Raw genomic sequence first — 555067 nt, 5'->3', positions numbered from 1 at the left:
TATTATTATTATTATTATATGATGCATTTATTATACAGAAGTATTACATAATGAACTGAAACATACAAAAACTTACCAGTTATCATAACTAGATGAGGAAACTATTGCAAAAAAGTCATGCAAATCATTGTATAAAATTTAATGTCGGACTTGACGATAGTCAAATGAAGCTCCCTACTCTTTATTGGATCCCTAAACTTCACAAAACTCCTTATAGAGCTCGATTCATTGCAAATTCAACCTTATGCACTGCAAAAAATAACATTTCTATACTTTTGACTTCTTGTCTTACTGCAATTAAAGACCACGTACAGAAGTATTGCTCCAAGGTTTATGAGAACTCGGGTGTTAATCTGTTTTGGTCCATCAAGAATTCTGGAGACGTTATCAAAAAGCTATAAAAAACAAAAAAAACACTTCAAATGTTCGAAGATAAGTACTTATGATTTTTCTACCCGTTATACTAATTTACCACATAATCTTATTAAAGACAAACTTGTAGCTTTAATTGAGAAAACATTTGATAACGTTAATTATCTGGTTTGCAATGAAACTAGAGCATTCTTTTCTAACAATGCATTTAATAGATACAACCTATGGAGCTGTGATCAGGTTTATGAAGCTCTAAAGTTTCTACTAGATGATAAATATATTTATCAAATTTGGCAATAAAACTTACAGACAAGTAGTTGGTATCCCGATGGGAACCAACTGCGCCCCCTCATTGCTGATTTATTCTTATACTGTTATGAACGAGATTTCATGCTTAGTTTATCCACTGAGACACAATTTGAAATTTTTGAAGCTTTTAATGGAACCTCAAGGTATCTTGATGATGTTTTAAATATGGACAGCCAATATTTTTCAGAAATGGTGAAATATATTTACTCTAAAGAGTTACAGCTTAACAAGGCTAATACTTCAGATTTAGAGGCGTCATTTCTGGATCTAAATTTAAGAATTGTGAATAATAATCTAGAAACAAAAATATATGATAAAAGGGACGATTTTAATTTTGAAATTGTCAACTATCCCCATCTTGATGGAGATGTCCCTCGAGCAAAATCATACGGTGTCTATATTTCACAGCTTATTCGTTTTGCAAGAGCTTGCTCAAAGATAGATGATTTTAATGACAGAAATCTTCATATCACCAAGAAATTGTTACAACAGGGTTACCGTTATCATAAGCTATGGAAAGCTTCTAGTAAATTTGACTACAGATCGTCTGAACTGTTAGAAAAATACAATACGACCCTTAAATACTTTTAAAACTTGGAGTTACACACCCGGAATACTATGGAGATGTAGTTTATAAAATTCGGAAAATTAAACATACCCATTAATTTAATCAAATTTTTGTAAAATTGGTTAAAAAGTTTATCAAAAGAGGATACGATGCGAAAATCATGAAGCACAGTGCATGTTTATTGATTGACCCCTCTACAGTTAATTGCTACGCTTTCCTATTTGATGGTGCGATGACTAATAAAGTGTAGGACTCCATGATGCTTTTCTCCTAAATCCTACATACAACGGACGGAGAGAGTTGATTTTTGTCTTACAGTTTTCATAGTCGTCCCCTTAAAAGTAAGGCTCTTGTTGCTCTGACTTCAGACAAGTTGTTGAGTACATTTGTGTAATTGTACCTTAAATTTACCTTTATTTTATGTTATGCTTTATTTATCTGTTACTTTTGCACTAATGTTAGAGCCTTTCTCAGTGGGGATTTTATTTACATTGTGTTGTTTAACTTGTTGAAAATAGGACGAGTGCAAGGTTGGCATGCCCTAAACGCGTTTAAACCCCCAGTTTCCTTTTAGGTTACTGACCGTTCCAAGGCGGTGCTCCTATTCTCAACTAGTTGTTTTGTCTGTCTTGTATTGTCTGTTGCGTATGTTTTCTTGTTTGTTGTAAGCGTGTCGTGGCTTCCCTTTGGTTGGCAGCCGAATCCCAAGACGGCACTTGATTTTTTTCATACGTGTGTGGGTGCGTTTGTATGCTTGTGAGTCTAAAACGGTGCCCTTCTGTTTTCTTATGTGTTGCTTGTTTGTTTTTCTATGTTATTTAGTTGATCGTAGTTGTGTGTTTATGAGTGTCTGTGCTATTGTGGTTTACGTTGTAGTGTGACTGTTATTAAAGAACATGGCATTCCCCTGTATATTCGTCCTTGTTCAACTTTCCCCTTCGGATTCCTCCCCCCACAACCCCGACCCCATTTCGCCCCTTGCCGTTTCCTTCCCCTCCATCAATATTTAGCATAATTTAATATGTACTTGTTGGATGTTTGTAGCAACCCGTCTGAAATATTTTTCAATTACAGCTTCTTTTTGTTGTGGGCCTACTATGTAAATGCGTGGCTCTGGGGCTGTGTTATTGGTGCTCTGTGCTTCCGAGAAATCTTTCCTTACCTTTTATCTTTTGACCGGTTATGGTTTCATGAAGATTTTATGACAAGACTGGAGGAAACCTATGTACTGACAGTGCCAGATTGGTTATTGGTGAAGAATAGTAAAGGTAGGACACAGAAATACATTCTTTTAGACAGCCATTAGATTAAATTTGCTCCTAGAACCTTCTGCATTACATATGGAAACTTTTCTATTTTCCTTGAAGCAATAACAGTCTGCGGGATGCAATTTTTATCTGTTTTATTTGTCCTTTTATTTGACTACTGATAGTGTTTAATTCATTTCAGATGTTTTTCACTGATTCAGTTGCTCAAAAGTTGAACTGGAAGCAGGAGTAACATTAAAATTTGAATATTAAGATATTTTTAAGCTTCCTGCTCAAAACACGTGTCAAAAAAGTATTTAAAGAAGCATAAAAAGTTTGTGATATAGGCTCATGAGAAAAAACACTGCCCCAAAGTCACTTATTCTGTAAAAAAGTGTTGTTTCCCAGATAGCAGACATGCGTTGGCCCAACGTTGGGCCAACTGCAGACTCTTCGTTGGCCCAACGAAGATTTCCAACGTTGGTCCAATGCTATTTTGCTAATTGGCGCAACGTTGGCCCAACGGTTGGTACACTGTTGGCCCAACGACTGGTATCCTACAATTATCGTTGTCCCTCCATTGGGCCAACTACTGGTATCCTACACTTATCGTTAATCCTCCATTGGGCCAACAACATTTTTTCGTCTATCATGGTTGGTCCTATGTTGGGCCAACTCTATTTCTTTGTTGGCCGAATGAAGGATGCCAACGCCATCCCAACGATTACGAATTTGAAAAAAAAGACTAAAACTAAAATTATTTAGTACACATTTTCTTTTCAAATAATTGTGATTTTGTTTAACATTTAACAAGAAGAAATCTAACGTTTATTCAGAGTTTGTTTGCAAGTTTCCTGAAGAAATATAACCGAATATTTCATCACTACAATATGTCAAATATTTATTCCAGTTATTTATAAATCTATTTTTCTTTTTGCAGTCACTGATTAAATCCTATTAAAATGAATTACTGTCTGTATTTTAACTCATTATATATCCAAATTCTGACTGATTGTTTTATTTTCTCACTGAAGTTGCAGCTTTCTATCTTTTCTTTTTTCCTGTGCCCCACTGTGCTAGGCGCTCTATTATTACTCTCTTGAACAGCATCCTGTAAAACCCGAAAATCATTATGTTGATTAAACCATCTACGTCATATTGATAAAAATAAAAACTATACAGATGCACATAAACCTCTGGACATAAACTGTATGAAACTTAGTTTTGTCTTATTTACTCGAGAAAACTATGTTAAAATTAACGAGAATATGATTTGTTTTATTTACAGAATTAAATACTCAACACTAGTGCCATCCGCCAGTTTTAGATAAAAGTATTCAACATATGTTCAAGTCACATAGATACTACATGCATACAGGCTATAAAAAGAAATTCTCTGTAAGATTCAACAACTTTATCAAAAAAATATTCAAAAAACTTCTACTTACAGTTTATAGCTAGTAGACCGGGTTTTTGTGAACATGTATAATAGTTTTCTTTGCTTCACATGCCTATGCAGCTAGAAATCTAGCCTAGAGAGTAAAATTAACCACATTTTCTGGGATTTCTTACATAACTCAGGTTAACGAGAGTTCATGTTTTGGACTATTCAACAGATTTATTGTAAACATTTTATGATTGTATAAAATTAGATATTTGTTATAGCAGTTTTTTCTTCAATATTTTTTTCACAAATTATATTCTTTAGGTAGTAGATTTGAAATATTTCAAAATATCATTACGGCTGCAGATAAGTATTAAGTTTAATTAGTCCAGACTATCAGATTACGAACTGGTGCAGAAAAGTATTTAATTATTAATTAAATACTGCATGTTACACCTAGACAACGTGTTTACCCGTAGGGGCTTGTGATAAAACAATGACCTGTAAAATATATAATTATATTATTATTTCTAATGGGCCAACGTTGGGCCAACGATGTTTTCTCTATGTAAGTCTTTCCCTGAAAATCAGTATTGGGCCAATGCAGAGATGTCTCTGACTGATGGTTGGTTCAACGTTGGCCCAACCGCTGTATTTACAATACTTATTTATCATTGTTGGGCCAACAGTGGCCCAACAACGATTATCCTTTGACGGTTTTCCGTCGTTGGCCCGATGACCTCATGTTTACAGGGTTTGTGCTTCAGTTTGAATTAATATTACAAACAGAGCTATTTTACTTGTCCTTTTAAGTGTTCAGGCTTCAGTTACATTATCTAGGCATTCTGAGGATCAAATGATAGCCTATGGTGTGCTGTATTGTTGGATAGAGCTGGAAAAGTATTTTTCATTCTAACAAAAAAAATTCTGGATAGGTTCATACATAACTAAATAGCGTTACAGTATTATGTACATGTTTCATAACTTATTTTCAGTGCTGGTAATAGTGACTTTGTCAGAAAAAAATGCCAAAATTGAATGTAGGAGTTATCAGAATTGAAATATTGGTACATATTAGAATTGAATTATATCCCTTTAATTGTTTATAGTTTTAATATTTCAACCTTTAACTGTTTCAGCAAGGCATTTTGGGCTTGTAAATATCATTTTCACGCAAAAGTAGTTTGACAGACAATCTTAATTGTAAAAATGTGTTCTAAAAGATGTATTTAGGCTTTCCATGGTCTAAAATTGTGTGAAAATAGCCTAAAAATGGCACTCTAGGGATGCTTGACAGCTATTTATTTGAGAGTAAGGCACTTCTCAAGGGTAAATTTGATTTTCTTGGCAAGATTATGCTTCCCCTAATTCAAAGTTGCATTTAGTTTGTAAGTGATTTTGTCTTTATTAGTAACAGCAGCTTTTATCTTTGGCCCTATGGCCAGAAACTGATCAAAGCAATTGCAGTGGAGCTTTATTTGAAAGACCTGTAAGTCCTAAAATATTGTAATGAAAGAGTAAATAGTGTGTAAGCTTTATATGAATATCATCTATTGTTTGTTTACTGTCTATTAAATGCCTAAAAAACAAAGACAAATATCAAACAGGGAATGCCACGCACCAAAAACGCAGCCTCCTCAAAACGAAACCCACAGCACGCAGACGCGTGCACCACAACACATTAGGACAAAACGAAGAAACAAAGGAACACACACACACACACACACACACACACAAAGTCACTTTCAGTAATCCGATAGGATGAAAAAATGTGTTGACAATGTAAACATCACTGTTTTTAGTGATGGGTGGGGTATTAAAACAGTATCCTGCTTAAACATTTATGCTAAATATTGCATGTAAGTAGTGTTTGCTTAAAGGGGACCTATTTTTATGATTTTATACCAGATAAATCTTATTAAAAATTAAACGCTTTGGTGAAGCGATATATTATATATACGATAATTCCCATATTTTGTCTGAAACCTGCCTGTGCTTCAATATACACATGGTATTATTCAGCCTAAGCATTTAATCTTTTATTTATAACTTTTGTAAATAGCTTACCAAAAATATTAAGTAATGTTATGCCTCTGTAATTACTAGCTGTAATATCGCCTTTTTCATGCAAAACCTTTAGTCCACGCTTTAGGAAAGTACCCAGCGTCAAACAGGTTGTTAAAAAATCAACAGATGATAGTCAGAAAACTGTCACACATATTTGCCATATTTAAAAGATTCATTTAATACATAATCAGGCCTGCCAGATTTGCCTATATCATGCTTCTGCTTCAATAATTTCAGTTTGGGATATTAACTATTTAAACATTACTTCTAATTTCCCTTTTAAATATCTTTCATTGAAGTAAATAACATCATCATCCGGTTGAAAAACAACAACACAGAATCTAGGTCATTTATAGCTTTAGAATAATCTAGAAAATCTTTTTTATATAGAGATGTCTTACTTTTTACAACAGAACCTTTTAACAGGAAATAAATTAGTATAAGTTTTCAATGAAAGCTTGTTTTCAGATCCTTCACATTATTTTAATTGTACATTTCCTTGTATGTATGTGATTTATGTACATGATATATTAATAAATACTGTTTAAACCAACCTTTTAACAAATTGCAGTGTTGTTTTGCATTCATTCAAGGTTTTGGGTTTGGTTTTTATCATAACACATATTGCTTTTCCCTTTACTGCATGTATGTATTTAGATCAAATCAAATGCTGTAAGTGCCAAAACAGACACAAAAAATAAAACCCAGGGGTCTAACCACTTACCAGTTATCATTTTTGTAGAGTTTGGTGAATGTCAATCATATGGTATCAATTTTCAGAACGTTCTTACCTGTGTAGGCTTGCTCTCTTACTTAGTCGTATGCTTGAATGGAGAAGAGCAAATCTGTATGCTTCCCTCGCTTCCCCTAGGAGGATAAATGATATAATTATCATTGTCCAAATAACACTCAGCCACATATTACCCTTGCATTACTCTTATAACATTTACACCGATGTATAGGGAGTCATTTTCGGATTTGCTTATGCTTGCGTTCGTATAAAGCCCCTCTTTACTAAGGAGCTATATATGAAAACATGCACTGAATACAGTTCCCGCGGTGTTATATCCAAAGGGCTTCCTTTGGATATATGAGCTTCATCACTCATACTTTCTTAAGTTCACTGTCAAATAAGTTTTGCATGACGCGTCCACTTTAAACAACATGTAAGTCCTTAACTTTGACACGTTTTGGATATAATTTGACCACTTTGTAGCATAATAATCTCTTATCAAGGTATTAGCGTCCGATATAGTTATAGCACTTTTCAAGGTAAAGTGAGTAATAATACCTAAATTTTCAAAACTTTGTTTCACATCACTAGACCAATCATTTCTACCAAAGTTATAATTATGACTGAATATACGTTTTGTCAGACTTTCATCATTCATATCAAGAAGTCTAACCCAATAGCGTTCAGCACATCTCCATCTTCTGTATAGGCTTGGTATCCACCCACTGTCACTATAATGATCTAAGACTGGTGTAAAGCATTAACGTGACGTCCGGTTTTGAACATTATCTATAGACTGAAACTTTTTTACGCACAAAACTGAGGCATCAAAATGTAGTATGTTTACGACACGTGAAATAAGTAGTTTTGTGACTCTTCTCGTATCACCGACATATACTTTAACATGTTCTGAATACTTTCAGGATGAGCGGACAGGTTTATGGGGGTAAGGAACAGTAAATTTGAAAATTCCATAAAACACCAGTGCGGAAAAAAATATCCAACTCTGAGAAATGCCAGGGAAGTGTAGAGCGGGTGTATTGCATATACTTAGCACTTCATTATGTGACATTTTCAGTCTGCCGATTCCTTTGTTTCTATGTATGTTATCATTAAATAAGGATTTTATTATTATTATTGAAGAATACTACACTCAAAGCGAGGTTTCTAACCTAAACGGTGAGCGGCAAGCGACCTTAACCTCTCTGTCCCAGAGGGTGCCTGTTATTTGTTCAAACACAGATAACGGAACAGGAGCTTGACGACAGGGTTGGGCTCCACGTTTTGCCAACATTAGTAAACGTCCTTTCCTTTAAATGGAAGAACTCAAAGTGTAATGGACAATAAAATAACAATAACGGTATAGGCAACCATTTCTGCAATAACAAAACAATTAAGTCTAGAGTATTCATAAAGATTTTATTTTAGAATATACAGTATAAGATAACATATTAAGCATCATACACACAAGCAAACAACATTTCATTATTACAATAGCATAAAAGTAGTTATCCAATTGCTTCATGTCTTTTAAGTGTTGAGAAGTAAATGTATTTTCCTAAATGTACAAGCTTACGTCTTTGAGTTATGCTCATAATAGATTTGAATTTATGAACACTAGGCCATACACAGTAATATACTGGCAAATATTGTTTCCTTAAATCATGATAAAAAGGACAACCTACTAAGAAATGATATTCATTTTCAATTTGATGCATATTATATTTTGTACATAATCGCTGACTCCTCTCAATATTTCTGAATCTTCCTTCTTCAATTGCCAACTTATGCGCAGAGCATCTGATTCTAGATAAAGCTGTTCTATAATTTATACTATCAATACATGATAAATAGTTTTTTGTCAAAAGTTTTTTTAAAGACATTATAACTTTCTAATTTTGAAAATGTACTAAGTTCTGAATGCCACTGTTGTAAATAATGATCAAATATTCTTTGTATTACTGTATTTATTTGAACCATACTAATATTATTATAATTCCATAAGTAGGAAAATCCTAGATCTACAGCAAACTTTTCACATTTTTGACAAACTATTCACTAATACATATATTCCATTAACATCGGTTAAAAACATCAATTCATGTAATAAAGAGTTTGGAGATTTCGTGATCCTGTACCAATACTTAATAATTCTAACTCTACGCATGACCGGCAAAAGAATTCTGCCAAATTCACCAAAAACTGCTGAAGTTGTTGTCTGTTGTCGCACACCGAGAATCTGTTTCAAAAATTTGAGATGTATTTTTTCTACATCAGGTGCTTTTTGAAATCCCCAATTCTCTGATCCGTTGACAGAATTGGTACAATCATGCAATCAAAATTTTTTTAACTTTTCTGCAACATTCAAAGAAACTTTATCAAACACTGTATTCAAAGAATACTTGGTTAGACAATGATTTTTGAGCTTGAAAATAGTTTCCATTCGACGACAGCGTTGCACCTAAATATGTATATATCTTAACAACTTTCAGTTGTTCATTATTATAATACAATTAAGTAACAATTGTAGGCATTCCTTAGAATATGGAATTAAAGCAGTGTCGTCTGCAAACAATAAGAGGTATATTAGCAATTAGGAGTGACCTGTCGCTTTTATTTTTAGATTTGGATTTTCCAGACTGTTCCATTTATTAAGTAAGGGTTTGAAAGATATTTGACTTATTTAAAACTATAAATATATTTCAAATACCGAGCAGATTGCATTGATAGCTCAGTTGGTAGAATTGAGGAATCTTGTTAGTGATTTAACTTTTGAGGAGGCTGCGGATTCGAATCCCACACAGGGCGATTTGTTTTATGATTGAATTTGTTTTATTTATATTTTTCATGTTTTTTTTATTTCATTTTATTTCATAATTTCAATTTCAGTTTTAATTTCATTCATACAATTTCAATACATTCAATACATTTCAAACACACGCGCCCAATGGAGCATCCTCACACTCGCTGGCGGCGTCGGTTTCCTCCGAATCAGTGTCATCAGCTAGTTGAATGACCAAATTGTCAAGAGCTATGTCAACCATGTTGAAATGTTAACATTTTAAATGTATATTACCAAATTATAAAATGAAAAAAATAAATAAAATGAAAAAAAAATATATTGATCTCCGTTGGAATTCGAAATCACAAAAGTTAGATTCTAGAGGCGTCACGTTAACCACTGAACCACGGCATCTAATTGTCGAACGTCATCCCATTTTAATACACCAACTTGAACGCTTTCATCTTTACATGATACTGGCACACACTTCTTATATAAATTTAACTCAATCGGCTTATGATGCGAAAAGGTATACAGATCATGTGTAATGAAACTGTGTACAAAGGGAAACAACTCATATGATATTAGACTATTACCTGTATTTGATAAAGAGGTAAAATCACCAATACCGGCCATTTACGATATTAGTTGATCGCGCGATCATATTGAATAGGTAAAGTATATGCGCGCTGGGGAAAATATTTCATGATGGACCTGTGAATTCTTTACTAATGGGTGAAACAGGTCTCATAAGCGTAAATACGACTAGCTTCTACTGATTATAAAACATACCGTACGATTTGTTGTGAATTAACTGTTGTTGTACTTTTAGTAGTTCAACTGCCACCCTTGTTTAAGAGCAACATTTGAAAAACACGTTTTTATTTCATCCTCAAGTAATAAGTAAGTAGACTCGCCCAGTTTAATCAATCTAGACGCATAATCTAACTCTATACATAGAGCGCCTACTTCACCCGATTTACATTCGGAACATTTTCACGCGTTTCGGGCTTTATCGTATGTTTAACATGGGATTTTTGAACCGTCCAAAGATGTTGGAAATGTTTGTCTCATTGTTTATTTTTTTTAATAAAACTGTTACTGCTTTCATTGTCTACCACTTTTTTCCACCCTTGCCTGAAAAAAACAGTAATGAGTTTGTACACTGTTCAGACAATTGTGCTCTGTTGAAATTTAACCAAACACAAGTTTACCTGCACAAACAGAAAGCATGATATGTCACCATGCGCGGATCCAGAGGGGGGTGGGGGAGGGGGGTGGGGGGTGACCGGGGGTCCGGACCTCCTCTGGAAAATCTTTTAAAAAGGAAAGAAGACAAAAAGGAAAGAAAATGTTTTTCGAAAAAGGCAACATTAGGACTGCATGTAAAGTATATGCGGCTGCTGCTACATACGACCCCGACATAATTCATATTATTTATCTAAAAGAAACTAAGAATTTTACCTTCAAGAAAGCTTGATTTTATCATTTTCCCAGATTTAACAGGTAAGTCCATAAAACTGTCCCAGAATTCAAAAAATGAAGTGCTAAATTTCAAAATTTCCAGGGTGGGGGGGGGGGGGGGGAGGGGGGCAGGGGATCGGACCCCCTCTGAGAAAATTGGCTGTGTCCGTGCATGGTCACTATACCTGTCCAGTACTGGACATTATGGTAAACGCTTCTTTCCTGCACAAATGACAATTTCGCAACTTCTGTCCGGTTTGTACAAATTTCTGGCCGCGATAAACCATTTGACTTGTATATTATAGAAAAACCAAGGCTGAGATTGCATACGGGGGTCAGTGGGATCAACTTCTAAGTTAGTAAAACTGATTTATTTGCATATTCGGAATATTCCACCGTGGCGCAGTGGTCTAAAGCGTTGGACGAAAGTTACATTTTGTTTTGTGAATAGGTGGTGGTTCCAATTTTATTGCTGGAATCGTCATCAAAATTTAGTGTCCATTCAATAACTTTAGTTTTGATTGAGATACTGAAATAAAACTTGGCATAATAGCAGCTTATAGTAAGACCAAATTCAGAATGACTTTGGGGTCAGTAGAGTCAAGGTCAAGGTCACTGTTACTGTTAATAAAAGACGGTTTCCGCTTCGCTTGATGGATTGAAATAAGACTTGGTATATAAGTAGCTTATAGAAATCAAAGTACTGAAAGTACAGAAAGGCTGGCTACCATAAAATACTGGATGAAAACTGAGCGGGAAAGATGTTTGCAAAATCTTAGATATTATGGGTTTCCATATCAAACTAAGGTGAGCATAGGGTACTGTCGTGATGAACCATCTTGATTAACTTGTGAAAATAGTATACAGATCAGCTCATGCGGAAAACCCATTCTACTCGATCCTCGGAGGATGGCCAAAACGAGTAGCAAGGCTCCGACTCGAAGTTTCTTCGAGTCAGCCATTTTCCGTCAAGGTATTTCGCTATCTTACTCCGAGGATTTATGCGAAGTCACTCGAAGGAAATCCTCGAAGCGACTCGAGATGAAATCCAATTAGCTGAATACACACCTATATTGCTTTCTTTTGTTTCCGAGTCACCTGACGGAATTCCTTCGAGTGACTCCGAGACGAATAAATAATTACCTATACAAATTTAAATGGGCCTTCGAGGACAGATTTCAGACTACTCGGAGCAGGGTGATTATATTTTACATAGTGATACGCGAAATAAAACAGTATTTGTAAATAAAAATAATACTGTAGTATTTTTATCTTACTTTAAAATAAACCAAATTTTCCTGTTTATTTATGATATTTTATCACTTTTTGAGTGGATACGGCAGTAGTATTTCTTATCATATTTATAATTCCTTCAAAATGAATGAAATTAATCATTACTCCTATAATTGTTATTAATTTATAAAAGTCACTTTTCTTCAACGGCCATTATCTTAACATTTATCTAGTTTTATATAGTTTCTAATTTTGTCCATTTTACATCAGTTTATTTCTAAATTTAATTTGCACTGTCAGAAACTATTTCAACATAATATTTAACAAATCACTATTCTTTAACGGCAGTTATTTGAAAGTTTGTTTAGTTTTATATAATTCTTAATACCTTACAATTTACTTTTCTAGCGGGTGTATTTTTAAAGTAAATCTAGTTATAAAATATTAAATTTAGTAATTTAGTGCATTGTTCATGACTTTATTTCTAAATTAAATTCGCAAAATCAGAAATTATTCCTATAACAAAATTTAACAAAGCATATTCCTTTAACGGCGGTCATTTGTAAGGTTGTTTAATTATATATGATTAATAATTAGTCCGTTCTACATAAATTTACTTTTAAATCTAATTCGCATGTACTTCAATATCATACTAAACAATTTACTTTTAACGGAAGCTATTTCAAAGTTTATCTAGTTATAAGTTTTTCTTAATTAAGTGCATAAATTATTACACGACGTTTTTCCTAAATTTGATTCGCAAAGTCAGAAATTATTTAAATATCAAAATTTAACAAATCACTTTCCTTTAATTAGGTGGTGATTTGAAAGTTTGTTTAATTTCGTATGATTAATAATTTAGTTTATTATACATAAATATACTTCTTAATCTAATTCGCATGGTCAGAAACTATTTCAATATCAAAATTCACACCAATCTCATACAATTAAAAGAACAAGCTAATTATATATAAAAATCCGTCCAAGTAAGGAAATACTGCCTCGAAGTTTCGTCAAATCATCTCGCGGCACTCGAAATGACCGATTTATTGTTTATTACAGACTCGGAGTCGCGCGGAGTGGCCATAAAATACCGGAAATCATTCTAGTGTTACCTGTATAATTTCGACTCGGAGTTCCGTCAAGTAATTTCTCGGAGTGACTCGACGAAATTCCGCTAAAGTAATAAAACTATAACAGTCGGTACTCCGAGTCAGAATTAGGCAGTACTCGGAGGAATTCCTCGCTATACAAGATTTTTCCTTCGAGGAAAAACGGAAAGTGGGTTTTCCGCGTGAGCTGATCTGTAAGGATATTACAGACTATAGATGGTGAAAAAAAATCATTGTGTTTGCTGCATTTGGGATAATATATTTGGTCAGACAAACGGCACATAATTCTCACTTGGGAATCTGAAACCGCAAAAATTTATATCTTACAAAAAAGTCAGGTTCCGAGAACGTTATCCAGTCAGATAACATAGGATAACAACCGTAATTAAATGTTTATTCGAGAAACCTAGTTATCAAATGTAAAGCATGATTTACGGTATAATATAACCCTAATATTATAATGGTTAAACATCAATTATGAATTTCGGGCGTGAGCATGGGTTTACGGCCGTGAACCTATATTTACGAGAGCGAACCTGCGTGTACGAACGTGAACCACAGTTTACGACCGTGAGCCTAGATTTATGATCGTGAACCATAGTTAACGGACGTGACATGTATGGAATTTTTCCAATAATTACATGAACCCAGGTTCACAGTCAAAAAACTATGATGAACGATGGATAAACTAGGTTTTTTTCGAACGTAAAAGCATGTAAAAATATTCTTTCCACCGAAAACATAACATAGCGTCGTAAACCATAGTTTACGCTCGTAAACATAAGTCCACGTTTGTACACCTAAGTTAAAGTTCAATCGAGAAACCTAGTTTATCGAACGTAAACATGGGTTAAAGAGCATAAACTATGGTTTACGCCCGTTATCCTATGTTTTCGCTTGAAAATATATATTAGTATTAGATAATCCTAGTTTTCCGACTAAGAATGCATATAAAATATAACGGTAACAAGGCGATGGTTAGGAAAATTGACGGACGCGTATAGTGTTCCTCCTTTTTGAAGAGTATTCAATTCCTACCATAAGACTACTTTAACTAATGTTTCAGGAAAGCGTAGGTTCACGCCTCACTAGGACCAAACTTTGTTCATTATATTTCTTTTCTTTTCAAGTAAGATAAACTGATTTTTCAAGACTTATCATCATTGATTAGTCCTACAAAAGCGGAAATTTTCATTTGATTAGCCATTTCATGCTGTTTGATATGAATTTAACCTGAAGGGTGAATGTTTTGACATCTTTGAAAATACTTATTTACATTTTGTAAAAGCTCTTTTTTGTATTTATTCTTTAGTTTACAAAGTTTGGAAGAAATGTAGGTAGGCTTTACTTCAGCCTTTGGTTCTGTTTGAATGCAGAGAGCAAGGTCATTTTTAAGACTTGGAGATAAATTTCTGTCAGATTAAATCCTTTTAGTCAAGGCTCCCCAGAAAAATTGTTACCGACAACTTTATTTTGTGTTTTATAATTGTTACACAGTACTTTGAGGTTTCATTTAGAAAAAAAACTTCGGTAAAATGAATTCTGTGCGATCATTGTGCCTAATGGCTATCACTTTGAAATTTTTCTCTGTTTCAGCTGGAGGAAAACAAAAAAATATCTAATACAAAATCAACGAATAAAAATACAAACAAACAAACAACAACGACACGGTAAAAACGTTTAAAAATGCAACACAGTGCGAAACAATGTTAACTTCAGGACTGTATTATGTTAATGCAATTGTTAAACATTACCGTCACGGGTCCACTATCTTAATATAACTTGACGACAAAGCACTTTTTTACCATTCAGATCAGCTGATGCGGAAAACCCATTTTACTCTATCCTCGGAGGATGGCTAAAACGAGTACCAAGGGTCCGACTCGAAGTTTCTTCGAGTCAGCCATATTCTATTAAGGAATTTCGCTATCTGACTCCGAGGATTTATGCGAAGTCACTCGAAGGAATTCCTCGAAGTGACTCGAGATGAAATCCAATTAGCGGAATACACACCTATATTGGCTTCGTTTGTTTCCGAGGTACTTGACGGAATTCCTTCAAGAGACTCCGAGACGAATAAATAATAACATATACAAATTTAAATTGGTCTTCGAGTAACTTCCGAGGACATATTTCAGATTACTCGGAGTAGGGTGATCATATTTTACATAGTGATACGCGAAATAACACAGTATTTGTAAATAAAAAAATAATACTGTAGTATTTTTATCTTACTTAAAATTAAACCATTTTTTCCTTTGCACTTATGATTTCTCCTTTAATTTTCATTAATTTATTAAGGTCACTTTTCTTTAACAGCCATTATCTTAACGTTTGTCTAGTTTTATATTGTTTCTAATTTAGACCATTTTACCTCAGTTTATTTCTAAATTTAATTTGCATTGTCAGAAACTATTTCAATATAATATTTAACAAATAACTATTCTTTAACGGCTGTTAGTTTTATATAATTCTTAATACTTAATTTTTTTTTCTAGCGGGTGTATTTTTATCTTGTTCTAAATTATTTATAATTTAGTGCATATTTTCTTGACTTTATTTCTAAATTAAATTCGCAAAGTCAGAAATTAATTCTATATCAACATTTAACAAAGCAGTTTTCTTTAACGATGGTCATTTGAAAGTTTGTTTAATCATATATGATTAATAATTTAGTCCGTTCTACATAAATATACTAAATTAACTTATAATTTTATTCGCATGTATTTCAATATTATACTTAACTGTTTACTTTTAGCGGTTGTTTTTTTTAAAGTTCATCTAGTTAAAATTATTCTTAATTCAATGCATAAATTACTACACGACTTTTTTTCTAAATTTAACTCGCAAAGTCAGAAATTATTTAAATTTCAAAATTTAACAAATCACTTTCCTTTAACGGCGGTGATTTGAAAGTTTGTTTAATTTTGTATGAGTGCTTTTGTTTATTATGCATAAATATACTTCTTAAACTAATTCGCATGGCCAGAAACTATTTCAATATCAAACTTTACACAAATTCTTACAATTAAAAGAACAAGCTAATTATATAAAAAATCCTTCAAGCAATGAAAAACAAAGACAAATATCAAACAGGGAATGCCACGCACCAAAAACGCAGCCTCCTGAAAACAAAACCCACAGCACGCAGACGCGTGCACCACACACACACACACACACACACACACACAGCCAACACATTAGGACAAAACGAACAAACAAAGGAACACACACACACACACACACATACACACACACCCACACACACACAAAGCCAACACATCAGGACAAAACGAACAAACAAAGGAACACAGTGGGGCACCGCCTTGGAACGGTCAGTGGCAAAAACACCACTGGAGAGCTTAAACCGGTTTATGGTGCGCACCCAACCTCACTCTTACCCCCACCATGTTCCAAAGACACGGGACAGTGTAAATAAAAGTAATCCCCATCAGGTGAATCACTTACACATGTAATGGAAACAAAAAGGCATGGCATGTAAAACACAAAAATGCTCGTGAATAAATATATAAAAGGCAAACCTTAAGAACCAAAAACGTATGTACTCAATGCCTTTTCAGAAGACAGAGCAACAAGAGAAACACCCTTAAGGGCCCGACGAAACAGGCCAGAAGACAAATATCAAAACAGTTCAGTCCTGGTAGGATCTATAAACTGCTTATCATAGAGTCCTCCCCCTCTTCCGTCAGACACAATCAAAGAGGGAAGCGTAGTGTCCAACTGTAAACGGGTTGAACACTAAACATGCGGTATGTCTCAAAACAGTTGGGTCGTAACCTCTTTTAATAAAACGTTTTATAATTTTACCAAATACATTTGGAAAATTACCATGACCCAATATCTTACGAAGTTTGTAAACCACATCCCCATAAAAAACGGGTTTAGAAATACCTTCTCGCAGAAGTGTCTTTAAATTACTATTGAATTTTAAAACTAAATCAGAATTACGATAGTAAAATTTAGCAAAATATTTACGCAATTTGTAATAACGGTAGCCTTGCTGAAGAAGTTTACTTGTAATATATTGATTACGTTCATTGAAATGCTTGACATGACTACACGCTCTGGCAAACCGAATTAATTGAGAAATATATACCCCATAAGATGTAGCCTGAAGTACATCCCCATCAAAATGGGGAAAATTTACAATACTAAAATTAAAATCATCCCTCTTGTCATAAATTTTGATATGTATATATTGTCATAAATAGAGAGATGTAAATCTAAAAATGAAGCATCAGTATCCGAATTGTTAGTTTTAATTAACTGAAGCTCCCTAGGATAAATAGTACCCACCAAATGACCGAAAAAAAACGGATTATCCATATTAAGAATATCATCCAGATAGCGTGATGTATTATTAAATGCAGTTATGATATCTGCGTGCGTATCTGGAAAAAGGCTCAACATAAAGTCTCTTTCATAACAATAAAAAAACAAATCTGCGACAAGGGGTGCACAATTTGTTCCCATGGGAATACCAACAACTTGTCTAAAAACTGCATTCCCGAACCTGATGTAAATGTTGTTCAATAAAAAGGAAAGGGCTTTACAAACTTCGTCACAGGTCCACATTGTATAATGTTTAATAATATTGCTAGTAAAAAAAGCTTTATCAAAATTGCAAGCGAGAAATGTAGCATTCTCTCTGGCAAAAGTCTTTTGAATTAGGGCAGTTAATTTGTCATTTATTAAGTTATGTGGTAAAGTGGTATACAAAGTAGAAAAATCGTATGTACTGCCTGTAGAAACCTTGTAATTATTAATTTTAAACTTATCCAAGATTTCGCCAGAATTTTTAATCGACCAAAATAAGTGTTTACCAGAGTTTTCGTATACTTTATCGCAGTATCTTTCCACGTGGGCTTTCACAGCAGTTAGACATGATGTTAATAGTTTTGAAATATTTGTAGTTGTACAAGAGCTTGAATTAGCGATGAAGCGAGCTTTATATGGTTGTTTATGCAATTTAGGAATCCAGTACATTGTCGGTAGTTTAATTTGTTGAACGTCTATACGAACCTTTAAATTAGAAACTTCAGTGATGTGATCAGTGACCAACTTATTTTCAACAGAAGGACTCAATGTATAAGTTTTAGTGCTATTTAGTTCGTTTTGTAAAACATTAATATAATGTAGGCGTCAAATGATGATAATATTGTTGGCCGCCTTGTCTGCTGGAAATAAGACACACTTAGAATGAAATTCTTGGATTTCTTTTTTCAAATGTCTTAAAGTAAACTTGGGTTTTGGTGGAAGTAGGTGTTCATTAGTTTGATAAAATTTTATTCGAGAATCAACAATGTTAAAAATATTTCGTTTCCAAGACGTTATTGCATTGGGATCAGCGTTCTCACGACGGCACCATTTAACACTGAAGGTTTCGATGGATTCCGCAATCTGACCACGACGAGCATTAAAATCAATAGTTGAAGAAATTCTATATTTAGGTCCTTTAAAGAATAAATTACAAATACGTTTGTCTTTAATTATATCAAAATTACCAGTGATGACATGACCTGCATCTGAATAGCAAAATTTTGAGTTTTTACATTCGCAGTAAGAAGGGGTATTTGTTTGAACATCTAAGTCGGAAACAATTTTATTTTAATTGAATGTAACATTTCTTCAGGTGTTTTATATTTATAACAAATAATAGGAACTTCGGAGTTTCTGAAATATTTAGGCACAGAATCAATGACACGTTTATCACGAAATATACTGGGTACATCGATAAAGTCAATACCTTTATTCATGAAATAAATTTTAAGAAAATGTCTCTCATGGTCAGATTGGGTGTCAATATGTGGACAGAGAACATGTTGTGTGTAACTTTGAATAAGATATGATACAGTGTAAAACGGATCTGTTTGAATAACATACTGGTCCGCTTCCTCGTCCAGCTTTTTAAGAGACTGAACAGATAAAGATGTAAGACGAGAAAGCATTGAATGTCTACCAGAGTTTGAAAGAATAAATCGAGATCTGCAACAGATATATTGACTTTAGATTTGCGCTTAACATTACCATTTCGTCTAATTCCATGAGACCTGGATTTCCGTTTCCTAATATTTAAAATAGAAAAGATATCGATATCAGGGTTTTTAGAGATATTACCTTCCTGATAAATATTATCATTTAAGCCCAACGGAAACGGTGACTGTAAATTTTTAATCCATTTGAATTCTGCTACATGTCTGGCTTTAATTTTAAAACTAGATGTGGAATTTGAATCATATACGATTTGCTCTACTGGCTGCATTGTTACCTGATCAAATGTATGGCCAGATTTACGAAAGTGTTGGTATAAAAATGTAGTAAACTTGTTCCGACTTCGCATTTTGTATGAATGTTCACGGAAACGAATTTTTAAAGAACGCCCAGTTTGGCCAACATACTGAATACCACAATTGGGTGCGTTTCAAGTCAGTACATATATCATGTGAGACGTATTTCAATCAACGTCAGAATTAAGTACCACATTAAAAGTTCTGCCGTTAACGTTTGAGGTAATGGTAGACCTGTGCGATAAATGATTGCAACAACCACACCTCTTAGAATTGCATTTGTTAATAGAACGGTACTCTCTACATCTCTGTGGAAAATGTGTATGTTTAATTTTATATTTCTTCAGTATAGTAGAAGTTAAAGGTGATAGACAAATACGTAGATTATTACGAAAAACAGCTGGATAATTTAAACTAGTACGTGGAATATAAAATGATTGAACAGAATGTAGCTTAAGTGGAGAAAGGCTGATCGATGGTGTGTGTCTTAAAAAAGTACTGTTATCTTTAGGCAGATGAACAGAAGATGCAGAATATAACCGAGGAGGTGAAAGAATTAATTTCGGTACTCTATTATATGTACTCATGAAATGTAATAATTGTAATACCATTCTGTGAAAAGTGGCGTTCGGGTAGATCAGTCATCAGTTTCAATTCGTTAAGTGAAAATGTTAAGCGACAGTTAAAAAAAGGGCGCTGGAGGTCCCAGAATACAATAGGACGGGATAACTAGCATGGACCCGAATGTCAGTGAACACAGAACCTTGAACGCGGTATAAGATACTTCTCATCTTGACAGAGGCCGAGAGTTTAGAACGAATAACAAATACTGCCTCGGCACTCGAAGTTGTTTATTACAGACTCGGAGTCGCACGGAGTGGCCATAAAATACCGGAAATCATCATAATGTTACCTGTATAATTTGGACTCGAAGTTCCGTCAAGTAATTTCTCGGAGTGACTCGACGAAATTCCGCTAAAGTAATAACGCTATAACAGTCGGTACTCCGAGTCAGAATTAGGCAGTACTCGGAGGAATTCCTCGCTATGTAAGATTTTTCCTTCGAGGAAAAACGGAAAGTGGGTTTTCCGCGTGAGCTGATCTGTACATACTCAAAGAAAACGTGCACTTTTTAAATTTGAATACTTTCAGTTCTAAAATAGGTATCCGTCTACAAATTGCAACATACATTGCTCGAAGCATGTACTATTGATCTTCTTTCAATTTTACGATAAAAACTGGGTGGGGACAAGACTACTAGCGATAGTGGACTTCTGCACGATCTGCACGTGCTGTCCATAGGAAATGTGCATATCTTCAAAAACGTGTTTTGTCAGTTTTCTTATACCTTTGGTGAAAGGAAAAAAAAGCACATTAGATTTCAAATCTGTGCTGTAATAAAATAAAACTCAGCAAATTGAAGCATTAGCGATGCTTCAGCGAGGCGACAACGTTATTTACATCAGCAGAACTTTTGGACGCCAAAGTAATGCCCTAATTCTATTGCACCAGCAGTTTCAGCAAACTGGTCGAGTTGCTGTACGCCATAGATCCAGCAGACCTCGGGTGAAAACCCCTACTGAATAATGGAATAAAATTCCTCGTGACGTCATTCTACTGTTACGTTAGGCCTAAGCGTTGCCATATCAATGCTTGAATAAATAGCAGAGGTGACCATACACGACATTTAAACAAAATAATGTTTGAGGAACAGGCAGCTTTTTTATCAACTGACAAGATAGAGATTTACAACTTCCGTTTTTGACCCCTGTTGGCTTTGAATAGCCAAGAATCCACATACAAGTGAAAATTTTGAAAATAATCGAAACACATCAAATTAACCAAAAACTGCAATTAATTTTCGTACCAAACATGACATACTTTTAGACAAAATAATCTACTTCGGACAACATAATCTAGCTCAGTTGACGAAAAACTGAGTGCACACTTTCTTTTGTGTTTGAGTATTCTTTCAGCATTCGTCAGAGTATTTCTAAAACGAATTTAGTATAAAATAGCCAAAATAATTAAAATAAAAAAAAAAACTGCCGTTAAATCAAATAATATTATAGTTTCTATTGTAAATGTAAACATTATTTAGTAGCAAAATATAGCATGTACGCTATTTAGGTTTACAGCTCGTAGAATGTGGTCATTTGTTTCTTCTCACGTTACTGTGGCAATTCCACGCTGCGATTACCTATAGTACCTATAGCAAAAGATCTGAAAGAATATATTCTTAAAACTTTAGTCCCAAATATAAGGCCTGACATAACTCATACCACTATAAGTTCATTCAAACTGATATTTCATATTTCTTATTTTTCATGTTATGTCAGGTCGTCGAATAATGCGCAGTATAACTCATTTCGACAATTGTTTCTCGGAACCAGCGTTTGTTTAAATTAGCTGTTTATAGACCGGGGTCATAATCTATAACGGAGATTAATTTATCATCATTATGTAATATTTTCTAATGTTATCTTTCAAGTATTTACCGTTTAAAAAAATAAAATATTATTATAACATGTTTGAGCAAATAGATTTATTGAATCAGGTAAGTTTAACAATCTTTATACAACTCTATGGCAAAACCGATAAACGTGGCGAACTATTTGAATTGCGCATGGAATTATATTTTCTGTTGTCAGTCTCAGCACCTGCTGAACTTTATGGAATCACGATTTGTAGTTATAATAGTCTGGCGAATAAATTGCCAACCTAAAAACCAAGGCTAGGATTGCATATAAGGTCAGTGGGGTGTCAGGTTCAGTGTCAGTATAACTGGTTTAAAAAGCATACTTAGAATATTCCAGCGTGGCGCAGTGGTCAATGTTACACTTTGTACTGTGGAACGGATGGGTAGCGTTTCAAATCCCACTGAACGTCTAACATTGTTTTCTGTTTAGGTGGTAAAATAAATACATTTAGATGCCATAGAGTCAAAGTCAAGGTCGCAGTTACTGAAAATAGATTTTAATTATCCTTTTTTGCTGGAATCATCGAAAACGGTTTCCAGTTCATAACTTTAGTCACGATTGGCATACTAAAACAGAAAAAAACACTTTCCGCTAAAAAGCTCTTGCCAGGTATGAGATATTGCAATGGAACTTTATATGTAGGTAGCTCATCAGGCAAGAAAGGTTAGGGGATTGTTTATTTTGTTGGCCACTAGGATTAAGGTCACTGTTAGGTCAAAGTCACTGTTCCTTAAAAGAAAATATATGAAAACCCTGGTTTTCAGGGATTTACACGTCTTTTGTGTATCCATAATTTAATATATTTCAAATGAATAGGTTTGAGCTTTGTTTTCGATAATGTTCTTTTGCGCCATTTGTAATTTATACAATGTACGCAAGCAGTTTCAGTATGAAACGAAAGCAAGATTACATATCGCAACATCATGCATATGTAACCTTTAATTCGTACAGATGAAATATAAGATTTAAAAAATGTGACCACAATTTAAACAATAAATAAGAGTAAATTTGGGGAACTCTCGCTTAGCTTAAATTATAAGGGTAAAAGAAGAAAACTCCAATTAAAATTACGTATAAAAATACTAGGGTCCTGCAAAAAGTTCTGTTACTAATGGGCTTCCGTAGTTTTATCCCAGGTTTTTTTTAACGCTTCATTGTACTCGAATGGTGTATCAAATAGCTAACGGTATCCGTTTATTTCGTGCAAATTGCTTTTCAAATGACCGAGTTATTTCATGACCAATTTATTTGTCACATTGTAAAAATGGACGAAAAGACTGAAAATGGTAGCTATATCAAATGCCGCCAAAGGCTTCATATAGATTCAAAGCAGATATTTGATGAATTGTGTGGCTCAGGCCATTTCAATGCGCAGAGATTATAGTTGAAAGCATTTAAAGCTGTGAAATTATCTGTTGAAGATGATAACCGATCAGGTAGGCCTAGAACCTCTGTTACCAAGGCAAACATTGCTGCTCTAAATGATGTGTTCGAACAGGATGCGCGATTGTCGGTGAAAGATATAGCCAGTTGTACTGGCATATCAGAAGGCAGTGTACCAACAATTCTTAAAAAGCGTTTGGACCTGAGAAAGGTTTACACTAGGTGGGTACCTCATTTGCTCACCGAGGAGCAAAAGAAACAAAGTCTTAAATGTGCCCGGGAACTTTTGAAAACATACAAAGGCTGTGATAGACGGGTTATTTCTAACTTGGCGAAGGTCGTTGCACATGTTTGAGCCACAGAGAAGGGCTGATAATAAGCAATGGAAGTGAATAGATAAAAGAACGCTCCTATGCCAAGAGAACCATCAGTTCGAAAAAAAGATGCTGTACGCAATTTTCTGCAATTCTAGTGGGCCAGTCGTTCAAGTGTCTTAATAAGAAACGTCCGAGCAAAGGATGGTCAGGAGTCCATCTTATACAACATCTCCACTCACAAGTGCGAGGTTGTTAATAAAGGGAAAGGCATTGCTGTTTTCATGTTAATTCCATCTTCTAGGATTTCTTAACTCATTTAAAGGACTGAACGAATTTTCAAAATCGGTTTGAAAAGGAGACAGTTATGAGCATTTAAAAAATAATCAAAATAGCGGCCGTTTTGTTTCATGGCAACACAAAACAACATGGCGGATTTATTAAATTTTAGATATGTATTTGAACTATATTTATTTATCTCTGTTAAATAATTTCTTAACTTTTTCCAGCTATAATGAGAGAAATTACCAAGTTTTAAATCTTTCACTCAAGAAATGCATGAAATTAATCTATTTAAAATGTTATTTGCTAAATAGAAAATTCAGCAGTGCGTAAATGACGTCAAAATGGCTGCCTCCATGTTCACCATTTTCTTAAATTTCAAACTGCAACATCTTTTTTTATAGTTTCCTGATTCTTTTTTAAGATTTTTATCTGCTTTTCGCGATTAGATTAAAAAGGTTACAAAAATGTGTTTCGGTTTAAGGGGGAATACTACTATTTTAAAGAAATCCGAACCCAGTGACAGAACGTTTTGCATGACCCTCGTATAAAAATGTGACGCATTTATGTTTGCACAAAAATGCTTAATACCTGTTTTTGATTTCTTCTAAAAGATCGGACTTTAGAGGCAAAGAATAACCAATTCAAACAACAATTTAACTTTTCAAAGGTAGCATTTGTCTGAATTAGCAAATCTGAGTTGTAATAAGAAATTAACAAACACGTGCACAAGTCCTAAATGATAATGTTCAAAGGTAAAACATAATTATATACAATGTATGAACAAAACCTGACATGAATTAACAAATCATAGAAAATCTACATTTAAACAATAAAGTTAAACGTTTTCTGTTAACATCCGATTTCTTTTTTTTGACAGTCATGTTGTACCTGATAACTTAACAAGAAAACGCCTCCAATTTTATATAAAATTTTACGAAACATCCCAACGTGTTGCGTAAAAACAATGTAACTATTTCAGCACTTATTGTTTTGTTAATACCGACATTTAGTCTCGAAGTAATAAAAAATAGTAAATGGCATTTCCAACTTCAAACTTTTTCCAATCAATTTTTTAATACTTTTTACGCTGGCATCTAATGAGATTGAGACCTGCTAAGCTGTTAGTATTTACTTTTGTTATTTATGGTGATTAAAAAAATTCTTATAACAAAGAAACGCAAAAATATGCATGAGTAGAAGAGAAACAGAAGTAATGCATCAGAGTGGTATAGCAAAAGAGAAAAATAAATCGACCCAAAATTGTGATTTAAAAAGATGCAAAAAAATTCTGCGGTAATTTGTATCATTGTCATATAAGATAATAGTGCAATATTATGAAAAACGCGGCTGCAATTTGTATCATGACATATGCATTACTGTTTCAAGGATCATCTTTGAAAGTAAATGATTTTGTAATTATTTTGTAAGTACATGTAAGAAAATTATTTTATTACATTCTACACATTCTTAGAATATCAACCAAAATTTACTGTGTGGTTCTGCGTCAGTGAAATATCTACAGTGATTAAACTAGATACCTTTCACGGTTATACTTTAATCACTCACAGAAAAAAAATCACTACATTGCATATCGTTATACTTCCGATAATTTAGATATCAACTATTTACTGATTAGCAACGATGGCCACTCCCATGCTTCATTTACTCAATTAATCGTAAGTCTGTCTTTAGATATTTAAGGTTGAAGTATGGTTAGGACGTCGGCAATATCTTTAGAGTCAATTGGAAACCTACCTACTGAATATGATTTAAAGCGGTTGCAACTCTGCCTCCAGTCTGTCAAGCCTCATCTTAACCAGTTTAAGTTCACCTTCTGCCATTTCGTCACACATTGTTTCCAAACAATTTTTCAAGGTAACGTAAGTCTTGTGAGCTGACAAAAACATGCCAGCAACAGGAACAATATACTTTGAATACTTTCTAAATGTTGACCCCGTTGGCAATATTTTATTCTCCGTAGAGGTGAATAAGGTCTCTTGGTCAAAAGTGCCGTACGATGTCAAAGACTGTTTCAGCTCAGCTTTCGGCTTATCTACCTCCTCCGAGATCTTGTCAAGTGATGATTCATCAATACAAAACTTCTTCAGGCAAATTTCACGTATTGAGGATACAGACATATTACCAAGTCCAGTCTCAAGGTTTGGTATAGGTAAAAAACCATAGATAGCAGACACAACTTTCCGGGCTTTGAATTCATTTTTGTTGGACATTTGGTCTGCTCTTATTGTTTTTTCAACAGGTTTTTGTAGCAATGCCCTTATTGCTTTTCCATTACTACTCAGTAGACTTTTTAACTTCTTATCTAATTCTGCAAAATCATAAGAATTCTTCTCTGGGGAACTAACCAAGTAGATGCCGCTGACTGAATCTGGTATACCACCAATACGAATATTGTCAGTTAAGTTATTTCTGATTTTCGCCACGCAGTCTGCTTCGTTGAAATCATCTGGATGGTCTCGCTTCGCATTCATCATGTCAATGTCAATTTTCGTTCTCACAAACAGGATATTCTTCCGTAAGTCAAAAAGTTCTTTCCCCAGCCATATGTCATCTTGCAAAAAGCGGCCCGCTAAAACTATTATAACCACGTCAAAACGGGAAAAATTCATCTTCTCCAAGTATTTTTGTCTCGTGAATTTCTGTGTCCCGGTGCCAGGTAGGTCCCATAGAGCTACGTTTTGATTTTCGGGATATGTGTACTTCTGACCTTCTGTAGTTGTTTCAACAACACCAACTTTGGCTGCATTTTCATCCGATGGCTTCACTTTTCTGAGCGCATTAATGAGACTGGATTTTCCAACACCGGAATTTCCCGTCACTGCAACATTTAGCTCTAAGTTCTTCCAAGCGTCAAGAGAATCTTTAATATGCTGGTTTAAGCCATGTAAATGTCCCATTTCTGTCATTTTTTCCTGAAGTTTATCTAACCGCACAGATGATAGGAATTTCTGTGAAAATTAGATAATTTTCATTAACCAAGAATATATTTATTTAAAACTTTAAGGTCACGGAAGGCTATTTCCGGATAACACAAGCTGGGGGAAAAATATCACAAAGAATTTGTAAGAATGTTCCTGTCCGCATGTATTTGAACCCATTTAGTCCTGCCCTTTTCTCAAAAGTGTGTACAATACTTTGATATTAAATGTTCTTAATGAGAAAAATATCTTAAAGTTTTGCTAGTAAGTAAATGGTTTTGTGTTGACGTGCGCGTAAAATTAGTTATGAAACCAGTAGACACACGCACTTTAATTACTGCGTTAGAAATACAAAGTGTAAAAACCTTGACGATAATTCAATTGTCATTCTGAGTTCTCGTATTGTTTGAGAATGTTTACATGTAAAAACTTACATTAAATTCAATATTCTCACATTCTTCACGTAGATAATTTTCAAAACTTCTTCTAGTCTCCTCATCAAATTCTACATATTCAAACTCTTCACATAAATCCTTTGTAACAGACGTGCACTCGCTGAAAAATAGAGATGACACTATAAAAAAAACTATCATTTATAATTATAATTAAAGCTAGATAAAACAGTTTTAGATGGTTTTGTCGCATAAAGAATTGAACGTCTCGAGTCAGACTCGAGCCTGCATCAGTTATAAGAGCAGCTGATTCAAATTTCAACTAGGCTACAGTGTTTGTGATGGTGCTGGTTCTGGTACTAGTAGTAATTGTTGTGGTGATGATAGAAGTAGAAGTGACGATGGTAGTGGTATTAGCAGTAGTGGAAGCAGTAGTGGTATATTTTTGTAATACATGTAATATAATAGTGGTGGTGGTGGTGGTGGTGGTGGTAGTAGTTGTATCAGGGTGGTGGTGGTGATTGCGGACGTGGTATAAGCAGCAGCAGCGGTAGTAGTAGTAACATTGTTTTTGTCACGTTAGTGGTGGATGTGGTGGTAGTAATGATGGTGGTAATGGTAGTAGAAGTGGGGTTGCGGAAGCAGTAGTAATAATAATGCTTGCGGTGTTGGTGGTAAAAGTAGTAGTAATAGTGGTGATGGTAACAGTGGTACTTATAGTAGTGTAGTGGTAGTGCTTTTGATGGTAATAGTTTTGGTGTCGGCGGAAGCCGTAGCAAAATTGTGGTGGTGGTGTTATTGGTAGCAGGATTGGTAACTGTTGTGCTGGTGGTGTTATCGGTAACATTGGTTGTAATAATGGTAGTGTTGGTGTTGGTGGTAGCAGTAGCAGTAATTGTGGTGGTGGTAGAGGTAGAAGTATTAGTAGTGGTGCTTGCGCTGGTGATGGAGGTGGTGGTAGTGGCGGTGGAGGTGGTGTTTTTGAGGACAGTAGTAGCGGTGTTGGTGGTTGCAGTAGTAGTAATAGTGGCGGAGGTGGTGGCAGCAGGAGCAGTAATAGTGGTGGTTGTATTGGTGTGGTAGCAGTAGTAGCAATAGCGTTGGTGGTAGCAGTAAAAGTATTAGTACTAACGGTTCTGCTTTTGATGATAGTAGTAGTGGTGTTGGTGGTTGCAGTAATAGTAATAGTTGCAGTGGTGGTGGTAGCAATATTAGTGATAGTGGTGGTGGTAGTGGTGATGGTGGTAGTAGTAAAAGTATCAGTGTTAATAAGGGATGTTGGTGGTGGTGCTTTTGGTGATAATAATAGTGGTGTTGGCGGTTGCAGTAAAAATAATAATGGCGGTGGTGGTGTTAGCAATATTAGTAGTTATAGTGATGGTGGTGGTGTTGGTGGTAGCAGTAGTAGTGATAGCGGTGGTGATGGTGGTAGGTGTAGTGATGCTTGTAGTTGTATTAGCAGTAGTGGTTGTACAAATGGTATAGTTTTGTAGTTATATTGGTGCTCTTGGTGTTGGTGTTGTTGTTGTTGTTGGTGGTGGTGGTAGTAGTTGTGGTGGTGGTGGTGATGGTAGTGCTTGAAATGGTAGTAGGAGTGGTGTTGGTGGTAGAAGTAGTGGTAATTATGGTGGTTATGGTGGTGGTCGCAGCTGCAGTTAAGGTGGAGGTTGTGGTGACGGTAGCAGTGGTATCAATAGCGTTAGATGCGATAGTGGTAGTTGTTTTGATGGTAGTTGTTATTGTGTTGGTGGTAGCAATAGTAGTAATAGTGATGGCGGTGGTAGTGGTAGCAGTAGTAGTAACAGTTGTGTTGTTGGTATCAGCAGAACAGTAGAAGTCATGGTGGTGATGGTGGTGGTGGTGGTGGCAGTAGTATTAAAAGTGGTGGTGGTAGTAGTAGTGTTTTAAATATTAGTAGTACTGATAGTGCCGGTGGTGGTAGAAAAAGTAGTAACTTTGGGTGTGCTGGTGTTGGTGGTAGCAGTAATAGTAATAGTGGTGGTGGTAGCAGTAGAAGTAATATTGGTAGCAGTAGTAGAAAAAGTGGTGGTGGTAGCAGAAGCAAAAGTGGCGATGGTGATGGTAGCAAAAGTAGTAATAGAGATGATGGTGGTGTTAGTGGTAGGAGTAGTAGTAACAGTGGCGGTGTTAGTGATGGTGGTAGTAGTAGTAATAGTATTGGTTGTGATGTTTATGGTAGTGATAGTAGAAGAACTAGTGGCGGTAGTGGTGGCGGTATCAATAGCAGTAGTGATAGTAACATTGGCGGCAGCGGTGATTTTGTAGTTTTGGTGAAAATGGTTGTGTTTGTTTTAAGGTAGCAGTAGTAGTAGTGGTGGTGGTGTCGATAGTACTGAATAGCGGTGTGATTATGGTAATAGTAGCTGTATCAGTTGTAGTAGTGGTGGTGGTGGTAGTAGTGGTGGTTTTGGCAGTAGTAGTAAAGTAGAAGAAAAAATACTTGTGAGCTTCAAAAAGTAACCTCAAGTATGAAATTTCACGCGCGGATATAAAATTGTACATACACGTACGATTTTTACCTATAAATAAACTTTGATAACTACACGTATAAAAATATTTATACATGCAGGTATACATTATACCTCCACGTACAATACTGATTTGTATCTTATCTATAGGTATAAAATAACATATTCCTGATGGTACATGTTTGATTTGTATCTGCACGTATAAAATTGTACATGGAGGTGAAATTTTATGACAATTCATTTTTTACTTTTGACCCAAATGGTATGCCATGTAGTAGTAGTAGTAGTAGTAGTAGTAGCAGTAATCGTGGCGGTGTAAGTGAAAGTAGTTGTAGAAGTGTTAAGTGTTGTTGTTGTTTTAAATAGTATATTGATAGTAGTAGTAGTAGTAGTGGGTGGTGGTTGTACTTGTGACGGTGATGTTGGTAGGTTGGTGGTGGTATTACAAGACGTAGTAGTAGTTGTTGTAGTAGTTGTAGTAGTAATAGTAGAAGTAGTAGTATTGGTGACAGTGGTGTTAGTGACAGTATAGTAGTTTGGTGAAAGTGGTATTGGTTTCGGAGATAAAAGTAGTAATAGTAGTGTTGGTGTTATCGGTAGTGGCAGCAGAGTAGTAGTAGTAGTAGTGAAAGAAATAGTAGTTGTGGTTGTGAAGGTATTAGTGGTAGCACTTATAGTGATATCTATATTAGTTGTAGCAGTAGCTGTTTTTGTTTGTTTGTTTTGGGTTTAACGGCATTTTCAACAGTATTTCAGTTATGTAACGGCGGGCAGTTAACCTAACCAGTTTTCCTGGATTCTGTACCAGTACAAACCTGTTCTCCGCAAGTAACTGCCAACTTCCCCACATGAATCAGAGGTGAGCAGTAGCTGTAGTAGTAGTGTTGGTAGCGGTAGTGGTAGTGGTAGAGTGGTAGTCGAAATAGTAGTGATGACTGTTTTTGTGGAAGTGGTGTTAGCAGTAGTAGCTGTAATTGTAATGACGATGATTGTGGTGATGGAAGTGATAGTACAGTAACTAATTGTAGTGAAAATAGTAGCAGCAGCAGTAGAAGTAGAGTATCATTTGTTGTTGTAGAAATAGAACTACTGATAGTAAAGTCGCAGAAGTAGTAATAGTAGTAGTTGTAGTAGTTGCAGTATTAGTAGTACTTTCAGTTGAAGCATTAGAGTAGTAGCAGTATAGTAAAAGTAGAAGTTGTAATAATATTAGCAGTAGTGGGGCTGGTTTCTTTAAGTGGGAGTAATAATGGTTTGAGTGTTGTTGCTGGTAGTAGAAGGAGTAGAAGTAGCAGTGGCTGTGGTGGTGACAGTGGTGGTAATAAAAGTAGTAGTAGTGATAGTGGTGATGGTGATAGTGGTATAAGTAATAGTAGTAATAGTAACGATAGAAGTAGTAAAGTATTAGTAATAATAGTAGTAGCGGTGGTTGTAGTGGAAGTAGTAGTATTGGTAGTGGTGGTGGTCGTTTTGGCGGTGGTAATATTAGTGGTAGATGTAGTGATGGTAGTGTTAGATATAGTTTTAGTAGTAGTAGTAGTGGTGGTGGTCGAGGTAGTTATAGTTGTAGATGTGGTGGTAGTAGCAGTAGCAGAAGTAGTAGCAAAAGTAGTAGATATTGTTGTAGCAGCAGTAGCAGTAACAGCAATAACGGTTATTGAAGGAGCACGAATAAGGTTGGTGGTAGTGGTAGTAGTAAAAGTAGTAGCAGATAGAATAGAAGTAGCTATAGAAGTATTAGTAGCAACAGCAATAGTAGAGGCAATGTAACAGTATTGGTGTAAGCAGTGTTACCTCAACTGGTAACAATCTCTTGTTACTTAAAGCATTTAAGATAACAGAAAAACGAACCAACCTAATTTGTCAGATCTGTCCAAATCCTGTCTTGGTCAAATTTAAATCAAGTCAGTATAAATTCCAAAATATTTCACACCAGTCCAAACTGAATTAAGTATATCCAAAGAATATAACTCCTTTATTCAAAGATAAATTTTCAAATCCATAGTGTTAATATAAATCCTTCAAATGTGAAATGTTCAAACTAGTAATATTTTGGTGTTAAGAAATACAGGAACGCTTTTCATTAAGATCTTACTGTAGGTTCTGTCCTCAAACAGCTTCCTATTTTAAGTGTCATGGAAAGTTCCAGAACTTTGAATTTTCACTAAAACTGAAAAGACGAGTCTAGAAAAAACAAAAACAATCAAGACTTATAAAATAATTGTAGCACTGTGTTTATCAGTATTGTGGTAGAACATTCTGGAACACAATTGCTGTATATATTACTGACATAATAATGTCACAAAAATAGGTCAGTTAACAATGCATTATCAATATAGTAAAGCCTAAGGGGTAATGAGATGGAAATAACAGTAGCATTTGTAATAACAGCAACGGTAGCAGCAGCAGCAGCAGCAGTAGTAGTAGTAGTAGTAGTAGTAGTAGCAGTATTAGAGGTAGTTGTAGTGGTAATTGCGGTAGTAGCAGTAGCAATTCTTCTGGAAGCAAAATAAACGCCAGTAGTAATGACTTCGTGGTAGTTTAAAAAATGTTCGTGTTAAAAGTAGTAATAGGTTTACGTTTCAAGACTTCTGAAAAGTCAACTTTAACCTTATCGCAAAACTGACAAGGACGTCCGCCCCACCTCCAAAATAGTTATCACCATTTTGTAATTTGTTTATGCTTTTAACTGAAAATAACTTCTTATAATTTTCTACTGTTCCCATCAATTTTCTTTGTGTTCAATGGTGGGATCAAAACCGTTATACCACGCCTCCTTCCTCATTAAGGATTCAGATACATCCTTCAAGGAAGTCATGATACAAGCAAGTATTATCTTGTCAGAAGTGGCACTCAAGTCTTTTTCGCGATTTTGTTACACTGACCAACCCATAATCTGCAGATGGACCGAGACATGCCATATAAGATTAGTATTTATTACAATTTACCGAATAAAATCGACCATCATTATACCTGGTAGTTTAAACAAAAATAATGTGGTACGATAAACTTCACCTATAGCGAACACATTTACAGTGAACTTTCTTTTCTCAGGAACAATTAAAATGTCTCAATTTTAGTCTTTCTTAGTTCTATGCAACGTAAAATGTGTGTATATATACAATTTACGTTGCAAGAACAAAGAATGGCAGAAATATATATATATATATATATATATATATTACATTAGCATTGGGTAGTTATTGTACCAACAATTTTGAATTATAAAACAAATTAAGAACACATAGTCTGATTGTTGATATATATCAAAAACATTTTAAACTAAGAATAACAATATAATCTTGATTTGTTGATCTTTAAGAATATCTATAATGTCTTAAATCTTTAAGGTGTTCTGAAATACAATGCATGAAATTTAGTTGCCTATTATGCAACTGAAGAATATGATATGTAATCACCAATAATAAAGAAGGAACATAATTATCTGACTGTGAATTGGTGTTCAAATACTTGAATATCGCATTTATTTAGTTATCTATTTATTTGAATCTCCTTTATGCGCAGTCGTTTGTCTTTGTACCAGTGTCATACCTGGGTACCATTTGTTTTTGTTGGGTTTAACATCGCACCGACACAATTATAGGTCATATGGCGAAATTCCAGCTTTGATAGTTGTGAAAGACCCTAGGTTCCACTTCGTGCGTTATATCATCGCGGGCGGGCACCTGGGTTAATTTACCGACCTTCCGTAAGCCAGCTGGAAGGATTCCTAACATGAATTTAGTTCTGCGACAATAAGAATTCTGTTTTTTTTTTTATTTTGATACACCTCTCCTAGCTTCAAGTATGTGTTACACGGGGCGGTATTAATATATATATAATTCCCCTTTAACTCCGTTTATCAGTCTAAGAGAGTGACACCGAAAGCTTGCAAGACAGTAAATTTCCTTTATGTTAAGTTTTATGAAGGGTTATGAAGGGTTACTGAAACATGATATAAGCCGCATGCATGTTTGTCAAACAGCGGCAGTTTTTCAATTGACAACACGAATCAAATAACAGAGTGTTATTGTTCAACGTTTACATTAACTACGGACTTTTCAATAGCTTTTTAAAGAATATACCATGAACAAGTATCGGATAAAGCTTTTGAACCATTAAATGGTTTTACATAAAGATTGCAGAAATATAACGCCATGATCTATTATTATTAAAAAGACGATATTAATTAGAGTACACATTTTGCTTTGTTATGTCTACCGCTGCTGAGACTATCATTTCAAATATATTTAGATATTCCTCAATATGATATTTTGCACTCAGGTATCCGTATAAAACATCCTGTTAAAATGAACGTAATATATGTTTATATTCCCAATATCCATACATGCACGATACAAACTTGAAATTTGAAAGTTGCATAAATTTTAGAGAGTTACTTAATATATTATAAAGTTAAAGCACACCTTGATGTAGAAACACTTCTTCCGTGTGTTGTCGCAGCCCTAGCCATTTTGTCGACTGGCTGTGTAAGATGTGCCTTCGAAGTGTTATTCTTCGTGATGATTGCCTTCGAAGCGTTATTTTCCTTGATAGCCTTGCGTTTGTGAGAATCCCGACAAAACCAAACTACAAAACACCAAAACAAGTTACACACTAGCACACATATCGCTAAACAACAAAATCCAAAGTAAAACGCAAATATTAATTTGCACCTATTGGATGTACGCACGCATTGCGTGTATAATATATTGACTAAAGATTAGGGTTAAGTTAGGTTTATAGTGTACATTCAATGCATTTATTCGTTCAATGTGGGTAAAATAATACCTTCCAGAAGTAAAATCAATGAATAATTCGTGCAAACTTAGTCTCGGTTTCTATTTGTATTAGTTTTACACTATAGCAGGTACCCTGCTTTGAAAAAGGTATAAAAGTTTATGGTACGGGCAGGCAACTAGGCAAGACTAAAAAACTACAGTTCGTTCGACTGAGGTGGCAGATGCCAGTGTCTGGACTGATCCTCCTTCCTTAAATTCAGTAAAAACTATATAGAAATATAGCATCATTTTATATAAACAAAATCGGCCATCTATAAGACAGTTTGGTCCATATATAGCGTATAGTGAAACCTCTGCCCGCAGTCAATTTTCTAGAATAATACCGTATTTAGGCTCTTGGCTAAAAGTTAGTGGAAAAACAGAAGTCAACAACTCACAAAGACCAAAAACATTCGAGCGCCATTTCCCTGAGAATCTATAAAGTTAAATGACTGTATTGGTGTTGAATGCTAATGCGATATGTGTTTAATTTCAGGTCTTATCCTCGTAACGCATCCCTCCCCACTCCCATCCCGTCCCCCCAAAAAATGGTAACTTAGATTTGCCCTTGTCCGTATGTTCGACCTTCCATCCGTCCGAATTAGTTTAATTCATTAGTGTAATTTCAAGTTTTTGAACCAGTCTTTTAAACTTACAGAATAATGAAACATTAGAGGATTATTTAAAAAGCATGTGAATTTGAGCACCTGATCTTCTTTTTGGGATTTCACTCAGCCAGACCAAACTTAAAGAAAGCTACACATAAAGTGCATAAATGTTTATGTTGCATATATTATAAATATTTCATCTAGAGTTGTGAAACCATGTGCAGTGACGAGGAGGGTGTGGGGGTCCAGTTTCATTTAGACTCCCATATTTAAAGAGTAAAAGTAACTGAAAAAAACTCTTTTAAGCCTTGTGAGTGATTTCTGAAAATTTGGTAATTTGTCCAGTCTATCTAGATATTTCAAATTCTGAATTCTAAGAGAATTACAACACCGAAAATTATAGTTTTTTTTTACTACGCTAGGTTTAAGTTATATAGAATGTCAACAAGCCTTGGAAATAGGGCACTTTGAGGAGAATATTTATTAGGATTTATGATCTACAGTGGTACTGTATATGATTTTGAATATTTCAGTTGTAAGATACAGCATTGATGGCTGCTACTATCTCCATCATCAGGTTTGTTCCATATTCATCGGACGTTTCGGCGCTTACCCATAACGTCCTCCTATGGTGCGCCGACGGGAAGAGACCAGTTTCCAGCCTGGAGATAGTAAGCTTCTGTTACACCTGTCCGTTCATTTATGTGGCTGTCTGTCTCTTGTCTATGCCTGGCCGCCAATTCACAATTTCACCCTATTCCTCTAGATCCAGAATGAGGCGTTTTCAGTCTCTCAGGCGATAGCCAATAGCGCTCTCTTTCGTGACTGTCCGGCTATCCCCAGGCTACTGAATGTGCGGCACAGTGAAATCCTCCACAGGAAATCACCATGACCTCAAGCCTCTCTCCATGCATCTGTCTTTGAGGGCCTAATACATGGTGAGCTTTCTTTCAAAGCACTCCTCAATCCTTTCTTCCCTTGGTACTGTCGAAGCTGACCTGGTCTCAGGTTGGTTACGGTGATCACCTGTTGGAACTTGAGCTGTATTGGGAAGGTCTGCTTCAAGTTTCCAGTCACTTGAAGTGCCTAGGATCCCGCTAGCACTCTTGGCTCCTCTGCCCTCTTGTACAGCTCTGACGAAGGAAATGAATGATGGGTCTTTATTAACCGTTTTCTATACAGGCTTTGCCTGGTCCAAGTGCTCTGCTATGGTTGACAAAACCTTGTCGTGGCGCCATCTTTATCTGCCATCTGATAGGTCTGTCATGCCCAAACTCAGTATGAGCTCCAGGTTCGTTGGTCTGCCGCATGGTTTACAGTATGGAATCTCGAATAGGCCCCAGATTTTTAGGTTTGTCGGGTTAGGGAGCACATCGTAGACACCATCCCCCAGTTCATCCATTTTCCTTGCTTCTTGAGGGTTACAGCTTTGGTGAGCCTGGCCTCTTCTCACATTCGGCAGACTCCATCCTGCACTAGGGTACGTCATTCCTCCTCATTGCCTTTGCTCCAATGTGAGCGTGTGATGTACCCGAACCTCAGTCTTCCTTGTGCGACCCTTCCAACGATGTCACTGTGCCGACGACGGGCCTTCGCTCTACTCACTGCCTTGCCAGCTTTCAATTTTCTTCCAGTGTTAACCTGGTCACCTGCCTCTCGAACCTTGTCATCCCCACTGTAGCATAATAACTTGGCGGGCCTTCTGTTAAGGACTTCAGTGGCACCTGGAACTTGATCCCTGTACAATAAGTCCTAGACTGGTAAAGCTCTTAGGCACGCCAATCCATCTTCTTAGAAAGGAATTTATGGTCCTCTCCATTGCTTCTCCTGTTGATTTTGGTACAATAGGCCACAGTAAGCGTGGTAGGATGCCATGCTGGTAGATCCAGGCTTTGAATTTCCCTGGCAATCCGCTCTTGTCAACTTATTTCAGCCAGTCTTCCATCTGAGTCGTGCTGTCTTGTATGTTCTGCTTACGTGATGTATATGTTATGTAAATGTTAAATTTATATTGATGATGTACTATGTACAAATCTAATAAAATATATGTTCTGTTCTGTTCTTATTATTGAGGGCGTCCCGGAACCATTTTCCTAGGCACTTTATTGGACGCTCTTCAAAAACCAAATGCTGAATTCTAGTGAGCGTTCACGATATAATTATCAGTATAGTAAATAAGAAGGAGACATATATAAACGCCTATGTATACAATTCTAAAGTGCAAAATATTGTACCATACAGCTTTAATACTTTAAAATCAAGCTCGAGCACTCGTCTTCAACATTTTCGATATTTAAACGTTTATGGATATGCTGCTCTTCCTTAATAATAAAGAAAATGTGTTATTATTTAACTGTAAAACATTAAATCTGAAAACAATTTCAAAGCAATTACAAAGCAAAGAATACGGTTTTCAGAGTAACGAAAATATTTTTTAAAATCTGATTTGAAAAAAAGAATTTTTTTTTTCATTGATATGGGAGTCAAACATTTTTATTTCAATATATTGAAGCCAGAATATTTTTCAAACAAAATCAAAGTTTTAAAACAATTACAAGCACCCCTCCCCATCTCCCTCCACTATTGTATTTGTTAGGACTGTAATCATCGGTCGATTCTTTGAAACAAGATGGCAAATTCAGAATATTTTTAGAACATTTTAGATATCGCACTACAGAAACCCAAGCGATTGAATTATGTACAGTTTTTATAATTAGCTTGAAGTATAAACAAGTCAAATGGAACATCAGTAGTTGTGATGTCCTTTTTAACTTTAAACAATAAATGTCAAGTCATTTCAAGCAAACTCCACTCGGTCTCGGAAGAGAAGGGAGACAACCGTGTTCAGCATTTACTGTATATGGAGCTAGCAAATTATCTACCATGTGTCAAATGTTCAATGTTCTTCCCTGTCTTGTAGCTAAGAACGATCTTACTGAACTGACAATGCAATTGAATTTAGTTTCAATAATATAATGCAATAACTTAATATTCGAGTTATAAAAAAAATCAGCAGTAATACTCACAATGTGCATGCCATTTATAATTGTTGTTGAAATATTTCCACCAGTGATGCATAACTTTAATACGAACTCTTTGTTAAATTGTTATCATTTTATGTAAGTGCTGCTTTGGGATATTCTCAGACCCTTTGTAGCACATGTGTCGGGGAAAATAAAGATTTAACTATTTTTTACTAAATGATTACTGTATTGGTTTGTTTTATGATGCTAAATTGTAAACAGGAGTACATATAATCCCATTAGCTTGTATCGGGGCATGGCTACAGATTGTCTCTTCAGTGTTTACATGTAGAACAGTTTAAACTTGAGGTATCCACCTAAGAGAGTTTTCTACCAATTAAGAGAAAGTGTCTCTTCTTTTGCTACACGTCTACTGCTAATCAAAGTTTCAGATGTTGAATTTAATCCTGGAACTAAATTTAAACACATTTCCTATTATCCATGTAGTGCATACAAGAAAGAAGTAACCGGGAATCAGAATGGAATCTCTGTGACACCTGTAACATGTTTCCAGACTTGAGGTTTATATAGCCTTGTACTAACTCCGGAGATACAAATTACTCCACCTCAGTTGCAGAGCCCTCAGTTCAATATGTGAAAATAACGTATACCAGGTTTTAGTCACTTATTTCTTTATTGAAGGAAAATAGAATTAGTAGTTTCTATAGCCCACATAGATTCAAGAGAGGTCAAACATTAATAATTATAGCCCAGGCACATAATCAGTAACTACATATACCCCACAGCCAAGGTAATAGCCCGAGTCAAACCTGTCATAATAAGCTATTCAGAAACTTTGTTAAAACCAGAAGTAAACACAGCTTAATACCCCATTTATTAAATTTTCATTAGTATAATGAAAGGTTAGAAGATCAAGGTGGTGGGACACTGTTCACAATTTCTTGATCGATCCATCTTGTGTCAAAAATAACCAAACATAAATTCAAACAGTATAACATCTGGGCAAAATATCAGCAATATATATAAAAGACATCTGCATGTCCTTTTAAACCTAATGAATCATTCAATTTCACAGCCATCAATTTTTGTGTTTTGTTTTCCAAAACGGCTATTTCCTGTAATATTTGTTCGTGGGTATTAACTTTTGAAGATACATTGGTTCCGAATTATATTTTTTATTTGTTCTTTGGGATTTAATTTGTGGACTGACGCAATCATGAAATCCACGAAAATTAGCCCTCCACGAATAATGTTTTCACAGTATCAATTGGTCAACTGAATACCTGATTCACATGTGCAAGTTTCGAAATACTAATAAGCCATTCATTGAAAACTTAGTTAACCTGAATCTGCAGCAATTGGTTACCATTCCCAATGGAAGAAGCAATATTCTTGACATTTTCCTTACAAAATGGCCCTCCGACCCACACACACTGTACTAACCGTGCCACCTTTCCTTAAATCACGACATTGTTTTCCACGAAATCAACTTCTACATTAAACCAATTAAAATGAGAATTGTCTTTTATTGTAAAATGGTAGCCATTTTTCTTTGTCTTGCTTCATTCTAAGGAAGTCTTAATGTAATATGCACGTTTGATATACCTGAAGTCATTTATTCTGATAAAGTGGAATAAAGCTTGAATGCGGCGTACGGAAATGAAAATCAATTTATGAATTAATGGCAAACCGTGGGAAAATTTATTACAACAACCTCATAATTTACTTTCTAAGTTACAATATGATATTTAAAAATCTGACACGTTAAATAATTCAAAAAAAACAATGTATCAAGATCAACTTGAAATCTTTGGATCGTTTTAATCATGTGCAAATATCTCAGAAACAAGTACACGGACTATACATTTTATTTCACTATATTAAAAGCCATTTGTTCATTAACGTCTGTGGTAAGTATCTCGTCTACAAATTCGTCATCAAAGTTACAGTATTCTTTAATCATTTGTTGATACTTCCACCATCTTCAATAAAAGTGCAACACCGCTTACACTGAACTCTATTATAAAAACATTGCCACAGCTATTAAAAATATTATTACTATTCAACAGTTATTGTTAAATCCATTACTTTATCTGGGGACCAAACGCCGCTTTTCATGAAATTACACGCTACAACCCGTGTATCATTGAAGGTTCCATGTTCATCGCCGTTTGAATACATCTGCGGATGTCTCTAAATTGCTTTTTGTACTTTTAACATGTGTAAATGTTGGGTTCTGCTCAACCCGGGGCATTTCCACTACCGTCCATGAACAGGCTCAATCAAACCAAGCCTGCAACAATTTTGTTTTTGTCGTGTTGAGCGGCCTGTGAAGTTTCCACTTTTTCTATTTGAATATGTATTTCATTTAGAAAGTGTTTGTGTACTTTCTTCAATGTTAATTCCTTTGGAGATACTGCTTGAAAATTCACTATGTATTCATTTTGATTTTTTTTTCAAAACACGTTGCTAAATAAAGCAGTGACTGTACGGGTACAGAAATAATCGGTTACGTTGTTTACTAAATACAATACCTGTTTGTTACACGTATTTCTTTCTTTTCAAACATTACAATACTTTTCACATTAGAAAGATGTTTTTGTGGTTTCTAATGATGCGTTGTGCATTTAGATATAGGTGCTGCTGCTGATGCGTCTGGTGATAGATATTTCTATATATAGAGGTATTTAATAGGAATTGCGAAAAGGTCATGGTTTTATATATATATTTGCGTAAGCTGAATGTTCATTTAAATTTCGAGAACAAACTCTTAAAGATCTAATTGCTTCCTGGATTTTTATTTTATTCAAGTTGAATTTTGTGAATGCACAGTATTATGTCTTATTAAAATGTTATATTTTGTTAGTATATATGTATCATATAATTTTGAACATGTATGTCTTCACCATATTGATAAAGCATATTGTAAGCAATCAAAGGCATTTGTAATGCCGATTTGCCAATAAATGAAAATGAAATTTAGCATTGGTATGCAACAAGCATTGTATAATTGTATATGGAGTGAGACTTGACCAAAAATAAATCCATTGTCACTAAATATAAAGATTGTATCTCACCATTTTATGATAATACCTATGAGTATAATATCTAAACATGGTGTCACAAAACATGATATCATGAGTAGACTAGAGCAGTGACAAGTTTAACATTATCTGAACACTAATAAAACAAAAGTATGGGATTAGAAGCTATTTCTTCACCAAGACGAATTTACCAGAAGCATTTGAGAATTTTGAACGCAATGCAAAAAATATGTTTACTGAACCTCCGTGGTGTATGCGGCCCTCTATTATACAGGTACAGTGGCTGGTGTATGCGGCCCTCTATTACACAGGTACAGTGGCTGGTGTATGCGGCCCTCTATTACACAGGTATAGTGGCTGGTGTATGCGGCCCTCTATTATACAGGTACAGTGGCTGGCGTATGCGGTCCTCTATTACACAGGTACAGTGGCTGGTGTATGCGGCCCTCTATTACACAGGTACAGGTACAAAACTCAATGAACTTCATAATCATAAAGGACCAAAAATATAACCACACTTGAATTTATAATCAGCTAAGCAAATGTTTACTGTCATATTGGCCGATAAGTACTTTGTCTTTGAATAAATACCTGCGTCTAGGTTAGTGAACAATCATTTAGCGTCACGAATCCTGCTTCGAGTAACTATATTTACCAAGTAGTGACCTCGTTGGACAGCTTTTTAAATATGCGTACAAATCAATTATACTAGTATTATATTACTCTTTTCCTTTTTTTACATACCTCTATTTGTCGGTGGGTTTAGTACAATTATTCAGTGAGAACTTCGTTTGATATTTTTGTTATTTTCCGACAAATGCACGAATTTTATGTCTGTATATACAATGTTTAAAATCAATACTCTTAGAATTAGAATTCTTGATACAATTTACATGTTTCATGTAAATTCTATCTTTCGGAATACAACTCATAAAATATCTCAGCAATGTCTTAGACCAATTTATCATCTATTCACGGCCCCGGTATGTTTCTAGATAAATCGCTCCTTACTCATTTGCTTTCTCATTTTATGATCCGATCCAGCATTTTTTTTTAAGATCCCAAGTCTATCCTTCGTAGAAATTCGATTTAAATCGGACAGCTTTAACATCAATCTCGTTTCTGCGACTAGCAGCAGATTATGTCAGTGATATCACGCCAAAATATTTAAGAGCGCAGAGGGTAGAATAAAAAAGATGCTATTACTATATGTCAGCAAATCATCTCGACGAATTAGCTTCCTTGATATAGAAGAATATTGTATCTAAAAATACATATCAATTTTCATTTCAAATCAACGATGGAAGTCATGTAATGTAGTAGGTTTTTTTTGTCTTAGAACTGTTATAAATGTATGTGAATGACACTGAAACTTTAAAGCAGTAAAACAAGACTGCGACCTGGTATACATAACAACATAAGACCTATACACTATTACAATTAATTAATTAGGGGCTTAGTGAGTAACAATTACAACTGACTACTTTGTAATACACAATAAATTTTGGTTACGTAGTTACCATCTAGATATAAAATACATTTGGGCGTTTAAAGTGATTGGAGGTCAAATCACATTATAAAGTTAACAGTGTAATAATAAAACTTTTCCCGCGATTTGAATCCCTCAAACACGTAATTTTAACAAAAAACAAGATATGTAACACACAAAAATGCTTGTGTAAAAATATATAAAAGGAGAGCTAAAGAACCATACGCGCAAGAACTCGATTGCAGAAAGCGGAGGAAGAAGAGAAGTACTATTCATGGGCGACGAAACATGTCAGAAGACAATATCAGAGCAGCATAGTTCGACTGGGCAGATAGGTCTGCCTGCCATGGTGTCAACCATTCGTGCCGTCAGTCACATCTTACGATACTTTAGTTCATGCTTTGATATGTGTTGTCAGAGATGTGTCTTCAAAATGCATTATAAGTCTGTAAACAACTAATTCCGGTGGTAAAATATATAATAAAATGTGTTTTGGTAATAAAGTTTATTTATATTGATCAGGTTTTCAACACGACTACACGCTTGCTCTTGCAATTCTGATTAATTGAGAATATAGATCCGACGAGATGTTTTGCGAGGTACATCCCCATCCAGGCGAATAAACATTTTATCATACTTATATCAAAATTATGTTTTTATCGTTTTGGGTTAAAACACTTTATTTCTCCTATACCAGACTATGTGGTAAAATAGTATATAAAGAAGAAAAACTTCATTTACAGAATAACGATGTCTTGCTATTACTAATTTCATATCCATCTACTTATCACTGATTACAGAAGGTGTTTATTAGAGCTTACTAAAGTTCATCAGTGGCCCTTTATAGCAGTAAGACACCATGTTATTCTTGCATACCAGACGGGGATTTCCAGTATTTTTACCGGTGCTGGAAAAATCCATCTTACACCCCGGGGTGTAAGATGACTCTCATGCTTTAAATGACGTATTACGAACTACTTATCTGTAGAAGATTTATGTAGTTATTTGTATTTTATTTCGAAAAACGGAATAAAAATCCAGTACCTCGGCAGTTCCTCTTTGTTCTTGATAGTATATTTCTCGATTCAAAACACGTTATTTTATCAAAAATTCATAACGTTACGCTGCAACTGATAAAACAAAACCGGAACTAAACATTGTTATTTGTCTTTGAAACGTCATGACGTCTTTCCTGTTTACGGACGTTGGTTTCCCGCGCTTTGTTTAAATACGCTGCTATAAGAAATAGTTCTAAAACGAAAGCCGTTCGACTGATTTTATTTTTATTTTTATATCTTGATACCGGTATGCAAGAAAAAGATTCTGTCACTGGTTATAGGTGCAGATAGGAATATCCGGCTCTCGGGTAACTGTTCAGGCGGTAACTCGGTAGGAACCTCGTTACCGCCTAAACAGTTACCCTCGAGGCCGGAAATTCCCATCTGCACCTATAACCAGTGAAAGAATCTTATAATATGTTTATATAACTGATCATTTATACAAACATAAAAATTTGAAACTTGTGTGCTGTGATAAGTAACAAAATCCTATTCCCTAGAAGGACGCAAATGTAAATCCTAGAATGAGCTTATTACATTAATTGGGTCTAGGGGAAAGTAATTTGTTGAATACGAAAATCGATGATGTTAAAGATAATACATTTTCAGTCTGCTAATGCATATATCGATTCGGCAGCTATTATTTTACATGCATATATCGATTCGGCATCTATTATTTGTTCTATGTTTTAAAGGATCTTCGTAAGATTTTATTTAGTGATACACCAGGGCTATAATGGCTATAATTCTATTTCTGTTTTTCTAAAAAGCCACTACAAATCTGCTAGGTAAACCCTCATGTATTTTTAGTAAAAATAAGACAAAAGTATGGCATTTCAAACGTTGCAAATACAAAATGTATCGATGTGTTTACAGCTGCTTTGTTATTCATTTTGAAAACATTGTTATTATTCTATTTAATGTTATTCTATTTGTATTTTCGACCTTCTTCTTGTAATTTCATTACTGTTGTTCTAACTGGTAGGTTTGATACTTATTTTCGATATTCTATTCTTATTGCAAAGTTGTCATTGTTATTACATATTTCGTTATTGTAATTTTCTGTTTCTAATCAACCTTATGATAAAAGTCAATTGATGTATTATGTTAGTGATTGTTATTCTTCATTTTTGTTTGTGTAAATGTAAAGCTTGCTATTCCGTGCCTTTTAATGGTTATTTTAAATCTCGTTACTCTTTTCATGGATGTTGAGATTTTAAGCATTTGGGTTTTCACCTTTATTACAAGATTTTTTTATTTCATTTGGCTTATCATGTACGAAACGACTGTCAGGTACATTCCGCGTTCGTTATTGTTTTGTGTAACGCTCCCTGTTGGGACGACAGAACGAAAACTGAGCGAGACAGAACTAACGCCACACCGACAAAACGACAAGAAGTAAGTTTTAAGACGTCGTTATCGGCTATGTCGTTCTGTCGTTTTTTTTTTCACACTGCATTTGTCACTGTATGATACAAAGAAAATAAATAAAGCTGGTACTGTCGTTCTCTCATTTTGAGGGTAAAAAAGGGAAACACAATATTTAGAGTAACAATAACGATACACTGATTAATAATAATAAATGCAACATTATTTTATGCTTACAAATGAAATACTGTATTCTATCAGTTAAATATTTTTATTTCTCATCACTCACACTGTGAAAATATGAAATATATATTTTCACACTGTGGGAGATATAGCTCCGCCCCCTCATACATTGTGTATGAATTTTAAATTATTTGCTTAAAACAGGATGAAAATTGTAGTTACACTTTGTTCTTTATAGTATATTTCTCGGTTCAAATTATTTTACTTCATGTGAATTTCATAACGTTATGCAGCAAAAAAAAAAAAAAAAGAAAAGAAAAAATGGATCTTTATGTTGTGTGCGTCTTTCTAACGTCTCAACACATCTGACGTCATGTCTGGTTACGCGCGTCTGTTTCCCGCGCTAAGATTAAAAATTGTTGCAAAATGCACATCTCAACGTAATTGAGCATAAAATAAAAAGAAAATTTGTTTGATTTTTTCGTGAATATGGAATATATCTCACCTCGAAGTGAGAAAATTTTCACATTAATATTTGAAATTTTCCCACTTCTTAGCGAGATATATTCCATATTCACTCAAAACAAACAAATATCCTCTATATACTTAATTGTAAAATATTAATAATGGCATTTACAACGAGAAAGTCAAACATACAATAATAAATAAAATAGGGTTAACAATATGAATAACAAAACATTGCATAATAACAATAACAGAAATATTAATATATATTTCTGCAACGTTTTACTTGTCTTTGCTTCATGTTTTATTTAAGAAATAATATACAATGTATCTCATCCAGTGATTTGTCGTTGATTAAAACACGGTTGTGATGCAATCCTTTGTTAGTTTTGTCTACTATATAGGTTATTGTACCGACACCGTTCTATACACACGATTATTTTACTATACCTGTCCATTATTAACCTGTAACTGTCCATTCTTAAAATAATGGATACTTTAAGAATGGACAGGTACAGGTTAATAATGGACAGGTATAGTAACAACCATGTGCGTTGAGAGGTGTGAGTACATTAACCTAAGAAATTCGAAAGTTTCGAAATTTAAACTACAACGTTTTACAGAACTTGTAATTGCAATAAAAAAACCTGAAGAGGAACGTATGACTTTAACCTAAATCGCCCCACAAATTATCAGTCAAATGAAAATCAAACAGTGTGCCAAAAGTAATTACAGAATGTTAGTTTAAATCTTCAACCGTTAGAAAGTAATAATGTTCTCTTTGTGTACTCCTAAATCGCAATAGAAATGTATCGCAGATATACACCTGGTATGGCATTTTCAGTCAAAAATAGATAAAAACAGGCAACGTTATGTAAAAACAAGAGCTGTCGGAGTAAAGCAACGCTCGACTATTCAACAGCCTTGTCAACTGAATGAATATTTAAGTCGAAAAGGGGGCATACTTTCGTAAGATTGCAAAAAGGGTTATTGAACCTGTACAAAGTATATCAGCTCATGACAATGGACAAATGTGCAGGTTTCAATCCATTCCCATTAGTGGGTACTGAGATATCAGCTTGCATACAAAAAAATTAATCAACAACTGTTTAGTCGAAAAAATGGCATACTTTTGTAAAAATGCAAAGTAGAGTTATGGAACATGAGTAATGCATGTCAGATCATCGCAATGAACAAGTGCGTGACGTTTCAATCCATTTCCATTAGTAGGTACTGAAATACCAGCTTACATATAAAACCTTAATAAAAAATTATACGAAACAGAGTTATGGAACCGGTGCAGTGTAAGTCAATTTATCACAGTAAATAAGTGTGTGAAGTTTCAATCCAATCCCACAAGTGGTTACTGAGATACCAGCTTTCTTACAAAAACTTAACCAAATCGGGACGCCGACGCGGACATCGACACAGGGATGAAATAAAAAAGTGGAAAACCACAGGTCGCCTAACACGACATAACCGCAAATGTGGCAGGCTCGGTCTGATTGTGCCTGTTCATGGACGGTAGTGGAAGTGCAAGCTACCGTCCACGCCCTCTAGCCCCGGGTTGAGCAGAACTCAACATTTACACATGTTATAAGTACCAGAATGTAATTTAGACATTCGCAGATGTATTCATACGACGGTGCACATGGAACCTTCAATGATGCACAGAGTGCAAATCCATGAAAAGTGGCGTATAGTCCCCAGATAGAATAATGGCTGTGCCCTAAACAAGAAAACAGTGGGCAGAATTAAACAAACTGGAGTCCAATAGCTCCACCTATTCTTTGAATAGTCGAGCTAAAACACATAATTTTCCTTTCTTTTTCAAATGCTGCAGACATATCTTTCTCATGCAGTGTTCATGTAAAATTGGTTAAATTTGTAACATAACTGACATTTGTTGCAGTCCTACCCAGAAATGTGCAATTTCACTTTTCTACTACAAAGACAAAAAACAACGTCAATTTCCCTAAAGTTTTACTGCACATTTCGGTATTACCAGAAAATTTGGCCGTAATGAACTACGTTGAACTTGAGTACAATTGTCTTGCAATAACGGTGCTATTTATTTTAACAACGAAATATTAACGACATATGAGTCATAACGAGTAAAGATCTCATGTGATACGAGTAATTTTTTTCTAATAAAATTGAAAGAATATCTCGTAATTACGAGATAAGAACGATTGTTTTCTAATAACGATATAAAATACATATACATACATTTTAGAATGTCTTCACCTGGACCCGTCATTTATTAAATTACTTGATTTATATAAAACTGCAAACTTAGCACGAACAAAGCATGGGCAACTATTAATACATACATCATAAGGCCAAGTTTAATTTTACTTTTTGTAAAGGCACTTCAAATCATTCATAAATATGACAAAACGAGATATGTTCGAAACTTTCCTAAGAATCAGCACTGAATATCATTAGTGTTTAAAAACCTTTAATTGCAATAAACATTTATATGCAATCTAATTTAAATTCCATTTGACTTGGTATTTTTATTTAGCACAGAGACACAAATCAATGATTTGTCTTTGCCTCAAAGAGGACAATATTAGAGACATTATATAATATCACGACAATCTTGATTTTTTCGTGAGGACCGTGTTTTAAGTCAGAGAAAGGCCTCAAACTATCCATTATGTGAAAGAATGGACAATCTCGGCGCGTTGCGCCTCGATTTGTCCATTCTTTCACATAATGGACAGTTTTCGGCTTTTCTCCTTTACATAAATCATTGTTTGGAGTTCAGATGCGAAGGAATTTTTGATATAATAATACGCATCTGAACGACAAACAATGATTTATTCAAGAGCAAATCACTAAATGAGATATATTATTTCGATTCTAACACGTTACAAAGGATTTTTAAGTACATCCTTGATGACATGCATTAAATATTTGCCCGTTCTCAATCGGTTTCTTTTCCAGCGCGCCGCTATGCCGTTTGACGCCATGACGTAATAATTGTTACGTCAGAACAGTGATTTGTTGTATAGTAATTCACTGTTTTCTGCCTTCTTTGTTTAACAGGAAAATGAATAGGATCGTGTTAGAATATGATATATTCCTACGTCGCTATTGTAGTACTGACCGATGTGTTGGAGATTTATACTACCTTTCACTGCTTTGTTACTGCAGTAAAACCTGAGCAAGAGGTCGGAGCCCGCCCGCTTAGCTCAGTAGGTAAGAGCGTTGGTCTACGGATCGCGGGGTCGCGAGTTCGATCCTCGGGCGGGGCGCATGTTCTCCGTGACTTTTTGATAAACGACATTGTGTCTGAAATCATTAGTCCTCCACCTCTGATAATTCATGTGGGGAAGTTGGCAGTTACTTGCGGAGAACAGGTTTGTACTGGTACAGAATCCAGGAACACTGGTTAGGTTAACTGCCCGCCGTTATAGTAGTCGCAATTTGACCGCGATGGTTGACCTTAGGCTGATTATTCATATCGATTATTTCATTATAGAAATCAAGGATGCTTAGGTTAGCCGTGTATATTTATATGGAATTAGTTTGTATACAGTGCAGTATCAAAGTATATATACTTACATTTGATCAGTTAAACCTTCAAATACACTAATTTATATTTACACAAATTTATATTTCATTTTTCTCCTGCAGCTCGTGTTTTACGTACACTCCTTTTCAATAATAGGTTGTGCTTCATTATGTATTATAATGCAAAGGTCAACCTTCGGGGTCAAGTTGCGTCCACTATACATGACTGAAATACTGTTGAAAAACGGCGTTAAACCCAAAACAAACAAACAAATGAGCTAGAGGTCACATCCGAATGAAGACATACTTATAAAAGACACGATGTTTTTTCCCCTATTTATCCATCAACATTGTATTTGCAATACTATGAACAAGCAGCAGTCTTGGTATATCATTATAAAATCATATGTTAACAAAAACACAATTATGGTTAGACATTAAAATATTGAATGAGAATAAATGTACATTTTTCTGTTTGTTTCGCTGATATTATTTTGAGCAAGGTCACTGAAACACTTCATCTAAATTAAGAATAACATCTTAACAAATTTTTATTGTTTGTTAGTACCATTAACTTCGTTTCGACTTTTCTTTTAATCTTTAAAAAATAAAATTATTATTCAACTAGAGAAGGGAAACTATTTATCCCGTATAGAATTTCTTGTCCACTTAATTCACGTTAATAGCGTACCAGTTCATTAATTACCTTACAACATACACACTTTTAATTACAAGGTGAAGTCAACGGGGGAATCGTCGTTATATAGCATTTTGTGTTAAATAAAAGGTGAAAATCGACCGCAGGCTTACTGTTTTAATATCAGTCTCTGTGCTGCGTGTCTAAAGCGACGGACGTCATTTCCGTCTGCGCATGTGTAAACACTATATATGTTTGTAAAACGAATTGGGCGCCGTTGACACCCTGTAATTGCTTATCAACTTATACAACATGTAATGGTATTTTTCGTTACATCTCTCACCGTGATTTTCTGATGACGCAAAGTCGTTAACGTTTTCCCCTGAGATCGTGTGCTAACAAACAAATGTATATCAGGGTTCAATTTTTATAACAGTGATATAACTTGGTACAGAATTGTGTTACATACCATGTGAGTGTATTATATTAGAACGGAATGGTACTACATACCATGCGAGTGTATTATGTAAGAACGGAATTGTATTACATACCAGTGTATTGTATTAGTGCAGAACTGCATTCAATACCATCTGAGTGTATTTCAAAGTATGCCCAATTTATTAAAAAGTATGCGCATATTTCAGTGCAAAGGTCATAGTATCTTAGTCTAATTCTTTGGCCAGAACCAGGTAGCATTGGCCGAAAACAAACTTGGGTCATTGTTTACAGAATAAGAATCGTAGTGAAATACGTAATTATATCGTTGATACAACCTTAAATGTTTATAAGCACATTAATGAATATTTTAACTGCTTATTATTTTCATTCGCTACCAAATTCAGATATTTTAAACTAAATTAAATTTCGCCGCTATATTTTAGACATAGCTGATAGAGACTAATATATACAGACTGTTGACTGTTTCTTGAAGTATCAGATAAAGTTACTTGATAGAACAAATTAGACGTCACCATAAAAAAATGTGGGAGTTAAAAGACTATTGCATGCATCAAAGTGATTGATAGTGTTTGAAGTTTAAACAGCGTGATACTTTATCATGCTAGGCTATCTAAATGACGTCTGAATCTAACTATGTACCTGAGTTTCCACTTTTTCTATTTTAATTGGAAAATAATAACGTAGAATATTGATCTAAACTACCTACATCATTGATTGAATCTTCAGGTATTTTATACATCGGATCAAATTGTTCAGACACCAAAAAACGTAATGCGCTTTAAGTATAGGTTAATAAATGGGAGAGCGGTGCCTTTGAGTGATAATGGCACTGGCAAGGTGATAATAGCCTGAGGGCTTTAGCCCGAGGGCTATTATCTTCTTTCAGGGCCATTATCACTCAAAGGCACCGCTCTCCCATGTATTTACCTGTTTATTACATGTTTACCTATAATATAGTAAGAAATGTATTTTTGTGTCATTTCTATGGGTACTTGCATCTTCTGGAACAATAAATTTCAGCTTTTCAGTTTCTATATTATTTGTATAAGAGTCTATTAACTGTATAATATATAAATACCATATGGCAGCGTGTGTGACATTGATATTGTCAACCCGAGGGCAGAATGTCACCCGAGGCGATAGCCGAGTGGTGACATTCTGTTCCGAGGGTTGACAATATCAATGTCACACACGCTGCCATATGGTATTTATTTTATTATACCGAACAAAACTAAACACATAAAAAAGTTTTAAAAATGTTTCTGGTTCATTTAATTCAACAGTTTCATCTTTAGCGCGGTAATCAGTTGTGTACACACTGAATAGCGACGTCATTACAATATGACACTGTGTACAAGGGACGCAATCATATGGCTAAAAACCTGAAGCAGTTATTTGCCCTTATATGACATTCAAAATATCAGCGCGGTCACATGACCTGACAGTCACTTTCGCTTGGTCACGTGTCAAAAAGACTGAAAATGTTTCTGATAGTCAAAATATCTCCTTTTCGGGTAATGGGATTTTACCATTGTAGACAAAAGTGAGGTATAATAAAATCAAATATCTGGATAGTTGTATTTTCTTGCTTATTCCATAATTTAGGGATAAAAATACGATATTTCACGAAGAATACACGATGTTACGCTCAAGATGATAAAATAAAACGGAAATATTCGCTGTTTTACCTCCACGAAACGCGATGACGTCATTTCTGTTTACGAACGTTAATTTCCCGCGCTAACGCCAGGGCCATTATCGATAATGGCCCCGGGGCTTATTATGATAATGTGATAATGCATGACGCAATGCGATAATGGGATATTTTTCAGCACAAATTTGTTACTATTTATAGGTACTCATGTAATAATATTTATTTATTCAGTATGTTGAAATACTTGGTCACCGTATTATTTACATAATGTTAATATTATCTGAGTCGCGCCATGAGAAAACCAACACAGTGGCTTTGCGACAAGCATGGATCCTGACCAGCCGGCGCATCCGCGCAGTCAGGTCAGGATCCATGCTGTTCGCTTTCAAAGCTTATTGCAATTACAGAAACCGTCGGCGAACAGCATGGATCCTGACCAGACTGCGCAGATGTGCAGGCTGGTCTGGACCCATGCTGGTCGCAAAGCACCTATGTTGGTTTTCTCATGGCGCGGCTCGTTTATGAATTGCCTATATGATATATGTCGTGTATAGTAAAATGTGTAGTTTTAGCATATACTCATAACATGTCATTTCACACTTTTCAGTAGGAACTTGTTCAGCATCCATAATATAGTGCACGTTGGATCATGCGTAGTTGTTATAAACTTGAATAAATTTGTTCTCCCTTGTCTCTACGAATAGAATGCGGATTATTGTAGCCCCCGAACAACAAGGTTGTAAGATGGGTATACTGGTTTCAGGTTGTCTGTCTGTCTGTAGACACAATCTTCTGCACACCAGCGCTCCTCATCCCCTTGAGACACTTTAATGAAATTACGCGTTACAGTTCACCAATATTTCTCAGTTATATCTAATAACGACTGATATACAAATTAGTGTTTCTTGCACCACACACTTACCTATAATATTGCCTTAAATACATTTGAACGCATATGTATGTATTTTTAAAATAAAACAAATTACGCCTGTCCATTTTAAAAGTTAGAAGCATAATAATGTGTAAACTATTTTGCAAATGTTCTGCCTGATATAAAGCAGACAAAAATATGTGAGTCTTATATAGATATGGTACAGTTTACAGACGTATAGAAGTACTTCAAACTGTCAATTTATTATATATATAGTAATGCACATTTCTTAACAATGTACATGCTACATGATATATATTAAAATTTGGATTATATAAATGTCCAGTCATTTACGCAGGAAAATATAAGTTAATACTGAGTTTTATTGCTTTAAACAACATAAAGGCTTGCAAAATATATGTAATGTGTTATCTAAAAAAACAAATTTGAACTGCAAACGTTTTCTGTCTGAACAAATTCATTTCATTATCTATAGGATTCTTAATTAACCGAACTGTGTAGTCAAAGACTTCTGACTTTCCTACAAAATTGAACACACGCAACGACATCGGAGAGGCCCATGAAGATTTATTCGATCATTATTATCTTGAGAGAGAGAAGGATATTTTCAAAAATAAAATAGGAAAGAAATTACGAACGACTTCAAAAACATTGAATACAATGAGAACCATGAAAGCCTCAATGCCTGCCTTCGCGAAATCCATTCTCTGACAACAAACAGATGAACATAATGTATGGCAAGTTTGCACGGCAGAAAAATCTTACATCATTTGTTTTCCTTGTACTTTAAAACTTGAGCTTGAATATCGATGTTCTCTTACATTCATATACTTTAATATCAACCAAACAATACTAATGCTGTCGACAAATTGTTGTTTCGAGTCTGTACTGCAATCCCATATAAACAATGAAAACTCCAGTCACACCACTTATCATTTGGGTACTTGAATATGTATCACAATTTCAGATGTCTCTATGGTATCATGGATTCATCTTCCTCTCCTTGGCTTTATTGTGTTCACTAAAATTTTACAAGAAATATTCATTAAACTATTGAAACGAAAAAATAAAATCACACTTCACTTAATAAGATGTGTTAAACATTGATCATAAATGAATAGCTATTTGCCAATTAATTACAAAGCAATCAATTTTTGAACTACAAATCAAATAAACACCCATTCTAAACTCTATATACGTCCAAACAAAGCACAAAGCAAAGGACAAAGTTTGACCTTATGTGAAAGGTATTGCTTAAAAGTCCTTTTAAGTCATTTTGAACTACATGTATTCCGCTAAAGGGCCGAAACTGAACAAAAATATAAATGATAAGTGGAAATCTATCATACATAAAAGCTGATTGGACTCTTTAATATGTATGGACCAAAACCTAAAAGCAGTAAATCCAAGGGCGGAGAGACTTTTTACAGTAGTCTTACGACAGCTAACGACTGCTGTTTTGAAGATCATTTTGTTTTGAAGCACGCAATCAAACAAGAACGTAGCAGACTCAATTTCATTGAAACTGTTTATTAGTGGATATGATATGTACAACTCCACTCATGCCCCTAGCACCGGCTTTAAACGGAAGACAGTTATCAAAAGCCCCAATCCTATAGGAACAAGTACTGCAATCTCAAAATTGTCAATCCAATAGGAACAAGTACTGCAATCTCAAATTGTCTTTCTTATAGGAACAAGTACTGCAATCTCAAATTGTCAATCCTATAGGAACAGGTACTGCAATCTCAAATTGTCTATCTTATAGGAACAAGTACTGCAATCTCAAATTGTCAATCCTATAGGAACAAGTACTGCAATCTCAAATTGTCTATCTTATAGGAACAAGTACTGCAATCTCAAATTTTCAATCCTTTAGGAAAAAGTACTGTGATCTCAAATTGTCAATCCTATGCGAACAAGTACTGTAATCTCAAATTGTCTATCTTGTTGGTACCTCTAACCGTCTATCTTTTAAGAATAAGAACTGCAATCTCATATTGTCAATCCTATAGAAAAAGCGTCTGTCTTATAGGTACCTCTAACCGTCTATCTTATAGGAACAAATACTGCAATCTCCAAGAGTCTATCATATAGGAACAAGAACTGCAATCTCAAACTGTCTATCTTATTGGAACAAGTACTGCACTCGATAACTATCTATCTTATAGAAACAATTATCACAATTTCATACTGTCTATTTTATAGGAGCAAGAGCTGCAACCTCTAACTGTCTATCGTATAGGTACAAGTAATGCAACTCAAACTGTCTATGCTATAGGTACAAGAACTGCAATCTCTAAATGTCTGTCGTATAGGTACAAGTACTGCAACTCAACCTGTACATCTTATAGGAACAAGAACGGCAATCTTACACTGCCTATAAAACCGCCTTAAATGCTCAATGGTAGAGTGTTCGGTTTGAGCTGGGAGGAGAGGATCCATGCCAAAGACGCGAAAAAGATACTGGTAGTTTCCTTTCTTGGCACTCAGTATTAAAAGGGTTGTACCAGGGCAGTAGGTATAGTTATCCTAGGTATGTATATACTACTGAGTACCATATTGGTCGCAGCAGAGCTGTGTAGCTCCTGTTGTCTGTTGATCATAAGCAACGTTAAACATAATGATTACCTGTACCTTATATCTGGTCATATTCTAGTACAAAGCATTGGAATGAAATGACGATAGCATAAAATAATATTAAACAGAATCAATTCCGTATATCAATAGATACTTTTTAAGGATATGTTAAGTAAAAACACATTACTAGTTAAGATCGGTTTTCCGTCCATTAAATCGCAATATAAAACTAGATAAAAAATAATATATACTCAGTTCCAAAAGAAAGTGTGCACTTTTTAAGTTTAAATATTTTAAAGACCTGTCCTATTTCAATTAAAAGCAACCACTTAAAGCGACTGCAACTCAAAATCTAAAATGCACACCAATTTGTTTACGAACTGATTTAAATTTTGGTACCAAACATTATAAGTTTTCATGAAAATAACCGAGAAAAAATAACAGAAAACTAAGTGCACACTTTCTTTTGGAACTGAGGGTAAGTGTAGTTGTATCTTGTTCAGACAAGCATGGATTGTTTTTATTTTTCTTACGTTTTTATTCTATCAGAATTGTACGCTTAAAATGACCCCCTACACATGCTTCAGGCCACCTTTCAATACACTTTAATTAATAAGATCTTTCCGTGAAAAAAAGAGAGGATTATTACTTATTTAATCCATTGTTGCACTAAGGTGACGATAACTACTTTTGAACAGTTATTTTTGTTGATTGTTTGTTCCTTTATTTTTTTAACGACATCATTTCAATGGTGGCCGATTATCTTCGTAATTCATCCGCTTTAAAGAAGTTCCATAATCTGACAAGATCCAACGTGTCCATCGAAAGCATTTGAATAAAAAAATAACCGATTATGTTGAATCTAATGATATTTTAAATAACACACAGGCAGGATTCAGAAAAGGTTATTCAACAACAGATAATCTTTTTATTTTGCAACATATTATTCAATATCTAAATAATAACAGAAAAAAATTGTTTTGTGCATTTATAGATTTAAAACAAGCGTTCGATACAATTTGGAGAAATGGCCTTTGGATTAAATTAATAAATGCTAATATAAATGGAAAATGTCTAAAAGTAATAAGAAATATGTATAATGGAATAAAGTCTTGTATAAAAGTAAATTCAAATTTTACAAAGTTTTTCTCGTGCAACATTGGAGTACGTCAAGGTGAAAATTTGTCACCTTTGCTATTTTCATTATATTTAAACGACCTAAGAGACTTTTTTCAGAATAACAGTAATGTACAAGGAATATTATTGCAAAATGAACAAAATACAAATGAGCTTTATAATTTGCTAAAACTTTTTATTTTGCTTTACGCAGACGATACAGTAATAATGGCAGAAACTGCAAAAGATTTACAAGAAGCATTAAATACCTATGAACAATATTGCGATACATGGAAACTTAAGGTAAATACCACAAAAACTAAAATTGTAGTTTTCTCAAAAGGTAGACAACCGAATTATAACTTTACTTATAAAAATGAAATAATAGAAGTAGAAAACGAGTATAAATATCTTGGTATCTATTTCAGCAGAAGTGGGTCTTTCTTTAATTGTAAAAAACACATTGCAAATCAAGCAACTAGGGCAATGTACAGCCTAATAAGAAACTCTAACCGTCTAAACCTCCCAATAGATTTACAAATAGATCTCTTTAACAAAACAATCAAACCGATTCTTCTGTATGGATCCGAAATTTGGGGATTTGGAAATATAGAGATAATAGAAAGGGTCCAACTAAAATTTTTAAAATATATAATGAAATTAAAACGGTCTACCGCAAGTTATTTTATTTATGGTGAAACAGGATGTAAGCCATTATCATTAGATATTGAAGAAAGAATGATCTCATTTTGGTCAAAAATACGTACCATTGAAGAAGGTGATACACCGAAGAAATTGTCGTATTTTGTATATAAAAAATATTTTTCAATACTCCCAAAATATACCTGATGGGCTCCTCATGGTAAAATTCCCATGGCTTTATAATGTTAAATCAATTTGATAAAATGTGGTTTCATAAATATATGGAATGAACATACTTTTCCAAATTCAAAATGGTTAAAGTTAGCAGTAAAACAAAAACTAAATGATTTATTTTTGAATAACTGGTATTCTCAAGTAGATAACTCTAGTAACAGTACGTTTTACCGTGTATTTAAAAGATCATTTGGAATCGAACTGTACTTATCAAATTTACAAAACTCTTCACTATATAACATGATTAAATTTAGAACAAGAAATCATAGGTTACCAATAGAAACGGGAAACTGGACAAGAATACCATTAAATGAACGTTTATGTAATTCATGTAGAAACAAAATCGGGGACGAATTTCACTACCTTTTCGAATGTGATCAATTTACAAATGAAAGAAGACAATATATTAAACCTATTTATTATAGACGACCAAACATGTTTAAATTGGAAAAACTTATTTGTACCAAGAATAACTCAGAATTTCAGAAATTGTGTAAGTTTGTCATAATAATATTGCGGAATATAAGAATGTAGCTAAATATATTCATTTTTTCTGTATTCTTTATTATTTGATACATTATTTTCTTAAAATGTTGAAAATGTCCGATTTTTTAATAAATGAAAACCACATATAAATGTATAAATGTGATTTTGTATTGCAGCCTCGTTTACATGTATTATTGTTGTAAATACCTCATATTGCATGTTTTGTACATGTTTGAGTGAATAAAAGAGATGTTCTGTTCTGTTCTGTTCTGAAAGATACTAATGAATTTTTAATGTTAATAAGTTCTAATTATTAATCAATTAATTATAAAGCATGTTTCAAAGCTAAGAGCAGTTTTCGCAACTGCTTATGATGGTCAAGTAACATCTCCCTAGCATTGTATACATACACAATACAAAAGTTCCAACAGGGGACATATTGATTGTTGATAACAGTCGAGATACTCCTTTTCCAATGTGTATAATATGATATACATAATGTATGATGCCCCGGAGGAGAAATAGTTTGCTTTGATTTTGCACAACAGTAGTTTGTTCGGAACTGACCGTTAGATTATATAAATACCGAGTCCGCGAAGCACATATGAGCCGCACCATGAGAAAACCAACATAGTGCGTTTGCGACCAGCATGGATCCAGACCAGCCTGCGCATCCGCGCAGTCTGGTCAGGATCCATGCTGTTCGCTTTCAAAGCCAATTGCAATTAGAGTACCCATTAGCGAACAGCATGGATCCTGACCAGACAGCGCGGGTGCGCAGGCTGGTCTGCATCCATGCTGGTCGCAAACGCACTATGTTGGTTTTTTCATGGTGCGGCTCATGTGTACTTGAGCCAAGGTGTTTTCGTACATGCTCTTTCCTATGTGCGTTTTGCTTAGGCTCGAGTCAACATAAGTTGGGACAGAAGATATGCATGGGTTCATATTTTTGGAATCAAATGACATGGAGTTTAACCCAGTACTTAATCGTGGTTAGATGCATATTGCATGATAATTATCGAGTAAAATATTTCATAACCCGCCCCACCCATTGATATTATCATCAATAGTTAAACAAAATCGAAATTAAAGTTAACATGTACGTAGTGCATACCTTCTTCAAAAATGACGTTTATTTTATTTAAATTCGTTTTATATAAATTATGATATATTCTTAAAGAAAACTGACAGATATTAAAGCGGATAATCCCCGAAAAAGTATGGTGGCACAAAAGCGACATGCAATATTTTTTTGCAAAATAAGGAAGATTGCGAAACCAAAAATATGGACGTGCCCTTTTTTGAAAAAAAAAATAAAATAAAATCACGAAACTAAACTATGTGCAAATCTTTATTTAATTTCTTTTTTTTTTTTATTTCTTTTTGAAAAAAAAATCGTGAAACAATAAAAGTACCCGCAACTTTTATCTTTTTCTGAAAAAAAAAAATCATATCGTGAAACCCAAAAATGTACCTGGAACTTAAAAGAAAATGAGAATTTAAAATCCCGAAATAAAAAAGAAAAAAATAATCGCGAAATGACAGACTGCTATGGAAGCTTAGATGGGACATGTTGATTGTTTATTCTATCTCGTGGTCATAACATATTATCTATTTATATATATTCTTTTTTTTTATTATTCTGTTTTTTTTTTTACTTCGATGGAAGACTTTGATATCTAAGACATTATCAATTTAAAATGTGTTAATGCGTTTTAATTAATGATCGTTAGACATTTAAGTTATACACTTGCAAAAATCTGAGATCAGTCACGGTGTGCAAACAATTTATTTCTGATTCTGCCTAGTATATATACAATATATTTATTTTATATTCGGCAAAGGATGAAAGCAAAATGGCTTGACCCCTGATTTCAGAATTTATTTGAACATTAACAGTGACTGAAAGAAAGCGTGTTTGACATTTGTTAAAATTTGTATGAATGTTGATTTTCATAATAGTACATCTGATGGGTAAAATTCTGGCTTCCGTTTTGCGTGAGACGGACAAATAGTCGGGTTTTATAGTTTGACTATCAATTATATACGCTCCGTATGCGGACAAATAATAAGTATTGAATAAATTAATTATGTACAAATAAAAATCACGTCAACATTTCACGATACAAATAAAATATAAAGATAAATAAAATCTGAAAATCAAAAACCAACCTTTTGAAAAAGTAAGAGTTTCCGTCTCATATTCAAAATATATTTTAGTTTCCATATTTTCAAGCAGCATTTACAGTGTGGTTAGGTTAAAAGCTCTTAACTGTAAAATGAATCGCTTCCCCTGGCCGTATTAAGTATTTATGTCTGATTACGCAAATATCAATACCTATCAATACGATAAAAGTCTGACCAGTCCGCAGTATGTATGGACGATTAATTCACTATTCTTGCATATAGAAATATTTTCAAACATACGTAAGTACAAAAAAGGTATTACCGGTGGAAAAAAAATTGTATGAACAAGATAAATGCTCTCCTGGGTAACAATGTTATACAAAAGACATAATATGGTGGATTGGATAAATGCTTCATATCATATTTAATATTTATTAAAAGCTCATATACATACATTATATAACATAGAATATCAAGCTTTATTTATTATTTACAGCATTGATAACATGACGTATGTATAAATGAATATCAAATAATTATAACAAATATACATCGACCTAATTTTTTAATATGTTTATGTCTTCCGGTGATAGAAAGAGACATTCTGATAATACATGCAGAGTTAAGACATCAGTTTTAGCATTGCCTTGTTTACATATTTTTTTTACTTTACTTTGCTTTGCTTAAACAACAGCTCTTGCAGTACATAAAGATTAGAGAGCCAGAGAGTCTCAACATTCTGCGGAGCTCAGATCTCCATCTAAATTCCTCCGAGCTCAGATCTCTGTTAATGTTTTAATCTCTATCGAACTCAGCTCTCCATGCATTGTAGACAGCTCAGATGTCAGTTAGTAAATTCTTATGATGAAAAGGAACTAAACAATGCGAAAAATATTTCTTATGCCTTCGGCACAGATACCTCAAACTTGGTAGAGTGGTTCAGCAAAAGACCTCTATCGATTTTAAAGCGGCATGCCTCCAGGTCGTTCGACAAAAAAAAAAAAAAATAAAAATAAAAATGAAATAAAATAAAATTGTTTAGATATCTTGAAATAAATGATATATTTCTTAAGAAGGCTTTAAAACTTAATTACTGACAAACTTTCTGTCACGGAAACACATGAGAATTTGCTGTTTTACTTTTTGCGATGAAAATCGAAAAGCGTTTGGCACGATTTTACTCCAGGTAAACTGTCTCGATTATAAATATCTATATTTTGAAGTCATTAATCCCTACTTCAGCTATTGGTTACTACGACGTGAAAATGTCTTTATTTCCGCGGCGGTCCGGGGTTCGATTCCCGACGCGGTCATCTTTTTTTCTTGATTTTGAACTTTTAAAATATTTTAGAAACAAAAATTCATATTCTAATGTTCATAATATTACCAAACTTCAATTTGAAAGAAAGATTATTTTTAGCCAAATCTGGAGGCATGCTGCTGTAAAGTTAGTTTCCCAAATGCAAAGGTCGCAGTGACCTTGAGTTGAACTTTGTTTCCGATCGCATCAGCTGAAGAATCTCAAATTTCATAAATAATTTATCGTGACCAGCAGATGACTCCTGATTCTGAGGTCAGTAAGTCAAAGGTCAAGGTCGTGGTAGTCTTGAAATGAATTGATAACTGAATGCTTCGGTCCAGGAACCTCAAAACTTGATAGGTTGATTTAACCAGAAAAGCTGACTCATATAAATTTCGAGGTCAGTAGGTCAGAGGTCAAAGTCATGCTCATCTTGACAACTTGTAGATTTAAGGTACAATGTAGTAAGTATTAAAGACAGTTTTCACATTTTTTGTTTACTTTACCGTCTCGTTCGACCAGGTCCACCAGGGTTATTTGTCAATTACAGCGGCAGTTCATATTGATTCTAGTATTATCATACTTAAGAAAACGATTCTAGTGAATACATATTTCTTTTCACTGGTTTCTAATCCATATCTCCTTGAATGGCTGCACCGGGGTATTTTTGTCAGTACCAAGGTCCTTGGTACTCGGAATATTATTCGAAATAATCGCATTGCTACAGGATTACGCTGTTCCCGCACAAACATGATAATAATATGAAACTTCACAGGGATGTTCCTTGAATGGTCTTCTTTAAAAACATTTTTTCAAAGAATTGAATTCCATACAGAACTCTGGTTGCCATGGCAACCGAAAGGAAAAACTTTAAAAATCTTCTTTTCCAAAACCACAGGTCCTAGGGCTTTGATATTTGGTCTGTAGCATAATCTAGTAGTCCTCTACCAAGATTATTCAAGTTATTCCTCTAAGGTTAAATATGGCACCGTCCCGGGGGTCAAATGGTTTATATAGACTTATATAGGGGAAAACTTTGAAAATCTTCTTGTCCGAAATCACAGGGCCTAGGGCTTTGATATTTGGTATAAATCATCATCTAAATGTGCTCTACCAAGACTGTTCAAATTACCCACCTACGGTCAAATAATGACCCCGTTCCGGGGGTCACATGGTTTTTATAGACTTGTACAGAGAAAAACTTTAGAAATCTTCTTATCCAAAATCACTAGGCCTAGGGCTTTGATATTTGGTATGTAGGATCATCTAGTGGTTCTCTATCAAGTTTGTTCTAATTATCACCCTAGGATCAAATATAGCCCCGCAACGGAGGAGGCAGCTTTGATATTTGGTATGTAGCATCATCTAGTGGTCCTCTATCAAGTTTGTTCTAATTATCACCCTAGGATTAAATATAGCCCCGCCCCGGAGAAGACACCTGGTTTAAATATATTTGTACAGGGAAAAACCTTCAAAAATCTTGTCTTAAACCATAAAGCACAGAACTTAGATATTTGATATGTGTTATGCTCTAGTGGTTCTCTACCAACATTGTTCAAGTCATGACGCCCGGGCGGTCCTTGTTTTACATAGACTTATTTGTTTTTAAAGAAGTCACAAAGAAATTTGGACCACACGCATAATGCTTGATACAGATTGAATTGTCTTATTCATGACCTACTGACCTACATTCTTGTTTTTGAGGGTGCAGCATAGAAATTTGGACCACGTTATAACTTTTGATACCGATTCCAACACTCGTCTTTAATATTCTTAATCCTGAACTACTGACCTATATTATTGTTTTTGAAGCTACTGCAAAGAAATTTGGGCCACCAATTTAATTTTTAAACAGATTTCAGTAGTTATCTTGAATAATCTTTACCATGATCTACTTACTCACCTAGTTTTATTTTTACTGAAGTTTAAGCAAAGAAATTGGTTCAAGCAAGCAACTAAACTCAGGTGAGCGATATAGCGTCATCATGACCCTCTTGATTCCTATTCGATTTCATTTCTGTTCCCGTATTCTTCGTTTCTACCTCTGATTGTTTGCATTTATATGTTTGTCTTTATACAACATAATATGTGCATTATTCGCTTTAGTACAGGTAATTAACTAATATCATCTTTGTTACGATACTAAACCTTTCTTATCTGCCATATCAACTTCAGATATTTCTCTGTCGTTGTATCAGAAAAGGAAGGAATCTTATTTTGTTATTGCAAAAATGAAAAGAAATTTAAATGTCGTCACTGAGTTTCGTTCAATGCGGCAAAAATTGGCTTTACCTCTGAGCTTGTTTGTTATTGGTACGAAAACAAGAAATATTTAAATTTTGAAAAGTTACAAAAATGCTGAATTCCCTATGCTTCATTTTAATCTATTTATAGCCATATTTGTAAACATCAAGTTATCGCTTCTTAAGTTCAATCTTACTCTCAGCCATTTCTAATACACCAACTTCTTAGCGCAGGTGAGAATTACTATAAACTATTTACATAATACCAAACAACAAGAATAAAGTTCAGCAAATACAGTTAAGGTTTTATCTTTTTATTGTATTTTGTGTAAGCCAATATAGGCAATCTACGGTGACAGTCTCTTGGCGTCGATGACAGGCAATCTACGGTGACAGTCTCCTGGCGTCGATGACAGGCAATCTACGGTGACAGTCTCCTGGCGTCGATGACAGGCAATCTACGGTGACAGTCTCCTGGCGTCGATGACAGGCAATCTACGGTGAATCTCGGGAAGGCGGTGGTGTCAGGCAACCACCAGTGACAGGCTTCGGTCGTTCATGTCAGGCAATCTTTGGTGACAGGCGGCCCCGGAAGGCGGTATCATGCAGGTAGTTTAGTGTGACAGGCTCTAGGTGGCGCTGACAGGCAGTCTTCAACGACAGGCTCCGGGGGCGGTGACTGGCAAGCTATGTTGTAACGACAGGTTCTGGCAAGTAAGGTGACAGATTTTGGGCGGTAGTCACAGGCAAGCTACGGTGGCAGGTTCTGGGCACCGGTGACGAGCAGCGGCGGTTATTGGCAAGTTATGATGACAGACTCCGAGAGGCGTTGACAGGCAGTCTACGTGACAGGTTCTGGATGTCGATGACATGCAATCTACGGTGACAGGCACCGGGTGTTGATGACAGGCAATCTACGGTGACAGGGTCCGAGCGTCGATGACGGGCAATCTACAATGACAGGAGGTTCGGGGAGGCGGTGGCAGGAAATCTACTGTGACAGGTTCCGGCTGGCAATGACAGGCAAGCTGTGGTGACAAGAGCTGACAGGCAGTCTATAGCGACAGGCTCTGGGCGTCGATGATAGGCACTCCTTGGTTTCAGGCGGCTCGAGGGAGGTGTCAGGCTATCTGCTGTGACAGGTTCCATGCGGCGATGACAGGCAGTCAAGGACAACAGGGTCCTGGCGACGGTAACAGGCAAACAACAGTGACAGGCTCCGGGTGGGACTGACAGTAGTCTATAGAGACAGGCTCCGAGCGGCGGTGACAGGCAATCTGCGGTGACAGGCTTCGGGCTTCGATGATAGGAAATCTACAGTGAGAGGCTCCGGGCTCAATGACGGGCAATCTGCACTGAAAGGTGGCTCGGGGAGGCAGTGTCAGGCAATCTACTGTGACAAGTTCCGGGCGGCAGTGACAAGCATGCTATGGTGACAGGCTCCGGGTGGCGCTGACATGCAGTCTATGATAACAAGATCCGGGCATCGATGACAGGCAATCTTCGGCGACAGGCAGCTCGGGAGGCGGTGTCAGGCAATCTACTGTGACAAGCCCAATGCGGCACTGACAGGCAGTCTACGACGACAGGCTCCAGGCGACGGTGACATGCAAGCTACGGTGAAATGTTCTGGGCGCCGACGACAGGTTTTTCGTTTCGGTAACAAAAGTTCGGGAATGTATCGGACGGCCACGTGATACCAATGCAAATCACTGATTGGACAATAAAACAAGAAACATCTTTAAAAATATATGGCCTGCGAATTGTGGTAAGGCAAGAAGTTTATAAGGTGTTCATGTCATTTGTATTAGTCTAACATCTGTCTAAAATTTTGCAAATAGCAAAACTAAACAACATACTTTAACAATTATATGGCTCTCTTTTAATTTTTCACAAAGGTTTCGTAGGTGTGTAATTTTGTTTCTTTTATTCTACGAAGTGATCTGGAAGTGACTTCTCTACCAAGAAGACTTTAATCGACCGGCTAATCACAACTTATTCATGTGATACGCAGATCGTATTCAGCTCTTTCTTTAAATTGGTATATGTTGGTATTTGAGGACACTCTGAGTGTCGTTTTGATAGATTATCCATAATGCGTCACCAAGTAGTCTGATTTGCAAACTAAGTCACGTGGCATGGGTCGGTGCAGGTCACGAATTCGTTCTTAGTGCGGCATTCGCCGAAAAAATATGTACAGAGTAACACCAACTAGAGGAAAACGGTCATTTTGAACACGTAATCATGAAAACAATTACGATATCAAACAGGGACTTGTAACAAGTATCTTTACAGAGAATGATTTTACCGCATTAGCAAAATTCTGTGTATTTATTGGTTAGATTTTACCATTTTACCACGGTTGCTCCGCATGTCACATGACTTTTTATCTGATGTAAATTACATAATTATATTTATATCACCACTATCAGAAATTTACACCATTATTCTTAATTCTTTTATTTTATCAAGTTTATGACATTTCTTCTAGAAAAATCCATGGACAAACTGTCCACATTTTGACTTCACAAAGGTGATGATGAATATGTTTAGACCGCACCGATAATGACGGTGGTTGTGCAGTTATTCCAAGTAGCACACTTAAAATTTAATTCGTAAGGATTTTAAGCCATAATTAAAGATTCAATGTCATTTGTTCTTCTTTTTATTTGAGAAATAGAAGTTTGCGTGTTTTATTGGCAAATAAAACACGGTTTTGAGTTCAGATGCGTCGTAATCTTATCACGAAGGCCGAAGGCACCAGGGCGGAAAAAAACGTGTTTTTTTTTTTGCCAACAAAGCACGCAAAAGTAAAATCTATTTCCATTCTAACACGTTCGAATTACATCAGGAAGGAATACTAATCTGGAATTAAATGCGGTTTTGAATGCGAGGGAGTAAACCGGAATAGCCAAAAGTAGGTCATTTTGCGAAACGTGTTCTAATCAACAAGACAATACACGGTAAAATTCTTCTTACATTACCAACTTTTAGTAACATCTCGAAACCGATAAAGCGGGACAGATCTACCTATCATAAAAATCAATAAAACCAATAATCCAATATCATCGCTTCCGGACGGATTCGTTGATTTCCGTACTAATTGTTGTTGTTGTAGTAACACGGGGGAAAAATCGATAACTAACATTTTTGGTCATTATCTGATGCATTTACAGGCGGGCGGTTTGCTAAACGATATACTTGAATTGAATGAAGTTTTAATGATTATTAAAGTGAAAATCGGAACAAGTCGAAAATTTATATAATACTTTATTAATTGTCAAATAAAAGTAATATTTAAGAATATGAATATGTTATCTAAAATATTTAGAAATCGTTACATTTTATAGATCGAACACATAGATTTACTTTCTTTTTAATACATGAAACATCATGCTAACGTATATCTATGTACAGAAAAGAAATATTTACGCACAAGAAACTGTCTGTAAATAAAATAAATATTCAAGAATATGAATATGTTATCTAAAATATTTAGAAAGCGTATACACTTCCTCTATACGCGCTTTCTTTCACATATTATGAACATTAGAATATAAGCTTTTGATTCTAAAATATTTTCAAAATTCTAAACCACTAACGTTTTTCGATTTTCGTCGTAAAAGGTAGTAAAAACAGCAAATTCTCATGTATTTCCATAACATAAAGTTTGTCAGTAATTAAGTTTTGAAGCCTTCATAAGAAATATAGCATTTTTTTTTCAAGATATCTAAAAAGTATTTTTGTTGTCGAACGATCTGGAGGCCGGTCGCTTTAAAGAAAAAGAAGTATAGAAATAAGACTTATACTTTTAAAAGGAAATACTTAACCCTTACCATGCTGGACACGATTGGTTCTTCCTTTGCAATCAGTGTAGATCATGATCAGCCTGCACATCCGTGCAGACTGATCATGATCTGCACTGTCTGCCATTCAGCCAGTAACTTTTTGGTATGCACCCTTTTCATAATTAATAGTACTGTCCAAATTGAAAGACAGACAAGTTCATTATTGTAATTTAGTATGGTAAGGATTAAGTTTCTTATATCGTGCCTAAATAGAAATATCATATTTGCGTGACTTGAAGTACTGCTGACAAATACTACTACCATAGTATACTTTAACTATAGATATATTGTTACAGGAAAAAACAACAACATTAAATAACAATAACTTCATCAATATCTCAGTTTTAGAATAGCAGACTTAACTAAGTAATAACTTAAGATTTTTCGTGAAATTTAGGCCAGGATCTTTGCTCAGTAGATATTTACGGAACAACACTGTTAACGATGTGAATTCTAAATTTGTACTGATTCTTTCTACTGTCATACGATTCATGAAATAAGGGTAAAAATCGTAAAAACAAATTTCATGAAAGAAAGGGAAAAGACTATATAAAGACAGAAGAAAGTGAAAGACATATATTACAACGCAAAAACCATAAAACCATAAAAATACCTATCACTTATAGTAAATGGGGTAACATATTTTTTATGACCCGCCTTGAAACAACACTGACCGGATATTGTTTACCCCTAGGCAATAATGTAATACACAATAAAAGTCAAAGGGTAATTTTAAAATATTTGTTACAATTAAATCAAATAATAGATATCGCAATTTTTTAAAACGAATGATTAAAGAATTTACCAAAAACATGCATTAATTTAAGAATACAGAATAATATATACAAAGGAGGTTCGGAAAGAAGCAGAATTATCAGTTCATCAAGGCTATCTTTCAAATTAAAGTTTAGTCATATTATGAATAATAGAAAATGATTTTATTTTTGTTTAAAAATTATTAAAAAATCCCATATGAAGAAAAAAAGATGACCGCGTCGGAGATCGGACCCGGTCGGACCGCTACCGCAATAAAAAAAGTCTCCAGATCGTTTAACAAAAAATGATATAGATATCTGGAAATAAATAAATTAATCATCGTTATATTTCTTAAGAATGCTTTGAAACTCAATTACTGACAGGCTATATTTTACGAAAACACATGAGAATTAGTTGCTTTAAGTATATTTTGCGATGAAAATTAAAAGCATTTGTATATTTAACGCGAATTGAACACAATCCTCCATAGCGTTAATTTAAACGACAGCGGATCTAGGTTTCGGCGTTTCTGAGTCCAACAATTAACTTGTTTTAAATTGTCTAATTAAATTTTTTTTTTTTTTTTTTTTTTTTTTTTTTTTTTTTTTTTTTGTAAATGTGAAGTTGCCTACAATCTATAGGCTTTGAGCTATAACAATTTGTACTGACAAAGTCAGACTAGCAGACGACAATATTTTCCGTAACAGCTTCCGAGTACTTACGGATGACGGCGGAAAAAGCCGGAATTTTTTAAGAAATGTTCACTGTACACACTAAAATGCAAAAAGGACCAAACAAACCATTCTAAAATTTAAAACAAATTACACATAACGAAAATTGAATAATTTTTCTACATTTTTAGGGGTATCGAATTTTTGATTTTTTGCGGAAAATATCTCATTTTATCTGTTATATTTGAAAAAGTCAGTTTTTTTTAACCCGTTTCCTTCAGAGTCTATATGAACTGAGGTGGGTCTATTTAAAGTCAAAAAGGACCAACCAAATATTAAAATATTATTTTAAAAAAATATTCATAATATCCGGAATGAATTAAACTTTATTTTGTGGGGTATCGAATTTTTGATTTCCAAATAGAACTTTTTCTATTTAAGTTTAAGTATTTTTTCCTTCTTTGTTTATATAGGCAAATTTATCGATTTTCCAATAGATCGATGTTACTAAAAATTGGTAATGGTTTATATAAAAGAAAATCATAAAAGTGTTAGAATGTCGCTCAAAATACATATAATCTGTTTGCAGTTTTCCCACAGTCAATAAAATGGACTACTTATTGCTGCATCACATGTTAGCGAAGTCTTGTTCGGCCAGCTTATGCTACAAGTATTAGTACGAAAAGTTCTTATTTGAATTAGACCATGTATTTGAATGATAGTGTTATCATATACCACCATTATATAGTAAAACATTTATTTTGTTAGCACAGGAAATGTATCGTGTATTAAATCGGATAATATGAAATCGGCTTAAGATTCTTTGTTGATTGAAAGAAAATACCATAAAAGAAATGGCGAATATCTTAACAAAAAATAGACCTGCGGGCAATCACAATGACACTGGCCGATGGTCAATGAAAACAAATTCCATTTTAATTTAACCCGTCTATTTGTTTCAGTGTTGCTATGGCAAAAACATTATAGGCATTTACTGTGGTTATATTTTCATTATTTGCTGGTCATTTTCCAAACTTTAAACTCTCACTAATCGTTTTATGACATATATAATATAAACAATATATTCAATTCAATTCAAATTTTCGTCTCATGGTGTATACAACATAATACCATATAGTAAAATCTTATAAAAGTACATAATTATGCCATTAACAGAATTACAAGAGAACAGGCATAGCTGACTTGAATGAATTAATATAGCTCTTATTTACGGGTCATTTTTATTTGAAATTAAAGACGCGCCACAAAATAACTGAATAACTGTATTCTTTCGTATTTCCATGATTGGTGTATTAAGGTGAGTTTAGACCACACTTTGTTTCTACAGTGTAAGATAGTTATTCTTCTATGTTTATAAAACTATAATGAAAAGAGAATGACTGAATAAGTTTGCAGATGAAGTTGTGAAAACACATTAATTCAAGGAGGGCCTAAAGGACTTCGGACACTATCATATGCTTCTAGCCTACATTTTAAATGCAAATTTCTCCTCAAGTATTTAAACAATACCCAAATTGTTTCGAGTCAATAATAAACCAATGTATTAGTTAATTTATAATAGCAGAAACTGATTTGTATCTGTTCCTATCAAGATGTTTTTTCTTATTTTATCTGGGCCAGGGTGTATTTTCTTGAAAAAATAAAATGTTTAATTTCCGTAAAAATATAATGTCATCACTTTACGGAAGTTTTAAATATCTGATTTTCAGTCGAAAAAAGTGACAAAATATGTTTATTTAAAGAAAAAATAACATTTTAAGATTAAAATCCTATAAATAAATAAAAAGGAGAACGATATTTTTGTAAACAACCTGTACTTGATTTATCTATACACTGTTCGTAATGTAAAGTTACTGACGCATTACATGTGTGAATATGTATACATGTATAAGTGACCGGTCAGTTTTATTACAGTTGTTCAGGTAGTTATTTCAGGCCCGTGTCCAGGATTTTTTTGCTGGGGGGGCCCAACCTGGGGTGGGTTTGGGAGGGGTATCCCCTCCCGATGTCGAAAATTTTTTAATATGGTACATGAAAAGATGCATTTTCCTGCTACCTGAAACACCTTTAAGGATGCATGAATGTATTATATAACTAAGGAAAAGTCTATTTTTTAATCATTTCATCAAGCCTTTTTAATGTATGTATGATTGTACAGTCACAGTGTATGGACTTCATTTTTCTGTATGATACCCAGATCTCAGCTAGTGTATTGGCTCTGATATCTACCAATCCAATGTATAACCAGCAACCAGTAATAAAGAAGCTAGTGGTTTGAAAATCAACTTTATTTATCATAATAAAACAAACTATATGATTGTCAGCAATAATTATACTACATTTTAATCAAATGAATAAAATTTCATTCATTCTACCCTTTTCTTTCAATCATAATGTTTTCTAATTAAATTTTAAAAAAATAATATGTGTATAATTTCACTAAAAAGAAAGTTATCAAAAACTGCTCAAAACTGATATACAAAATGACATGATTTGTGGAAAAATGATTTACTAAGCTCACAAATAAGTATTAATAATAGAATAAATAAAAACACAAAAATATTTTTTGAACTTTTTCTGCATTTCTTCTGTTCTAAGCAAATATAATGAAAAACTACCCACTACACTACTAGACCCTCCTGGATCAATGAAGCATGTACAGATTAACTTTTACCTGTAACATGCCTGGGGCTAATTTCCACTACCGGACAGGGCTTTATGGCTCTTTAGCCTGTGTATTGCTGTCAAATCAAGCCAATTGCGCTGGTGTATAAATTTGTTAATTGAGGGGCCCATAGTAATAAAAATCGTAACTAGCCAGCCAGCTGGGGGGGGGGGGCCCAGGCCCCCTGGCCCCCCACCTGGACACGTGCCTGTATTTAAGTACATGTACATGTCTGTTATAAGTGATGGCAGATATTTGTGAGCTGTATAACATTAATACTAAGAAAAGGCAGTAATCTTATCAAGGCCGTAGGGTGGGTTCTTGCTTGGGATAAGTACCAGTGGCACACATAATATCTGAGCCGCGCCACGAGAAAACCAACATAGTGCAAGTGTGACCAGCATGGATCCTGACCATCCCGCGCATCTGCGCAGTCTAGTCAGGATCCATGCTGTTCCCTAACGGTTAGGCTTTGAAAGCGAACAGCATGGATCCTGGCCAGACTGCGCAGATGCTCTGGCTGGTCTGGATCCATGCTGGACGCAAAGCCACTATGTTGGTTTTCTCATAGCACGGCTCATTTCGCTTAAACATGTAATAAAAATGAACCGAAATGACAGTTCTTTCTGAGGCTTGCGTAAGGAAGCTGGATCGGAAAAAGTTAAATCGGGATAAGTCTGACAACAACCCATCTATAGATAATGTTGTCTATTCTGGGCTGAAGTTGTGGGCAAAACATATTCAAAATGTGTCATTTGTAGGGCTAAAGTAGAAGCAGGCCACTGCATAAAAATCCCATCTGAAAGTCGGCTGGACTGTTTAGTTCGTTTTCGCGTCTAGCCGTATTTGCATGAAGTAATGAATGCGTGTCACATGTAGTATGTGTCTAAAAGAAATAAATATAAATGCACAGAAGAAGATGAAGAACTAAAGAAATGAAAAATAAATAAAAATACAAAAACTAATAAAAACAAAATGGAAAACAAATTACATTCTCATCGTTAGTAGCGTGTGCGTCGCGAGGAGGGCATGCAGAAGATTACCTGGTGTGTTTCTAGTATTTTACAGCACACATTTGCCAATTTACTACAACAAACAACCAGGATAAGCCAATGAAAATTTAACCCAACGAATAATAATGAATTAACAGTATTTGCTTCTCTCACTACTATACATGTATAACATTCCTATATGTGCCCATTCAAACATTTGTATAGTTTTTTAGATACAAACAGATGTAAAAAATATGTGACTATCAATTTATTAAAAATGAATATAAAAAGTATTGGTTACTTTACATTTGGGAACACCCTGTAGTTATATTTTTTGTTTAAAAGTACTGCTCCACCCCTTGCATCAACACAATAATCACAGAAAATGTGTATAATTAATATCTACATATGCTGGTCAAATATGGTTTTGATGCACGGGGGGGGGGGGGGGGCGCGGGAACAATGTTCTTTAAAGCAAAATAGCTTTTATATGTATATAACAGGGTACGTAATTCTATTAAGAGCAAAAATTACCATTTTATGAAACAAATATTGAAAAATTTGACTTTAGGAAATAATCTCAAATATGTATTTTGATGGTATATGTAATTAAATACTTATTTCTGAGTGGTTTATTTTTCACTCTTGGAGTAGGCAAATTCATATAGAAAGTGTCCGAAGTCCTTGTCCACCTGTCATCTTGTAGAATAGCTGTATCAGAAAGATTTGCACCAAGTTCATGTTGGAGGAAAAAGTAGGTCACTAGGTCGTGGTGGATCTTTAACACTTCAAGTAATTTTGAATACCGATAGTTAAAAATAAATACTATAGCCTATTTATTAACGGTTAATGCGAATGCGATAATGTTACACAATGATAGCCACACGAGAACTACATGCAGATATAGACTTGTCATAGTACGCTACTGCGGGAAATGCTGTATTTCCATGATTGGTGTATTAAGGTGAATGTTTATACAGTGTAAGATAGTTATTCTTCTATTGGCCGGTTTTTCAACTCTAGCACTAACAGACTAAGAAAGGCTTAAACCAGTATTAGTTAAGCCATCGCTTAACCTTGTTTTCTAACGGATTTTTACTAATACTCGGCGGGTATATTTGCGATGTATTAGCTAAGCCTTAATTGTCACACACTATGAACATGTAGATACAGTCATCGGACTGTTTCGCTGTATTTTTACATATATAAAACGTGTTACTTTGGTGATTTACTACTTTCGAAAAAAAAATCTCATAGAAATCATAGAAAAATACAAAGACACATTAAAACACAAAAGCACTAGCGCCCGTCTAATCAATGGAAAAAAAATGCCGGAAAAAGGTGAATTTAATTCAAGGTAAGACTACCAGCATTCCTATGTTTGCTCATTGTCTTATTGTTTTCATTATTCCTAAATGTTCCACCTTTCATGTACAAAACACGTGCAGTATGCGCTTGTAATTAGGAATGCATTTGTAAATTTAAATTAATAGTATCGGTACTCAAACTGCACTTGCAATGCATGAATTTCAAAATCCACACGTCATTGAAAGGAGACGTATATATGAGCCGTGCCATGAGAAAACCAACATAGTGGGTGTGCGACCAGCATGGATCCAGACCAGCCTGCGCATCCGCGCAGTCTGGTCAGGCTCCATGCTGTTCGCTTTTAAAGCCTATTGGAATTGGAGAAACTGTTAGCGAACAGCATGGATCCTGACCAGACTGCGCGGATGCGCAGGCTGGTCTGGATCCATGCTGGTCGCACACCCCTATGTTGGTTTTCCCATGGCACGGCTCATATGTAGACGTGCGTATCCATATTCACCTACATATTTTTGCGTTACATGTAATTATTATTAATTACATGTACTTACATATTTATGCTTGCACGTATATTTTGAAACCTGTACTTGTAAACGTAGCGAATTTAGTAAAGTTAAAATTGAAGAGTTGAATCTGTTACATTTTTAGCTCAACTTTTCGAATAAAAAATAGAGCTTTTGCACTCGCCCCGGCGTCGGCGTCGGCGTCGGCATCGCCGTTGGTTAAATTTTTTTTTTTATAAAGTAAAACATCTCTAAGACTAGCTTTACTGAGACGAAATCTATCCAAAAGTCCAAATCGTCGTACATAACGAAAGGGTTTGCTCAGTCCCGTATCATTCCCTCCCTCCTCAACATTTCTGCTTTAACTTTATGCTGAAAATTTAAGTCCATGTCTAAATATTCCGCCTCCATCTTTTCTTAAACCACCTATGCCCCAGGTTTAAAATAACAATAGAAAGATAAGCCATTGCTGACACCGCTCAAAGTAGAAAAATCCAATCGAAGGTTTAACTTTTGTCGAGCCCCGTTATTCACGTGCTGACTTAAGCGTTGTAAATATATTCGACACGGCTTAAGTCGGGGCTTAAGTCTTTACTTAATAGTTGAATCAAAGTACTGAAAGTACAGAAAGGCTGGCTACCACAAAACACTGAATGAAAACTGTGCGGGAAAGATGTTTGCAAACTCTTAGATATTATGGGTTTTCCAAATTAAACTAATGGCGAGCATAGGGTATTGCTGTGATCTTGATTAACTTGTGCATCCAAGTTAAGTTCAATCGAGAAACCTAGTTTATCGGACGTAAACATGGGTCCAAGAGACGCATAGCGAGGCGGAAGCTAAACACTAAGGAAAACTTGGTTTCAATATTAATGCGATATGTACAACCGAAATTACTCTTATTGAAGTTATTGTCGCAATGAGCTGATGAGTGACAGTATCTGAGGCACCCTAAGGGAAATACACTTAAAGTAGTCCCAACTGGAGCACTGTAAAATATATTTGACATTTTACACTTTCGCATTGTCGTGTCGCGTTGCCGTATTGTCGCGATGTCGTTTCGCATTGTCGTGCGTCGGCCTCAAAGCGCGATGGACGACATATAGCATGGTCCTAACAGGATTCCGTACTTTTGTCAGTGTGTAAATTGTAACAAAACATGTTATGAGAAAAAACGATCGCTGCGTAAGTAGACAGTGGAGATGCCAATACACCATGTCATTGGACAATACAGGAAGAACCAGAAAACGTCGTTTCCCGTTTTTTTTTATTTGTTTTAATTCATCACGTACTAAGATATGGAACGGTCAAATAAGTCAGTTTCTCGTCAAGTATGTGCAATTAGATACTAGTAGTCGGATATATTGGTAATAAATCCGCAACAGGTGTAATAATTGAAAGGAAAAAAAAAACAACATGCAGATAACATTGGTGTTCGTGCATGTGTGTGTATACCTGACCTTTTATGCGATGATATTTTGCCGATATTCGTCTTAGACCTCCGTATTGAAATGAACTGATAGCGCAACAGGTGGAATTTTTCCATGTGAGGGCAAGATCTGATGTAGTGACAGTGTGGGTTTTGATGCGCTAGGGCGGGATTTGGTGCGGGGAGGTTGGTTTTTGATGCAATGGCGACAAGATGTTATGCGGTAAGGGCGGGATTTGTCCGCAGTTAGGGCAAGGTATGACATTTGGCCGCAGTGAGAATTAATGCAGTGATAGTGGGATTTTATGCGGTGGGGGCGAGTTTTGATAACGTAAATGTGGTAATTGATTCCTGTGGGAACTAACGCGATGAGGATGCACTTTGATCGCGGTCTCCATAGTCATTACATTACCTGGCCAGAAATCTAGCAGTCGGTCATGGAACATAGTTTGTGGGTGTGGTAGATTACTTTTTAATCTTATTTCATGACACTTTAATTTGCATTTCACATTCACAGTGTTGAGTATATTTGATAACTCATAGTGGAAATCAACAAAAGATCATAATCATTTCAATATGAACTGTTAATAATTAATGCATGACTTGCTAACCATAATACAATTTCAACATCAAAGACAACTCCGATGAAAATTTCAATACTTACTGCGTCTGACGAAACAAAATCTGGGAGCTTACTCTACGCCAGGTCTTAGTAACATACTCTTTCTACATCTGTATCGTAGGTCCTATATCCCTGAGCAACTGTCCAGTGAAATATAGCTCGATTTCTGAGAAATATTACACTGCAACTACGATGTGTAAAGTAAAAGCGTCTCTGTTAGCCCAGGTAAGCTGTATGTAAGCTGTATTCTTATCTTACACATAATGGTTGTAATGAAAATCTTTTCACAGGGCAAGGCGTGGCTCGTTTTAAAATAGCATGATATTTAGCATATTTAATTGACTGTACAAGCTGGATATTTTTATACAGCAATAGTATAATGATACGGATTAAACTTATTTTTTTTACGGAAGATAATACATTCATAAATGATTTTGTTATAACATGTGTTGAAAAGAAATCATCAATAAGGACAGAGGTGTAATGACTTTTGCAATATGGGCTTGTTTGGTTCCCAGGCCTAGCAATGTTAGTTGTGCAAACTATCATTCAATTTAAAGAAAAACTAAACTAAAGCAAGAAGCCGTGCTGTAATATACGGATATATGGACCTTTTAAATTATTTTACTTTACTTTACGCAGTCATTCTTTTTTAAAATGGTACGTAGTTAAAGAAACAATACCCAGAGTATCATGGAAAAACTTACTTGAAAGTAACAAACGAAACAATTAACACACTGGATAACCGGCGATCTTGACGCCCGCTGGAAATGTAACTCAGCTGGAAATGTAACGCAGCTGTAAATAGGTAGGTAAAGTTTTTCATTTATTTCTATTAAAACGAAGCAAATTCTTGCAAATCAACTTGACAGTTTTATCAAGGAATGACCATTGCTTACATTTACAATTTCTGGGCCAAAAACGATCGTTATGTTTTGAGATATTCGCTAACAATTTCTTCACTTTGAAAAATCGAGCAAAAATCCCAAGTTTTGCGCAAATTGTTTTGTTTATGAACAACCTGTGAAAAATTTTATCATCTGGTTGAACAGATGTGTCCTTTCGGAATACCTGTGTGAAGTTTCCGGGTTCTACGTTATTCCTGAAAAAGTATATTAGCCGTTAAATAGGCAGGGTCGAGAAAAAAAGACTGTCGAAAACGGCCGCTAGTGCTGTCGTTGAACTCAGATGTTAGCATTTATAGACTATCCATTAACTCCGATGATTTAGAATACTTTTGTAAGTAAAAAGTATTACTGGCAGTGATTTGACGGAAACGTAATTATTTTTAAAATTGGCACTTTCATTTCAAGAGGCTTTAGGACTATATTCCTTCACACCCGGGCTGAATTTAAACGTAGTTCACGCGTTCTTGCCATTTTTCCAGCATGCGAAAGCCAACCATATATTTTTTTGCAGTTACACCGAAGCAATATAGTACATATTGCAATTTTGCCAGCTTTTGATGGTGGAGGAAAACCACTACAGGTGCCTCCGGGCTACTACAGAAAGTAATTTCACCTCGGGTTTTGCAAGTGCAAATGATTGCTTCTGGCCGTCAGTCCTTGATGGTGCTAGATGGTGTATAATATTATTTGCTCATACATAATTATTTAATTTAATAATACTTATTTTGCACTCTTTTGGAATAATATCCTCGAAACTTTTAGTTCTATACCCAAATTTTCCAGTTTCAGAGTTCAATTCTTTCTCTCTGTACTTCCGGTATTTGTGGTCATGATTTTTGATAAGATGATGTATAATGTCTCTGTACACCTCATACACCGCTGAACAATAGTAACAGATGTACATCATTCTGAAATCAAATGTAAACTATATACATTATCGAGAAACGACTGGCAACTTAATAAATAAGTACATGCATGATCCATAAACAATATAACAATGAATTGAATTGAATTTTGAAATTATAAATCATGTATTACGTGAAAAAAAAGAAATAAACCCATTATATCATTGCCTACCAACTGTAAATCAGCTACTTCATCCAGCATATTTTTCTATTGAAAAAAGGTAAGGAAAAGGACATATTGAAACAAGTTAAATTGCCCTGCAATACATAGTTAGCAATCAAATAAAACCACATGCAAATAAAAGTTATACTATACGACACTATAGTACAAACATTAATCGAAAATACAACCTTGACCTTCCTGAGTTTCACTGTGTAATTAATAATATAAAATTAATTCAAAATACCACACTGAGTAACAAAGTTATGCTCCGGACACGAATTGTTGCTTGGAGACCGGACTCGAACCTGCGACCTTAATTTTCAAGGAAGGATGACGACTCTTGCATGTCTAAGATAATTTGGCTGTAGTAAACATTTGCGTAACATATTTCAAAATCTCTCGATGAATGATAAAGTCATACGCCAGACAAAACAAAATGTTGCTTTATAAACCTATGGAAAAAATGGAATTAATACCATATATTTGAAATTTTGTCTATGCATGTAGAAATTGCCAGTCTGACACAAAATACTTATATGTAGGTCTGTGTTATTTTTTTTGTTATACCGACATTGGAGGTGGCCATTAATGAATGGGCCTCAGCAATACTTGTATCATTGGTAACATCTGTTTGAAGTTTAAAAATTAATACTTAAAAACAAAGAAGTATTATAGGTCTTTGTTAAAAATCAGTCCATGCATGTAGAATCAGATTCCGGACAAGACACTGCGGGCGGACGAACGGACAGACGAAAGGAACTAAGCAACTTTTAGACCCTAAACCAAACGGACAATGATAATGAAATCAACCAGAATTACTCGACAAGGCAATAAGGACCATACCTAAGTATATTCAAACTGTTTACGGACTGCAAGTATACACATTTTACACAAATTAAAGACGAAAGAAGTCGCAAAAACACAGACAGACAAAACAGATCCAAAATATACATAAAGAAGAGACTCTACGGGGCATATTACATGTCTACAAGACATTTTTTTTACTTTGATACAGCTGTATTCTCGATAGCCGACAGCTGACTTCAACGACTGCCTTTTGCAAATACAGCGGCCGTTTTCGACAGTCTTTTTTTTCGACCATGCCTATTTAACGGCTAATATACTTTTTCAGGAATAACGTAGAACCCGGAAACTTCACACAGGTGTTCCGAAAGGACACATCTGTTCAACCAGATGATAAAATTTTTCACAGGTTGTTCATAAACAAAACAATTTGCGCAAAACTTTGGATTTTTGCTCGATTTTTCAAAGTGAAGAAATTGTTAGCGAATATCTCAAAACATAACGATCGTTTTTGGCCCAGAAATTGTAAATGTAAGCAATGGTCATTCCTTGATAAAACTGTCAAGTTGATTTGCAAGAATTGGCTTCGTTTTAATAGAAATAAATGAAAAACTTTACCTACCTATTTACAGCTGCGTTACATTTCCAGCTGAGTTACATTTCCAGCGGGCGTCAAGATAGCCGGTTATCCAGTGTGATTAAGATGCTCAAGTATTACTAAGCGAAACAGTGTCCACTATTATGGCATTTGTTGTTAAAACCTGCACCGGATATCAATCATTATTATCTCAAAATTAAATATTTTAGCTAGAATTCCCGAATAAGGGAAACTTCGGAAAAGACTTTGAATGATAATCCCCCTTTGTGTATTTCCATTGAAGCTTAGCAAAAATTTCCTTCTAGCGCATATGATATATTCTGTCTTTTAAGAAAATCTGTAGTTTATGGTGGAGGGACGAAGACACGACACATTCTACACGAAAATCCGACGTTTAGAGAACGCCGACACGACAAATTCATCTGTCGAGTTTTCGTGTTGGCGAATATAAATATGTCGTGTTGGCGCCCTTTATTTGTCGTAATTTCGTGTACGTATTACAAGCGCACGTATTATACACGCGCACGTACATATAAGCTTGCACTTACATAATTATATATGCGTGCACCATATATAGGTAGACGTATATATTTACGCGTGCAGGTATATTTTTATACGTGCACGTATATTTTGAAATGTGCGCACGCAAAGCACACTTTCGACCCAATTGGTACACCATACAAACCTGAACAGTGCTCCTAAAATCACGTGACCAGCGACTATTTCATTCAAGGAGTTTATTTTTATAATAATCTCTATTCTACATTATCAAATATTCAATAATACTCTATGTGAATTATTGTTCCTTGTCGGCTTGTTGTTAATATCTTGCTTTTCACAATAGATTAACATTAATTAAAGACGCATAAACACACACTGGCATATGCATCGTCCCTACTGGTATTCGGATATCTTTGACACTACCCTTGTATCTATTACCTGCACAGTCAACCATAAGTGTTCCTTCTCTTGAGAAGGAACAATAAAACGCAGATAAATATACAGTTAGATTATCGAAAGACGGATCATTCAGATATCTAGAATTATATTTTCTCTCTATTAAGGGGACGCATACTTTGAAATTAGAAAAAAGTGGGTGGGGTTTTATAAAATTTACCTGCAAAAAAGTACAAGGTTTTGGTAAATGAAATGAATACTGTTTGAACTGTTATAAGTACACAAAGGATTGCTCACTAAAATAAAAATGAGAAAAACTGAAACAAGAAAGTTATTGTTGAATTACATAAGACTTCTTGTGTACATTCAAAGTCAACAATTAAGACTTTTTGGTGCGAAAATAATAGTGCTTCACTTTGTCCAAACATTTATCAATGTCCTACAGATTCTAATTTAAAGAAAGAATGTGAAATAAGTTCACTGTCTTGCTTTTCATTTCGCGTATGTGAGCTAAAACACATTATTTAGTTTGTTTACAAAGTAGTGCCTAAGAAAAGATACGGTGGTCAAGGAATGCCACATTCCAAAACTAAAAGAGTATATTCCCCTTAATACATTAAACATTTATCGTTACAGAAGTCTAGTGGCTTACAATAAAGGCCTAGAAATGTTGCCATTATTAATTTTTAACTTGGTATTCATGAACTACAATGCACTTAAATATCAAAACACATTCAACAAACTTTTGAAAATGTATTGTCTTAAAAACCCCTAAAATAAGGTATGAAATTTGGTTGAGAGGTCCAATCAATGTGTATATGTGCAAAAGCAACATTCTAGTCTTGTTCACAAAAGTTACTAATACACAGCAGGAATGCCAATGATCAAAACTGTACGAATATACAGTTATCCTCACTTTAATGTCATTTATAATTTGTCCTTGAATTCTCCACCATACTTTTCATAACTCTGTTTGCACGAGTTGCACGAGAATGGTGTCATTCACGTAAAAAACGGGGTCAAATAAGTTGTAAATGCAATATCATCTAAACGTAATTAATGGATTATGCAGTTCAAGATAAACTTTATCTCATAACGTAACGAACATGTATAATGTTGTAACAACAACTTTACTTACACTGATTTAAGTAGCAGTCGGTTTATAAGTGACTTTATTGATTCATTTTGTGTTTTGTTATTGTTGTCAAAAAGTATAACGGAAGTGCCTCACAACTGAAGCGGAAACCAGTTTGATGCGCAAAGTAGTCCACTGTAAGTAATATTTTTTGACAAATGTTCACAGAAATTAATAATTTTCTAATATTAAAGACGAATATCTGAATAGGATTCATTTTTTGATAAGAAATTATAATCATCGACATGTTTTTTTTAAAAATCGTACACGTGCTGACACATAAGTTGTCTCCCGTTGTTTATTAGAGTTACCTTTCGTCCGGCGCAGTAATACATTTGCAGTGAATCGCCGAGAAGTCGTGGGAAAATTAAAAACCATGTAAACAAACTAAAATTAACCACCTTGTCAGATGAATTTCAAGTGATCGACATTATGCATTTAACCCGCCTGACCTGTGTAGCATCTTAGATATCTGTTCTAAGGTATTCATTGTGTAGAATGTCATGTTATGCCCTTGCAATGCTAATCCCACTCTGATTTTTTTGTTTACATTTTTTATCAATGAGAAATATGGCGCCCATCCCAAGATGGACAGACGTGGCGTTAAATTTTTACATGTTTAAGCAAACCTGGTGTGTTAAAAAGAAAATCTCATCCCTTCAACATTATTTGGAACACTGTTATTGTAAAAAACCTGTATTTTCCTTATACAAAAGCTTAATATTTTGTGTTGAATGTACTTTCACAAAGACCTCTGTTTTCCTATTACATTCATAGTACCACATCCTTATCCACAAAATACTGAATATTACAGGTGTCCATCAGTATTATATCAGTTTAGGAATATGTTTTTTTATTTTCCCACCATCGATTTCTTGAATATGCACCCCTTCCGCATTGCTGTATGAACTGTGAATGTAGCAATATGCGTCCCCTTAAATCAACATTTTTTATTACTTCATTTCGAATTTTGTCTCACGACAGTAAAGGGAGCAGATGTTGCACATGAATGTTTGGCATCAAGTTTCTTTTCACCATGATACAGGGAACTTGATCATGCTCATTAAGGTAAATTTGAATATAATTTATACAAAGAAATGATCAGATGTTCAGAACACTTCTATTGGGCCTAACTCCTAAAACAAATTAATGCTGATGCACTACAGCTAAGGATATATAACCCTGCAAATACAATTCGTAGAGCCTGACCCATTACTATGCATGCATGCGAACATAACACCAATATAAATCAAATCAATTCAAGAAATTGCAATTTCACATTACGAAAAGCACTTTACCCAATAAACAATTAATGTAAATGTCTACTGTACAGTTTTCTAATATCCGAAATCATTGCACGATCCTTTACAACCTGTACTTATGACCATAAAATACTTAATGCCTTGATGAAGCAATATAATGATGATATTCTATCAGCTGTCTTGACAATTTATTATTTTCGCTACATATAACTAAACGCAGAACAAAACAATTCCTAAAAAACAAGAGGGCCATGATGGCCCTATATCGCTCATCTGAGTAGAGTTGCTTGCTTGAACAGATTTCTCAGCTAAAGCTTTAAAAACAAGAAAATTAGGAGAGTGGGTCAAGGTAAAGATTAGGCAAGATTACTTTTGAACCTTGTAAAAAATACTACAGGTGTTCCAAATCCTTTTGCTGTAGCTTAGAAAACAAGAAAGTAGGTCAGTAGGTCACAGTGATGGTCACTGAAAGTCTGTTTAAAGATTGGCATGCAAAACTATACATGTCATCAAAATTTCAAAGCTGTATTTTAAAACAACAAGAAAGTAGGTCAGTAGGTCACATTCATGGTCACTGAAAGTCAGTTTTAAGATCAGTGTGCAAAACTGTACATGTCATCCAAATTTCAAGGCTGTATCTTTAAAAACAAGAAAGTAGGTCAGTAGGTCAAGGTTACAGTGAAATGATCCCTAATTACTTGGGGTCATACGGTAATGATAATTAAACAGTCTCTAGGAAATATGATCAGATAATTTTTGAAGTATTTTTCCTATATAACTCATATAAAAGCTATGTTACCTTCGGGGCGGGGCCTCTTTTCACCCCAGTCACATGCCAAATATTGAGGCTGTATGCCTTGTGGTTTTGGACAAGAAGATTTTCAAAGTTTTCCCTATATAAGTCTATGTAAACCGAGTGACCCCCGTGGCGGGGCCATATTTGACCCTAGGAGAATAATTTTAACAATCTTGGAAGAGGACCACTAGATGATGCTACAAACCAAATATAAAAGCCCTATGACCTGTGGTTTTGGACAAGAAGATTTTTAAAGTTTTTCCTTTCGGTTGCCATGGCAACCAGAGTTCTAAATGGAATTCAATTCTTTGAAACAAAAATAAAGAAGACCATCTAAGGAACATACCTGTGAAGTCTCATCAAAACTGGCCTGCTGATTTAGAAGTAAATGTTGTTTAAAGGAAAGTGTGGACGAACGACGGACGGACGGACGCTGGACGATCACAATAGCTCATCCTGAGCCTTTGGCTCAAGTGAGCTAAAAACTGATACAAATCTATGATTTCAAAAATCTATCCTGACATGTAAATGATATAATATATTCAGTCCGTTACATTCATATTCTACTATCACACTATCTTATATTAAAATATTGCGCTGCTGAAGTCACTAAAAGAATCATCGTCACCAATGTCATCGTGCACGTGTCAGCTCGAAGTCCAATAGAATTATTGCACGCATCTTCCGTGCATGACATCATACAACCGCGATACCGTACACCCTCGTACTTAAAGTCACCACACTGACTGTCCAGTGATTCTAAAGAGCATCCACGATAAACCATCTCTATGTTGTCACTGACTGAAACGGACAGATATAAAAAGTGAACTTACACATTCTGTTGTAACAGTTTTTGTCACAAATGAATATCAATATAGCAGATGTTGCCTAGACAGGAAACAATAGTGAAGTTAATTTTCTAATAACAAGAGATATCTTAACTATCGAAAATAGTTAATATTGTTGATTGTTCTAGCAGACAATTATGAATATTATACCATTTCTCTTATAAACAGATAGTAGAATTCATAAAACTGTGAGTAATAATGATACTATTGCACAAAATTGTACTAATGGTGAGATAACTTCCATTGTCTGACTAGATTACTACTGCCACCCAGGAATACATTATTAAAAAGAACAGCCTCTGCCTGTCTGCATCTGATCTATATAAGCAGAATCCCAGAATTGAAGGACAAGCCATATTTATGCAGTTACATGACTGACTTTTTCCTTGGATTCTACAGGTAAGATTTTATGTTAATTTTTGAGAAAATTACTATCATTTTATATACTTTAATAGTTTGTATATTGCGGTTAACTATTTTTAGAAGTACCAGTATATGTTTGAATGATTTGTTGTAATGATAATTCATATTCATAATTCAGTAAACAAAGTGTTTGCTATAAAGAAATGTATTACATGTATTTTATGACTATAAATTCTTATTCACATTCATTCAGTAATTTCTTTCCAGACACTGTACTTTGAATATTCATTTATTTATAACTGAAATTAGATCAGGTGTCTGCGCGAAAAAGATAGTTTAAGTATAACGAATTTCTTACTAATCATTTTGAAAGAGTATCATAATGACAGATTAATTGTTTATTATTAGATAGAAGATATAACTAGATCTTGTATAGTTGCATAATGATTTCAGTTATGGTTTCATGAAAATATGATGCGAACCGTTGTTGCCGGTATCTATATATAATAAGCATCATATTTGTTGTTTGCTCGTTATATTTTCAGTATTTTTCATGTTTGCCCCACGTTTATAGGTAATTTATGACAAATAAATAACTTTTATTTAGCATTCATATTTTACATATACTTGTTCATTGATTACTATTATAGTTTGTGTTATCGTTGTTTTGTAAAAAAAAAAAAAAAAAACATTTATGCAGTTACATGATTGACTTGTTCCTTGGATTCTGCAGGTTTTTGCCCCGGTGGCTTCTGTAACCACGATATAACCGTTACAATTCTGATATACAGACATTCAACAACAGATTTCATTACACGACTCCTTGAGTAAACCATCGGTCCATAGTTTGTGCTACTGACCGGTAGGAAACTGAAGAACCGTTGTCCTGAAAAGTGGCAAACCAAACAGCGCAACACCAAAACTTTAACCTGAAATTCCAAGTCAAAAGGGGGATAATTCATGGAATATTGGTGCAAGAGTTATGCCCCTTGTGCCATTTGAAGTGGGTGATAATGAGGAATAACTATTTTTAGTTTGAAACAAATCCATCAAGTAATTACAGAGACAACAAGAAAGTGCATCAAAAATTTGACCATAGTGCGAACGCGGAAGGACGCCAATGCCAGGTCGAGTAGGACAGCTCTCCAAACTTCGTATAGTCGAATTCCGATGCGTTACCCTCCGTCACAAAGTTTGGAATGACTGACTACATTATTTCCACGGCCATTTATTGAATGGCTGGATACATTGTTTCCACGATCAGTCATTAAATGGCCGGGGTACATTATTTCCACGACCATGGCAGGACGACTGGATACAGTATTCCCGCGATCTTTTATTATATAGCTGGAAATAGCTATATTATTTCCCATACCCATTATTCCATTGAATGACTGGATAAAATATTTCCTCAATCATTTGATACGAGAGTTCCACGGTACATACATGTACATCACGATGAATGTCAGTACATGTTGTATTGTTACGTTATGCATTGATAATGAATGGACGATGACTTAAAGCAAATTATATTGATCTACTATCAAGTAACACCGATGAATGCTACATATAACTGAGGAGGCGTTTAACGAAATACTTTCAAATGAAAATTAATTGTGATAATTTGTATTCCGATAAGGGTTGCATATTTCACTGTACCTATGTAACCAGCTTGCTTGGCTGCATTCTATGCTTCTGTATGATCTGTTACATATTTTATTGTATGACAATTGTTATAGTGTACCAACCTGTATTTCCGATCAACTTTATGCAGAACTTTGCGGGGTAGAGGCCGACAAACCCTTCCTTACCCTGTTGACAATCTTTTTTCAGGTCTCCATACGCCGGATGGAAGGGATCACCGCAATTTGGGTCACTTTTGTTGAATGAATTACAGTCATAGCAGTCAAGGGCTGTTGCTGAAAAGAAATAAAAGAAACAATATATTTCTAAATAGAAATTATATATTGAAATAGATGATAATGGTTTGTTTCGGTGTCACTGTGTAAGTTGGACTAAGCGAAAATATACATTGAGATCATCCTTGTAAAAGAAACATATCTATTTTATTTTCATCGCCTGCATTTTCAATGGTTTCAACCACAATTTACCCGATGTTGTTGTTGTACCAATGAAACTTTTTCACTGTAAATTTACCAGCCACAATTTACAATTCTGTTTCAATAAATCAATAAAAACATTGTAATAAACTTACTTTCATTGAGATTTACACAGAGAATCAAAGTAAACAATAAAAACATAATGTAGCTAATTGCTATACAAGTACTGGTGAAAGGGAGGCGATACAATCGGAACAGAACGACTGTTTTACTGCTGAAACAACATGCTGCTGAATTGAACATTATGAAATGGAATGCTGCTTAATTAGGTATAAGGTATGATTGAAATATTGGCTACTGCTGAATTTGACTTTGCATAATAATTGCCGACTTTTTAATAGCATATTGTCTGACAATGAAGAAAGACAGGTGTCGCAATGCAGTTCATTTTATGACAAGAATGGACTTTTCCATTAATTCAGTCGTGATTTCAGTTTTCAGAGACACATACTTGAACGGAAAACTGTTTTTGCAGGAGTTAGACAGTGTTCCGTTCATCCCTCGATTAGACTGGCTTCCGTCCCTATGTTTGTTTCTTTTTTCATTTTTCTTCATTAACTGTGGAAGCGTTTCTATGTTGACATTTTTATTGCCTCTGGCTTCGAGCATAGGTTTAAAAAATTCAGAGGGTTAAAATTCACATATAAAGTTTGCAGTTTAAAAAAACCCCCACAAAAATGCAGCCAACCTATAACAGTTAATTCTCCATCCTCTAAACAGGGGCCGAAATAACATACCTTACAATATCGGAATGTTTTCTGCGTTAGATTACCAAATGCATTAAAATTAAACTATTCTCACGGAAAATGTCATGTAGCTTTTAATGGAATTCTATAAAGCAAGCCGGAATAAAATATTTTCGCATTGTTTATTCATACTGTTGAACAAACATCCTTCCGCTGGGACTCCGTTGAGAGGAGGCAATTACTCGTTTAATTAAACGAGATAAGGTATCGATTTAGGCTTTTGCAGTTTTCTAGGATATTAAAAGCTGTTTTTATTCTCTAATTACAGAAACATCTGACGCTCTTTCTGCAAGAGGTTTTAATTACGTTCACACGATAAGCGTGAAATTTTGATGACTACGTCAAACTTTTGTATGTTTGCGACAACGAATCTTAATTATTCTGGAACAAAAAAAAACAGAGTTTACACTAGCCAATAGCTAGTTTAAACTGACCTGTATGTTTAACTTGCAATATAACATGAATAAACAGGCTTCTGTACGGTTTTACGGTATAGAAAGTTATTTGGGAATGACTTAGAGCCAGCATGGGTAAAACCCAAAGTTCATGCACCCCTTGCCAAAATACTAATCAAAGCCCTGAAAGGACTGATACCCAATGCATACTAAGTGATATTTCAACCGATAAACCAATCTAACTAAAGTTCATCTCCTATTACGCTACGCTTAGGATCTGAAGACGAGCTATTGATAGCCTTGTTCTGACGACCCTTCCGCTAGCCAATCAAAGGCTTACTTACAACATTTTGCAAGCTTAAAAAACCTATATTTAGCCTTGGTTTTTGATAATAACAATTCTTATGTCGAAAAATGTCAGACAGCCGGTTAGCTCAGTCGGTAGGGCACTTGCTTAGTTAGCAAGGGGTCCTGGGTTCGAGCCCTGTACTGACTGCAAATTTTTCTTACTCTCTGACATTCGAACAAGTCGTCTGATTGGTTCAAATAAAAATAGATTTGCGAAAATAAAAATAGCAATATTGGAAATCCAAAATATACAGAAGACGAATGTGAATGAGTCACCCTAAGATCTTTGTTTAGAAGATCAAGTACTTTAGTCAGATTGACCGATACCCCCTGAAAAATCAACATTTCATTGTGCATAGACCGGTCATGATTTGAATAATGTTGGTCCACTGGACAATGCTACATGCCAAATATCTAAGCTCTGTGCACAGTGGTTCAAGACAAGAATATTTTTTTAAAGGTTTTGCCTAAACAACTCCATGTAAAACTAAGTTTGCCCCAGGGTGGAGCCAATTTCAACCCTAACCCTAATCCTAACCCTAACCATAGAGCGGAGTGATTCCGAATATTTCGAATGTGAATATAAAGTTCATAATTATTCTAGAATACGTTGTTGTTTATAACAGTAAAGTCCTCAGTTGCTCACACACTCGCACAATACCAAGATTATAAAAAATAAATATTGGACTATTTTTTTACATGTCCAGAATGTTTGTGTGGTATGGTCACATAGAAATAAATAGAAGGAAAACTCAAACGACGCGAGGTTGATTTAGAGCTATAGTCAGTTGCTAAAGCACTGACTAAAAATATACATATAAAATGCATATATATATACAATGCACGTATATTTAGCTTTCGTTCTCTACTGTAAGAAATCCTTTTTATATATTTTTATATTGGCATTCAGGTTGTTTGTATTATACAGGTATAATAAGAAGGAATCTTGGATAACTGATTCAAAAGGTTAACCCTTACCATGCCAGACACGACTGATTCTGCCTTTACGACTAGTGTAGATCATGATCAGCCTGCACATCTGTGCAGACTGATCATGATCTGCACTGTTCGCCATTCAGTCAGTATCTTTTTGACCAGCACCCCTTTAAACAGTTAATGGTACTGTCAAAATTGAAAGATGGACAAGTTCATTATAGAAACTTAGCAGGGTAAGGGTTAAAAACGTTTATTATGATGTGAATGGTATGCGTCTCAACTTATGGTGGAATAAAAGATATATCTATCCTATTTGTTAGTAAGCTAATTTATAGCCGCCGCCGGTAACCCATGTGTGGGCGACTCCTCTAGAAGAGTGTTAGTAATTTTAGTGGGAGGATAGTGCAAGATACAGAAGACGCTCCAATTCAAGAAGCTTCTACGGTCTTTTAACGTGCCAGGTGTAAAGCACCCATACAAGGGACTGTTATCCCTATGTTAGTATTTTAGGCTCGAACTCACGAGCCCGGGTTTCGTAGTCAGACAGTATTATCACTGAACCACTGCGACCGCTCTAATTATTATATGAATGGTTATCCATGACCTGTCTGTATTGAACACATGTTAACTTGGTTCATATTAATTGCGTTCATAAGTCTAAACTTTAAAACTAAAACTGTGAAAATTTACTTCTGATATCATATAATAAAACACTTACTAGTATCGCAAGGCTTGCTGGTCAACGTGTGTATATTAATGAGCAACCTGCTCTTGAATATGCGTAATTATCCGCATCTAAGACATGGCATTATAACACACGTATTATCTAGGAGTACGTTCGTTTAACGTCAAGGTATTGCAGTTTCACGATATACCAGAACATAAATACTCTCAATGAAATGCATTTCAATATTTCCGATATAGATTCTACATCGTTTACTAGATATTTCTGTGTTACGACTGAAAGAGTTTCCATGGAAACACATATTTTAACGTCTCATGTCATATGCAGTAAATATATACAAACAAATACATATGAAGGAAGAAAATGTACACGTTTACACAGGAACAGAAAAAATCCAACCTACCTCTATTCCAAATTACTGGAAACATAGCAATATAAATCACATTAATAGCTTTTATGACCGGGGCCATTTTGTCCGCTGCAGGTTACATACTGACCACGGTATTCTGCCGATTGTTTTGTCCTTTATTACTTCATATCATAGCGTATAAATCCCATGAATATATTAAGCAGAAGGAAAGAATATCTTCCTATACACAGACATTGATTCAGTCACACATATGAGTAAGCTTTATAACTCGATAACATGTTTCCTACAGATCTGTGAAAACTAGATTTTAACGGTTTTCTCCGAGCATAGCAACATCCAATGCTCGATATGTTGCTAAAAATAGACCCAATAAATGGTGGCATTGGTTTTTCTGGAAATCAGCAATCTATTAGATATGATTTTCATTTCGATGCAGCGCTTAATTAGTTCACTAATAAATCACAGGTGCCCGTCCAGTCTTGGTGCCAATATGGTTGCGCCCCCTCCAAAAAAAAAAAAAAAAAAAAAAAGAAAATAAATAAATAAAGAAATAAAAAAATAAAACCACTGTTTTAAGCCTAGAACGAAAAAAAAATGAAAAAAAATCCCTATATAGTATATACTCCCTTACTCCATATAAGAGTATAATAGAGAAGATTTTTTTTTCATTTTTTTTTTCGTTTTAGGATTAAAACAGTGGTTTTTAACTTTTTGTTGAGGGGTGGGGTGGGGGAGAGGGCGGCACCCATATGGGCACCAAGACTGGACGGGCACCTGTGTAATAAATTTGATTCATTTAATGAAACTGAATTCAAAATACTAATCATTTATAATCGTTTAAGTTGTAAAATGTATAGCCGACTTTGATAATGTCACTGATGTCAATTGGTGTCAATTTCATATACATATCATATGGCAGCGTGTGTGACATTGATATTGTCATCCCGAGGGCAGAATGTCACCCTATATGTAGCTGAGAATTGCTGAAGAGGCGAAAGCCGAGTGTTGACATTCTGTTTTGAGGGTTGACAATGTCACACACGCTGCCATATGATATTTAATTTATTAGAACGAACAAAATTTAGTACACAAAAATGTTTAAAAATGTTTTTAATTCATTCAATTCAACGGTGCGCGGTAATCGCCTGTGACATTGAATAGTGATGTCATTACTATACATGTACAAGGGAGGCAATCATTTGGCTAAAAATAATGAAGCAGTTAATTGCCCTTATATGACATTCAAAATAGCAGCGCGGTCACATGACCTGACAGTCACTTTTCCCGTATTTTGTTTTCATTTTTCAACTGATTATGTATGACACTTTGCCAGATATTCTTTGCGGTAATATCTGAATAAAACTGCACATAATTCTCGTTATAAAGCACAGCGCATTTATTCCGGTCGCAGGCCGGTGTAGATTTCACCTTTGTCTGGAGTGAAGGTCATTTAATTAACAGCTGATTAAAACTCTACATTTTGATGAAAAATTCCATAGGTTTTCGAATGGAATAGAATGTATTTTAGGGGTGTGCAGGTGCTCTATGCTCTATTGTTGTGTTTTTGTTGTTGTTTTTTTTTTTTTTTAATTTTTTTTTTTTTGACAGTATAATCCGTTGCAAGACTCTCTATAAGGATATAGCTCACGTCATTAACTAGACTGTGTAAGTCTAGTCATTAACCTGCCAAGTCTGCCACTCTAATCCCGTAAATGATTTACCGTCAACTCGTCCCCTATGCAACTCGTCCCCATTTTGGTCATTTCATATCCCTTGACGATTTCAAAAATGGTCATCATAGTTCGGCCTCTCCTTTTTGTCAAAGTTTCCTAGATTATGATCAGTATAATAGATCTAAAATATGTGTTCTGTAAAATATGTTAGAACTACATAAAAAAACATAAAAATTTTACTTTAGAAAACTACATTTTGTTCTGCTTTATAAATACCCGATCGTATGTAAAAGTGTAGAATGGATGTACACGTTTCGTAGTTTAAAGTGTGCATTGACTTATGCGGAGGGTATCTTTTTTAAAGATACTTCTTGTATTATATTATACCAGATTTATATGGGAGGCAGTAGATCTAAACAGTTTTTAGAGCTTCTCGGACTACTGTCGCCTACAATGACTTTCGATCAAAACCTCACACTGTAACCACATAGAGCTACCTGAAATAGATCTAGAAATATTGTTATATTAATATGACTGTGTGTGTCTCATTACAAACCATCAGCAATGCATGTCTAACATCTAGTTTTTATTATTATACCTCACTTTTGTCTACAATGATAAAATTCCATTACCCATAAATGAGATATTTAAATAAAGTATGACTATCAAAAACATTTTCAACCTTTCTGACACGTGACCGAGCGGAAGTGACTGTCAGGTCATGTGACCGCGCTGATATTTTGAATGTCATATAAGGGGAAATAACTGCTTCAATGTTTTCAGCCAAATCCTGAAATGATTGCCTCCCTTGTACACATATAGTAGTGACGTCACTGTTCAATTTGTAAACAGACGATTCAGACGAAAAGATAAAACAGTTGAATTAAAAACTTTTTTTTTAAATTTTTTTATGTAGATCTACTTAATTTTGTTCGGTGTAATAAAATAAATATCATATGACAGCGTGTGTGACATTGATATTGTCAACCCTCGAAACAGAATGTCACCACTCGGCTTTCGCCACGGGTGATATTCTGCCCTCGGGTTGACAATATCAATGTCACACACGCTGACATATGATATTTTTATAGGTCACAATAGCCTAAATAGTTTTCCCTATATATTCTTTATAAAACTGACCTTTTTCAAAGAGCTACCAAACATAGCTAGACCCATTTCAGAGAACAAATCCTTACCTCATTTTAAAGAGTTATGATAAAACTGATATAAAATGAAGAGAAAAGTAGGGGTCATGTATCTTCTAAGAGAGATTTCTCTGGTCACATTTACTTACTGTAAACTGACATCAAAATCACACTGCTGTGACCTGGAAGTACTACTCATACTAAAATTGAGCTTGACTTCACCAAATACAACCTGCTCTCCCATTTTTCCTACCAAAATGTCAACAATACATCCACAATGAAATTTAAATAAAAACTAGCCTCAATTTAGACCTCTGTTGCCTTAGTGTTCAAATACCTGGCAGCCATTACGCCACTAGACCAGATGGCTCCCACGCTGGTTCCTTTAGTTTAGTTAGGCCTATAAAGTATACAAGTCCTGAATTTTGTGCTCTATCGATCGCGAAATCTGATGACGAAAAATCTAAATTTGTCTATTTTCAAATGGATGCAGAAAATTCCTGCAAATGGTAGCACCAAGTGCTACACGCAATTTCACTCAGGTGAACTTTGACATTGTTTACAAAGAGAAATCAGTTTTGTGTCATTTTGAAATGCGTTGTTCGGCTGAAATGTATAGTTCCCGGAATAGTTCTAAAATGGTTTATTTTTGAGATTTTTGTTTTATTTATATATTCAGCACAATGTGCAATATTTCCAGTTTTTCAAAATGATAGAAATTGAACTTTGTTTTAGAAAAAGTTCCGGTCTTTCATTAATATTTGCCAGCGGATGCTTTCAAATTTTAAGTGAAAAGGCTTTCTTGTCCAAGAGAGGTGTGTAAAGCGAAAAACTGTGTTTACACATGTAAAGGATCCGTAATAGATAAAGAAGATCGGACAGTGCAATGCTATACTAAATGGATACCCCTAGCACAAGGAGAAATATATATTTCAGTAACGGAATTAGAGGTAAAAGAACAATCATATATTTAATTCCCTGAAATAAACATGGCGGCGAAATATTTTAGAAAAACTGTGCACGTGTTTTGCGCATTAGAATGTTTAACGACATTCTTGAAAAAGTAACGCTCGTATGCATTATTTCGGCATTTCTTTGACTTGAAAATACATATTTTGTAGCAGTTTGAGTTGCATACGATACCAAAATTCTACACCGAAAATATTCATTAATTTTCTTTGAGTGCACTGTGGAGATAGGTTCAGCGTAGCTTTCATACTCGCAAATTTACCTACAGATATATCATTTCAACTTTTACCATTTATTTTTTGTGTCCTTGCATTTCCCAAGCTGTTTCTAGGATTCTAATTTTTCACATGAATTTCTAATTTCAATTTGCGGAATATCCCTAACACATATGATAGAATGAACATGCGTTAATTAAGCTTTTCCCGTTGTTATTTCTTGTATGTGCAGTGCTTATACTTGTATATGATGTGCTTAACACTGTATATGCAGTGCTTCCATCTGTATTTGCGGTGATTTTAACTGTGTATATTGTTGTTTCATCTGTGTATGTGGTGCTTTTAATACTATATGCCGTGATTCCATCTGTATTTGTGGTCTTTTTAACATTATATGCAGTTCTTTCTACTGTATATGTGGTGCATTCAGTTGTATATGTGGTGCTTTCAACTGTATATACGGTTCGTTTAATTGTATATGCTGTACCTTTATATTTATATCCGGTGCTTTCAACTTTATATGCGGTGCAAATATTATGTGCAAACTACATTATGAGATCGGAATATTACGAAATTAAGCGAATATTTCCAAAAACATCCGACTAAGATTATTTCCGCGAGAATAAGTCATACTCTTTTGTTGTATATCTAATCTAAATTTATTTTATATCATTATACAGATACGAGCAGTAGACACTCATAAAAACTTTTAGGAATTACTTCCCTTTATACGTAAATTTTAATATCTTTTTCATAGTTTATATTTTCTTTGATCCAATACTATTCTTTCACCAATTTAATTATGTTTTTTAATAATTTCCTGATAGTTGAATGCAACATTTTGTGGATATGTTTGTTTGCCATCGTCTATTTTTTGTAATATATTTTTGATATGTATACGTACATTATCCAACGGTGAAAGAGTACTTGTTAATGTACCATTTCCGTGTGGGGACTTATGCTTCTGCGTACATAACATACTAACATACACATATACCTTTAATTCATACAATGTACTTTCATATTAACATGATAGCTATAGTCATTCTCAATGAATCATAAATGTGTTTCGATTTTTAGCGGGAATTTGCCGATCCTATTCTGTCGTTCATTTCGCATGAACACCGAAAAAAGAATAGTTTCATTTCTTATATTTACATTATATTTTCTTTCCATTTGTAAACAAGATAATATTATAAATTGCATATATTTTGCACAGGTGGCATTAACGTACCTAGGATACAGTATGGGTCCATGAGCTATATGCACTTAAATTTATTACAATTATAATGTTTTCTTAGGAAAAAAATAGCAAAAAGCCATTTTGAAAAAAAATTGCACCTGTGACAATGAGCCATGAGAAAGGTAAGTAAGAACAGTTTGACATGTGCATTGCTTCCAGGTCCGTATATTTTTTTCAAAACAATATTTCCTTATCAGTGATTTGCCGTCTTTTGGGCAAAAGAATAATCTTTCAGAAAAAAACTTACTTCAAAGCCCAATTCCAAACCCTTTACGCATCACGAGCAAGCAACGGCGTACGAAACGGTAGTGTTTATCCGAATAAATCCCACACATTTTTCGCACCGAAGTCTCTCCCCTAAAACAAATCAAGTACACCATGTCAGTTAAATTTTCATCATTTTAATATTTTATTGCCATTTTATTACCTCCCCTTATTTTGATTCAAGGTCCCCTTTTCCACCGCTTGACTGCAGTTTTTTTTTTTCTATAATTTGTATTTCTTATTTTAGTTTTTATCTTTTTGTTGTTTCTATTATTATATATGCGTGGTTAGCTTTTAAGAAAATGATAATAATTTAATTATTATTACTACTATTTTAATTATAAGTACTGCTAATTCTCACATATGCTTCAAACTTTGTCATGATAGGTTTTATTTTTTCTCTACTTCATACTGAAGAAATATCTGTTTCGATAAATATGTCAGATGTTTTCGGCGATGCTCGTTAATTTTCGTAATAATGTGGATCTCATAATGTTGTTTCACCATAATGAAGTACACTTGAAATCACATGTGCAATATTTTCAGGGCTTTTGTACAGGAAGCCTTTATAAAGGAAACTGGATCCCGTTTGCCATACAAACGATAGGCAGGAGTACATTAAACGTCTCAGTTACTGATCTAAGGGAAGGTTTGTAACTGTAACCATGTTTTAGTGTGTCATTGATATTCTGAAATGAAATTCGTACTGCTAAAATACTCAGCTACGTTTCCCTGCAGAATCCATGATAGAACTACATGTCACTGAATTAACACATATGATAGAATTTAAAAATGTTAATTGTACTTTAAATAAATTAAGCCTTTACAGTTGTCATTTCTTATAGGATATAAATATCTACTATAAATCTTTACGTAGCAAGCATGTCTGTGATAGTGGCAGTGTAATATATACCATAAATATATATATAATTACCACAACTAGGGCAATGTGTGCCCAAATTTTGGAGTCCCTCGTAACTTGAGGGATACAGTTATAAACAAATACACATGCTCCAGGCAAAACAAGCTGAAGGGCTACATTTTGAGAGCCTTTTTACAGGAAGCCTTTATATAGTAAACGAGATCGGATTTTTCAAAAAGAACGGAACCGGGCAAAGAATGGCACGAGTGCAATATTTTAAAGACCTTTGTACAGGAAGCTTTTATAAAATAAACGGGATCCCGTTTATTATACAAGGGCTGCGGACAAGAGAAGGGTAGGAAATATTACGTTTAATCTACGTAAATCTGAATCAGTTCTGCTGTATTTGACACTATATAGCATTTTGATTTAAGAAATATTAGGTAAACCGTCACTTTATATTGACCCCGAGAACTTCTAGAGTACTTATCTTATAATTTGTGCGAAGCTTGAAACCTGCTCAGGAAATTATAACTTTTGCATATAAAAAGAGCACTATTCAACTGTAAATCATATTGGTACAGTGCCTTCTTCCTGCCATCTGTGCGGAAAAACAGTAGTAAGCAAACCATTTACGCCAGTGTGCAAACATTGACCAATGGGTGAGGATTGACCAATGGTTTAGGATTGACCAATGGGTTAGGATAGACCAGTGGTTTAGGACAGACCAGTGGGTTAGAAATGACCAATGGGTGAGGATAGACCAGTGGTTTAGGATAGACCAGTGGGTTAGGATTGACCAGTGGTTGAGGATATACCACTGGGTTAGGATAGACCAGTGGTTTAGGATAGACCAATGGTTACGGATAGACCAATGGGTTAGGAAAAACCAATGGGTCAGGATTGACCAATGGGCTAGGATAGACGAATGGTTTAGAATTGACCAGTGGGTTAGGAAAGACCAATGGGGTAGGAAAGACCAATGGGTTAGAATAGTCCAATCAGTAATTATAGACCAGTGGTTTAGGATTGACCAATGGGTTAGGATAGACCGGTGGTTTAGGATAGACCAATGGGTTAGGACTGACCAATGGATGAGGATAGACCAATAGGTTAGAATAGTCCAATCAGTAATTATAGACCAGTGGTTTAGGATTGACCAAAAGGTTAGGATTGACCAATGGGTTAGGATAGACCGGCGGTTAAGGATAGACCAATGGGTTAGGTTTGACCAATGGGTTAGAATAGACCGGCGGTTAAGGATAGACCAATGGGCTAGGTTTGACCAATGGGTGAGGATATACCAGTGGTTTAGGATTGACCAGTGGGTTAGGATAGACCAGTGGTTAGGGATAGGTCAATGGGTTAGGATTGACCAGTGGGTTAGGACAGACCAGTGGTTTAGGATACACAAATGGGTTAGGATTGACCAATGGGTGAGGATAGACCAGTGGTTTAGGATTGACCAATTGGTTAGGATAGCCCAGTGGTTTAGGATAGACCAATGGGTTAGGATTGACCAATGGGTGAGGATAGACCAGTGGTTAAGGATTGACCAATGGGTTAGGATAGACCAGTGGTTAAGGATTGACCAATGGGTTTGGTTTGACCAATGGGTGAGGATAGAGCAGTGGTCTAGGATATGTCAACGGGTTAGGATTGACTAATGTGTTAGGATAGACAAGTGGTTTAGGATTGACCAATGCGTTAGGATATACCAGTGGTTTAGGATAGAGCTGTGGGTTTGGATTGACCAGTGGGTGAGGATAGACCAGTGGTTTAGGATATACAAATTGTTTAGGATTGACCAATGGGTTAGGATAGACCAGTCGTTTAGGATAGAGCAATGGGTTAGGAGCAATTGTTGAGGATAGACCAGTTGTTTAGGATAGAGCAATGGTTTAGGATTGAACAATGGGTGAGGATAGACCAGTTGTTTAGGATAGAGCAATGGTTTAGGATTGAACAATTGGTGAGGATAGACCAGTTGTTTAGGATAGAGCAGTGGGTTAGGATTGAACAATGGGTTAGGATAGACCAGTGATTTAGGATAGACCCATGGTTTAGGATTGACAAATGGGTGAGATTGGAGCAGTGGTTTAAGATAGACCAGTGGTTAATGATCGACCAGTGGTTTAGGATTGACCAATGGGTTAGGATTGACCAATTTGTGAGGATAGACCAGTGGTTTAGGACAGACCAATGGATGAGGATAGACCAGTGGGTAAGGACAGACCAATGGATGAGGATAAACCAATGAGTTAGGATAGACTCAAAATTAATTTACCCAAAAGAAAGAAAAGTGCATACAAGGCTGTTGAGAACTGAGCTTGTGACAATGCTTCAAGTTTCATAGACCATTATTATGTTTGTATCTTAATTCTGCCCATAATATGCTTTAGGTGCCTTAGATACATTGAAAGCTTGTAGATGAACTTTTCTTGTTTCATAGAATATACAATTGATACAGAAAGTGCTTAAAAAGGTCTGAAATTCAATTTTCTTGTACGTTGCCATGGTAACTGACCATTCTCTTTACATTATAGAAAAAGTTTTGGACAGTATAACTTTGTAAAATGATTATACAAGATAAAGACTACTATGTTCTGCTATAATTCTGTTCGTTTGTTCGTTTGTTTTGGATCTAACGGACAAGCCTGTATCAGATTTCTGATCTCTCTGTCGTGAGGGCTTTGTCTCACTCTGTCCCTCTGGTCAGATCGCTCTGTGTCTGTACTAGTAAAGGATGAATTATGCGCCCTGTGTGGCTGCGTTTGAACTATGTAAAGCGCCTTTGAACGTGAAATTGATCATGAAAAGGGCGCTATATAAATTGGTAATAATAATAATAACAATAATCATAATAATAATAATAATAATAATAATAATATCTCGTCAATTTGTATGTTTATCATGATTTCTCAATTGTATATTTCGTTGTCTATATTCTCTTGTTGTTTGTATGTTTGGCCGGTGGTCTAGTGGTAAGACGCTTGACTGTCAATCCAGAGGTCCGAGGTTCGAATCCCGGTCCAGGCATTGGAAATTTCTGAGATGCTCTTGAGTGTCTCCCACCTAACTTCGAGGCCTGTACTGGTTCTTCCCAGGAAAGACGGCTTCGCATGTATCGGTGCTATACACCGGGCACGTTACAGAATCAGACTGTCTATTCGCAAGGAGCTAGGCTAAGTTAGTCGGACAAGTCTGTATCTAAAAAGGATTTCTCTCTATCTGTTCTGGGGGCTTTATCTCACTTTGTTACTCTGGTTAGATCGTTCTGTGTCTGTGTACTAGTAGAGGATGAATTTCGTGCCCTGTGTGACTGCGTTTGCTATATGTAAAACGCCTTTGAACGTGTTTATCATGAAAAGGGCGCTATAGAAATAATAATAATAATAATAATAATAATAATAATATATGTAATATGTTTATTGTCACTTTTCTCCTTATTGTCCCTTAAAATTGACCAGTCGTATTTAAATCCAATCATATCGGCCGAGCTTATCCAAAAGATTTGTATACCACGCTTATTGTTTGGTTGTGAGTTGTTGAACAGCCTTAAAAACGGGGATTATGAACTCGTAGACAAATTTCTGAAATTAGCAGCAAACAAGATTCAGGGTTTTAACATGAGAACACGTACTGATATCTGCCTAAGTATGCTAGACTGGAAAAACGCTCTTTCTCAGATAGAAGCTAGAAAGCTGGGATTTTTGGCTAGATTATGTAATATGCCGACTACTATGTTATCTAGGCGAATTTTTAACGCTCGCCTTTCTTTGTGTATATGTAGAAACTATGAGCAACAAAAAGGTTTTGTTCCTGACATAATCGGTATTCTTGTTAAATACGAATTATTCGAATACTTAATAAATTATATACAATTAGGTACTTTCCCTTCTAAAGAAAGGTGGAAATTAATATGTAAATATGTTATCCATAATTCGGAAGTTTATAAATGGAAAGAAAGAATGAATACCGACAATGACCTTGTTAGATTTCGTCTCTTGCATACGAACATCGAAAGAACCATTTTATGGGACTGTGCACTGGATTCTGAGTCATTATCAAACGCATTTCAAATAAGTAAATTATGGTGTGACACAAGCCACGATGAAATATTTCTCTGTGATTCTTAATAACAAGCTAGTGCATATAGCAATTGATTGTGATAAAATGAAACCTAAACGAGATGAACTCTTTTGCAATATAGACTTTAGTTTTGGCGATAATGTATTACATGAATTATTGAACGACGACAACGACACAAAATTTCAGAAGCTGATTGGTAGACGTTTTGATATCAATTACTTGTAAAAACGTTCATAAGCATTTTCTTAGAATTGCCATTCGATATGTTGTTTCATGTATGCATTTTACTTGCAAAGATGATTAATTTATAAGATAATTTAATTAGTAAGTGGCCAAATGCAATTATTGCACCATGCATATGTATGCTGTAATGAATCGTGACCATGTTTGATATAAGTTTTACACTTTTTCTCTCTTCATATATATATAAACAAGATAATTTTGATTAACCTTAATACTCCTATTACAATTCATATTGTTTGTGTACATTTGTTTGCTACATTGTTATATTCCTTCTCATCTGTATTTATGTTGTATTTGAAATGTATATCACTGAAAAGTGGAAATAAAGAGTATATATAATAAAATAAATTGGTGCCGAAACTGAAATTTGTTATGTATGTATGCATAATATTATGTTTATACACTATGACGTCACTGTTCCACTGCATGATATTGGTAAGTGTTCTCGCCTCACCTTCAAGAGGTCGGGAGTTCGAGCCCTACCAGAATATTTGAATATTTTACTTTTTTAATTTCACCAGTTTTATTCATGATTTCTTTATGAATCTAACATGAATTTTGCAAATATTGTAACAAAAATCATTTGTGTGAGAGCTGAAAAAGGTTTTTATGTCAGATACCAATGTTCTTCCTGTGCAGTAGACTATACAAAATTGGGGTCCAAATTAACAGGCGTGGTTTTATTAATTTGATTAGGCCCATTAGGTTGAAGGTCAGTAATTCAAATCCTTTGTTTCATATAAAAAAAACGACAACTTATTACTTTTTCCTACAGCTATTTTTCATTAAAGTTCTATCATAATTAACGAAAAAATGAAAAGAAAATAGAGGGTTGAATATAGTTCCTAGTGAAATGCCAGTCAGTTGTGGTCTGCTAACCGCCCCCCTCCCCACCCCGCCCCCAAAAAGATGGCGCATATTTGCTCTTGTTCGCACAATAAACACCCACTTCTGGTTGCGATTTGCAAAACTTGCCATGTGGGGTGTATAAACATGAAAACCGGCTCATTTCATGCAGAACGTATTCTAGCAGTGAAAAAAATGTAATCAAAGCAATTTGCGCAAAAATAGGAAAATTTAGGATCTATTTATTATGGACTTCTTTCGACTTCACCACGGAAGCACATTTTCGACCACGGAAGTACATTTTCGACAGAATTACTGACCTTATTCCATTATCGGTCTCGTGTAAAGTCGTGAACATTCCAAATGTAATTTAGTATTCTAGTGCCGTGATAACTTTAATACATTTAAAATGTAACTGTTACTCGGACCAAAAACATAGTAAGTGCGCAATATTAAAAATGTCTTGTGATTAATCACTGTATTTTTATGTTAGTTTGCTGTTATATAACCTGTATATTGTTTATATATTTTTGTTTTGTACTTGCATTAAATTTCCGGTTAAACCACGGGTTGGGCATGTATGTTAATCACTTGAATACAGTGTATTGTTTCTTAATGAAAGAAAGGATTACTGGGGCTGTGTTCATAAACCATTTTGAGAGATTTTTTTACCTAAGTCACTATTTTCCCTTATATTCAAAACCTGACCCTTTAATAATTTCAATGAAATATTTCAAGGCATTAAAATGATTTGCATTCACTGAAATCTAGAAGGTAAAAAAAGTAATCAAGTATTTGTGATTACAGTCTCTTTCAATAATTACTGAAAGGAAACAAAGCTATGAAAACAACTAGTTAAAAAAAGAACAAAGATGTTTTACGAATCTAAGCCCAGGAGTGTAGTGAATAAAATAAACTATTTCTGGAAATGCCTGCATGTTGAAAATCCCCCCTTTTTAGAACACTTTAAACTAGTCTAACATTACTACATTAAAGTTTATAGAATATAATTATAATGTTTTTTTTTCTTCTTATAACCATATTAGAATTGAATTTGCTACAAGAGTGGTTAATTCAGCCTAAATAAAGATTATACAAGCCTCCTAGTGAAACCTTTATTCCAGAATACAACAGTATTTCCCTTAACCCTCTTTGTGTCTATGGTGTCTATTGATGAAGCAAAAAAAAATCTACTGTGCAGCATTTCCGAGACGGCACCAGAACATAACAATTGTACTGCAGAAAATGGAAACAATGTTGAAATTAACCTTTATCTGCCACTTGTGCACCACAGAAACAATGCAAACTTAGGCCTTCTATACTTTATCTACATGTTAAATTGAGTTCTAGTGTGACTTTTTGCTCTGTTTGGTTTGACACTTTCAGGACAACCGTCCTTCAGTGCTTTCAGCACTTTGATTGTTATCACGTTAACAAGAGTAGTTTTGCCAAACATGTATCTGAGCTCGTTCCGACGAATCTGCGAGGGTAAAAGATACATGTATTAGATTTTCATGTATGTTTTACACAGATAGAATGATCTTTAAGTATCTTTAGGTTTCAGCGAGGGCTGCATCTAGACGATGATGTATATATATGTGTATCTATTGATGATAAATAAGCATTTTGTACGCGTTTGCCTTATTTTGCTTCTATAACAATTTAATAGGCCTATTTCGACGAAACGTTCGTTGAATAAGAACAGTTGTTTTCTGTTTATTTAGACAATGAAATTAACAACACTTTAAAAGATATTTCAGCTTGAGTTCCTATCCCCTCTTATAGTTGACTGACGTTAATGATTTTTTTTTCTAAAAAAAAGACAAATCTAAATCTATTTTAAGTAATATCGTAGAAACTTACAAAACTGAAAACAAAACTTTCCGTACAAGCAAATTAAACCATGTTTGAAACAAACGTGGCTCAATTGGTGTTATCTAAAATGCATAAACTATAAAGGTGAATTTTACTGCAAAAACAATTTAGTAAAGGATCGCATTATAATTTCGAATGCCGTTGGTCACATGCACAGGCCGAAATAGTATTCCCTATATATTCTATATAAAATTAACAATTTTCATAAAGTTACCACACATAACTAGACTCATTTCTGAGTACAAATCTTAGCTTATTATGAAGAATTGTGATTAAACTGACATAAAATGGAGAGAAAAGTAGGGGTCATATGTATCTTCTAAGGAGATTTCTTTCGTCACATTTGCTTAGTGTACAGTATTTATGAGAGCTGTCAGGTTACTGGACAGCTAGGCAGTTCCAATTAATCCCAGCTGTACGTCCTCGGCTTGGTCCAGTTGACCACCGTTTCACATCCGTTATTCGTCATGCATTGTTTGTCAGTAATCTTCGGCTGAAAATGCGGTCACTGCCCGGAACACCTCCGGATGACCCGTTGCATGTCAGGTAGTAGTCAGGCCGCGAATCAGGTTCACCGGACATCAACGCACGCGAACTGAACACATGAACAGGAACAGAACAAGGAACGCACGTGTTCCAAACAAAACGCATTCCAGCGTAAAGCTACCGTACATGCAGCAGACGCCTTTGCCCGATGGAGTCCTTTCCAAGTTTTATGCATGCTCAAAACTTTCCACTGGATTTAACGGACCTTGCCTGAGGAGGGCCGAATATGAAACTGACAAGAAACGCATGCGGGATTGATGAGGTGTGAAAGAGATATAACCCTGAAAAATAACCTGAATTATAAATTATGAGTTGTCTCTCTTCCATCACTCCAACCTTTTCAAAGCTTATATGAACTGTTGAAGGATCATTTATGGTTCTAATTATCAAAACACTATTAAGACATTGCAAATGATTATAACTCTTTCAGTTGAAACAGTAGAATTAAACACATAAATATAGGTCACTTTGAACGCAAAGTGCAATTACTTTTTGTATACTTTCAAGGGCTTCGTAAAACTAGACTAATCACTGTATCTCTTTTCAAAATAAAGATGATTTTTAATTTGTTTTTAAAAAAGGTAGCTTCTTTCAATGGGACTAGAAAAAAATGTGTTTGTCCAAGTGTTTATCCGAATGCTCCAGCATTTATGTAGCCTATTATAACACCTGATAAATTTCTAGCTGTCCTTGTGTAAATAAATATTACGGCCTCTCGTATTTCAAATATTACAGCCTCTCGTATTTCAAATATTGTGGCCTCACGTGTTTCAAATATTGAGGTATCTCGTATTTCAAATATTGCGACCTCAGGTGTTCCAAATATTGCGGCCTCACGTGTTTCAAATATTGCGGTCTCTCGTGTTTCAAATATTGCGGTCTCTCGTATTTCAAATATTGCGACCTCAGGTGTTCCAAATATTGCGGTCTCTCGTGTTTCAAATATTGCGGTATCTCGTATTTCAAATATTGCGACCTCAGGTGTTCCAAATATTACGGCCTCACGTGTTTCAAATATTGCGGTCTCTCGTGTTTCAAATATTGCGGCCTCTCGTATTTCAAATATTGCGACCTCAGGTGTTCCAAATATTGCGGTCTCTCGTATTTCAAATATTGTGGCCTCACGTGTTTCAAATATTACGGTCTCTCGTGTTTCAAATATTGCGGTCTCTCGTATTTCAAATATTGCGGTACCTCGTTTTTCAAATATTGCGACCCACGTGTTCCAAATAGTGCGGTCTCTCGTGTTTCAAATATTGCGGTCTCTCGTATTTCAAATATTGCGGTCTCTTTGTATTTCATCACTGTATAAACTAGATTTTGTTCAAGTTCGTCCAATCAAACTTATTCTACCGAACTAGATTACTTAAATTTGCTATTATCATAATATATTACAGCATAAACACCATTATAAAAAGTACATAGCCATTCTAAAAGAAATACCAGAGACAATTTATAATGCAATATCAGTAAAATTTTAACACTTATGTATAAACGAAGAAAATGCTTTTTATTGATGCATGTTATAACCAGGGTCTTTCAAAAATGAATTTTGTGACCCTGTTATAACTTAAAGAATCAAATGTGTCTGAAGTCACCCGTAGAGGGACATGCATGTGCATCGGACTGATAAGTTTGGACCTGATTTTCGATCACAGTAGCCCGGGGCCCCTGAAGTGGAGAATTCTTATGGTATGTGTGTGACAAGGAATCATTATAAATCTGTATTGTTTGAATGTGGACAAATATCGGGTAGCAGCTAGGATGATGAAGTAAAATACCGAGGGTTGTTTAAACCCGATATCACATCTTGCGCCCGGTCCTTTTATAAACAATAGTAAATCGTCAAATTTGTATCCCTTCACTTGAACCTTCGTCGGATCAACTTTTATATCAACGACATCAGCTTGCAAAAATATACATACATGTAAATGTCTTATAAGACATCAAAATGAAAAAAAACAATATCATTTATTGTTATTGCCAACATATTTTTGATAAATGTATATTACGTTATATGAAAGTGTTATATATAGACCAACTACGGAGTAATATTTTATGTATTTGAACATTGATGGACATAAATGATTGAACTTGTAACAATTTTCTGATAATTTCACCATACTACAGCCAATATTAATGGTATTCCCCCATTTGTAATTAAATTACGCATTACACAAGTGGTCCGTTTACATAATAACCCCTGCATTCACTGGCTAACCAAGTGCGCTTACGCAATTCTGTGATGTAATCGCACCGCAACAACGGGCGATTTGGAGGTAACCGATTTATCAGAGTTGCGTAATCTTACTCGGTTATGTAATAATATCCAGAGGCGATCAACTCCATGGCAATATTTCGTACACAAACATCGGAGTTCGCAGCACAGATCAAATAAGTCGGTTTCATAATACATGCAGCTGTTTAAGTCTGGTCATTTTTTATTTGTGAAAATAGCTCGATTTGCATTATAAAAGGAATATATAAACTGTAAGTCGGAGTCATTTATAATTAAATGTTTATCAAGGTAGTGAATGTATTTGGTATGTTTAACTATTTTAGTAAACACGAATTATTATTATTATTATTATTATTATATGAATAAGGCTTATCGGGATGTCTTGTCGAAAGTGCACCCTTGTAATGGCGTAGTAATAGTGTAAACAGTTGATATGAAATAAGGCACTGCCTCAATCGGGAATCGATCAGCCAATAAGATTTTAAATGAATTGTCTAAGACACATTTTAAATTCGATTCAACTTAAAGGTAGATTTTGGAATAAAAACAACTCCCCTTATTTGTACTGATGTGTTGGGACAAGTTATGTAGACGCTTATATAGGCACAAGGAAAAAGCGTATTCTTCCAAAAACCTCGATGTGCATGCCGGAAGGACACATTTTTAGTTCGATTATCTCATTCGGTATATCGCATGTTACCGTCGATTCCCTATAACGTGTTCTTTAAGTTAGACTAGCATGCAGTATACGGAGAGGCAAATTTTCTTTATGAATGTGGACAAAATCCATCTGCCTTTTATTTCATTTTATTGAAGAAAATATGTATTTGAAAACAAAGTCAACGTGAACAGGGCGGTGTTGGAGGAGAGGGCGCAGTGGGGATTTTTTTGGTACCTAGGAGACAGGTTATTGCATTCTTTACAAGGTTTACATCGCTTGTCTCACACCTGTCACGAACTTCTTCGTTTAACTACTTCTTAATAGTTTTATATGCACAGTTATAATAAGTTGTTATGACTGTAATGTTATGGGACGTCACTGTAACGGCGTGGTATTATGTCTTAATTAAAGAAAAAGTTGAAAATGACGTTGCTTTAATATGGAACGCCACAGCTGTCTTATGTCGGGACATTTGATGTTATCATGTCATAGCGTGATGTTAACTTGTCAAAACAGTGTCTTATTATGTTTAAAAGCTATGTTATTATGTCAAGATGTGGTGTTAACTTGTCAAAACAGTGTCTTATTATCTTAAAACGCTATGTTATCTTATTAAAGTGTCGTGTGATTTTGTCTACTGAGCTTCCTATTATGTTAAATTGCTATGTTATCTTGTCAAATTGTGGCGTTATCTTGTCAAAACAGTGACTTATTATGTTAAAACGCTATGTTATCTTGTTATAGTGTCGTGTTATCTTGTCTACTGAGCGTGCTGTTATGTTTAAAAGCTATGTTATTATGTCAAAGTGTGGTGTAAACTTGTCAAAACAGTGTATTATTATGTCAAAAAGCTATGTTAATATGTCAAAGTGTGGTGTTAACTTGTCGAAACAGTGGCTTATTATGTTAAAAAGCTATGTTATTATGTCAACGTGTGGTGTTAACTTGTCGAAACAGTGTCTTATTATGTCAAACAGCTATGTTATTATATCAAAGTGTGGTGTTAATTTGTCGAAACAGTGTCTTATTATGTCTAAAAGCTATGTTATTATGTCGAAGTGCGGTGTTAACTTGTCGAAACAATGTCTTATTATGTCAAAAAGCTATGTTATTATGTCGAAGTGCGGTGTTAACTTGTCGAAACAGTGTCTTATTATGTTGAAAAGCTATGTTATCATGCCAAAGTATGATCTTGATTGCAGAGTGTGTTACTATGTTAAAAAGCTATGATATCTTGTTAAAGTATCGTGTGATTTTGTCTACCGAGCGTGCTATTGTGTAAAAAAGCTATGCTTTCTTGTCAGAGTGTTGTGTTAACTTGTCAAAACAGTGTCTTATTATGTTAAAATGTTATGTTATCATGTCTAAGTGCGATGTTATCATGTCAAAATATGGTGTTAACTTGTCGAAATGGTGTCTTATTATGTTAAGTGCTATGTTATTATGTCAAAGTACCATGTGAACTTGTCTACAGAGCGTGTTATTATGTTAAAACGTTATGTTATCATGTCAAAGTACCGTGTGATCTTGTCTACCGAGCATGCTATTATGTTAAAAAGCTATGTTATCTTGTCAAAGTGTTGTGTTAACTTGTCAAAACTGTGTCTTATTATATTAATATGCTATGTTATCATGTCGAAGAGTGATGTTAACTTGTCCAAATAGTATCTTATCATGTTAACTAGTCATGTTAACTTGTCAAAGTGTTGTATTAACTTGTCAAAACAGAGTTTTATTATGTTAATACGTTATATTATTATGTCAAAGTGTGATGTTAACTTGTCCAGATCGTGTCTTATTATGTTAACTAGGCATGTTATCTTGTGTTGTGTTAACTTGTCAAAACAGTGTCTTATTATGTTAAATGCTATGTTATTATGTCAAAATACCATGTGATCTTGTCTAACCAGCGTGCTATTATGTTAAAAAGCTATGTTATCTTGTCAAAGTGTTGTGTTAACTTGTCAAAACTGTGTCTTATTATGTTAATATGCTATCTTATCATGTCGAAGAGTGATGTTAACTTGTCCAAATAGTATCTTATCATGTTAACTAGTCATGTTATCTTGTCAAAGTGTTGTGTTAACTTGTCAAAACTGTGTCTTATTATGTTAATATGCTATGTTATTATGTGAAAGACTTAACTTGTCCAAATAGTATCTTATTATGTTAACTAGTCATGTTATTATGTCAAAATGTGGTGTTAAATTGTCAAAACAGTGTCGTATTATGTCACAAAGCTATGTTATCTTCTTAAAGTATCATTCATATTGTCTAGCTTTTTTAACATAATAATACGCTCTATAGACAAGATCGCACTGTACTTTGACATATTAACATAGCTGTTTGACATAATAAGACACTATTTGGACAAGTTAACACCACACTTTGACATGATAACATAGCTTTTTGACATAATAAGACACTGTTTCGACAAGTTAACACCGCACCTTGACATATTAACATAGCTTTTTGACATAATAATACACTGTTTTGACAAGTTAACACAAAACTTTGACATGATAACATAGTTTTTTAACATAATAAGACACTGTTTTGACAAGTTAGGACCACACTTTGACATGATGACATGAAATGTCCCGACATAAGACAGCTGCGGCGTTCCATACTAACTTGTCAAAACAGTGTCTTATTATGTTAAAAAACTATGTTATCATGTCAAAGTATTGTGTTAACTTGTCAAAACAGTGTATTATTATGTCAAAAAGCTATGTTAATATGTCAAGGTGCGGTGTTAACTTGTCGAAACAGTGTCTTATTATGTCAAAAAGCTATGTTATTATGTCAAAGTGTGGTGTTAACTTGTCCAAATAGTGTCTTATTATGTCAAACAGCTATGTTAATATGTCAAAGTACAGTGCGATCTTGTCTATAGAGCGTATTATTATGTTAAAAAAGCTAGACAAGATGAATGATACTTTAAGAAGATAACATAGCTTTGTGACATAATACGACACTGTTTTGACAATTTAACACCACATTTTGACATAATAACATGACTAGTTAACATAATAAGATACTATTTGGACAAGTTAAGTCTTTCACATAATAACATAGCATATTAACATAATAAGACACAGTTTTGACAAGTTAACACAACACTTTGACAAGATAACATGACTAGTTAACATGATAAGATACTATTTGGACAAGTTAACATCACTCTTCGACATGATAAGATAGCATATTAACATAATAAGACACAGTTTTGACAAGTTAACACAACACTTTGACAAGATAACATAGCTTTTTAACATAATAGCACGCTGGTTAGACAAGATCACATGGTATTTTGACATAATAACATAGCATTTAACATAATAAGACACTGTTTTGACAAGTTAACACAACACAAGATAACATGCCTAGTTAACATAATAAGACACGATCTGGACAAGTTAACATCACACTTTGACATAATAATATAACGTATTAACATAATAAAACTCTGTTTTGACAAGTTAATACAACACTTTGACAAGTTAACATGACTAGTTAACATGATAAGATACTATTTGGACAAGTTAACATCACTCTTCGACATGATAACATAGCATATTAACATAATAAGACACAGTTTTGACAAGTTAACACAACACTTTGACAAGATAACATAGCTTTTTAACATAATAGCATGCTCGGTAGACAAGATCACACGGTACTTTGACATGATAACATAACGTTTTAACATAATAACACGCTCTGTAGACAAGTTCACATGGTACTTTGACATAATAACATAGCACTTAACATAATAAGACACCATTTCGACAAGTTAACACCATATTTTGACATGATAACATCGCACTTTGACATGATAACATAACATTTTAACATAATAAGACACTGTTTTGACAAGTTAACACAACACTCTGACAAGAAAGCATAGCTTTTTTACACAATAGCACGCTCGGTAGACAAAATCACACGATACTTTAACAAGATATCATAGCTTTTTAACATAGTAACACACTCTGCAAACAAGATCATACTTTGGCATGATAACATAGCTTTTCAACATAATAAGACACTGTTTCGACAAGTTAACACCGCACTTCGACATAATAACATAGCTTTTTGACATAATAAGACATTGTTTCGACAAGTTAACACCGCACTTCGACATAATAACATAGCTTTTAGACATAATAAGACACTGTTTCGACAAATTAACACCACACTTTGATATAATAACATAGCTTTTGACATAATAAGACACTGTTTCGACAAGTTAACACCACACGTTGACATAATAACATAGCTTTTTAACATAATAAGCCACTGTTTCGACAAGTTAACACCACACTTTGACACATTAACATAGCTTTTTGACATAATAATACACTGTTTTGACAAGTTTACACCACACTTTGACATAATAACATAGCTTTTAAACATAACAGCACGCTCAGTAGACAAGATAACACGACACTATAACAAGATAACATAGCGTTTTAACATAATAAGTCACTGTTTTGACAAGATAACGCCACAATTTGACAAGATAACATAGCAATTTAACATAATAGGAAGCTCAGTAGACAAAATCACACGACACTTTAACAAGATAACATAGCGTTTTAAGATAATAAGACACTGTTTTGACAAGTTAACACCACATCTTGACATAATAACATAGCTTTTAAACATAATAAGACACTGTTTTGACAAGTTAACATCACGCTATGACATGATAACATCAAATGTCCCGACATAAGACAGCTGTGGCGTTCCATAAGTTAGGACCACACTTTGACATGATGACATGAAATGTCCCGACATAAGACAGCTGCGGCGTTCCATACTTTTAGATGGCATAAGAAACGCTTTTGTGGGTGGCAATCACATGTAAGCAACATTTTATGACATTTTTCATTTTTAGTGTTTTCTGTTTGAGATATATTTAATGAACAGAAAGACCTATAAATAGAGTTAGATTCCATTGGACATGTATGGTTTTTTTTTTTATTATTATTATTAAATATGCTACAAAGAACCGCGCACACGCAAACGCGACACAACAATCAGCCCAAACTCCAACGCAGTAATCTCCCTTGCCGCTCCGCTCATTGATAGCGAAGCGGCAAGGGAGATCACTGCGTTGGAGTTCCGCCCGCCATCCCAGTTCTGCTGTAAAGAGGCACGTGAAAATCACCGCGAAACGTCAAATACTACACAATACTTTCAACCTATACATGCACGAGAGCGTAATCAAGCCAATACGTTTTTATTACATGACAGCAGAAATGAATTTTCATAGTTTTATTTTTTGAAAAATTGACTATTAATGTGTCATATAGCACAAACTATGGACGGGCGATTGATAGAAGTATACATCTATATATACATTTACATATATCTGAGAGGCCTGAATTGTTTATTTGCATGGTGCACGAGGGCGTAACCCAATGAGCGCTAATAATAATGTAAGCAACCTCATTATTGTTTAATGAGTTGTGTATCGGGCCCTCTTCCGCTTATTGTGCCCTATGCATTTTTGTAACTATTTATAGTAATTAAGTTACATTATGGTCGTTACTTGCAGCCATATTTATAAGAATATATTTGTCCGTCTACGCTTAATACCATAAACGAAATGGTTTTATATGCTGCCGTAAGAATAAATGTAGCTGACAGCCTTATTTGATCTGAGTCTAAGCATCGTTTATCGTAATGATTATTAAGTTATTAAGTAAAATTTAGAATCACGGTTTTTTTTCCCGATCCTGTTTTTTACTTGTACATATCTCAAGTAAACTTGGTAACATACACATATTATCATATTCCTAGCCTGGCTCCCTGGCTGCATGGTTATTTTTTATATAAATACAGGAAACATTTTGTTAGAAAATTTTAAGCCTCTAAAATAGCACAATTTTATCTGATGGCTGAACCATACAGCCTGGTGAAAGTTGGCCAATGTAACCCTAGATTAACCCTGTGAACTGTTAACTACTGAGAACCCTATCAATTGTAAAGTAATTAACTATCCAATGTAATGACAAGTTCTCCTTACCAATTTGATAAGGGTCATTTGAGAAAATATCAGTTGTTGTTATTTTCTAGAAGAGTATGATCTTGAGACCATCCATGATTCAACAGTTTACTAGTAAATGTAAGTGTGAAATATTGTATGTGGATAATTATTTGGAGGTGACATAAACTCAAGATCTTTTTTTATGAATTTTTAGATTTTATTAAATGTTAAATATTGAAACACCAGCTGCAGAAAGTGTTTACTGTTATGGTAAAATTAACCTGTACATAAAGAAGTTACAAGGCAATTCATTGATGCAAGCATCAAAGACGCCGCCAAGTGTTGTGTCTGAAGTACATTTATTGCAATATGAGAAATCACCTAATCATTACTTTATTAGTCTGACTGGCTACAAGTTATCAACATTAGCACATAAAACAATATATGTTATAAACTGTTTAAAACATGAAGAATAAACATGATAGAAAAGTTTTACCATGCAATACAAATCCTCTATCTGCAATGACATTAACATTGCGAGTAGGTGGTCCCTTTACATACAAAATTAAAGTAATTATTTCACTAACTAAGGTCATCTCCTGTGAAAAGTTCTTATATGCAGGAGCGTGTGTATGAAGTTTCACAGAAATGCAGTTTGTTGGGAAATGAGGAAATGTTGAAATTATTTCAAAGCTGTGGTTTCATGTAATGTAATGAGTGTTTTCTATTTACTGTTGAAGTTTTATGGACCTTAGTCACCTACATTATAGATTTCAGAATGCAGATTATACCCAGCAATTTACTGTTTCCCTTGACAAAAACAATCAAAAATTTTGTCCAAGAAAAGAATGATATAACATAAATAATCTCTGTATTGCCCCTATTCACAAAGCATGAATCTTTCTTATATACTTTTGAATTCATAGAATTCATTTTTTTTTCGGACGAACGATAAACTTGTAGTCTTCGTTGAACTGTAAGGTTACTAGGAGTATGTCAGTGTCTAGTTCAAATCTAACATTACAAGAAATTTAGAAAGCATAATAACCCACTGCCAAAGTGTAGAAAATATTTCAATGAAAATGTTTTTGTTTTTTTTTTTATTTTATTTTTTTGTCAGGAATGGACAAATACAAAAACTATCTATTAAATTAAAAAAGAAAAAGAAAAAAAAAGCAAGTAACAAGATATAATAAAACCAGAGTAACTGACTAGTCATATAAGATCAATGAACATATAAATTCAACAAGGAATTCTATTTTAAAGTCACTGATGCTTTGGTAAGTTATGGTCCCATGGCTTTTAATATTTCGATCTAACCACATTTAAAGAAGTATTAACTTGTCACTGACAAATTCAGCCAAGTGCTCTATTGCACACCTTAGTTGACAGTGTATATCTGTAAACAATGAGTAGATCTATATGACACATAAGCAAAAAAAAAAAAAAAAAAAAAAAAAAATAGAAATAGGAATTTGCAAAAGTGTGCGCATTCTGAAATTACATCACTGTACCTATCAACAAAGAAAATAAGACAAAAAGGTTAAAAATAAGTTAACAGCGGCACTTCCTTCGTTCATTTCAACATATCTATGCTTATTGATTCCTTTATTTACTTTGTAAATACGTTTTTTCCAAGGAATTTTTATGCAGGCAATTGTAATTTTCCATATTTTTTTTTTTTTTAATATTCTCTTCGAAGTTGTAAAATACACGAACGCTCCCTTGTCCAGGCGATTCACGCTTTACAGTAAGGTATATCTGCGGTGTGTTCTATTTATAGAAAATGAGATAGGTAAGTAGGTCATGCTAAGAATAGAAATAGAAAACTTGACTTACAGAGTAACCTCCCTTATCAATAAATCGGATCAACATTTTTGACGAAATTGTATATAAAAAAATATGTTCTGCTCTACAAATAAGGAGAGGAAAGACAGATAGCATTGTTTTAAATCACATAATAAGTTGCATTACATACATTTTTTATGTTTTCTTTTTGCCATTTTTTGTTTATTCACTAAAATGTATTGTGCAATATCTTTGATCCTTTTACAAACTATTCACTGTGTTCAGTTTATCACTCCGAAACTATTCATTACCATCTTTACAGGGTCCGAAATAAAAGTGTATCCCATATACTCGACGCCGCCTTCAGGGCGGCGTCGAAAAATGTATTTTTATGTGGAGAAATGAAAGAAAACAGAAAAGAAAGCGCTTGTTTCATGAAAAACAGACTTGTGCTGGTACATAACTGACCGACTGTTGGGTAATAATATTTTTTCACTGGAGAAAAGTTTGTATTTTAAATGATTTTTTTTTATTAGGCCAGTTCTAGATGACACCAAGTCAGTAGATTATTTTCACTTTTATTTCCAATGACAACATGACAGACGCTGTAGTTCATAGTTTAAAGTTCTAAGGTTAATGAAATTTTACACAAAGCTTTAAATCAGTTCTGTGATGAACTGTGTGTATTATAAAGCGTTTAAATTATAAATACTGTTAATCATATTTTTTTGGTCTGTGTGTTTGGGTGTTATAAGGTATTAGAAGCATAACAGAGTACCTCCTTTTTGAAGAGTATTCAATTTCTACCATAAACCTACTTTTACTGCAATTCTCAGGGGGTTGTGGGTTCAAGCCAGACTGGGACCGAATTTTTCCCCCTTATTTTCCTTTTTTTCTAGTAAGTTTTTACTTCTTTCAAGACTTATAATTGATTTATTGTACAAAAATGGAGAGAAAAAATTAATTTGATAAGCGATTTCAATCTGTTCATAGTGAATTTACTACTTAAACAGAAGGGGCAGAGTTACACATCTTTAAAAATATTGCGTTACGTGGGGTAAAAGTTCTCTATTTTGCTTTCACTCTCTAGATTACATATCGTGGAAGAAATTTAGGTAGGTTTTACGTCTGCCCCAAGGATATTTTTGAATGAAGTAAGCAAAATGCAAAACAGAAACACAGGATTCGACCTTATTTTTTCAGTGTTGAAGTTAGAATTCTGTCTCATTAAATCTGTTTACTTGAGGCACCCTAGAAAAAATGATATTGACATTTTTATTTGGTATTTTACAATTGTTTACCAATAGTTTGGTGTTTCTTTTATTAAAATTAATGGTAAAATGAATTCTCTGCAAACGTTTTGGATAGTGGCCATCACTTTGAAATTTGTCTCTACTTGAACTTGAGGAGATACCATAAGTTATACAAAATTTATAAAAAAAAAAAACCCCAAAAAAACGGCACGGTAAAAATTGTTTAAAAATTGCAAAGCAGTGAGAAACACGGTCCCCTTTAAGAATACACCAAGCAAATGCCATTTTGTAAACATTACTATTTAGGCATCTAATACCTTAACGAGAGCTGTCCCTAAGACAGCCAATGCTCGACTATTCAAATTGTTTTGCTAGAAGCAGGAATATTACCCTATATTAAAATTTTAAAATATCTATAGAGTTTCGATCTTGCATCTGCATTCGTTTTTGGAGATGGGAACTTGCATGCAAAATTTATTTTAACCAGGATTTTCTAAGTCTGAAGTGGGGCATAATTCAGCCAAAATGCATGTTAGAGTTATGGAACTTGATGCTATCACTTAATTTTATTATCCTGAAGAAACATGTGAAGTTTCAATTCAATACATACAATCATTAGTTTTGGAGATGGGAACTTGCACACAAAACTTTAACCAGGACTTTCTAAGCCCAAAACGGGCCATACTTTGGCCAATGCAAGAGGTGTCTCATCAATAATGGTACATTGTGTGCTGCTATAATGGAGAACAAACAAATGCAAATGGAGCAGCTTTTGCCACTGCCAGTCGGTCAAGAGAATAAAACATAATGTTCTTTTAAAACATTCTTTTACAACATGCTCTTGTCTTATTTGTTCATATTTTAAAACTTTCAGCCATTTCACCGTTAAAAATGAAGTTTAAAATTACCAAATTCTTGATTATAAGATCACAACAAAAAATATGTAAAAGCACATTCCTGTTGTCTGATAAGCCAATACAAGCTGAGGGCAGGCCATAAATCGATAAATTAACTGCGGCTCATTAAATGATGGTTAGCACATGAAATCCTTAGGTACCTCGTCACAGTAATAGCAGCCGGTTGTCACTGAAAGAAATTAATGGGAATTTGTCTCACAAATTTGTGAGACACTGGTAGCCAACTTTCACCAGTCCCTATGTTTGGAGCCAGGGGCAATAAAAAATGTCAATGTAGAAACAACCCTCTGGAGTTACTTCCCTCTTAATGAAGAAAACTGATATATGTAAATAAGAACAAACATAGGGACGGGAGCCAGTCTATCATATTCCTTACGCGTAAACAATGTCTCAGGGTTAACAAGCAGTTCAATTTATATAAGCAGTTTAAGTTAAGTCTAATATTTCCCACCATACTATTTCACCGATAGTTATATAACTGCCCATGAACTCGTGTACACACGGTTATATAACCATAATATCCATTAATGCATTGCTTGCTTTATATAACTACAGTATACATTAATACATTGCTTGTGTTGGTAAAATGTCCTTCTGACAGTTCAATACATTTAACTGGACTTACGGAAGAAACGGTATGTTTTTGTGTTGTTTCTTTTTATTTGATTTGATTGATATATATTACTCCTGAAGTTCAGAACTACCGGTGTTCGGCATACGTAAATAATATTTAGTTACGGTAGCGGGGTTTTACGACAAAGTAGAAAAAAAGTTTTAGTTTATATTTATGTCGGACTTATGAAGTGATAATCTGGGTACGAGTCCAAATACATCTCGTATTGTACAGTACAATGTTAAATAACCTTTCTATTCTATATCTATTCTATTTTAGTTTAAATTTAAAATGATTCACTGAATATTGTATTTCTGCCTTCCCAGCTATGTACATAGAAGCGATTTACAATTGGAACACGCGTTTCGGGCTTTATCTTATGTTTATAACATGGGACTAATGAACCGTGCAGATACGGAAAAAATACAGGATTTTTTGCACGCACGTGCGTCCAGTACGGTAATATATTGTACGGTCGCGTGTTGCAAATACACGTTCACGACTGGATAAATAAAATAGATATGGAATAAAAGGATAAATATATTTCATCTCGCTATTAGAAATAAGTCTCCGAGACATATAGATCATACCCATTTTTTTGTAGTTTTTTAGCTCGACTATGCGAAGTATGGAGAGCTGTCCTACTCGACCTGGCATCGGCGTCCTTCCGCGTCCGCACTTTGGTTAAAGTTTTGATGCACTTTCTCTGTAATTACTTGATGGATTTGTTTCAAACTTAAAATAATTACCCCTCATCATGACCCACATTATATGGCATAAGGGCCATTGATTTGATTGATATATATTACTTAATATATTTCATGATTTATCTCCCCTTTTTACTTATATTAGAATTTCAGGTTAAAGTTTTGATGCACGTTCACTCTTATCTCAGTTATTACTAAATGGATTTGATTCAAACTTAAAATAGTTATTCAACATCATCACTCGCATCATATGACGCAAGGGCCATAACTCTTGCACCAATATTTCATGAATTACCCCCTTTTTTACTTAGAATTTTAGGTTAAAGTTTTGATGCACTTTCACTCTATCTCAGTTATTACTAAACGGATTTAATTCAAACTTAAAATAGTTGTTCTGCCTTATCACCCACATAATAAAACACAAGATCCTCAACTCTGGTACCAGTATTTCATGAATTATGCACCCCCACCCTTTTACTTAGACTTTCAGGTTAATTTTGATGCATTTGCATTATATCTCAGTTATTACTAAATGGATTTGATTCAAACTTGAAGTTGTTATTCAGCATCATCACCCACATCATATGACACTCTTGCACCAATATTTCATGAATTATCCCCCTTTTTGCTTAGAATTATACTTATTAAATGTTCTTTATATCTCTTATTACTTAATACTTTTGACACAGACTCAAGCTGTTGTCCAGTATCTTCATTCTTATTGGAGTCATTAAACGCTGTAGAGACAGCTCCAGCTTCCTCAGCTGTGCCCAGTTTCACTATCCAGCATCGAAATAGTCGAGCGCGCTGTCTCCTGTGACAGCTCTTGTTTTTCCAGTTATTCATTTAGATTTGAAAAAAGAATTATATGTGCAGTAGCTGGCTTTATTAGATAGACGAGCTTTAGAAATTCAGCGACCACTCAGAGGTTTCGTCGTATTTTTTGTGTGGATAAAAGTGTGTGTTTTAGAGAGAGAGAGAGAGAGAGAGAGAGAGAGAGAGAGAGAGAGAGCTCCTATACATCCTCTTTTTTTGCGCGAAGGACTTCCATAATGTAAATAGATTCCAGTGGTCTGCTTACATGTACTCATTTGACAATACGAAATGTAGATGTAAGTCACACTGAGGAAGGTAGATACCCCATCACCATCAATTTATTCGAGAAGACATCATGAACAGACTTCCAGTTCACTTCAAACATATTATCACACATTTTAAGTGTAAATATACTGATAGTATTTTTCCTGGGATTGGTACAGGTGTGTGCACACATACCCTCTCCCGCACCCTACCAAAATGTAAAAATGTTTCGTAACTTATATATAAAGGCAAGATCACATATGTAAACCAAACTAACACCCCCTCTCTCTCTGTCTCTCTAGAAAATCACTTGAATTCATATTGTAATTTTATTTTTTCATCACATGTTATTTTCGGAGAAGGGAAGACATAAGGCAACTCAACCCATGCCCTATTTCTCCAATAATATTTCATTTTTGAAGGGATTCTGATGAAATTTTGTGCACATCCTTACCTAAAATGTAGATAAATGTAGATTTCTCTGAGAGATACAAAAGTGAGTGTATGAAGGTGCGGTTGTGGGTTATTACAACAGTTTAAATAGATTTCAATGTAACATCATACATATGGATCTACTTGAAGTTTAGATATGCGTGGAAAGTGGGATGCACCTATTTCCCGCCCCATTTTTGTCGAGCCCGCTTGCGGAAGCGAAGACATAGATTTCCAGATGGCTGTACGGTGTATGTGCGTGCGTGCGTCAGTGGGTGCGTCCGGATTTGTTTGTCCGGACCATAACTTGGACATGCATGGAGCAATCTTGTTTATATATGGCATGAATGTAAACCTCATGAGACGGAGTGTCATGCGCAAACCCCAGGTTCCTATCTCAAAGGTCAAGGTTACACTTAGAGGTCAAAAGTCAAATTCAATAATGACTTTGTCCGGATCATTTCTTCTTCATGCATGGAGGGATTTTTATTTAACTTGGAACAATTGTTCACCATCATGAGACGGAGTGTCATTAGCAAGAATCAGGTCCCTAGGTCTAAGGTCAAGGTCACACTTAGAAGTCAAAGGATACAAGAATGACACCTTTGTCCGGAGCATTTCTTCTTCATGCATGGAGGGATTTTTATGTAACTTGGCACAAATGTTCACCACCATGAGACGGAGTGTCATGCGCAAGATCCAGGTCCTTAGGTCCAAAGTAAAGGTCACACTTAGAGATCAAAGGTCAGATACAAGAATGACATTGTCCGGAGCATTTCTTTTTCATGCATAGAGGGATTTACATGTAACTTGGCACAATTGTTCACCATCATTCGCAAAAATCTAGAATTACTTCCCTTTGTTGTTATTATAAATAGCTTATATTGTAACTTTTTCATTACTGGTCATAGGGAAAAATCAAGACGACTTTTCTGTAGTACAACATGCTTGTTACATCCAATTTTGAGGTGTATTTTGACCTTTCTCTACTGGTAACGATTTTTGGGTGGACTTAGATTTTTTTTTAACATTTACTTCCCTTTGTTGTTACTACAAATAACTTATATTGTAACTTTTTGCAATCTCTTTTTTTTTATTTGGCATAAATATTTGCCTCAATGAGACAGAGTGTCGTGTGCAACTCCCAGTCCTTTTGACAGCTGACGGGCTCGACATGTTGCCCGTGGGCATCTAGTGTTCTTTACTTACTACAGTTTATCTGATGACTTTAGAAATGTCATTTTCCCTTTGTTGAAAAAGAAGAAGACACACATATATTCAAATGCAAATTTAGAAGCATTTGAAAGAAATAAAATATGCTGAATGATTTGGAAAAAAAGTATATTTTCTTCTTCGATTATTTATAGTTAGAAACCACCGGGTTTAAGTTTTATTGCAGTTTTCATCACATATAATCAAATAAATATTAAAACTACCCATTAAAGACTAAATCAATGTGTTTGTATAAGCAATGGCAGGCAGTTAAAATGCGTTCATTCTGAAGAAAATTCCAGAAGCCGAATGTTCAGTTGCAAAAATATCTGTTATTCTGATTTACATCAACAATTCTTAATACAGTGCAACCTCTGTAGAGCATCACCCTTTGGAAGATACAAAAATTGACTGTTATGTAGAGGTTGTTGATCTGGATTGGTAACTTTGATAGTATATTTCAGCTTTAGGAAATTTTGATGATGTTGTTATAGAGAGGTTTTTGCCTAAGAGAGGGTCGCTCTGGAGAGGTTGTACTGTATGTCACGTTCTTTCCAAATTTTACAAATTAATTAGCAGCAGTTGCAGCCACCATCAGTGCTTTGAGCGTTTTAATTAATTTTCTATCTAGGCTAGCAAATGTTTTCCTCATAAAAGCCTAATTTAAGAGCGTGTGCAATGTCTGGCAACAATTTAAGTCCCGTTGATTTTTTTTTATATTGGCGAAAGAAATACAAACAAAAATATGTAGCCATTTGACAGTTCACGCAATGTAACAGCATCCATTTTGGGCCCAGTGATATTACTTTTCCTTGCCTTATATGGACAGTACTTTATCACACGTTTGACGTCGCGGGAGTGTAATAAAGCCATTACATAAAATGATAATACACTTTCTTGCATACCAGACGGGGATTTCTGGTGATTTCATAGGTGCTGGAAAACTCCATCTTACACCCCCGGGGTGTAAGATGACTCTCGTGCTCTAAATGACGTATAACGAACTACATATGTACAGAAGATGTGTGTAGTAATAATAATGCTTTTCGTAAAACTGGATAAAAATTGAATACCTTGATAGTTCCTCTTTGTTCCTTATAACATATTTCTCGATTCAAAAAACGTTATTTTAAGGAAACAACATAACGTTTCATTGCAGATGATAAAACAAAACCGGAACTCTTACGTTGTTTTCGTCTCTGTAACGTCATGACGTACTTCCTGTTTACGGACGTAAAGTTCCCGCGCTTTGTTAATACGCTACTATAAGAAAAAAATGCTATAAGAAATTCGTTTGTTTGAATTTATTTTTTACTCTTCTTTGTTTAATATGGTATGCAAGAAAAAGATTCTATCACTGGCTGTAGGTGCAGATGGGAATATCCGGCTCTCGGGTAACTGTTTACGCGGTTACTCGGCTGGAGCCTCGTAACCGCCTAAACAGTTACCCTCGAGACCGGAAATTCCCATCTGCACCTACAACCAGTGAAAGAATCTTATATTCTGATAGCCAAAATATGACTGCGAGATCATGTCCCTGACATGTAAAGATTGACTCGTTTTGATAGTTCAGACTCTAATAAAACAAGAAGGCATTATACGTACAAATACACACATTTATGTACGTTCCAATACTTTTGATGTAGGAATGCTTTATAAATGCCCTGAACTAATAACTGTACATTCTCAAGGCTCCTTGGTCAGACTAAGGCTAGATCTACTCTAGCAGTTAGTATATTACCTAGTAATTTAGTTTGTGAATAATCTTACTATTTTTCAGAGCTGGCTTTCAAGATGGATTCGAGCCCACAGAATGTTAACATACTACAGCAGCAGCGGCGTGCCAAACAGCTGGTACCCGAGACACAGAAAGATAGCAACTATTGGCAAAAGAGACAACGCAACAATATTGCCGCGAAAAAGTCACGTGAGAACAAGCGTCAGTATGAAAGCATGGTTAGAGGCAGAGTTATCGCGCTTGAAGAGGAAAATTATCTTTTGAAAAAAGAGCTCAAAGTGCTTAAAGAAAGGTTGAATATACCAATGGACGCTAGCGTTCTCAGTCCAGCCGAACGTGATGCATGTCTCCAAGATTACAGAAGAACGGGTAATTTTTTAGATACTTCCCCCAAACGTCACGAGGGCTCGAGCTCAGGCTCAAACTCGAGCTTCGATACTTCAGACTATAGTAACAGTTCATTTAACTTTGAGAACGAGAATTCCAGGAACGAAATCAGCACAGGAAGTGTATACAGTACGCCAGCGAGTACATTTGTATGGGCAATAACTCCTGCGTATTCGCAGAGTCTGCAGCGTTATGGTGAGAGTTCAAAGATATACAGAAGTGAAATGTCTACAGGAAATAATCAAGACCATACTGCAGGGTGTAAAAGAAAACGGCCAAAGGAAAATAGCATTATGCCAGGTGACTTATCTACCAGACCAAATCCATGTACACACAGAAGTGATTCATTGAAAACTGTAAACGAAGACAAAAACATCGGTAGAGAACCGTATGACACATTAAAAGACGGTCATCAGTTTAGTAGTGAAAGTCTTGAAGTTAATAACGGCCCTTTAGACTTAACAAATGATGCAAACGATAGTGATGCTATTAACTCTGACATAAAAAGCAAACTGCAGTTGTTATCCGAGCAAGTTGAAAGAATGCAAAAACTAGTTGGCAGTTCATAAGTGTTCTATGTCAGATTGGGCATGACCTCTTTCATTTAAGTGCCGTGCACATGATTATTTAGGGTAAACTTTGTCGTCTTTACTAAAAGCATTCTTGACTCGTTTATATAATCACCTCACTTGAATACGGCTACGCACAGCATTCTTGCAAGATGGATGATTACGATATATAATATATTTTTGAATATATTAGTAACTTTTTCGATTGCTGTATTCCCGGTATGCATCTTGCTTACAATTCCCTGCAAACTTATATCTCCGTTATTACTAGTCTAGTCAAAGATTTTATTGGCATAAACATAGATAATGTTCGTCGCCATATACTGTGTTACTGATTACGACTGAACGAAACTTCATACACTCCCCCATCTCTTAAAAAGAAAGAACATTATCACTATCTCAGTTTCTTTCATCTGGTGTGTCACGACTCGTGTATTTTAATTTAGTTACCAAAGCTTCTACAGATATGCAATTTTTCTCTCTCTCTTTTCACTTTGATGTATTTTTTACATTCTCTTAGATCTGTTTCTCAGTATTATTTCTTACTCGACCAGCACAAATTGCATCAAACATTCCATGCTCAAAAATACCTCCATGCTCAGGATTTTGCTTTTATAAATGTTTTTATCATTTTGGCAAGCTACCTTGTCTGCAGTCACAACTCTGTGTTTTTCCTCTCTGTTTCGCTTTTGAAATGTTTACAGAATGATGCCAAAATGTCAAAACATTTGCCTGTACTTCATAAGCTTAATCCCCACATTATGAAAGCGTATAATGTAACATACTGTACAGAGCAGTGACTAGATTTCTTATTTTGTTTGTATTCGTTGTGAATATAATCATTCTTATCACTTTACCTCAGGAATTCAACTTATTTGTTCAGCTGTTGTAGTGTTATTTTGTTTCAATAAAAAATAAATTTTGTTCATCACTATTTCGTTGCTTCAGTTAAACGTCATAGTCACGTTTCCCACTGCAGTACGATGCGCTGCTGTTAATACAGATTCTGTGTTGCAGAAGGATACGATACTTTTGTCCCAATTTTTCATCTACAGCACGATTCGCTACCATTTAGGTATCCCATTCTTCAATGTAATACGATTACATATCTCGCTTCTATTCGCTAAGATATTAACTGAATAATTCTCTGTTTTACTAAGAAGTATGGTTCACTATTTTTACCCCTGTTGCTCCACTGCAGTTTAGTTTACTACTTTTATCTCTGTTGCTTCACTGTGGTTTTGTGCACTAACTTTTCTTCTTTTTTTCCCACTGTTTTACTACAGTTTTGTTCACTAATTTTATCTCAATTTTGCAACTGTGGTTTACTCTGTCTTACTCCACTGCAGTTTGGTTTTCTTCTTTATCTGTCTTACTCCACAGCAATTTGGTTCGCTTCTTTATCTCTCTTATTCCACTGCAGTTTGGTTCGCTTCTTTATCTCTCTTACTCCACTGCAGTTTGGTTCGCTCCTTTATCTCTCTTACTCCACTGCAGTTTGGTTCGCTGCTTTATCTCTCTTACTCCACTGCAGTTTGGTTCGCTTCTTTATCTCTCTTACTCCACTGCAGTTTGGTTTGCTTCTTCATCTTTCTTACTCCTCACTTGCCCTCATCGATGTTGGTTCGAGCCTCATTCGGGGCGTTGAATTTTTCATGTGAGGAAGCCGTCCGGCTGACTTACGGAAGGTCAATGGTTCTACCAAGGTGGCCACTCGTGATGAAATAATGCACGGCGGGGCACCTGGGGTCTTCCTCCACCATAAAAGCTGGAAAGTCGCCATATGACAATTGTGCCGGTGCGACGTTAAACCCAACAAAATAAAATAAATTCTTACTCCACTGCAGTTTTGTTCGGTTCTTTATCTTTCTTACTCCGCTACAGTTTGGTTCGCTTTTATCTCTCTTACTCCTCTGCAATTTGGTTCGTTTCTTTAACTCTTTTGCTCCGCTATACTATGATTCGCTTCTTTTGTCTCTCTTGCTCCATTGCAATTTGGTTCGCTTTTTTATCTCTCTTACTTCACTGCAGTTTGGTCCGTTTCTTTTGTCTCTCTTGCTTCACTGAAGATCGGTCTGATTCTTTTCTCTCTTTTTCTCCATTGCAATTTTGTTTGCTTTTTAAAATCTTTTCCACTGCAATATGATTCACCATTTTGATCTCCGTTGCGTTGCTTCTTTGTACTTTTATTTCTCTTTCCTCATGGAAGTAAGATTCGAATTAACCAAACGATGAAGCCACCAAACTGCGTGTCCGTCATTTTTAAAACCCTGAAAAGCCTATGTATGACTATGGCTGCTTGCGTGCCATGAAATAAACTCAAAAATAATACTACATTTGACGGTCAAGAGAAGATTCCTACTCTTTTTCCACATTCCATCTGTTCGATGAAACATTTCCAGACAGTAGCATATTTCATTTTATGCTGTTCACAAAACATTTTCAGTCTCAGCTGAGTTTGATAATGAAACTTTATTTGTCATTTATATCTAAATAGCATGTTTAAAACTTAGTTTTAAGTTAATAACTATTTTCAAATGACTTTTCAGTACCGATAGTCAGTCTCAGTTGGAATTAAATTTTGAAGTTTTAGTAAAGTTGATATTAAAATTTCAAACTCAAACTCAGCTGAAACCGAAAATTGTTTTGTGAAATCATACTACATATTGAATGTTTCAATGTGTTCAGTTATTGTAATATCATTAGAATGAAAGCTTTATACACCATATGTACTCATAGTTTAGTTTTAAGGAATGATATCTCGATCTTGATAGGCCAGTAATCATTGACCTACCATTCCTTATCTCGAGACAACAACGACAACATCAAAAGGTCAGTCGGTATTCTTAACTAAAATGGCTTCTACACTGGCGATTTTCAATATTTTTGTTTTCTCTGCGATATTGTTGACGGTACAGTGTGCAAAAATAACTCTGTCTTTGAACCAGGGAGTGTGCTTGTGTGTCAACGAACCGAATGTGGTCGCTGTGAAAGATCGTAAGTATTACTATGACAACAGATGTGCTAAAATCTCGTGTTCTATAAGATAACATTGACTTACCTTTTCTCGCTTTCATGATGTACTCTGCCAAATCTGTGAACAGAGACTCAGTATATGTGTTTTATGGTCTACAGACATATAATATAGGTTCATTTCAAATCTCAAATACTTGCAGTGAATTTTAACCTTTAGACTGCTTGTGAAGAGTGATTCTGCCTTTGCGACCAGTGCACACCAAGATCAGTTTGCATGTCCGTGCAGGCTGATCATGGTCTGCTCTGGTCGCCATTCAGTCAGTCTCTTTTTGGTATGCAGACTTTTAACATTTAATGGTACTGTCCAAATTGAAAGATGGACAAGTTCATTATAGAAATGTAGCAGGATAATGGTTAAGTTGTGATTATAGATACCACCAGCCTACTGAAACCACTTTCGATTATTTCTAGCATCGCCTAAAATGCATCCATGTTTGATATTAATACGTAAGATTTTCCCGTCATAACGTATGCTCTTTAAGTTCTTATAAATTTATCTTTTTTTCTGTGAAGAATAATTGGCACGTAGTGTTTAATGTAGTAAGGCTACAGGGCACATAATATCATTTACAAAAACTATTTTTCTTAAGGTTTTTTTTTTTCGGATTTACTATCTCAGCAACTTCCCCCTTAGCTCTGATTACGTGAAGGACATGGACATAATTATTTATAAATATAAAAAGCGTTATCTCTTTTTAAATTAAAGAAAAAATGGTTTATGGGCGAAAATACTTCTGTTATAATATACAGGACTCGAGTTGAAACATAAATACGATGAAATGAAAATGAAATGGAAGTATAGGCTAAGTTGAATACAGCAGTTTTAAGATATTAATTTCGAGCGAGCGTAAGATGTAAAATAGAACGAAATGAAACAGCACAAAACGAAATAGCACGTTGAAAGTAGGGACAACGTTTGCCAACCTTACGCTTAACTTTGTAAGAAGTAACAAACATGTCAAAATCCATTTGTTTTCCACTTTAGCGGCAAATCTAGCATCCACCATAGGAACTTTGGCAAATGGTGCCTGTTTCACGTCCAGCGGTGGAATTTACCATAGCAACAGCGATACATACTACGAGCTGAAAGACGATAGTAACGGACAGGTTTGTACAAAGACAAAGATATACTTATTAGATTATGATGCGATCAATATCTTGACCGAGACTCCCTTACGTCCATGTTTCTAACCAATGTAAAAAGGATTGAATCTGGGGGAAGAGAATACGGGATGCTTTATTAGTTGGCTGATCTGACGCTGTTCATTGTGTAATATCAGGAACGGACTTTCTCTGTTGTTGATTAAAGGGAGGAAAGTGTGGTTCCATGTGTAATACATGGAAGACTAGAGAAACAAAATGACTGATAAAAATGAGCAGTTTAAAAACAAACGCATGTTGATACCGCGACATAATTTCTCAGAAGTCGCAAGTGCAGTTAATTTTACCTTTTCCGCGTTACGTAGTATAGCGGAAAAGTTGTCTGCAAGTTAAAGTTCATTAAACCGCTTCAGTAAGAGGTATTGAAAGGTTAGCCAATGGTTCATTGTTTTGTCTAAAATTTGTCCAATAGAAATCATTTGTATCGGGTATGTGATATGTTGTAAAATTGGTCAGTTCTAGCGTGCACCTCAGTAGTACGTTTAATACGGACATTAAGTTTTCAAACGTTAAAAATTTTAAGATTAAAATTTCATCTGTGATTTACATACATGAAAAAAGCTTTAGATTTCAATATGCTCATGTTAGCAATTGTTTAAAAACTGTATAATATTTTTAAATACTGTTGTATTGTACTATTTAGTTGTCCTGTCGGGGCATGTTTCTGGCGTTCATGTTATTCTTATACAGGCATGAACAGAATTTGGTGGGGGCTGGGAGCAGTTTTTGACAGGTCAAATAAATTTTACAATATATGTGTGAAGTCCACACACACCACTGAGGAAGGCACTGAACTTGTTGTTTTTTTGGACACAGGTTTTCAGAGCTAAATTCTCTGTTTTTTTCCTGGACGTCGTGTTTTCCGGTGAGGTGGAAAATTGAGAGTGCCACAATGAGTTATAGTATCATTTGTATAACACTGTTTAGTTGTATAATGTGTATCGTAATAAACGGCCTCTCATAGCCAGGGTGCATCGCTACAAGGCGAAATGTATATATTTGTTGAGTTTATTTGTAGTAAAGAGAAGACATAATGATATCTTAAAAGACCATATAGCCGGCGGGTGTTGCAACGTCAGTCACAGATCCGTATTAATCAAACTAATCATATAATGTTCAACAAAACTACATTCCCCCCCCTATTTTTACCACGTGAGTGGCACGTAGATAGATTTATACGTAACTATACCTACTAAACAGATGTTATAGGTGGCAGACTGTGCGATACCTACCTCTCTTCCACATAATGATAACTACTAAACAAAATGTTATAGGATAGGGTGGCAATCTGGGCGGTATCTACAACTCTTGTTGCCTTAGTTTTAGTTTAATCATATTTTATTGCATATAATTTTCATTTCTACATATATACAAAAAATATTATAATCATATATTGAAATGAAAAGAACAGCAAATGGGTTGTACTCTAAGTTATGCCAACATTATAAACAGTCCTCCCCATTTCGTCATTATTACGTAGATTCTTGTTGCCTTACGTCTTGTTACAATGTACAGCAAATACTGTCTAGAACTTACAATGTGAAAAATTACCGTGTTTTTCAGATTGCATGGGTGGACAGCTTTTATTTGTCCATATCTCCAGCAGACCAATGTAGCAGTGCTCACGCTACAAAACAGGCCCATCATAGTCCCAGCGGTAACTGTAACACATTCTTACACTGATTATCGAATTTTAATTAATAATTAATATTCATAACTCTTCTGATGGGACTTGTGAAATTTCGTTGCCTGCTTAGTATTTTCCTCAGGACGTGTGCAGTATTTCCACGTTTTTCTGGTAACTCATCGGATTTGGAGCTTTTCTTCTACGGTATTTAAAGACAAAGAGTTATTTCATTTCACTTTTTTTCTTTCTTTTTCTGCATTTATATAAACCGTTTTAATTACAGTCTATAAACCTCTGTATATTCTGCAGCGATCGAGAAGTATCTACAAACGTTTTTGTATATATTATTTCAGGACAGCCATTGGACTGTCTAACATACGGCAAGTAAGTGCTTTTATTTTACAGAATGAGTTGAACGCACGGTATATACATCATCACCTCAGTGCAAAAACTGGATAACTGCATTGATTTAAAGAAGGACTTATTGACTTATTGCACTAAGGTGACGACATGTAGGTGTTCTGAGTCAGTTACAAACAGGGCCTTTCATGCCCCTGTGACTTCTATCACCGAAATATTACGGTGCCTTTGTCTAGCGGGTACCCGAAGTCCTTCTGGACCAAATAATTTTCTTGTAATGATCAGTTTTCAATCTACGAGAAAAAGGGTATTACTGAAGACCTTTACTCATTTACTTGTGTCTCTAACTGAATGTAATTCCTGAACCAGGATATATTAGGACATTTAGGAAAGCCGTTGTTTCAAATTATGACAATGCATTACATAATTGTCTCCCTTAATTAAGTTTGGCATGTATTTTAGGACTTACACACATGGACAGAACTTCTCCGTGCACGGGTTACAGTGTACGTGTGATGATGGGGCGGCCGTCTGCTCTTTCACAGGACACAACTGCTTTGTGGATGGCTTGTAAGTGGATTGTAAATCAGACAGTTATCGTTATTATTGAGATAAGAATCAACATAATATTACATATATTACAGTCAGAAGCAAGTTGATTTGTCAAAATAGACTCGTCACATTCAATTTCATTAATCGTCCACCAAGACATTAAGCGCATGTCCGCCCTCTAGAGTTCAAATCTATATTATTAACGGTAGTATATATCATCTGTAATAGCACAGTACTCGACTACATAGTACTAACAATAAAATAATCAATGTTGTTTTTTACATTGCAGAGTATACCAGCATGGGTCAGCATTTTCGATCAGTGGGAGTGGTTCGTGCACGTGCTCACAGGGAAGTGTTCAGTGCAACATTGGATAATGAACTGCTTACAGAATTGATGTTGTATCTGAACTAAGCATGAAAATATTGAATAAAGAAATGAAAACTAGAAAATGCTTTTGTAAAAAAGCGCATGTCTCCCCCAAAGTCCTATAGGCAAGAAGTCAATAGGGGTCAGGAGCGAAAGTCAAAGAGACACTGATGGTTGGCTGCAATAGGGATCATCTACTTGGCATGTCCAGTCATCCCGCTAAATTTCAACACTCGTGGCCTAGTGGTTCTCAAGTCACTGTTCAGGCTCCTGTGACCCTGACCTTTGATCAAGTGACCTCAAAATAAATAGGGGTCATGTACTCTGCATGTCCAATCATCCTATTAAGTTTCAACATTGTAGGTCAAGTGATTCTCTAGATATTTCCAAAAAATGATTTTACATGAACAGGCCACTGTGATCTTGACCTTTAATAGACTGGCCCCAAAATCAATAGGGGTCATCTACTCTGCATGTTCAATCATCCTATGAAGTTTCAACATTCTGGGTCAAGTGGTTCTCAAGTTATTGATCGGAACTGGTTATCAATGTTCAGGCCCCCGTGACCTTGACCTTTAACGGAGTGACCCCAAATACAATAAGGGTCATTTACTCTGCATGAACAATCATCCTATGAAGTTTCAACATTCTGGGTCGAGAGGTCCTCAAGTTATTGATTGGAAATGGTTTTCCATGTTCAGGCCCCTGTGGCCTTGACCTTTAACAGAGTGACCATAAAATCGTTAGGGTTCATCTACTCTGCATGACCAGTCATCCTACGAAGTTTCATCATTCTGGGTCAAGTGGTTCTCAAGTTACTGACCGGAAATGGTTTTCAATGTGCGAGCCCCTGTGACCTTGACCTTTCACAGAGTGACCCCAAAATCGTTAGGGGTCATCTACTCTTTATGACCAATCATCCTATCAAGTTTCAACATTCTGGGTCAAGTAGTTCTCAAGTTACTGACCGAAAATGGTTTTCAATGTTCAGGCCCCTGTGACCTTGACTTTTAATGGAGTGACCCCAAAATCGACAGGGGTCATCTACTTTGCATGTACAACCATCCTATGAAGTTTCAACATTCTGGGTCAAATGGTTCTCTAGTTATTGATCAGAAATGGTTTTCAATGTTCAGGCCCCTGTGACCTTGACCTTTGACGGAGTGATCCCATAATCAATAAGGGTCATCTACTCTTTATGATCAATCATCTTATCAAGTTTCAACATTCTGGGTCAGGTGGTTCTCTAGTTATTGATTGGAAATGGTTTTCAATGTTCAGGCCCCTGTCACCTTGACCTTTGACGGAGTGACCCCAAAATCAATAGGGGTCATCTACTCTTCATGACCAATCATCCTATGAAGTTTCAACATTCTGGGTCAAGTGGTTCTCTAGTTATTGATCGGAAATGGTTTTCAATGTTCAGGCCCCTGTGACCTTGACCTTTGACGGAGTGACCCCAAAATCTATAGGGGTCATCTACTCTTCATGACCAATCATCCTATGAAGTTTCAACATTCTGGGTCAAGTGGTTCTCTAGTTATTGATCGGAAATGGTTTTCAATGTTCAGGCCCCTGTGACCTTGACCTTTGATGGAGTAACCCCAAAAACAATAGGGGTCGTCTACTCCAGCAGCCCTACAACCCTATGAAGTTTGAAGGTTCTAGGTCAAATGGTTCTCCAGTTGTTGCTCGGAAATGAAGTGTGACGGACGGACGGACAGGGCAAAAACAATATGTCTCCTGGGGGAGACATAATAACTGTAATATCTCGACAATGATGGGTTGGATGAAGGGAAGTCTAAGAACGTTTTGGCCTGGCTCAGTGGTAGAGGTTCCATGGGTCAATAGATTGACGACAGGCTTTTTAATAAATTACACAGTGTGTGGCACCATAATAAACCATAGGATTGCTAGGTACTATTTCAAGAAACAAGAGCTGTCCATAAGACAGCGTGCTCCACTGTTCGGGGATCTGACAGTAAAATGAATATATATCTCAATAAGAGACCTTTACTTTAAAAGGAAGATATCATACACCAAGGGGCATAATTCTGTCAAGAACACAAATAAGGGTTATTGGGATTGTTACAACACATGCAGATGATGATGGTAAAGATATATTTTGAGTTTCAAGTCATTATCTTATATAGTACCAAAGTTATGTCCAGAAAACGAATTTGTTAAAAAATTTAAGTATAAACAGGGCATAATTTGGTCAAAAATACAAATCAGAGTTATGGGGATTGTTACCACACATGCAGATGATGATGATAAAGATACATTTTAAGTTTCAAGTCTTTATCTTATATTGCACTAAAGTTATATCCAGAAAGCGGATTGCAAAAAGTTTAAGTACAAAAGGTTTAATTTCAAGTCATTATCTTTGAAAGTACCAAAGATATGTCTATTAACAAAGCTTTCGAAAAAATTTAACATGAAAATAATTCCAAGTATAACAACTTTGTGACCTTGACCTTGGGTATAATGGGCCCAGCCCCTGCACATAGTTTGTTTGTATGCTGAACAATGTTTATGTGAACTTACAGTAAGACATAAGCAATAGTAACAAAGATATGACGGAAAAACAAAAGTTGCCGAAAAACTTTAACCTTTAAAACAACCTAAGTATAACACATTGGTGACCTTGACCTTGGATAAAATGGGCCAAGTCCCTGTACATACTTTGTTTGTATGCTGGATAATGTTTATGTAAAGTTACAGTAAGATATAAGCAATAGTAACAAAGATATGACAGAAAAACAAAGGTTGCCGAACTACTTTAACCTTAAAAAAAACCTAAGTGTAACAGTTTGGTGACCTTGACCTTGGATCTAATAGGCTCAGCCCTTACACATACATTGTTTGTATACTGGACAATGTTTATGTGAAGTTACAGGAAGATATAAGCAATAGTAACAAAGATATGACAGAAAAACAAAGTTTGCCGAAAAACTTTTAACCAAGAAGGGTCATACTGACGCCGGGGCGAATAGAATAGCCCCCCTATTCTCTGAATAGTGGAGCTAAAAAATCAGATTACGTATAGCATATTTATGGCCTAGACTGCTTGTTTTGAAAACCTAGACTCAAGAATACATCTTGTCAAATTTGTTGGAATTCCATCAAAAAGCTAATCTAGATAAAAACGTTTCCAGAATTAGTCATCAGGTAATCATAATTAAACAGTCGAGGAAATATGATCAGATAATTTTTGAAGTATATTTTCCTATATAACTCATTTACAATTGACCCTCGGGCGGGGGCTCTTTTCTCCCCAGAGGCATAATTTGAACAATTTTGTTAGAGAACCACTAAGCAATGCTACATACCAAATGTCAAAGGCTTGCGCCTTGAACTTTCAGACAAGAATTTTTTTTTTCCCTATATAATGTAAAACTTGGGGCCCCCGGACAGGGCCTCTTTTCTCCCCAGGAGCAGAATTTCAACAGTTAAGGTAGAAAACCACTAGGCAATGCAACATACCAAATATCAAATGCATTGGCCTTTCAGTTTCAGGCAAGCAGATTTTTAAAGTTTTTTTCCTATATAAGTCTATGTAAAACTTGGGACCCCCTGGGTGGGGCCTCTATTCACCTAAGGGGCATAATTTGAATAATCTTGGTGAAGGACCACTAGGCAATGCTACATATCAAATATCAAAAGCCTAGGCCTTGCAGTTTCAAACAAAAAGTTTTTTAAAGTTTTTCCTATATAAGTCTATGTAAAACTTGGTACCCCCGGGGCAGGGCCTCTTTTCACCCTAGGGGCATAATTTGAACAATCTTAGTAGACAACCATAAGGCAATGCTACATACCAAATATCAAAGGTCTAGGTCTTGTGGTTTCAGACAAGAAGATTTTTAAAGTTTTTTCCTATTTAAGTCTATATAAACCATGTGACCCCTGGGGCGGGGCCATATTTGACCCTAGGGGAATAATTTGAAATCTTAGTAGAGAACCACTATATAATGCTACATTCCAAATATCAAAGCCCTAGGCCCTGTGGTTTTGGACAAGAAGATTTTTTAAGTTTTTCCTTTCGGTTGCCATGGCAACCAGAGTTCTGCTTGGAATTAAATTCTTTGAACAATTTTGAAAGGAGGCCACCCAAGGATCATTCCTGTGAAGTTAGGTGTAATTCTGCCCAACGGTTTTCAAGATGAAGATTTTTTTAGGAATTGTTGACAGACACAGGACGCACGACAGACATTGAGCAGTTACAAAAGCTCACCATGAGCCTTTGGCTCAGGTGAGCGAAAAATCAAAGTTTGATAACAAAACCCGAAACAATTGTTTCTTTTCCTACAAGGATAATATACTTTGTAAGTCAACATTCATCTTTGGGCTATATTAGAATTTGGAAAGTCTAAAAGACAAAACAAGAAGTTCAGAACAAATAGTTTGAAGCCAAATAACTGATAACTACTTGCTGTTATTACCCAATGTCCCACTGGGTTTTGAAATCAAATGTAAAGCTGGTTTTCCCAGCTTTTGCTTCAATTCCAACAAAGTTTAAATAAGAAGTGGTTTAAAGTTAAATGACTCCTCCCACAACAGAGGCTCTGTTCCTAACCCAAAGACTGCCAAAACCCTTATTCGTATAATTCTGGTTAGTTATTCCTATTATTTTTGAATCCCTAATATCAGGTGGTATGTCAATGCAAATTTAGTTAAATTCCATGAACTTGTCACAGGAAATCTTTGCAAGTAAACTTCCTTTGGCACGGCCATTTCACCTTGATTATAAAAGGTTTAAGGCTCTAACTTTTGATATGATACCACCTTAGAATACTTCCGGCCAATTTTGGTTAAATTGTATCCAGTAGTACAGGTGAAAAGTTTGTTGAAAGAAGGGTGGGTGGATGACACAATACAGTCACATATGCTCACCCAATTCCATTGAAATCAGGAGAGCTAAAGCCTTAACAATGCAAACAGTGACATCAGTAAATCTTTATTCAATAAAAATAGAAATTGTATAATACACGAGTTATACTCTTAACAGTGCAGAAAAATATACATCTTATACAATTCAATGTATCACATAGAATAGATTTTTTGTCTTTTAAAATAAAATTTTTAAAATAGGAATGATTTCTATTTTTCTGGATTTTGTTTATGTATATTTGCAAAATCATATGCAAACTGAATAAAGTTCATGTAAAATTTGCACATGATTCTGCAAACTGTGTATCATACTTAAATAATGCAAACCTGACATCAATATTTCAAAACTTACAGCCTGTAAACAAACCTTTGTGTACTGCTGTAGGTGGATACATAAAGCTGGTAGTACTGTATGATATATCAATTAGGCAAAAAATAACATTTGACAATAAGAAGAAACATGTGTTTGTGTGGAATTACATATACCATTATTAAGTGTATTTAGACTATATTCCACCATAAATTCTAACTACATTAATAACATAACCCCGAGTATTTTGCACTTTCCCCATGTCTGACTAACAATAAATAATCAAAAAGTAAAGAAAAACACACAAAATACTGTAAAATCAATTAATTTCGTGGGCGTGAAATTTCACGATTCTTCCCAATATGGCTTCGTGTGGCTATGACTTTGTGGACTTAAACTTTTGCAGATAATATTAATGGGACTTTTGTTAGTACGTTGAAATTTTGATGACTGACCCAAACACAAAATCCAGTGAAATGACTTTCCCATGAAAATTAATGATCTTACAGTAATTTAAATTCACATGTCATGATCTTTGGATATAATGAAGACAAAAAGATAAACTAGCTGTCTAAACATTCGGGTCACTTAGTCATACTGCAAAACCACACTTATTAAAACAAAACTGCATACACGATGCTTTGTACAATGTAGTGCAAACAAATCACAGTCCTTATTTTATATATGTATCAGAGCAACAATTCAAATGTATTTAGTCTTGTGAGAAAGTCTAAGTGAAAGTGATTTAGAAACTTGCTTGTAATTTCAAACTTGTTCTTTGTTGAGTTGAATTAAGACATCGCATTGTCTCATAACACACCTTTCAAACAACAAATAAATTCTGGTAAAACTGAATTGAATTTAAGAAGACATACAAAAAACATAAACCAAAAAATCACTAAAACAATTATTTGATAAATTTTTTTTTCTGAAAACAAAAGTTGGTGTTCTTTAAAATAACAGTATCTAAAAGTATGGTACATCTTCAGATGTCAAATAGCTGTAGGTCTTAAACTGGGTCTGTTTAACTGTATGAGAACAACTACCTTGAGAATTTCTAAATGCAAGTGCTGGTCGGTAGGCAAGAAAAGAGTAACAATTCAGAAAATCTAAGTACAAAAAGGGCCATAATTCTGACAAAAAAGCAGGTTAGATTAATGGTTCTTGGCCTACTTAGTCAACTAATGAAAATGCAAATTTCAAAGCTGTAGCTCTTATAGTTTTCGAGAAAAAGTGGACTTAAAAAAACTCAAATTTTCTGAGTACAAAGGGGCTATAATTTTGACAACATGCATATCAGAGTTATGGTTCTTGGTCAACTAAGTCATCTAATGATGACAAACAAGTGTGCAAATTTTCAAAGCTATAGCTCTTAAGTTTTTTGAGAAAAGGTGGACCTAAACAAAAATTGTAACCAAAAAACCCTCAAATTTTCTAAGTACAAAGGGGCCATAATTTTGACAAAATGCATATCAGAGTTATGGTTCTTGGCCTATTAAGTCAACTAATGATGACAAAAAAAGTGTGCAACGTTTCAAAGCTGTAGCTCTTATGGTTTTTGAGAAAAGGTGGATCCTCTTAAGATATTATTCAACTAGAATGTGTCTGTAGGACACAGGGTGTGCCCCCCTCCCCCCGGTACATTTGTCACAAATAAGGAGAAATAATTCGAATGTTTGCAATCTTAATGGGGTATAGCCTCAACAAACATTTTATGAAAAGGATTCATTATTCTAGGCCATATACTTTTTGAGCTATGAGCATCACAAACAAAAAAATCCATTATTTTGGCTATTTCAAGGGCCATAACTTTGTAATAATTGCTAAGATTCTCAGGAAGAATGCCAAGTGTGCAAGGATACATCGTGATAAAGACCCAAGCAAGGTTTCATAAATTTACATCAAATACTTTTTGAGCTAGACACATAATTAGGTGAAAATGTGCATTTTTTTACTATTTCAGGGGTCATAACTTTAAAAATAGGGGGTGGAGCCAGCCAAAAAATAAGAGGTGTGCAAGTTTATATCATGATAAAGACTTATGCAAGTTTTCAATCATTTATATTAAATACTTTTTGAACTAGGTGCACCACAAGGTGAAAATGTGCATTTTTGACTAATTCAGGGGCCATAACTCTGAAAATAGGGTGCAGACCAAAATGAAAAATAGGAGGTGCACTTGTTCATATCATGATTAAGACTCATGCAAGGTTTCAAGAATCTATATCAAACACTTTTTGAGCTAGGCGTGTCAGAAGGTGAAAATATGCATTTTTGACTATTTCAGGGGCCATAACTCTGAAAATAAGGGGCGGAGCCAGACAAAAAATAAGAGGTGCTCAAGTTCATATCATGAAAAAGACTTATGCAAGGTTTCATAAATTTATATCAAATATTTTTTGAGCTAGGCGCGTCACAAAGTGAAAATGTGCATTTTTGACTATTTCAGGGGCCATAACTCAGAAAATAGGGGCAGAGCCAGACGAAAAATAGGAGGTGCACAAGTTCATATCATGATAAAGACTCATGCAAGGTTTCATCAATTTACATCAAATACTTTTTGAGCTAGGCACGTCACAATGTGAAAATGTGCATTTTTGACTATTTCAGGGGCCATAACTCTGAAAATATGCCCCCACCACTCATGGGGGGGGGGGGGGGGGGGCACAAAAATCAGCCGAGCTAATAAAAAAATTAAAGCAATGAATGGGTTTGGTTTTACGGCAAATCCACACAAAAAGGTCATATATCAAACGGCAGCATGTCAATACATGAGATCAGCTCTTCAGACTGCGTAGAAGCTATGACTAGTTTTAAAGCTACCTGACAGATGAAATAAAAAGTTTGTTTTCATAACATGTTATGAAAAAGGACAAGATATAAGATATTTTAAACATCCCTCTTACCATGATTACTTACAACTCTAAGAAATGATAAGTATTTAATATTCAACTCATAAAATAAACCCAATGTTCCCTATATGTTATTGTTCAATAAAGAAAATGGCACTGAAGCTGTTAAAAAGCTTGTTTTTATCCATACTTCCTTAAAAAAAGCAGACAGAAACACGATCCCCATGACAGATATATTTTAAGCTTATATTAGAAAGCTAATGCATATACCAGTAATAATTTATTTATCAACTACCCAGACTTCTACGTACAAGAGTAAAACTGAAATAAGCTGAAAAGTGTTGAATATCCACATTTTCCTTCAAAAGGAAATTTCTTTAAAGAACTGTGTGCTTCAAACAGGATGAAAAATTTACCCGAAGGAACACAGTCGATAAAACATGAAATTTTAGCAGCTAAAACATTTAAACAATTGATTGCTATGGTTCAATAAATTTGATTATTATATACCTGACTATAAGTAGTAACAAAACTGCATAGCACAAAATCCTGTAACTCAGGCAAAACTAGAGCTATCACTAAAGGTGATGAATGTACCCCCTGCATGCACTGACACAGTACATTGCAATTTGACGCACACAAGATTGCATAATTACGTGGACTGTATGTATATAGACTGTATGTATACAGTAAAGTAACAAAAAACAAAGTCCCATAACTATGCAGAATATTTATCTAAAAGAATGTAACATGCACCATGCACAACTAGGGTTGGTACTGATCACTTGTGTGAAGTTTCATTAAATTGTGTGTAAGGGTTTGGTAGATTAGGCATGCACAAGATTGCATATGCAGACTGTATGTACATAGTATGTTAACAAGAAACAAAGTCCCATAACTCTGCAATTTTTGTCGCTGAAAGAACCTAACATGCCCCATGCACAACTACTGTTGATACTGATCACTTGTGTGAAGTTTCATTAAATTGTGTCAAGGGGATGAGGAGAGATGGTGCGCACAAGATTGTGTCTATGTATATAGTACAGTAACAAAAAAACAAAGTCCCATAACTCTGCAAATTTTTTTTTCTAAAAGAACCTAACATGCCCCATGCACAACTACTGTTGGTACTGATCACTTGTGTAAAGTTTCATTAAATTGTGTCAAGGGGATCAGGAGAGATGGTGTGCACAAGATTGTGTCTATGTATATAGTATAGTAACAAAAAAACAAAGTCCCATAACTCTGCAAAATTTTTTTCTAAAAGAACCTAACATGCCCCATGCACAACTACTGTTGGTACTGATCACTTGTGTGAAGTTTCATTAAATTCTGTCAAGGGGATAAGGAGAGATGGAGCGCACAAGATTGCGTCTACGGACAGACGGACAGACAGACAGATGGACAGACGGACAGACAGACAACCTGAAACCAGTATACCCCCCCTTAAAACTTTGTTGTCGGGGGGTACAATAACCGAAAACGGGCATTATAACTGGTTACTGGCCAGCCATGGAGGAGTGGCATCATTTTACCCTGTTTTGTGATAAAAAATTCATTAACGTCCATAATTTATATGATTTACTGATTCATGAAATCCAGTAAACATTATTATGTTTAAGTATATGATAATCAACTCATTAAGGAGGTAGGTTACCTTGATATTTTTAAGTGCGCATGTCCAACCGGAAGCTAACATGACGATTTACGACGACGTTTACGACAAACTAAATGTGTTTGTATATCCATTCTTCTGGAAATAAATCTTGAACTTGCCTCCCATCTATGTTTAATGGTTTAATAATGCAGAAATAATGAACGAATTGCCGCAGAAACGCTTCAAAACATTGTTGCCTTAAAATGACGTCATTGAGTTACGTGTCAGTTACCGCGCAAAATTAATAGCTTTTATTTTGAAAGTACGTTATTCTGTGCTTTTTCTTTATTTGAACTATTTTTAAACAGCCATTATTTGCTGAAATACTTTTTATTAGTCTTTTGCTCTGAAAAATGATCAATATTTGCTTCTTTTATGTAATTATATTGAAATGTTATGCGGAATGTAAGAAAATGGATGATGGTAACTGATGTGATTGGGAATATAGCCGGGTGAAAGGTAACTTATTACGGTCATTTACAAATAAAATTTGGACAGTTTGATTTGTTATACCTATTCCCCAGTTTCCGTTGATAATTTGTTACTTAAATACTAAAACTAAGCTCCAAAATTGTTCAAATTTCAGAATAAAATTGTGGTGTCTTGAATTAAATTGATGTTACCATGGAAACGAAGCCCGTGACCTATATGTCTAATTGTAAAATTCAAAAGCGTTGACACTGGTCTATTTAAGGAACACAGCTTCGGCTTTTATTTTCATTTCAACAATATCCATGAGAATAATAGCAGCATGCAGAACGATTTTTCGATAAAAATGTTAGACGACGGGCACTGCTGTAAGTATTTTAAGCTGTGAAATTTGTTAAATTAACTGCGATTCATACGAAAATATTACTAACGTTAGAAATAAGATGTTTTAAAGCTACATTAACAAGAAAAATAATTTTATATAATATTTTTTAATAAGAAGTTACGATAAAAAGCAACATATAAGCTATTTTAAACATCTCTGTTGCCATGGTTACTCTAAACTTTAAGAAAAACATAGTACCCTGTAAAGTTCTTGGTATTTTGCTGATCATATTACCCAAATATTCCATGTTGGTCAATAAAAGAATGACACTGAAGCCGTCGAAAAACCCGTTTTCATAATAATTGTTGAAAAATGAGAGAAAGTGCGTTACCATGGAAACACGAGCCCCACGACATATACATTTTAAGCTTTTATTAGAAAGTTAATGCGCATACTAGCAAAACTATTAATTATGCAGACTTCTACGGATAACAATGAAACCAATATACACTGAAAAGTGTTAAATATCCATATTTTCCTTCTTCTTTCTATATAAAATACCTTAAGAGGGTCATGTACTTCAAACCTGGATAAAAATTGTACTTGAAGGGACAGAGATAAACGGAACTGAGATTGTAGCAGTTAAAACATTAAATTACACGAAATACAAAAAAATCACTGCGGTTCAACTAATTTGAATTTACCCTGGTAACAAGGTAACCTACCTCCTTAAATGGCAATGTTGTTCCCTGTGTGGTAATTAGCATTCCTAAACCTTACTGACACTCGGGCTATGTTCTCATGCTGTGCAAGTTTAGACATGCTAACAACTACTTCAGGCTTGCCATTGCCATTTTAAATGGTTTAGTAAGTATACAATATATGCTAGTTACCAGGTATACTCCATCCTTAAAGACATGTAAGTAATTAACAAGATTTAAAGCTACTTGTTCAAAGTTTGCCTGAAAAATTCAACTATGTTCATTTACAGACTGCAACATAGAATTTATATATGATACTGAGAAACAACCATAGGTGTAAAATCCAATTTAAAATATTTGCAAAAATCCCAGTATATTATTAAATGTAAAGTTTGTTAATGATTTCAGAAGTGTTTCAGATGCTTTAGTCCATCATGGCACATGTTTTCTCAATGTTAAGCTTCTAACAAGGCAGTAAATATGCACAATGTGGACTATTTACAGTTAACATGAACTTATGGATAAAACATATTTGAGCAGTAGATTTAACAAATAAACTAAAACAATTATTTTGGCTAGAATGACTATTTTTTTGTGGACATATTTTGTTTTGTTTTCGTTGGGTCTAAGGTGATACCGACAATTCTTGCAGATGTGAATTCATGGATTTCTCATTATAAAAATAAAATAAATAAAAATTTGATTTATTCAATGGGATGAGACTCTGTGGATTGATGCAACATTGAAATACATGCTAGAAAGGCACAGACAAATGAGCCGTGCCATGAGAAAACCAACATAGTGGGTTTGCGACCAGCATGGATCCAGACCAGCCTGCGCATCTGCGCAGTCTGATCAGGATCCATGCTGTTCGCTACCAGTTTCTCCAATTTCAATAGGCTTTAAAAGCGAACAGCATGGATCCTGACCAGACTTTGCGGATGCGCAGGCTGGACTGGATCCATGCTGGTCGCAAAGCCATTATGTTGGTTTTCTCATGGCACAGACCAATAATGATTCCACTATATAATTGCATTAAAGTTCTATTTCTAAAACAGAAATCTATACTTAACCCGTAACATGCTGGACAGAACTGATTCTGCCTTAACGACCAGTGCAGATCATTTAGCAATTGTGCGACTGAAATTACATAGCAGATATACTAAAAGAGGAGTAAATTAACCATAATAAATTTTGGAATGTCTTTTTCTGTTTTGGGAAGGAATGACAAAAGCATATACTCCCCCCATCAGACAATATTACACGCATGTCTGCCACAGCTTTTGTCCTGATAAATACTTCTGGCTAAAAGATAAACAAGGCAATTTTATCTTAGTGCAGACGATCAGGTACTTTTAAGTACTCCAAATTGCCGGGACTAGAAATTTTCTATTTCATTTTTATATGGCAACTTTCCAGCTTTAAAGGTCCAATACTAAGGAAAGTGAACATTTTAATTTCTTTTAAAAAGCACAGAAACTATTTCATTTTATTGGAAAATGAAAGTTGGTATGCAGAAATTCTAAATAAATCGTAGTATATGTACAATTATTTTTCTATGAAGTATGAAGAAAGTTAAAAAGACCTGGGGGGTCATTCTGTCGATTCATTGAAATTTCAACATAATACACATACATTTCTTTGAGTTCCAAAGACCTTCTGTAAATTTTGACCTGCCAATCTTCATTATTTAGTGTCTTGCAGAAGTCTATGCACTGGCTATGAAAAAAATTGCCAACTCACTTTCCCTTAGTAATGGACCTTTAATGCCAAAGAGCATTACTTGAATTATTTGAGGCACAGGTGGAAACCTCTTTAGAACCATCTCTGACTGGACGGCAGTTTAGTCTCTTAGTAATATATCAAGTTACTTAGTTAGTATAGTATAACGTAGGAAGTTAGAATATACCGACAACCACTGAACTAATGTTACATTTCAACAACATATTTAAATGATTTCTGATATGAGATCATTTATGCGAACCACATTAATATCTAAACAAACTATAAATATCTAGAGAAAATAAGCTAAATATTAGTCAACCTTACCGGTATTTCAAAAACTGTATCCTTCAAAAAACCTTTTCAATATCACTATCACTATATAATGGTAAATGTTACTAAAAAATAATGATCTGACTTATCACAGCAATAATGATGAAACAACTTTTTACAAAACCTAGGCAGGAAATCTTTGAAGGCACTTTCACATAATGTGTAAAACCTGAAATATTTGATCTGCTACTGAGAACAGTTTGTTTTTACGATACCAGCAGTCTTTTCTGTTTCACAAAATGCTCATTTATCTGAGATTGAACAACTGGTTCTGTAAAAGCATGTATTTTCGATGGATCAAAATTTTGCTCATGTGAAATTTTGAGTATGTTCATGAGTTTAATATTCGTGACATTGTAAAAATGGAATCCTACTTGAATTTAAATTATACTAATGGTGAATATTTACGCAAGGAATAATGTTCATGAGATAAAAGGCCTTGTGCGTGTAGTGAAATTAAACCCTTGTGAACATTTCTGCTTTTACAGTATCTTTGCATCATTCTGAACTAGTTGCTCTGAAGATAATGGATTGATGAAAACAGTTATTCTATGACTAATCAACAACTTGGGTCTGTTCAGCATGGTGTGATGGCGAAGGTTTTGAGCAACTGCATAGCGGCTGAGAGAACAACGTTTCCACTTCCTCTAACTTTGTCCCTCTGGTTTCTGGTAATGTTACTGCCATAAACACCAGTGCAATTACCACTATACCCACAAACAACCAGTACGTTCCTATAAACAAAATAATATTATATCAATAATCCTGACACTGTGAAATACAACTTTAAATGCTACCCTAGGCGTAATATCAGGAACCAGCAGAATCAGGTCTAAACCATAAAAATTCTCAGAATAAGTTGTTAAAGGTATTATATTACTCAATGAAATAGTAATTCATTCAATAAATATCCATAATTAAGACCTAAATTCTTAGCTTAGTTGGTAACTAGCATAATAAGGCTTTAACTCTAGTCAGTTTTAGTAGATCTGTGATGTAAATAACAATCTGGATACCGGTAATACTGTTCAAGTTTTTTCAGCTGTGTATGTTGTGACAAGTTAAACTTTTTTTTCAACAGTCGCATCTTAAAAGTAGCCTTTGGACACAGGTTAAAAATGAATTGTTTTCAATGAGGGTCATACCTCAGAATGATATTTAGCTATCCTGTACCTATCATGTAATTACTTCACTAAAATGAAAGCAGGGATTTCCCAAGTTTATGTCAGATAGTAGATAGTGACTCTTATGAAGGTAGGCCCTTGACCGAAAAACTTGCAAAAATATTTCTTTTGCAATTTTACCTCACCACAATTTTGCACAATCTCTATCCACATTTCAGTGGGACTTAACCAAATCTCACATATATACATAATTAATCATGAGTTGAAATTTCAGTATGAAGTAAAAAATTTTTCAATATTCCTGCACTGGCACAGTGGCTTTTTTAAACTTTGGACACTTTGTGCTAAGTTATGAGCCCTACGGAAAATTACAGCCACAAATAGACACTGAACCTTTAGAGCACCAATCCGTACTTGCATGTGACACACTTGTGTCATTGCGGCAAACATATGTGCCAAGTTATTGAAGAATCCCTTGATCCATGGATAAATTACAGCCCGGACAAACAGACAAACTCGGATGGATGCACGTATGCACGAAAGCACGCACATATACCGAACTGCCATTGTGACAACTATGTCAAGCTCAACGCCAGTGGGCTCGACAAAAACCGTTTTCATTCATTTCCTGATTGACCAAATTTATATTCATGGCAGTGATAAAGCTGAGAAGAAATGATGGCTCAAACCCTATCCACACAATGACCATAAATGTGGACTGGGTAATAAATGACATTTCTTTGGAAGCATAGAAATGCCAAAATTGTTAAAACACATAAATATGCTATGGTTGTCTAAAGCATACAGGAGTTATTGGCATGAAATGCTGACAATTCCATTAATTCACTTACCATATTTGGTGATGGTTTCTGTGAGTGTAAGGAATGTCATAGAGACGACTAGATTAGAGAGCCAATTGGTTGCTGTAGCTAATGAGTTACACGTACTTCTCGCCCACAATGGGTAGATCTCAGAGTTAATTGTCCATGGCATTGGTCCCATACCTGACAAAACAAGAAAATATTTTTATTTTATTAATTTGAAATTTCTCTATTTATGAAATATCATTTTGCATTTCTCTCTTACAGCATATATTCAAGTGAGCCATGGTAGCTCTAGATTTCTAACCCAAGTTTCACAGATCAAAATCTTGTTTTTAAAACAAATAAATATGCTTTGACAATTTTAGCTGAGGGTCATTCAAGATAGTGTGAAATTGTTTTGAAAACTAGCTGCTTCACACTAGAAGATCTTAAAAAGTGTTCACAATATTCCTATAGGGAAAATAAGCATCAGCCCTGGTTCCCATGATTCTAAGATGAATCATAAGAGCTTGAAAATTTTTGGTAGAGGACTGAGATCCATATTTTCCCTCAATACAAATAAAGAAAAAGAGCCCCCCAGCAAGCATGTTTTTTAATGTATAAAGGTGATTAAAAAAATATGATAGAGATTCATCGAAGGAAGATTTCTGATAGATACATTTTTGAAACAGGGTTGGTGGCAGAGTTTCTGACATATGCACCATTTCTGACATATGCAGGGTTTCCGACATATGCATGGTTTCTGACATATGCACGTTTCTGACATATGCAGTTTCCGACATATGCACGGTTTCCAACATATGCAGGTTTCCGACATATGCATGGTTTCTGACATATGCAGGTTTCCGACATATGCACATTTCCGACATATGCACAGTTTCTGACATATGCAGGTTTCTGACATATGCACGGTTTCTGATATATGCAGATGACTTGAACAGTTTTGGCAGATAGTGATATAAGTGAAAGTTCTGTGACGCTATGAGTATTTTGAAATTTGGCTAGCAGTTTTTACCAGAAGATATTCAGTGTTTGAACTAAATAAAACTAGGATAAGATGACCATGCAGGCTTTGGCAATAACTTGGCTAAAATTCAGCTTACCAGAACCATAAGACTAAATTTGAGAATCCTCAATACATATCTTAGAAAAGTTCAACTTAATAATCTATACACATGACTGACAAACCTGGTAAGAACTTTGTGGACAAACAGATGGAGGTCCTTATGTTACCTACCTAAGGTGTTTTTTTCTATTGCTCGAGATTAAAGGAATTACTACCAAATGACAAAACATTGTGGCCGCAGAATGAGCACAATAAATTTCTTTCATGTTAGAATATGCCTCCTACCTTCTATAGTGCTGAATGTTAGATCGGACAGATAGATGGAAGGACATTACCGTAATATAATATGTTTGTCCATATATGTATAAAAATGGCTGATTTCCTTACCTGGAGCAAAAAACATGAGATATATAGCTAATCCTGCAATTCCCATCCAGGAATAATCAGTAGGACAGTACTGATAGGCATAAATCAGATCTGGCTCTTCCCCTGTTGTAGCATTACATCTTCCAACTGTAATATAATATGTCAACATACCATAAGGACATTAGGCTGAAGATTAACTCATAACTGACAATGTTAATAACACTATATACCATACTGGGAACCCAAAGACTGCAGTGTATTTTACAGCAAGAGTGTATTTACTGGATGACTAAATTAATGTTGTCACATTGTTACCTTTGCTTATTGTAATTCAGGAAATACAGAGCTTGCTTTTTTCCAGTTGTAATGAAAGACATTTGTTTGTTTTTGGGTTTAACACTGTTTTTCAACAGTATCTCATTTATGTAGCGGCCTGCAGTTAACCTACCCAGTGTTCCTGGATTCTGTACCAGTACAAATCTGTTCTCTGCAAGTAAATGCCAACTTCCCCACATCTATCAGAGGTGGAGGACGAATGATTTCAGACAAAACGTCTTTTATCAAATCGTCAAGGAGAACATAAGTCCCACTGAGGGATCAAACTCACCCCCTCCCCATGATCCGTAGATCTGTCCTCTCCTTATTGAGCTAAGCAGGCGATCATTTGAATATTTGACATAACTGGATGCAACAAAAAATTTAATGGTGGTTTAAAGTGTGCACTGGAATGCATAGTTTATAACCACACATATATGTTATTATAACTAGAATCATCACCATCTATAGGTAGACAGAATCCATTGACTAGACCTTGACTATAATCGCTGTAACAACTAGAAGATGCTTTTGTAGAAAAGCGCATGTCTCCCATAATGCAGTCGTATAGGCAAGAAGTCAATAAGGGACTGGTGCAAAAGTCAAAGAGACACTGATGGTTGACTGCAATAGGGATCATCTACTTGGGGTGTCCAATCATCCCACATTCTGGGCCTAGTGGTTCTCAAGTTATGAATTGGAAACGGTTTTCCATGTTCCATGTTTCCAGTGACCATGACCTTTGATCAAGTGACCCAAAAATCAGTAGGGGTCATCTACTCTGCGTGTCCAATCATCCTATGAAGTTTCAAACATTCTGGGTCAAGTGGTTCTCAAGTTATTGACTTGAAAGGGTTTTCTATGTTCAGGCCCCTGTGACCTTGACCTTAGCTCATGTGACCCCAAAAACAAACAGGGTCATCTACTCCTTATGTTCCTATGAAGTTTGAAGGTTCTGTGTCAAATGGTTCTCAAGTTATTGATTGGAAACAGTTTTTCCATATTCTGGTCCTGTGACCTTGACTTTTGATCAAGTGACCCAAAAATCAATAGGAGTCATCTACTCTACATGACTAATTATCCTATGAAGATTCAACATTCTAGGTCAAGTGGTTCTCAAGTTATTAATCGGAAATGGTTTTCCATGTCCAGGTGCCTGTGACCTTGACCTTCGATGGAGTGACCCCAAAAACAGTAGCGGTTGTCTACTCCATAAGCCCTGCCATGAAGTTTGAGGGTTCTAGGTCAAATAGTTCTCCAGTTATTGATCAGAAATGAATTGTGATGGATGGATGGAAGGACAGATGGACAGACAGGACAAAAATAATATGTCTCCCCCAGTGGGGGTTGAGACATAAATATACTTTACCTTTGGAATGACTAGAATCATCACCATCTATAGGTAGACAGGATCCATTGACTACACCCTGACCATAATCATTATAACAAAATCCACAATCCACATTCTCTATGCATGCTTCACAAGAACTGGAAATACAAAATTTACATGAAAACTGCCAATCTATAGATAACATTTAAATTTTTAAGTTTTTGTTTTTGCTATTTATATATTACTGAAACAATGTTTAAGGCAACTAGGTGTTGGGAGGAGCTATTGATTTTCAAATAAAATCTTAGGTGTGCAACACGCTGAATAACATTCTTATAATGTTTGAGGACTCAAGATCAATAATAATTGAGCCGCACCATGAGAAAACCAACATAGTGCATTTGCGACCAGCATGGATCCGCACAGTCTGGTCAGGATCCATACTGTTTGCTAACGGTTTCTCTAATTGCAATAGGGTTTAAAAGCGAACAGTATGGATCCTGACCAGACTGTGCGGATGCTGGTCGCAAATGCACTATGCTGGTTTTCTCATAGTGCGGCTCAAATATTGGTAATTTTTTAAGGTACGTAAAGACAAAAGAAAATCAAAGTGCAGCCCTTTCTTTTTTCCCAGCAATAACATCTACTATATTCAAATATTACAATATTGTTTGTTTAAATATTTACCTTTAACCTGCTAAATTTCTAAAATGGACTGGTCAATCATTCAATTTGGGCAGCACCACTTATTATTATTATATTATTATTATCATTATTATTATATAATCACTGAAAATTTACTGTCTGAATAGCAAACAGTGCAGACCAAGATCCCCCTGCACATTCTTGGTCTGCACTGTTTGCAAAGGCAGAGTCACTTGACCGCAGCAGGCTAAAGTTAATTTTTTTTTATTTTACTGCATTTCTGAGTCAAACATACTTTTTCTAAACCAAATTACAAGATTAAATGTAGTAATTTGAATGTTTACAAAATCATAAGAGTTGTTATAAAGGAAGAAGATCCTGCACTATTACCTGTAACCATGGCAATAATCATCTCCTTCCTCCGACATAGTGATGGGTGGGGAATGGAAGGCAGCTAATTGGAAGCCTACAGCCAACACTATCAAACTCAATAAAACACCTGAATAGAAACAACTAATTACAGCACAAACTTTAGAATCCAATCCGTACAACAATCGTGGAAAAGAAAAAAAATGACAAATACATTTAAAGTTACTTGTTTTCTTAAGAAGGTTACACCATATGAATGAAAGACTGAAATTTTAAACATTTCTTTACTTAACTCATACAAATGTTTTACAATATAAAAACCCGTATATGTGTACTACAATATAACAACATTACCTACCAAACAAACTGCCCATTATAAGTTTTTTTCTTCCCAACCTTTCCACAAGGAACAATGCTACAATAGTGAACACAAAATTTACACCAGCAGTGGCCGCTGCCAGCCATATAGCATCACTCTGACTCCGTACACCAGACATCTTAATTATAGTTGCACTGTAGTACCTGAAATACAAATATATAGTTAAAGCATTTTTGATTTTTGTTGTATTGAGTTTCACCATTTATGCCATATATGACATTTTTGCCTGCTTTTGATGGTGGAGGAAGACTCCTATTTACTTTTGAATGCATATGAGCCGTGTCATGAGAAAACCAACATAGTGGGTATGCGACCAGCAAGGATCCAGACCAGCCTGCGCATCCGCGCAGTCTGGTCAGGATCCATGCTGTTCGCTAACAGTTTCTCCAATTCCAATAGGCTTTAAAAGCGAACAGCATGGAGCCTGACCAGACTGCGCGGATGCGCAGGCTGGTCTGGATCCATGCTGGTCGCACACCCACTATGTTGGTTTTCTCATGGTGCGGCTCATATTATACGGCAGTCCAATTCATGACACAATAATCATCAATATCACAAACTGTCAAATACTTTATGGCATTAGAAGACTCTGTGTGTGATTTTTTTGTTGTTCCAAACTTGCTTAATTTGAAAACGAAAATAACAAACTCTACTTGGCATTTTTACGTAATTATGCCCCCTTTTCAACTTAGCAGTTTTTGGTTAAGTTTTTGTAAGTAAGCTGGTATCTCAGTACCCACTAATGGGAATGGACTGAAACTTCACATACTTGTCCACTGTCATGAGCCGATATGCACAGTGCAGGTTCCATAATCCTGTTTTGCATTTATACAAAATTATATTATGCCCCGTTTTTTTTTACTTTTATATTCATTCAATTGACAAGGCTGTTGAATAGTAGTGTTGCTGTCTTACAACATCTCTTGTTTTCTAAGTATCCATTTTCCCAATTTGGTTTTCTGGGACACAGAGTTACAAATACTTCATGGGTTAAACAATTTGATATATATCATGTAATAGTGGTAATGCAGGTCACACTTTATCTGTATGTATAGGGTTTAATTACTTTAAAATGTTATACACCCTGCCCGTTAAAAGTCAAGCATAAGCTTGTTGCTAGGAAAACACGATATTTTACAGGTGCTTCACATATATATATTGCCAAAATAGAAGCAGTTGGGAGGAGACACTTCAAAATTAATAGATACAGTAAATTCCTTATAACCAAACTTTGACATTTCATAACATAGATAACAAGTTGGAGATATCTGTCAAACTATGTTAGAATAAACTTGGGTTCTGCCATAATGATATAAAATCAGTTAAGAACTATCAACATGAACAGTTGCCTTCTTTTTCCTATTATTTCCATAAAAATTCTCAAGTTAATGAACATTTTTACATGCATTTCCTTTAATAACAAGGCAGTCTGAAAGACAGCTAAATCCCCCGCCACTGCTATGGATAGTGAAAGGGTAAAACCTTTGATTTTAGCTGTGACCTTGACCTTGAACTGACACGGCTGACTCATGAATTCTGCACAACGTCTTGATGAGGTGATCATTTGACCAAAGTTTCATGAAAATCCTTCAAGGGGTTTAGGAGATACAGAGCTGAAACCTTTGACCTTCAGTTGTGACCTTGACTTTGAGTTGACATGGCTGTCTCATGAGTTCTTGATGAGGTGATCATTTGACCAAAGTTTGATGAAAATCCTTCAAGGGGTTAAGGAGATACAGAGTGGACACCAAATGGAAGGCTCAAACCTTCGACCCATAGTTGTGACCTTGACCTTGAGCTGGCATGGTTGACTCATCGTCTTGATGAGGTAATCATTTGACCCAGGTTTTATAAAATTCCTTCAAGGGGTTTAGGAGATATAGAATGGACATGAAATGGAAGGCTAAAACCTTTGACCTTCAGTTGTGACCTTGACCTTGAGCTGACATGGCTGACTCATAAGTTCTGCACATCGCCTTGATGAGGTGATCGTTTGACCCAAGTTTGATGAAAATCCTTCAAGGGGTTTAGGAGATATAGAGCGGACACAAAATGGAAGGTTCAAACCTTTGACCCTAAGTTGTGACCTTGACCTTGAGCCGGCATGACTGACTCATGGGTTCTGCACATCGTCTTGATGAGGTGATCATTTGACCCAAGTTTTATAAAATTCCTTCAAGGGGTTTAAGAGATATAGAGCGGACACAAAATGGAAGGCTCAAACCTTTGACCTTGAGTTGTGACCTTGACCTTGAGCCGGCATGGCTGACTCATGGGTTCTGCACATCGTCTTGATGAGGTGATCATTTGACCCAAGTTTCACGAAATTCCTTCAAGGGGTTTAGGAGATATAGAGCGGACACAAAATGGCAGGCTCAAACCTTTGACCTTGAGTTGTGACCTTGACCTTGAACCGACAAGGCTGACTCATGGGTTCTGCACATCGTCTTGATGAGGTGATCATTTGACCCAAGTTTCATGAAAATCCTTCAAGGGGTTTAGGAGATATGGACCGGACACGAATTTGTTACGGACGGAAGGACGGACGGACGGACGGAAGGACGGACGCAGACCATTCCTATAATCCCTCCGCCACGGCGGGGGATTAATAATTGTTCTATAAAAGTTATATATTTCAATTGTGAATAAATTTGATCCCTCTTTCCTGTTCTTTTTTTAAAAGAATAGAAAAGAATTAACTAAAACTTTACTATATTACTATGGTAATGATTACTTTGATCTGATGAAATTTTACTTAGAGGATAGAGGCTGAGAAATTTTCATAGATTTTTTTTATAAAAAAAAATGAGGGAGTATAACAATCAACCATGGTTTCTTTATCATGACGAAAATTTCACTTCAAAGCCTCTGTCCGACTGTGTTTTTACTACTTTTTCAACGCAGTTAATAATATATGAGCCTTTTAATAATTCTCTTCACAGATATTGGACCATTTGTACACTTTGCACGAATAAGTCTTCAAAAATTTGAAAAAGTCTTGCATGCAACTGGTTGAAAAAGTAGGGAAAATTCTAAATATAGAGACAGGTTCCTAACAGTTAAGAGCTGAATGGTGAGAAACTGAAATATTTTTCTGCTAGATCTATCATTCCTTCACTAGTGTCATGTTAAAATATAAAGGAAAAGAAAGTACAAGATAGAATGCTGTAAGAATGACAATATTATAAATGGGTTCCAAATCTTACATGACAGTATTTATACCAGAAAGTTGCTGAAACAGTTGAAGACCACATCCGACAATGAGTGCACGTCGTACAGGTGGTGTCCGTAAAATCTTCATAAATACATTGGAACCTGCAGAAATATTGAACAGTTTAATCTAAAGGTTTGGAAACGACAACACATTGTAAATAACAACAAGTGTATAACACAACTTTATACAATGTACTTGATAATAAGAAAAATATTCTGAAGGCACTTTCTTTTTAAAAACAAGAGCTGTCACTATTGGTGACAAATGCCCCCGAAGCAGGCCCAAGAATGCCACAGTTGTATGCACAAAAAAATCACTTATCATTTTGTGACCTTGACCTTGACCTAAGAGGCCTGGGTCATAAGCGGGACATATCTTCTCAATATGGTTAACATTTGTGTCAAATTATTTTCAAATCCCTTGATAAATGGTCGAGTTATGGACCGGACAAGAAACACCTTTGACTTCTAAGTGTGACCTTGACCTTGGAGCTAGGGGTCTGGGTCTTGCGAATGACACCTCATCTTATTATAGGGAACATTTATGCCAAGTAATTTCAAAATCCCTTCATCAATGGAAGAGTTATGGACCAGACAAGAAACAGACCATGTTAATTTTTGACCTCTATGTGCGACCTTAAAATTGGAGCTAGGGGTCTGGGTCTTGCTCATGATACTTCATCTGATCATGAGGAATATTTATGCCAAGTAATTTCAAAATCCCTTCATGAATGGCAGAGTTATGGACCGGACACGAAACATACCCAGTTAACCTTTAACTTCTAAGTGTGACCTTGACCTTGGAGCTAGGGGTCTGAGTGTTGCGCAAGACATGTCGTCTCATTATGGTAAACATTTATGCCAAGTTGTTTCGATATCCCTTCATGGATGGCAGAGTTATGGACCGGACACGAAACAGACCATGTTAACCTTTGACCTCCAAGTGTGACCTTGACCTTGGAGCTAGGGGTCTGGGTCTTGCGCATGACACGTCTTATTATGGGGAACATTTATGCTAAGTTATTTCAAAATCCCTTTATGAATGGAAGAGTTACAGCCCGGACAAGAATTTACCGGATGCATACACACATGCACGGCCGGCCGGTGTGATTTTAATATGCCCATCTTTGGGGGCATAAAAATGTGGGCAAACATACTAAGTTATATTTGAAGTGACATTGACCTTTCTAACTGTGACCACAGCCAGTTATGGTCTGCATCACAGAAACCTGTATTAACATATACAGAAGTATGTGACTATTGTTTGTCAACTCATTCAGTATTTTTCTTCCTAATAAAATTATTTCATATGTCTGAAAAGCATGTCCCATTTCTGCTACATCATTACCAAACAAGCACCTGCTAATTCTTTCTCCCGCCTATCCTCTTCCACAGTAATCTCAATTTCTTTCATTTCATCATCTATGTCAGAGGTCCCTCGTATATTAACGAGAACTGTACGAGCTTTATCACTCTTCCCGTTTGCCACCAACCAACGAGGACTCTCTGGTAGGAAAATAAAGCCAATAAACTGTATAATAGATGGTACAGCTGCAAGACCTAACATCCACCTGAAAAGGATAGAAATAACATCCGCCTAAATATGATAAATATAAGACAATCATTCGAAGAGTATCTTGAAATACCTATATTCACACCAAACAGGCCAGTTCTGTTCTTCTGAAATGTTCAGACGCGTGACATGAATATTTTTGAAAGGAAAATGTAACTATGCTGAAATTAAAAAGGCAATAGTTTTCTACTGTAAGACACTTTTAGTGTTAAGTATATCAGCAAACACAAGTGTAATAGTTACAAAACACAAAGGGACTGAGTTTATAGGATGTACAAAACTCGTAGGCTGAAGGGACTGAACGTTTTTTTTTGTTTTTTGCAAATAAGATTGATCTGCTGAATGAAAAGAATAATTTCTGTTTAAGAAGTATGTTTACATTGTCTACTTTAACTGGATACACAATTGAACATGTTATACTTCCTGTCATGTATTTAAAAATTAGTCATGTTTAAACTTATCATATTACCTCCAACCATTTTCCTTATCATAACTGAAGGCACCGTCTACAACGCTAGCCACACACTGACCACCAGTTATGAACAAGTTATTAAGAGTTACCAGCCTTCCACGCATATGCATTGGTGCACATTCCGCAATATATACTGGTACTGTCATAGATGCCATTCCTGGAAATAGTTCCACACTACTTACTATTTTCATAACATGTCTTGTCAGTTTCAAGTCTACTGGCGCCTAAGTTGTGCCTTCCAAAGGGGCAGCCATTATTTCTTGTAATACATATAGATATATTTATCAATAGTGTACCTCCATCCATGCTCTTTATCATAACTGAAGGCCCCGTCCACTATACTGGCTATACACTGACCACCAGTGATAAATAATGTGTTGAGGGTCACTAGACGTCCCCTCAAATACATAGGTGCACATTCAGCAATATACACTGGCACTGTCATAGATGCCATACCTGAAACAGTTTTTTTCCATTTTCATGTCCTTGTTCAATCTACTGTGAAATAATTTAATTTCGTGGTTTTGGTCAAAACTGCAATTTCGTGGGGATATGAATTTGTGGATTTCAACTTTTGAACATAAAATGAATGGGAATTTTACTTGTTCATTGGGATTAAATTTCGTGGATTGACTCAACCACGAAACCCACGAAAATTAGTCCCCCACGAATATTTATGATTTCACAGTATCTCACCAATATTTACACGAGAATTCTAAAGTCTACTATTTATTTAAGAGGCAGAGGTCCCTGTTCCAATCAATTAGTGCACATTTTCATTTTTTCTAAATGTACCAGGTTGTAATGAACATTTTAGAATGACTTTATCCACAGTCAAAACTTGGATTGTAGTTAAACAAAAACAACTTAAAAAGTCATAAATTGTAAAACACATACCACGTAGTTTATTTTGGTGTAGTTTATTTTGGCGATGCATGCTGCAGCAAGCATATTAGATTAACCCTTAACATGCAGGACACGAATGATTCTGCCTTTGCGACCAGTGTAGATTATGATCAGCCTTCAGATCCCTGCAGTCTGATCATGATCTGCACTGTTTGCCATTCAGTCAGCATCTTTTTCGTAAGCACACCTTAGTTCATGGTACTATATCAAATCCAAATAGAAAGATGGACAAGTTCATTATAGAAATTTAGCAGGCTAAGGGTTAAAGTATTACTGATTTTAGCACCCACACCAGTACATACTTAAAATCATCTTGATTAAACTATATAATTCAAAAGGATTTTGTTACAAGTGTACATGTAACAGTCTCGGGAAAAATGTGCAGCCTGGACCGGGACTCGAACCTCGGACCTTCGGCTTACTGTGCCAACGCTCCACCAATTGAGCTACCGAGGCCACCCGATACGACAACCTCTACACACCTTCCCTCTTATTGCGAGACACTGGCTCTCCTGGCCAATGTCTGCCGCAGACTATAAACCGAATTCAGATGCACACCCTTGCCAAACTGCTTCGCCCCACATGGGCTCCAAGGGTGAGCATCCCAGACAAGCCCCCAAATGTAACAGTCTCAGGAAAAATGTGCAGCCTCGACCTGGACTCGAACCTCGGACCTTCGGCTTACCGTGCCAACGCTCTACCAATTGAGCTACCGAGGCCACCCGATACCAGAACCGCTACACAAGCTTGATAAACATGGAAAAAAAATATGATGCAAGTACAATATTCAAATACTGTAGCCTGTGTAACATTCACAATAGTTTTATTTTTTGCAAATAATATTCGTTATTAATGCTAGTCATGAATTCAAAATATATGGGAATATTACCCCGCATAATGTTCTAAAACACATACACTCATTTTATGAGTATGTTAAAGGTTTTTGTTTCTGCATCATTGTATTACAATTACACACATTTATATACATCATGTTTTATTCATATTTCTGTGGAGAGATGGTAACAGCTTGCAAGAATGTTCGCTGTTAAACTGCTCATATACAAATACACACACTTTAACATAATGATTTTATGCTCTGATCTATAATTATGAGTATTCTATTAAACTGAGTAATGCCTATTTACAGCAGTTTGACTTGGGCAGGTTACATTAATCATTTAATGCAGTTTCTTTTAAATTTTAACTGGGTATACTGGTACGTACTTGTCCTAAAAGTCTCTTGAAAAACATGTAATAAGTTCAAAATAAAGCTAAGGACACTTTCCATAAGAAGATCAACTTGACTTTGATACTTATTTTTAACCAAAATAAAATACCAATGAAAAAAAAAGAGATTCACACCTATATCCCTTTGTTGTATTAGTCATGCATGCTCTTTGAAAGTTTATATGTGTCTTTTTCGGTACCCTTGTATTTGTCATAATCCTCAGTACCCCAATATTTTTCAATACCCCAGTATTTGTCAGAGTTTTCAATACCCCAGTATTTGTCAGAGTTTTCAATACTCCGGTATTTGTCAGAGTTTTCTATACCCAAGTATTTGTCAGAGTATTTGTCAGAGTTAATCGATACCCCAGTATTTGTCAGATTTATCAATAAACTTGTTAAACAAATGGTGAATGAAGATCATAACATGCCACCTTCTTTACAGCATATTAATACATTACTTAATATGTAATCTTTGAAAGATGATAAGTATGACAACCAGCTAACCCTTTAATTTAGCCTACAAAATTTCTCAAATGGACTGGTCCATCATTCAATCTAGGCAGTACTTGAAGGGGTTTTCACTTCCATACCCTCCCATGTGCCTGTACAGGTAAATCATAAAACCTTTGAACAGTTGTACATACCTATACCCATTCCTAGAATAGCTCTGCCCACAACCAGCATCCAAAAATTGTAAGCTGCAGCTAAGACAACAGCACCAATTGTAAACACAATACTTGCTAAAATAGTTGTCATCTTTCTACCAAATCTGTCATTTAACCAGCCTCCAACTAGTGCAAACAGAAATGCAAATCCAATGGTTACACTAACTATTACTTCTTCTTTAATTGATGTTAATTGGAAACGGTCTTTTATAAGCAACATAGCTCCTGAAACAACCCCAGTATCGTAACCAAACAAAAATCCACCAATTGCAGAAAAAAATGATAGAACTAAAACAAAGCATGGTGTACTCCTTTCCTTTGGGTCCATTTTTGTGTCTAAATGAACGCTACCCTCCTTCTCTGAATCAGAGCTATATTGTGCACGGCCCATCCTCGACGAAGACTGAACTAAAAGTGATCTCTCATCTGACATTTCGAAGTCGTTGAGCTCAAGATCTTCGTTATCAGTATCACTGTACAGCATTACTTGACCTATTATAGGGTTCAAAGTGCACGGATAAAAATAGATATATCCGAATTTCGTGCTGCACTGGTACTATACCACTTTTAAAATATTGCACATGCATTCTCTAATGATAACACACGTACTTTGGACTAAATTGTTAATTGTCTCATTTTTGTATTTTAAGAATTAACATCGCAAAAAGGGGTTGTACACATAATCATTGTTTTTCTTTGGTCCAGAATACAGGTAATCAAATAGGTAACTTGTTGGCATTCCTTTCAATTTGTCATTTTGTTTACTTCCTGTATTGTATTTGGACGATACCATTTGAATCGAAGGGTGGGTAGACACTAAGTCTAGAATGGTAGACTTTTAGAAGTAGATTTGACAATAGCTTATATTTTTCCTTAATTTAAAGATATGTACTTGGCTAAACGTCAAATTTAGAAAGACATACAAAACTGACATACAAAACTCAGCTTGCTTTCTAGGTCAACAGCACCGTGCGCGCCGTGCAAATGCTGGACTAGTTGAGATATTTTCACGATATTAATAGGGCAAACCCCCCTAAGAAGAGACTGACCTGTGAAAAAGTATCACAAATCGCACTCGCGTATAATTCAGGCCCGGATCCAGAAATATTTGACTGGGGGGGTGGGGGAGGGGCACCAGTCTAGAACGAAGATGCCACTGCCGAGGCGCATAGCGCCGAGAGCGGGTAGGCACGGGAGTGGGAACTTTTGCACATGTTGGCGGGGCGGGGTGGGGCGGTGGGGGTCAGGGTTGTCTCCCCTGGAAAATTTTGAAATACAGGTATAAAATGGTGACCTCAGGGGCATTTACTGGGTACTCCCTTCATTTAAGGGATATCAGGGGGCTCTCCCCTTGGAAATTTTTTGAAATACAGGTACGAAATGGTGAGCTCTGGTGCATTTTTAGGTCTTAAATTTTTAGGTAATGGAGGAGTTACTCCCCTCTTGATGGATAATTTTGAAATAGGGCCTATAGGTATGAAATGGTGGCCTCTGCTGCGTTTCTGGGTCTAAATTTTGAGAGAATATTATTCCTTTGCCAAAATAGCTGGGTTTTGCCAAATTAGAGCCCCCTGGATCCGGGCCTGGCCTGTAATTAGTTGGTCCAGGACTAGTCAAAATAATTTGACGTTCAGATTGTTTTATTTTTGTGACGGGGCAATCTAAAGTTTAAAGTTGGGATATTGCCCATATGAAAAAAATATCTTAATATTTCCTAGGATTGCGTCAATAATGTTGGACTAGTCCAGGACTGAATGGAAGAATGTAAAAAGGCATTAGTCAGATTAGTTTACCAGCTTTGATCTTAGAACTTTGACTGTTAATCTTAATACTTTGACTGTGCGTCATGTGCTTGCATATGGCCAAAACAAAAGTGCGCCATTGCACAAACTTTGATAAAAATAACCACTAGCTGTTTAAATTTATAGAATCTACTGGTCGTTGGCCTTCGGTAAACAACTTTTTTTTTCGTTTTGGGAAATGGTGATAGATCTAGATCTGCGGCTCGACTAAAATAAGGGGAACTATGATTTTGGTCATAATATCTCGCAATATTTTTCATAAATATGTTAAACTCGAAAAGAAAATGACAAAAGCAGATTGTCTTGTGTTTAAGTACAGATCTACTAAAAGATTGGCTTGGAACATGTACAAAACTGAGGGAGAAGTATTGTCAAAAATGGGGGAAGAGGCGAATGTGGCCAAATTTCGTCCCCCAAAACGGCAAATTTTTGTTAGTTTAAACTTTAGTAGATCTACACTCATTTACTTTCACGACCTTCATACATATAAGTTATACTGATCACCATAAACATACACCTTGTGATCACTCCTTACAGCATTCAAGGCTCCATTCAAGGCACGCAACTGAAAACTATAAACTGCCTCGGTGTTACAATATCTATCTATCTCTTTATCCTGCCTCACGCCTCGCGAGTATTACGCGGGCAGGATGCGCGTCGGTGATTAGTTCAGAATAAAAACTGAAAGACAGTTCTTTCAACAATAGTAAGACTGTGAAAGTGACGAATGTTGTTAAAAACGGATGGAGTAAAAAAATAAAAACAATTGCAGTTTACTTAGTAACTGAGCTGGGCCACTGCCTGCTTGAAGGACTCATGGCCAGGCAGGGTTGCAATATTTAGGGGTAACCTGTCCACAAGACTGTGGTATGGGGGGAAAGGAATATTTCAAGTAATCTGAACTGACATGGACTTGACGAAGACTTAAGGGATGCGTGTGTCTAGTTAACCTGGTAGGGGCTTGTAAGTATTTGGGGAGGGAGATAGCTACAAGGCCATGGTATATCTTATAGAACATGACGAGCTTGGAGTCTAGACGTCTATTCTCAAGCGTGCGCACGTCAAGGGTGTTTTGCATTTTGTGTTACGCTGGAGTAACGCGAGTAATCATTCTTGACCCATCTGATCGTGCGTCGCTGGACCATTTCCAGCTTGTGAATATTGACCTGTGTATGTGGTGACCATGCACAGGAGGCATATTCAAGCTGAGGCCTGACCAATGTCTTGTATGCTAGAGTTTTGATGCTTTCATGTTTTGTTTTGATGTTACTTTTGATGAAACCTAGTTTTCTGTTTGCATTAGTTGTGATTCTGGAGATATGTGTGTTCCATCTAAGATCGTGACTGATGTCGACACCAAGGTATTTGGCATCTTTAACTGGGGACAATGTTTGGCCATGAAGATTGTAAGGGAATTCAATGGGTTTCCTGTTGCGTGTAATATTGAGGACCTGACATATACTAGGATTTAATTCCATGTCCCATAAAGATTCCAATTTCTCTAACTTGAGATCATTTTGTAGCCTTTAACAATCAGAGTGGGAAGTTACAGCGAGGTAGATGGCCATGTCATCTGCGAACAGGCGCACCTTGGATGTAACCATGTCGTGGAGGTCATAATTTTTGGGAGACATGATAAAAGTACAACACGCGCTTGACGAATCAACAATTTGTAAGTCAAACAACGACTATAACTTGACAAGACTTACATAACCAGTCATTTTACTACAATGTATTACAAACTGGAATTTTATTGCGGTAATAGTAATAACCTACATACTACAAAGCTTCAACCCAATTTTCAACAATGTTCTTAAACTTAAGTTATGCAAGTACGTTTGTAGATTCCTTGTGTTAAGTGCAAAGGTTACAAAGATACATCAACATTAAGTGGACATCATGATACATACTACATCTGTACCTTGTGTAATCAACTCCTAGTCTGGTAAAGATCAGCTTCATCCTACATTGCATATAATCAATAGACAACATGAGCTACAAGCCCTTGTGCAGCAAACTTGTCACCCAGTAGCAGACATACACTATTTTACCTCCTGGTACAACTGTTTGAATACAGAGATCCAACCAAGGGTTACCAGTACCATTTTTCATGTCTTTGGTATGCATGGCCAGGGATCAAACCCCTGATAACTTTCACTCAAAGTGGACACTCTACCATTCAGCTATTCAGGCAGTTGAGGAGTTACTGGGTACAGTTCATTCTGTAATGAACTTACAATACGCAAATAAAAAGTCGTCAAAATCAGGTTGCATAGTAATATTTTATTCATTTTGTGTTTATTTAGATGAGTGTTCAAAACTACAAAACGTGGTATAAGACTTGTCTTTCTGCAGTCTAACAGAGAAAAGTGTATGGAACATGAAAAATAACAAAAAATAATTCAGCAGTGTGCCAACAGAATCACTAAAGTGGTAAAATGTAGAGTGTGAAAGAGATTGTTGTGGTACAGTCATAACTACTTTGTTCATTGAAATATTGCATAAAAATATGTTGTCTCCTTGGAGAAATGCTACAAAAATGCTGACCTTCTATAACATATACTTTTGCTGCAAGAACTGATTGCTTGAATACATGTATATATTACATGTATAACACATTAATTTTGTAGCTCTTTCCCTGTCTGACAAAGTCGTAAGTCTGCTTTCTTCCCGACTGAGCTAAGAATAAGAAAATATGATTTGAACATATCACTCTGCTTTATATTTATTAACTTCCACATGTAAGAAATATTTATGACTAAGTTTTGACTATACAATTAACAACTGAGAAAACATCTAAATTTTCACTGCATCTAAATACCAGTTATTTCAAAAAACCTTTAAACAGGAAGTGCGAGGTTCTATCTATAAATATGAGGTGCCATCAGGCTTATTGTCAATTTGGTTTTTGTTTACTTGTTTACGACATACTTGTGCTTTTAAACAGTTTTTGTTCAACAGTATTTCAGAAATATTTCTGTGATCAGTTTATTTAACCAGAGTTTCTGGGTTCTATACCAGTACTGACTTGTTCCCTGCAAGAAAGTGACTAATCACCCCCACCCACCCCCCACATGAATTAACCTTTAACCTGCTGGCTGCAAGTGATTCTGCCTTTGCGACCAGTGCAAACCAAGATCAGTCTGCACTAACCACTATTCAGTCAGTTAATTTTCAATGAACACCCCTTTGAATACTAAGTGGTATTGCCCGAATTGAAAGATGGACCAGTCCATTTTATAAATGTAGCAGGTAAAGGTTAAGAGTTATTGGAGTCTTCATGCAGAACAAGTGCCTGACTATGTGCCAGAACCCGCAACCTCCCTATGCACGGTCTACTTGTCTCACAGTTAACTTGGTGCACTTCCTAAATAAGAAGTCTGCTGCCTGGGATGGTATAATCTATATGTAAAAACAAAACTCAGATGTAATGAATTAATGTTTATAGCTAAAAATGTTTTCTCTATTAGACTGCATAATAAAAGCATCATTCTTTTATCAACATTTAATATAAATAAAAAGTTAAACAACAAAAAAACAGATCTATATACACTTTATACAAGTAAGGGACAAGTTTATACATACAGATGATGTTATTATACACTAACGAATAAATGTACAGCACTACTGTAACTGGTTATATACATCTGTATTTATTTCGAAGCAAACAAAAAGCGGTAACAATAATGCATTGTAAATGAAGAAATCTGATGAATCATTACATTAACTGTCAAATTCTAAATTTTTCTTCAGAAAAAAAAAAAAAAAAGAGTAACATTTTAAACAAAGCTTTAGTCTTGTTAACTGAAATTGTTTACACTACAGACACCAGCAGAACTGTTCTATTTAGACCTGTGTTCTGATAAGACCTCTATGAACATGAACTGTTCCTCATTACATACCAGTTAGTACATGTACGTACATGTAAATTTCTTATTCATACCATAATTAAGTTATTAAGAGTAACAAAACATTAGTAACAGCTCATATTTCGAGGAAAATTTAAGTCCAAAACAAATTCAATTACTGTTGTTCGAAATTAACTGACTGTTCCTATTATGCATATCAAAAACAAATCAGACCTTTGGAAACATGTATATTATTATCTAAAGTAAAACATTTCCAAAATTTCTATCAAATCAAGATTAAATACATCTCATGATTATCTTGCATGTCTGGCTAGCATTAAATTATCTAAATCAATAAAAATTAAAATTTAAAGCCTTGCTATGTTAACTTCCAGGCTTTCTTTCCCAGTACTGATGTCCTATATAGTATTGGGATGTGAACCTTAGTGTAGTTCAAACCCAAAACTACACGATTGTGTTCAGATTTCTCTCCAGTGCACCGTTCAATATAAGTTATATTAAGTGTAAACAAAACAATAATTCAGCACTAAAACATGCATCTTTAAACATTAACAACAGAGATGTTGGAATATCATCCTTGTACAAATACACACACCTGTAGAATTTTATATTTGAGCAGTGCCGTGGGAAAACCAACATAGTGTATTTGCATCTGCGCAGTCTGGTCAGGATCCATGATGTTCAATAACAGTTTCTCTAAATCCAATAGGCTTTGAAAGTGAACAGCATGGATCATGACCAGCCTGCACAGATGCGCAGGCTGGTCTGGATCCATGCTGGTCGCAAATGCACTATGTTGGTTTTCTCATGGCGCAGCTCATTTTATTTCAATAAGGTGTCAAAATTCAGTACATTATAATTTTCAAACAAGTTTGCCAGATACATTCAAAATGTACTTGAAACAGTTAACTCTGAAGCCTTAACCATGTAAATTTACACCGCAACTTTTTACATATGAGCCGTGCCATGGGAAAACCAACATAGTGGGTATGCGACCAGCATGGATCCAGACCAGCCTGCGCATCCGCGCAGTCTGGTCAGGATCCATGCTGTTCGCTAATGTTTCTCTAATTACAGTAGGCTTTAAAAGCGAACAGCATGGATCCTGACCAGAACTCGCGATGCGCAGCTGTCTGGATCCATACTGGTCGCAAAGCCACTATGTTGGTTTTCTCATGGCACGGCTCATATTTATTGAACACATTTTAGCACTGCTATTATTTAATATTACATATAAAATTGATTAAAGATAGGTGTACATGTACAAGTAGGAAATTGCCATCTCATTAAAAAATAACAAAGCACTATTAATTTAAGTTCTGCCTAATGAAGTATACATGTCTGGCTAATTAAGTGTGGTTAGTAAAAATACTAAACATAATTGAATATTTAATGCTTTGCTAAACAAAATATTTAATTTGCGAGTAATCTGTTACAAACACAACAACCAGTTACCCTAGAAATAATATCCTGTTTTATTAGTGAAAGGAAACAATATGAAAGTACTGAAAAAGCAGTAGCTATATTGCAGATATTCACTAACATCAGACTGTAAGCTTTGTCTGACATGTTTCAAATGTCATTTTTTTTCATACAGAATGGAGAATAAAAAAATACACAATTTTATAGTATACCTACTTAGTCTCTGTCTCAAATGCAGCATGTTTCTTACTAACAAATACAAAACCCTGTATTCAACTGCCATCAGATATGGAAAAATACTGTGATCAATCAGCAATAATAGCAAGCATCAAACAGATCACCATTTAAAACAAGTTTTCAGTCTAATATATTTAGAATCGTAGTCAACTTTGGGTCATATAACACCTGGAATAGGTATATAATAAAAGAGGCGTTAACACAGTACCTTCACCTGCAATGATGCATTCGGCTCTCGTGGTTTTTATTGCCAGGCTGGAACATACTCGGCCCAAGCGTCTCGTGGGATACAGTCGTTGCAAAAGCCACTTAAGCCAAATACAACATTACAGTTTGAGGCACTGTTGTAATAACCATATTTTATATTTCATGTTTCCTTCCAAAGTAATTTCAATACCTGAAATAACATAAATGCGGAATTTGTCACTTGAAATGTTAGAAACTGAAGACAAGCAATTACAAGTAGAAAGAAATTTACCTGAAATATCTTTTATATATAAATCAGCAATTAGCAAATTTTTCTTCTGAAAATATAGTTTTGAAGTGCATGAACATGCAACTTCAGTACTTCTGATTATGGTCTCTAGTTGTGAAACAGAAGTGGTGTATATACATGTGTTTTTTTATAAGAGACATTATAATGTCAATAAATTAATACTTCATGTGATTAGGTCTGCTTGTAAGAGTGCACTAAATAATTCCACACAACTTCATGGGAGTAGGAAAACAGCAGTTAGAGCTCAGTTTCCCAACTCATACCATCAATTCTAACATGACTTGTTAAATATAACTTAAGATATAATGTATCATAGACAACATACATTGCAGCATACAGTGTAAGAGACAATCATACATGAAATCACTAGCTGAAACAAATACTATATTATGAACAGGGGCATTCATGTATTCCATTAGGTAAGCTAAGGATAGACAACTTAAAACAAGGGTACACAGCTTCTCCGTCACTACATACAGTAGAACCTCTCCTAAGGACACCATTCCAGCTAACACCTCTCTAAAGATGTACATCTGACTTCCAATATGACAAAATCTTGGTAAACTAATATCCCAAGAACAACAGCTTCTGTACAACATTTACAATTAATCTAGTGTTCCGAGTGGTGTTCACTCTGGGCAGGTGTTCACTCTAGACAGGTGTTCACTCTAACAAGGTGTTCAGCTAGACAGGTGTTCACACTAGACAGGTGTTCACTCTAGACAAGTTACATTGTATAGGTTCCAAAACCTTGAGGTTAGGCCACAGTACAACTCTGTTCTACATTACTTCATATCCCTAGGATATTATAGACTGTATGTATGAAAGAGAAAAGTCACATATTTGTAGACATTAGCACCAGGTAAATCAGCTTATATCATACACGTAAGAAAAACTGCGATGAATTTTGTGTTAATTGTTTTTCATATTGTGAGATTTTAGACAGACCAGTACATTAGTCCTTTGAATAATTAAAGAACTTCTAATGCAAACTGATAGAAATTAACGATAAACCACAGAGTTGGTCAATCAATTAGACATTAACTGGACATTTAATAAATTGATGGCAATTTGATTGGTCAATATATTATGGAGACATATGCTGCCCTAATGAAACGATGATATACATACAAACTTGTAACTCAAAGTGTGAAAAGTGGCTCCATATTCAAGCTTTGTTAAAAATAACGAAAAGGTCACCACAGCACTTAATCCTTGCTAAACTTAATGCATGCACCTTAATGATAAAATATGTGTTAAATGTGTGCATGTGAAAGGTAAGAATAACAAAGAATATATAACAAAGCTATAAAATAGGAAGCCATTTTCAAACATATGTAAATGATATATAAACATACTCTCACAAAAATAAAGTATAATTAAGCAAGGTTTGAAGCTGATTGAAGTAGGCAATAAGTTTACAATAAATAATTTCATTTTGTTTAAAAATACAAATTTAACGAACAAATTTAAACAATCAAATATGCAAACAAAACATCATGGCCCTATATCGCTCACCAGAGCTGATCTGGCCTACTGACCAAGTTTTAGATACTACATGACCCAGTTTCAAACTTGACCTAGAGCTCATAAAGACAAAACTCCTGACCAAGTTTCATAAAGATAGGGTCACAACTGTGGCCTCTCAGTGTTAACAAGTTTTTCTTTGATTTGAACACACATTCGGACCAATTCTAATGAGTTTCAAACTTAAACTGTGAACTCTCGAGTGTCCACAAGATTTTCCTTTGATCTGTCTTCCTGACCTAGTTTTTGACCCCACATGACCCAGTTTCGAACCTGACCTACAGATCATCAAGACAAACTTTCTGACCAAGTTTCATAATTATTGGGTCCCAACTGTGGCCTTTAGAGTGTTCATAAGGCAAATGTTGACAGACACCGACATATGCATGACAATGACCGGTCACACTTTGAGCACTTTGTGCTCTAGTGAGCTAAAAATAAGAAATGCTATCAATTACTTGCATTCCAATTCTCTTTCCTGTAATAAACTGATAACTGGTAATTTTAAACTTCAGTTTTAAAAGTATTCTTATTTTCTACATGATATCTTACATTGCCCAGCAACTTATATCTCAAGCAAGATGAATTTATCTAAATGCAATTATTCCATGAAAATTCACATGTATGGGTAACCTTAAAATAGAAAATATCTACTGTATGATGCTAACATAATGAAGCTGGTCCAGGCTGAATTGTGTCCACAACTCCAACAAGTAAATCAACAAGAGCACCGCCTTGCGGGTGCTGACGCTCATCTGATTTTTTTGTGTATTAGAAATATTGTCCTACCCATGATTTTCTAAGTCTAAAAAGGGCCATCATTCTTGCAAAAAGCAGAATAAAGTTATGTTTCTTGATGTACAGTGTCCACTTATGATGGTGAAAAACTATTGCAAGTTTTAAAGCAATAGCTTTGATAGTTTATGAGAAAAGTTGACTTAAACATAATACTCAACCAAGAAAATGATTTTCTAAGTCTAAAAGGGGCAATAATTATTGCAAAAAGCAGGATGGAGTTATGTTGCTTGCTGTACAGGGTCAGCTTATGATGGTGAACAAGTGTTGCAAGTTTCAAAGCAATAGCTTAGATAGTTTAAGAGAAAAAGTTGACCTAAACATAAAACTTAACCAAGAAATCTGATATTTTCTAAGTCCAAAAGGGGCCATAAATCTTGCAAAAAGCAGGATGGAGTTATGGTTCTTGCTGTACAGGGTCAACTTATGATGGTGAACAAGTGTTGCAAGTTTTAAAGCAATAGCTTTGATAGTTTAGGAGAAAAGTTGACCTAAACATAAAACTTAACCAAGAAATCTGATATTTTCTAAGTACAAAAGGGGCCATAAATCTTGCAAAAAGCAAGATGGAGTTATGTTTCTTGCTATACAGGGTCAGCTTATGATGGTGAACAAGTATTCCAAGTTTCAAAGCAATAGCTTTGATAGTTTAGGAGAAAAGCTGACCTAAACATAAAACTTAACCAGGCAACGCCGATGCCGACGCCGACGCCGACGCCGACAACCGCTCAAGTGATGACAATAACTCATCATTTTTTTTCAAAAAATCAGATGAGCTAAAAACCATACAGTACGTTAACAGTAATGCAATACAATGCAGAATCTACTAAATGACAAAATGAAAATACAGTAATTCCAAGCAAACATAGTACATACAAAGCATAACTGATCTACTTCCATATTTCTTACAAAAAGAGTTTAAATGAGCCGTGCCATGAGAAAACCAACATAGTGGCTTTGCGACCAGCATGGATCTGGTCAGGATCCATGCTGTTCGCTAACAGTTTCTCCAATTCCAATAGGCTTTAAAAGCGAACAGCATGGAGCCTGACCAGACTGCTCAGATGCGCAGGCTGGTCTGGATCCATGCTGGTCGCAAAGCCACTATGTTGGTTTTTTCATGGCACGGCTCAAATAACTTTTAAGGTAGCAGACTTGTTATAACACTCGGCAATTTGCATGTGGGGATATAATCTCAGTATTCCTGCTCATTCAAGCACATGGCTTTTTGTACCAGTCAGGAAATGCCAAAATCACAGAATACGTATCTGTTTGTCATGTAGGTCCTTTACCTTAAATCAAAATTTTGTACTTCAGAAAATATATAATCTAATAGAAAAAGTAGCACTTTGGAAAAACTAATTTCAAACTGACTCCTCTGGGAAATATTTTGGCACACAGAAAATACAACAAAGTTTTAAAGCTTTTTTAGCACAAAGTAAAGCAGAAAAATTCATCAGTTTGATTATCATATGACACATCAGATTCTAGAAATTATTATATGGAAGAAAAAAGTAATTACCCTGTAGCACATACATTCTTTATAAAAGATGTTTTTGAAATAAGTAAGCCAATGCTTGAAGTGAAAGTCACTGTGGAAAAAATGAGCCACGCCATGAGAGAACCAACATAATGCATTTGCAACCAGCATGGATCCAGACCAGCCTGCGCCTCCGCGCAGTCTGGTCAGGATCCATGCTGTTCGCTAATGGTGTCTCTAATTACAATAGGGTTTGAAAGCAAACAGCATGGATCCTGACCAGACTGAGTGGATGCGCAGGCTAGTCTGGATCAATGCTTGTCGCATATGCACTATGCTGGTTTTCTCATTGTGGGTTTGATATTCCAGTGTTCAATGCTGGTACTGATTCTAGCAGTATTGCCCTAGAATGGATGCTGGGGGTGGGGATGGGGACTTTGGAAGTTACTTGATTACTGATTACAGGTAAAGTATAAAACTTCTAGAACTCTATAATACCTACTCCTTAAAAGTATGAAGTGTTTCTAGACCTGGCTTTGATTAGAATAACGGACATGATTGTATGTAGATTATATTTGGAATAAACTTAGAATAAAGTCAAATAAATCAACTGCTTTACATATAAACATTTGGCCAGAATTAATATCCATTCAACACATGGATACAAGCATTTCAAAGTATTCCAGAATTCACTTGGCACTGTGCTTATATGCACGAAACAAGATATATGCAAGCAGCATACTGCTGTTACTTCTATCAAGTGTATAGACCTGCCAGCTGACTATTTACACATGCATGTACGAAAGTCTCTATCCACTTATTCATTTCTTTGTATCTGGCAGTATCTTCATACATCCTCAACAAACTGTACAGTGTGTTATCTTCACTTTTACACACTGTAGATACAGCAGCCTTCATCTGTAACTACTGTATTGACGAAATTATCGTGCAACATTTGACATCACATGTAGATTGTTGACGAACACACAATTGGAGGGACATTTATACGATGCTACGGTGCAGCAATCATTACGTTTGGGAGGCAGTCAAAGTCTCTAGTGAAGGGTATAATGCCAGCAGAATAGCAAATAACAGCATCAATAGAGGTATACATGACACGAACGAAATCTGAAACAGAATACAGAAACCATTATATACTGGTTCTGTATAAATATGGATGTTACCGCTTTCTTATAGTTATTAAACTTGGCCTGATTCAGAAAAGATATGAGTTTTATTCTTATACCTCACTCATCTCTCGATGTCATTAAAGTCATTTAAAACTGACTCTAAACTTTATGAAATAAATACTTGGGTTTTGCAGTTTCTATCAGAGCATGAAATCCAATTGAAATGTTACAAGTTGGTGCAGGCCTTTCACACAACTAATGTCATTCATACCCAACTGAAAATTACTCAAACTGCAATTTTAAACTATCTTATATTAAAAGTTGTGCTTCTTTTTAATGCAGGGCATTTCAATTTATCAATTGTTGCAAACTTTTTAGTTATAAAAGTAAAGTACTAAGGGTGAAATGGTATCACAATGCTAGTTTTCAATGAGCAAAATCTAGTAAAATGCATGCATTCCATATAGAAACCTTATATTATTGCAGACAATAAAGCACTGTTGTGTCAGAAATGCACCATCTTTAACATAGTTAATCAGTAACTGAAATTATTATGGTCAATAGTTAATCAGTTACTGAAATAATTATGGTCAATGTACAAAGGCTGATGGAAAAAAAACATGTAATAATCTTTAATTGTTGATCGTTATACATGTACATTTGTATATGCAAAATACGTAAAATGTTTCATTTCAATTCTGTTTCATGAAGAGAAGAATGTGTATTCATGAAAATGAGCAGAAAGGCATTCATATAAACAGAGATCCAAACCTTGAAGAATGTATGCAACAGTCATATATCTAACAGTGAATAAACAGTTTCATTCATGTAAATACAGAGGTCATCACTACCAAGAAACTAGTTCTATTTCACTGGTCAATTCTCACACATGTATGTCAAACAGAAAGTAGTTCAATCACAGATGGTGTGCAAACATTTCAGATTGTACATTCAGAAATTAAGGTATGTTGCAATGTGCTACACTTTTGTTCTCCAGTAACATCTACCCAACTAGGTAGATTCTCTGCCTGCATAAAATTTAGAAAACAGAACCTTTGTATTTATTTTTAGAAAGCCTACTATCGCTGACAAACACAGCCTGAATGAGCACAGCTCTCAAAAATTACTGATGTTTCTTCTAAACTCTGCATCTTTGTTTCTGTAATGCTTCTGTGACAGATTTTTAGTGTATCAGAGAATTTTGTTATGTAAAATAGGTTCATTTTTCTACAATCAGTATAATCTACCCAGCCAACAGAATGCCACTGGACAATATGATATGTATAACAGAGTATGGGATAGTTTGCAATGAAGAGAATATGATATAGGTTTGTATGTTTACACAGTCCTGACTGCAGTAAAATTTCATTCTGTAAAAGCTAAAAACTACCTTTATTTTCTTCTTGGCTAATTAAACACAACATAGCATATTTAATTTGATCACTGAGTAAATCATAATAGCTTCAATGGAGAGAATATACTAGGAAATAACTGCAAACAAGTTGAATGAACAACATCTGTAAAACTTTTACAACTATGTATGTGCCACTGATGCCCCGGCTTACTACCACTGTATGGTCATATATTACTTGTTGACAATGCAATACTATTAAATTAAACAGTAAACTAACTTATTACTTTGAGACAGGAGTGAGGGACACTTCAAAATTCATGCTGTGCACATTTGACATGATACCCAACCCAGTCATATTATACGGACACCGGGCTCACCAGTCCTAGTACTATCATCTTAATGTTGAGCACCAAGCAATGAAGCTACTGGTACCATTTTTATGTCTTTGATATGAGGCAGCCAGGGATTGAACCCTAGACTTCCCGTGGTACACAACTTTACATGCTCATTAACATTACTATATAGTTTCATGTCTTGAGGTGAAATACTTTTCAAGATGCCTTCATTTTTCCATTGAGGGCTATAACTCTGAGTGAAACCCTAAACAATACCCAAGGTTCAAATCTTCACATGCTTCACATGTTCTTATAATGTTTCATGACCCTAGATCAACTATTTTGATACACATGTGATTCAAATTTTGAAGTTCTTTACGCACATTTTTGACTGAACCATGGGCCATAACTCTGGCCTTACTTGAGCGTAATCCCAAATGAAATCCCAGGCGCACAACTTAAAATGCTGAAAAACAATTCTTAAGACGTTTTATGACTCTAGGTCAAACACTTAATGAGATGTGCACAAAATAAATCATGAAGGGAGAACAGATGGATGGACAGACAAGGGCAGAGCTAAGAACCCCTCTCCTACCACACCACCAATTTTTTGGGGGTGGGGTATGTCGGGGGTGGGGGGAAGGGGCACATGAATATTTAAGCTTTCAAAGTAATGGAATGACTTTCATTTCTCCATTGGTGACACCTCATTGCCAACGTCTGTTTACCAAACATCACTTTATAAACAGCTATAGTTTTTATACAAAAATTAATCATCAATTGTATAACTTATCCTAATACCACAAACAAAAACAAAAACAAAGCTGTATATGTTTAACTGTTGTTTCACAAAGTTATCATTACTTACAATTTTACTTCTGCCTGCTATACGACCATAGTCTCCTGACATACGTTTCAGTTCAGTCTTGAGACGAAGTATTTCTTGATCACAGTCTTCACATTTCTTCTTCAATTTCTTTATCTCTTCTTTAGCTTCCTGTAACTATAGCAAAAAGAACACTGTAAACATCTTTATCAACTAGTATAAAGTCTTTTTCTTCTTTGCTGGGTTTAACTTTAACACAGACATATCTACAGGTCATATTCCAGCTAATGATGATGGAGAAAGATCCCGTGTACCCTCAGGCCATTATTTTAAACACAGATAGTCACCTGGGCAGAGTTGCTGACTTTCTCAAATAGAACAGGGATCAAGCTAAGTTCTTTTCTTTAGAAAAGATAATTCTCCCTCTAGTTTTGTTTGTTTGTTTTGGGTTTTAACGCAGTTTTTCAACAGTATTTCAGTCATGTAATGGCGGGCAGTTAACCTAACCAGTGCTCCTGGATTCTGTACAGTACAAACCTGTTCTCCGCAAGTAACTGCCAACTTCCGCACATGAATTATCAGAGGTGGAGGAAGAATGATTTCAGACACAATGTCTTTTATCAAATCGTCGCGGAGAATATATGCATTGTACCCTCCCAGGGGATCGAACTCACGACCCCGCGATCCGTAGACCAACACTCTCCCTAATGAGCTAAGCGGGCGGGCTCTCCCTAGTTAACATATACAGAAATGGAGTGACATATAGAAGAAGTGGGGATATTATAAGCATATTATAAGATTCTATCACTGGTTGCAAGTGCAGATGTGAATATCCCACTCAAGTAACGTTTTTTCAAATAATGTTTGACACACTTGCAAATTGTCAACAGGGCAACTTGAATTTCCAAATTTGTTAGATTTCAGCAGATGGGATCCCAAAAGCATTATTTCACTTAAATTGTCCCTAGCTTGAGCCCTGATGAAAAAATTATACACTCCAAGCCAGATTTCAAACTGGGAGCAATGTTGGGTGAGTGATTTGAAATCAGCGACCTGTACGACTTGGCCATAGAGACCCCTACCTACTATGTCAGTTACCATGAAATAGAAAATACTATAAAAATAAAATAGCATTTAACTATTAAATACTATATCATACAAACATTTAGCATTATGTTACAAAATAGCAGCAATTAACTTTTAAAAAAAGTATCTTCTATTCATAAAACTTAATAATTTATCCCTATTATACAGTTAATGTCTTAACAAATATCACACCCTAAAAGTTTGAAAATTTGTAATTACATCTGAATTATTTAAAAAATATTGTTTATATACTATGTCACCAAATTTATTTCAAAGGTGATAAACAATGAATTTAATTATAATTTTAAAGATTTCTGTATGTCAACAGTACAAAACAAAAGAATTTATAATGAGAAAGACAAGACACTACTACGTATGTGTAGAGAACTATCGTGCATGTACTAAAGTACACAAGAGACTTTACAAACAAAATCAGCATGACAAAAGCCAAGCTAATACAAAGCAGCATAATATAGTCTCACCAGTTTCAACAAACTTTTTTTTTCCGTTTTATGTATTAATTGCTCATCAAACTTTTATCAATAACTTTGAACATATAGAGAGGATCTAAGATATTACATATGAGCCGTGCCATGGGAAAACCAACATAGTGGGTGTGCGACCAGCATGGAGCCAGACCAGCCTGCGCATCCGCGCAGTCTGGTAAGGCTCCATGCTGTTCGCTTTTAAAGCCTATTGGAATTGGAGAAACTGTTAGCGAACAGCATGGATCCTGACCAGACTGCGCGGATGCGCAGGCTGGTCTGGATCCATGCTGGTCGCAAACCCACTATGTTGGTTTTCTCATGGCACGGCTCATATTATGTAAATTGGGACTGGTAAACTAGGCCATCTAATAGATTTACTATTTACAAGGAAAACAAGTTCTTCACTTTTACAAACATGTATAACACATGTAGTAATATACATGTTTAAAAATACATTTTTAACACTGGTTGAAATAACATATCTATCAGAAAGACTGCTGTACAATTGTTATATGAATGAGGACAAAGTATGGATAGGTGAAACAGTGACAGGGTTTTGTTGCCTCATGAATCGTGCTGATTAAAGCACATGGGTCTGCCTCAAGACACCATTTAACCTGCGAAATTTCTAACATGGACTGGTCCATCATTCAATTTGGGCAAGTACCATTTAACCTTTAGCCTGCTGGTAGCAAGTGATTCTGCCTTTGTGACCAGTGCAGACCATGATCAGCCTGCATGGAAATTGAATGATGGACCAGTCCATTATAGAAATTTAGCAGGGTAAAGGTTAATATCTGAAGGCATATTCATGGAAAATTTACTGACTGAATAGCTTACAGGGCAGACCATGATCTTGGTCTGCACTGGTCACAATGGCAGAATTACTTGCCACCAGCAGGCTAAAGATCACAAGATTATGTTGAGGTCTTTAAAGTGTGAAATAGCAACACATACACATAATTTACAATATTTTCAAGAGTTTGCAACAGGGGGAAGGCAAACACCAACAAACTATACAGACTATTATTAACAGCTCAAAGAAGATGGTCAGATAGACCAAGATGAAAGTCACAGGTAGCACCTAACAAAATTACAAAATGAAACAGGTTGATAACTAAGCAAACATCTACCATGAAATATAAGGTAGTTCTGCATGTTCTGATTAAATTTTTTCTACGAAGCAGAAATTGATGTAACTCTGATTTTTCAAAACTTCTGATATATTTAGAAAATTAGGCAAAAAAGAAGCTAGGACTGTGTGTCTGATTCTTTGTTTGACTGACTGGAAAAATTTGGAGCTCACACAATTTTTCATAAATGAGTCTCTGGGAAAATCGCAATTTCGGTGACATTTTTGCGAATAGAAAAATTTCTACATTGTTGATTTTAATGAAATTTCTCACACTTCTAAGTACACATATTGTCTATAATAATAAAAATTATGGTGAAATAAATGTATAGGTCTTTAAACTTGTTTCTAAGATATTTGCCCATAATTAAAGACATCCATACGCTGATTTTAAGACATTATTGTCAACCTTTTTAATATTACATGTTGTCTTTAGAAAAACGGTAAAATGTTGTTTCAACAGATTTACTAACAGGTCGCTATTAATTCATAAAATGTTTTTTGTTTCCATATGATGCAGTCAGGCAATATTCTACATTACCCATATAAATGAGGTGACTCCAATACTTCCAGTTTATCAAATTAGCAGAACTACCTTATCGTAGGAAAATAAAGACAGCTATTGTCTTAAACATTTCTAGTTATAAGATTAATTTTTTGTTCAATTTTTAACAAACACCACAGGCTGTGGAAGCAATGAAATTAAATTTTTAAAATGCCAAAGTCATCTGTGAGGAATAAAAATTTGTATGTACTGACTTTTTACTTCAATATATAGAGTTGTAGAGACAAACTGCTTCAATCTAAACAAGCAGGTAAAAACCCAAAGCAATAAAAAAACATGCTAAGTGAACTGCAGTGAAACAAGAGAAAACCATGACGACTGGAGCATGCTGTCACCATGACAACAGATGTATCCCAGTACCTGCTGATTATAATAGAGTGAGTCAGAGTCGCCAAGTCTCACCTCCTGGAGAGTATTCTCAGTCTCCTTCTGAGAGTCCGTCAGGTTCGACATCCATGTTGACTCTTTATCCGCTAACCGGTCCTTTACCTCCTCAAGTTGTTTGTACGATTCTTGCAGTTTGTTATATTCTGCAGACAATTGAAGATTCTCCTTCCTTGACCTACAAACAGACATGGACAATGTTAATCTACTAGTATTTGGCAAAACATGTGAAAAATATTAAGAATTTACTACTGTTTCTAGGCTCTTAAAAAAGATCGATAAAAAGGTCTTTACATTATCATTACTATTATTTAAAGCTATGTGCCTGAAGTCTTGAGTACATTGGACATAAAAAGTGGAAATATTTCTTTAACAAGAGGGCAATGATGGCCCTATATCGCTCACCTGTTATCATTGCATTTGAGGACAAGAAGGTCCTCAGAAAAAATATCTAAGTCCAAAGGACAGGAACAACAAAAAGAAAAAAAAATCTTACAAGGTATAGATATGTTAAAATACACCTAAAAATTGGAGATACCATCCATGTTGTACCACAGAAAACTGGTCTCGTGTTTTCCCTACGGTCAATAATAAAAAAGTTACTAAAATAAGCTATTTATAGTAACGTAAAAGGGAAGTAATTAAAAACAAGAGGACCATGATGGTCCTGAATCGCTCACCACTTCCCACATGACCCAGTTTTGAGTATGACGTTGTTTTTTCTATTATTTGACATAGTGACCTAGTTTTTGAGCTCATGTGACCCAGTTTTGAACTTGACCTAGATATTATCAAGATAAAAATTCTGACCAATTTTCATGAAGATCAATTGAAAATATGGTCTCTAGAGATGTCACAAGGTTTTTCTATTATTTGACCTATTGACCTAGTTTTTTAAGGCACATGACCCAGTTTCAAACTTGACCTAGATATCATCAAGATGAACATTCTGACCAATTTTTATGGAGATCCATACACAAGTATGGCCTCTAGAGAGGTCACAAGGTTTTTCAATTTTTAGACCTACTGACCTAGTTTTTGACCGCATGTGACCCTGTTTCGAACTTGACCTAGATATCATCAAGATGAACATTCAGACCAACTTTCATACAGATCCCATGAAAAGTATGGCCTCTAGAGAGGTCACAAGGTTTTTCTATTATTTGACCTACTGACCTAGTTTTTGACCGCACATGACCCTGTTTCGAACTTGATCTAGATATCATCAAGATGAACATTCAGACCAATTTTCATACAGATCCCATGAAAAATATGGCCTTTAGAGAGGTCACAAGGTTTTTCTATTATTTGACCTACTGACCTAGTTTTAGAAGGCAAGTGACCCAGTTTCGAACTTGACCTAGATATCATCAAGATGAACATTCAGACCAACTTTCATACAGATCCCATGAAAAATATGGCCTCTAGAGAGGTCACAAGGTTTTTCTATTAATTGACCTACTGACCTAGTTTTTGACGGCACGTGACCCACTTTCGTACTTGATCTAGATATCATCAAGGTGAACATTCTGACCAATTTTCATGAAGATCTCATGCAATATGGCCTCTAGAGAGGTCACAAGGTTTTTCTATTTTTAGACCTACTGACCTAGTTTTTGATCGCACGTGACCCAGTTTCGAACTTGACCTAGATATCATCAAGATGAACATTCAGACCAACTTTCATACAGATCCCATGAAAAATATGGCCTTTAGAGAGGTCATAAGGTTTTTCTATTATTTGACCTACTGACCTAGTTTTTGAAGACACGTGACCCAGTTTTGAACTTGACTTAGATATCATCAAGGTGAACATTCTGACCAATTTTCATGAAGATCTTTAGAAATATATGGCCTCTAGAGAGGTCACAAGGTTTTTCTATTTTTAGACCTACTGACCTAGTTTTTGACGGCATTGACCCAGTTTTGAACTTGACCTAGATATCATCAAGGTGAACATTCTGACCAATTTTCATGAAGATATTGTGAAATATATGGCCTCTAGAGAGGTCACAAGGTTTTTCTATTTTTAGACCTACTGACCTAGTTTTTGATGGCACGTGACCAAGTTTCAAACCTGACCTACATATCATCAAGGTGAACATTCTGACCAACTTTCATAAAGATCCCATGAAAAATGTGACCTCTAGAGTGGTCACAAGCAAAAGTTTACGGACGCAAGCACGCACGGATGACGGACACCGCGCGATCACAAAAGCTCACCTTGTCACTTTGTGACAGGTGAGCTAAAAAAAAAAAATACTGTAAGTGGACAAAAGAAGGATCTGCCAAATAAATCTGTTGACATAAATGTAATTTCAGATCAGTATCTTCATTAGTTATGGAGATATAACAATTTTAACTTAAAATAAAGGGAGGTAATTTGACATAAAATCAGTCCATAGTTATCTACCCTGATTGTCTCAGTCCAACTTATAACAATAATGAAATTTCAAATAAGTCCTGTAAGTATTTACTGATATAAATCCATTTTGATTACAATCAGGGGAGGTAATATCAGTTATAAAATAACTCTGGAACATATGATTGGATCTGATTTGTCATGGAATCCAAGATTTATTGTTGTTGAAGATATTTTGGAAGTTTGTATCAAATCAAACCATAAATGAAGTCTCTATATGACTGCAAAAGCCAAAATAGCCAATTTTGGACCTTTAAGGGGCCATAACTCTGGAACCCAAGACGGAATCTGACCAGTGGAAGAAAGGAAGCAAGATCTTATGGTGATACAAGTTGTGTATAAGTTTGGTTAAAATCAAATCATAAATGAAGCTGCTATTGTGCAGACAAGGTCAAAATAGCTAATTTTGGCCCTTTCAGGGGCCATAACTCTGGAACTCATTACGATATCTGATCGGTTCAAGAAAGGAAACGAGATCTTATGGTGACACAAGTTTTGTGCAAGTCTGATTAAATTCCAATCATAAATGAAGCTGCTATTTTGCAGACAAGGTCAAAATAGCTAATTCTGGCCCTTTCAGGGGCCATAACTCTGGAACCCATTATGGGATCTGGCCAGTTCAAGAAAGGAACCAAGACCTTATGGTGATACAAGTTGTGTGCCAGTTTGGTAAAAATCAAATCATAAATAAAGCTGCTATTGTGCAGACAAGGTCAAAATAACTAATTTTGGCCCTTTCAGGGGCCATAACTCTGGAACCTATTATGGGATCTGGCCAGTTCAAGAAAGGAACCGTGATCTTATGGTGATACAAGTTGTGTGCAAGTTCGGTTAAAATAAAATCATAAATGAAACCACTATCGTGCAGACAAGAAATTGTTGACGCATGGATGCACGTACGGACGGACTGACGACGGACGAAAGGTGATCACAAAAGCTCACCTTGTCACTATGTGACAGGTGAGCTAAAAATTATACACTACTGCACAGGGTGCATGCTTCTGCTAGTTCAAGCGCTTATTAAAATCACAATAGTTAAATCGTACACTAATAAAACTCAGTACAGGCCAACCATGACAAAGTCATTAATCATCTGTAGTTTGACCAACCTATTTATATTGGTCCCTATAGATCCATCATGGCAGATGCAAAATTTGACACATAACTGAAACGTGCCATTAGAAAACCAACATAATGGCTTTGCGACCACATGGATACAGACCAGCCTGCACATTTGCGCAGTCTGGTCAGGATCCATGCTGTTTGCTTTCAAAGCCTATCGCAATTAAAGAAACTGTTAGCGAACAGCATGGATCCTGACCAGACTGTGCGGATACGCAGGCTGGTCTGGATCCATGCTGGTTGCAAAGCCACTATGTTGGTTTTCTCATGGCGCGGCTCATATAATGATGTTGCTTAATCTGATAATTTAATTTTGCAATTAAGAAAAAGAAAACTGTTTTAATATTTGGATAAAATCAAACTTCATTTTTGAGGCAACATCATGGACATTATGATCAAATATCGCCATTTTCTATGCCAACAGTAAAACATTTAGCCATCCAGAAGAGCTGCATATGTGCATATGCAAACAACAGACTAAAACCACAGTTTGTGCTTGAACACTGCTACAGTAATAATCTCTTTATCTCAACCTATTGTTCAAGAAGCACTACCAGTAATTTTCCTTCCTGCACTAATACAATCAATAAAGGAGATCATCTTTGAAAATGGGTAAGAAACAGGTTATTTAAAAGCCAATTTAGTCAGAATTACTAATTTTTTTTTTGCCGTTTCTGTTAGTATTCAAAACGGCTAAATATTAATCACTAATGAAGAGAATACAAGACTTACATTTTCATTTCACCTTCTATAGCCTGTATTCGTTTCCGTAGGCTTGCACATTCTTCCTTCAATGCCAGGAACTCGTTGGCTGAAATTAATAGTAACAGTTATATAAAAATTCTTACAAGTGTATTTATTCATGACTAAACAAATTAGTGAATGTTTGAAAACCCTGGTTAAAAAAGAATTGAGCAAAGCAGTGCATGTAAGTCACCTACCTTTTAAACTAGGTAAAACAGTGGAAGTAAGTCACCCACCATGACCATCGAGCACAGCAATCAAAGTAATTCAACCACCCTTCCCACTGGGCAAAACAATGAAAGTTAGTCACCCACCCTTACCATTAGGCAAAACAATGAAAGTTAGTCACCCACCCTTACCATTGGGCAAAACAACGGAAATAAGTCACCTACCTTTACTATTGGGCAAGTAAGGCCCCCACCTTTACCAGAGGGCCTAACAATGGAAATAAGTCACAAACAATAAAAGTAAGTTCCCCACTGTTACTACTTGGCAAAACAATGGAAATAAGTCACCTACCTTTACCAATGGGCAAAACAATGAAAGAATTTCCCCCATCCTCACCATTGGGCAAAACAATGGAAACTAGAGGTGCTTTTGAGAAAAGCACATGTCTCCCACAACTGCCCAATCATCTGAATAGTAAGTCTGTCTTTGTATACTGTTTGTGGCCTATTGGTATTCACAGGTTGGAGTAACTGGTCTACAATACTGCACCGGTCTACAATGCTGTATCAGCGGTAGCAGAGTGGAGTAACCGGTCTACAATGCTGCACCAGTAGTTGTTGGTAATTATGTTCAAGGGGCAAAATTCTGAAGTGTCTTGGCTGATTTAGCTAGTTATCAAACTTGGCCGAGGTCTTATGGTCAAATACATTTTGTTTAAGTTTGGTGAAGATCGGATGAGAAATGTTCGACTTAAGAGTGCAGACAAGCTTTGTGACAGACACACAGACAGGAGTAAATCAATATGTCTCCCACACCACTGTGTGGCGGGAGACATAATAAGTCATCTATCTTTACCATTGGGCCAAACAATGGAAGTAAGTCCCCACCCTTACTCCTGGGCAAAGTAATGGAAGTAAGTCCCCTACCCTTACTACTGGGCAAAGTAATGGAAGTAAGTCCCCTACCCTTACTACTGGGCAAAGTAATGGAAGTAAGTCCCCCACCCTTACTCCTGGGCAAAGTAATAGAAGTAAGTCCCCCACCCTTACTACTGGGCAAAGTAATGGAAGTAAGTCCCCCACCCTTACTCCTGGGCAAAGTAATGGAAGTAAGTCCCCTACCCTAACCATTAGGAAATAAATGGAAGTATGTCCCCTACCCTTCCATTGGGCAAAGCAATGGAAATAAGTGGAAGTAAGTCACCTTACCATACCATTCTGCAAAGAAATGGAAGTCAGTCATCTACCCTTGTCATTTGGCTAAGCAATAGGAATTAGTCACCTATCCTCACCACTGGGCAATGAAATGGAAGGAAGTCACGTACCTTTACCATTGGAGAAAACAGTGGAAGGTAGTCACATATCCTTGCAACTGGTCAAAGCAATGAAAGGATGTCTGGGAGTGACATTATTACTTTTGAGCAAACTAGGTGTGATTGAAAATATAATAGGGATACCAAATACACTAATCAGTATGATTATTATACCTATCATAAATAAAATCACAGACTTGATTTTACCATAGATTTAGTTACAAGCTTTTGAATTTTACAAAACTATTAAGTCATCATTTGTGTTAAACTGTGGCAGATAATAACTAGGGACTTGGGTTTGGTGATGGATGGGTAAAAATGAAATAAATAAATATATATAACATTGGTTTACAGCTTACAGTAATACTGCTTTACAGAAATTTCAGACAGCTGACAAAGTAGCAAAGTACAACAAAACGAATGGAAAAACAAACCAAAACATCAAATGACAAAATGAAAAACACACTTCAAATTCAGTCAAAACATCAACGCAAAATACAGAATATGATCTTTGTTTTTTTGGTGCATAATCCAAATACCATGCAATGTGATTCAAAGTGCACTGGTGATAGCTAATATACATAAATCAAGTATGTGTTTTCAAGGCATAATAAAACAAATTATCATTCATATTTGGTATGTCTCTATATTGTAACAATGATATTTCTAACTTTGTACATAAATGCTGAATCATAATGCAATAATTATTCTGATGAAATTGCATGTTATTTACAATTCAAAGCCATGAAATGTTTCAAATAACCTACAGTGCAGATAAACAAAGACCAGACAACACATCACTTACTCTGGTGGGGATCTACATGTAAATAACACAATAGAACAACTTCTTGCAAAGCAGAAATAAAGCATATACAACATGTCTATCACAATAACAGTATACAGATGATCAACGCATCTTACAGTTCTAGTTCAAAGTTTAAAACTTTACACAAATTGCAAAGGAAGTTCTCAAAACTTATACTGACTATATCCAACGGCTGATCCTGGATTTCATACCAGAATTCCCAGACCAAGATTCAAACCTGCGCCCTTGAGGCCCAGGTGTCCAATGCTCTGCACCACTGTGCATCCCTTATACAAATAAAATTTACTAATCAAATATTTCTCACTGTATTCTTGCAGAAAGGAATAAAACATAAATCAAAAGAAAATGGTTTCAAAGGTATACTTTAAAGCTTGCTTGATTACTCTATAAACTGAACAGAAGAAGGGCTACACAATGCAACAGTTCATATTGCAATATTCCCTCCAAGCTTTAGGCTAAGCCACATTGTGGACAAACTGTTGGATAATTATTCTGAAGCAAAATAAAACCAAGTCAACTGAAGCACCACTAAAGCATGAAGATGATCCATCAGAAAACACAAGAATGAAAATCCGCAACATAAGCATAACCACGGAAACTAAAAGAGAGCAACTGAGAATATATAGACCTGAAGCACAGATAAAGTGGATAGACTCCTGATTACCTTGACGCTTACTCATGGGCAGTTTGGAAGGCGTATCTCCTATATGAAATGAATATCTAGTATGAGGGATGGTACGTTTCTCTGGCGTGCTACGCCTTTCTCGGCTGCCATTTCGCATTTCCACAATGTCTGGTGAAGGAGACGACGGCTGATGCCGTAGTTTATCTACACAAAAACCAAACATGAAACAAATGATAAACAAATGAATGGTGAAATATTACTGTAATTCCTTGTGTAACGCAACCATGCCTTCATGCACAGATAATCAAAGAAAAATAAGCAGAAATATCAACAACAGCATTCACATACCTAGCCAAGCAAACAAGACCACAATGAAAGGAAAATGTTCACAATACAAGAAGGCTTGAAAAAGAACAGAGAAAATACTGCATGCCATGCAGTCAGGAGAAAATCAGAGAAAGAAGATGTCTTCCACAGTCTTTAGAAACAAGTCTTGTCAGTTAAGCATGCAACTACAGACTACAGGGGTCTTGAAGACAACTTTGTGGGAGAAACTTCCAACAAAATATAAAGAAAACAAGCAATGGAAATCTTTGATACACACTAGATGCTTCTTATTACTTATCAAGGCCTTTATTGTGCAAATGTATTCAACTACATTTATGTGGCAATCAAGCCTGAATAACTATAAGCTGTAATGGCTGCTTGTGGAGTCAACTGCATTACTATCTAAAAACACTAAATAGTCTAAATAGATTGCCTGAATATCGGTATTTGATGAAAAGGAGTTAATAAAGATATGCTGAAAATTGTTACTGTTTTGTTATGCTATAAAAGGTATGAGGGAATGATATGATATATTAGTATAGATCTGATCACGGACAGAAGACGGACGGAAGACGGACGGAAGGATGAACAGGATGGGTATTTAGATGTACACATGTTAACAAGAGCACAGGGAATGGGTATTTCTCACTACATATTAGAGTGCAGAGCATGTCAAATCTTTTCAATGAAAAAAAAAAAACAAAACATGGAGGGTTATTTTGTATGATAACATGCTATATATATCCCATCAAGTTCAATTAGAACTCAAAATGATTTCTGAAATTTCAAATACTTATATTTCATAGGCATAATACACAACTGAAATTAAATTGTTTTCTCTAACATACTAAACATTTGAGCCGTGCCATGAGAAAACCAACATAGTGGGTTTGCGACCAGCATGGATCCAGACCAGCCTGCGCATCCGCGCAGTCTGGTCAGGATCCATGCTGTTCGCTAACAGTTTCTCCAATTCCAATAGGCTTTAAAAGCGAACAGCATGGAGCCTGACCAGACTGCGTGGATGCGCAGGCTGGTCTGGATCCATGCTGGTCGCAAACCAACTATGTTGCTTTTCTCATGGCACAGCTCATTTCTTCTGGGAAACAGCAATTTTTACACTTGATAATATAATGTACTTGCATATGTATTTCATAGCCCTGACTGACAATAAATTGTAAACTTTTCTATGTTAATAGCGGTCTTCATAAAAATACTTATGGTCAAACAACACAATAACCTCAACCATCCCTAACATAATATTAAGATATTTTGTTTCAAAATGCAAGAACTTTCTTATGCTCACGAAATTAAAAGCTGAATGCTTACTGCATTTTTTAAAAAAAAACGTTGTACTGATGTAGTTATTTAAATATTTAAAACAGAATTACTTATGTAAGTTACAACAGTAAATACCTGCTGGATTTCAGACGCTAAGTCCTATACCTGTACAGTTCTAAAGCTATCTGCTGTAGGTCTAAATGTAACAAATGAAAAACTAAAACACCAAGTCACACATGTAACACACACTATGATGTTACAGTACTTACTGCGTAACTGTGTAGCCTCATTCTGACTTTGTTTAGTAGCTTGCTGAGATTCAGACAGGCTCTCTGAAATGTAAACAAATTGAGATTCAGACAGGCTCTCTGAAATATAAACAACTTGAGATTCAGACAGGCTCTCTGAAATATAAACAAATTGAGATTCAGATAGGCTCTATGAAATGTAAACGACTTGAGATTCAGACAGGCTCTCTGAAATGTAAACAACTTGAGATTCAGACAGGCTCTCTGAAATATAAACAAATTGAGATTCAGATAGGCTTTATGTAATGTAAACAACTTGAGATTCAGACAGGCTCTCTGAAATGTAAATGACTTGAGGTTCAGACAAGCTCTCTGAAATGTAAACGACTTGAGATTCAGACAGGCTCTCTGAAATGTAAATGACTTGAGATTCAGACAGGCTCTCTGAAATGTAAACAACTTGAGATTCAGACAGGCCCTCTGAAATGTAAACAACTTGAGATTCAGACAGGCCCTCTGAAATGTAAACAACTTCAGATTCAGACAGGCTCCCTGAAATGTAAACAACTTGGGATTCAGACAGGCTCTCTGAAATGTAAACGACTTGATTCAGACAGGCTCTCTGACATGTAAATGACTTGAGATTCAGACAGGCTCTCTGAAATGTAAACGACTCGAGATTCAGATAAGCTTTTTGAAATGTCAACAACTTGAAATTCAGAAAGGCTATTGAAATGTAAACAACTCGCGATTCAGACAGGCTCTCTGAAATGTAAACAACTCGCGATTGAGACAGGCTCTCTGTACACAACAAACTTCTTTAGCTAACAGATTACTGATCAAAACAATTTATATTCTTTAATACAGCATCGCTCTGGACAGAAATATTTTGCTGGTGTGTAATGTTTTACTAATCTGAAACCAATCATTCAACCTAAATGAAACAAATAGAAAATACTCTTGACTTTTTTGCATATGCTGCAACATTTGAATATTACAGCCACAGGAGTCAATGCGTGTATATATACAAATAGATAATAAATGATACAGCTATAATATATAAGGGATAAATAAGTATGAAGAAACTTACTTTTGGATTCTACGAGACTGTTCTTTGTAGCTTCATGTTTGGACTTTTCTTCTTCCAAGTTGCCTGAAACAAAAATGAGCTGGTGTAACTGAAGTAAAATTTCTCTAAAGTGCGGTTTATCTTAAGACCAGTGATTACAGCAAAATATTTCTTGATTTTGGTTGAATTTTGATTTCTAAGTTTTAACAAGAGCACGACTGTGTGGAGCATAAAATGGCCAAAGCAATGTGCCTACCAAATTTGAGGATCACAGGTCAAGCATTTTAAGAGCAAACTAAACTGAAAACAGATGGACTGACAACAAGCACAATCGTACAATTTGTCAGCACGACAGTGAATATGAACTTTAACTAAGAAACCTTAAAATCAAGGAGTCCATGGTAGTTATTCTTTAACCTTTACCCTGCTAAATTTCTAAAATGGACTGGTCCATCATTCATTTTGGGCAGTACCATTTGTTTATCAAATGGGTGTTCACTGAAAATTTACTGACTGAATAGCGAACAGTGCAGACCATGATCAGCCTGCACGGATTTGCAGGCTGATTTTGGTCTGCACTGGTCGCAAAGGCAGAATCACTTGTTGCCAGCACTACTAATGGTCAATGTGATCATCAACTTTGACCCACTAACTTAAAATCATTCACACTGTCCAATGGATATGTGCTTACCAAGGTCGTCAACTCGCCATGAGCAATATTCCTATGAAGTTTCAGGATCACAGGTCAAAATATTCTTAGTATTCGTATGATATTAAGTAGAAATAAAAAGTTTACAATTTATATATTCTGGTATTAATAAGTGCAAAAGTAAAAGTTGAACTTACTTTTGGCTGTTTCTAGATGCTGTAATGTTTCTTTATGTTTGGTCTTTTCCTCTTCAAGATTTCCTACAGAAAACAAAATCAATTATCAATGTTCTGATTTTCTGAATGGCTTATTTTTAAACTAGTTTGTAAATTATTTACTTGTTTTAAAGCCTTCTTCCTACAGTATTTAAGTTATTTAACAGTGGTTCATAGTGGTAAACTGTTCCGACAAGTAACTAACAGCTTCCTTATAAGAATCAGAACAGCTGCATCATGGCATAGATACTGACTTCTGTTAAAACAGTCAGAGATTCAGAACAATCACAAAACACACATGCAACCTCTTCATTACTCTCCCTACAAAGCTAACTGGCTGAGCTTAACTGGCAAACAATTATACTGTAACAAAAGTTTTCAGTGAAACAATAAATACAAGCCATAGCTGGCATGTAGCCTTGTTTTATCTTTAAGCATGTCTCACTTTGTTATGATTTCCATACCTTTTAATGTGGCTATTTCCTCCTGATTAAGTTTTGATACTTTCTGTTCTTCCACAAGTTGGTCTGAAACAGTAACATAATACATAAGCTGCAAATCAGTTTGTTATTTTTTTTTTTTACAAACTAAGTATCTAGTATTAATGTAACTTGAGACCGTTTTAATATAAGGAAGACAGGCACTCTAGATTTATAAAGATCCTTGACCTTTGACTTCTGAAGGAGACCTTGACATCTGAGTTCCAAGTGCAACTTTGACTCCAGATCAGTTTACATCTTGTTGTATTATAATGGATAACATTTTGTATATTAACTGAAAATCCATTCAATGTCTATAGAAAGGAATAACACCCGGACAAACACAGACACATGTGCCTAAAATATAGCCCCAAATTGAGGTGTATATTACTAATAAAAATGAATTAAAGTTCCAATCAAAGGATTTGCATACTCTATTCCCTGAAAACAATTCATAAACAGCAAATTTTTTAGGAAATACAGTAGCAGTTCTTCCTCTTCTTGTAGCTTCACATTATGAGTGTCTGGGACTGGATAATCACACTAATGCTAAAAGGAAATAATCTTCCCCTTAATGACAATATACATTTGAAATTCGATATCTTGAACTCACTTATCTCAAAATTCCAACTATCTTGAAGACATTTTCAAGTTCTGCCCCAAAAATGTGCACAAAATACCATTTTTAAGGCAAGTTTCGGTTGTCTCAAAGTAAAACACTCGATCCCTTGGAATTCTAGACACCGAGTTTCAACCGTAGCCTTTGAAAGTACATCATTCCATGACGTTTTGATATGACTGACAATCAAGTCGTGCCTGTGTTATTAACAATATACCTACCTCTTAGTTCAAGTATTTGCTCTTTCACCTCCTTCGTGGTGTTCTCTGCCTTCTGTAATTGTTCTGCAAAACAGGAGTTACAATTACTGAAACAACTTAGATATATTTGTACCCATCATAAGCGTGCATTCACACTATAAATGTATTCAGGAGATATTAAGTTTTAGCCAAATTAATTTGAAAACTAGAGTTGCTTTTGAGAAAAGCGCATGTCTCCCACAACTGCCTAATCATCTAAATAGCAAGTCAGTCTTTATATACTGTTTACTCACTACAAATATACCCTCAAGAGCAAAAAGGCCGATTTTGGGTAATTCAAGGGCCATAATTCTGGAGTGCCTCGGGCATTTTGGCTAGTTAATGAACCTGGTCAAGGAGTTATGGTAAAAAACATTTGGTTTAGGTTTGGTGAAGATCGGGTGAGAAATGTTGGACTTAAAGCGCGCACGAGAATAAAAAGGCCGATTTTCGGTAATTCAAGGGCCATAATTCCAAAGTACCTGGGTCGATTTGGCTAGTTATCGAACTTGGCCGCGGACCTATGGTCAAACACATTTTGTTAAAGTTTGGTGATGATCGGATGAGAAATGTTCGACTTAGAGCACGGACAAGAGTAAAAAGGCCGATTTTCGGTAATTCAAGGGCCATAACTCCAAAGTGCCTGGACCGATTTGGCTCATTATCGAACTTGCCCTATTAGAGCACATGCACATTCATCAAGTCAAAAGGACTCCTATAGACTGCATGTACATTCCTGGAGCCAAAAGGACCCCTGTACTACTCATGCCAAAAGGACCCCTATACTACTCATGAGTAGTATAGGGGTCCTTTTGGCTCCAGGAATGCGCCTAAAATCTGAGCATTTTTCGGTAATTCAAGGGCCATAATTCCAAAGTGCCTAGGCCGATTTGGCTAGTTATCGAACTTGGCTGAGCACTTATTGGCAGACACATTTTGTTGAAGTTTGGTGAAGATCCGTTGAGAAATGTTCGACTTAAGAGTGTGGACAAGCTTTGTGACAGACACACACACAGACTGGAGTAAATCAATATGTCTCCCACACCACTGTGTGGTGGGAAACATATCTATTGAAGCCCATGTTTAAACAATTTAAAAAAGTTACATTTTTCGCAAATTAAATAGTACATGTACTTTGTACATTCTAATCAGTCAAAAAACCACTCCAGAGACTTTCTGGCCTGTTCAAGTACAGAGTAGTAAATGCTGTAAACTCACACAGTATTCAACATGTATATCATGATAGTAATAAACAACACAAGTATAGGATTACCTTGAAGGTCTATGACCATTTCTGACTTGTCTTGCACCTGGGTTTGAGCTTGCGTGAGTTCTGTTTTCAAGGCACTGTTTTCTTCTTTGGCCTGTTTGGCTTCTGTTTGTGACTCATTCAGTTCCTCTGCAAGGTATAAACATATCTGTTAGTACATCACTTTATCAGGCTTTTCAATGTTCTGTAAAACTGAAGTCAGGAAATGCTCAATTTTCTTGTATACGGCAGAAAATGTGTACCTTTCACTAAGTGTATATGCACCTTTCTGTTCAATGGAGAATATGCACCTTTAATTAATAAGATGATAATGAATTATGCACCTTTCACTGGTAAAGGAAATGCAACTTTCATAAAAAGGATATGCACCTGTCATAAGAGAGGATATGCACCTTTCACTAAGAGGATATGCATCTTCATTGAGAGGAAATGAACCTGTCACTATGTGGGGATGTGCACTTTTCATAAACAGGATATACACTTTTCACTAATATGAAGATCTGCATCTTTCACTTAGAGGATTAAACAATTATGCACATTTCAGTAAGTCTAGATATGCACCTTTCACAAAGAGGATATGCACCTTTCACTAGGACTGGAAACACACCTTTCACAGTGGATATGCACCTTTCACAAAGAGGATATGTACCTTTCACTATGACAGATACACACCTTTCACAAAGAGGATATGTACCTTTCACTAGGACTGGAAACACACCTTTCACAGTGGATATGCACCTTTCACAAAGAGGATATGCACCTTTAACCAAGCGGATATGCATCTTTCACAAATAACAGAATCTGCATTTTTCACTTAGACAGGATATGCACCTTTCACTAATGAGGACCTGCATCTTTCACTAAGAGGATATACCTTTTAGTAACTGGATATGCACCTTTCACTAACATGAGGACCTGCATCTTTCACTAACAGGATATGCACCTTTCACTAATATGAGGACCTGCATCTTTCACTAACAGGATATGCACCTTTTAGTAACTGGATATGCACCTTTCACTAAGACAGGATACACACCATTCACAAAGATGATATGCACCTTTAACCAATTCACAAATAAGAGAATATGCACCTTTCACTAAGACAGGACATGCACCTTTCACAAACAGGATCTGAGGTCAGTCTAACTCTCCAGCAGAATATTACTTTAGAACTGAAACTTCTATTGAAATGTCATTTTCAACTCAAAACTCACCTCAAGCTACAGATTGCAACTTTCTGGTACAGAACAATATATCAAGCAAATGCAAGGAAATACAATATTACAATTTCCTTGGCAACAGTAATCCTCATGCAAAATCAAGTAACCACAGCAACAATCGCATTTTATAGCTGTCTTTCTATATCTAACACTGGTGTAATGTTACTGATTCTTCACATGTTCATTTATAGACAAAAATTGGTATCTACTGTTCGAACCTGCTTTCCTGTAACAAAGTTTTTCCCCTGATTTCTTGTTAAACAAGGCAGTCTGAAAGACAGCTAAATCCCCCGCCACTGCTATGGATAGTGAAAGGGTAAAACCTTTGATTTTAGCTGTGACCTTGACCTTGAACTGACATGGCTGACTCATGAATTCTGCACAACGTCTTGATGAGGTGATCATTTGACCAAAGTTTCATGAAAATCCTTCAAGGGGTTTAGGAGATACAGAGCTGAAACCTTTGACCTTCAGTTGTGACCTTGACCTTGAGTTGACATGGCTGACTCATGAGTTCTTGATGAGGTGATCATTTGACCCAAGTTTGATGAAAATCCTTCAAGGGGTTAAGGAGATACAGAGTGGACACCAAATGGAAGGCTCAAACCTTCGACCCTTAGTTGTGACCTTGACCCTGAGCTGGCATGGTTGACTCATAATTTCTGCACATCGTTCTGATGAGGTAATCATTTGACCCAAGTTTTATAAAATTCCTTCAAGGGGTTTAGGAGATATAGAGCGGACACGAAATGGAAGGCTCAAACCTTTGACCTTCAGTTGTGACCTTGACCTTGAGCCGACATAGCTGACTCATAAGTTCTGCACATCGCCTTGATGAGGTGATCGTTTGACCCAAGTTTGATGAAAATCCTTCAAGGGGTTTAGGAGATATAGAACGGACACAAAATGGAAGGTTCAAACCTTTGACCCTAAGTTGTGACCTTGACCTTGAGCCGGCATGACTGACTCATGGGTTCTGCACATCGTCTTGATGAGGTGATCATTTGAGCCAAGTTTTATAAAATTCCTTCAAGGGGTTTAAGAGATATAGAGCGGACACAAAATGGAAGGCTCAAACCTTTGACCTTGAGTTGTGACCTTGACCTTGAGCTGGCATGGCTGACTCATGGGTTCTGCACATCGTCTTGATGAGGTGATCATTTGACCCAAGTTTTATAAAGTTCCTTCAAGGGGTTTAGGAGATATAGAGTGGACACAAAATGGCAGGCTCAAACCTTTGACCTTGAGTTGTGACCTTGACCTTGAACCGACAAGGCTGACTCATGGGTTCTGCACATCGTCTTGATGAGGTGATCATTTGACCTAAGTTTCATGAAAATCCTTCAAGGGGTATAGGAGATATGGACCGCACACGATTTTGTTACGGACGGAAGGACGGAAAGACGGAAGGACGGACGGACGGACGGAAGGACGGACGCAGACCATTCCTATAATCCCTCCGCCACGGCGGGGGATTAATTAAGATTATACCACTGAAGAACAATGAGAGCAGTAATAGGAATGTTTTAGTTCTATTGTAAAAAAAAACAACAACTTTGATGGGGTGTATTCCATTGTAAATTTCAGCCATTTTTGACACCAAAAATATGAAAAACTGTGACATCCTTTGTGAATGAATTGTTATAAAATGTTCAGGATATCTTACTTAACTTAGCAAAAAAGCAACATATTCATGCAAATTTTTTTTAAAACTTAAAATTGTGATTTAGCCCCAATTTTAACAATGGGGTGGGGGTGGGGAAAGATGGGAGTACTTTTTCAGCCCCTAAAATTGACATAACTAAAGAATTCTTTAAAAAAATCAAAAGAATCCTACTACCATCCACAGAGACTTTCAGAATGAAGTATAGTTTATACCTGAACAATACAAATATAGCCACTATTTCACTATTTACAACAAACCCTGTTACAGATCAGGTGAATATATTGCATGTTTTATGGAAAATAACAATGCTTGTATCCTTTAAACCTCGCATAAAACAGTATCTGATTATGAGGACCTTTCAATAAAACTTAAAGGATACAATTGTAAGGTCAATTTATACACATTCCAATTTACAATAGATTCTGCTGAAGCCGTACCTGAATAATCTGAATCCATCGACTTTCTGACATTTCTACATATAAATAAATTTTCACAAAAAATACCATTGCAAATCAGTATCAAGGTTCACAAAATGTTCATACCATTTATAAATAAAATACTGTTTCATGTTTAACAGCAAGACACTGGCACAATCAAAAATCCATATTCTCTCCAACTTTAATTGAAAATCCTAATATATTGTTCACAGTTGTTTTTCTTATCATTTTTAATATAGATCTCTAGTGTAGCTAGGTTGTTCAATCTATCAGCCTTTCATTTCAATAAAATTCTTTACCAGTATTTAATCACGGATCATAAAAGATTCCCTGATAAAAAAAACTCTACAATTTAATTGAATAAAACCTCCAATCTTCAAACAAAAATATTAGTAACTTTTAATAACTTGTAATTATTTCACTGAAATAAGAAATTAGCTACATAGTTGGCAAATGTAAATATTTTTGAAATTTGTCCAGTTTTTAAGGTTAAAGACCATTTAATCCTCATTTTATACAGATATATAAAGGCTGTTAACATTACACCTTCACAAATAGTTTTACTACTTAACTTGATTTAATAGTATTACTTAATAGCCAATTTTATCACAGTTGGATTATAATCCTTGCAAACAGGAAGGCCTTCTTTTTACGTTTTTAACACAACTCTGCATCCTATACCCCAAATAAGTGTCCCCTCATCTCTAACATATTTACTCTCCATCCGCTATGAAGTTTCTTTGTTTTATTTATTCATATAATTTCATATCTGGCAGGTTTATGACTGTTAATAGTAAATGTAATACAATGAAGCTGGGTTTACAGATAATTTGTACAAATATTTTTTAATGGACCTAACAAATGCCCCCTTTGTTTGGGGTTACACAGTAATATACCTTGGGGAAGCACAGGAAAAGTTTTAACCTCTTGAATAAATACAGTCAGAATTATTTGTGTTCAATTAATGTTAAAAAGTTTCAGTATTTCACTACTTTTGCAATACTATAGCCTGAAAAAAAAACATGTACCTTGTGTAAATTTACTAAGGGCTAATATTTTATTCAAAGAGAAAATGTAAGCTTTCCTGCTTTATAATAACACCTTTGTTATAAGTTAGGTTAACTTACAGGCATCAAGTAAGTTCTTTCATCTTTGGTTAAAGTCACACACAACTTTGCCTTTAAAAAGTCGAGGAAATCCCTGGTTCCAAAATGTGTTTCATTTTCACCTTACTAAGCCAACTCAGAACAACCTATCATACAAGTCATCTTGATAGGAAGGGGGTGGAGAGAACTGTGTGCTCACCTGCATGGAACAATGCTCAAAGCAATGAAAACCAATACTAGTGAGAGGCAAGTTATTAGAAACCTTCTACTTCAAATACTTGACCCCGTTAGCATCTAGAAACCTGCTACTTGTGTGAGCACCTAGAAACCTACTACTTGTGTGAGCATCTAGAAACAGCTATTTGTGTGGGCATCTAGAAACCTGCTACTTGTGTGGGCATCTAGAAACCTGCTACTTGTGTAAGCATCAATTTATTTATTTATTTATTTATTTTGTTGGGTTTATTGTCGCACCGACACAATTTTAGGTCATATGGCGACTTTCCAGCTTTAATGGTGGAGGAAGACCCCAGGTGCCCCTCTGTGCATATTTCATCACGAGCGGGCACCTGGGTAGAACCACTGACCTTCCGTAAGCCAGCTGGATGGCTTCCTCATGTGAAGAATTCTACGCCCCAAATGAGGTTTCGAACCCACATCGATGAGGGGCAAATGGTTTGAAGTCAACGACTCTAACCACTCGGCCACGGAGGCCCCGTAAGCATCAAGGAACCTGCTACTTGTGTGAGTATCTAGAAACCTGCTACTTGTGTAAGCACCTAAATCCTACTACTTGTGTGAGCATCTAGAAACCTGCTACCTAAGTGAGCATCTAGAAACCTGCTTCTTGTGTGAGCACCTAGAAACCTGCTTCTTGTGTGGGCATCTAGAAACCTGCTACTTGTGTGAGCATCTAGAAACCTGCTACTCGTGTGAGCATCTAGAAACCTGCTACTTGTGTGAGCATCTAGAAACCTGCTACTTGTGTGAGCACCTAGAAACCTGCTACTTGTGTGAGCACCTAGAAACCTGCTACTTGTGTGAGCATCTAGAAACCTGCTACTTGTGTGAGCACCTAGAAACCTGCTACTTGTGTGAGCATCTAGAAACCTGCTACCTATGTGAGCATCTAGAAACCTGCTTCTTGTGTGAGCACCTAGAAACCTGCTTCTTGTGTGGGCATCTAGAAACCTGCTACTTGTGTGGGCATCTAGAAACCTGCTACTTGTGTGAGCAACTAGAAACCTGCTACCTGCGGGAGCATCTAGAAACCTGCTACTTGTGTGAGCACCTAGAAACCTGCTTCTTGTTTGAGCACCTAGAAACCTTCTTCTTGTGTGAGCATCTTGAAATCTGCTACTTGTGTGGGCATCTAGAAACCTGCTACTTGTTAGTGAGTATCCAGAAACCTGCTTCTGATGTGAGCCTCATATTTAAAACTGCATTATATCAATAAAATCACTTGATGTAAATACTGTAGTGTGTTACATCATCTGCATTGATGTGTACAGAAAATGGATTTTAGTGATCAAAGTGCTAATAATGTTCCTCCTGTTGGGGCAATATGTACGATAATATGTTTGTAATTATAAGGGAGTGAAACAGAACAGCCAAAAGAACAGTAATGCATCCATTTACGCATAATAAATGATTCCTAACTAGTATCCCATCCTGATGTAATTTGTACGTGTTAGAATGGAAACAGATTTTAGTTTTGTGTGCTTGTGTTGGCAGATAAAACACTTCTTTTCATTCAGATTCATTGTAATTAATCATTCAGGCCTTCCGCCTTCATGATTAGATTACTACACATCTGAACTCAAAACCGTATTTTATTTGCCAACAAAAGCATGCAAAACTAAAATCTATTTCCCAAATAACTCACTTATTGGTAATGTTTATTTTCCCTTCATTTTTACAGTAACCCATCTATGCAATAATTGCCATAAAATAGACAAACTCCATGACAGTCTTTGAAAGTATAGTCCAAGGATACAAGAATATCCTACTAACTGGTATTTTGTAATAGGGTGTGAACAAAACTGTGTTTCCTTGGGAAATCTTTTATCACCTGTGTATATTGATATTAACATAGTGACACTATACTTGACTGATTCAATATTGATTACATTACTCTATAACATTTCAATACAATCGTATAGCTATCTGTTTAACAGGAACAAACTTTCAATTGCTCTGTTACATTTCAATACTATTATACAGCTATCTGTTTATTACGAACAAACTTTCGATTACTCTATAACATTTCACAACCATCATATAGCTGTCTGTAAAATAGGAACAAACCTTCAATGCTCTGTTACATTTCAATGCCATTATATAGCTATCTGTTTAATAGGAACTAACTTTCTATTGCTCTCTTACATTTCAATACCATTGTTGTATAGCTATCTGTTAAAAGGAATAAACTATCTACACCGTTGACATTATTTGAGCAGAGATTTTGACAAAAAATAAAAGGGACCAATCTGTCTATCTATATATTTTGCTTTTTGTAAATACCATTACCCTATTTTACACTTACATTCCCTGCATTACATTTGTTTTGGGTTAAACACCTTTTTTCAACAGCATTTTAGTTCACTCTGAGCACCACGAGTGATAAATGCTCCGTAAAAAAAGGCAATATATGCTCGAAATCTTAGATCAGAGCAGGAGGAAATAAAAGTTATAGAAAAATTTTCTTGAGAGGGTCAGGCATTCATGATTATATACTTGAATACTAAAGCACAAGAAACTAAAACATTTTTTTTTTTTTTTTTTTGAGGTCAGGTGGGGTGGGGAGAGTGGTGAATAATGTGTGTGCGGGGTGGGGTGGGGGGAGTAATTTGGACAGATAAGACCTCGCACCTTGCAGTGATCTTGACCTCTAACCTACTGACCTGATTCATGCCCTGTGCACATCCTCTGATCACCACCTACATTTATGGCAATATTAAAGTGAATATATTGAATGGTTACCTACTCCAGGCAAATTTGACCTCTGAGCTCCCTTGACCTTTGACCTACAGACCTGATTCATTTGCTATGCACATCATCTCATTACTAACTACCTATATGCCCAGTTTAAAGTCAATCCCTTCAACAGTTATTAAGTTATGTTCTGGTCAATAAATATGAGGGTCAAATTTGACATCTTAGGTCCATTAGTGACCTTGACTTTTGACCTACAGATCTGGTTCACATACTGTACTCAGCACATAGTCACACTGCTACCTATTTATATGCCACGTTTATTGTCAATATCTTAAATGGTTTAAGTTGTGCTACACAAAATATAACAGACAAACAGGCAGACTGACAGATGCAGGCGCCATCACGTAAAAGGCATATAAAAATGTGAAATAAGGGTGTTCATGAGTCAAAGATATTTAAATCTTACACTGAGATAAATAAACATTCTCTATTTCACTAAAAATTTACCAGGAATTTGACAAAACTTGCTGAAACTTATATCGAGTAAACTGTAATATAGTGAAAATGCATCAAAACTCACCTAAAACTTTAAGTATAAAAAGGGGCATAATTCATGAAAAATTGGTGCCAGAGTTATGGGCCTTGTAGTCTGAATCAGAGAGCTTACATTGAAAGTGCACCAAAACTTTTACCTGGAATTCTAAGTAAAAAGGGGGATAATTCATGTAATACTGACGTGAGAGTTATGACCCTTGTGTCATATGATGTGGGTGATGATGAGGAATAACTATTTTAAGTTTGAAACAAATCTAGCAAGAGATTACAGAGATAAAGTGAAAGTGCATCAAAACTTTAACCAAGGTGTTGAAGAAAAGATGTATAATTGAGCTAACAACCACCTTGATGCAGCCTACATTGCCACCTGCCTCACAAAAAAAGAATTTCCATCTTGATACAACTCACATAAAATATACTCAATAAACACACATACCTTTGCACTTGCCCAAGTCATCCTCTGTCTTGGCTAGCAAACGTTTTGCATCTTGTAAAAGTTCTGCAAATAAATAAACAAGGATTTTAAACATATTAAAAGGACATATCAAGAGATTCTAACATATGTGTTATTTTATGAAATATAATTTGGATCTTAGAATGCTACCAAAATATTTTCTGCGTATTACTACACACCAGTAATATTCTAAGTATTTATAAAGTTATGCCTGACAAGCGAAAACAAACAAAACAAAAACATGGCATGCCTCTAAATAAATCTAGTTACACTACCCGAATTCAAGCTAAAAAAAAAAAGAACACATTTCATTGTAATCTAACTGGGATAGCTCCTACAGAACTAACATCAGTGTTATCACATGATATTAAGCATGGGTTAAACCTGTTCTAAAACAGTATGACAAATGATTCATCAAGGAAACTTACTTTCTAGCTCAGAGTCATCCACGGAGGAATATCTAGGCTTGATAGTGAGCGAGTCCACAGTGTCCAGCCCCGAGCACACAAGGGTTGTGTCCAGAGATTTCTCTGGTTGAGGTATTTTATATAAGGCCAACTCCCTCTCTAAATCTGACACTTGTTCTGAAATAGAAATGGTTTCTATGTCTGTAAAAAAGGATATACACATTTTACACATGATATATGGATGGAATTTATAATCTTCAATAAAACCCAAGAGTGAAAAGAGCAGAAATGTTGTGCTGAAGTATTGGTCTTTTCTTTCTGGAAGTCACAGATTGCATTTTAGGCAGTATCACTGCTATTTCTACTTGTATGAAACTGTTTTCCTGTAAGTAGTGTATCTAGGCATGATTCAATATGCTCTTTTCCTTCTTAGAATAGAAACTAAGATTAAACGAGTTGTGGCCACAGGTCATTGCCTGTGTTCCAACTGACTTTCTCTAGATGGTTGTTTTTATCATGTCTCTGTAGGGAGTAGTGCAGGCTAAATCCTAAATAAAACCCCAAGGGCACAAGTTCACATGCTGAACAACGTTCCTATATTGTTTCATGACTCTGTGTCAAATACTTTTGAGATATATGCAACACAAACTTTTAAGCTCTTTAAGAATATTTTTTGCTAAGTCAAGGGCTATAACTTTCCTCTGGCTCAGTGAAGTCTGAAACAAATGCCTTGGTGGACAACACTATATGCTGAATAACAATCCAATAATGTTTCATGACTTCTCTAAGTCAAATACTTCTTGGGATTATATGCAACATAAAACATTTACGCCCTTTATACTTAGTTTTACTTAGTTAAGGGCCATAACTTTGGTCTGGCTACATTAAATCCTGCGGTATAATACAGAGAAATCTCTTTCTGAATTCTGCATGTGTCACATAAACACATCTAGAACTAATGACGGCAAAAAGAATTTACAGAGTGCAATAAATTCAACATGGGTAAATACAATCCAAATTATTATAATGTTTTTTTTCCAATAAAGATACATACAATATAAAATATCAGCAATTTAAATCAAATTTCCCAATTGATAAAATCTATTTGTAGAACACATAATTATGCCTCCCATAATGGTCTGTCAAGGACAATTGGGAATGTAATTTTGAAAGCAACTTGGAATGTAATTTTATGTTGTGACCTTGACCACAAACCAAATGACTTCAAAAACATCTTCTTATTACAGGCAACAATTCTAAGAGCACTGACAGACAAAGATAATTATGTTAGTTAATGAATGGACATCATTTTCAGTCTCCAAGTCAATGTGACCTTGACCTCTGGCTTACTGACCCTAAAAACAATAGGGGTCATCTACTGATCACAGGCAATCATCTTATAGTCTGCCAACCGTAGGTCAAAGTGTTCTTTAGTAATTGAGTGGAAACCTTTTACAGTCTCAAGGTCACTGTGACCTTGACCCTTGATCTACAGATCCCTGAAAACAATTGGGTGTTATCTACTGACCAAAGGCAATCATCCTATGAAGTCTGACAAATGTAGGTCAAAGCCTCCTTGAGTGGAAGCCTTTATCAATCTCAAGATCACTGTGACCTTGATCATCAACTTACTGACCCCAAATGCTATAGGGGTAATTTACTGATCCCAGGCAATCATCCAATGAAGTTTGACTATTGTGAGACCAAGCATTCTCTAGTTTTTTACTGGATGCCAAAAATGGTTTACCAATGGACCAATAGACATTGTGCAAAACAATATACTCTCTGTTCTTCCAAAGGGGGATAATGACTTAAACTATTCCAGATTTAGTGTCAGCTGTAAACTGACATGAGGGTGAAACTTTTATGTACAGTGGGGAGTGTGTAGGTGTAGTGGATGTTGGCAGCTAAGTGTGGGAGTTTCAAGATTTACCTTGTAGATGGTTGATCAGATCATTGCTGTTTAAAGACTGCTTTGAGGTCTCTGTCATTTGCACTACAAAAATAGAAACAGTCATGTACAAAAATCATTATCTTTCAAATATGAACTGATACTACATGCTGTTTCTTATCTGGTGTGCCTTTCATGTAAGTGCACAGTATCTCTTCTGATCAATTCAATTTTCAATTTTTTTTAAAAATTGTTACATGTAATTTTGTGGAGTGTGAGAATAAATGCATATGAAATAAAATGAACTTTGTGGATAAAAAGCAGGTAAAAAGCCAAACTGGATGATTCTTAAAGATGAACATGCAGTATTTTTTTATATACACACTGTGATTGAAATTAAAATCATAAATGTAAGAAATCTGAGAACAGACCGATTTTACTTCTTTCTAGAAAATGCTGGCAAACATTAATGCCATATTCAAAGTATATTACTGCTTCAGTGAGCTAGTTGAATTATAAAATGAAATTTTCATGGATGAATCTTGGTCAGAGAAAAATACACAAATTTTTACAAATAAATATTTGTAATTACAAACAATAAATTGAAACTAAACTTTAAAAGAAATAAACATATTAAACAATATCAAATACAAAAAAAAAAATTCTTGGTGATAATGCGTTACTGAACCAACTATATGTCAACTGTGAACAAAACTAGGTTTCACAAAGATATGGCAAAAATCTGCCAACCTTTAACCTACTGGCATTAGCTTTTAATTTGTTTTCATTGAGCTCTACAAATTTGTATCTACTTAACTGCTTGGTCCTAACCTTTTCAATCTACAACAAATATGTTAAAATCTAACTTGGAATTTGGAAATTCTAGTCTATACAAACTTTGACAGACAGACAGATGGACAGACTGGACAAAGCCAACAGATCTTTTATGTGGGTAGACAGAGAACAAGAAAGACAGTACATACTTTAGGTAGGGCAACTCAAGGCATAACTTACATGTTAAGTCAGCCATAGTAGTTTCCACCATTTGGTTCATATGCAAATCGGACAGCTTTAATTTATCTGTGTAAACAAAATGAGAAGCAATGAAAAGCAAATCATCATTTCAAAACAAAAACAAAACATGATGCAGCATGCATAGTGTTACAATACTGACATTCTGTGCACTACTACCGTATCGTCTCTAATTTAAGTACTTAATACAGAAACTGGTAAATACTGAAACAAAGAGAATTTATTCTCTGCCTTATGAAACCGGTGTAAAATAACTTTAGTGCAATTTCTGTACAATCCTTATAAATGGAAAAACGCTGTTTCTTTTCTCCTTACACTTTCTGAGAAAAGAAAATAAGGAAGCAATTGCTGATTTGGATAGCACTTAGACCTAAATCAGTAGAGACAATACAGAAGATATTAAAATCTTATTATAACGACTGTTACATCATAATCAACAAAAACATTTTAATATTTTCCATCCTTATGTGTGTGCATGCATACAAAACTCTCATTCTTCTCTGTAGTATCTATACACAAAACTACACTTGTTTCTCCTATGTAATTCAGAAATTAATTTGTAGTTACTGGTAATGTATTAAATGGCATGACAAAATATGCATGCCACATACATGCTGCATTTCAAAATAGAAAACGAAATGTTGAAATTTTTTAAAACATTTTATATATGTATTCTGTAATTCAGCTGAAGTATAGTGAAAACAGATAAAAATATAAATGTTGTGCAGGCTTTATTAAGATAAACAAAGGACATTATTGCAAGTAATATTGGCCTTGACCTAACAGTGACACTGGCTTTAGTGGCCACAAAAAAAACCCCTTACCATTTTGTCCCATTATGCTACCTACATACCAAGTTTCAGCTCACTCTTCATCAGAGATTGTGAGCAGAGATATTTTCACAGAGATCCGAGACACAATCAATGCTAGTTCTTCATAGAAGGTAGCTATACAAGTTTGGTGACAGTGTGTTAAGAAGTTTTAAGAAGCCATAAACCATTTTGATGACTTCAGCAAAGAAAAATTCTGTTTTAGTAACTGTGGCTTTGACCTTTACTCTATGGCATCTAAATAGTTAAATTGTTACCCAAATGACAAAAAAACAAGAGCTGTCACTAATGGTGACAAATGTCCCCGCAGCGCCTTGACCTTTGACCTGATGACCTTTGACCTGGTGACCCCAAAGTCATTAGGGGTCGTGTACTCAATAAGTACTATCAGCATGTGAAGTTTGAAGGTCCTGGGTGGAGTGGCTAACAAACGAACAGATGGACAGTTGAAAACTAATATGCCTCCCTTCGGGGGCATAAAAATCACACACACCTTGACTGGATTAGAAACACTACTCCTCCACTGTCCTTTAAAATTTCTACATCCAAACTTAAGCTAATGGAGGAAAACTTCTTTTGTTTAGTATAAGTGACCTTAGAATTCATCACACTTTGGAAAACCTGGATAACTAGCATGTATATAAAAACATTATCAGTCAGAAATGATAAATTACCCAAAGTCCCTCATTTTCAATGTGTTGTTATCTAAAGCTCATACTCATCCATTTTTCAGTTATTACTAAGTAAGACTTTTGAATGCCAAATTTTCCTTTTTCTCTCTGAATCAGTCACAAAGCATTGCAAGATAGTGCCTTCTACAGAACCCAGCAGATCCGCACAATTTTAGCAGTGTAGATCTATATATACTATAAACAAAATTAAAGTTAATTAAATATTTGGCATTCGTAAAGCCATATTACTTCATTCCAGAGTTAAAATATTGATGAAGAACTATATATAATATATTAACTGTGCTGACAGAAACTGTTTTTTAATTTGTAATGTTGTTATGCTCAGTGTGGTAAGTGTAAAATTTAGCAAACGGAAAAACTGACATGAAATCAGTTTTCCAACTCAAACTAGAAATGACCCAAATATGAGTAATCTAAATTTTAAATAAAATATTTACTATGTCCTTCAAATTCAGCAATTATCAAAGATTTTTTTATAAAATCTCAGACTATATTAAATGGATAAATACATCAGACGTAAAAGAACATGATTAACTGATAATTATTGGGTATGGTCTAACTTTTGTTCTTTAATTCTTTATTGAATTCAGACACAATACAAGGGTTTAATACAATACTTCCATGACTCCTTTACTTAGCAGGAGTTACTACGGCATTGTGTTCCAACCCTAAAACATTAGTCTTTCTATGGTTTGGTATGAAACACATGCCACATTACATGCACTTTATACATGCTTTGCTTTTAAGTTTCTAATGTAATTCATTCCGAAAATAATATTTCTAGTAAATATTTACTATAAATATCATGGAAACTAAATTTTCCTAAGACATTTTGAAACAAAAAGGTTATATGAGCTGTGCCATGAGAAAACCAACATAGTGGGTTTGTGACCAGCATGGATCCAGACCAGCCTGCGCATCCGCACAGTCTGGTCAGGATCCATGCTGTTCGCTGTCAAAGCCTACAGCACTTAGAGAAACCGTCAGTGAACAGCATGGATCCTGACCAGACTGTGCGGATGCGCAGGCTGGTCTGGATCCATGCTGGTCGCAAACCCACTATGTTGATTTTCTCATGGCATGGCTCATATACATTTAAAAGTAATGCATGTTAAGTAAGGAATATTTAATATGTTTTAAGCGTATGGCTGGAAATAAACTCAAAATAAAGTATCTGTTTTTATAACTGGAATCCAAATAAACTACTGAACCATTATAGAATACTTCATACAAGAACAAACATCTTTTGCCAAAACATAATTATCAAGTAAAAACAATAACAGCTGATACCAAATTTCACAGCTGAACTTGGAAACAAGTATAAGGGAGAATAAACAGCACAACATTTCAATGTTTGACCACAGCAGAGACAGTGATTACCTTCTAGTGCTGCTATTTTAGCTACATACTGCAATGATTCCAGCTTAGAAGCTTCCAAGTCCCCTGTAAACACAGCAAACATATCAACGTGTCAAAACAGTATGCTAACATATGTCAATTGAAAGATGTTAAAGATGTGCACATGCACATGTAGATAAACGTATCAAGAAAAGAGCTGAGGTTCAGAAATTTATCAACAGTGACACTGAAAACATGTTATTAGAACTGACTATGCATTTACAGAGTCACAGACAACCTTAATGCTGTTTAGGTTATATTTACATGTTTTAAAGTTTAATTTGTTAATATTCTGAATATATATCATGTATATCCATATATAATACTGTATTCAGAGTTAAAAACTGAGTCTACTTCTATAAAAAAAAATCCCTTTTTCATTTTCATTTTAGAAGAACCTACAGACTTGCTGACAAAAATTAACCAGTGAATTTTGTAAGATCTTATGTGCTACGATAACACACAGATAGGCATTGTCTTTTTTCACAACAAAAACTGCTACATGTATTACTCATGAGAAACCTGTGCATATGAAAAGGTACTGAAGACAATGCAAGGGAGCTAACTTACGCTGTAACTGTTCAACTTTTTCTGCACTCTCCTGGAGTTGTTTCTCTTGTTCCTCTCGTTTCACTACAAATAAAAAGGATAAAACTAAATATTCAAATCCTATCACAAAACAAACTTTATTGAGAACAAACTCTAAAGGCATGTTAAAACTATTGGCTAACAAAAAAGAAATCTTGTCTGTTGCTAAAGGATGGTAAGTAAAGGATGAAGAGTCAATGCTCAGTTCATAGTGTTAATATCTATTCTCTAGTACAGGTCTGACATTTGCCACAAGGAAAATGCAGGTATAACACAAATTATGAACATTATTCTGTCCTTATCCGAAAGAACGTTTTTATTACTAAAGGGCACATGACACATTTGCAATATAGCCAGCTGATCAGGGGAGGATACTCTCATTAGCTGATCTATATTATGGTATCAAAATATCAAATTTCATCTTTTAAGGTCCCTTCTCATATTTCACGTTTTGATTTACTTAAAAACAAAAGAAATGGACAAGAAATCAACAGTGCATGTTCATATACTTCCAAAAGTTAGGTAAAAATATTTCTATTAGCAGAACATATCTGTATTCTGTGAAATTACTTAATACATTTCCAAACAGCTATTTTGTCCGTACATAAATATATAGATTTCAAATTTAAAGACTATGAATGAAGGGATTAAATTTTGTAGATTGATTCAACCTTGAAATACCACAGAAAGTAGTCCCCTGTGATTATTAACATGATCATGGTATATTTTAATATTATTTCAATCTTCATTAGAACACATTATGTAGAAAATACATATAGTTTTCTTGCAAAGGCAACACAACAGGAAAACTAGAGCTGCTTTTGAGAAAAGCGCATGTCTCCCACAACTGCCTAATCATCTCAATAGTAAAAAAAAAGTACACTTCAGGAGTAAGTTTTGGTTCAGAAAAGTACACTTCAGGAGTAAGTTTTGGTTCAGAAAAGTACACTTCAGGAGTAAGTTTTCATTCAGGAAAGTACACTTCAGGAGTAAGTTTTTGTTCAGTAATTCAAAGGCCCACTCAGATCAGTAAGTTTTGGTTTAGTGATTCAAAGTGGTTTGGGTGAGTGGTTCCAAAGTGGTTTGGGTGAGTGGTTCCAAAGTGGTTTGGGTGAGTGGTTCAAAGTGGTTTGGGTGAGTGGTTCAGATCAGTAATTCAAGGGCCATAATTCCGAAGTGCCTGGGCTGATTGGGCTAGTTATCGAACTTGGCTGGGGACTTATTGGCAAACATATTTTGTTCAAGTTTGGTGAAGATCGGATGAGAACTGTTTGACTTAGAGCACGGACAAGATTTGTCACAGACGATAATGAGGCACGAGCTCTATACAGAATGATTTTGTGTCTTACGCTTGTATTCTTCGATCTGTTTCTGTGTTTCTTTCAGTTTTCCTTCTACATCTTCCGGGACGTCTTCAGTGCTCTCTTTGTCAGCTTTTACTGTAGGCTTTATGATCACAGATGATATAACTGTAACAAACATCTAGTATTATTTATATATTACTTCAAATTAAACAGTACAATCCTCATCTGGTAACAATCACAAGGTTCTGTAAGTGTTCTCAGTGTGTTTAATATTTAGGATCTTACTAAGTCAAGAGGCATAACTCTGGTCTGGCTTAGTGAAATCCAAAACAAAACCCCTGGTACATAACTTTACAATCCTCTAAGGTTTGCTAGCTTCACATCAAATACTTTTTGAGATAAGCATGACCACAGATCTTGACAGAAAGACAAACAGCCATACAGACAAGGTTAAATCAAAGTGCCTCCACCTCAAAAAAATTTAAAAGGGCTCAAAAGTTTAGGTCTATAATTATAACTAAAATAATAACGCACTCCACTATGTTGATCCTTGTTGCTTGTCACCAAGGAGTCAGTTAAAGGAGAGAATCAGAGCTGAACTAAGGATTAAAGACGAAACCATTGAAAACACGCATAAGGACTGAAAGACAAAAATGATGGCATCTGGTTTATTCAAAGTTCTCCATTTTCTGCCAGTGTGGTCAGTACACACAACACAGAAATCATCAGAGTAATAAAACATTGTTACAATCTTTATCATTTATCAAGTCATGCAACTGATATTAACCTGTACTAATAAATAACTAATATATGAGCCGTGCCATGAAAAAACCAACATAGTGGGTTTGCGACCAGCATGGATCCAGACCAGCCTGCGCATCTGCGCAGTCTGGTCATGATCCATGCTGTTCGCTTTTAAAGCCTATTGCAATTAGAGAAACCGTTAACGAACAGCATGGATCCTGACCAGACTGCGAGGATGCGCAGGCTGGTCTGGATCCATGCTGGTCGCAAAGCCACTATGTTGGTTTTCCCATGGCACAGCTCATATTATAGTGAAAATATCAGCTGCAGACATGATCAGTAATATTTGTCATTCATTGCAGACTTGTACTGAGCATGTGTTCATTCAATGTGACAGGATTTTACTGTCATAGTGAAACCTAACTCTTCTCAAAGTTAGGTAACTAGCTAGCATGTATATACAAACATGTGACAGTATAGGTAGCTAGCTAGCATGTATATACAAACATGTGACAATATGATTACCTTCACTTTCAGAGTCCATTTTTTCAGAATCCGAGTCTAAAGCTTTCATGTTGTTGATATGATCATCTTCGTTGGTATCCTTAAACTGGTCCAGTCTAGCTTTCATCGTGGTCAGTTGCTCGTTAGAAATGTCCTGGTCTGCTTGTAACCCTTCAATCTGTATATGTACATGTAAAATAGTTCTAGTGCTTCTTTCAATACTAATTTGGTCTTGGGGGTTTACATACAGTTTTAAAAGATCCATAACATCATAATTTTTCAAGAATTTGATTTTATCTAGCATTTTAACTATGCAGAGAATTCTGTATCAATGCCATAATACAATTGGTCCTCCAATATTTCCTATCAGCAGTATCATTCTTGATAATTCTGAATACATTCAGCCACAGCACAACTAAACATTAACATAATATTCACACCATAAATGTTCAATCAAACTGTGTGTTATCTGACTGCAGAGATTCTTACAATATCAAGTCTCATATAGTTTTTATTCCAATAACCAATCTTACTTTAGCTGTTAATGCTGCCTCTTGTTTCATCATTTCATCGAGTTTATCCTGCAGATCCAGTTTATCTTTTTCTGCTTTTTCAATCTCCTCCATATGTTTGGTTTCTGCATCCTGAAGTTGTAAATCATATCATATTAATGGTGAGGTTTTGAAAACAAAGTGACAATTTAGTTTGGAAATTAAAACAACCAACATGTCTGCATTTTAATTGTCACCAGATCTAAACTTGTCTCCATAATTCAGCTTTGTGTGTGCTTTAGCTTTATCATGTCATTTTCCGACAATATCAATATAAAGATATGTAATAAACTGCTGTTAGTCTCAATTTCTAACGATCAATGGTTAATGACAAATGTCCCAATAAGATAGCAACCTTTGACAGCAAGTCTTTGGTAACACCAATGTAGAGAAAAGATGTCCATAAAAGCACTTCATAAATTTGCCAGTGATGAAATCAGCATTTCCTTTATGACTGTTCAAGATCTGAGTGAAGGCTGTATACTACTTAACTACAGATTGCTTTTGAAAAAAGCACTTGTTTCTCCATATCTATACACTATATGAGCATAGTACACTGACACGTGCCGAGAGAAAGGCAAACTTAAGTATTAAGCAGTAAAATGTCTGTAACACAAATTCATATTTTTCAAAGAAAAAAAAGAAATTATTAAAAGCATAAAGTACATAATATGCAACCACAACAACTGATACAGATCAAACCTAAAAAGTTTATTTGAATCCCATCATAAGTATAGGAGAAGTAGTCCAGAAAAACTTGACCCAAACAGCCTTTAAGGGGACATAACCCAGCAAAAAAGCATTCGACCAGAAATTGCAGAACAAGCTTCAGTACTGAACCTTTCTACAAAGTTAATTTGAAATCCTTACCAGCAGTTTGAGAAAAGCAGTTAAGACAAGCTTTTGTGACAGACAGGCAGACAGATGGACTGACCAAGAAAATCATTATATCTCCTAACACATGGGCAGACATAATTAATGGCACTGCTAATAAATCCTCATACTGTAATACATACCTTATACTTAGCTACATAACCAAGGTTGTCATTGCTCTCTATGTATAGCAACTTGCCCTCCTTTAACAGTGCACCTTATACCTCAAGCTGTCAGTCTTTATGCATTTATTACACTGTATCTGTATTTCAAGGGCTAAGTATGAAACAGTTTAACTCAAAGGAGGTAGAACCCCTAAATTTGTGTATTTTGTGTAAAACTGGTTTCACTATTTCTCTGCCAGATTACTTACAAACACCTGTATTTGTGTCCCTTGTCCTGCATTAAATTATTCCTGGTATTTCTCTGCCTGATTACCTACATGGAATTTTGTACTGCTTTAAACTGGTTCTGGTATATACCTGGCAGATTACTCATTTGTAACTGTATTTATCTTGTACTGCTTTAAGCTAGTGCTGGTATTTCTCTGCCAGATTACTAACCTGTAACTGTATTTGTATATCTTGTACTGCTTTAAGCGGGTCCTGGTATTACTCTGCCAGATTACTAACCTGTAACTGTATTTGTATATCTTGTACTGCTTTAAGCTGGTCCTGGTATTTCTCTGCAAGCAGCTGAAGTTCTTCTTGTGATTGTTCACACATGTCCTTCATGTGTCCACACTCGTCCTCTGACTTGGTCAACGAGCGTTCAAGGTCAGATAACTTTGTCACTGCCTCGATTTTCTCTTGTAAGACTTTCATTAAAGATTCCTGCAATATTAATTAAAGGGTTAGGAAAGCCTGATAATAAGTTAATTTCGTATGAAAGCCATATTCAAGCCTTTCATAACGCTGAAAGAATTTCTAAAATCAGACCACTATTGAAAAAGATATGGCAGTTTGAAAATTAAGGAAATTATTAATCATGGAGGCAGCCATTTTGTGTGTTTACGACGTCATTTACATAGAGGATAATTGTTGGTTTCGGTGTAATATCACGTTATAATTTCACCGAGTGGGCACCAAAAGTGATATTTTCACGAGTGGCGCAGCCACGAGTGAAAATAACAACTTTTGGTGTTCACGAGTGAAATTACCGTGATATTACATCGATACCAACAATTTTTCTGTTTATTTTATGTCTAAAACTCTACTTTTGTTGTGTTTATTTCAATAAAATGTCGAAATTTGCGGGAAATTTTATCAGGAAGCATCGCAAAGATGACGTCATTTTAGCGACGTCATCGTCATATTGTTTCCGGCTTTCAGTACGCTCGTTAAACTTTTTGACGTTAATCCGGGTATCAGATTTGATAATTTTCACTGAGTGGCCAGTGAGTTTATCAGGATATAATCCACCGTTATATTTCGATAAACCACCGAAAAACATAAAATAAACACTGCTTAATTTTTTATTTAGCAAATAACCTTTTAAATAGATTAATTTTATATGTTTCTTGAGCATGGTAATTTCTTTCATTATAGCTGAAAAAAAGAAGAGAAATTATTTTACAGAAATACGTAAATACAATTCAAATATGTGTCTAGAAATTTAATAAATCTGCCATTTTGTTTTTTGTTGCCATGGAAACAAAATGGCTGGCATTTTGATTAAATATTTAAATGATCATAACTTCCTTATTTTTAAGTCGATTTTGAAAATTCTTTCACTTCTTTTAATGATAACAGAAATCCCATCAGATGGAATTAACATCAAAACAACAATGCCTTTCCCTTTAACTATTTTAAAACACAAAAACAAAAGAGCTCAGACCTAAGAAAGCATGATGGTCTGAAACAAGATTAACACAATTAAAGGGGGCCATATGAACAACCTATCATAGAGAATGTAATTTATTAATGCAACTAAAGGGTTCGGTATACATGACCAATGGTAGGTTACCTATTTCATGTGGCAATAAGACCAGAATCCAGAATCCTTCTTTCAGACCTAGGCATGCTCAAAGAGGAATGTTCTCAATCAAATAACAATTATAGTTTTAGGCTTTGCTTACAAAGCTATACAGAAGAATGGATAACCAATAAACAATAATTAAGCACTCCAAGTGTATAATCAACTTGAAAATATAACTGACTGCATTGAAATAATTTTTGATTACATTACTTTCTTCTTAAGTGTAAACTTATCAAAAAATATGTCTACATTAGACTGGTACAGAACAGATCTGCAACTTTTCAATCTTTGAGTTACACGATTATTTTAAGGTATTGACAACAGAAGACCATGAATCATCATTGATGTAGGGTAAAGATAAGTGACAAAATGAGACATTGTGGTACAACTGACATACCTTGGCTGTGGTTTCATAGTTGAGTTTCTCTTCTTGTAATTGGACTAGTTCTTGTCTCAAAGTATCTTCAGTATGGTTCTATAATAACATCATTGTAGCATAAATATAAATAATCAGGGTAATGTTAGTTTATAATACAACATGACATTCTGAACTGAATCATTTCTTTTAAGAAATTGTAAGGGTGGTAAGCAAACTGTACAACAACGTTAGTGGTCTTGGTTCAATTCCCAGTCACAACTGATTTACTTAAATTTATACAATTTCCAGCAGTATTGGCCTAGGCTGGATGCTTAGGGGATGAAGGTAACTCCTGCCATGGGCTCAGCTGGAAATAAGTTGTTCCATCAATTCCAGGTTAGACTTAGTTCAATTAACCATGTTAAAAACACGCATTTACTTTTTATAAATATTACATAACAGTGAAATTAGTCCCCAAGGACTTAAAAAGTAGATTTCTACATGATAATAAATATACTTCTTAAAACATAATTCAAACCGTCAGCCTTTTAGAAAGACTAAATGATACCCCCTTAACACTGCTGCAGTATGAAAAAAAGACCTGTTTTACAGCTATAAAGAACCTGATTTTCAGAATTAAATGACTGTGAAAGTCTATGGGTGTAATTAATTAAATTTATTCTTCCATTCAAGAGTTATTGAACAGACACTGAACTCTGAGTAAACAAGAGCTGTCCATAAGACAGCACACTCGACTTTTCTCAGTGCTTGACTCTGAAATAGGGCATTGACAGTAAAAACTTTACAAAACTTTAACCAAAAACTTCTAAGTTAAAAAGGTGCAAAACTCCGTCAAAATTCAAATCAGAGTTATGAGAACTGCTTCTCCTGGTGTAGACTTTGATAGTAAATAACTATTTTAAGTTTTAAGTCAATAGCTTTGATAGTAACAGAGATATTTGACTTAATCAAAAACTTTAACCAAACATTCTAAGTTAAAAAGGGGCATAACTCTGTCAAAATTCAAACCAGAGTTGTGGGGATTGTTTCTCCTGGTGTAGACCTTGATAGTAAATAACTATTTTAAGTTTCAAGTCAATAGCTTTGATAGTAACAAAGATATTTGACTTTATCAAAAACTTTAACCAACGCCGACGGCGATGCTGGGGCGAGTGCAACAGCTCTATTTTTCCTTCGAAAAGTGGAGCTAAAAAGCGGCCATAACTCAGCCAAAATTAGTGGATTGTAACAGAAATACATCAGACTGTATTTCATGACCATATACCTGCATACAAACAAGAGGACCATGATGGTCCTGAATCGCTCACCTCTTCCCACATGATCCAGTTTTGAGTATGACGTCGTTTTTTCTATTATTTGACATAGTGACCTAGTTTTTGAGCTCATGTGACCCAGTTTTGAACTTGACCTAGATATTATAAAGATAAAAATTCTGACCAATTTTCATGAAGATCCATTGAAAAATATGGTCTCTAGAGAGGTCACAAGGTTTTTCTATTATTTGACCTACTGACCTAGTTTTTTAAGGCACGTGACCCAGTTTCAAACTTGACCTAGATATCATCAAGGTGAACATTCTGACCAATTTTCATGAAGATCCATTCAAGGGTATGGCCTCTAGAGAGGTCACAAGGTTTTTTCTATTTCAAGACCTACTGACCTAGTTTTTGATCACAGTTGACCCAGTTTCAAACTTGACCTAGATATCATCAAGATAAACATTCAGACCAACTTTCATACAGATCCCATGAAAAATATGGCCTTTAGAGAGGTCACGTTTTTTCATTATTTGACCTACTGACCTACTTTTTGAAGGCACGTGACCCACTTTCGAACTTGACTTAGATATCATCAAGGTGAACATTCTGACCAATTTTTATGAATATCCATTCACAAGTATGACCTCTAGAGAGGTCACAAGGTTTTTCTATTTTTAGACCTACTGACCTAGTTTTTGACCGCACATGACCCTGTTTCGAATTTGACCTAGATATCATCAAGATGAACATTCAGACCAACTTTCATGAAGATCCATTGAAAAATATGGCCTTTAGAGAGGTCACAAGGTTTTTCTATTTTTAGACCTACTGACCTAGTTCTTGACGGCACGTGACCCACTTTCAAATTTGACCTAGATATCATCAAAATGAACATTCAGACCAACTTTCATACAGATCCCATGGAAAATATGGCCTCTAGTTAGGTCACAAGGTTTCTCTATTATTTGACCTGCTGACCTAGTTTTTGATGGCACGTGACCCACTTTCGAACTTGACTTAGATATCATCAAGGTGAACATAATGACAAATTTTCATGAAGATTTCATGAAATATATGGCCTCTAGAGAGGTCACAGGGTTTTTCTATTTTTAGACCTACTGACCTAGTTTTTGATGGCACGTGACCCAGTTTCGAACTTGACCTAGAAATCATCAAGATGAACATTCAGACCAACTTTCATACAGATCCCATGAAAAATATGGCCTTTAGAGAGGTCACAAGGTTTTTCTATTATTTGACCTACTGACCTAGTTTTTGAAGGCACGTGACCCAGTTTCGAACTTGACCTAGATATCATCAAGGTGAACGTTCTGACCAACTTTCATGAAGATCTTGTGAAATATATGGCCTCTAGAGAGGTCACAAGGTTTTTCTATTTTTAGACCTACTGACCTAGTTTTTGACCGAACGTGACCCAGTTTCGAACTTGACCTAGATATCATCAAGATGAACATTCTGACCAATTTTCATGAAGATCCATTGAAAATTATGGCCTCTAGAGAGGTCACAAGGTTTTTCTATTTTTAGACCTACTGACCTAGTTTTTGATGGCACGTGACCCAGTTTCGAACTTGACCTAGATATCATCAAGATGAACATTCTGACCAACTTTCATAAAGATCCCATGAAAAATGTGACCTCTAGAGTGGTCACAAGCAAAAGTTTACGGACGGACGCACGGACGGACGCACGGACGACGGACACCGCGCGATCACAAAAGCTCACCTTGTCACTTTGTGACAGGTGAGCTAAAAATTAATTAAATCCATTCATCCTTTCAAAACTCAGTGAATAAATATCAACATTTTGCTGAGTTTTAGGTTAAAAGGGCTACAACTCTGGAGAAAAAAAAACAACAGTAGATTGTAACCAAAATTATCCACAACCTGTATTCATTGACCATATACCTGTGTACCAAATATGAACTCAATCCACCCTTACTTCCGAGACAGACTGGCTGTAACTCCAGTATACCTACTTTGTTTACACAAGTATAATTAGTACATACAATACAAATCGAGGGGTGAATGCGAAAGAGTTCTAAGTGCATATAAATAAAGAAGCATTTAGAACTTTTTCGCATTCACCCCTTGAAATGTATATTTTATTTATGCACAGAGAATTTGTAAGAAAGGACTAACCTTTGAGTATGCATGTAGTTGATTTTCTAGCACTTCTAACCTAGACAATAGCCTGTCCTCGTCTATCAGAGCCTGGAAATATAACCATATACTGTTATCTTAATCCCTTCAGTAAAACTTGTTTCAGCTTATATTAGGTGTATGTATTTTCGAATCTGCTGAGACACTGCTATTTTCCACTGAATACACATCATTTTTTTGAACTAATGCTAAATATACGATTGGTAGAGCTGATAATTTTTCATAGTTACTGTACTACAAATGTTACAGGGTGTGAAAAATGTGCAGCCTGATTGGGACTTGAACATGGGACCTTGTAATACTGTTCCGATGCTCTACTGATCTGGGATACAGGACCATTCCAGTTACACATCTTCTCCCCAAATTGTGAATCAAAACTGAAACTATGACATACTTGCAAATATAAGTGAAAACTAACCTTAAATTTCAGTCAGTACTTAAAACAGTTTAAAAGGAGTCGTAAGACTAACCAATTGATACAGTCAAGATCCTGTGCTAGGTGTCAAATGTCACTGGGTGAGAAGCACATGCAGTCACACTGGGACTAAAACCCAGGGTCTCTGATTATTAATACTGTCCCTATGCCCCCCTACTGAGCTATTAGGTCGATTACACATATTCTCCCCAAAGTGTAAATCATGTTGGAACCCAAGACACATACAAAACAAGCAAATTCGATGAATTGGTATCCCCCTGCCGAAAGGGTTTGTGGTGAGGAATGGCAAAAAATATATCCAGCAAAAAGTTAAGGATGTTACTAAGAAGCAAATAATTTCATTAGTCAAAATCAATTTAACAGATAATGAATGTTTTAAGTGTACACAATAAATGTATGTTATGTTGATCCTGAGTAATGAAATTATTTTGAATGGAATATGTTTAATGTAATAAGCTAAGCTTTTAGAATTAAATGGAGTTATTTAAAATGTGAGTTGAAGTGTAACTAGAATGAAATATTGTCTTAATGTAGTTTGGCACCAAGTGTTGCTATTTAACATGTACACTTGTACATAAAAGAACGGATGTCCTTAAAAGAGCACAATCAAGTAAGATATCTTGAACATGGGGGGGGGGGGGGGGGGGGGGGTGTTGAAGGTTAGAACATTTTTTAAACAAGAGCTGTTCGTAAGACAGCGCGCTTAATAGCTTAATAATAATAATTTTATTTGTGCACTACATGTCAATACAAATTACATAGCATAATAAATTATCACAGTATTTCACAGATATCACAGTTGTAACATTAAAGACATCTATCATATAATATTGATTATAATTTATCACAGGATGTTATTCTTGGTTTGAATATATAGTTACTGAAACAAAAAATGTAAAAGATATCAATATCACCTCTAGATAGTTGTAATACTTGTTCCAGTATTTATAATTTCAAATTGAAGATAGTGCACTGGATTGCCCGTTAAGCTTCAGCATTTACATGCAAAAACTTATTTCCAACGGGGTCCATGCTGTCACATTTAGATCATAAGTGACTGATTACTCTTCTTAGAACTGTCACATGATGGTATAAAAGTGATAATGCAATCATAAGATAATGATCTTACGTTGTTATATTACATATTATAGAGTGGTAGATACATTCCATTTTAAAACAGTATTCCTTTTTTTGAGTACAAAGGTGTTAACACGTCATGATCTTATGAGTGACGGATTTAGGTGTATGTGTCATAAGCATATTATATAGGTCTTACAAAATCAATGACACCATGATACAAACATATGCAGAAACTAAGAGTCTAATAACTTTCTACACGAATTGACATGATAACACAAATACTAAACACTAATTTCATAAAAATGTTAAAACAAAACCAGTTAAAAAAATATATATAAAGATTTCTCATCTCTTTCCATTTCTGTTAATAGATGTTTCTTTAAAAGTTTCTTAAAAGTAGCCTTGGACTTTGCTGATTTTATGTCAGCTGGTAACTTATTCCAGTCCTTAATTGCATTGTAATAAAATGAATTTGATGTAAACCCATCGACTTGTGGCGTATAAAATTTAAATGTGATCTGCTCCCGTAAGAATGGATATCACTGCATTTTGTAAAGTGTTCATGCATGTAACTGGGAGACTTGTTATGGAAAATCTTATAGACATGATTCAGTCTCAGTTGTCTACACCTGAATTCAATATTCAAAAAACCAAGATCTTTAAAATCTGCGACGCAAAGAGATGTTCTACAATGGTAATTGTGAATAAAACAAATTACTTTGTTTTGAGCCACTTGTAGTTTACTCTTCAGCTTTTTAGTAAGACCACAGTACCACGAGGTTGATGCATAATCTAGATGGCATTGTATCAAAGAATTACAAAGAGTTTTTCTGAGAGATTTTTTTAAAAAACTTTGTTGACGATATAAAAATTTAATCCTATTATTCACTTTTTTGACAATATTTTCTACAATGGATGTGCCAGACAAGTCTGCATCTAAAAACGAACCTAGGTACTTAACTGAAGTTTGAGACTTGATCTCGTGACCATTACATTTAATGCGCTTGACTTTTCTCAGTGCTTGACTCTGAATAAGAGCTTTGCCAGTAAAAAAATCCAAGTTAAAAAGGGACATAACTCTGTCAAAATTCAAATCAGAGTTATGGAAATTGTGTCTCCCTCCTGGTGTAGACTTTGATAGTAAATAACTATTTTGAGTTTCAAGTCAAAAGCTTTAATAGTAACAGAGATATTTGACTGTATCAAAAATTTTAACAAACAATTCTAAGTTTAAAAGGGACATAATTCTGTCAAAATTCAATCAGAGTTATGAGGATTGTTTCTCCTGGTGTAGACTTTGATGGTTAACAAGTATTTTAAGACCAGTTCTCAGAATAGACACACAGTTTTATTATAATAATGTCGCTCATAGATATCCTATAGGTATGCTGCATTTATATGTCGCATTTTGTCCCGAGCTGTATATTTTATTGTGTAATAGTAAAATCATAAGCAAGTGAGCACACATGTTTACAAAAAATAATTTTATATACCTGAAAGAGGCTAATATCGAGAGAAAATGCCTGTCGCAACCAATTGTGCCCTCAAATAAACATAGTTCATGCAGTAGTATAGTTTTTGCCAGATAAATTCTTTTCACATGTGATAAAACACTAATGGAACTTTTATGCAACATAAATTTGATCCATCAAATACTCATTGAATTTGTTTCTGACAGGCCGAATTCATGTCGCATAATATGCAGTAATCTACGTTACAAAGTTTTACTCATAAAGTAATGCTTATATAGTTCGTAAGCAAGGCTATGTTTTATGCATCTTTAAACCAAAAGGTATAACTCTGTATTGTTTAAAAGTAATTTTCACATTTCTGTCTAAGATTTTCTGACATTCAACGCCCTGTTGTGCTAAGCAAGTGGTTATAGTTAAGAATGTAATCTACGTGATTGCATTAGAAAGCTTACTTATGTTATTATGAAAGTTGTGGCAAGTAATAATGAAAGGTTACCTTAAGATGTTCCATTATTAAAGTCGTTGATTATCTTACTTGAAATACGACGGAGAGAACAACATTAATCTTTTCTTCTGTAATAAACGTTACCAGTAATCAACGTTACGAATCATTGAAATAGTGCCGTACAGTATTATAATACGGGATATTCTATCGCCGATGCGTTATTCCCCCTTTTTACTGATCCGCCATTTGTTTTCGTCAGCCATTTTGATCTCGTCTGCACGTTTTGACCTCTAAATTGTTATTCTGATTTGCAACTGAACGTCAGCAAAGGTAAGAATTTTAGTTACCATCAAATTAAAATTTAAACCATATACATGCTTTGCATTAGAAAATATCCATTTATAAGTACGTATACGTAATACAAAGTAGATATTATTCATCTAACGTCTAACAAATGACATTGTTTTTGAAAGCAAAATTTAATAAATTGTTTTAGTAGTATTGATCCATTGTTATTTTTGTCGAAGATATAATAAAAAAATATAGTTTTGACTTAGAAATATATAAATAATTCTTCAGTGAAGAATAAGTGACCGTTTCCATTGTCTACAATGTATTACAAAAGATATATATTTATCCAAACTGCCATGATAACATGGTAACGTAGATTACCAGTATTAGAAAAAAAATTTTTACATGAGGTTAACAAGGTATAGTCCTAAAATATTATGGTTTTATTTCGTAATTCTTTCTTCTTACAAACTCTTAAGTCAATAAGATTACAGAAATTAGCCAATATGAGTCCTGTATAGCAGTAAACACTGTAGTAACGTATATTACAAAGTTGGTAACGTAGATTACATCAATGTTATTGTCATATTTTAGGGCTGATATGGGGAAGACAAGAGCTGAGATCCAAAAAGCTTATCGGGAGAGGAAGAAAGAACAAGATGGGAGCAAATTCCTTGAGAATGAACGAAAACGAACAAAGAAATACTACATACCAATTGATGAAAGATCAGAATCTTCTAAGAAATCTAGAAGGCAGAAAGTAAGACAATATGTCAGTAATTATCGTGCTAGAAAACTTTTAGAACAAAGGCAATCGGACCGTGAAAATGCAGAAGGAAGAGCAGTGCAGTGTGTTGCTGAGTCGGACGAAAATGGCGTTAGTTCATGCACTAGTGGAGACATTTTGCAAATAAAACTGCCTGCTTTTGATCCAAAGAATAGGACAAGGAAACGTATCGCACGAGCGACAGCGAGGCATAGTAAAGAGATGAAAAGTATGAGAGCGGAAAATAAAGCCCTGAAAAGACGAGTGAAAACAGTCTCTAAGAGATATGAACGTTTGAAAAAGAAATGTGACACACCTACAAGTGACAATGCCAAATAGAAGAAAGTGCTAAGACAGAGCACCAGAATAGTAAAACTTCAAGAAAGAGAATTTTACTTGAATCACCATTTGAACATGAAGGTGTGAATAAAAATCCAAGAAGACAAAACGTTTCTGCAACAGTGACTAACACCAATACAATTCTGAGAAACGAAGTTGAACCAGAAACAGAAGCCAGTATAGAAATTGAACCTGACACAGGAGCCAGTTTAGAAATTGAACCAGAAACAGAAGCTAGTTTAGAAATTGAATCTGAAAAAGACGCTAGTTTAGAACGAGAACATCAAGTCACGGAGGACAAATTTGAAGGTAGCGAAGTTGATGAATCGCAATCTAAATCCTGCACTGAACCAGAAGATACGACGTTAACACCAAGAAAAAGAGTTGCTACTGAAATTGCTGAACTTGGTCTTACGCCAAGAAAAGTCCCGAAAAAAATCCGAGATACCATGTTGTTTGCACATGTTATCAGTGACGAGATAAAAAGTGCCAGAAAATCAAATGGTCAGAAAGGCAGAGGCATAATTGCTAGAGTACTGTCTGGCAAACTTGTAAATAAATACAGAATGAATAGTAAAATGAATAAATTAACCGGGATTCAGAGAGGAAAGAAGGTGGATAGCAAACGGTGTGACATTGTGCCCAAGATCAAAAAGCGTGTAAAAGAGAGAGAAGATACACAGAAGACAGTACGAGAATTCCTCATGAGAGATGACAATAGCCGTGTGATGCCAGGAAAGAACGACAAAGTAAAAGAAGGAACAAAAGTGAATCAAAAAAGAGTGTTGAACGACAGTATGAAATTTTTGCATTTGAAGTTCAAGACTGAAACAGACAAACAAGTTTCCTTTGCTGTGTTTTGCCGTATGCGACCTAAGAGCATAAGTCTTACAAGATACATAACAAGAAACCAATGTCTATGTCAGAAACATCAAAACATGGCTTTAACGTTAAAAGCACTGAAATCATCTGGTGCATGTGTACCACTGAATCCCGACGAATATATCAGAAAGATTAATGAGACACCTGAAGAAGATGTAATGAAAGATGTGTCTGAAATTATACATCACCAGCAGTGGAAAAAAGTAACAATGGAAGATGGTAGAAAGAGGACCAAAATAGTCGGCAAAGATGTTTCTAAAATCAGTTCTCAAAAATTGTTCATGACCAAACCTCTGAATTCCAGGGACATGTGTCCAAAATAAAAAGTCAGTATAAGGCAATGATGAATCTTAAAGACAACCTTGGCGAAGAGCATGCGATCATACAGATGGATTTTGCTGAAAATTTCAGTTGCTCAAGTACAGACGAAGTACAAAGTGCATACTGGAATTCAAATGCTGTAACTTTACACCCTGTTGTTGTGTATTATAGAGAAAACGGTGAAATGAAACATATAAACTATGTTTTTGTATCTGATGAGCTCAGTCACAATATAGGTACTGTCTACGCAATATTGAAACATCTTATACCTGACATAAAAGCGGAAATGAACGGAAAGCTGAATAAGGTCTATTAATGGACCGACAGCCCCAGCTCTCAGTACAGAAACAAGACATCTTTTTATATTGTGTCTGATCATACACAACTACTGAAAACAGAAGCTGAATGGAACTTTTGGGAGACTGGTCACGGTAAAGGCGCGTGTGATGGAATTGGAGGTACGGCAAAACGGATGGCTGATTTGAGTGTAAGGCAAGGTAAACTGAACATACAGGATGGGACAGACTTTTACGTATGGGGTAAGGAATATCACACAAGTGCAAAGTACATCTATGTCACAGAAGACGACTGTAAGAAGTCAAGAAATGAACTGGACCAAGCTAGTAAGAGTCTTGTTCCAGTAAAAGGGACAATGAAAATTCACCAAGTGTTTAGTAGTACAAGAGGTATGATAAAAGCACGATCCACATCCTGTTATTGTGAACAGTGTCGAAATTGTACCCATCATGATTTTGATGAACACAAGATTATACGAGAAAGTAACGTACACATCAATGACAAAGCTGACGAAAGAAACGAAGAGCAGATGGAAACACATGTTGTTGAAGTTCATGCACTAGCTGATGAGAGAAACAATGAACAGGCTGATGATACACACGTTGACTGAATGAAACAGTGGGTGATATTGATGAGGATGAATGGGTGGCGGTGCAGTATGAGAAGAAGTGGCATGTAGGACATGTCAAAGAAGTTGACAAAACAGACAAAGATTGTTTAGTTTCATTCATGAAGCGAACAGGAGCTCGTGGAAATAAAACATTAACAATTAATACTGTTCCTATGCCCCCCTACTGAGCTATTAGGTCGATTACACATGTTCTCCCCAAAGTGTAAATCATGTTGGAACCCAAGACACATACAAAACAAGCAAATTCGATGAATTGGTATCCCCCTGCCGAAAGGGTTTGTGGTGAGGAATGGCAAAAAAATATATCCAGCAAAAAGTTAAGGATGTTACTAAGAAGCAAATAATTTCATTAGTCAAAATCAATTTAACAGAAAATGAATGTTTTAAGTGTACACAATAAATGTATGTTATGTTGATCCTGAGTAATGAAATTATTTTGAATGGAATATGTTTAATGTAATAAGCTAAGCTTTTAGAATTAAATGGAGTTATTTAAAATGTGAGTTGAAGTGTAACTAGAATGAAATATTGTCTTAATGTAGTTTGGCACCAAGTGTTGCTATTTAACATGTACACTTGTACATAAAAGAACAGATGTCCTTAAAAGAGCACAATCAAGTAAGATATCTTGAACATGGCTGGTGGCGGGGTGGGTGTGTGTGTTGAAGGTTAGAACATTTTTTAAACAAGAGCTGTTCGTAAGACAGCGCGCTTAATAGCTTAATAATAATAATTTTATTTGTGCACTACATGTCAATACAAATTACATAGCATAATAAATTATCACAGCATTTCACAGATATCACAGTTGTAACATTAAAGACATCTATCATATAATATTGATTATAATTTATCACAGGATGTTATTCTTGGTTTGAATATATAGTTACTGAAACAAAAAATGTAAAAGATATCAATATCACCTCTAGATAGTTGTAATACTTGTTCCAGTATTTATAATTTCAAATTGAAGATAGTGCACTGGATTGCCCGTTAAGCTTCAGCATTTACATGCAAAAACTTATTTCCAACGGGGTCCATGCTGTCACATTTAGATCTTAAGTGACTAATTACTCTTCTTAGAACTGTCACATGATGGTATAAAAGTGATAATGCAATCATAAGATAATGATCTTACGTTGTTATATTACATATTATAGAGTGGTAGATACATTCCATTTTAAAACAGTATTCCTTTTTTTGAGTACAAAGGTGTTAACACGTCATGATCTTATGAGTGACGGATTTAGGTGTATGTGTCATAAGCATATTATATAGGTCTTACAAAATCAATGACACCATGATACAAACATATGCAGAAACTAAGAGTCTAATAACTTTCTACACGAATTGACATGATAACACAAATACTAAACACTAATTTCATAAAAATGTTAAAACAAAACCAGTTAAAAAAATATATATAAAGATTTCTCATCTCTTTCCATTTCTGTTAATAGATGTTTCTTTAAAAGTTTCTTAAAAGTAGCCTTGGACTTTGCTGATTTTATGTCAGCTGGTAACTTATTCCAGTCCTTAATTGCATTGTAATAAAATGAATTTGATGTAAACCCATCGACTTGTGGCGTATAAAAATTTAAATGTGATCTGCTCCCGTAAGAATGGATATCACTGCATTTTGTAAAGTGTTCATGCATGTAACTGGGAGACTTGTTATGGAAAATCTTATAGACATGATTCAGTCTCAGTTGTCTACACCTGAATTCAATATTCAAACAAGAGGACCATGATGGTCCTGAATCGCTCACCTCTTCCCACATGATCCAGTTTTGAGTATGACGTCGTTTTTTCTATTATCTGACATAGTGACCTAGTTTTTGAGCTCATGTGACGCAGTTTTGAACTTGACCTAGATATTATCAAGATAAAAATTCTGACCAATTTGTATGAAAATCCATTGAAAAATATGGTCTCTAGAGAGGTAACAAGGTTTTTCTATTATTTGACCTATTGACCTAGTTTTTTAAGGCACGTGACCCAGTTTCAAACTTGACCTAGATATCATCAAGGTGAACATTCTGACCAATTTTCATGAAGATCAATTCAAGGGTATGGCCTCTAAAGAGGTCACAAGGTTTTTCTATTTCAAGACCTACTGACCCAGTTTTTGATCGCAGTTGACCCAGTTTCAAACTTGACCTAGATATCATCAAGATAAACATTCAGACCAACTTTCATACAGATCCCATGAAAAATAAGGCCTCTAGAGAGGTCACAACGTTTTTTCTTCATTTGACCTACTGACCTACTTTTTGAGGGCACGTGACCCACTTTCGAACTTGACCTAGATATCATCAAGATGAACATTCTGACCAATTTTTATGGAGATCCATTCACAAGAATGGCCTCTAGAGAGGTCACAAGATTTTTCTATTTTTAGACCTACTGACCTAGTTTTTGACCGCACATGACCCTGTTTCGAACTTGACCTAGATATCATCAAGATGAACATTCAGACCAACTTTCATGAAGATCCATTGAAAAATATGGCCTTTAGAGAGGTCACAAGGTTTTTCTATTATTTGACCTACTGACCTAGTTTTTGACGGCACGTGACCCACTTTCGAATTTGATCTAGATATCATCAAGATGAACATTCAGACCAACTTTCATACAGATCCCATGGAAAATATGGCCTCTAGAGAGGTCACAAGGTTTTTCTATTATTTGACCTACTGACCTAGTTTTAGACGGCACGTGACCCACTTTCAAACTTGACCTAGACATCATCAAGGTGAACATTCTGACCAATTTTCATGAAGATCTTGTGAAATATATGGCCTCTAGAGAGGTCACAAGGTTTTTCTATTTTTAGACCTCCTGACCTAGTGTTTGATGGCACATGACCCAGTTTCGAACTTGACCTAGATATCATCAAGGTGAACATTCTGACCAATTTTCATGAAGATTTTGTGAAATATATGGCCTCTAGAGAGGTCACAAGGTTTTTCTATTTTTAGACCTACTGACCAAGTTTTTGACCGCACCTGACCCAGTTTCGAATTTGACCTAGATATCATAAAGGTGAACATTCTGACCAATTTTCATGACGATCCATTGAAAATTATGGCCTGTAGAGAGGTCACAAGGTTTTTCTATTTTTAGACCTACTGACCTAGTTTTTGAAGGCACGTGACCCAGTTTCGAACTTGACCTAGAATTTACCAAGATGAACATTCTGACCCATTTTCATAAAGATCCCATGAAAAATGTGACCTCTAGAGACACGTGACATGATACCCCACCCAGTCACATTATACTGACACCAGGCTGACCAGTCCTAGCACTACCCTCTTAATGCTGAGCGCCAAGCGAGGAAGCTGCTAGTACCATTTTTTACGTCTTTGGTATGACGCGGCCGGGGATCGAACCCACGACCTCCCGCACTCGAAGCGGACGCTCTACCACTAGGCTACCGAGGCGGCATAATTCTGTCAAAATTCAAATCAGAGTTATGGGGATTTTTTCTCCTGGTGTAGATTTTGATAGTAACAGATATTTGACTTTATCAAAAACTTTAACCAAAAATTCTAAGTTAAAAAGGGGCATAATTCTGTCAAAATTCAAATCAGAGTTATGGGGATTGTTTCCCCTGGTGTAGACTTTGATAGTAAATAACTATTTTAAGTTTCAAGTCAACAGCTTTAATAGTAACAGAGATATTTGACTATCAAAAACTTTAACCAACGGCGACGCCAACGCAGACACCGGGGCAAGTACAATAGCTCTACTTTTTCTTTGGAAAGTCGAACTAAAAAAGGAATGGAAAAGAAATATATTTTTTTAGGGGGTGGGGGTGGGAGGAGACCGGGTGAGGGTACAAAACTTCACATGTTGATTATAAATATTGATAGAAAATAAACAAGGCAGTCTGAAAGACAGCTAAATCCCCCGCCACTGCTATGGATAGTGAAAGGGTAAACCTTTGATTTTAGCTGTGACCTTGACCTTGAACTGACATGGCTGATTCATGAATTCTGCACAACGTCTTGATGAGGTGATCATTTGACCAAAGTTTCATGAAAATCCTTCAAGGGGTTTAGAAGATACAGAGCTGAAACCTTTGACCTTCAGTTGTGACCTTGACCTCGAGTCGACATGGCTGACTCATGAGTTCTTGATGAGGTGATCATTTGACCCAAGTTTGATGAAAATCCTTCAAGGGGTTAAGGAGATACAGAGTGGACACCAAATGGAAAGCTCAAACCTTCAACCCTTAGTTGTGACCTTGACCTTAAGCTGGCATGGTTGACTCATAATTTCTGCACATCGTTCTGATGAGGTAATCATTTGACCCAAGTTTTATAAAATTCCTTCAAGGGGTTTAGGAGATATAGAGCGGACACGAAATGGAAGGCTCAAACCTTTGACCTTCAGTTGTGACCTTGACCTTGAGCCGACATGGCTGACTCATAAGTTCTGCACATCGTCTTGATGAGGTGATCATTTGACCCAAGTTTTATATAATTCCTTCAAGGGGTTTAAGAGATATAGAGCGGACACAAAATGGAAGGCTCAAACCTTTGACCTTGAGTTGTGTCCTTGACCTTGAGCCGGCATGGCTGACTCATGGGTTCTGCACATCGTCTTGATGAGGTGATCATTTGACCCAAGTTTTATAAAATTCCTTCAAGGGGTTGAGGAGATATAGAGCGCACACAAAATGGCAGGCTCAAACCTTTGACCTTGAGTTGTGACCTAGACCTTGAACCGACAAGGCTGACTCATGGGTTTTGCACATCGTCTTGATGAGGTGATCATTTGACCCAAGTTCCATGAAAATCCTTCAAGGGGTTTAGCAGATATGGACCGGACACGATTTTGTTACAGACAATATCTCCGCCATGGCGGAGGAATAAAAATGAAAGAAAAAAACAGTGTGTGTGTGTGTGTGTGTGTGGGGGGGGGGGGGGGGGGGGGGGGGCAGGAATGCATGATTGGAGTGGTGGGCATGACTGGCTGAGGTAGCGGAACGGTACAACTTTGCATGTTGATAAATATTCATGGAAGGTTTGTAATAAATTCAAAATAAGGAATGAATTTTTTTTTGGGGGGGGGGGGGGGGGGGGGGGGGGGTGACCAAGGCAAGGGGGTGCCCAGGTGTGGGTACACAACTTCACATGTTTATAATAAATGTACATGGAAAAGAATGACAGAAGTTTAATGAAATTCTACCAATATGGCTCTGGAAGTGGAATTTCCATTAAATCAAGGGCAATAACACTAAGGAAAATTGACCAATTAAAAAAAAAAAAATGACGGGCATCATCGAAGTATGTTGGTTCATATTTATTTTAAGTTTCATGAAATTCTACCAGCTTATTACTGAGAAATGGCTGCAGACGTGGATTTTTCATTAAATCAAGGGCAGTAACTCTAAGGAAAATTGACCAATCAAAAAAAAAACATGACGGACATCATCGCAGTATGTGGTTCATGTTTATTTCAAGTTTTATGAAATTCTACCTGCTAGTTACTGAGAAATGGCTGCGGACACATGGACGGACAACGCCATTTCAATACCCACCTCCTGATTTCATCGGCGGGGGATAATAAGATATTTTGCTGGGCCAAATATAATTTTCAGTATTAATACATTGGCCAAATTAAAAATTCTCATATCGCGGAAAGAGCAAATATGTTATTTCAGCCAGTTTTCATAAGATTTAACTATTTGTTAAATTACATATTATTAGCAATTTAGCACTATTGCTGCTACAGACTAAAATACTAAAAATTAATCCTTCTACAATATTTCTGATTTTGCGGAGTAAGATCAAAGAAAACCTGATATAACAAGAGCTGTCTCCATAGGATGACACATGCCCCTGATGGCACTTTGAATGAATAATTATGGCCGATGTTAGAGTTTAGGACCTTTGACCTAAGGAGCTGGGTCTTGCGCGCGACACGTCGTCTTACTGTGTCACACATTCATGCGTAGTTATTTTAAAATCCATGCATGAATGACAAAGATATGGACCGGACACGCCCATCAATGCACTATCCTTTAAAGTCTAAGTGTGACCTTGACCTTTGAGCTACGGACCTGGGTCTTGCGCGCGACAGGTCGTCTTACTGTGGTACACATTCAAGCCAAGTTATTTCAAAATCCATCCATCGATGACAAAGATATGGACCGGACATGCCCATCAATGCACTATCCTATAATGTCTAAGTGTGACCTTGACCTTTGAGCTACGGACCTGGGTCTTGCACGCGACACGTCGTCTTACTGTGGTACACATTCATGGTTCATACAGACCTTCCCAAAAAAAATTCAAGTAGTTTTCAAGGAGTTTTCAAGTAGTTTTCCTCCATTTTCAAGGACTAAAATGGGCGCAACGTCACTGTTGCTGAGACATGAAATAACCAATTTAAATCCAATTTAGGACAAAATTAAACAATGTAACACAAGATTTATGTATTTTCACAGTAGGTGGGGTTGGGGGCGGTATTGTCAAGTCGTTATTATTTATATCCTGTGTTGACTCTCTTACATGCTTAGGAGCGAAAAAAAGCATCAATTGTTTCAGTCGAACTTCTCATGGCAGAGCTGTTTTTATGTTTTTCACTTTTGGAATGTGATTTTAATGCACTTCCTCCCATAGCAGCGATGTCGATTATCTTGTCACAAAAAACACAAAGGCATTTTCGTTTTTCGCCTTTGAATTCCCGTAGCCAATGTTTATAATTGTCATCAGTAAGCCACTTTTGCGAAAAGACACAATTGTACATTTTAGAACTCATGTTTTTCTTCCTGGAAAAATGACCTTATGCATCGCGGATAAATTACACAGTGTGAAAATTACTTGAAAGAGCATAAAACCTGTAAAGTACAGTACCGTACCGTACTATCGCCGACTCCGTGGCAGGCCCTAATGGCGGTAACGGTTGTTGTTTTTTCGTTGGTTTTTAGTTTATTTTGGTCCGTTTATAATGTCTGTCCGTTTTCACTTCGCACCCGACCAATTTAAGGACTATTTGCCATCTTTTGTACGTTTTTTCCTAAATTCAAGTAGTTTTCAAGTAGTTTCTGACTGTTACAAAATTCAAGTAGTTTTCAAGGAGTAGGCATCAAATTCAAGGACTTTTCATGGCCTGTGCGAACCATGACATTCATGCCAAGTTATTTGAAAATCCATCCATCGATGACAAAGATATGGACCGGACACGCCCATCAATGCACTATCCTTTAATGTCTAAGTGTGACCTTGACCTTTGGGCTACGGACCTGGGTCTTGTGCGCGACACGTTGTCTTACTGTGGTACACATTCATGCTAAGTTATTTGAAAATCCATCCATCGATGACAAAGATATGGACCGGACACGAAAATTGGGGACAGACTGACAGACGGTTCAAAAACTATATGCCTCCCTTCGGGGGCATAAAAATACAGAGAATGCTCCAGGATTTCAATGAAGCATTTTTGTTCATTATCAACTAATATATAACTAACCTGCCATCCCCCTTCAGAAGATTCCTGAGTATTTTGTACAAGTTTTTGAAGGGTTGACAATTTCTGTTCAAGCATTTTTTCCCTGTGAAGTGCTTCCTGTAAGTATTGAGCTAGCCTATACAACTCCTGGGACTGTATCGTAATTCCTGGGGTTGGTGTGTTGAACAAGCTGAAATGCACAAATATACAGTTTGTCTGTAGAAGATTACATAATACCGATAGTGCACACTTTCACTTTTTAAACAACAGATAAGAAACTAACCCCATTCTTCATCCGTGCAGTATGACAAGTTTATAAACATAATGCAAAAATGTCACTGCTAATAGTTCCAATTTTTTTTTACTGACTGTTACAAGGAGTACATCCATGTGTAACTGCCCTAAGATAAATAAACACAAAACTAACCATGAATGCTTGCAAATCGAAAGAATACATCCCATTTTTGTCAATAAAATATTGTCACGTTTTACCACCAAACATCTTTCCACAAAGTTGAAGCTTCACAACATAAAAGCACCTTGTAAACTGTTAATTTAGACATTTCCTAATTACATATAATAACAATAATTACACCATAAACAAGGGATGTAATAGGATTGCAGAAATGTCACCAGTTATGACGACTTTATATTATGAATAAATACACAGTTTTCAAATGTGATGCATGTTTAAGATAAAGTTTTCCTGCCAGTTAACAACATATTAACCTGATTTCTCAATTTGACCAGTTATTCAATAACATCATTTCCTGCTAAATACATTTCAGAAACACAAAAATGGCCAATAAATCTAGAAATGACTCTTTGTTTTCAATAATGTGAAATTAGTCAGAAAATCCTTTTAATTCTTTTACTTCAGATATACAAGGTCCTTTTAATACTGCATTTGAAACAAAAATTGTTGACAGTCTAGCCTTTTTATACACAACTCTTCAAAACTCCATTACACAAAATTAAAGGAAGAACAATATTAAATTGCTCCACATATCAGAGTATTTCTAAGCAAACTACTGAACATATAAAACTTAATATTAAAAGTTCTAGTATGAAAGATGACAACAAACAACAGTAATAAAAGCAAAAGGAAAAATATGCATTTTATTACATCATTTTCACATAACTGAAACATCAGAGTGAAATTTCTCTGGTAATTTCACATAGAAAGATATACTAGGTACTTTTCACTGGTACAAAACTATTCGAAATAAAAAAGAAACAGCTCATTTTTTATGCAAGATCAAAATATCTTTCACATACATTTTCACTCGGACACTCAATAATGTTCACTAAATGAGATAATTTTTTTGATCTTGCACTGAAACAAACTAGAGCTATCACTGAAGATGATGAATGTATCCCACTCATGCACTGACACAGTACATTGCAATTTGACGCACACAAGATTGCATAATTATGTGGACTGTATGTACATAGATTCTATGTATATAGTATAGTAACAAAAAACAAAGTCCCATGCCTTCGCAGAATATTTTTCTGAAAGAACCTAACATGCACCATGCACAACTAGGATTACTACTGATTACTTGTGTGAAGTTTCATTAAATTGTGTGCAATGGTTCGGGAGATTAGGTGCCCACAAGATTGCATATGCAGACTGTATGTATATAGTATCATTAGTATATTAACAAAAAACAAAGTCCCAAAACTGTGCAGAATTTTTTTCTGAAAGAACCTAACATGCACCATGCACAACTAGGGTTATTACTGATCACTTGTTTAAGTTTCATTAAATTGCATGGGTTCAGGAGATTAGGCGCGCACAAGATTGCATATGCAGACTCTATGTATATAGTGCAGTAACAAAAAACAAGTCCCATAACTCTGAAATTTTTTTTTCTGAAAGAACCTAACATGCCCCATGCACAACTACTGTTGTTACAGATCACTTGTGTGAAGTTTCATTAAATTGTGTTAAGGGGATGAGGACAGTTGGTGCACACAAGATTGGTGTCTACAGACAGACAGACAGACAGACAAACCTAAAACCAGTATACCCCCATACAACTTTGTTGTTCGGGAGTACAATAAATATCCTCAATATTTCATTACAATAAAATCTGAGTAATTTTGGTATTACATTTGTGTGGATCTACCACAATATCTCTTAGCTTAGACATATCTGTCTTAGTGCAGTTTCAGTGAGCTGTAAACAATCTGACCTCTGACTCAATCTGTAAGATAGTGGATACCCCAGACACTGTCTAAATTGTACTCCTAACTGAATGAATTATAAGCCCATAGAGCCTAGCATACCAGGAAATCTGGCTGTAGCAAGGAATTATGTACATTGTATCCATATAACTTACACAGGTTTGGCCTCTCTTCCATCTGGATGGAACAATGTGATTGTTGCTATGATACAGCCATGGGTGACTGAAAAATATAGTTAGTCATGTTTTAATATTACAACATTGCCTTTTCTCTGCTTTTTTTCTTTCAACACATTCATTTCAAATCCTATTTTTATTAATGTTCGAACAGTTTACATCATTAGAATAGATTATTTTGAAGAATGAGTTTTTATTGTCAGCTACAATGCAAAGGCATGCATCAACTTTAAAAAGTTCTATTAAATATGTCAGTCCAATCACTATACACATGTGACAAGGCTTTCAAACCTGTTTTTATAGACATTTTCTTTCAACACATACAATTAAATGCTTTTTGAAAAAAAAAATCCAACCTTAATCAAACATACATTCTATCTTAGAAACAAAGAATAAATATCACGTGTTCTGTCTTTAATACAAAAACCTATTCACAAATCTACAGAACAAATCCCCCCAAACAGCTTACTTTTCTCTCCTCGTCTGTTGTTTTCCATGACATTGACACCAAACTGTATAAGGTCTCCGGAGTAGATTTCCCGTGGCGGACTCTCTTCCCCACCTTTACACAGTCTCTGATCATTGACAAATGTACCATTGCTGCTTTTTGTGTCTTGGAGGTAGAACTGAAAACACAACGTCATAGAAACAAAATTGTTTCAATCCATAAATAACCATTAATGCAACAACATGTATAGTGCTGAAGCCTTCAGTACTGACACTACATTATACTCTTATACCTCTACAGTTATGTGAACATTGAGAGACCAGTATTTCTTACTATACATGGTAAGTTCACACCCAAAAGGCTGACAATTGATGTCTACATTTGAAGGAATTATATATAATTTGACTCTGTCAGCTTCAAATACAGATGGACTAAAATTTCAAAAAGCAGACCTGGAATATGATACAAACTGCAGAATGCAATAGAAAGTTTATGTTAATAATTACAAAATGTATGATTCCAGACTTGCTTTTTAACTGCCCCACTTCTATTTCTTCAACAAATGTATAATAAGAAAAGTTTTTTTCTGAGAGTATCCAGAGAAGTTTATATTTTACCTACCTGTAGTAATGTATCTACTAGATCCAGATATTCCTGATCTATGTCAAGCATCTCACTGAATATATTCCACTTTTTTATCAATCAAATGTTTCATTTAGTAACTTTTTATATATGAACATTGTTTTCAAAGTGAATCAAGTAATTTCTCCAAATGCCATTGTTTCTCAATTCTTGAAATTCATTGTTACAATCTAAATTTCAGAACACTTAATGGTTACCACTTTATATTTCAACATGTAAAGAGCATCCAGACAATGCAAGTGTGTGCTTAACAATATATAACATCATGCCATGGTAATTAAAACATCTCATTATCTCAAATTCTTACATACTGATAAAGCATTGCCAACATACTGCAAAAAAAAAGGTTGGGGTCAAATTTTTCAACATTTCCACCAGGTTCACTCCCTTCTGCACAACAGTTTTGGTTATTTACTAGGAAGTTACATTTAATGGATTTTTGAGAAAAAAATTTTCACCTAAAATGTGTGGACAAAGTTGCTTCAATGCTAAACAAGAGCACCGCCTTGCGGGTGCTGACACTCATCTGATTTTTTTTGTATAATAGAAATATTGTCCTACCCATGATTTTCTAAGTCTAAAAAGGGCCATCATTCTTGCAAAAAGCAGGATAGAGTTATGTTTCTTGATGTACAGTGTCCACTTATGATGGTGAAAAACTATTGCAAGTTTTAAAGCAATAACTTTGATAGTTTATGAGAAAAGTTGACTTAAACATAATACTCAACCAAGAAAATGATTTTCTAAGTCCAAAAGGGGCAATAATTATTGCAAAAAGCAGGATGGAGTTATGTTGCTTGCTGTACAGGGTCTGCTTATGATGGTGAACAAGTGTTGCAAGTTTCAAAGCAATAGCTTTGATAGTTTAAGAGAAAAAGTTGACCTAAACATAAAACTTAACCAAGAAATCTGATATTTTTTAAGTCCAAAAGGGGCCATAAATCTTGCAAAAAGCAGGATTGAGTTATGTTTCTTGCTGTACATGGTCAGCTTATGATGGTGAACAAGTATTCCAAGTTTCAAAGCAATAGCTTTGATAGTTTAGGAGAAAAGCTGACCTAAACATAAAACTTAACCAAGAAAACTGATTTTCTAAGTCCAAAGGGGCAATAATTCTTGCAAAAAGCAAGATGAAGTTATGTTTCTTGATGTACAGGGTCTGCTTATGATGGTGAACAAGTATTCCAAGTTTCAAAGCAATAGCTTTGATAGTTTAGGAGAAAAAGTTGACCTAAACATAAAACTTAACCAAGAAATCTGATATTTTCTAAGAACAAAAGGGGCCATTAATCTTGCAAAAAGCAAGATGGAGTTATGTTTCTTGCTATACAGGGTCAGCTTATGATGGTGAACAAGTATTCCAAGTTTCAAAGCAATAGCTTTGATAGTTTAGGAGAAAAGCTGACCTAAACATAAAACTTAACCAGGCAACGCCGATGCCGACGCCGACGCTGACAACCGCTCAAGTGGTGACAATAACTCATCATTTTTTTTTTCAAAAAATCAGATGAGCTAAAAATAACTTAAAGATGCTCGAGGCAGTTTCATGATTTTTTTTCTTGCAATTATAGATTTTGATGAAATAATCTGTATAATACAGGTCATGTTATGATGTATTGAACAAGAGCACCGCCTTGCGGGTGCTGACGCTCATCTGACTTTTTTTGTATAATAGAAATATTGTCCTATCCATGATTTTCTAAGTCTAAAAAGGGCCATCATTCTTGCAAAAAGCAGGATAGAGTTATGTTTCTTGATGTACAGTGTCTACTTATGATGGTGAAAAACTGTTGCAAGTTTTAAAGCAATAGCTTTGATAGCTTATGAGAAAAGTATACTTAAACATAATACTCAACCAAGAAAATGATTTTCTAAGTCCAAAAGGGGCAATAATTATTGCAAAAAGCAGGATGGAGTTATGTTGCTTGCTGTACAGGGTCAGCTTATGATGGTGAACAAGTGTTGCAAGTTTCAAAGCAATAGCTTTGATAGTTTAAGAGAAAAAGTTCACTTAAACATAAAACTTAACCAAGAAATCTGATATTTTCTAAGTCCAAAAGGGGCCATAAATCTTGCAAAAAGCAGGATGGAGTTATGTTTCTTGATGTACAGGGTCAGCTTATGATGGTGAACAAGTGTTGCAAGTTTTAAAGCAAAAGCTTCGATAGTTTAGGATAAAAACATAAAACTTAACCAAGAAAACTGATTTTCTAAGTCCAAAAGGGGCAATAATTATTGCAAAAAGCAAGATGGAGTTATGTTTCTTGATGTACAGGGTCTGCTTATGATGGTAAACAAGTATTCCAAGTTTCAAAGCAATAGCTTTGATAGTTTAGGAGAAAAGTTGACCTAAACATAAAACTTAACCAAGAAATCTGATATTTTCTAAGTACAAAAGGGGCCATAAATCTTGCAAAAAGCAAGATGGAGTTATGTTTCTTGCTATACAGGGTCAGCTTATGATGGTGAACAAGTATTCCAAGTTTCAAAGCAATAGCTTTGATAGTTTAGGAGAAAAGCTGACCTAAACATAAAACTTAACCAGGCAATGCCGACGCCGACGCAGACGGCGACGCCGACAACCGCTCAAGTGATGACAATAACTCATCATTTTTTTTCAAAAAATCAGATGAGCTAAAAATGAATTTAAAATACTAGGTCACCAGCACTGTTTCAGTTTTATTTGTCCCCAGATATGATGCTATTTTGAACATTTTTCAAAATGTCCATACTCCTACCATGTATTTCAGTAAAGTACAATAACTTTAATAGCATAAATTTGAAATCTAAGCATTTTTATAAAAGAAAACAATATTTCTACCAGAAACATGCTCAGAGAAATCAAAAGAAATTGATTTTGTTAAAAAAACAACAGTAGTTGTTCTGCAGACCCGATGGTTATTTTTTTCATATTTTTGTCGATCTTAAGTTGGTATTTCAGCTATTTTATCGAGTTTCACGTAATAGAAATGAATCAAACTCTGCACATGTATTTGCTTATGTCTACCTAATCTAAAACAAAAAGAAAATTTGTAGGTCACCAAATTAGATTTTGCTTACATTAACTTACAACGAAATGGGGTGTGGCAGGCACGCAGGAAAAATGGTACAAAATAAATTATGTAACCAATTTTTATTTCAAACAAGGACATATATTCAGCCAAACTCTTGACAGTATTCTGTTTTTGTCCACAGATTAAGACAAATATAGTTAACAAGAGGACCAAATGGTCCTAGGTCGCTCACCTGAGGAACATCTGGAATAAACTGGCTTAAGGTGGGACTGAAGAAACTGTTTTTCTGAATTCTTAAAGAAACAGAGAGGAATCATTCCAGCTGCTGCATCCTTAACCTTTATCCTATTGATCTTCAAAAAGCAATAGGGGTTAACTACTCCATTTGGCCAATCATCCTACCAAGTTTGAAAGGTGTATGTTAAAGGCTTCTCAACAAATGCTACGGAAACTGTTTTCAGTGTTTATCCATATTTGGGAACAATCTGTTTTGTACGGTTAACAGCGAAAATGTACGGAAGCTGAAGTCTATTAGAAATATATTTTCGCAGTTGTTTATATTTTTATATATTATTATACATGAAAGTATATAAATGTTGACACACTAATTTAATAATTTTAATAAATCATTAAATATAAACATATCAAATTATCAAACGGCAGATTTCTTAATAAGCGGATTTTTATGTATTTCTGAAGTATTAAGATGTTATAGATGTAGGTTTCCGCTATTCTCTAAACAAAACGGATAGTTCCCGAAAACAGATGTACGGTACTGGTACGGTATGGGGATTAGGAACAACCAATTCGCACGGTGTTGGGGTAAATATCGACCTGTCCGAAAAAACTACCGCGAGTGCCTTTAAATTAAAGGCAACTTTTCTTGTGTGTTTCTTCAACCAGCACACTTCACAGAAGAAACAACTTAAAACAATGTATGTCAGGTAATTATTAATTGCTGGCATAATAAAGACTTGTATATACAAACTACAGAAAGTGGTTCTTGCTCTAAAAAGACATTTTAAATGTAAACTTAACCTTTAGTTTATGACCACTGATTCCTAACGTGTGCAACCACTAACATCCTTCCAGCATGAGAGTTGACACAGTAGCATCAGAGACAAACATTAAATGTCCTTGACTTATAAATATGTCAGTTATTCTCACTATATCCTGCTCATTGTGGAAACATGGGATCAAAAATAATTCAATTTCAACAATAACTACATTTGTACATGTGGTGCCTTTTTTCACCTGGAAATCTGGCTCAACCATGTATCAAACATGTGGCCTCTTGGTTGGCTGTGCTCTACTCTCTGTGTAGAGCTAACTGGGTGCATTAAATCAGTAATGTTGTAAAATAATTTTGCATTATACTGAATGCTAAAACATCTCACATTTAGGATTAGGAGCAAGAACTTGGCACAAACCAACTTGAATATAAATTTTATTTCTTCAAATCATATAGTTGTATATAAACAGATGATTTTAACTATTATCAATAAGAAAACAGACAGACTTTTGCTATCAGCAAATTACTTCCTGGGGCAATAAATCATTACATGAAACAATGCAAGCTTTTCATGTTAGATCTGATACATTAAAAGAAATAAAGGCAGCAGATAATTTTGTTGTTTGAAAAACTTTCAAAACTGTTAATAACAGCATAGTTGTTTGTGAGGGAATGTTCCTATTGTGTTAATAGTACTAGTAGAAGCCGTACCATAGCTCTTTGCATACTTTGATTTTTAAAACTAAAGTGATTTTTACAAGTGCACCGGTTACGATAAAAATGTAAACAACGGACTCTGTCTATGAAACTTTGAAATGAATGAATGACAGTCGATCTTAGTCATAATACTGATTGACAGTGAATGCTAATGACTCCATGTGTTGCAGAAAGGTATTTAGTTTGTAACTGTAATTTCCCATCAATTGAAATCCTCTCAAAACTGGTAAAATAATTACTTATATTTGGACAAAACTCACCGTCTTTGCCGTTCGACAGCTGCAAAAAGGGCAAATATAAAAGATTCAGTGTAAGTAATATTTCACTGGTACTACCAGTTAGTAAGTTCATACTCTGAACAACACGTCAGAGAAATTTGGGCAGATTTGACCGATTATGGCGTTGGCAGCATTAGATTATATTTTTTCTTTACACAAAAATTGCCGTTAGGTAACAAAGCGAATATGCCGATAATCCGGAGTTCACCGATTATTGTTCCAGTTCACGCAATGTAATCCAGCAATTAAACTGCATAGCTATTAGCTGCTGCTGTTATAGGGAAGTGGTAGAGTGTCTGCCTTAGGTGTGAGAGGTCCTGGCTTCGAGTCCCAGTTACAGCTTAACTATTTAGATTCTGCTAAAGCATAGTTTTGCTGTTAATACACTGTTCCAGATGTTCTAAATTTTTAGCACACAGTATCATGGATCATTATTTAGCAATCCAGATCAAAGTTGAATGTTAAATCAAATGCACCCAATTAGAAAATATTGACTATATTATGTCCCTTTGATGTTTATGCTCTCCATGTTCAAGAAGAGTTACATTTCCTTGATCACAAAATTTTCGTTAACATGAAAATATTAAATGCTCATAACTTCACACTTCTGGTTAAAATATTGTCTATATTTCTGTTTTTGAGTAATATATGGACATTTGTCTTCATTTCAAAGCTTTTTAACTTCAAACCTATGATTTGAAAAACTTAGGTACTATCTCTAGTACTAGTGCTATATTTATGTTTAAACAGTTTTCAATGAACCTTGGCAAAAAAAAAAAAAATGGCAGCTATTAGATGTCCAAATGGGAATAAAGAATTTTAAGCTCATCAGTCATTAAATGATCGAGAGAGGAGTTTGTCGTATGCAAAAAAAATGAAATCTCTTAAAATCCCGAAAGCCTTGGGTGGGTGCTGGGGGCGGGGGCACAAGTCCCTGAAGGGGGCTAGGGGTGGACCCCTTGACCCTGCCTTGGAATTGCAGCCCCTCCACCACCCCTACGAAAACTCAACAGATTTACATTGATCTCAGAGTCTTCAAATCTGGATTTCCAGATTCATCAGTAATTTCATCACCCCTGTATTTTACAAGGACATGAATTCATGGACATCAAAATGAATGTATAATATAAACATATTAATATTTATACTATAACCAGTTAGTGTATGTAAATGACTCATAATACATACAAATTATCTAATATACTGCCTGTTTGATGCATGTTATATATACGACAATAATGTAATAAATACCCAATATCTCTTTGAAGGTTTCAACATAACATTATAAAGGCATAATATCCAGTATCACAAAATAAAACATGAAATAAAAAATATAACAAAAAATCCTGAGGATATATTGTAACAAGCCTACACAACAGACTATCCTGTTTGAGGATCAAAACCAGAGAGCTTGAAGGTGAAGAATATAATCTACTGAACTAATGAGTTTATTACAACCACTTGTGAAGTTTCTCAAATTTTCTCTATGGCACACTAATCTAACTTCAATGGACTGATCCCTGTAGATAGGTCATTCATGCAGGGCTAATACCTATCAAGTAAAACTTGGGCTAAAGAAAACATTTGGGTTACCTGTAGGATGCTGACAGATTGGGAAAGTTGGTAATGTCAATAACATCATTATTGATGATTGGAATGTTCATGAATTTACCATCCATCCCTTCTCCTACAGCATCTACTACTATGATATCATCAAACCACAACAATTTCAAATTTCTACAAATATAACTATTTCATAATACAGTAAAACTTGTGTTAATGGCCACCCTTCATAGGCAGTCACCTGTCATTAATGATCACTTTGAACCCCACAAAAATGGCCATCAGCATTATAAGCAGGCCTGGAATTCAGTCAAAAACCAAAAGCCTGAAAATCTACTTTTTAAAGCCTGAAATATCCTCTTTCAATAGAGTTAAATAGGGAAATTCTAGCACTCGAAAGCCTGAAATATCCCCTTTCAATTGAGTTTTATAGGGAAATTCTAGCACTCGTTGGCCTGAAATATCCTCTTTCAATTGAGTTTTATAGGGAAATTCTAGCACTCGTAAGCCTGAAATATCCTCTTTCAATTGAGTTTTATAGGGAAATTCTAGCACTCGTTGGCCTGAAATATCCTCTTTTAATTGAGTTTTATAGGGAAATTCTAGCACTCGTAAGCCTGAAATATCCTCTTTCAATTGAGTTTTATAGGGAAATTCTAGCACTCGAAAGCCTGAAATATCCTCTTTCAATAGAGTTATATAGGGAACTTGTAGCACTCGGAGGCCTGAAATATCCTCTTTCAATACTTAAATAGGGAAATTCTAGCACTCAAAGGCCTGAAATGTCCTCTTTCAATAGAGTTAAATAGGAAAATTCTAGCACTCGAAAGCCTGAAATAAGGACCAGTCCTGAAAAATCTCAGACCTGTTAATAGGGTCAGAAACCACTGTTTGTTATTCAAAAATTCTTTTTCTGACCCAAATAACAGTAAGTTCACACCTCTTTTTGGTTTATTTTTCAACTTCCGATCAAATTTACACAAACGTAATTTTTTGTTTGTGTTTATCCTAAAACAACAATAGCATCATCCATTCTACATTACTAGAATACAATATACATACTTTAACCACATGTTATAAACAGGTACTATGGTTTCCACACAAAAGAATCACTACCTGCATTAGGTGGTCACCTGTCTAAAGTAGCCAAGTTGACATGTTCCCTTGACTGACACAGGTTTGACTGTGCTGACACAGGTTTGACTGTGTATCAGTCTAACAATTTCAGATACATCCCATGTATAATTTTTCAAAAGACCTACAAGTCTGAAGTTCGGTTTTCCCCCAACAAGGCACTTGACAGAGCTACTATATTTTAGTACTAATTAACAGCTATGTTTAGCCTTTCTAGCAAGATTGCTATGATTTTTATGTTTTCTTCATTATGTAATGAAATGAGTAAAATAAATTAATTGAACTGAATTGGTCCTGTTGCCTGGACTAGTGTGATGACTGAACTCAAACCTTACAAATAGTTACCTTAAATGGGACACACAACCTGTATGTGCTGAGACACACAAACTATATGTGCTGAGACACACAAACTGTATGTGCTGGGACATACCACCGGTATGTGCTGGGACACACAAACTATATGTGCTGAGACACACAAACTGTATGCGCTGGGACTTATCCCTAGTTGAAATATCCCTATATCTATCAAATGTAAATGTAAAACTACAAATCATATTGAGATAAAAAGAAATAGCCTGCTATAAAAATAAAGGGAGTTAATTGCAAAATTTCATCAAAGTAATAAAATTCACATTTCTAATAGGGATTTAACTCTAGGTAATGGGTCTTTTTTACCCCTTAAATAAATCTCTGACAAAATATACCAAAACTGAAAATATGTTGCTCAAATGCAACTGACTGCCTTTAACACTTTTTCACTACTCCAGGTTGATTATTTTTGCTGGTATCTTCAAAGAAATGTTTGTACAAAATGATCAAAGATTAAAAGACCAAAAGTTCCTGATATGAAGCAATGAAGGAAGATTCTGCTGATTTTAATGTTTTACAAAACATAATAAACTTAAAACACAAGTTATATGACTAGACATACCTGTAAATAATGTATATAATAGCTAATTATGAGTAAGAAAACAAAAGCACCTGTGTAACATTATAATAGCTTGAGGTATGAGGCAACAGACACTGATCTTGATGGGTGCTTTATCAGTTACCACCTGCCAGTAAGGTTTCTGTATTTTTTTTCTGGGAAATCTCTGGGATTATCGAAAGCCCAGCCATTCTATCCTGATACTGTAGTCTAAATATTTTCTTTATTTTTAAACAAACTGCAATTTACTGCACAGAAGAGGCAATCTTCCTACAAGTTTGGTCTTCCCCCATGCTTTCTGTTTGTACAATTTTTATATTCAATTCCACTAAAAAATACATTCAAACCAGATTTTGGTTTCTCATTCAAATAGCAGTAAAAAGTCAACAATAATTAACCCTTACCATGCTGGACACGATTGATTCTGCCTTTGTGACCAGTGCAGATCATGATCAGCCTGCACGTCTGTGCAATCTGATCATGATCTGCTCTGTTCGTTATTCAGTCAGTATCTTTTTGGTATTCATCCCTTTTAACAGTTAATGGTACTGTCCAAATTGAAAGATGGACAAGTTCATTATAGAAATTTAGCAGGGAAGAGGTTAAAGCCTACAAACTGAGAGACCTTTATCCAGGCAGGTCATGCAGCATAAATCCTACTGTTAGTAAAATGTCAACAAGAGGAAAACAGAGCCATAAATGGAATGAACCTAAAATGAACCATACACTACTGAACAGATCTATTCAATTTTCCAATTTTATACACTATAATTATTTCAAGGGGTTAATTATGCATCTATTGTATGGAGATAAAACTGAAAATGGATATACATCATTTTTACTTGTACTGTAACACCATCATTATTTAAACTATTTCCAAACTGCCAATGCAACATTATAACATGGAGCTTGCTAAAAATGATTTTAAAAATTGCCAACAATTCAATTATATAACTCTTCTTAGCTCTGGTAGCCCCTTGAAAGAGGTCAAGATGAGCTATAATAAACAAGCAAATTCGATGAATTGGTATCCCCCACCGAAAGGGTTTGTGGTGAGGAATGGCAAAAAAATATATCCGGCAAAAAGTTATTAAAGGATGTTAATAAGAAGCAAATAATTTCATTAGTCAAAATCAATTTATCAGAAAACAGATGTTTAATTAAAGTGTACATAATAAATGTATGATACTTTGATCCTGACTTAAGAATCTATTTTGAATGGGATATGCTTACTGTAATAAGCTTAGCTTTTAAAATTAAATGCAGTTAATTGAAATGTGAGCTTGAAGTTTAACTGGAACGAAATATTGTCTTTGAGTGGTTTGGCACCAGGTGTTGCTGTTTAACATTTGAACTTAAAAAGAACAGATGTCCTTAAGAGAACACAGGTAAGATATCTTGAACATGGCTGAGGGCAAGGTTTGTGCAGTACGTCACAACTTAACATGTTGAAGGTTTGAACATTTAAAAAAAAAAAAAAAAAAAAGGAATAGAAATATATATATGTATATATTTATTTTTTTACTGGGTGTGGGTGCAGGGGAACGGGAGAGGAAACAAAATTTCACATGTTGATTATAAATACTGATGGGATGGAACATTAAAAAAAAAAGGTAAAAGGGTGAAATTGTGTGTGGGGGTGGGGCAGAGGATGCATGATCAGTGGTGGGCATGACTGGGTGGAGGAGTGAGGTGGGGGAATGGTACAACTTGTATCTTGATAAATAATCATGGAAAGTTTGAAAAAAAACTAAAATAAGAATTTATTTTTTTATTTTTTTTTAGGGGGGGGGGGGGTGTAGGGTGGGTGGGTGAGTTGGGTTGGGAGGGGGAGGGTGTGTGACCAAGGCAAGTGGGTTACCAGGTGTAGGTGCGCAACTTTACATGTTTATAATAAATGTTCACAGAAAAGAATGAAAGAAATTTTATGAAATTCTGCCAAATGGTAAGTTTGTTATGTACAAATATGTGGATTTTTAGACAATTAAAGGGCAATAACTCTGAAGTTACAAAAGAAATCCGTACAAAATTGTGTGTGCACAACCACATTATAGTGCTCTAAATTGATTAGTCTGGCGTTACTTGGGCAATCTGTATGAAACTTGATGGGCCCCATAACCTCATAGTAGTGAACATGTATATGAAGTTTGTTTAAAAAAATCTAAAATAAGGAATGGTTATTTTTTTTTTTGGTGTGTGTTGGGGGGGGGGGGGGGGGGGGGGGGGGGGGGGGGGGGGGGTGTGATCAAGGTAAGGGGGTGACCAGGTGTGGGTACACAACTTCACATGTTTACAATAAATTTTCATGGAAAAGAATGAAAGAAATTTAATGAAATTCTACCAAATGGTAAGTTTGTTATGTACAAATATGTGGATTTTTATACAATTAAAGGGCAATAACCTGAAGTTACAAAAGAAATCCGTACAAATTGTGTGTGCACAACCACATTATAGTGCTCTAAATTTTTAGTCGTAGGCAATTGTGATGAAATGATGCATAACCCATAGTAGTGAACAGGATAGTTTGTTTTAAAAAAAATGTAAATTATGAATGTTATTTTTTTTTGTTTTGGTGTGGTGGGGGGGGGGGTGTCGGGAAGGGAGGGGTGTGTCAAGGTAAGGGGGACAGGTGTGGGTACACACTCACATGTTACAATAAATTTTCATGGAAAAGATGAAGAATTTAATGAAATTCTACAAATGTAAGTTTGTTATGTACAAATATTGGATTTTATACAATTAAGGACTCTTAATTTACAAATAATCCAAACTAAATTGTGTGTACACAACCACATTATGGTGATCTAAATTCTGTTTAAGTTTCATAGTTCTAGGTCAAATATATCAAAAGTTATGATGCAGAAATTGCCATATTTATAGTACCCTATATAATTAACACTAGAAACTTCTAAGGGCTATAACTCTGGTGTTACTTGGGCAATCTGACTGAAACTTGACGGGCCGCAAGAACTCATAGTGGTGAACATGTATATGAAGTTATAAATAAATATTCCCAACCATTTCCTAGATATGGCTCTGGACGGACGGAAAGACGGACAACGCCAAAACTATATCCCTCTGACTTTCGTCGGGGGATAACAAACTTGATAGAGAACAATACAACAATGCTACAAACTATGTTTGGTGAAGATAAAACAAGCATTCCATGAGAATATAAAGTTTGAAGTTTTTTTTCTGTTCTTAACATTTATAGTCCATATAAATGGTCAAGCAGGACCTTGAGAGAGGCCAATGTATGGATATTATATACAAAGTTAGGTGAATTTTCATCAAGTAGTTCACAAGAAGTCATTTTAAGATTTTTTTTATCTATTTCCATCTGTGACCACCCTTAAAAAGAAGTCAGGTAGTAGTTTTTCATCTGGAAAAAGCTTGTGAAGTCCATCCATGCAAGGATGATTCTGACCAAGTTTAGTGAAAATCCATCAAGAAGTTCATAAGTCTCAAGTAACAATCAAATGTCAGATGACACATAATGCTAAACTGCTTTACCTCAGCCTTATTAACAGCTGGTTAAAGTAAGTTAAATATCTTACACTTTAGATATATATAATTGCTCAAATCACCCTGTTAACAGTGGAGTTTGGGATGAGACATACCTGTGAATGACAATTAAATTTCCATTTTTGTGTGTTTACTGAGCTTTTACTACCTACCAGAAATTTAAGAGAATCATACTCTCACACAAGCCAGGATTTCTTCTCCGAGAAATAATATGACTAAATTAAGAGTAACAATCTTGCTAAACTGGTCAACTGTGTTTCTATAATCCAATAAGATCTTTCCTCATTCCTTAACAAAGATGCCTTCAGTATTCTGGTATTGATCAAAGCATAATGAAGCCAAAGCTGACATCTTCACAGCAGCAACTTTAACTGATCAGAAAATAATGGGCCCCAGTAATCATCTACAATGATTCATCTTTTCCTAGAGAAATGCAAGTCAGATGAGACTGTTGACAAGAAATATCAGTATATCCTAACTGTCTATGAAAATAAGCCATTGTCTGTCAAGTGACCTAAATCATCAGGAATGATTTCCTTCATTAAAACAGGAATGAGGAATAATCTGTGTCAAATAAACTAAGGGGTGTAAGGAAATGTTTGTTTGTCACATTTGGGGGTGGGGGGCATTGGTCTTTATGTTGCTAAAGTGCCTTAGTTCTGTGAAAAAGGGTGTTTTTTTGTTCTTGCTGTTGTTGCATGAGCCTAAAAAATAATGCCTTCAGTGGAGTATCATACTAGATTTATATAGCGTCATTTTTATGTTTATAGGTACATGCAGATACCTTTTTTATTTTAATTTTGATTTTGCAATCAAATATTATATTGTTTATATTTTGATGTCCACAAATTGTTTTCTCCCTGAATAAAGCCATTAGTATTTCAATAATTGTGTAAAATATCTTTTGGTTTGATTAATTCTTAAATGTGCATAACTCAAATGCTTAACATATACTTAAAAAATAACTATAACTATTTTTCTAATTGTTCAGGTTTTATCTAGAATTCACTCTATGAAGTTTCACTAGTACTACAGTAGACCCAAACATTCTTTAGGGGCTGACTGGAAACAAAATGGTCCACCAATCAATCAACAAAGCAAAACAATATTTCCCCTTTTCTTACCAGGGGGCGAAATAAAGGTCTTGATGCTGAAGTGGGTAATATTGCCTGCTGCACAGTAAATGGGCCAAATGTGTTAGCATCAAAGTCAAAAATTAAAGTTCAAGATTTCTTACCTGTTAAGCCTTTTTCATGAAGTTATATGTTTTAACTTCATAAAAAAGTAATATAATAGATAACTTTTTGCTGATTTTTGTTTTTATACATCATTTTCTATCAGTGGTTGGGCAAGGGGACGGACGTTACATGGGAATGTAAAAAGCTTGTTTCTGAAGCTGTTTACTGTCATTAAGATGAGAAAATTCACCAAATCAGTAAACCAGTACATCTTTACAAGAAACTTATAAAAAATTTGCCAAAAATTGAAAAAAAAAATTTTTTTGTTATTTTACCTGTCGAAGCAGAGAAGGAAAAAAACAGCCATACTCATATTTTTCCTGTTACCATTTATAATATTATACTTAATTGGATAACAACCTTTTAAATGAAGACACAAGAACATCAGTTATTAAACAATTCAGTTTTTTGTATATTTCTTTTTTATTCAGGCTTCAAAACTAGTAAAGAGAAACTGATGGCAAAGGGGGACGGACGTTACATTATGAGGGGACGGACGTTACACTAATTATATACATTTGTTTTTCAAGCTTTAATGTGGCTCTACTGAATAAAAACAGATTCTGTTAATGTTAAACCTATCTAGATGAACGAAAAATGATACAAAGTAATAAAATAAAAAGAAATATGCTGAATTAGAGTCTTAAAATATGGAGGGGAAAAGAAAACAGTATTTTTTAATCAGGAAATTGATAGTGTTCGTCCTATGTATTCACTGACTTACTGAAAGGTGTTTCTAAATTTTCATTATTATGCTAATGTCATTCAATAAAAGATATGTGTGTGGTAATGGTACATCTTACTGCTAGAGTTAAGTAAATTAGGATGGACGTTACAAATTCACCATAATTTCTAACAATTTTTTTTTGCAAAAACTATGTTGAAGCATAAAACAAAACGAAACAGAACAAAATGAGAAAACGTATTAAAATATTTCTTTTCATGAACATGTAAATGATATGTATCATATAATACCATACACTTTTAAGAAAGTGACAGTAATCATCATCTCAGCACAAGAAGGGGATAAGAGCTCTGACATCAAACACTTTTTTAACCGAGGTGAGGAGGATCATTTTGTTTCACTTTGAATTTCACAGATACCACTATAAATCATATTAATATACATAGATTAAGAAAAATCCCTTAAGTATGTAATCTGAAAGTAATGCTGAAAATACATTTATATAGACAGTATTTTCTATTCCCCTGTTTTGGGGATTGAAGGAAGGATCCATTAGGAGGGGAAAAATATGCTGTAATAACAAATACTATTTGGGTCCTTAATATGAGTTTGAAAAAAAAATACCCTGGACCCTGTACAACAGTTGGTACATTTACTTAAAATATCAGATTTTGTTTATGAAATGATCATAATTTAGACAAAAAATTTATTCAATTTAAGGGTCTACACAACCATATGGCCATCATTACTGGCATGAGCCTGGATCATAAAATTAGTTCAACTTAAAAGAATTTCACACATTTAGTCCCACTCTAATCTGCATATGACAGCAAGCTCCTCCCCTTTCTCAGTTTTTCAAAAGAAATCACTTTGTATATACAAGGTTCATTAACGAGTCAGTGTTTTTACAAGGACTAGGTATGGATCCAGAAATGTATATACAGGGTCCAGTTTTATGGCACCTTGTAAAACGCTTAAGTTTTCCCGAAGTATGTGTTTATACAAGACTCGTTAAGAGGGTAAGTGTTGTTTTTAGAATCTTACAAGGATCCAGAGATATATACATGTATAAACTGGGCCCAGTTAAGTGGATCCATTTTATCAGTTTTGTATATTTTTCTCATGTTGTTTTTATAGCCAACTGTTGTTCCAGCAGGGGTCTCGTTACATGTGACATATTATTCTTTTGAATAATGTCCTCATATTTGTAAATAAATGTTTCATTGGGAATGATTTAACACACACCATCTTTATTTATCAATATATAACCTACAAAAAGTTACTGATGAATAACAAAATCAGAATATATGAAATATTCAATTATCACAATTTTTGTAAATCCGTCCCTTTTCTGTAACGTCCGTCCCCCTATTTTTCAGATGAAGATGATACAACATCATATAAATCTAAATGAATCTTTTTATTTATTTATTACTTATTGATGCATGTCCTATCAAACAGGAGTTAATTTCATTTAAATTTCCTCACACAGCATAAAAAACAAAGATTTTTGCTCTAATTTTCAGGTTTTTTTCTAGTTTTCAATTTAAAATACTCAAAAGTATGGAAAAAAAATTTTTTCAACATTGTTTTTGATAATTTCATACTTTTTACATACTCTTGTGAAATAATAGTATCAGATATTACCATCAAAACATGAAAACACTGCATTTTGTACAAGATTAAGAAAAGCATATATAGGGGGACGGACTTTACACATAACTTTTGATATTTCGTCATTTTTTTCCCAGCAAGGCTGCAGATCTATTTATTTTTCATTTTTTCATGATAGGTATGTCTTTAAGCATATATGAAAGTAATTAATATCAATATATTCATATTCAATTATAAAATAATAGTGGGGGACGGACGTTACACTTTTTTTCACGCAAATGGTTTTTTGGGTGCTTAAATGGACTTTTTTACTAAAATGTCCATTGATAAGCGCTGCAAGCATTTTTTTCATATTCTACAAATACATAGTAAGACAGTGAGCAAGAAAATTATTTTGAATATGTAAAATTAAGACATTTTGTGTTCAATTCAAAATTTAGCATTTTTGTTAAAAACAGTGGTGTTACACGAGTCACTCTTTATTATCATATTCATAAAAATGTAACGATTTCAGTGATCATCAATGTTATATATCATTTTAAAGCTAATAAAATTATCTGTTTAAAGGTATTCAAATCAAACTTATATTTTGTTATTTGAAAATACTGTAGCATTTTTTGAAAAGTGTAAATATCCAATGCTAACGCATTACATGAAAAAACGGCCTATTTTCAGCCATAAAATGGCTTTCAAATTTTTTTTTGGTTGATTATGTGATTTTTTTTTTACTGCAGCATTTGAATACTAATAAGACACATTGAAAACAGTTTTAACAAAACTTGAAACAGATGTTCCTCTATAAATAAAATGCAGTTACCTGTTTTTTGAAAAAATTGGCCCATTTACTGTGCAGCAGGCAATATGCCATTTGTAGATTATTTTTCACAGATATGTAGTTTTGTGTCATTCTACGTATTTTTGCTGTTCAGAAACATCCTAACACTAGCCAGAGATGGGGAACAAACAAAATTATGCCACCAATAGAATTGACACGGAGAACATTTTGTGAGCCAGGGAAGCTAACAGATGCAAACTCGCAGTCTCTTGGCTAGTGGTATGAAGCTCTTCAAGTCAAAAGATATATTAACAGATTTACAAATTATATTATATGTAGTATTGCTACATGTAGTAAAAATTTACTACTTACAATTCCATTCTCATACCACAGCATGGCATGGTTTCTGGAGAGCACTTTACAGTCAAAGATGCCATTGTTTGGAGCTGGTCGGGCGCGAGCAACTGACCTCCCTATCTTCATGGGTTCCAGGAGGGCTATGTGGCGCTCCTGGAAGGGATGCGAGTTCTGTCGGCATGATAGGATGGCTAGCGCCGACATGCTGGAGTTGGCCTCTGCTTCCTCTACCTGTAAATAAATTATAGCAAAAATTTGTAACAGAGTTACCAATGTCCCCGCCTAGGGACATTTTTCAAACAAGAGGGCCAAAATGGCCCTATATCGCTCACCTGTTATCATTGCAATTAAGGACAAGAAGGTCAAAAAATCATAATCAAGATCAAGCAAAAGAATTATGAGAAAATATAGTTGAAATTTTCTTAAAAGTTACTTCAAATAAAATCATTTTCAAATCTGGCCAGTATTTTCATGCCCGAAGGACTACATCAGAGGAGGATAGGAGCAAAATTTTGACTGACGAAGCCCAAAGGACAGGAACAACAAAGGAAAGAATTTAACCAAAAAAAAAAAAAAAAAAATTCTAACAAGGTACAGATATGTCAAAATACACCTAAAAATTGGAGGAACCATCCATGTTGTACCACAGAAAAGTGGTCTCGGCTTTTCCCTACGGCCAATAATAAACAAGAGGACCATGATGGTCCTGAATCGCTCACCTCATCCCACATGATCCAGTTTTGAGTATGACGTCGTTTTTTCTATTATTTGACATAGTGACCTAGTTTTTGAGCTCATGTGACCCAGTTTTGAACTTGACCTAGATATTATTAAGATAAAAATTCTGACCAATTTTCATGAAGATCCATTGAAAAATATGGTCTCTAGAGAGGTCACAAGGTTTTTCTATTATTTGACCTACTGCCCTAGTTTTTGATGGCATGTGACCCACTTTCAAACTTGACCTAGATATCATCAAGATGAACATTCAGACCAACTTTCATACAGATCCCATGGAAAATATGGCCTCTAGAGAGGTCACAAGGTTTTACTATTATTTGACCTACTGACCTAGTTTTTGACAGCACGTGACCCAGTTTCAAACTTGACTTAGATATCATCAAGGTGAACATTCTGACCAATCTTCATGAAGATTTCATGAAATATATGGCCTCTAGAGAGGTCACAAGGTTTTTCTATTATTTGACCTATTGACCTAGTTTTTGATGGCATGTGACCCAGTTTCGAACCTGAACTAGATATCATCAAGGTGAAAGTTCTGACCAATTTTCATGAAGATCTTGTGAAATATATGGCCTCTAGAAAGGTCACAAGGTTTTTCTATTTTTAGACCTACTGACCTAGTTTTTGACCGCAGTTGACCCAGTTTCGAACTTGACCTAGATATCACCAAGATGAACATTCAGACCAACTTTCATACAGATCCCATGAAAAATATGGCCTTTAGAGAGGTCACAAGGTTTTCCTATTATTTGACTTACTGACCTAGTTTTTGACGGCACGTGACCCAGTTTCGAACTTGACCTAGATATCATCAAGGTGAACGCTCTGACCAACTTTCATGAAGATCTTGTGAAATATATGGCCTCTAGAGAGGTCACAAGGTTTTTCTATTTTTAGACCTACTGACCTAGTTTTTGAAGGCAATTGACCCAGTTTCGAACTTGACCTAGATATCATCAAGGTGAACATTTTGACCAATTTTCATGAAGATCCATTGAAAATTATGGCATCTAGAGAGGTCACAAGGTTTTTCTATTTTTAGACCTACTGACCTAGTTTTTGATGGCATGTGACCCAGTTTCGAACTTGACCTAGAATTTACCAAGATGAACATTCTGACCCATTTTCATAAAGATCCCATGAAAAATGTGACCTCTAGAGATGTCACAAGGAAAAGTTTACGCACGGACGGACAGACGGACGCACGCACGGACGACGGACACTGCGCGATCACAAAAGCTCACCTTGTCACTTCGTGAATGGTGAGCTAAAAACATATTGCATGCCATTACAACATCTTCCTATACAGTTCTGGCTACCATAACTTAACTGACGCTGTTTTTATTTTCTGATGGTTGCATCCATTAAGTTATGGCGAAACCCCATTTGGTTACCTAACCAGTATCAAACCGCAACATCTCGCACAGCCACTCTTGAGAAACTGATTACGTCATTACACTGTTCAGAGCACGAGGTTATTTTTGAAAATCAAGATCAAAATTTTACCTATTTATGAATTAATTTAATCATTAACATAATAATTTACGATAAAATCAATAAACAAGAGGACCATGATGGTCCTGAATCGCTCACCTATCCCCACATGACCCAGTGTTGAACTAAGTATGACGTCGTTATTTCTATAATTTGACATGGTGACCTAGTTTTTGAGCACATGTGACCTAGATATCATCAAGATAAAAAATTCTGACCAATTTTCATGAAGATCCATTGAAAAATATGGCCTCTAGAGAGGTCACAAGGTTTTTCTATTATTTGACCTAATGACCTTTTTTTGAAGGCACGTGACCCACTTTTAAACTTGACCTAGATATCATCAAGGTGAACATTCTCACCAATTTTCATGAAGATCTCGTGAAAAAATATGGCCTCTAGAGAGGTCACAAGGTTTTTCTATTTTTCGACCTACTGACCTAGTTTTTGACCACACATGACCCAGTTACGAACCTGACCTAAATATCATCAAGAAGAACATTCTCACCAGTTTTCATGAAGATCCATTGAGAAATATGGCCTCTAGAGAGGTCACAAGGTTTTTCTATTTTCAGACCTACTGACCTAGTTTTTGACCCCACGTGACCCAGTTTCGAACCTGACCTAGATATCATCAAGGTGAACATTCTGACCAATATTCATGAAGATCTCATGAAAAATATGGCCTCTAGAGAGGTCACAAGGTTTTTCTATTTTTAGATCTATGACCTAGTTCTTAACCCACGTGACCCAGTTTCGAACTTGATCTAGATATCATCAAGGTAAACATTCTGACAATTTTCCTGAAGATCCATTGAAAAATATGGCCTCTAGAGAGGTCACAAGGTTTTTCTATTTTAGACCTACTGACCTAGTTTTTGACCGCCACGTGACCCAGTTCGAACTGACCTAGATATCATCAAGCTGAACATTCTGACCAATTTTCAATGAAGATCCATTGAGAAATATGGCCTCTAGAGAGGTCACAAGGTTTTTCTATTTTAGACCTACTGACCTAGTTTTTTGATCCCACATGACCCAGTATCGAACTTGATCTAGATATCATCAAGGTGAACATTCTGACCAATATTCATGAAGATCTCATGAAAATATGGCCTCTAGAGAGGTCACAAGGTTTTTCTATTTTAGATCTACTGACCTAGTTTTTACCCCACATGACCCAGTTTCGAACTTGACCTAGATATCATCAAGATAACATTCTGACCAAATTTCATGAAGATCCATTGAGAAATATGGCCTCTAGAGAGGTCACAAGGTTTTTCTATTTTTAGACCTAATGACCTAGTTTTTGACCCCACGTGACCCAGTTTCGAACTTGACCTAGATATCATCAAGATGAACATTCTGACCAATATTCATGAAGATCTCATGAAAAATATGGCCTCTAGAGAGGTCACACGGTTTTTCTATTTTTAGACCTACTGACCTAGTTTTTGACCCCACGTGACCCAGTTTCGAACTTGACCTAGATATCATCAAGGTGAACATTCTGACCAATTTTCATGAAGATCTTGTGAAATATATGGCCTCTAGAGAGGTCACAAGGTTTTTCTATTTTTAGACCTACTGACCTAGTTTTTCATGGCACATGACCCAGTTTCGAACTTGACCTAGATATCATCAAGGTGACTATTCTGACCAACTTTCATAAAGATCCCATGAAAAATGTGACCTCTAGAGTGGTCACAAGCAAAAGTTTACGGACGCATGGACGCACGCACGCACGGACGGACGACGGACGCCGCGCGATCACAAAAGCTCACCTTGTCACTTTGTGACAGGTGAGCTAAAAAAACCATACATTAAAGCTATATCACCTAAAGCTTTCAAAATGTACCTTGTTTAAATAATATATTTAAGATACATACATGTATGTACAATGTAAAAAATAATCAACAATAACAACTAAATTTATCTCCGCATTCTTACTGCTTGAACATCTTTTAGAAAGGTGTTTGAAACAGACGAACAATTAATATAAATATATTATATATAAATTTTCATAATAGCAATGTATAAAAGTAATTTCTAATTTGCAAGCAAGCTTGAAAAAAATTCTACACAATAAACACACAAAATATAAGCATGACAACACATGAAAACAAGAGGGCCAAAATGGCCCTATATCGCTCACCAGTTATCATTGCACTTAAGGACAAGAAGGTCAAATAATGACCTAGTTTTTGAAGGCATGTGACCCAGTTTTATACTTGACATAGATATCATCAAGGTGAACATTCTCACCAATTTTCATGAAGATCTCATGAAAAATATGGCCTTCAGAGAGGTCACAAGGTTTTTCTATTTTTAGACCTACTGACCTACTTTTTGAACGCATGTAACCCAGTTACGAACTTGACCTAGATATCATCAAGGTGAACATTCTCACCAATTTTCATGAAGATCCATTGAAAAATATGGCCTCTAGAGAGGTCAAAATGTTTTTCTATGTTTAGACCTAGTGACCTAGTTTTTGACCGCAGTTGACCCGGTTCAAGCTTGACCTAGATATCATCAAGATGAACATTCAGACCAACTTTCATACAGATCCCATGAAAAATAGGCCTCTAGAGTGGTCACAAGGTTTTTCTATTATTTGACCTACTGACCTAGTTTTTGACTGCGTGTGACCCAGTTTAGAACTTGGCCTAGATATCATCAAGATAAACATTCTGACCAATTTTCATGCAGATCCCATGAAAAATATGGCCTCTACAGAGGTCACAAGGTTTTTCTATTATTTGACCTACTGACCTAGTTTTTGACCGCACATGACCTAGTTTCGAACTTGACCTAGATATCATCAAAATGAACATTCTGACCAATTTTCATGCAGATCCTATGAAAAATATGACCTCTAGAGAGGTGACAAGGTTTTTGTATTATTTGACCTATTGACCTTCTTTTAGACCGCACGTGAACCAGTTTCATACTTGACTTAGATATCATCAAGGTGAACATTCTGACCAATTTTCATTGAAGATACATTGAAAAATATGGCCTCTAGGGAGGTCACAAGGATTTTCTATTTTTAGATCTACTGACCTAGTTTTGGACTGCAGTTGATCCAGTTTCGAACTTGACCTAGATATCATCAAGATGGACATCCTGACCAATTTTCATGCAGATCCCATGAAAAATACGGCCTCTACAGAGGTCAGAAGGTTTTTCTATTATTTGACCTACTGACCTAGTTTTGGACTGGACATGACCCAGTTTCGAACTTGACCTAGATATCATCCAGATGAACATTCTGGTCAATTTTCATGAAGATCTTATGAAAAATATGGCCTCTAGAGAGGTCAAAAGGTTTTTCTATTATTTGACCTACTGACCTAGTTTTTGACCACAGTTGACCCAGTTTCAAACTTAACCTAGATATCATCAAGATGAACATTCTGACCAACTTTCATGCAGATCCCATGAAAAATGTGGCCTCTATAGAGGTCACAAGGTTTTTCTATTATTTGACCTACTGACCTAGTTTTGGACCAGATGTGACCAAGTTTCGAACTTGACCTAGATATCATCAAGATGAACATTCTGACCAATTTTCATAAAGATCTTACGAAAAATATGGCCTCTAGAGAGGTCACAAGGTTTTTCTATTTTTAGACCTACTGACCTAGTTTTTGACCGCACGTGACCCAGTTTCGAACTTGACCTAGATATCATCAAGGTGAACATTCTGACTAATTTTCATAAAGATCCCATGAAAACTGTGTCCTCTAGAGTGGTCACAAGCAAAAGTTTACGCACGGACGGACGGACGACGGACGCTGCGTGATCACAAAAGCTCACCTTGTCACTTTGTGACAGGTGAGCTAAAAAACATACCTTAGAAGGTTTAAGTTCTCAGAAAAGGTCAATAAAAACGATTCTATACCACCTATTGGTTTAAAATGAAGAGCACCCTGATCATGTGACAGCTTCAATGACGGACAAAATATTGCAGACAGGGGTACCAATTTGAAACTTGTGTGTATAACTTGTGTTCAAATTATGTTGCCTGGATTATTTTATGCCAGATCAAAAGAAAAATTGATTAGAAATATTTTAAGATAAAAGGTGAGTCCATTGCGTTTCATTTGATGAAATTATAGCGTGACAGACTTCTGGCATGTTTCCTGGTTAGGTTCCAGTACCGGATTCGTTTCAGGTCAGAGATCCGTAACAGCATATAAACATCTCTGAGCTGAATTTTTTTAGCTACTTCCTATATAGAGCAACATACTAACACTGTATATAAATCATGACTATATATCATATAATTCATGAAGCATAATTAAGTTTTGAAAATGTCTGGAAATCTATAATTTGTGAATACTCTCAAATGCTTAATATCTGTATTATAACAATTTAATGAGATTTTATTTTTACACTGGTAACGAAAAATATAAAATAAAAATATAATAAAATATTTTATCATATTAAAGGGAGGTAATTAATAAACAAATGGAATCCGTGACACTTATATGGTACTAAAAAACCTTGTTCTTGAATTACACACCAGAAAAAAATAATTCTACAGTTGGTCAATGCAGAGCTGCACTACATATCAACCTATTGTACTGCAATCCTAGTAATGCTGCATTTACCTATATACCATAGAGTTATAACTTGTGCCTGGGCTTGCATCCTACTAGTCCACGATTGTTAATAGCTTTTTAAATCTATCAATACCAGTTATCTTACTTAAAACATAATTTCATATTTAACTTAGTGGGAAAACTGATATAACAAGAGGGCCAAGATGGCCCTATGTCGCTCACCTGAATACATACCATAACAGTGTAAACATGTTTGACCTTGTGATTTCATGGAAACAAATATTTTGGCCAATTTTCATAAAGATTGGACTCAAAATGTGGTCTCTTGAGTTTAAAAAAGTATTTTCTCAGATATGACCTAGTAACCTAGTTTTTGACCCCAGATGACCCATATTCGAACCTGACCTAGATTTTATCAAGGCAATCATTCTGACAAAATTTCATGAAGATCAATTGAAAAATACAGCCTCTATCGTATACACAAAATTTTTCTTAGATTTGACCTAGTGACCTACTTTTTGATCCCAGATGACCCATATTCAAACTCCACCGATATTTCATCAAGTCATCCTGACCAAATTTCATGAAGAACAATTGAAAAATACAGTCTCTATCGCATACACAAGGTTTTTCTTTGATTTGACCTAGTGACATGTTTTCAGAGCTCCAGATAAGATTTTAGGTTAAAGGGTATTTTACCCCCTACTTTTTTTTTCAAAGGGTATTTTACTCCTAAATGTTTTTTCAAAAGGGTATTTTAGAATTCTAAATGGTTTTTTAGAATTTGAAATCATTTAGAAGGGTAATAATAATAACTGTTTGTTTGTATAATTTTCTGATATTCATGTGCTCCGTTGAAGTGCCTTTGTCGACCAATGCTGTGTTTTCCTGAATATTTTTTGAGCCTTCATTCAAATAGTTTTAACATTTTGTTTACTGCATACATTACATCTTACACTACATCTTAATTTCAGTTACTGACCACTGCGATATATCAACAGCCAGTGATACTTTGACTGTCAATGTTTTTTTCAGAAACACCAACATGTAAATGATGTATAGTGCTTTTTCAACAGTTACCCATTACAGTAAACCTCACTTATAAGGAACTCGGATATAAGGATCACTCGGTTATAAGGAACAATTTTCAATTCCCCAATCTTATTCCTTCTTTATTCAATGTAAAAATCCTCGCTTATAGGGAACTCGGTTATAAGGAACACTCGGTTATAAGGAACACTTTTTCCAGTCCCAAAGCACGAAATTCAATGGAAAACCCCTTGGTTATAGCGAACAGGCATAAAGAATAAAAATTATTGAAAACCGGAAATAAACAGGAGAATCGCTGATGACGTCAGAGTAACATCGACACTTTCACGTACTTTCATGCACATGAATAAACACAAATTATTTCATTTCAATGATCTTTAGTTTGTTAATTCACGGATACGATAAAAATAAAATAAAATTATATAATATCATCAAATTACCAAATACTAGACGATAGTAGACTTATATTTACTCAAGATTATGTTCGAGAGCTACGTGTATTAGGTATTTCATGTTAACAATAGTGAACGAAAATCAGCCACGGTCACCGTCATACTATCCTAAATAAAAGTGCTAATTACACGTGATTAACAATGGCAAACAGTCCAGTTTACCAAATTTCCAATTATAAAATTATAGCAGCTGGAGGTGCTAAAATGGACAATAGCAAAAGTAAAGGTATAAGTTACACTTAAATCCATATGTATGGCGCTGTTGTCTAGTCGTAATACACTGTATATCATAAACACCCTACTTTTAAATTTTAATGGGTAGTCTAATTTAACATTTTTGTAATAAAAAATTTAACATTTGTTTTATATTATTATTGATGTATATTCATGTATTCACATAACATGCAGTCAAGAAAGGTAAGGGGAGTAACTGCAACATATCTTATAGTCATCATGTAGCGCTCTCTAAAAAGAAGATAGAAATAACCGACAAAAAAAGAAACATAAATTACGGTCATTCTTACCGACGAACATTTTGGCTTGTTTTAGGTTTAATGTCGCGTTTCAACACTATTTCGGTCATGCAGAAACATGCAGGCAGTTTACCTTATCATCCCTCCAGGAAAGGACCGGTACTAGAAATGCAACTTTCTCGCATAAAGATTCAAGGTCGGGCCAGAGTGTGAACTCATAGCCCTTATCAAACGTCAGTCAAATAGTGTTCGCTATACAAATTGTGTTTGTTATACAAACCTCGGTTACAAGGAACTAGTTCGCTATACGGATATAAGGAACCTCGGTTATAAGGAACAATTTTTAGAGGTCCCAAGCTGTTCCTTATAAGCGAAGTTTACTGTATGTATCATAGATCACATGCTTAGCAATAGGCATTGTCCTTGTCCGAGTCATCTCTTGTCACATACTAATATACTTGAAGAAGAAAATGGCATTATTTTACGATATCGTTTGCGTTTGCTTTTATGAGACACCATTTTTGTTTGTTGTACTCATTTACAAAAAGGATGTGCTTGATTTACGATAAAATTGGATTACGCACTTAAATCGAGTAAAATACGTATCCCGTTTTTTCAATGCGTATCAGTACGCGTAGGTTTGATTTTAAATGCGTTTTTGTAAATTTCAAAACGTATTTACGCAAATACGCATCTTATCTGGAGCTCTGTGTTTTTGACCCCAGATGACCCATATTCGAACTTGACATAGATTCCATCAAAGCAATCATTCTGACCAAATTTCATGAAGATCAATTGAAAAATACAGCCTCTATCGCATACACAAAGTTTTTCTTTGATTTGACCTAGTGACCTACTTTTTGACCCCAGATGACCAATATTCAAACTGAACCTAGATTTCATCAAGGCAATCATTCAGACCAAAATTTCATTAAAATCAATTGAAAATTACAGTCTCTATCGCATACACAAGATTTTTCTATAATTTGACCTAGTGACCTAGTTTTTGACCTCAGATGACCCATATTCAAACTTGACCTACATTTCATCAAGGCAATCATTCTGACCAAATTTCATGAAGATCAACTAAAAACACAGCCTCTATTGCATACAAAAGGTTTTTCTTTGATTTGACCTATTTTTTGACCCCAGATGAACCATTTTCGAACCTGGCCTTGATTTCATCAAGGTAATCATTCTGACAAAATCTAATGAAGATCAGTTGAAAAATACAGCCTCTATCACATACACCAAGTTTTTCTTTGATTTGACCTAGTGACCTAGTGTTTGACCCCAGATGACCCATTTTCAAACTTGGCCTAGATTTCATCAAGGTAATCATTCTGATCAAAATTCATGAAGATCAATTGAAAAATACAGCCTCTATCGCATACACAAGGTTTTTCTTTGATTTGACCTAGTGACCTAGTTTTTGAACCCAGATGACCCATTTTCGAACTTGGCCTAGATTTTATCAAGGTCATCATTCTGACCAAATTTCATGAAGATCAGTTGAAAAATACAGCCTCTATCGCATACACAAGCTAAATGTTGACAGACGACAGACAGACAGAAGCCGGACATCAAGCGATCACAAAAACTCACCTGAGCATTGCTCAGGTGAGCTAAAAACACATGTATTGTACTTTATCAAATAAAAGGGAGGTTTACGGTATCGTCTCATTATGGGATACTTTAATATTAAATAATATTAAAATCCTTTAAAGGATGACAGTGTTATGGACTGGACAGGAAAACAAGAGGGTCATGATGACCCTTTATTGCACACCTGTTAAACCTGGCCTTGGAATTATCAAGATAAAAATTCTGACCAAGTTTCATGAAGATAGTGTCATAAATGTGGCCTCTACAGTGTTAACAAGCTTTTTCTTTGATTTGAGTGGTGACCTAATTTGTGACCCCACATGACCCAGTTTCGAACTTAGCCTAGGAATCATCAAGATAAACATTCTGACCAAGTTTCATGAAGATAGGGTCATAACTGTGGCATCAAGAGTGTTAACAAGCTTTTTCTTTGATTTGCCCTGATGACCTAGTTTTTGACCCGACATGACCTAGTATCTAACTTGGCCTAGAGATCATCAAGATAAACATTCTGTGCAAGTTTGTATCAAATCAAAGCATAAATGAAACCTCTATATGGCTGAAAGGGCCAAAATAGAACATTTTGCAGTAACTCTAGAACCCATGATGGAATCTAGCAGGTTTTCAAAAGGAAACAAGATCTTATTGCGACTTAAATTGTCTGTAAGTATGGTTAAAATCAAATGTAAAATGTCACTTCTATTGTTTTAACAAGGTAAAAGTTAACAAATTTTGACTCTTTCAGGGGTCAATCAGGGACCGTAACTCCGGAACCTATGATTGGATCTGAATGATTCTTTATGGAAACCAAGATCTATTGTTGTTAAAGATGTTTTCCAGCTTTGTATCAATCAAACCATAAATGAAGTCTCTATATGGCAGCAAAAGCCAAAATAGCAAATTTTGACCCTTTAAGGGGCCAAAACTCTGGAACCCATGATCGGATCTGGCCAGTTTTCGAAATGAACCGAGATATTATGCCAATTCAAGTTGCGTGTAAGTTTGATTAAAATGGATTGCAAAATGTGGTCTATCGTGTTCACAAGATATTGTGAATGGACGACGGACGGACGAAGGGCGATCACAAAAGCTCACCTTGTCACTACATGACAGGTGAGCTAAAAAAATACTGACCCTGATCTATGGCTATGGGTGTTGAGCATGACATATTGTCTGATTAAAGGGAACATTTTTGTCATGTAATATTAAAATCCCTTGATGGATTGCTGGGTTGTAGACTGGACAGGAAAAAAAGCTCTGTTGACATTTGACCTCCAAGCGAGACCTTGACCTTTGAGCTAAGGATCCAAGTCTTGCACATGACACATGATCTCAGTATGGGGAACATTAATTTTGTACCAAGTTAATAGTTATATTAATGTCTCTTGTGGATGACAAAGTTACAGACCGAACATAAATTCAGGATGAACAAACAAACGCTGCTATCACAATATGCTGTCCCAAATATAAATTTAATGCAAATTTTCTTAATTTGAACTTTTTCTCAAGGTTCAAAATTCTTACTTAAACATCAGAAATCAATGCCAGGTAAAGGTTGCACATGATACATGTAGATCTATTAGATGAGCAGTTGTTTATTTATCTGTATTTTAGAGTAGCAATCAACAAATTAACTTTTGTTTTAGATCTTTTAGCTACCCCGCTTCTTCACAGTTCCATTTTAATTGGATTTATTATATATTTGGTAAATAAGAGGGCCAAGATCGCTCACCTGAGTAACACACTATAACAGTGTAAACAAGTTTGACCTAGTGATTTCATTGAGACAAATATTATGACCAATTTTGATTAAAGATTGGACCAAAAATAGGGCCTCTGAGTGTTAACAAGCTTTTCCATTGATTTGACTGGGTGACCTAGTTTTTAACCCCACATGACCCAGATTCAAATTTGACTTAGAGGTCATCAAGACAAACATTCTGACCAATTCTCTTGAGTTTCAAACTTAAACTGTGGACTCTAGAGTGTTAACAAGATTATCCTTTGATCTGGCCTACTGACCTAGTTTTTAACCCCACATGACCCAGTTTCGAACTTGACCTAGAGATCATCAAGATAAACATTCTGACCAAGTTTCATAAAGATTGGGTCACAACAGTGGCCTGTAGTGATCACAAGGCAAATGTTGACAGACCCTGCCGGACAATGACTGGTCACAATAGCTCACCTTGAGCACTTTGTGCTCAGGTGAGCTAAAAATTGCACTCATCCTGCAGGATGTGTACTACAGCAAGTTCACTGGCCCGGAGCCAATTTCTACTTGTATTTACGAACAGAGGATTTGTTGAGCCCTGTAAATTATAAGTATTTGTTATCAGGGCATTCGGTTACTAAGGTTCTGAAACTCAAGAGTCATTGACTCTTCAGCCTAAATTTTCAAGGGTCAAAATCAGATTTTCAAGAGTCAAGATAACTTATTTAGGGGTCAAGCTATACTGTTATAAATGCAACTTCCACAGACATTATCTAAAACAAGTACATTAGTCATTAGATTTTTTAAGCAATTTTCAGTTATCCTATTTTGCACATTGCCTAAAAATGGGTGGGGTTTGGTGCCTTTGCATGTTTTATTTTTGAAAAATGCTTCAAAATAAGAGCTGCTTTTGCAACAGTTGTCATATTTTTCTTAAATGCAGACTTTTTATAGACTTTTTATTTAGACTGCACTAGAAAATCTCCTAAGAATTGACAGAAATGTCCGAAAATCACAGCCGCGAAAACGGGTGACAAATATGGAAAACAAAAGTAAGCATTAAATTCTTGATAAAAAACCCGTTTTAAAATTTCACTTCTTTCATCATACCTATTATAAGTTCTGCATATCTAAAGCATTTTAATTGGGCCGAATGATAATAAATTTGCTATAGATCATAACGGCCGACCGCAAGACATATAACAATATAACATAAGCTGTATACCGCTAATTAACAAGTGATACAAACATGAAAATAGGCTGCTCTTCGCATTGTTTCTCAATAAACTTTTACACACTGATCAATAAACAGCTTTGATAATGACTGACATTATTGTCCGCGAGATGACCATATGTCAGTCGGGGTGTAGGGTGATTGACATCTGTCAGCAGATAATCAATATATGTCACTCTGCCTACTGCCACACTTCTCTTTGTGGCTGCGAAAAATATTGAAATTCACCAGGATTTTGATTGACAAGGGGCAGAACTTTAGAACTCTAGATGCATCAAAGAAAATTTCTACAGGTCAAGCCGACGCACGGGGCATTTTCTGTGCAGGTCAATTACGAGTTTTTCTAGATTTTCGCGTGCCAAAACCCGGAACCTCAGGTCAGCTGAACACCCTGTTACATGCAAGTGGTTGTATTTTATTTGTAAATTAGTTAAATTAATTCATTCATCAACTGCATCAATAAATCAAAAGAATGCACTCAAAACTTAAAGTGGCATTATGCGCATCTTACTGCACAATTTGAAAAATCTTCATAGAGGACCATAAGATGATGTAAAATGCCAAATATCACGGCTCTATGCCTTGCGGTTTTGGACAAGAAGATTTTTAAAGTTTTTCCTTTCAGTTGCCATGGCAACCAGAGTTCTGCATGGAATTAAATTCTTTGAACAATTTTGAAAGGGGACCAACCAAGGATCATTCCTGTGAAGTTTGGTGTAATTCTGCCCAGTTGTTTTCAAGAAGAAGATTTATTTAAAAAATGTTGACGGACGGACGACACACGTCACATGACACACGACGGACATTGAGCAGTCATAAAAGCTCACCATGAGCCTTTGGCTCAGGTGAGCTAAAAAACCTGAGGATTTAGAAACTTAGAATTTTTCATAACTCAACTGATCGCAGGAACGATATCACAATTTGTTAAATCCTATCCATGTATATAAACGCATCTCCGTAGCAATGACCTCTAAATATTTACTTTTCAACTACATTCTTTTACCATTTAACATAAAAGCAAATGAAGAAACAAATAAATTTGCCACTAGTTTTAAAATGCGACCGAAACTCATGAAAAACAGGCTTTTAAACAGCGCAGACCAATATTACAAACATGAGATAATGGTTTGTCGTGATAATTCATTCAAAAGGTTAATTAACACTGATTAATTACGAAGGAAATAATGTACCGGCCGACGTCAATAATTCTTCACTGAATACTTTCCTTCTGCCCAATTTCATTGAAAGGCGAGCACTGACTGGTAAAGCGGCTGGATATATTTTTTCACCTACCGCAATTTAGAACGTGAGCAGGAGGCGACAAATCATTAACCACGACGACTGTTTATTGGTTACTGTAGGCCATGATTCATGTATAACTTTGGCAGTGTAAGAGTAAGCGGACACGGAAAAAGCATGCATACCCGGGGACTCATTGATTGGCGTTTTATATTAGACACACATTAAATTACGTCATTACTGTTTTTTTGTAGAAAATCCAATTGACCAGCTCGACTTTTTGTCAAGGTATGGAAAAAATAATGCAGTACATGCAAAATTCTGCGTGCGTGCATTGCATGTACAAAAACACTTAGTTTTAAAAAATCTGAATGTTTTTTCTGTGTTTTGTACGTGCTTTACGCTTTACGTACATATGTAAGTGAATGGGAACACAGTTTCCTTGCATGTTCTTCGTGCGAATAATGAAAATGATCGGCTGGACAAGCATGCAGATAAAGAAAATTATTGGGACGACCGTGGTGCGGATAGCTTCGGCCTCATAATTTGACCAAGCAATATGTGCCGAATGCCTGTGTCGGACATGTCAGGTATCGTTCGGCACTCTATTTAACAACTTGAAATAGAACAAGGCAATTAACTTATCTGTTGGAAAATTATTTTAAAAAACTTGTAACTGCGGCCGTAACAGCAATCTTCTTCAAAAACATTCATCACTGACATCATTGCTTTCGGCCTGAGATCTACGGTGAGAAATTTCAAAAATTACACAAATAAGCCCGACATTGCCCGAATAAAGTCAAGTTACTCATATATGACTAAATTTGAAACAAGTTCATTATCCTGTTTATCAGTTGAAGTAATTAAATTATACACAGTGACTGTGGTAAATCTTTTACAAACCATTCGTTTATATCCGTATCAACTTTAAAACAGCCATAATTGATTTTTTACAGCAATAGTCTCCAATGCTCCTAATGAATGAGCATTTCAAGAAAAGTATGTTAGATGTATTTAAATAAAATCTTCTAAAAGAATAACTGAAGTTTTATATTTTGTTATAAAAAATATTAGGAAATTAGTGATAAGGATTGTGTTTTACTTTATGATTTTTTGGTATAAAGACTATGTTTCGTTAAAATCTCGTACACGTCCTATATACCGGTAGGAAGTATTTCACCGGTAACCCTCATTACAAATTAACAATTTTTTCTACAAACTATTCAGAAACTTAAATAACCGAGTTAAACAAAATTTATCGGCAACAGCATGGAAAAGAAAGTATCCACTAATAAGCTAAATATCAGAATGATTGAGAATAGATAGTGCATTCAGTATCGGGGCATGCAAATTTAATTCCTCATTGGCGTAGATTTTTTTTTGACAACCAAAAGAAAAGAAAAAAAAAAACACACGTTCTTCCTCTTATTGACAATACATATCACATCAAATCCATATCAGTATGCAACCTTGACCTTTTACCTAAATACCTGGGTCATGGAGTAGGTAACAGGAAAATAAAAGTTTTTTTTTGTATTGCACTCCTCGAAAATAAAAGTGCTATTTTATAACGTGAGGTTCGGTTGGGAGTGGGAGAGTAAAGTGGATTGTTGTGCACAGTTCTTAAATCAACTCATCTCCACCCACCTATATTCCAAATTCAAAGTCAGTACCTTGAATAGTTTAAGGTTGAGCTTCGAACACACACTATAATATTTTTTACCTTGATCTTTGACCTACAGGCATGGTTCATGTGCTATGCACATGGTCTCATGGTCATCGACCTATATGCCAAGTTTAGAGTGAATACTTCGAATAGTTATTAACTTATTCTCGGGCAAAAATATGAGGGTCAATTTTATTTAACGTTTGCATGAGCTCCATTTGTGTTATTGTCAGATCTTTGACATACAGACCTGGTTCATGCGCACTGCACATCGTCTCATCACCTATCTATATGCAAAGTTTACAGTCGTGGCCTTGAATATGGTTATTGAGTCATGCTACGGACAAGAAATATAACAGACTGACAGACGTACACGCCATCACCTAATACATCCGTTTATTTTCAAAAACGGGCGTATAAAAATATTTTATTACGGACATTCCACCACTCTATTTAAAAGACTTTAGGTATGCATTATTCAGTTCGAGTGTACCTTCGTTAGATAATCTATCTATTTATTGAACCTGCTCAACTCTTCTTTCGGGTATTACCAGCAGCTGCGCGTCAAGGCGAGAAAAAAATTAAAAGATAATAGACAAGAGTCGTCAAAAGTGATAGAAGTTAAAAGATGATAACACGTCATTATAAGTTAAAAGGTTAAACCTGCTTCAGATATAGGGATTGTGGTAAGAAAGCAGGCCTGCTCGAACTATTTAAGGTTCGGATATGAAGAATACTGTTCCATATCACCACTGTAAAAGGGAAACAGATAACTTAGGTATGGATGTGTCTGTATGATAGGGGACGCATATTATGGCGAGTCATTCTCATGGGGCGCTCAAGGTATAATGGCAATGGGACCTCAACTAAGCGTTAACAATTTTGTAAAAAGTAACGAGTCTTGTGTCAGATCATCTTTCTTCTAAGTCTGTGTCCCATGTTAGTTTCTCAAAGAGGTAACACTGTCCTGATAAGAATAATATTACGGCTCTACGTTAATTGGACTTTTTCATTTTTTTTTTAATATTATATACTTAGTGTAAGGAGACCAGATAGATAGAGTGTTCCAACTGCGGTCTTTCAAGAGTCTTAAATTATAGACAAGTTGATTGATCTTCTCATTTCTGGTGATGACGTTCCTACGAAGAAAACCAAGGATTTTGTTTAAGTCAGACGTTATTCTATTTGGTGTGCCAATCATTTCCGTTTATTGTAGATACCAAAGCAAGCTGACTTGTATAATTTTGACTTTTAGTTGGTAAAGGTGCTCTTAAATGTTACGTACATTACAGTCGCCCCTCAAAATTTCCAAGCTGGAGAACTAGCAACATTGAAAACACACTAACTATGGCACGTGTATGGTTTTAATTTGAATAAACCACCATGTTTACTGAACAAAACATGCACGCACGACCGTTATAAATTTCTTTCGCAACACTAAATTATCTGATGTCAGGAAACTACAGTTAAACAATGATGACTGTAAAAGATAGCACAGTTTAGCAGTTGTTCATGCTTTCTGCTTTCGACAAAGTGAACATATTGATAATTAACGGTAGATATGGTACAATACGTGCGAAGTCTGAATATTTTCGACTTTCAGCCAATAGAGAAACTGAGGGTATCTAAGAATCAAACATAAATTATCAAGCTTTTCAGTTACATATCTCATGATAATGTCACTCTTCCTGGCTAATGTATAAAGGCATTACAAATCACCATCACAGTCATTTTCTTCATCATTACAAAGTTGAAATAAAAACGTATGTTAACCAATGAAATCAATGAAATGCTCCTTTGGAATCATGGAACGCAACCAAGCAACATAATAGCAGAGTCGGTTTGACTGAGTCTGTTCATGAGATGTTATGAAGTGTGCAACATCCCTCACTTTTTACTGAAAATATCGGTTAACATATTTATTTTTCTGTATAGTTTCTCATAGCAAATGACAGTTAAACAGTTTTACACATAGTATAGACAAGTGGATTGAACTGAAATCTTAAGCTTATAGAAATTCTCTCCACTGCATACTTAATATTAGTACATGTATAAGATATGGCGATCTAACAAGATAACTGGACAATATAAGACTGTGTGATGGAGTTGTTTTTGCTTATATATAACATTTTAAAAGTAGTGGAAAGGAAGACTAAAAGAATACTGGAGAAGTAGAACTGTTCAGTAGATATAGGTTTAGTATGGACATGTAGAAAAAAGCGGTAGGGAGCGACTTGGGGATGGATGCCTAATCGTTACTTTTGGAAATTTTCTTCCGCCTCAGTCAAACCGTTTTATGAGTTGCTGAGTCAGTCATCCAGCTGGTTCTACCCTGGTGCCTACTCGTGATGAAATAATGCATGGAGGGGCAATTTAGGTCTTCCTCCATCATCGCCATATGAACTATTATAGTTCAACCATCGTTTTTATCCAATGACAAGCGAGGGATTTTCAAAAAAGTAACCAACTTATTTTCATATTGTTTCATAACTGATGAATCTGATCCACTTATTCATGAAGTAGTTCAAAATTAATGAGTATTCACTGTTCCGCCTATTATGGATTTCCCACATTCTAGGAGGCGGAGCAATTACCAAAGCAGGGACTGCATACAAGCAATGTGTCTATGTAGATCTAATAAACGGACCAAGTAGATAAATGAGCTGTGCTATGTGAAAACCAACATAGTTGGTTTGCGACCAGCATGGATCCAGACCAGCCTGCGCATCCGCACAGTGTGGTCAGGATCCATGCTGTTCGCTTATTAACAGTTTCTCTAATTACAATAGGCTTTGAAAGCGAACAGCATATAGATCCTGACCAGACGTCTGGCGCGGCTCAAATATTTTAAGGCAAGCTGTACTTTCATAAATCAAGTTTGACCTTTCTGTATCTTTCACTACCTCTACTGGTCTAAAAATAAACCAGGGTGCACTTAAATTCTACTTTGTCTTGTTTTATTTATGCATGTAGTTGCTTGACTTGTACTGTTACATCATTACGAGTTAAACCTGCATATTATATTTCCATTGAATAAGAAAGATCGTGTTCCACAAAATACTCGATAAGACTGATGTATTTATGATATAAACTGAATTAAAATCAGCACTGGATCAACCGCTGTTTTGCTAAAGGTTGGCACTAAAATGACCTTGTATAAAGTTGTAGTAAACATGTACTTCTCCACCATGAGTGAAGATAAGACTAGCCAATGAATTAACAGAAGGCGTGGTTAGTTTACTTCAGAGAGAGCTTTTTGCAGTTTTGACCTGAAATGGGGCGTTACACTATAAGCCGGTTATAGATCACTTATTGAACTTCTAAATGCATTAAGTTTTGCCTTCACTACGCTACGCTCCGTTTCGGCAAACTTAATTGCATTAGAAGTTCAATAAATGATCTATAACCTATACTAATTGCCCCTGTGTAACGTTAAACCCAAACAAAATCAATGTTGCTGCTGTAATTTCTGAGGTAAATAAACACTACATAGTACACATTTGTGCATATAAGACAGCATACACAAACAGGTACAAGATGGGTAGTGAAGCATTACTTTTTAGTAAAGCATTATATCACGAATACTGTGGCTCTGTAAACAGAGGAGACTGGTTGTTTATTCTTTATTGGTTGTGATATCATTGTTGTCAATTTTGAGTTATTTCTAAAATGTTAATATTTGTCTTATAAATAGGTAAATAAGTACAAAATAAACAATTCATTTATTGAAACTGTTACATATACAGTAATTAACCTCAGTATGAAACTGTGTTTAAAACATTAAGTCTAGTAATTACCTTTCAGAAATATTATAGCAAGCAGTCAATGTACAATGTATGCCAAAATAATTTAACGTTTAGCCTGCTGACGGCAAGTGATTCTGCCTTTGCGACCAGTGCAGACCAAGATCAGCCTGCACATCCTGATCAGTAAATATTCAGTGAACACCCCTTGGAGTAATAAATGGTATTGCCCAAATTGAATGATGGAACAGTCCATTTTAGAAATTCAGCAGGCTAAGGGTTAACAATTGATATATGGGAGGTTGCGAGGTCATTTTATTTTTTGGAAACATGATGCGTTTATCATACATACGTATGTGCATGCCTGTGACATTTGTTGAAACACGCCAATGGTGCATTGATGTTTAATAATATATGTGCAAAAGACTTTCTATTACTATTAAACAAAGAAGGCAGAAAACAGTGAATTATTATACAACAAATCACTGTTCTGACATCACAATTATTACGTCATGGCGTCATACGGCATGGCGGCGCGCTGGAAAAGAAACCGATGGAAAACGGGCAAATATTTAATGAATTCATCAGGAGTGTACTTAAAAATCCTTAGTAACGTGTTAGAATCGAAATAATATATCTCATTCAGTGATCTGCTATTGAATAAATCATTGTTTGTCGTTCAGATGCGTATTATTATATCACTGGGGCTGCGCCCTCGTGATATAATTCCTTCGCATCTGAACTCTAAACAATGATTTATTCAACGACAAATCACTGGATGAGATATATTATTTCTTAAACAGTTTTACTCATAATGTAAAACAACATACAGATACGATAAGTGAAATACTTCTTAAATGCAGGACAACTCTGTGCTCCCTGTTTATCAATGTCAAAAAAAAGTGATTTCAGTCTTGACTATAGTCTGGATTACTATTATTACACGCCGGGAACCAGGCTATCTTGACTATAGATTTAATTATAATAGTAGGTCTACGCATTCAAAGGTTTTGAAGGATATAAAAGGATATGGCATTGTTATATGTCTGCACATTTCTTTCAAACCAAAGGCATTCGGCAATAATGATTCTATATATATGATAAAAAATCATCAATAGATAGTCCAGGACCCAAAAATAAATCAAGCGCCCATTTACCATAATATTAATTGAATCAAGGTATTTAAGTCGGCAGTGTTGCATTTCACGGCGACCTATAATTCATTCTCTGCCATTTTTTTTTTTCAATCAAAAATGATATGGTCAAATATCCGTTGGCCAACTATGGAACAGACTTAGGGCAAAAACTGCATTTTGCTTTCGTACATCCAATCTTGCGATTTACATACATGCATTTGTGATTCTCATGTTCACATGCTTCCTTCTGGCATCCCATTTTGCATTGTTACATGACCATTTGTGCATCTTAAATTTACGTGCTCCTTTCTGACATTCATACATGCTTAATTGTTTCATTTCAATAACATAGTTACTTCTTCATTAGTCTATGACATTATTTTGCTTTCGGTCATGCTGCAATTTGACATGCATCACTCGGTGTATTAGCTTGTGGTTAACCTAGACAGTTTATGTTGTCTATTTGCTGATGATATGGACAGAAGTGGCTCCTGGGCTGGTTGAATGTGCTTACTCGTACGCATGAACAGCTAACAAAGTTTAAGACATGCTAGCACACAGAATCTCCGAATGCAGAATGCAGCATAGCACTAAGGATAATGAGTTTACCATAATGTACAATCTCTCATCATGATACCAGAGGGCGCTTTTATCTTTGTGCTCGGAAGCTTCCGCTAAACCACGGAAAAAAAATACGACACTGCGCGCTCTGGCTATGTGTCCGGTGACCGGACCTAACCTGTTTGATTTGTCTAGGCGTCCGGTAATCAAGTTCGAAAAGACCTGTGTATCATCAAACATGCACGCATGTTATTTATTGCATCATTAAGTCATGCAGTTGAGATACCATTCGTTTCTAAAAATAGCATTAAAAAGCTATAACATTCATCGAATTTTTGACAGGCGGCTACGTTTACTATCCATTTTGAAAATCTACCTTTTAAATGTTAATTATGCTATATAAGATTATTGAACTTGAAAAAGTTTCGGTACTGGGGGTGATACAGCGTTGGTCGAGTAACCTTTTAGTCGTAAGTTCAAACCCAGCTGGCGGCACATTTTTAAAAAAAATTTTTTTTGGTTTCGTTTTAGTTTTAAAACATGATTTTTGTTGGTTTGCTGAAAAAAAATGTATTTATTTTATTCAGTTCTACGGAAAATGATCATAAAGATGAAACATCTGGTAATGACCAAGTGAACTTTTGATTTTTACATAAACGGATTCTACGTAGCCTTAACATATTTCCTACTATAATCTTATCAAACAATTTTAAGATATTCTTGTCAGATGTTTTTAGACAAAAAATGTTGTTAAAAACAGCACCAACAAGTTTGTGAGTTTAGATCACATTATATAAACATATAAATATATTGTATATTGCCTCGATTAGCTGATTTTCGAAACTGATGTATCTTGATGATAAATGGGCTATATATGTAATTTTGCCGACTGAAATTTACTCGTTTAATGCGATTTTTATGTCTACATACATTTCACTCTATACATGTAAATCTGTTTTAGTACTTTAAATATTGCCAATGATTAGTCTGTACTTTTACCATGTAATTCTTCAGCCCATCCCAAAACACGCACACACGCACACACGCACACACATTTGGTCATGTTTTTAAAATGACTCAGACTCAGATCATAAACATTCTTGAGGAACTCACCTTTAAGGCCATTTCACATATACTCAGAACCGGAACCGGAAATTAGAATGCATTATTATGAATGGGCCATTTGCATTTCACATATACGCCGAAACGGATACGAATGGTAAACCGAAACTGAATCGAAAACATGCACGAATTTAAATTCTAGCTCTATTACCAAAGTCGGGTCGAAAATGTAAAACAGTAATTTTTTTACACAAGATAGTATATTATGCTTCCCGAATGGGAAAGCATATATCTACCACTTCGTCTGTCCGTCTGTCCTGCAATTCTTGTTCGGGACATTTCTCAGCAACCACAGGCTGGAATTCAGCGAGTCTTCATAGGATGCTTCACTTCCAAGAGGAAATGCGCCCTTTTTCTTCAAGCTCTGGTCGGATGATTTTTTCACTGAGTTATTGTCCTTTGATTATTCAACATTAGTAGCCTATGCTATTTAGTACCATTTCATATCCGAAGTATTCGTCAGCAACCACTGGCTGGAATCCAATGAAACTTCATTGGAAGCTAGATATGCGTGTTGTCTTCATGTATCGATCGGATGATTTTACACAGAATTATTGCCTTTTGATTATTCAACATTAGTAAACTATATAGAGGATATTTTTTTGTTTTGAGTGAATATGGTATATCTATATATCTCAATGAGAAGTGAGAAAATTTCAAATATTTTCACGAGCGCGTAGCGCGAGTGAAAATGTGAAAATTTTCTCACTTCGAGGTGAGATATATTCCATATTCACGAAAAACAAACAAATTTTCTTTTTATTTTATGCTCAATTACGTTGAGAAATGCATTTTGCAACTGTTTTAATCTCTGCGCGGGAAACAGACGCGCGTAAACAGACATGACGTCAGACGTGCTGTGACGTTATAAAGACGCATGCAACATAAAGTTCCATTTTGTTTTATATTTTGCTGCATAACGGTATGTAATTCTCTTTAAGTAAAATAATTTGAATCGAGAAATATATTATCAAGGGGTACTTCAATGGCATACAGCTGCGCTTTGCAGTGGGCAACAGAATGACATCTTGGCAAAAGATAGAGAAAGGCATCGTCACAGGTTGTACCATCTCCGTCGTCTTGTTTGTAATGGGAATGAACCTCATCAGCAACGCAGCCAAGAGGGAAACCCGAGGTCCTAAAACTGCATCTGGGATGTACCTACTAGCAAACAGAGGTTTCATGGACGACTTGACGGTGTCAACAAAGACTCATATACAGGCGAGATGGGTACTGTCAGCACTGGATGAGGCTGCCACATGGGCAAGAATGAAATTCAAGGCAAAGAAATCAAGAAGTCAGGTCATTAGAAAGGGGCAGACCACAAAGAAGTTCAACCTCCAGGTTCAAGGAGAGGACATTCCATCTATTGTAGACAGTCCGATCAAGTGCCTCGGAAAATGATATGATGCGAGCTTAAAGGATGCCAACAGCATACAGCGCATTAAAATCTAGTTACATGAAGGGTTGAAACAGATCGACCAGACTGGCCTGCCTGGGAAGTTTAAGGCATGGCTTTTCCAACATGGGCTCCTACCCAGATTGATGTGGCCCTTAATGCTTTACGGAATAGCAACATCAACAGTAGAAGGCTTGGAAAGAACGGTCAGCAGATACTTACGTCGATGGTTTGGGGTCCCACCCAGCTTCAGCAACATTGGTCTCTACAGCAGAACTAATCAGCTTCAGCTCCCACTCTCATCATTGGTGGAGGAGTTCAAGGTTGCAAAAACAAGACTGGTGGTCACTTTTAAAGAGTCAAAGGATGACTTAGTCCGAAAAACTGGAACTGAAACTCGGACTGGACGGAAATGGTCTGCAAGCCAGGCAGTTAGCCAAGCCGAAAGTAGACTCCAGCACAAAGATATAGTTGGGACTACTGCTGTTAGTCGTCAAGTGCTCGGTATCATCAAAAGCCAGAGATGGGGCTCAGCTGACAGTACCACAAAGAGGCAGATGATACAGAATGAAGTACGCTTGGCAGAGGAGGAAGAAAGGAGGACAAGAGCAGTTTCAATGGGTGCCCAGGGTGCTTGGACAAAGTGGTGTACCACAGATAGAAAACTGACATGGGCAGAAATCTGGCGCTGCGAACCAGTCAGACTTAGCTTCTTGCTAAGATCTGTTTATGACCTGCTACCATCACCTTCCAACTTACACCGATGGGGACTACAAGACAACCCAATTTGTCCATTGCGCGACAAGGTAGGAACCATGGAGCATGTGCTTTCAGCCTGCTCCACATCGTTAACCCAAGGCAGATACAGGTGGAGACATGACTGCGTACTTGGAGAACTCGCAGACACCTTGGAACGTGAGAGAACCAAGAAGAGGGAAAAGCAAAGCCCACAGATAATACAATTTGTCAAGGAAGGCCAGACTGCACCAAAGAAGAAAGCAGCAACAACATCCCTCATTGATGAATCAGACAAGTGGGAAATGGCAGTTGACCTCAGAAGAAAACTGATCTTCCCTGACATCGTACAGACCAACTTGAGACCAGACATTGTTATCTGGTCCAGGAAAGACAAACGCCTGGCGATGATAGAGCTGACAGTTCCTTGGGAAACTCGCTGTGAAGAGTCTTATGAGCGTAAGCGGGCCAAGTACACAGAGCTCCAAGAGCAGTGCAAAGGGCGAGGTTGGAAGACATGGCTCTTCCCTGTTGAAATTGGGTCAAGAGGCTTCCCAGCACAGTCCTTGTGGAGAATGTTAAGCGCCATGGGCATCACAGGAGGAGAGAGGAAGAAAGTCATTGGAAGGCTTAGTCTCGCTGCTGAAAGGGCATCCAGCTGGCTGTGGCTCAAGAGAGAGGAGAAGAGCTGGAAGCCAACCACTGACACGTAGTGCCTGATCAACACTACGGACCCGCCGCCTAGAGAGTGTCCTGGGATTAAAGGGTCGAAACACTTGACGACGGGCAGTTCCTGGCTGAGGATGTCAGTGGTTAAAGCGGTACAGAACCGTATTATACACACTAAAGAACAAAGTGCGACTATAATTTTCATCCTGTTTTAAGCAAATAATTTAAAATTCATACACAATGTATGAGGGGGCGGAGCTCATATCTCTCACAGTGTGAAAATATAGATTTCATATTTTCACAGTGTGAGCGATGAGATATGAAAATATTTAACTGATAGAATACAGTATTTCATTAGTTACATAAAATAAAGAGCCATCCTTGTCCAGAGATTTCCTCACCAACCCCAGGCTGATATTCAGCGAAACTTCATGGGAAGGGAAGTTTCACTCAACAAATGCTTACTGGAGTTCCAAGAAAATTCTTTGGAAGCTTCACTACTAAAACGAGGTATTTACTTAGTCGGTGAATTCCTCTTTTGCACTTTTAATATTGGTCTACGGATCGCGGGGTCGCGAGTTCGATCCTCGGGCGGGGCGTATGTTCTCCGTGACTATTTGATAAACGACATTGAGTCTGAAATCATTAGTCCTCCACCTCTGATAATTCATGTGGGGAAGTTGGCAGTTACTTGCGGAGGACAGGTTTGTACTGGTACAGAATCCAGGAACACTGGTTAGGTTAACTGCCCGCCGTTACATGACTGAAATACTGTTGAAAAACGTTAAACCCAAAACAAACAAACAGACATAATATGCAATAATCATACTTTGGGGAACATCCATCGGTTTTACCGTTATATTGTCTTTATACAAAACAACGCTGAATCTTCCAGGCGGTATTCTCGTTTGTGGGTTGTAATATCAATTTCATTCTCCGCCGTCTACTTCGGTGTCCTTTTATTAATAATATCCAAGCAGTGAAATCCGAAACAAAAAAAAAAACAACAAAAAACCGTTCGGTGTATGTGTGGAATGACCTTTGATAATGGTTGCATCAATCAACGAAATTAAATCTCACTGACAAACAAGTTCTTTTATCAATCTACTCTTTCATTTCCCAATGAAATAGTCGTTTTGAACAAAACCATGCTTTTTTTACGCACGAAATTAAAAGATTTTTAAATAATTTACCAAAATATGTCAAGGTCCATTATATATAGTCACCGAAATTTAGACAATGAGCTACTGATTAATTCTTATTCCTGCTGATATATCTGTGTATGGTAATGAGGGGTGGTTCTCCTGGATTTTTGCTTTAAAGTTTAACTGCTTAAAGCACTTCAATAATTATAAATACTACTGATGCAGATATAGCGCTACATTACATATCAAATATATATACCGGTATATATACACCCGTCCGATCTTTGCTGGGTGCGTATGTGGGGAGACAATTAATTCAATTCCTGAGTTCATATTGACATAATTTTGTTGTGTAGGCTATTTAAAGCGCGCTATAAATATCTGCTGACTACACAATATGAAAGGTAGTGTTTCGAAAAAAAATATGCTTATTTCACTTAGATTAAGTGTTTGTCCGGTTACCGGACGTGTAGCCTTAACACTCTCGGTACAGTTCGTGTGTTTCCGTATTTTAGTACAAGGGGGTTATCTCAACTTGAACAAGAATTTGAGAATGTATCAATATATGTTGTCACAACGCATCATAACCCTCAGCTAAATTTATATGTAAGCGCATTTAAACATTTAAGGAACCACTTATGTTCTTTTCATCAATAAGCATACACCATTGAAGCTTCCAAGAAAGCACGATGCACGTAACCAGTCCACTAGTAAATAAGATAAACGATGAATGTGGTATGTCAGATTACAGCATGTCCGAAAGCAACAGGAATATCTTAGAAAAATGAAGTAAGCACATATCATTTCTCAGACTTTAGCATGTATGAATGTCAGAAAGAAACACGCAAACATAAGATGGACAAATGGTCATGTAACAATGCAAAATGGGATGTCAGAAGGAAGTATGTGAACGTCAGAATCACAAATGCATATATGTAAATCACAAGATTGGATGTACGAAAGCACAATGCAGTTTTTGCCCTAATTCTGTTCCATACCAACAACACCCATCGCATGTATCTTTCAATTCCCGGGTAGATTATTTACATGTCATTGTTCATTTCTGAGAAGTAAGTTTTTAAACATTGACAAAATTTAACAATGGTGTCAGTCGTAAACGATCTTGGCGATTCAAATGTCACGACTAAGCTTCTACAAATATAATACAGTCACGTGAGTGTAAGTTATGACGTACAATGACGTTTTTTTTAGTTCACTTTTAAATGAAAATGGCAGATTTATTATATCTTCCATTATTTTACTCCTATACACTGTATGTGTAACATCTAATAGGCAGCTATCCTGATACAAATAAATACTCGCTACATTCAATACCCTCTAAATGAAAATTGAAAGTAATTGAAAGTAATGTAAAAGAAGCATTTAAATTATTTTATTCAAACGTCTTTTAAGGACTGGGTTTTGAAAATGGCACCATCCTGATTAAAACAAGAGAATTAGCTCTTGACACATATTGTTAATGTAGTTTTCATTGGAATTGATTTCCACAAAAATCAGATGACGTCTATTGTGGCAATGAATATTTTGACAGCTATCTCTTATCCATACTTATTTCAGGTGGCCATTTTAAAAATGACGGCATCTTGATTAGATTTATCTAAATAACCAAGTCCTTCTATCTCTTGAAATGTAACTTATCTAACTAAATATCATTCGATTTGTTTTATAATGATTAATATATTTGAACAATTGTACCTCATCAATATTTGCACATGTAATCTATTTCAGGTGGTCATTTTGATAAAAATGAACTGTTAAATGCTCTGTAACATGTTTAAATCAATATCAGGTGATTTCTATTATTACTAAATTTCATATTAATTATGAATCTAAGGTAGTCATTGAGAAAATGGTGACCGTCTTTATATGAATAGTCTGTGTAACCAAATAAATTATTTTCTTGATAGTTTTAATTAATACAGCAATGGCTACCTGAAAATAGACCAAAACTATCATATAAGTGAGTTAAAGTCATCAAAATATGTGTAATTTGAAGGCTTTATTTTATTTGTATGATAATTTTGGAATAATTTTAATTCGACAATTTGAATTGTCTGTCATATTGAGAAAAGATTTATACATTTGAATTTGCTTCCCCTCGGGCTGGTGATTATTTCTTGAAAGTTTTGTGCTTGTATTAGCTTTTGCACTACTTTCATAATTAATACCCAACTAGTCCGTCTGTACTTGAAGTGATGTCCGGATGAGATTACTCTCCACCCATTAGCTAGAAAAGCACCATCTGATCTAAATATGCCGGTGCGACTTATAACAACAACAACAACAACAGAAGCAACATATAAACGTTATAGAACCCCGTTCACACATACTCGGATACGTATCACCGTAATATCCCGTTCACATAAACTCGGAACGATTCTGTATTAGTAAACCAACGTTAAGAAAGGGAGAAAAGGGTGTATATAATTTGTTTCCTCTTGTTAGTTGCTTAACACTTTACCTTGACATCTGGGTACTACAACTGAACGAGTGATTAGCCAAGATGAAAGTTCGAAAATGAAGACTGTACAACACAGAGAAAGACATATAACAACGATAATGATACCATCGAGTAATATGAATACATAGTTATTAGTCTAAAATGTATAGACCTATTGCTATAATATTTGAAAGTCCTTCTGGCAGGCGTCGTAACCGATAAGATGCTGTGCTTTTCTATGTTCTCATTGTTATAATCGAGCTCAATGAAGGTTGCACAAAAAGGCATTAAAATGAATGAAATAAAATTGTGTCAGAAATGCTTATACTATTTTGAAAGTATAGCGAACCTATCTAATGTTTGACTGACATATTTAATGTTTAACTCACATATTTCATGACAAGTGTTTTCGTAGAATTCATCTAAATATGAAGTTTTATCATAATTTTTACAGATCAAAAAATATATGTTGGTAAGTTTTAAACTTAAACATTCAATTTTTTTTTCAGAAACAATGCGGTATTTTCCACTGAAAATTTGAGCCAGTAGAGGCCAGAATTTTTTGAAATATACACTGTCGATATTTTGAAAATAATTTGTTCTCGAAGTTATCATGATCCCAACTATCGGTGAAACAAATAACACAATTTATGTCATAGAACCAAAATATCTCAAGATATTGTAGGACATTATTAAGATTCCAAGCGATCATACAACACTTTTTATATGGCTCAAGAATGATTATTAATCGTAGATTTTGTTTTGCGCAAGAAGGAATTCAAGACAGAGTATGCTTTGTATTTAGAGAACCAAACAATAGCTCCTGGCCATATACAGACGTTCTTATCCACGCGTGTGACCAATTGATATGGCAATGATATAGGTCAGGATTTTACTGATAATGTTTCCTTAACAGAACTCTTAAAAATCTCGACATGACTTTATCGGATTTTTACATCTCAGTATAGGTGAAAAAAAGCAGTGCAAAGTTATTGGTAAGGATTTCTGAAAAAAAAAAACTTTAATTTTTTCCACTTAAACTTTCTAAATTCTTGATTACTCAGCTTAACGCGACATCCGCATGTAGTCCGAGAGAACGTTTCTAAGACGACGTCGCAGTTGTTCTTTCTGGTAGAAGCTGAGCCTAATGTTAAATGTTAGAGGAATTTTGTTTGTTTGTTTGTTTCAGTGTTAGATATATTTCATCCAGTGAACGTCATATGCAATATATTCATGGGTGGTACATCCACGAGTGCAATCGGACAATTTTAGTGTTCAAGAGTGAAATATATTTCGATCTTAACATGTAAAATAAACAAGTTTTCTATATATCTTACCAAAAATAAAAATATTTACATATAAGAAACGTAATCTGTTCTTAAAAACAACACCTGAAAATGCTCTAATGAAATTTGCTGTTTAACAGTTACGCATATGCAGACATTTTCCCAATGAATAAAACTAAAACCTTTGGAAAGGAATTTACATAAGCTATCAGCTTGTTTTCCAATCCATGTATTTGACATGTAAAAATTTTTTGTACATGTTATGTGTATGTTGCTTCAAAAATAAAATATTGTTTAAACTAAAACTAAAACCGGTAAATTTACAATGAAAGTGGTCTAGATCTTTTCTCAATACAATAAGCAATACAACTAAGCCAAAATATAATTGCCGCATCCTAATATATGCCTCATGATACAATATTTCATCAATTACATGGAACTATATTTTGGACATCATAACTCACTTCTTGTTTGGTGTAACAAGTCCTTCAGAATACTTAATTTTTTGACGTGATCTAATCAAAGAAAAAATACCTGACTAGATTTAAACTGGAATTACAGAAATAAACCAATCAAAATCCAATACATTAAGACCAACAGATTTAAACTAAATCAACCTTTGGCAAATCAGAGGGGACGAAACAAAGCGAGATCTACTTGATTTTAAAGGCAGAATAACAAGAATAAGTTTATTTCTCAATAATTAGCCGATTTTGATAAAACAATAAAATCGCCTCAACTGAATAAGCAAGCTGAGAACCAGCTATTGCAATGTATAAACCCAAAGAGTATCTTCTATTCTATTTTGTGTAACTGCTCGATGGTATACCAGCATTATGTACTTCACAGATCTTTCAGTCTCAGTTATGTTGATCATAACAAACGGGCCTCTGACTAGCTTTTACGAAAGTTGTTCGTAGGTAAACCAAATATAAGCAGAACTTGTTTAAAATCAAGTGGGTCAGAGTCCTCAAGCAATATGTAAAAAAATCAGTAAAGTTCTTAACCTTCATAATTTTCGAATACATTTTCCAGTCGACCCAAACATGTTTGGACACAAGATGTATCTGCTGGTAGTGCTTTATAGCATTTGGAGTGCAGCTAACAGTCAAGATGGTATGTTTGTTTTGTTTGTATTGTTGGGCTGTTAACTCGAACTCAGCTGAATGTCCGCAGTTCACCACAAGTTTGCCGTGGAGGACAAATGGTTTCGAACATGTTGTCTTCGGTTATGGGACTTGGACCCGTAATATCTTGACTGAAAGTCTTTTGTTCTCCTAATTAAACAAAGGGACTTCCGTGGCTGAGTGTTTTCAAATCACTTGCCCCTCACCGATGTGGATTCGAGCCTCACAAGGGGCGTTAGGTTCTACATGTGAGGAAGCTAACTGGCTGGCTTACGAAAGGTCGGTGCAATAATGCAAATAGGCGAACCTGGGGTCTTCCTCCACCATCAGAGCTGGAGAGTTGCCATACGTCTTAAATTTTGTCGTTGCAACGTTACCCCCCCCCCCCCAAAAAAAGTTATTAAACAAATTGGTTTGTCGCAGCATTTATAAAGAATAATGGAAGATTCAGATACCTTGTGTTTTTCTACAGATACATACGTTAAAGATTACAGTTTCTGAGTACGTGACGGTTTTAATATTTGAGTTATTTCATTCTCTTCCTTTTTCATGTTTACAACTTTCTGCTCAACTTTCCCTGTAAATATTACGAATCTTTAACTAGATATGATAGTAAAGGAGTAAAGGTTTTTTTTTGCACCACATTTTCTTAAATTTAGTTGATGGAGGCTGGAACTCTTGGATGGAATGGTCCACATGTTCTGTCTCATGTGGTCATGGATATCACGTGAGATCCAGGATCTGCGATTCTCCTGAGCCCTCGGGGAATGGTACTAATTGCACTGGCACTGATTACGACACAAGGTCATGCGAACTGCCACATTGTCCAGGTATAGAGTATTATTGGTAGTACAGATTTCACATTGTCCAGGTAAAGAGGTTGGCTTGCAATGAAAATATTCCATGCTTATTAGAATTTTTACGGTTTGTCCGGGTAAAGAACTTTACTAGCAATATGTAGTTCTAATTGTCCAAGTATATTTTGTCTACCTATAAAGCTGTGAGTATTAGCAAGGCGAGGTATTTTTTTTACAAAATATTGCTTAGAAAATACTCGGTAAAGAATTTTAAAGATGGAAAAGTTTGTTTCTATGAATAGCATAAAATACCTCTTTTTAGTAGACAAAGAGTGTTGAACAGAGTAATTCCTATGGATTTTCCTATGGATTACAAAACATACCTCAATTACGTCGACTGGAAATAGGTAAGTCAGGGGACAGGCTATTTTCTAGAAGATCAAACTACCTCATTTCAGTTGTCGACGAAAGTTGTACGAGGATTGTTGGCGATGAATAACAAAATCTACTTCAATTCAGTTGACAAACAACGTGGAAGATGGTACATTGGCGTTTCCTTTGAATAACACCACCAACCTAATATCAGCTGACGACGAAAGAAGAATTAAAATAGAGAAATGTTTCCTTACGAATAACAAAATTACAAAACATTTCAAGTTAACTGCGAAAAACAAAGATGATGGAGAGTTTGTTTCCTATAAATAACATTTCCCCCACTATTGTTTTTGTTTCCGGCAAATGGTAAAGTAAATGGTGTGGCTGTTCCCTATAAATAAGAAGTATTTCACCAAATTTCAGTTGATGGTGACTGGGGGAGCTGGGAAGAGTGGAGAGGTTGTACCACAACATGTGGATATGGTGTTACCTTTCGGACCAGACACTGTGACAACCCAGCCCCGGCATATAACGGATCTGATTGTGTGGGCACAGGGCAAGGTTTCTCTAAATGTTTCGATAAAGAATGTCCAGGTAGGTTGTCCTAAAGTTTAAAGAAAATTATTGTTTGGTAAAATAAATAGATTAATATTATTCAATTGAAGAAGTTATTAGGTAAAATTATGCATGGATCATCACCGAAGTAATATAGTAATAGAGCGGTCACAGAAACCTTCTGAACTTTTAAAGAGAGATGAGCGTATTGGAAACCTTAATTTTCTACACTGAAATAAGGTTTTGTTGTAACATATTACAGGTAATTCTAAGTAGAACATTTATAAGTAGAACAATTATTTACAAATTTTAGTTGATGGTGGGTGGACTAATTGGTCTGACTTTGGAGAATGCAGCAGTACCTGCGGCTTTAACAGGATAAAAGAAAGGTACAAGAAGTTAGGAAAACTAAATAATGTTTATGTGACCTTGCATTTAACAAAGGCAATATTTCTCCTCCTTTATTACGAAAGCGTACATATAGTAGTAGACTTACAAAGTCTGTTGAGATAAAAATAATCTGTAATAAGGTAGATGTTTATTTCAAAGGACTCTAACGACTGATGCCAGTCTAATTTAGTAGCTTCACCACAAATAAAAAAAAATAATCTGGTGCTCACGAGTGAAAGGTTTGTCTGTAATTTCATAAATAAGGTAAATAAATCTGGTTTGATAATTCATATAAAAAATAAAAGCACGAACGTAATTAGGGTATAGGGGTTATACATACTAGTTCTGTCAGAACTTTTTTGCATAAATGTAAAAGAATGATACATTAAGAGGGACCTTCTCAAAACACCGGAGCAGAAAATAAATAAATAAATAAATAAATAAATAAATAAATAAATTAATTAATAAACAGAATTTAAATAAATAAATAGGTAAAAACAAAACAAACAAACAACAAAACAATAATTGAATAAATATGATTTCTCAAATTATCTCATAAGCCAGTGGTTAAAGCGAAATTAAGGAGTTTAAGAGTATATCATGAAAATACAGAAATAGTTGGTGAACAAACAATATGTTTACCAACAATCTTCCATTGCATTTTCTACTGTACTGTCCCGTTCGACCGGATACTTAGAATATTCTCAAAAAGTTGCCCCTAAAATGAATGCCTTTTGTAAAGAAATAAAAATAAATAATTGCCGAAGACTACATTCAACATACTTATGTGAAATTTCTGCACTGGGACATTATTGCAAATGCATCAAAACGAAAACAGTTCTTTGAAAATGGTGAGTTTTAAAGGCCTTGAACTATACGAAAGTGTGGCTTCTTTATGCAGCCCTTTTTCGGAATTCAGTGTACATATCAGCTGTTCAATTTTCATGTAAAACAGCCCCTTCTTTCTAAGATTTAGTGTTGTTTGATTTTTTTCTCTCAATATATTAGGCTAACCGTTAACATCTGTTTTCATTGTAATTTTGTTCCCTGAATTCTTGAACAATAATGATTATTGACATGAAATCATCTTTTAAATGTTTTGATTGCTCCAAGTCGCCCGTGCTGTGCAAATCTGTTTGCTTTTTACAGTGGTAGGCTTATTTATTTACGGAGCAGAAATAAGTAATTCGGTGGAAGAACTATACATATATACATAATTAACCAACCTTTGGAAGAGCAAGAATCAATTTCATGTCACACGGACACACGAAACATAACGTGCACTTATTCTTTTTATATATAAAATTACGACCCAAAAATGAGAAGATTTGAAGTTCTTTTTTCTCTACTTTTAACTCTAGCGTCCCCTTAAAGGACCAGACATCTTCACTTGAATAAATTTGGGAGAAGGCCGTACAGTGATAGCGGTTAGCGAGTAACTGAGCAAGAGAGTTAAGACATAATTTCAGAGAGCAAACTGATTATATAATTATGCAGCATCTTTCGTGTAACGAAAGCAGCGACGTGTGATTTTTTTTTTCAGATCACGAAATTGCACGAATCCTGCACCAGCTTTCGGAGGTCAAAACTGTACAGGTGACGAGAATGAAAAAGAATCTTGCGATTTCGTTGACTGTAAAGGTAAAGTTGTTTTTATGATTATACTACGGGTAAGTCATCCGGTTGTACTTTCGGCTAACCCTTCGTCCACCCGTTAGTCCGTCCTGTGTAATTTTCAGCCTTCATTTTAATTTTGAGAACGCTATCAGAGAGTTAAAGGCGAATATTCAACATTTGACAATGTATGTATTTAGAAAGAGTTTAATGAAAAATACCAACTGGCAAAAAATTTGTGAAAATCGGACTAATAACAAAAAAGATATGACAATTTAAATGTTACCAATTTAATGAAACGGCAGCCATTTTGGGTACAGTGACGTCATCGTTCTTTCCTTATATAGGCATTACCAAATATGGTATTCGTGGCAGAAAAATGTAAAATTCAGTTAAAAACATGGAGCTTAGAGTTAAGGCTTACACTTTTACACAAACACACTAAAGTTCATATTATATTACCGCCCACAAAATATGATTATCTTAGTTGTTATTCACAGTTTTACCATATATGGTAATGCCCATATTAGGAAAGAATGATGATGTCACTGTGCCAAAAATGGCTGCCGTTTCATAACATATGTGGTATTCAAATGATTATAACATTTTTGTTTGTAGTCCGAGTTTGATACTTTTTTCGTCAGTGTTAATGTTTCATCTGGTTCTTTCTGATAAGAAATGTTGCAGAATGTTGCATATTACCCTTTAAGTCATTTAGAAAAAGAAAATTTTCGTTATAAAACAAATATAACCCAATTTAATGGGTAAAAAGGTACGCTTCCAAAACTCCTACTTATTCCACATGTCAGTATATATTGAAGGTCATGTCAGTTTATGTTGACGGCATCGACATTTTTGCTATAGTACTTTTATAAGACATACCACTTTTATCTCATGTTTTTAACTTTGTTGTTACGCCAGATGGCACCTGGAATTCTTGGGGAGAATGGGGAGAATGCAGCGCCACCTGCGGCACGTCTGTTCATTTCCGGTTCCGGAACTGCACGCTCTCAACAGCTAACAATGGTACTTGTGATGGCCGAGAGTATGTGAGTGGACTGTGTTCGTCATTTTGTCCAGGTAGTAATAATCTATGCAAGTCTATGCATACATGTCTTCAGGTTTTCCCCCCAATTTTCTTAGATGAAAGTAGCCCTTCTTCGGAAAGTAATTGCATACATACTGCAGCGTGCACTAAATCTTATTGTAATTAGTTACGGGTTCGAATTAAAAAGCCACATTTGTTATGATACGAGCTGGTAGAGGTATTATTTTTTAGGTCATGAAAATTAAGTAAACTTCTTTGTTCAGTCCAATGTTTTGGATTACGAACTAGCACCGTATCAAGTGAGAATGCAACCATTTAGTAAAACAATCATTTATTGTCAATATAGTCGACGGTAACTGGGCATCCTGGGAAAAATGGTCAGACTGCTCATCGACTTGCGAACAAGGTACAAGAACTAGGTTGAGAAAATGCGTGAATCCAACACCTGCACATGGCGGTAAAGACTGCGAAGGAATAAGTTCACAGACGGAAAACTGTACAAATCCAACATTTTGTCCAAGTAAGACAACCTATAAAGGGTACATTTTTCTCACAATTTACTTTACGGTCGACCAAGAGGCAAGTAGTTATAAATGTTACATTGATGTCAAGAAAAAACGAACACATCAATAGTAAACTAGGTAATAGATTGAACTGTGCATTCTATTGTTATTTTATTATCACTATTTTTACTATTTTACTATTTTTGAATTAAGTTGATGGAGGTTGGACGGAATGGGAGGAGTGGTCACAGTGTGACAAGTCATGTGACTTAGGGTACCAAGTTCGACTCCGGCGCTGCGCTAACCCGCCACCTTACTACAACGGCAAACCGTGCGACGGTAAGGACATCGAACCACGAGAGTGTAACAAAGACCCCTGCCCAGGTAAAATATTTATCAAGAAAACATAGTTTATCACTTCAAGATTACTTCGCAAGCAGAAAAAACTGGCACTGAAACATGTAACACTGATTAAGACGTTGCATTGTTTGTCTAAAACTGAATTTAGTAATTCAGGATTGTTTTTCTGTGCCGATACTAATACATGTATTAGATTAATCCACCAACGATAATCTAATCTTTACAAATCTGACTGAAAATTTTAAAACAAACATAGGGAATGTGTATATTTGAAATTTGGGAAGAACATGATATTTCTAACGGATAGGAAAACATATAATATTTAATCGTATAAAACATTCGAAATGAGGACTCGAACTCATAACAAATATTTGAGTTATTACTACAACAATGTTTTACCAGACTGAGCTTTTTTATTTTGTCATATTGAGGGGTGAATGCGAAAGAGGTCTAAGTGCATATCAATAAAGAAGCACTAAGACTTTTTTCTTTTTCACCCCTCGTATAATTATGCACATTTTTGACGGTAAAAGTAAAGTAAATACAGATATTTACTAGTTAAATAATGAACATGTACACCTTTGGTGATAATCTCGTTATTGATGGGCTATAGTATGTTTGCACTCAATAGTACGTATCTATTATTTCTAAATCTGGTCTGAAAAAGCATTAAAAGTGTATGTTGACGCTCAGAAGCAAGCACCTATACATTCTAAACCTGGTATGCAAGTATTAAAAGTGACTGCTGACACTCAATAGCACTATCTTTAATTTTTAAGTCCGGTCTGCAAGTATTAAAAGTGTCTGTTGACACTCAATAGGTATGACGGTAGTAATGCGCCGGTATTCCTCCGTGGTCCACGGAATGTAGTCCCTGACACTATATAGTTCAAACTTCTTTTGGGGTAAAAAAGGCATTTTCATGCTAGGTATTGCTTTTATTTTTCAATTTAATCAGTAATAATATCCTTCTAGAGTATTTTAGAAGAGGTCAGATTATAAGATTCTTTCACTGGTTATAGGTGCAGATGGGAATTTCCGGCCTCGAGAGTAACTGTTTAGGCGGTAACGAGGTTCCTACCGAGTTACCGCCTAAACAGTTACCCGAGAGCCGGATATTCCCAGCTGCACCTATAACCAGTGACAGAATCTTTTTCTTGCATACCGATATCAAAATATAATAATAAAAATAAATTCAGTCGAACGGCTTTCTTTTTAGAACTATTTCTTATAGTAGCGTATTTTAACAAAGCGCGGGAAATCAACGTCCGTAAACAGGAAAGACGTCATGGCGTTTCAAAGACAAATAACAATGTTTAGTTCCGGTTTTATTTTATCAGTTCCAGCGTAACGTTATGAATTTTTGATAAAATAACGTGTTTTGAATCGAGAAATATACTATCAGGAACAAAGAGGAACTGTCAAGGTATTGGATTTTATTCCGTTTTTCGAAATAAAATATAAATAACTACATAAATCTTCTTCATATATGAAAGTTCGTAATACGTCATTTAAAGCACGGGAGTCATCTTACACCCCGGGGTGTAAGATGGATTTTTCCAGCACCGGTAAAAATACCGGAAATCCCCGTCTGGTATGCAAGAAATATGGAAGATGGTTATATGTAGTTTTGTGATGTTGCTTAGTGACAGCTGAGGATGCTGGGGAAGTTTGCGGAAGAATACATTGTTTACAATAGTGATGTCATTCGAAGTTAGCCGGTGCTCTTGCATTATGGTCGACATATTGTTTTTTTTCTGTGCTTTCAATAGGATTTGGATTATTTTATACAAGGAACATGGTCTGGCAACAAGTGAAAGAAAGGAAAAGTAAAATAAAACACTGTAGACTTTGACAATTTAATATGACTCAAAGAAGAAATGGTTTTAATACCGTCATACCAATAGCATATACTCCGGTCTGCAAGCACTAAAAGTGTATGTTGATACTCAATAACACGTACATGTCATTTCTTAAGCCGGTCTGCAATCATTAAAAGTGTCTGTTGACACTCAGTAGCTCGTGATCCGGTCTACAAGCACTGAAAGTGTATATTGACAAGCAATAGCACGTATCTGCCATTTCTTAAGCCGGTGTGCAAGCATTAAAAGCGTCTGTTGACACTCAGTAGCAGGTAATCCGGTCTGCAAGCACTAAAAGTGTATATTGACACGCAATAGCACGTATCTGTCATTTCTTAAGCCGGTCTGCAAGCATTAAAAGTGTCTGTTGACGCTTATAGTTTATTTTAACCATTTTCATTTGTTTATAATACAGTGAATGGAAACTGGACGAACTGGTTTCCATGGAGTCCGTGCTCTGTCTCATGCGGTACCGGTACTAAAAGTAGATTACGCACATGCTCAAATCCAAAACCTCTGCACGGCGGAGACTACTGTGTTGGCGAATTTGAGGAAACTAGTACCTGCAAAACATCCGACGATCCAGCATGTCCAGGTGCGTATCAAAATGGATGATCCTACCGAATATGGCAAAATGGCCTAACTAGTATGATCATTAAAGTTACCAATAACATTATGCGTACAAAATTAAGTTAAAATAATAGTCAACACTCGATAATTTGATTTTGTTGACTATAAATAACTTACATGACATTACAGGCCATCGACTGTCAACAAAATCAAATAATCGAGTTTTTACTTATTGTAGTTAACTGTTGCTAGATAACAGAATATCTGATTGTATAACACAACAAGGCTTTAATAGTTGCTATGTGATATAATTTTTATGAACAATTACATTATTAATCAGGAGTTAAAGCACCTCATGCTGGATTTAGTTTTGTTTAAATAAAACAAAGTAATACAGTGGTAACATAGAAATGACAGATTATGCAAACTCTTATAGTTATATTGAGAGAGATGCTATATAACGTAAATAAATTTGTTATTCTCAATATTTTTCACTTATTGACTTCTGATTTTACTTATTATAGGCCTAACATTGCCCCTTGTATAAATCACCTGATATAACACCAGTCTATATTAAAACAAACTTTTGAAAATGTATTTCTGATGACGTGTAATAAAACACTTACCAATCAGTACTCAGAACTATTTGGCCTTTTTCCTCCGGACCTCAGTCATTAGTTTTGTCTATTGACGGGCGTCCATTCAGTAAGTGTATACTATAACACTTTCGTTAATATATATTTAAAACAAATATAATACTAGATCTAAATATGTGCTAGTCCCTTTGAGACTATTTGCAGCAATATTTTGGAATACTGTGATTTCGACAGTTAAAATATAAGGTCATTAAATTTTGTGAAAATTAAAAATTAGTACGATAAAACATACCGATTTGCTTAAAAATTCTAAAAAATGATATTTAAAATTAACGTTTGAATATTGACGGAAGAAACTGATTAAACGTCTGTAATAATATAGTCGATGGTGGCTGGACTGTGTGGGGGAACTGGAGTAGTTGTTCAATCACGTGCGGCACGGGAACTATTACAAGGTCGAGAAGTTGCACGAATCCCCCAACACGCGGCACGGGCAAACCTTGTGACGGACTGGGTGTAGAGAATAAGACATGTTCGGTCGCTACAGACTGTCCAGGTACATTGATTTTAGTTTTCAGAAAATTTATATCAAAATATGGACACGTAATTTTACTTAACACGTTAACAAACGTTACACATTATTTGCATGAATAGTCTTTTACAGTTTATAAAAAATAACTTTGATCTGGTACAGATTGGCTCAGTGAATATGAAATTGCATGGATGTCGTCATTTCTAAAAAAGGATATTCTCGAATTGAAATAAAAAGTTACATTTAAAATATTCAGTTTTCTGGAAAAACATTGCACTACATACATAAGAAATTGGAAACGGATGTCTGCTTGAACGTGAAGTTTGTAATTATGATTTAGTGGATGGAGGTTGGTCCACGTGGCGTGCCTGGTACCCTTGTTCTGTGACATGTGGCGCGGGGACCCAAACTAGGCTCCGAACTTGCTCTAACCCTAAACCCCAGCACGGCGGAAAGTATTGTGAGGGAGAACCAGACGAGAACAAGAACTGCACAGCGGCCTTAACTTGCACTGGTTTGGCATTAATTATTTAATTGAGCAAAATATTTCAAATTTACGTTTGTCTCAACATTAAAGTTTGCGGTGTTGTATTAAGTAAGTTCATAACAGTTTTGTTTGAAAATCTGTAGCTGTGTTATACGTTATGTCTAATTTCTTGGTTATTTCAGCGCAAATAGTCCTTGAAATGTGTAGTTAGGATCAATTTTGTAATTGTGATTTCTGAATTCTATATATATAATTTTATATTTCACAGATGGCGGCGACGCTGCACTTGTTGGTTAAATTCATTCTGTATCCTGGTGTTTATACCCTGTTATAGAATATCATAATAAAACACTGTAAAAGACGTATTGTCGTATAATGCTCATACCTTTATTATGAAAGGGCACATCATATGTTATTTCTGTCCCTGCGTGTTTGCGTGCGTGCGTACGTGCGTGCGTGTAAGTACGAAATGCATTGAGACAAGTTACCACTATTTCGTTCAAGAACCATATCGTCACAGGTCAGATCCACGACTGGCTATTAAACCGTGTTCAATCTCCAATTAACTATGGTTATAACACTTATTTTCTTCCTGTCGAGAACTTGGCGTGATTACAAGATGCATTAGCATTTAGAGGTCATGGTGACCCTATATGCTTCTACTTGAAAACTTTGAAAATTGGCCTGAAGATTAGAGGGGAAGATTTAGTAGGGGTTTTCCAAAGAAACATTTATGTGAAATTAGTTAAAAAATATCAGTGATACAGAGGATGATATTGAACATATTTTTTTTCTTTTTAGCTGTGGTAGCCGTGTAATAGACAAATTAAAATATTTTGAGCATTTTTGTTAAGAGGTCATCTAAAAAAAAATTCCATGAAATTATTTCAAAATGGACCAACAGTTTTTAAAATATCCAACATGAATTTTAGTAATCCGAATACTCTTGGTAAAGGATCACCCGAAGAATATTTGAGTACAATCATCAAGAGGTTCTGAGAAGAAGTTTTTTTTTTTTGAAGTTTCCTCTATATGCACTATAGGAAAAAGTGACCACATCCTTTTGCGGCCATGTATTTTGAGAAATCAAAATAATCTGAAAAATCTGGATATTGGGTCACTTAAGAAGAAAATTCTGACAAGAATATTTCAAAATAGTCCATTATGTATATATAGGGAATGTGGCCAAACCTTCTGATGGCAATGTTTTTGTTTGATGATCCGTAATAATTATACATATCGGGGAAAGTGACAATGTTCTCTGACGGCCATGCTTTTTGGCGAATCAGAATACTTTGAACGAAGCCGGTAGAGAGTTACCTAAGGATCTTCTTGATTTTGTGCTCTGGTGAGCTATGAATGACGAAATGGTGTGCAAGAACGATAACGACTTAAAGGTCAAAACTGCAGTAAATACCGGAACTTTGTTAATTTAAAAAAAAAAGAAATAGATGATTACAGGTGTTTGTATGTTGCGTCGAGAACTGTTGGTCGTTGTGGTAATTCACACAAACCACAAAAGAAGACAGTGTATCGCCTGCAAGAACCATAGCGACAAAATGTCAAAATCATCGTCACAGACCTGATTTGTTTCATCTTTCTTCATAAAAATTAAATCAAAGTGGTAACAGTTATTCATAGTTGGCCCAGACCTTTGTAATACGTAATTGGTAGCATTGGAAACTGATTTTTGCGAGGTAAAAATTGTCTTACAACACAGTATACAAGTATTTGAGAAACAAAAACATATAACACTTATTTTGGGGATTATTTGCGGCGGTCATATTACAGCTAAATGGTAATATTGCTTTTATTTTCCCAAAATTGTGCTTTGAATTATTTCATAAGTGAATACCATTTGAGGAACCGGAATGAAAATCTTAGCTTTCAATAAGAAAATATGGCCAGTAATCACTCTTCGGAACGGCAAGAAATTGTTTTATTTGTTCCTAATGAAATAATGAATTATACTTTTAGTAATTTCGAAACTATTTGCAAAATATTAAAGGCTGCGCAAGAAGATTTGTGAAGTGTTCTTGACAGCGATAGTTCTTGATTCAAGTTAACATTAGCCTGCTGGCGGCAAGTGATTCTGCCTTTGCGACCAGTGCAGACCAAGATCAGCTTGCACATCCATGCAGTCTGATCATAGTCTGTACTGTTCTCTATTCAGTTAGTAAATTTTCATTGAAGACCCCTTTGAATAATAAATGGTACTGCCCAAATTGAATGATAGACCAGTCCATTTTGGAAATTTAGCAGGCTAAAGGTTAAAGGTTATATGGTGCGAGTCTGTTGAAGAAAGGGAACTACAGTTTCGATCCTGTAATAAATATTGAAGTTGAGTGCAAAGGAGCAAATAAATGCCACCACAGAAGATGGTAAAATCGGTTAGAGGTATCTCCAAAATAAGAAGATATTTTTAGCTCACCTGTCACTTAGTGACAAGGTGAGCTTTTGTGATCACCCTTCGTCCGTCGTCCGTCGTCAGTCCGTCCGTCCGTCCGTCTCGTGCGTCCGTGCGTCAACAATTTCTTAACTGCACGATAGTGGTTTCATTTATGATTTTATTTTAACCAAATTTGCACACAACTTGTATCACCATAAGATCTCGGTTCTTTTCTTGAACTGGCCAGATCCCATTACAGGTTCCAGAGTTATGGCCTCTGAAAGGGCCAAAATTAGCTATTTTGACCTTGTCTGCACAATTGCAGCTTTATTTATAATTTGATTTTTACCAAACTGGCACAAAACTTGTATCACCATAAGATCTCGGTTCCTTTCTTGAACTGGTCAGATTCCATTATGGGTTCCAGAGTTATGGTCCCTGAAATTGCCAGAATTAGCTATTTTGACCTTGTCTGCACAATAGCAGCTTCATTTTAATCAAACTTGCACACGACTTGTATCACCATATGATCTTGGTTCCTTTCTTGAACTGGCCAGATTCCATTATGGGTTCCAGAGTGATGGTCCCTGAAAGGGCCAAAATTAGCTATTTTAACCTTGTCTGCACAGTAGCAGCTTCATTTATGATTTGAATTTAATCAAACTTGCACAAAACTTGTGTCACCATAAGATCTCGTTTCCTTTCTTGAACCGGCCAGATCCCATGATGGATTCCAGAGTTATGGCCCCTGAAAAGGCCAAAATTAGCTATTTTGACCTTGTCTGCACAATAGCAGCTTCGTTTATGATTTGATTTAAACCAAACTTGCACAAAACTTTTATCACCACAAGATCTTGGTTCCTTTCTTGAACTGGCCAGATTCCTTCATGGGTTCCAGAGTTATGTCCCCTTATAGGTCAAAAATTGGCTATTTTGGCTTTTGCAGCCATATAGAGACTTCATTTATGGTTTTATTTGATACAAACTTCCAAAATATCTTCAACAACAATAAATCTTGGATTCCATGACAAATCAGATCCATTTGTAGGTTCCAGAGTTATTTTATATCTGATTACCTCCCCTGATTGTAATCAAAATGGATTTATATCAGTAAGTACTAATAGGACTTATTTGAAATTTCATTATTGTCATTAGTTGGACTGAGCCAATGAGGGTAGATAACTATGGACTGATTTTATGTCAAGTTACCTCCCTTTATTTCAAATTAAAATGGGTATATCTCCGTAACTCATGAAGATACTGATCTGAAATTTCATTTATTTCAATAGATTTATTTGGCAGATCCTTCTTTTGTTAACTTACAATCATTTTTTTAATAACTTCCCTTTTACGTTACTATAAATAGCTTGTTTTTAGTAACTTTTTTATTATTGGCCGTAGGGAAAAACCGAGACCACTTTTCTGTGGTACAACATGGATGGTACCTCCAATTTTTAGGTGTATTTTGACATACCTGTACCTTGTAAGAATTTTTTTTTCTTTTTGGTTTAATTTCTTCCCTTTGTTGTTCCTGTCCTTTGGACTTAGATATTTTTTTCTGAGGACCTTCTTGTCCTCAAGTGCAATGATAATAGGTGGGCGATATAGGGCCATCATGGCCCTCTTGTTTATCTAAAGACGTCATGTCGAGCTTTTCAATCGAAGATCGCGACAATAAAATTCGATAATTCCATGAACCCGTGTAACTAGAGTGAACTAGTCCTTAAAGATATTGAAAACGAAAAGTAAAACTGACATTCCATTTTAAATTTAATTATCTTTATTTATTATATAAATGAACATTCAAAGCGATTCATATTATATGAAGTATTCGTAGAGGAGGTGGGGATGGTGGTCCTGTATGGATGGGTCTCTTTCGTAATGTTTATATGTACAAATACAAATACCAAAAAGAAAAAAAAAACAACAACAACACACGCACACTCAGATAACTGAGGAAAATTTATTGACAGAATTCTTTGTCAAATACGAGAAGCGACAGACTTGACATTTTCAAGAGGTTGGTTTATACAGTGACTTGGCGTCAGGTATAATCGGATCGTTACACAACTCGTCCACACAGCAGAACGTACAGTGCACGTAATTAGTGACCGTTTCCGTGACGTCAAATAACGTACATTTGTCGTTGTCACTTGTCGTTTTCCACCAATCCTTGTCACATTCAAGTTTGGTACCACACCTGCATTATAATATATTCTCACTCCTTGTTAATGAAACATTTTCTTTTTAAAGCTTCGACAAGAAAAGGACAACGCTCGGACATATGACGAGCGTTTCAAAGTAACACAAACACACATGCATAACAATTACGTGCGTGCGTGCGTGCACATCAACTTTTAACGATGGATAATTTTGTTGATAAAATAAATGTGTGTTCTATTTGTTAATATACATGATTGAGGTTTAAATACAAGTTTATAGCTTACTCCACAAACATGTGGCAATAATTTATGTTGTATTTGTATGCAAAGCATATTTGGAAAAAAAATACTGTTTTAACCAACTAAGCACTATTAATATTAGTATTAGCGACTGCAACATAACATGATCTTTTATCTTGTATGTTCATGGAATCATTCTAAAATTACTGTCGCCTTTGTATTAAACATAATTATAATTACAATATTGCTTTTGAAATCGAATGTTAACTCTGTAATCCCCTTCCTAATCCTAACTAACCTTCTGTCGAGAAGTTTCTTGCCGTCTGCTGTGTTAGTGAACTCGTTGATACAGTAAGGTTCGTGGCAAATCGTCTCTCGTTTCAGTGCAACACACACTTCCGGTATAGTGGTGTCACATTCATAGCACTTGAAATCTTTCAAACAGAAAAAAATATACATGTTATTGAATACAATAAGTCATTACACTGACAAAACAAATACGCTCATAATTATAACCGTCCATCTATTTAGTAACAACACGTCCCTAAATAAACAGGGGGGCATTCAGCTGAAAAATTATATCAAATAGAAGGGAGTATCTGATCCTAATAAAATCTCTATGACTAAGAGATACACGGCTGTTTGTCGGGACCATCCTTTTATCTACCGGCAATAGTGTGCAAATGCTATCTACTGACGCCTGCAGTCGAGGGATTTATGCCTGCGTAAGGAATCTCAAGCATTCGCCGTGACATTCCTTTTTCATAGATTGACATAATAAATAGGGTTCGTAGACTCGGTACAATGTTTACAGACACGAAACTGTTTGCAGTTTTAGTGTAAATTTGACCTTTAACCTATATAACGTAAACAATTACTTGATCGTAGCAATTTGAAGAATTTATAAATACTTGTATGAGTACAGAAATAACGTTTAATTGTACGTAATTCTTTATAAACTCTTAAGAACAAAATAAAATTCAGATAGATTCAGTTACCAATTGAACTTAAGGTAGAGGTCCCGAAAGGACACTCGGCAATTTCCGTGTGTTTCCGTACTCTCCTTAGGCAATTCGGCATCCTTCGGAATAGCATACGGAAAATACGTCATTTGCCGAATTACATGACGGGTCCACTACATCACTCATCAAAGTAAATACATTGTATTTTCATTTAACACGTAGCATAAAAAAAACGGATAAACATACCAATCGGAGCACCTGCAGTAGCTGTAATATGAACAAAAATATGGTAAATTTTAACGCATGTGATTGCAAAATTGGAAATGATTACAAGAACGTAAAACATCTAGAATATGAATACATACAAATAAGTGTAAATAAAAAGAACTACTTCGATCACGAAAATGCCCTACATTTTCAGATAAATTGCATTAGTATTCCTAATCTGGTTATAGATCAAATTAAATTAATTATCTTCTTGTTTTTAAATGTCCAAAATTAAACTAAGTCAACAATGATCTGTTTAAATACATACAGGTTCGCCAGACAAACTTCTCTCGAATTAGTACTGGTACGTACTTTGAATATAATTGGTATTTTATCAATTTTAAACCGGTATTTTCATTTACAAAAACATGAGAAAGCTTCGTTCAAGGATCATTAGGATGCTTATAACCTAATTTTATGGAACGCCAAACACGAATTTGATATATTATTGTTATTGTGTTGTGCAGCGGTCGGTTGAGACAAATACAGTCTTTAAAAGAATGCTATTTATTACATGCAATTTATCTTATACATTGTCTTTTTAAACCAAATTTTGTCCTCTCTTGCAAACTGTCCAGTTTAATCTTTTATCTTACATAATATGAAACATAAAACATGTTATAATCTGTAACAATACATTTCTGTGTAACACTTTTTAAACGTTTGACACTAACTTTAAACAAATAATATGAACAGACTTACTTGTTTGGACAGAAGCATTTGTGTAAACGACCGCCGTCTGTGCTGAAAACGATTGTAAGAACGTTAAACATGTATAATATGAACACATACATATAATTGTAAGTAAAAAGAACTACTTCGATCCCTACATTTTCAGATAAATTGCATTAGTATTCCTAATCTGGTTATAGATCAAATTAAATTAAATATCTAATTGTTTTGTTTTTAAAATGTCCCAAATATAACTAAGTCAACAATGATCTGTTTAAATACATACATGTTCGCCAGACAAACTTCTCTCGAATTAGTACGGGTTCGTACTTTGAATATAATTGGTATTTTATCAAAACCGGTATTTTCATTTACAAAAACATGAGAAAGCTTCGTTCAAGGATGCTTATAACCTAACTTTATGGAACGCCAAACACGAATTTGATGTAAAATTGTTATTGTTCAGCGGCCGGTTGAGACGAATACAAACTTTAAAAGAAGGCTTGGAAAAACTGTAATCATAACATGCACTTTATCTTACATATTGTAAACACAAATATCTATTGATATTTAAAAACCCCACAAACTCTTTTCGTTACTTTTGTTTAACCAAATTCTGTCCTCTCTTGCAAACTGTCCAGTTTAATCTTTTATCTTACATAATATGAAACATGGAACATGTTATAATCTGTAACAAAACATTTCTGTGTAACACTTTTTAAACGTTTGACACTAACATTAAACAAATAATATGAACAGACTTACTTGTTGGGACAGAAGCATTTGTGTAAACGACCGCCGTCTGTGCTGAAAACGATTGTAAGAACGTTAAACATATATAATATGAATACATACATACCGGTATAAGTGTAAGTAAAAAGAACTACTTCGATCACAAAAATGCACTACATTTTCAGATAAATTGCATTAGTATTCCTAATCTGGTTATAGATCAAGTAAAATTAAATATCTAATTGTTTTTAAAATGTCCCAAATTCAACTAAATCAACAATGATCTGTTTAAATACCTACAGGTTCGCCAGACAAACTTCTCTCGAATTAGTACTGGTACGTACTTTGGTACGCATTTTAATATAATTGGTATTTTATCAAAACCGGTATTTTATTTACAAAAACATGAGAAAGATTCGTTCAAGGATGCTTATAACTTAACTTTATGGAACGCCAAACACGAATTTGATATATTATTGTTATTGTGTTTAAAAGAATGCTATTCATTACATGCAATTTATCTTATACATTGTCTTTTTTAACCAAATTCTGTCCTCTCTTGCAAACTGTCCAGTTTAATCTTTTATCTTACATAATATGAAACATGGAACATGTTATAATCTGTAACGATACATTACTGTGTACATACCACTTTTTATACGTTTGACACTAAAATTAAACAAATAATATGAACAGACTTACTTGTTGGTGCAGAACCACTGGTATAAGCGACCGATGTCTGTGCTGAAAACGATTGTAAGAACGTCAAACATGTAGAATATGAATACATACATACATACATATAAGCATAAATAAAAAGAACTACTACGATCACAAAAATGCCCTACACTTTCAGATAAATTGTATTCATTCCTAATCTGGTTATAGATCAAATTAAATTGAATATCTAATTGTTTTTGAAAATGTCCCAAATTCAACTAAATCAACATTCATCTGTTTAAATACCTACAGGTTCGCCATATACACTTCTCTCGAATTAGTACGGAAAAGTACTTTGAATATAATTGGTATTTTATCAAAACCGGTATTTTCATTTCCAAAAAAAAAAAAAAAAAAGAAAAAAAAAAACATGAGAAAGTTAAGAATGCTTATGACTAAACTTTATGGAACGTCAAACACGAATTGTACGTATTGTTTTTATTCGGCAGTGGCCAGTTGTCATTCTTTAGTGAATAATGATGTGATGCATTTTCATTCTGATGTAATTCGCTGTCATTCGACAGTGGCTACTTGATATTTGGAAATTTTAACTTGTCATTTGGAAGTGTTTACTTAAATTTGGTTGAAGTCTCTAAGCAGTATTTTTAAAGCTTCGCCAGTAAAGTATATGTGATTACCAGTAATATACAGGTGCGTACCAGTAAAGTACAGGTGGCATAAAAAGTATCTACAATCCTTTTCGTTATTCAATAACAATCACGAGGTTATCATTATAAGACAATGGCAGAATGTTTGGAAAAAATTTAATCATTACATGCAACCTATCTTTTATATTGTAAAGACAAATATCTATTGATACTTCGAAAACACAAACTCGTTTCGTTACTTTTTTAACCAAGTATTGTCCTCTCTTGCAAACTGTCCAGTTAAAGCTTTATCTTACTTAATATGAAACACGGAACATGTTATAATATGTAACAATACAATGCTGTGTAACACTTTTTAAACGTTTTACACTAACATTAAACAAATCAAAAATGAACAGACTTCTTGATGTAGACGCCATCGTGTAAGCGACCGATGTTTGTGCTGAAACCGAAACTTGTTGAATATAGATACATATATATAAGTGTAAACAAAAAGCTCTGGTATAGACTTCGATCGCATATAAATGCCTTACATTTTCAGATAAACTTGCATTGTCCTGATCTGGTTTTATATCAAATTAAGTTAAATATATTCTTGGTTTTAAAAATGTTCTCAATTCAATTTAGTTATCAATGATCTGGTTAATTCAAGAGGGAATCAATGGCGCAGTGGTTAGAAGGCGTCATCTATTCGAGGGACTACCCACGTTTAAAAAGAAACTACCTTTTTTTTACCTTTTAAATACTTACAGGTTCGTCAAATAAATTTATAGACTATAGAGACAAAGTTCCATCGAATTAGTACGGACAAGTACAATGAATATAATTAATATTTTATCAAAACAAGCATTTTCATTTACAAAAAACATGAGAATGTTCCGTTTACTGATGCTTGTGACCTAACTTTATGGAACACCAAACACGATTTATGTTTTATTATTATTCGGCAGTGGCCAGTTGTCATTCTCCAGTGGTTAATGATGTGGTAACTTTTCGTCTGATATAATTCGCTGTCATTCGGCAGTGGCTACTTGACATTCGGAAATTTCAACTTGCCATTTGGAAATGTTAACTTAAATTTGGTTGAAGCGTCTGTGCATTTTTGAAAGCTTTACCAGTGAAGTGAAATACCGGTGCGAACCAGTAAAGAACTGGTGCGTACTAGTAAAGTACATGTGGCGTAAAAAGTCTCTACAATCCTTTTCTTCACAGTTTAGATAAAGTCTTCAAATTCAGGATAACGGTATTCAATAACAATCACGAGGTTATTATTAAAAGACGACAGAAAGCTTCATTACATGTAATTTATATGTTGTAAAGACAAAATCTAATGATACTCTAAGAAACACAAACACTTTTCGTTATTTTTTAACAAATGTTGACGTCCTCTTTTGCAAACTTCAGTTTTTATCTTACATAATTATGACTGTAACAATTAAACAATTAAACTTTAAGGTAGTTCTGCACGCTCGGATCAAACGTTTTCTACAATATAGAATTTGATAAAACTCAGATTTTTCAAAATTTCAGAATGTACCTAGAAAATCTGATAAAAATGATAGGGTCATGGGCTTGATTTTTTTTGCTAGACTGATCCTCACACAAGTTTTCGTAATGGGTGTCTATGGGAAAATAACAAATGTGATAATATTTTCGTGTATAGAAATTTTCCTACAATGTAGATTTTGATGAAACTTTTTACAATCATAAATAAGCGTCTGGTCTATACTATGGTAGAATAAAATGTTTATGTCCTTATGCTTATTTTTGAGATATTACTCATGATTACAGAGATCCGCATATTACACGCTTTTTTATGACACTATTTCGAATTATTTAACGTGTCAAACGTTTTAGTATCATATCTTATCTTCAGAAAGATAACAACATTGCAGTTTTTATAAATTTACTCACGATTTACCATTTATTCATAAACTATTTTCATTTCCGTATACCAAGTCCAGGCTTTATTCTACGTTATCCCGATATATGACGTTACGCCATTATTTCCGATTTATCAAACGTGCAGACCTACCTTAACATGATGCTCCCATGTGATCAATGAAACAGCATCACAACTTGTTGTTGTTGAGAGTTGAAGTTAAAGAGAGCTGACAGAAATGATCTGCTACAATGATGAAAGATGTGTAACCTTTTAGGTTATAACACACTAAATATTTGTTGTTCTTTATTCATATAAAATTGACCTATTTCCAATGACCGCAGCACACATCAGGACCCATTTAACATGTCTGTAACCTACATTTTCTTGAAGAATATTGTCAGTGCCAACTAAAAATCAAAAGCAAAGTGGGGGTCATGTTTGATGCAAGAAAAATAATTTCAGTCAAACACACAAACTGCAAAATCAGATAAAAAATGAGACCCCAAATTATACTGGTGGTGTATGATCTAAGTTTCCATGAACAATTTTGCCATGTTGTTATTTCATAATGAAAATTCTACCTACATGTCAAGCATAGATCTGTCATGTGATTTTAGCAAAAATATTGCAAAGAAAATAAGGAAAATAGCTCTACAGAGCAAAAAAAGCTGAGGACTATTTGTATCCGCCATTATGCGACTACCATTTTTTTCGCTCCATTTTTCTAGTGTCTGTATGCCTATAAGAAAAACTTTTTTCTCTGACAATGTGCCAGTTTCATTTGACATGTACAAGAAACCCAAATGCATGAAAAAAAAAAACAACAACAAGGTTTTAGCTTGATATCAACAGTTTCCAAGTTTTTAAGGCATTTTCAGTATCATAAGACAAAGCGTCAGATTTTGTCAAAAATAGCTGTCGCGACATAATTTTGAAGCAGTTACCCTAAATGCAGCCTTGTTTTGCCCTGTTTTGACATTTTCTACTCTGATCTGCATGCAAATTACACATTTAAACTGTTAAATATGTTCACTTTTACCTCTGATGGCCAGAAAATAGCAATCAGTAGCCTATAAATATGCAGTTTTTGAAAAAAATACACTAAAAACAGTGAAAATGTGATATTTTTGGGTTTTATCCTTATTTTCAACAAAATTGCAATCAATTTTTCATTTTCTATCAAATTCTCATACCGAAGAATATTCCTCCGGCCAATAATCGATAGCGGTCAGATTTTCTATATAGAAATAAGAAGGGCATGTTCACATTTTACTTAATAACAAAATTACTAAAAATAAGAAACCTTAGGTGCAAACATATTACCAAAGTTCAACATTTGATTCATCACAAGGTTTTTTTTTAATTAAATTTTATCTTAATTTTTGATTCGTTCTTCGCATGAAGTTTGGTGCCATCATTTCGTCATTTTTTCCCTTCTTTGTTTCCATATAAAATGTGCAAAAATCTCATACATGCGTTTCTTCAAATCATTTTTTTGTATAAAACCATTGATATGAAAGCTTAGGTGCAAGAACTTTCCTACTCTCATTGAATTTATCTTTTGAATGATATTTATTTCATTTTTGTGAAATAATAATTTGATTCGTTCTCAGACGGTTTATTTCCACTAATTTCGAAGAAAAATTAACTTCAGCGCGAAGTTGTTGTTGTAGCGTCATAAGCAGACGATATTATAGTATGCCGCGTGAACATGCGGTATTGTGATCAAAAGGTTAAAGTAATGATTTAATCATTTAATGTAATTTTACTTCGCGAGTAATTCATTTTGTGTTAATATCACAAAAACAATATAAGATAAATATTGCATTTTAATATTTCGGTTCTAAAAAGAAAGAGATGCGCATTTCTTCTTATGTTGATGTTCTCACCTTATTTCATATACATTTAAATATCAAGTGTCAATTATGCCAATTATGTCAATTAAACATTAAAAGAGATAGCTTTCCTATCGACCCTTGGATCACAAATGCAAACTGTCGTAAAAAAGTAAAATACAGAATTTTTTGTATATATTTTACTTAATAAATTTGAGTAAATAAATTTCAAGGTCCGCCTTGATCAAACTAAAGCTGGAAAATAAGTCCGGAACATTTTTTTTTTGTGTACAAGAATGTTTTTGCAATGTAAATAATATCTGCATTTAAAACAGAATTGAATTTTTCTTCAGTAACTTAATGATATATTTTTGTTTTCGTGAACATTTTACGTGGTTTCATGATCTTTTCAGTTATCATAAATGTCGTCGTGATTAACTTACTTTCATAATTTATTGTACATGTTCAATTCAAGATAATTTTACATGAAACAAATTTCTATATAGAAGTAATAAAATGTTGTATGCATTACGCATAAATCCTTTTTATTGGACCTGTAATAAAACTTGCCAATTACCTCTAAATAAGGAACGTTAAAACAACACAGACGTTTATAATACTGATAAGGCTATAATTGCGTTTTGAATTTAATACGGGTATTTGTTTTGTAATTACAAGGTAAAATTATCATGCGATTTTAATCTTTTACATATTTTTTATTTTGCAAACAGTTTTCATATATTGGTGGAATATGTGTAGTTATATTAAGATGAATAATGTCTGCCTGAATACGGCAAAATACCTGTACCACGCTGATTGCCACTATCTTTTTTTTTTTTTAAATTTTACAAACATACCATAATTTTCGATTCATTAAACTTCCTATTTTGTCTATATGTTAAGAATTACTGAATTGATATACGTGTGATGTTCAACCATTTCAGATTAAAATAATTCAAAACCTACACCTGTGTAATTATAAATTGTAAACAGCTGTTTAAAAAAAAAACAAAAAACAACAAAATAACTTACGTATGTATTTTTGTGACATAAGAATGGACGTGGTAGTGGCAGCAGGTATAATACATATCAATCAGACAATTTTAAAATATATTCGTCAAGTTTATTAGTATTTCGTGACTTCCCTGTTTGATATTTGTCTTTGTTTTCCTTTTTTTGGACAAGAATGTGTTATGGCCGTAAAAGTTATAAAATCGGATAAAACATGGTTCGATCTTCTTTTTTTTGTTGGGTGTGTGTGTGGGGGGGGGGGGGGGGGGGGGGGGGGGGGCGGTGGTACCTAGGTCTTTTACACATATTATACTTAGAGACAGCGTTATTTAAAACAATGTAAAATCAGATCATATTTCTTAAATATATGTCAGATTTTATTTTTCAACGACAGCATATTTTATAGATGGGAGACGCCGTAAAAATATCAATGCTAGTGCTAAATATAAAAGGATGTGTCTATGGGTACGAACCTCCTTTTTTCTAGAGATTAAGGGTCATTTACATTTCAGATTTGGTTGAAAATGAAAGAAATAAATAAATAAAAGACTTCATCGATATTTGCCTTTAACTTGAATCTAAATGGTTTACAGATAGCAATGTTCAGCCGATTTGTTACATTGTTTTTCGAAAACATGTTAAAATATACATTCTTCTTATATAAGAATATGTATGAAAATATGGTTTTTATTGCTGATAGATATGGTCTATTGATATAAAAATTAATTTAATTATTATAAAATAACATGTTAAAAATGCTATGGTTCAGAAAATTACATATTAAACATTCATTTGATAAAAATGACTTCTTTTATTTCTAATGAAAAATCCCTTTTCCATAATTTGTAACTCCAGTGATAATTCAAGCTTGTTTAATTATCTTATGAAAAACCTTCTCTTTTATTACACTTGATATTGTAATAAACATCCTGGTGACAATACCCGGAGGCAGTAGATATCGACATCGCAATACCGGTCACCTGTTACCAATATATGTTACCAATACCAAATAGCTGTTGTCTCCTCTGATATCGATTTTCTGCAATATCGGTCATGAGGTCAATTCTTCCTCATGAATCAAATTAGCCCATTTCCACCACCATCTGGCCAGATTTCATTTTTTACCAATGTCATCTTATAGGTTATAACACACTAAATAGTTGTTGTTCTTTATTCTATATAAAATTGACCTATTTCCAATGACGCAGCACACATCAGGACTCATTTTACATGTCTGTAACCTATATTTTCTTGAAGAATATTGTCAGTGCTAACTAAAAATCAAAAGAAAAGTTGGGGTAATGTTTGATGCAAGAAAAATGATTTCAGTCAAACACACAAACTGCAAAATCAGATAAAAAATGAGACCCCAAATTATACTGGTGGTGTATGATCTAAGTTTCCATGAAAAATTTTGTCATGTTGTTATTTCATTATGAAAATGCTACCTACATGTCAAGCATAGATCTGTCATGTGATTTTATCCAAAAAAAATAAGGAAAATAGCTATACCGAGCAAAAAAGCTGAGGACTATTTGTATCCGCCATTATGCATTTTTTTCGCGCCATTTTTCTATTTAGTGTCTGTATGCCTTTATTTGTACTTGGAACATATCTGTGGTAATCAGTAGTTATAATCTATGAAACAGGTGTGTTGTATTTCGGATAGTAAAATTTTGTATATTTGTTGCATGAGTGACAAAGACTTATGCAGTATTTGCATCAGTTAAATATTGCTGAAACGCACGCAAGAAATAAGTTCATCGAATGGATCTATGGTTTTAAGATGTAGATATATATTTTATCAATACTTATTTATCAGACGTGCATGGACATTTTTGTTGGCGTGGCAAACTGCAGAGTAATATATAGCTAACTACAAGTGCATACACTCCACGTATAAAATTTCAACAATTCTAAGAACACTAAAGAAATTCTTTTAAGATAAAAACTGACGTAGAAATACTAACGACCAACTGTTGTGCAATTTTGTGGAAGACAATTTTGAGAGTCAGTGGCGTCTCCGAAACAATAAGCTCCCCCAGGGTCTGGTCTCGGATTGTCGCAGTTTCTGAATCGTTGTTTGTTGGCAGCGGTACAGTCACCAGTACAAGGGCTCCATGGCGACCAGGAACCCCAGGAACCATCAACTGTAATAACCATTTGACTCTTTATAAAACTAGCAAGTGGGTACTCTTATTCATGACCTGTGTCGTGTGCTTTATTATCTGAATGTTTCCAGTCATCAGAAGGTATCGTTCAAAAATATTTATTTTATTTTGTTCGATTTTGTAGTAAATTACGTAGTTTTCAAGACAGAACAACACTTTCCTGAATAGTTTTCATTTTTTTCTTATTTCCTGTATTTTTGTTTGTAGTGGTGAGTGGTGTGGCGCATTTCATTACATCTCGTGAACGGACAATCAAACCGATAAGCAGATGTACAACTTTAGCTTCAACACTTATTTAACTCACTTTTAGTATGAAATACGGTGACCGGATTATGACGATATCTAGGTATGCACTCTTTTTCCGTTAAAAGTAGTAGGCGTTTAAATTCTGAAACGACATTGAATAGAATAGCGATATATCTACCAGGACAGGCTGCCTTGAAACAAGTTTCAGATTCCTGATTGATTCCGGAACAGTTTGCTCCTCCGTATTGTGGTGGCGTATCACAGGTTCGAGAACGAAGCTTGGTGCCATTGTCGCAGGTTGCAGAGCAATCACCCCATTCTTGCCATGGTCCCCATACTCCATCAACTGAAAGTGGCAACATTTCGAGGCTCCATTTGGGTAACCTCGTTTATTCCTTTACATAAACATTTACATACATGTGTCTGTGATATAGTACACACAATACAACGTACCTGGTAACAAACGCATAAAAACTTTATACTGAAAGCTTCAAAGTGTTGTGTAAATAGTAGCTGTGGAATTGTATATGATTCTAATTAAATGTTACAGTTTTGTAAAAATGTCTACTTTTTTGGCTTCAGTGGACATATACTTTATTTGTATCTTATATAACAGCTGATAAGGTATATTGGTATATGTTTTTTATTTTACTACGAAATGTATTGTCCCTATTATTAAAGCAGAAATTTTGAGCTGGGTGTTGGAATAATATTTATTGATTTAAAGTAGTTAAGATATCTAACATTTGTTACGCTTCATTAAACCTGTAAAATAGTTTTTTTCCGAAAGCCTAGTAACAGGTCTATATATTTTATATTTTATTGTACAAATTATTCCAGAATGTAATTTCGTGTTCTATTCACTCCTCAAATTATCGGACGCATTTTCATGATCTGAAAACAAACGCAGACCAGTTAATTGTTTTCGATGTATTCTATATTTTCAAAGATAAGGCGTACATTTTCTCCAATATAGATTACCTTTATAAATCCAGTTTGTTCATAACACATAATAAGTGGTAAAGGCTTTGAGCTCGGGTTATAAGTAGTTTTGTTGTATTTTGTTGTCAACATTAAGTAAGCTAACATTGCTAGCACGAAGTTTGGTCTTTTCAAGATTTAGGTAATAATTTTGAAATAATTTTTGTGCAGCTCTGATTCCCATATTTATAATTATGGGTCTGTAGGAAATATATTTTAATGTACATTATATTTCTAAATTATAAACCATTGCATCCTTGACTTTTATGGTAACATACAATGACAGACTTGTTGACTCAGTATTCAATGGCAACACGTGCTAGTATGTCCTTAGTTACATAATTTGACGTTTCCCAACAACAACTTGTTTGAAATAGAGTTTATAACATTGAAACATCTAATACGAAATAATTATTTGCACATGTTCAATGCCTTATATTTTCTGAGCCACTACCAATTGCATAACTTACGATCCCAAGTGTACAATTATAATTATGAAACAGTAAGCTTTCAGTTTCGTTATTAAACATTGAGAGGTGGGTAAGAAATACGCTATTCTTTACTAAGACAAGTGTACATACCCGGGCAGTGGCCAAGGTTACAAGTTTCGTTGCCAACGGAGTGTCCAATACAATAGGCCCCACCATACTGGGGTTTGGGATTGTCACATGATCTATTGTGTAGTCTGTAACCTAAGTCACAAGTTGTAGAACAGGAGTCCCAGGGAGACCAGTCTGTCCAATTACCATCAACTAAAGAAAACAACACACACCTGACACTTGACTACGCTAAATTTTCACGAGTCTATTCTAATACGTACCTACGGTAATGAATAAAATGTTTATCAGTCGTGCTTCTGTGATTGTGTGTATTTTTTATTATTTTATTTTACACAGATATGTGTGTATGCTAAACCTGACATATAAACACGTGCAACACAAGTCAAAATGATATTATGTTTCTTTATACGAAATCAGATGTAAGTTAAAGAGGAACCTCACACATTCAACTAATTCTCAGAAAACGATAAACTCTATTTATTACTTTTGTATCAAAATATCATAAGAATTACTGTATCAAAATATCATAAGAAATATCATAAAAACTACTGTATCAAAATATCATAAGAAATGTCATAAGAACTACTGTATCAAAATATCATAAGAAATATCATAAGAACTTATTTTATCAATAGTTAGTCATAGACATACTATGAATGATAAACACAGTGCCTCACAGACTGAAATAAGGACAAATAAAAAGCTTTAAAATTAGATAAACATGGACCATTTACAACAACAACAACAACAACAACACAAACTTCATTCAGTGAGAAGTACCCAATGTGTGCCAGTATCAATTCATATAAATGCTTTTTTCGCACTCACTTGGACATTCTCTATCGAAACAGTCTTTGTTCTCAGAAGAACTTCCAGTGCATGGTTTACCGCCGGCTACTGGTGAAGGATTCGAACAATTTCGCACTCTGGCGCTGGTACCATTGGAACATGTTACTGAGCAACTGGTCCAAGCTCCCCAATCTGCCCAGTTCCCGTCGACTAAAGTAAGTTAAAGACATAATTAACTGCTTAAAACGTCGACTAAAGTAAGTTAAAGACATAATTAACTGCTTAAAACGTCGACTAAAGTAAGTTAAAGACATAATTAACTGCTTAAAACTATAATTCGATATGAAGTGCATTTAAGGCAACCAAGCAATATTAAAACGAACATAGTTTAATTATGTCTATTCAAACACGTTCAATTTTTTTCCTTAAAATGCATGTTCAACACAATTAACAAAGTGCATGCCTGTATCCATGAAATATTGCCTTTTAGCATGTATTAGATACTTTAGAAACACTCAAGTGACCTAAGGTTCTTCTACAACATTAAGTCAATATAATAATCTACATTTAGACCACGTTGCAACTGTTAAACGTTCATAGATAAGAACTATTTCTGCAGTTAGTGTTAATTATTTATGAAATTTTATTTAAGAATTAGATTTTTTTACGGTGAAAAGGTCGAGTAAAGGTGTCCATTTTTATAAGTATAAAATTGTTTAAAAAACTGTTTCATAAATCTTTATCAAAATAATAATTCTCTAGATCTCATAGCTATCTATGGAAATGCATAGAAAATATTGATATAATCTAAAAACCTTGACTTTTCAATAAAATTTGACTAAATTTGCCGAAAATAAAAAGATTGCGGACTTTTCAAAATTTGACAAGACTAAATTTTTACTGCCTTCTTGCCTGGTGTAAAGTAACAGTAGAAATTATCTATAATACAGTAATATGGCTAATTCTTACTTCTAACTTAACTGATATCCATACAATCATAATATGTATTTAAACATGACCCTTTGGAGAAAACTGAAACTGAAACTGCTTTATTTGATTAAACGCCTAATTTTACACATAGTATATTCACTGGCGTTGTACATTACATTAAAAAAAGAAAAATCATGATACATTATATACATAATGGTATCAAACAATGAAACACGACATATTTGACAAAATTACTGTACATTGCAAATTACAACATTGCGTATAAAGCATACGTCGATCACACTACATAGTAGAGTATACTCAGCGTCTCTACCATATTCAGTCCACCAACAGAGAAATAATCAGAACCATGATTCAAAGCTTTTAAAAAACAGTGTTTTGAGCTTTTTCTTAAAAGTGTCTACAGAATCAGAATTTCTCACTTCTACTGATAGTTTATTCCATAGTTTAGACCCTACAGTTTGAAAACTTCTGTCGCCGAATGTTTTACGTTTGTTAAATGGTACATCGTAACAACCTGTAACAGAGTCTGAAGACCTTAAGCTACGTTTTGGTGCTTGTTCCGATAATAATTCAGTCAAGTAAGATGGAGCTTGGCCGACTGAACAATTAAACATGACAGTTAAAATCTTAAATTCAATTCTAGCTTTGATAGGAAGCCAATGTAGTCGGAACAAAGCTTGTTTTGAACTGTCGTACTTGCTGAGTCTTAAAACGAGTTTGGCACACATGTTTTGTATCCTTTGCATTTTCTGAATTTCACGGTGAGGAATACCATAAAATATTGCATTGCAATAGTCTATATGTGAAATGACCAGTGATAATACCAGAATTTCAGTAACCTCTTTAGTAAGGTATTTTCTAATATTTTTGATTCTAAGATAATTAACCATTGCGGTTTGACATTTTCTCTTGACATGATCCTTAAAACTAAGATTTTCATCTAAGAATGCCCCTAGGTACCTTATACAATGTACTGATTTGATTTTGTCACCAGCAATGTCAATTTCTGTTATTGGATATTTGTCAAGTTGCTATCTACTACCGAATAAGATGAATTCGGTTTTTGACGTATTCATTTTAAGTTTGTTTTGTTTCATCCAGTTATCTATGGTGAATGCACAGTTTTCAAGTTCTCGAATAGCCTGTTTCTCATTTTCAACTGAAGTTGGTCGAAAGCGTTTGTTGGCAATATGGTCATCAGCAAACCCATACACAGATATTGACCGGGGAATGACATTAAATAGAGTTCCTGCGTAAGTGAGATAGAGCCAGGGGCCTAAACAGCTACCCTGGGGAACGCTACATTGTAATGGGCGTGTAGTTGAAACAGCAGTTTCTACACTTACACTACAACTGCGTGGCCTAAGATAAGAGTCAATCCAGTTGAGAGCTATACCACATAGCCCATACTGAGAGTGTAACACTTGCACTAAAATATCGTGGTCAACAGTGTCAAAGGCGGCGCTCAGATCCAGTGCAATTAGAGCACTGACCTCTTGATTTTCCAAGCCTTCCAACAAGTCACTGGTTAATCGGAGTAGAGCCGTTTCGCATGAGTGAAAGCGTCTATACGCTGACTGATTCTTGGGAAGAAGATGGTATTCACTAGCATGTTTATTTAATAAGAAAAGAGCTGCCTTCTCTATAAGTTTCGATAGAAATGGCAATTTGCTCACAGGGCGATAATTGGATAGCACAAGTTCGAGTCCGACCTTCTTCAACAAAGGCCTGACTATCGCATGTTTCCACTTCGATGGAAAAATCCCTTGACGTAATGACAAATTAACCAAGTCAGTTATTACAGGATCAATTCATTGAGATGCATCTTTAATATTTTGTGGGTAGTTTATCAAGCTCACAGGATTTGATTTGAAGTTCATTTATCAATTTTTTCACTTCTGCTTCACTTAGATCTCTGAAAACCTCCAAATGTGGAACATTCCTTTTTTCTGGTACGTAACTTTCATAATTTCCAAGTGATTCACGGATCTTTTAAATTTTGCTCAAAAAGAAATCTGCAAATTTCTTTGCCAATGTAATGTTACTTTCTTCAGCGGGCATTGGATTTTCAGACTTTGTTCCAGAGAGTTCCGATACCAACTTGTACAATTTTTTTGAATTGCCTTTTGAATTTACCACTTTCTCACTAAGAACTGATCTTTTTTCTTTACGAATTTCATAATGATACTTGAGACGTAGCTTTTTTTTACAGTGTCAAATTGGTACGGTTCCCGGTATTTTCTCCATACTCGTTCAGCTTTACGTAATGACCTTTTAAGTTGAAGTAAGTCGACGCTAAACCATGGTTTAGGTGACCGACAGATCTTAGTTTTCTGTGTCAGTGGTGCATGTTTATCAAGAACTGACTCTATTTCTATTTCAAACCGATCGACAAAAGAATCGACGTCTTCACTAATTACCGATATATATGCAAGGTCTCTTGAAAATTCTTCGTAATTGATCTTTTTAAAATTTTGAAATTCCACTGTTTTGCTAGTTTTACTTTCTTTTTGTATATTTAGAACACATTTTACAACACAGTGGTCAGATACAAATAAACCAGGTTCACAAGATAAAATGTTAACACCATTTGTAGCTTCAGTAATAACCAGGTCCAGACTTTGACCAGCTGTATGAGTAGTAAAGTTAACATGTTGCTCTAGACCCATAGCACATAACGAATTTTTGAATTCTGAAATTGTGCTGCTGTTTTCATCTATATGTAGGTTGAAGTCACCCATTACCAAGATATTTGTAATCTTTGGGAGTGATTATGTGTTATTTTCAGATGGTCTCTATTCATTGTTTAGTGAAATGAAACTAGCACAGACAGGGTCAGAATCACAACACTCTCGGAACGCTAGTGTGCGAATGGATGCCCGCCCTGTGTTGCGCATGTCCCGGGTCCCAGTATTAATAAACTATAGAACATTATTGTTTTCTTTGTTATCGTTGTCCCTTTCTACATTTGACAACTGAAATGCTAAAATCTATACAACACATTGATCTTTATGGAATTGTACTCATAGAGAAATTCGCATCTTGAGTTCCCATTTAAAATATGCTGCAATACCATGTAGAAACAAACTCAACATGCGCAAAATTAGTTTAGCACATCTTGAAGTGTGGAAATAATTTTCAAAAATATCACTGTACATGTACATGTAATCGATGTTTAAAGACCTCCAGTGGTCAATTTGTTACTGACTTCTCAGACTTTCTTGAAGGAATACTTCCACAATATTCTAACCTTTTGTTAATGGGGGACTTCAATTGACACATTTATGACGGCACCTGTGCAATATCAGATTTTAAGAATTCTCTCTTTGATACGGGTTTGATAACAGAAATGATCAATGGCGTAGAAGCACTGAGAAATGGTCCATTTACTTTTGACTGTTGGGATGTCAAAATAAAAAGAAACCATTATTAGAAAACCAATTACATTTTGGAATTTAAAAGAGATTGATAAATCTGAATTCACTAATGATTTAAGGGGAATTTCAGTTGACCGTGAAGATGTACATATTTTAACCTATTTGAATCAGAAAGTGACATGGTTCTAGATAATTGAGTAACTAACCATTTCTTTAATTTGCTAATTGAGGAAGCTGTCCTCTTCAGACTTAACGTTGACATACATAATAATGATTACCCTCTTACCAAGAACCAACATTGCTTAGACTAGGGAATGGCATGCTTTACGGAATGATGGAGAGACAAGAGGTGTCGGCTCTGATCGTAATTTATTTTAGTGCAGCCTTTGACACTGTAGACAATGATATACTTCTTGTTGTACTTCAAAGCCAGTATGGTGTTTGTGATAACGCGTTAATTTGAATTGACTCCTATTTAAGACCACGCAGCTGTCGGGTGAATGTAAATTCAGCGTTACCATGTTTGTTACAATGTAATGTTCCCTAAAGCAGCTGTTATGGTCCTTGGCTTTATCTTACTTGTGCTGGAGCATTATGTTATTCCGCCATGAATCTCTGTCTGTTAAGTTTGCAGATGATCATAATGCAGATAAACGTTTCCAACAGAACATACATCATTCAACAAAGAATTACTTACGATTTAAGAACATGAACAATGTGCAATGACGATTAACAGCTGGACGAATGATAACAACTTCAAAAACTGAGTTTATTACATCTGGCAGTAGAGCAATGTTGATTAAGTGTTGTACCAGAACCAAAAACAAGAGGGCCAAGATGGCCCTAGGTCGCTCACCTGAGAAACACACCATAACACACAATAACAGTGTAAACATGTTTGACCTAGTGATTTCATGGAAAAAATATTCTGACCAATTATCATTAAAATTAGACCAAAAATCTTGAGTATAAACAAGTATTTTCTTTGATTTAACCTAGTGACCTACTTTTTGACCCTAGATGACCAATATTCAAATTCTTTAAAGATTTTATCAAGGCAATCATTCTGACTTAATTTCAGAATGATCAATTGAAAAATACAGCCTCTATCGCATACACAAGGTTTTCCTTTGATTTAACCTAGTGACCTAGTTTTTAAACCCAGATAACCCATATTCAGTCTTGACCTAGATTTTATCAAGGAAATCATTTTGACCTAATTTCATGAAGATTAATTAAAAAATACAGCCTCTATCGCATACAAAATGTTTTTCTTTGATTTGACCTAGTGACCTACTTTTTGAAACATGATGACCCATATTCAAACTTGACCTAGATTTTATCAAGGCAATCATTCTGACTTAATTTCAGGAAGATCAATTGAAAAATATAGCCTCTATCGCATACACAAAGTTTTTCTTTGATTTGACCTAGTGACCTAGTGTTTTTTAACCCAGATAATCCAGTTTCCAACTCAGCCTAGATTTCACCAAGGTAATCATTCTGACCAAAATTCATGAAAACTAATTGAAAAATACAGCCTCTATCGCATACACAAGGTTTTTCTTTGATTTAACCTAGTGACCTAGTTTTTGACCCCAGATGACCCATTTTTAAAATCGGCCTAGAATTCATCAAAGTTATCATTCTGACCAAATTTCATGAAGATCAGTTGAAACATACAGCCTCTATCGCATACAAAAGCTAAATGTTGACAGACGACAGACAGACGACAGACGACGGACGCCGGACATAGAGCGATCAGAAAAACTCACAGGTGAGCTAAAAAGCATTACTGTTCATTATATTAAATCTGAATGCATCATAAGATTTTTCTAGATGGAATGTCGAATTTCAAAGGGCATGTTAATACGGAATGACATACAGCTATGTTGAACTATTTAATGATAAGAGTATTCGTAGGATACTACAGATTAACAGGTTTTGTCACTAGTTATTTCGATTTGTAATAATGTTTGGTACAGCACAGAGTGAAATAAGCAAAATGCAAAGTTGCAAAACTTGTTTTAAACCGTAAGCAGTTTGGCAGTTCTAAGCAATCCCTTTTCAACATGCACTGGTATAATTGCTGTGTTTAAAATGCACCAATTTACTTGAAAGACTGTCTCAGTGGACCAGGTTTGAGGTCTTCGGACACTAAAGAGGGATGATACGTTGTTAAATTTAATAAAATAATGCCTTTAATGACAGAGATTTAAGTACTGAGACTCTGGAATAATATATTAGGCAGTCCAAATCCTTAGACGTTTTATAGAATCTGAAAACATTTTATTTCAGAGACTTTTTTGCATTGTTTTAAGAGACAACAGTAAAGTGTTGTAATTTTTGGAGTTATGTCAGACATTTTTGTTCTTTTCCTTTAATTTATTCAATTTATGTACATGTACTCATTTTACGTAATATGGGTATTTTAATTGTATTTTATGATCAGGCTATATCTAAATGACATGTTTATGTTTTCAAATTTATTGTACAACGCTATTGAACACATTCTTGTATAAATCAAAAAGAAGAGTTTCAATTTACAATACAAAATCACTGTTAAGCACATCGCTAAATTCATTAGTATGCACACGAGTTCGTGGCATTCACCAAGTCCAAGATTTACTTCTATTCATATAGTCATAGACGCATGGGTAACGCATGGCATATTTGTCCGTCATCTAATACGACGAATGTATCGGGCCACATTGCAGCATAAACGACATCCAGATGAATATAATAGACTGATGAAGGCACTTGAGAACAAAAGAATATCAAGGTCATGAAAGATGTGCTGTTAAAATGTGAGACGATGACATGGATATGCAATATTTGTTTTCAATCGAGGAGTATTGTTGTTTTCAAAATTCACATATTGGAAAAAAGCATTGACGGAAAAAAACGCATGTTTAAAAAATTTGCATGTTTAAAAACTTGCTGACAGTGTGTAAAATTAATACATGTTCTATGATCGCAATCTGTCATCAGTTTGTTTATAAATCCTGAAAAACGGCAGATGCGTTGCAGGGTGGTGGTGTGTGTGAGATTCTGTTACCAAGTGCTTGCGGTATTAGCTGTTTTTGGAAACACACTTTATTACAGTGTCTAGAATGACCACCAATGCCCAAAGGGCGCAATTTACAATGTGCAAGAATCGTTGTTCAGTTTTCTTATTTTCACTTATTATTCAATACGGACTGACCCTCTTCAATAATAGGCGTTCACACACAGTCATGGCAGTACTGATGGAAGGTGATATTGGTCCTGACACATATATATTACTGTCAAACATTTTTACCTGGACATACGAATGAGTTGCACGTAATGTTTTCCGAAAAGTCACCAGGACACGGTTTGCCGTGATTTTCAGGTACCGGGTTATTACAGGCACGGTAACGGACGTTACTTCCTACTCCGCAAGTCACGGTACAGCCGAACCAATTACTCCAGTCTGACCACCCGCCGTCAACTACGATAGAACATGTTTATTATGATATATGATGTGAAGCAATTCTGTTACACTGAAATCTATTATGAGATATGATGAGAAGCAATTTCATTATACTAATTTGATTTTACTGAGAGAAGTTGATTGCATTTTTTCAAAAGCAGATCCGGAGACAAATAAAAATCTGAATAAATCCGGAAAATGGAAAGTGCTGGAAATATCACCAGCGCTGACATCTCAAATGGGTACATTTTTTAAAAAGAATAATTATGGATTGTCCTTCACCTGCACTAATTTCACGATAAACACTAAACACTTAAAGTCGAAACTAGTAAGAATGTGTTACCTTGTCCTGACCCTGATTGATTTAATTAGCTGTAATTCTGTTCCGGACTTGACCACCACTTTATTTACGTTAATACTGATAATAAACTTTGAAAATACATCTATTTTAACGATTTTCAGAGACACATGTTTGGCAAGTTTACTGGTAACGAAGTACTTGACAAAAGCGCAAGTAATATCCCTGCAGAATTCTACATCATACGCTGTACTATAACATCAATATAAAATGGCTTTTGAAAGATATCATCATGACTGGTAAGGTCCAGTGTAGTTCCTGGACTATGATTGACACTGAATTGCATAATGCAGATATATGTAATACATTTGTTTGCGTTCGGCTGATCGGTTTAGTGTCATAAATTACATTTATAAGAGAAACAAAATTTTTACATACTTGCACATGACAGTCTATCACTACAAACTTGAGTTTCGTTCCTGTCTCCGACACAATCTAGTCCACCATACTGCGGCGGTGGATTAGAACACGTGCGCGTTCTTGAATGCGTCCCATTTTCACACGTGACTGAACACTTTGTCCATGTTGTCCAACCTCCCCATGATCCATTTACTTTAACATAAAGATAATTTCGTTTAAATTTATATGAAAATGTGTAAATGAATTCTGTTCCGGGTAAATAATCAACTTTATTATTCAAAAGACAATACAAAAAGCTTTAAGCATGGAAAAAACTACCCGAGTTATTAATGGATAACTAATATAATGTATGACATTGCCTTTTGCAGACTTAACAATGTAAATATGGTGCAATTTTACAATAGTTTTGTTCGTATTGTACACGATATAATTAAAGATCTTACATAAAATATTGGTGTTAGAATCAGTCAAAGACGTAATGCTTGTTTAGTTTAAATAGTCGACAGAGGGGGCTAAATCGTTTTTCATCCTAGGGATCTAGTGTTCGGAAGACAATCTAGTTAGTAACAAGTAGAAAAAATATTAATTTCAGCGTTAAAGGACAAATAAACGTTATTCCTGGATTAAAATGATATAAATGCTATCCAGCCTTCGCCAGAGTACCACAGCACAACCTATTATCACCAGTCTGTCGTTAAGAGGAATAATGGCGGTATATTTCTGCTAGTTAAGGTTCGCGAAAAGGTTCGAGTTAGTTAGATAAACATATCGAGTGAATTATCTGGTTATCTAGATCATATTTACAATTTCGCTTTCAGCAGGACGCAAAAATTCCTTTTACCTGTTATGTGAAAATCGGAATACGATCATATTCAAATTAACTGTACATCTTTAAAGGTTCCCGTTGTTTAATATGATTCATATTGCTAAACAACAGTCTTTACACGAAAATTGTAATAACTATCAACTTTTCTCCGCCTTTCCGACAAATATTGATGAAGATTTTCTTTGCCTTGCTGTTTTATTTTTCAGGCAACTGTTCCAAATGCAAACGCTTCAGATACTAAATTGTTTATCTCTTTAAATATCTTAAAATATTGTACATGTAGTTAAGATGACGGTACAGTTCTACCTCTTATTAATAACAAATGATTTATAAAATAACAAGATAAGATCTTAATATTAACTCTTTTGACATCACACAAGACATTTGTACACGTATAATGAACTCATACTTTTTCCATTGTTGTTAGAATGCCGTACGACCTTAGCCGTAGGTTTTCATAATGTCGCAGAGACAAAACTGAATATAGTACGATACTATGGAAGTTAAAAACGCTTACAGTCCTGTATCAGTCTTCAATATATTTTACAGAAATTACAGTAAAATGATAATTGGTCAATTCTATGATGTAGAATAGAAATAAGAATGTCTTAAAAACATACCTGGACAATTTCCAAGGACTTTACTTTCGTGTCCATTAAAGTCACCTGGACAGTCTTGGCCGCCAAACATTGGTGCTGGATTGTCGCATTTTCGAATACGTGACCTTGACCCATGAGCACAAGTGACATCCCAATTTGACCAAGCTAGCCACTCTCCCCACATGCCATTGACTATAATTTTCAAACAATGTACCATCACGAAATGCCATTACTTTTTGCATTGAATGTGTTGAATTATATATAGCGTCTATAAGTTCAACCGTTATAAAGTTTTTACATACGTATAGGATAGGCAGCGAGTGATATATACCCGAGGGGTGACAGAGGATGAGAGCGAGAGAAGTCTATACATACACCAAGACATATTCTTTTATTTATATTTATATGTTTTTTTACAAAAAGATAGTCAGTGTAAACTAAGATTGCTTTATGTCGTTTATTATGCTAATGTCAAGCATAACTAAGACCGATTTATCTGGGGAGTACAGTATTATAAGAATCTTTCACTGGTAGAAGGTGCGGATGGAAGTATCTGTCGCTCGGGTAACTGTTTAGGCGATAATGAGGCTCTGACGAGTTACCGCAAATCAATTATCCGAGAACCAGATATTTCCATCTGCACCTTCCACTTGTGATAGATTCGTTTTCTTGCATGTCGTATTCTTGAATTGATAGAAGAAATGAAGTAAAACGAGCGCTTTTCTCTTGAGAACTATTTTATTACAGAAGCGTATGAATTTATGCATTTATTCATAAATTGCTGCTAGTGGGTCATCTTACACCCCGGGTGAAAGACAAGTTTTTCTAGCTCCGACAAAACACGGGAAAATCCTAGCTGGCATGCAAGAAACTGGTATACCATCGACCAAATACGCAAAAAGGAAATAATTTTCATTTAGAAAGTCTCTTTGGCCGTGTGGTGACCTTTCAAAGTATCCCCGTACTTGGATTCAGTGTTATTATATTTTCTGGTCCTTCGCTTAAGCCGGTGTCGGGGGTTGGAAGTGGGGAGGGGGTGTTTTCAATGTAAAGTAAAAAAGACTCAATGGGATTGGAAGGCTTCGGTCATTTTCGTTGTTTTTAAAGAAAAATCCTACCGACTCGAAGAGACCGATCGAAATAAGTTTGGCGAAATCAAAGATAAGTTTAAAATTAATAATTACAAGGTATCTACAGTCAGTACATACGATTTTCTACTTTGTATACCACTTTACCACATGATTTAATAAATGACAAACTAACTGCCCTAATTAAAAAGACTTTTGCCAGAGAGAATGCTACATTTCTCGCTTGCAATTTTGATAAAGCTTTTTTTACTAGCAGTATTATTAAACATTATACAATGTGGACCTGTGACGAAGTTTGTAAAGCCCTTTCTTTTTTATTGAACAACATTTACATCAGGTTTGGGAATGCAGTTTTTAGACAAGTAATTGGTATTCCCATGGGAACAAATTGTGCACCCCTTGTCGCAGATTTGTTTTTATATTGTTATGAAAGAGACTTTATGTTAAGCCTTTCTCCAGATACGCAGGCAGATATTATAACTGCATTTAATAATACATCTCGCTATCTGGATGATATTCTTAATATGGATAGTCCGTTTTTTGGTCAATTGGTGGGTACTATTTATCCTAGGGAGCTTCAGTTAACTAAAACTAACAATTCGAATACTGATGCTTCGTTTTTAGATTTACATCTCTCTATTTATGACAATATTATACATACCAAAATTTATGACAAGAGGGATGATTTTAATTTTAGTATTGTAAATTTTCCCCATTTGGACGAGGATGTACCTCAGGCTACACCTTATGGGGTATATATTTCTCAATTAATTCGGTTTGCCAGAGCGTGTAGTCATGTCAAGGATTTCAATGAACGTAATCAATATATTACAAGTAAACTTCTTCAGCAAGGCTACCGTTATTACAAATTGCGTAAATATTTTGCTAAATTTTACTATCGTGATTCTGATTTGGTTTTAAAATTCAATAGTAATTTAAAGACACTTCTGCGAGAAGACCCGTTTTTTTATGGGGATGTGGTTTACAAACTTCGTAAGATCTTGGGTCATGGTAATTTTCCAACTGCATTTGGTAAAATTATAAAACGTTTTATTAATAGAGGTTACGACCCAAATGTTTTGAGACAGACCGCATGTTTAGTGTTCAACCCATTTACAGTTGGACACTACGCTTCCCACTTTGATTGTGTCTGACGGAAGAGGGGGAGGACTCTATGATAAGCAGTTTTTAAATCCCACCAGGACTGAACTGTTTTGATATCTGTCTTCTGGCCTGTTTCGTCGGGCCCTTAAGGGTGTTTCTCTTGTTGCTCTGTCTTCTGCAAATGCATTGTGTACATACGTTTATGGTTCTTAAGGTTTGCTTTCTATATATTTATACACGAGCATTTTTGTGTTTTACATGCCATGCCTTTTTGTTTCTATTACATGTGTTAGAGATTCACCTGGAGGGGATTACTTTTATTTACACTGTCCCGTGTCTTTGGAACATGGTGGGGGGTAAGAGTGATGTTAGGTGCGCACCATAAACCGGTTTAAGCTCCCCAGTGGTGTTTTTGCCACTGGCCGTCCCAAGGCGGTGTCCCACTGTGTTCCTTTGTTTGTTCGTTTTGTCCCCGTGTGTTGGCTTTGTGTGCGAGTGTGTGTGTGTGTGTGTGTGTGTGTGTGTGTGTGTGTGTGCACTTCTGCGTGCTGTGGGTTTCGTTTTTGGGAGGCTGCGTTTTTGGTACGTGGCATTCCCTGTTTGATATTTGTCTTTGTTTTTTTGCGTACAAATCAGGTCGTACTTGGGCATGGATTCTGTGTGCATATCTTTGATTCACCCACTCCTCCTTGACAGTCTTTTCCACCGTACTGAGGCGTTGGGCTGTTGCAAGTTCTGTTCCTGAACTGAGTACCGTTAGCACATGTGACGTCACAGTGCGACCAGGCTGACCATGATGACCATACACCGTCAACTACAAGAACATTAAAACGAAAACACATTTCAGCGATAAAGACAAGTGAGTAAATTATTCTTTTCTGCTCAGAAATAAGTCAACTTAAATTTTGCCGTTTTTTTGTAGAGGCGTGAAATCGGTCCATCCGTATGTGACAGCTTATGATCTTAAACTCGTTCTTTCGAGGAATAATATTGCGCTTATAAAGTCGCGTAATATTTTCGCTGCAGAACTATATGCAGTCGTTTCGGTTTTGGCTATGAGACGTGTAGTACTGTGCACCTTATTTGCATATTCACATACACATTAAATATAAATTTGTTGTCTGAATTAAACAATACATGTACTTTACTGTCACTGTAGAGTGTGTTTATCATTTCATTCAGATCAGAGAGCATATTTCCTAAGCAGCAATTCATATTTTTATTAAAATAAAAAAATCCATCATTTTTCTGTAAAACTTTGCCAGTTTCGTCAAGATTGAAGAATCTAATAATTAAGTACCACAAAATGAGAAATTATCTACAACAGAGTTCTATGCAACTGATCCTTCGATAAAGAAGCAATTAAAATATATGACAATACTACAAATTTAACATTTGTAAAAAGGAAAAATAAATCAGTAAAGTTGCGTGCATTTTTTAACATTCATTACTGTACAAAAATATATAAAACAAGTTTTACCTTCAGTTATGTATGATATACCGACAGCATTTTAGATACAAATAAACAAGAAGGGCAGTGATTTCAATACTAGTAATGATATTCAATATACGATGAACCTACCAGGACAATGTGGCTGATTACATTCCCTTGTTTGGAACAATTCCCCGGCGCAGTAAGCTCCACCATTACTAGGTATTGGGTTCGCACACTGTCTAAATCTTTTCACTACGCCATGGCCACAAGTTACACTGCATCTCGTTCCCCACTCGAGCCAGTCAGCCCAGCCTCCAGCCACTGTATTTGTCAAATGCATATATATATACGGTTGAACTTACTTCAAAACGTTGAAAAGCTACACACACAAAGTTATGCATAACTGTTACATATAAACTACAGTTTCAATGCCTTGAGCTAACCCATCATTTCTGCTTACCTTTTCCCCGTGATAACCGTGACAAGGTGTTGTGATTATTAAATAGAATCAAGTTATATAGCTCGGATATAAAAGAGATATTGTTTCTTTTTGGTAAGCATGTGAAATTTTGAGCTATTAGCCCGTTTGCTTAACGACGGTGAACAGCTTATAGTTACACCACTCCGCATTAATATCAAAGCATACTTCGAAGTGAATAATTTACCAGGGCATTTGAGAGAAGTATCCGGTGTGCACGGGGCGGTATCAGTTGCGTTCCCAACACAGTATGCGCCGTTTGCAACTGGAGCAGGGCTGTCACAGTCTCGTTTCCTCTGGTGAGTGCTCTCACACGTGCATTGTGCCCACGCCTGCCATTGACCCCATTCTCCATCAACTACAAAAGCACAAAATGTCACGTATGAGATATTCAATGTTTAATCTGCATTAACAACTTTTCTGCGGGAATATATGACATTTTGTGCTTATATCAAATCCATATCACGTTTGGCAATAAGTCTAGTGTGATATATACTTTATGGTAGACGACGTTTGACCATTGGTCTCGATCATATTAACATGACTCTTGGCGTTTGAACTTAGAATCGTGTTATAGCAATTTTACATAAGATGTTTTGCCCTCGACCTTGCGTGATATCAGCTTAACACTGGACGTTTGAACTTTAGAGCCGTGTCAAATCAACTATACCTTTGACGTTTGTTTTTTCAAACATGTGTGATATTAACTTCACACTAGACGTTTGACATTCGCACTTGTGTGATATCAACTTTACACTAGACGTTTGACCTCCGCACTTGTGTGATATCAACTTTACACTTTGGATAGATTTCAACTGGAGAATATATACAAATTAAAATTTATTTAAAATTTTTGGTGAGAAAGTGTTACATTAGACACTTGAAGTACTTTTTCTTTTTCTTTCTTTCTTTTTGTTTTACATCCATGAATTTTTTAAGGATTTTTAATGTATAAGTTTACTAGAGTATAACTCTTATTCGGTACTTTTTTCTGTGTCCATGTATTTTGTTAGGTCTTTTAATGTACAGGTATACAAGAGTACTTTTTGTATTCAGAAAGCCGATTAATAAAGTACAATTGGAGTATAGACACTACCTAAAACTTATTTAAAATGTTTGGCGAGAGCTAGGTGCTAGACACTTGTGGTACTTTTTTCCTGTACCCATGTTTTTTTTTAAGGTATTTAAGGTATTTAAATGTATACGTGTTTAAGTTTACCAGAGTATAACTTTTATTCGGAAAGACGTCCGATGGATTTTCAACCGAAGTATATATACTACATTGTAATTCAGAATTATCTAAAATGTCTGACGAGAACGTGTTACACAGGTACTTGTTTCTGTGTCCATATATTTTGTTAGGTCTTTTAATGTACAGGTATACAAGAGTACTTTTTGTATTCAGAAAGCCGATTGATAAAGTTCAATTGGAGTATATACACTACCTAAAACTTATTTAAAATGTTTGGCGAGAGCTAGGTGCTAGACACTTGTGGTACTTTTTTGTCATAGAGCTTCAGAAACTATTTTACATTTGTTTTACGAATGTCCATTTATAACCACATTCTGGTTAAATGTTAGAAATTGGATTCAAAGTAAGTGTTTATCAATTACATTAGGTGCAAACTGGACAAATACTGATATTTCATTTGGTAACAGACTGTTTCCAGATGTACTTAACCTTGTCCTTATCTCATGTAAATCATATATTTATTCATGTAAAATGAAAAATGCTTTGCCAAACCTGGAAGGACTGAAAAAATGTATTAAATACTTATTTAAAGTAAATAAATACAATACAGTTAAAACTTTTAAGTTACAAAATTTCGAAAGTCAATGGAGACATTTTCTCCCGTTGATAGATTAGAAATTCTTTGAAAACATATTATTGTGGTTACGCCACATATACGCAGCAAGAGTACACGCCAGGCCCTTTTCTTTGGTAAGGGAACGTTTTTGAGTACCAGTATAATGCTATGAGCATCCGTACGAAATATATATATAGAGTCAGGTCGATACTGAAATCTTAACAACAAGACTACGGGGCGGTCTTGCAAGAAACAGATTAAAGTTCACCACACTGCATAAATGCCAATCATTTTGTAAAGTTAAGCAAAATCTAACTTTCTGTAAAAGCGCTTCTATATTATTTGTACCAGTTTAAAATAGGTTGCCCACTCCCTCCAAATAAACACTCGTCACACAGATAGAAAACTCACGCGCTAAACCCCCTTGCCTTTCTATTTTCTTTTCCTTTCTATTTTTTTTTGTTGTTTTTTTTTTCCTGGAGTACTCCTATTGTATTGTGTTCAAGATATTACAGTATCAACTAACAACCTTGTCTTACAAACCAGATTCTGTTACCTTTTGCGGTCTTTTTTTTCTCTCTTAAACTCGGTGAATATTTCTATTGTCTTAAACAAACTGAAGATACTGATATTCACTGCACTTTATAACCTGACCACTGGCACAATATTTTTTCTTAATACATGATCTTAGAATGGATTAGGTAAATTAGAAAAGACATGAGTAAATTGTTATTAAGAATAAGAAATATTACTGTAAAGATAATTAAAAATTTTAAAGAATAAAAATAACAAACTTTGTTTTATAATTTTTTAGCTTTTAAATACAGCCCTACAAAGGGAAACAACTTAGTCAGAAAATATGTATCATTAATAACAGCTATTATCTCCCTTAAGTTATCTTGTTCTGTCTATAAGTAGAAATATCTATAATATTAGATGGCAATAGAATATTCACGATTGTTGTTGTTGTTATTCACTGACTTTGTCACTATGTATTATGTGCAGTCATCTGTTTGTAATTTAACATATCATGCTATCGATTTATTGAAAGATTCATGCTATATTATGTGAACATGTAAAAGGAGTTTCTCTGGAAATAAAATATAAATTACAGAAATAAAAACAAAAAAAAAAACAAAAACAAACTTTACACTTGACGTTTGACCTTTGGACTTGCAGCGTGGTATCATCTGTGCACTAGACATTTGACCTACGATATTGTACATTCTTGCATAAAAACTACTTTTTTCACTGGATCCGCCCATATATTAACGGGAGAAAAATCGTGTGCAAACAAGGCAATTCACGTATTGTTAATACATGATTTTGATTTTTAAAATGCTTTCCCAGGGACGTACATGTATTTCTCCGCAGATTGACATCTGGTATCTGCGTCTTGTTTCTTCCATAATAACATCTTTTGGTAGCATAAAAGATACATTCTAAACCATAGAATGTTTTGTTGTATCAGTTACCAGCGCCAAATGCACTGCCCCCAACAATGTTCGTACTCGCTTCTTCCCTTGTTTACTCCCCTTGTAGAACTTAGCGTCGTTTCAGTTTTTGTTAGGGATGGGAACGAATATTCGAAAATCGGTCGAATATTCGAATATGAAAATCAAATTCGAATATTCGTAAATTATTGTATAGTTTTTTTTTTCAAAATAAGTATCGTTGATTTTGGGCAATATAAGCATGCTAATTCTGCAGAATAAATCCGTTTGTTGTGTTGTGTTTGATTACCGCGTATCAAAAGATATCCAATTAACAAGAAAATAGCAATTATAATTGACAGGGGCCACCTTTACGGATTAACAGTGTGCAACAGGCGTAAATGTGTCAGATGCATGTCAAAATTTGTCCAATTAACAAGAAAATTGCAATGCATAATTAGCAGGGGTCATCGTTACGGATTAACAGTTTGCCACAGGCGTAAATGTGATGCCTTTTTATCATTTGTTCATTTTTATTGGCGCCTGTTTTATGTAACAAATTTTACTATTATTATTTTTTTCCGAAATCAATACCAAATGTAGATTTTGTCGATCTTTCTACAATATTTTAAACGACATTTCTGATTTCAGAGCGTTCGCAGAATCGGTTTTCATCCGCAATCGGCCGTATTCGAAATAAATTTTGAAGTAGTTTATAATAAAATCAAGATATAGCATATGACTGATGCATAAGATCATGTTGAAGGAGGTTTAAGTCAGTATTTATTAAGTTTATCGGCTTTTTTTACACGCCGATTGAAAATTTTCAAAATGGCTGCGGTAATACAACAGCGCGACACGTGCTTAAATTAGACAACCTGCTATTTTAAGATAAAGTTGCGACGGTCTAAATTATAATCGATTTGATTTTTTTTTGTATCATTTTGAAGCTAAACACTGAATTAATTAAATATGTTCATGATTATACTGACATAATTGTGAAATAAAACGCTTGGGTCGGGTTACCCGAAACAAACATTTTTTTAGGCCTTATTACTACGATGATTCACGTTTTTAAGCAAGTATATGGCAATCACTTAATAAGAATTCAAAGCTTCCATTAAAACAAACCGAATATTCGAATATATTCGAATATGGCAAACCGAATTTTCGAAAATTGATTTCAGTATTCGTTCCCATCCCTAGTTTTTGTAGATAACTGTGAATGTTTAAGAATCGTGTGTAGCTTGTGCGATTGTTTGTTTTTAGGAATCATATTTATGATTTTGGTAAGTATCAGTCGGTATGTTTTTATCTAATTTCTGGAAGAATTTATATAAACAGCTTGAAAGCTTGACACTACGTTTGTACTCATCCGTACTCCAAATGTGTCCGTACTAAAAATAACTCGAATGTAAAGTTATAATTCTTGAAATTGTGCTCCTGTTTACCAAATTTTGAAGTTATATGAGTCATTATTAGTAATATCATTTTTGTAATAATGAGAGATAAAAAAAAAATCGTTTAAAAATCTTCAGCATGTGCTTTTGGTAATGTTGTTGATTTCTGGGCCCTGGATATGGATATTTAAAACATGTTTACCGTTTCCAAGAACAACAGAAGGGTAATTAAAAAATGTACCGGAATCGTAAAGTCATCACATATGAAAACAATACATTCAGTCGTCGTGTAATGTTTTTTATGCAAGAATAGCGACAATACACGTTTGTTTTGTGTATTAACGTCTGCAGAAGCCCTTGGGATATGTTTGTGACCTCGACCTTCGGTCTCGGTCACAAACAATCCCGCGGGCTTCTGCAGACGTTAATACACAAAAAAAAACGTGTATTATCCCTACAATATCAACTTTGACCTTTGACATCAGCCTTGTGTGACATCAAATTGCACCTTACGTTTGACCTTTAGTCTCCTGTAATAACAATTTTAATCTAAACGTTGACAACCGTTGTACAATCGTTGGACACCATGATAGAGCAATTTCGTTCCTCTTCGTCTCAAGCCACCACATTTGCTCGTTTTAGGTTGAATCTATTACAGTCATTTCATTCTTCGCTTCATGATTTAATGAAGGTTTCTAGAACAGTCGTGACGCTCGTTCTTTAAAAACAATTTTTCTGTACCCATTTTTCTCATTAAACTAATTGCATGTAGCTAATAAAATGTATAATATTGAAGCTATGTATGAGAGTATTCCCTGGCAAAGTATTTTGTTGTAATATATATATTACCACACTATACAGTTCACAATACTGTCCAATTTAGGGTAATATGTATTGTTTTTAATGCCCTATTGGTGCAGTAAGTCTTTAACCTTCAGTCTGCTGCCGGCAAGTGATTCTGCCTTTGCGACCAGTGCAGACCAAGATCATGGTCTGCACTGTTCGCTACTCAGTCAGTAAATTTTCAGTGAACGTCCATTCGAATTATATATGGTACTACCCAAATTAAATGATAGACAAGTCCATTTTAGAAATTTAGCAGGGTAAAGGTTAATGTTCTTCTGAATCTAAATTGAATGTGAACACTCTGAAGTTGCGGCCACGTGCAAAAACAACTCAGACAAATACAAGTGCATGTAAGCCGCTTACAAACGTTTCTGGACAATGCTGAAAAATATAACGCTTTGGTACTCAACAGATTTGTCAAATATTTGTAACATTTATTACTTGTTTCTATCAATACCATAATGACTTAACAATAATAGTTTTGAAAATTATACAATAACCAAAGCAAAACGTGTATGCGAGACAATGTCAATAGTATGTCCCGGCTCTCGACATCTTTTAAACTACGCCGTGGCTCTACCAGACCTTAAGTCACAAGGCACGTCCCAAATATTTGAACTACGATAGCCAACGGCCTCATTTTACCTTTGATTTTATTTTCAATAAAACAAACTCTTGATTCTTTAAAGAATAAAAGACACTTCTCCAAAATACACACAAGTATATCAGCAACTTCACGATGGTCTCGATAATACACTGAATATTTAACTTCTGTAAAACAGAGTAAATTCATATTATCTAAGTTATAACCCATATACAGATATTTCACGATGAAACAAAAAATTCTTTCTTACAATTATTTAAGAACGTCTTTTTATCTGTGAGCCTAATATGACTGATTTGTCAAGGTTGCAACTTTATATATATATATTCCCAGTAACCTCAGTTACCATCATCCATTTTCTTACGTTCCGCATAACATTTCAATACATAAACAAAAGCCGCAAGATATTGATCATTACTGAGAGCGAAAGACTCATAAAAAATATTTCGGCAAATAATGACTGTTTAAAAATAGTTTAAATAAAAACAGAGTGCTCGGAATTACGTACTTTCAAGATAAAAGCTATTTATTTTGCGCGGAAACTGACACGTAACGTCATGACGCCGATGACGTCATTTTAAGGCAACAATGTTTTGTAGCGTTTCTGCAGTAAGTTATTCATTATTTCAGCATTATTAAACCACTAAACATCAGATCAGAGACAGGTTAATGATTTTTTAGAAGAATAAATATACAAACACATTTAGTTTGTCGTAAACGTTGTCGTAAATCGTCACGTTAGCTTCCGGTTTGGTATGCGCACATACAGATGTTAAGGTATACTGCCTCCTTAGACATACATACCGCTGCAAACTGCCTCGTTACAGGTATCTGTATCTTTATTTGGTCCCGCACAGTCATCCCCTCCATTAGATGGTGCAGGATTAGTACAAGAGCGTGTACGTTCTTTTGTTCCATTTCCGCACGTTGCACTGCATAGTTGCCAAGATGACCAGTCCGTGTAGTGTCCATCAACTTTATTCAAAAATAATTATAGATTGAGAGTTAGGCATGGATCTACACACATTGTAAATAGAGGGCAAACTTCGGGGATAGTTATTTATTCATCCTGTATATCGCATGTTACCGTAGAGGGATCGTTCCCGATTTTCGTCGCTACGCGTAGGATCGATTCCCTATCAATTTCAAGGTAGATTTTGGAATAAAAACAACACTGCCCATATTGTATTGTATAACAGGTAATTTCCGCCTTTTGGATAGGCGCACCCTCCGGAGATGTATATTTATTCATATGAACTGTGCTCACTAGGTGCTTTTATTTACAACTGAAGTGCACACTACGTGTATATATACCATATATCCATATTTGTACTGATGTGCAAGACGTTGCGGTTCGGACAAGTTACGTGGACGCTTATTAGGCACAGAGAAAAGCGTATTCTTCCAAAACATCCGAAGTCAGACGCTCTGTGCACGTGCCGGAAGTACACATGTTTTAATTCGATAGTATATATCTCATTCGGTATATCGCATGTTACCGTAGAGGGATCGGTAGGATCGATTCCCTGTTGACACGGAGGACCAGTCATACACCTAAACTGACTTGTGTGTGTTATGCCTTATGTAAAGACGTGCTCTATTTCCATTGAACTTAAATCAAAAATCTCCGAAACATAAAACAGATATTCTCACATCTAGCAAGAAGTAAGAGATGGTCAAAACTGCATTATTAATGTTCGATAAAAAAAGTTGCAAATTCTATCTTCTTTCTATATTTTTACAAAATTAGTTCGTTGTTACATGTCAGTAAGACCTGACTATACCGATCACGTTATCGGTACCCAAAATTGCGCCGTGAATTTCCGATCGGGCTATTTGGCATGCCCGCATGTGTACGCACAGCTAGCCCGACTGAAACGAGTACAGATCGGGCGAAATCGGAGTTCGGGGCAAAAACGGGATACACAGTCGAGCCCACCTGATGTTGGTAAGTTAAACGTTCTCGATACTCGTATCAAATAATAACAGAAACATTTCTTACTATATTCTTACTATAGACCGACAAGCCATTCAATTAGTTTTTTTTATTATTTGACATCAGAAATGTTTGTTTCAACAGATAACAGGAAAGAAAAAGTTAAAGCAATTTTAAACTTTTATCAATGTCTTCAATAACCTTAAATTCAAATACAAAATCTTTACGGGGCTTTATGAGGCCCTTGAATGTCACGACAGTATGTACAGATATTATTTTGTCGATGAGAAACAAAGAAAAAACGTTGACATATGTCAAGAAGTGCTCTTACAACTGGTCCATTTAGAGGGCAGTTAATCGATGTGCATTAAATTATATATTTATCTTAGAAAATCTATATAAGTTAAAGCAACGTTTGCTTTATATATTGAATGGCACTTGTATATGCAGCTACATTGACATTGCTTACTATAGTACAGCAACAACGTCTAACATATATCGACCTAATACATTCGGAAATGAAAAATTAATGACTGCAGCTGATGACTTCTTTAAATTTACTGCGTCATTTGAAACCATTTAAATACACACAGCTAGGCTAAGGATATAACTGTGTACTTACCGGGACAATCTTGTGTGTTACACACACTCGTATCAGAATAAGCCCCTACACAACCATTTCCACCATACTGGGGCTTTGGGTTGTTACAATAACGATTTCTTGTCACTGGACCTCCACCACATGTCACTGGACATGCACTCCATTGTGTCCATTCTGAGAACTTCCCGTCAACTATTTTGCAAAATATACGTTGTACATGCATGATAAAGATAAAGACATATATAAAGTTATTGACAACATTACACAAGGCTGAATGAACCCTATGTATGGTGCGGACTCGGGATAAAATAGGTACTTAAACTACAATGCAGCTTACATATTTAATGTACTGCCGCGTAATTATTATACTCTGGTAAAATTTGGAAATAAATTGCACACCGGGAGTTCATTCAATGTATCGGGAGTTCATTCAATACATCACAGAATTCCGCCTCAGCCAGTGCAAGAGGGTAGAGAGATGCAATTTCATGGCACCTCACTTAGAAAACTTAATCAAACCGAGTCTATTATTATTTTGCTTGATGCAAGGAATATTGTTTTAGACTCAGAAACGGTAATCTTTTATTGTCGTGTGGCGACCGTAAACGTGTTCCTTGTGCTAGGACTCGGTATTCTAGGGTAAAACTGCTGCTTTTCCAAGGGGTGTTTTAACAGGCTAGTAAACGTGTTACAGACAGATTCTTGCGCTCTCACGCTCTAAACACACCTTCTAACACGTTCCGTGAAAACATGTAAGAGTGATACAACTCTATAACAGATAATTCAACGTGACCAGCAGGCAACGCTGACATTCCCGCGCATTTCACGACCCTTTAATGACGTTGACGGACAATATACTCATTTTTGAGCTATTTATACGTTTTATTCTAAAATACTCTTGTTCGTTTCGTGTCACATAGGATTCCAACAGACCTTCTTTTATCAGTTCATCAGCTATCACAACAACAGTTTTCAAGTGCCGCATGGCGGCCGTATTGTTATATATTCTGGTCGTTGCGAAATATAGTTCATCATTATATCTGTACGACAGATTCCGCTTCAACCAATTCTAGTGGGTTATGAGAGGTATTGCACAATTCATGACCTCTCATGAGCAGTGCCAATGAAACTAAGAATGCTATTATTTTTCTTGGTTATGCTCTATGCTACCAAATGATTTAGTTTTGGATCTAATTAAATAAAAGCTAATTGTGAAAATGTGATTTAATGGCAAGGTACATTTCACATTTTTACAACGGAGTACTGAATAAAGATTTGTGTCATTAAGACGTGTATTAAATATATGTTTTCCTTCCCTAGAATAAAACTGATATTCAAAACTTGGATCTTGATTAGGTAAGTCAAATACAAATGAATTTATATATGAAGGCATTCCATCGACAACAGAACAATATGATAACAAGATTGTGTCATGTCGTATCGCTTAGTAAATGCAACATTGTGAGTTTTTAAGGACTAGGTCAGCTCTTTGATTGCATGGTTCAATTTTGTTTACATCTATCTAAGAAATAATGTCATTATAGTCAGTAATATCAGTCCAGAGTGTGCTGTTACAATACAAACACGATATAAAAAAGCTAAAATCATTGTAAAAACTGACAGGTGCGAGGTTGTCATGCCCTAAACGCGTTTAAACCCCCTGTTTCCTTTATATAGGTTACTGGCCGTTCCAAGGCGGTGCCCCTATTTTCAACATGTTTTCTGTTTGTCTCGTATTTTGTATTGCGTATGTTGTCTTCTGTGTTGTTGGCGTTTCTTTCCTCTTTCTCCTCACTACCCCAATCGCCCCCTTCCATCCATTGCCCTTGCATTTGCGCTCCCTTGCATTTGCACTCCCTCTCCTTTTACTAGGAGTAAGTTATGGTGCCCACCATAGTTTTGGCCGCCGGCCGTCCGTAGGCGGTCCCCGTCTGTTGTTTTTTCCCGCTTGTTTGTGTGTGCGTGCCCCACAGTGTTGATTTTCTTACTTGTGTGTATGTTAGTTAGTTAGTTAGTTAGTGTGTGCGTGTGCGTGTGCGTGTGTGCGCGCGTGTGTGTGTGTCTTTTGCACGTGGATGTCTGCGCTGCTGTGATTTACGTTGTAGGGTTACTGCGTTTAAGGAATGTGGCTTTCCCTTTTGAATATTTTCCCTTGCTCCACTCCCCGCCGACATCCGTCCCTTTTATCTACCCCTTACCCCTTCCCGCCCCTTTTTTCTGTATTTTGCATATAATTACAATGTACTTGTTGGATTTTTGAAGCAACCCGTCTACAATATTTTTCCGTTACAACATCTTTTTGTTGTGGGCCTACTTTGCGATGCATGGCTCTATGGCTGTGTTTGGGGTGCTCTGTGCTTCCGGGAAATTTATCTTTTATGATAAATTGTCCTTTTGTACGGTAGGAGTATTTCTATTGTTCATATTGAATCGTCTTTTTGTATGGTATGTGTATTTCTAGTGTTCATGACATGATAAATTGTCGTTTTATACGGCTGGAGTATTCCTTTTGTTCATAATGAATCATCAGGTCATTTATAACTAAAAACTATTCATATAACGCGTGTACAACTTTTAATGCAGATCTTGTATGAAAACAACTTGATCGGAAACATTGTCTAGGTATTTCAAGGTACTGGCATATGATTTATATAATGCGTTTCCTATTTATAAGCAAATAAACATACTTAAAGTGACGTCATACTATTTTGTTATTATACTCTGATGAAGTCCAATGGACGAAACATGTTAGTCTTGAAGTAAAAAGTATATTTCTGGAGTTAGTTCTTCGCTTTATCTATTTCTTTCCTATTTGTACAAATTCTGCCATTTAAGACGGTAAGCTAAATTAACCGTTTCATTTTAGGTATTGAAAACGATACATATGACTTACTTCTATGACAAGTAAATAAGCAAATAAACATACTTAAAGTGATCTTTGAGATTTATTATTACTATATACAGTATTTGCTCTCGGGATGTTGCCATGGTGTTCTCGCATACTATAGTTAAAGCTTCCAATGATTCAGAATTCTCACAGGTGATTAAGTCCTTACTTTTTGAGGGGCGGGGTGTGAGGGGGTGGGGTGGGGGGGGGGGGGGTGTGGTGGCGGGGTGCTGCACATTCCATTACTTTTCATGAGCAGACGCAATAAAACTGAGTCAGCAACAACATTGCCGCATATTTTATCAATTATTGTTATTTAGTCAAACTAGATTTGAATATTCTGTTGAATTATCGTTTTGTTTTCAAACTAGAATCACTCAATTTTGCTATTGAAAGTCACAACGGTCCTTTTATGTGAACTGTTGGTCCAATTCCTTCAATTACTTAACCAAATCCGTTCATGAATAAAGAAATAATTGTCTGATGTTTCCGATGAAGTTTGCTCAAGTTTAATTCGTGATTATTTATAATCGAGAATCTCAGACAAGTTTTAACTGTTTGGATATACATTTTGTATCAAGCAGTAACATACAAAATGTTTTTTTTCTAATGACAATCTTCTTGTTTATGACACTGTTACCAGCTACTCTACAGTTAATGATTTAAACGACGAGTGATTTCCTACCTGGACAATTTTTTACATCTGTGCATGTTTGTGTAATGGTATCATTTCCTCTACATTGATCGGTAGTATTCTGACACTGTCTGTGTCTTTGTTGCGTTCCTTCACCACATGTCACAGAACAGGACGACCAGTTACCCCAATCAGACCATATTCCTTTCACTTCAACATCCAAGGTTAAATTATGATGATACATATATTAAAAACAATATCAAACAGGTATTATGTAATTTATATTAGTGATTTACAAGGTAATTATTATAAAGAACTTTGATTTACTTTATTTATACCACGTTACATGGTGTTTCACATCATTAAGAACAAAGTTACTGTTTTATCTACCAATCCGTGACATCACTGTTTGTGCGTAACGGTCAGATATATAAGTTATGCAACAAGTAGGAACATTTTCAAGTTTTAAGATGAGCAATGAGAAAGTCTTGCTTTTCCGGTATTTTACAAAACCTTACGATATCCATCATGCTAAGATGTTCTAAAGTTTTTAAAATCATCAGTCAAGAAATAAAAGGCAAAATTATATTTTTTGGAACTTCTTGATGTTCAATGTAGATGAAATGAATCTTTAAAAACATAATAAATTCAAATTCCATTGGCATTCTTCAGAGGCGTGCATGATATCAATGGTATTGTCTTACATTGAATTCTTTCTTCTTGGTCTAGTGCCGCCGATTTTCAGTAGTTTTCATTTCTGTAACTGCTGACAGTTAACTTTACCAGTTTTCCTGGATTCTGAACCAGTAATAACCTGTATTCCGCAAGTAACGGCCATCTTCCCCACATGAATTTGAAGTGGAGGACGAAAATGATTTCCACACAATATTTTTCGTATTTTTACAGGTCGTTTGGGAGACGATAAGCCTCATCCGTTGATCGAACTCATAACTCCGCGATTTGTAGATCCGCACTTTCCCTACTGAGATAAGCAGGCATATGTCTTTTATTAAAAGAGAAATCAGGGAAAGCCTTTGTCGCGGAAAAGGCGGATCAATCACTTCATTAAAAAGAAATAATACCTAAAGCAAGAGAAGAGTTGTCAAAGGTGAACAAAAATCCAATGACGAAGCATTATTTCAGTCGACAATGTTAAGAACAACATTGAATATGTATACAGCAAAGTCTCGTTGCGAATGCATACACATAATTATATTTAATAAAACAGAATTATGTTGCGTATTTTCAATACGTGTGTTCACATGTGTGCATTTATCATTAAATATGTACCAGTTATAAAGTAGTCAGTAGAAGAAAAAGCTTACGTTCACATGGTTCGAAACTGAAGTCTTTTCCGTCACAAGTTTCATTTCCCAGACCTATATGACAAGATCGGTTTCTGAAAATATTTCAAAGTCAATTTGACAAAAATAAAATATCTTTTTATAACAGAATTCCTTTATAGTAGTAAATATTGCATCTTTATTTTTTATTACTTTTCCTGAAATTTTGTAATTACCTCCTTTTAATATACAAGAGGGCCATAATGGCCCTATATCGCTCACCTGTTATCATTGCACTAAAGGACAAGAAGGCCCTCAGAAAAAATATCTAAGTCCAAAGGATAGGAACAACAAAGGGAAGAAATTTAACCAAAAAGAAAACAAAAATTCTAACAAGGTACCGATATGTCAAAATGCACCTAAAATTGGAGGTACCATCCATGTTGTACCACAGAAAAGTGGTCTCGGTTTTTCCCTACGGCCAATAATAAAAAAGTTGCTAAAATAAGCTGTTTATAGTAACGTAAAAGGTAAGTAATAAAAAAAAAATATTGTAAGTGAACAAAATAAGGATCTGCCAAATAAAAACAAGAGCATTGCAATGCAACGTAAATGCAGAGCAATATACACACAAAACAAAGTCATATGACATTTGACCCCTAAGTGTGACCTTGACCTTGAAGTGAGCCATCCGAAACATGCACTCTGCACGTCGTTTCGATGAGGTGAACATTTGTGTCAGGTTTCTTTTAAATCCTTCAAGGGGTTCAAGAGTTACAGAGCGGAAGGGAAATTGCTAACCAACAGACAGACGGACACCGAAGCGATAACATAATACGTCCCTTCGGGCGTATAAAAAGGAATCGAGATCTTACGGTGATACAAGTTGTGTGCAAGTTTGGTTAAAATCAAATCATAAATGAAGCTGCTATTGTGCAGACAAGGTCAAAATAGCTAACTTTGGCCCGTTCAGGGACCATAACTCTGGAACCCATTAAGGAATCTGGCCGGTTCAAGAAAGGAACCAAGATCTTATGGTAACACAAGTTTTGTGCAAGTCTGATTAAATTCAAATCATAAATGAAGCTGCTATTGTGCAGACAAGGTCAAAATAGCTAATTATGGCCCTTTCAGGGGCCATAACTCTGGAACCCATAAGGAATCTGGCCAGTTCAAGAAAGGAACCAAGATTTTGTTGTGATACAAGTTGTCTGCAAGTTTGGTAAAAATCAAATCATAAATAAAGCTGCTATTGTGCAGACAAGGTCAAAATAGCTAATTTTGGCTCTTTCTGGGGCCATAACTCTGGAACCCATAATGGGATCTGGCCAGTTCAAGAAAAGAACCGAGATCTTATGGTGATACAAGTTGTGTGCAAGTTTGGTTAAAATAAAAACATTAATGAAACTACTTTCGTGCAGACAAGAAATTGTTGACGCATGGACTGACGACAGACGACGGACGAAGGTTGATCACAAAAGCTCACTTTGTCACTATGTGACAGGCGAGCTCAAAAGTATGCAAAAAGTGGACAATTTCTTTAGATTTCAATATAATTTCTAGTTTTATATTTAGAATTGATTACTATTGTGATATTAAAACTACTTAAAACAAAAAACAGGTTTTAAATCACCATTTAGCTTTGGAATTCATCAATTTTCAATTTATCTTGGTTGCGCAACCGATATGGGCAAAGGGAGGTAATAATAATTTTATAATCTTGCAAATTTCTAATTAAGTTTGGCAAAATGTATACTTGTCAATGCAAATATATGATATTTAATAGAATAGTGCTTATATTCATACTATTTCTTAAGCAAAATATGTTTATCAAATTTATACTTTATGCTAAAATAATGCTATCGTGGTTGGGCAACCAGGATAGGAAAATCAAGAGCTGTCGGAGGACAGCAACGCTCGACTATTTAACAGCCTTGTCGCTTGAATGAATAAGAAAGTCGAAAAAGGGGCATAATTTAGTAAAAAAGTAAAATAGGGTTATGGAACCTGCATAGTGCTTATCAGCTCATGACAGTGGACAAGTGTATGAAGTTTCAATCCATTCCCATTAGTGGGTACTGAGATACCAGCTTACATATAAGAATTTAACCCAAAAACTCCTAAGTTCAAAAAGGGGCATAATTTTGTAAAATGCAAAGTTGAGTTATTGACCCTTTGCACTGCATGTCATATCATGACAGTGAACTAGTGTGTGAAGTTTCAATCCTTTCCCATTAGTGGATACTGAGATACCAGCTTACATACAAAAACTTAACCAAAAATTTCTATGCTGAAAAAGGGGCATAATTTTGTAAAAAAGCAAAATAAAGTTATGGGATCTGCTTTGTGCATGTCAGATCATGACAGTGAACAAGTGTGTGAAGTTTCAATCCATTCCCATTAGTGAGTACTGAGATACCAGCTTACATACAAAACCTTAACCAAAAAATTCTAAGTCGAAAAAGGGGCATAATTTTGTAAAAAAGCAAAATAGAGTTATGGAACCTGTGCAATGTAAGTTAGTTTATCGCAGTAAATAAGTGTGTGAAGTTTCAAACCATTCCCACAAGTGGTTACTGAGATACCAGCTTACATACAAAACTTTAACCAAAAATTTTTAAGTCAAAAAAGTGGCATAATTTTGTAAAAAAGCAAAACAGAGTTATGGAACTTGTGCAATGTAAGTCAATTTATCACAGTGAATAAGTGTGTGAAGTTTCAATCCATTCCCACAAGTGGTTGCTGAGATACCAGCTTACATAAAAAACTTAACCAAATCGGTACGCGACGCGGACGCCGACGCATGGGCGAGTCCAATAGCTCTACTATTCTATGAATAGTCGAGCTAAAAATACTTCCAGTCAAAATCTAACATGTATTAAGAAATCATTAAACGCATATAAGTGTAAATCATTAGCTCAAAGTTTTGAACAAATCCGTCAGTTGACCAAAATCTGATTAACCACCATTAAGGCATGAAGAAGAGAAATGAAGTGTTCTTTTCCAAATGTATAGCGTAAATTACACGAGTGTCTTCTCATACTGAATTTATTAAACGAGTTAGATAAAATAGTAAAATGCGAGGCTCTGTCGAGCATCTTATCAGTTTTATTCAACGAGTTTAATAAATTCAATGTGAAAGACACAAATGTAATATTCTTTTTATCACAAGTAAGCATTTCCTGTTCAAACATCAAAATTACTTCTTTCTTCACCTTTTACAGACCAAGTAAATTCGTGCAACGTCTCCTATAAATAAACGACGTCAACGTCAAATCTTTATTTCACTCGATGTTTCTCATTACATATCTGGTGCAGTCGTTGAGCGCATGTCACAAAATCATTATCATCGGAGCGCACGGCAAAAATACGCAAACATTTGCATGTCCGTACGCATTTAGTGTATAATATGTATAATATACTGACTGAAGGTTAGGGTTAGTATTAACATAGTTACAGAAGATCTACATTAAAGATACTCTTCGTTTCAATCCCTTGAATCCGGTATATACCGGAGTCTGGTATCACAGCCTATTACACTAGTATAGTATCAAATTTATGTGACTGTGACTCACTGCAGACCTGGAGCGCGTGTGTAAATTACAGACTCAGGTATATACCAGATTCGAGCGATTTGACTTATATGTATATATTTTGTAACCATGGTAATACTAACCCTAACCTTGAGTCAGTATAGTATATATATATTATACACTAAATGCGTGCGGACATGCAATTATTTGCGTAGTTTTGCCGTGCGCTCCAATTGATAATCACTTCCGGACATGGGCAGAAGACCGCTCCAGCTCTGCAATGAGCAACATCGAATTTATGTTATGACTTTTTTCACTCCCGCGACGTCAAAACGTGATAAATATTTAAAATACTATTAGTGAGTTCTGTAAGACATTAGAAATTATGTCAATGAAAAGTTACAGAGGCTTATATTATATTGTTATATCCTCTCCGAAAATAAGCAAATTTTCATTTCATTTGTTTTAATATTAGCGAACCGTCTGAACAAAGGACTAAAGTAACTGGTGCTTTTGAACAAATGTAGCATAAATTTGAAAAACAAAGTGCAGTGAAAAACAGGATATCACATTTAAAAGTCAACAAATTCGATTAATCTTTGCTGAAGATCGAACGAATTCTTCATTGTCTTGTGAAGCATACATTTTCCACATTAATGTTTCTTATTGCATACCTGAGCTGCAAACTAGTGTTATCATATATAATACAGTGTCCGACATTTACCCATGCTCCCCAGGCCGATTCTGAAAAAAGGACAGCGGTTATTGGCATGCCAAACAGAAAAGATCAGGCGAACGGTGCGATCTTTTAAATATAACAAACTATAAATGCAGTACTACTGCCAGCAGGGCCTATCTTTTTCTACTTCTTGAAAATCAATGATTGATTGATCACACCTTAACTCTACATAGATGTAGATGAACCGTAAACCATTTTATGTCAAAATACAACTTTTCTTCTCAGGAAGTGAACTCGTACATAGCCTTAGTCTAATACATCAATGATCTTCTTTCTGTATTAATATTAACGTTCAGAAGAGACAAATATAATTTAAACTCAAATAATGTCTTTGTACAGTTCTTCCATTACCTAATATGCCCAATATACTCTATTAAAATAAGTAGTGTTCCGAAAATCTTTAACAGTATTAAATGTTCTTCCAATGACACACCACATCCTCAAACGAAGCAGACGAATGCAACTCATAACCTTTACCGTATTAAAGGTACTGTTGTCAGTCAGTCATCACAGATTGAAGCCCTGTATCCTACCTTTTGAAATAGTCTTGCAGGCTAAATTTGGTCAAATAAAATCTTAGATATGAAAGCGAAGTGAACAGATATGTCAACTATGTTTAATTCAAAATACGAAATGACAAATTCAACAGCTTCGAAAAAAGGCATATTTGTAAGCAGCAAAAAGCTGTGGCACATCTTCACACAATTTATAAAGCCCTGTTCTGCATATGTGTTTGTGTTATGTGTCAAGGATTATCACTTCATAACATTGTTAATCGACACCAACTTGCTTGCAAAATGTGTGGTTGTCTGAAGGAACATGCTGTAGCCCAACGTAATGCTTACAAAGACAACATATGCATGGTCTTCTCCTCCACAATAATAAAGGTAGGAATTCTGCCACATTAAATTAAATTGACTGTACGTCACTGACAATAAAACATGTTTACCTTGTTTACAAGCTTCAATTCCCCAATAGTTGCCAAAACAATCTTTTCCAGAGTTTTTCGGGTATGGATTTGAACAGCTGCGAAGTCTTCAAACAAATTGAGAAAGACTTCACATATGACGGGAAAAGAATGACTAAATTTGAAGTAACATCGAGTCGATAAAAAGTAAATAATTGCGAAACACCGTTTCGGATATTCTGAGGTCACAATGAATAACTTCTGTAGCAAAACGTAATGATATTTCTTGAAATACATTTCGAAAACATTCTATTTTTCTATTCTGTGTATTTTTATAACGACATTTGATTTGCATATTAAGTAATAATTACATAACCTTAATATTGTATGGTGGAAAGTAATTGCATGAAATCCATACCTTACTGTTACACTGTACGACGGGCCATAATTGCAAGCGCTCCACTCCTCCCACGTCGACCATCCTCCTCCGACTGATAATTTGAAAGAATGATTAATTCTTATATATCCTATTCATGATCAGGGTTGTAGTAATGCTAATGCTAATGCTAATGCATTAGTAATGCATTTTTTTCAAATAATGCCAAGTAATGATTAATGCCACAATTCTAGCATTAAAAATAATGCTAATTTAATGCCAAAGTTAGTAATGCTAATGCTAATGCTTAACATTACTTAGGCATTATTTTCTGTATCACTGAAAGCCCCAGGTTCAAGTTAACTCAGTATGAACCAGATCATATCCAGATATAAACCACAAACCTTTAACAGATGGACATAAAACACAGTCCAAATGTTTGTTTGTATGTTATAGGATAATATGTTTATGTCGGATTCAAGCTTCAAGCTTATGTTGTAACTTTTATATATAACCGGCGTTAAATAAATATTATCTTATCTTATAAATGTTCATGTATGCACAATATTCTGCCTAAATATTGATAAAATTATATGGGCCACCTAGTTTTGAAACATTTTTGAACATACAATTTTACTTAAAACACTAGCACTATTTGTCTGCAACCAATTAAATATTTAATAACATTCACAGTGTATCTAATGCAAATTAATGCATTGAACTATACATTTAAAACCTGGGACAGCTCCAAAGTGCAAATTTATAATAACCATTAAAGTGTGACATAATTAGTTTTGTCAACCAAAATATCAAACAGAATCTATTGTTATCTTTTTACACCTTTTTATCAATTAACAGTATGCCACTGATAGTGATGTTAAAGCTAGTTTTACATGTCATGTCAAATTAAGCTTTTAGGGAGTCATTAAACAGGTATTTGACTTTCAACATAATACATTAACAATATTACGCACTGGAGACATAGACAGATGCAAAATACTGTAGAATTTAAATGCCGTGTTTCTTAGGGTGCTGTAGGATCATTCCAAGTATTTCATACAAATTATATATAATCCCTAGTTGGTAGATTTGATTCATTACAAATGATAAATGTAATAAAGTCATGTGTTGCTTCTATGAAATAAACAACTAAAATGATTATAGGAAAAACAAACAAATAGTGTACGTGATTATAACATGCAATGATTAACAAAAAGTAATGCTAATGCTAATGCACCCTGCGTAATGCTAATTTAATGCATTATTTTGATAAAAATGAGTAATGCTAATGCTAATTTAATGCCGATTTTTTCTATGTAATGCTAATTTAATGCATTACTTTTGCAAGTAATTATTAACAACCCTGTTCATGATTTTAGTAAATATGGAAACCCGAAATATATATCTTTGCAAAAATACTTTGTCTGAAGTTATTGAATTTAGACAAAATAACTAAGTTTAGGTATGAATGTTGCAAAGTAATTGAGTTTGGTGTATGCATATTACAAGTTACTTTGTCCAAGGTAACTGAGTTTAGTGTTTGCATATTACAAGTTACTTTATTAAATAAATCTGAGTTTGATGTAGGCATTTTACAAGTTATTTTGACTAAAGAGATCACGTTTGGTGTATGCATATTACAAGTTACTTTGTCTAAAGATATCAAGTTTGGTGTATGCATATTACAAGTTACTTTGTCTAAAGATATCAAGTTTGTTGTATGCATATAACAAGTTATTTTGTCTAAAGATATCACGTTTTGTGTATTCATATGACAAGTTATTTTGTCTAAAGTTCCTGAGATTAGTTTTTTAATATCTGACAAAACTATGCTCAATAACAGATAAAAAGTAGAAAAACACCCTTCAACGTCGTTTGACTTATAGCCTACAATGTTCAACTCATACGCATATTTCCGGAACTCATTTAAACATGCTTACTATTGCAAACATTTTGAGAACAAGTCACATTATCCTCAGATGCACCTTGACATGTACTGTTACCATGACATACTCTGTGCCTCGTTGATGTGCCTGAATCACACGGCGGCTCGCAAAAACTCCAAGCTGACCACTCGGACCAGTAAGCTAGGTCTGAACCTTTAAATACAATCATTAAAATACTGCATGAAAAAGAGCCTATGAATCAGACTAAATTAAAATGTCTTTTATAACGAAATCAAAATAATTTGATTAAAACAATCGTTTATTAAGAAAAACTTGAAGTAAAGAAATTAACCAGAGAACACATATATGCAGCCTGTCTTAATAAAATAATCGAGGAAAATACCGTGACATAACGTATCCATGCACTGTCTTGACTCCGAAGAATTTCCGAGACAAGGCACACTGGTGGAAGTCGAATCTGGTGTTCCGTTATCGCATTGACGATGGCGTGTTTGGTCGCCTAGGCCACATGTCACTGAACACGCACCCCATGGGCCCCAGTCTTTAAACGTTGGCGGCTCTGAAAGCATAAGACTATAATGATGTTAGAACTTCTATTTTGTTTACTGCAATTTAGTTACAAGGTAATGTTGCACTGAGATTTATATCATTACGTTAATAAAGTAGGCGTGTACGTCATTTTCTACGAAGATACAAGTATGATGTTTTTTTTCTAAAATCATCACTCACCGTGACATAATTTGGCCCCTAGCTTCTCACCATCACATGGATCTCTCCTACATGTTCTGTTCCTGAAAACGAATAACGTTCAGAAATATTTATGACTGACTGTCGGATTGCATGTATTTATTACGCTATATAGCATAATCATAACTTAAGTTTCAACACTTGGACAATTTAATTCTTAAGAATAATATCATAAGTTGTACAAGAATAATCAAAGGTTCCCCTTGTTTAAATCCGATGGTTACATCGAAGAAATCACATAAAGGCACCGACGAAGAAAGGTTCACAGAAGAAGGATATATAGATTTTAAGAATGTTTTCTCATAATCCTGAAAGGCACAATATAACTTATATCTACTACTCAGTACATTTGGAATAACTGAATGGGGTTATCCATTATTTCTAAATCCAAAATCGTTTCAAATCATTATTATGCTCTACAATTCTGTTAATTCATTTTAAGAGGTAGTAAAATATTTTAGCAAGTATGTTGACACTCCGGCAATTAAGTATTACAGCCGTTTCATGTAAACGGTTAAAATATTACTAGATGCGGTGAAATAAATGAAAAATCAATGAAAATAAAACGCCACGTCAAATCAACACCTTTATACACTGATACCAGAACAGAAATAAAATGCCATTGTACATGTTATGTCCTACCCCTGGGTATACTATAAGAACCAGAACCATTGCCCCAAAATTGAAAATACATCAGCCTATTTCAGTCGCGTATTTCTAACCTTAAACACGCAGTTCGGCAAATTGGTACTGTGAATACTGAACTTTCGATAATTCATCTTCCATCTATTTTATCGCAAAGACACTCCGCGTAATTAATGTGTTTGTCAATGTTACAGAAAAAAACTTGTATAAAGCTCCCTAGTCCATTTCCTGCCCAGATGGCACGAATATCATCGGACATTGAACATAGAACCGGTAAGTAAACTGGTGACGCTGTACAAACTACGTCATCAGTGTATAGAGGAACATGTTACTAACTGCATGTTAACACCAGAAGACATTATGTACATGTTTTTGGCACTGTTAGTTTCATATCAAGTACTCCACAAATATATATACCTGAACTGCAGGTCAATGCCTGCAGTTTGATAGCAGACACTCCAGCTTCCCCATGGTTCCCAGCTAGTAACTAAAGGGAAATAAAATTTAATATAATACATATGTTTATTGTAAACGTTTCTCATGATTTGTCTGATATATATTCTGTGCTACCTATGAATAAAGTTGTCATGTGTGCTTTATTCGTTTAATTACCAAAACTGAAAGAACGGGGAGAAAGATGTAGATTTTAAGTAACAAACGATATATTTAGAAACCGCATAAAGATTACAAAAGTTATCTGCTTATAATAGAAAGAAAACTTTTGTTTTGGTTAAGATTGATCAGTTGCATTAATAGTTGTTTATAGTCATATTGTTATTTGAGCCGTGCCATGAGAAAATCAACATAGTGGGTTTGCGACCAGCATGGATCCAGACCAGCCTGCGCATCCGCGCAGTCTGGTCAGGATCCATGCTGTTCGCTTTCAAAGAATATCGTTATAAGAGAAACCATAAGGCGAACAGCATGGATCCTGACCAGACTGCGCGGATGCGCAGGCTGGTCTGGATCCTTGCTGGTACTAAACCCATTATGTTGATTTTCTCATGGCACGGCTCATTTTGATTACTCAAAAAGCCTCTATATATGTGTAAGAAATTGAGTGCTTACGATTGGAGCATGCTATTATTTCCCAGCTTTTACCAGGACACGTTTTTCCTCCATGTGATGCAGGCGGATTGTCACATTGCCGTATTCTGAATTACAGCAACAGTGTAATGAATCTTAAGTGTCCAATATCGATCACATAAAATTGTTTTTTCATTGATAAAAATTAATTATATCATTTTATTTAGTTTTAGTGGTCTCAGTTTTTTATTCGTTGTTTGTGGCACTGGTTCATTTTATACAAATAAGCCAAGCATACCTAGTTTAAAGTAAAAAATACCATAAGAGTAACAAAATGTAATTTTAGAAAACACTGAGAGACTTAAGACCAGATCAAGACTGTTTGGTACATTTAAATTGAATTAAAATGTTATCTTTTAAACATTTTTTTCCATTTTGTAACATTCTCATTAATATTCATGATTATGCAAATAAATTAATTAAAATAAAAATACTGCTGTTAAAAGGCAAATGCCTCAGCTCCATTTTGACACCATCTTTTTTTTATTTTTTTGTCACCCAAACGGACCACGATATGACTAATTATCATCATATATAGCTCCAAGGAGTTTTTCATGAGAACATTTTTTTTATTTTGAAAAAGTTTGTCCTGCCAAACAATTTGTTACCTATGAAAAAAAGTCGGGGGAGGGGGAGGGGGAGTTAAATGGTAGACGTTTCTGGCCCCGTACTAATATCATGCAATACTCTAAAAAATAACAAAAATCTGCTTCCCCGTTAGACTGTACAGAAGTGTTTGAATAAACGACACAAATATCAGCTAAATGAACACATGTGCTATGAAACGGACACATTTATGCTACAAGTGCAATAATCGCTTTCATTTTATTCAGTATATAACCGGTAGAAATTCCCTTAAATCATACTTACAAGACCGGAAATGTGATATTTCTTTCATCCACTTTTTCATCGTGAAATTCACCGCTCAAACAACGTTGGAGCCACTTGATATGATCAAGCTATGGCTAGTGTGCCCACACCCTTGTTATTTTACGAATCAAAATAATTTGATTAGTGTTGGGTTTGGGTGACCAAATGGACATTTCTGTTACTTTAATCGGACCAACCATATGGGAGAAAATGTCATTTGAAGATTTTTCCAATTTTATATCTGGCCGCCATGTTTTTTTAATCGGAATGATTAACGAATCTTGATAAAATATCATCCAATGAACATATGACTCAAATTATTTCAAAATCAGGCCAGCATTTCCACCATATACAAATAGCGAAAAGTGACCACTTTTTATTTATGTATTTATGAAATCTTGATAGCTGTCACCCAAGTATCATAGTGTGAAGTTCTTTTTAAATCAGGCAGGTAGCTTCTTTAAATAGTGGAAAGTGACCACAACAGCAGAGGCCACGTTTTTGACAAATAGAAATAATATGAATTCTCTTGGTAGAGGGATCACCCAAAAAATATTTCTTTGAATATTTTTGAAATATGACCAATGGATTCTGACACGAAGGTTTTTAAGATTCCCCTTCCCGTTGCCATGGAAACCAGAGTTCTGCATGGGAAGAATTTCTTTAGATAAATGATGAAGAAAATCACCAGCGAAACAATCAACTTCTGCCTGACTGATATATACTTGTCGGCGTCGATAGACGACGCACGATGAGATATAACATTTGTTTGCCTTTTGCACGTTTACTAATCATGTCTGCTGGCGTTCGTGTTCTATTAGTAGATTGAAGTAAAGTATTGTACCTTTTGTATTGTATGTTGCCGGACTCTACTTTCATTTAATATGCACGACCTGACAAAGTCCTATAAAAAGTGTACTCTAAAACTTCATTTATTTCTAAAAAAAAAAATTTCAAGCCTGTTCATAATTACTTGTGAAATACAAGCTGTATTTTTGACAAAATTAATGTAGGTTTATAATGTAGGGATAACGCATGTTTTTGTGTTATAACATCTGCAGAATCCCAAAGGATTGGTTGGTACCCGACCCGGTAGAGTGAGGGTACTAACGTTTCCCGAGGGATTCTGAATATGTTATAACATGAAAAGAACATGCGCTAACGCTATTCTAGCATAAAACGCGCAAAAAGTAATAAATGAATAGTGTCCCTCAATGTCATTAAATTTCCATGAAATGCGCGGGAACGTCTGCGTTGTTTTTTCACGTTGACGTAATTTCGTTTTTAATTATCCGTTTTGGGGCCATAATACGTTTACGCGCATATTTCGGCTTTCAAAAGTAAACTTAAAAAAATTTAAAGCCTCCACAATTCCCTACTTTTTACTTAATCGGTGACAGACGATACTCTGTGTTTCACGCTAGGATACGAAACAAGTGCAGTAATCTAAACGCCGACTTGTTTAATAATCACATCAGAGAAAATCCAAAGGGCGACAGCGGATCCGAAACGGAAGACGCAGAACACAATTTCTTTAAATGCACTCGTTTTTCACATCAAAGAAGAGAACTTTTTTCTAAAACAAGATTATTTCATCCACTAAGTGTCAATAAGCTATTATACGGCAATGATAATATTTCTATAGAAGATAACACTACTCTTTTCATCGAAGTTCAAAACTATATCAAACACACAAGACGTTTCGACAGTACATAATGTATTTCTTATGTCCTCTTGTCATTTTTACGTTACTTTGGGACAGGATGTTTGTGATTACTGGGAAGACACTCGGAGAAATGGAGCAGCATATTTGTTTCTTTTCTACATTAACGCATCTATCATGATACAACCATAACTTGACTATTTCTAAAACTTGTAAATTATCATTGTGAAATTATTACCATAATTACTATTATTGTTATCATTTTGTTACTATCATTGATATCATCATCATAATTATTATTCCCTTCTTCTTCTTCTTCATCTTCTTCTTATCATTGTAATTATTATTACTATCATTACTATATCACAATATCTTTAAGGAATGCTAAATTTAACTAATACACTCGTTCATTTTTGTTTGCCATTAATGTTACGCACTTGGGAAGGGCTGACTTCTAATGTTGTAATAACTTGTAGCCCAACCTATTTGCTTTTGTTACCTATTATGTATTATGCTGTGTATTATGTGTTCAGAAGCAATAAAATATGATTAAATCAAACGCGCATATATAAAAAGGTGTTTTAACAGCACGCGAGCGCGAGAATCTCTCTGTTAAAACACCCCCAAAGTGACAAGAACAGCAGTTTTATGCTAGAATAAGAAATGAATATTGCACTAATAGTACAAAATACCGTTTTCATGCATGCGCCATATACACTTAAATTTATTACATTGTTAATGTTTTCTAAGAAGAAAAATGCCAAAAAGTCATTTTGAATTTTTTTACCCCTGTGACAATGAGCCAATAGCAAGGTGAAAATGAGAATTGTGACATGTGCATTGCTTCCAGCCAGTTCTGGCCACTTTTAACATTATTTCTAACTGGCATGTTGTACTTGATGTGTTTTAGGGGGAAAGAATTTGGGGCAAAAAATGTGTGAGATTTATTCGAGTAGAGAGAAAGTTACCGCCTCGTACGCGGTTGCTCGCTTGGTGTTGCTTCTCCTTGCCTAATCTTTCAAAGACAAGTAAAAAATACAACAAGAAATGCAGGCAAGGCATATATATGTATGACAGATTCAAAATAAAATACTACCTATGAGTTAAAGCATCCTTTGCCGTAAAACTTGTGCATGTAGACCATGTTGACCAATCAGACCACTGACCATCAACTTAAAGTGAACAAAAAAGAAACGACAAGCGTTTTCCATTCTACAATCAAATTAACCGACGAAGAAACTTTTTTCATTTATATGGAGAGTTCATCTTTTTGCACTTTAACACTACATAAGTTTTTTTAGAAAGTCGTGTGGGACTAGTTTCTTCCATGCGGATACATATTACAGCAAACAGTAAAACAGGTGAGGGTTTAATATTGGAAAACTTGCACGGTGGTTTTGCGATCAAATATTACATACAGAAGTGTACAAAGGAATCATCATAAGATAAATTTGATGTCTGATATGGTCTGTCAATGAAGAGGCCAATGTAAATAATTTACCAGTTCTGGCCTTAATTCATCGCAACACCTGATGGATCTCGAAGTAAAACTTGCAGGGTAATATATTCTATATGGATGGCAAAATTCTACAACATGAAATCAATACTCGTATCAAAATTAATTGTGAGTTCCTTAAAGCAATTAGGGATGAGAAGAGCATCCGTGTAGTTTAAATCCTAGATCTGTCAGACTGTCAGAAACAATATTCGTACTGATGCATTGCTAGTAGGTAACTCTATTGATAAAACGTTTATTGGAAACTGGCTATTCGATTAAACATGAGACAAGAGACATGGGAGGGTAGATTAGGTGAAACTCGTATGTTATACTGCGTGACATTACATCCAGTCATGACAATAAATTTGAGCACTAAATACATGGATTTTACTTTCTATACAATTTGCATTTATATTAAGACCAGCACCAAAAAAAGAAAAGGCCAAAAGACGAAATTTGCTCACAGGAAGAACGATTTTCTTTGCAATATTTATATATATATTTCAATTGTTAATGGGATACTTGAATTTCTTTCTTGTTATCACTGCAATTAGACTGGCATACTGCAATCATATGTATGCAACATCATGTACGGGCACCTACCCTTGTCAGAGGTCATACATTAGAAAACATAATAGTAAAATTGCATCAGTGGTCTTCTTCGTCGATCCTGATCTTAATGATTATACTGACCGCATAATCATTTCCGAGCGCGAGTCGCGAAAACAGTTCCGATGTGGTAGACAATGCCATTTTTAACATAGACGATTGATCAGGAAAGCAAAAACGAAATGAATATTAGTGTTTCTGTTGAAGCAATGGCCATAACTTTGGTGTTGTAGAGTCAATCTTGTCCATCATTAAATGATATTTGTGACCGCACGGCCATATATACATTGTATTATATATTAATTTCATGATTTTTTTTCTCGAAAAAAAGAGGTCTCTAATGTGTTAATAATGCATATTGTTGCCGAGTATTGCACTAGTATGAAATCGTATAAAATATGACATATGTAAGGGTTAAAACTATGACTACTGTCTGTTATCATCTCACTAGTTCGAAATAAGGGCGCTACCTACATTGTGTAAGGCTCAAGAAATGTTAACAATATGAAATACGAAAAACGACATTATTGACAATAATTTCATATTCTCTTATAATGTCAACCTTCTTATAAAAGAGCGTCCTCCGTTGTTGGGTGGTTAAGGTCGCTGTCTTTTAGTTACTTGCCCCTCACCGATAAGGGTTTGAAATCTCACTTGAGATTTTAGAATTCTTCATGTGAGGCAGCCATCCAGCTGGCTTACGGAAGTCTGATGAATTATTATTATAAAAATTATTGTTTCCGCGTGTTATAGGTGGTTAATCGGATGTTAAACATGTAATGGATTTAATTGAAAGCTTAACAAATGATCATTTACACTTATGTGTTCACTGACTTCTTAGTATATGTGTCAGAATTTTTAAAATTTGATTTTCCTGTCCTGGCTGCCCAACCAAGATGTTACATTTGATAAACATACTTTGCTTAAAAAATGATATGATTATAAGAGCTATTGCAATACTATTATATTTGTCAAATATGTACACAGGCAAATATAAAGTTAGAAGGAATTCATTAGTATCCCTTTACCTATCCGGTTGCGCAACCAGGATATATTAGAAATACATGAATTCTGAAGCTACACCTGTTTAAACACCTGCCTTTTGGTTCAGATTATTGCAATATCTCAATATCTATCAAACGCAAATGTAAGATTAAAAATTCATTTCTAGTAGAGATCGAACTATGTGATATGGACTAGTTTGTTCCTTTAATAAAACTCTATTAGAATATAACAAAAAAGAAAAAATGTCATAAAATGTTGCTCAAAATGTGATTGACTTACTTTAAAAAGACATTCAAATATAAAAACAAATAAAAATGGCAAAAAATGTAAGCAAATTCTTGTTGAGTGTTTTAAGTTTGGGTGCAGTGGGGACCACATCTTGGAAATATAGTTCTGTTGGGTCGAATGGGACTTGTAAGCTGTGGACCTTAGGAGTTCCGAGTTGATCTTTCTAAACTTCCTCGAAGGAATACAAGTGTTATCCGTGATTGACCATTAGATACATCCAGATCTAGGTATCTGGCTTATGATTGATTTCCAAGAATTGTATCATTAAAGAACTTAACTAGTGCTATTACACTATTTGATCCCATTGAACTTTGTGGTACCTGACGCTAACCCAAAAGTTGTCTACCTTTTAATAAAATCAATCTTTACGTGACGTTTGATGATTTTAGGGGCAGTACCTAAGATGTCTGCCCCTCACCAAATATAGTGAAGACATAAACTTTAAACTGAATACCGACGGCGACGACAAAATCAGGATGTGTACAACAGTCCTCATCATTCTATGAACAATTGAGCTTAAACAAACAACAAATTATTTCTCCAGCACTACTATCTAGCCGTAGTAAATTTCTCCAGTGCTAAAATCATTGAACTTCTTTTCACATAGTTACGCAATCTATGCAGTCAGATGTTCTGTGCATTTGCGAAAACCAAGAAAATTTAAGGGTTGCAAGTAATATCTTACCTTTCACTGTGCAATTTAAGAAACATTTATCCAACTCTACATCGTCACCATCGCAGTGTGCTACTACAGACTTTGATAAACACTCACGCTTCCTTCTGTGAATTCCAAATTCACCACACGATGTTGCAATGCACTGATCCCAAGGGCCCCATTCACCCCACTGACCATCGTCAGCTGAAATAATAACCTAGATAATTTTCTTTGCTTACCTCTACGCTGCCTTACCATTTGCAAATCATATACTTATTGGAAGAAAGATTCTACTAAACTATGTAAAAGATATTAAATTGATCACCATGAAAAGCTTGCTTGAGAATAACATATGAAGCCAATTCAAAGAATGTATTTATGCCACATATACAACAACACAACAACAAATCCGTTCCATGTTAGACCATGTATAATCTCAAAAACCAGTAAACATAGAGCTTAGATAAACGAACTGAAGAATTTCTTTCGCAGTAGAAATTTAAATTGTATAGATTCTAAATGAAGTTTTTTTTAAAAACAAAGAAAAGAAAACGTATAATGGTAAATAACAAACCTATGAAACGCCTCTGACCCATGTACTCGGTCCCTGCGTCCATTGTTAATCGTTTGGCTGTATTGGCTGTTCCAGTTGTCCAGTATGCTATAAAAGTAAATGTGACACTTCTAAGCCCAGAAATAATGTAACGTACACTGGTTTTAACCAGGTAAAATGGATAACTTTTGTAGAAAATATTAGTTCTATTATTTAAGTTGAAGAAAATGTAAAGTTTATGACATATTGGCTTACCAGATGCGCTGTTATGTACTGTTTCATCGCAAGAAGTAGAGTGTAAGTCTTCCAGCTTTATACAGAACTGTAAAGAGCATATCTATAAAATGGACATTAAAGCGACTAACCCACACAACGTGGTGTGAGATTTTATAAAATCAAACGTTTCCTATATTCACCTCATGTTGCATCTTTGATGTTCTAACAATGTATTTTTCATAGAATTTTGTTGAAAACCGTTGTTTTCCTAATAAATTAAAAATAAAAACATTCGTCTACTCTTTCTGATAAGGGTTTCCCAGTTTATAAAAAAAACGGAATTCCGTTCAGCGAGCACCTTGCACCTTGCAAACATCACGTGACAGTGAGAACATGATAATCAATAGAGCGCACACGTATAGGTATCGTGTAGTATTATGGCGTTTTGAAATGTAACCAAACAAAACAAAAACATAAAACTAGTTACTAGCATTTAGGAGTGACCTGTCGCTTTTATTTTTAGATTTGGATTTTCCAGATTGTTCCATTTATTAAAAAAGGGTTTGAAAGACATTTGACTTATTTAGAACTATAAATATATTTATATTTTAAAATGTAAGTTAGCAAAATCTAAAATGAAAAAAACAAACATTTTGATCTCCGTTTGAATTCGAACTCACAAAAGTTAGAATCTAGAGCCGTCACGCTTACCACTGCACCACGGCGTCTTATTGACAAATAACGCAGTCATTTAAATATTTATTATAGAAATAAGTTATAAAAAGGTAGGGTACCCCTTTACTGAAGTGGTTTATTCCAGTAACCTTTCAAATCTATTAATAAAAGCGACAGGTCACTCCTAAATGCTATTAACGATAGTCAGTGATTCCTCGTTGGCCGAGCGGTTACGGTATTCGTAGTATACTTTATCGTTGGGATAGAAGTTCGATTCCCAGACCATTAAAAAAATTGTTTTTAAAACTGTATTTATTTTCTTTTTCTTCAATGCTATTCAACGAAAACAAAACGAGTTAGTTAATCTAGTTCTAACTTGTTCACTAACTTATATATGTCACTAGTGACACGTAATTATGTTTAAATACACTCCGCCTTTAATATTATCTTATGTTTTTCGAGCTTTCCTGTGATATTTTTTAAGCTGTACGGGTTAGTTTTATAAATTTTGTTACAATCTTAAACTTCACTTTAATAAAAGCATTGCCCGGTCATAAATTTCAGTATCGATTGAGTTAAAGTGCTACCGATTTTGTACGAAAATAAGAAACAAGACTAGAAATACATTCTGCATGGCCACGGGCAGAATGTCGAGCCCGCCAGCACCTTTGGCCTCTTAGTGTGACCTTGACCTTAGACCTAGGGACCTGGTTCTTGCGCATGACACTCCGTCTCATAATGGTGAACATTCATGCCAAGTTACATCAAAATCCCACCATGCATGAAGAAGAAATGCTCCGGACAAACTTCAATTTGACTTTTGACCTTTAACTGTGACCTTGACCTTTGAGATAGAATTATGGGGTTTGCGCATGACACTCCTTCTCATTGAGGTAAACATTCATGCCAAATATAAACAAAATTGGTCCATGCATGTCAAAGTTATGGTCCGGACAAAATCAGACGGGCGGACGGACGAACGCACGCACGCACACACGAACGGACGCACGCACATACACCGACCCGCCAAAAGTGACGACTATATCGAGCTCACCGCAAGCGGGCTCGACAAAAATGAATTAGAAACCAGAGAAAAACAAACTTACACAAAGTATGTAATGCAAAAAAATAAAGTTGGTCGAATGCAATGTTCGAACCGTCACAACTATCACTACAAAAATATGTATCTATCCACACAACCTACTGCGCCATCAAGCCAACTATTGATTTCCATCATATATCTTTACTTTAAACGAGAATGCTACTGATTTATTTATATACTGCTAAAACTAAAAACGTCATAATACTGTGCGATACCTATAGATACGTGTTCACTCTATTATTAGTGACGGAAGCAAAATATACGCATACACAGTATTGGTTTGCTGCCCTCGTGATAAAAGTTTCTTAAAATACTATCGCGTCTCGTGCAATATTTATATCAATCTTTACAAAATAAAGCGTTGCAACGGTTTACAATAGTGCACGAGAAAAACTGCGAAAACTCGAATGTTCTTGCAATTCTGGAAACTAGAAACTAATCAACTATTAAGTGTCATGTAAATATATGGAACAGTGGCGGCATTTTGCTTTTCGGTGATAAATTATTTTAAAAATCACAAATCATAATGTGTGGATTAGTCGCTTTAAAGGTTGAAAATATCAGAAATTTATGAGTGGTTTAAATGAAAAGACCCAGTCTGCAGAATTATAGCCAAGTTTTATTCTAGCGACGTATAACCGACTTTGAGTGTAATAATGTAAGTAAAACACGATTTTGCTATACATTATTTCGATTCTAATATGCATTTTGTCCAAAAAAGAAGACGCTCTTTCTTGGTCGCAACGAAAAATTGATATCATCGCCCGTTAATGTGACGTCATTTAAGCGTAAGCGTGTTCTAACAGAAACAAGCATATAAGAATGCTAATTTAATAATACTCAATGCTAGTTACCAATTACTTACAATTAACAATTTACTATGTTGAATGATATATACATGTACTGATATATTTTGAATGTTTTCACAACTGATAACTTTGTAATCGATTTTGTTTTATCTGTTTAGATTTCAAAACTGAAAAGGTTTATATAGAATCTACATTCTAAATATAATAAAGATACAAAACTTTGAAGTTTCTAGAGAATGAAATTCCATCAAGTGTTATACTCTACCTTAGAAATATGCATTAATCTCAACTGTTTAAGTGCATATTTACAATGTAATTATCATTTTTTGTTGTACCAAATGGCAACTTTCCAGCTTTTAATAGTTTAGGAATTCTCGGTGCATTATTTCAGACAAAAGTGGGCACCGGGTAGAACCACCGACCTGCCATAAGTCTGCTAGATGCCTTCCCTACAAGAAGGAATTCTACACCCTTATCGAGGTTTTGAACACACAATGGTGAAGGGCAAGTGATTCCAATACAGTTAACTTGACCACTCGGCCACGAAGGCCCCTTATAATTATGTTTTTGTTTGAGACGACACAGACTATTTTAATACTAATATTTCACACTGACGTATCATCTTCTTGAAATACAAACCGGTGTACTGTATTTTTGTTAGGATACTTTGTGTTGCATAAACTTATAAAGTACTTCCTTTTTTCTACATATAAATAGTGAGTTGCGTATACATTGCTTATAATTCATACTAACTTCAAAGTCAATTGTTTATTGAGAAGGTATAAATTAAACGTAAACTGTTACATACCGTATGATTCTCCGGACAGAATAAATGTCCATGAATACTTCCGGCAAAACATTTGTTTTCCAGGATAATTTTTGTAGTGGCATTAGCTGTAATATTGTTCTCAAACACGGGTTCTACATTGTGTTGTGATGTACAGTAGCATAACAAAGTTGTTACAAAGTGACAGTTTGAAACTAGAAATGCTGTAAAAACTATTATTTTACACACCTCAAACATCTGAAACGTAAAATGAGCATTTGCTGTAGGTGTAAATTTGGGTCAATATAGATATTCTTTAATATTTATATTATACCAGATTTATATAGAATGAACCCTTTTACTTCAACTGACCAATCAAAGGGAGGCATTTACAAATACCTTCTACATCCTGCCGGTTAAATTACATTAATTGACAAATACCTTCTACATCCTGTCGGTTAAATTACATTATTTGACAAATACCTTCTACATTCTGTCTGTTAAATTACATTAATTGACAAATACCTTCTATATTATATCGGTTAAATTACATTAATTGACAAATACCTTCTACATTTTGTCGGTTAAATTACATTAATTGACAAATACATTCTACATTCTGTCGGTTAAATTACTGACAAATACCTTCTACATTCTGTCGGTTAAATTACATTAATTGACAAATACCTTCTATATCCTTCGGTTATATTACATTAATTGACAAATACCTTCTATATTCTGTCGGTTAAATTACATTAATTGACAATTACCTTCTACATTCAAATACCTTCTACATTCTGTCGATTTAATTACATTAATTGACAAATAGCTTCTACATTCTGTCGGTTAAATTGCATTAATTGACAAATACCATCTATATCCTGTCGGTTAAACTACAAGGTTTTTCAAATAACTTCTATTTCCTGTCAGTTAAATAACACGAATTGTCAAATTTTATGTGGATTAAATGACATGAATTGTCAAATACCTTCTATTTCCTGTCTTGTATATGACATGATTTTTCACGTCCTTTCTACTTCCTGTCAGTTAAATTACATGAATTATCAAACACATCTGAATTCATGTCGGTTAAATAACATCAGTTGTCAAACATCTTTTGTTACATGTCAGTTAAATTACACGAATGTTCAAACACCTTCTAATTCCGATTCTGTTTCCTGTGTATATGACTTGGCAATTACCTTCTGTTTCAAATTTCTACTTCTATTTCAAATCGGTCTTAAAAGTTTTAAGCAAGCAACCAACATCATTTTTTAAAACTGTTTTTCATAATTAAAAAAATAGAATCAGAAGAAAATCAATGAAAAGAACACTTACCACGACACAAAAAGTATTTAGACTGTAGTCATGATAGGCGTTCTAATAGCAGAAAGAAAGTTTAACCGTGTTAACAGGAGACCGTGTCTGTTATCGCAACAAAACCGTACACTGTCCTAGCGGAATCTCTGCAAATTTTGTTCAAGTTTCAAGATTTGATACACTGATAAGGATTTTATTTGACATTTTATGTCACAATAATCACGAAATTTTATTACGTACATGTACAATTATGAAAAGAGTTGAAGTTAAATATTCTATGCTTCCGTTGGTTCCAAGTCTTTAAGTGCGTTGTGGAGGTCGTAAAATGTCTCCCTGTACTTGGAGTCAGTTCTGTTATATTTTCTGGTCCCTTGGAATCATAATCTCTGTTACTCTTAAGCTGGTGCTTGGGGGAATAGGGGTAGAGTTTTGGGGCGTGAGGAGTATTTCTCACTTAATTACGTCTCATGAAAGAACTCTGGTTGGTTGGTTGGTTGGATTCTTTGCTTTCAAATGATTTTCTTATATATTTTATTTCATACATGAAGCATATTCTTTAAAATTACTTGTATTTGCCCAATAATTTCTTCATTAGCTCTGGTATTTACAGGTTGATTTATTAAAACATATCATACACATTTATCACGATAGTGAAGCATTAATTGTTACTCTATTCTTTTAAAGATTCAACTTAAATGCGTATACATGTACCCCGCCGCTCGTATTTATCAATGTTTGTAGTTGCTCTATTGTTGTTTATAAGTACCATTTGTAACCAGATTGTCCATGAATGTGCGTTCTGAAGCTAAAACATCTCAGCGAAGTTAAGCCCAGAAGGCATCTGCAAAATAAGAGTATGGAAGGATTCCCGAAACTTTAAATGAAAAATGCTTTATCCTGTGCATATTTATTTCAGTCGGTTGAATGCCAGATAGTAAATAAAATCTGCAGTAAGATCTCTTGAAAGCATAGCTGGTATGAGATTAAAGCCATCTTATAATTTTATCCATTTTACGACCACAGCCCTTTCTTAAACGCATTAAATTTTAAATAAGAAAGTTCGATTTTAACACAAAAGCAAATCATACAGTTACACCAGTAATCTGTCAAGGATAAATAGAAAGAAAAAAAATTAGCATCAACTTTTTTCTGTGAATTTTGCCATTAACAATAGATTATTCTAAATGTGTGTAAAATTTCAATCAAAAGCTATTGACAAAAACCAAGTAGGGTTAAATGTATAAAACATAATTGTGTTGCCGCTGTCTCAAACAACGCCTCTATCATCAGTCGATAGCTTTGTTATTTTGAGAGGTTTGGTGACCATTGCATCCTGAAAAGTAATACATTGCTTTTGGTGTGGGGACCACTTCTAGCCTAAATCTTACCAGACAGATTGTTCAAGATAGTTATTCTGTTAGGGGTAAGTACCTTTGTCGTAGTGAAATTTAACTTGAATTTGTCTACGATGAAGGGGTTACATGTGTCTATTGAGACAGTTTGGATTCTGTGCATATAATGCTACAAAATTATGATATATCTTAAAGAACATAATCCGTTTGAAGTCGTATCCGTTGATCTAGAGTCCGCTTAAAACAAACCGCCATCCACAGCACCGTCTCTACCATGCAGATGTAAGCTTTATGCAGCGATCCAGATTTCTGAGGCATACTCAACTTGCGACCAGACAAAATATTTGTATACTAGTTTTTGAACACCTCCATTAGTAATTTAGTAGAGGATAATTTTCTTTTCATATAACCTAGTGCCTTATTGGCATAGGTTATATTCTTAAATATGTGGTTGTTGTAAGAGAGTTCTGAAAAAATCTCTTGTAACAGATGAGAGGTGATGAAATAAGCAACACCACTAACAACCCTAGCACATACATACGTAAAATGTGTTATATTTGTTTATGTTAAATGCGCATGCGTGAATGCCCATACATATTCTGAGAGCGCTTCCCGCGCTAGTCAGTCGTTACAGTAAATAGTATAGAGTAGAATCACGTGTTGTGTTCTGATCTCTCTCCCACGAACTGTGGACATATCATAATAACGAAACATGGTGTAAGAAACGGGATTTAAAATCAGTTACTTAAAGTGTAAACAACTCAAAGTGATAGATTGGATATAAAACAAAAATACTATAACTGCAAGACTTGTAAAGTGAACACTGACAATGGCAACAGGAAGCACTGGTCTACAACACCCATCTATGGACTGGGAGTCAACTAATCTCCCAGACAGTTGGAGTAAGTTTGAAAGACACAGCAAGTTGATGTTCGATGGACCCCTTGAAGGGAAAAATCCGAAAGAAAAATGTGCTTACATATTATTATTGGTGGGCGATAGAGGCCGCACGGTACACGAGTCATGGGACTTAACGGAGGCTCAAAATAAAGACCCGGGTTCATTCTTACTGAATTCAAGGAATTTGTCGAGCCCCAAGCAAATCCAGTTTTCGCAAGATACAAATTTTATCATGAAATTCAGAACGAGGACACTATCGACGAATTTATTGCAAGACTATCAATTAAGGCAAAGGATTGCGATTTTGGAGATAAATTAGACGAAATGCTAAGAGACAGAATAGTATTTGGTTGCAAATCGGAACGGGTGCGCGAAACATTGATAGAAAAAGGAAAAGACATAACATTACAAACGGCAAAGGAAATTGCACAATCATACGAATATAATAAAAAAAAAAAAAAACAAATAGAGGCTATGAAAGCTCACGACAAAGAGATAGATTCGATCACGTCTCAGAAAGCAGGATCTTGTGCCGCACAGTCAAATGCCCACAGAGGACGAAATCTAAATAAACAAAGGAAAGAGTCATACCAGAAGCGTGACCAGCCCGAACGGATACGCATGAGACGCAGCCGACCTGACATGCAGAAGACACACAGGAACATTTGCTCACGATGCGGAAATAAAAAAATCAAACAAACAGACTGTCCAGCATTTGGCTTAAAATGCAACAAGTGTTCGAAATTTATTCACTTCGCTAAAATGTGTAGAACAGAAACAGATAAAAATGTGCATTCAGTCAGTGAAAGTTTGGATTTTACTGATTCGAGTGAGGATGATTTTTTCGTCCACCCGGTAAGTGATTTTCCTTCACATTCTAGACCAGATCAGGCCATTGTCCATATCCAGATTCATAACTCAAGCCTTGATGCAAAAATTGATACAGGAAGCCAGGTCAACATACTCCCACAAGAAAAATTCCGAAAATTAATAATTAATGGCCCTTTGCTACCCCACGAATCAAAATTAACATCCTATTGTGGAAATCAGCTGACTGTTATCGGTAAAATACACCTCCGCATTGTTTACAAAGATAGGTCAACTCAAGCAGAGTTTTATGTTGTAAACCAGAAAAACGCCCCTGCATTGATAAATCTACAAACAGCCTGCAATCTTGGTTTAATTCAGTTAACATATGCCATTGACCAACAAAAAACTACGGTTCATCCAATAATGACCGGGTTTAGAGACGTTTTCGAAGGAATTAGACATTTTGAAGGCACTTGTTCAATTAAGCTTAAAGATAATGCTGTGCCTGTCGTGTGCGCCACAAGAAAAGTACCGCATGCCTTACGGGATAAGTTAAAGACAGAGCTCGATTTAATGAAGTCAAAATGCATAATTGCTAAAGTAACAGAGCCAACGGAATGGGTCAATGCTATAGTATGTGTCGAAAAACCGAATAAAAAGGTCTTAGAGTTTGCATAGATCCAAAAGCATTGAATGAATGCATTCAGAGACCGTACTATCCTTTGCGCACGATCGATGACGTCACTGCAAAACTAGCGGGCGCGAAATATTTTAGCGTTTTGGACGCAACGAAAGGGTACTATTCGTGTGAGCTACCTGACGCGTCGTCACGTCTTACCACATTTGCAACACCCTTCGGCCGATACCGTTATCTAAGACTTCCCATGGGTCTAAAGTCGTCTCAAGATATCTATAACCGGAAAATGGACGAAATTCTGGAGCCGCTCGAAGGCATGGCCTGTATAGTCGACGACTTGATCATATTTGGCAAGTCAAGGTCCGAGCACGATGAAAATCTCAGAAGCGTGCTTACGCGAGCGCGAGAAAAAGGACTCAAATTTAACCCCGACAAGGCTGTCATTTGTCAAAATCAGGTTAATTATTTCGGGCACGTGATCACGGATCAAGGCCTGTCTGTAGACAAGGACAAAGTTTCTGCTATCGTAAACATGAACACACCCAGAAATAGACAAGAACTAGAATCTTTGCTTGGCGCCCTTAATTATCTCTTTAAATTCGCGCCAAACCTCTCGGAACTGACAAGTTCTATGCGCGCCTTCTAAAAAAGGACACGGAGTTCATCGGGAACCCAGAATATGACGCGGCATTCGCAAAGGTCAAAGAGGTCATCACACAGGCACCAGTCTTAAAATACTTTGACCCAGCAAAACCGGTTACGCTGCAAGTTGATGTTTTACAAAGGGCATTGGCATGGTATGTCTACAAGACAACAAACCAGTAGCGTACAGCAGTAAATCGTTAAGTCAAATATTATGGTCTCAAATTGAAAAAGAGACACTGGCCGTTCTCCTAGGAGTACTGAAGTTAAAACAGTACATATATGGCAAACACACAATAGTGGAGAGCGACTGCGCTCCAGTTGTCGCCATAATGAAAAAACCCCTTTGTGCAGCACCTCCCAGACTGCAAAGAATACTATTAAAACTGCAACCGTACGATATAGAAGTAGTACATAAAAAAGGTTCGAACATACCACTCGGAGACGCGTTAAGTCGGAACTTTGTACCGGAAACACATCCAGACTTACTAGAAGACCTGGACGCACATGTACATACTGTACTCAAACAGTTACCGGTCAGTGACCAAAAGCTCGAAAAAATTCGAATTGCATCACAAAATGATGATCAGGTTCAAACCCTCATACAGGTTATAAGAAACGGTTGGCCACGTGTGCGCCAAGACTGTCCCAAATCTGTAGTTGAGTATTGGAACCACAGAGATGAGCTATCGTTTGAAAATGGCTTTATATTTAAGGGACAAAAGATAATCATGCCAAGGTCAGAACGCTTTGACATGATAAAAGCTGTTCACGATAACAGCCACCAGGGCTGCAACCAAGCAACGCGGAGTGCTAGTGATATCATGTTCTGGCCAGGTATGAGTAATCAAATATTAGAATACGTGCAAGCATGCTCGTTATGCGAGAAATACCGCCCTGCGAACGCAAAAGAACCACTCTTTTCCCATGAGGTGCCCCAGAGGCCGTGGCAAAACGTATCATGTGACATTTTCGCATTCGATAACAAACAGTACCTAATTACTGTATGCGCGTTCAGCAGATTTTTCGAAATAGATTTACTACCAAACACCAAAAAGTAACACGGCGATTCGCAAATTAAAGGTACATTTTAGTCGGTTTGGCATACCTGAACAACTTAAATAGGACAACTGACCACAATTCACATCCGAGCCATTTAGCAGTTTTGCTAGAGACTGGCATTTTACGCACGTCACGTCAAGCCCACATCATCAAAGTTCAAATGGACTGAGTGAGATATACGTTAAGCTTGCAAAACGCATACTACAAAAGTCAAAAGACGCCAACTGTGACCCCTACTTGCCTCTTCTCGAACACAGAAATTCCCCATTACCTGCAACTGGTTATAGCCCTAGCCAACGCCTACAAGGACGCAGGCTAAGATCAATTCTCCCAGCAACTCATGAACAGTTATCTCCAAAGCCTGTTAACGCAAAGAAAGCCCGAGAAAGTATGCAGAAACAACAAACAAGGTCAAAATTTTATTATGACCGATCCACACGATCACTTCCTTCTCTGCAATCAGGGGAAAATATCACATTTCAGAAAACCCCGGGAGAAAAATGGGAACCAGGGAAAGTGCTTGTGCAGCACAACGAAAGGTCATACAAAATTCAGGCATCCGATGGCGCGAGATACAGGCGCAATCGCATGTTCATTAGAAAGTCCAAATCAAATCATGCAAATTCGCGCCAAAATAACACCAACAACAATTCCCCACTGAGAACCCCAGATACCGCTCTGCCCAACATCAAGGACAAATCCAAAAATGTTTATAGTTATGTAACACGATCTGGTCGTGTGAGAAAATCGCTCAGAGCTTTCCCAAGCAGCGATTGGGTAGTTTAATGTCAAACAAACAGTTAAACAATTAGCTATGGAATTCCATTGATGATAAACTTTTAATTCTCTGTGTCATGAAACTATTTTGGATGATAACAGTTTACTCATAGAAACTGTTCAAAATTTATCTCTAAATTTACTCTAGTTACTATGTTAGGAACATGATCATTGATTATAACAATTTCTTGATATTACACATGTATCAATTAATACAATGTACTACATGATGTTTATTCTTCTGTTTAATCTGATTTTCTGTTATATTTGTTATACTTTGTTTATGTTGTTTTTCTTCAAAACAAAGGGGATGTTACATTTGTTTATGTTAAATGCGCATGGGTGAATGCCCCTACATATTCTGAGAGCACTTCCCGCGCTAGTCAGTCGTTACAGTAAATAGTATAAAGTAGAATCACGTGTTGTGTTCTGATCTCTCTCCCACGAACTGTGGACATATCATAATAACGGAACAAAATGGACTCTATAATCACCTAGAGCCAGGAATAATAGCAAACCTTAGTCAACACATATAGAACATGAGCTGTTTGTAAAATCTGTATGTCCTAATGATGGACTGTCCCATCACTACGACCTTGACCTACTAACCCATAAAACATTAGGGGGCATTTACTTCATACGCCAAATCTTGCTATCAAGTTTGAAGGTCCTGGCTCAAGTGGTTCTAAAGTTATTGAGCTGAATCAGTTTTCAAGGTTCATGCCTCTGTGACATTGACCTTTGACTTACTGATCCCAAAAACATTAGTACAATTATGCTATCAAGTTTGAAGGTTCTTGGTCAAGGTACTCACGTTATTGAGCAGGAACCGTTTTCAAAGTACAGGGCCGTGTGACCTTGCCCTCGCCTCTTCGAAGAAGGTGGGGGAGGGGGGTGGGTGTGCGGGTGGAGCATAACAGCATAAGTATGTCCATTTACATAAGTGTATTAGTAAGTAAGATTCAGTTGAAGGCCAAGAAAAGAATGACAAGTTTTAAATAACGGTCATCAGTCAATACAATAGCCTATCCCTCATTTGAAACGGTAGACAATTGCTCCCCTGCCCTCTACAACTTTTATTATGTAATGAAACTGTTACGACCAAATGCTTTTGTAGAAAAGGAGATCCCCAATGACAAAAAATGTTGTTTTTTTAAGGGGACGCATACTTTAAAATTAGAAAAAAGTGGGTGGGGTATGATAAAATTTACCTGCAAAAAAGTACAAAGTTTTGGTACATGAAATGGATACTGTTTCAACTGTTATAAGTACACAAAGGATTGCTCACTTAAATAAAAATGAGAAAAACTGAAACAAGAAAGTTATTGTTGAATTACATAAGACTCATTGTGTACATTCAAAGTCAACAATTAATATTTTTTGTGCGAAATAATAGTGCTTTACCTTGTCCAAACATTTATCAATCTCCTACAGATTCTAATTTAAAGAAAAAAAGTAAAATAAGTTCACTGTCTTGCTTTTCACTTGGCATATATAAGCTAAAACACATTATTTAGTTTGTTTACAAAGTAGTTCATAAGAAAAGATATGGTGGTCAAGGAATGCCACATTCCAAAACTAAAAGAGTATATTCCCCTTAATACATTAAACATTTATCGTTACAGAAGTCGAGTGGCTTATAATAAGGGCCTAGAAATGTTTCCATTATTAATTTTCAACTTGTTATTCATGAACTACAATGCACTTATATATCAAAACACACTGAACAAACTTTTGAAAACGTATTGTCTTAAAAATCCCTCAAATAAGGTATGAAATTTGGTTGAGAGGTCCAATCAATGTGTATATGTGCGAAAGTAACATTCTAATCTTGTTCACAAAACTTACTAATACACAACAGGAATGTCAATGATCTAAACTGGACGAATATACAGTTATCCTCACTTTAATATCATTTATAATTTGCCCTTGAATTCTCCACCATACTTTTCATAACTCTGTTTGCATGAGTTGCACGAGAAAAAAAACGGGGTCAGATAAGTTGTAAATGCAATATCGTCTAAACGTACTTAATGGATTATGCAGTTCAAGAAAAACTTTATCTCATAACGTAATGAACAAGTATAATGTTGTAGCAGTTGGTTTATAAGTGACTTTATTGATTCATTTTGTGTTTTGTTATTGTTGTCAAAAAGTATAACGGAAGTGCCTCACAACTGAAGCGGAAACCAGTTTGATGCGCAAAGTAGTCCACTGTAAGTAATATTTTTTGATAAATGTCCATAGAAATTAATAATTTTCTGATATTAAAGACGAATCTCTGAATAGAATTCGTTATTTGATAAGAAATTATAATCATCGACATGTTTTTTTTTTTAAAATCATACACGTGCTGACACCTAAGTTGTCTCCCGTTGTTTATTAGAGTTTCCTTTCGTCCGGCGCAGTAATACTTTTTGCAGTGAATCGCCGAGAAGTCGTGGGAAAATTAAAAACCATGTAAATAAACTAAAATTAACTATCTTTTCAAGATCAATTTCAAGTGATCGACGTTATGCATTTAACCCACCTGACCTGTGTAGCATCTTAGATATCTGTTCTAAGGTATTCATTGTGTAGAATGTCATGTTATGCCCTTGCAATGCTAATACCACTCTGATCTTTTTGCTTACATTTTTTATCATTTTTATCAATGAGAAATATGGCGTCCATCCCGAGCTGAAATGATGTGGCGTTATATTTTACATGTTTAAGCAAACCTGGTGTGTTAAAATTTCACCCCTTCAGCATTATTTCTAACACTGGTATTGTAAAAAACATGTTTTTTCCTTATACAAAAGCTTAATATTTTGTGTTGAATGTACTTTCACAAAGACCTCTGTTTTACTATTACATTCATAGTACCACATCCTTATCCACAAAGTACTGAAAATTACAGGTGTCCATCAGTATTATATCACTTTAGGAATATGTTTTTTATCTTCCCACCATCGATTTCTTGAATATGCAACCCTTCCTCATTTCTGTATGAACTGTGAATGTAGCAATATGCGTCCCCGTAATATATTTTGTATAATAACGACTCATTTACAATAAAAATCCGAATGGACATCCGTGTGTGGTTATCTTGCTTTCAAGAAAGTCTTATTTAGTACTTACGTGAATATTTCTCAATACCAATCTCATAACTTATATTATTTAAGAGTTAGGTCCATGTTTTGGAGTAAAAAGTTCGAACATCATCAAATCATAGAAAGAAAGCATTGTTTTACATGAAAATTTAACAGCATATAAAACATTTATATTACTACAAAGCCATTGTCAATTTACTCATATGTATTGAATTCCGGAAAATGACTGCATGAAAGGGCCACACTTCTGGACAGTTCAGCTCCTTTAAAAACTCACCATCTTTAAAAAGCTGTCGCATGCCTTCGTTTTGATGCATTTGCAACAACGTACTAGTGTTTAAACTTAACATAACTAGGTAAAACATCGTTTTTGACAATTGTTTACATTTATTTCTTTACAAATGGCATTCTTTTTTTAAAGGGGGGCAACTCCTTTAGAATATTAAAGTATCCAACTCTATGGGACAGAACAATAAAACATGTATTGGACAGATATGTTGTTTGTCAAGATGCTGTTCGTTTACTAAAAGTTTCTGTTGTTTTGTGATATACTGCTAAACCTTAACATAAATCTTATATCAATACTTCAGGTAACCAAATGCTTTAACTTTTGTATTAATGCACAAACAGTAAATAGTCTCTTCACATTTTAGAAAGGATATAATTGTTTGTTAAGGCATCAACGTTATCATTTTATTAAACAATGGTATTTCATTGCTCTATATACATTCGTTGAGGATGCAAGGAATTTCAGTAAATTCACTGCCAAAACAGTCCGACAGTTTTCCTGTGCTGCATTTCCTCCTCATCTGAATAAACCCTTTGCCGCACGTAACACTGCACGATTTGGCAACCAGTCTGAAACAAAATATTACTGTCGGTCTTTTGGCAGATTATATAATACCCAAGTAACACCACCTTCTTGTACGAAACAAAGACATGTTAATTTTTATGATAACATGTCTTTGTGAAAGGTTTACAGGGGTATCATGAATTCAATGTATTCATTTCTGTAAAAATTATTGAACAGAAAAAAAAAATTTTAAGGAGTAAAGGGGCCATAACTCCTCCAAAAAGTGTTGGATTGTAACAAAAATTGATTTTGGCCTGTGTTCTATAATCATATACATACATGTGCACTAAATTGATTTCTTCAAAAGTTATCGAATAGACATACGTATTTTGCAGATTTTTAAGTTAGAGGGTGCAGTAAGTCTGCAGAAAGTGTGGATTATAACTTGGACGGTATTTTACGATCATAAACATGTGTATTCAAAATAAATTCAATCCAGTAATCCGTTCTAGATTTATTGAACGGACAACCAAGTCGAATAGGGGTCATAACTCCGCCAAAAAATGGTGGATTGTAACCGAAATAAAACTTCGCCTGAATTTCACAATCACATTCATGTATACGAAAATTGAATTTAAAGTTATCGTAAACATATTTTTATTAAAAAAAATCATGAAATATTTACAATACAACATATCAGGAATTGGACAGAAGCTATATTAGCTTACGGTTGTCCTCTCCTTAAGGATATTAGGATGTCATACCTGCATACTTAAGAGGAATTCAACCCATTTAACCGTTAAACAATTATTGAACAGACAAGCACATTTTAAGAAAAGAAATGAGCCATAACTCCACTAAAATTGGTCGATTGTAACGGAAAAAAGAACCTGGCCTGTATTTAGGATCATATAGGAACCTGAGTACCGACAATGATTCCATCCACTGATCCTTTCAAAAGTTATCGGACGGACACATTTTTTGTGTGCAAAACTTGGAGTCAAAAAGGGTCAGAAGGCTGGCAAAATTTGGTGAATTGTAACGCAACTCACCCATGACCTGTATCTTATGATAACATACCTGTGTACCAAATATGAACTGAACCCACCCATCCTTGCATAATATGTTAAACCGGAAATTTCATGTTAGACGTAAAAATTCTACTGTGCAATGTCCTTTCAGTTATTGATAACGCAAATATGTTTTAAAAAAGCTATAATCCCAGCAAAGTTTTCAGTATAAAGTATTTATTATTTCATCTTATATGAATAAAAGAAATATATCATTTCAAGGTTAAAGCAGTGATGAATACACTTATTATTCTCGGCGGTCGTCTGCATTTACATTTTTTCCAAAGGAAGCGAATAAAATTGGTTAAAACGCAAAACTTTATAATTCCTTTATTAAATGTTTTAGTGTTATCGTAATATACTCGCAAACATATCAACCGACTTATATTCTTAATAAATTAGTGATTTGTGAGTGAGTGATGTGATGTCAGTGAGGTTCGTAAGTAGTTTTGTTATCTTACGTGGACAGTCAGTCAGTTTACAAACAGCTGTTTCATTGTTTGTTCCAGTACAAGCTGGTCCGCCATATTGAGGTGGGGGATTGTCACAGCTTCTAGTTCTATGCCAACTTCCTTCACCGCAACTTCTCGAGCAAACACTCCATGGCTGCCAAGCGCTCCAAGCTCCAGACACTTTCAATTAAAACTTATTTTGAAACAATTTAGTAAACAAGTAATATTGTGTTAATTGTTGGTATAATTAACTTTTTCTCAAGAAAAAGTAAGTTGACTGAAAATGACCGTAAGTTTTCATCTGGTACGAAATTTATATACTTCAAGTTCTAAATATGTTTTAAAGCAATGTATAAGATTTAACTACAAACACTAGCTATGTTCCATGATAAAAACTGGAAGTAAGCCATAACAAACCAAAGACACTTGGGGATCAGGACCTACCACCATCCGCCACCCATGCCAACTGTAAGCCAGTATGGTTTAGGACTATAACACGTACTATCATAGAAAGGGTTTTGTTACAATTTCAACATGTTTTAAAAATGCACTTTTCTAACCATCAATGCCCTTTAAAATTAAAGATAGGCATCTGTGAAACTAACACTGGGAACACTTGCTTGCGTTGGAACCCCCGCTGTGTACCGTGCGTGTCATAAACCGGATACCAAAATTAATACGCTTACGAATATCATACCGGATCATCACTTCCTATGATAAAAGTCCAATTTTGGTGCAGTACAAAGCAGGGATCAATTCGCAGGGAAGTGTTCCATACAAGTAAAATTGATCGATTTATGTTAGTTATTGATTTCTTGTAACGTCAGTTTTCAGGACAGGTGTCATTTGCCATTATGGTTATTGAATCATCGATTGATACCAGGGATTCATAGCTAGGTGCTTATTCAAAAGCTAAATTGACTATTGATTCCTAGTGTCAATTTCTGCGATGAACTGATAGTAAAAAGTGTATTTTTAAAACAAGCTGAAACTGTAACAAAACCCGTTTTATGATCGTCACATACGCTCAGTACGTGTTATAATGCTTAATATAGTGGATAACAGTTGGCGGGAGTGGGATGGTCCTGACCCCAAGTGACTTTTGTGACAAACAAAAAAGTTCGCCGTGGCGCAGGAACTAAATAACATATGCACAGGAAATAATTATATATTCATTGGAAAATGAAATAAAATAGAACTGCCAGATGTACATGTAATTGCTTAAGCTAGGCGTCGTAATAATATTATAAGCTGTAATAATTATTTTTATTAAAACATTAATAAGAGCCCGGATAACAAATGTGGCTGTAGGTTCGAACCTTGACGAAGCATATTCACATTGATGACTGACCTAAAGTTGCCAGTTACTTCCGGAGACTAGCTTATCAGGAATTCAAGAACAGTCGTATATAAATATTTCCTTTTTATAAAAACGGATTTTAGGCAACAAAGGAAAAACAAATAAGACAAATACCCGGACAATGTCCTAAATTGCAAGTCACAGTTTCGTACGCATTCCCGTGACAATCTTCGTCATGTCCGGTGTTACAATGTCTGAGCCTATTTGTAGTCCCAGGGCCACATGTTGTTGTACAAGTGTCGTAGAACCATCTTGACCAGGATGACGCTGTTACCTGATCTAAAAAATAAAATGGAGTCTGCATTACATTTAATACAAAACATTATAAATTGAATCTGCATTTCATTTAATACAAAACAGATACATATAACCTTTCATTATTAATGGCTGTAAACGGCGTATGTACACTTTCTAAGTTTTTAACCCTTACCCTGCTAATGTTTTTAAATGGACTTCTCCAACATTCAATTTGGACAGTACCATTAACTGTTACAAGCGGTGCTTATCAAAAAGATATTGAGTTAATGGCGAACAGTGCAGACCATGATCAGCAGGCTAAAGGTTAAAATTTGCTATTTTGCTAGGAACAGTTTCACTGAGAAATGTGCAAAAGAAAATAAACAGTTTTTTTTAGTTTTCACAAAAAGTACTGTTTTAAACAAAATATACTGACTTTTTCTGGATTCTCAAAAGTACTGTTTCTCTTACGACCTTTTCATTTTAGGGTAATTTAATTAGGAAAATAATAAACAGTCGCTAGCTTTCATTTCTTCGATTTGTTTTACAAGCTGGAGTTCAATCAGGGCTGTTATATTTCGATCGTCTCAGATCGTTCAGCACGACTTTTATGTCGTGTTATTGGCACTGTTTAGTTTCTCAGCTTGAACATTTCGGCCTGGGTGGTTCCAATACTCCAGCTTTCATAGCTTTGGGTATCGTATAAACACCCCTTGGATATGGTGCCTGCTTTTTAATTTTGTCTTTTGGCAGTTCCTGTGATATGCAGGCTCCATAACCTCAGATCCCCTTTCTAAATTCCAGTTTGTTTAGTTCTGCTCATTGTTTTCTCGTTTAGGGCAAACCCATTATTTTAACTGGGGACCATATGCCGCTTTCTCGTGGAATTACATGCAAGTGTATCATTGAAGGTTCCATGTGCACCGCCGTATGAACACATCTGCGGATGTCTCTAAATTATTTTTGTACTTGTAGCATGTGTAAATGTTGAGTTCTGCTCAACCCGGGGCTAAAGTGCGTGGACGGTAGCATGCATTTCCACTACCGTCCATGAACAGGCTCAATCAAACCGAGCCTGCAACATTTTCGTTTTTGTTGTGTTAAGCGACCTGTGGAGTTTCCACTTTTTCTATTTTATACGCAACTTACGAACAACTGGAAGACGTGGAGTTGTACAGTTTTTAGGTAAACAATTCATCGTCTCAAATGGTGGCCCGGCACATGTTTGTCCTCCGTGGTCTGGCATAGGGTTGTCACAGTTTCTGTACCGTTGTTTATTGCCACTATTACAGTCTCCCATACATCTACTCCACGGTGTCCAGCTGCCCCAGCTTCCATCAACTGCAATTACCATCAGTGATATATCAACATGGTGTTCATGAAAATATAAATGAATGTTTAGTTCTAGAGTTATGCAGCGTATTTTAAAAGCAAGGTAATTAATCGAAACCTTTAATATTATAAAGACTGTTATCAAAGCTAAATGCTGAGAATTGCCTGAGACATGGGATAACGACTTCGAGACGTCTCATTTAAAATACAAATAGCTGGAACGTCATATAATACAATCGCAATACAACATACGACGGGATTTAAGAAATAAAGTTTGAATAATGTCGACATTTCCCAGCAGTATAAATGGACACATCTTGACTTAACAGCTGCAGCGTTCTTACTACAGTCTGATATATGACGAGATATTACAAGCACATGCAGCGTTCTCACCACACTCTGATATATGACCAGATTTTACAAGCATATGCAGTGTTCTCACCAATCCCTGATAACGGGCGACGAGATATTGCAAGTATATTAAGCGTTCTCGCTAATTCCCTTGATATATGACGAGATATCACAAGTATATGCAGCGTTCTCACCACTGTCTCATATATGATTACATGCTACAAGTATATGCTGCGTTCTTACCACTGTCTGATATATGACTAGATGCTACAAGTATATGTAGCGTTATTACCACTGTCTGATATATGACGAGATATTACTAGTATATGCAGCGTCCTTACCACTGTCTGATATATAGCTAGATATTACAATTATATGTAGCGTTGTTACCACTGTCTGATATATAGCTAGATATTACAAGTATATGCATTATCACCACTCTCTGATTTGACGCGATGCTACACGTATATGCAGCGTTCTTACCACCCTTTCATATTGACGAGATATTCACAAGTATATACAACGTTCTAGATAACAATTCTTTCATATTGACAAGATATTCATATTATATGCAGTGTTGTTACCACTCTTTGATATAAGACGAGATATTACGAGTAAATGCAACGTTCTCACCACTTCCTGATATTAACGAGAAACTACAAGTAAATGCTGCGTTCTCACCAACGACATATTAAAAGTATATGCAGCTTTCTTTGCTTTCAAATTATTACTTTTTTATCAAACGTAGTCTGATATTTAGTATTATTAAAGGTAAGTTCTTTTTTGGGGACAATATAGAAGACTAAAAGTGTTAAGCTTTAATATATCGTGTAATCTGTGAATAACAGAAGAGTAGAAAACCCATCGCTTGGGCATTATACGCTTACAGATATTTAGACCTTTTGTATCTAACGATATTTCGACTATAACTTTTAGAACTTTATTTTGGCCTTTTTATGAAGCTCTGAAAATTATTTGTATGGTAATTTACGTAAAATAAGTCTCAAATCGCAGTATGAACTGAATCGTTGAAAGCACCGTGATCTTAAATAAATAAATACAAGAACCAGACGTTCAGCGGGTCATTGAGTCTACTAGCTTGTTTAAAAGAAGCTGCATCTTGAACAGAGGGAAACATATTTAGCTACCTGAAGAATACGATATGCAACGTAACAGAAAATTAGATTCATATCATTTCTGTTATAGTGATTTCCTTAGGCATGTTACAGTGTGTATTGCACATGGAAATGTTTTTATTTACATTATATGCAATGTTTTGGATCCAGTAAAAATCTTTGTAATACTAGCGAGATAGTCAATGCCACATGATTAAGAATTGCTTTCTTTTGTGCCACATTATTTTCTCTGTTGTTAAATGCTAGTTAGGAAGAGTATTTGATGTCATTTGGGGGAAGTCATTAACTATGGTTTTTAAAACACTAACAGCGAACGTGATTGAAATAAAAATGAGACTCACTTGGACACACTTTCTCGAAACAGTTCACAATTTCTGTTGGGGCTCCTGTGCAGTTCTTGCCGCCGTTCTGTGGCTTTGGATTGTCGCAAGTCCGGATCCTCTCAGATGTTCCATTTGAACATGTAACTGAACAACTTCCCCAAGATCCCCACACTGCCCAATTTCCATCAACTGCAGTGTTTGTTTTCCAAACAATATAACCATATAAAACTGACACATTGTACCATTTCAATACGCATTTAGATTCATATTCAGCAAAGACATTCTGTGCAATATAGTTTATTGCTCTATTACTTATATTAGTTAATGCAAGTACAAATGTACTCTTACGTTATTTATTTGATACCGTCATAAAGTGTTTCATAATTCCTTACTTTTTTTTATCAAATTCAATTTAAAAGTATATCATCAGTAAAATACAACCACCGGCCGATACAAGATAACCACACTTGACAAAATTTATTATTGGTCATTTGTAAGTCTGAGATATTTATTTCAGATGATGTATATAACGTAAGTATTTGTGATTTTTGACTGAGGTTGCATTCTTAACATTTACACTTTGGAATAATTTTTCTGTTGAAAGTTATCGCTTAATACGTTAAAGCACATGACTGGTGTATAATGAAGAAGGTTTCCACTGTTACTATTACTTTACTGAAACCTTTTCAAGTTAATATAAAACTAGATTAAAATTACAGTTGCTTTACAACAAAAAGAGGCTTTTCCATTAAAATTAAATCTGTACTTAAAATACTTTAATAAAGCCATCAGAAAAGTATCGTTTTATGTTGTTTTTAGATCATTAGAGCTGTTGGAATGTCATGTATTAGATTATATCCATCTGATAATTGCTAAAACACAAAGGATCTGACATTTAGTAATTATCCAAACAAAATGAAGGTTAATTTGGTATAGCTCGAGTCAGAAATGCCTACGAAGTCCTCCATGCCCTGTAACATCAAAAGCATGCATGCGAATGCCAGAAGTGTAATAAATGTAATGATTGAGTTAACTTACTATTTGCTATTTTCCAGGAACGGTAACTCTCTTGATAAATAATATTTTGCAAAGAACTCCTGCGGAGACATTATGATCATGTGTATACTGTATTATAAACGATACAATAGAAATGTACCGCTGAAGTATTGAGTTAAAACATAAATACATAAACCGTTCTGACTAGGACATACAAACTGGTGTTTTAAAGTCCTGACACATGACAAATGATGAAATTCAAATATTTAGAATCAAAATCAGTTAACTTACTTGTACATACTTTAGGGAAGCAGTCGCGCACAGCTGTTGCGTTACCTACACATTGTTTTCCACCATATTTTGGATACGGATTGGAACAACTTCGGATTCTTACAGATGTTCCATTGGAACATGTAACGCTACAACTTCCCCAAGATCCCCAGTCTGCCCAGTTGCCATCAACTGGAAAGAAAGGAAACCATGATATACTTTACCCAATTTCTGTTTCTCAATTTCTGAGGTTTCTTGGGATAGATCATGTACATAAATGCAGTTATTGCGACCTAGAGCTTTATCTCTATGTTGGCTAGACGTCTGTAGTAATTTAACTTCAGAGCTGATTCTTGATGAGAAATATAATTAGGTACCTAAATCCAGAAGAAAAACAGAAAAGCTGATTGACCACCATATAATTGCTGACATAAACCTTGTTTTAAGCATTCAGTCAATTAAACGGAAGTTCTGTTTACTTATCATAAAAGAGAGACAATTTCCCCTTCATTGTACCACGTGTCATGATAAATTGTAACATACTGAATTCATATATACATAATTTTTGGATAAATTTCTATCGTTTTATTAACGTTGAGAGAGACGTCTGTTTTTTCCGTATCACAAAAAGATTTCAAATTTTACCCGGGCATTGAACCAAGGCACAATCCATCGATTCACTAAATGACCCCTGACAATATCTGCCCCCGTTTTTAGGAACTGGGTTGTTACAGGCCCTGTAACGTTTGTCTGTTCCTTTTCCACATGTTACTGAACAACCAAACCAGGCACTCCAGGCAGACCAGCTGCCATCAACTGTAAAAAACAAGGAGTAAAATTAGGTTAAAGCGATTATATCATGATAAATATGCTACACTTATTGAGCAGCTGAAAAAAAATGAAAGAACTGTTCAAGGGAAAAATGTACTGCTGCCTACCTATACAAAGCATACAACCTAACTAGATCACCCGAAAGAAACTGTGGTGTAAATATGCATATTACTCTGCAAAAAGAGTGCCGGGAAAAATACAGAAATATATTAGGAACATTGTACTTTATCAGAAGGCATTAAGAGGTGATCTTGCCCTTATTTTATTGATCATGGTCCGGAGGATGTTTTGTTGATCATGGCCCTTAAGATGTTTTAATGAAGCTCGATAACTCTCCAGACATAATCAAAATGCTGCAAATTAATAAGTTACACATCGCTGTAGTCTCATTTTTATTCAGACTTTGGCAGCATATTTTAACGTTAGAAATTGGCAGATTTAATTTATAATCAAGCAGAAATGCGTCTTTTGAGGTTTTTGATTCAATCATATTTTATTGCTTCTGAACACATGACAATACACATCACATATACATATACATAATTGGTAACAAAATCAAATGGGTTGGACTACAAGTTATTACAGAATTAGAAGTCAGCCCTTCCCAAGTGCGTAAAATTAATGAGAAATGAAAAATGAACGAGTGTATAAGTTATATTTAGCAAGCATGAACTTAACAAAACCATATCGATATCCGTTGACAAACCATTATCTCTCACAAGCTTATGAGATATCATACACGTTTCCGGAAATACTTCTTTTGCACTGACACAATTATATGTCAAATTGCGACTTTCGAGCTTTGGCGATGGATGAAGACCCCAGGTGCCTCTCCGTGCAAAATTCGCTGTGTGACCTATAATTGTGTCGATGCGACGTTTAACCCCCCCCCCCCCCCCCCCACACACACCAAAAAAAACCAACAAAAAACCCCAAAAAACCAAAAAACAAAAACCACACACTAGTACAGAGTCCCATGAGGCAGTCGCGTACGTCTGTAGAGCTTCCATCACATTGCTTTCCACCATATTCTGCATACGGATTGGAACATGTGCGGATTCTTACAGAGGTTCCATTCGAACAACTTACTGAACAACTTCCCCAAGATCCCCAGTCCGCCCATTTCCCATCAACTGAAAAATAAAACAAGAAACGCGGCAATGCCACGAAACCAGGTTTTCAACACTTTTCATAAGAATAAACAAGAGTGCCAGAATGTCACAATATACGCCCGTCACAGCAAATTTCTTTACTCTAGCACCTGTATTTGCAGATGTAATTTTAATTTTGTGGTTGTTTAGTAATCATTGTAATTCTTTTGTTTTTCTAAGTCCACAAAAAAACTCCTCACCAGGTAGAGATACCTTAAAATACACCTAAAATTAGAAAGTAACAACTATGTTGTACCACAGAAAAGTGGTCTTGGTTTTTCCTACGGTCAATTATAAAAAAGTTACGATATAAGTTATTTATAGTAACAACTAAGGGAAGTTAATCTTAAAAGAAAAAAAAAATACAAAAAAAAAAAAAATTGTAAGTCCACACAGAAATCCTTACCAGGTAGAGATTGGTCAAAATACACCTCAAAATTGGATGTAACATGCATGCTGTACTACAGAAAAGTGGTCTCGATTTTTCCCTACGTCTAGTAATGAAAAAGTTACAATATAAGCTATTTATAGTAACAACAAAGGGAAGTAATTCTAAAGAAGGGAACTGCGCAAGACACTTCGTCTCATGATGGTGTATAATTGTGCCAAGTTACATCAAAATCCCTCTATGCATGAAGAAGATATGCTCCGGACAAAGTTTTCATTCTTGTATCCTTTGACCTCTAAGTGTGACCTTGACCTTAGACCTAGGGACCTGGTTCTTGTGCATGACACTCCGTCTCATGATGGTGAACAATTGTGCCAGCTTTCATCAAAATCCCTCCATGCATGTAGAAGATATGCTAACCCTAACCCTAACCTAACCCTAACCCTATTTTTAGTAACAATGACCTTGACCTTGATCCCAGAAACCCCAAAATCAATCCCAAGCTACAACTTTATATAAGTTTTCTATACACCAAGTTTCATCATGATAGCTCATTCCTAAGTTAAGTTATTGACTGGAAACCCTTTTTTTATTTTAAGTAACAGTGACCTTGACCTTGACCCCAGAAACCCCAAAATCAATCCCAGCCTTTGTCTTGATATAAGCTACATACATACCAAGCTTTATTCAAATATCTTTACCGAAACAAAAGTTATTGACCGGAAACACCAGTTTGACGCCGCCGCCGCCGCCGCCGCCGCCCGCCCGCCCGACCGACATCTACCCCAATCTAATAACTCAGGTTTTCGTTGAAAACCTGGTTAATGACAGTATAACGTGAAATAACATGTTCAAAGGGTCATCCGAGTTTCACAGCCTGTTTGAACAGTCTTGGGAGAGAGTCACAGTGAAATCGAATTCACAACACTTTTCAAGTTTCAGCTAAATACATACGTGTAATGTGGTGGTTTGATGAGTGGGGGCGCGGAAGATGATGATGAAAGACAAATATTAAGAAATAGTGATGAATAGTTTTTTCTTTGGGGGTTGGTGCAGTGTGGGCTGGGAGAGGGGTAATGTGAGTGTGGGTGGAGATATAGGATGTGGATGGTAGAGGGGAGTTGAGATGCTGAGCTGACTGTGGCCAATTTCAACAATCGATATGGTTTAAAGAAGTTTAGTAGAGGGAACATTGCTGTGAATTGTTTTTGACATCGAGCCAGTGGTTTTAGATGAGAAAATTGTTAACCATACGGGAGAAACAAGCCCTGACACTTGGAGACTTTGGTAGACGACCACCAAAGGAAATGTTTTGTGATACTAAGTCAAAATCAGGCTGGCAGTTTCTGAAGAGAGAATTAAACCACATAGAAGAACATTCTGTTTACGACTAGTTGAAACTTACGAAGTGATTTAGGGTGAGGTGTTCTTCAAAGAAGACGACAGGCGAATAACGGACGGACGGCGAATGTCTAACGACCCTAAAAGGTCACCATGAGCTAGTCGTGGTTAGTTGAGTAAAAACAATTAAACAATTTTTGTATTTTTGTTTTGCTTTACGATCAATATCAGGTCACAAGTAAAAACACTTCTTAAGTCTCAGTCACACTACACCGTATAACGTTAGGGGACGTCCAGCGTATAACAAAATTTTCAATCCGTTTGTGTCCGTTCGCATGCGTTTCTTTTCCGTTTCTCATGCGGCGCCTGCGCTCCTTGTCCGGCGAAGTTCGTTCAATCCGGTGGAAGGTTTTGAGCATGTTCAAAATTTAGAACGTACACCACCGGACAAAGTTGTTCGTTAGATGAACGGTAGCAATGCGCTGATATGCGTTTCGTTCGTTACTCCTGCGTTCCCTATTCTGAACTTGACTGGTTCGCATCCGTTCTTGTCCGGTTCGCATTCGTTCTTATCCGGTGGACCTGATACACGGCCGGACTACTACCGGACATGCAACGGATGTAAAGTATGTTCCACGGACAATTACTGACAAGAACGTTTTGTCAGTTTCTCATGCGTTGCGCTTTCGTTTTACACGGTACAAGTCCGTTACTAGTTCGGTCATATCCGTTAATTGAACGTTGTTCGTCCTGTATATATGCGTTAATCTTGCGGTCATTGTGCGTTTTATGCGCCCTATACACCGATCGCAAGAGCATCGAGCAGCAGCGTGGGATGCCTTTCGTCACCGGATAACTTTCTGTCGCAATTTTTTATACTTTCTTTATACGTTTGGCGTCCATTAACGCTATACGGTGTAGTGTGACTGACATATTAGTTATTTACCAACTTTGTTTCATTTAGAATTATGCATCCTGACAACTTAGATTAGAAGAAAATTGATATTTTGATCGATCTAAATCAAGTCAGTAGGAGTTAAGACCCGAATATAAACCAATGTTTTTGCAAAGAATATACCACGCACTCATACATTTCGATCTTGGTAGAGGCTTTGGAGATATACATTTGTCCGCATGCATGATTACTTACTGGTCAAGACCAAGGTCAACCCTTCTGAACAAAACATAGTTGTTTACAACATATAACAGCGGCAATTACCGATATAACACAAATTAGATGTCTAAAAGAGAGAGCTTATGTGCAAAGCTATGCACATATTCATGAACATTGTTTTTTTTTTAAAAACTTTTTGCCCTAACATTATAAAATTTGTACAGGTAAACAATAGAGACTTTACCAGGACATGATACCAAGGTACAATTCGTCGATTCGCTGAATGGCCCCTGACAATATCTACCCCCGTTTTGAGGAAGTGGGTTGTTACAGGCTCTGTAACGTTTGTCTGTTCCTTGTCCACATGTTACTGAACAACCAAACCAGGCACTCCAGTCAGACCAGCTGCCATCAACTAGAGATAATTTATAAACTGTAATTTGAATGTACTTTAAGAAACACACCACTTTTCGTCATTACATTTCACGCTTAGTAAGCAAACACTCTGTAATGTACGGAGCTGGCAGAATATTGTATTAGTCAACTCCCTATTACATTGAAAAAAAACTTCAAATAAAAGGCAAGAAAGGCAGGAGACTTCCAAACAAATGCAATTAATTTGCGTTTTCGAGTATATTGTACAACTCCTTAATCTACTCATTGCATAGATATACACAATGCAGACATTTGCTACGGCTAAATACTGGATTTGGTGCGCCTCTGTCTAAACTATATCGTGGTGTTTTGCCACAAAGCGTTCCAGGGCGGTACCACACTTTTCTTTTATTTGCTTGTTTGATCTTGTTACGTGATTGTTGTTTTTGTCTAGATATTTTTTGTAAATGTAAAATCGCCCATACATACACCTACCACGTAATAGGATTTTGATTTTGGAAGGCCATGTTCTTCAAGGAAGGCTATTCCAAATGCATCTTTGTTTTTGTTTGACATAATTGATGAAAATGAAATCGTTTTATTTTTCTTCCCTGCAAAAGGACATGGTCATCAACAAGACTTAATGCTTAAACATAAATCGTAGGTAAATCATACAAATCCTTTTGCTGTCTAATGGGTATTAGATTCTGCTTTCTATTGGTTATTAGAATATCTACTTACGTGGACTGCATGTTTAATGCACAGAAAGGTATAAAATATACTCTATATTAATCTTCGTCATGTGATGTGAGAATGCAGAAAACTGTTTGTTACAAAAATAATTTCCTTCTGGCTCGGTGTACTGTGAGTAGTTATAAATGCAAATGATATGCCTAACAATAGACGTTTGACCTATGCTGGCATGTAATAGTAACTTTATACTAGACGTTTAACATACGGTGTCGTGAAATATCAAATTTGCATTAGTCTCTCTTGTATTAGTATCTTTTAACTAGACGATTGACCATAGCCCTTTTGACACGTCAGCTTCTCACTAGACATGAGACCTTGGGCATTGTGTGATATCAACTTTACACCAGCCTACCAAAACTATATAAACATAGTTGTACCACCGTCCGTCATGCACGATCGAGCTTTTCCGTTTCTTTCCATTTATTGCCGGTGTAGTTAATTTTGTTCATATTTGCTCGTTTCAGGTTGAATCATATATAGCCGTTTCATTCATCACGTCATGATTGAATGAAAATTGTTTGACCAGTCGCGATGCTCATTCTTTAAAACATCTTTGTTGTACCTCATCTTACAGATTTTACTAACTGGTATAGGGCTAATAAAGTGCTCAATTTTGAGGTTCTGTATATTGTTTTCCTATGAACGTATTTTGTTATAGTATCACGAATGCTAGTAAATGGTGACTGAGTATTAATGTTGACAATACTATCCGATTAATGCTTCATGTACGATGGATTTATGTGCCTTAGCGCAGTACTTTAACGTTCTTCTGAGTCTAAGTGATTGCATTTTATCTTGACGCAGAAAGCACTTGCCATGTAACACAATTAAAAGTGCACATAAGTCACTTTTTATGTGATGCTTTGCAAAATTGTAATGCTTTCTTTCTCCACTAAATCATCCAATATAACGTTTGTTTCTTATTTTTATCAATATCATAATGATGCAGGGATAACGCTTGTTTTTACATATTATAACATCTGCAGAATCTCGAGGGAATCTGAAAATGTTATAACACGAAATGAACATGCGCTAACGCTATTCTAGCATAAAACGCGTAAAAAGTAATAAATGAATATATTGTCCTTCAACGTTATTGAATTTCACGTTGACGTAATTTTCTTTTTGAATTATCCGTTATGGTGCCATAATATAGGTGGGCCGGTGGTCTAGTGGTAACACGCTTGACTGTCAATCCAGAGGTCCGGGGTTCGAATCCCGGTCCAGGCACTGAAAATTTCTGAGATGCTCTTGAGTGTCTCCCACCTAACTAGAGGCCTGTACTGGTTCTTCCCAGGAAAGACGGCTTCGCGTGTATCGGTGCTATACACCGGGCACGTTAAAGAACCAGACTGTCTATTCGAAAAGAGCTTGGCTAAGTTAGCCGGAAGTTCTATCTGTCTGTTCTTGGGGCTTTATCTCACTCTGTCCCTCTGGTCAGATCGCTCTGTGTCTCTACTAGTAGAGGATGATTTCGCGTCCTGTGTGGCTGCAGTTGCTATATGTAAAGCGCCTTTGAACGTGTTTATCATGAAAAGAGCGCTATGTAAATCTGGTATAGTAATAATAATTATAAAAAGGTTTTTTTAACAGCACCTGAGCGCGAGAATCTCTGTTAACATACGTTTTCTATTCAGTTACAACACTCCCGAAAAGTGACAAGAACAGCAATTTTATGTTAGAATAAAAAAATAATGATTTTAAAACTATGCGATAAACAAGGCAAAACGTAACTTGACATCAATTTTAATAGTGCGGCCGCTTTCTCGAACTAATCCACAGCGCAGCGCATTCGTCTAAAGACATAAGGCAAGTCCATGTATTTGAACAAATTATTTATGGTGTGGTATCCCAACAGTCTGTTTTTCACCGTTGAAATTTGCTTTCTTTTTATATAATTCTTCATTTCTTTAACCAGTTCTTATTACAAAGAGGACAGAAATTGCTCCAGAATAGGCATGTCGTATCAGAAAGAAACCTCTTGTTTAACATCTGAGGATACTTTTGGTCAATTTGAAATAAGATCAATTGTGCACGCTTTCGAAAATAATTTCAAAAATGTTTCCCTTTACTTGTAATCGGTGCTGTCAAAGTTTCTGGTCCTTTAGAATCATGGAGTGCATTTTATGTATAAGCATAAATATGCTTTTGACTTTTATATTGGGTGTGAGGGATGTTGCACATTTCATAACATCTGACAAACAAACTCAAACAGACTGAATCTGTTATTAGTTTGCAGGAATGCGTATAGATTGTATCAAACTGCACAACAGCAGTCTTTAAGTGCCGTGTGGCAGCCGTGAAAAGTCTCCTCGTACTCTTAGTTTAGTTATATTGTCTGGTATTTTGGAAGTCATTGAGTCCATTCAGTATATCAGTAAAATATAACACATAGTCTCCCCTTATGTAAAGAGATATGTTGCTTTTATCTTGTCCATCAGCCAGTCTATGTGTCTGTCCGACTGTATATCGAATAAAAGTACTACACTACTCCTCTGGGACCACAGGTAGAATTTCAATCACACTTACAGTTTGTAAGGATTCTTAGTATTCATTTCCACTACCGTCCATGAACATGCTCAATCAAACCGAGCATGCAACATTTTCGTTTTTGTCGTGTTGAGCGACTTGTGGAGTTTCCATTTTTTTTCTATTCGAATATCCATTGCATTTTCGGGATTAAATGCATTTTTGGTGAAGTTATAGATTCTTTAGGGTAATTTTGCCACTAGTAATCTATGTTCATAATTTATATCTAAATAAATTAGTTATGAATCAGATTGCCAGTTCAAAACTTTATGAATAGGAAAATAAGAAACTGAACACAAATCTTAAAACAAAGAAAACTTTTTGCATTAGTAATCTAATATTAGACCTTCATTGAATTTTCTATAGTCTAAATACATTTGTAAGTATTTGTCTAAAAGGGAACTTACTTTTACGAATGGCCTCTAAAAGTCAAAGTCAAAGGTGACAGCATACTTAATATACTCGTATTATCGACTTTGCGGGGCCATATGTACGACATACGTGTTTTACAGGTTACATTCTACCAGTTCAATTCCTTATTTATTTCATATTAACAATAAAATATTCAGACCTCATTTTCAGCACTTTAGAGCATTTCAATGATATGAAAACCATATATGGTAATTTAATATGACATGTCTTCTTATCAAAAATAGAAACATATTGACATGTTATGTTGTATATAAGAAAAATAATCTTTTCTGAGAAACATCACCCTCTAAAAATGCCCCCATGAAAACAGCCGTTTAGCAATTACGCGTAGGTAGACATTTTTCGCAAAGAATAAAACTTATTTCAGGAAATTCAAAATGAAAATTGTTTTTTCTCAATAAAATAAGCAATAAAACTAAGCCAGAAATATAATTGTCACCTCCTCCTGTCACTCATTATATCAGATTTCATTCATAGCATGGAACTACATTTTGGACTACTTCACTTGTAACACTGAATAGTCACTTCCGGTTTGGTGGCATCCGTCCTTTTACAAACAGCTCGTGTAATTGTTGTTGATTAGAAATGGGTACTTACAAATCCCTATAAGAATTTTCTTATTTCTTTTTCTATTTTACGGGGCCTCCGTGGCCGAGTGGTTAAGGTCGCTGCCTTCAAATCACTTGATCACTTGCCCCTCATCGATGTAGGTTCGAGCCTCACTGGGGTGTTGAATTCTTCATGTGAGGACGCCATCCAGCTGGCTTCCGGAAGGTCGGTGGTTCTACCCAGGTGCCCACTCGTGATGAAATAATGCACGGAGGGGCACCTGGGGTCTTCCTCCACTATTAAAAGCTGGAAACCCGCCATATTACCTATCATGTGTCGGTGCGACGTTCAAAACAACAAAAAAAATCTATTTTACAAAAACATAAATTTGTATCTAAAAATATCCTTGTGATACGACTGGATATCGAATATCACCTTTCTTATTAATAAAGCGGTATTCGGTGACCTGTGTCTATACTAAAAGCAATCTCTTATCCTACTTAAGCCAGTGCGGGTGGATGGGTTGGGCATTTGGGGTGATTCGCATTTCATTAACTTTCATGAACAGACTCGATTCAGTCTGCAATTATTTTGCTTGTTTGCAATCTGTGCTTCCGAAGATTCTTCTTATATATTGTATTTCCCTATTTTATAATTAAAAGCTTAGTTCTCTTAGTAGCACAAATATTTTCATACGGTTTATACTAATTTTAATCATTTTATCTATCAGCAAAAGAAATATATAAATCTATAATTCCCATCTGAATTACAGTTGTATATAATGTATTTGTTTACATAAGACGCACCAAGCTTTGTGTATTGCACTGCATCTATAAGAGAATATAACTTTTACTTACTGACACATGATGGTCTGTCAGTACAAACTTGAGTTTCGTTCCTGTCTCCGACACAATCTAGTCCACCATATTGCGGCGGTGGATTAGAACACGTGCGCGTTCTTGTCTGCGTCCCATTTTCACACGTGACAGAACACTTTGTCCATGTTGTCCAACTGTCCCATGATCCATCAACTTTAAGATTAAAATTAAGTTTAACAAAAAGCAAGAGTGTAAAGAATTTACAGCTTTATTATTTAAGTAGGATTTAATAAAAATATATACAATGTAATAATACAAAAGGTCTATAATCTTTGCTATTAGCCTGTTCACGTTTTGGTCAGTATTCCAGGGTTGCAGAAACAGCACAAATAAAAAAAAGATATTGATATTTCACTGGAAACTAGAAAAAGCTTACAGTTAGATGTCCAGTATCTTAGTGACACTACTGACAGGAAAAGGGCATCTACTTAAACGATGGAAAATTACACAGATTTTCTTCAACATGAAGGAAGAAATGTAAATTACATATTTTTTTTTTGTTGTTTAAAAGAGACTGATAATGAATTCTAAGAAGTTTTAAAGTCAAATGTAATTAACGAGGTTCTTCAAAAAGCATGCCATACAGAACAAGAGCTGTCTCCATAGGATGACACATGCCCCCGATGGCACTTTGAATGAATAGTTATGGCCGATGTTAGAGTTTAGGACCTTTGACATACGGAGCTGGGTCTTGCGCACGACACGTCGTCTTACTGTGTCAAACATTCATGCGTAGTTATTTTAAAATCCATGCATGAATGACAAAGATATGGACCGGACACGCCCATCAATGCACTATCATGAAAAATGACCTTTAACGTCTAAGTGTGACCTTGACCTTTGAGCTACGGACCTGGGTCTTGCACACGACACGTCGTCTTACTGTGGTACACATTCATGCCAAGTTATTTGAAAATCTATCCATCGATGACAAAGATATGGACCGGACACGCCCATCAATGCACTATCCTTTAATGTCTAAGTGTGACCTTGACCTTTGAGCTACGGACCTGGGTCTTGCGCGCGACACGTCGTCTTACTGTGGTACACATTCATGCCAAGTTATTTGAAAATCCATCCATCGATGACAAAGATATGGACCGGACACGCCCATCAATGCACATCCTTTAATGTCTAAGTGTGACCTTGACCTTTGAGCTACGGACCTGGGTCTTGCGCGCGGACACGTCGTCTTACTGTGGTACACATTCATGCCAAGTTATTTGAAAATCCATCCATCGATGACAAAGATATGGACCAGACACGAAAATTGCGGACAGACTGACAGACCGACAGACGGACAGACGGTTCAAAAACTATATGCCTCCCTTCGGGGGGCATAAAAATGCAGAAAAGCGGAAAATATGTGAAAAGAAAAGGTGAAAAATCTGAGGACTAATATCATATGGTGTTCGTTACTTTCAGGTTTGATGATGACAAGTTTTAAATATATTTAAAGGTCAAGATTTTCCTTAAAGAAGTGAATCAGTGTCAGTGATGATTTGACAGTCGACAAAGAAAGGCAAAACGGCTTACTTTTTCAAAGGTAATTTGCAGAGGTGTATAATGAAAACAAAACTAGTGAAAGAGGTCAAGAAAGTGGGGACCGTATTATCTAAGGAGTGAACAGGTGGGATGCGATTTGATTTCATGAAATGTAATGTCCTTATAAATGACGGGAATTTTTGGCAAGTGTTGTAAAAAGCTGCTTTAAAATGCAAGGTATACGATGCGATTTTTGGTATCATAAAAACGGTGCAAGCATGTGTTTTAACATAGAACAAACGATGGTCTTACAGACTATTTCATTTGTTCAGTAGGCTCACAGAAAGTCTGTTGGCTTCACTGATATTATTTCAAGCCTTAAACGATAAACTAATAAGACGTATTGAAGAAAGTGGTATCAGAGGAATTCAACTTTTCTACCCAGGTACTCGCCGTGATGAAATAATGCATAGAGGGCACTGGTGCCTATCGCCACCATCAAAAGCTGGAAGAATGACCTAAAATGGTGTCGTTATGATTGATGTTAAACCCAACACCTTTTTAAAAAGCAGCTTAATAGCAGACACAGTCACCAGGCTACAAATGATTTTTGTGATGAAAAGAATGTAAAACTTAATTCTAAAAAATGTAAAGTTAAGGTTTCCAAAAAGGTGGGAGACTATCAAATAACGAACATTGCGTGTGGAAATGCTAAAATCTTTAATTTGAAAATAGTTTTTTTCCTTTAATAGAATGGCCAGTGATCAAGCCCATAAAGCAAAACGAATCCTTATTGCGGTTCTGACAAAGCTATATGAGAACTAGAAGGTGTTTTGTCACAAACATATGTCTCCCCCTATGTATCGCTTTAGTTCTTGCGGCCATTTTTACAGCGAAGCGGAAGCTGTCGGCGATATGTAAAACTAGGCTTGGTACTAATCACTCCTGTGAAGTTTCGTTGAAATCTGTCAAGCAGTTTGACCTGTGAAAGCCGGACAAAATTTTTCTATTTTTAACTCTGGTGGCTATTTTGTGCAGTGAAGCGGAACGAGCACATCTACTGTCGGTACTGATCACTCCTGTGAAGTTTCGTCGAAATCCAGCCTGCAGTTTGACCTATTAAAGCCGGTCAAGATTTTTGTATTTCTAGCTGTGGCGGCCATTTTGTGCTGTGTAACGGAACGTGTCAGCGATATGCACAACTAGGCTTAGTACTCATCACTCCTGTGATGTTCTGTCGAAATCCAGCCAGCAGTTTGACCTGTGAAAGCCGGACAGGATTTTTCTATTTTTAGTTCTGGCGGCCATTTTGTGCAGCAAAGCCGAACGTGCCGACGACATGCACAATTAGGGTCGGTACTGATCACTCCTGTAAAGTTTGATTGAAATCCAGCTAGCAGTTTGACCTGTGAAAGCCGGACAAGATTTTTCTATTTTTAGCTCTGGAGCGAAGCGGAACATGCCGGCGATATCCATTATTAAGCTTGGTATTAATCACTCCTGTGAAGTTCGTTGAAATCCAGTCAGTAGTTTGACCTGTGAAAGCCGGACAAGTCTAACGCGGGCGGACAGGCGAACGGACAGACGTATGGACGGACGGCAAAGGCAAAAACAATATGTCTCCCCCATTTTGTAGGGGAGACATAAATACCAGTTATCATAAAAGGTATATTTAACATATATGATAAACTAGAAATGCCTTATTATACGGGACTAATATTTGGCGTATACCACCAGAATTAGTACATAATTATTCATGTGAACGATATTAATGTGTCAAATAAAAAACAACAAATGTTTCAGTTCATTGTAATTGCCACAAAAAGAGCCGTAAATAATTGGTGTATAATTCTTCAAACGGAAAACCATAAGCTTTTCAAATCTTATGTTAAAGTACTAAGACAATAGCGGTCAAACAAATTGAATCTCTAGTTTGTAGCAATGGGTATGGATATGTTTCGTATGGCCAGTGGATGAACAATGAAGATGTTTTCATTTAAGTCTTTCTTCAGAATTTGAAGGACTAATATTTGTAGGAATGGCTCTCGATAAAAAGTGATAAGCCTAATATGTATTGTACTGCATATTGGCAGTTCAAGAATACTAACACTCAAGTGTTCAACGCAAAGAAAAATGAGAAATGCGATAGTGAATCATTTCTCCACAAAATCTAAAAACAGAAAAAGTAGCTGTCATCGTATACGAAGAGAGCAAACAGTATGTAAACTTCGTAATTATGCAGTTGAAAATGAATTCCATTTTGTATAAGTATGCAAAAAATTGTCTTCATTAGAGTATAAATGTTTCTAGGAAATTTTGTGTCAAGCCTAATACTAGTATTTATAAGCCCAAAATTCTAACGAAGTCTAGCTCGGAAAATGTCATTAAAATACAAGTAATGAACACATATTACGCATTTGGAGCCAGGAGTGAGTTATTACTGTATTATTTGGTAGTATGGAGGATACTTTTCCCAATTACATTACCAGTTTAGTATTAGTTACATATACAAGAAGTAGATTAAGTAAGGGTTGATTTCACAGAAGCAGAGAGCACCACAAACACAGGCCATAGATCCACGCATCGCAAAGTAAGCCCACAACAAAAAAGAAGCTGTAATGAAAAAATGTTATAGACGGATTATAACAATACATGTTTCTACAGTTTATAAATGTACATGTATTTGTGAACATTTATTACGAAACCTTCATCTGTATATGATACTTTAATACTTAGAATATGTTGTTTTAAAGGATTTATATATCTGTAAATTATACAAAAATGTTACGCTTCAAAACCCTCTGAATTTACTCCTTTTTGCTTCTATCAATATCTCTTTTTCAAGACATAAAATTTTAACGCCGCCATTTTTTACCTAACATAGAAGTGTAGGTTTACATTTGATTTGGTAGTGATCAGCACTTTGGCATTATTCTGTGGTCGAAAACTTTTGACTATTGAGATAACCTTTTCAGAAAATTTCGTTATATAAAACATTGTGTTAAAGTATTGGGATACTTACCTACCGGCAAAAATATCCCGCAAAAATGAATAACTCAGAACTATTAAATCATTCCGTTACCGAGTCTTAATATGGACAGGTAGATTTACGGTATGATGCAGCTTTTAAATGGGTATATCATTTATTTATCATCTTGAAAGCACCTGACTAAAACGGTCTCACAGTAGCTTTGTCCTAATACAACAGTGTAACAATCTACCAGCAATTTTGCATTATTGTCTGACAAGTATAGTTAATGATTTATGTGTCTTTCCTGTATTTTGTTCATGCAGCAAACGGTTCATATATTTAGTTGATTGTCTTTTTGAAAATCTTAAAATATTGTATCTGTAGTTGGTAGACGAAACATTCTTTCTATTATTTATAGCAAAGTATATGTAAAACCATAAAAAGGTATTGATATTGATAATTTTGACATGACACAAGACAGATACATTGTAATTAGTGTTACAGGATAAGGTGTTGTTCGTATGCACAGTCTGATGGGGGATAAGATAACTACATTTCAAACATATTCACCAACGTTACTTTCAACTTCGTATAAAATGTATCCATATTTATTGTTTTGTTAGACAAGGATTGTCTACGACTTCAGCCGTAGACTATCATAATGTCCCTGACACACACACAAAATGAATATTCATTTACATGTAGTACCGTCCATTCAATATATCTTATAGAAACTACAATGAAATAATAATTTATCATTTCTGTGTGGTGGAATAGAAATAAGAATGTCTTAAAAAATACCTGGGCAATTTCCAAGGTCTTTACTTTCGTGTCCGTTAAAGTCACCAGGACAGTCATGACCATTAAACATTGGTGCTGGAGAGTTGCAAGTTCGAATACGTGACCTTGACCCCTGAGCGCAAGTGACATCCCAACTTGACCAAGCTAGCCACGCTCCCCACATGCCATTGACTATAATTTTCAAAGTAAATACCATCATGAAATGCATTTGCTTTTAAAATTAAATTACATAAATTCTTAATATAAAATTGTTATCTTTTTTCCTTGAATGTGTGCATCAGTTGATTTGAATTATATATAGCTTTTTAAGTTTAACCGTTACGCTAAGACTAATTCGAAATTTATTATTATGCTTTTTACAAGAAAATATAGCTAGCGTAAAATTTTGTATTTAGTTTTGTGTACAAATCAGGTCGTACCTGGGCACGGATTCTGCGTGCATATCTTTGATTCACCCACTCCTCCTTGACAGTCTTTTCCACCATACTGAGGCATTGGGTTGTTGCAAGTTCTGTTCCTGAACTGAGTACCATTAGCACATGTGACGTCACAGTGTGACCAGGCTGACCATGATGACCATACACCGTCAACTATAAGAAAATTAAATAGAAAATACATTTCAGAGACAGACAAGATACGCAAACTATTTCAGTGCTTAAAAATAAGTTTGCAATCGTGGTAAAACAATAAGCATTTTTGAGAAGATGCTGATTTGCATTAAATTATCGGCTAGATGAAAGAGTTTCGTACTGATATTCTAAAAGATAAAAGGTAAGGGCAGATTCCGGAAGAACAGAGCACCCCAAACACAGCCGTGGAAACATGCATCGCAAAGTAGGCCAGCAAAAAATAACTGTAACGGAAAAAATAGTAGACGGGTTGCATCAAAAATCCAACAACACGTATACTTTAATTACATGAAAATTACGAAAAAGAGGTGTGTGTTTATGTGTGTGTGTGTGTGTGTGTGTGTGTGTGTGTGTGGAGAGGGGGGTGGGGGTTAGATGAAAGGATGGAGGTGTTGTAATAAACGGAGAAAAGGCAAGGATGAATATTTAAAACACAGTCTCCTTACAGCATAAACCACAGCAGCGCGCATACACACACTAGAGCACGTGCGCACGCGAACACAAACGCACACACACACACACACGCACGCACGCACGCACGCACGCACGCACGCGCGCGCGCACACACACACACACACACACACACACAAAACACTAGCATGTACAGAAAGTCTCGAAAAAAAGCCAAACACACACACACACACACACACACACACACACACATGCATCAAACACTAACATGTACAGAAAAACTCGAAAAAAAGCCCAACACACACGCACGCACTCACACACGCAGAGAGAGAGAGAGAGAGAGAGAGAAACTCAAACATAAAACAAGCAGGAATAAACAACAAAATGGGGCTCCGACCAAAATTATTGAGGACACTCATAGTAAAAGCAGATGGACGCAAATGCAAGAGACACAAATGCAAGGGGGTTTAGGGGAGGGGGTGATTGGGGAATGGGGAGAGAGGTATGACAACAACATATACTGTCGCAAACGAGTTCACTTTCATGGGGAGTAGGTGGTCTACGAATATGCACATCGCAACCTATATATCAAAATATTTGTAAGAGTCTTAAGTTTCCAAAACCAGTTGATGCCAGAATCCAAGTGGTGGGCAAAGTGCTCAAATTCAAGATGGCCGCCAATATTAAATTGAAAAATAAAAAATCATACTATACAAAATGACTTGACAACAATATATTTCAATTTTATAGGCATGGTCCTAATTCATTACAAGTTTCTGTTGCAGAATAGATTAAAACATAGTATATTTTTTCTTCAAGTAAATTGAAATGTACTTTTACAAAATATGGAGGATATGGCATGCAAAATTATAAGAAAAATTTCCTGTTTTAGATACATTCCTTTGATAATTCTATCACTTTTAATTGCTTGATTATATTTTACAAGTTTTGTGATTTATTATGTTCAGAAATTTCATAAACTATATCATCAGTATTTTACATGACAGCTTTTAATTAATTTATTATTGAATAATCCAACAAACAAGGGCTAAGTAAACAGCTAAGTGGGTGGGGTAAATCGGCGTACACTTACATAAGATTATAGTGTAATACTTTTAAATGCATGTTAAGTAAAGGTGTAGTTTTTTAATGTCCAAACTGTTTCTTTTGGACAGAACAAACACGTGAAAAAGAATTATTACATGATTAAAATTTGGTATATACCGACTTTAGTAAAACTAAGTTAAATAATGGTTAATCTGCAAATGATGAAAATATATTATTTTCACATTATGACAAGGTTCGTTGTTTAAGTAAAGATATGTTTCTTAACTCTTTCTATAAAGTAATTAAAAAAGACTAAAATGTTAATTCAAAAATTAAAACCACATTTTTTAGAAAATTTTGTAGTAATTACATAGAATGTTGATTTGAGTACTCGGGTCATTTTCTTGTAAAAAGAGAATGTAAAAAAATATTCAAATACAGCATACGTAATATGTCTTGGACATTTTAAGTTTACTTGTAAGCTTGTGAGATATTGTAATATCAGTGAAAGATGGAATGCTGCTCTGCAATGACATCTTTTAAAATATAAATAAATAACGTTTAGAATGTTAATTCTAAATTACAAAACAACATACATTGAACAAACGTTAATTGATACAAACTGGCATAATATGATTTAAGTAATCCAAGTCACTAGCATACACGATGTGTATTTTCATATGTCTTATCTCCTGTACACCGGAAAAAAACAAAATTTTAATTCTATTTATTTGTTATTTAAGGAAACATGTTTCTACATATTATACTGCTATAATTACCTCACACTACAAAAGTATAAGGTAATTATAGCAGTACAAAATGTACAAAAAGCTTAGGTTGAAAAAGGCCATTGAGAACATATGTAGGAAGCTATCTGGAAACATTCTAATGGGGTATCTTTGTATACGTCAAATACACACAATCATGCATAATATGTTTGCAATTTAAAGTATACTTGTAAAACATAAGTTGTTTCTGTAGAAATAAAATACAAGTATTGCTCTGCAGTAACTTATATCTATATTAAGAAATTGCAACATGTCTAGAACACGGCAGCTCGCGTCATCACTAAGACGCCCCATCACAATCATATAACATCGATTCCGAAGGAGATTCATTCATAGCCAGTGAAATACAGGGTGCAGTACAAGGTTCTGACCCACACTTTTAAGGCTTTACACCATCAGTCCCGTGATATGATAGAAGTGTATAAACCGATCAGAAACCTAAAATCACAAGACACGCTGTCACTGGCTATGCCAAAAACTAAAACCATGATGTATGGCAATCGCACCTTTTTATTCGCTGCCCCAAAGCTTTGGAACTCCAGTCCAGTCACGATCAGGTAAGCTCACATGCTAGCTGCTTTCAAAAGCTTGCTAAACATCTACTTCTTTGTAAAACATTTCGTTAACTGACCGATGCATTATTTTTCTTTTCATAAAACAGCGTAGAACGGTATTTTATTCTAGGGTAATTAAAATACTTTTAAATATGTTTTATCTGTATGTTTTACATTCACGATCGAAAAATAAATTAGTAAAATGAGAACACTTCTTGTAAGTTCATTTTACAAAAAAAAAATGTTTATTTGTTTTGAGTTTAACGCCGTTTTTCAACTGTATTTAAAAATAACAACATATATTTGAACAAATGTTGACTGATACAATCTGACATAATATTTTTTGAGTCATCTGAATTACTGTCACACACGATGCAGACTAAAATTTTAAGCATATTTTTACACAATGTCATGTCTTTGCACTCCCAGCGCAAATGCTACATCAGTCCTCATGTCCTATGATAAAATATATGGAAATTTCATAACATACTGCCTGAAAACATATAAATTGGGCGATGCTGAAAATCTTTTAATGGAGGATTTGTACAAAATGCATGCCGATAACACACATAGGTGATATTGTATAAGTCATTTTAAGTTTACTTGTAAGACGTTGTTACTTCTGTTAAAGTAACAAACATTTCTGCATAATCAAATATATCAAAAATGAGAAAGTTGATTCTTTCAAAGAAGTAACATACACCTGAATGAATGTGAACTGTAACAATCAGGCATAATATCAGTTCAGTCATCAGTACGAATACCATGGTCAATGCTCCTGTATTGCGATCGCAAAAGCTCTGGAGCAGCTACTGGCTGTATCATCAATTCATGTTTTAAGTATTTATTCTCCCCATTGTAATCATAACCGAAGTCTCTTGTTCGTGGAAGTGCATTCCACAACACCATTAACTGATAGTAACATCGTAGCAAGTGCTTGTAAAAACTGTTCTCTGTTGGCTGAGGGTTTTTGGGCTTCTTCATGATTAGATTCCAAGTTATGGTTACTGTCAACAGAAAATCGATTGCTTTATCACCTTGCCCATCAAGGGTTAATGGCTACTCTATTGTTAGTGAGACTGTTCATTGCGTTTTGCAGTATATACTCTGTATAATGGAACGAACAAGGTTTTCTTTGTGTTGCCCTTTAGAAGGAGAAGCTTTTTTAATTTTTTAGAACTCGTTAGTGTCCTTGTACATATGCATTTTTAGATGTGTGTATGTTACCTCTTTTCATTCATCATGGTGCTTGAAATTGTATTCATCAAAAATGATATGTATCTGCTTCATTCCAGTTGTACATCTTGACTTTACCAATATAGGTTCAAGGAATATCTGGGTGGGTTGCAAAGCTGGTGCCCCAAGCATTTAAAAACTGCCATACCGTCAATAAAATGCAGTCGGCACTTTCAAGAGACGTAACATGGTTACCTTGTAGAGTTTCCAAACTTTGCCGAGAAATCGGACTTCTTTCTTTCAAGATGAGTACTGAAATCTGTATCAAACATTATACTTGTGGTCCAAAGGTCTTTATGATTGCTTTGATAAGTCTATGTGAAGCAAAGGACAAACCGGGCGTGTCCTATATTGACCCTAGGGTCACGATTTGAACAATCTTGGTAGAGAACAACTAGAGCATGCCACATACAAAATATCTAAGCTATGGGACTTATGGCTTCAAAAAAGATTTTTAAAGGTTTTTCCCTATATAAGCCAAAGTAAAAACAATTGACTCCGGAGTGCAGTCAATTTTGACCCAAGAGTCATGATTTGAAAACACTTGATAGTAGACAATACCAAACACCAAATAGCTTTATGGTTTTGGCCAAGAATACTTTTCCCATGTCAATGAAAAACAAAGGACCTCCTGGAAGTGCATATATTGGCCCCAGGGTAATGATTTGAACAATCTTGGTAGAGAACCACAAGAGCATGCCACATACTAAATATCTTTGCTCTAGTCCGTATGGTTTAAGACAATATTGTTTAAGGTTTTTCTCTATAGAAGTCTATTTATACCATGTGCTCCCAGGGCGGGGCCAGTTTCAACCCCAAGTGTATAATTTGAACAATCGTGGTAAAGGACTACTACACGATGTTACATAACTAATATCAAAGACATAGGCCATGTGATTTTGTATCGAAAGATTTTCAAAGTTTTCTCTAAACAAGTCTATATAACCATGTGACACCCAGGGTAGGGCCATATTTGACCCTAGGAGATAATTTGAACAATATTGTTAGAAGACCACTAGATGATGCTTCAAACAAAATATCAAAGCCTTATACCCTGTGGTTTTCTACATAAAGATTTACATAATTTTCTTTATATAAGTCTGTATGAACCATGTGACCCCCCGGGGACATATTTGACCCTAGTGATATAATTGAACAATCTTGGTAAAAGACTACTACACGATGCTACATAACTAATATCAAAGCTCTAGGCCAGGTGATTTTGTACCAAAAGATTTTCAACGTTTTCTCTAAACAAGTCTATTTAAACCGTGAGACAGCAAGGGTAGGACCATATTTGACCCTAGGAGATAATTTGGACGATATTGTTGGAAGACAACTATATGATACTTCATACAAAATATCAAAGCCCAAGGCCCTGTGGTATTGTACATAAAGAGATTTACATAGTTTTCTCCATATAAGTAACACCAACATACCAAATATCAAAGCCTTATATCCTATGGTTTTGGAAAGTACGATTTTCAAAGTTTTTCCTCTATATAAGTCTATATAAAACATGTGACCCCAAGGGAAGGACCATATTTGATCCTATGGATATCATTTGAACAGCCTTTGTAGAGAACCACTATAAAATTATACATACCAAATATCAAAGCTCTAGGTCATGTGATTTTGTACCAAAAGATTTTTTAAAAGTTTTCCCTAAACAATAAAGTTTATATTAACCATTGAACACCCAGGAGCCATATTTGACCCCTGGAGATGATTTGAACAATATTGTTAGAAGACCACTTAATGATGCTTCGTACAAAATATGAAAGCCCAATGCCCTGTGGTTTTGTACACGAAGATTTACCTATTTTTTTTCTATATAAGTCTATATAAACCATGTGATCCCAAGGGTGGGATCATACTTGATCCCATGGATATAATTGGAACAATCTTGGTAGAGAACCACTGGATGACGCTACAAATTAAATATCAAAGCCTAGGGCCCTTTGGTTTTGGACAAGAAGATCTTAAAGGTTTTCCCCATATACGTCTTTATTAACCAACTGGCCACAGGGCAGAGCCATATTTGACCCTAGGGGGATAATTTGAACAATCTTGGTAGAACCCACTAGATAATGCTACATACTAGATATCAAAGCCCTAAGACCTGTGGTTTTGAACGAGAAATGTTTTAAAGCTTTTCCTTTCGGTTGCCAACAGGACTTCTGTATGGAATTCAATTCGTTAAACAATTTTAAAGAATACTATCCAAGGAACATCTCTATGAAGTTTCATCAAAATTTGCACGGTAGATTAGGAGTAGCTGTTGTTTATATGAAAGTGTGGACGGACAGACGCCGGCCAGTGAGCGATCACAATAGCTCAACCTGAGCACTTTGTACTCAGATAAGCTAATATGATAACATGCTACTGTTAATAATTAACTATTCATTAGATATGTACCGGGTATATAAATATTTATATTTACAACCTATATCTGGTATGCATGTATACACCTATTAGTATGCGTTGTTTCATTTTTTTGTAAATGTCAAAAAATATCACAATTTACTCTGTAAATCACAACGCATTTGAATAATCAACTTATGTACGACTGGTATAACGTAAAGAAATCAACAAGCTGAAGAACTTTTTTCAAGGTTGTTGCCAGTATATAATATTAGTCAGTTCAAAAAACATTGTGGCAGCCATCTTAGCGGCCATTTTTTAAAATAGTTTTACATTTTCATCTAAATATATATTTCGTACTTAAAATTGTTTTGATAATGATAATATATAGTAGGATGTATACATTACAAAGGATGATTATTAATTTGTTTCTGATTCCAGCTACCATTAAATATATTCTATATTGACTTACCCCGCCCACTAAAATATATATGATATCAATAATTTAGATGTACCCTTAAACAAAATAACAATGCTATTACAATTTATTATCATTTGATCAACTCTGGATTGCATAGTGCAATTTACAACAAATGGAAGCATACAAACAAAGTATATTGACAGTAAGTTCGAGAAAATAGTATTGATCACATTTTAATCAATATAAAATTGGTTTAAAATATGTCAAAAAGTTTTATTTCATAATGATTTATGCATATAATTTTGTAGATTTGTAACTTTAAAAATGTTATAATAATTCCAAATCAATTTGCAGCATCAAATAAAATTAAATGCTTTTATTTTGCAATTCTAAATATTGGATAGCATTTTCATGTATCAGTGGCCATCTTGGCGGCCATCTTGAATTTGAGGACTTTGCCCAGTGTTTAGAAATTGGCATCAGGCAGTTCTGAAAGCTACAGATTCTGACGAACATTTTGGTATGCAGAAGTTGATGTGCACATCCATAGACCACCTACTACCAGTTTTAAGCTACTTATCTGGCCATATTTGCAGCATGAATACAAGACAACATACGTAGCACAAAATACGAAACTGACATAAACGTTGAAAACAGCGAAACCGCTTCGGAACGGTCAATAACCTGAATATGGAAAACTGGGGGTTTAACCACGTTTAAGGCTTGCCAACCTCGCACTTGGTCTTTGTTATACACCTTTAAATATAAGCAAGGCAAGTAGGGCGGTAATAAAATTCTGTTTTTTTAGGGGTGGTGGGGGGGGGGGGGGGGGGGGGGGATGTATTATTGATACTCCAGTTTCAAAATGCTTTGATCGAACCTAATAATAAAACAATTTCAGGGAGGCCACCTATGTGACGTTTAGATACCCTACATACGTCTCGATTCAGGTCTAAGACAAAATGAGTGCTTTCCTTCGCACAAAGCGTCTGCCATCTGCCATCAGTTCTCAGCACTTTTCTCAAGCACTTCGCCCAAATGCTTTTCGTAGATAACATAAAAACTATCGCAGATATTTTGTGCAGAGATAGTACTCATTGCAAATCCGTCAAGTAATAAGGAAAATATAGGCAAAATGTCACCTGAATTCGGACATTTTCTGCGTGTGTACGGTATCCAAAATCACGTGGTTTGGCCACCCTGATTTTCGGCAATAAATATTGAGACTCTCCTTTTTCATACATTGTCAATTAAGACATTCACAATACTTACTGCAAAGAATTAGGCATCATTATAAGCAGACATGGCATCAAAATTTAGAATAGTAAAAAGTAGAAAATATAAATAAAAAAGCTATGTATATTATAAAAACTTCTTACTGTAAAAACTATATAAAAGATTCGTCATTAATTGGATAGGAATGAGCCGACAACATTGTATTTCGCGATATATAAACATAAAGGGCAGTCACTTTAATACAAGTAATGAAATTCAATGCATTATAACAAAACAATAAAATAAAATAGAAATATTGATGGACTTACCTGGACAACGTGGCTGAATACATTCTCTTGATTGGAACAAATCTCCGGCGCAGTAAGCTCCACCATTACTAGGTATTGGGTTCGCACACTGTCTAAATCTTTTCACTGCGCCATGGCCACAAGTTACACTGCATCTCGTTCCCCACTCGAGCCAGTCAGTCCAGCCTCCAGCCACTGTATTTGTCAAATGCATATGTTTAAATTCTAGTTACTTCAAATGATTAAAAAGCAATACACTTGATATTGTAGATAAGGTCACATACATGTATAACCTGCTGTTAAATATTGCGAGCGAACTCGTCACTTACGTTTACCTTTTCCCTGTAATTACCCCGATACAATGCTTATTGAGATTATTTCGCAATTTTCAAGTTATATTATTTGGTTATAAAAAGGGAATGGTTATTAACACTCCACATGAATATTTAAAGAATAAGACACTGAAGTATTAGTGACCAAACTTTACCAGGGCATTTGAGAGATGTATCCGGTGTGCACGGGGCGGTATCAGTTGCGCTCCCAACACAGTATGCACCGTTTGCAACTGGAGCAGGGCTGTCACAGTCTCTTTTCCTCTGGTGAGTGTTCCCACACGTGCATTGTGCCCACGCCTGCCATTGTCCCCATTCTCCATCAACTACATTGCCCAAAATAAATATTAAATGTCTTTCAACATGATTAGGCTTTTTAGTTGAAACCTGCGACCTTTTCGTGCTTGTATCAAATATATATCACATTTTTACCTTTAGTCTAGCGTGATGTATACTTTACAGTAGCCGTTTGACCATCGGCCTCGTAGAAACGACGTTTGATCTTTGCTATCGTGACATATCAAATTTGCACTAGACGTTTGACGTTTGACCTTGTGTAATATCAACTTTACACGTAACGTTTGACCTTTTGTATCTTGCTATATCAACTATATCATAAGACCTTTTATCGTGTACAATGTTGAGACTCTGTATGTTTTCCTTACGAAGCATTTTGTTATAGTAACAATCACTTTTAACAATACTATCCGATTGAAGGACTTATGTACGACGGATGTATATGTATTATAGGGCTAATTGCACAAAGGTACTAACGTTTGTCTGAGTCTAAAATGATTGCCAGGATCTTACGTTGCGGCCACTCACATAACAAACACAAAAACATGTGCACGAAAACAACATTAAAGGCGAGTCCGGGAAAGGCTGAAAATTGTAATGCTTTGATTCTCCACACATTCGTCCAGAAGAACGTTTGTTTATTGTTTCTATCAATTTCATGTCTTTAGAATAATATAGAAATAATGCAATAAGACAAAATAAATTGTATGTCAATTTTTCAAACCGGGTCATAACGCGTTCAGGTTTAAATTCAGAAGGTATTTCCTGAATATTTAAACAAATAATTGTATGGTACCGGACTCAATCACCTCATTCACTTTTGAAACTGCCTTTCATTTTTATGTTATTCTTCATTTCCTTTAATTTCCGGAAATTTCGCGATGGTCTAAATAATGCAGTCAATATCAATTATCTGCTGAAAAATAGAGTAAACTCACATTATCTGTGTTAAAGCCTATGGCGGCGTCCTGGTGCCAGCAGAGAGATTTAAATTTGTCTTAAGCACGACTTATTATCTCCTACGTAGGACTTAGACGGTACTTGATTGTTTTATCCTACTTGTGTGGGTGCGTTTGTATGCTTGTGAGTCTATAACGGTACCCTAATGTTTTCTTATGTGTTGCTTGTTCGTTTTTCTATGTTATTCAATTGATCGTAGTTGTGTGTTTATCTTTGGTACATGAGTGTCTGCGCTGTTGTGGTTTACGCTGTAGTGTGACTGTTATTAAAGATTATGGCATTCCCTTGTATATTCGTCCTTATTCAACTTTCCCCTTTGGGTTCCCAATCCCCCCCACACCCCCGACCCCAATTTGCCCCTTACCATTTCCTTCTCCTCCATCTATATTTAGCATAAATTAATATGTACTTGTTGGATGTTGGAAGCAACCCGTCTGAAATATTTTTCCATTACTGCTTCTTTTTGTTGTGGGCCTACTATTCAAATGCGTGGCTCTGGGGCTGTGTTTTTAGTGCTCTGTGCTTTGGAGAAACCTATCCTTACCTATTATCTTTAGTATCTCCCATGTAGAAGATACTATATCCTGCGTAGGAGATACTAAGTTTTACATAGGAGATAACTATCCCACGTAGGAGTTATTATCTCCTACGTAGGACTTAGTATCTCCTACGTAGGTGTTAGTATCTCCTACATAGGACATAGTATCTCTTACGTAGGACTTAGTATCTCCTACGTAGGGAAAACTATCTCCTACGTAAAACTTAAAGAACTAGAGATGGAGATACCATGTCCTACGTAGGAGATACTATTACTGCGTAGGAGATACTAAGTTCAACGTAGGAGATACTATATCCTACGTAGGAGATTTTAAGTTCTACGTATGAGATATTAAATCCTACGTCAGACAAATTTAAATTTCTCTATAAATTATTTTCAGTATACCTAGATATCGCGATGCATCGTCATGTTAAATTAATTCTTTCTAAATCACATCATTTAAACATACATACCGCTGCAAACAGCCTCGTAACAGGTATCTGTATCTTTGCTTGGTCCCGAACAGTCATCCCCTCCATTAGAGGGTGGAGGATTAGTACAAGAGCGTAAACGTTCTTTTGTGCCAGTTCCACAGGTTGCACTGCATGATTGCCATGGCGACCAGTCCGTGAAGTGACCATCAACTTTATTCAAGAAAAATTAAGGTGAAAATTTAGGCCTGTAACTAGAAACATTGTGAATAGGGGCACTGTTTTAGAATAGTTATTTATCCGTCTCGTTGTTAGAGGTTCGTGAGTATGCAGAGAAGTGTTAAATGTGATGCTTTTTCATTTAAGCCAGGATATGAAAATGCAAGTAAATCTAGCAGTGATGTTTGCTAAAGAACACACACATTCGTCACAGGTAAAGAAGATCTGGGCATAAAACAACAGAAACTATGAGACTTTATGTATGTGTCATCGTTTACTTCAGAAGCAAACTTATAAGCTGCTAAATGAATACCCCGTTGAATGTTGATAGGGGAATCAAAATTAATGTCCTCTGCATCGTCTTACGTTGATAAATAATTCTAAAGCATTAAGTTTACAGTAAATATGGGTTCCCATTCGAAGAAATTCTTCAATCTTTTTTTACCTCTAAAAATATATCTATACGTAACCATTATTTATGCATATGTCAGAAGTATGGGATCTTATTTTCTAAACATTCAGAATTCGTGCGAATATCAAACTGTCTACTGGTAGCCAGCTGGGTTGGTTTTTTGATATTTTCCAGAGTTTTTTTCTGTTGAAAATGACAAAATCATTCAATTTATCGCTTGATTTGCTGTTAGATATATTAATCCAACACGTTCAATATATACATCGGTCTTCGAAACATTCAGAAAAGCCAGTGCCAATTCGCGTGCGAAAACCTAGTGTTAGGCAGTTGGTGATTCAATATTTTTCAGAAAATCATTTTTTTCGGCGAAAATGATTAAAGCATTCAGCTATCAGGTTGTCATTCTCTTAGGTATTAATATTCCAGACTTTCAATGTATACATCAGTCTTCATCAAAATCAGGAGAGCCAGTTGTCTATTCGTGACATTTTCAAGAAATGTACATTTGCTCTCACATATCAATACCAAACACTTTCAATATTTTTTTTTCATTAGCTATCGAAACATTCAGAAGACCAGTTTCAAATTCACATAGAATACCTAACTACCTACTGGTAGGCAGTTGGTAATTCGACATTTTCAAGAAATCAATTTTTCTTTCAATCGAAAATAATAAAAGTATCCAACATAATGCTTAATTTGCTCTTAGATATCAAAACCATATCTAACACTTTCAATAACCAGATCAGTCACTAAAGCGTGGTCAATTTGCGTGCGAATATCTAACTGCCTACTGGTAGGAAGTTGGTTTTTCGTTATTTTTTTAGAAAATCATATTCTCGGTTGAAAATGATAAAATCATTCAACTCAACGCTTACTATGCTCATAGATATTTAAAATATCTAACACTTTCAATGTATACACCAATCTTTGTCAAGATCAGGAGAGTTAGACATGACAATTCGCGACAAGTTTCAGAAATTTGTTCAGGCATAAGACACTTGATTTGCTCTTTTCAATAAAATCCAACACTTTCAATACAATTATCAGTCTTTCGAAACATTCAGAAAACCAACTGCTTTGCGTGCGAATTATCAAGTGCCTACTGGTAGGCTGTTGGTCATTTGACATTTTCCAGAAATGATCTCAATTCAGTTGAAAAAGATAAAATCATTTAGCTTAACACTTGGTTTGCTGTTAGATATCAAACAGTTTCAGTTGATGCACCATTCTTCGAAACATTCAAGACAGCAAGTTGTCAATTCGCTTGTGAACAACTGCCTACTGGCAGGCTGCGGGTATTCAATATTTTTCCCATTCGAAAATGATAAAATCATTTCACATACGCTTGATTTGCTCTTAGATATTAAGATTAAATGCTTTCATAATATATATCAGTCTTCATCCAGATCAGGGGAGCCAGTTGCCAATTTGCGACATGTTTCAGCATAAAACTATAAAGGTATTCAATCTAACGCTTGATTTGCTCTCAACACTTTCAATATATAGATCGGTCTTCGAAACATTCAAGAGAGCAAGTTGCCAAATCGTATGTGAATAACCAACTGCCTAGTTAAAAATGATAAAACCTGTCGCGTCTAGACCAGATTTCCTTTTGATTAGTCAGGCCATGAAATCTACATTTATTTATTAACTTAACACGGTAAATTTAGTAACATGCTTAAGTATGCTAAGTAAATTCAAAGCCTTATGGAAAAATAGCTTCTCCGTTTATTACATTTTTAGGAACGATTTCCTGAAAATGTTGCTTTTCCGTCCGTCAACATGCCTTTTTTTCCTATCCAGTCCATAAAAAGTGTTTTCGGCGTCACATCTTGGTTAAAATTTTGCATGCAAGTACATACAGCTATCGATTCAAGGCATATAGCTTTGAAACTTATTTTTTCTCTTTCTAGGTCAATTGCCAACCTCACTGGGTCAACTCCCATAACTCGGATATGTATTTAGACCGAATTATGTCCTCTTTTGAACTTGTGACACTTTTAATGTACAACGCCGGTGAATATACTATGTGTAAAATTAGGCGTTTAATCAAATAAAAAGCAGTTTCAGTTTCAGTTTCACTATAGAAAACATCTGTGCTAAGTAATATTAAAATCCCTTCATGGATGACAGAGTTATTGATCAAACAGGAAAAAATCTATTGACCTTTGACCTCTAAGTGCGATCTTGACCTTTGAGCTAGGGGTCTGGGTGTTGCGCATGACACTTCATCTTATCATGGAGTGCATTTGTGCAAGTATTTTTAAAGTCCCTTTAAGGATGTGCCAACAAATATTTAAATCCTGTTTTGTATGAGAAAGTTATGGACTTAGAAATTATTGAACTTAGAAAATCCTAATTAAAGTTTTGCGTGCATGTTATAATCTTCAAAACTAATGCAGATATTGAATTTAAACTTCACGTGTGTCTTCGGATTTATAAAACTACGTGATAGCGGCGTCAAATCCCATAACTCTGGCGTTTATTTTTGCCAAAATTACGCCCCTTTTGGACTAAGCAAATATTGGTTAAAGTTTTGCATGCTAGTACACACAGCTATCGTTTAAATGCATATAGCTTTGAAACTTATTTTTACTTTTTCTAGGTCAATAACAAACCTCACAGGATCAAGTCCCATAACACTGATATGTATTTAAGGCAAATTATGCCCCCTTTTGGACCCAGAAAATCCTGGTTAAAATTTTGCGTGCATATTACTATCTCCAAATCTAATGCAGATTTTGATTTGAAACTTCAAATGTGTCTTAAGGGTTATAAAAAGAGGTGATAGCATGAAGTCCTATAACTCTGACATTCATTTTGGCCAAATAATGCCCATTTCGGACTAAAATCCTTGTTAAAGTTTTGCGTACAAGTTACTATCTCTAAAACTAATGCAAATATTGAATTGAAACTGCACACGTTTTTTCGGGTTTATAAAACTAGGTCATAGCATCAAGTCCCATAACTCTGACGTGTATTTGGCAAAACTATGTCCCCCTTTTGAACTTTCTGGTTAAAATTTTGCATGTAAGTTAGTATCTCCAAAACTTATGCAAATACTGGATTGAAACTCTAAAGATATTTTAACATTTAGGGTAATATTCCTTCTTCTGGGACAACAACTTGGCTGTCTTACGGACAGCTCTTGTTGTGTATGCAATTTTTTAATACAAATGTTGTGTTATAACATATTGTATATATAGTACAATGTTGTTTATACATCATTGACAATATCAGATCATTATGTTATACTGCGGTAGAGAAAATTAGGTGCCTTCAAGTAGGGGACTTTGTATTGCATGGCAATACTTATCATAGCTTTGGGTATTATATAATCACCCCTTGGATATGATGCCTGCTTTTTAATTTTGTCTTTTGGCAGTCCCTGTGATATGCAGGCTCCATAACCTCAGATTCCCCTTTCTAAATTCTATTTTGTTTAGTTCTGCCCATTGTTTCTTCGTTTAGGGCAAACCCATTATTTTAACTGAGGACCATAAGCCGTTTTTTATGGAGTTACACGCTAGTGTATCATTCCATGTACACCGTCGTATGAACACATCTGCGGATGTCTCTTAATTGTTTTTTTGTACCTGTAGCATGTGTAAATGTTGAGTTCTGCTCAATCCTGGACGGTAGCATCAATTTCCACTACCGTCCATAAATAGGCTCAATCAAACCGAGCTTGCAACATTTTCGTTTTTGTAATGTTGAGCGGCACGTGGAGTTTCCACTTTTTCTATTTCATTCACTCGCTTTTTCTATATATTATATAGTTTAAAGTAATTAAAACAAGGCGTATGGAAATGTATAGCATATTCGAAGGTACATTATTATACGATGTTGCTTCAATAAATAAATGCAACGAACTAAATATGTTTGAATCAATACGTCGTGTTGCAGACAGTTTTCAGGAAAGAAACAGAGCAAGTATGAACACATTGCACGGATAAGAATTTCAATAGGACCTTTTAGTGTAACACGTACACAAGGTCCGCGACCACTACGCTATAATTTATGATAATAACAGTTGCAAATACCATGTTGCTTTCCACATAACATTGTGTCAGCTTAAAAGCAATCGTGTATTTTCTTGCAAGACAAGATTTCTTGTATTTTGTCGGTGTTGTAAAAACTCGTCTTACGACCCGGGGTGTAAGATAACTCTCGTGCTGGAGTTTTTAATGAATGCGTAAATCCACACGCTTCTATTATAAATAATGCTTGAAAAAGAAAAATATTCGTTTTGTTTTAATTTATTCCTTATATCAACTGAAGAATACCGTATGCAAGAATAAAAATATGCCATTGCTCGAAGGTGTGGAAGGAAATATTTGACTCTCAGGTAACTGTTTTTGGTAACTCGGCAGAGTCTCTTCATCGTCCATAACAGCTTCCCTCGAGCCAGATATTTTCATCCACACCTTCAGCTAGCGACAGATTCTTGTCGTATTATCAAAAACTTGATTTTTTATTTTCGATGCTTAGGAGCATATCCACGTTTATAAGTTTTCAAAATTATTTTTGTTAGGTAACAATCATTTCGAGATGCTGATATGTGAACATTCGTAATACGCTTAAAAGAAAATAATTTTATGACAGAAACATTGATTTGACAGCTTACCAGCATGCCATTCAATACACACTTTATTGCACAAGTAACTTGATATAAACAGTCTCAACAATTCTAAAGGTTTTGATAGATTTATCGGTACACTTACATTTAAGTGTTTGCCGTGTCAATCTGAAAAGATCTTTTTTATCAAAAATGTATGATGCTCCAACAGAAAGCTTTAAATGTCTCGCAGTCGTATAGTATTTATAGATACTATTCTGTTTAGGCAACAGAAAACTAATGACCATACAAAAAGGACCAATCAGGGGACAGTTAACCGATATGCATTTGATAATGTATTTTTCTAAGACAATTTTCAGAAATTAAGGCAACATTTGCTTTATATATTAATGACACTAATATTTTCAGCTGGACTGAAGATTAAATAGGGTTATTATAACAGTAGATTGATCTGGGATGCAGTATTCGGCTCGAGTGGATTTTGCCAGATCGGATCTCACGAGGCGCGCAATCCACGAGAGCCGAAAACAAAGTCCCAGGTCTAGCTACTGTTATAATGACCCTTTTATAATATACCTTTACCATTTTGATTCTTGAACGAAATCTTCAATGTTTATCGATATTAAATTGAACTTAGTGAAGTTTTTATGGGCGCTATTTATAGAAATGTGTATTTATGAAAATAGTCCGACAGCATACAATACGGAAGGTACAATACGGAATTTAAAAGGTACAATACGGAATTTGTGTCTGTCTGTTCATATTTAATTATGAAATACAAGCCGATTTCTTACAGAATTTATATAGGTATATAATAAAACTGCGTACTTACTGGGACAATGTTGTGTGTTACACAAGTCCGCTTGAGCAAAAGCCCCCACACATCCACTTCCACCAAACTGGGGCTTTGGGTTGTCACAATAACGATTTCTCATCATTGGACCTGCACCACATGTCACTGGGCATGCACTCCATTGCGACCATTCTGAGAACTTCCCATTAACTGTTTACAAAAGATACATTGTACATATAAATGCTGAAAATAACAACTATTAATAAGGTTATTGAGAACTACACACAAAGATAGAATACAGCTACTATATGGTGCATACTGCAATTGTTTATAAGGACAGCAAGATAACCGAAGTTTACAAATTACATATGCAGCTGCGTAAACTAATTATTATACTCCTGTAGTAGTTGGAAATGAATTGCTCACCTTAGACACTTTCCAAGAGTAGGAACTCATGTAAGGTAGTATAATCTTACATTACTTATCAAATTCACTTAAATTTCAACCTTTAATTGACTAATGTTTTTTTTACATTTTCTGGTTAGTTAGGGCCATGGAATCCATGCACTTTGTCTATATGCATGATAGAATTAATCTAACAAAATTTGTTGTTGTTTTTTCTTACAAAGCATATTCTGTTAAATTTTATTGTCTATCACAACAGTAGGTCGGAACAAGTCTACCAATACTTGGACTGTGCTATTATACTGTGTGGTTCTTAGGATCTTGAAGTTCATTCAATGTATCTGTAAAATATAATTTTTCTCAAATCGGTGGAAGTGGGTGTGGTGTGAGAGGAGTGGTGGATTGATTTCTATGGTAAGCAATTAAAAAAATACATAGCTTTTGTTACTACTTTGCTTCGTTGCGCTCTAAGATTACAGATGAAAACTGATCAAATAAACTAAGTTTTACATTTCTAAACTGAAGTACTGAACAATAATCTGCGTCATAGAGTGTTAGTTAGGTGAACCAAGTTGTAAATACGTGTGCATATTTGATGATACCTTAATAATTAAGAAACAAAAATGTTTTTATTCCAATTTTCGTTTAAGGAGGTAATATATTTTGTCATCAGGGTAGATTCAAATTAATTGATTGAACCGTAGCAATTTATTGAATTTCGTGTAATTTAAGGAGGTAGGTAACCTTGTTACCAGGGTAAATTCAAATTAGTTGAACTGCAGTAACTGTTTTTTTTTTGTATTTCGTGTAATGTAATGTTTTAACAGCTACAATGATCGCAATTCGTTTATCTCAGGTTTGAAGTACATGACCCTATTTTATATTGAAATAAGAAGGAAAATACGGATATTTAACACTTTTCCGTGTAATTTTGGTTCATTGTTATCCGTAGAAGACTGCATAATTGATAATTGATAATTTTACTAGTATGCGCGTTTACTAGTATGCGCGTTAGCTTTCTAATTTAAGCTTAAAGGCCTAGATCTTGGCAGCAGGCCAAGGGATTTCTGTCTTCATCATCACAGTTGGGGGCTAATGACTATCACAGTATAGTTCCAACAAACAAGGGTCATTGTTTATTGGACAGCCAGTCTACCTTACAAGTGTATCAGTTAGTGAGAAGAGGAAACGGTATATTTTCCTTAATAAATATGTGATCACTTTATAGTTATACCTATTTTGTGGCATTCTTTGTAAACAAAAATGTTCACTGATCAAACATAATAATAACAACATAATAAGAATATCATTTTAGGAAAAAACAAGGTTTTTATTTTTTCAGGTTCTGTTTGTAGATAATTGATATTTTTTCTTAAAAAAATGACTTTCTCTCATCTAAAAGTTTTGTTTTAATGCTAGTAGAATATTGTAAATAACATTTACCTAAGATTGAAAACCGAATGTGCATTTACTCTAATCAGCTCTGTTACATAACTGCTGATAAGCAGCAAGATAAGATAGGAGTTGTTTGTTGGATTTGGGGGTCACACTTATATAGTAGTGGATCTAGGCTTTTAGAATGTATATGTCGTGGGGCTCGTGTTTCCATGGTAACGAATTTTTTTTTAAACAAATGTGTATGAAAACGGGTTTATCAACGGCTTCAGTGCCATTTTGTTAATTATAAACATGGAATATTTGGGTAATATTATAAGCAAAATACCAAGCATTTTACATGGTACCACATTTTTCCTAAAGTTTTAAGTAACCATTCAACAGAGATATTTAGAATAGCTTATATCTTGTTTTTTGAAAATGGCCGTAATAAGTTACCTTTCACCCAACTATATTTCCAATAACATCAGTTACCATCATCCATTTTCTTACAATCAGCAAAACATTTCAATATAACTACACAAAAGAAGCAAAATATTGATCATTATTCAGAGCGTAAGACTCATAAAAATATTTCAGCAAGTAATGGTTGTTAAAGAAAAAACTCAAATAAAGAAAATGCACAGAATTACGTACTTTCAAAATAAAAGCTACTAATTTTGCGCGGTACCTGACACGTAACGTCATGACGTCAATGACGTCATTTTAAGGCAACAATGTTTTGAAGCGTTTCTGCGGCAATTTATTCATTATTTCTGCATTATTAAACCATTAAGCATCAGATCAGAGACAGGTTCATGATTTCTTTTCAGAAGAATGGATATACAAACACATTTAGTTTGTCGTAAACGTCGTCGTAAATCGTCACGTTAGCTTCCGGTTGGGCATGTGCACATACAAATATTAAGGTAACCTACCTCCTAAATGTTTTAGTTGCTTCAATCTCAAGATCGTTTCCAGTACAGTATTTAATATGAACTTAGGTGCTACCTAGAAGGCAGAGCTCCCTTGAAAAATTACCAGTGCCCCTTGAAAATGCTAGAATTATCTGGAATTATGGATCCGTTTTAGGAAGTTTATGTTCTTTTAGATCTATTAAAATTTTAAGAATTAATGATAATTCATGATTTCTGACTTAATGTCTTAGAATGCATTAAGATTACATCTTGACATAGGAAAACTCTTCAAATATGCTATATACGAACTAAAGAAAGTTACGGTTCCTTTTAGAAGGAAACATGTGTCCAACTTTAAGGCAAAAATACTGCTATGGTAGACGTCTGGTATGGGAGAATGACAACACTTAACATGTACAAAGCTTGTTTTAAATCCAAAAGACTAGCCATCTTTAAAAGTTAATGATGAGAATTTCACCCAAGGAAAAGCACTGTTTGCCGAAATTCTCGAAAACCCCTGTTTTATTTACTGAACTGCTAAGTTAACAGTCTATGACATTTTTATGGTTAATCTTTTAGCACTAAAGAAAGGATGGTAGTAGGAACCTTTCTGATGTTTACTGATAATTCATAATCAATAGTATTTTTCCTAGTGATAAACTCTGGTCAGTAATTTTTAAGCTTGTGTATGAAATATATGTGAACTGGGAGAAGAGCATTATGTACTTTTCACAGTTCAGTGCCTGTATATTTTGATCCCAAAACCTTTTTTTCTTTTTCTTTTTTAAAGTTTTATCTGCTGACTACTGTACAGACAGTACATTGGAACCTGACATCACTAACAAAACACTAAAGTCTTGTTAAATTTCACATGAATGCCTTTAGTTTTTACAATACTTTCAAAACTAAAAAAAAATGAAATAAAAAAGAAATTAAAAAAAATCCTTCTGGTGAGGATCGAACTCCAGACCCTTGGTCGTCAATGCGAACTCGCTAACCACTGGACCAATGTGGAAGTGTGACGTCATCAACACAAATATAAGTATATATAATGAATTTCAGTTATGGCAGCGTGACGAAAATCGTTTCGCATTGAAAATATTTATTCTATCTATTCTATTTTTTTTCTTCGTAGAAAATGTATTTAGCACTGAATTCTTATTATTAGACGCTCATTTTCATTTTAATCAACGTTCGAAGCAGTAAGCGAAACGCTTTTGCCAACCGTAAACAGCAAGCGTCTACTGACGTCTTACTGATTAATTGTGTACTGGAAAAAACCCGAACAACACCGATTCCAAAAAAGTCCCACGATTTTTAATCTCTATAGTATAGTTCAACTCTAATTCTATTCACAGTTTTTTTTCATTTTCTTTTTCACACGTCTAGCCGTAATGCGACGGTGTCGGAGACGCTTCGCGGCGCCGGTAGCTCTGCTATCAAGGTTTGAAGTATATGACCCTTAAAAGGTATTTTATATTGAATGAAAATGGAAAATACGGATATTTAACAGTGTTCAAGGTATTTTGGTTACACTGTTGTCCGTAAAAGTCTGCCTAGTTGATAATTTAGTAAGTATGCACGTTAGCTTTCTTATATAAGCTTAAAATGTATATGTCGCGGGGCTCGTGTTTCCATGGTAACGCAGTTTCTCTCATTTTTAAACAATTTACTTTTGAAAATCAAATTGATTCTTCACATAATATGCTTTATTACCTGCAAGAGCGACTGCATAGATACATCTATGATTAAATGATAGTTCACTGGTATTTTAACAAAAAAAGAGGACTTTCATTACAACTAAAACACGAGAAAAAATAACAAGGAATCTCATTTCTTATATAGTCTACCATTTCGAAGCGTGTTCACCAAATGTTCGCAGTATTATTAAAATCAGAAATCGGTAAGGGTTTGAAACCTGAGGCCAAGTGTCGTAGTGACGTTGAAATTTCTTTCTTCCATTCAAAATAAAGCTACAATTCTATATAATATTTTGAATCAATATTAAACTCTATTGATGAATTAATGTTTCACGGATTTCAATTATAATTGGATATCAAAATTACTTACATTTGTTTTTGATAACATTCTTGTGTTGATAAAACTTTTAAAACGTCGACTCTATCATCATTTACATTTTCCACCAAAATCATTTCATGTGCCATTTCTAATGTGTTATCGTGAAGGAATAAGGTCAGTATTTCGGTCAAATGTGCTTCCGGTGTGTAGTCGAAAGAAGTTCGGTAGGATACGACCACTGACTGGTATTTCACTAGGAACTATACGACCACCATTTTTCTCTTCATTTTTATTGTTCATTTATGATAGAATTTTTAGGAAATTTTTGTGTAGGAAAAAAATGATGTTCTATAGGCATACGTATATGCACGCTGAATTGTTTTTATATGAGACAAAGAAGGATTTAAATTACTGACCTTTAACGTAGAAGAATTATCTATGTCATGTTTATTCGATTACAATTCCACTTAAATGCTAGAGATAGTTAAAGTATCGCACCAATTTTATGTCTGTCTGATTGAATTGTTTACCTTTAAACAGGAAGTACAGTATTACTTAGTTTCTAAATTCTTGATAAACAATATAATTTTATGTAGGCAAGTGTATGATGTCGAAATTGCAAATGTAATATCTGTTGACATAAGCTGCTCATTAATCCTCCACCCATCCCACACGCACTCTTATGTGGCTGTTAAAAAACATTTGCTTTGGCTGATAGCCTCTGTTTCTAATCCTCTATATATCAATACCATTAGTTCCATTTTTCCCTACATATTTTTTAAAATTAAACAAAATATAAAGGCATTGCATATAAAAGTGCTGCAAGTAAAAGAAACACTATCCAAAGTTTGAATGTTTTATACTTACAGTACTAAATAAATCTAGATGTGTTTTTAAAAAATAAATTGATACAACAGAAAATGTTCAGTGAAATGGTAACGTAACATACGTAAAGTGAATTTCCTCAGACAACAACAATGAAAACACATATTTTAAATATGCTTTTTAAGCGGCTTTATAATATATCGTGGCTATTTCATAGTATTTTGTATTTAAAACATTTCCAAAGGACGTATAATGTTTCTAAATACTTTGAAACAATAATACAAATTTAGTGAAATGGTAACGTAAGGTGTGTAAAAATATGCAGCATATTAGTTCTTCCGTCAATAATGCGTTATGTTGACATTTTCATACAATGCAATTCATATAATTACAAATTCATTCATAGGAGGGAAGTAATGTACGTGTCGATTGGCTCGGTTTACCACAACTCCTGGCCATTCCTTTATTGCATGATATTGCCAAAAAGTTATCTGCATTAATTAAAGATAAAACTTAGACCCATGAAACATTTCTGGTAAAACTTGAGCCAATTCCTTCACTTACCGAATCCGCTTTTGATTCAATACTTAATTGTTTATTTTTCTGATGAATTTATTTCATGAGTGAAGTTACTATACGACCTTGTTTTTGATAGTTAGTTGAATATATTCAAATACTATTTTGCAGAATTTTACATAATTTCTTATTGTATTATTGATATGATATCAAGTGACAAATTATTTAAAGGGCTTTCTTCTTATGAAGAGCACAGTTACCAGTTATTCTAAAGAAAATTATTAAAAAGACGAGTGATTTCCTACCTGGACAATTCTTTATTTCTGTGCATGTTTGTGTAATGGTATCATTTCCTGTACATTGACCAATAGTTCTCTGACACTGCCTTTGTCTCTGTTGTGTTCCTTGCCCACATGTCACAGAACAAGCGGACCAATTACCCCAATCAGACCATATTCCGCTCACTTCAACATCCGAGATTATATAATGATGATATGTACATTCAAACAATATTAAACTGTCATTTACCACAGGTAGCGATGACAAGAGTACCTTACGATTTTAAATTAAAAACGATAACATACCTTTAAAAAGAGGATGCGGATTAAAAAAGAAATACGTCTAAAATCATTAATCTTCCACCTTTGATTCATGTCAGGAAGTTTGCAGTTACCTGCGAAAAAAAGGTTCTGATACAGAATCCAAGAACACTGTTAAGCTTAACTGCTATGCCCACCGGTACAGAAATTAAATACTATTGAAAAACGCGTTAACCTCAACACAATAAGGAGGTAGGTTGCCTTGTTACCAGGGTAAATTCAGATTAGTTAAACCGTAGCAATTTATTGTATTTTGTGTAAGTTCATGTTTTAGCTTCTACAATATCAAATTCGCTTATCTCTGTCCCTTTGAGTACAAGTTTTATCCAGGTTTGAAGTACATCACCCTCCAAAGGTATTTTATATTTCAAAAGAAGAAAAATACAGATATTTAACACTTTTCAGTCTAATTAGATTTCATGTTATCCGTAGAAGTCTGCGTAGTTGATAATTTTATTAGTATGCGCGTTAGCTTTCTAAAATAAGCTTAAAATATATATGTCGTGGGGCTCGTGTTTCCATGGTAACGCATTTTTTTCTCATTTTTAAAGAACTATCTATGATAATGGGTTTTTCGACGGCTTCAGTGCCATTCTGTTAATAATCAACATGGAATTTAAGGGTAATATTTTATGAATAATGCTCAACACGTCACATGGTACCCTATTTATCTTAACGTTTAAAGTAACCATGGCAACAGAGACGTTTAAAATATCTTATATCTTGTTTTTTTATCGTAATTTCTTTGAAAAAGATTAAATAAAATTACTTTTCTCGTTTAATGTAGCTTCAAAATATTTTACTTCTAAAGTAAGTAATGTTTTCTCGTTATTTGCATTGATTTAAACACATTTTAAAGCTTAATATACTTACAGCGTCTATCATTTTTGTGGAAAAGTCATTGTGCTTGCATTTATTACTCTCATGGCTAGTGTTGAAATAAAAATAAAAGGCGAAAGTTGTGTTCCCTAAATAGACAAGTGTCAACGCCTTTGAATTTTGCATTTAGATATATATGTTACGGGATTCGTTTCCATGGTAACATTAATCTAATTCATGAAATCACTATTTTTCTACTGAAATTTGAACAATTTTAGAGCAAAGTTTAAATATATAAGTACCAAATTATCAATGAAAACGGAAAAAAGGTATTACAATTCAAATGTCCCAATTTTATTTGAAAATGGCCGTAATAAGTAACCTTTCACTCAGCTATATTCCCAAAAACATCAGTTACCAGCATCCATTTTCTTACATTCCTCATAATATGGTTAACATTTGTGTCAAATTATTTTTCAAATCCCTTTGATAAATGGCAGAATTATGGACCAGACATGAAAAAGACTATTTCAACTTCCAATTGTGACCTTGACCTTGGAGCTAGGGGTCTGGGTCTTGCGCTTGAGATGTCATCTTATTATAGGGAACCTTTTTGCTAAGAAAGTTATGGACCGGACAAGGGCAAAAAATAATCCATGTTAACCTTTAAGTGTGACTTTGATTTTAGAGCTAGGGATCTGGATCTTGCAAATAACACATTGCCTATCATGGGGAACATTTATGCCAAATAATTTCAAATTCCTTGGTGAATGGCAGGGTTATGAACTGGACACCAGTTAACCTTTGACTTCTAAGTGTGACTTTGACCTTGGAGCTAGAGTTCTAGGTCTTGCACATGACACTTTGTCTCGTTATGGTTAACATTCATGCCAAGTTATTTCAAAATCCCTCTATGATGGCAAAGTAATGGACCTAGACATAATACAGACCTCTAAGTTTGACCTTGACCTTGCCTTGAGGCTAGGGGTCTGAGTCTTGCGCTAGACACGTTGCCTCATTATGGTAAACATTTATTTAGTTACAGCCCGGACAAAAATTTACACGGACGCAGTGCGATTTTAATATGCCCACATTCTGGGGCTTAAAAAATATTGAACAATATTTATAGGTCACACAAGGACAATTTGTGTGTTATTTTAAAATCGTGTTAACGGATTTATATAAAAAGATTGTAAAAGTTTCTACCATATACATATAGGGAAAAGGGACCACGCCCCTTGGCAGTCATGTGTTTTTCGAAATAATTTGAACAATCTTGGTAGAGGGTCACACAAGAAACACTTGTGTAAAATTATTTTAAAATCGGGTTAGCAGTTTCACACAACAAGGTTTTTAATTTTTCCACTATATATATATTGGAAAAGGTGACCACGCCCTCTGGCGGCCATGGTTTTTGACGAATCACAATAATTCTAACAATCTTGGTAGAAAGTCACAGAAGGACATTTGGGTAAAAATATTTTTAAATTGGGCCAGCAGTTTCACAAAAGAAGATTGTTTTAATTTTCACTATATACATATAGGTAAAAATGACCACGCCCCCCCACGCCCCCTGGCAGCCATGTTTTTTGACGAATCGGAATAATTTGAACAATCATGGTAGAGGGTCACACAAGAAACACTTGTGTAAAATTATTTTAAAATCGGGTAAGCAGTTTCACACAAGAAGAGTTTTACTTTCTACTATATACATATAGGAACAAGTGACCACGCCCTGTGGCGGCCATGTTTTGTGAAGAATCAAAATAATTTGAACAATCTTGGTGGAGGATCACACAAGGACCACTCGTGTAAAACTTTTATAAAACTGGGTTAACAGTTTCACACAAGAAGATTTTTTAATATTTCCACTATAAACATATAGGGAAATTTGCCCATTTTTGTAAATTCGCTATGATATGAACAATCGTAGAAGAGAGCGGCATAAGGACCATTTGTGTGAAATATTTCAAAATCGGACCGTTGATTTAGGAGGAGATATCGTTTGAAGATTTTTCTATTTTTAGCTCTGGAGGCCCTAACGTGCAACTAAGCGGAACCGTCTGAATAAGTTAGGTAGATGACCATCCAAGAAACGTCCACAGCAAGTTTCATCAAAATCTATTAAGTGGTTTTAGAGAAGATGTCGTTTAACACAATTGTAGACGAGGGACGGACGGAAGGACGCAGGACTGAAGACGGACTACGGACACAGCGTGATCACAATAGCTGACCATGAGCAGTTTGTGCTCATTTGAGCTAATAAAAAACGATAAGATATAGGTATTTAGAAATCACATACAGATTATAAAAGTTATCTGCTAAAAATAGGAAGAAAGTGTTTGCTTTGATGTAAGTTTGATTAATATCATGACAGATGCATATAGTTTTATTTTTCTTTAAACTAGTTTAGAAAATATTACTTCACTACTCGAAAATATATTTATATATGCCTAAAAAAATGAGTGCTTACGATCGGAGCATGCTAATATTTCCCAGCTTTTACCAGGACACGCTGCTCCTCCATTTGATGCAGGTGGATTGTCACATTTCCGTAACCTGAATTACATCAACATTGTAATGAATTATAAGTGCCCCAGCTTCCTTTATGTAGGTTACCGGCCGTTCGAAAGCGGTGACCCTTTTTCAGATTGATTTTGTCTGTTTCGTATTTTTGTTACTAACATTGTCTTGGTTGATGTTGGTGTTTCTTTTCCCCCTCCCCCAACTCCCCACTTGCATTTACGCCCCTCTCCTTTTACAATGAGAGAGGTTATGTGCCCACTATAGTTTTGGCTGCCGGTCGTCTTTGGGCAGTGTCCTAATTGTTTCGTTCTTTCTGCTTGTTCTTTTGCTTCCTCTGATTTCAATACATTATATTCATTCTTATCCGACATTCATTAATTTTAGTACAGAAAGGCTTCCTTAAATTTGGCGGCTATCTTAAAATGTTATGAATCCACCCACTTTCTGATTCTGCATTTCTGAAACTTCATAGTATTGGCTGTCAAATAAAATAAAAAGTTTGCTAAGGCTCAAAAAAAGTAAATAAAGTGCCTATCTCTTTCTTATAATATTTAGCTTATGAAACTCATTGGTGGTTAATCGATTGATTTTTTTGTCATTAAATATTCATTAAACTAAAATCAATGTTGTCAGTATAATGTCACAGACAATCATGTGAAGCTTGATTTCAAAATTATCAGAACAGTCAAACCTGTCTATAAAGACATCCATAGGAGAGTCAAAATGTGGTCTTCATTGGGAGGTGGTCTCTTTTTATTCACAGGTTAAAATGAACTGTAAATGTTAAAATGGGAAGCAAAACATGTGGTCTTTAGAGCCATGTGGTCTCTGTTTAGAGGTGGTCTTTAACACAAGTTCGACTGTATATTGTTTTCAATAAAGGTAATTGAAACAATACCTTGATTGAATATAATTTTTAAGTTTCTTTTTTAAATATAATGCATTAACATTAAATCCATAATAAATTTCCAATTCACTCGGGTGTATTTTTATTGTTTGTTCCCATGACAATACTACACCTCACGCAAAATTAACATGGGAGCAAATGGGATTTGCACAAGGTCCTAATGGGCTAAAAATAAGTGCTACAAATAATTTGCTTTTTCGCCGGCGCAAATTTTGCATTCTAATTTGAAATAAAACGTGTACACGCTAAAACATGTATACAATGAAATATTCCTGTCGTATTCCTTTGGAAATCGGACTTTAGATTTAGGCCAAATGAGGAAATTTTCAAAGTCATATTAGGAAAATTAGACCCGACCGTGCCAGCCATATTTGACACTTCATGTACGAAGTAAAGTAGATGGTTTCTACCTATGAGTCATAGCATCCTTTGCAGTATAACTTGAGCATGTAGACCAGGTTGACCATTCAGACCACTGACCATCAACTTAAAGAGAACAAAAACACATGTATTCTGATCTACAATCGAATTAATCGTAGAAGAAACACTTAGTTCATCCGCGTCTCTTTGCACTTGAACACTGCATTAGTTTAAGAAAATCAAATATCGCCGTGTGGGACTAGTTTCATGCCGATACACATTACAGCAAACAGTACAACATGTATTGACTATTTAATATTGGAATGGGTGAACGAGCTGTTTTGCAATCAGATTTTAGACAAGGTAATCATCGTAAGATAAATTTGATATCTGATATGATCTGTCATTTCAAAGCGCGAGACGCGAAAACAGTTTCGATGTTGAAGACATTGCCATTATGAAAATAGACGATTGATCGGGGAAAAACGAAATGAAATATGGTGTAACTTTTGAATCAATGGTCATAACTTTAGTGTTATGTTACCAATGTTGTTCATTTTTAAAGAATGTATGTGATAGCGCGGCCATATCCATATATGAGCCGTGCCATGAGAAAACCAACATAGTGGGTTTGCGACCAGCATGGATCCAGACCAGCCTGCGCATCCGCGCAGTCTGGTCAGGATCCATCCTGTTCGCTAACAGTTTCTCTAATTGCAATAGGCTTTGAAAGTGAACAGCATGGATCCTGACCAGACTGCGCGGATGCGCAGGCTGGTCTGGATCCATGCTGGTCGCAAAGCCATTATGTTGGTTTTCCCATGGCACGGCTCATATATCATATATTAATTTCATGAAGATTTCTCGAGAAAAGACGTCTCTACTGTGTTAACAATGCGAAATATTGTCAAGTATCGTACCAGTATGAAATCATATAAAACGTGACATATGTATGGGATAAAACTCTGACGTATGCTTATTATCATCGTACTAGTTCGTAATAAGGTCGCTACATACATTGACAATATCTGCCTATTCCCTAATGATGTCAACTTTCCTTTGAGGGAGGAGCCTTCGTGGCCGAGTGGTTAAGGTCGCTGACTTCTAAATACTTTCCCCTCCCCGATACGGGTTTAAAATATCACTTGGATTCTTGGAATTATTCATGTGAGGCAGCCAACCAGCTGGTTATTTTGAGGATGTCGACATTAGGAGCGTCAAATTTCAGAGCGTTGAAGGTGGGTTAATCAGATTTCAAATAAGTAATGGATTTAGTTGAGAGTAAAACAAATGATCATTTACACTTATTTGTCTTCACTGACAGCTTAATGTATGTTAGATTTTTACTGAAGGTATTTTCAAAATTTGATTTCTAGTCCTAGCTGCCCAACCAAGATAAAGTTATTTATCATATGTTTAAATTTAATAAACATAAGTTGCCTACGAAATCATATCAATATAAGAACCATTGTATTATATTCGACAAATATCTACACAGGCAAATGTAAATTTAACTGGAATTCATCAAGATTGCAAGTTTGTAAACTATTATTATCTCCCTATACCTTAACTTTTGAGCAACCAGGAAAAATTGGAAATTTATGAATTCTGAAGCTTCAAACTACTTTAAAACAAGCATTTTCGTTCAGATTCATGAATTTTCTCAATATCAATCAGACGCGAATATAACATTAGAAATGATATTGAAATCAAAAGCAATAATCCACTACAGTGCAACCTCTGCAGAGCAACACCCTTTGGGAGATAAAAATATTTACTGTTATACAGAGGTTGTTGTTCGGGAGAGGTAAATTTGGTAGTATATTTCAGCTTAGTGAAATTTTGATGATGTAGTTATAGAGAGGTTTTTGCTTATGAGAGGGCTGCTCTGGAGAGGTTATACTGTATTTTGATAATTATAAATCTATCATCATATTCAAATGAATGATCGAAGTTATTTGTTTTCTATGCTGGAAGTGAGGTTTTATTTTGTAATTTAAATCGTACACATAGATTCTACATAATTATTTAGCATTATGTTATTTTGAGTAAAAGGAACATCATTTATACAATATTAAAGATATATTATGCCCAGATGTCATATTTGAATATATTAACAATTATCGCATATCATTTATGGAATGATAAAATAAACATGTTTGTGAATATGATCGATAATGTGTACGGTTTAAATCCTACATACTAATTAATGTGTAAGTAAACACATTATGAATATGCTTCGCCACTAAATCTTTGGAAGTTTGTTTGAAACAAATGATTGTTACTTTATAGACATTTAATTGTGATTGCAGTATACCTAGTTTATTTATATATTAGGCCAAGATAAAGATGTTTTTAGATTAAGATTAATATGCAATGATGAAATATCTATAAAAGGTAAGCATAATACATCTTTAAAGGGACGTGAAATTAGACATCAGCTTTGATGAAGTAATTTCTATGCTGCATCGTAATTTAATGTAAATCAAAAAAAGAAACTTGTAGATAATTGTCTAATGATAATAATCTTTCATAATTGAAAACAGTAATAATAGATAAGACAAACTTAAAACCAAAAGCACCATCACCATTCAAAAATTGTATATTAATATACTGTAACATAATTCTACATTTGGACTTGTTCAAGTATCTTTCTGAATGAGTGAATTCTTTTCTTTCTAGCGACATCTTGTCTTGCTATTTAACACAGTTGACACAACTGTAGAATAAAAAAGTATAACCACATCTAATTTATCTTTCACATTTAGAAGTTACTTTCTACTTTCGTTGCTGTTATTGTGACAGTAATAGATCGTCGCTATACATCCATTCAAATAGTGTGTCGTCGTGAAACCTTTAACCATGAAATATCGCTCTTCAGTAATGGCGTGGTCACACTACACGTAGTTAATCGTAGTAAGGAATGATCGTAGTTGATCGTAGTTGATCGAACTAAGCGTAGTTACACGTAGATAATCGTAGTCAAACGTAGTAATGATCGTAGTTCGAACTTAAGATTTGTCCGTAGTAAGCAAATAATTTTTCGACATGTTCAAAATCTGACTACGATTAACTACGATGTTTTGACCCTACTGTGACCGTAGTTTGAACGTAGTTGATCTTAGTTAAACGTACTTGATCGTACTTAACAGTAGTGTGTATCGTTTTTGATCGTAGTACAAGAAAAACGCATCGACTGTACGGTTCAACTACGATCAACTAGGGCTAAACTACGGCTAAACTAAACTAGGACTCCACTACGGCTAAACGCTTTTCCGTAGCTCAGCGTAGTTGATCGTAGTTTGTCGCAGTTGTTCGTACTTCGATCGTAGTATATACGTAGTGTAACGTAGTAACTCGTGGTAGGACGTAGTGATACCCTAGTTAACCCTACCAGATTTACTCGTAGTTGAACGTAGTTGTTCGTACTTACACGTACTTCAACGTACGACAAACTACGTTTAAAATTAACTACGACCAACTACGTGCGTGAACGTAAATGTGACCATTGCTTAAAATACACACAGCATTCAGTGAAAACTGACGTGATGTCTGTATAGCAGTTACAGTCTTTTCAGAAATGTTTAAAAGTTAAGAGGTAAGGGAAGATCTAAGCCTCTGTATGAAACACATCAATAAATTTGCTTCTAACATTTTCTTGACAATGTTTTAACTTCTGTTTGTTAATACCGTCTCTGTAATACCGTTTTGAATATTGTTGTTTTATACCTGCAAAGATGTATCAAAATGTCTGATCACAACCACACTAAGTTCCAGAAGCACAACTTTGCACGATATGAAAACTATGTACGAGTATGATATTCAAAACGAAGAGCACTTATACAACAGTCCTATCTACCATCTTAAGATATTCTTGATTTGACGTATACTGACTTTGCATCTTGGTATAGAGATCGTGATAGAGCCGCGTCAGTAGGGACACAGTGGATCTTGCTAAAATTAGACACGAAACGACTATTGTTGCAAAAGCAATAGAGTCAAATGTGACTGAAAATGAAACGCCCCTAGTAATAACCAGAAGTTTTATTGATTCTATTAGGAAAAAGGCCTGTTTGTTTTCTGTCAAGAAAGGCAATCGTAACTACAAATTGTTGAAAGAGGCCAATGCTCTATGGATGAAAATTACTAACGGCAATCAAAAAGTCTTACAATATTTCAAATACGTCTAAAGTCGGCAATAAACACGAAAAGGTTAACATAATACAAGAGCTTTCCTCTAGAGCTAAATTCTTTTGGAGGAAAGGATACTCATCCCTAAGGCTGGTACGTACAGGACCATAACAATTACTACTGATAACATCTTCTTGGGAAGTCTATACCTATTTCATTGCACGTTTTCTACGTTGGATTATTCTGGGTCCTTCCGCGGAAAGCAAGAGTGACAATGTGAACATGCCATAGAGAGTCACGTTCTCAACTCGTCACAGAATCTTATGTGCTCGACCCTTATATGCAGGCATACATCCACAAACCTACTGCAGGTTATAACTAATAACATTTAAAGGTAAATGCCACAGTTGTCTATATGTATATAGGGACAAGTTTTCCTACGGGCAGAATTTCTTTTAACTTTGTATACTGACTGAGAATCAAGTTTAAAACGGAAATATGTATTAAAAGCATAGGTACCCAGGCTTGGTCTTGAATTATTTGCCTTTGAAAATCAGATAATACTAAAAAATTGAATTTTCAAGGGCAGATAATTCCAGATCAAGGCAAGAGAACTGTGCATTTTAATTTCTATTTCTGTTCCAAACTCGATTTGCAGTCAGTACACACAGTTTAAAGAAATTCGGTCCATTGAAAAGACCAGGACTTTGCGGTATCATTTTGTCATGTTCATAGTTAAGGACATTTGCAACAGTCTATATTTACATGGGGAAAACATTCTTACAGAAAGAATTTCTTCAGTAAACTTTTTTTTCTGATAGAAAATCAAATCAAAAACAGAAATATGAAAAAAATATAGTAACCCAGCCTTGGTAATGAATTATCTGCCCTTTAAACTCGGAAAAAACTAAAAACATCTACTTTTAAAGGCAGATAATTCAAGATCAAGCCCGGGTACCTATAATTTTTTATACATATTTCCGTTTTAAACTTGGTTCTCAGTCAGTACACAAAGTTTCAAGAAATTCTGCCCGTAGGAAAAAGTTTGCCCTATATACATATAGGCAGCTGTGACATTTACCCTTAAAGGTAGCTGCCGGTGTATTATACATTAAACATACATTAAACATAAAAAAGTATAGAACTAAAGTACTTCTTACATGGGTTATATATTTAAGCAGACTAGAATCAGTTAGCTAATAATATTATACAGCAAACGTTCTTTAATTAGGTTGTCTACATTCCAAGAAACTTTGAGAATGGTCGACATTCGCTCTTTGCCGTTCACAATTGTGATTTAAAGAAAGACACTTTTGATAGCAAGACTTCTGTCGTAGAACGGTTATGAAAATTCTCAAAACATTTTATTAAATGTTGTGCCAGCTCTTAAGCATTGATAAAATTATCACAGAGTTCCCAGAATGCCATATGATGGCAAATGGTTCATCACCCAGTCGTGATACCGACCTTCTCACAAATTGCTTGCCACAGATATATTCTAAAATGAAAGTAACAATCGAAACTATGGACTATGGAAAGTTTATTGTCATTACTGTTCAATAAGGTTTTGAGATCCTATGGAAACTATTAATCCCAAGTTTTGAAAGGCTTCGATCAAAATAAATCATATTTATCGGGAACGAAATGTAAGAAGAATGGTAGGAATTCTAATCATTGCATTTGATTATGTGCGGATGATTAATGTCATAGTGGAGGTCAATGCAATACGAATGGTGGGTCAGCAAATTGGTACACTTTTCATGTGTAGATGAGAATGAGCTTTGTTCCATTACAAGTTAAATAAATATCAAAATTGACAAGACTACATAACTTTGAGATAGTTTAAAGCACACATAAATAGCTACAACACTACTTGAATATGATGATATTCGTATATTTTGATGGTATAGCATATACCAAACAAATATATTCAATATGAAAATAATCTGTTGAGATAAAGTGGATGGGGTAGGATATTTTTTTCATATTTCATATTATTTCATTGTTAATATACTTCAATATTATTATTACATTGACAACAAATATTCTAGGATGGAAACCCAAAGATAATAAGATGAAGTTTTTGCTGTGTAACGTAAATACATAACGAAATACGAAAAGTTATGTTTCCAATTTGGCAGCCATTTAGATGACGTCATAGATCAGTCCAGTCGCGGAACTCGGACTGGCGACATGTATTTTTGTGACCTGGTATATATTGCCATTAATTTTTTCCCGATCGCAAGGGATCCGCGTTCTGCACACGCTATAACCGGCGCTGTCAGCTTAATTAAGTTCTTCAGTGCTAAAGTGCTAAAATTATTGAACGTCTTTTCACTTAGATACGCAATCTATACAGTCAGATGTTCTGTGCATTTTCGAAGGTTGCAAGTAATAGCTTACCTTTCACTGTGCAATTTATGAAGCATGTATTCAACTCTACATCGTCACCAACGCAGTGTGCTACTACAGATTTTGATAAACACTCGCGCTTCCTTCTGTGAATTCCAAATTCACCACACGAAGTTGCAACGCACCCCTCCCAAGGACCCCATTCACCCCACCGACCATCGTCAGCTGAAACAATAACCTAGACACTTTTCTTTCCTAACCCCTACACTGCCTACAATTTGCAAACATATACTTTTGAAAGAAAGATTCCGATAAACTATGTAAAAGATATTAAATTGATCACCATGGAAAGCTTACTTGCGAGTAACATATGAAGCCGATTTAAAGAATGTATTTATGCCACATATACAATTCTGTTCCATGTTAGACCAGTAAACATAGAGCTAAGATAAACGAACTGAAAATTTTCTTACGCAGTATAGACAGTAAAATGTTAAATAACAAACCTATGAAACGCCTTTGACCCATGTACTCGGTCCCTGTGTCCAATGGTAATCGTTTGGCTGTATTGGCTGTTCCAGTTGCCCAGTATGCTATAAAAGTAAATATGGCACTTCTAAGCCCAGAAATAATGTAAAGTACACAGGTTTTAACCATGTAAAATGACATTGTATAACATTTGTAGAAAATATTAGTTCTATTATTTCAGACGAAGAAAATGTAAAGTTAATGATAGATAGGCTTACCAGATGCGCTGTTATGTAACGTTTCATCACACGAAGTAGAGTGTAAGTCTTCCCGCTTTATACAGAACTGTAAAGAGCATATCAAATCAAATGGATATGAAAGGTTGAAAATATCAGAAATTTTTTAGTGGTTTAACCCTTAGCCTGCTAAATTTCTAAAATGGACTGGTCAATCATTCAATTTGGACACACCCTTTATTATTCAAAGGGTGGGGTGGGGTGGGGGTGGTGGTTCATTGAAACTTTACTAACCGAATAGCGAACAATGCAGACCATGATCAGCCTACACGGATGTGCAGACTGATCTTGGTCTGCACTGGTCGCAAAGGCAGATTCACTTGCTGCCAGCAGGCTAAAGGTTAAATGAAAATACCCAGTCTGTAGAATATAGCTTTTATTCTATCGACGTTTAACCGATTATAAATGTAAGTAAAACACATCATTTCTATTCTTTTATGCCCTATATCTGAAACAGAGGTCGCAACAACAAAAAATGATGCCATCGCCCGTTATTTATGTTAGTTATATGACGTCACTTTAGGGTAAGCGTATTTTAACAAAAACAAGCATATTAGAATGCTAATGTAATAATACTTATTACTTACAATCAACAATTTACTATGTTGCATGATATATACTTGTACCTGTACTGATTTATTTGAATGTTTTCACAACTGCTATATCTTCTAAAAGACCCTTTCAAACTGAATAGGTTGTTATACATTCTAAATATAATAAAGATACAAAACTTTGAAGGTTTTAGAGAATAGATTCCATCAAGCGTTATACTCTACCTTAGATAAATGCATTAATAATTAGCTGTTTAAGATCAATTTACAATGTAATTATTTTTTTTTTGTTGGACCAAATGGCAACTTTCCAGCTTTTGATGGTTAAAGAAGAACACCTGTGCCTCTCGGTGCATTATTTCAGACACAAGTGGGCACCCGGGTAGAACCACCGACCTGCCATAAGTCTACTAGATGCCTTCCTCACAAAAAGGAATTCAACACCCCAATCGAGGTTTTCAGCCCACAACAATGAAAGGCACGTGATTCCAAGACGGTTGGCTGGACCACTGGGCCATGAATGCCCCTTGTAATTATGTTTTTGTTTTAGACGGCACAGACTATTTTAATACTAATAGTTATAGTTCACGTGAAGTATCATCTTCTTGAATTACAAACCGGTGTACTGTCTTTTTGTTAGGATACTTTGTGTTGCATAAATTAAATAAAGTGCTTTCTTTTTTCTGCATATATATATAGTTACATCGTTTATATTTTATACTAACTTCAAAGTCAATTTTATTGAGAAGGTATAAATTAAACGTAAACTGTTACATACCGTATGATTCTCCGGACAGAATAAATGTCCATGAATACTTCCGGTGAAACATTTGTTTTTCAGTATAATTTTCGAAGTGGTTTTAGCCGTTACATTGTTCTCAAACACGGGTTCTACATTGTTGTGTGATGTACAGTAGCATAACAAAGTTGTTACAAAGTGACAGTTTGAAACTAGAAATGCTGTAAAAACTATTCGCTTCCACGCCTCAAACATCTGAAACGTAAATTAACGTTTGTTGTTATTAAGTTTGTGTGTAATATGGATGCTCTTTTATATTCTTTAGACCAGCTTAATAAAGCACGAAGCAATATATTTGTTTGTTTGTTTAACGCCGTTTTTCAACAGTATTTCAGTCATGTAACGGCGGGCAGTTAACGTAACCGGTGTTCCTTGATTCTGTACCAGTACAAACCTGTTCTCCGCAAGTAACTGCCAATTTCCCCACATGCATCAGTGTTGAAGGACTAATGATATGAAGCAATATATTTCAGCCTACCAATCAATGGGATGTTTTTCAAATACCTTCTTTTTTCTGTCGGTTAAATTTCATGAATTGTCAACTACCTTCTATTTACTGAAGGGTAAGTTACATGGAATTTACAGGCATTTTTCTATTTCCTGTAGGTTATACTACATGAATTGTCCAGATTCAAATCGTTTTGAAGAATGATTTTATATTTTATGTGACAGTGACTTCTAGCTAAGCAGATAATTATTAGGGAAGTGGGGTGTTCATTTTTAATCTTTACTAAATATAAATAATGATGTAGAAAAACGGGGTCTCCTGCAAAACAATATAAACGCAATGAAAGGAATGTCAAAATATAGCAAAATAAAAAGGCAAATAAAAGCGAATGCAAGCAATTAACTAGTAAAGAAAGCTTGTTACATGTCGAAAAAATACTTTTATGGAATGATAAGTTTCCTACAAAAATAAATCGACCGACTCGAAATGCAGCGCATCAGTTATTTTTTCAAGAAAAATAAACTAAACGGAATTTAATTAATTTCTATCGCCTCAATAACTAAATGGTAGTGTCCGCTTTGTTTACAGGAGATCGGGGTACGATCCCTGTCTTTGTCATACCAAAACCACGAAAATGACACAAGTAGCTGCTTGTCACTCAGATCAGAAAGGTTGTACAAGGAGGTACAGTGTCTGTTACTAAATACCTAGACTAAGTTTGTCGCACAAGAGCTTTGCTGTCGGTGATTGTATGCGACGTTTAACAAACCTTACCTTACCTTATTTGCCTTTAATCCGATAACTCATGAACAAGGCATAGAATAAAAGACAACCTGTTATTACCTGAACTGGAAAAATTATATAAAAGAAAGTAAAAAGTTGTAGTCTGGAACACTACGTGTTTCCGTTTTATGAAAATATGTCAAGTGTCATTGCAAATGACCACCTAAAATATAATTTTGTGGATTTAGTGTGCGTCCAATTAATAGTTGTTGATCAGTTTATCACGCATCACTCTCCGCGCCCACAGGCGTGTATTTGTGATGGCTTTTTGTCAGTGCAGCGTGCAGTGTATGTCGTAAATAATGATTTTTCCTTTCGATTTGCAAAATTTCAAATTCTATTTCTAATGTCTGATCTGGCCCATACTAATGACCTCAAATTTAACAACACAAACGAGAAAAATAAGTTTAAAAATAACTTTTCATTAGAAACAAAGAAGCGGTAAAGGATCAAAGAGCAGAAAAGAAAGCAATTAGTGTCGGACATTACTTTAAAAATTCCTTTCGTTTTCAGTTTGATAAATGCGCCAGAATGTTACCTTTTTCGTTGTAATAATATCATTTTTTATTTTATTTTAAATATTGATTTATTATACTGTAGGCATTGTTATTTGCCATATTTATTTCTGCTTTGTAAGGTTTAATTTATGCTAATTTTTAAACCCACTTTATAATGTTACTTTTTTGGATTGTATGTAAGTAAGTTTTATACTACTAATTCTGTTAGCATTTGTTAAGGACTGTTGTGTATTTGTTAAGGATTGTTGTGTATTTGTTAATTAAGGATTGTTGTGTATTTGTTAAGGATTGTTTCGCATTTGTTAAAGATTGTTGTACGTTGTGTATCGTGATGTTACTATGCCTTTAATTCTTTGTTCTAAGTTGATATTTATGTATTAAAGTTTATATTTCACTCTTCAACTCCTTATAGGTACAAGGCTCTGTCATCTAAATGTAGACAAGGCTATGCCCATTCTACTTTTGGTAATTAACACCACACTAAACTTATTACACAGTACGTACGTTTGGAACAAACATCCATAAATAGTGTCTTACATTTTAGTTTTTACTTTGGATTTTTATGTGTTTACTGTTTGATTTGCATATTAAGTATAGTCAAACATTTTAAAAATGTTACGAAACGATAAGACAAAAACTGGCATTTGAACCAACTGACTTGGATTTTAAAGTATCCTTGCTCTGCTGTCTCAATGTAAGTTTCTTACAGGCAGCCAAATCAGAGCAATGGTCTTTCTTGGGAGGTGGCTAAATACACAACATTGACTGTTTGTCCTTCCAAAATACCAGTTGATCTGTATATGACTGTTTATAGCAGTGAACTGTTTAGTCAATATTCATTGCTGCGTATTCAGAAGCTATTTTCCTAAGAAGGAAGTGAATAAAACAACAACAACAATACCCTCTAATTAAATACACCAACGTAATCGTCGGGTTATTATTTTCTTGTTCCTTTTAAAGAAGAAGAAGAAGAAGAAGATTTTATTCAAGACTTGAGCTGAAAGCTCCTCATCTAAACATACAATATATCAAATATATAAGGTCAAACTATACAACAAATAAGTATCTACACATTCAAAAAATAAACATTCAAAACGAGAGTAACAGTTCATAAATTACAAAGCTTCAAAGCATTAATAAATATTTCATGTTCTATCATTTAAGAAATTGTCTCTAATTTTCAAGGCACAATGTATATAACATGCCAGTTTATTTAGCACTTTTGCGTTAGTTGATGAGATCAGATGTATAAATTTTTGCATACTATGGTGCTGAAAATAATATTTAGCAATATAACGCTTTCTGATTGTTTTATATTTCGGACACACAATTATAAAATGATATTCGTCTTCTATGTCATTACTTCCACATACTTCACAAGTTCTTTCAGATCTGTCAATTCTATACAGACCATATCTACCTGTCTCAATACGAAGTCTATGAGCACAAAGCCTAAACTTTGTTAATAATTGTCTATATAGTCGATTTTGCACAACACTTAAGTATTCCTCATGACCAAAATTTTCTTTAACATATTTATACACAAATAGAACACTATTTTGATTCACCCCATGTTTCCAGTTCTGTATAAAACTATCAACAAGACGCTGTTTAAAGTCAGAAATAAATACATTTACGGTAACATTATATGGATAATCCCATACATAACCAAAACCGTTTGTAGTAAGCATATCTTTAACATTAGATAACCAGTTTATCTTGCCACTAAGCAGATCATTTTTTAACATAAAATACACATTTTGTAAAACAATGTTGTCAGTATTGATAAGTTTAAACCAATATTTAACTATACGAACAAATCTATTTATATACAATGGAAAGCGACCTAGTTCCCCATAAATTCCAACATTACTTGTAGAGATTTTTACATTCAACAACTTTTTGCAAAATTTTAAATGTATTCTTTCGATGTCTTTACATTTAGTATATCCCCACACTTCTGAGGAATAATTTAAAATAGATGTTACAAAAGAATCAAATAGGCTACACATCGTCTTAGGTGTAAAATTAAATTCTCTAGTATTACAGAATAAAGTGTTCATAGCTTTCAACGATTTCCCAACAAGCATCTGCATATTTGAGTTAAAATTACCATAAGAATCAAATACCACACCTAAATAATTAAAACTGTCAACTATTTCGAGTCTTTTACCATCATATGACCACACTTCATTATTACGAACTCTTCCACGACGTCTGAAAACCATTACTTTCGTTTTATCCGTATTCACTTGTAAACCCCAACGGTTACAATATATACACAAGTCATTAAGGCTTTGTTGTAAATCATCAACATCATTTGAGAAAAGAACCATATCATCTGCGTAAAGAAACATTATAAGAGTAACATCATCAAAATTTAAACCACTTCCGGGTCTAGACCCAATATATAGTTCCAAGTCTTCTATAAACATAGACCATAGTAACGGTGAACAAATCTCGCCCTGCTTTAAGCCTACAATTGTTTCCATAAAATCTGAGTATTTATTACAATGTCTTACTCGACAACGGACATGTTCATACATAGATCTAACTATTTGCAACATTTTAAACTGTGAATTTCACGTCCTTGGTATTTGTTGTATTTCATACATTGTTCCTCTTAGTCCTTCCTCATCATTTAACTTTAAAGTATCATAATAGAGTCCACATTTCTGATTAGACATTTATCAGAATAATGTTCTTGCTAATATCTGAGCTAAGTTTGAAACTCTATGTAAGTCTGATTTGAAGTACAGCTTTGTGCATGCAATACATTTCATTCCATGTAGCGAAACTTAGATGTCAATTTCGCAAATGGGTCATGGTAAGTCAATAAATAGGTTATTAAATGCAACAATATAAATCCCTCTCACACTGCAAAGGCAATTCTTTCTATAACATTCATGAAACCCCATCTGACTGTCTGTTTGCCTGGACAACAGTATTGTAATATCATCTTCTGTTCTATCAGTACTACGTATACTGATTTGTTTGGTGCGGAGTTTCATTTTGTTGCATCATGCAGCAACTTTCGAACTTGTTGAGTTTAGATATGACAATACTAATTTATTACAGTCACTATGACGATTATGCGCCCACATATTTTAATACAGGGACATTGCCTTGATACCAAATTTAGTTCGCCAAAGGTGTAAGCTGTTCAGTGGTTGGGGGAGGGGTGGGCAAGTGATTATTTTTTTGTTGGATTTAACGTCGCACCGACACATGATAGGTCATATGGCGACTTACCAGCTTTAATGGTGGAGGAAGACTCCAGGTGCCCCTTCGTGCATTATTTCATCACGAGCGGGCACCTGGGTAGAACCACCGACCTTCCGTAAGCCACCTGGATGGCTTCCTCACATGAAGAATCCAACGCCCCGAGTGAGGCTCGAACCCACATTGATGAGGGGCAGGTGATTTGAAGTCAGCGACCTTAACCACTCGGCCACGGAGGCCCCTGGGCAAGTGATTAAGGTCTCTGACTTTGAATAACTTGATCCTAACCGAAGCATATTCAAGCCTTGCTGGGGCAGTCGAATTTTTCGTGTAAGGAAGCCATCCATCTGGCTTACGGAAACTAGATTGTTCACTGACATAGTACATGGCAATTTGACGCACACAAGACTGCATAATTATGTGGACTGTAAGTATTTAGTATAATAACAAAATAAACGAGGTCCCAAAACTCTGCAGAATTTTTTCAGAAAGAACCTAACATGCACAATGTACATCTAGGGTTGGCACAAGATTGCATATGTAGACTCTATGTATATAGAATAGTATCAAAGAACTAAGTCCCGTAACTCTGAAAATCTTTTTTTCTGAAAGAACCTAACTCCATGCACAATTACTGTAATTACTGATCACTTGTGTGAAGTTTCATTAAGTTGTGTCAAGGAGATTAGGAGGGATGCTGCTCATAAGACTATACCTACGGATAAACAGACGGACGTTCCGACATTTTGGTATTTATGTGGCTACTCTTTTGTTCTCTTTATTGTTCTTTTAGCCGCGTAAAATAAAAATAACCACATTAAAGTGTTACAGAATGAATGACATCAAAGAAAAAGTACAGTAACCTATTTTTCCTATAGCCACTTCATTATGCAAATTTGGGCTCAGACAGACAGACAGACAGACAGAGAACCTAAAATATGCCTCCCTTACAATTTCGTTGTTCGGGGGTATGATAAAGCACTGTTGAGCCGTATATGTCACAGATCGAACATGTAACACGTCTGTGATACAGTCCCTGGCTCGCGGATTTTTCAAATCCGCGCTTACCCGCGATTGGACCCTAGCGCGGACAATTTCCTGAGCCGCGGGGATGCGCGTTTTTTCATGCATCTCCGCAATACATTTAACAGCGTCCGCCGCGAACAAATGCAATAAAATCGATTGCGGTGTCCCGCGATGATGGTCGCGGCGCATCGCGATGAAGTGCCGGTGGTTCGCGGTGAATTGCGATGAATCGCCGCGATTTACAGGTAAATGCAGTGGCTTGTTGTTATGTATACAGTTAATTTAAAATTTCAACAATATGATGGGATAAGAAATGAAGAAATTAAACAATGTTTTATATTTTTGAATCATTTATTTCTCCTTACTTTTCTATTTCAGGTGTTATTTCCATTAACTCATATAATTTAATAAATGCAAGGATTATATTTTTAAAACATCAGGGTTAGGAAATTTAATATCATTAAGTCTTTGAACTTGTATAATACATGTATATATACGTGTACTACTGTATAATTTGTTAATTCATTTAGACAAGATGAAAATAAATAGTATTTTGTATTTTGCAGGCATTTATATCTTCTAACTATTCTATTTCAAGTATAATTTCCATTAAATTCTATAATTTCATAAATGCACAAAAGACTGTCATTGCTTTTAAAATTCCGGCGTTATGTAATTCCATTGAACTCCGATCGTATACTATAATTAGCTAATTCATTTTAACCAGATGATTTTGGTTTTGAATAATATTGCAACAATATTTAATAAAACACTATTTATGTTGAAGTAATTGTTGTTGATGGCTGAGTTGCAAAAATACATCATTCATCAACGTATTGTGGTCGATAATTGCAATGACGCCCATTTGTTTTAATTCCGAGATATGAATTTGATTATAGTTGATTACTTATTTGAGTGTTTCATGCCATGAAAACAGTCATTGTTCAACATAGTTGTGATATTGTGTTTAACTTAAAAGTTATAGAATTACGCTGGAATTAAAAAGTAACCTATAATGGCACTTCGTCAACGAATTAAATTTCGCATTTTCTTGTAAAATACTTGTGTGACGACAAGAAACAGATCAGGAATTAAAGGACTTATTAGAACTAACGATGAGGTAATTGAAGATTTCACTTCGTTATCTTATATCTTATTATTTTCAGGGAGGTTAGCATAATATGAGCCGCGCCTTGAGAAATCCAACAAAGTAGCTTTGCGACCAGCGTGGATCCTGACCAGCCTGCGCATCTGCGCGGTCTGATCAGGATCTGTGTTGTTCGTTAACCGTTTCTCTTACTGCAGTAGGTTATGAAAGCGAACAGCTTGGATCCTGTCTAAACTGCGCGGTCACAAAGCCACTATGTTGATTTTCTCATGGCGCGGCTCAACTATATGGTGAATTTATTTTTTCTTTCAGATATTATCAGATTACGAGTTTAAAAATCATATATTTACAGCTTTCAGTAATATTTTAGTGATAAAGTCTGCTACATGTAAATAAGGCGTTGAAGGTGTTACACAGTGAAATTAAAAAAATGTCGAAAATGATTTTATAATGTATATAAAGTATCTGCATTTAAAACGGAATTGATTTTTCACCCGATAATGTTCATGAAACATTTGCAATAATAATGATTGATTTCATAAAAACTAGAAATATATATCATGATAACAGATAAATTTTCCATGGATGCAAAATAAATATCATAAAAATATTTTGAAGTCAGTGCTTTAAACTCCAACAGAAATACGTATGTTTTCATTAAATAAACTAACTTTTTATGAAATTAGAAAAAAGCGATCCATCTATCCATTTTATTGGCCCCGAATTGCCACTAAATAAGGAGCGTTAAAGCAACACAGAGATATACAACACTGATAAGATATAGATGCGCTTTGAATGTAATTATAATGCCATTTTACTTTTTGTTATATTTATTTTGGAAACAGTTTGGTGAAATTTGTTACGTTACGCAACAAAAAGATTGCCACTGCTCATGAACTAAAGTCTATGCACTACTACTTTATTTACTAACTTTAAAACATTTAAAATATATTAAAACTTTAAAAACACATTTATAACAACAATGTATTTACGTCCGATACCTTCCATTCACAGGTTTATTTTTAGATTACACGCCACGCCTATATGTCATATCGATAAATCAAACTCCAACACAGTGATCTCCCTTGCCGCTTTGCTCATTGTGTTGGCAGTGATCAATGAGCGAAGCGGCAAGGGAGATCACTGCATTGGAGTTTGATCGATAAATATGTTACTCCATGTACTTTACTATTCGCATTATGGTTAACAATTTCGCTTTTCTGTATGTTTTTAAATTGACAGCATTTTTTTTATTATTAAAGATTTTTTAATTCTGTTTTTTTGCCTTTTCTAGCCGAAAGTCCAAATTTAATATCCGCATTGATTTCAATTTATTTACTTTTTAGACATAATAGCTATTTACGGCCGCGCTGTATGAAATTTTACCGGTAATTTTACTGAAAATCGGCCGTTTTTATGTAATTTTGTTTAGTTTATTGTTTATATCTTAATGAAAATGCCCGGACAATCTAGCTGTATCTATCTTTTAACGATGTGGAAAGTTTGAAGCAAATCTATTGGATAATAAAAGCTCTATACGCATTCCCTGTGTACGGGACAACCTCAATTTCGCGGTATAATTCTTAGCTAAAATTTACCTGTTTACCTGTTGCCTGCTTTCGGTTGCCTGTCGTCGTCTGCTTGTTTACTGTACTTCCTCACTACTGGATTTTCCTATGATGACTTTTTTCTTATACCTGTTACCCTGCTCTGTATGTTGTTTATGCCACCATAGGTCCCTAACATCTATCTACAAATGCTGGCCTAACTTTACTTAAAATGATATTTACTGCCTGTGATTCCTACTGAATTTCTTGAAGTTATTTCTTATTAAAGTTTTATTACCTTTGTTTCTATTCTATGTAAAAATTGTGTAAAATTTGGTTAAAACTGTTAAAACTAGCTTAAACTGGATAAAATAAGAGTCGGCCTTCGCCGAAAACGAAAACACAAAGACTCTTATTTCTGATTTTTATTGTGCCTAAAGATTTAATAAAATTTTATTATAAAATTATATTTAAAACTAATTTGGTAAAAACAGGTGACCATCCTTGCCGAAATGTAAAGTGGTTTACTTAGAAAGTACTTAAACAACGATTTCTTTATATATTTTATATAATATTCTATAAAAAAAAATGCCTGATATAATGTCTGTTGATAATACATATCACATTGTGCAACTGTTTCTTTACAAAAATAGAAAAGTGTCAAGTGTCAAGTACGTGTATCATACAGTATTTGACTATGCTTATGATAAAATATTGATGACAATAAACAGTATGAAAAGTGACACTTCCTGCAAGTGTGAAACGGGTCAAATTTTGTTTCTCCAACCTCGGTACTCCACAATGACATGAGACAGTTTTTGTGAAATGCTATATATTACTTATATTTCTGTTTTATTTTGCGAATGAATATAAACATTTATCCTCTACAGGAAATCATTAAATTTCAACTTAAAACTACAAAATTGCGACGCCAAGCCCTACGTGAAAACTTTGAAATTTATCCAAAAGGTAAGATAGGAATAAATTTTAATTTGTTAAATACTATAGATAAATTATTAAACTAATGGAATGATTACATATCAACATTAATTTTATTTATTTGTTCTTAAACCCTATTACTTGTCCATTTTAACAGAAAAAACTAATGCAATTATACATGTAACAACAGTAGAGAGTTTATATGTATTCAACCTACAAAATTTACCTGGATTTCGCGGTGATTGCCGGTGGTTCACCGCGATCCATCGCAATTCACCGCGACCCGCTGAGATTATTCCTCGTGACTCGCCGCGGGCATTTAGTGATACTTTTATTGCGGTGTATTATATAATCATCGCGATTTTCCGCTCTTGTCAACAGCCGTTCAGTGTGAAAAAATCATCGCAATTTTCCACTCAAGGCAAATATTTTTGCCGGTGGTAACGCGGAAAAAGCAAAATCCGCGAGCCAGGGACTGTATATTCAACCGTAAAATTGGCATTCTCTAATGTGACATATTCGTTTGGTCATTTTTGACAGTTTACACCGAAACGTATATGTCACATACGTTGTGATATAAAAGTACATGAAATTACAAATTATACTTTAGTTAAACTCATTCCAAGAAGGGGACCGGAACCCATCCATCCTGGACCCATCACAGGAGCCGGCCATGCAAATATATCAAGTTTACCCAGTGTTTATGAAATAAATGTATTGTAATAATCACGTCATTGCATTTCGTCTCTCCGAAAATTACAGCATAGGCCTTCATGATGAAAAATGAAATGCTATTATGGATGGCCCCAGCTGTTACACTGATAAAAATGTATAGTGATGTTTTATACTCGATGTAATGAAAACAAATGTATACACATGGGATTACCGATGTTTGACTTTCAGATATGTAAGTGCGCCGAATGAACACATGCTGTCTCATAGAAAAGAAACAGGCAGTCCATAAATATACTTAGCAGCGTGTCTTATTATCATGACGTCACTGTTTGAAACGGCATGAGGGTCAGCGTTATGACAAAGAAAGTTCAAGGAAAGAAATTTCAAGGGGTAGTAGTGGTTGTGATGCTATCGAGGAGGTTTTAGTGGTAGTGGTTGTAGTGGTAGTAGTGTAAGTTGTAGTGGTACTAACAGATGTGGTAGTGGTACACTCTGGCTAGTGATAGTGGTAATGGTAGTTTCAACTAATCTGGACAGCAGATGGCATCGATCGGGTGGCGATTTCGAACAGCAATCTAGTATCGTTTTTCATCTTCTTTTTTTTTTCGATCAATGCAGTTTCTAAACGATGAAGAGTCGATTGCTACATGATCTTTTCACGATTTCTTCACGAACGCTTGCCAACCAACCGCTGCTCAGCGTTTTCAGATATCAAACATATCGGATTAAAAGTCCGAGCATTGCCGATCAAAGTAGACCTATAACGAATATCACGACCTCTTGCTAAACGAGCTCGATTAGTCACCAACCATTTCCCAATTTTATGTCAATGTTAACTCGACACCCGACGGCCGCACAAAGCAGTCGATAACTTTCCAAACCACTCTTTCGATAATTGATCAAACATTTTATAAATTAAAAGACATAAGACTAATCATCCCGACCCGATAGTCCAGTGCCCGAACAGTGTTTCGGAATGATCGGGTCGATCCGATCGACCGTGTGAATCTAGCATTAGCAAAGTCAGTGTGGTATAAATGAGATGTGTCAATAAAATTAAATAAATTTTCCAGACTGATGAAAATGCGATGTATTCGTTGAAAATTTCGTTTTTCTTTGCCCATTTCTGCACGCGAGATATTCGTTTAGGTGTGCATAAAACCTTATGTCCAACGTATACATCACATATCATGTTCCATATATGTACCATGCGCGTACTATTTTCGACCGAATATATCACGTTTGATCTATTCGGTCGAATTTTTCACTCGTGTTACATATTCGTTCTGTATACGGCTCAACAAACCACAGAACCTGATTTCTCCCTCCACCAACAAAGCTGGACAGTCGCACATGATCTATAACGTGTGTTAAACACAACAAAAGCAAATGCAATTTACACATTCACTAAAACGTTTCCATAGTTTTAACTTTTTAGGTTAACTTGTTGTAAATTAAACATGTCGTTTGGAGATAACGCGATCTCTGTCGTAGCGTACTTATCGGTCTTACACCGGCACGATCCGTACAAGATCTGTTAGAAAGTAGAACAACTATATCATACATTACAAGAAAAGCAAGAAAAAGTAGAATGTGTTTGTATTCCTGAGAGCGTCTAGGCATTCATTTTATCATAATAAACAAAATGAATGAATGAATGAATGAATGAATGAATGCATGCATGCATGCATGCGTACATGCATACATACATACATAACACCAACACTGGTTCCTGTTTTGATGTCTTCTGTGCTTAAGAAAAAAATCAATAGAACCACAATTATTTTGCCCCTTTATACCGATTGTTGACAAGTGAATTGATAATTTGTATGTGATTATGTAGTCTTATTAGACCTTTTCGGCGTAAATGGAAATGTACACGACTACAAACATGTACACGTATTTCGATCCATTTCTAGCGGTTTTCTAAAACAAACTGGACACATTTTGAATAACAATATTTTTTTAGAATAATTCAGCAAGATTACTTACAAATTCAAAACAGAAACGTAGGTAAGAAAAAATCTTACACAAACCAACCTGCGATAAGCAAGATCAGTTCTTCCTCACCTGTGTCATATCAAAGAAGTATAAAATCCCAATATTTTATTCTTTCATAGCGCTTTGGCCATGACTATGAGACTTGATATTAATATTTACTAATGGTTCGTTGTTGTCTAGCTAGAGAAAAAGAGGCATGCCCACTTGATGTTGATAATTTGTATAAAGTTTGATTTTAACGATAACAGTCAAAGGAACTGAAAACGACAGTCATTCACGGTGAAGGACCGATGGAAGACGGGTACCGTATGTCTCAAGGGTCTTCGACATCCGGAGAATAAAAACACTGCTGGAAGTTTATTCAGATTCATTAGTCAGGGGACGGCCATTAGAATATAAAAGGAGCGTGGGTTGGCAGTTTTGCTCAGACTCGTTTACCTTTTATTTACATAGAAAACCTGGTGTGAAACATCTATTCACATAAATTTTGTAATAAAATTGCAAGAAGCAATCTTGTGCAATTTGCCAACCCTAATTTTAGTTCTTCTGTAAACATTACTTATACAAATAAACACGAATGAACATTTTAAATGAATAAAAGGCATATGTGAAACAACAGGAAGGCACAATAAGAATTTATTATGGTGTAGCTGGTTAGCATAAAAAGGTTAATTTTGACATGTCATTTTAAAATTAGTTTAAAGGAACAACTTAATAACTGCACGGGAAGCCATTATATTTGCGGATGTCCTTGCTGGAATAAAAGCAAAATTATTACAATACTGCCTTTCACACTGAATGTGTAGGATATGGAACAAAACAGAATACATGTAGTTATTACGAGCGAAGCGAACGACTGTTTTATCTAATGTTCTAGAATAAACTTTAATTACTTGTAGCCAGATTATAACATTTTTATTGCAAACAAACCTTGGCTAGGAGGCAGTAGTATATCTTAAATACTGTAATATTCATTAAGAGAAAAGCGAGTAGAATGTCTTATGAGATTTTAAAATACTTCCTGAAAATGTATTTCATTTATAACCGAGACAAGAATACTAGAATGATATTAAGTTAGATGTTGCAACCGGAATACATAATCATTTATTTACTTCAGTCTGACAGCCTCGCCCCTGATATTCTAGTGGTCATCCCTTTAATATAGTTCTTATGAAATATGGTTCTTATTCCAATTTATGTAAACATTATGTAAACGTTTCACTCTAGGCGACAAACCTATGCAGCGAAAATTAGAGGAGGCAAATGCATCTGTGCTAAGAAATGGTCTTGCATACCGCCAGTTGGAATTGAAATATTCTTAACAAAAAGAGTAGTTTCACAATGACAGAATTCATTGTGGAACTATTCTTATTGTTTAGAATATTGCAATATTCCAACTGGTGGTATGCAAAACCATTTCTTAATATGGTCAAACTCAGCTGTGCCCTGACTTTGAGACTTTCGATAATAAATTCTTTGTTGTTGTTGAGACCTGACCCCCCACCCCACCCCACCCCACCCCCACTTCTGTCCGAAGTACATAATACGTGTACGTAGTCGCACACATGTACATCTACGCCGAAAAGGTCCATTACTTTTTTATTATATACCTCCACCCTTTTGTTTGGTGTTCTGTTATCGAACGAAGTCTTCAATGTTTGTCGATTTTAAAATAAAAAATGAGTGAAGTTTTTATGTGCGCTGCGTCAAGTCATGCATATTAAATGAAAGTAGTCCTGCAACGTACAATACAAAATGTACAATATTGAGTTTTTTTATGTCTGTTCATATTAACTTGTGAAATACAAGCAGTATTTTTGGCAGAATTTATATAGGTACATAATAAAGTCGGGTACAAGACTTATCTGACATTGGCTATTTACGGTTTACCGTGGTCTAACTGTGTGTAATTGTGTAAGTTGGTATTTCATACCATTATATACCTGCCACGATAAAAGATAGCTATAGATCATGACACAACGTGAAATTCGAAGAGACAAACTTAATTTTCCTCTTATTTTCTTTTATCTTAATCCGGTCAAATTTATTTTTCAGGACAGCAACTAAGAACAGAAATGAATTTGCAAGAAACTGAGATGAAGGCCTATCGAACACTGTTATTTCACCTGGGCCGTGCACAGATGAATAAATGCAAGGTTTTGTATAATTTCATTACATGATTATATTTTGGGAATTAAGACTTAATTTTTCATCAGTAGTATCAGTCGACCATGGCAGTGTAATTTTGATGTGCTTTTGCAATAAGCAATTGTGGGTGATTCAGTTTGTGTCAGATTTAGGAAAATTCTTCAAAACTATGTAACTGTCTGTATTTGATATGAGTCTTGCTATGTATGACAACCCTGAATATTTCCGTTTTGTAAAGAATATATACGGAACAATATTTACTTGATCCTGAATCAAGACTATACTGCAAGTGGCTATCACGTGTCCATCGAGATAACGTGCATGCGCGTTCCATCTTTTATACTACTTTTTTTCTGAGGTGTGGAAATCAGGGACACATGTCTTCATGAATATGATTTTATTCATCAAGAGAAGGTATTCAGACAGAAATATAACACTTTTTAAAATTATTCAAAGTTCCTGAAATGGCAAAATTCCTTCTTTCATACTAGGAAAATAAGTGTTCGAAGCATTTACCTTTTTGTATCAAGATTTGTCAGATTTGTATTCGTGGCAATCGGTACAGTCCGACAACAACGACTGGTAACGGTCCTGCTCACACCGTGACAGCAGATAATAACTGAGCAAAAAAAATATTTCTAGGGAATCGTGAAATTACCAATACCGTTATATCGCTTAAATAAATCATGATTAATGAAATTCTGTACGTCTTGAATTGATATAAAAAGTGTAAGCAGCAATTTGTTATTCAGAAAACAAATGAACAGAGCACTTACCACGAGACAAAAAATATACAGACTATAGACATGAACTGCACTTAGGCGTATTTCCAATAGCAGACAGATAAATAAAACCGTGTTAACATGAGATCGTGTCTGTTATCGCAACCGCAACAGACACTATCCTTGCGAAATTTCTTCAGATTTTGTTCAAGGTTTTAGATTTGGCACACTGATAAGGATTTCTTATGACATTTCATATTACACTATTAGGGAATAGTATTACGTACATGTAAAATTATTTAAAAAAGAGTTGGTTGCTATGCTTTCTTTAAGAGTGTTTTGAAAATCGTAAAATGTCTCCTCGTACTTGGACTCAGTGTTATTATTGAGCCACGCCATGAGAAACCCAACATAGTAGCTTTGTGACCAGTATGGATCCAGACCAGCCCGCTCATCCGCGCAGTCTGGTCAGGATCCATGCTGTTCACTAACGGTTTCTCTAATTGTAATAGACTTTGAAAGCGAACAGCATGGATCCTGACCAGACAGCGCGGATGCGCAGGCTGGTCTGGATCCATGCTGCTCGCAAACCCACTATGTTGGTTTTGCCATGGCGCGGCTCATATTTTCTTCTCCTTTGGGATCATGAACTCCATTACTAATAAACCGGTGCTAAAACCAAGCACGCTTACTTGGTTGGTTGGTTAGTTGGTTGGTTGGGTTTCATGCTTTCAAATGAATTTCTTACAAATAATTCATACATTAAATTATCTATTTTGCATATTTGCCCCATGCTTTATCAGCTCTAGTGTTTTAGTTTAAATTAATGTAGCATTTAATACATATATATGCAGATAGTGAAGCATACAACATTACTCTGTTCTTTGATCAACGTCAGCAAAAAGGATAAAATACTGTTCTAAAAGAAAAAAAGTATCGATCAGTTAGTGAAATGTTGAACAAAGAAATGGATTTTAGTCGATTTTTGAAAACAGCCAGCGTGTCAGCCTCCCTAATCTTGACATCTCTTTTTCTTAGTCAGAAAGACGTAAACGAATTGAACATTTAACAAGAACATTTGATTTTAACACAAAAGCAATTCATAAAAGAATGAGTAACACCAGTATTCTGTCAAAGCTAGGGAGAAAAAGTAAATACTGTTATCAACCAGCCGGTCATATCATAACGGGTAACTTGAAAATAACTGACGATAAAAGAATCAGAAACATTTTCTCTAAAGGTCCATAATAATATAGATAAACTGAAATTGCACAGTCTATTGATTACAACTTACTGAACAGCAAAAGAATGTTTTAAAATCACAAAACCTCGCATAAAATTCTATGAATCAAACCCTTCCTTATTACCTCCAAAACCTTCGAAATTTTAAGTTATCTAAGTTTCATACAAATTTTGTTTTAACTCCTGCAGACAAAGCGCTTCAAATAATATTATCTATATATGACACATTTACTACAAAGAAACATTACAAAATTAATTGAAACATACGAAAACTTAGCAGTTATCGCCATCAGATGAGAATAGTATTGTAAAAAAAATCATGTAGATCAATGTATAAATTCTAGTTTCAGACTTGACGACAATCAGTTGAAGCTTCCTAATCTTAATTGGATCCCTAAATTACACAAAACCCATGTAAGACTCGATTCATTGCAAACTCAACCTTATGTACTATAAACAATATTTCTCTTCTTTTTATGTCTTGTCGGAATGCAATAAAGGACCACGTGCAGGTGTATTGCTTTAAGGTATATGAGAACTCGGATGTTAATCTGTTTTATTTCACCAAGAATTCTGTACATGGTAAAACAAAGACTACAAATGTTCGCCTAAAGGAAAAACTGGTAGCATTAATTGAGAAAACATTTGCGATAGCAAAAGTTAATTGACATGTAATGAAACTGGAGTAATTTAACAAATACACCCTTTGGAGTTGTGAATAGTATTTAGAAATATATGATATAAGATACGATTAAATTTTAAAATTGAAATTGACATGCTTCCAAGGGATCCTTTTAGAGATTTTATTAATTTCCTCAAGCCTGATGGGGATGTCTCTCAAGCGATATCATACGGTGTATATATTTCACAACTTATTCGTTTCGCATAAGTTTGCTCAGTTAGAGGATTTTAATTATTGAAATCTTCCTCAAAAAGTTATAAAAAAAAGGAATACCGAAATCATAAACTACGGAAGACTTTCACTGAATATTACTACAGATCGTCCGAACTTTTTTAAAAAGATAACACAAACCTAAAACACTTCTAAAACTTTGTCTTACACATCCCGCATACTATTATTTCAATGAATTATTTGTAAAATGTGTAACAAGTGTATCAAAAGAGAATACAATGCGGGTATTGTCAAGTACAGTGCATGGTTGGTGATTGACCCCTCTACTGGTACGAGGAAGACTGTGCATGGTTAGAGATTGACCCCTCTACTGGTACGATGAAGACAGTGCATGGTTGGTGATTGACCCCTTTACTGGTACGATGATATTGTTAAGCACAGTGCATGGTTGGTGATTGACCCCTCTACTGGTACGATGAAGACTGTACATGGTTGGTGATTGACCCCTCTACTGGAACGATGAAGACTGTGCATGGTTGGTGACTGACCCCTTTACTGGTACGATGATATTGTTAAGCACAGTGCATGGTTGGTGATTGACCCCTCTACTGGTACGATGAAGACTGTGCATGGTTGGTGATTGTCCCCTCTACTGGTACGATGAAGACTGTGCATGGTTGGTGATTGACCCCTCTACTGGTACGATGAAGACTGTGCATGGTTGGTGATTGACCCCTCTACTGGTACGATGAAGACTGTGCATGGTTGGTGATTGACCCCTCTACTGGTACGATGAAGACAGTGCATGGTTGGTGACTGACCCCTTTACTGGTACGATGATATTGTTAAGCACAGTGCATGGTTGGAGATTGACCCCTCTACTGGTACGATGAAGACTGTGCATTGTTGGTGATTGACTCCTCTACTGGTACGATGAAGACTGTTCATGGTTGGTGATTGACCCCTCTACTGGTACGATGAAGACAGTGCATGGTTGGTGACTGACCCCTTACTGGTACGATGATATTGTTAAGCACAGTGCATGGTTGGTGCTTGACCCCTCTACTGGTACGATGAGGACAGTGAATGGTTGGTGATTTACCCCTTTTCTGGTACGATGAAGACTGTACATGGATTGTGATTGACCCCTCTACTGGAACGATGAAGACAGTGCATGGTTGGTGATTGACCCCTCTACTGGTACGATGAAGAAAGTGCATGGTTGGTGCTTGACCCCTCTACTGGTACGATGAAGACAGTGAATGGTTGGTGATTAACCCCTTTTCTGGTACGATGAAGACTGTACATGGTTGGTGATTGACCCCTCTACTGGAACGATGAAGACAGTGCATGGTTGGTGATTGATGAAGACTGTGCATGGTTGGTGATTGACTCCTCTACTGGTACAATGAAGATAGTGCATGGTTGGTGACTGACCCCTTTACTGGTACGATGATATTGTTAAGCACAGTGCATGGTTGGTGATTGACCCCTCTACTGGTACGATGAAGACTGTGCATGGTTGGTGATTGTCCCCTCTACTGGTACAATGAAAACAGTGCATGGTTGGTGATTGACCCCTCTACTGGTACGATAAAGACAGTGCATGGTTGGTGATTGACCCCTCTACTGGTACGATGAAGACAGTGCATGGTTGGTGATTGACCCCTTTACTGATACGATGATATTGTTAAGCACAGTGCATTGTTGGTGATTGACACCTCTACTGGTACGATGAAGACTGTGCATTGTTGGTGATTGACTCCTCTACTGGTACGATGAAGACTGTTCATGGTTGGTGATTGACCCCTCTACTGGTACGATGAAGACAGTGCATGGTTGGTGACTGACCCCTTACTGGTACGATGATATTGTTAAGCACAGTGCATGGTTGGTGCTTGACCCCTCTACTGGTACGATGAGGACAGTGAATGGTTGGTGATTTACCCCTTTTCTGGTACGATGAAGACCGTACATGGATTGTGATTGACCCCTCTACTGGAACGATGAAGACTGTGCATGGTTGGTGATTGGCCCCATTACTGGTACGATGAAGACAGTGCATGGTTGGTGATTGACCCCTTTACTGGTACGATGAAGACAGTGCATGGTTGGTGCTTGACCCCTCTACTGGTACGATGAAGACAGTGAATGGTTGGTGATTAACCCCTTTTCTGGTACGATGAAGACTGTACATGGTTGGTGATTGACCCCTCTACTGGAACGATGAAGACAGTGCATGGTTGGTGATTGACCCCTCTGTACATGGTGATTAACCCCTTTTCTGGTACGATGAAGACTGTACATGGTTGGTGATTGACCCCTCTACTGGAACGATGAAGACAGTGCATGGTTGGTGATTGACCCCTCTACTGGTACGATGAAGACAGTGCATGGTTGGTGCTTGACCCCTCTACTGGTACGGTGAAGACAGTGAATGGTTGGTGATTAACCCCTTTTCTGGTACGATGAAGACTGTACATGGTTGGTGATTGACCCCTCTACTGGAACGATGAAGACAGTGCATGGTTGGTGATTGACCCCTCTACTGGTACGATGAAGACAGTGCATGGCTGGTGCTTGACCCCTCTACTGGTACGATGAAGACAGTGAATGGTTGGTGATTAACCCCGTTTCTGGTACGATGAAGACTGTACATGGTTGGTGATTGACCCCTCTACTGGAACGATGAAGACTGTACATGGTTGGTGATTGACCCCTCTACTGGAACGATGAAGACAGTGCATGGTTGGTGATTGACCCCTCTACTGGTACGATGAAGACAGTGCATGGTTGGTGCTTGACCCCTCTACTGGTACGATGAAGACTGTGCATGGTTGGTGATTGGCCCCTCTACTGGTACGATGAAGACAGTGCATGGTTGGTGATTGACCCCTCTACTGGTACGATGAAGACAGTGCATGGTTGGTGCTTGACCCCTCTACTGGTACGATGAAGACAGTGAATGGTTGGTGATTAACCCCTTTTCTCGTACGATGAAGACTGTACATGGTTGGTGATTGACCCCTCTACTGGAACAATGAAGACAGTGCATGGTTGGTGATTGACCCCTCTACTGGTACGATGAAGACAGTGCATGGTTGGTGCTTGACCCCTCTACTGGTACGATGAAGACAGTGAATGGTTGGTGATTAACCCCTTTTCTGGTACGATGAAGACTGTACATGGTTGGTGATTGACCCCTCTACTGGAACGATGAAGACAGTGCATGGTTGGTGATTGACCCCTCTAATGGTACGATGAAGACAGTGCATGGTTGGTGCTTGACCCCTCTACTGGTACGATGAAGACTGTTCATGGTTGTTGATTGACCCCTCTACTGGTACGATGAAGACAGTGCATGGTTGGTGATTGACCCCTCTACTGGTACGATGAAGACAGTGCATGGTTGGTGCTTGACCCCTCTACTGCTACGATGAAGACAGTAAATGGTTGGTGATTAACCCCTTTTCTGGTACGATGAAAACTGTACATGGTTTGTGATTGACCCCTCTACTGGAACGATGAAGACTGTGCATGGTTGGAGATTGACCCCTCTACTGGTACGATGAAGACTGTGCATGGTTGGTGATTGACCCCTCTACTGGTACGATGAAAACTGTGCATGGTTGGTGATTGACCCCTCTACTGGAACGATGAAGACTGTGCATGGTTGGTGATTGACCCCTCTACTGGTACGATGAAGACAGTGCATGGTTGGTGATTGACCCCTCTACTGGTACGATGAAGACTGTGCATGGTTGGTGATTGACACCTCTACTGGTACGATGAAGACTGTGCATGGTTGGTGATTGACCCCTCTACTGGTACGATGATATTGTTAAGCACAGTGCATGGTTGGTGATTGACCTACTGGTACGATGAAGACTGTGCATGGTTGGTGACTGACCCCTCTACTGGTACAATGAAGACAGTGCATGGTTGGTGATTGACCCCTCTACTGGTACGATGAAGACAGTGCATGGTTGATGATTGATCCCTCTACTGGTACGATGAAGACAGTGCATGCTTGGTGATTAACCCCTTTTCTCGTACGATGAAGACTGTACATGGTTGGTGATTGACAACTCTACTTGAACGATGAAGACAGTGCATGGTTGGTGATTGACCCCTCTACTGGTACGATGAAGACAGTGCATGGTTGGTGCTTGACCCCTCTACTGGTACGATGAAGACAGTGAATGGTTGGTGATTAACCCCTTTTCTGGTACGATGAAGACTGTACATGGTTGGTGATTGACCTCTCTACTGGAACGATGAAGACAGTGCATGGTTGGTGATTGACCCCTCTACTGGTACGATGAAGACAGTGCATGGTTGGTGCTTGACCCCTCTACTGGTACGACGAGGACTGTGCATGGTTGGTGATTGACCCCTCTACTGGTACGATGAAGACTGTGCATGGTTGGTGATTGACCCCTCTACTGGAACGATGAAGACTGTGCATGGTTGGTGATTGACCCCTCTACTGGTACGATGAAGACAGTGCATGGTTGGTGATTGACCCCTCTACTGGTACGATGAAGACTGTGCATGGTTGGTGATTGACACCTCTACTGGTACGATGAAGACAGTGCATGGTTGGTGATTGACCCCTCTACTGGTACGATGATATTGTTAAGCACAGTGCATGGTTGGTGATTGACCTACTGGTACGATGAAGACTGTGCATGGTTGGTGACTGACCCCTCTACTGGTACAATGAAAACAGTGCATGGTTGGTGATTGACCCCTCTACTGGTACGATGAAGACAGTGCATGGTTGATGATTGATCCCTCTACTGGTACGATGAAGACAGTGCATGCTTGGTGATTAACCCCTTTTCTCGTACGATGAAGACTGTACATGGTTGGTGATTGACCCCTCTACTGGAACGATGAAGACAGTGCATGGTTGGTGATTGACCCCTCTACTGGTACGATGAAGACAGTGCATGGTTGGTGCTTGACCCCTCTACTGGTACGATGAAGACAGTGAATGGTTGGTGATTAACCCCTTTTCTGGTACGATGAAGACTGTACATGGTTGGTGATTGACCTCTCTACTGGAACGATGAAGACAGTGCATGGTTGGTGATTGACCCCTCTACTGGTACGATGAAGACAGTGCATGGTTGGTGATTGACCCCTCTACTGGTACGATGAAGACTGTTCATGGTTGGTGATTGACCCCTCTACTGGTACCATGAAGACAGTGCATGGTTGGTGATTGACCCCTCTACTGGTACGATGAAGACAGTGCATGGTTGGTGCTTGACCCCTCTACTGGTACGATGAAGACAGTGAATGGTTGGTGATTAACCCCTTTTCTGGTACGATGAAAACTGTACATGGTTGGTGATTGACCCCTCTACTGGAACGATGAAAACTGTGCATGGTTGGAGATTGACCCCTCTACTGGTACGACGAAGACAGTGCATGGTTGGTGCTTGACCCCTCTACTGGTACGACGAAGACTGTGCATGGTTGGTGATTGACCCCTCTACTGGTACGACGAAGACTGTGCATGGTTGGTGATTGACCCCTCTACTGGAACGACGAAGACTGTGCATGGTTGGTGATTGACCCCTCTACTGGTACGATGAAGACAGTGCATGGTTGGTGATTGACCCCTCTACTGGTACGATGAAGACTGTGCATGGTTGGTGATTGACACCTCTACTGGTACGATGAAGACAGTGCATGGTTGGTGATTGACCCCTCTACTGGTACGATGATATTGTTAAGCACAGTGCATGGTTGGTGATTGACCTACTGGTACGATGAAGACTGTGCATGGTTGGTGACTGACCCCTCTACTGGTACAATGAAGACAGTGCATGGTTGGTGATTGACCCCTCTACTGGTACGATGAAGACAGTGCATGGTTGGTGATTGATCCCTCTACTGGTACGATGAAGACAGTGCATGGTTGGTGATTGACCCCTCTACTCGACATATCCTCATTTCCTTTTTTTTTTTTGAAAATCACATAGCCACAGTTTGCAACCTCCGCCCGCTTATCTCAATAGAGAGAGCGCCGATCTACGGATCATGGGGTCGTGAGTTCGATCCTCAAGCGGGCCGTATGTTCTCCGTGACGATTTGATAAAAGACGTTGTGTCTGATATCATTCGTCCTCCACCTCTGATTCATGTAGGGAAGTTTGCAGTTACTTGTGGATGGTACAGAATCCAGGAACACACAGGAATCCGAACCCGTCATATCTACTATTTTATACTGTAACCTCTACAGTCCTTAAAGGACAGTTGATTTGGAAATATTATTATCTGCTTTTAAAGGTATACTAGACTCAAATTACATATCTGAAAATATGAAAAATCACTACATAATGTTTATGTAGTTTATATGTATTTACGGTGTTATGAAATAGGTTTAAAATAGATGACACTCTATAAAATCTATATAGCAAAACAAAGGATAAGTGTGCACTTACGCTAAAAAAGTGACATTTTTAACAAATACCATTTCTGCATTACATTTAGTTATATCGGGTGTCTTTTTATATTGATTATTTTTACCGAGTTGAATAAAATGCGGGACTCTACCGAGAATTTTATCAAGTTTATTCAACAAGTTTTAAAAATTCAATGCGGACAATCACAAATGTTATTTTCTTTTTATCACATGTTTTTCCTGCCTTAATGATAAAAGATCTTCTTCCTTTGCTATTTAAAACAAGTTAATTTGACCAACGTTTCATATACTTTAAACGACGTCGACGTGAAAAGTTTATTACATAAGTGTATTATCAATCTTTATGCCCCCCTCCCCCACCCTCGGAGAAGGAGGGGTATATTGTTTTGCAGATGTCTGCCGGTCGGTCCGTATGTCGGTCCTTATGTACACAGATCAGTTTCTGGATGATTCCTTAAGAACGCTTGAGCATAGGATCATGAAAGTTGATAGGAAGATTGGTCATGACCAGCAGATGACTCTTTCTAATTTTGAGATTAATAGCTCAAAGATAAAGGTCACAGTGGCGCGGGACAGTAAAACGGTTTCTACATGATAACTCAAGAACGCTTGGGTATAGATCATGAAAGTTGATAGGTAGGTTGGTCATGACTAGCAAATGACCCCTATTTATTTTGAGGTTAGTAGGTCAAAGGTCAAGGTCAAAGTGACCTAGAACAGTTAAACGGTTTCCCGATGATAACTCAAGGACGCTTGGGCCTACGATCATGAAAGTTGATAGGTACGTTGATCATGACCAGCAGATAACTCGTATTGATTTTGAGGACAATAGGTCAAAGGTCAAGGTCACAGTAACCCAGAACAGTGAAACAGTTTCCAGATGATAACTTTAAACGCTTGGGTCAAGGATCAGGACATCTAATAGGGAGGTTGAACACGACCAGCAAATGACCCCTATTGATCAAAGGTCAAGTTCACAGTATCCCGGAAAGGTTAAACTGTTTAAATAACCGCAATAATGTTGAAATAATATATTTAAAAGTAATACTGAGCTTGTATCGTGTTTACGTGCTTATATCGGCCATTTTGTGTCAACTAACCTTTTGCTCTCGCTTAAAATGTCAACCTACCCAAACACGTTCGACCCCCAGGATATACCAGGACTACGAAAATAACAACGTATCCGCCCGCATAGCTCAGTAGGTAGAGCGTCGGTCTACGGATCGCGGGGTCGTGAGTTCGATCCTCGGGCTGGGGCTAATGTTCTCCGTGACTGTTTGATAAACGACATTGTGTCTGAAATCATTAGTCCTCCACCTCTGATACATGTGGGGAAGTTGGCAGTTACTTGCGGAGAACAGGTTTGTACTGGTACAGAATCCAGGAACACTCATTAGGTTAACTGCCCGCCGTTACATGACTGAAAAACTGTTGAAAAACGGCATTAAACCCTAAACAAACAAACAAAAATAACAACGTAGTTGTTTATATATAGTATGAACCTGAGGATATGGTCTAGTGTTTGAGGCTTGATCTAGTGGTACAGGCTTTATCTGCAGATCAGAACAAAAACTTTGTCTGCAGTTCAATTTTATAGGCTTTGTCTACAGATCTGTGGTTAAGAAATATCATACCTTGTATAAGCTTGGAAATCTAGTCACTATTTAGAATAGATCATAAAATTACAGAATGAATTACTGTATTAGGTAGAGGGAATGATAAATTTGAACATAACATTCCCTTTAGATATAATATTATTCGAATGATCACATTCAGATACACAATAGTCACAATTTCTGCTACATCAAAATGATGCACCTATAAAGGTATATTCCTTCGCTATATAAATCTGGTATAATAATAATAATAATTCCTGCTATCAATCCATACTGGTAATATTTATTTCATCACCTAAGTATATTCCTGCTATCAATCCATACTGGTACTATTTATTTCATCATCTAAGTATATTCCTGCTATCAATCCATACTGGTACTATTTATTTCATCATCTAAGTATATTCCTGCTATCAGTCCATACTGGTACTATTTATTTCATCATCTAAGTATATTCCTACCATCAATCCATACTGGTACTATTTATTTCATCATCTATTGAGAAGGGATTGTTAGCATCGTGGTATTTATTTCATCATCTAAGTATATTCCTACTATCAATCCATACTGGTACTATTTATTTCATCATCTAAGTATATTCCTGCTATCGCTCCATACTAGTACTATATATTTCATCATCTAAGTATATTCCTGCTATCAGTCCATACTGGTACTATTTATTTCATCATCTAAGTATATTCCTACCATCAATCCATACTGGTACTATTTATTTCATCATCTATTGAGAAGGGATTGTTAGCATCGTGGTATTTATATTCTTTTAGTGTCCATCTGTAATCAGTGTCCTTCCATAGCGGACTAATTTGATGTTTCTTTAGAGCTGGAGTTGTCACTTTAATTAGTCTCTACAGTAGAAGAATACACATATATCGTTAATGGATTAAAAAATTCAATACCTTATATTTATTTATATTTTTTATATAAACATACCACTATCTGTATATTGTCTTTAAAATCTTAAAACACAAGACGTTAAGGGGTCTCCTTGGCCAAGCAGTGAAGCTCACCGACATTTTATCATTAATACCCCCACCCACCCATCACTGTGGGTTTAAACGGGCTTAAGCGGATGTCTCTAAATTGCTTTTTGTACTTTTAGCATGTGTAAATGTTGAGTTCTGCTCAACCCGGGGCTAGAGGGCGTGGACGGTAGCATGCATTCCACTACCGTCCATGTACAGTCTCAGTCAAACCGAGCCTGCAACATTTTCGTTTTTGTCTTGTTGAGCGACTTGGGAAGTTTCCACTTTTCTCTATTTTAATTGTGCTATGTACTTTACTTCTCCTAGCTATGCAGTATTTCGTCTATAAGCATGGACATAGCAGATGTATTTGGTATAGCTTTATTTTCTCATTCATCAGCTTTTTGAAAAGAATAATATACGGATCAAATCCAGAAATATCATTGGGAAGTTGTGACATTTTTTGTAGCGAATTATGTCAACAATCTGACGCTTTTTATGAAACAAATTAAAACTCGTAGAACTTCACATGGTGAATAATGTCGATAAAGCTAATAATTGGAAAAAAAAAGCTTTTACTGCCTAAATATATACGTCAATATATAGAAAAATGTCTAAAAACATCAGAAAATTAAACAAAACAAGACTTGTAAGACGCATGACTGCGATTTCCTTGTTTGCAAGTAACATAGACAGATTACTTTTTCAGTGGATTGAAAATTAATGTTGATAAACAGTATTCACTCATCAATATTCTTCTATTATTCAGTTTTTTCTCTTGAGTACAGAAAGTTTAGGGTAGATCTTTAATATATGACTGCGTGCTCGATTTGCCACATCAGTTTCATCTTGGCGTTCAAAAACGAAAAGGAAAGATAGATGTCTATGGAAAAAATCTACATGAAAATATATGTTGCCAATTACTGCTATTCAACACTTGATGAAATGCACAATTAGTAACGTAAAACATTGCGACGTCATCAAGGGCAAAAACGAATTGCCATTATAGGTAAGTGGGTGACTTTTTTCAGGTATTGTTGGCACGATATATTATGTTATACAAAATCATTTTACCAATCACCCCTGAAAGTCTGAAGAACCTCGATTACGCCGATATCTAACAATCGTTGCTTGAGACCGTTACCCGAATGACAAAGGTCAAATACTGGAATTTGGGTCTACGGAGGTGCTAGACCAAACTTTACATAATTTCTAACCTGTAGGGTCATTTAGGGTCCAAACGTGAAAGTTGTTATATGACGTAAAATGTGTCAGGCGAGTGTATGAATGGTATTAGTTTCATATAAGGTAAAGATATAGATCTATCTACAATAACACCTGAACGTCTGAAACCATCGCTAATAAATCTTAAATGTGTTTGTACAGGTCTAGAATATCAAAGTTCTCTAAGCTTTTGTTACCACTGCATGTATAAATGATTCACCTGGCGGCGATTACATTTATTACATTATCCCGTAACTCCAAACCACTGTAATGGTTGTGTTCAGTTAATTGGATTAAACTCCCCAACTGTGTTGTGCCTCTATGTTTTAAATTTAATTTGTCAGTTTTGTCCTCGTTGTCTATATCTTTTACTTTGTCTATGTATTTAATATATATCAAACATTTACATGCTCATACATACTCTGCTCTAATGTTAGGATTTTAGTGAGCATGGCCTTTCCTTGCGGGTGTGTTTTACAATATAGAAAAAGTGGAAACTCCACACGTCGCATAGCACGGCAGAAATGAAAATGCTGCAAGTTCGGTTTGATTGAACCTGTTCATTGGCGGTAGCGGAAATGCATGCTACCGTCCGAACCCTCTAAACCCTTAAGGACCAGAAATGGTATGGAAGTTTTGAAGACACATCCATATCTTAGATTGTGACCATATTTTAATTTCAACCAAACATAAATTATTTACCTGAACTTACTCATTTAATTCTGCTTCACATATTTTTTTAAAAAAACTCACATGTTCATACCTGTTTCAGTGACCCTGTCGTTGTAACAACATGGTATATAGCTGTTATTGGTACACAAGCTATTGACGACAGTGTTAAAATAAAACCAAAGACAGTTGCACCAGTTGGATATTCGTAAGTTTCGCTAAATGTAAGAGGTTTGTACCTCAACAGCTGGAACCAGAATATGCCCTACAATCGTTAATAATAATTATTAGCATGCTTAATTATCATAAATGTATAAAATATATGAGAAAATGTAGTCTTGAATAAATTGAATACTTTTTGTTGGTTTCTTTAATTTGGTAAAAAGTTTGGGTTTTTTTAGCAGTTGTAAAAAAGCAATCTGTACACTAAAAATGCTGCTTTTCTAGATTCTGTTTCAGTATTAGCATCTTCGGCGCAAGAATATGACAAGTTACCCTCATGAATCAGGAACTTGAATCACATTCTCTCCTGTCAACCGGCACAAATGGAGCAAACTCGCTACCACCCGGTTCATAGTTTTGAGCACTGCCAACCGACATAAAACTGGTAGCTCTAAATATAAAATCATCTCTTTAAACCAATTGTTAGTAATTGAAACAGCAAATTAACATTTTTAGCGATGAGTTCCGGGATTATTATTATTGTAATATAAATCCACTGAGTTTTTAACTGAAACAATACCAGCTGAAGAAAAATACGAAAATATGCATAGATTTTGCTCCTTACCATAACTATCAACGGGGCGAAAAATTTCAATGAAAATTTTAGCCATGGTCCACTTCTATATCCGACCATCATTTCTAGAACGTCATAAAATCGATCAGCCCCTGAAAATGATTTATGTCTAGAAGCACTAAATGTGTCAACATGATAATTGTGCGGTCATATAAATAAGTATTTCAGTGGATTATTGGTGAATATCAGTGAAATAACACTGATAGTTTCACTGGCACGGAACTCTTCTTGGATGAGAAAGAATATGACTAAAAGAAATATTCGGATTTTTTTTTCTAAAATATACTTTAATAAAGATATAGACCCTACACAATACCGTATTAAAAAGTAAAAGAAATCTAGAAATCTTTCAGAACTATCTGACAATTTTTCAGCATAGATATTGTGACGTCATGACAAAATGCAGGTGGTGCTGCGCCGTTAAAAAAGGTATACATTTGTTGAAATCATTGAAAATACGAAAATACTTTGAAATAGTGAAAATACCAGAATTTGTAACAGAGTTACCAACGTCCCCTGCCAAGAGACATTTTTCACAACATATTGCCTGCCAATACAACATTCTTTTAAGTAAGGGAGGCAACATACTAACAATGTTTATATATCATAACTATATATCATATAATTCATGAATGAAAATGTCTCGAAATCTATTTCAAATGTATTTCAAAGCTTTAATGTGATTTAATATTTAAACTGGTAAGAAAAAATATAATGAAATATTTTTCCATAATAAAAGGCGAGAATTACTTAACAAATGAAATGCATGACATTTGTATTGTACAAATTAAACTAGTTTTTAAATTATAAACCAGAGAAAGATAATACCAGTATTGGTCAATGCAGAGCTGCACTACATATTTACCAAATGTATTGCAACCATAATAATGCTGTTTTTACCTACATATACTATAAAGTTAAAACGCTTTACTGGGTTTGATTCTGGAAGTTTACATTGTTAATAGCATTTTTATATCTATTAATACCAACCATCTAACTTGAAACATAATTTCATTTTAAAACTAGTGGGAAACGCTAATGAAAAAGCACATACTTTATCATATAAAAGGGAACTAATGTCATGTACCAACAAAACTTGAATATAAACTCTGGTGCCTGTGACCTTGAACTTTAAACATGACAAATTATCTTGTAATGGTGAATATTTATGCTAAGTTATTTATACATACGGCTATGCATAAAGAGGCTACAGACTATACAAAAAAAAATACCAAAAAATCTCGTTACGGTGACTTTTATGTCAAGGCACTTGAATATCCATGCATGCAAAGTAGAGTTACAGTCATGAAAAAATGACAGCTCATCTTTGACCTGTGATAGTCATCTTGACCTTTGAGACAGGGGCATAGCTCTTGCGCCTGACATGGGAAGCATTTATGCCAGGCGATTTTGAATTCCCTTGATGAATAGTAGAGTTATGGTCCGGACATGAATCTGATGCTCTAAACCTTTGACATCCAAGTGTGACATTGACCTGAAGCAAGGGGTCTGGGTCTTGCACCTGATATGTCGTTATGGGCAGCATTTGTGTCAAGTAATTTCAAAATCCTTTGATGAATGGCAGAGGTATGGACCGGATACGAAACATACCATGTTACCCTCTGGCCTTTAGGTGTGACCTTGACCTTGGAGCTAGGGATTTGGGTCATGCGCATGACACATTGTTTTATTATTGGAAACACTCGTGCCAAGTTATTTCAAAATCTCTTCGTGTATGACAAAGTTATGAACCGGGTACAATTACCTATATTTTACTCATACATTTAATTAATAAAATACATTGAAGAATTGCTATCTTGTGTTACAGAATGAATTTTATGCCTGTCTTTTATACTGGTATTAGATTTCTGGGTCAACTTTTTTCAGTTAATATATAAAGGCAAAATGTAAGGTATTTCTTACCAAACACCCAAGCTATCGCAATTGCTTCACAGAATGCCATAGCAAGCAGTACTAGCCCGCTTACACAATAGTAATCTATTAGACGGAACAGGTACACCCCACCCTGAAAACAAAATGCATGCTTATATAATAATTTTATATATTCAAACATGGAACAGAAATTTATTCATTTCTAAAGCAAGAATAAATTGAACACAGTCCGGCACAATTTAATCGTTCTTTCCCTATATGGACAATATTATTTACATTATTTATGTAAATTCAATGAATAGTTACGAAGATCATATTTTAGCAGGTCAAATTACAGTTTAAAATTAAATTCAATGTAAAAATATAAACCTTGCATTAAGGTAGTTCTGCACGTTCGGATCGAAATTTTTCTGCAATGTAGAATTTGATAAAATTCTGATTTTTCAAAACTTCATAATATACTTAGAAAATTCAGCAAATAAAAAAGACAGGGTCGTGTGCTTGACTTTTTGCCAGACTAATTTGAAAAATTTGGACCTCATGCAATTTGTTATAATGGAAGTCTATAGAAAAATCATAACATTCGTAACATTTTCGCGAATAGAATCTTTTCTACAAAATGTAGATTTTACTTCTCACAGTTGTTAATAAAAATATGGCCTATAATGTGGTGAAATAAAAAGCATAGGTCCGTGTGCTTATTTTCTTTTATTGAATTAGATATGCAACACAATTCGTAAACATTTATAAACTCATATGGAAGACCGTACTACCTGCTAAATTCCAAATACAAAATAGTTAATGCTAAATGCCAATTATTTAATGCTAAATGCCAATTACTTAATGCTAAATGATACATACTAAATGCTTTATGCCGTATACTTAATGCTAAATGTCAAATCGATAATGCTTATTGCTTAATGATAAATACTAATCGTCAAATTCTTTAACTTTATGAATTAATGATTTCTATTTCTTTACCTCAGGAATGTAACTTTTAATTACATAAGACATATAATATCCATCAGTTTGACTTGAAAAATTACATGTTCTACAGGCCGTAAGAACATTGGACCGAAATTGTTTACTCTTAAAATGTTTAGAAAAATGTTTTAATAGAGACAAAGTTATGTAACAAAGGCCAATGACTATTTAAAGGATAGATTCATACCCTGATATATTCAGCTCTCTTTTAAATAAGCATTCGTCATTTATTCTTTCGCATTTCTCAGTTAACAGTTAGCATTAACCGTTTGACAATTACCATTTGACTGTCATTATTTGACATTCAGCATTTGGTTAACAGCATTTTCATTCACTATTTGTCAATATGCATTTGGCAGTTAGCATGGCGCACCGGTTTTCCATACAATTATGTATGCATAAGAATAATGTACACACCTGTGTTACCATTGTCAAACCAATCAGGAAACATGCCACACAGTAGACTGCAACAAATATCATTCGGTTCCTCGGTTTGTAGAGAACAGACGGAAATCTATCAAGAAATGTTGTCAAAGCGGCCTCTACGGAAGCAAACTAACAAAAATATATATAGAAATACTAGTACTACTGATTAATTTACTATTACTCTGAACATATGTTTTTCGAGGAAAATTAAATGGAAAGGCAATGTTGTTTTGATGTTAATTCCATCTGCTGGGATTTCTTTAATCATTTAAAGAAGTGAAAGAATTTTCAAAATCGACTTAAAATGAGAAAGTTATGAGCACTTAAAATTTGATTAAAATGGCGGCCATTTTGTTTCCATGGCAACAAAAAACAAAATGGCGGATTTATTAAATTTCAAGACACATATTTGAACTGTATTTACTTGTTTCTGTTAAATAATTTCTCTATTTGTTCCAGCTATAATGAAAGAAATTACCATGTTTTACATCTTAAAGTCAAGAAACATATAAAATTAATCTATTTAAAAATATTTACTAAATACAAAAAATCAGCAGTGTGTAAATGACGTCATAAACACACAAAATGCTGCCTCCATGATCGGCAATTTTCTTAAATTTCAAACTGCCATATCTTTTTTAATAGTGGTCCGATTTTAAAAATTATTTCAGCGTTATGAAAGGTTTGAGAATTGCTTTCAAATAAAATTTAACTTATTGTCAGGTTTTCCTTGTCCTTTAATTCATTAAAATCTCGAAAATGCATTTTTTTACACTAGAAAACAAAACAATTAAAATTTGGTATTATTTCTAACTAATTCTTTTTAATAAATGCTATTATTACCTCACTATCCAGTCCAACGAACAAGATGGTCAGGAAAAATAAGACAGACCATAGAGGTGAAAGTGGCATCTGTGTGACAGCCTTCGGGTAGGCCAGAAACACTAAACCTGGACCTGGAAATAAAACACATGCAAATAGAAACACACACATGTACTACACTTAAGTACCAGGGCTTACAAAGCTGTTTCATATTTACATACCCATATAATCAATGTAGGTCAACACGACTTTTCCTATATGTTGACTTGTTCCTAAATTCTATCCCGAATCTTCACACATACAAGGTATGAATCTATTTGCAAGATTTAAAGACCTTTACACCACTGATCCACATGCTAAATGCGACTGAATGGTTAGGTCACAGATAATATCACGCGCGAGCTTTTTACTGGGTCCATATTCACATTAAGAAAAACAATTATTAAATTTGTCATAACTTCGAACTTACTTTTACAACATTGAAAGAGCAAAATTCATATCTAAGCCTCTGAACAGATATCTGCAGTCGTGTTACTGAACAAGCCTCTACTGAAATATGGCGTTTTCAATATAACTTCTTCTCGGCGATATATGAACATTTTTGTCGATTCGCCGTAAAACCCAACTCAATCACTCACTGTACTGAAATATGACAATACCTTGAAGAAATTTGAGCCGCGCCATGAGAAAATCAACATAGTGGCTTTGCGACCAGCATGGATCCAGACCAGCCTGCGCATCCGCACAGTCTGGTCAGGCTCCATGCTGTTCGCTTTTAAAGCCTATTGGAATTGGAGAAACTGTTAGCAAGCAGCATGGATCCTGACCAGACTGCGCGGATGCGCAGGCTGGTCTGGATCCATGCTGGTTGCACACCCACTATGTTGGTTTTCTCATGGCACGGCTCATTTAACAAAGAGTACTATTTTTACATTGCCGCGTTATTTTGCAGCTAAACGAAGCCTAGGGTTTTGCATATTAGTCCGAGAGCTCACGGACTTTTATTGCAACAATTGAGGCCAAAAGAAGTTTATACATTTTTGGAAACAATATTTCATTTCCTCCATGAAAACCCATTTCTTAAGTGTCAAAGCCGTGCCTATCTATATTTTGTTCACTTATGTTTGTGATAGGGGAGGTAAAACTCACTTGTAAAAATATTAGGGGGTAGGGTAAAGTTTACGTCTACAAGTTTTTTCACTGATTAATTACAGTAATTATCTGATTGTCAGTAAATGTATATATGTCCAACAATGACAGCAATAAGAAATTCATCAAAAAGGACTGAAGGGCAAACTGGATATTCAAGGTCAAAGGTCAGATTTATGTTAAAATCACAAAATTGGGCACATTTGAAATTTATTTTTATTCTTAAAAAATAGTTTGTTATCATAAGTCACTCATCTTTATTGATGTAATGCGTATATATCAGCCAAAATCAGAAATGCATATTTTATTGCAAAAAGTCAAGGTCAACCCTGATAATTGAAGGTCAAAGTTCATTTTCATGCAAAAATGTGAAAATTATTGCCTTAACTTTTTTAATCTGTTTAATATGTTTTCACATTATTAGTCAATGAAGTAAATTCGTTTTAATGTTTGTATGTCAGGCAAAGTCACCAATGCAGATGTAACCCCTAAAATGCCAAGAGTAAAGCTTATATCAAGGGTCAAAGGTCAAATTTGTGTGAAAAATGGCATGAATAGCTTCCTGTTTGAGATATAACAGATATGTTTTAATCATTATAAGTAACTGCTCGTGATTTATTTTAATGTATATATGTCTCACAATGCCAGTAATAAAGATAGCATCTAAAATCAGACAAGTTCAAATGTAATATTAAGGGTCAAAGGTCATTTTCAAGTAAGAGAATGAAAAAAAAAGCTCTTTAACTTTTCTCTTTGTTAACAATATCTTGCCGATATAAGTCCATAATATCAGTTCATCTTAAAATGTAAATGTTAGGCGATGATTTCAAAACATTCAAGTTCAACCATAATATGAAAGGTCAAAGGTCAAAAAGTGAGTAAAATGTTGCAATAATATCAGCTATTTGTAATAATTTTTATTGTTGAAAAGTACTTGTTTTGTCATTTCAGTAACTGATCGTTGTTCATTTTACTGTTGTATGTCAGACGATGTCATGGAAGAGAAAGTATGTCAAGGTCAAACCTGGTATTAAAGGTCAGGGGTCATTTTTGTGTAAAAGATCAAAATGTAGCATACTTACTCATTTCTTTGTTTAAAAATAGCTTCTTGTTATAATTCACTTTTAGCAATTAATTTTAATGTATACATTTCAAGCAAGGACAGCTATGTAGGTTTTCCCTAATAAGTCAAAGCCAACTCTTTTATCAAAGGTTAAAGGTCAAATTTGTGTGAAAATTCGCAAAAACAGCATGTTTGTAATGATTTTTTTTATTGTTTTAGGTATTTTTGTCAACACTAGTAACTCATTATTCATTTTAAAGTATATATAACAGATGATATCATTCTTCTTTGATTATGAAAAATTAGTCAAGGTCAAACCTGACATTAAAGGTCAAGGGAGAGGGTCTTCAAGAAACTCGCCATTATGAAAAAAGGCTTTCAAGAACAAGTTGGGGAGCAAATGAAAAGATCCTACGGTACGTCTACACAGGCACCGTACGGCCCATATCATAGTACGCATCCACCTCATGGGTAACTGCTTCCAAAACCAGTAAAGATAAACTGGACAAGGTTCAAAATTTAGGCCTGAGGAAAAACAACTCCAATAAAAGAAATGGAAAAGACAGCCAACCTTGAGCCATTAGAGATCAGACGAGAGTACAAAGCACTTGAGCAGGCAGAGAAGGCAAAGAGACTACCATCATACCTTCCACTCATAACTCGAGAGAAGAACCAAGAACAGACTGAAACGACAGAGTCTCAACCATATCGTCAACGGACTGCAGAAAGGAAAAGCAGCAGCACTAGATGCAGAGGCAGAGCCGCTTGTGCCCGATGAATGGGTTCCTAGACAATCTGCTCCAAAGATCAAATTGTTGGTGCCAGGAGTAGAAGAAAGGGGAAAACAACACAGGCTCACCAACAATCTCTTACGCTAGAAATGATCAATGACCGCTATCCAGCACACTCTTGGATCCAAGCATATACAGATGGATCAGTGGAAAAAGCAGTTCAGAATGCTGGTAGTGGTGCCTTCATCAAAATTCCAGAACAAAATATAGATAGGCATGACTTTGACACTAGATGCGGCAGTTAACTGCACCGGTTCTGCAGGTCGCTGGCATTTCCCCACAGCTTGGTCTCATATGGGATGTCTGTGGGCCAAACTTTCTGGCGTACTTCTTCCAGATAGAAACCGCTCTGCAGGATGTGGAATGGTATTTATACCTCTGATACGCACTGGCGTTTTGGTGTCTTTGCAACACCTCGCTTCTTCATATGTTTTCTCAGGCCACAGTGTCTAGTGCCCTTACGGAGGATAGTTGTTTGGCTTTCTCTGATTAGCTTGTGCAGACCGTTATTATTGGGCAGGTAGCCTCCATCACTTATATTCTTCTAGTCCTACGCAAATCTATTATTTAGCAGAATCTGAGATTCTCTGTATGAAGCTTCCTTTGCAAAGTTCGCCCGCAGCTTCATTTTCGGCTATGCCCACATTTCCAGCAGCTGTCTCGTTAAGATGTCTGATGGACCTGCTGAGAGAGCCTGAAGAGCTCACTTGGAGTCTGTTAGGAAAACAATATTTTGTCCCTTTTCTCCTCGTTCATACAGTTAGGGTGTGGCCGAAATAGGGGCTTGCGTCTCGGCTCTAAAGTTGGAGAATCTCTTGCCGACTGGATGACAGAGTGTGAGAGAATTTGATGTAGGCACCACTCCCAGCATTCTGAACTGCTTTTTCCACTGATCTATCGGTATATGCTTGGATCCAAGAGTATGCTGGATAGGGTCATTGATCATGTCTAACGTAAAAGATTGTTGATGAACCTGATGTTGTTTTCCCTTTTCTTCTACTCCTGGCACCTCCAATCTGATCTTTGGAGCACATTGTCTAGGAACCCATTCACCGGGCACAAGCGGCTCTGCCTCTATGTCCAGTGCTTCTGCTTTTCCTTCCTGCAGTCCTTTGACGATATGGTTGAGACTCTCTCGTTTCAGTCTTTTCTTTGTTCTGCTCTCGAGTTTCGAATAGAGTGGGTGTGATGGTAGTCTCTTTGCCTTCTCTGTCTACCCAAGGGCTTTGTACTCTCGTCTGATCTCTAATGGCTCAAGGTTGGATGTCTTTTTCATTTCCTTTATTGGAGTTGTCCTCAGGCCTGAATTTTGAACCTTGTCCAGTTTATCTTTACTGGTTATGGAAGCAGTTACCCATGAGGTGGATGCTTACTCTGCTATGGGCCGTTCGGTGCCTGTGTAGACTTGCCGTAGGATCTTTTCATTTGCTCCCCAACTTTTTCAAGCCATTTTTCATAATGGCAAGTTTCTTGAAGACGCTCTCCTTTGACCTTTAATGTCAGGTGTGACACTGACTATTTTTTTTATAATTAAGGAAGATTGTTATCACCTGATATATATACTTTAAAATGAATAATGATCAGGTACTAGTGTTGACAAAAATACCCTAAAAGAATAAAGAAAAATCCTTGCAAAAGTGCTGTTTTTCTGAATTTTCACACAAATTTGATCTTTGACCTTTGATAAAAAGGACTGGCTTCGACTTATTAGGACAAAACCTACATTGCTGACCTTGCTTGACATGTATACATTAAAATAAATTTCTAACAGTGAATTATAACAAAAAGCTATTTTTGAACAAAGTAATGAGTAAATATGCTACATTTTGATCTTTTACACAAAAATGACACCTGACCTTTAATACCAGGTTTGACCTTGACTTATTTTCTCTTCCATGACATCGTCTAACAAATATACAGTAAAATGAACAACGATCAGTTACTGAAATGACAAAACAAATACATTTAAACAATAAAAGTTATTACAAATAGCTGATATTATTGCAACATTTTACTCACTTTTTGACCTTTGACCTTTCATATTATGGTTGAACTTGAATGTTTTGAAATTATATGTGCATACCAGAGATCGCCTAACATTTATACATTAAATGAACAGATATCATTGACTAGATCGACAGGATATTGTCAACAGAGAGAAAAGTAAAAGAGCTATTTTTCGGCGACGCCGTCTAAATTCGTTTTCGTTTTCCTATGCCACGTGACTTCAGTTTGCCAATCAAACTACTTGATAACGCATTATAGATAATTTATCAAAACGGAAGATTTATGCAACACTCTGCCTGATTGGACGAGAGTGTCAATTTCTTTCACTCTGTTGACTGTGCTACGCTGAGTGAAATGTAGACAAAGCGTTCATCCTAAACGACGCTGCTCACAGTTTTAAAGCCAACTTTGGCTCAGTATATTTAGCAAGAATATTGATATATCTCAAAATAATAAGTAAGTTTAATAAATATGATAAAAACCTGTTCAAATACCAACATATATCAAATTAAAGAAAGAGCTGAATACGGTCTGCGTATCACATGAATAAGGGTGTGATAAGAGTCTTTTATGTAGAGAAGTGCTTTTTAAAAGATTTTCCTTGTTACAATTGTCGTCTGTATATGAAAAGGTTTCTTGCTTTTGTGACTTATTCAGTTTGCATATTAAAATGAGTACTTGTTTGCTTTGATATATTTGTTACAAATTATCTAACTGATTTGTGATATATGAATATTTTTTTTAGTATTGTATGCAAGTATTGAACTCAGTTGAAATCTGTTTCATTATATATATGCTATATAATGACTGAATCTCATTTTACACTGAAATGAAGGTACGTTGCATACAGTTTATCAATGTGATATAACTACGGTCAAACTTTGCTTATCCGGTCAAAATTTGCTTATGAAACAGAAATATTGAAATAATAACAATTGTATGTTTTGCTTGACCTTCACTTTTTATAGGTGTGACGTCATTGTCCAAAGATTCACGAATAGCGAATATGCATTTGTTAAAGCGGGATCAGTTGGCCTATTTTAGAAATAAACAAAAATAATAAATAAACAAATCCTTTAATTGATTTTTTCTAATGTATTCTAATCAAACTTGATTTGTAGCATCTTTATTAGGCCCGCAGCCAACAATAGCTGGGATATTTGACCCCTTTTAGGGGCTGCTAGAGCTAAAACTAGAAATGCCTTTATACAGCGTCTCATGAACAGCTTGGTGGATCTTTGTCATACTTGGTCTGGAGCATCATTATAAGGTCCTCTTCCACATTTATTTATATAGGAACTTGGGCCCTATTAGGGACCACTATAGCTAAAAGTAGATATGCCTTTCTTCGCATTCACCACTAAAATGTAATGGATTTTTATCAAACTCGATGTCTAACAACATCGTAAGGTCTCCTGCTATTTTGTTACAAATGGGGATAGGGACCAATTTAGCTAAAATATAAACACGTTTAATGACCTCTTCTCATGAACCGCTTTATGAATCTTCATCGAACTACTGCTGTAATTATTCGTCTAAGGATAAACGAAACAAAATTGCATCCCTACGAAACCTTTGCGAAAAATTAAAAGAGAACCATTTAAATTGTTAAAGTGCGGTGTTTAGTTTTGCAATTTGAAAAATGTTAGATGAAAGATGAATGTTAGATGAAAAATTTATAAACTTCTTTCCTTATTACAATTCGCCGACCATCATTTTTAAAGATATTTCTTGTTTCATTCTCTTACTTGAAAATGACCTTTGACCTTTAATATTACATTTGAACTTGTCTGAGTTTAGACGATATCTTCTTTATTGACATTGTGAGACATATATACATTAAAATAAACCACGAGCAATTACTTATAATGTTGAAAACATATCTGTTATATTTCAAACAGGAAGTTATTCGTGCAATTTTTCACACAAATTTGACCTTTGGTCTTTGATATTAGCTTTACTCTTGGCAGTTTTGGGGTTACATCTGCACTGGTGACTTTGCCTGACATACAAACATTAAAACGAATTAACTTCAGTGACTAACAATGTGAAGACATATTAAACAGATTAAAAAAAGTTAAGATAATAATGTTCACATTTATGCATGAAAATGAACTTTGACCTTCAATTATCAGGGTTGACCTTGACATTTTGCAATAAAATTTGCATTTCTGATTTTGGCTGATATATACACGTTACATAAATAAAGATGAGTGACTTATGATAACAAACTATTTTTTAAGAATAAAAATAAATTTCAAATGTGCCAATTTTTGTAATTTTAACATAAATCTGACCTTTGACCTTGAATATCCAGTTTGCCCTTCAGTCCTTTTTGATGAATTTCTTATTGCTGTCATTGTTTGACAATTATACATTCACTGACAATAAGATAGTTACTGTAATTAAACAGTGAAGCAACTTGTAGACGTAAACTTTACCCTACACCCTAATATTTTTACAAGTGAGTTTTACCTCCCCTATCACAAACATAAGTGAACAAAATATAGATAGGCACGGCTTTGACACTTAAGAAACGGGTTTTCATGGAGGATGTGAAATACTGTTTCCAAAAAAGTATAAACTTCTTTTGGCCTCCGTTGTTGCAATAAAAGTCCGTGAGCTCTCGGACCATATCGGACGGAGACAAAACCCAAAATTGTATTTGCAACCCCCTTACGCTATAGACACAATTTTGAAACAATTACATTTTACATGATACCTTGTGTAGCAACCTTTTCTATAGGAACTTGTGTTTCATATGACATGAAGCCGAGAATTGAAAAAACTGCCAGTCCACCAAAAATACTTGTGACGCTGTTGATACAGATTATTACTAATCCGTTTCTAAAAAGAACATTAAAAACGTCAATGAGATACAGATATCGCACCAGAACTAACTTAATTTGTCAACAGGTTTTATTCTTATTTACTCATTCACTCTTAACTTTTATCATTTTTACAAAATCTTTCCTTAAAAGGAGAGTATGCATTGTCTTATTCGACAACTGCTGATGATAAAAATAAGCCCGGGTGCTTTGAGTATGCACATACGAACTTAATTTTCTGCGATGAAATTATTTATGGAGATGCATGTGAGTTGCATTGACCTAAATGGCGAAGCATTCCTGAGGGCACAACGCACGGGTCAAATATACATCTTACTGGTCGTTGCCCGAATAAAGCGTGTGTTGCGATGCGACGTAAGACCATTAGTTGTTCAAAAAAGCACCGTTAGTCGGCGATGTTTGCGTTTAGTTACAAGCAAGAAATTCAAAATCAAAGGAAATGAGTAGATGTCACACTTAAATCGCATATTTGTAAGCCTGTCTGAAATTGCAGTCCTTAAAGTCATGTAAAACTTGCAATTCAAAGAATCACAAGTTATTTTTATTTACGTTTTTATTTTATATGGAATAAAAATGCCAACGTACACTGATATCAACATATACTCAGAAAAACGGTAAAATTCAGATTATAGAAACTGTACCAACAAACAAAAACATTAAAGTAAACAAGACTGTATACGAATATGTTTAACAGGAAGCTCAAATATATTGAAATATTATTTCGGAACACCGACTTCGATAAAAGTAGAAAACTTAAATTAATAAATTGATTTTTTAAAGTCAAATATATATTAACATTAGATGAAATAAACATGTACCTAATACAGTTTGTTTTAAACTTGCTGTAACTCCCAAGAGCGAGCATATACCCTTGTCCAATTCCGATAGAATATAAGATCTGTGTTCCTCCATCTATCCAAACTTGAGCTTCGGCAAGGCGGCTGAAGTCTGGTTTCAGGTAATATATTAGACCAGTAGATGCTCCCTTCAATGTTACCCCACGGATGAAAATCACCAGCAGGAGAACGTATGGAGCAATGCCGGTGAAATATACAATCTATAACGTACAACGTTTTAATGTAGAAAGAAACATAATTTTCTGCTGGTCTAAGAGACAGTCACCTCAGGTAGGATTCATTTCCTATGAAATTTATGTACTATTTTACTAATCTGTCGCTGATTTCGTACCACTTGCCACTCAGGCTGTGGACTCGAAACCTCGCTGGGAGTGTAAACTTATTTCATGTAGCTAAGCCATCCAACTGGCTTACGACAGGTAGTTGGGTCTATCCATTATGACTTAATAAAGGGTCGATGAGACGTAGAATTAAACAAGTAAACCAAATCGAAATTATGCAAAACGGATTCAGAAAAGACAGGCCATTTGAAAACTATAAATTGGCTTTGGTCTTAGTCATTAGAAATAATGATAAAGGACAAAACATGGCAAAATGCTTTTTCAAGCTATATAGAGATATATATTAAATAAGCCATACTGGCGTAACTGATCACATTGTCAACCATATTATTATTATTATTATTATTATTATTATTATTGTTGTTGTTGTTGTTGTACCACGTTTATATAGCGCCCTTTTTTATGTTAAACACGTTCAAATGCGCTTTACATAAAAAAGCAGCCACTCAGAGCGCCTATTCATTCGCTAACAGTGCAGAAGCAGAGCGATGTTACCAAAGGGACAGAGCAAGAGAGAGCCCCCAGAACAGAGAGAGAGAGAGAATGTTTTTAAAGATACAAACATGTCCGGTTAATAGACAGTTAGCTTCTTTAACGTGCTTGGTAAGTAGGACCGATACACGCGAAGCTGTCTTTCCTGGGACGAGTACTGATCTATGGTCAGGTGGAAGACACTCAGAAATTTCCAGTGTCTGGCCAGGTATTCGAACCCCGGACCTCTAGATTGAGATAGATTAAGCATATTACCACTGAGCCACCTCTATGAGTCACTACTTGCATTCTGCTGCATTTGACGTTAATGTTATACATATTTTACATCATTTCTAGTGTTTACAAATGGACGTAATCTCGCCTGTGCTATTTTTCTTTATTTATGAACAACGATTCAGCCTTGAAATTTAGGCATATACTTAAGTAATGAATAGTTTGTGTCTATTGTGTTGTCTGCAGACGACAAGAAAAGTGAAAAATCACCAGCTAATATTAAGTACTTCGAAACCATTGCATTATGGTGAACCTAATATTTTTTAGTTTTAGTTTTTTTTTGTTTTTTTTTTGTTTTTGATTGCTTTGAAGACAGACCTCCAAAACATTGAAAGTCTCACAAGAATAGAAATGCTGGAAATGCTGATAAAACATGTTATATATTGTTAAATTTTACAAGCAAAATAGTAGCGAAGACCTTATTACCTTCTAATCTTTAATTAATTTTTAGATAATATACTGAAACAGCAAACGTTTTAACTTATCTGCAAGTATAGCATTTTCAAATGTAATATCCAAATTTGCTGTAAAAATGACCTTATGTTTGCTGCATACACGAAAATATATGAGCCGTGTCATGAGAAAACCAACATAGTGGGTGTGCGACCAGCATGGATCCAGACCAGCCTGCGCATCCGCGCAGTCTGGTCAGGCTCCATGCTGTTCGCTTTTAAAGCCTATTGGAATTGGAGAAACTGTTAGCGAACAGCATGGATCCTGACCAGACTGCGCGGATGCGCAGGCTGGTCTGGATCTATGCTGGTCGCAAAGCCACTATGTTGGTTTTCTCATGGCACGGCTCATATGCAAGTAGATTAGTTCCTATTACCGACTACTCATCTTCCGCACTCGGCTTTAAACATTTTTATAACCTAACATTCTTTACACAGAATAATGAAATATTTTCAGTGTCCATAACTTAACTATAAATTCCATCACTGAGATATGGGGATGGTACTACCTATAGTCAAAAAGGTAAACGTTATTCGTTTTTATAAAGCGTTTATTTCCATGTTTTGATCTTGGCACTTGTGCCTAATAGCGAGTTCCAAAACTTCAATTAAATCAGTTTCGTACAAAACGTATGACTATTCCATAATCTCTTTAACTATAGTGAAGATATACATGACCACTAAAACCGTTCAATTTATATTTTCAGTTTTATATACAAGAGTGTCTTACTCCAAATTTTTCTATTTGAACTTTATATTCTAAACAAAATTTGCAAACCTTGCCAGTCCATCTTACACCACGACATATACACAAATACACCAACACCCAGGCAACCAGTAGGGCCACAGTTAGTCCTGGTACTAGCGAACCAGGTTCTTGTATTCCATTTGACATGTTCAATACCCGTCTTCTGAAAAGAAATTGCAAAGACACTTCCTTTACTCTTTTACATGCTTACTTCTTCCCATCTTATCAATTACTAGTAGCAATATGTTCTAATAACTCATTTCATTACAGAGCGTACGTACTGGGAAATCATTACAGAGCGTACCTACCGGGGAATTGTTCCAATTACAAGATTCATATGACATGGCGTATATACTTGGCATACATACTTGGCAATTACATGTATTTCTATTATTATATTCAGATTAAAGAACGTACATACTGAGCAATAATTAATTTCGTCAGATTCAGATTACTCTTATAGTGCCTTATAATCAGTTGATGTAACATTGGCATCGCCTGCGGGGCAAAGCTGTTTACGAAAATAATCATTTTGAGAACTATTTCCAATATAATAATTTAGCAGTAACTGAAGGACATCTAACGGTACCTTTGTTTTCTATTAAAACTGCTAACACGTAATTAAAAACTGAAAATAAAAAGGGATATAACTTCATACATATTGCTCTTCTAGTCTTGATTACCGGTATTTTACACAGACAAGGATTCCAAAATAATAACTATATCACACAGACAATATCCAAGTCAGACATAATGAGTATAGGACTATAGGGGCATGTCTTTAATCGAGACACAACAAAACCAAAGAGTTCTGTATGCACTATATTGCTCAACTGACCTAGTCTTTAGTCAAGATAGCCTAGTATCTAATGTTGCTTAGACTTCATAGAGACAAACATTCTGACCAAGTTTTCTGTTGATCAGGTATATAATTAACCAAGCTTTTCAATGATTTGACCAAGTGACCTAATATTTTAAGCAAGTGTTCCAAGATTCTTTACAGACAAACATTCTTATGAAGTTTTATGAGAACCGGAAAGAAAATGTGACCTGCAGTGTGTTAACAAGGTCTTTCTATGATTCGATTTAGTAGCCTAGTTATTGAGATTGATAATCTAGTTTAAAACCTAACCTAGATTCCATAAAGACAAACATTCTGACAAAGTTTCAAAAGTATCGAGCAGGAAATATATGGCGTACTGGTGTATTAAAATGTTTTTGTAATTAAGCGAATTGATCTTGTTTTTGAACTCACGTACCTGACCTAGATCTCATAGAGACAAACATTCTGACAAGTTTTATGAGGATTAAGTATAACATGTGACCTCCAGGGTGTTAAAAAAGGCTTTTATATTATTTGACTTGTGACCTTGATTTTACACGAATTAACCCAATTTTGATCTTGACATAAATTTCATAGAGGCAAATATTTAAACAAAGATTTAAGAAGATAGAGTAGGAAATAGGGCTATAGAGTGTTAACAAGGATAAAACTGACCTAGAATGTATCAAGACAGACATTGTGATACAGTTTTATGAAGATAAGTAGAAAAATATGCACCTGGAATGTTAACAATGGTTCCTTATTGACGTAGTGACCTGGTTTTGACCTCAACTGATCCAGTTTCGAAATCGTACGACATTTGTAGGTAATATTCTGACCAAGATTCGTGAAGATTTGATCAATATTGTGACCTCTAGAGTATTTTAAATAGCAAGACTGCGGACTACGCAAGTCGCAATACGATAGACGACGACGGACAAAGGACGCGGAGCGATCACTATACTTAAACTTGAATACGTTGTACTCTGGTGAGCCAAAATGTAATGTATGAGTCACAGGTATGCCTGTAACAGACATACAAAACAACAAATAAAAATTGAATCCAGGGACAAGAGCCAAATGAACTGGAGCCACAAACCATCAATAAGGAGACTTGAATTGGTACCATAAATGTATTAAAGAAATGATTTTTCAGTATGTACGCTTTGTAATCTGAATCTAACAAAAGGAATGATTGCCCAGTATGTACGCTCTGTAATCTGAATCTAACAATAGGAATGATTGCCCAGTATGTACACTTCCTATTATGAATACGTTATATGATGATGTACGTCGGCGTCATTTTCCGTTAAATGAGGATACGCACCAAAATAAATCACTGCATTATTATCGGTATGTACACACAATATAAGCTGCGGTGGTGTAACTGCACGGGGTTGCTATGGTGATTCATAACTGTCACTTACAAGTAATGTTCAGTTAGAAAATCACATGCTTGTTTGTCTTATGTTGTTCTACAAAATAGTGAAATTACATAGATCTACCAGTATTATTATCTGTGATAAAGATATCGACGGTGTCCAAGAATTTATTGATCAACCCTCGAACTGGTTTACTATAGATCTAGTAACCCTGCTTAAAGCTGAAAGGGTCTAAATAGTATAAAACAATGATATGATGCGAAACAAATATTAATGTAACATACTCCCAGTATTCAACAACTGCGTCCACTGGAGGTCCTACTGTAACATTATATGTGTCACAATTTGTTCCGTTCTGGTATCCTGCGCTGCAGTTTGTCACGAGTTTAGTTCTCTCCAAAGACATACCAGTCACATAACATCTGCAGTGAACAAAAGAACAAGCTAAGATGATATGACAAGACTACAGTAAATGAAGAAAAATAGTGCTAAACATATCAAATGGCCAACGGTAGAGAAGAACTGCAGACACAAATATTTTGATAGAAGTAATGTTTTTATTTTCAAGTAAAATATGAAGATTTCTACCTTTCGGAATTCCAAGAATTTCCACACGTTGCCCACGGTAACTGTGAGGTGAAGGACACGGCGATGTAGTACAGAGCCCATGCAACAACGATGATGTAATATACATTCGTGTAAAGCAGAATCACTTGGGACGCGAACCCCAAACCTAGATACGTGAAGTATACCTTTATAAATGGGAAATACAATAAATACGATAAAATACGTTTCCATACTTTGCTTGAAAGATGTGAACTATTTTAACGTTATATACAACACTTACCTTTGAAGATATGAACCATTTAACAGTATAGTTCAATTATATCCCCTATTATATTTTTACATTCCCCCACTTACTTTGGAAGATAGAACAGTTTCCATACTTTCCTTGAAAAATATGAACCACGTTATATTTCAAAAATAACCTTGGAAGATATTATCCATTCTAACTTTTATTCAAACATTCTTTCAAAGATGTGAACCATTTTTACGTTATATTACAACACTTACCTTTGATAAAATGAACCATTTTAACACTCTTTGGAAGATGTGAACCGTATTGAGGTTGTATATGAACTCATACCTTGGAATACAGGGATCATTTTCCATGCCCCGACAACACCAGAGCTCATGTATTGGCCCAGGCTTATTTCAGCGAGAAATGAAGGAGCTGCCACCAAGAGGAATGATAAAACGTAGGGTACCAGGAATGCGCCTATTGTAACAATATATCTGTTCATATTAATTTGTACAAAAAGTGTTAAAGTAAACTGTAGTTAAATATATTTTATCGAACTATCCAATAACAACTTTTATCAGTATTAGGTAATCAGTGTTTCTTGATATGTAGATTTGTAAGTTTACAAGACAATGCGATATGATGACACAATAGCACGTTGCGAAGGCTTGAGAACACAGTACAAAGGTCGGGTATTTTTTGTGATGATTTCGTACTTGAGGCTAATTTTAAGAAAATTCTCCGGACGGAAAGGCTTTCATGCAAAACCAGTTATTTTCATTCTACTTCGACAATTGACTGAGCTACTGCACATACCTCCTCCATTTTTATAGCATAGATACGGGAAACGCCAAATGTTACCAAGACCTACAGCACACGCTACTGACGCCATAATGAAGTCAAACTGCGTTGTCCATGTAGCACGTCTTGGTGACACCCTTTCGTTGTCTTTCTGTTGACCGCTTTCAAAATTCGTCGCGTCATCAACCTTTAGTTTTGTAATTTCTTGAAGAGAGGCTGCCATTGTATCCTGAAAAGCAATATGTAGGTTTTAACAGGGACTTTGTTGTTTTATCTAAGTTCAATAAATACTTTTGAATAAGGGCCAAAATTTAAATGGGTCGTTCTATTACAAATACCCGGTACATTTGGTTTAATTATTTTTAAAAAGAAGATGTTTTGGTTATTGAAAATCAATGTTAGGTTTTGAATCGATGGTAAATTTTGAGAAAATTTCAAAGATTATAATTTTCGTACAAAGGCCTCTCTCCAGTATGTATAATTTTACAACATTCGCATGGTTTGCTTATTTTGCTCAATCTATAATCTTGTATTTATTTTACTACACAATGGGTCATAAATACATGATCACTCTTATTATCGTCTTTGACATTGTCTAATGTGTTTTGCGAGTTATATGTTTAGTAATACTGAACATAGTGCGGTCCGGAAAAATCTCCCTTATACTGCCTAATAATATATTACAAGTCAATTACCTGAATGACCTGAATCTTACATTACTAAAATATGTTTACTTAACATCTATCCATGTTAATATATATAGAGAGATATGATTGTCAGCCTTGATTCCGAATACATATATGTCTAAGGATATCCTTTAAATGCTTAATTAGTAATGTTAATGTATATTATATATTGCCTTCAAGTTAAAATGATATCACATCGTGTATAAATAGTGTTAAAATACGGTTTTGCTATAAATTAATTGTGAAATATAATATGGATGCGTAATAATTTAATCACGAGTGCGTAGTGCTCATTTTACAGCACTAGATTTTAGCTCGATACGTGATTCGGCGGGCCTTGCGTTGTATAACAGAATTTCCCGAAATTTCAGGCGCGTAGCTGTCTTTACGCAGATACGTAGTCACGAAGTTAAATTCTTGCAAGCGGAGGATAATCTAAAACTTTGTATCAATTTTGTTACAATAAGGAGTACACTTTATGCAAATAAGATCACTTCGCACGCAGTTATTGCTTACTTCATATTGAAGTTTGTAAATTGTTTGAGGTATACATATATTCTTAGTTAAAATGTTTCAAACTTCTAAATTATTTAAAACTTCCTATACACCTATTATGAAAGTGACCTAATCATTTAATATCCATAATCATAATAATTTGATAAGAAATTATACACCAATAAATTAATTGTTCTATGATTTCCAGTGAAATAAATGCTAAAAAGTCTGATATCTACATTCATTAGTTGAATGTATCTTTGCTTTAACTGACCTGAGAATTATTGTCGAGGCATTCTGTTTTTAACAAGATGTTATTTTAGGTTGACGATTAAAAACTAAACATTATGCAAGGTATCAGTTTCAGATTTGGTGTTTACGTAACAGATATATTACTTTTAAAAATGATGAATGTAGGTAACTCAGTTTGAATATATGACAGAAATTGTTTTTAAACCTGACCCTTTTATATTTCAAATATCTCTTGAATATATCCAGTCAAAATGGTATTTGATTTTTTTTGGACAACCAACCATCTGTTTTGAAAAAATACTTTACACATACATGATACTGGAAAACCAGGTGTAAAATTAGTTAACGTATATGCGGTCTAACATTTAGAGGAACATGTTAAACTTGTACTGTCAGAAAAAGTATTTCAAATTTAAAATATGATAAAACTGCTTCAAAGGGAAAATTTAGGACAACCCAGGCCGAAATGTAACACAGAAGTGTATGCTACATAACTTCCCAGCAAACAAAAGATGTCTTTTTTTGGTTGTTATGACGTCTTTCTGAGACGTCTCTATGACGTCTTTTTTGGTTGTTTTTGAAAACTGCGTTCACGTGTTTTTGGAGACGTATTTTTTACGTCTCTTAAGAGACGTCTTTATTCCGTTTTTTTTATACTTTTTTATATAAATGTGTGACATTTTAGATTTTGATTAACTTATAAGTATAACTTTATGACAACATTTGATCTTTTAGATTTGATATGTCATACGCACTATTTATCCAAGTGCTGAATTTCAAAAATGTAATATTATCTTAAGAAGATTGACAAAATATATTATGTATTAAGTACATTAATTTTGTATTACATTTCTGTATTGTATTTGTACATGCATAAACTGTGTTGCTTCTTTCAAATTTTCGTTTCACGTCAGCCGTGTTAAAAAGTTTATACATGAAAATATATACATTTACTCAACTGAAGATGTAAGAACCAAGCAAACATGACCATATGCTTTTAAATTGGCGTTTTAGAGTGACAATAATCGCGTTGGCTATTTCAAAACTCTTATTTTTCTGTAGATCTATATTATTTATTTTTTTCCGAAATCGGTATCTTAAAAGTAACAAAAACATGTTTGAAATGCAAAAAAAAAACAAAAAAACGCACGAAATGGCGCCCTCTAAAACAATTCCAGGGGAAAATACCAAATGCCTCCCTATTTTTTTACCTCTGGCCTGTACTGTTACAGTAGTTGACATTTATGGTGCATGAATCATCTGCACCGGAGAAGTTGCAAAATACACGGCCAGATATGACACATGTTTAATACGGTAGACGGAAAACATTACCACACAGTAAAGATTCATTTTAACTAATAAAATAGAATTAGTTTTGTTTGGTTTGTTTAAGAATTTTTGATGTACTGGTTGGGAACCAGTAGCCGGACAAATTTTCATATTTCGGCTCTATTATTTCCTCAAGTAATATTTGACATAAATGAAGCCTACACTGCACACACTTCAGCATTTCTGTTTCCAATGTTATAATCAGCATCGCGTTGTGACGTAAAATATGGGTTCCATGGGGCCTCAAATGGGGTCACAAAAAGAAGTTATTTTCCCCGTGAGGTAAACCATGGCAGGAGCCGGACAAATATTTTGACAATGTTTTGCTGTTATTTTGATATTGAAATAAGTAATTAAACTATTTTTACACATTTCCTTATCAGTAATCTCTCAAAAAATGCCCATGAAAGATAACCCGACTTTCAATAGCAGTTACGAAAGCAAAGAGGGTCTAACTATAAAAAAAATCTCGAATACCTCAACAAGTGTAAACTACTGCGCATGCGCAAAGACCAAAAGTTGTTTTGTAAATACAGGTGAGATATCATCATAAAACCTAACATTATACAGCCTTGTAAAACAGTGGTTTGTTGTAGACATGAAGTAAAACTAAATCCGTGTTATCTTGACTGACCTATATTTTTTACACTTGGAAATAAAATGACGTCACGACCAAAATGCTGAATGGCATAAAATGTAATATTTACTTTGTCTGTTTTAGAAGATATGGCAATAGTATCTTTAAAAAAAATCAACACTTATACCCATCCAGCAAAAGATCGATTGCGAAGAAGCCTAGCTCATTTTATGTACTATAATTCACCCAACCCAACCTCATCATAACTACCTGTAGCATGCTTGTATTAAAAATTAATGACATTAGATCATGTACTTTTCACTCCAAACTTCTCCTTTCAATGGAATTTCGAATCGTCACATTGATCGATATAGTATTTAAGGTATGAATGGTTTAGAAGACCACCATAGTCAGAAAAAATGCGATTATTCAATAAATAAACTAAAAATAATGCATCCGGATACAGCAATTGTACCTATATTATTGTCACTACCTGTAGAAACTGCATGTATATTTGCGGAACATGTCTACCATATTATATAATTTATCTGAACAATGAACGGAAAGGAAACGCGAGAGGATGACCATGCTAATAAGAAACCAATAAAAAAAACTGAAAAGATCAGGAAAGTGTATGAAAAAACTGAAAATATAACGGTACGTATACGACAAAGCTACGCTGCCAACAAGCCAGTAACACTCAAATGGTAGAGTGCTGAGTACATATGTCAATGATTAATACAGACCCGCTCACCATGCGAAAAAACATTCCAAATCACTACCACATATGTTGTTTGCAGTCTTTAGAACGTTATTTCCGTTATTTCATAATTACTACGCAACGCCATACATTTAATCTTTGTTTTTTTCAAAGAGTATTTTCCAATGGGAAAATTCAGGTCGCTGTGCCGATTTCACAAACTATGATATCAAGAAATTCGCATGGTTCTATCTACGAAATACAAATGTTGAAACTTAGTACGATAATTATTAGAGAAGCATGAAGAACTTAGGTCGTTTATATAGGTAATACATATCTTGAAGTGCGTTGCCTTTTCTAGAAAGCAAACTGGTACCTAAAAGTTACGATTTACTTACGGAATTAGTAAGCATGAAATAAAAGTTCGGAATCTCGTCATTAATCGAACAGTCCCTAGCCAGGCAGCAGATAAACGTTATTTCAAACCATTCGAAGAGGGGAAATTGAATTTCTAATAAACATAGTTGCCAAGCCAAGACGATTAGCTGATATAAAACATTTTGACATTCGTAGCTTCACTCTGCATACATTGATAAGTACTGAAATATCCCTCTTTCAACGTTTAGTAGCAGAAGTAACTTGTAAGCTAGCACCTATGCAATTAAGTAATGATTATATGTACATACATTACGTATGTAGGGATAGTAGATTTGCTAAAATACTCAGATATTTCAGTACACACATTATCAGTTTGGGCAGTGGCATTAAAACGTTTGCAATAATAATAATGAATGCCAATATTGAGCACCTTATTTCGTGATGACGTTTCGCAGTAATTCCTGCGTTAACAAGTTTACATTCAATTAAAATAGATAATTTTATGGATTATTGAAATTCCATAGACATGTTACATACAGTTTATACAAGGTAGAATAAATATTGAATACTATTGGTTATTCTAACAAGAATTGCAAGAGAGAGACTAAATTTAATATCTATGATCACAATATCGTCTAGAAATGTACAACGTCATCTCTATTTAAAACTTTAAATTATTCATTGCTATAAAATTATGCGACTGAATATTTAACACTGTTTGAATCAAACACTTCTTCTTACGTCAAAAATATCTAAAACCCCACTACAAATTTCAGATGCTTTGTGAAATAGATCTTTTCTAAATAGAAAATACACTTAGACGTAACATAGGCAAGCATTACGATACAGAAACATCTGATTACGATTGTGCACGACATTGCATTTGGCAAAGGTGTGCAATATTTTTGGCAATTTTTCAGGTGCAATATTCTTGGGATGAAACTGTAATATTAAAGAAATGCCGCTCCGAATATATAAAAATAGCTTTAAAATCCCTATAAAATACCACCAATGAATATATCAGTATATAAGATAAAGAAAATATAGTAAAACTTTGAAAATTTCGGTAAAAACCGAATATAAATGGCATCATGTCAATAGAATCAGCGTAATATTAGCTAGACAAACCCTATCAACCCTATCAACAGTTTAGTTATTAACAACACAAATTATTTCGATCAAACAAAAGGAAAATGATATAGAAAAACATTCTAATCGGGATAGTAGTTTTTTTAACATTATAAACGGAAACATGCATAAAGGGCTTGATAACAACAACTTCGTAAAAAAAGACAACATAAAATTAGGTTGACAAACCCGATCAAGATTATCGCTATTTATTACACAAATTATTTCGATCAAACAAAATGAATATGATATAAATGAATTATTCTAATAGGGATTATAGTTTCTTGAACATTACAAAATGTATAATCTCAATATTAGAAACGGAGACTTGATAATAACAAGAACGTCAAAAAAAGACAAATACACACACATACACACATTAACTTACGTAGAATATACTATGAAAAAGGTACAACTGTTTTCCGCCGCGAATAAAACTCCTGTACGATCTTACATCCAGACCATACCCATACAATGATGACGTGCCCTATGCTTTATCTTGTTTAGAGGTAGAGTTCTGTATCGCAATGATTTTTCTCTGCTTCATATATTTAACTGTACACAGAATAAACAGCCTATGAAACAACCGGCTGGTATATCGCAGGTAACATTGTCAAAATTGACTAAAGTTAGACAAACATAAGTTACAGCTTGGAAATTAATTTCATAACATATACCTAGGTAATCAACTTATGTAATTGTTGCGCTGTTAGATCCTTTAATGGACTTTACTGTAACCTTTATTCATAGGGACAAAATGAATTAATACTTGTATTTCAGCTTGAAAAGTCAATGATGCTTGAACTAAAAATAAATATGTGTTTATTGAAGTTCTGTTACCTCGGATTGGTCCTATTCTATCTTTATTTATATCATGCCACTGAGTGTACGGTCACTAGAGATTGGAAATTATCTATGTGTTTTCTCTACTTCAGGAACGGGAAAGTTGATACTTAATATAGTAACTTAAGTAAAATAACTATTTTTCACTTGTATGTTTCGAAAGCTCCGGTGTATAAGAATAAACATGGCACCATTAAATGAAATATACCGTTATGAAACTGAGAGATATTTACCATTCAAAATTTTTCTATTAAAATTTGTATTCAACGTTTTAATTTCTGAATAACAAGCTTGGCGAATTGGAAACAAGAAACAAAATCGACAAAAAATACCTAGAAAGATTTAGGGAACATGTCTGGAAGAGAAAGAAATATTTTTATTGTCATAACTCCACTGAAAACAGATAACAAAAACAGAAGCGAGAGATGAGGGTTTTTGCGTTTTTTATTCTGCAAGGCTATACAGTGTGTTTAAAACTGCAAATATCAAAGGTATGTACAAGGTCTATGCTGACTTCTGAAGCAGACGTAAAAGCGGACAAGTTTCCTACTCGAATAGTAATGTTAGCGTATTGGTCTCTCAGAACTACTTTACATTCCTTACTGCGTCCTGGTTGTTTAAGATGTATATAAAGAAAATACATTAGTCTCATCTTTGTTGGCTCGAGTTTACACTCCATGCAAATAAAATTCAGAAGCATACAACATAATGAAGCTAATGACTTTTGACACCGTTTTATCTTAAAGTACTGACATGTTGTAAGCTTTATCAATAAAACAGTCAAAACTAATTCATCAGTTCAAATGAATAGTGCTTAGTAATTGTCAGTGTTACTCTTGACAGGCTGATTTTGCTTTCTACATTTTGTGAAGCCATACTGCAGGGATACGTTTTACTATTTATTCACTTCTTTGTGATATCTTAAATTTATTGCTGGTTATTACGAATTCATTCTGCGATACTATTAATTCGTTTATTATTATCATTACAAATTCATTTTGTTATGTTCATTACTTCATTGATGAATATCACACATTCATTTTATGATACCATTAATTATGTTTTCAGAGTTTAAATGCATTTAAATGTATCAAAAACTTATTTATATATCTCTATAATTTGATTAAAGATGTTTCAAAATAAGTTTTATTTTCTTGTATCCTTACTTCAATTTTGTGGTATTTCTATTATATATATTATGATATTAATTGATAACTTTTGATATCAATAAATGATTTTTGAAGTCACGAAATTGAATTTAGGATATAACAGTTTTGTGATTTCACAAAATCCATTTTCTGATATTTTTAAAATGAATTCCAGATATCTAAAATTCGATTTTATATCATAAAATGAATTATTGATATCGAAAAATAAAGATTACGGGCAGGGGCCTCCGTGGACGGGTGGTCTCTGGCACTCTAGCATCGAATCACTTGCCTCTCACCGTTTAGGGTTCACTCGGATCGTGGAACTCTTCATGTCAGGAAGCCATCAAATGGGGGCCACTATATCAGAGACTAATATTTTACAATGTGCTTGGGAATAAATAAAATGACGAAACCGGGCGTAAAACCGAAGCATCAATACTGACTTTTTAGTTGGTCGAAATATGCACAATAAAAACGACAGGAAATTAAAGTCAGACGTTAAAAGTGTATGGAAATGAAATTAAAAATTATCGCATTTATGCATTCGATAACAATTAATTGTGTTGGGTTTACGCCGTTTCCCAATTACCTTCCAATTATGTCACAGCGGTCTGCTAACACAACATGTCATTATGGTTTCTAACTAGTAGGCCCCAAACTGAAGAAATTGACAACTTTCCAACTTCATTGAGCGCCGTAGCTAGTCGGGCTCGAACTAACATCTTCGCTTCCGAGGGAACTCTTGTATTTAACTATTAATGAAACAGTTGAAATGGGCTAAACCAAACACTTTTAAAAAGTATCATTTTTATTGCGCTTTTTGTGTGTAAAATGCATTCAGGTATACACGTGTGACAAAAAAAAGTCGGAAAGAAATCGTCAAATGGCTGACAAATAAGAATACGCTTCAAATGAAAATAATGTTGTTGTTAACTTTTTGAGATTAACTTATTTTTCCTTTAAATACAATCAATTCTTTGTGAAATTTTGATGCACAAAATCTGTTTTTGAAAAGTGAAGTACAGGAAAATTTGACAATAGAGAGTTTGAGATTTCAACCTTCGCCTTCCCCTTCAACGTCTCTCATATGTATTTGGGGTAAAACGTGTGTATTTTATATATATCAGACGTTGCTACTAAAGTTTTCCATGTAATATCAAGTAAGCCTAAGACTTCGCTTTATTACTATGTGAAATAAAAAGCTTAGTTTCAGGATTTCTGCTTATTAAGTTATTCGATTATCCATATGTATTATTGGACTAAATTTGCTGCGAAAAACTATCAATAAGTATAAGAATAATGAAGTTTTGTTTGGCTAATGATTTTAACTAAATACATTGAATTGAACCTGGAAGTATGAAGTTATCAACTGATTTTTGAGAAACTTTGAGATTTCTTTCAAACTTTAACTTCAACGGCATATTATTGTCCTCAGGCGGTATTGATTATACCAGATGGGCCTTTTTGTCGTAAGAAATGAAGTTTTGAACGTCCGAAGATGTGATATCACGAAAGTTAAAACTTCAGTCTTTGTACATCTACTCTGTCCACATACTTGGCATCAAAGACTGAAATCTGGATGGAGGCACATGGCATGACAGTCATTTTACTTGAAAAATTAATGATAACGCGCGAGTATCATTTGGTGGAACATTTTATTTTAACTTCCAAATAAAATCAATCCGTTTCTGTCGGACACTTAATAAGACAATTGCGTTTTAATTATAAACATAAAATGGTACTAGTAAGACGGAAAATAAATTCTGAAGTATCAGACAATTTCAGATCTATGATATCATGATGCGAGAAGTTTCCTGTTAGCCGTATGGGATAACTCCATTCTTTACATGCACGGACCCAGAGCCTGGCAGAGGGGCATTGTGGGTCAATCCCCCTTTGGTTCTTACATTTTACAAAGAAAATCGGTCTTGAAACTCGGTGTGACTACCCCCCCCCCCCCCCCCACCTACCCCCATCCCATGAATGGGTGACCCCTCTTTAAAGTTGATGTCCCTCTAATCAAAATTCCTTGATCTGCACATGCTTTACTTATGAAATAGTATATTCAAACAAATACGTGTATATGCCCACATGTTATTTTGTGCGACAATTTTCATCTCCACCTAGCAGTTCTTGACTGTTTCACTAGACACTTAGACACATGGTGACTTGGCACGATTATATTGTGCTGTCTGAGAGTTTGGCATTATACAGAGTCAAACTGAGTGTCATGATGCCAAAACGTACGATATCACGAGAGTATCTTACATTTGTTTCAAATCGCTTGTTAAATGTATTCATGAATTATCAACATATCTTTTAAAAGGTTAGATTTTCAACAGGTACAGTCTACAAGTAAAACGCGTCTTTTAAGGAATTCGATGTACAAAGTAAAAACAAAACTTTAAGAAAAACTATGAAGTACTAGTCAACAGCCTTTTGTGTTTGCTTTATCTCATATATTTAACTTAACTTCAAAGTATATCGAGAAATGCATTTGTAGTAGTTGGTGTCTCATGTTTTTGTTTAAAAAATATTAACTGTAATATCTTTCAAGAACACGATCAACAATAGAATACGTTGATATGATTATCATTTTTATTTCCTCTCATATATAATTTACAATCGTGCATTGTATACTGACATCATTTTGTATAAAAATATTTTTTTTGTAATCGCACTAATATCCATGCGATGATTATGTTAATTGAAATGTTTTTATTTAATTTTCATTTTTAAAACCTCTTGTAAAAGTCATGCACTTTCGGACAATTGATATCAAAACGCACGAGAAAAACGATCATAATTACAGATAAATTGAATGGGCGGATTAAAAGAAGTAAGGTTCATTTTAAAGTTTGAAATCTCAAGGAATTTTAATCGAGCTTAAACTTCATACGTTAACTTCGCAAGAGACGTTGAAGGGGAAGTCGAAGGTTGAAATCTCAAACTCTCTAATACAGCGAAAACGAATTAAGACAACCCCATATTTTTTACGCTCATTTTACAGTAAAATGAATATATATGAAAATTTTAGTTTTTCTAATCTATGGAATAGTTTTTACACGCTGCTTGGTCATTCATTTTTATATAATATTTGCAGAGCAAACTATGTTTTGAATCCATATGACATAGTTGCAAACTTAACCTATATTGTACAAGGAGAAATATTCTTTCAAGTTTTCACATGTGTTAATAAATGTTTTCTGTATATTTACGCACAGGCCTAGCTTTCTCACATAGAGGAACCAGATTCGAACAACTTGTCTATGATTTGATAAAAAAAAAATATTCATACTATTTGACAGAGGCTTTCTATTATTAATATGCAGCCTGGGGGCCTCATTTTTACGCCAGAATGATATAATATGTATTTCTCTGTTACTACGATATTTTAATGAAAATATTTTGATCAAGTGTCATTAAAGATATGGGCAAAAAATATAACATCTAGGGTTTTAACAAGTCAACTGCGGATGACAACCGATGGTGGACGTACAGACAGACACAGGAGGATCGCGTCAACGGTAGAAGATATGAAAACGTGACATCATGTTTACGTGGCCGAAACTGTATCATTAACTTTTGAGAATATCCCTCATTTATATCGCTGAACCACTGTCTATTTTCACATCAGATTGCACGTGTACAACTCTATAAGTCTACATACGTTGATTTGACAGTTGGCAAAAACAACCATTTAAACTAAACGAATACACTTTGGTTTGTGTCATGCTTCTCAGTCGTAAAAGTATTTAATTGTGATTTTAAATTTAATTATAAAACTGTTGGTAAATTAAGATAGAATTATTTGAGACGCCATGAAAGAAATAATTGTGATTTGGAGATTTTATATTACAACAACAGAGCAGCTTGTACCCGTTTATCAAATTACAATGAATCACAACGATTTTTTTCCGATATATTCTACTGAGCCATCGCTTAAAATGACTTACATGAAGAGACTCAATCAACCCAAGTCTCCAATTTTCAATTCCGATGGATCTACATTTCAGATTTTATTTACATATTTTCATTTGTTTCTAAAACTTATAACGACATATTTATCAATATCATTTAAAGAATGTGTATAAAATTTCGGAACTGCTGTTGTGTTGATTTACCATCTGTAAATGCGTGTCCTTCTTTTGATAAGTCCAGCTTATTTGATAAAACTGTCCGATGAAATGTTTCAGCCTATTGATTTCGGAGGTTAACCAAAGTTCATCAGATAAAATAGAGTACCTTGTACTGCATTTTTCCTACGTTTGTAACGATTTCAATATTTTATTGACAACTTTTAGTATAAATTGATATAAAAATAAACGGAAATTAATAAAGCATTCTTTGCCTTCAGGCATTTGAAATTCCAATTTCAAAATAAATGCTTTTTTGGAATTAACCTTCAAATGCAGAAATATAATTTGATTTATATCATAATCATACAAGGCGTCCACAGTTTTAACTTCATAAGCATTGTAGTCGATGTTCTTTGACAACAATTCGTATGTTGTTGCCTTAATATATAACCATATGCATTAGCAGACTGCGTTTAGACTTAAATAAGAGAGGACTGAATATGTTATAAATTAAAATGCATAGAGGCTGCATGCCTACTTCTTGAAGAATCAAATACATACCCTTTCTTACTGTGTTTGCTTTTTCTCCTACCTAACAGTTTTAGTCTATGTCATTCCATTATGTTTGTTTCAAGATGTAAATGTACATAATTAAATGCATATTTGTATAACAAGTAGTTATATCAATACTACGCTTTATTACAAGTAGCACTATCAACACTACCTTTTATTACAAGAAGTTATAAATATATATGAAGTCGCCAGCTGTTATATAATACCTGATCAAGAGTTCGAAAAGGGCTTGTGACACAAGACTGACTGTTGCAAATGTTGGAGATATGCGCGAACTTCCTACTACTCTAGATATGATTAAATGTTATATGTTTTCTTAAACCGAAAATGAAATTAATTGTCTAAAATACAATGTAGTTTCAATTTTCCTAGAGTGCAAACGAACAAAGTAAATGCATGCTTGTGTGTAATAAACACGTCATCCTGAAGAGGTGTTGGATTTCTTAAATTGCTAAGAATGTTTACTCAATTATAGAGTTTCAAAGTATGCGTTTTCTTATGAGAACATCAGTGTGCGTTTAAATACTAATATACATCATAACAGAAAGTTAAATAAATAAAGGAAAACTCCTTATGGAAGTTTATGCACCTTAGCCGATTGTATGGCAGCAAAGAAGAACTAACATTAAATCCTTTACATTCATAGTATCTTATTTATGGAAGTTTATTTGATATTTTTCTTATACATGGACTCATCCGTAACCCCAACATTATATTCAAATATTTTACATATGTATACAATTGAAATGATGCATACAAAATTTCCAAAAATTATAATTTATATTGTATTTTTTGCAGAAATATTTAGATTTAAAATATTCATACAATTTAATTATACAACATGAACATTTTATTAGACTTATATTGGTATAGAGAAAATATATTACTTCACCAGGAAATCATTACCAACTTCGACGATAACTTGTTTAAATACGGATGAGCTTTTAATTTGATAACTTGTTTAAAGACTCTAATTTTCAATGGCAAATATAGATAGAAATAAAATGTACTAGATGCAATAAAAAGGTACAGCACCAGACATTGGATAAGTTAACTTCGATCTATTTTGATGTCTGTAAAAACGTGACAATTATATACAGTACATCACATTCAATAAATGAATAACGCAAAGAAGTTTAATTTTATCGAAGATGAATATCAACAAATTATTGATAAATGGAGTCTCATGGGGTCAATTGTAGGGTATGTAAATAATGCGGCCAAAATTAAGATGAATTATTTTAAGGTATCTAGATTCGTTCGCTTTGCAAACAATTTTTACAAACAATATGCAGGGTTATTCATAACCGACATTATCGAAATAGTGTTGCAAAATAAAACTTCGCTATAGTAAAGAAATATTTATTTAATTTTAAACCTTATGAACGGTTACATTAATAATGGTTTTAAACATATAGCATACATGCATACATTCCTATCACTCCGCATTCTACTCAAAGATAAGGGAATTTGCTGTGTACAAGAGCCATTGCACAGTATTGCTCACTTTTTGACCTATCCCCCTTTATGTAACTGAATTGACCTGGTTGCAGAAGAAAAGATTCTAACTGCATTAAGAGACATTGTTGTGTACAAAAACCATATATCTTAACATTGCTTTTTGTAAATTATCTTCCTTATATGAAAATATCAGTTTTGTGCTAGAATAGCTCCAAAACAAACAAAAACATTTTGTTGAATAGTTGAGAGAAAGTGCTGTGTGCAAGAACTCCCCTTTATTAACATTATTTTAATAGTAACAGTATATACAATCACTGATCCTCAAAGAACATTATTCTAGAATAAAATTCATATTCATTCAGTAAGTCAAAAATAACAATGAAAATACCTCAATGCATCAGTGTTTTCGATTTGATGAGTTTAATGGTGTTTTGAGGAAAGACGTGTTTCGAAACATGTCAATTAACCTTCAAGAAAACAACAAATGAAAAGTTTAACATCGTATCCTTCAATCTTGCACAGTGTTATATTACTGTTCCATTTTATAAATTATAATGAAACCAGTAGGACAAACATAAAATGCCGAAAGTCGCTATCAAGTTCAATTTATGAGAAAGTAAGTACCGGTATATGATGTTTTAAAAAAACAGGTTGGAAGGTCACTCAGTCACTAATTTCTAACCATCAAAACAACATTGCAAAAAAAGTTTACGAAATAAGAATAGTATTGAATCAACTATTCTGGATTAATTTTGCGAATTGACATGCGTTATAGAATATCAAACATTTAGTTTTTGCGACGCAATTGGGAAATTGTCAATATTGCATAGAACATGTGTCCTCATCGGTATACATACTGTTAAAATTCAGTGGCATGTACAAAAAATTAAGGAATTGAAATATTGTCTCCCACAGGTGTAATAAAGAGTAAAATTTATATAGGTAGATTCGTTTTATGTGATTGAAAATATATTTTAGTTTCAAACTTACATCTACTTTTTATCTTTATTTGCAGTTTGTTATTTTTTCTGTTGTTTTTGTTGTTGTTGTTGTTGAAAATGTTAGCTGAACAGATGACATAACGACTCCACCAAAGTTCAAAGATTTAACGGGTATCAATTTTAGAAGTCATTAAAACATATATCATTCTGGAGGAGTTTGTTTTGTTTTTGTTTGGTTTAACGTCGCACCGACACAATTATAGGTCATATTGCGACTTTTCAGGTTTGATGATGGAGAAAGACCACAGGTTCTTTTCCGTTCATTAATACATTCCGTAAGCCAGCTGAATGGCTTCCTCTGATAAAGAATTAATTGCCTAAAGAGAGTCTCGTACCCACATCGGTGAGGGGAAAAGCGGCTCGAAGTCAGCGATCCTAACCACTCAGCCTCTGGAGGTGTACCCCTGTAGGTGTGGGTACAGGTATTTTATGGAAACAAATACCAATATATATTACCATTTAAATGAGATAACTAGATAGAAACAAGTATGCTAACATCATTCTACAAAAACGTATCACAAAGAATACGTATTTTACAAAACCAGATATAGCCATCAAGCACAAATATCTTATTACGTTTCTTTAAGATTATTTTAAATATTAAAGTGGCATATTTGTTCTAAATCAATAATATCCTAATCCTGGTTAGTTTTTTTTTATTTATTTATTGTCTCCGTATATTGGTCTCCTTTACGGCTGACTTTAACTTGTTTGCATTTATACAGTTTGAACCACATTAAACGGTACAAAGTAAAACCCTGGTACTTGTCTGAGAAACTTGTATGATTCTACTTAGATATATTAGAATATGAACAATTGTATGTGAAATGTTGATTTGATCTATTATTGGTTGCGGGTTTATCCCGCTACCAAAGTTAAGTGTATTTCTGACAATCATGTAGCATCTTTATTTGATTCCAAGTCACACATTCAAAGGATGTTCATGTGCTACACAAAGTAGTCCCATTCATGAACAGTGCGGATGAATTATCAATGATCAAGCAGTTCTTATTCATCCTCTATCCATTCACACTGGCCATTTAGATTATATAAGATCTGTCAATAATTAGGTATTCCAGCCCATGGTTACATCACTGACTTCCAGATGTTCGTGTAGGGTCAGACAGAATTTATCTTAGATATGAGGCACATTAGTATTTGTTTCTTATACATGTATATTTATACATTGGCATTTAAAATGAAAATAACTCAAGCAAAACCCGCAACCACCAGACATCTCAAGGCTTGGATTTTTAACAAGGTTACAACGCATTGTAAAGAGCGGTTTCTTATCATCAACAAAAGAGGCCATTTTGAAACATTTTTTCCTCTTGTTTAGGTAATTGCAACTGATTATTATGTTAAGAAATACTTAATATTATTTCACTAAATAATATTACAGGAAACAAATAGTTATATTAAACACTAAGTTTTAAAGTTTTGGATATAAACTACTTCCAAGTGTTTGATATGACTACTTGTAATAAAACATGTTTGATAAAACTACTGCAGTGTTTGATATGCCTGCTTGATATGTCTACTTGAAACAAAACATGTTGTTTGATATAAATACTCTAATGCTTTATATAACTATTTGTAATAGAAGGCAGCGTTTGATAACAGTTTAACAAAATCAGTTATAAAGGGTATGTATTTGATTCTTCAAGAAGTGGGCATGCAGCTTCTGTGTATTTTAATTGATAGCATATTCAGACCACTCATTTTTTTTTAAATCTAAACGAACGTCTCATATTGCATATATGATATATTAAGCAACAGCATAACATAAAATTTTGCCGCAAAATCGTCTACGATGCTTTTGAAATTAAAAAAAAAACTTTTAGTGGGTAACTTTTTTAAATATCATTTCAGATTCCACTTACCTTGTAATTGTTCATATATAGATGTATGCTGTATGATTCATAAAATTTAAAAGAGAGAGATTTTATCTATAACGGAGATGCATATTAACTGACTAACAAAGTATATATTCGACAAGTCAATATATCTATATCATCTGTTTTTCAATTTATTCTGTGTTTGAAGAAACAAATAAAATATATGACCGTTGTTAACTGATGTGATAACATACATCTATATCAATGACGTGAAACATATAGCGATCTAAATTTTGACAACAAGGTTTCTCGGAGAAATTGCATTTAGAAAATGTTTCGACGTCTGCAATTTTCCTAAGCGAGTCAGTTAGAATCATCGTGCCTTGTTTTTTTAAATACAATATGAGCAATTTTAATATTTCTGTTACAAGGGAAACTGCGCATGATAGTATTTTTGATGATAGTATATGATGACTCTGACAAAAAGGAGAATAAAATTGTGAAACAGCATATGGAGTTTCTTTTTTATTCAAGTGTAGCATACAATATTGTATAACAAGAAATATCTTTAAAAATGATGGTCGGCGAATTGTAATAAGGAAAGAAGTTTATGAATTTTTCATCTAACATTCATCTTTCATCTAACATTTTTCAAATTGCAAAACTAAACACCGCACTTTAACAATTTAAATGGTTCTCTTTTAATTTTTCGCAAAGATTTCGTAGGGTTGCAATTTTGTATCCTTAGACGAATAATTACAGCAGTAGTTGGATGAAGATTCATGAAGCGGTTCATGAGAAGAGGTCATTAAACGTGTTTATATTTTTAGCTAAATTGGCCCCTATCCCCATTTGTAACAAAATAGCAGGAGACCTTACGATATTGTTACACATCGAGTTTGATAAAAATCCATTACATTTTAGTGGTCAATGCGAAGAAAGGCATATCTACTTTTAGCTATAGTGGTCCCTAATAGGGCCCAAGTTCCTATATAAATAAATTTGGAAGAGGACCTTATAATGATGCTCCAGACCAAGTATGACAAAGATCCACCAAGCTGTGCATGAGACGCTGTATAAAGGCATTTCTAGTTTTAGCTCTAGCAGCCCCTAAAAGGGGTTAAATGTCCCAGCTGAACAAAGTTGGCTGCGGGCCTAATAAAAATGCTACAAATCAAGTTTGATTAGAATACATGAGAAAAAATCAATTAAAGGATTTTTTTATTTATTATTTTTATTTCTTTCTAAAATAGGCCAACTGATCCCGCTTTAACAAATGCATATTCGCTATTCATGAATCTTTGGACAATGACGTCACACCTATAAACAAGTGAAGGTCAAGCAAAACATACAATTGTAATTATTTCAATATTTCTGTTTCATAAGCAAAGTTTGACCGTAGTCATATCACATAGATAAACTGTATGCAGCGTACCTTCATTTCAGTGTAATGAGATTCAGTCATTATATAGCATATATATAATAAAACAGATTTCAGCTGAGTTCAATATTTGCATACCATACTAAAGAAAAATATTCATATACATTTGTATAATAAATCAGTTAAATAATTTATAACAAATATATCAAAGCAAACAAGTACTCATTTTAATATGCAATCTGAATAAGTCACAAAAGCAAGAAACCTTTTCATATACAGACGACAATTGTAACAAGGAAAATCTTTTAAACAGCACTTCTCTACATAAAAGACTCTTATCACACCCTTATTCATGGGATACGCAGACCGTATTCAGCTCTTTCTTTAATTTGATATATGTTGGTATTTGAACAGGTTTTTATCATATTTATTAAACTTACTTATCATTTTGAGATATATCAATATTCTTGCTAAATATACTGAGCCAAAGTTAGCTTTAAAACTGCGAACAGCGTCGTTTAGGATAAACGCTTTGTCTACCTTTCACTCAGCGTAGCACAATCAACGGAGTGAAAGAAATTGACACTCTCGTCCAATCAGGCAAAGTGTTGCATAAATCTTCCATTTTGATAAATTATCTATAATGCGTTATCAAGTAGTTTGATTTGCAAACTGAAGTCACGTGGCATAGGTAACGAAAACGAATTTAGACGGCGTTCGCCGAAAATAGACCTTCTTAAGTACAATTAAAGATTTATCCGCTATTTGACCGGCATGCTCCAAACTCTTCGTCAAAATTAAATTTCATGATATCAAATGTATAAAAAGCGGTTGAACACTAACGCTCTTCTCGCCATAGTTAGAGATTTTATAAACATTCATTAGTAAAACTAAAATAACTGCTATATAATATCTTAGCTATCCTTTAGCTCTTCATCTACATGTTTGGTTGGTAAAGCATGACAATATCAAGCGGTGATAACTCTATGCGTATTTGTAAGACATAGAAATTGTTACTTAGCTGAAATCAAGTGTTAATACAAGTAGTTGGATATTTATATATATGGACGATATAAAGGAACAGATTAGTTTGATGAAGTTTATTTTTTAATGTCTGAAGATATAGTACAAACTCTGTAGATACATTTTCCATATTGAATTGATTTCCGAACGTTTTGAAAGTTGCCTGGTGCAGAATTATCTATTATCGTCACATTTTTCTGTGTTTATAGATATATCGCTTTGTTTGAATGCTTTGTCAATGGTAACAAGTTTAAAGAGATTAGAAAATGTTTCTACAGACAATGGTGTTATTTTTGACCTTTTTTCCATGTTATGTTTTAACTGATGTATTAAAGGTGAGGTAATCGTTTATATAATTTGGTTAATATATTTCTTCACAATAAAAAAGAAATTAAATGACTGCATATTTGTATAACTATAGTACAACACAGATGTATGAACTATTTAAATTGAGCCAGTTGGACAGGTCATTACCAAGATGTTTAACATATTCTCAACAAAAACAATTACTAACAATGGATGCAAGGAGTATGTTCATTTGCGTTTTGGATGCAGTATAACAAAGTAAGACAATGTGAGTGAAAACTGTCAATTTTAATATTTTAAAATGACGTGCATTAATATCAGACAACAAAAGAAGCTGTTATTTAAAATTTTCACAGGTAAATGATGTCTCTCTAATACAAATTAATTAAAAGCAAAGGTGGGTCAATAAAAACCACCCTTAAAATAAATATCATTAATATCAGTCAAATTAAAAATCGCTTTATTAGCTACTGAACAAGCCTTGTAGTAGGCGAATGGGTACAATACAACAAGGTGGTGGTGGGGAGGTGAGGTGCGCCAGTTTAAACAGTATTAAATTATTATTATTAATATATCAATTCTACGCTTTCTCCGTTCACTTAAGATCCAAAATGGTAACTGACACAATCACGCGTTTACTGCCCTATCATGCGCCGTAATTAGGTCACTTATCAAAGGAAACATGCTCTGATCACGCAGCGGTTCCATACAATCTTCTCGACGTGATAAATAGCACCCGACTAAAAGATTGTCCGAGTCAATCTAATGAAAATGTTTCAGCAGCTAAAAACCTAAAACGCCGGTTTATCTAACGGAAAGGCAAATGTTATGGAAAAAAAACAAGGTTAGAAGTAAGAAGACAGTAAAATAATTGAAAATGCAGTAGATGGTTGTTAATGTTGTTGATAGTTTTAATGTTAATATATGTTAAAGATTTAACAATAATGGATATCAGAAATAAATGCATATATTGTTGATATATACTATCTAGAAATTAGTTACCGGTATGTTTTGTGAAAAACCGTCTAAATCCCAGAATATCTCTATATAAGTCAGAAAAAGCATGGGTGAATATCTCTATATAAGTCAGAAAAAGCATGGGTACCCGTGCGTTTTATGCATTCGTCCAGTTCATTCAATTTATTACAAACTTTAATTCATAGTTTGCTATGAGCACTCATGCATATATTTGAAAAAACTTAATTAACAAGGTAGAGCGCGGCGCAAAGGCTATTTTATCAAAATTTACATTTTGAACTTTCATCACCGTCGTTTAAGTTGTGATCAAAGTCAGAGTGTCAATAATAGTTTTATTTCAATTTTAGATATGATATATATATTAAAGAAAGTTTACATTGTCTTCTTTTTTAAAAGATAAAAATAAAAAACAGGCTTTTTATTTATCTGAGAAGGAAATGGTAAATTCATTTAATTATAGCTACTTTGTGTGTTGATACAACCTGAAAGTTAAATATTTCCAGCTATCTATTCTGACCATGTACATAATTACCAAAATTCAGTTCTAAGCATCAATGCAACTTTGCAAAATAGATTGCAAAATAAAGATAGTATCGCGTCGACTATTCTGGATTATTTTTCCGAAATGAGTTATATATTATCAAACATTTATTAGCTTGCGACGCAATTTTCTTGAAAAATTGTCTCTTTTGCATAGACGATGTGTCTTTATCGATATACATACTGTTAAAAATCAGTCACATGTACAAAAAAGTAAAGGAATTGAAATTTGTCTCCTACTAGTGTAATAAAGAGTACAATTTATATAGGTTGAGTCGTATTATGTGACTGAAAATATTTTTTTAGTTTCAAATTGACATATTTTGTATTTGTATTTACATTGTTTTTAATAAAAATGTGATCCGAATGGTATGATTTCCGAAGCTTCACGCTGTCTTTAAACATACCTTTTGTTTCAGGAAGTTAAAATATCCCACTATTTATCAAATGCAAATGTAAATCTAGAAAGTATATGGAAATCAAAGAGTAGACCACTTTCTAAATAATTTAATATTAAGGGGACGCATATTGCTACATTCACAGTTCATACAGAAATGAGGAAGGGGTGCATATTCAAGAAATCGATGGTGGGAAGATAAAAAACATATTCCTAAACTGATATAATACTGATGGACTCCTGTAATATTCAGTACTTTGTGGATAAGGATGTGGTACTATGAATGTAATAGGAAAACAGAGGTCTTTGTGAAAGTACATTCAACACAAAATATTAAGCTTTTGTATAAGGAAAAAAACAGGTTTTTTACAATACCAGTGTTACAAATAATGTTGAAGGGATGAAATTGTCTTTCTAACAGACCAGGTTTGCTTAAACATGTAAAAATTTAACGCCACGTCATTTCAGCTCGGGATGGACGCCATATTTCTCATTGATAAAAAATGTAAACAAAAAAATCAGAGTGGGATTAGCATTGCAAGGGCATAACATGACATTCTACACAATGAATACCTTAGAACAGATATCTAAGATGCTATACAGGTCAGGTGGGTTAAATGCATAACGTAGATCACCTGAAATTGATCTTGAAAAGGTGGTTAATTTTAGTTTATTTACATGGTTTTTAATTTTCCCACGACTTCTCGGCGATTCACTGCAAAAAGTATTACTGCGCCGGACGAAAGGTAACTCTAAATAAACAACGGGAGACAACTGAGGTGTCAGCACGTGTATGATTTTTAAAAAAAAACATGTCGATGATTATAATTTCTTATCAAATAACGAATCCTATTCAGAGATTCGTCTTTAATATCAGAAAATTATTAATTTCTATGGACATTTATCAAAAAATATTACTTACAATGGACTACTTTGCGCATCAAACTGGTTTCCGCTTCAGTTGTGAGGCACTTCCGTTATACTTTTTGACAACAATAACAAAACACAAAATGAATCAATAAAGTCACTTATAAACCGACTGCTACTTAGATCAGTTTAAGTATAGTTGTTGTTACAACATTATACTTGTTCATTACGTTATGAGATAAAGTTTTTCTTAAACTGCATAATCCATTAATTAAGTTTAGACATATTGCATTTTACAACTTATCTGACCCGTTTTTACGTGAATGACAGCATTCTCGTGCAACTCGTGCAAACAGAGTTATGAAAAGTATGGTGGAGAATTCAAGGACAAATTATAAATGACATTAAAGTGAGGATATCTGTATATTTGTCCAGTTTTGATCATTGACAATTCCTGCTGTGTATTAGTAAGTTTTGTGAACAAGATTAGAATGTTACTTTTGCACATATACACATTGATTGGACCTCTCAACCAAATTTCATACCTTATTTTAGGGATTTTTAAGACAATACATTTTCAAAAGTTTGTTCAATGTGTTTTGATATTTAAGTGCAGTGTAGTTCATGAATAACAAGTTGAAAATTAATAATGGAAACATTTCTAGGCCTTTATTGTAAGCCACTCGACTTCTGTAACGATAAATGTTTAATGTATTAAGGGGAATATACTCTTTTAGTTTTGGAATGTGGCATTCCTTGACCACCATATCTTTTCTTATGCACTACTTTGTAAACAAACTAAATAATGTGTTTTAGCTTACATATGCAAAATGAAAAGCAAGACAGTGAACTTATTTCACTTTTTTTCTTTAAATTAGAATCTGTAGGAGACTGATAAATATTTGGTCAAGGTAAAGCACTATTATTTTCGCACAACTTTCTTGTTTCAGTTTTTCTCATTTTTATTTTAGTGAGCAATCCTTTGTGTACTTATAACAGTTGAAACAGTATCCATTTCATGTACCAAAACTTTGTACTTTTTTGCAGGTAAATTTTATCATACCCCACCCACTTTTTTCTAATTTCAAAGTATGCGTCCCCTTAAAAGATGGTAATTAAAAATCATAAAAAATAATAAGCTTACATTTACAATAGGGATCTAACTCTATGTAACAAATCGTTTTGTTCCTGAAATAATCTCTGAGAGAAAATATGAAAGATTGGAAAAAAATATATTGCCATATTGTTATTGACCACTTATAAGTTTTGGCCTAAATGATTTTTTACTGTTATAACTGGTCAGCTATTGTGAAGTTCTCAACAGAAATTGATTTGGTTAAACTTAATTAGTTTGCTTTTATTTTCGACGGAACCTTAATTAATTTATAAACTGTTAATAACTATTGCTGTTAACAAAGTCAATCACAGTCGTATGTTTCGTCTATTAGATAAGACCTTCTTTTTTGCTTGTTCCAATACCAATCATTTATTTACAAAAAATACCCAATAGTGATTGGTTCTTGTTGTGTAAGGTTTTTCTGAATATATAATGTGCGGTTTAATTGACATGTTTTTGAAATTGAGGCGACTTAAAGCATCGAAAAAGCTTGATTATGTCTGTCTGAAGCCATAATTTGCCATAATAATTACCGATGTGACAGTTTCTGTGATAAAGAACAACTATTTATTAAAACTGTTTTCCCCTTGTTATGACAATGACTGTGCTTGATTGTTATGTAGAACACTTTGCTACTTTGAATATAAAAGTTTTATTTCCGGTTGGTCTTGATGTTGCTTAGACATTTCGCACGCGTTCAATACAATTCAATAAATGAAAAGGAAATCAACAATTCATGTCCGTTCTTCTTTTTATTAGTCCAGTGTATATGATTAAGCTGTATGATAACTCAGTTCAACTCATTTCGTGCTAAGGTAAACCAAAGTTCCTCAGATCAAAGATACAGATATAGTACCTGGTACTGCGTATTTTCTCCATTTGTAAAGAGTTCATGTTTCATTAAAATGTAATTAAAATATTTAAGTAGATACTGGTGTACAAATGACCGTTAATTATGTTATTTAACGGGGGTTTGATATTCTAGTGTTCGTATGATATATTTGCGAAATGATAATGTACTATGTTCGTTTATAAGAAATATTAACTTTAATTGTAACACAGATCATATACATGTAGTTATATTCAGTATATACAATGTTAGTTTCAGCATTTGTGAGTGTTTCTAAAACGAACTTGTTTAGTACAAAAAATGGAAAAAAAATGAATAAAACAAGCAAAAAACTGCCGTTTAATCAAATAATATTATTAGTTTCTATTGTAAATGTAAACATTATTTATGTAGCAAAATATAACATGTAAGCTTTTTCGGTATACAAATCGTAGAAAGTGGTTATTTGTTAAAGGTCAAGATCACAGGGGCCTGAACATGGAAAACCGTTTCCAATCAATAACTTGAGAACCTCTCGACCCAGAATGTTGAAACTTCATAGGATGATTGTTCATGCAGAGTAAATGACCCCTATTGTTTTTGGGGTCACTCCGTTAAAGGTCAAGGTCACAGGGGCCTGAACATTGATAACCATTTCCGATCAATAACTTGAGAACCTCTTGACCCAGAATGTTGAAACTTCATAGAATGATTGAACATGCAGAGTAGATGACTCCTATCGATTTTGGGGTCACTCTGTTAAAGGTCAAGGTCTCAGGAGCCTGAACATGGAAATAATTTCCGATCAATAACTTGAGAACAACTTGACCCAGAATGTTAAAACTTCATAGGATGATTGAACATGCAGAGTAGATGACCCCTATTGATTTTGGGGTCAGTCTATTAAAGGTCAAGGTCACATGGGCCTGGTCATGTAATGGTCATGTAAAATCATTTCTGGAAAATAACTTGAGAACCACTTGACCTAGAATATTGAAACTTAATAGGATGATTGGACATGCAGAGTAGATGACCCCTATTTATTTTGAGGTCACTTGATCAAAGGTCAAGGTTACAGGAGCCTGAACAGTGACTTGAGAACCACTAGGCCAACAGTGTTGAAATTTTGCGGGATTACTGGACATGCCAAGTAGATGATCCCTATTGCAGCCAACCATCAGTGTCTCTTTGACTTTCGCTCCTGACCCCTATTGACTTCTTGCCTATAGGACTTTGCATTGGGGGAGACATGCGCTTTTTTACAAAAGCAATTTCTAGTTTCAAATTGACAGTGTCATATATTAGATCTATATTCTTAAAACTATGCTGAAAAAAGATTGACTGAATACGTTTGCGTATGAAGTTTTGAAAACACATTTATTTCGGAAGGGCCTAAATTGTCCCCCCGAAAACTTGTAGTATAGCTGTTTATTACCTGTATTATAAGATTGATTTTCATGAAGTTTTTGTGAATTACAAAAATGTTGAATTCCCTATGTTTGTAAACATTATCGTTGGTGTTTGCATCTATTCATAAATTATAGCCTCGTTTCGGAGCATTCTTCCGGAAAAAACCCCGAAGATGCGCGACGGGTTCGCAAGCAGTCGGAAAACATACTTAAATGTGCAAGTCTTTTCTATATGATAATCGGTACACTAGAGAATTATGAAAAGCATGTCAAAATTCATATATATATTGAAGACTGTTGATGTGTATAAGTTTTATTTATCAATTAGACATTTTATATCATTGCTGTATAACATACAACCATAGCAGTTTATCAAATGCATAAAATATAAAATTATGAAAAACGTTTGAGGTTTGTGTTTTGTTTTGTATTGTAGGTAGTAATTAATTACCGATAATTTAACTGTAATTGTTTTCGAACTCCCTAACGGTATCAACTTGCTCAACATTTATTACTGACAACATCTCTGTAGCAGGTTCTATTAGACGCAATAGTTCCAAAAGATAAATTATAGCAAAAGCAAGTATTTGGCGGTCGCTCAGTCCTGAATATGTTACAACTTTACATGCTGCATATTATTCCTACATGGTTTCATTTCTCTATCATTTTTTTAAAATAAATGTAACAAAAATCTTGAAGCACTTAATAAGATACATGCGACACAATTTTATGTATATTTTCGACTACGTCAAGGGCCATAACACCGGTCTGATTGTGTGAGATCAAATTAAAACATTATATACACAAATGGAAATACTGATAACAATCCTGTAAGGTTTAATTACTCTGAGTCAATACTTTCTTAGATATGTTCGACAGTATTTCGGACTGACGGAAGAACAGGCGGGCGGAACACTAATTGCCCCGACCAAACATAACTTGTATAGGGCAAATAAAAAGATATATTTCATAATGTTACATTCTCTATGCAAAGAAATCATTTACCACCAGTTGCACCGTATATTATACTTAAAAACACATCTTCTTGAAATATGTCCTAACATTTCATGCAAAAAAAATGTACGGCTTTCTTTTCACCACAGAACACAATGAAAATTCAGATTATTTCCGACCGAATATTTGTATATGTACATGTATATGCACTTGCTTAATTGTGTTTTGTCTCACAATTGTACAATCTAAGTAGGTAACTTGAAAATTACCACATATATTCACGTGATAAAGACAACTATGAAAAATAATGATTTGGAAATACAAGAACGAAAGTATGTTTAGGTATATAAGGTTTTATAAAACGGAATTGCTAAATATCTATTTGCAAACAGTATACACAGTTTTAGTAATAAGACGTTTGCGTAACATCAGAAAAAAGCGGGAAAATGCGCAACGTCAAACGCCGCCCATAGCACCATTTGAGACTTTATCATTTTTTGCGACTTCATAGCTCGAAAACGAAGTCGGTAGTCAAGGACTTTTTTTTCGTTATTTTGCTGAGAAATGCCTTTAAAATAATTGTGTAACTTTTTAAAAAATTCTATGGACCAGGAAATGCATGCTCCCAATTTATACAAGAAACGTCATTTCCGTAAAGGTCAGATTTTGGAACAACACATGCTAAGATTTATGGCTACAACTTAATTAATCGGAAAGAGTCACCCTCAAACTTATCACTTTACAAACTCGCGTGCAGTCAGTGTCGTTGTGGGCAAACATTTATCTGGTAGAAGTATATTTCATTGATTAATCAAATGATTTTCTTATGATTTTTTTATGTTTGAAAAATGCACGAGAAAATGGGAGTAGCGTAAAGTTTATGACAATACTGCGAAAACGAAGTCGGTGACCCCTGATTTTTATTTGCTCATTTTACAGTAAAATAAATTTAAAAGATAATATTAGTTTTTTAAAAATTTCTATGGACCAGTTTTTGTACACTACTTAGTCATTCCGCATGAAAACAATAATTTCATAGAAAGATTTTGGCATGACTTTTGCATAAAATAAGCATTCTTTCAGCGAATAGCGGGAGTATGTATTTGAAAATTACATCACCGTGTAGGTTTCGACTGGCATATTATGTAAAATGGAAAAAAAAACTTTTTAAATAAAATGAATCCCCCGAGACTAAATTAATCGCCATGAAAACGGCAACGTCACAACTATTTCCGACTAGGCTTAAAGGTGAAATTTCGGCGTCATTTGCGTAAAAAATGTGATTTGATCTTTTCAATAATTGTACATCGGGTGAAGATCAACTTTTGCTGTTATCTACGTATGTTATCTAGGATGTAACTTTTTTTTTTGAAAATCCCGCTCATTACACCTTCTTCACCTTAAGCTAGAAGGATTTTTTTATAGTTTCGCTCATCTTCTTAATATTATAATAATTTTTTCTGCAAATACATGCTGTAGAAACAGAATATTTCACTATGTTCATTTAAAGATTAATTTAACTGAAGTTTTCGCACGTTATCAAACTGAATCTTACTAATTTCTGAAAAAAACCAGCTTATTTTAGTATATTTCTAGAATAATATTTGTATTGAGTGATGAAACACAAAACCATACTTAATAGTGGATGAAAATCCCCGAGACGGTGAATTCCTTATATATTCGTATTTATTATACCTCACTTTTGTCTACAATGGTAAAATCCCATTACCCGAAAAGGAGATATTTTGACTATCAGAAACATTTTCAGTCTTTTTGACACGTGACCAAGCGAAAATGACTGTCAGGTCATGTGACCGCGCTGATATTTTGAATGTCATATAAGGGCAAATAACTGCTTCAGGTTTTTAGCCATATGATTGCGTCCCTTGTACACAGTGTCATATTGTAATGACGTCGCTATTCAGTGTGTACACAACTGATTACCGCGCTAAAGATGAAACTGTTGAATTAAATGAACCAGAAACATTTTTAAAACATTTTTATGTGTTTAGTTTTGTTCGGTATAATAAAATAAATACCATATGGCAGCGTGTGTGACATTGATATTGTCAACCCTCGGAACAGAATGTCACCACTCGGCTATCGCCTCGGGTGACATTCTGCCCTCGGGTTGACAATATCAATGTCACACACGCTGCCATATGGTATTTATATAATGTTGTCTGAATATATTGATGCAATTTTCGATGTCTTCCGGTTCCGTTTTATATCTTTTCCGCAGACTAGTTGTCTGCATGAGTAACAGAGGACCCCAAATCAGTTACAGATTTTTTTTTACTTTCGCTCATCTTCTTGATATACTTTTTTCTGCAAATACATGCTGCAGAAATAGAAACCAGAATATTTCACTATGTTCATTTAAAGTTTGATTTAACTTTAAATTAGTTTCGCACGTTATCAAACTGAATTATTGATAGTTTCTGGAAAAATCTTATTTTAGTTTATTATACCTCTCATTTGCCTACAATGATAAAATCCCATTACCCAAGAAAGAGATATTTTGACTATCTAAAACATTTTCAACCTTTCTGACACGTGACCAAGCGAAAGTGACTGTCAGGTCATGTGTCCGCGCTGATATTTTGAATGTCATATAAGGGCAATTAACTGCTTCAATTTTTTAGCCATATGATTGCCTCTCTTGTACACATATACTAGTAACGTCACTATTCAATGTGTAATACAGACGATTACCGCGCTAAAGATTTAACTGTTAAAAACATGTTTAAACATTTTTATGTACCAAATTTTGTTCGGTATAATAGAATAAATATCATATGGCAGCGTGTGTGACATTGATATTGTCAACCCTCGAAAAAGAATGTCACCACTCGGCTTTCGCCTCGGGTGAAATTCTGCCCTCGGGTTGACAATATCAATGTCACACACGCTGCCATACGATATTTATATAATATTTCTAGAATATTACTTGTATTGAATGATGAAGCACAAAAACATACTTAATAGGGGATGAAAATCCCCGAGACGGTGAATTCCTTATATATTCGTCTTTGTTGTCTGAATATATCGACGCAATTTTTTCGATGTCTTCCGGTTCCGTTTTATATCTTTTCCGCAGACTGGTTGTCTGCATGAGTAACAGAGGACCCCAAATCAGTTACAGAAATTCGTAAAGCGTGCCAACTTTTCCTTTGCTTTGCTTTGATTTGTACTGGTAACTTCAGAAACTTGTATTTGTGCACCTCCTAATGGAGTAGTAATTATATTGTCACTAGAAACATAGTAAATCCAAAAAATCCAACTAGAAAACACTTGCCTTGCCTATTTACACAGAGTCATCTTAAATCCACTATTAACTGATAAACTTGTAGTATGTACACACGATAGCTTAAATCAGTACTTCACTTCCGGTACTATCTACAGTCTATATCAAAGTTTTATATAGGCTGACTTCATATTAAAGCTTATTTATTAGCACCTACGTTTGGTCTGTATTTTGGGGTTTAACAAGTGTGGCTGGGTGTAAGTAAATGCACTCTAGCAAGATGGAGTCTGTAACACAGTGATTGGCTTGCCCTCTCAATGTTTATCATCTCTTTTCTAGTGAGTTTTATCAAAGCTGTGATTGATCTATGGGTGCAGTCAAGAGTAAGCTGTGAAGCTGAAGCTGTGAAGCAGTGGTAGTAGGTTGCTCATTCTAATATTTGCAAAGCTGCCTGGTTGAATTTGATTCATAGGATCTTCCATCATCTTTATTCGTTTGTTTCGTTGAACAGTTAAACTTGGACAGCGAGTGAGAAAGTGTTCTATTGTTTCTTCTTCTGTATAACAGAGTTCAATGGCAGGAACCATTAACATCAGTTTGGTTGAATTTTGCCAAGTTTGTTTGAAATATGTATGTTCCTGTGATAAGCCTTGCTTTTATCTCCCCTTGTCTAATTTCATACTCAATGGCGCGTGCTGCCTTCCACATATTGTGGGGTTCTCTAGTTAGCTGACCCTGTATTTGCAAATTATTGGACCATTCTGTATACCAAAATTTGTTGACAGCAGCATTTACAGTAGATTTCCATTCATTTTTTTTCAAACGGGATTGTCGAAGAGGATTCTGGCTTCCGGTAGTTGATATTTATGTAGAGCTGTTTTTGCGGTTGTTGCAAGGGAGTATCCTTCATTGGAATTCATTGTTAGTTGTCTGGATAGTATTTTGTGTTCAGCGGAGTCTTTATTCCGGGCGACATTTAAGAAAAGTGAAAGCCTCTTTTTATCAATGACAGATTCTATAGGTTCAACTCCAAGCAGTATGTGTACTCCTGTGTTGGCAGTTCGTTTTGGTAGGCTCTGGAAATGTTTTAGCATGGTTCTTTGTTGAATTTCTAATTTTTCTATCACGGACATGTTTCTTTTATTTCGTTTTTCGATTTGAAAATGCATTTGCAGCTGAATGACTTTTTAAATGGTTAGGAAGTGTAAAGGCCGTCAAGTTTCTGCGCGGAGTGCAACTAAAAAAAGAAGAAAGAAAACCCTAGATTTATCAAGCGAGAAAGGTCAAAGATATAATTTTGTTTCTCCGATGTTTATCAAAACATAACTAGTATCAACTAACGATGTGAATTTTATCTTAAAACTTACAGGTGTTATGTATGGACAATACTGAAACAAACATTAGAATAAATCGCAAGCTTTGAAATTATGTGTAAATTATACCAGTATCATATTGTCAAATTGACGTGTGCAGGTTTGTATCTGGTTGCATCCGCGTGGTGCGAGATGACTACAATGACTGTATATCATTGTCATTTGGGTCATTTGTCCTCGATGTGTTTTAGAAACAAATCGTGTCTGGTTTTAATGTAAATTAACATTAAAAGACTATAAATATTCTATGTGTATTACATGTGTATAACAATTAAAGTGCATATTCTACTAGTGAAAATCGTTTAACGTTCCTTTTGTGAAACATAAGAATTCATGCTTAAGTAATATTCATTCCACACCATTTCAAAAGGGAGGAATATTCTCCTCTAAATTGTCAAATTAAACTTCAAAGGCACAACACAGAACGATGATAATAGATTATTGATACTACAAAATACTGTGTCGGCGTTCAATACATATTTAACATATACATGAGATATTTGTTCGCCAATTTTTGGAATGAAAATAAAATATGTACACTAGTATGGTTATAATAAATCGGAAATTCTTTGCAAAAAATACTTCAATAAAAATATAAATGTATATAAATACCTACACTCCATCGTACTAAAATATAAAGAAGCTGAAGAATTCTTATTAACTATTTAACCGGCAATATGGACAAGGTTCAATGCGCGTGACACTGCACAGGTAAATGATACATAAGATAAAAAGATAACAGGTTTGTTTTAGTGTAACATAGAAAGCTATTTCACCCGTGAATTTTTTCTTCTTAATTTTCGCCACTCGTGAAAATATTGAAATATTGCATGTGGCTTCACTCCACTCGGTGCAATATTTTGATCTTACTCTGGGAAAAAACAAATATCCTCTATGTAATCGTCTAACAGTTGTTTTTACAAAGATGAGTTTTTTTTAGAAGAGACTGTCAAACTATCAACGATATTCAAATAGACAATACTGGAAAATATAGTTGGCTTTTTAATAAGATATTGCATATATTATGACATTTTGGTACGTAAGGCAGCTGTTGCCTTTTTATTTAAACACTGGACAACATTTATGTCATCTTTTTAGTAATTATTAGTATTTTCTTTTAAGAATTCGTCAAAAAAACCGGGAAGCATATAAATGCACTATAACATTACACGTCGACTATCACCGAGTCATTTCAATGGTACGGTAATAATTGCAATTGATTAGCGATTACATCTAGTGATATACGCAACCTCTTTAAGCATATGATATATGCATATGATTTTCATTAATCTCGTTACTTTAACAGTAAGGATTCACATTTTATGTACTATATTGCTTGTTGCAGATGGTTTAAAACATTTTACAATTTAACACATGTAGGGTTATGTTTTGCGTTGTGTGACCACCCATAAGGCAGGTAATAATATGGTCAGTCAAACTACATGTATACATGCACACATACGAACACAGTTTTTAAAGTACAAGTTTGTTATTAGGAATGCATACCCATTCTGAACAAAAATGTTCTAAACAATCGCAAGATGCATTTAAATGTCTAAAATAAATAAGTATTTCATATAAAGCGCTTGCAAAAAGACATAACCTCGGCCGGCGTCGAAAACCACGTTTATTTATTTCTGTGAAAATAATCTTTTTTAGCCTTTCTTTTAGCCGAATTTAGAAAATGACAGATATTCTATCTGTTCGGAAAGCTGAAAAATCGTCATGTGACAAAATCGTATAAATTCATAGTACCATGTTCGTTTTTTTTTTCAGCTTCCCAGAGAAAATAGTATAAAAGTCGAAACAATAATTATATCCCGAAAATAAACAAACTAATATCACATAGTTATAGCAATATTCCTACATGAAAGTTCCTCAAAAACCGCATAAAAAGATTTTTCTTCAATCTTTGAAATAAGTCTTATTTCACATATATTTCACGCTAACTTCAACTTTTTATTTTTATGTCATTCTAAAATCTCATGTAAGTGCGATAATTGAAACTAGAAACCTAAGTTATGTCTAGAGAAGTGTAATCGATAATGCACGTGTGTAAGAAATATTTTGGATACTTTGCCCTGAAAAAAGGTGTTTTGCCTCTCCAAACAAAAAGAAAAAAATATTGTATGACGATTTCCTCTTATTTTTAAAGTAAAAAAACAACAACAAATAAATGCCCCTCTTAAGGTGTAAAAAATCAAAATTTGAAATGATAAATAATTGAAAACAGCAGAGGAAATTATGTTTGGTCTTAAAAGGTACGAGACAATCTTCTTTAAATGTAGAATTGTCTTAAAGTTTTTAATACTTTTTTAACCATAGATTTGAAAAAACAAACAAGTTATTTTAATAAAAAAATGAGCATATATTTTTTGTGACTTTTACCATTCAGAACTTCCGGAATGATACCCAAACGGTTATGGTATTTAAGGTACTTACCCTACTTTTGAACTTCGCCAGAGCGTGTCCTTCATAAGGATTAACTCCATATTTATTCACTTCAGCTTCGCATAAAGTTTTTGAAGTGCATTTTGCTTCTATATATCTCTCTTGGCAAAATGTGAAAAGTCCGTTTCCCACACATTCATAATGCACACGAAATTATTCCGATATATAAAAATTGTCAAGAGAAACAGAATTTATTTACTCGAAATTTAACAAGATACTTATCTAGAAAGATAAAGATAATTATAATGTTCATAGACATACATGCATATGTTGCAAACTGGTGAATGTCGGTCTTCAGGCCAATCCTGCTGTGCGCAATCTGCGCACGCATTTTAGGGATCCCTAAATTGAGCAATATCCCTAGATTGGGGCAACATATATATCTAGGGAACGAACAAGTATCAGAATATCCCATTACACACATACCGGAAAGATTTCTCGTTCATTAATATTCTAAAAGTTGTATATTTCTTTGTTATGTATATAGACTCCTTTGGGACCATTCCACTTTATTTTCCACTTAAGCCGGTGCTAGGGGGTGTGAGGGGTGTCCACTACCTCTCATGAACAGACTCATTCAAACCGTGTCCGCTATTATTTTGCTTGGTTGCATTCTATGCTTCAAAAGGATTTAAATTAATTTTATTACAGATTTTATTAAGCTTAAATCTATGTTATATTCAACATATGTGTAGATATTAATTGAAACTTGATACTTCTGTATATTTTTGCAGTGAAATTATATTTTAGTTGATAAAAATTAATGAGGAGCTACTGGGCCTGGTTAATCCCACGACTAATCTGCAACAAAGATAGGACTAAGAAAGCCTTCTGTTACCGTTGCGTGTGCTAACACAACGATTAAACTTTACTTTGCAAATTCATATACACTTTTCAGTTTAAAACTTACTGAAACAAAAATGTATTGTTAATTAAATGTCAAAAATACAGCCAAATCGAATTATGCAATCACATAATTTTATATATTTCATTACCTTAATCCATTCAGAACTAGGTGTGTGTCTGTAGGACACTGGTGCCCATTCTCCTGTCACTGTATGCATACTTTTGTCATTGACCGTAACACTGGCTTGGCTGTGTGAAATCCAAACTAAAAAACCAGGTGTACAACTTCATAGGCTGAGTAATAATCCTGGGAGGTTTGATGACTCTAGGTCAAATACCTTTAGAGAAATTCTGACGAACAAGGGGAAATGTAAGGGTTCAACTCCAGCCCCCACCCCCGCCGACCCCTCCCCCGCCCCGCACCTGTGGTCGAGTTTTAATTTTACATTAGACTGAATTTAGTTTTACCACATCGTAAATAATAAACACAAAATTAACAGTTTTAGAACTTTAATTTTTTGCGATATTCAACAATCCAAAGTATCAAATTTAAATCCACACTTTCTAGTTATAATGTAACATCAAAAACGTTCTATGAAATGCCCAAAACGTACGATTTACTCTGTCTTTTTATAAGAAATACAAACCACGTGAACAAAAATCATCTTTTTTCACGTGTGTTATAACAATTTGGCGCCAAAGCTTATATAATACATTAAGGAGCAAACAGTTAGAACATTTGAATGATACAACGTAAATACAAGTTCTATAAATAAATATAGATCAATGAACGGGGAAATACTAAGCATAAATAAGATAGAGTCAGTGTACCCGGTTTCGCACTGTACGCGGTTTCGCACACCCAGCAAATTCATGTGCTTTGTGAGAATAAAGCAGAAAATTCAACAATTCTTTGTTATTATTTCACAAAATTGAGTTATTCCCTACATAAATTGACACAAGGGGTTCATCCCCGCTTTAGCCTCGTTCTGGTAGGTGCAGACGAAAACAATAACAATACTAATGGAGACCAGTAGGTTAGCTGAAAAATATTAAATTTTATGAAAATAATGACTAAGCAAACAACAACAAGGTGTAAAATAAATTGAAAAATCACTTTTCCTTCATACATGTAGGTATTTACCTATTACTTTACCGAAATGAAAAATATTTCAACAGATATTGAAGTTCTCCCAACCTGCAAAATGACTTCAACTTGATTGTTTGCTTTACGTTTTTATTAAAACAGAGAATTTAATCGAATGACAAGACTTGTTGGGGTCTTTTGTGATTCAGCAGCTTCTATTGTTTATTTTTGTTTCATGTATTCAGCTGTTTTAGCCTTTTCTGCTTTAAGCAGTAAAAACAGGGTTTGGTCCCTATATTTCACTTTCATAACTGCTTTTTAATTTCACTTTCAGATGTTTTATTGGAAAATACATGTTTAAATTGAATAGAATACATACTTAAAAAGTTAATTGAAATTTTTCTTTTGGGTAAATGCATTACTATCACTGAATTCTATAAATAGCATGGTGTGCGAAACCGGGTACACTTAAATGCAAAAACTGGTCAAAATATGTTATCTGAATCAAGTTCACCAAGAGGTATGACGTCATTGAAGTGGGAAAGGAAAGTAAGCGTGTTTTAAACCAAAATAAGTGTATTTATTAAAGCATGTAGAGGTAAATTCAAATTTAATCATTTTTGACTAAATAGGAAAGTATTCTTAGGAAATGTGTGCGAAACCGGGTACACTGACTCTAATAGTGTATTGTCTATTCGCAAGGCAAAATTTACATTGGTTAACGCTAAGCAAATCCATGCAAGGGAACAGTTCAATAACCTTTAGATGCCAGTCGGGAAAGTTATCTAAGCGAGACTACGACGGACGCAAGACAAGATAGACACAAGCAAGGCTATGTAGGTACTACCTCAGTACTAGGACAATACCTATGCGATTACACCCGACTTATTTGAAAGCTGGAATCTATATACAGACAATCCGTTAACCGCAACAGACGACACTTGCCACTGACCCGAACAATTTCTATTGCCCCGAGTTCCAGTTTCCGTTCTGCTCGGGTGCCCGAACTTTTACCGAAACCGGACTTCGAGTTTTTAAATAATAAAAACCTTAAAAGTGCATGTAACGATTTACCATTAAGTTTACGACTGATAAAGTACGTCCGATCACCTCCCGAGTCGACAGAAGTTTTGGCCACAATAAATTGCATTTCAATTTATCCCTCAAAATTCTGGCAAGCCTTTTATAAATATATAATAGAGACCTAGGTGTTTGGTTGGTATACATGTATCCGAAAAAACAAAACGAGAAACGTTAATCAGATGTTACTTCTGTTTTTAATTAAGTTGAACAGTGTTTAGAAATGACATCTTTAATGTAATCGAGGTAGAACTCCAATCCGACATCATTTAAATGTACACAGTCACTGCGGTAGAAGTTGGTTTCGCTGTCGATGTCAGTCATTTTGACATCACCATTTCCGGACTAAAGTACAATTCTACAGCCCAAACGATTTAGCCGCTTTCCTTTTTGTTCTAAAGTTTTATACCCATCCCTTGTCCCATTCCATACACGCCGTTGAAGGATATCCATCCAGACAATCACTGCATTCGGAAGAGCATCCCTTAGATAGGAAACCTCCCTTTGAATAATTTCTGTTATTCCGGGGGTTTTAATGCTAGTTAAACCATTCCCACCTAGGTTTACTATTATCATTTTTGGTGGCAGGCACAGGAGAACTTGGGCTTCCATCTGATGTCTGAATCCTTGCCAACCCAGTCCTCGTACACCCCACCAGTCTATCTGTACATTCTGAAGTTTCAGGTTGGGTTTTCCGGTTTTCTTGGCACGGACACCGGCCCAGTAGGGAATAGAATCCCCTAAAACCCATACGTCTAAAATGTAAGATTTTAATGTATTTTAACTTGAATCGAGGTGATATTATATGAATACAAGTAGCTAATTGTGACCAATTAAACATAAAGAGAGCGAGGGCAATGCATTGAACCAAGTAAAATCTACCAATCCTAAAACTGTGTGACCTTAAATTTAGTTCGCTATAACCTGCCATGTATATAGCTTTTGTCAAGACATGCGTAAATTGCGATCTCGTGACTGCCGCTCCATTCTGGTGACAGAAAAGAGCATATTGGCTTTCCGACCGTACTTGTAAAAATTCAAGCAGTTTACGAACTGGACATATATGTATAGCATCATTTTGCTTTTGTATTTTAAATAAAACGGGGTTTCCTCATTGGTTTGTTTTATAGCGCCTTAGTTTGATGAAGATATAACTATCGTTTTGAGTTAGGCAAACATCGTCCCGTAGCAGTGCATTACTCCGCTGATGAGCGCGATTTGCTGCTAATTCGCTGACCCGAAAAAGACCAAAGTATGCTAGAGTGAATAATGATGTAAACAGCTAAGTTTCATAGATATCATAACAAACGGAGGACAATGCGTTACATACTGCTTCAAGTACGTGTTTTCTTAACGGAGCGCGCTTGTCACGGGTTTTTCTATTTCTGTGGCAACCTTCGATAAGTTTTTTTATTATAAATACATGAGCAAGATCCGAATATCCTTGTAACTTATGAAAATATTTGATGCCCGCCAAATATGATAGACTTTGGTGAGAGACCTTTCTCGAAACAATTTGTTAAAAATAGCACAACCTGCGATACAGGTATTGGCCAATATTTAGGCAGGTTATAATCAGACCTTAATGTTTCGAACGCGTTTAATGCCGTATGATATGTTGTTAAAGTATTTGATGCGATCGCTGTATTAAGGAGCTGTCTAGCTCTGTGTTGAAGACGTGCCACAGGAAATCGGGTACCTGACAAGGTTCGGTGTCCGCCTCTGGCGCCAACTCTCTGAATCTCTGTAAGTTTAAACGGGACAAGGAGTCACATATGTCGTTATGACAACCTTGAACATGTTCTGCTTTTAACCAAATGTTCATTTTCAAGCATTGTAGAGTAATTAACTTGACTAAGCGCATAACCCTTTCTGATTTCGATGATAATTTATTGAGAATATGTACAACTGCCATGTTATCGCATTTGAATTTCAGTTTTTTACTTTTCAAATCCGAGCCCCATGTAAACAACGCTACCAATATTGGAAAGAGTTCTAACGTTGTAATGTACGCGGTAATACCCGTTTTATGCCAGTTAAGAGGTCATTTTGCTAGGCACCAGTGACCCTGAAAGTAAATGCCGAATCCGGGGCCCTCACCACTTTCACTGTCTGAATATAGCTGTATATCAGTTTTTGTGACCCAGAACTTATCATGAAATACTAAAATCCCGTTGAAATCGCCTAAGAAGGTAAGCCACATGTTCAAATCTAACTTGATCACGTTTTTGAGTCTAAAATGTTGATGGGGTTTGGTCAAACCGCATACAGAATCAATTAAGCGGCGTGAGAATGGCCTAGCCATAGGAATTGCGCGGCAGCAAAAGTTCAGTGACCCAATGAGGGACTGCATCCGTTTTAGGGTTGTTTTTTGTGGGGGAGCATCTCCTTTATTTTTTTGTATCCTTACCCGCATGTTAATTGAGTCCAACTCCAAACCAAGGAAAACTAGTACTTCTGTGGGTCCTTCGGTCTTTTCCTCCGCCAGTGGGACACCTAAATCTGACATAATGTTCTCAAAAATGTTTAATGCCTGGGTGCACCTGTCTGACGTTTTTTCACCCCCCAAAAAATCGTCTATATAATGAATTAGTCCCCCGGAGTTGAGCTTTTGTTTTACACAAAATTCTAAAAACTTTGCGAATCTTTCAAATGTTATACAACTAATGGATGCGCCAAAAGGTAATGCTTTATCAAAATAGTAGTTTTCATCAAAACAGAAACCAAGTACATGTAATTCAAAATCTGAAGGTTGGATAGGTATAAGCCTGTATGCGTTTCGAATATCCGCTTTAAACAGCTTACAGTTTTGACCTAGTTTTTGGACCATTTTGACCGCTTCATCGAAGATAGTGTATTGGACTGTACATACTTCCGGGTCGATAAAATCATTCACGGATTGACCTTGGGGATACGACAGGTGGTGAATCATCCTGTATTCCCCCGGAGTTTTCTTGGGCGCAAGGGCAATGGGAGAAACTATTAGATTTGGAAATGGCCGTTCAGAAAATGGGCCGCCCACTCTTCCTGCTTCGATTTCTTTCTTTATTTTAGATTTTATCAATTCTGGGTTCAGCGCAGTTGAGCGTAAATTGTTTGCGTTTCTTGGTAACCTTGGACCTGTATACTGAATAGGAAAGCCATTTGTAAAACCGTTTAGCAGAAATTCGGCCTCTTTTTTGTCACATAACCGTAGATATTGTTTTAAAACTGGAATTTTTATTGGGGTTTTGGCTAAACTATAGACATTTGAACTGATAAGCGGTACTGGCGGGGTGCCCCGTAATGTATCGCTTATATTTGTGGCATTGGTGTGATTGTGTTTTCTTGGGCCTCTAAACGGGCCGCGTCTATAGAAGGGTCTCCCGCGATATGTATTTTGAGTCTGTGGAAGTTGCATTCGAACCGGAGTTGCAGCCCCTGATCTTACGCAACTTACTTCCAGGTGTGGCTCCGAACACCTAGTACATACATGCGAGAACCTACAGTTGGGCCAAGTGCAGCTTCCACTATTAAAGTCGTTACAAGTAAGCCTGAATGGGCTGACTGCATTTCTCAGTGTAGGACGGAGTTGCATACAACGCTACCAGAGCTCATTATTTATTTTCGACCACGCCGAGGGGGAGATAGCTTGGCGTAAACGGAATTGTTGGTCGTATTCTCGCCAGCTAAGCCCATTGTTCTTAATTGCGCATTCCCTAATGTTGAACATGTAATGAAGCATTTCATATACTTTATCGGCGTGATTTGACAAATATATGGACGTGTAAATGATAAATGGTCCATTTTTCAATGTCGTCGATCTTTTCTTTCTATGCACCCGTCCGCGTTCAGTTTGAATACCGTGTCGTTACAGTACTCTGTGAGTTCAACTGCACCCTTTAATAATAAAGATAGATTTACATATTCCCCTTTACAAATTTTTTGCTTCAAGGACGCTGGCACGTGCGCTGCAATATCGTCGTCTGCGAGACGGACAGACGGGAAGTTTGTATTTATACCGGTCTCATTAGTAGAACCCGTCGGAAGGTTTAAAATATTTGCATTTTCCCCGTGCATAATGTCACATCTTGGAGGGTTAGTATTACCTGTAACGTTACTATTACTACTGGTAGCCCCAACTATAATTCGGGATTCCTGCATTAACTGTTCAAAATCAATAAATTGGTACCTACCCGCATCGTTCTGCAGCAGCGGATGTTCCGTGACATCATCCGGCTCCAGCTCATCTCGCCCTCGTTTCCGGCCATGTCTGGGTTGCTCGGCGTTCGCAGCAGGCGGGGCCTGCCTGTTGCCCCTCTGTTCATCAACTTCATCCCTTCGTGGATCACCTACCTGTTCGTCAGCCCCATCTGCTCGCGGATTTTCCGGCTCGAATCCTTGAGCAATATTTGCTTGTGGTTGTACCGGTGAATGCGTGCCCTGTTGCTTCTCAAAACTCTGTCTGGTTCCTGTCTGTCGTCGGCACGTGCCGGAGCCTGAACAGGCGCCCTGTTCGGTGAACGAGCTCTGTTTCCTTTGTTGTTAGCAGGCGGTTGTGGTTGAGCTCTTACCTGTCTGTTTGGGATACGACGGCGAAGTCTCCCTCCTACACCAAGTGGCATAATTTATTAACGTTGCAATTAACAAAAATAATTATAGACGTGTAACTGCTAGAAGCTAGTGTACTTGTCGAATGTAGTTTTTCAACTGAAAAGATTGCACGTGAATTGGATTTACTTTATTGCATGCCTGGTTTCCGTTTATGTTTGTATAAAGTATCATTGTATAAACCGGGAAACAAATCTGAATTTGCGGCCAGCCGGGCGTGAATAAGCTGACCGCTTGACCGCATATCTCTGTATATTTCTTCAAAACTAAACGGAATTATTTTTATGCAAAAGTATTTTTTTATTATTTCACTTTTAGCCACCGTTGATTGATCGCAATCACCAGCTACTAACATCTTTTGCTGCTCTGTTTTATCATCACAATCATCATCATCACTTATCTCGATAAAATCAAATCCATGTATTTCCTCATTTGCATTAGAACAATTACTATTTCTGACAAAACTGTCATCTATATCTTGTTGAACATCTTCTTCAAAATCGTAATAATCCAAATCTGTATCATGAATCACATCACTATTCAAGATATCACCTGACATATAATTATCACTTATATCGTAAATCTCATCCTGTGCAGTATCATCACTAAAGGCTTAAATACTATCATCTTCAACATCCTGTTCAGAACTATCACTTGATGCTTGAACACTTTCATATTCACTTACATCACGAACACTGCGTGCTGATGCATTATCGCTGCTCTGATAAATCTGATCATTGCCACACAGCACCACACGTACATCCTCGTTACATTTGACATCAATTCTGATATCATCAGGATCCTCAGCTGACTGCAATCCATCCCTACTTTTTTCATTAACATCACTCTACTTATCTTCAAAGGGTGTTAAATCAAATTCTCTGATTGCTCGATCACGTTCGATGCAATCAATCTCTTGTAATAGCTGAAAAGACTCTTCATCTGAACTAATATCTTTGTAATAGCTCTGTTGCTTGACACTTTTTACAGAAGCTAACAATGCCCTGCGTCTGGCCTCAATCCCGTCAATTTTATGAGTCAACATTAAATGTCTGCTCAAATAACTTCGTCTGGTGAAAGTTTTATTACCACATTCCTCCGTACAGTTCCAAACCCAGTTATTAAAATGTTTTTCACTAACGTGTCGTGTCAAATTCCTCTTATAATTGTAAGTTTTTGAACAAATATCACACCTGTTACTATCCATCTTAAAATCTTAATTCGTATACACTACTGCAAACATTAAAAGCCCATTGAAAACATGTATTCAAATTTACCCGTATTACTCGCTTTCTCCGTGCAAAGTTTGCATCAATTGTTATACTATATGTATGCTCCGTTCGCGAACGAAAGTCACGTGCTTAGTTTACCCTTATAACTAATGTGTTGCTCCGCATATATTACACGGGAATTATTACACATAACTGTATAAATCAAACACATTTATGTACAATTGCCTAAATAAACATCATATATTGTAAAATATTAACTCTGAATCTGTCTTTTTATAGCAATGCCTAATTTTATACAGAATTGCATTGCTTAAGATAACTGCTCCTTTACTTTTTCTCGAGCTTTTTCTGCGGCTTCACGCAATGGCCTTTTTAAATGAAGTTTCTTCTGGTACATATGTGACTTCATCACCTTTTGTTTGTTGATCAGATATTTCTATCGGAAACAACATATTATGCGGACGTCTTATAAGACGCCCAGTTGAAAGTTTCACTTCTGCAGAACGCACGTTTCCGTCACTACTCCTTCCCAGCTCATTTACTCTCCCTAGTTTCCAACAGCTTTTAGGGAGGTCGTCTTTTATAAGAACGACGTCACCAACAGAGGATCAAACGTTGACTTGACTTTGCCATTTTTTAACTTAGCTTGTGGTCTTTCTCTCAAACTAAGTAAGTAATCGTCTTTCCAATCCCGCCAAAACTGGTTCAGTAAAGCTTGACCTTTACGCCACAATTTCAGTACTTAAACAGCGGAATTCTCAATGTGTTTGTAATTTGGATCTTCAACATCATCATCGACATCAGCCGTAGTAACTCTAGGATTCAGTGTTAGGAAATGATTTGGTGTTAGTGTTATGCTTGAATTAATGTCGTCCCCGACGTAAACTAACCGTCTTGTGTTGATAACAGCTTCTATTTCTTTCAGCAATGTTTGTAGTTGTATAAGCGTTAGTAATTTACGCCCTAATTACTTTCTGAGGGACCGTTTAACTAAGCTGACAAGTCTTTCATAGAATCCACCCATCCATGGAGCGAGCTCAACTATGAAAGTTCATCTGATTTTCTTGTTTGACACAAAGTTAATGACGTCATCATAACCTTTTTCCATATTGAGTCCAGAGCACTACTTGTGGTTTTAAATTGTGATGCATTGTCCGAATATATCTGGACTGGTGTTCCTCTGACGGACACAAATCTTTTCAAGGCATAGATAAATTCTTCCGCTGACATGTCTTGTTCAAGATGGACGCTACGAGTCACAAGACAAGTAAATAAACACACCCAAACCTTTTGGTTTCTTCGCCGAAGGACTTTATGTACAGAGGCCCTAAATAGTCAAATCCCGTTCTTGTAAAAGGAGAAGTAGGAAGTGGGGGCATGATTGGCATCTTGTAAGGGCCTCCCTCACAACGTCTACAAACTAAACAGCGAGCTAATACTGATTTGACGGTAGCACGTCCTCTAGGAATCCAGTATTTATATCGGACTTGACTTAATGTATGAGAAACTCCACAATGCAAGGATTGTTTATGATATTTTTCAATTAACAGATGTGTAAATCTATTACACTTCGGAAGAAGAATTGGATTTTTCGAACCTTCAGTAAGTTCTGCATTCTGCAACGCAGAATACCACGTTCGTCCAAATAAATGTTCAGCTGTCGTTGAATGTTATTAGTTTTCTTGTTCATTATTGCTGTGATGATATCTAGGAAGTACTTCCTTTGTATGAACTTAAGCCATATATTCTCAGCTTCTTGAAGTACAGCTGTAGACAGAGCATCACATCTGGATATAACATCTTTTTGTAATCTTCTAACAAAGCGTATTGCAAAGACTGTAACACGTATAAGCTTAGTCCAGGATGAAAATGAATAACAATCAGTAGTAAATGGTGGTTCGTCTGCGTGATCTTTTTCAGAAACATTTAATACAATTCCTTGGCCACCACTTAACTCCGTTGCTTCATTCAAATCGAGAATATCTGCTTCGTATGAATTCCTTTCAACAATCGCTTCTGCTCCTTTGTCACACAAAATTTGTGTATGAAACTCACTGTTCACTTAATCTTCCTTTTCTTGAACCCATTGTAGGTACGATACACTTTTCAATTGTTGTTCTTTGACTGACCAAGATTCTTCGTAATTACATAACCAATTCGGACCGTTCCACCATAAAAAATTACCATTAGTTTTTCCACGCTGGAGCCTCTTGTGGCAATATCAGCTGGATTTTCTTCACTTCTTACATAGCGTACATCAAGATCTTTAAACTGATTTATTTCTCTAACTCTGTTCCTAAAAAACACAGGTAGATCCTTCTTTGTTACTAGCCATTGTATAACACTTTGGGAATCTGCGAATAAGTAGGTATACACAATGTTTCGACGAAGCTGTTCACGTACGTACTTTAAACTCCTCACACCAGTTAATACAGCCATCAACTCAAGCCTCGGAATCGTCATACTTTTGACTTGTGCAAGTCTTGATTTGGCGAAATTCAAATCAGCCTTTGACTCACAAACACAAGTTTGATGTAAGTACACTGCTGTAGCAAACGCCTTTTCTGATGCGTCGCAAAAACAAACAGGACTGTATCGCACATCTCCAAAGTCATTGTTTATTGCTAAACATCTTTTAACGGCACAATTATGGAGATTTGCCATGTGTACTGATCTTCATCTGATAATTTATCGTCCCATTCAAGCCATTTTATCCATAACTGCTGAACTAATAATTTTCCATTCAAAGTAACTGGTGTAAACAACCCAAGGGGAACTGTGAGGCAACTTGTCGTAGAGCGTAACGTTGCGTAATCTCTTCAACATTTATATTCCTATCGGATCGTTTCAAGGAAATGACGTCCTGATTTGAATCCCAGCAAAGCCCTAATACTGACATTGTTCCAAGCTCAGCTCTATCTTCAATCGAAATGTGTTTGTTCACTTCGTCACTGTTGCTTATCCATTCTCTTAAATTCATTGATGCGGCACTGAACATTGACTTTGCTCCCGTATAAAAGTCAATAGCTTCACTTACGGTATTTGTACCGGATATCAGATTATCCACATAAATATCATTTTTCACCTTTGAAGCTAATGCAGAATTGTATGTATCCAAGTGACACTGCACAGTAGCTCCTAACAGGAATGGACTAGATATTATCCCAAAAGGTACACGTCCGAATCTAAATTCTTGCACGTTTTCAGGAGCAACAGACGGGTTTCTATGATCCCTAATCCAAAGGAACCTGGTAACGTCTCTTTGGTCACGTTGTAAGCCTATCTGTAAGAAGGCTTTTCCAATATCAGACACAAGAGCTATCTTGTGTATACGAAAACGCATCAACATTCCACCAAGATCCTGTAGAATGGTCCCCTGTAAAGACAAGACACTCGTTCAAACTATTGTTTTCTTTCTTCGATTTTGCCGAAGCATCATAAACGATGCGTAGTTTTGTCGTTTTTTTCCTTGGAGTTAGGACAGCATGATGGGGTATGTAATGTTTGATACCGTCATGAACACTTGAATCGACCTTTTCAATTATTCCCTTATCTAGTTGATCTTCGATTACAGCATTATATTTTTCCATCAGTTCGGGTTTGTTCACTATTCTTGTTACGGTCGATTGTAATCTTCCAAGAGCTAACTGTCTGTTCATTGGCAAATTAGAATAGTCTTCGCGCCAAGGCCACGTACCTTGATAGCGTCCTTCTTCAAACTTCAGGGTATCCTTGATTTTCTGAATGGCTATTTCATCGTTTGATCTGGTATAATTTTTTGTTATACCAATTGCCTCAGTATTCCAGAAATCTTCAAGATCTGGTTGCTTCTGAATAGCTTTATCAACACTTGTAAATACGTTATTACTAGTCAAATTAGATCCATGTGTGAGAATCAACATACTGCTTTCTTTCTTTTCTGTATCAATATCATGCGTGCGTCCCGTAAGTATCCAACCAAACTTAGAACTCAATAGGTACAGTCCTGGTTCTAATTGAATTCTCTGTGAAAGAATTACATCTAGGTAATAATCATTACCTATGAGAAATTCTACTGTTGAGGACTCTTTCTGTGTTGGTATTGTATCACCTAGATACACACTGTTGACTAAGTGTTCAATTCTATTGAACAGACTTTTGTTGACCGGGTTTCTCTGAATGGAACCACTAATTGTTGGAACAAATTTGCGGTTACTGTCAAATAACTTCCATTGTTTAGCTTCACTTCCAGCGCCGTAAATTTCATTTTTATAACCTTTGTTTTATCACTTCCAAATGTCACTAACTTAAGTTCTTCTTCTCCCTGGCCTTTAAGTCCTAGTTTGGAAGCAAGATGTTCAGTAATGTACGATCTCTGTGAACCGGTGTCTAAGAGGAGTCGTACAGAATCACATTTTGAATTTCTTGAATTTTTTATCTCAGTTTTTACAGTTTGCATCAATACCATCTCATCAGATGACACAAGTGCCTGTCCCTCTGCTTGCTCCGCAGGTGCACTATTTTCTTCAATCAAATGAGTTGATGTTTTCCTTTCAAGCTTGGTAGGGCACAAACTTCTATGATGGATGTTAAACTCACCACAGTACACACAAACCTTTCTTCCTTTACATTCATTTGACTTATGTCCTTCTTTCAAGCACTTGTAACACGATTCTTTAAGCCTTTGTTTTCTCTGATCAATGGTTTTGTATTTTAAACATTCATCACTCCAACGATTTGCACCACAATATCGACATTTCTCGCTGTAATATTTTGAGGTCTTCCCCTTTGCATTTGTAACCACTAAAGACTCCGATGAACGAATTTGTTTATGCTCCCTTTCAGTAGGAGCTCGTCTTTCTCTAAACATGTTGTTAACTTTCAGTACTATTCTCGGTTCGTGACTCCTTTCTTTGTTATCATGATTTGAAGGAGGTTTCCTCTTTTCAGCCCTTGTACAAGCCACAATGTAGTCATGTAATTGATCTCTGAGTTTATGCACTGTCCACTCATAATTTGCTCCGTTATTAAACTCAAGTTGTTTTAGTACTTCAACTGGGAGCTTTGATCGAATCATGGATATGAACACTTGTTGATTAATATTTTCTTTAAGCACTTCTAAACTCCGTAAATGCATTTCAACAGCATCAAGAAATGCTTGTAGGCTCTCTATCTTTAAATTTGGAGTTGGTATGTTTATTAATTTACTATAGTGTAGATCGACTACTTCTTGCTTGTTACCGAATCTCCTTTTCAAAATATCGACTGCAATGTCATAGTTATCGTTTGATAATGCTAGACTAGCGATCGATTGTTTTGCTTCTCCTAACACTTTCGATTGTAAGTAGTTGAATTTTTCAATTTTTGACAACTTTGCGTTTTTATGTACCGTACAATCGAATGCGTCCCAAAATTGCGCCCGCTTCAGTTTATTGCCATTAAAAGTAGACAATTTCAACTTCGGAAGTTTCACTGAATTTTGTGAGATAATTTCTTTGTCTTGTTGTCGTTTAGCTAACTCCTTCTGATGCTGTATTTGAGCAAACATAAGATCGTGCATTTGTTGTTGCAACGGAACAATTTGTGTAGAACTTTTCTGCTCCTCCTCTCTCGTTTCTACATTATCATTTGAATTAAATGAATCAACGACTTGTTCTAATTCTATAGAACAAGTTTCAACACTTTGGATGAGTAAACAGTATTCATCAACAATTTTCATAATAAACTCATCGTCAGCATCACCTACAGCATCTGTCAATTTTCTCATTTCTTCTTTTAATTTCACACTGTAACATTTTAACATCTTCAAACTTTTGTTTGATTAAATTCGGTTTAATCAAACTGAAATAAATCAGCACTTACCAGCTCCTTTGCGTCATTAAGTTCTTTTAACAGAATATTTCTGTAACGTGTTCTCACTGCCTTTAGTGAGGTTATGTTTGCCATTTTCTTTTCTGTAGATGATTCACGTTTAAGAACTACTCCGTTTTCATAGTAATTCCAAACTCTTTTCAATCACTTTTATACAACACACACTTTAAATCCATTAGTTTCCTGAATAAGTTCCCGGGTTCCGGCGCCAAACAATGTGGTGGAGTTTTAATTTTACATTAGACTGAATTTAGTTTTACCACATCGTAAATAATAAACACAAACTTAACACTTTTAGAACTTTAATTTTCTGCGATATTTAACAATCCAAAGTATCAAATTTAAATCCACACTTTCTAGTTATAATGTAACATCAAAAACGTTCTATAAAAATGCCCCAAAACTTAAGATTTACTCTGTCTTTTTAAAAGAAATATAAATCACGTGACCAATAATCACCTTTTTCACGTGTTATATAACCAATTTGGCGCCAAAGTTTATATAATACATTAAGGAGCAAACATTTAGAACAATTGAATGATACAACGTAATATAAGTTCTATAAAATAAATAGAACAATGAACGGAGAAATACTTAGCATAAATAAGACAATAGTGTATTGTCTATTCGTGATATCTTCACGACCCCTGCCCCCCCCCCCCCCCCCCCCCCCCCCCCCCCCCAGAAAAAAAGAAAATACGTGCGTTATGACGTGAATTATATTCTAACTGTCACTGGAGGTTTCAGAGAACTATAACTTCAAAAGAATGTAAATTGGACCATTTGATGCAGTTATGAACAGAGTAAAACCAGAACTGTGGTGGTTTTTGTTACATTTCTAGTATATCCAAGAAATGTTCTCAAAAATAGAAATTAAAAGAGATTATTTTATTTTTCATGTTAACTTTGGAATTTGTAATGAATTAGTATTATTTGTGTCAGTTACGGAATATATTATGTACTGAAGTGAAAATTTAAGAAAATTAAACCAATGTGTCATGAATTTTATTTAAACTTCGCTCCAATCCATGGTTCTCATATTTGAACACCAATTTCAAATATCCGGTGCATAACATAAAAACGTGCATGCATACTCTTATGATAGCTAAAATGATAAGAGTTTATATTGAAATAGATTCATATAAAACTAAAAACAAGTCCAGGAAGTGTCCTTTTTATCTCACAACAGGAGGAAAAGTGAAAAATAATAAATTTACAAAAAATGCATATAAAGAGGTTTTGGGCTGTTAGTCCAAAGCAAATGATTTATTATGTATTGATCTGAGTGGTAAATCGCGACAATTTTTTATGCGATTTGTTTACTGCTATAAGACTTTCACTTGGTACATGCCCATGAAGACTTTGTAAACAAATGTACTGTAAAATACTGTTTGTATCTCTCTACGAAAGGTTACATCACGCTGTCACGACGTCACGATGTTTTGACGTCATGATAACTATGCTGTAAAATATGAAGTTTCCAGATTTCTTTTACATTTTATTACGGTGAAGCGTATGTCTTTATGTTCGTGATGGTATCTTTTCATGCAACCTTCAATAATACACTTGCGTGTAATTCAATGAAAAGCGGCGTATGACCCCAGTTAAAATAATTGGTTTGTCATAAAAGAGAAAACAATGGGCAGAACTAAACAAACTCGAATTTAGAATGGGGATCTGAGGTTATGTAGCCTGCATATCACAGGAACTGCCATTCACAAAAAAATTTTGGAAGTATATAAGTAAATATAAAAATAAGAAATCTAAATGATATTTCTCTGAGCGATTTTGTACAACATTTTAAGAAAACTGCCTATACGCAGAATGCAAACGACTTGAACATAAATGATTTTGCTATCTTAGATGAAAATGTAAAAACAGACAGAGGAGTTAGACTGTCCTTTTACTGTTGAAGAAATTTGTAAAACCATCTCTGGTTTAAACAGGCATAAAAGTTGTGATTTTAACAACAATGTAGCAGACTTTTATAAAGACTCTAAAGATTTTATATTTCCTTACCTTGTACAAATGTTTAATGTTATATATGACACTAGTTATTATCCAGAAGCATGGTGTAAAGGAGTTAGTGTGCCTTAGTATAAGAAAGGTGATTATAACAATACATCTAATTATCGTGGAATTACCCTCAAACATTTTCTCTCTTCCTTTACGAAAAAGATAAATGGTGTGAAAGTGAAAATATTTTTAACGAAGCACAATTGGCTTCAGAGAAAATCACAGTACAGTTGATTGTATATTTATACTACACACTATTTTTCAGAATATCCTTGATTGTAAACACGAGTTATATTGTGTTTTTAATGACTATGAAAAGGCTTTTGACACTGTTATTCATGATGCATTATGGGTAAGACTTATTCCAGCGGGTGTAAGCTGTAAAGCAACTAAAATGGTAAAGGCTATATACCAAAATGTCAATTAATTCAATAAGAAGATCCTTTGGAAGCAAAGAATGCAACCAAGCAAAATAATAGCATACTCGGTTTGATTGAGTCTGTTCATGAGAGGTAATGAAATATGCAACACCTCTCACGCCCCCTAGCACCGGTTTAAGCGGAATTCTATTACCCAGATATTGAATGTACTCCATTATCCCTAAGGATCAGAAAATATAACAACACTGAATCTAAGTACGGGGAGACTTTATACGGCCGCCACACGGCACTAATAGATTGTGTATCAAAGACTGTCACAATATGTCATATTCTGATTGTTTCGTTATTTCACTTGGTGTTAAACAAGGAGAACCACTATCTCCTCTCTTATTTATACTATTTTAACGATATAAGGTAGACATTTGATCTAAATAACATGTCTGAAAATGATGTTAATTTGCTCTCCATATATATGTTACTGTTTGCTGATGATATTGTTTTGTTCACTACTGACAAACAGAGTTTACAACTGTAGCTTAATGCAATTGCGCAATATTCATATAAGTGGGGTCTAAAAATAAATGTAAATAAAGTAAAAATATGCGTTTGAAACAAGAAAAGGTAGGTTAGAAATTGTTTGGACTATTAATACTAAACAAATAGAAGTTGTTGATAGTTTTTGTTATTTAGGTGTCAAGTTCTTCTATACAGGTAGTGTGGCTTATGCTGGAAAAAGTCTATATGAACAAGCTCTTAAAGCCTACTATCACTTGTTATCAATTTTCAATAAAGTAAGTCTGAGCATTAAAACGAAATTTCAAGTATTTGGCGCCCTGGTGGTACCCATTCTCTATGGCTGCGAAGTCTGGGATATTTACTATTTTCAGGACGTGGATAAGTTACATTATAAATTTTGTAAAAATATTTAGGTGTTCGTCAGCAGTCATCAAATGCTTATGTTCTTGGAGAACTTGGTAGGTTTCCGCTTTCCCTTTTTTGTAAAGAGAGGTCTCTAAAATATTGGGTGTATATTGTGAAAAATCAGAACTCGTTGATGAACCAGGCTTATAATGAACAAGTTGTTTTTGGTTATGGCGCTAATAATAAGAACTGGTGTAATAATGTGAAAACGTCTCTTGATATGTTAGGATATAGTGATATTATGTTGAACTTTGATGCAAATATTAAATACTTTCCTTTGTAAAGTCAACGTTTACGCGATCAATATGTTCAGAATTGGAACGATGTTTTAAGTAACCAGCCAAAGATGCAATACTTTGCACGTGCACAGCCAAGCACGGGATTTTCGCAGAAGTAAAAATTATTTTACCGATATTTGTGTAGATATTCAGGTCAATAAAACGATTTTTAAAATTCATTAGCTTACCTTTTAAAATGAAAAAGATATCTACATTCTTCAAGCGTCTAGTTGGAAGTTTGGCTCAGTATATATTTTCAACCTCTTGGCCATATTTATTTAATGTGTTTGTAAATGGCCAAAGGCATTGTATAAAAGCTGATTTGCCAATAAACTTAAACTGAAACTGTTAAAAAGGCATGAATTGACTTGAAAAACACATCTTCCTCATGACCGTATACTTATTTATTTTTGGCTTCGTGTATCATGTCCTGTAGTACATACCTGTTTTAGGGACCCATTTGCTGTAGCAATGTAGTATATAGCTGATATAGGTACGCAGGAAATCGAAGACAACGTGAAAATAAATCCCAATACTGTAGCACCAATGGGATATTCGTAGGTTTCGCTAAATGAAAGCGGTTTGTATTTTACAAGTTGGAACCAGAATATACCCTAAAATTGAAAAAGTTATGTCATATATAATCATATATGTCACTTAATTATGACTATCTGCCTCTGTTGTTTTACATACATATATACATCAACCGTTTAACAATTTAATATATAATTGTGTTGACTACTCATCAAAAAAACATGTGTAGTTACTATTTGAGTACGAAATGTATTTCAAGTTAATTTGCAGAGCATAAAACGGACGGTGATATACCGGGGTTTTTTTATGACTTACATTTATAATTAATGGAGCCAAGAACTTCCAGGACAATTTCAACCATGGTCCACTCCGATATCCGACCATCATCTCCATGGCATCGTAAAATCGATCAGCTCCTGAAAACAATATATGTTTCATAATGTGTCAATCTTTGAATATAATTATATATATCGGGTATGTATAGTTGTTATATTATCTGGATCTGAGGGGTCAAGGAATCCATTTGATTTACACGAGGGATGCTGCACATCTCATTACCTCCCATGAATAGATTCACTCAACCGAGACTGCTTTTTGAATGCTTGGCTGCTTTCTACGCTTCCAATGGATCCTCTTACAGATTTTATTAAAGTACATTTTAATATCTTAACTTTAATGCAAATGATCCATTTTCATCGTATCGATGTTCTATTTAGTATGACAGCAATATTGCGTATGGTTGTACATAAAAATGCAAACTGTTGAGTTTCCTGTTCTTACCAAACACCCAGCCTATTGTAATTACTTCGAAGAAAACCATAGCAAGAAGGACCAATCCGCTTGCACAGTAGTAATCTATCAGATGGAACAGGTATACCCCACCCTGTAAGGAAAATGAATGCTTCCGCTATTTTCTGTATTGGTAATGCTCTGTTATCTGGTGCACTCAAAGTTAATGAACTGTGCCGCTATTTCGACGTAGGAATATATCCTAGCTTCATTTTCTCTATGTAATATCAGTGCGATGAAGGGATTTTAGATACTTTTCACTGAATACCAAAGCGTTTGCTTACAGTTGTAGTAAAATCAAACATTTTACAATTACTTTGAGTAAACGAGGAAATATGTCCGTGAACTTGAAAAAAAAACACAAAAAAAAACATTAATTTAGGCGTTTAAAACACAGAATAATTATAAATCATGGTTCGGGTTTATATATTTTCGATTCTAATATGTAATATATGTAACAAAGTGGACGCCGTAGGGAAGCATTACTCTGCACACGAATGCCGCCAAATACTATGGAATAAAAATAGGGGTGTATAGACGCCTTGTAAGTGATGCGCACCTTTATAAACCATTACAACGTTCTGTTACATCATTTAGATTCTGCAATGTATTTGATATAAAGTAGTAGATCAAATACGAACCCACATCGGTGAGGGACAAATGATTCGAAGCCAGCAATATTAATAAAATCTGAAAAGTAGATCCCTCAAAATTTCATCATTAGTTATGTTGCACATAAGACCTAAGGCATTACACCGTGAAACTGTCGAGGCAAAACGTCAAACTACAATGAAATACCCCATCCACTATTAAAAGAATTTCTGCCTTATTGCTGATTGTGCTTTATTTGTTGTAAATAGTAAAAAAATAAATTTACAAGCGGTTGCTGCTTCGGATACACTTCAGAAGGCCATTTCTATTTACTCTTCATGCCTTTACTAAACGGCTTTATTTAAGATGACAATAGAATGATTAATTAACCTATCATAAAAATGGAATCCCGTTGCGACATTGCATTTCATGTTTTGCTGTTTGTGTTTTACTTTTTGCGTTTTGCTTTTTTCGACGATCGTGTTTAAGATACAGTCCCTGCTGCTGAAATTCAAGATCTTCTCGATTTTTATTTTTAGAAACTGCTTTACGTAAACGCTATTGTAAACATAGTAATATAATTGTATCTATTATTTCTTTTTTAGATAAAAAGAACAATCTGACTGACGTACATGATCTTACTGATGTAGCATTTTAGGAGAAGAGTTCAATTAGACAGAAGCACGATAAGCAAAACACAAAAGAAAAACCAAAATGCAAATAGCAAAGAGCAAAACGCAAGAAACAGAACAAAACGTAAATAACAAAAAACATGTCGCACCGGGATTTCTAAAAAACTTAAATAACAACAAGAATGACAAACTCTCACAAAATAGGCCTTGCAATCAAACATGGCGAAGACAATATGCGCAATTTTAAGTAATTCAATGGCCATAACTCAAAAGTGACTGTGAGTATCTGACTGTAACTTTTGTGAGATGTTATGTTCATAAATATCGTGACAAAATTTAGAGAACATTGGATAAGAACTGCTGAAGTAAGAGAGCAGACACTTTCAGTTTGCACAATTCTGAGTAATTCAGAACCATTATGGTCCACTATGGGTCCCATATATACTTGCGTGCTGGGTAAACGACGATTGACAGACATTTCCATGTCAGCCAGTCAGAATAATTTTGTTATCTAGGCCGGAACTACATTAGGGAAGATCATTCAAGTTGTTTTTTTCTGTAACGCTGACGAAAACATAAAAAATGCGGAGTGTCTCTACGATATGAAATACTTTTTTTTTTTTAATTTCGGCTACCGAGGTAACCCATTTATTGTCCCCGTCATAGATGTGCGAGGGTCGGGGATCCAGCCCCCATCACATCTTACAAAAAGTAACATGATTGCTATTACAACTAAAATATAATCATATTAGCTAATGAACTGTTGTAATAAAATTCTCGGGGATTTTTTTTTTGACAAATAGGGACTAATACCTTCTTAATATACAATTTAAGTGAATCTTTATTTAACAGCTAAACTATACAAAAATGTATTTACTTAATCTGTTTAATTATGCACTTCATAAAAAGGGTATATGCATAATATTAGTTAATTAGACAAATCATTTTTTAGATAAAAACAAAAATTAAATGACATTTATAATGGTTAAATTTTATAAACTGTCTTCCGTTGTCTAGCGATTTAATTTAGACATTTTTTGCGTAGGAAAGTATTTCACTTAAAATATAAAGAGACAAAATCTGCATTTCGAAGATAAAAAGGCCTTAGTTCGAAACAAAAACGTTTACTTTCTATGTGATTGTAAATATTTTATGTAAAACAAAAAACAACAAATTTCGGGCGAAAGAGAGTGAAAAATGAAAAGCCTGGGTTGGTCTGGACACCTAGAGGGGGCATCTTATATGTGATACAAAAGAAACATAATGTCAACAGTAAAAGCTTACAAGTATATTCTTTCATATATATTCTATTTCGTTTTATAGTGTTTTGGAAGTTATTTAACCCTAAGTTTCACTGAAAAAATCTTCAATGTATTACTCTTGAAAAAGATTTTTATATTTTCCCCATAGAGTTTCAAATTTAGTCATTTCAAAATTTTTGAAAGCAATATATCTTTCCGTTTTGTAGTAAGAGATCATTTTTCTTTTAAATACATCGATTGATGGCATCTGACCTTGTATTTTGTTATAATATAAGAAGTGTTTGGCCTGCAACAGAATAATATTAATAGGTACATCGAATTTTCTATTACCGAACAAAATATCTGAAGGATTCCATTCTGCTAAATTAATGTTACATTTATTTCTTATATAATTTAATTGTTGGGTCCAAAAAAGCTTAGTTATCTCACAGTTCCAGAATAAATGTATTATGGTTTCTTGGAAATTGTTACAAAAAGTACAGCTATCATTACCAGTTATATTCATTTTCTTTAATAAATAGTTTGTGGCTAAAATTCTATGGTTTATCCTATACTGAAACCAAATTAATTTTGGGTCTTTAGTAATTCTAAAAACGATGTCATATATTGAATAATTAGGTATATTATTAACTTGTAAATCGATTAACTCATTTTGCCATTTTAGAAATGATTTTGGGTACTCTCCCTTTTTATTTATCTGCTTATAGATTGATCTGCAACCTTTATTATCTTTCTTTAACAAAGCAAGACTTATTGGTATAAGCGGATTGTAGCTTTTTGCAGGTAAGTATCCCATACCCTTAACTTCGAGGAAACGCCTGACGGATGCCAAAAGGCCATTGTAATCTAGAAAAGTAGTCCTAATGTTATAACTGGAAATAAAGTCGTAATATGTGAAGAAACTTCCTTCGGCATTAATGAGATCGCCTAAAAAATATACACCCTTTGCAAGCCATCTTCTATAACATACACTTGAACCTCCGACCTTAATACTTGGGTTATACCACAGATTAACCGCGCTAAATTGGCTACTGCACGTGGAATTTATATTTAACATTAGAGAAAAATAACTAGATAACACATCTTTCCAAAAAGGATTTTGCTCTTGAAGCATCTTTCTTTTTGTATAGTCTGAGCCATATTTATAAATGTCTTGTAAAGCCGGACAAATATATTCAACCAAGTGACTGAATTTATTATTCATGTCTAACAAACGTCTTAACCAAGTGGCTTTTAAACTATGAACAAAAGTCTTAATATCAATCATTTTAAGGCCACCGTATTTGTATACCTGTGTAATTGTGCTTCGTTTTACTTTATCTTTAGAATTATTCCAAAGAAAATTGAAAAATAACCTTTGCATTATATTAAGTTTTTCTTGTGAAGGATTAGGTATTGCTAAGATTAAATGGTTTAGTTTGGCGAGAGCCAATGTTTTTATCACAACAAGCTTTCCTAATGGTGAGATTACTCTTTTTGACCAGCAAGAGAAAAGCTTTTTGATTTCCTCAATTTTATCATCATAATTAATATTTACCATGTCTTTCAGATTAACAGAGAATTTCACCCCAAGTACGGTAAAAACAGTGTTTTTCCACGATAAGTTATATTCTGGGCAGAGAACCATTGGACTATACTTTCGTGTTCCAAACCATATAACTTTTGTTTTATCTGTATTTATATTAAGGCCGGAGATTCTGCTATAGAATTTTAAAACTAACATTGTGTTTATTAAAGATTTTCGGGAGCCATCTAAAGTAAGACTTGTGTCATCAGCATACTGAGATATAACATATTCTTTACCGTGTATTTTTATACCTTTTATATTTGGGTTATTTCTTAGTAAAACTGCAAGAATTTCTGCACAAAGAATGAATAGGTAGGGCGACAAAGCATCACCTTGACGACAGCCTCTTTGCAAGAAGAACCAGTCTGACATATGACCATTAATTATTACACATGATTCAATATTAGTATAAAATAACGAAATCCATTTTCTGACTGATGGACCAAAATTGAAAAATTCGAGAACTTTCGCCATAAAACTCCACGATACTGTATCAAAAGCTGCTGCAAAGTCTATTAGTAGTAGAAGACCAGGGATGTTTTTTTTCTGTAAAAACAAAATATCATACAATAGCCTAATGTTAGTTGCCATCAGCCTGCCTGGCAAAAATCCTGTTTGGTCTTCATTAATGATATTATGCAATGTGTTCTGTATTCTAAAGACTATGGAAGCGGATACGATTTTGTAGGACACATTTAACAAAGAAATAGGTCGCCAGTTCTTTAAAAGAGATTTATCTTTGTTGCCTTTTGGTATACATGTTATTACTCCTTGCTTCTGTGTGATAGAAAGTTCTCCAACAGAGTATGAATAATGAATAGACCTTAACAAAAATATGCCTATGTCATTCCAGAATAACTTAAAAAACTCTACAATGAAACCATCGTTCCCTGGACTAGTGTTATTGGACATTCTCTTTAAGCTATTTAGCATTTCTAGGTATGTTAGTTCTCCCTCGATGGATATTTTTTCGTTTTCGGAAAGTTTTGGAACTTGTATATTATTAAATAAATCATGTAAAGATACATCTTCCGTGTCAGTGGCTTTATAAAGTTTTTCATAATGACGTTTACTTTCTGTCAGTATTTCTTCCTGTGTGTTTAAAATTTTCCCATTTTCCGTTTTTAATGTGTTCATGAACTTAGATACATAATTTCTGTTTTCTAAATTGCAAAAATATTTTGTCGGTTTTTCGCCTTCTTGAATCCATCTAGCTCTTGATCTTACCATAACTCCTTCCATTTTTTTATTCCTCAAATCTAAAAGTTCCCTTTTTTTACTATCTAATAAATCATAATTAATAACTGTTTGTTTTTCTATTATCTCAATTTCTTTCTCAATGGAATTTTCTTTATCAATTTCTAATTTCTTTTTATGGGATGCATATGAAATGGTTTTTCCTCTAACTGCTAAAAGCAAAGATTCAAAGAACAGCTGATCACTTATGCTAAATGTTAATTCTTGCAAAGGCACATCATTTATGTCATTATATGTTTCAAGCGAATATGAAATATTGATTGCACGATGGCAGATCAATTACCTCTTCAGTATGCATAGTACCCATTGAGCGTTTTAGGTGAGAAATTGGCGGTACATTTTCCCGTTCATGACCATGATTCTTACAGTATTCCTAAGGGTAGGGTATAAAATGTACAGTGGCATTTTCTTTCTGGTCTGGCGCCAGTGGCAAAGGGTATAAGAGGTGTTACACTTTTACTGAACTGTCAGAACAGATGCATTAAACCAGAATCTAATATTGTTTTTCTTTGTTGCTTACTATGTCTCAAAAGGAACTTAAACCGGCCCTGCAACATTTTCGTTTTTGTTGTGTTGAGCGACCTGTGGAGTTTCCACTTTTTCTATTTATTATCACAGCAGCGTTGTTTGTGCCGTGTGGCGGCCGTAAAAAGTCTCCTTGTACATTCAATCAGGGCTGTTATATTTCGATCTTCTCAGATCGTTCAGCACGACTTTTATGTCATGTTATTGGTACTGTTTAGTTTCTTAACATGAGCATTTCGGCCTGGGTGGTTCCAATACTCCCGCTTTTATAGCTTTGTGTATTTATAATCACCCCTTGGATATGGCGCCTGCTTTTTAATTTTGTCTTTTGGCAGTTTCTGTGATATGCAGACTCCATAACCTCAGATCCCCGTTCTAAATTCAGTTTGTTTAGTTCTGCTCATTGTTTTCTCGTTTAGGGCAAACCCCTTATTTTAACTGGGGACCATACGCCGCTTTTCATGGAATTACACACTAGTGTAGCATTGAAGGTTCCATGTGCACCGCCATATGAACACATCTGCGGATGTCTCTAAATTGTTTTTTGTACTTTTAACATGTGTAAATGTTGAGTTCTGCTCAACCCGGGGCTAGAGGATGTGGACGGTAGCATGCATTTCCACTACCGTCCATGAACAGGCTCAATCAAACCGAGCCTGCAACATTTTCGTTTTCGTTGTGTTGAGCGACCTGTGGAGTTTCCACTTTTTCTATTTCTTATGAGTTTAATCACAATGTAAGGTTCAATAACACTGATATTTACATTTAATCGAAAGAACATACCTGTGTTACCATCGATAAACCAATCAGGAAACAAATTGTACAGTAACCTGCAACGAAAATCATGCGGTTCCTCTGTTTGTAGAGAACAGACGGGAATCTATCAATGAATGGTGTCAATACGGCCTCTTCTCCAGCAAACTGATAATAAAATAATTGCTTCAGCTAATGTAAAAGTAGAAGGACGACAATAACGGTATAGATGTTAAGTATCTTTGTTTGTCACCTACAAGCAATTACCAAAGGAACGAAACCAGAAACACAGACAGAAGTAGCGCAGATAACATGAAGTGATACATATTAACAAACATTTAACAACGTTAATCTTACAGATCATCCAATATCACTCTAAAGCATCATTTTACATTTACCTTGAGTCAAGTTACATTATTTAAGGTTGCCACATAAAAACCTTGCTTATCTTAAGATATGTGGATAAGCAGATATATTATTACACCATGAAACCATGTAAATATAACGATTTTTATTTTGGCAAGTTTCTTTGCCAAAGCGACGATTCATGCTGGGACAATTTTACATATATCTTGTTTAGATCTATATCATTCCAGTTATACCCTAAATCAAATATAATTGTACGTGTTATATTTGAACACCAGTAAAAATATATTAAGATGAACAAGGTCATACGGAGCAATACACAAGAGCAATTTTACGCTCACGTTGTTATATAAATGTTGGATATTTACAATACAAACGGCACTTTCACTGGAATACAAATACATAAAAGAAAGATAAACTTAATTTATAGACAGCAATGTTTTACTAAAATACCATATTTCAAGCAAACGTATATTACCTCACTATCCAGTCCGACAAATAGGATAGTTAGAAAAAACAAGACAGACCACAGAGGTGAGAGTGGCATCTGTGTGACAGCCTTCGGATAGGCCAGAAACACTAAACCTGGACCTGGAAATAAAACATATACATACAGTAACAGATGTCATTTTATACCATTTGTAAAAACAGTAAAGAAGCTGCAAAAATACTAATATTGTTTTGTTTGTTCTGTTGTTTTAACCAATGAAAATACATTATTAATTTCATCATGACTTATGTAACAACATCTACTTATGTAGAAGGGAGACTGAACAAAACAAATAACGACACTACAACTAGAAAAAATAGAACAAGTTATTTGTGTAACTAGGGCAGCCAAACAGCTGCACAGGTGTTTAAATTTCATACCATTTGTGGCAATATATTTCAAAAGACAAGTACTTATCTTTACTGTAACTTTACGAATGCAAATTTGTGAGTCCAATTTCATTGCAGCAACTGTTTGCGTAGGCAGATTACACTTCTTTGGGCAGCAAAGTTTACGAGATTATACATTTTTGTTCAATTGTATTTGCGAAGGCAGATCATTTTCATCGAACAATTTGAAGAATTGTATATTCAGTTTCACTTGAGCAACAACAAAGGAATACAGTTACGTGTTTTTGAACACGGATATACCTTGAGAAGCAACTTTCTCTATTGGAATTTCCATTTCATACGACATGAAGCCAAGAATAGAAAACACCGCTAGACCTCCAAAGATGCTTGTAAGACAGTTAACGCAGATAATTACCAATCCATTTCTGAAAGTATTGTGTTTCTATGAGGAAGGAATCATGATACAAAATAAAACTGGTCAACAATGCAGTAGGGTAACATATCTGTTCAGGTTATATAAGTTTTCTACTCTGTAGAGTGAATTTCTAACAACCATCCATTTATCCTCATATTAAAGAACACAGCAGGCAAATGAAAACAGAAAGCGGTTGCGAATTGGGTGACTTTGCATATCACGTAAAGTGTGAAGTAAAGTTTTTGCTAGGCTAACAAGGCACTTATAATTTAAAAATATATCAAGTATTTTCCATTCGTAAGAAAAACAATGCAAAAGGACACTTGCATATTGTGAAATGCTAGGTAATCCAGACAATTTCGAATTTCTGCAGCATAATAAAGGAAAGACGCATATATTACCTGACGCACTTTGCTTTGAACTTGTTGTAGCTCCCAAGAGTTATCATAAAACCCTGTCCAACACCGATTGAATATATCCCTGTGTTCCTCCATCCATCCAAACCTGAGCATCGGCAAGACGGCTGAAGTCTGGTTTAAGGTAATATATTAGACCAGTAGCTGCTCCCTTTAATGTTACCCCACGGATGAAGATCACCAGCAGGAGAACGTACGGAGCAACGGCAGTGAAATATACAATCTATAACAAGCAATTCGAATAATCTCCAAAATATAAAATGATATATAACATCAGTTGTCATGAACAGGGTGTCTCTTCGACCAAGTGCTTTTATATTTGCCATGGAGGCAGTTCATTGTATATGTATAATAGTGTATTTCTTGTTAACAAATGTGATAAAGTGACTACATGTATGGTCATTTTGACGAGTCTCATTTCAACATAATAATGTATAATTTCCTTCTTAAATATCAGACATTATAGAAACCCACATATACTGGCCGAGTGTAATTCAATACTAGCACATAATGCAACCATTGCTATTAATTCCGAAGCTAGGTTATGCCTCTCATATTTCAAACATTTATAATATATCTACAAACCTTTCCTGTCCACCTAACACCACGACATATACAAAGATACACCAACACCCAGGCAACCAGTAGGGCTACAGCTAAGCCAGGAACCAATGAACCTGGTTCATTTATTCCACTTGACATATTCAATACTTTTCGTCTATAAATAGTAGATAACGATAAATGCAAAAGAATTATACAAAATATAATGTGTAAATACAAATTAATCAAATAAAGTTACCGTCGTAGTAGGCACCTGTATGGCGGACCCATGACTTGATTATTTTACAGCACGGTATGTCCGTACATGCCGGTGGCCGTAGCCAAGGTTTCTGTCACATATCAACTCGGGCATTAAATAGCCATGATTCTAGATATCAGTGCAGTGAGCGTTTTCATTTACATTTCTTGGCGATAAACACATATTGATAAAAGTGGCTTCAGTAAATTATATCAAACATTAATATTTACTTACATTACTCTTGCAGTCGCACGATAAACCTACATTATTCGTGTGTGAACTAGTATGAACGTAACATTTCAGAGGTTACAACATTTGATTAGCAACAATTGGTTAGATACGCAACACCATACGAGATACTTAAATATACCGAACGTTATTCATAAAGCGCGACGTTAGAGAAGTTCTTATTTACACAGACACCGTCAGTTAACAATTAAAATGTTTCGAAAACTATGAAAATTAAAAGCATGCAATGTTGGATGAATCTAAATGATGTGAAGAAATAAGAAAACGAAACTTGGCATAACATATAATTCGCGTTTCAAGAATTTCCGTTTGTGTATGGAATATATGATTGTGTTCGAAGTACGCCTTAAACACATTCACATGTTTCAAATGCAGCATTAGGCATGCGTTCAGCTGTATTCCTTCATGTCACTATATCACACTCATATTTAAAACAGTATTACAGAAATTCCTATGCTTTAAACAATGCCCCTGTAATAAACATCTCCACTAGTATCATAGTAATATACTCCCAGTATTCCACAACAGCATCCACGGGAGGCCCTAGCGTCACATTATACGTGTCACAATCTGTCACGTTTTGATCTATTGTAGTACAGTTTGTTACGACTCTAGTCCTTTCCAAAAGCATTCCAGTAACGTAGCACCTACAATCGTGTCAAAATTATGTAAAATGACTGTAAACGAAACAATTACACGCGTATAATATAAAATGACACTTAGTGTTATAACTTGTATATGTACTTAATTGCTTTGGTTCCATATTTCAAATATCACTGTTAAGTAAAAGGTTTGTAATGCATTTGTTTATAATGCGACTGCCAATTTCATTTCTTATGAACATGAAATATATCTATTTCTTTTTTGAATCCTATTTTAGATCATTGTTTTCTAAAATATGTGTATAAGGTTTGAATATTGACTAACAAAGAATAAAATATTTTTGAATTCCTTGTTTGTGATTACTTCCCTTTATGGCGCTAACTGTACGATTTCATGTGTAATATTAAAAGTAGTGATTTTCTTGCCATGTAATTATTTATATTATCTATTTGGATAGCTGATTTTCCAGTTTTTACCATGAAATAAAAAGACTGATGGAGTTTTAAACGAACCGTTTATCGGGTACTCTACCTGAACACAAGATTGAATTGTTTTGTAATGTAGACACAGCAGAGCGCAAAATCAAACATTGTAAAGTAAATGTCGTGCAGTTACTGTTTGAACCACATTTAAGTTTTCTTTAAAGTTAATCCTATGCAAGTGGGTCTAAAGACCTCCAAGAATGTTAATAGGACTTTCTTACTACTCAAAATATCTTGATTAATTTTGTTTTTATCGTCACGGGGAATTTCCATTGTAATTTTGACAAATTTTAAAATGAAATATGACTTAAGTTGTAAACTGAATCCAAGTCTATTATGATATCTTAGTTAGCATAAAAGCAACAGTTCCATATACAAAATTTGCAATTGTGGTTTTGCCCAATATTTACACTGGCATACATTTATTGCCACAAAACTGACATTATCAAAGATTATGAAGATAGAAAAAGAAACTGTTTTGAAAATATATTTTTAATTCTTAAATATCAGTGCGAAATGTTATACTTTCTCTAATAAAATAAGTAATATTCTACACCCCCACCCCCACCGCCACCCCCCCCCCCCCCCTACACCAAATGAATTTCACTGTGTATATGCTTTTTAAAAGAAAAATGTTTTGGCTGTCTGTTCAAACCAGAGAGACTAATACCACCTTTCTGAATTCCAAGGATTTCCACACGTTGTCCATGGTAACTGCGAGGTGAAGGACACGGCGATGTAGTAAAGAGCCCAAGCAACAACAACGATATAATATACATTCGTGTAGAGCGTGATGACTTGTGACGCAATTCCTAGACCTAGATGTATACAAGATAACAGAGCTCGATGACTTGAGAAACAAAGCCTACACCTAGATGTATACACGATAACAGAGCATGATGACTTGAGACGCAATTCCTAGACCTAATTGTATACAAAATAACAGAGCTCGATGACTTGAGACACAAAGCCTACATCACAACTAGATGTATACAAGCTAACAGAGCCAGATGACTTGAGACACTAACCCTACACCTAGATGTATACAAGATAACAGAGCTCGATGACTTGAGACACAAAGCCTACACACAGATGTATACAAGAAAACATAGCGTGGAGATTTGAGACGCAAGGCCTACACCTAGATGTAGACAAGATAACAGAATGTGATGACTTTGAGACGCAAAGCCTGCAATAAGATGTATACAAGATAACAGAGCGTAATGACTTGAAACGCAAGGCCTACACCTAGATGCAAAGACGATACCACTGTTTTATCAAGAACGATATAACTTGCAAAACATTTGTATAGAGAGGAATTTGTAACACTATCAATGCTAAAATTGTTGGGTATATATAAATGGTAATTTCTGCTCTAATTTCATGCTTTTTTAAATGTTTGATAAATGTCAGCGTTAACTAACCATCTGCGCTGAAGTATATTATTCTATGTACATGCTATATACTGTCATGGGCTTATATTGAAATTTATAAAACTTATCATCAATGTACGTAATAAGCACCGCGGAAATGAGATTTTTAACCCCTAAGCTTTAGACACATAGTGATTATTGTTGGAAATTAAATGCATTAAAATGTCAACAAAGGAAAATATCGAAAAACTTACAATTTTCGTATTTTATAGTGATTTCGAAACAGTTTTTGTTTTGGAAATAAATTTACATACACAGGACAGAAGACGACTCCATATTGAAATTATGTGTCCAAATAATAACAACTAAGAAGTAGAAGATTGCACCTTACTTATTTCCTCAAATATTGTTTTAGTGTACATGTAGTAAAAGGGAATATGCGTCAATAAAAATTAAATAGACAAAGGTAAAAAATGCAGGTATAAATGCAAGAACTACAAAATAAAAAAAAAAAAAACAGTTTCGCCAAAGTAATGTCTGATTGCTATATATTTACTAGTACATAAAATAAATGATATTTAGTTGTACACACTATGTGGACGCACGGACAGACAGGTTGATGGTTAAAAAGACAGGTTTTCTTATTTTGTTACATAAGCTTGCTATTAATCCCACTACAATACGATAAAGCAAAATTAAAATTAAATAAATAGTTCCTATCGTCTTTTAAAAAATGTTAAAAGTAGGCTACGTCATGAAGAATCTTGTCTCATACCAAAACTTAGAGTATTTGATACAAAATATAGAGCACAACGGTCCAGTGATTATATCAAGATCATTACAAATTTAAAACCATTGAAAAAATATTCTTTACATAGCGAAACACAGTATGTTCATTATCTATATTCTCACCCTGAAAGACAGGAACCATTTTCCATGCTTGGACAACTCCGGAGCTCATATATTGACCCAGACTTATTTCAGCGATATACGTAGGAGCTGCAGCCAGGAAGAATGATAATGCATACGGAATCAAGAAGGCACCTGTTGTAACAATGGTTAAATGTAATTAATCATACATATATAATTCCAATACATGTCTATTGTTTTTATTTCATGAATTTATATTATCAACACACAAATGAATAATGTTCACGTCTTTGCATTCATGTAAAGTACACCGATAGCATTTTTCAAAATAGAATGCTTAATTATTATAAAAAGTTTTCAGAAGTTATGCAATTTCAAAATTATAAAATAACGACAAAACTTCAATATAAAGTTTCTAGTATTTCTGACATAGTTAATAGAACAAGAGCTGTTGGAGGACAGTAACGCTCGACTATTCAACAATCTAGTCTACTGTGTGAATATTAAAGTCGAAAGAGGTTAATAATTTTGTTATCATGTATAACAGAGTTATGGAACCAGAACAATGCATGTCAGCGCATCATAGAGATCAAGTGTGTGCTGTTTTAATCCATTCACATTAGTTACTGACATACAAACACTTAACACAAAATTGCAGTGCACAAAAATAGGCATACATACATGTATGTAAAAGTGCAGTGTAGAGTTATGATACCTGTGCACTGCACGTCAGATCATCACAGCCAATACGTGTATTAAGTTTCAATCTATTCCTACAAAGGGCTACAGAGATACCAGCTTGCATACAAAAACATAACAAAATCGTGACGCCGACGCCGACGAATAGGTGTGTTCAATAGCTCTACCTATTCTTCGAATAGCCGAGCTAATCATAAAATAAACTGACAGAAATAGAAGTAATTAAAAAAGAATTAAGACATAAGACTCAGTCAGTTTTAGAATGATTATAAATTTAACATTCAACATACACAACAGCCATGCCTTGCTCTGAATGTTGAATTCCTGTTAACATACCTCCATCGTTTTTATAGCATAGATACGGGAAACGCCAAATGTTACCAAGACCTACAGCACATCCCACTGACGTCATTATGAAGTATAGCTGCTTTGCCCATGTCGCTCGTCTTGGTGACTTGTCTTCGTTGACTTTCTGTTCATCTTTTGTGGCAGTTGATGTGTCGTCAACTGTACAATTTGAAATTTCAGAAGGTGTTGCTGCCATAGTTATCTGTAAAGTCACGTAACATCATTGTGTAATACTTCGATTTACATAGCACCATTTAACTTGCATACGGTATCTTCTTCAAACTTCACCTAGAAAGATAGCTAGTACATTCGTCCTAAATAACGGCTTTGAGGTCAAGTTATTTGAACAAAACAGATGAGTAAAAGTGTCATGTATTTTCACCACAAGTTTTATCTTAAATATTTCGTTTAAACCTATTTTAGATTTTATTTTCGAATAGTACTTTCAAGTAGGAAATGCATACCGGTGTGCGAGCACCAATGTCTATGAGGATGTTCGAAAAACGTTCATTCAGTATCATGTTCGAAAACCGTACGATATTGTTGTGAAATCCGTATGCTTGTTCTGCGTTTCGTACAAACGAATGTAAAAATGTTGCGTACATAATTGATTTATGAAAATTCAACGTTACATCACCTGTCAAATACATGAGTCACCATATTAACAGATGGTGTCATAAAGGAACGTGAAGTCATGAGGGAATATAACTGAAACTTCTTGCAAAAAACGAAGCGAACAAGCGCCATGTGCTCAAAATCAAAGACTAATATACATAAATTTGCATCCTCACGTAAAAACTGACTTTTTTAAATTGAAAATACTTCCCTACATTTATTTGATCGTCTTTTCTTGCTGTCGTAAGGAACATATCCAAAATTAAGGAGATTTTTCAAGCATTTCCCTTATAGAAAAAGAAATCAAACGATAAGCTGAAGATATGGACTTATCAAGAAATCAATACACGAAGAAAATGTTTACAAAGGTCAGGCTAGATTATTTTGGAAGCACAGAGCACAACAAACCCCGCCAGAACCATATATCACAAAGTAAGCCAGCCACAAACAGGAACGCAACCTCCCTAGACGACAACCTACAGCAGTGTAAGCACAGACAAGTTAAAAGACCCCAAAACACACACACACAAACAAACACATACGCATGCACACATATATAGACAAAGCAAAACAACCAGACAAGTAGGACAAAACGAACAAAAGGGGGCGAGGGCACAGTGGGCACCGCTTAGGGACGACCGGTGGCATAATCACCAGCTGAGAGTTCTAGTTTGATACTTAACCTCACTCTTAGTAAAAGGTTGAGGGAGAAGGGAGGGGGCAGGGTGAAATAAGACAAGTAACACTACCAATCAAGAAGACAATGCATATAATTACATAACTTATAATTCGGAACGGACAAATACAAGTTGACATAGGGGCAACGTCTTAGAACGGTCAGTAACCTATGTAAAAGAAACTGTTATTTTAAACGCGTTTAGGGCATGCCGATCTTGCAATTGCGCCATTTTCAGCATGTTATACAGTGTAAATAAAATAACACCCCGCTTAAAAATGGCTCTAACATAAGTGACAAAACACCAGATTTATATAAAGAAAACATATATACAAAGTCAATCTAAGGTATAAGTACACCAACGTACTGAACAATTTGTGTTAAGTGCAAGTAACAGGAGCCTAACTTTAAGGACATGACTAAGCAATTAACAAGTGTAGGATTTAGAAGAAAAGCATTACGGAGTCTTGCATTTTATTAGTCATCGCACCATCAAATAGGAAAGCGTAACGACTAACTGTAGAGGGGCCAATCACGAAAGATGCACTGTACTTAACGATTTCGCATCGACTCCTCTCTTGATAAACTTTCTAATACACTTTGCAAATATTAGATGAAAATAAGCCTTACGGTTAATTTTCCATAGTTTATATACTATATCCACATAGTATACGTTGTGTGCAAAACAAAGTTTTAGAAGTGCCTAAAGGTTATTTAGTGAAAGTCTTCCGTACTTTATGATATCGGTTAACCTGTTGTAATAATATTTTGGTAATATGAACATTTCTATTTAAATCCTCTAAATTTGAGCAAGGTTTTGCAAAATTAATATAAGTTGTAATATATAAAAGTTGTATGATGTTGCTTGAGAGACATTTCCGACAAGGTGTGTGGGGGGGAGAGGGGATTAACAATGTTGAAATTGAAATGGTCTGTTTTATGCTAGTCCAAAAATGACGCTTCTTAATTTGAGATGACAGCTTGGTTAAATTGTAATTCGTTTGGATAAATGTGTTTCACCATTTCTGGAAAAGGTAGGTTGTCCATAATTAATAATATACCCAGAGGTTTCATTAAAAGCTTCAATGATGTCAAATTAGGGCTCAGTGGACAAACTGGACAAGAAATCTCGTTCATAACTGTATGAAAATAAATCAACAATGAGTAAGGTGAAGTTAGTCCTCATAGTGATGTCAATTACTTGTTTATATGTTTTATTGCCAAATTTAGTAAACATGTTATCCAAAAAAAACCGCAATTTAACGTACCTGATCACAGCTCAACAAGGTGTATTTATTAAATTTGGTAAAACATGCTCTAGTTTCATTACATGCCAAATAATTAACATTTTCTCAACCGTTTTCTCTGTTTTTTTGTCTTTCCTTAGTTGACGCTACCAGTTTATCTTTCATGAGATTATGTGGTAAATTAGGAAAAATCGTAAGAACGTTGAAGTATTTGTTAATTTCCCATCTCCGGCATTATTGATGGACCGAAGAAGATTAAAAACAGTTTTCTCATATAGTGTAGAGCAATACCTCTGCACGTGGTCATTTATTTCAGTCAGACAAAATCTAGTCAAAAGAAGAGAAATATTTTTTGGAGTACATAACGCTGAATTAGCAATGAACCGAGCTTTATATGGGGTTTTGTGTAATTTAGTGATCCAGTTAAGAGCAGAGAGCTACAATTGACTTTAAATTGATTATTGCGTACATGTCATTCCCCCATATGCTTAAATTACTTTATTATAATTTTATTTTGAGGACTCAGCATGACCTACTTTGAGACATCATGTATCTTAATAGCTTATTTATAGACTACCGCTTTCTAGAAGGTTCCATAAACAGGATGTTTACACTATTTCAAAGTCTGCGTTATTCTGGAATTTTCCAGAATTTCATTTTATTCTTGGTTATAAATGAAAGGGCTGGAACCTTACATAATGCTTTAAACAGGAAGCTGTCGTCTGAGGATAGTGCAGAACCTAAAGTAAGACCTTATTGAAAAACTTTCCTGTATTCCTTAATAACAAAATATTACCAGTTTGAAATTGTGGAGTTAATAATTTATATTTAAAGAGAGGATTTATATTCTCTGGATATACTTAATTCAATTTGGATTGTGTGATTAGTTTGGAGCTAACACTGACCAGGACAGGATATGGACTATTCTTGCATATTAGATTGGACAATAGTTAACACCTGAATTGTTACGTTTCATAAAAGAACTTTTTTTATTGTTAATAGTTGCTGGTCTGCTTTTCTCTGTTATCTGAAGTATTTTTAGTAACAAGCAATGATTACCCTTAGACGTAACATGATACATTGATCTACACAATTTTTTTCGTGGCGATAACTTGTTTCAATTCATTTTTTAATGTATCTGCGTAGTAAATGAGTCATATTATGAGAATATTGTTTGAAGCTTTGTCTGCAGGAGTTAAAACAAATTTTGTATGGAACACAACTTTCTTTAAAATCGAAGTGAGAACTTTGGTTAATGAGGACGGGTTTGAATAAAAGAATTTTATGCGAGTTTGTATAATAATTGTATAATAATTAAAATGTTCTTTTAAAAAAATGTAGACTGTCTACATTTTCTTTTTGACATCTTCAATTCACATAATCATCAAGCCCGCCCGGTTAGCTCAGTAGGTAGAGCGTTATTCTACGGATCTCGGGGTCGCGAGTTCGATCCTCGGACGGGGCGTATGTTCTCCGTGACTATTTGATAAACGACATTGTGTCTGAAATCATTAGTTTCATATGGGCTGGAACAACTGATATATAGACTTTCCTGATGTGGGGAAGTTGGCAGTTACTTGCGGAGAACAGGTTTGTACTGGTACAGAATCCAGGAACACTGGTTAGGCTAACTGCCCGCCGTTACATGACTGAAATACTGTTGAAAAACGGCGTTAAACCCAAAACAAACAAACAAACAAACATAATCATCAATAGATTGAGTTATTTCGGAGAGATTGGTTATACACGATGGATTCTAAAATTACCCGTTATGATATGACCGGTCTGTTAATAACAGCGTTTTGATTTTCTGCAATTACAAATGACTTGAACATTAAGCTCTTTGCTTGGCCGTTATCCGCTCGCAGAAGCTGTTGGGGGAAGTGAACTGAGAAAGAGCAAGACAAGGTTAAAGAGTTCATGCTGATTTCGGCAGTAAATTTCAAATCATGTTAAAAATATTTTGGATTCTTATAAGAAAATGTAAAGTTGACATTTAACATATTTTGGTACAAAGTATCCTTTTAATTTCGTATAGATGGATTGCATTTGCTGTAAAACTTAATTACCTGTAAACAAAATTCCTTTTGAGCCTTTGCCTGTATGTTCACAACACTTTTTAGATTCAAATAACTGTTCCTTCTTTGTTAATATGTAAAATCTACTTAGTCTCCAAACCGATATACTTCTTTTATTATACTATTTAAATATTTAAATAGTATCTTATAAGGTTAAACTTTCACCTTCTGTATCGATGTTGGCCAAATAATTGCACGATATATAAAAAATATCTCTGTTTCTTCACTGTTTTGCTGAAGTCTGTATGTATATTTACAAACATAAAACAGTTTCAGTTACATGTAAAATATTCAAACAAAGCTTTCTTAAAAGGAATATGAGTGTGTAGATGAATTTATATTACGAAATTAAAACTTTAAAACTCATTTTAAGTATATATATATATATATGCATGTATAGGTAAGTGCTTAGTCATCTTAGACCATCCTAGTGTTAATTGCAAACAAAAATTTTGGGGTCCAAACGTCAGGTAAAAAAAACGCTTCCTTGAACTTACATATGTATATAATCATGTGTACGGAATCTCGTTTTGGCACTATATTTGGTGTTCTGCTGCTCACCCGTTCCATATCACATTTCAAATGGCTTAATATAGTCGCCAAGTGCATTTGTCGAGCCACAAAATGTTATCTTTCCTTTGTAGTTCTACTAATCACACGCCCCATGCGAACCGCATGAGGAATAGATATATATAAAAACGGAAGAAATAATACCGTATAACTTTGAAAGAGAGAGGGTTCAGGGCTGCGCTTAAAATTGTTATATCGCAATGTAAGTAAGTCCTAAGTGAACTGGAACAATCATAGCTTTGATTGCAAGACAAATTTCTATGTCCGGAATTCAGTTCCAAAATCAGTACTTGCTACGAACATACATTTGTAAATACGTAAAAGAAATATCTGTTTTTGGCACTAAATTTATTGTTTTACAGCTCCACATTCAAGGTTATATTTCAAGAGGCTTTGCTTCTTCGTACATAAAATTTAACAGAAGATAAATGAAAACTGAAAGAAAGAAGGCCCGGGGATGGTGCCTAATATTGTTATATCGTAAAGTAAGTAAGTCGTTGAACTTTTAGGTCCATCCAAATATTTCGTGTCCAAAATGAGGGTCAAAACCGTTACTTTTTATGCAAATATGTATATAATAATATAAGAAAGTCCGTTTTTGGCACTATATTTAGCGTACTGCTGCCCCCCATTCAATGTGTCATTTCAAAAGTCTTAGTATCGGTGAAAAGAGTATGTAGCACGGATTGAATTTAATAAGAAAACATAGGAGCACCCTAACCCGGGGCAGTGGCTTGATTTTGTCATGTCGTAATGGAGGTAAATCTTTGGTCCTCTAGGGCCATCCTAGTGTTCATTGAAACCAAATATTGCGAGTTCAGAATCAGGGTTAAAACAGCTACATTTTACGCACATATCTATATAATTATGTTATGGACATGTCTGTTTGGGCATTATAATTAGTTTACTGCTGCAAAAATAAAGGTATCAAGAGCTATCCAAAGCGTTTGGTATCTTTTTGCTTCAAGTGGACGAAATCTGCTATAATTAACTCAACTTGTGACGTTTCCAAATTGTAATACTAGTATACAAAAGGAATGACATTGTTCGTACTTATCCGCAGGCCGTTTCCAAAAATTCAAGTTCGTCAAAAGCACAGAATGGCTGGTACGAGACGCCTTCTTTAATTTCGGACGCAGCTGACTTTAATAATTTTTGTTTTTTCAATTCAAACCTCCGGCGTTTCGCTTCCATTGCATCAAACATCTGCAGCTTTATTTTTACGCTCATATTTTCACGATCAAATAATGAAAGAAGATTGTGATAAGCCCTCAAGGCTTGGTCACACAAAGTTTCAACAGCCCCCAACAGATTGCTAGTATAAGAAAATTTAACACCTAAATAAATAAAATGATCAACAATTTCCACCCTTTCGTCATTAATGTAAAAATAAATTTATAACATTTTCTGAAATAATATAACGTACAAGTTATAAAAGGACAGCCGTATTACTTGAACTGGAATGTGCGTGATAAGGGGCTTTCTGAATAAACTTAATTTTCATTAGAATCTACACTGCAGTCAGTTTTTACAGAACAAACATCATCAGAAAATATGATTTTATGATACACTCTTAAGAGTGAAAAGAGTTGTAATATTTCAACAGCCTCACAAAAAATCAAGTATACTAATTTAATCCATTATTTTGTCTTCTCTGTATATTTAAAGATTTAAAAATCGTATAATCAAATTATCTACTGTAGAAAACATAATTAGATCTGCATATTTTTGTGAGTTATAAGCCTCCATTTATCACTGTCAACTGGTGACCAAATATCATGCGAACTGCAAAACATATGCTATATTACCAAAATTTAAAGTTAAAGACTGACAAGGATCAATTCTATATACATAGGTCCAAATGCATCATTTTCAAAATACATGTACATTTATCAAATTTAAATTTAACAAATTTAATGTAATACATGTAAAAATAATCAAACAATATCAGATTTTCTTTTAATAATTTAAAGTCAAGAGTTCAGATAAGATTCCATTAAAGGGGCTTTGGTAAAACAACTATCAACATTTTTAAGTTTTGACATTCTAAAAAAATTTCATTAATCTGAATAGCCACATTTTTGCAAACAACATAATTCCATTTTTCAGAGTGACCAGTTTTAATTCTTTTATTTTTGTCAAAGACATCAATCATTCTTTTGGTATGTTGCAAACCAAAAATGGGACAGATCTTCACTGTTCAAATGTCCATAATTCATTATAAAAATACAAATGATAATTTCCCACTTTCAGCCTTTCTGTTTGGAAAAACAAAACAATATTTTCTTAAACATTTTGCCTTCACAGTGACATATTGTATTACAAACTTGTGTCTTCTACTTTAGAGATGAGATGTCATCTTGTCAACACTAAACTACTGGATCATACAGATATATCACAGCCTGCACATTTGCAAGTATAGAAAAAACCTTTTAGCAGTCCACGTTGTTTTCATCTGAGACAGAATCTTGAGAAGGCTGTCTGTTCAGGTGATTTCAGAGGTCTCCTTACTGCATTTAATTTTACCATGTAACTGTCACTGAAAAATAGAGAAGTTAGAGAATAACAATCTGAATTTCTTTTATTTGATTGCGGGTGATGGTAGGTGGAGGGGTCTCCAGTTACGATATTTGTGGCATCATGTCACTGAGTAGAACTGCTGACTTTCTACAAGCCAGCTTGAGGACTTCCTCTCACAAACTTGCAAATGCATAAAATTTACATATACCTATTTAAATCATTTTATAAATATTATATGAGTAAATGTATGATTTATACATTTTTCCTTTATTCTTGTAATGAAAATAATTGATCAAAAAATGACATCCCTCTCCTTGAAATAATTAGACGGAACAATTACATCAAATACATTAAGTACTTTTAACTCAGTAAAGGCTTAAGATAATCACAGTTATTTCAATCCCTTGCTTAATTAAAACAAAACTAAAGACAAACAAATAAATGTGTAACATTAGTGTATCCATCTTGAATTTTCTACTGTCTCGTGTGAAGTCTATTATCTGTATATAAATTTGTTAACTATTTATTGTGTTTGATGAGACATTTTGAGAGAACTCCCATGTTGTTACACTTTGATTGGAGATACTTAAAATTCTAAACTTAGTTCATCAACCTAAAATATTCTGTCAAAAAATAACATTTTACCAAGCATTTATAAAGATTTGAAATCAGACCTAATCAGATATTAAAACAAAATATAAATGAAATGTTTATACTTCTCTTTTATTCCAGCATAAAGAAGAATCATGATCATTCATTCTCTTAAGAATTAGTCTGACATAAACACAAATCAAACTAAAATGCTTATTACTGTTCTCATATTTGACAGATACAGGATTTAACCATTTCCAACATTATATGCACTTTAAAGGCAAAAGCTCTCTTTCTCATGTGCATAGGGCCCTTTTCTGAAAAATGGTATGTCAGATTTTGAAAATTCAAAGATTAAACACTTGCAACATTTTGTAGTCACACTACAACAGAATGTAGGTCAACTTAAGTTAAATAAGGTACAACTAGATAGTCTTGTATCATAAATTGAGAGGCCAAGATTTCATATTTGTATAAAAATGGGCATGTGGGGGATTCCATTCATTTTTATTTCAATAGAAATGTCTGTCCGTGTGCAAGGATATAACCTCTGTATGGTCTTTGAATCTGTTGAAGGGAGGTAACCAAATACCTTACATAGCTTGAAATTTTTATATGATTTACAACACAAAATATTCTGAGGCTCACCTGTTTTCATTGTAGTGTTATCCTTTAATGTTGATCCTTCAATCAGTTGATACGACACTTCACTTATCGCGTTATCGACAGATGGTTAACAGACAGTTCAGACGTTAATTTCTGCCAAAGAGATATTCCCAAACATTGTCGCTATTCAGCAAATTTCAAACGT

General features: G+C 35.1%; 10 protein-coding genes, 1 long non-coding RNA gene and 1 pseudogene across 22 annotated transcripts; 5 read left to right on the top strand and 7 right to left on the bottom strand.

Annotated features, from left to right (window-relative positions):
- Nucleotides 1-8080: 8080 nt before the first annotated feature.
- LOC123529828 (interferon-inducible GTPase 5-like) lies at nt 8081-34565 on the bottom strand. 3 transcript variants are annotated; one of them, XM_053521173.1, is made up of 4 exons: nt 34289-34565; nt 27415-27535; nt 25797-27010; nt 8081-9035 (listed from the first exon to the last, which is right to left on the bottom strand). In XM_053521173.1, exons 1-3 carry the CDS (start codon nt 34333-34335, stop codon nt 25811-25813), a joined length of 1368 nt encoding a protein of 455 aa, XP_053377148.1. In that variant the 5' UTR covers nt 34336-34565; the 3' UTR covers nt 8081-9035; nt 25797-25810. The 3 variants fall into 3 exon arrangements, with proteins under 3 accessions (XP_053377148.1, XP_045166299.2, XP_045166300.2); XM_045310364.2 differs by lacking the exon at nt 8081-9035 and adding an exon at nt 31717-32359 and having other exon boundaries at nt 21376-27010; nt 34289-34564; XM_045310365.2 differs by lacking the exon at nt 8081-9035 and having other exon boundaries at nt 21376-27010; nt 34289-34564.
- Nucleotides 34566-80664: 46099 nt separating this feature from the next.
- Nucleotides 80665-91174, bottom strand: LOC123528947 (uncharacterized). The gene is made up of 3 exons (XM_045309032.2): nt 90879-91174; nt 86994-87164; nt 80665-84835 (listed from the first exon to the last, which is right to left on the bottom strand). Exons 1-3 carry the CDS (start codon nt 90943-90945, stop codon nt 84609-84611), a joined length of 465 nt encoding a protein of 154 aa, XP_045164967.2. The 5' UTR covers nt 90946-91174; the 3' UTR covers nt 80665-84608.
- Nucleotides 91175-107181: 16007 nt separating this feature from the next.
- Nucleotides 107182-125337, top strand: LOC123529058 (nuclear factor interleukin-3-regulated protein-like). 2 transcript variants are annotated; one of them, XM_045309253.2, is made up of 2 exons: nt 107182-107308; nt 123499-125337. In XM_045309253.2, exon 2 carries the CDS (start codon nt 123513-123515, stop codon nt 124410-124412), a length of 900 nt encoding a protein of 299 aa, XP_045165188.1. In that variant the 5' UTR covers nt 107182-107308; nt 123499-123512; the 3' UTR covers nt 124413-125337. The 2 variants fall into 2 exon arrangements, with proteins under 2 accessions (XP_045165188.1, XP_045165187.1); XM_045309252.2 differs by lacking the exon at nt 107182-107308 and adding an exon at nt 118172-118309.
- A 1880-nt stretch (nt 125338-127217) lies between these two features.
- LOC123529624 (uncharacterized) lies at nt 127218-131600 on the top strand. Its single transcript, XM_045310022.2, has 6 exons — nt 127218-127409; nt 128434-128555; nt 130173-130266; nt 130590-130620; nt 131059-131166; nt 131438-131600. The coding sequence occupies exons 1-6, from the start codon at nt 127268-127270 to the stop codon at nt 131523-131525; spliced, it is 585 nt and encodes a 194-aa protein (XP_045165957.1). The 5' UTR covers nt 127218-127267; the 3' UTR covers nt 131526-131600.
- Nucleotides 131601-136461: 4861 nt separating this feature from the next.
- On the bottom strand, nt 136462-159963 carry LOC123529851 (proton myo-inositol cotransporter-like). 2 transcript variants are annotated; one of them, XM_045310409.2, is made up of 10 exons: nt 159193-159963; nt 156709-156868; nt 155727-155938; nt 154361-154469; nt 151134-151297; nt 150797-150905; nt 149801-149919; nt 148138-148263; nt 146712-146864; nt 136462-145470 (listed from the first exon to the last, which is right to left on the bottom strand). In XM_045310409.2, exons 1-10 carry the CDS (start codon nt 159695-159697, stop codon nt 145292-145294), a joined length of 1836 nt encoding a protein of 611 aa, XP_045166344.1. In that variant the 5' UTR covers nt 159698-159963; the 3' UTR covers nt 136462-145291. The 2 variants fall into 2 exon arrangements, with proteins under 2 accessions (XP_045166344.1, XP_045166343.1); XM_045310408.2 differs by lacking the exon at nt 156709-156868 and adding an exon at nt 156410-156569 and having other exon boundaries at nt 159193-159962.
- Nucleotides 159964-167663: 7700 nt separating this feature from the next.
- Nucleotides 167664-168858, top strand: LOC128547825 (uncharacterized). Its single transcript, XR_008366670.1, has 2 exons — nt 167664-167698; nt 167749-168858. It is a non-coding gene; the product is annotated as an uncharacterized LOC128547825 (long non-coding RNA).
- Nucleotides 168859-170361: 1503 nt separating this feature from the next.
- On the bottom strand, nt 170362-267058 carry LOC123529853 (sarcolemmal membrane-associated protein-like). 7 transcript variants are annotated; one of them, XM_045310410.2, is made up of 28 exons: nt 266943-267058; nt 251479-251694; nt 234003-234159; nt 233513-233579; nt 231186-231354; nt 216723-216794; nt 213320-213397; nt 211578-211778; nt 210055-210165; nt 209543-209699; nt 208319-208438; nt 206952-207014; nt 206364-206426; nt 203444-203509; nt 202472-202534; nt 200560-200715; nt 200114-200176; nt 191760-191885; nt 190469-190531; nt 189614-189676; nt 189132-189194; nt 188307-188369; nt 187238-187300; nt 185400-185564; nt 182418-182496; nt 178118-178319; nt 174529-174663; nt 170364-171969 (listed from the first exon to the last, which is right to left on the bottom strand). In XM_045310410.2, the coding sequence occupies exons 1-28, from the start codon at nt 266943-266945 to the stop codon at nt 171871-171873; spliced, it is 2946 nt and encodes a 981-aa protein (XP_045166345.2). In that variant the 5' UTR covers nt 266946-267058; the 3' UTR covers nt 170364-171870. The 7 variants fall into 7 exon arrangements, with proteins under 7 accessions (XP_045166348.2, XP_053377147.1, XP_045166351.2 ...); XM_045310411.2 differs by having other exon boundaries at nt 170366-171969; nt 178160-178319; XM_053521171.1 differs by lacking the exon at nt 170364-171969 and adding an exon at nt 172016-173378.
- An 8766-nt stretch (nt 267059-275824) lies between these two features.
- Nucleotides 275825-277114, top strand: LOC123530520 (uncharacterized). Its single transcript, XM_045311295.2, has one exon. It carries the CDS (start codon nt 275825-275827, stop codon nt 277112-277114), a length of 1290 nt encoding a protein of 429 aa, XP_045167230.2.
- A 4441-nt stretch (nt 277115-281555) lies between these two features.
- LOC123529249 (coadhesin-like) lies at nt 281556-293141 on the top strand. The gene is made up of 13 exons (XM_045309488.2): nt 281556-281671; nt 282998-283078; nt 283749-283919; nt 284685-284855; nt 285130-285205; nt 286750-286847; nt 287742-287900; nt 288215-288388; nt 288585-288755; nt 291009-291188; nt 292142-292315; nt 292632-292805; nt 293047-293141. Exons 2-13 carry the CDS (start codon nt 283009-283011, stop codon nt 293073-293075), a joined length of 1647 nt encoding a protein of 548 aa, XP_045165423.2. The 5' UTR covers nt 281556-281671; nt 282998-283008; the 3' UTR covers nt 293076-293141.
- Nucleotides 293142-297106: 3965 nt separating this feature from the next.
- Nucleotides 297107-446380, bottom strand: LOC123530521 (SCO-spondin-like). The gene is made up of 58 exons (XM_053520726.1): nt 446225-446380; nt 431013-431228; nt 429666-429732; nt 429426-429512; nt 428971-429144; nt 422487-422562; nt 421117-421202; nt 417531-417689; nt 411209-411379; nt 405206-405376; nt 403093-403263; nt 402627-402800; nt 394052-394222; nt 393633-393803; nt 388355-388528; nt 383104-383274; nt 379828-379998; nt 378680-378850; nt 378056-378226; nt 376787-376957; nt 374776-374967; nt 373504-373668; nt 372039-372209; nt 360111-360162; nt 359606-359619; nt 359165-359403; nt 355810-355876; nt 355576-355662; nt 355032-355205; nt 352043-352118; nt 348396-348481; nt 347745-347814; nt 346665-346726; nt 346318-346494; nt 345969-346127; nt 344071-344143; nt 343695-343780; nt 342681-342750; nt 338516-338589; nt 337242-337400; nt 333691-333861; nt 331937-332107; nt 325229-325399; nt 324711-324884; nt 323772-323942; nt 320958-321128; nt 319530-319703; nt 318641-318811; nt 311048-311218; nt 310241-310411; nt 308857-309024; nt 308232-308411; nt 300905-300946; nt 300236-300277; nt 299501-299542; nt 298778-298798; nt 297868-298003; nt 297107-297367 (listed from the first exon to the last, which is right to left on the bottom strand). Exons 2-58 carry the CDS (start codon nt 431226-431228, stop codon nt 297181-297183), a joined length of 7710 nt encoding a protein of 2569 aa, XP_053376701.1. The 5' UTR covers nt 446225-446380; the 3' UTR covers nt 297107-297180.
- Nucleotides 446381-454836: 8456 nt separating this feature from the next.
- LOC123530117 (sodium- and chloride-dependent creatine transporter 1-like) lies at nt 454837-508609 on the bottom strand. 2 transcript variants are annotated; one of them, XM_053521170.1, is made up of 14 exons: nt 508220-508609; nt 478962-479175; nt 478491-478622; nt 477932-478076; nt 477628-477765; nt 475169-475301; nt 472794-473032; nt 471849-471973; nt 464138-464250; nt 463286-463423; nt 461915-462017; nt 459983-460083; nt 459290-459442; nt 454837-457185 (listed from the first exon to the last, which is right to left on the bottom strand). In XM_053521170.1, exons 2-14 carry the CDS (start codon nt 479167-479169, stop codon nt 457027-457029), a joined length of 1887 nt encoding a protein of 628 aa, XP_053377145.1. In that variant the 5' UTR covers nt 479170-479175; nt 508220-508609; the 3' UTR covers nt 454837-457026. The 2 variants fall into 2 exon arrangements, with proteins under 2 accessions (XP_053377145.1, XP_053377144.1); XM_053521169.1 differs by having other exon boundaries at nt 459290-459460; nt 508220-508608.
- Nucleotides 508610-529946: 21337 nt separating this feature from the next.
- LOC123530523 (sodium- and chloride-dependent creatine transporter 1-like) lies at nt 529947-546155 on the bottom strand (annotated as a pseudogene).
- Nucleotides 546156-555067: the final 8912 nt, after the last annotated feature.

The sequence above is a fragment of the Mercenaria mercenaria genome, chromosome 13 (assembly GCF_021730395.1).
Source record: "Mercenaria mercenaria strain notata chromosome 13, MADL_Memer_1, whole genome shotgun sequence".
Classification (NCBI taxonomy): Eukaryota; Metazoa; Mollusca; class Bivalvia; order Venerida; family Veneridae; genus Mercenaria; species Mercenaria mercenaria.
Note: the sequence above shows the minus strand (reverse complement) of the source record. Positions and strands in the feature narration are given on the sequence as shown.

Excerpts from the sequence above, each read along its gene's own strand:
- LOC123529058 (XM_045309253.2), top strand. The coding sequence starts at position 123,513 with ATGGATTCGAGCCCACAGAATGTTAACATACTACAGCAGCAGCGGCGT.
- LOC123530521 (XM_053520726.1), bottom strand. The coding sequence starts at position 431,228 with ATGTTTGAGGCGTGGAAGCGAATAGTTTTTACAGCATTTCTAGTTTCA. Across the intron at positions 378,851-379,827 it reads CCTCATGGGACTCTGTACTA|TTGATGGCAGCTGGTCTGCC; the intron begins GTGTGTGGTTTT and ends TGTTTTTTACAG. Across the intron at positions 343,781-344,070 it reads TCGTACAGTGTAACAGTAAG|ACTTCGCAGCTGTTCAAATC; the intron begins GTATGGATTTCA and ends ATTTGTTTGAAG.
- LOC123529249 (XM_045309488.2), top strand. The coding sequence starts at position 283,009 with ATGTTTGGACACAAGATGTATCTGCTGGTAGTGCTTTATAGCATTTGG. Across the intron at positions 283,920-284,684 it reads CGAACTGCCACATTGTCCAG|TTGATGGTGACTGGGGGAGC; the intron begins GTATAGAGTATT and ends ACCAAATTTCAG. Across the intron at positions 288,756-291,008 it reads TAACAAAGACCCCTGCCCAG|TGAATGGAAACTGGACGAAC; the intron begins GTAAAATATTTA and ends TTTATAATACAG.
- LOC123529624 (XM_045310022.2), top strand. The coding sequence starts at position 127,268 with ATGGCTTCTACACTGGCGATTTTCAATATTTTTGTTTTCTCTGCGATA. Across the intron at positions 130,267-130,589 it reads GGCCCATCATAGTCCCAGCG|GACAGCCATTGGACTGTCTA; the intron begins GTAACTGTAACA and ends ATATTATTTCAG. Across the intron at positions 131,167-131,437 it reads AACTGCTTTGTGGATGGCTT|AGTATACCAGCATGGGTCAG; the intron begins GTAAGTGGATTG and ends TTTACATTGCAG.
- LOC123529853 (XM_045310410.2), bottom strand. Across the intron at positions 206,427-206,951 it reads AAAAGTTGAACAGTTACAGC|GGGACTTGGAAGCTTCTAAG; the intron begins GTAAGTTAGCTC and ends CTGTGTTTACAG. Across the intron at positions 203,510-206,363 it reads TAAAATAGCAGCACTAGAAG|ATAAATTAAAGCTGTCCGAT; the intron begins GTAATCACTGTC and ends TTGTTTACACAG.
- LOC123530520 (XM_045311295.2), top strand. The coding sequence starts at position 275,825 with ATGCTTTACGGAATAGCAACATCAACAGTAGAAGGCTTGGAAAGAACG.
- LOC123529828 (XM_053521173.1), bottom strand. The coding sequence starts at position 34,335 with ATGGCTAGGGCTGCGACAACACACGGAAGAAGTGTTTCTACATCAAG. Across the intron at positions 27,536-34,288 it reads AGAAGTGTTTCTACATCAAG|CGAGTGCACGTCTGTTACAA; the intron begins GTGTGCTTTAAC and ends TCTATTTTTCAG. Across the intron at positions 27,011-27,414 it reads GTGAGAATATTGAATTTAAT|AAATTCCTATCATCTGTGCG; the intron begins GTAAGTTTTTAC and ends TAATTTTCACAG.
- LOC123528947 (XM_045309032.2), bottom strand. The coding sequence starts at position 90,945 with ATGGCCCCGGTCATAAAAGCTATTAATGTGATTTATATTGCTATGTTT. Across the intron at positions 87,165-90,878 it reads TCCAGTAATTTGGAATAGAG|CAACAGCCCTTGACTGCTAT; the intron begins GTAGGTTGGATT and ends ATTTCTTTTCAG. Across the intron at positions 84,836-86,993 it reads AAAGTTGATCGGAAATACAG|TCAGTGACAACATAGAGATG; the intron begins GTTGGTACACTA and ends TGTCCGTTTCAG.
- LOC123530117 (XM_053521169.1), bottom strand. The coding sequence starts at position 479,169 with ATGGCAGCCTCTCTTCAAGAAATTACAAAACTAAAGGTTGATGACGCG. Across the intron at positions 477,766-477,931 it reads AATTCTTGGAATTCCGAAAG|ATGTTATGTGACTGGTATGT; the intron begins GTAGAAATCTTC and ends TGTTCACTGCAG. Across the intron at positions 457,186-459,289 it reads CGACAGGGTCACTGAAACAG|AGACTAATTAAAGTGACAAC; the intron begins GTATGAACATGT and ends CTTCTACTGTAG.
- LOC123529851 (XM_045310409.2), bottom strand. The coding sequence starts at position 159,697 with ATGCTGTACAGTGATACTGATAACGAAGATCTTGAGCTCAACGACTTC. Across the intron at positions 150,906-151,133 it reads TATAATGGGCAGTTTGTTTG|GTGTTTTATTGAGTTTGATA; the intron begins GTAGGTAATGTT and ends GTTTCTATTCAG. Across the intron at positions 145,471-146,711 it reads AGAAACCATCACCAAATATG|GAACGTACTGGTTGTTTGTG; the intron begins GTAAGTGAATTA and ends TTTTGTTTATAG.